The sequence below is a fragment of the Budorcas taxicolor genome, chromosome 24 (genome assembly GCF_023091745.1).
Source record: "Budorcas taxicolor isolate Tak-1 chromosome 24, Takin1.1, whole genome shotgun sequence".
Classification (NCBI taxonomy): Eukaryota; Metazoa; Chordata; class Mammalia; order Artiodactyla; family Bovidae; genus Budorcas; species Budorcas taxicolor.
Window position 1 is genome coordinate 18,847,910 of NC_068933.1, and position 551,565 is coordinate 19,399,474.

General features: G+C 42.1%; 6 protein-coding genes, 3 non-coding genes and 2 pseudogenes across 13 annotated transcripts; 5 read left to right on the forward strand and 6 right to left on the reverse strand.

The window, feature by feature from the left end:
* Positions 1–14,389: 14,389 nt before the first annotated feature.
* MTUS1 (microtubule associated scaffold protein 1) lies at positions 14,390–172,228 on the forward strand. Of its 2 annotated transcripts, XM_052661294.1 has the most exons (15): positions 14,390–14,461; positions 44,807–47,045; positions 54,080–54,275; positions 80,257–80,418; positions 89,271–89,405; positions 91,919–91,957; positions 124,486–124,700; positions 137,547–137,613; positions 158,484–158,698; positions 160,515–160,620; positions 162,336–162,409; positions 162,552–162,647; positions 164,647–164,763; positions 168,412–168,509; positions 169,099–172,228. In XM_052661294.1, the coding sequence occupies exons 2-15, from the start codon at positions 44,955–44,957 to the stop codon at positions 169,391–169,393; spliced, it is 3,906 nt and encodes a 1,301-aa protein (XP_052517254.1). In that variant the 5' UTR covers positions 14,390–14,461; positions 44,807–44,954; the 3' UTR covers positions 169,394–172,228. The 2 variants fall into 2 exon arrangements, with proteins under 2 accessions (XP_052517254.1, XP_052517255.1); XM_052661295.1 differs by lacking the exon at positions 80,257–80,418.
* Positions 99,354–99,472, forward strand: LOC128068412 (uncharacterized; annotated as a pseudogene).
* LOC128068434 (U6atac minor spliceosomal RNA) lies at positions 113,742–113,868 on the reverse strand. Its single transcript, XR_008201495.1, has one exon. It is a non-coding gene; the product is annotated as a U6atac minor spliceosomal RNA (small nuclear RNA).
* A 1,210-nt stretch (positions 172,229–173,438) lies between the features above and the next one.
* PDGFRL (platelet derived growth factor receptor like) lies at positions 173,439–254,612 on the reverse strand. 2 transcript variants are annotated; one of them, XM_052661481.1, is made up of 6 exons: positions 254,447–254,612; positions 235,177–235,474; positions 191,995–192,056; positions 181,033–181,326; positions 175,635–175,774; positions 173,439–174,052 (listed from the first exon to the last, which is right to left on the reverse strand). In XM_052661481.1, the coding sequence occupies exons 1-6, from the start codon at positions 254,499–254,501 to the stop codon at positions 173,864–173,866; spliced, it is 1,038 nt and encodes a 345-aa protein (XP_052517441.1). In that variant the 5' UTR covers positions 254,502–254,612; the 3' UTR covers positions 173,439–173,863. The 2 variants fall into 2 exon arrangements, with proteins under 2 accessions (XP_052517441.1, XP_052517440.1); XM_052661480.1 differs by having other exon boundaries at positions 191,905–192,056.
* A 9,667-nt stretch (positions 254,613–264,279) lies between these two features.
* Positions 264,280–329,045, reverse strand: SLC7A2 (solute carrier family 7 member 2). 2 transcript variants are annotated; one of them, XM_052661298.1, is made up of 12 exons: positions 328,942–329,045; positions 287,877–288,267; positions 287,281–287,436; positions 282,670–282,835; positions 281,361–281,494; positions 279,320–279,542; positions 277,023–277,159; positions 273,952–274,054; positions 271,354–271,559; positions 270,016–270,182; positions 268,937–269,045; positions 264,280–264,964 (listed from the first exon to the last, which is right to left on the reverse strand). In XM_052661298.1, the coding sequence occupies exons 2-12, from the start codon at positions 288,250–288,252 to the stop codon at positions 264,765–264,767; spliced, it is 1,977 nt and encodes a 658-aa protein (XP_052517258.1). In that variant the 5' UTR covers positions 288,253–288,267; positions 328,942–329,045; the 3' UTR covers positions 264,280–264,764. The 2 variants fall into 2 exon arrangements, with proteins under 2 accessions (XP_052517258.1, XP_052517257.1); XM_052661297.1 differs by lacking the exon at positions 277,023–277,159 and adding an exon at positions 277,416–277,555.
* Positions 329,046–419,006: 89,961 nt separating this feature from the next.
* On the reverse strand, positions 419,007–419,078 carry TRNAE-UUC (transfer RNA glutamic acid (anticodon UUC)). The gene has a single exon. It is a non-coding gene; the product is annotated as a tRNA-Glu (tRNA).
* Positions 419,079–440,701: 21,623 nt separating this feature from the next.
* On the forward strand, positions 440,702–490,568 carry MTMR7 (myotubularin related protein 7). 2 transcript variants are annotated; one of them, XM_052661328.1, is made up of 11 exons: positions 440,702–440,803; positions 450,620–450,748; positions 459,174–459,308; positions 469,717–469,849; positions 479,398–479,507; positions 481,221–481,346; positions 482,898–482,947; positions 484,982–485,182; positions 486,638–486,778; positions 488,678–488,804; positions 489,752–490,568. In XM_052661328.1, the coding sequence occupies exons 1-11, from the start codon at positions 440,717–440,719 to the stop codon at positions 490,112–490,114; spliced, it is 1,602 nt and encodes a 533-aa protein (XP_052517288.1). In that variant the 5' UTR covers positions 440,702–440,716; the 3' UTR covers positions 490,115–490,568. The 2 variants fall into 2 exon arrangements, with proteins under 2 accessions (XP_052517288.1, XP_052517287.1); XM_052661327.1 differs by lacking the exons at positions 440,702–440,803; positions 450,620–450,748; positions 459,174–459,308 and adding an exon at positions 464,154–464,448.
* TRNAE-UUC (transfer RNA glutamic acid (anticodon UUC)) lies at positions 462,058–462,130 on the reverse strand. The gene has a single exon. It is a non-coding gene; the product is annotated as a tRNA-Glu (tRNA).
* A 5,373-nt stretch (positions 490,569–495,941) lies between the features above and the next one.
* VPS37A (VPS37A subunit of ESCRT-I) lies at positions 495,942–532,730 on the reverse strand. The gene is made up of 12 exons (XM_052661366.1): positions 532,310–532,730; positions 516,417–516,491; positions 514,429–514,543; positions 513,825–513,925; positions 505,820–506,045; positions 504,493–504,563; positions 502,530–502,657; positions 502,392–502,450; positions 502,244–502,312; positions 499,764–499,907; positions 497,801–497,881; positions 495,942–496,225 (listed from the first exon to the last, which is right to left on the reverse strand). Exons 1-11 carry the CDS (start codon positions 532,435–532,437, stop codon positions 497,801–497,803), a joined length of 1,197 nt encoding a protein of 398 aa, XP_052517326.1. The 5' UTR covers positions 532,438–532,730; the 3' UTR covers positions 495,942–496,225.
* Positions 523,232–523,928, forward strand: LOC128068245 (pleckstrin homology domain-containing family B member 2-like; annotated as a pseudogene).
* A 127-nt stretch (positions 532,731–532,857) lies between the features above and the next one.
* Positions 532,858–547,656, forward strand: CNOT7 (CCR4-NOT transcription complex subunit 7). The gene is made up of 7 exons (XM_052661354.1): positions 532,858–532,995; positions 534,406–534,615; positions 536,428–536,621; positions 540,125–540,286; positions 541,816–541,960; positions 544,296–544,406; positions 546,017–547,656. Exons 2-7 carry the CDS (start codon positions 534,499–534,501, stop codon positions 546,143–546,145), a joined length of 858 nt encoding a protein of 285 aa, XP_052517314.1. The 5' UTR covers positions 532,858–532,995; positions 534,406–534,498; the 3' UTR covers positions 546,146–547,656.
* Positions 547,657–551,565: the final 3,909 nt, after the last annotated feature.

Genomic DNA, 551,565 nt, shown 5'->3' on the forward strand with positions numbered 1-551,565 from the left:
TTAGTACTTAGGACTGTTCTAGTACCCTTGTATATGGGTTCTTTTATTTTTTTGTAGCTAGTTGGAGGCTTTTGAATATAATAAAAATCACATAAATATTTCATGCTTGAAAGTCTCTAATAGTAAGAAAATAGTTGTAAGGAAATTGGTTAAGGTTTAGATTGCTAACTAAAATATCTTACATTTATCTAATTGTAGGGGACAGAATTACAGAATTAGTCTCAACTGTAAATGTGGATTAAGTTCAACTATACTGCCCTTTTGTTTACAACAGTTAAACTAGGAAGTTAGTATCCCCAAAGAGTGGTGTTATTTTATGTAATTCTGATTAAAATATTTTATACAGAGGGTTACAGTCACTTGGAGAAAGGCATGAGTAGATAGTGGAATTCTTCACTTAAATTGGAATGTTGAATTTCACAAATACTGTTTTGTGGAGCAGTCCTCTCCTATTTTTATTTTTTCTTTCTTCCTTTAACCACGGACTTCATTGTTTGCACATTTGCACCTATTAGTCTATGCACGAATTTTAACTTCTTACAAAACTCTATATTCCATATTGCTAGGTCACTGCACTCTCCATTTTAGGCCACATTTCCATCAAGAGGTGTTTCCCCAAATCACAGTCTGCCTGATTGTGTGTTGTTGTTCAATTACCTGATTACCTGTTGTTCAATTGCATGATTAGTTGTGTCCCCAACTCTTTGTGATGCCATGGACTGTAGCCTGCCAGGTTCCTCTGTCCATGGGATTTTCCCAGGCAAGAATACTGAAGTGGGTTGCCATTTCTCTAGGAATCCGCTCCTGTTTTTAAGTGCAAATCTTCATTACCTCCATCTCTGCCTTTTCAACTCCAAGCCAGCCTGTCTTGCCATCACGGGTCTGTGAAAAGGGAAGCAGGGGTCTTGGCCCCAGTCAGTTTACAGCATGTTGGCCACAACTGAGTTATGGGTTGCCATTGAGGCTGGAGTTATATTATTGAATTATGTCTGCTGAGAATTGATTGCTGCGGATACTTATTGAGAGGTTTCTGTCTCGACTGACTCTCATGTACTGATGATTTTAAAGGCTGTACAATCGGTCAGGCTGTCATTCAGTTGAGAGCCAACATGGAGCTGAAGACTTGGTATTAAACAGTTCGCTTTAGAAATATAAAGCTAAAAAAAAAAAAAAAAGAAGCAGAAATATAAAGCTAAACAGAGCCAAATCTGTGAATTTCCAAGTACTTCTATAGGACAACAATTTGCTGTTGTTAAGTCGCTAAGTTGTGTCTGACTCTATTGCAAGCCCGTGAACTGTAACCTCCCAGGCTCCTCTGTCCATGGGATTCTCCAGGCAAGAATACTGGAGGGGTTGCCATTTCCTCTACCAGAGGACCTTCCTGACCTGGAGATCACACTCATATCTCTCACATCTCCTACATTGACAGGTGGATTCTTTACCTCTGAGACACCTGGGAAGCCTTTAGTGCAACGATTTGCATATTCAATGTTTGTTTTCTTTTTCAATTACACTGTTTATTTTTCCAAGTTTCTGGAGGACAGAGTTTAAGAATAGGCTCCCTCTATACTCCTATCTGAGAAATGCCAAAAGTAGCCAATTGTGGAGCAGTGAAGTTTTGTTCTGCTTATGAGAGTAAAGGAGGGACCTGGCTGGGTTTCTCATGTCCTGAGGTTCATGTTGTATTCCTTTGTTCTCCTGGTGAATTCCCGCATTCAGCCATCCTGGGACTGCAGGAGGGGAAGGTGCTCACCTGTAGGGCTGGAGACCCCCAGTAAGTGGATGCTAAGTGCCACGGCCAGGACCCCCGACTGACCCTTCTTTCTTCCCTGGATCTGCAGCTCAGTGTCAGGCTGCCCTGTTGTCTTCTCAAATACTAGAGCCTAACATGCTATTCTTAACATTTTCATGAGGTCTTCATTTAATGTTATCAGTAGAAATTTGAAGAGCAAATATTTAACACTGTGGATTCAGAAAAGAATCACATTTCTTTAGAAAATCCAAGTTGGGGATGAATGAAAGAGATGAATTTTGATGAGGCCTGGTGTCCTTGCAGGAGAGGTACAAGGTAAAATACAGAAACGTATTTTCCCCTGGGTTTTTTGTATATGTTCTCCCTTGAAATTTCAGTTGTTAAAACCTTCAAGCCTAGTTTGAGATTTTTAATGCTTCATTTTAGCAGTGAGATGGAAAAACCAACCAAACACTTAGCTTGAAACTCATGTTACCGTAGCTGTCTTTTACAGAGCTGTAGTAGTAAATGGTGCAGTCTTTTATCATCAGATATATTTAGTGTTTCTGGTAGCTCTGTTCCAATTACAGAAGTTATAGTATATGGTTATTTTTATAAATAGTGCAAAGGGATATTTAACTTACTGTGTCTTGGTATGCGATTCTTTTTTTGAAAAGTGACTAAAACTTTCTTAGAATATTTTTATCAGTACCTACCTGTTCCCAAGGGTGTTACACAAATCTAAAATCTCCAACTTGCTGCTTGCTGGATGTGATTATTTCAGGAAAAAAAAAAAAATCGTCACTGAGTTAAAAACTTCCCGGCACAGGGACTTTCCTGGTGGTCCAGTGGTTAAGACACCATGCTTCCACTGCAGAAGGTGACAATGCGATCCCTGCTCAGGAAACAAAGATCCTGCTCGCTTCATGGCGTGGCCAAAAGATGTAAAAAAAAAATTTTTTTTTCCTGGCACATGTGTTAAAATTCTCATAAGAGTAGGAGATCTTTCAGCCTTTCTTCTTTTTCTTTTTAACCTGATGAAATAGTGGGCATTATGGGTTGCATGTTTGGAAAAGGAGCCCCAGCTTTGGTCAGGCCAACTGAAGGCAGTGTTGGGGAGGGTTGGACTGTAAAGGTCATGACATCGCTATCCTTGGAGGGCATTCGCCTTTGCAGGGCCCTTAGATTCTTGCTGCGTTAGCAGAGGGGTGTCCGCTAATCCTCCTGAGACTTGCCTGGCTTCTGCAGGATTTCTCTCTAAGGACTTGGCCTCGTGATGATCCAGGGCCAAGTCCAGAATCAGAGAGGGGCTGCTGCCCTAAAAATAGTCCCAATATAAAAAAGGAGAGAGTCAATGGCACAGAGCCACTGCTGCTTTCCTGCTGCCAGGAGAAGATCTGGAAAGGAGCAGTCAAGTGGGAGGGTGTGTGTCTGAAGACAGGTGTGAAAAGTGTAGGGAGGGCGAATGTTCTCCTGCTGACTCGCGTAGGGGGAGGTTGCAGTGTTAGTGACTGACTGCTTCAAAACCCTAGAAAAAGGGAAATAAGGGAGGCTATCTTTTTATGAGGCTGGGCTTGGTGAGATGTATTTCTTGATGTTTCTCATTTGCAAGAAAATACTTTGTATTTAATGTTAGTCACAGTAGTTTTGAGGAATGGAAACAGTAACGGACCTTGTTTCCTATACGGCCCCAGGAACACAAAGCCGAGAATTGTCTGAAAACTTTCAGACAACAGATCATTGAGACAAAGACCTGTACATTTCAAATGGAAGTTTCTGGGAGGATTATTTAACACGCTTACTCACAACTCTTTGGATATATATGGTGCGCATTTTATGTTGAAGTCACGTGAGCTTGGAGAAGCTTCAGTCTCAAAGTGAGACACAGAAGACTCTTTTCAGAAAGGTAGCTGGTTTTTGTTTGGGTATGAACTATCCAAAACTTAATAGTTATTTTAGAGACTTCTATTTTTAATTTAAGGTGAAACCTATATCCCTTGACAAACAATCAGTCATTTAAAGGCCAAGAACACCTTTTTCCTCCCAGCCTACAGGTAGTTGTGGAGGACTGAATGGTGAAGGGGCTTCCCTGGTGGTTCAGCAGTGAACACCAGGAGTTGTAAGTTCTATTCTTGAGTCAGGAAGATCCCCTGGAGAAAGAAATGGCAAACCCCTCCAGTATTCTTTGCCTGGGAAATCCATGGGGTCACAAAGAGTTGGACATGACTTAGTGACTAAATAAGGCTTCCCTGGTAGCTTAGAGGGTAAAGCGTCCGCCTGCCAATGCAGGAGACCTGGGTTCAATCCCTGATTTGGGAAGATCCTCTGGAGAAGGAAACGGTAACCCACTCCAGTACTCTTGCCTGGAAAATCCCATAGATGGAGGAGCCTGGGAGGCTGCAGTCCATGGGGTCGCAAAGAGTCGGACACAACTGAGCGACTTCACTTTCACTTCACTGGTGCCTAAATAATAACAATGGGTGGTGAAGAGATGGAGAATATTTTGTTTGAAGACATACCTATTGATTTAGGTTTTATTTAATTTCTTTTTAAATCATGCCACACGGCTTGGGGATCCTGCTTCCCTGACCAGGGATTGAACCTGGGCCCTTGGCAGTGAAAAGTGACAAGTTGTAGCCATTGGCCCACCAGGGAGTACCCCATACTGATTTAGGAATGGATGGTCATTTATTTTCAAGGATTCTTCCACTCTGTCTCAGAGCTGACTTTTTGTCACTCAGTCGTGTCCGATACTTGTGACCCCATTATTTATAGCCCTCCAGGGTCCTCTGTCCATGGAATTCCCCAGGCAAGAATACTGGAGTGGGTTGCCATTTCCTTCTCCAGGGGATCTTCCCGACCCGGAATGGAACTCACGTCTCCTGCGTCTTCCTGAATTGGCAGGTGGGTTCTTCATCACTGAGCTACCAGAGAAGCCCAGGTTGACTATTTAGTTTAGACCATATCATCTCTTTGGGGGGCCACAGTGAGAGCTCCCTTGCCTTTTGAAGATACTTCTCAGGTTTAGCACAAAGGCTAACCTGTTGCTAATTGTTTTTCTAGATCGGTGGGTCTGTGTTTCCTCCTAAGTGTGATGAGAGGCCATAGGGAGCTTTGGGAGAAGATTTGCACGAGGGGACACATTCAGAAGGATCATTTTGGTCACTTTGTGGAGAATGTATTGAAAGGAGGCAAGAGGCTAATGATTTGCTCATTTGGTTCAGCAGAGAGACAGTAGTGACTTGGACTTGGGGTAATAGTGAAGGTGAGAAGCAGCTGGGTTTGGGATGTATTAAGTATTTTGAAGGTAGCCTCTTTCCTCTTTAGGAGTGGCTATTGGGTTGGGAGGGGGGATGAAGGATGACAACTGGGTTTTTGGCATAATCAGTGGGGTTGCACTGTAGTGTCTTAACAGAGACTGGGGCAAGAAGGAAGCTGTGGGGAGGTCTAAAAGCCCAGAGTTGTCTTGTAGATGTAGGAAGTTTGAGGTGCCTATTAGATAAGCAAATGTAGGTGTTGACTTGACAACTGGATATTAAAATCTGGAGCTTTAGAGAAAGAGCAGGACTAGAGATATATGCTTGTGGGAGTCGTTATCCAACAGAAAGTATAATAATACCATAAGTTGGGAAGAGAAGGGGTTAAGGGGCTGAGCCCTGCCTTACTCTCAACACGGGTGAGGGTGGGGGGTGTTGGTCAGAGAAGAATCAGAAGAGGCATTTGCCAAGAAGCAGCCTGTGAGTGTCAGAGAATGCAGACAGAGCGATGCCTCTGAGGTCACGTGAAGGAGGTGTCTTGAATTTGAACCCTAGGGTGGGTGAAGAGTTGTGTTTACCAGACAGAGAACACTTCTGTTCACTTTTTGGTAAGTTGTGTGTTTGTGTGTGTGTAGTTGTCATTTAGAATCTTTGATAAGCTTTAGCAAACCATGGTCAAATTCAGCCAAAAGTGAAAACAAATACAACAAATTACTGTAAAGCACCAGAATACATGGAATCTAGAAAAATGATACCACTGAACCTATTTCCAGGGTAGGAATGCCAGAGAGGCAGACGTAGAGAACAAACTTGTGGACACAGTAGGGGCAGGAGAGGGTGGGGCGAATTGGGAGAGGAGCACTGACAGGGATATCCTCCCGTGTAGAATGGATCCCTAGCGGGAAGCTGCTGGATAGCACAGTGGGCTCAGCGAGCTGATGTCTGACAACCTCGAGGGGTGGCATGGGGGGTGCGTGTGAGGGAGGCTCAAAGGAGAAGTGGTATAGGTATACATATAGCTGACTCGTGGTGTACAGCAGAAACTAAGGCAACATTGTAAAGAAATTATACTCCAAATAAAAATCAATTAAAAAAAAAAAACACACCAGAATCTGAGATTTAGTTAGGCAACCTCATTTCAGAGAAATGTATGCATTCTGTTACTCATCTTCGAAATGTTGACAATGGGTGGAGGTACCGTAATTCTCTTTGAGGACCCCTAAGTCCCCAAACACTTCTTTATATCCACCACTGCCCTTAGTGCTCTTTTAAGGCCTTCCTTTGCCTGGACTCTCACTTCAGAGGCCCCATTCCACATCACATTGAAATATAACCACACTGATATTTAAACAGTTGAGTTGCTGCTGACTGCTGAAAAGACACTACAGTTAAGACTTTCCTGGGGACTTGCCTGCTGCTCCAGTGGCTAAGACTCGACCGTCCCAGTGCAAGGGCCCTGGTTCGATCAGGGAACTAGATCCCACAACTAAAGATCCCGTGTGCCACAACTGAGCCCCTGTGCAACTGAATAAATCAATATTTAAATTATATATATACATATGTAAATATAAAGACCCTTTTTGTTCTTTGCCGCCTTAGCTGCTACTAACTTTTCAGGTCTCACCTACACATGTGACTTGCTCAGAGACCCCCTACTCCTATAATAGCAACCAGAATACCAACGTATTTCTTAACTGACCACAATTTGTGTAATTTTTTTTTTGTCTGTTTCGTTCACCCTTTTGTCATTTTGTTCACACACCTAGCAGCGTGTTTGGCATATGATGGGCACCTGACGAATTGGATGAATGAATGTCAAGAAAAGAGCTCTCTCAGAGGTGTGACCATAGCTCTGGTTTCCAAGCTCAGTATTGTATTTACTTTAAAGGTAGATTTACTGAGGTACGATTTATTTATAGCTTTCTCAGTCCTGTCCAACTCTTTGTGGCCCTGTGGACAGTAGCCCGCCAGGCTCCTCTGTCTAGGGGATTTCTCAGTCAAGAATACTGGAGTGGGTTGCCATTTCCTTCTCCAGGGGAATCTTTCCAATCCAGGGATCGAACCCAGGTCTGCATTGGTAGGTGAGTTCTTTGCCATCTGAGCCACCAGGAAGCCATACATTTTTTTTATTGCTGAGTGCTATTTCATTATATGGATGTACTGCAGATATTTTATTCATTTATCAACATATGTGTTTACTTCTAATTTGGGGAAATTATTAAATTTTTCTTCCTGGTCTTAATAACACAGACATGATATTAAAATAGCATCAATAGCCCATAGCCCTGTACCTCCCCCACGTCTAATATATTCATCTTCTCATGTTCTTTTACTATATATTTTATGACTGTAATCATAAAATGTGCATTTTTCCTAGTTGTTTGTACACTGCATAGGTAAAAATGGTTGTATTTCATTGAGTTACTCGACTATAATTTTCTTATCAGTCCCTTGTTCACATTTAGGTTGCTTCTAAGTCCGTTGTAGAAAATATGCTAAAAATCCTCTGGCCTCCCCTATGACAAATTCTTGGCAACAGTTTACTTAAGACTCTTAATTGGAAGTGGTAGAAATCAATCCAGGTAAACCCAGGCAAAAACCAGGTAGGCTTCATAAGGAAGGGTGTGGGAAGTTGCTCACAACTCAAGTGTCAAGGCAGCTGGTGGGAACCAAGTCAGGTCAGTTCCCTCGTTGCTTTCATTTCTGAGTCTCTTGGGACAAAGCTGCTTTTTTTCTGCAGATACTTGCTTCCTCTGCTTCTGGGTGCAGGGAGGAAGGGGACTAACTGCAAGGCTTGGCTTGATCAGCTTCTCTGTTTTAGGGAATTCCATGAATCCGTGGAATTCTGCCAGTCTCTTTCAAATCCGCATGCTGGTTTGGAAGACAGAACCTGGCCCTGTTTGAGGGTTGGTGTCTCCACTAGAGCCAGTCCATAGAGTGAGGCCACTTCAGGGAGTCAAGGGGGCTGTTGTCAAAGGGGATTGTTGTGACCTGATTCCACCCTCGAAGTTTTAGATTCCAAATAAGATTACATAAAAGCCATTTTTATAACTGTTGAAGTTGAATTCCAAAGGGAACTCTGCTCAGTGTGATGTGGCAGCCTGGATGAGAGGGAAGTTTTGGGGAGAATGGATACATGTATATGTATGGCTGAGTCCCTTGGCTGTTCACCTGAAACAGTCACAGCATTGTTAATCGGCTGTACTCCAATATAAAATAGAAAGTTTTAAAATAATCCAAAACAGTTAATTGAAAAAAATGAGGAGGCTGGTAGAGAGCTATTATATGTGTATTTTTTGTATTTGTGTTTGCACAATTAGTTGCTCAGTGGTGTCCAACTCTTAGCGACACTGTGGACTGTAACCCTCAGTCCATGGGATTCTCCAGGCAAGAACATTGGAGTGGGTTGCCATTTCCTCCTCCAGGGGATCTTCCCAACCCAAGGATTAAACTCACATCTCCTGCATTGGCAGGTGATTTCTTTACCATTGAGCCACCTGGGGTGCTGGTATTTGTGTTTAGATTATAAAAATAGTTGTTTACCGCTCCTTAGCTTTGATCCATCATCTCTGAGGGATATGTAATGGATAGCTGAGAAAGTCTGATTTACATTTACAGCCAACATTTATTGAATGCTTACTTTATATAAGCATTGTGCCCGAGACGTGTGTAAAATACAGGTAGTTTATTCAAAGGGATTATTCTCTCAACCATGCAATCAAGCTGAGATTTGTTTTACCCTGAAGAAGGAGTTTCTTTTGAAGTGGGCCTTGAGTGGGAGTGTTCCATGTAGAGGTAGTCGCATCAGCTTTGATCTGGAAATAATTCAGTAGTGGTGCTGGGAATTCCCTGGAGGTCCAGTGGTTAAAAATTGTGCTTTCACTGCCATGCTCCTAGGTTCAATCCCTGGTTGGGGAATTAAGATCCCACAAGCTTTGTGATGTGGCAGAAGCAAAACCAAAAGAACCAAGCAGCGATGCTGAAAGGTTTGGAGGCTCGCTAAGAAGCTGAGCACCACCATTAATGGATGCCTGCCTAGAAGCCTGTTCCTGAGCTGTGTGACCAGCTGGGCTGTGTGTCTTGTGCTGTCTTTGAGCTTTAGGCCCTGGCTGGAGTCTCCTAGGCTGATCAGGCCGCTGGTCCTGGAGTCCCTGCCTGATCCCTCCGGGGACTTGCCCAGTTGACTGGCTGTGGGTCTAGATGCTCCTCCGGCTTCCTCCTCCTCAATCTCAGACAACCGCATCTGAAAGTCTTTGTCAGCAACGTGCCCTGGTTACTGTCATGATTTTACTCTTTTCTGAAATCACATGTCTCTTATGACTGATGTTGATAGGGTGAGGATTTAAAAGATTATGACAACAAAACTTGCACACTTAAGGGTATCTGTTCACATGTACAAATGGGCTCTTTCTATGCGACTGTCTGGCCCAGAAGAACTCCTGCCTCACAGGTGTGGTGCCACAGTTGTCAGTGTGGCGCCGTTGTGTAGACCCTGCCCCTTGTGGATTGAACATTTGAGATCTCAAATAATCATCTGCTCAGTCACTAAGTTGTGTCCGACTCTTTGTGACCCCATGGATTGCCGCGCACCGGGCTTCTCTTTCCTCCACTGTCTCCTGGAGTTTGGTCAAATTCATGCTCATTGAGTTGAAGATGCCGTCCAACCATCTCATTCTCGGTCGTCGCCTTCTCCTCCTGCCCTCAATCTTTCCCAGCATCAGGGTCTTTTCCAGTCAATCTGCTCTTTGCATCAAGTGGCCAAGCTTCAGGATCAGTCCTTCTAATGCATATTCAGGGTTGATCTCCTTCAGAATGGACTGGTTGGATCTCCTTGCAGTCCAAGGGACTCTCAAGAGTCTTCTCCAGCACCACAGTTTGAAAGCATCAGTTCTTCAGTGCTCACCCTTTTTTATGGCCGAACTCCCACATCTATACATGATTACTGGGAAAATCATGGCTTTGGCTGTATGGACCTTGGCATCCCAAAGTTCTAAGATACCTGATGTAGACTTTTTCACCTGTTTTATAGATTAGGAAAGTTGAGATAGCAGTGAAATTAAGCCATCAGTTTGTGGTGTTATCTTTTTTTTTAATTGTGGTAAAGTATGCATAACAATTCACCATTTTAACCATTCTTTTTTTTTTCTTTTAACTTTTTATTTTATATTGGGGTATAGCTGATTAGCAGTGGTGAACAGCGAAGGGATTGAGCCACACATAAACATGTATCCATTCTCCCCCAAACTCCCCTTCCATCCAGGCTGCCACATGACATTGAGCAGAGTTCCATGTGCTGTATAGAAGGTCCTTGTTGGCTGTCCATTTTATTTATTTTGATTTTTTAAAAAATTCATTTGTTTTTAGTTGAAGGATAATTGTTTTACAGTATTGTGTTGGTTTCTGCCAAACATCGGCATGAATCAGCCATAAGTATACCTATTTTCCCTTGCTCTTGAACCTCCCTCCCACCTCCCTCCCCATCCCACCCCTCTAGGTTGCTACAGAGCCCCAGGCTGAGTTCCCTGAGCCATACAGCAAATTCCCATTGGCTCTCTATTTTCCATGTGGTAATGTATGTTTCCATGTTACACTCTCTGTTCATCCCACTTAACCATTCTTAAGTATACAGTTCAGTGGCAGTACGTACATTCACAGTATTGTGTAATCATCACCCTGTCTAGTTCCAGAATTCTTCATCATCCCAAACAGAAACTTTGAAATCATTGAGGAATAATTTCTCATTCAGTTTTCTCACTAGCTCCTGATAACCTCTCTCCTACCTTCTGCCTCTATGGATTTTCCTTTTTCAGGTTCCTCATGTAAGAAGAATCATACCATGTTTGTTGTTTTCTGTCCTTTTCATTTAGAATGTCTCCAAGGTCCATCTGTTTGCAGCATTATTAAAATTTCATTTCTTTCTATGGCCAAATAATATTCCATTGTATTTAGCTACCACATTTAGTTTATTCATTCACCTATGTATCCTTGGGTTGCTTCCACCTTTTGCTTATTATCCATAATGCTGATGTTGACATGAGTGTACAGAGATCTGTTCAAATCCCTGCCCTGGGTCCTTTTCAGTGTACGCTTTGGAGTGGAATGCGAGATTGTATGGTGATTCTGTGTTTACCTTTGGAAGAACCACCAAACTTTTTTCCACAACCACTGTGGCATTTTACTTACCCACCAGCAACGCAGGAGGGCTCCAGTTTCTTCACATCCTTGCCGACATTTTCATCATGGCCGTGCCAGTGGGTATGACGTGTTAACAGCAAAGTGAATCAGCTATACATACACACGCATGTGTGCGTGGTTGATGAGTTGCATCTGACTCTTTGCAGCCCTAGGAGGGTAGCCTGCCAGGCTCCTCTGTCTGTGGGGTTCTTCAGGCAAGAATACTGGAGTGGGTTGCCATTTCCTCCTCGACGAAATCTTCCCAACCCAAGGATGGAACCTGAGTCTGTTAAGTCTCCTGCATTGCAGGCGGGCTCTTTACTACTAAGAGCCATCAGGGAATTTCATACATACAACATATATTTCCTGGGGTTTTTTTTGGATTTCCTTCCCATTTAGGTCGCCACAGAGCCTTAAGTAGAACTCCCTGCACTATGCAGCAGGTTCTCATTAGTTAGTATATTTTATGCATAGTAGTATGTATATGTCAATCCCAATCTCCCAATTCATCCCTTCTTTCCTTTTCCCCCTTGGTGACCATACATTGCTCTTTATGTCTGTGTCTGTATTTCTGCTTTGCAAATTGGGTTATCTGTGCCATTTTTCTAGATTCCACATATATGTTGATATGCATTTTCTTTTCTTTCTTACTTCCCTGTGTGACAGCCTCTAGGTCTATCTACGTCTCTGCAAATGGTACAACTTCATTCCTTTTTTATGACTGAGTAATATTCCATTGTATATGCATGCCACATCTTTATCCATTCCTCTGCTGGTGGACATCTCATGGCTGTGATTTCAATTTCCCCAATGACTCATAATGTTAAGCATCTTTTCAGGGGTCATTTGCATATCATCCTTGGAGAAATGCCTCCTTCCTTTGAATGAAAGGCCTCGGTGTTTCACAGTTCTATATTTTAGCTCTCTTGAATGTCTATGTGTATATATGTATTCTTAAGAAGATTGGATTGAAAGTGGGAAGGTTTTCTCTGTTTTAGCAGAAGATGTTGAAATATTACAAGTTTATCCTTTGAAGTAAAAATTTGCTTTTGGGATCTTCAAGTGGGTTATGCGCTCCCACACACACAGAGAAGGTAGGCCACGCCACCTGTCTGATTGGAGCAAGAAAGGCTTAAGGCCTTTAATCCCATTTAGCATTGTAAAAGGAGGAAGAGGAGGCAGGATGGAAAATGAGGTTGCCTCCCCTTTTGTTTCTGTGTGTGTTAGAAGGGAGAAAACTTTCTCCCATTTTTATTTTCCCAGCCCCTACATCTTCAGACTCTTGAGATGAAGATGGTGATAGCCAGTGTCAAGTAGGACAAGTAACTTCTTTGATTCTCTTTTTTTGACCTGGAATGCATTTTTTCCCCATTGAAACAATACCCTAGCTTGTATTCAGCTTCTTGGTCTTCACACGTGTGTTAAGGGTTAGGTCTAGCTGACCTAATAGGACTTAAATTATAAATTAAATTTGTTTCCGTTTGGGGCCAGGCTAGAATCCTCTTCCTCATGAAGAGCATCGCTCTAGGAAAATTAGTTTTGAGCTAAAGTAAATTTTCAAATGAACTATAGATGGTGACCTGCTTATAATCTGGGGACTGCCTATACCAGCAGAGTAGCTGAAGGTCGTGTGATGAGCTGAGTGGAGTTGTGGAGGAAGCATGTGTACAGGGGCCACAGAGAGGGGGCAGCACCGACTTGGTGCGTCTGCATCCCCCCCTGCTTGGGTGGTGCTCTGGAGCCAAGTTTCTAGCTCAGAAATGCCAGCTGTTGATACACATGTGCCTAGGGATAATGTCTGTGTGCTGATTGACAAATACAGAAATATCGAGAGAGGCATAAGAGTCTTTTTGGGAGAGGGGGAGGATCAAGCCATTTTATTGAGGGGCTTTGGGCAAGGATCAAAGGGCTGGGAGGACAATGAGATCTGAAGTCCTCCTCCTGGCTGGAGTTTCCCCAGCTTCACAGAGGAAACCTGCTGGGTTTTGATGCTTCATCAAAGTGTAGCATCTTACCCCAAGTCTGCCTTTGTGTACCGGCCCTAGAGATATATATATATATATATATATATATATATATATATATATATTTTTTTTTTTTTTTTTGGTCTCTGTTGCCTTTCACACGGACATTTAAAACTGTGTCTATTCCTTGAATTCTTTTTTTCTTCTGCCTTTTTTTTTTTTTAATATTGACACCCTAGACTTTCCAAGTGACTTCCAGCAACCCAGCTTCCCTGGTGCCTCAGCAGCAAGGAACCCGACTGCCAGTGCAGGAGAAGAGTTCAGTCAGTGGGTGCGGAAGATCCCCGGGAGAAGGAAGTGGCTCCCCATCCCAGTATTCCTTCATGGGGGATCCCACGGACAGAGGAGCCTGGCAGGCTACAGGCCATGGAGTTGCAGAGTCTCAGACACGGCTGAGTATGAAGGCTCCAGCAACCTCAGAGCATCTGTCTCTACTGATCGGGGGCTAGCACGGCTCTTACGGACTCTTCCCCCATGGCCCCACTTGAGTTTGGTCTGAGGCATCAACAGTAAGCTGTTTTAAAAATTTGGCTCAGAGATACTGATTTCCCGTGATGTGTAATTGATTATTTTTTTTCCCTTGGGATCTGGTTTCTAATCTTTCTATATAATTTTACAAGGAGGAATAAATTTTCCTCTACCCTTCTAGGTTCTTCTGGCTGGTCTCAGAAGTGAACTGACATGAGACAGACAAGCAGGAGAAAATCACACAGAAGTTTAGTAACTTGTATACATGGGAGGGACCCAGGAAAATGGAGCAACTCATCAAAACAGCCAAAATCCTCACCTTAAACACCATTTCAGCTAAAGAAAAAAAAAGGATCTTGGGGACAATGGTTTGGGGCCTTAGAAGGGAGGAAGGCAGTTGACACAAAGACGGAAAAGCAAATGTCAGGTAAATAAATGTTTGCTGGGTCAGCAGAGACAATGGGACACAGGATTTTAACAGACTGCTAGATTCCCCGTGTGCATACCTGGCTCATACCAGATTGCCTATGATGATGGCTCCCTTCCTGGAACGAGTCCTCTGTCTACATTCTTTAAATAGTCCATGTGCGTGCGTGCTCACTCGTGTCTGACTCTTTATGACGCATGGACCGTAGCCTGCCAGGCTCCTTTGTCCCTGGAATTTCCCATGGCAAGAATACTGGAGTGGGTTGCTGTTTCCTTCTCCAGGGGATCTTCCTGACCAAGGGATCGAACCTGTGTCTCCTGCATTGGCAGGCGGATTCTTTACCACTGAGCCACCAGGGAAGCCCAGTCAGTGGGGGAAGGTCAGAGTTTCTTTCTGAGTCTTTTGGGCTTGATTGTTTCCAGCTTGAAATAATCTTCATGCCAAAGAGAGATTTTAGGGTGGCAAAATTTGTTCCCCTACACCTATATACCTTTATTCCTCTTGGAGCCTTACTGGTGTCTCAGAGAATGAAGAGAAATAGTTCTCAGCCTAAGCTAACTTTTCAAATCAAGTAGGGGAACGGAGGGACTATTCTGCGCATGTTTGTTGCATCTGCTTGGAACCTGACAGGATGCTTTAGTTTCTAGGAGGTAGCTTCTCTTTCTTAGGAACATGTCTTTGGAGGTTTAATCTCTTGTAGATTGATTCTTTTATATGGATTAAACAGTTTTTTTATATAATCTTCAACAAGTTCCTAAGCTGCTACTTTTAAAACATTTGTTTATTTTAAGTTGTAGGATAATTGCTTTGCAGTGTTGTGTTGGTTTCTGCCATACATCAACATGAATCAGCCATACATATACACACGTCTCCTCCCTCTTGAGCCCCCCACCCCTTCCCTTCCTCACCTCCACCCCATCCCACCCCTCTAGGTCATCACAGAGCACCAGGCTGCGCTCCCTGCTATACAACGACTTCCCTTTAGCGATCTGTTTTACACATGACAGTGTATAAGTTTCAATGTGACTCTCTCAATTTGTCCCCCTTCTCCTTCCCCCAGTGTGTCCACAAGTTTATTCTCTTTGTCTAAGTCTCCATTCCTACCCTGCAAATAGGTTGCTTAGTACCATTTTTCTAGATTCCATATATATATATATATATATATGTTTGTGTGTGTTAATATATACTATTTGTTTTTCTCTTTCTGACTTAAACTTCACTCTGTATAATAGGCTCTAGGTTCATCCACCTCATTAGAACTGACTAAAATGTGCTCCTTTTTATGCTGAGCTGCTACTTTTTTTCATAGGCTTGTGTCCATTTTCTTTCCCCGGCCCTCTTCTGCCTCTGTTTCTTTGTGAAGAATCACAGGTAGTTGTGCAGAAACTGGAAGAACTGCTTTGGTTATTCAGTAAACAATCTGAGCTGTTTCTACTAGAGCCGCTTTATCATTGATACTGGATTCACAGAAAGATTGAACATAGTGTTTAGTTTTTGGCCTAGTTTCCCTTTGTAGAAAAACATAATCTGTTTCGAGACCAGTACTGAATGTACTGGTTTTCTTATCTTAATTGGCGTTGGCGATTGTAGCCAAACTTCTTCCTTGGTAGGACATCAAAAGATGAAGCTGGCCTCTTGTTCTAGGAAGCAGGTCCAGATAATTTTGTTTTAGCAGATGTGCCTGACAGTTGTAGTAAGTAAAAGTCCCTTTATTTAGCTCCACTTTGGTGTAGTCACTGGGAGATTGAGAACAATAGGGACTCGGGTTTGGATAATGCAAGTGAAATATTTACCCTTGCTCATTTGTAGCTTTGAGACACAGACTGTTTATTTAATACGTTACATTGGTATAGACAGTCTTTAACTTTTTTTTTTCCCTAAATTATTGTATTCTTTAAGCTTGTATCTAGTTTCTGCAGGCTTGGTTTCTTTTCTTTGAAGTTATGTTTGATCTTCTTAATGCAGGGTTAGTTTGTGGTACTTGCGCCATTTCACCTAAGGTGGTTAAATAAATATTGTTAAAGAGGATAAAAATTTAGGATAGGGCTTTATTCTAAATGTACCATTAAATCATACTTTTATGAGGCAAGATGGTGGTGACTCGAAGGGGCTGGAGGCAAGAGTATTTAATCTTGGTTCTGTCTCTAAATAGTTGTATGAACTTGGAAGTCATCAGAGCTGCTAACTTGCCTGATTCCTGGGGCACCATTACCACCATCTTCAATGTAACCCTACTGCTAGTGTTGCTTTTCCACAGAATATATGTGAATGGTGACTCCTAAAGTTGTGTAATTGAAAGCAGCACTATAAACCATAACTTATTTTCTGTAGACCACAATTTTCTTACATACAGAATAAGCAGATTGTAAAGAATCTGCCTCCATTGAGGGAACTGTGGGTTCAATCAATGGGTCTAGAAGATTCCCTGGAGAAGGGAATGGCTACCCCCTCCAGTTTTCTTGTCTGGTGAATCCATGGGCAGAGGATCCTGGCGGGCTACAGTCCATGGGGTCCCATAGGGTTGGACATGACTGAGCAACCAACACTTTCGTTTTCAGATTGGACTCAGTGAACCCGGACACTTGAGCCAGTCATTAGTGTTCGTCAAGCCCTCTTCCGTGAGTGGGCCCTGTTTACAGGGGAATAGTAAAATTACCTTCGTTCTGAAGAGTAGTCTGTTTCAAGAGAAGTTCCTCTGTTGTAGTCTTTGGATTCATGAATAAACTGCTACAGGACTTCGTGGAACGTGCTTCAGGTGTCTGAACTGAATGGTTCTATTGTTGGACTTTGAGAGACATTTATATAGGGACTACATTGACTGTTTTGTCAAGTCCAAATGTTCCTTGACTTACAGTGGTTCGACTTGATGGTGCAAAATAGTGTTAGTGTTTTCAGTAGAAGCCATATTTTGAATTTGGAGCTTTTCCTGGGCTAGGATCCTCTCTCCTGATGCTGGGCAGTGTCAGGCACCATCAGCCACGTGATCACGAGGGTAAACAACCCATACACTCACCTCTCTGTGCCCAGACGGCCATTCTGTTTTTCATTTTCAGTGCAGTATTCAGTCATCTACATGAGATCGTCCATTATTATAAGTTTTGTGTTAGATGGTTTTGTCCAACTGTAGGCTAATGGAAGTGTTCTGAGCAGTTTAAGGTAAGCTAGGTAAACTGTGATGTTTGGTGGGTGAGGTGTACCAAATGCATTTTCAACTTACACTGTTTCCAACTTCCATTGGGTCTATCAGCATGAAACTCCATCATAAGTTGAGGAAGATCTATAACAGTTTTGACACTAATTATTCATGTTTTGAAGAGCAGATATGTTGACCTAAGATTCTAAATAAAGTGAAAGTGAAGTCTCTCAGTCGTGTCCGACTCTGAGACCCCCATGGACTATAGCCTACCAGGCTTCTCTGCCCATGGGATTTTCCAGGCAAAAGTACTGGAGTGGGTTGCCATTTCCTTCTCCAAAAAAAAACCTCCCAAAAAACCTATATAAAGATGTACAAAAAAATCAAAAAGACACTTCACCAAAGAGGATCTACAGACAGCAAACAGCACTTGGAAAGATATCCAGTATCACTAGCCATTAATATTAATATATCAATATCACTACCCCATGGACTGTAGCCCACTAGACTCCTCTGTCCATGGGATTTTCCAGACAAGAATACTGGAGTGGGTTGCTGTTTCCTTCTCCAAAGATTCTGAATAAATGACCTCCAAATCTTTTAATCTCAGTTTTTATGAAAAAAAAAAAATGGTGATCAAAGAAGTACAATTTGTAAAGAATGTATTTTATTCCACTGGAATATAGATGTATCTTTAATATCTTGGAATTTAAAAAGTAATTATAAATATTTAATGAAATGTGTAACACAAATGTATAATGTGGCAGTCTCTTCTACACCCCTGCTCAACCTAAGGGGATGGTGATAAACTCTTGAAATTATATCCTTCTAGAACTTTCTCTTACACAAATGTTAAGTTGAAAATTTTTGAGTATTCACCTGAAGTTTAAAGGATATGAAATGCCTAAAAATTTATTAGTATAGGAAATGAGAAGTGAAATTGTAGGTAAATTAATGAAGATTATACCTTAAATCTGAGTTTTATATTTTGACATAGATGCTTACTTACCATCTTTTCTTCAAATATTTTGTTTGTTTGTTTCCAAATCACTTGAATATTCTGGTTTCTTTAATCCAGATGCAGTCACCCAGCAACCGTGAGTGCTGATTTAATCTGACAAGTGAAAGTAACTCCTGTTTCAGACCTGGTCTGGATAGGCCAGGAAGTTGCTTACTTCACAGAACACTTTATTTTTGTTTTGAGTTTTACTGTAAGTGATGTACAGTATAGCCAAGAAACATACACGTTTTCTCTCTGTAAGGCTTAAAAAAATCTGTGATGTTTTGTTGGCAGAGAGTCCAAGGGAAATTCTTCACTTTGGAAAAAGAAAACTAGTCATTATACCCAGCCGTATTACTGCTGCAAGGCTGAGCTGGTCTTTGAATAACCATGGTCCCTTGAGAGGATTCATTGATGGTCTGGTGTGCATTTCCTTCAGTGTGGTTGTAGTCTCTGCATTGCGATATGAAGAAGACAGTCCCTACAGTGCAGCCAAGTATTTTTTTTTTTTTTAAACTTGAATGAGACATCACTTGCTTATGTTGATAGTTGTTGATTTTTATTTCTGAGAAATATGGGTAAGTTACCTTGACATGGTTGATTTGGGGCATTTAAATTAAGCAAAATGCTTGAGTTAATTATGTTTTAGAAGTGGTACTTTAAAAAAATGCTTTTTAAGTCAGATACCCTTTTTCATCCCCTTCTATTTGTGATATTTATCTTATTAAAACACCGCTATTTCAGGATAAATTCTAGAATGTGTGAAAGCCAAAGATTACTACGAACAAATGATCATATCAAAATGATCATTTTTTAGAGAAGAAAAGAGTTCAGCCCCTGTGATGCTGTGTTTTGTGTTTAACTTGCTAAATAAAAATTTCACACATTGCTTCATCAGAGTTCACGTTACCTAGTCAGTTTTTTAATATAATATATAATTTTATATATTGTAACTTTTCTATATTGTCACAACATGGTCATTTTATGTTTTTTTTTTTTTTTTAACACTTACAATAGCAAAAGTATGGTAGGAGATGATTCCAAATATACTTTAGTTCCTTGGTTGTTTGGTCAGCTTTGCATTGTGATTCTGGTTATAACTCTGAGTCCGTGTGTGTGTGTGTGTGTGTGTGAGAGAGAGAGAGAGAGAAGAGGGTAGGAGGAAGGGAGGGAGGTGTGGAAGAAAGCTAGAAGTACTGAAATATTAATGATTTAAAATAATCTGAGTATGTTTAACCTGGCCATTTGACTTCCGTGCTATCTTAGCAACAAAATAAGAGAATTATGGAAACACAGCTTGGTTGTTTATGCTGTTTGATATGTTTAAAGAATATAGAATGTCCTGAAACGTAGATATTTGTAAAAGGAAAACATTAAAACGGTCTATTTAGGAGAATTTCTGACTAAGCTTTCAGGAATGTGGTTTTAAGAGTCTGTGAGTGTGTGGGGTCTTCCACATGCTGGTTTGAGGTTTTAGGAAATTCTTCAGCCAGAAAGTCTTGGAATAAAAGTACATTTTTGGAATAAAGGCCAGAGATCTGAATTCTTGAAGCTCAGGAGGTTGTTAACAGGCTTTGTGTTGACTCTTCTAGCAGATTCTTCTTCAGTGGTGGTGTCCTTATCCTAATCAGCCAGGGCTTCACTCTCTCTGCCCCTCTTGCAAGTGTTGTTGTTTAGTTGCTAAACTGTGTCCAACTCTTCTGCTTCCCCATGGACTGTAGCCACCAGCTCCTCTGTCCACTGGATTTCCTGCAAGTGTGGATTTATCTATAAAAGACTAACTATGCCATAGTCCTTTCATATCTGTGGAAGATTGCTTTCAGGACCCGAAGACACCAAATCTGTGGATACTCCAGTCCCTTGTATAAAATGGGGTAGTATTTGTGTGTAACCTATCCACATGCTCTCATATATTTCATATCATCTCTAGATTACTTATAATATCTAAAATAATGTAAATGCTGTGTAAATAGCTGTAAGTAGAATATTAATGCTATGTAAATATTACATAAATAGAATATTAATGCTATGTAAAAAATTGCCAGTGGGTAGCACATTCAAAGTTTGCTTTTTTGAAACCTTCTGGAATTGTTTTCCAATATTTATCTGCTGTTGATTGAACCCATGGATTTAGATTCCACAGATATGGAGGGCCAACTGTATTGTGTAGTAATAAGTATAGAATAGTCTGTTTTCAGATGTCAGTTCTCATTAAGATGTGACCATAGATTTAAAATTATTTAACCACAAGGCTCAAACAGACTATCAGTTAATTGTTTAATCTTTGTTTATTAGTGTAAAAATGGTTTGTTTGTTTGTTTTCCCCTTGGGATACTTTAATTTTTATGGTGTGTTTCATGTCCATTTTGAGTGCCATCTGTTTACTCTGTTACCTGCTGAGAGTCTTATTACTGGGGTTATTTGAGGATCTTCTGTTAGGACAGTTGGGAATACTATTAATAGATCCTTCCTATAAACATGTTCTAATCAATGAAATAGAAGATCTTAAAGATATTTTAAATACAAACATCATATGGTTTTGGGCATGGATGGGGGATGAGGTGATATATTTTTGTTGAAGTAGTTTTATTTTATCAAGGCATAAACGAAGTTTCACTGGTAGCTTTTACTATTGAGTAGTATTTTCACTTAAAAATTCTAAAGTTGAGTTGCTTTAGAAAGAAATGAATTAATTTTCCTTGAGTGATTAAGCAATATGTCCCTGTGCCCAATACCATATTCATTGTAACTTAGATCTTTTATTCATTCTGTGAATCTCTCCTTTATTTGTTGCTTGGAATGGTTAAAAAGCCTTTTTGCAGTTAGTGCTCCCAGAATCAATATCCTAAACTCATGTCAGCTTATTTAAAGAAAAATAGAATATTATAAAATTCTTAGAAAATTTATACTGAAAGCTGAAATCTTTTTTTGCATCCTTCCAGTTTTATTTGTGCAGTTTTTCAATATATTTGCTGTGGCTTCCATCTTAAAAATATGAACACAAATGAAGTAGTCTTTTAAGCTCATGTGTGTGTCTGCAGTCACGTAATTGGGTGCTTACTGTGCGCCAGGCTCTCTGCTGCAGAAAGCACAGAGGTGAACGTTTTTAAACTCCATCTGGCTTTTTGTCCCCTTTCATCCCGACACTGCTGTGCTGGTTCAGATCCCTCCCAATATATCCTGCTGTCGCTCTTTGCTCACCAGGACATCTTCCCCTCTCCAGCCAAACCAAAGTATTAGTGTCTTCTTAACAGCTTTGGCAGACTCGCACCATTCCCAGAATAGAATTCAAATTGTGGAACATTCCCAGTGGCTGTTCTTCACCCTTTCCATCTGCAGCCACTTTGAGCTTTGTAGCCTTCCCAGTCTCTCCAGCCCTTTCCTACTTTAGAGCCAGTTGGATTCCTTCTGCTGTATTGCCTGTCTTTCCATTTATACTTGATAGTTTTCCCCAGGCAAACAGATCTCTCAGCTGTGGTCTGTTCATCCTTCTGTTGTATTGGTCTGTTGATCTTTTCTTTAGAAAGGCACTCATCTTGTTGTTACATCTCATGTCCCAGACAAACGCCCACAGTCAAGTCTACAGCAGCCCCAGAACCTGACTGCCCAGCACATGGGAGACAGGAAAGGCATATTTCAAATATTATCCCTAATTGTATTCATCTTGTGATTTTAGTGGTCTTCAACTTTGGATTGCATACAAATTTTAGTCCAGGATCCAAAATTTTAGTCATGAATCACGCTTCAAGTGGACCATTCAAGGAGTTTGATTCACCAAAAAGCAAAACCAGACTGAAAGTAAGCTTGATAGACCATCTTTAAGAAAACAAATTAAAATTTCCAGTTACATCAGGGTAGTTCAGAGTGGTCCACAAGCTTTCCTTAAAGTCTACAAGCCCACCTCCATAGTTGTCAGAGCAATCACATCTATGTCGTAACATAGGTGCTTCGCTGGTGGCTTAGACGGTAAAGTGTCTGCCTGCAGAGCAGGAGATCTGAGTTCGATCCCTGGGTGGGGAAGATCCCCTGGAGAAGGAAATGGCAATCCACTCCAGTACTCTTGCCTGGAAAATTCCATGGACTGAGGAGCCTGGTAGGCTACAGTCCATGGGGTTGCAAAGAGTCGGACACGATTGAGTGATTTCACTTTCATGTCTTAACAGTGAAGATCTCCCCTCGAGAACTTCTCCCCAGAGTCTAGCAAGGTACTCTCAGAAAGGATCTGAGATTGAGACCTCCTGGCTTCTAGAAAACCTGGTCGTCTAAATACAGATCTAGTCCCTTGGTAGTGACGAGTAGAGCATTGGGTCTGTGGTTAAATCTGACAGAGGTGGCTGTTTGTCCGGCACTCTCCACTTCTCCCCATCTTTTATGTTTATAGGATTTTTAGCCAGGTGTAGGTACCCTGTATTGGTGTCCATGCCTCAGCCTGCCTTATGGGCAGGTGTGGCTGGATGGTCAGGTTTTGGCCACTGACTTCAGTGTGCTGTGTTATCTGGACTTAACTTTCATGTTTATTGCCTCTGGACCCTTTTGTCCTATTCAAGGAAACACAGATAATGCCATTTGGGGCCTAGGTTGAGGTCACGCACAGGAGAGGAATGAGAAAGGTCCCTAACAGGTGGGTCTCTTGACCCTGGACAACCTATGCAGACTTTTGTCTGAGACAGAAATAAACTTGCCTTTTGCCACTTATTTGAGGTTTTCTGTCTGCTATGGCTGGACTTTGAATCCTAAATCCTATTGTATACTTTATGAGTCTGGGCAAGGAGTGTTTAGACAGGGGAAGTAGGAACTGCCAGGAACCATTGTACATTCTCTGGAGGGGCAGAGACTTGGTTGATTATAGCTGAAGAGGATTTAAATGTCAGATTAGTGTTAAGATTCCACAGGTCATTTTTAAGGTCTCTTCTAACCCTGAGAGTCAGTGACTTTGAAGTGTTGAGCTTTGCTTTAATAAATTATGGTATTTGTTCATTTCTAAGACATATATTTTTGCATTTTAATGGTTCTGATGCAAGGATGTGTTTTATAAGAGGGACTTTCTTTATTTGACTGCACTGGGTCTCCATTTCCGAGTGCAGGCTTTCTCTAGATGTGGTGAGTGGGGGCAACTCTAGTTGTGGTGGCTTCTCTTGTTGCAGAGCGTGGGCTGTAGACACTCGGGCCTCAGGAATCACAGCACATGGGCTCAGGAGTTTCGGTGCACAGGCTTTCGCTGCCCTCGGTATGTGACATCTCCCCAGATCAGGGATCCGACCCGTGACCCCTGCATTTGCAGATGGATTCTTCGCCACTGTAAGGGAGCCTACAGCATGTCTGGGACTGTAGAGAAGTCTGGGGTACTCTTGGCTTTGAGATGTAGTTAGAACCGAACCTGACATTTGACCTTGATGGTCTTTAGGTGTCCTTAAGAGTGGCTGAGTTAGCAGGACAATGTTGAAGCGTGACTGCTGGCTTAAGGTGAGCAGAGACACTGTCAGGATAATGCAGCCACAAAGTCACTAGTTTTAGGTTCAGGAAGAGGCCCCTTGCAGCTCAAGTTTGGGTTTCTTCTTGGAGTCCTGTCTGTAGTCTCACTGGCTTCTCCTGATGCTCAGCTGCAGAAAAGCCAAGCTGTTGGGGCTTTTAAAAGGAACTAAGACAGCAGCCTTGTTTGATAAGAGGCTTCTTAATGGAAGGAGAAAAGAAGATAAATAGAAAGGGTTCAAAATAATTATTTTACCTAACAGAGGATGAGATGGTTGGATGACATAACTGACTCAACGGACATGAGTCTGAGCAAGCTCTGGGAGATGGTGAAGGACTGGTATGCTGCAGTTCGTGGGGTCGCAAAGAGTTGGAAACAAGTGAAAAACAAACTCCTTAACTTTTTATCAAATGTTGAGAGTTTAGGAAGATAAGTAGTGCTCAGAGGCTTATGTAAAAGAACAGCCCACTCTGTTCTCAGAGACAGTCATGTTTCTTCTCTCCACTGTTTCTTGTGTTTCCTTTCATCTCTTAAATCAAAATGACTATGAATAGTATCTCTGTGATCCAACTGGCATTTTATGATGTTTCTTTTTGTTTGTTTTATAAAATAAAAGTACATTTTTATAAAGAAAAAACTCAATATTGAAGGCTCAGACATTTGGGGGATACTGGAAGGGTATTTGTCCCACTTCTTCCTCCCATCATTTGTGAAGGTAGGGTGAAGGAAGAGCGGGCAGGGAGACTTTCCTGCCTGAAGGTCTCTCTTCAGGGGCTGCCTGGCTGCTAGTTGGTTTGTCTTTGTGCGCCCCTTGCCTGCCTTCAGCACCCTTGCCCAAGTCCTCTGCTGTGCAGTGGGCAACAAGGCACCTCAGCTGGCAAAGAGGCACGTGATGATGGTGGAGGCAACAATGAATGGCCATGTGCTGGTGGGCCAGCCAGAGGGAAGTGGGCGATGTTTCTTTTTTTTTGTTTTTAGTTTTAATATCTGACAGAAACAGCTCACATCCTTCAAAACACTCACATTTCTCTCTGTTCAGTTTCTCAGTTGGTGCCAACTTCTCAAAGCTGATTAGCTCTGTTTTCCCACAGACATCCTTGTCAGACTGCTGACTTCCTGCTGCCCTAGAGGACACAGCCGTCACCTGGGCTTTTCCTGGGAGTGCTTCCTTTTTCTCCTCTTGGACTTTCTGTTTCCTCCATGATACCCCCCTTTGGTTTAATTCCTCACGTTGGCAGCATTCCGCCTCTTGTAGATTTCCTGAGAAAACATGTAGGAGAGAGAAGCGTGAGGCTTTGTGTGCCTAAAGACCCTTTTATTCACACTCAAGTTGGATTCGTGGCTTGGCAGGATTGGAATTCCTATTTGAACATTTCTCTCAGAACTTTGAAGATATCACTTCATTTGTCTTCTAGCTTTCAGTATTAATGTGGTAAAGTCTGCTATTCTGATACCTGGTCTGTAAGTCCTTTTTAAAAATATATTATTTATTTATTTTAATTGGAGAATAATTACCTTACAATATTGTGATGGTTTTTGCCATCCATCAATATACATCAGCCATAGAATGTATTCGTCCCCACCACCCTGTACCTTCCCACCTTCCTCCCCATCCCATGCCTCTCGGTTGTCACAGAGCGCCAGCTTTGGTTGCCCTGGGTCGTACATCAAACTCCCCCTGGCAGTTTTGCACGTGTATGTGTGAGTGCTTTTCTCGTGAACCACCCCACCTTTCTCTTCTCCCACAGAGTCCAAAAGTCTGTTCTGTACCTTTGTGTCTCCTTTGCTGCCCTGCACTTAGAGTCGTCGGTAACCATCTTTCTAGACTCCATATATATGTGTGAATATACGATATTTGTCTTTCTCTTTCTGACTTACTTCACACTGTATAATAGGCTCTAGGTTCATCCACCTCATTAGAACTGGCTCAAATGTGTTCCGTAAGTCCTTTTCATAGCATGGAGTGAAGCCACAGGCATGACCCCAGACTGTCTAGGGTTGCCTCCTTCTAACTACATGACTACTGCAAGTTATGTAACTCTCCGTGCCTCAGTTTCCTCACATGTGAAGTGAGGATAATAGTACTTGATGCCTCTGAAAGCTTGTTTGTGGATTATACAAGAAGTATGTATGGTGCTTGGAACTGCTGTTTGCATGTAAGAGTCATATAGTGGCTGCTATTTGTCACTAAAATCTAACTTTTCCGAAACATCAGTGACATGCAGTGATCAAATCTTGTTCGTTTATTGTGTAGAACAAACAATGTACCTCTTCAATCTGGAGGCTTTAGTTCATCAGCTCTAGGAAGAATTTGTATTATGTCTTTAATTATATTTTACTACAAAATTTTTCTTTTCCCTCTTATAATACTATGAGTTGAATGCTGGATCACTTGGATGAATCTTTAATTTAAAAAAAATCCTTTTGCATTTTTGTGAAAATTTCTGAGTTAGTTTACATTTCTGAGCTAGTTTGTTAGATTATGTCTTCTGAAATTTTTTATTATGACTTTCACATCAATTTCTGAGCATTCTTATATATCCTCATATTTTTAAAAATAATCACAGTGTTAGCATGGATATATATTTCAGGCTATTAATCACAGATTTTCTAATTTTCTCTTGCCAGCATGGCATCAATTTCCTCTGATAATTTTTTTTTATTATTTGTTTTTCTTTTATATCAGAATGTCCTCAAATATTGAGTTGATGTTCAGCTTCCTTTTTAAGGTTGATCGTCTCCAAAAACTCAGAAAACTGTCTTTGGGGCAGGCTTTACCCTGGGAGGCACGATAATGTGAAACCTTTGGTGTCAGTATCTCTAGGTCTTTTTCTCTGTTGTTTCCAAGCATTGTTCTCTTGCAAAGAACAATCTTATCCTTTGCCTGGGCTGTTTAAGCCTGGCGATGATAAGCTTTTTATGGAGCTGTGGACAGGAAGTGCATTGGTAGTCCTACCATTTTATAGGAAAAATTTCACTAAACTTCCCTGTTTGCACCCACCATGCCTTATCCTCACCCTCTTCTGGGTCTAGTGGCTCTAAATGGGGGTGTTTCACCCATTTCTTCTAAGATCATATGGCTATTACCAGAGTCAGGACAGTTGTCTAAATGTACAGGGTAGAGGTGGGGACCTGGGCGGAGGAGGTGTTTAGTGAATCCTTATAGAGAATTATAATTCCTTATAGCTCACTCATTGGAAAAGATCCTGATGCTGGGAAAGATTGAAGGCAAAAGGAGAAGGGGGCGGCAGAAGATGAGATGGTTAGAGAGCACCACCCACTCAATGGACATGAATGTGAGCAAACTCTGGAAGATAGTGAAGGACAGGGAAGCCTGGTGTACTGTGTCCATGGGGTCACAAAGAGTCAGACACGACTTAGTGACTGCACAACAGAGAACTACAGATAGTCTCCCAATCACAAGCACTGCCTGCCCGCCTTCTGTTGTCTGTGTGTCTAGTTCCTGGGTGCCTCTGGGTTTGTGCAGCCTGTCTGCCTTGCACCCTGCAGTATGTTCTTTGCAAACTTGTTTGACTTCTCTGTACTCTAGTAAGTCGTTTCTGCCCTCAGATATTGAGGTTTGTGATTAACGTGTCACATAATAGTGGATTTTTTGTTATTCTTGTTTTTCCCTCTGCAGGTAAACAAATACTTTTAAAATTGATTATAATGATTTCAGACTAGAAAAAGAGTAAGCGTCCTGTATCAAAGTCACGTGTCTTCATATGTGGAAGGATGACTTTGTATTTTAGGGAGAATGGGGGAAAGTACTACTTGTGTTCATTTTTACTTACACAATGAAACGTTCTTGTCAATGTTGCTTTGCTCATTGGCACTTTTACCATAACTTTCTATGTCACTTTTGTGTGATGGTGTGTGTGCATTGCTTTTGCTACCATCATCCTCAAGGTTAAGTTTGGCATTTGACTCTTTTATATCTGCTTGTGAGTTTCAGATGAAAAGACTTTGAAGCGTTGAGCTTAAATAGGAGTCTGTTCTTTTGATTTTTTATTGTTAAATTTATATGCATTGAAATTCTAAACTGAGGTATTAACCACAATATTTATAATAAAAAAGGTAAATCTCTTTCCACTGTTGCTGGAATTGTTAGTTGAATTGTTAGTTGCTACCTGGGTTAACTTTCCCAAAGGTAAAGATAGTTTTGGATTAAAACCAAGATCTTTACCTCAAATCATTTCTTTTCACTGCTACTCATCCTTGAAGTGAAGGACGGTTTAAACTTTTGCTGCCTTTACAAGCAGGGAGAGAAACATCTGGAGGAGCTATAATCTTTCTTGTCACTGGCTGTGCACCTGGAGTGCAGGTGTGTGTGGAAGGGGGCAGCGAGGATAGATTGTCACCATCTGGGCAACAGGGAGCACTTTGAGTGGATGGGTGAAGAGTCATTATTTGCCCATTAGAGAAAAAAGGTATACTTATCTGGAGGCTGTGGCTATGGAGGAGGACTTGTGTTGCTGGCATGGGCTTCCCTGGTGGCTCAGATGGCTTGATCCCTGTGTTGGGAAGATCCCCTGGAGAAGGGAATAGCAACCCTCTCTAGTATTCTTGCCTGGAGAATCCCATGAACAGGAGAGCCTGGTGGGCTATAGTCCATGGGGTTGCAAAGAGTTGGACACAACTTAGGGCAATGCTTATGCTCCAGGAAGGGTTAAAATGCCATCCCTAGGCTGCCTGGGAACCCAGTCATCATTTATGGGTGTGTGTGTTTAAAACAATGGAAACTGTGTTCTGAATTCCATACAACCAACCTGGAAAAGGACTTCAGTGATGCACTGTTTTTCTAGAACAGACTTGTAGTAGTTTGTAACAAAAGCAACACAAACTACTTGGCTTAAATTGATAGAAACCTATTCTCAGAGCTCTGAAGGCCAGAAATTCAAAGTCAAGGTGTCAGCAGGACCTGCCCACCTGGAGCTTTTGAGGGAGGGTGCATCTTTGCCTCTTCTAGCTCTGGGTAGCCTCGCTTGCTCGTCAATGTAAGTCTATAGTCTCTGCCTCCACTTCACGTGGCCCTCTTCCCCCTGTGTCTCTGTTCCTTTAAATGGCATTTCTCTCTCTTTACGTGCTCCTTCTCTTATATGGACTAATGTTGAATTAGGGCCCACACTAATGACTTTAATCTTAACTTGATTGCATTCATAAAGACCCTATTTCCAAATAATGCCCATTCGTAAGTCTCTTTTTGAGACACGCAATGCAACCTGTAACAGCACTTTAATAACAGGAGTTGCTGTTGGGCCTGCTCCAACAGACTAAGTCAATCAAGCTTCCCAGAGAAAAGGAAAATATTTTTCTAAAGCATGTGATCTTAAAGAGTGGGCTGAACAACCATAATATCAAAAAGACCAATTGAAAAATGGGCAAAGGACTTGAATAGACATTTCTCTAAAGAAAATAAACAAAGGGTCAGTATGCATGTGAAAAGATGCTCCACATCATGAGTCATCAGGCAAATACAATTCAGAGCCACAGTGATATATCACTTCATACCCAATAGGATGGCCGTTATATCTTTAAAAAGTGAAAAGAACAAAGGAATATGTTTTGGTGAAAATGTAAGTAAATTGGAACTCTTCATTGCTGGTGAGAATGAAAAATGGTACAGATGTTGTGGAAAACAGTTCTGATTCCTCAAAAAGTTAAACGTAGAATTAGCATGTGAGCCAGTAGTTCCACTTGGTATATACTCAACAGAACTGCAGACAGGGTCTCAAAGGAAGAGATCATCTGTATGCCATGTTCCTGGCAATATTGTCCACAGTGGTCAAAGGGTGTAGGCAACCCAAGTGTCCATCCGTGGATACCTGGATAAATAAAATGTGGCTTATAAGTACAATGGTATATTATTCAGCCTTAAAAAAGAGAAGGAAATTTTGACACATTTTGCAACAGTGTTGAACCTTGAAGACAGTGTGCTAAGTGACTCAGTTCAGTTCAGTTCAGTCGCTCAGTCATGTCCGGCTCTTTGCGACCCCATGAATCACAGCACGCCAGGCCTCCTTGTCCATCACCAACTCCCGGAGTTCACTCAGACTTGCGTCCATCGAGCCAGTGATGCCATCCAGCCATCTCATCCTCTGTTGTCCCCTTCTCCTCCTGCCCCCAATCCCTCCCAGCATCAAAGTCTTTTCCAATGAGTCACCTCTCCGCATGAGGTGGCCAAAGTACTGGAGTTTCAGCTTTAGCATCATTCCTTCCTAAGAAATCCCAGGGTTGATCTCCTTCAGAATGGACTGGTTGAATCTCCTTGCGGTCCAAGGGACTCTGAAGAGTCTTCTCCAACACCACAGTTCAAAAGCATCAGTTCTTCGGCGCTCAGCCTTCTTCACAGTCCAGTTGTCACATCCATACATGACTACTGGAAAAACCATAGCCTTGACTAGACTCAAGCTGGTCACAAAATGACAAGTGTAGTGTGATTCCTCTTCTATAAGATACCTAGAGTAGTCAGATTCATAGATAATAGAACGCTGGTCACCAGTGGTGGGTGGTGTGGGGAGAGGAGAATGGGGAGTGAGTGCTTAATGGGCACAGAGTCTCAGCTGGGAAAGATGAAAACATTCTGGAGTGGGGTTGCACAGTGTTGTGAGTATACTTAATGCTGTGTGTCCATGTAGCCCACCAGGCTCCTCGACCCATGGGACTCTCCAGGCAAGAATACAGGAGTGGGTTGCCACTTCCTTCTCCAGGGGATCTTCCCAACCCAGGGATCGAACTCACATCCCCCCCATCTCTTGCATTGGCTGGTGAGTTCTTTACCACTGAGCCACCAGTGAAGCCTACTTATCGCTATATAACTGTACAATTAAGGAAAAATGCTGTGCATATTGTACCACTGTTTTAAAAAGTGGACCTTGTAGAGTCACAGATTTAAGCTGGGAACTAAAAGAAAAATAAAACTGGGTAACAATTCACTGAACTGTCCAATAAGGAACACCTCTATTCTTGAGCTGGGTTCTGGACCAATGGAGGAGTATGGCAGAGTCAGGTCAACTGGCCTTTAAACTATCAAATCGCCCTTGTTAAAAGTCTTTCGGTAGGCCAAGTTCCCACATGAGATAAGTGAGTGAAAGTCGGTCAGTTGTGTCCGACTCTGTGACTCCATGGACTGTAGCCTGCCAGCCTCCTCTGTCCATGAAATTCTCCAGGCAAGAATACTGGAATGCATTGCCATTCCCTTCTCCAGGGCATCTTCCCAACCCATGGAGTGAACCTGGGTCTCCCCCGTGGCAGGCAGATTCTTTACCATTTGAGCCACCAGGGAAACCTGAAGAGGGGTCCTAACAGCCCCCAGAATTCGGTTCTCCTGGTCACTGTAGGGCTGTCCTGGAGTGGGGGGTCCTGTGCTCCCCACAGGCCAGCTCACTCCCAGGAGACAGTGGGCAGAGCTCAGCCAAGCCTGCGCCATCTGCTTGTCCCATTTCTCCAGGCAGATATAGTACTGTCCATCCTCAGGGCAGGATGAAGGTAAAGGTCAGATGGACGCCGAGGATAGACTTGATTGAGTTCCCATGTGAAGGGAACAGATCCCCTCCAGCCTCTCTGCTTCTGGGTCTCTTCACACATTGTACTTTGAATCTAACCCATGGTTAACCAGGGCCTTGCTCATACCCTCGAGGGGCTGCTCCCCAGTGAAACCTGTCTCCCTTTGGGTACTTTTCTAGCACATCTGGGGATCTGGGCAGAGAGTTTGGAGGCTCTGATGGGTGCATTAATTACATCAACTCTGGCCGCTCTGTACCTGGGGCTTAATTTTACTTTCCTCTTTCTAATCTCAGATGGTATAAAGCCATGTTGTCCCACAAAGTACAGTGAGTTCCCATGACAGAGTTAAATTGCCAGTAACATATGTGTGTGTGTGTGTGTGTGTGTGTGTGTGTGTGTGTGTGTGTGTGCACGTGCTTAGTCGTGTCTGACTCTTTGTGACCCCATGGACTATGGCCCACTAGGCTCCTCTGTCCATGGGATTTCTCAGGCAGGAATACTGGAGTGGGTTGCCATGCTCTCCTCCAGGGGATCTTACTGACCCAGAGATTGAACCCACGTCTCTTGTGTCTCCTGCATCACAGTCAGATTATTTACAACTGGGCCACCTGGGAAGGCTGCCAATAATATAGTGACGATGCCTAAATTTTATTATAAGCCTCTACCACTGTCATGATTCTAGAGGAAAGTTAACTGTAGAATTGCCTAACTTAACAAGTTAAAGTTCAAATATGTTACAGAAGTGAAAGTTCAAAGTCAAATTTTCATGGCCCTTTCATATATTCATTAACTCAACAGTTTGTTTATTGAAAACCCACTCTGTGTACTCTTCCAAGTATTGGGGATATTTTGGTGAATAAACCAGACCTAAGGGAGAAGAAATCCTGTCTTTCTAGAGCTTACTTTCCAGAGACTTTGAATTAAAAGACCAGAATTCAGTTTCAGTAAATATCCTTACCGGTATCCGGGGCTTCCTAGGTGGCTCTAGTGGTCAAGAACCCGCCTGCCAATGCAGGAGATACAGGTTCAATCCCTGGGTCAGGAAGATATCCCGGAGGAGGGCATGGCAACCCACTCCAGTGTTCTTTCCTGGAGAATCCCATGGACAGAGGAGCCTGGCGGGCTACAGTCCATGGGGTTGCAAAGAGTCAGACATGACTGAAGCAACGTAGCACACCAGTATCTTACTCAGGTTCTGTCAGGCTAAAGTGGTCTCAGAATCTAGATGGACTTCATGTTCTTCCAGAAAACACAGCCTGAGTTCTTCACAGGAAGGGCTGTCATCACTGCCAAGTTGTGAGTTCAGCAGCCAGAGTGTGAAGGGCACACAAGTGACCCGGTATCATCTTGTCCCTTTTTCCCCTTCCCAAACTACCACATTCTGAAAACAACCCAATCGCCTAACCCTGAAATAGTAATACAGGGAAAGTTTATCCGAGCTGTAGTTTCTAAAATGTTTCTGAAGGTCACTGCTCTGCACTAGGAAAGCCCCCACCTAGGACACGCCTTACCCTCTCTTTTAAGCAGACATTTTCATGTTTGTGCTGCTAACAGCTTATTGCTTCTGCCTTTTTTCTGGATTTACTTAAATATAAGAAATCTGAGTCTTACAGAGGATTTACTCCTAGTATTTAATTATCCAATCAAGGAGGAATTGGAAACACTTTGGGGTGTGTCTGTGTTTTGGGGGGCTGGTGTTGTGATTCTTGAAACTTCTGAAAACCCACATGGATTCCTGTTCACCAGAGCCCATCCACATTCCCACATTGTCTCTGAATGTGTTTGTTTTTCAATGGCTAAATCATGTCCGACTCTATGTGACCCCAAGGACTGAAGCACTCCAGGCTCCCCTGTCCTTCACCATCTCCTTGTGATTGTTCAAACTCATGTCCATCGAGTCGGTGATGCCATCCAACCATCTCGTCCTCTGTTGTCCCCTTCTCCTCCTGCCTTCCATGTTTCCCGGCATCAGGGTCTTTCCCAGTGAGCCGGCTGTTTGAATCATGTGGCCAAAGTATTGGAGCTTCAGCATCAGTCTTTCCAGTGAATATTCAGGGTTGATTTCCTTTAGAATTAATTGACTGGTTAGAATGGAATTGGGGGTGACTTGTCTAGCACCACCTGCCAGATCTGTTGCTAACAGTTGAAAGCCAGAAACATTCTCGTTTTCCATGGGGCACACAGGAATCTTCTGCTTTGCTGTCACGAGCGAGGCATGTATTCTGTAGACCACCAAAGTCTGAAAGGGCCATCACGACTCTCTTCCCTACAGTTGTAGTTGAGTCTCACCTGAGCTTCCCGCCAGCTGTCTCCTGGGTCTGCTGGAGCCTCTGCTTTCGCCCACGTCTGCCAGGCCCTGTTCGAGGTCCAGCTGGGTGCCCCGCACGGAGAGGCCGCCTACGAACAGCCTGCCCTCAGGCCTCCACCCAAGTGGCTTTGTTTCAGACAAGGGTCCCTGGCCCCGTACTCTTCAAGATGCAGACTTGTGCAGCCTCCTTCCCTGGAGACAGGCAGTCTCCCACGGACCCAGCTCCCGTGTGCTGGAGCTGCTCACTCAGGTCAGAAGAATGTAGTTTTAGGCTTAAAGCCTCTCGCCCAGTCTGTGTTATTTAAAACCAACCTTCCAGCTGAAAAAGTGAGCTGGATTACAAGATCACTGTTGTGTTAGTCCCTCAGTCTTGTCCAGCTCATGAACTGTAGCCCACCAGGCTCCTTTGTCCATGGAGTTTTCCAGATGATAATACTGGAGTGGGTTGCCATTGGATTACAGGATAGAGGCTGCAACTGCCAGTGTGATAAAACCTCTGGCAGTGCCTTGAGCCTAAGTACCTTCCACTGGGGCCAGGGCAGGAGCCCCAGTTTCCCCACATGGGTTTTATTCCCACACACATTCAGTTCAGTTCAGTCACTCGGTCGTGTCCGACTCTTTGCGACCCCATGAACCGCAGCACGCCAGGCCTCCCTGTCCATCACCAACTCCCGGAGTTCACTCAGACTCACGTCCATTGAGTCAGTGATGCCATGCAGCCATCTCATCCTGGGTCGTCCCCTTCTCCTCCTGCCCCCAATCCCTCCCAGCATCAGAGTCTTTTCCAAGGAGTCAACTCTTTGCATGAGGTAGCCAAAGTACTGGAGTTTCAGCTTCAGCATCATTCCTTCCTAAGAAATCCCAGGGTTGATCTCCTTCAGGATGGACTGGTTGGATCGCCTTGCAGTCCCAGGGACTCTCAAGAGTCTTCTCCAACACCACAGTTCAAAAGCATCAATTCTTTGGCGCTCAGCTTTCTTCACAGTCCAACTCTCACATCCATACATGACCACTGGAAAAACCATAGCCTTGACTAGATGGACCTTAGTTGGCAAAGTAATGTCTCTGCTTTTGAATGTACTATCTAGGTTGTTCATAACTTTTCTTCCAAGGAGTAAGTGTCTTTTAATTTCATGGCTGCAGTCACCATCTGCGGTGATTTTGTAGCCCCCAAAATAAAGTCTGACACTGTTTCCACTGTTTCCCCATCTATTTGCCATAAAGTGATGGGACCGGATGCCATGATCTTCGTTTTCTGAATGTTGAGCTTTAAGCCAACTTTTTCACTCTCCTCTTTCACTTTCATCAAGAGGCTTTTTAGTTCCTCTTCACTTTCTGCCATAAGGGTGGTGTCATCTGCATATCTGAGGTAATTGATATTTCTCCCGGCAATCTTGATTCCAGCTTGTGTTTCTTCCAGTCCAGCGTTTCTCATGATGTACTCTGCATGGAAGTTAAATAAGCAGGGTGACAATATATAGCCTTGACATACTCCTTTTCCTATTTGGAACCAGTCTGTTGTTCCATGTCCCCTTCTAACTATTGCTTCCTGACCTGCATACAGATTTCTCAAGAGGCAGGTCAGGTGGTCTGCTATTCCCATCTCTCTCAGAATTTTCCACAGTTTACCCCTTCTTAATTTCTGATGGTTTGCTGCCTATTGTGACATATTCACAGTTTTGAGAGGCCTCAATAATTAATACCTTGTTTTTGAGATGGCTATTCAGACTGGCCTGGAGAATCCCATGGTCAGAGGAGCCTGGTAGGCTGCAGTCCATGGGGTCGCAAAGAGTCGGACACGACAGTGATTTCACTATATGCAGATGGCTGAGCTGATGGTTACAGTATAGACGCTCTCCTGCAGTGGTTTGTGAAAAAGCACAGTCCAAAGTCCCACGAGCTTCCGTGGGTTGCCGGAGCCACTGCAGCCCTTCCTGGGGGATTTTGTCACTGCCCCCTCACCCTGACCTCACACCACCCCATCCAGCGCCTGGGGGCCTGCTCCAAAAGCATGGTCTCTGCTCCAAAGCGTGGCTAACACATGGTCAGGGTTAGCTGCTGATTCTCGGATACTCTCCTTCTTCCTCTCTCTGGTTATGAACCATCTGAGAAATAGGAAACAGAGTAAGGTGGCTAGATGATTACAGGTGAATTACATTTTCAGATGTCCCGCCACTGTAGGGACAGAGGAACAGAATAGAGCTTGTGTTCTCTATGGGCAATGGGGCTGAGACTAGGGTGAAGAGAGTGAGGCCGGAAAAACCTCAGTGATCAAGATAAATATTTAATGCACTATTTTAAAAAATCAGAATGTTAAGAAAAAAGCATAAACAAAATCTCAAATTTAAAATGAAGATAGGGTCAGCATTACTGACTTTTGCCTTGCTTCAGGATCCAGTGGGGGCTGTTACTGAGTCTCTTAAATTTAGTGCCCAAGGCAAATGCCACCCTCATCATTACTAGTCCTCACCCAGCTGGTTCTTCTGAATTGGTGGAATCCAGTCACATTCCTGCTTCTGGATGGAATGAGTAAAAGCACAGAAGAGGGGCAGGAATGTTGCATTAACTGAACTTCCTCCATGCGGAAGGAATAAACTCAAGTAGGATTTAGAAGCAACGTAAACTCTGTGACTATAAAAAAATTTTCCAGTTATTTTCTATAGAGGGCGTAGTAGCTGTCTGAGCTGCTAGTTCACTTCAGTAGTGTCTGGCTCTGCGGCCCCGTGGACTGTAGCCCCCAGACTCCTCTGTCCATGTGATTCTCCAGGCACGAATACTGGAGTGGGTTGCCATTCCCTCCTCCAGTGGATCTTCCCAACCCAGGGATGGAACATGGGTCTCCTGCATCGGCAGCCAGGTTCTTTACCACTGGTGCCATCTGGGAAGCTGAGAGGAAAGAGCAAAAGCATCAATTAAGGGTTCAAAAGTAGGAAATGTCTGTTTTGGAGAACAAACTATAAAGTTGGATGTGAGGCTAACTGCTTCTGACCGACGAGTTCCTGTATTGATCTGAGTGACTCGGTGGGCAGTCTTTGCTCAGCGCGCTCTGCTACATCCTGCTACTCCAAGGATGGTCCATGGCCCAGAGTTTCAGCATCACTAGGGAGATGGATACAAAATGCAGACTCTCAGGCCCCACCAGTGATCCACTGACTCAGTCTGCGTTTTTTCACAAGCAGCCCGGTTGATTTGTATCTCTTTTCTAAATTATTGAAAGTTTTTTTTTTTTTTTTTTTTACTTTATTTTACTTTACAATACTATATTGGTTTTGCCGTACATTGACATGAATCCACCACGGGTGTACATGAGTTCCCAATCCTGAACCTGTTCAATTTTGTTGTGGAGTATCTATTGTTTTCATTTTTAAAAAAACTTTTTATTTTGTACTGGGGTAGAGCTGGTCGACAAAGAACGCTGTGATAGCTGCAGGTGATCAGTCCTGTGAAGGCACTCAGTCACACATGGGCATGTATTCATTCTCCCCCAAGAGCTTCCCAGGCAGTGGTAAAGAATTTGCCTGTGATGCAGAAGAAACCAGAGAAGCTGATTTGATCCTTGGGTGGGGAAGATCCTCTGGAGGAGGAAATGGCAACCCACTCCAGTAGTCTTGCCTGGAGAATCCCATGGACAGAGGAGCCTGGCAGGCTATAGTCCAGGGGGTCACAGAGTCAAACACGACTGAGTGCACGCACGCAAACACTTTCTCCCACAAACTTCCCTCCCATCCAGGCAGCCACATAACATTGAGCAAAGTTCCCTGTGCTGTACAGTAGGTCCTTGTTGGTTATCCATTTTAAATATAGCAGTGTGTATGTGTCTGTCCCAAACTCCCTAACTAACCCTTCCCTCTATATGTCCTCCCTGGCAACCATAAGCTCATTAAGTCTGTAAGTCTCTGTTTTGTAAGTTCACTTGTATCTTTCACGTATAAGGGATGTCATCCGATATTTCTCCTTCTCTGTCTGACTTACTTCACTCAGTATGATACTCTCTAGGTTTATCTGGTTCCAAATAGGAAAAGGAGGACGTGAAGGCTGTATATTGTCACCCTGCTTATTTAACTTCTATGCAGAGTACATCATGAGAAACGCTGGGAAGAAGCACAAGCTGGAATCAAGGTTGCCAGGAGAAATATCAATCACCTCAGATATGCAGATGACACCACCCTTATGGCAGAAAGTGAAGAGGAACTCAAAAGCCTCTTGATGAAAGTGAAAGAGGAGAGTGAAGAAGTTGGCTTAAAGCTCAACATTCAGAAAACGAAGATCATGGCATCTGGTCCCATCACTTCATGGGAAATAGATGGGGAAACAGTGTCAGACTTTATTTTTGGGGGCTCCAAAATCACGGCAGATGGTGATTGCAGCCATGAAATTAAAAGACGCTTACTCCTTGGAAGTAGTATGTTATCTACCAACCTAGACAGCATATTAAAAAGCAGAGACATTACTTTGCCAACAAAGGTCTGTCTAGTCAAGGCTATGGTTTTTCCAGTGGTCATGTATGGATGTGAGAGTTGGACTGTGAAGAAAGCTGAGCACCAAAGAATTGCTGCTTTTGAACTATGGTATTGGAGAAGACTCTTTGAGAGTCCCTTGGACTGCAGGGAGATCCAACCAGTCCATTCTAAAGGAGATCAGTCCTGGGTGTTCACTGGAAGGAATGATGCTAAAGCTGAAACTCCAATACTTTGGCCTTTGATGTTGGGAGGGATTGGGGGCAGGAGGAGAAGGGAACGACAGAGGATGAGATGACTGGATGGCATCACTGACTTGATGGACATGCGTCTGAGTGAACTCCGGGAGTTGGTGATAGACAGGGAGGCCTGGCATGCTGCGATTCATGGGGCTGCAAAGAGTCAGACACGACTGAGCGACTGAACTGACTAAGATTCATCCATGTTGCTGCAAATGGCATTATTTCATTATTTTTAATTGTAGCTTTCATTTTTAAATTTACTAAACCATCTCTAGATTCCTTCTGGAGAAGGAAGAAAAGCCATTCCTTTAAATGGCTTCACTGAAAACTGTTATGCTGTTACAAAATCAGCAAGTAGGTATGTTGGTACTTGGTTCCTAGATGTAAAAAAAGATGTTCTTTACTAAACTCAGGGCTTGAATGCATGTGTCTTTTTTTTTTTTTTAACCGTAAGTTGAACATTAGATAATACTTTGGGTTTTAAAGCCCAGAGAACTGAACTACAGTTGTAATTAGTGAGTTCTTAAAAAGTTGATTGATCTAATTTTATGATTTAAAGCTGTAAATTATAGCTGTATTTGTATTAAACAACTGGTATGTTGTGTGTTAACATAAATAAGAAGTAAAGTTCTTTATGGCTACAAAGCAATGTGACTTGTGGAAACATAATATTTCATAATTATATGGGATTCAAGTTTAGCTGTATGAAGTTCAAACTATTGGATTCGACATTGCAGGGTCATTGGAAAATGTAGAAGATAGATACCCATGTGTTAGCCTCTTCTGGGTTTATAGTTCAGTTGACAAATAAAGCATAACTATTGTGTAATCTAACGGTCAACTGCCATTAGTAACTAATTTGGTCCAGCCGTGTAGTTTATTTCTTAGAAGTGGTTTCGTCATTTGTAAAATGAGGAAATTTGAATTGAATCTCTAAAATGTCCTCCAGTATTAATGATAATGAATTCAACTATATGATAATGAATTTTTATCTTTGGGGAATTAATACCCATTCTTAAGCTAAGGTTTGGGGAGCAACCTTGTTTTTTTCTAAAGGTCCTGAAATAGCTCACTTCTTGTTCCAGTAGTGCTTCTCACTGAACATTTCTTTTATGACCTATCTATCAATATTTGACCTTACGGATAATTATAGAAATTAGTGTTTTGCTGATCTTTCTTTCAAGAGGAGCTCCCCTGTCATATTCTCAAATCTTAATAAGCAAAGAATTTGTTCTCTCTCCTCCAAATTGTTCTCGGAAAAAGATCTCCTTATTTTCCCAGATGGCACTCGTAGAAAGAAGAGCAAAGTAAATCATTCTACTTTGTTCTGATAGATAATGCTACTGAAAGACAGCTTGAGAAATTAACCCTTTGGGTGAGAATGATTTAGTCCAACCTCCTCTCTCTGTTTTTTAAGCATCTTTAATTTTGCTTTAGTTAAAAAAAGAGTTCCCAAGGTAGTAACTTTAAAAGCTTTACAAATCACATTGTAATCATAGGAATATAAAGACATTTCTTCATGTGTCAGGAGAGATGAAGGCAAAGAACCTGAGATTAGGTCAGAGAATGAGTTCTATGTGATAGAAATTTAGGTACTATTTTTTTTTTTTAGATTTATTTTTGTTTATTTTATTTTTGGCTGTGCTGGGTCTTCATCACTATGCACGGCCTTTCTCTAGGTGCAGCGAGTGGGGCTACTCTCTTGCTGCGGAGCACAAGCTCTAGGGTGTGCAGGCTTCCTCAGTTGGGGCTCCTGAACTCCGAGCTCGGGCTCTAGGGTTGTGGTGCCAGGGCTTACCTGCTGCCTCGAGGCATATGGAGTCTTCCCAGACCAGGGATTGAATCTGTGTCCCCTGCATTGACAGGCGATTCTGTAACCACTGAACCATCAGTGAAGTCCTCTTAGTCTTTTTCAAGTTGGAGTATAATTGTTTTCCAATGTTGTGTTTCTGCTATTCAAAGTGAATCAGATACAGGTTATGAGTATATCCCCTCCCTTTTGAGCCTCTCTCCTGCACCCCGCCCTGTCCCACCCATCTAGGTCATCGCAGAGCTGGGCTCCCTGTGCTCCAGGGGAGCTTCCCACCAGCTGTTTGTTTCACACATGGTAGCGGGTATATGTCAGTGCCGCTCTTCCTAAGGCAGGAAGGGAATGAAACTGGCCATAATACAACAAGGCTAACTTTTTTTTTTTTTTTACAAAATTCCTGAGGAAAGGCTGGTCAACTCTCTCCAGCCCAGGGCTGTAGCTCCTTAGTGGTGATGTCTTGAAGCTATTTTTTTCTTTAGTGAATGTTGAGGTTAATCTTCCAACTAATCCTGAAGCTGATAAGCTCACTGCAGAATCTGTGTGGTATTCACATCTCTGTACCTCTAATTCTTTACTCTTATCTGCTGTTATCTGTTCTTATCTAAAAGTAGGAAAAATGTAGTAAAGTGAAGTTAGTTGGTCAGTGACTCTTTGCGACTCCATGGACTATAGCCTACCAGGCTCCTCTGTCCTTGGAATTTTCCAGGCAAGAATACTGGAGTGGGTTGCCATTTCCTTCTCTAGGGGATCTTCCCATCCCAGGGATCGAACCCAGGTCTCCTGCATTGTAGGCAGGTGCTTTTACCATATGAGCCACCAGGGAAGTCTAAAGTAGGAAAGATGTCAGTAAATTGATTTCATACCAAAATTTTCCTAAAGTATTTCTTCTGAATCCATTTCTTTGTGGCTTCTTTTTTAGGGAGGTGTGGTGGGTTGGTTTTTTTTTCCTCACTGCATGCCTTCCAGGATCTTAGTTCCTTGACCAAGAATTGAACCCAGAGCCATAGCAGTCCTAACCACTGTACGGCCAGGGAACTCCCTGTGGTATTTATTTATTTATTTATTTTGATAGCTTTGTTCACTGAGTTTGAGATTTTTTTTTTTGTATCTGTGAATTTAAAAAATCATAAACCCAAGTGTGCTGAACAGTCATGTGAGAATTGATGGGTTCTTTATTTTCCTATTAGTCTTTGTAATCTACTGACTTATAAATCTAAAAAATTTAATCTTACCTTTAGTGGAATTTCACAACTGTTAGAAATATTTTAGTATTCCAGTAACACGGGAAAATTTTGGGGAGACAATGCTGAGCAAAACGCACAAGCTTTAAAAGAAAACTCAGGTTATATATGCATATTAATATATATGTTATTAATAATCTGCCTTTTTTTAAGATTAATGATTTGACAGACTATATCAAGAGCCCTAAAAAGTCATATCCTTTGACTCAGTGATGCTGTTGTTCTCAGGAGGTTTTTCCAAAGGAAGCAACAACAGGTAGTCAAAGATTACAAAAATATTTCAGTTCGGTTCAGTCGCTCAGTTGTGTTGCTCTTTGTGATTCCATGGACCGCAGCACTCCTGGCCTCCCTGTCCATCACCAACTCCCAGAGTTTACTCAGATTCACGTCCATTGAGATGGTGATGCCTTCCAACCATATCATCCTCTGTTGTCCCCTTCTCCTCTGCCTTCAATCTTTCCCAGCATCAGGGTCTTGTCAAATGAGTCGGTTCTTCCCATCAGGTGGCCAAAGTATTGGAGTTTCAGCTTCAGCATCAGTCCTTCCAATGAATACTCAGGACTGATTTCCTTTAGGATTGACCGATTGGCTCTCCTTGCAGTTCAAGGGACCCTCGAGAGTCTTCTCCAACACCACAGTTCAAAAGCATCAGTTCTTTGGTGCTCAGCTTTCTTTATGGTTCAACTCTCACATCCATACATGATACTGGAAAAGCCATAGCTTTGACTAGATGGACATTACTTTGTTGGCAAAGTGACGTCTCTGCTTTTTAATAAGCTATCTAGGTTGGTCATAGCTTTCCTTCCAAGGAGCAAGGGTCTTTTAATTTCATGGCTGCTGTCACCATCTGCAGTGATTTTGGAGCCCCCCAAAACAAAGTCTGTCCCTGTTTCCATTGTTTCCCATCAATTCATGGCAAACAGATGGGGAAACAGTGACAAACAGTGGGAACAGCAAAAATAGTTAGTCCAGTGCTATTTATAAGTAAATAATATTTAATAATAAAACTAGAAACAACCTAAACAGAGAATGACATGTAACTCATGTTGTAAATTAGGGCTTCCCTGGTGGCTCAGTGGAAAAGAATCCGCCTGCCAGTGCAGCAGATGTAGGTTCAGTCCCTGGATCTGGAAGATCCCCTGGAGAAGGAAGTGGCTACCCAAGCCAGTATTCTCGCCTAGGAAATCCCATGGAAAGAGAAGCCTGGCGGGGCTACAGTCCACGGGGTCGGACACGACTTACTGACTAAACAGCAGCGAAGTGGTGTAAATTATCCTTTGTACATTTATTTTAGAAATAATTTGAGATGTTCTGACATACAAACCATTTTCTTTATTCTTTTGCGATTTTTAAATCATATTTTATATACTTTGGAAGAGGGAGCTCAGGAAGTGAAACTTCCATCAGTTGACTTTAATGAATCTGTTTATATAGACAAATAACTTCTATGATTTGTGTTCGATGCTGTTTGTGGCACTCCCATCTGCTTATACCAGGGTTTCTTAAATGAGTATTGGCCTTCATGGAAGCATAAAGTTTCAGCATATTTAGTGCTTTGTGAAATCCCCCCCCTACACACACACACACAAAGCTAAAATATGAATACATGGACTTCCCTTTTCATTTAGCTTGAACCTGTTTTATACTTGAGGATTAAAAATGTTCACTTGTGTTTCATAAAATCTTTTATTAAGGTGCTGCCCCAAAATCTATTATTTTAGTAATTTATTTTCTAACTAAGGAGCTACAGTGGGGGGAAAAAAAGACATTTACATTTTTATATTAGTATAGAAAATTGTATTTTCTATAGAATTCTACTTCTGTTTCTGTTAGTATATGAGTTATATAGCACTTATTCTGAGATCAGAGTCTCGGTTCCATGTGTTGGTGTGCATGGACATGTGTGCTGTTGAGATAAACATTGAGGCCTTTCTTCGTGCCCCCAGTAAAGGCTGGTTTCAGCATTCATGGCAAGAAACACAGAGCCCTGTTAGTGGAGATGCTGATCGTTTCAGTTCTTCCCTTGTTCCTATTGTCCTGGTTGTATTTAGGTCACTGAAGTATGTTTGAATACAGAGGAAAGATTGAAAGTTAGAAAAATGAGATCTGCTCTTAATTTACAATTTTCTAGGTTACAGAATGTCATTGTTTTCCCCTGATGGATATTTTATTTCTTCAGAACAGCACCATGATACCCAACTGACAGTACCTACCAAGATGAGCAAGTCAGTTCAAACAAATGTCTATCTGTGTGACTTATTTGCAGTCTTAGCTTAAATATTTGGGCCTTTCTTAAGCACTTCAGTTTAACCGAAAGCATAAGGTTTTAGTTATTTAGAAAATCCTTGAATTTGAAAGCTTTCATGGGTTGTTTTTAACGATTTTTTTTCAGCATTCAATTGAATTGCTTTAGTGTACTTAGAGCCCTTTGCGGCCATCACCACAGTCTTAATGTTTGTAGCATTTTCATTACTTTCCAAAAGAAACACGCTCCAGTTAGCAGCTGCTCCTCATTCTCTTCCCTCCTGCCCCTTCTTAGCCCTAGAGAACCACCCATCTGCTTTCTATAGATTTGCCTGTTCTGGACATGTCATGGAAATAGAGTCACACCATATGTAGTCTTTTGTGACTGGCTTCTTATACTGTGTAATTTTTGCTTATATTATCTTTTATTTATAATATTTGAAGTCTTAACATTGATTCCATGTTGTAGCACATACCAATCAATACTCCATTCCTTTCTCTTGCTGAAAAATATATTTCATTGCATGGATATATAACATTTTGTTATCTGTTTACCAGTTAGTAGACCTGTGGCTTGCTTTCACTTTTGGGCTATTGTGAATAATGTTTCTTTGACAAATCATGTACTATTGTGTATAAATTTTTGGACATAAATTTTTCTTTTTAGTAGATATGTCAGAGTAGATTTGCTGTGTCATGCAGTAACTCAGTTTAACATTTTTTGGTACTTCCAATAGAATACCACTTTAACTAGGAAGAATCAGTGGCTTTTGTTTTCAATTTTGAAGTGCAGTATGTTTGAGATTCACACTGAAAGCAGGGGAAAGAGAACTACTGGTGCCCTGAGTCTTCATCAATATTCAGCCTTTTTTTGCTGTGCCTGCCTAGTCTATCTGATAATCACCCTCCAAGGAGACAGTAGGGGGCCCTTCTGAAAGTGAAAAGGGCATTCTTTATAATTATGTTGGGACGATAAGCATAAATTGGGACCATCCTAGGCAAATTAGAACCAGTGGTCAACTCTGTCAACCAAAAAGAAAGAAAACCTATTGTCAGATTTGGCGTCCTTCTCTACTGCGATGAGTTAGGGAGGGGACAGTTTAAACAGCATCTTGCTTCTGTCTTCCATTTTGCCCATTTCCTCAAATGAAAAACTGTTTGAAAAGAGGTTGAGTCTGTAGCTAATATCTTAATTACCTATGTCCTTAATTGCAGGTTTGAAATGTAAAAATAAGGCAATTGAAATTAATCAGATAATGACTCATTGATTTTTCTAATGTTCACTTGAATGTGAAACATTTTGTTTCTTCCAGGAAACAACAAACCATTTCCACTGCAAAGCATCTTCGTCTGAGAAACTTTCAACTACGCTGAAAAACCGAAGACAAATTTTCCTTCCCTCTCATTTGAAAGGACTTAAAAGAGAAATAAATCGTCAGAGGTTTAAAGTTAATACTCAGGATGAATGATGGTAATTCAGATGGCAAGACAGAAGATGAACTGCAATCCTTGTTTATCTGTGATAGAAATGGAAACACATATGCACGCAACCGAAAACCACCACCTACCCAAAACGCTGCAACCAATAATGTGAGTTGGCATTGCGCCGACCCAGATGGCACGGTGGGTGACTATGAAACTGGCTCTGATGTGGACATTGGTGAAAACATTTCTTTAAACCCTCAGTGTGTTGAAGTACACGATCACCAAAAGTCTTCAAGCAATTTCATCAGTAAGGAGGCATTAGAGGTGCACACGGATGCCACGTGTCCATCTTTTGCACAGGTTGTAAATACAGCAGAACCCAAATATTTGCATAGCAGTTGTCATTCCCTAGGATCGTTGAACCAGAGTGTTGAGACATCTCTAACTTTTGTATGGAAAACTAACAATGATGATTTGAACTGTACAGACAATCCTACTGCCTTACTGCTCAACCAGACTTTTGACATAAAAGTGGATAATGTTAACTGTACCTTTGTAACACACGATACCACTGGAAAGAGTCAGTCTTTGCCTACCACTGCAAGCCTGCAGCCAACCAACACAAGAAGCATAAATACATCTTTATCCTGTTCCATTCTTCCATCTTCCCATTCTGATAAGATACATGTAAGAGAAACAAGTTGTGATCGAGAGAGCTTTGAAAATTCTCAACCTGCGGCATCACAGGCCCAGGACACAACTTACACAGTATTTTCTGACATGGTGATGCAAATTGATGTTGTTCCAGATACTGAAAATCAGTGTCATCATTCTTCGGGAAAGGTCGCCAGTGAGTACCCAGATGGAGCACAGCAAAGACGAGGCAGAGAAAAGGAGATACAAGCTCTAACACAAGTTTCTGATGGCATGGATGTTCCCAGTGGGTCTGTATCACAAGAGTTCTTTTGTCCATCTAAAGATGAACCAAATAGGGAGACACATTCACAGAGCTCGTATGGGCAAAAGGAAATGGGCCAAAATGTAAAAGAAACAGTGTCCAATTGTCTAATAGATGATGAATGCCCTTTACTGGTGCCAGCTGTTAATAAAAGCAAAACCCAAGTGCTGGGCCCAAAACACCAAGTCACTGTGACTAAAGACACACCAACTGCCTCCAATGAAAAGCATTTGGGAACCCAAAATCGTACCATAGAACTGATACCGAATAGCCGGCCAGGACAAAAGGAAGCGTCACTACTTGAGCTGACTTGGAATGCAGATGATATGGTCATCAGTACAGATAACAGAATTTGCATGTCCACGCCAGTCCTTGAACCCATGAACACAACCTTTTCTGTCTCACCTGTTGAAGGTGTGGAGAAATGTAGCAAAGTGCAGACGAGTAATCGAGAGCCCCGATGTTTACCAAATTTGAAGGCAGCACCAATGATTGTGTCAAAACTTAACCTAGGAAAATCTACCACCAAAGCAAATAGCCCCCTAGGCAGCAAAGTTCGAAAAGCCAAAATTATAAGTTACCCAAAACCAAACTTCAAGAACATTAAAGCAAAAGTTGTATCCAGACCCGTGTTGCAGCCCAAGGACCCTGCTCTATCAAAGGCTGCACCCAGACCTCAGTTAACTGGTGCCTCATCTCCCTCATCAGTGTCTTCTTCAAGACAGTCAACAGGTTTAAGCAAAACAGCAACATATGACTTGAATGCAGACCCCAAAGCAGAAATTCCAATAAACAAGACGCATAAGCAGCAGTTTAATAAACTCATTACGAGCCAGGCTGTGCATGTTACAACTCATTCTAAAAATGCTTCACACAAGAAGCATCCAAGAACAACATCTGCCATGAAATCAAATCAGGAAGATGTTGACAAAGCAAGTTCTTCCAATCCAGCGTGTGAGACTGGGTCCGTAGCTGCGGTTTTTCAGATCAAAGATGAGCTCCCTGTGAAAATGGAAAGCACAGAAGGCTTGGAAGTGCCCTCTGCTTCCCACATCGATAGGATTAGCCCTGAAAAGAAGGGTGAAGAAGAAAATGGGACACCAATGGCAAAACAGGAGCTAAAAAAGGAAATCCTGAGTGAGACCTCTGCCTTTGGTTCTCTGTTTTTGGTAAGTGAAATTTCTGCCTGCTTCAGGAAGTGGGGGTGGAAACAGTGGGGTGAATTAGCAATTGGTTCCCCTTTAATAGTGAATAATATTGCTGAACTCTGTGTGCAGATTTGCTTTCAGGTATTGCGGTATTATTCATTAATTCTTAGTACATTTTAGGGTGTTCATTGATAATATGCATATTGGAAAAAAACTCAATTTCAGTATTTTATTTTGAGCATCAATATTCCTTTTAATAGTAAGTTGAAAGGACAAGTTACTTTAATGTTTCTGTGTAATTAGTTGTTTGAAGTTAGATACCTGGTTGGATTTTATATTTATAAAAAAAAACCAAAACATTTTCTATGAACTTTGAACTGTAACAGACCACAGTTGAGAAATGTCTCAGCAGTGCTGGTAAATAGAGTTAATATGAAAATAGCTCCTGGGCTCCTCTGAGGAAGCCAGTCCGGGCAGTGGAGCCCCCTCTGGTGAACAGGAGGATTCTGGATGCTGCCTCTGATCAGCTAATGTGACTTCGGCCAAGTAGTATTTTGAGACACAGAGATGAAAGGATTGGGCCAGTAACTGTCTGAGATCTCTTGATGTCCTAATATATTGGCCCCTGATACTAAAAGAAAACCCACTGTATTTTGTATGGTGAAAAGGCTATATTTTTTTATGGCACTTGGCAGATATTTGGGTGTTCGATTTAAACAGGAATTCACATGCAGTTCAAGATTATTTTTCATTAAGCATGTATATATCTATTTATTTTAAGCTTTTAATTTTATATTTGAGTATAGCTGGTTAACAATGTTGTGATAGTTTCAGGCGGACAGCAAAGGGACTCAGCGTAGACATTAAACGTGTATGTAATGTTTGCCTAGAGCGTGAAGAAACTAGATTTCGGAGTTTTAGAAACATTTCAGAAGCTAGTCTTGCGCTCTGTGTGTTTGTCCTCAGTCCTGTTTTTGGTAGTGGGCACTGGCATGCATTTTCAGCCCACGTAAGGCTTTTCTTGGGCTTCTGTCCTGTGGGTCAAGAGTGGACGTGGGTGCCAGGTGCCAGGGAAGGAAGGCAGCTGTGAGTCATCTCTGTGAAGGACTCCCGTCTGAAGGAATGAAACATGTATGGTTTGAAGTGTTGGAAGGCCGTTGTGTTTTCAGGGCTTCTCTACTGGCTCAGCTGGAAAAGAACCCGTATGCCAACGCAGGAGACCACGGGTTTGATCCCTGGGTTGGGAAGATGCCCTGGAGGAGGGCATAGCAACCCACTCCAGCATTCTCACCTGGAGAATCCCGTGGACAGAGAAGCCTGGTGTGCTACAGTTCATGGGGTCACAAAGAACAGGACATGACTGAGCAACTAACAATTTCACATTTCACGGTACATCAGGAATTCTTAGGTCCTGTTAGAGATAGTCTTGAGCTAGGTCAGCTTAGAGATGCTTTAGCTTTTATAATAAATCTTTTTAAAAAGAATGGAAAACCATAGTGATGCCTGAACTACTGAGACTGTCCATTATTTCGAAACTCAGGTGTTTATTTTTTTAACTTCTTTTGAAGTCAAACTTAGGAAACTCATTGTATACAATTTTTAATTTGGTACTTTGCTAAATTAAATGATACGCTGTGGTAATGCTAAGAAACATTCTTAGTTTGCTATTTCTAGATACATATACATGAAAACAATAGAATTATTCCTCCTTGATTTCTGGGAGACTTTTTAATTGTGCATTGATCACCAACTGCCTCCCAAATCCTAGCATAAAGTTTCTTTAAATAACATTTGCTTTGACTATAAATTGGTTGTGTAATTTTGAAATGAAAAGCTTTTCTGATCCGTGCATCATGTAAGTCAGCATTTTATTTTCCACATGCAGAAGGAAATCCTGTTTTTCAGGCTGATGATGTGATAAAGAAATAAGGTGATAGAATCATCTGGTTCAAATGGATCCCAGTGTATCTTGGAGAAGAAGCACTTTTCATCTTAGAAATCTTGCAAAAAAAAAAAAAAAAAGAAATCTTGCAGTAGGATTTCCATATTTTTAGTACTGACACATTTCAGTTCAGTTCAGTTCAGTTCAGTTCAGTCGCTCAGTCATGTCTGACTCTTTGCGACCCCATGAATCGCAGCATGCCAGGCCTCCCTGTCCATCACCAACTCCTGGAGTTCATTCAGATTCATGCCCATCGAGTCAGTGATGCCATCCAGCCATCTCATCCTCTGTCATCCCCTTTTCCTCCTGCCCCCAATCCCTCCCAGCGTCAAAGTCTTTTCCAATGAGTCAATTATTCGCATGAGGTGGCCAAAGTACTGGAGTTTCAGCTTTAGCATCATTCCTTCCAAAGAAATCCCAGGGCTGATCTCCTTCAGGATGGACTGGTTGGATCTCCTTGCACTCCAAGGGACTCTAAAGAGTCTTCTCCAACACCACAGTTCAAAAGCATCAATTCTTCAGCGCTCAGCTTTCTTCACAGTCCAACTCTCACATCCATACATGACCACAGGAAAAACCATAGCCTTGACTAGACGGACCTTAGTCGGCAAAGTAATGTCTCTGCTTTTGAACATGCTCTCTAGGTTGTTCATAACTTTCTTCCAAGGAGTAAGCGTCTTTTAATTTCATGGCTGCAGTCACCATCTGCAGTGATTTTAGAGCCCAAAAGAAGAAAGTCTGCCACTGTGTCCACTGTTTCCCCATCTATTTCCCATGAAGTGATGGGACCAGATGCCATGATCTTCATTTTGTGAATGTTCAGCTTTAAGCCAACTTTTTCACTCTCCTCTTTCACTTTCATCAAGAGGCTTTTGAGTTCCTCTTCACTTTCTGCCATAAGGGTGGTGTCATCTGCATATCTGAGGTGGTTGATATTTCTCCCGGCAATCTTGATTCCAGCTTGTGTTTCTTCCAGTCCAGCGTTTCTCATGATGTACTCTGCATAGAAGTTAAATAAGCAGGGTGACAATATACAGCCTTGACGCACTCCTTTTCCTATTTGGAACCAGTCTGTTGTTCCATGTCCAGTTCTAACTGTTGCTTCCTGACCTGCATACAGATTTCTCAAGAGGCAGGTCAGGTGGTCTGGTATTCCCATCTCTTTCAGAATTTTCCACAGTTTATTGTGATCCACACAGTCAAAGACTTTGGCATAGTCAAGAAAGCAGAAATAGATGTTTTTCTGGAACTCTCTTGCTTTTTCCATGATCCAGCGGATGTTGGCAATTTGATCTCTGGTTCCTCTGCCTTTTCTAAAACCAGCTTGAACATCAGGAAGTTCACAGTTCATGTATTGCTGAAGCCTGGCTTGGAGAATTTTGAGCATTACTTTACTAGCGTGTGAGATGAGTGCAATTGTGCAGTAGTTTGAGCATTCTTTGTCATTGCCTTTCTTTGGGATTGGAATCAAAACTGACCTTTTCCTGTGGCCACTGCTGAGTTTTCCAAATTGGCTGGCATATTGAGTGCAGCACTTTCACAGCATCATCTTTCAGGATTTGAATTAGCACTGACACATTTACTTACTGACAAATACTACAAACTCATTTTTCCCCCCATGGTACTGTTTTTTGCGCAGTTCTCTCCAATATCCCTATTCACTGCTTACACATTTCTGTGCGTCACAGGACGGGGGCTGGCCAAACCGCCACTGGCCACAGGCTTTTTACCGACTATAGAGAGCTGAATGAATGAGCCTCTGCCTCGTGTTGTAGGCAGACCCCTGTGTTTCTTGGTTACTTCAGCAGTACCTGAAGATTCTGGATCTGCCCTGGGTCCATGCTGAGACAGTGCTGGAGGGATATGCGTTTTCTCTGTGCTCTGTTGGTCTTGAGCAGAATTAGTCCTTGAGTTTACCAAATCCTTAGGTTGCCTACACCTTCACAGCTGTTTGAGTGAGTGAGTGTCAGTCGCTCAGTCATGTCTGACTCTGTGACCCCAAGGACTGTAGCCCACCAGGCTCCTCTGTCCATGGGATTCTCCAGGCAAGAATACTGGAGTGGGTTGTCATTCTCTTCTCCAGAAGATCTTCCCAACCCAGGGATCAGACCCTGGACTCTTACATTGCAGGCATATTCTTTACTATCTCTGCCACAAGGGAAGCTGGTCAGGGCTTATCTGAAGCTTCAGAGAAGTTCTGTCAGAAGGAACTTGATTTTAATTTGATGCATTTGAGTGTAGCTACACATTACAGAGGTTTTGTATTGGTGATAGTGTGATGAAAGGAATGCGAAATTATCTAAAAGCAAGGAAACATATTTCTTCAGTGACTGCTCTGGGTGAAACCCTCTGCGCCAGGCTCTTACGTATATTATGCCATTTAATTTTCCAGAATGTTCAGGTGCTTTATATATTATCATTTACTCTTTCCAGTAACAACAGGCAAGTTCTTAGCTACAGTTTAACGATTCATAGAGGTTACTTAAAATACACACACAGCCGGTAAGTTGTGAAAGCTGAGATTCAAACTCAGGTCTCCTGACCTGAATCCTGGCCCTTTCTGCTCCACACACTGAGCTTTCAGAATTTCAAGGAATGTTGGCTCTAAAAGGCAGAGCAAATCTGATTTGTTAAAGATTTACTTTGTAAGTTGGTTAGTAGTTTGGGTTACTTTTTAAACATTTTTCTCTGGGGGGGATTACCTTAGCCAGTTTCACAATGGTTGGAGAAGATTTTTTGTCCTTTGCTTGCTTTCTTGGCCAATTTTACATTGCTTTCCAGTGTTCTCTTAGTGTATTGCCCTATTTAAGTTAGTTTTTAATTCACGTAGTGGATATCATCAGCATGGGCTTTATATCGCTCTGTGGGAAATTATCTACTTCTGACTTACTAAGCAAGGGTCCTGCTGGGGAAAAGGCAGCGCAGAGGTTCACATCACCGATTTTGGAGATCGACATGGTGTCACATGGTAGCTCCATCCATTCACTGGCAAAGTGGCATCAGGCTAGTTACTTGGTCTCTGTGAGGCTCAATTTTTCTTTATGTAATGGAAGAATATAAACCATGGCTTACAGTGTTGAAATTTGTTCTTGGAGTAAACCTCGGGCTCTCACTTTCTATGTGTACATTTATTGGGTGCCCACTGTGTGCCTTAGGGGGCTTCCCAAGTGGCTCAGTGGTAGAAGAATCTGCCTGCCGGTGCAGGAGACATGGGTTTGATCCCTGGGTTGGGAAGATCCCCGGGAGAAGGGAATGGCAACCCACTCCAGTATTCTTGCTGGGAAAATCCCATGGACAGGGGAGCCTGGTGGGCTACAGTCCATGGAGTCACAAAGGGTTGGACACAACTGAGCAGCCAACACACACTGTGTGCTGCATATGGTGGTGATTGTTGGGATATAGAGATGGAAAGACCCAGCCCCTGGCCAAGCCTAGAGTCTAGTGCAGCGGGCATTAGAATCTAAAGAAAGATGGGCTGTCAGGCTCTCAGCTGGGGGTGTGTATGGCTGCTGTGCTGGTGGCGGTGATGAGGAGAGAGATCCAGGAAGGAAGGCTTCTAGGAGGGAGAGCACATGGATCACCAGCTGAAGCTTGAAGATCAAGGATGAGTTGGAAGGGTATTCTGGGTGGAAGGAATAACACGTGCCAAGATGAAGGCGTGTTGTCTTGTGGGGGTTGCAGGGTAGTGAGGATGTCTGGAGCTGGGAATGCAGAACCACGGGCAGTAAGGAACCAGTGAAGAGGAGGGCAGGACCGCCACACCCCAGAGGCCTTTTTCAGAAGAGCTGACTTTATCTAGGAGACCTAGGGAAGCCTCCTGGCCCAGTTTGGACTTTTGAGAGATGCCCTGAGCAGTGGAGTGGGAGATGCTTTGGAGGCGGGGGAAACCAGAACATGGTTCCAGGCATCGCAGAAATGAGGCAGCCTGTGCTCAGGCAGACTGACAGGGGCTACATCTGTCAGCATTTGTGGCATTTAACATTAAAACTAAGACATTTCCAGAGTGTATATACATTTGAAATAAAGATAAATCCGTTGCGTGTTAATATAACATTTTAAAAACTAACCACATTTTCCAAAACAAAAATACTTAATGAAGAGACTGGCACTGTTCTACATTTTTGTAAAGTTAATGTCTGACTTAATTGAAGGTGGTTGGGTTATGCCTCTGTCTGCTGTGTTCTGTGTGTGTGGTTGGAATGGTGATACAGAAACATACAGAAGTTAAGAAAGGAGATTTCTAGAGACAGCTTTCACTGTGTAAGTCAGGTGTTTGGGCACATGGTAGTGAATATGAGAAAAGCTAAGTTTTGAGATGGGTGGGTAAAATTCACCTGATTTCTAGAAATTGCTTCATGTTCTTCGGCTGTGAAATGGAGTGTGGTTAAAACATCCTGAAGGGTTATTAGGATCATGAATTGATATGTACATTTTGAATGTACTTTTCATTTTAAAAGGGCTGTATGTTGATTAGTAAAAAAAACAACAATAATATGATTATTGCCAACATTATTGGGTCAAGGCACCTGAAGTATGCTAAGTGAGGCAGATGAAGAAAGAAATTAAATATGTGGGGAACTCAGGAGAGAGTGCTGACTCAGACATGAGGGCTTAGTGATGGTTGAAAGAGTGGACAAGGTCATCTGGGGAGAGTATATGGTGAGAAAGTTTCCAGGGCCAAGTTTAGGACACTTGCCATGACCAGCATTTAAAGGCAGAGAAGAACAGAACCCAGAGAAGGAATAACCAGATGGATAGACGGGAATCCAGGAAAGAGCTCTGTGGGAGAAACCAGTGAAAGATGGCATCATGGGGGCTGGAGACCATGGAGAGGAAATCTAGGGAAAGAATTGAAAGCTATAGCTTGAATTTAACTTGCGGCACCAGTCACCTTGGGCACAGTTTCCCTGATGGGAACCAAGGCAGGTCACGGTGAAGCAGAGAGTCAAGTATCAAGAGCAGAAATGTCTTCATAGTAAAAATGAAAAATATCCACTGGGCGTATCTGTTTAGACAGAAATTGTTTCTTTCCCATACCTACCACCATCAGGAAGTGGTGGTGTGGGAGTGGAAGGCGTGACCTGGACTGACGTCTTCCCTCTTTTCCCCACAGGATTCCGCTTCCAAACCTGCAAGCATCTCAGGTGGGAGACCGGCTACGCCCAACTCCTCCATTCTGAGGAAAACACCTGGTCCGAAAGCCAGAGTGGGGCCTTCTGTTTCCTGTTTGAGGCGGAATAGTGACAGCAGAAATCTCACCTCCGATCGGGCCATGTCTCCCCAGAGGATCAGGCGTGTGTCCAGTTCTGGTAAGAGTCAAATAACTCAGCTGTGCTGTAGAGCAGCTCGTGAATTATTCAGATTTACATCGGTCCCATCAGGAGCCTGTCTCAGAGAGGCAGGTTTTGGTTCTAGAACACTAGTGCATTGTGTCACGAAAGCGTTTAGTCTTTTGTGGTCCAGCATCTTGCACAGAGAAGGTGGAAAAAGAAGTCCAAGACACAGCTCTGATCCTTGAGCAACGCTGATGGCTAGTTGGGGAGAGAGATGTGTATAAACCGACATAAAAGCTCTCCAGAGGCAGGCATGTCTCCATATACAAGAAGGCCCTCGTCATACAGGAATCATTTCACTTTCAGATGTTTTACCAACAGTGAAGTGCTCAATAATACTTGTGTGATACATTCCCTTCATGATGTGCCCTTATCAAAAATGAGACTAGTGTTCTTCTTGAATTTTACTGAAAAGTGTTTTATAAAATCTTCAAGGAGGAATGTCCTTGGTGGTCCAGTGGCTAAGACTCCACGCTCCCAATGCAGGGGGCCGGGGTTTGATCCCTGGTCAGAGAACTGGGTCCCACATGCCACAGCTAAGACCTAACGCAGTCAAATAAACATGTTAAAAATCTTCGGGGATATGAAGGTGACTACAGAGGTACATTTTTCTAATACAAGTGTTGTTTATATTGGTTTGCATATTAGAAGTAGTGAAGGCAGATTTATAAAATTTGAGAGCTTCCAGAGTAGCTCTTAAATGTCTTCCTAAGTTTGGCTGAGGTTAGCATTTCTCTGTGTAACAAACTCAGAACAGGAAGTGGGGAAGGCAGCCCCTTTCAAAGAGTCTAAGACAAAAAGCCTGCTGGCCATTCCAGTTGACTGAGAGCACTCCACAGGGGACACCCCTCATTTTAGCAGGTATAGCACTGAGCAAATGAAAGGCATGTCAGATAGATTTAGAAGTGAGTTCCCTTATAAAAATAGTGGCTGCTGTTGAATGGTCTAGGGGAGAAAGTGCCTCAAAGTTTCTGTGTCCTCAGACATGAGAACATTCTGCAGAAACTTAACAAAACCAGTGAAATCCCCAGGGATCTCTTTACCTGTCTACACCTTAGGATTTTGAGGTTTTATTTTCCAATCCTATTATGAAGCCGTTACGTGAGAAGCTTATATAACATGCAGACAGGTTGATTTATTTAGGTCCAGGCCCAAATAAATAAGGGCTTGTGCACCCAGATATTGAGGGTTGTGAGGAGCAAACCCAGGAGGAGGAGGAGGAAGGGGGCTTTGCACGCATTTCCATTTCTACCCCCAGAGGAACTCTGGGAGAGCAACAGTAAGAGGCGCTCAAGACGTTGGGAGAAGCAATAAACCTTATTCGGGATGTTGCCAGTCTGGGGAGTTGGGCAGAAGTGAGATCAAAGCTTTGGTCCTTACTGCTGCTGCCATCCAAGACTCACAGATTTGCAGATGGGAAGCCCCTTTCCTGCTCAGGCATCAGGGGCCCCTGTGGCCTGGCGGCCGGGAGGGCCATAGCCATTGGCAGCCAGGTCTGTTGAGAGGAGCGCTACCTTATGGCAGGGCCGTGGCCCCAGGGAGCTGCCTGAGCTAGTCATGTACCTTCCCGCAGCTTCTGTGAAGTGACAGGGTTTGAGACTGTCAGGCTTTTGCAGTCCTCATCTTTCTAGGGACGGTGTGGAGCTCACCTAATTTTCTGAATAGTGGCTGCTCGTAGTATAATTCTATCACATGGTGCTCAAATCCCAGAAAACCTAAAGCACACACACTTCTACAAATTAGGCCAGTACCCAGAATATATTGCAAAAGATGAGATTCTTTTATATAGGTGATCCCACCAAGGAGTGACATATTTTTGAAGTCCCTTTACTGTATGCTACAGAATGCCATGCCTTAAAGAGAGAAAAGTAGGTCTGCCTAGTCTTCATGAAAAGACAGGACATTTTTTGAGCTTTTATTAACCTGTGCACATAAGCTTAATAACTAAGTTATGCATGGAGAGTTTTCAATCCAAGTTAAAAACTCAATTAGGCAAAAACTGAATCTCATACTTGGTAATTTTCCATATATAAATGCAAAAAAATGACTGTAGCCAGAAATTGTGTGGGTTTGCATTTGAGTTGAATAGTTGGAAGGTTAACTTGGTGATGCTATGTTTAAAATGTGTTTATTTTTAATAAAATTAATAGCAACTATAACTTGTTTGCACGCTGACAGTAAATTGAGAGGTGTTTGTCATAGAGAACAGGAAACTTAATCATCACAGAGTTAGAACAGAAAATCAAACAGCAAAAACAATGTGCCTTTGGATCATGGAGAGCATGATGCCATTTGCCGTACAATGAAGTGCTTGTGTCTTCGAAAATTGAAACCAAATGGACATCCCCTGTGCTCATACAAAGTTGCTCTCCTGAAAGGTAACCAGCAGGAATGTTCCAGCCCACTTGGGGTTTTCAATAAATCCTTTCAGAGAACTAAGGAGAAAACCAGACCTGGAGCTGTGAAGTAGCCATTTTCTTGAAGCTATAAAATGAGTATGAGGAAGACTTGCGATTAAATCCAATGGAACTTTTCCATTTCACTTGTCAAAACTCGGGAATTGTAATGTACAGCCTGAGAACTGTAGTGAACTCTGCTATCTATTAGTATATAGGAAAGTTGTTAAGAGAATAAATCCTGAGAGTAAGTCTCCTAACAAGGAAAAAAGTTTTTTAATTGTGTCTATATGAGATGATGGATGTTAACTAAACTTATTGTGGTAATTACAATACATGTAAGTCAGACTATTACGCTGCACACCTTAAACTTACACGGTGATGTATGTCAATCACATCTCATTAAAACTAGAAATAAAAAAGTAACTTAAATCTGGAAGTTTATATGAAACCAGATTAGTGATTAATATGCAAGTTATCTTTGCATTTTTGGAGTATGTGTGTGTTTTAACCACTCAGATAAGATGACATAAGCAAGGAAAAATATTTCTAATAATAATCATAATGCCAGTAGTAGCAGCTCACACTTGTTAACATGCTTTCCAGGTTCCAGGCTTTGTCTTTATCGTCTCACCTATAAGTTCCTTTACTCCTCACAATAGGTCTGTGAGGCTTACCTGCATTTTACAGAAGAGGAAACCATCACACTGAGGTTGACTCATTTGTCCAGGTTGTGCAGCTAGAAAGTCACAGAGGTCACAGATTCTGACCAGTAACAGGGCTCAGAGTCCGTGCTCTTCACCTTGATGTTATCAGCCCAAAGAAACACTTTCAAGTTAACCATGAGTTTTGGAAAAATTCTTAGGCTCAGCTGAATACATTCGAAACTGTGGCACGTCTCTTGTCTTCACAATCTGTATCAATTTACTGTGAGGAAAATGGTTTTATGTGGGCATTGCAGATTAATGCTGTTGAATAAAACAACTGCTTAGGAAATACCTCGAGATCGAGTGCCTTCAGAAACTGCCTGCTACCCTCTTTCAGAGGTAATACCAGTTCTTGCCTGGCTTTAGATCATGAATGTGTGTGTTCCTTCATAGCCACTTGTAATTGCCCTGCCAGGGGCCAGCCTGAGGTAGGCAGGATTACAGAAATAAAGCAGAGTATGCCTCTGCCGTGGGGCACCTTTAAACTAACTACCTGGCGAGGGTGAGAGCGTGTTCCTACAGCAACCGCAGAGCAGCTCAAAGGGATCTGTAAGCGGTGTGCAGAGGGCCCTTAAGTGCTTTAGAATTTGGAGGAAAAGAAGGATGTTCAGGGACCCGTCTGATTATACCAGAGTCTGAAGCAAGGCCTCATGAAGGAACTGGTTCTCTTTCTCCAGAAGAAAACTAAAGACCATTTCCAAAGGGTAAACCTTTGTATTCATTCATCTAATGTGGATTCATAAAATAAATTCCTCTCAGACCAGGAGTACATCCCAAACCTGTAATGACTTGCCTACCCTTCTAGGTTTCCCTTCTTTCCCACTCAGTTGTTTTTGTAAACCGGCTTCTTGTTGATTTAGTGCTCGAGTGTTTTTCTAAATTGTTTCAGCTTACTTCTGTACTGTTTCGGCCTTTTCAAGGCAAGAGTTTGAGAGAGATAGCAATCAAAATTATGAGAAATGTAGTCACGCTTGCGGAAGTACTGAAAGCCAGGGAAGATCACCTAATAACCATTCTAAAAGCAAACTTGAATATGTTGCTCATAGAGATGTTGTTTATTTGTATGTAATTAAACCACTCACTCACTCACATTTTAAAGAATGTATCTCAAGGTTTTTCTCCATAAAAAAATAATAATAGTGTTTTTTCTCCATAAAGAAATAATAATAGTAGTTGTTCTCCATAAAAATAAAAAAAAAAATAATAGTAGTAAGGTGTTTTGAGTGCTAACTGTTCTAAGCTTTTAAATGTATAATTTAGATTATAATTTCTAAATGTGTAATTTAATTTTCACAACTCAGGATGTATATATACTATGATTATTCCCATCCTGCAAATGAGGATTTTGAGATTTGGAAAGTTTAAGCAGTTTGCCCAAATTGACATGGCTAATAATTGGTGGAGACAGGAGACAGGCCTGGGAGTCCCCAGCTCCATGCCCCTGCCTGTTGGGTACTCGCAGTCATTGAATAAGCCTCTGAGGGCTTGCTTGTGCTGGGATCTCCTCTAAGCACTGGGCATGAAGAGGTGGCATGGAAGAGGCAAATTTTTGCCTTTGTGGAGCTTAAATTCTAGTCAGAAAACCAAGTAGTGGATAAAATGTTGTGTGTGTAAAATGATAACGGCTAAGGACTTCCCTGTTGGCTCAGATGGTAAAACATCTGTCTACAATGCAGGAGACCTGGGTTCAGTCCCTGGGTTGGGACAATCCCCTGGAGAAGGAAATGGCAATCCATTCCACTACTTTTGCCTGGAAAATCCCATGGACAGAGGAGCCTGGTAGGCTACGGTCCATGGGGTTGCAAAGAGTCGGACATGACTGAGCAACTTCACTTCAAGGAGGGAAACAGAGCAGGTTAGGGAGTTAGGTCTTTAAATAAGGTGACATATTTGAGCAGACACCTGGGGGAGGAGGAGGGAAATATCTGGTTATCAGGTGGAGAGAATGCAAGTGAGAAGACCAAGGCAGTGGGGGTAGGGTCTGAGAACCAGGCAGCTGTCCTAGGTGTGGGTGGGTGTGTATGTCTGAGAGAGAGAGAGAGAGTGTGAGTATGAGGGACTGGGGATGAGGCCAACCAAGGAGGGCCTTGCAGACACCGCAGAGACAGTGTCTTCTCTCTTCTTCTTTATTCACATCATTGCTGTGAATTCTTGATCATTCCACACTGTTCTCACTTGGCAAGTAATTCTGGGGATGATTGCTTCACGCAGTGACTCACACACCGTGCAGTCTGTCTTATTTGTCCATTCAAGAAATGTTTGGCATGCCTGCTCTGTGCCGGGCGGTCTGCTAGATTCGGAGAATATAAACATGACTTATGTGCCCTATTAATGAACTCCCTGGTTGGAGGGTGAGGTAGGAAAGGGTTACAGAAAATCATTTGAACACCACCTTTTCCTTCTTCATACCCCAGCTGAACTGTCCTGTTTTCTGTGATAACCTGCATTTATTGTGCTGGGCTATAGTTATTTTCTTCCATCTCCATGCCACCCATAAGGATAGAGTCCAGGTCTTAGTTATTTTTATCCTTTCCAGCCCTCAGCACAGTGTACCTATTGCACAACAGGTGTTCAAATGTTATCTGGCTTGACTTGCCTGGAAACTTGTATGAGGTACCGTGTGTCCACAGTAAAGGGAACACCACTAACTTAGCCAGAGGGAAGACTGGAAAAGGGTGGTGACATTGAGCTGGCCTTGGAATGTGCCTCTGGGGGCGTTTCCAGGCCTGGGAAGTTGCTGGCGTTCCCAAGGGTGCAAATGTAGCCTTATGAGGGACCTGGGGTGTTTGGGGAAGATAAAAGGTGGTGTCAGCCATGCTTCAAGCAGGCCGTGTGTTGGGTAAGTGATGAGTGAGCCCCAAGAAAGGTTGAGGCAGATCAGTCCTAATAGTTTAGGCACAGACTTTTAAGAGTCACCCTGGTGTTTGGGAGTAGAGAGCAGAGTGAAAATAATAAAAATGTTCTTGCAGGAAGAGGGTCTGGTAAGCCCCACTGGTGGTGAATGGTCAAAGTTTCTGCCCAACTTTCTTGTCTGAATGGTCTTGGGGTGAAATAGGGCCTAGAGCAGTGAGAAGAGGCTGTCAGAAAGAAAATGATGGGAGACTTCCCTGGTGGTCCAGGGGTTGAGATTCCATGCTTCCATTGCAGGGCTGCAGGTTCGATCCCTGCCTGGGATCTAAGATCCTGCGTGCTTTGTTATACGGCCAGAAAAAAAGAGAGAGAAAATAATGGGTTAGTTTGGAGGCATGTTGAACTTGAAGAGGCTAAAGACTGAGAAAGCACCTTGAAGGGCTATGTGTTGTGTGTGTGAGGGTTAAGACATTAAAACTGTAAGGAAGGTGAAGAAGCTGTAGGGAAAGAGCTGGTACAGAGATGAAGGATGGGATGAGTGACAGCCGAGCAGGGGAGCACCCATGTGTACAGGGCACAGGCAGGCTTGTCTCTGAAACAGAGACGGAGATGCAGGGTGTGCAGATCCAGATAAAAGGTTGAGGGGTTAAGAGTGAAGATTCAGAGCCCCAGCTGTGGAGAATGGGCAGCTTCATCTTTCAGATTTTCTGGCTCATTTTTGTGAGATTAGGTGATTTCTTTCAGGGGAGCTTGTGCAGATTTTATTGATTGGTTTGTTTTTGTTGGCTTAGAAAGGGTAGCAGATTAAAGAGAGTGTTCCGTTCTGAGTCTCTGTGACCTCAGTGTTGAAAGTATAGCTCTGCTTGTGGGCCTTGGTTTTCAATGAGCCAGGAGGCTCCCTACTGTGGCCTTGGCTCTTATTAGGAATTCTCTTGTGAGTAACGGTAAGATCTCTCATGACCAGGGCAGTACATTTGCTGATGAACACGTGAAGATCCTTGTTCATCTTTGTGGTACCTGGAAGGCCACGCAACATTTCTAAGCCTTTGACTTACTACATCCTTAGTTATGGGGCATGTGTTCCCAGGCCCATGACGCAGGGAGTTATTTTGGTTGAAGCTCCACCCGAAACAGCAGGCATCTTGTGAACTTACTTGCAGCAACAGGTACTGACAGTATCACCATAAACACTATGCTCCTGTGTAATTGGAGTCATCATGAGAACCTTGTTTGTGGGATGTTCTTTTTTCTCTGTCAGACTACTGCCCTCTTAAGACTTGCTGTTTTTGTTGTGACTCACTTTATCCTTTGAGTTTACTCTTAGCTGAGTCAGTCGTGTCCAATTCTTTGTGGCTCCATGGACTGCAGTACACCAGGCTTCCCTGTCCATCACCAACTCCTGGAGTTTGCTCAAACTCATGTCCATAGAATTGGTGATGTCATCCAACCATCTCATCCTATGTCATCCCCTTCTCCTCCTGCCTTCAGTCTTTCCCAGCATCCCAGGGTCTTTTCAAATGAGTCAGTTCTTCCCATCAGGTGGCCAAAGTATTGAAGCTTCAGCATCAGCCTCAGTCCTTCTGATGAATATCCAGGACTGATTTCATTTAGGATGGACTGATTGGATCTCCTTGCAGTCCAAGGGACTCTCAAGAGTCTTCTCCAACACCACAGTTCAAAGGCATCAATTCTTTGGCACTCAGCTTTCTTCACAGTCCAACTCTCACATCCATACATGACCACTGGAAAAACCATAGCTTTGACTAGACAGTCCTTTGTAAGCAGAGTAACGTCTCTACTTTTTAATATGCTAAGTTTGTCGTAGCTTTTCTTCCAAGGAGCAAGTGTCTTTTAATTTCATGGCTGCAGTCACCTTCTGCAGTGATTTTGGAGCCCCCCAAAATAAAGTCTGTCCCTGTTTCCATTGATTCCCCATCTATTTGCCATGAAGTGATGGAACCGGATGCCATGATCTTATTTTTTTGAATGTTGAGTTTTAAGCCAACTCTTTTACTCTCCTTTTTCACTTTCATCAAGAGATTTTTTAGTTTTTCTTCACTTCTTGCCATAAGGGTAGTGTCTTCTGCATATATTAGGTTATTGATATTTCTTCTGGCAATCTTGATTTCAGCTTGTGCTTCATCCAGTCTGGCATTTCACATGATATACTCTGCATCTAAGTTAATAATTGGGGTGACAATATACAGCCTTGACATACTCTTTTCCCCATTTGGAACCAGTCTGTTTTTCCATGTCCAGTTCTAACTGTTGCTTCCTGACCTGCACACAGATTTTTCAGGAGGCAGATCAGGTAGTCTGATATTCCCATCTGTTTAAGAATTTTCTACAGTTTGTTGTGATTCACATAGTCAAAGACTTTGGCGTAGTCAATAAAGCAAAAGTAGATGTTTTTCTGGAACTCTTTTTGATTTCTCGATGATCTAGTGGATGTTGGCAATTTGATCTCTGGTTCCGCTGCCTTTCTAAATCCAGCTTGAACTTCTGGAATTTCTCAGTTCAGATACTGTTGAAGTCTAGCTTGGAGAATTTTGAGCATTACTTTGCTAGCATGTGAGATGAATGCAATTGTGTGGTAGTTTGAACATTCTTTGGCATTTCCTTTCTTTGGGATTGGAATGAAAACTGACCTTTTCCAGTCCTGTGGCCACTGCTGAGTTCCCCAAATTTGCTGCCATAGTGAGTGCAGCACTTACACATTATCATCTTTCAGGATTTGAAATAGCTCAACTGGAATTCCATCACCTCCACTAGCTTTGTTCATAGTGATGCTTCCTAAGGCCCGCTTGACCTCGCTCTCCAGGATGTCTGGCTCTAGGTGAGTGATCACACATTGTGGTTATCTGGGTCATGAAGATCTTTTTTGTATAGTTCTTCTGTGTATTCTTGCCACCTCTTCTTAATATCTTCTGCTTCTGTTAGGTCCATACTGTTTCTGTCCTTTATTGTGCCCATCTTTGCATGAAATGTACCCTTGGTAGCTCTAATTTTCTTGAAGAGATCTCTAGTCTTTCCCATTCTGTTTTTTTCCTCTGTTTTTTTTTGCATTGATCACTGAGGCAGGCTTTCTTATCTCTCCTTGCTAGTCTTTGGAACTCTGCATTCAGATGGGTGTATCTTTCCTCATCTTTGCCTTTCACTTCTCTTTTCTCAGCTATTTGTAAGCCCTCCTCAGACAACCATTTTGTCTTTTTGCATTTCTTTTTATTGGGGATGGTTTTGATCACAGCCTCCTGTACAATGTCATGAGCCTCCATTCATAGTTCTTCAGGCACTCTGTCTATCAGATCTAATCCCTTGAATCTGTTTGTCACTTCCACTGTATAATTGTGAAGGATTTGATTTAGGTCATACCTGAATGGTATACCCTTGAACTTAAGGAAATAGTTGTGGTTGTACAGAGGACAGTTTCTTTTACTCTACTAGTATAATATTGCCTTAGCTAATTCAAGAATGTGGAATATAAAGTCATATTTTACAATATATAAATGTAGAATGCTTCTGAAATTCTGGATTTTTGTAGGCAGTTTGTGGTTTAGATGGTAAAGAATCTGCCTGCAATACAGGAGACCCAGGTTAAATCTCTGGGTTGGGAAGAGCCCCTGGAGAAGGAAATGGCTCCCCACTCCCATATGCTTGCCTGGAGAATTCCATGGACAGAGGAGCCTAGCAGGCTACAGTCCATAGGGTCACAAAGAGTCAGGCAGACTGAATGACTCACACTTGCACTTCATTTGTTCCCTTGGCAGAGAGTTTGAAAGTGTGCACTGTGCAATTCTTACTCCAGAGCTTGAGGAATCATGGAATGGGTGAGACATGATTCTTGGCCCATTCTTAGAAGGGGGCAATGGCAATTCATCCCTCGTCACATCTATCCTTACAGTACTATTAAAAAAAAAGAGCTCTAGGGATTTAGGAGGGTATAACTTTACAAATATCAAAGTTTGTTGAGTTTCTTTCTTGCAGTAATAATATAGATAATTCTCTAATATAATGGAGGTGTACTTTTACATACATAAGAGTCTTGGGTTAGTGTTGATGCTCTCTGCTTTTTAATTTCTGCCCCTGAAATCCCAGAATTAAAAATAAGAAGGATGCATATGAATTCAAGTGTTTTTTAGTACTTGGCTGGTATCCTAGGAAGTATCAATAAATGGGAAGCTAAGGTTCAGAGTATAGAATGTAAAGGTCTTGGGCATTCAGTACAGAATGTGTGGACCAATTGAGGAGGGCAGGTAAGTAATTAAAGTGCATTGGTGTTTAGTGAAAGTCACTCAGTCTGACTTTTTTCGATCCCATGGACTACAGAGTTCATGGAATTCTCCAAGCCAGAATACTGGAGTGGGTAGCCTTTCCCTTCTTCCCCTTCTCCAGGGAATCTTCCCAACCCAGGGATCGAACCCAGGTCTCCCACATTGCAGGCGGATTCTTTACCAGCTGAGCCACAGGGGAAGCCCAAGAATACTGGAGTGGGTAGCCTGTCCCTTCTCCAGGGGATCTTCTCGATCCAGGAATTGAACCCAGGGCTCCTGCATTGCAGGAGGATTCTTTACCAACTGAGCTATCAGGGAAGCAATGGTGTTTAAGCAGTCAGCAAAGATAAGGGGTTTGGACAGAGGCCAGGTCTGTCAAGGTCAAGAAAGGAACATGGCAGGCGTTGTCCCAAGCAAGGTAAACCTTACTCTGCCCCATTGTATCATGAATTTAGCCCATTATTAATGCTTTGAATATCACATCAGGTTTCTAATGCTCTCTTCCCAGCAGGCTGTTTAAAAGAGCAAGTGGCGGAGTGGGGAACATCTTAATCTAATCAATGCCAGCCTTTTCTTCATGATTTATAGCTGTTCACTACTTCTCCTTTTTGCATATTCTCATGCCTATATGCTCACATATTTCTGATGGGGAAAAACAATTTCTGAAAAAGGGTAAGTATTGGTTACTCGGTCATGTTCAACTCTTTGTGACCCTGTGAACTGTAGTCCGTGAGTCTCCTCTGTCCATGGAATTCTCCAGGCAAGAATACTGGAGTGGGTTGCCATTCCCTCCTCCAGGGGATCTTCCTGACATAGGAATTGAACCCGGTATCTTGCATGGTAGGCAGACTCTTTAATGTCTGAACCACCAAGAAAAGTGGGTAGTAAACCCCAAACCTAACAGTCAGTAGGCACTTACTTGATTGAAATTCTTTTTCATTTTAAAAGGTATGGTGCCTATTTTGATAGACTTTTGAAGTTTTTGTATATTCTTTTTAAGACACGACTTAAAATGACTCTGTTATAGCCTAAATGTGTTGTAATTTGTTTCTTCAGACTTCTTTGAACATCACATTGTTTCCAGTGTTTTTCAGTAGGTTAAACAACTCTGCACTGAAGGCCTTTGTATATTAGTACTTAAGCTGATCAGAGAAATTACTTAGATACATTCCTTTAAGTGGAATCAGAGGGTGTGGGCATTTGTAAGACTTTTGATACACGTTGCAAGTTGCCCTTTAGGAACAACATGCAAGTCTGTGCTCCTGCTCTGAGTGTGTAAGCGTTTATCCCAGCACCCTAGCCAATATATGTTTTAAATTTTTCTTTAATTAAAGTATAGTTGCTATACAATATTATATAAGTTATAGGTGTGTAATGATTCATAATTCTTTAAGGTCATACTCCATTTTAGTTATTATAAAAAATATTGGCTATATTCCCCTCATTGACAATCTTGCCAGATATTCGCTCTTTAGGAAAGTAAAATATCTTATTTTAATTGGCATATGCTTGGCGCTCAAATATTTGTCAGATGAATGTAGATACAAGGGGCAACATGCTCAGAAATTGAAGTGAATACAAGGTCACAATGTGCCCTCTGTGAAGTTACATTCTGGTAGGAGAGACAGGGCCTTCGTAAGTAAAATATAAAGGATGTTTGGCAACCTCCAGTACTAAAGAGAGAAGAAATACTAACATGGAATAGGGGGAATGTGAAATGTTGGGGTTTCTGGGGGTGGGAGAGAGAGGGACAGAGAGCGTGGGTGGGGGGATGGAGCCGTGGCTTTTGTGTGGTGGCCTGGGGACCCAGTATGTGAACATCTGGAAGAAAACTGTACCAGTGAGAAGAAGAAGCAAGTGGGAAGGCCCTGAGGCAGTGTCCAACTGACAGCTCCAGGGGTAGCAAGGAATGAGATAAGGAAACTAGGAGAGAGGAGATGAGCTAGGAGATGAGGTTTGACAGGTAGTAGAGAGCCAGGTCACAGTCTTGAAAATCATAAGGACTTTGGCTTTTAACCTAAGTGACTTGGATTTTTTTTTTAAATTGGAGTATAGCTGATTAACAATGTTGTGATAGTTTCGGGTGGACAGCAAGGAGACTCAGCCATACATACACATGTATCCATTCTCCCCCAAACTCTCCTCCTATCCAGGCTGCCACATTACACAGAGCAGAGTCCCTTGTGCTGTACAGTAGGTCCTTGTTGTTTATCCATTTTAAATACCAGTCTCAAAGTCCCTACCTAACGGTATTGCCCATCCTTCCGAAGTGACTTTAATTTTAACAATCACTGTGACAGATGTGGAGAGAATGCACGGAATGGGGTGAGGGCTGCATCAGAAAGCTCAGTGATGTTTCTCTGTAATCATGGCAGGAGACTGGATTACACAGAGCTACTTGGATAGGGTTTTAGAGGGATCCAGATTCTAGATATATGTGTTGAAAATAAAGCCAATGGGGTTTACTGGTGGAATGAGGGGCAAAAGCAAAAGAGAGGAGTCAGAGATGGCTCTAGTATTCCGGTATGAGCAGTGGCAGAATGCTGAGATGGGGAAGCAGGAAGGAGACACAGATGCTGGGAGGTGGGTATCGGGATCTCAGTTGTACAAACATCATGTTGAGATGAATATTAGATACGTAAGTGAAGGTGCAGCATGGAAAGGCGGGCTAATGTCTAGAGTGTGAAGGAGGAGTCAAGGGAGATTAGTTTGAGATTCATCAACAGGTAGATGGTGTTTAAAGCCACTGAACTGGATCAGAGCACAAGAACAGGTCAAGGGTCCTTTAGGGAGCTCCGTGGAGTATGTACGAAGTGCCTCTGGGGTCTTCCTGGCTTTAAAGGGCTGGAGAGAGGAGAAGGAGTCACAATAATGAGCAGGAAGGGACAGCAGAAAGGTAGGAGGAAGGAACATGTGGTACTTAAGACAAAAATTGTTTTAGACTAGCAGTATTGTGTGTTTATTTAACAGGAAGCCAGACGCAGGCAGTTCCTGGGTGGGTGACTGAGTATTGTCACCTCTTCTGTCCTTCCGCTCGTCCTGCCTCCGCGCGTTGCTTTCGTCAGGGACTTTTCAGTTAAAGTATGGTCGCTAAGGGTTCCAAGGTCCTGCTGCTGCTGGGCAGAGGCTGGGAGTGGTGGGCTGAGCGGAGGCCGGCCTTTCTCCTGACATGCCTGCCTACGTTCATCAGGAAGGAAAAGTCCTACTGAGCACCTTGCCCCCTGGCACTCTTACATTTAAGTCTTATTGGCATACACCGGATCACATGGTTACCCATAACTTGAAGAATGGTTAGAAACGCAAGTATTTGGCTTATTTGAAGCTTTCTATAAGATGAGCAATGGAAATGGAGATTAGGAGTGCCATTTGGGAAGACAGAGATGTTAGACGCGATAAGGTTAAATTGAAAAAAAAAAAACAAGAGTTCTATTTTAATTTATTCTTGTTTAGATCTTTTGCTGTCTTGTACTGTTTGGGGGCATATGATGCTTTGTTACTGAGTTGATATTATCTGTCGTCCCTTGGCTTGTGTTTCACTGTATGACTTTATTTTGCATACAATTTAGAAAATTTTCTGTTTTTTATGGTCACATACATCTTGTAATTTTTTGTGTTTTTATGATTCACAACTGAAAGCAGATCTATAATTATTATGGTTAATTTGTATGGTTTTAGTTTCCTTTTTAATCCAATTTTATAAATATTTGTGGTGTATGATGAGAACTAGTAGCTGATATTTATATGCCACTTACTATGTGCTAAAATATAAACTCATCTAAATGTCCCGAGCACCTGTGAAATGAGTCCACTATAATCACCCACATTCTTTTATGTATGAGGACACGGCATAGAGAAGTTAAGGAGGCTGCCCTCAGTGCATGTGTGGCGGAGCTGGGTTTAAACCTAGGCAGGGAAAGATTGAGGGCAGAAGGAGAAGGGAGCGGCAGAAGATGAGATGTTTACGTAGCATCACCGACTCGATGGACATGAATTGGAGCAGGCTGCGGGAGATAATGGGGGACAAAGGAGCCTGGCATGCCACAGTCCTTGGGCTCGCAAAGTTGAACACAACTTAACTATTGAATGACAAGTCTGACTCCAGATTGTCGACTTTTAACTACTACACCATGCTGCTTCTCACATTTTAATTGTTTTTTGATTCACATATGTAAATACCACAAATGGGTGTCTTCACTGATTTGAAGTATCTCCACTATCTTGTTCTAAATTTTTGTATTTCTGAGATTGACACACCCGTTTGTTAATCTGTCAGTATGTTTTTGCCATTGCTAGACTGTTTTACTATTTTACACTGTAATGAACTAGTAACAAATTCCTTCTAAGTTTTTAAACTTTAAAAAAATTGTGATGAAGCAAATACTATGGAAAATTTACCATTTTAACAACTTCAGGATACAGCTTGGGTATGACGTCCATTGCTATTGACGTACAGTCCCCACCACCGTCCCATCTCCAGAGCTTTTCCTCTTCTGCATCTGAAACTCTGTCCAATAAACATGAACTCCCCAGCCTCCCCTTCCCTCAGCCCCTGGCAACCCCCATTCTGTTCTCTGTCTGTGAATTTGACTGCTCCAGGCCCCTCACGTGAGACGAGTCATTTGTCCTTTTGGAACTAGTTTATTTCACTTAGCGTAAGGTCTTTGGGTCCATCTACGTTGTAGCCCATGTCATAATTTCCTCCCTGTTTAAAGGCTGAATAAATATGTCATGGTAATCATGTACGTGCCAGATGTTCTTCACCCGGGCATCCACTGATGGACACTTGCATTGCTTCCGCCTTTTGGCTATTGTGAATAGTGTTACCATGAACCTGGTGTACTGGTCTCTGTTGAAGGTCCTGCTTTCAGTTCTTTTGGATGACTACCCAGAAGCTGAATTGCTGAATCATAAAGCAGTTCTGGTTTTAATTTTTTTGAGAAACCCAACGGCCCATTTTCAAAGCAGCTATACCATTTTACTGTCCTGGCACCAGTGCAGAGTTCTAATTTCCTCACCTTCTTACTGACAATTATTTTCTGTCTTGTTTTTATAATAGCCATACAAATAGATGTGAAGTGGTATCTTATTGTAGTTTTGATTTGCATTTCCCTAATGACTAAGGACGGTGAGCAATTTCTCATGTGCTTCTTGGCCACAAATGTCTTCTTTTGAGCAAGTTCTATCCAAGTTCTTTGCCCATTGTTAAATCAGTTTTGTTGTTGTTGCTGTTGAATTACAGTCCTCATTTTTATGTTCTAAAAAATTCTGACTATTCTTCCTATTCTAGTTTAAATTGCTCTTTTAAAAATTCTTCCAATTTCCTCTTTGAAAATAATCACGTATGATTTATCTAGGAACAAGAGTCAATACATTAATTCAGAGAAGAATGAACGTGTATGTCCCACTTATTCAGATCTTTTATGCTGCTCACTTTTGTAATTTTTCATTATACTAACACTTGTTTGACATGTTTCTCCATAGAAATAGTGTGTGTGTACATGTCTGTGTGTGTAATTGCTTTTTGTTGCTAATGCAAAGGATCTTTTCCTTTTTGCGCCTGGTACATCAGAAAGCTGTTGATTGCTGTACAGTATTTCGTAAGCAGCTTATCAGATCTATTTAAATAATTTTTAGACAATACTCTACCTCAAAGCAAAATTTTAAATATATGCATTAGTGTCAATGAGAGAATTTGGTCATTCTGGGTTGAGAGTGAGTCTGTGGCCGCAGTTTGACACATGTATGATTTTCCCCCATAACTGATAGTTAATTCTTTATTCCTTTGGGTAGCCATACTTTAGTTTCATGATAATAATTCCTAGTAATAGAGAATTACTCCAAAGCTCACTTCCTCTTTATAGTAGTGTTTAAAGAGCCCAAGTTACAATTACAGCTGTAAATATATTCTTTTCTTTTTTTTTGTTTGTATTTTAACTATCTATGTTATACATTTGGCGTTTTCTCTTCCTGGCTCTAGTAGTTAATGGCCCTTGCATTCCTTAATAATAATTATACTTTCTATAGTAATTTATACTTTAAATTGCACTTATTAATATGTGGCGTATATATCCAGACTGACCTCAGTGATCTCCTTTTCACTGTCTAGTTAAAATCCCCATCGCCTCTAGCCCTGGCAAGCGCACTAGCTTCCTAAATGTTCCCCTGATTTTAAACTCTTCCCTTCCGTCCGCTCTTCACAGGGCTGCCCCAGGATCAAGTTCTGATGTAAGAGCTCAGAAAGCTGCAGAGCCCCGCTCCCCCACTTCACGCTCCACCCCCCATAATTAAGGTCTAAAGTTCTTAGCCTGGCATTAATGCCATCTTAAACTTAAAGCTACTTAATGCCAACTGTTAACTGCCCACCACTCCAACCTTGTTGTTTTTCTTCCCCATGACACGTGTATTCCTGCTTAGTGAAGCAAATCACAGAACCAAACATTTTCATACAATGAGATGGAATGTATTCTCCAGAAGCTAATCATTTTTCCTGAGAATGTTTGGTAGTGATTTGTGTAGAAAGATGTTTCCAGCACTCTCTCCATCTGCAGTTACCTTACCTTGTGTAAGCACTAAATACTTGTGTAACACAACCCCTCATGTGAATCTATTGTCTAAATTTTTGTTCGGATTATCTGTGTCTTCTAATATAGGGAATACAGTAGCCAAGTTTTTTTTGTCAGCTAATTTGATCAACATTTTCAAAACCCATAAATTTCACCAAATGTAAAGAACAGCAAGTCATTTTTTCAGTGTGGAACAGTCTTGTGAAAAATACATTAAAGCTGAGTTCATTCTTATCTCATTGAGAGTTCAGAGGTAAGAACTTGCTTCAACTGGTAGATGTTTCTGTGGCTTTGGAAACTGCTCTCATTTCTTTGAAGGTGTTTTGTAAGCTGTGTGGGACCCAGATTCTTTCCCAGGCTTTTCCTTAAAGAATGGAGGAGGCCAAGTTGGAGCTGAGAGAGGACACTCCATTCTGTGAAGTCTCTGGGAGCTCCTATTGGAGGATGCATCATTTAATATGAGTGTCAGAACAAAGGAGTGCCATTCAGGAGTTCATTCTTTGTCTTTAATTTCCAGTCCAAAGGAAACATACCATTATGGTTTTGTGAAGATTTTTCCAGTGGTAAAGTGGCTTTTCATCTTGACCACATAAAAGTGTCAGTTATGGCATTGACTTTTTTGTACTAAAATTTAAAGAATTAAAGAGTACCTAACGCTTATAGATGTACAGGAAAAAAAAAGATTATTAGAATCTACTTACTTCAATTATTGGTCCAGTTTATCCATTTTTAGTTGCTAATCTGTTTTGTCTTGAGTATCTCTTTCTGTTTAAATGTTTGAGCCCATCGACTTTAATAATATTCTTTAATTTATATTATAAAAATAGACTTATGGTAAGAAAAAATTCACATGGAGTGACATGTACGTATATAAAGTATGAATGGAAAATTCCCCGTTTCTGTTACTTTCCTTCTCTTTTTCCCTATGTCCCTACCCCATAAGAGGCCCATAAAATTTTTCTATAACCTTCTGGAATTTTTCAACATTTAGATAAGTACAAACTTAAGGAAACTGGGTAATATTAACACAGTGCCATTTTCCACTTAATAAATATCTTATAGATTTTCAGTTTTATAAGGTGTTTCTTAATGATTTTTTGTTGTTGAAAGGCAGTATAATTAATCAGATTTTCCAAGGTGGTTTTCCAAGTAAATTGCTTATTTGATGAAGGTATGTTTCAAAACCAGTAGAATCTGTGTTACTGTCTAAGGCAAAGTGAAGGTGTTATTCTTTCCAGGTTTTCTTGGACAAAAGATGATTATCGTTATAGAATCAGAACAAATCTGTTGTCTCTAAGTAGGCTGATACTAATAGCATGAGCTTAAAATAAACTACTAAGGTCCAGGTGATGTCTCTGCAGGAAGGTCTTAAACCTTTGTGGTTCACAGCTGAGATAGGTCACATGGCACGACATAAACTGGTAGCAGTCATCTTTTCAGAACTGGAGGAGCAGTCCTGTCTTGGTTTCACTGTTGAGGAATTTGGTGTTTGGGTTCCTCAGAGATGCTCAGCCCGACGTTGCCATGTCTTCCCTGTAATATTGCTTACGATGTGTATATTTTACTGCTTCTTTATCCAAGTCCAGTGACAGGTCCTGTCAGTCAGCTTTGTGTTAAGTTAACCGTTAGGACCGTGGGTGACGCAGTGAGGTGCCTTTGCTGGTCCTGCTGCTTTTAGCACTCTTGCAGGCTCGCCTTCGAGCAAGGGGAGGGGCTCTGGCCTTCGAGCAAGGGGAGGGGCTCTGGCTGGCCTCGGGTACAGGAGAGGCAGCAGCGGGCAGGTGCTGGACTGACCTGCGTTCGGCCCCTTGCTGGTTATAGGTGTGGGACCCCAGGAAGCCATTTAGCCATGTAAGTAGGTTGCTAATGTATAAACTGGAGGTGGCAATAGTAAGGCACTGTCAGGATGCATCTTAGTTTCCGTGGGATAATCCTTTGGTGAAGTGGGCATCGTCCTATGTCCTCAGGGCCCGCTGGTCTGGGGTGATGGTGGAACGGGGAAGACTTAGGCTGAAACCATAAATTGCCATTAGATGGAAAGGGTGGGGCTGGATGACAGAGAGACTTGTGAAAATGGGAGGGGCCAGTTCTCCGGAATGAGAATCAGGCTTTTGGGGGTAAGCTTGCTTCTGTGCCAGGCTGTGTGTTGGAATCAGAGGGTACAGGTGTGTAGTAATTCTGAGACACATGGAGAAGTGTCTATAAACCTTTGATGCTTTCAGAAACAATGCTGTGAGACAACCTGTTTAAAAAAAAAAAAAGGTTAATTTTCTAGACATGCTGACCCTTGACTGCATTGCGACGGTGGCCCAGAAATTTTTATCTGTCACTTACCCAGCCTTGTTCATTGTTTCCCATAATAACGGCTGATTAGAATGAATTTGCTGAAGGAGCAGCAATTTGGTAAATTTATATTGTAAAATCTGTTTATCCCTCCTGAGAGCAAGTAAAATCAGTGGCCAAATATACATTAAACAGTCAAATGGCTACTTGAATATCCGTTATCTGCTAATTATTATAAGGAATGTAAGAAAAGTTGATAGAGTGAAGAGTCTATTAACGAATGACAGCTAAGCTGATAAAAATTGATTACGTGCTAAATGCTTCAGTGTAGATGGTGAGAGAAGAGATTATTAAAATTTGTCCTTCACTCTTGGCCTTTAAAATTTTTTAATTTTTTTTTTAAATTTTTGGCCACATGCGGTTTGTGGGATCTTAGGTCCCTGTAACAGGGATTGAACCTAGGCCCTTGGGCAATGAGAGCATGGAGTCCTAACCACTGATCTGCCAGGGAATTCCCCCTAAAAAAAATTTTTTTAAGTAGCTCCATTACTGTTATCATTAAAATTCTATGTGAATTTTATGGCTTCATTGAGATATAATTTGTAAGATATTTGATTTATGTACATATACATTGTGAAAGGATTGCTACCATCTAGTTAAACCTCATTCCCTCATGTATTTACCGTGTGTGTATGAACATGTACGTTCTACTCTCATAGCAATTTCGCTACAGTGATAGCACTATATATCAACTCTAGTCACCGTGTCTGATGTTATCCTTGGGCCTTATGCATCTGAGAGCCAACAGTCTGTGTCCTTTCCCAACTATTTCCCCCCACCATACTCTTGACCTCAAAAGAAAAAATTAATTCATTTAGCAAGCATTAAGACTCACTCCATGCTAGATGCTTAGCTATGTCCTCTGCTGCTGCTGCTGCTAAGTCGCTTCCATCGTGTCCGACTCTGTGTGACCCCATAGACGGCAGCCCACCAGGCTCCCCCGTCCCTGGGATTCTCCAGGCAAGAACACTGGAGTGGGTTGCCATTTCCTTCTCCAGTGCATGAAGGTGAAAAGTGAAAGGGAAGTCGCTGAGTCGTGTCCAGCTCCTAGCGACCCCATGGACTACAGCCTTCCTGGCTCCTCCGTCCATGGGATTTGCCAGGCAAGAGTACTGGAGTGGGGTGCCATTGCCTTCTCCAAGCTATGTCCTCAGTGGAATTGAATTCAGTTCTCTTCCTGGTCTCAGGGGCCGTAGAGACTAGTCTGAGAGGCACATTGAAACAGATGTTGTAACAGAAGTGTGGATCTGAGTAGGAAGGTGTGGTCCTTTGCCCTCAGACGGGAGTGTCCAGGAAGGAAGTTCAATTCAGTCCCTCAGGTGTGTCCGACTCTTTGAGACCCCATGGACTGGCCCCTTCCATTTTCACAAGTCTTTCTGTTGTCCAGCCCCACCCTTTCCATCTAATGGCAATTTACGGTCCCAGCCTATCTTTCCTGTTCCACCATCACTGAGGACCAGCAGGCACTGAGGACATAGGACGATGCCTACTTCACCAAAGCACACCTACTTCCCTGTCCATCACCAACTCCAGGACCTTGTTCCAACTCATGTCCATTGAGTCGGTGATGCCATCTGACCATCTCATCCTCTCTTGTCCCCTTCTCCTCCCGCCTTCAGTCTTTCCCAGCATCAGGGTCTTTTCCTATGAGTCAGCTCTTTGCATCAGTTGGCCAAAGTATTGGAGCTTCAGCATCAGCATCGCTCCTTCCAATGAATATTCAGGACTGATTTCCTTTAGGATTGACTGGTTGGATCTCCTTGTAGTCCAAGGGACTCTCAAGAGTCTTCTCCAGCACCACAATTCAAAGGCATAAATTCTTTGGTGCTCACCTTTCTTTATGTTCCATACCTCATATCCATACATGACTACTGGAAAAACCATAGCTTTTACTAGACAGACCTTTGTTGGTAAAGTAATGTCTCTGCTTTTTAATATGTTGTCTAGGTTGGTCATAGCTTTTCTTCCAAGGAGCAAGTGTCTTTTAATTTCATGGCTGCAGTCACCATCTGCAGTGATTTTGCAGCCCAAGAAAATTAAGTCTGTCCCTGTTTCTATTATTTCCCTATCTATTTGCCATGAAGTGATGGGACCGGATGCCATGATCTTTGTTTTTTGAATGTTGAGTTTTAAGCCAACTTCTTCACTCTCCTCTTTCACTTTCATTAAGAGGCTCTTTAGTTCCTCTTCACTTTCTGCATATCTGAGGTTATTGATATTTCTCCCGGCAATCTTTATTCCAGCTTGTGCTTCATCCAGCCCAGCATTTCACATGATATACTTTGCATATAAGTTAAAGGAGCATGGTGGCAATATACAGCCTTGACGTACTCCTTTCCCAATTTGGAACCAGTCCATGTTCCATGTCCGGTTCTAACTCTTGCTTCTTGACTTGCATACAGGTTTCTCAGGAGGCAGGTAAGGTGGCCTGGTATTCCCATCTCTTTAAGAATTTTCCACAGTTTGTTGTGATTCATAGTCAAATGTTTTAGCATAGTCAATGAAGCAGATGATGTGATGTGAAGTCGCTCAGTCGTGTCTGACTCTTTGCGACCCCATGGACTGTAGCCTACCAGGCTCCTCCGTCCATGGGATTTTCCAGGCAAGAGTACTGGAGTGGGTTGCCATTTCCTTCTCCAGAGGATCTTCCCCACCCAGGGATCAAACCTGGGTCTCCTGTATTGTAGGCAGACGCTTTACCGTCTGAGCCACCAGGGAAGTCGATGTTTTTCTGGAATTCTCTTGCTTTTTTGATGATCCATCGGATGTTGGCAATTTGATCTCTGGTTCCTCTTCCTTTTCTAAATCCAGCTTGAACATCTGAAATTCCTTGGTTCGGGTACTATTGGAGCCTAGCTTGGAGAATTTTGAGCATTACTTTGCTAGCATATGACATGAGTGCAATTGTGCAGTAGACTGAACATTCTCTGGCATTGCCCTTCTTTGGGATTGGAATGAAAACTGACCTTTTCCCGTCCTGCGGCCACTGCTGAGTTTTCCAAATTTGCTGCCATAGTGAGTGCAGCACTTACAGCATCATCTTTCAGGATTTGAAATAGCTCAACTGGAATGCCATCACCTCCACTAGCTTTGTTCATAGTGATTCTTCCTAAGGCATATTTGACCTCGCACTCCGGATGTCTGGCTCTAGGTGAGTGATCACACCATCATGGTTGTCTGGGTTGTGAAGATCTTTTTTGTATAGTTCTTCTGTTTATTCTTGCCACCTCTTCTTAACATCTGCTTCTATTAGGTCCATACCATTTCTGTCTTTTATTGTGCCCATCTTTGCACTAAATGTTCCCTTGGTATCTCTAATTTTCTTGAAGAGATCTCTAGTCTTTCCCATTCTATTGTTTTCCTCTGTTTCTTTGCATTGATCACTTAGAAAGGCTTTCTTATCTCTCCTTGTTATTCTTTGGAACTCTGCATTCAAATGGATAGATTTTTCTTTTTCTCATTTGCCTTTTGCTTCTCTTCTTTTCTCAGCTATTTGTAAGGCCTCCTCAGGCAACCATTTTACCTTTTTGTGTTTCTTTTTGGGGGGACTTTGAATGCAGTCTCCTATACTGTGTCACGAACCTCTGTCCATAAATCTTCAGGCAATCTATCAGGAATAGTCCCTTGAATCTATTTGTCACTTCCACTGTATATCATAAGGGATTTGATTTAAGTCATACCTGAATGGTCTAGTGGTTTTCCCTACTTTCTTCAATTTAAGTCTGAATTTTGCAATAAGGAGTTCATGATCTGAGCCAGAGTCAGTTCCTGGTGGTGTTTTTGCTGACCATATAGAGCTTCTCCATCTTTGGCAGCAAAGAATATAATCAATCTGATTTTGGCATTGACCATCTGGTGATGTCCATGTGTAGAGTTGTCTCTTGTGTTGTTGGAAGATGGTGTTTCCTATGACCAAGAAGGAAAGGCTTCACTAAGAGGTGGTGATTCCCAAACTTAATAAAGGGAGAGGTGATTCTGTAGACCCCTGGGTGGGGCAGCAGGGATTTAAAAGAATCATCAACTCACTTTGTAAGTGACTTAGATGGTAAAGCGTCTGCCTACAGTGCGGGAGACCCAGGTTTGATCCCTGGGTGGGGAAGATCCTCTGGAGAAGGAAATGGCACCCCACTCCAGTACTCTTGCTGGAAAATCCCATGGACAGAGGAGCGTAGTAGGCTACAGTCCATGGGGTTGCAAAGAGTCAGACACAACTGAGCCACTTCACTTCACTTCAGGCAGAGTTTGGGGACTGGAGGGAAAGAAGCTCATTGTATTCACAGGGATGGACAGAAGACAAGAACAGAGTAAAAAGTCCTGGAAAAATAAAAAGATGTGTGTCTGTGGGTATGTGTGTAGAGAGGTAAGCACATGTGAAGCACTTGGTTAGGAATCCACCCTAGAACTGCCTCTTATGTCTTTAAATTTAAATATTAATTAAGGGGATTAAAAATAATGTCATCCTGCAGATAATGGTGCTAACACTGGGTGGTGCTAAGTTGCTTCTATTGTGTCCAACTCTTTGTGACCTCATGGACTATAGGTCGCCAGGTTCCTCTGTCCATGGGATTCTCCAGGCAAGAATACTAGGGTGAGTTGCCATTGCCTTCTCCAGGAGATCTTCCTGACCCAGGGATCAAACCCACGTCTCTTATGTCTCCTGTATTGGCAGGCAGGTTCTTTACCACTAGCGCCACTGCTGTAGGTCATAGATAATGGGGAATCACAGATTATAGGTTGGGTCCTGACCTTAGTTTTCACATTCAAAAAGATCAACATGGTGGAGCTGGAAAGGGTGGAAGGACAGAACTTTAAAGTCTAATACAGTTACTTAGGCAACATTTAAAGGAGTGGGTAAGGATTTGTAGCAGTTGGATAGAGAAGAGGAGACCTTTTTGAGAAGAAATGATGTGCCTGATGGATTGGAATAGCACATCCTGGTGTCAGAGGAAAAACCAGGATGCCTGGAGCAGGGCTCACGTTGATGTACGAGGTCAGCCCAGGGTTGAGGCTGCGGACAGGAGAACTTTAGATGCCAGGCCTCAAGTACTTCAGTGCTTTCTTTTCTGTTAAGGTGAGATTTTTGTAAGTGAAATAATTGGGACAAAGCAGTGAGCATTACTCTGGAAAACCTACTTTCCTCTGTTATGGTGACATTGGTAATATTGACTCAATAATTTACAGCTAAGGTCTTTTTCAGCTCTTGACATTCTTCAGTTGTATGATTCTACTGACGTTGAGAGACTTAATGTTAGACGATATGAGAATCTGATGGGGAAAAAAGGTGATTCCAATGTTTTGGGGGTGGGAGAAAGGAAAATTTAGTTACGATTAATGTTAGTGGGTAGGAGGTTGTCTAACTGCCCAAGTTGCAACTTTCAGCAAGAAAATTAAAATGTGAGTGGCAATGAGATTCAGGAGGACAAAGCTGCAGGTGAGAATTTGGGGTTCATCGAGATAGGGCAGTGGTTAAAGTAGATAAAATGGACTCCCCTAGAGAGGCGGGTATGTAAAAAGTTGGAGCCAAGGCGTGGACTTAGGAAATGCCCATGTTCAGGTGGAAGCAGCAGGATGGTGTGGTTTCAAGGATGCCACAGAATGGGAAGTGTCCATACATATCTTATAGAAAAGTGGATGTACTTGCTACAAAAAAGAGCTAGGAGTTTGAGTGAGAACCATTTAAGTTTGCCAAATAAAGAGTAAAGATGAAAGTGAAAGTCGCTCAATCGGGTCTGACTCTTTGCGACCGCACGGACTGTATTGTCCATGGAATTCTCCAGGCCAGAATACCGGAGTGGGTAGCTTTTCCCTTCTCCAGGGGATCTTCCCAACCCAGGGATCAAACCCAGGTCTCCTGCATTGGGGGCAGAGACAGGGAAGCCCAGGAATACTGGAGTGGGTAACCTACCCCTTCTCCAGAGGATCTTCTCAACCCAGGAATCGAACCTGGGTCTCCCGCATTGCAGGTGGATTCTTCACCAATTGACCTATCAGGGAAGCCCAAGGATGAAAAGGGCAGATGAAAAAAAGAGTGCTAATAACATAGCACCACCTGCTGTTAGGCATTAGGTATTTTTGAATTGTTTTTCTCAAATGGACTTCTTCCTTCCTATCTTGGTTGTTTTTTAGTTTTCACCTAGTTTTTATCTTGTAGCTTAGTGTGTGAACACATTAATTTGTTTACTTTTAAATCAACAGTATTGGGAGAAGTCATATCAATTTGTTTATCCCTTGATTTCAACGTTGCCAAAAGTTTCTGTCTCAAATGACTCTGTGTCACAGAAACATGTATGTTAGTCACTCAGTCGTGTCTGACTCCTTGTGGCCCATGGACTACTATGGCTCATCAGGCTCCTCTGTCTATGGAGTTCTCCAGGCAAGAACACTGGAGTGGGTAGCCATTCCCTTCTTCAGGAGATCTTCCCAACCTAGGGATGGGACCCAGGTCTCCTGAGTCTCCTGCGTTCCAGGTGGATTCTTTTACTATCTGAGCCACCAGGGAAGCTCATGTCCCAGAAGACCCAAGTTAATTCCTTCACGGTGGCAGGATTGCAGGAATCCTTCCTGCGTAATTCTGAATATTCATTTTACATCTTGACTCACTTGTTCATCCCTGGAGAAGAAAATGGCAACCCACTCCAGTATTCTTGCCTGGAAAATTGCATGGATGGAGGAGCCTGGCAGGCTACTATCTACGGGGTCGCAGAGAGTCAGGGACACGACTGAATGACTTCACTTTCATTTGTTCATGTAGGAGCTCGGGTTTACAAGCTTAGAGCTTTTGGAATGAATAGCCCTGGAAACTGTTTGTCTTTTTTTCAACCCCCAAGGAAAACCTGCATCCTTGAAAACAGCGCAGCCGTCTCGTGTGAATCTGCCCAGATTGCTTCCTAGACCCAAAGCATCTGTGAAAAACCCTGCGCTGCGGAGGACAGAAAGCGCCTCCTCTGTCGCCAGCGTCCACAGTGAGCTGAGCGTTTACAGCAATAACTGTAAGTCAGTCTTACGTCAGACTTCGGGGCCTGTTGAAACTGTAGTTGTGAGAGAAATCTAATGAGCTACCAATTATCAGGATTTTTGATTCTGATTTAGGGGAAAATACACATCCCGCTTCTCCCTTGGAATTGCTCAAAAAAAGTTTGGCAGGAGAAGAAAGTTGTCTCAACGACATTCTCTTTTGATGAATGTGCTAGGAAACACTGACATACTTATCTGTTGAAGGCATGTGGGTGTTTTTTTTCTTTTTTTCATGAATTCTAAAGTGTACCATTTGAAGAAGCTGGGTTATTGGTGGTGGTGGTGGGTGTTTTTTTTTTTTTTTTTTTTTTGGTTGGTTTAAGGAAAGAAAGTGCTCTAGGAATTATTGGAACCCAACTGGAAATCAGAAAAATAGATAACTTCAGTTTCATTGGCTTTGTAAACAGCTGCATTTTATAGAAGCATTTGTTTGTTTTTCCTAATCTTAAACTTTGGATACTAGATTCAGTGTATTAGGAGTGAATATTTTAACTTCAAGCTTAGTTTTAAATAATTTAAACTGAGAATATTTAGGGGATTTTCAATTAGTATGAATTTTGTTTTCTGTGTATAAAATAACACAGAGTTATATTCTTAAATAGTAAGTTGAGTTATCCCTTTCATCCAAAAGATGTATTTGGTCTTAGTGTTTATTTGCTCATTTCCTTTTTAATTTCTTTCAACAGTAGCTCATGGATTAACAAATGTGAAGAATTTTGGAGTGCCTGCTGTATATAGGCAGCACTGTAGATGCTGGGAAGGATATGAAATATCAGAGAAATTGTCCCTGTGTGAAAGATAGTTGAGGATAAAGAAGATGTTTACAAGGATAACTAGAATATCAGATAAAACAAGGAATAAGGGAGTGGTGGGAAGGAGGGGAGTTCTCTCTGCCTTAGAGGGGATCAGTTTCTTCTTTCTGTGAGAGGACAAGGTCAGATTGGAGTCATGTTATTGAACCTTCTGGGTGTGGAGCACTATATAGGGTTACTGTACATACTTTCTCTGTTTTTTTTTCTCAAATAACTTCCATTACCCTGATTTTACATGCGAGGTAATTGCAGCTCAGAGAGGTTGTCACTGGTCCAAGGGCACTCAGCCAGCATGTGACAGAACTGAGAAAGTTTATGGCTAAGACTTGGAATTAATGACTGAAAGAATGAGCACATTTCCAGGAGGTTACTTAGCAGCAGGATCTGTCTCCTATGAGAGTAAATAGCTGTATATGGGAACTTTAGGGACCCTGGAATACGTTACCTGCAGTGAAACGGGACTGTTATCCACTTGCTACTTGAAGTTTGAAGTCGTGGCAGATCAGAGCGTTTGCGTTTATCTGTTGATTCTTGATTTGAAAAGGTCATTGACAGGTGTATCCCCTTAAGGTCACTGCATTTGCAGCATTCGCTGTTTGTAACAGGAGATATTAAAAACAAAACTGCCTGAACAGAAGCACCCAGGTGCTATCGGCGGGGCTGGAGGGTTGTGAAGAGTTGGCGCTTGTGCCCCTGGCAGGAGGCGCGTCCGTGGAGCCACTGCCCAGCGTCCCCACTGACAGCCATGTTGCCACGGCCCCGCTCAGGACCGTGCCTGACACTCCCAAGGAGGGTGTCACAATGCTTTTGTCTGTTCCTTTTTGTCTTTTAACAAAAGGGCTTCCTGTGGACCCACAGAGCCTGTCTACTGGCTGTGTGTCCCTGTCTCAGATGAAGCGTTCAAATCAATGAGCCTCTTTCTTAGATGGATCCACTAGCCGGTTTAATCTGTTCTGTGTAGTGCCTGGGAGCTTAGTTTTTTTTCCACCCCCTGCTCCATTCTAATTCACTAAGAGCAAGCATGAGGAATAGGAGCGTGAACATGGCTGCAGTTTTCCTTGCTTGAGCTTGCTGTGATCCTTTTAAATGACTATACCAGGAGGATTTCGCAGCTGTACAGAAACGGATGCGTCTTCGAAAATATTTATCAATTCTACACTCTCCCCACCGGCCGGCTCAGAGAGGCACTACGATGCTACCTTATTGACATTGCTGGTTCTGGGATCCTACAGCCTTTGTGTAGTTCCTTTGTTAGCCACGTTTACTGGCAAAAGAAGTAGGTCGACGATTTCTGGTTTGATTCTTTCTTTGTAAGCATGCTTAAATTTCCTTCAATAAATTGACTTAGGATCTCTCGATTGCTATCTTTATAACTTGTAATTTGTTAATTGTGGTATTTCTCGGGCATGTTTATATTGAAGTTGTGAGTGGTTCTGCATAAAACCAATTTTATTGTGTATTTTGTGTGTTTGGGAACTCGGATTAAATATAATTCAGTAATGTTGTTGATGTTCTTGGCACATGAAATTACTTTATAAAAGCCTAGTTAATGGTCTCATTTGTGATGAAACAACTGGTAGTTTTTGTGTGTGTTTACCCAACCGTTGTGTGAGTATAGGAAAAATACTTTCCTAGAATTAGAATGAAATCATCACATTTTAATGCTTTATGCATATTCTATCTAAAAATATTTAAAATGTGTACTTTTTCAGAATTACCTTCAAACGTGAAAAAAATCATTTTGAGCTGCAGTGTTTCTGATTTCTGATAACGATCATGGAACGATCATGATTTCTGGTCATGTTAGGAAATAACCTTTCGGTCTGTGTTTTAAATTCTTCTGGGGTGAAGCCTTTGGATGCTTTTAAAGAATGTTTCCTTGCTTTGTTTGCTCCTCTCTTTGTGATGTGATGCTGTCAAGGCAGTTGCTTCTGAGATGGCAAGATGCTCTTAGAAAATTCTGGTTTGCCGTGCTTAAGGATGTATGGAAATAACATGACCAAGTTCTAAAGCAACTGAATCAAAATGTATAAGACAATAAACCTTTCTTTTGTGGGGGTTCCAGGAAGTGCTTTGTGTGTGTGCTTTTCAGCATAGAAAATTTTTAAAGTTACAGTGTTGATTTTATATATATATATATATATATATGTGTACAAAATTTAATCTGGTAGTTTCTGTATCAAATATGCTCATTTTTAGAGGTTAAATGTTGTAAGCTCTTCCAGACTCAGAGAGCTAAGGTCCAGTTTTTAAGATCATTGGATAAAAATACGTTACATAGTGTAGGTCTTGTAAAGAGGGGGAGGTTTGAGGGACCTTTGTCCCTCAGGGGAGTCCAGAATTTTGCCATATTAGCAGATATGAAGCCCAAGAGCTTTTTACACCTCCCAGTTTGGCCGGAAAAGCATGATGAGCACATTTATTTTTGAAAGACAGATGGCAAGGGGAAATGAAAGGTTGCACACCCGAGCTGTCTGCACTGTCTGGGAAATGGAGCGGGCAGAGGTAAACTAAAGAAATGGAGCTTTCTCTTCCCTTACCTTCACGGCCAGCTCCGGTGCACATGGCATGATACAGTAGAAAAGAGCATCCGAGTTGGACTCCTGCAAGCTGTCTTACCAACTCATGGAAGCTGGACAGTCTCACACTCTCTTAGCCTCAGTGTTCTCACCTGATGAATGGGCGGGGGGACCCAGATCATCCTAAATCCTTGCGGCGGCAAAGGCTTCTGCCTACCTTTAGTTTTCTTAATGATGATAAAATGGTACCTAACAGCTTGGAAGAAGGGTGTTTGGAGTAGGGGCCAAGGTGATGGGGAGAAGGATCTGTCTCACTCGCCTTCAGTCCCGTCCTCATTGCTGAATGGCAAGTGGGTGTTGTGTCACCTGCCAATACCGGTCAGTTGGTGGGAATCACCCGGACAGCAGTGAAAGTTTTCCCAGCTGCTTCCAGGTTCAGAGCAAACCCAGCGTGGGTTTGACCACTGATGCCTGCCTGAGGTGAGGAAGGGGGTGAAAGGCAGATGGTATATACATTGGCCCCGTGTTCCAGCACATACCCAGTTCTTAAGCACATCCGAGTGGATGATTGAATAAGAAAATACTATCATCCAGACTGGTGTTTTGTTTTCATTCTTTTCTGGACTATGTCTGAGACCTTCCTGTTAGCACAGGGTTGGGTGATTTTGCGTTTGGAATTTGAGAGCTTGGACGTTAAGTCGTGATTTGATTTGAAGCCAGGTGGGCAGAGGATCTGGCGCAGTGGGAAGTGTTAAGCTGATTCATCGAAAGTTCAGAAAACAAGCAGAAGGTTGGCTCCCTGTGTATATACATGTTTTTTAAACAAAAACAAAAACTAACGTGGAGCAGGCGCTAGAGTGTGGTGTGAAGTGTTAGTTTGCAAATAACAGTTTGGAACAGTGGAAGCCTTTCTCTAGCAGGGAAATCGTTTTCCTTGTGCTTGGACCTCTCTGGAAATCTCTTCATTTTCTCTGCAGACTTGGTCATCTCTGTCCTTTCACTTGAACCACATTCTGTGTGTGGGGAAATGAAGGATTCACGAGCATCTGTTGCTCTGGCATAATCAGGGCAGCTAAGACCAAGGCTGACAACAACATGGTTGGGGGCAATTCTAAAACGGTGTGCATTAGACCTGGCTGAGGCGCGGGCGACCACTCGTGGGACCTCACACTTTGAGTCTACAAACCAGCTGTCACGGGGCAGCCGTGCCTCCGGGAACACTGTGTTCGGGAGAAGTCCCAGTGGGTGTTCAGCCTCAGGGGGACCCCATGCCCATTAGTGGAGGTCTGCACTGTCTGCACACTAGGGGTTCAGACCCTCTCCTGCGTCGACAGGTGACACGATTCAGCACAGCTGGGCAGTGGCCCAGTCAGGCCCAGAACTCAGACAGTACTGGCTCCATTCCCTTCCTCAACACTAAGGTGCTTCCGTCATTCTGTTGGAACTTGTGCCGCTGAAGGGTTTATCACTGGGACATAATAACTCTAGACGAGAGGAAATGCAGACATTCTCAGCATACCCAGCTGGCTGCCCAGCTGAAATAGAAGGCAGGAGAAATATTCTCAAGGCATCGTGCCTTGTAATAAAGGTCGTCCTTCCAGTTGGGGTTTACCGGAAAGTGACAGGCCAGCTTAGAGGAGAGCCTTAGAGAACTGAGGGACGTGTAAGTGTTGGTCACAAGGTCAGCACATTAGTAACATGGGAGAGAATGAAGGGGGCGTGCATAGTAGATGATCAGAGAGAGAGAGGTGTGTGTGTCTGTGGGTGTGTGCATGTGTATGTGTGTGTTTATATATGTCATATAAAAATGGAAGTGTGTGTGTTTATGTGAGTGTGTGCATATGTGTATATGTGTGTGTGTTTATTTATGTCACATAAAAATGGAAGAGTGTGTGTTTATGTGAGTGTGTGCATATGTGTATATGTGTGTGTGTTACATATAAATGGAAATGTATGTGAGTGTGTGCATATGTGTATATGTGTGTGTGTTTATTTATGTCACATAAAAATGGAAGAGTGTGTGTTTATGTGAGTGTGTGCATATGTGTATATGTGTGTGTGTTACATATAAATGGAAGTGTGTGTGTGTGTACCCCAAGTCAAGCTCATTTTTATCCTTGTCATATGGAATGTTGACCCTCGCGTGTTAGCACTGATGAGATCGCATGCCGGCAGGACTGAGCCTCCAGGGCGGCCGTGAGACAGCTGGCCCCCAGCGCCTCCTGTTCTGCGCATGACCGAGTCAGGAATATTGCCCCTCATAAGAAAAGTCTTTTGCTTTCATTACAAATCCTTTTACCAAGTCCTTTGGAAACCGAAGGTCTTTATGTTCAAAGGTTAGAAATAAAACATGTGGATTTACTAGCATATGAATTTATAATAGGTCTGTAAGTTAAATTCAGTTTTTCAAAATCTGAATAGGCAACTTACTTGCTGCTGAATATGGTTTTCAAAATGTGTCAAGAAAAGCCAGACTCGAATCCAGATTGTTGTAATACACGGTTGATAACAATAACATCATTCACTTCCCTTCATAGATTTTGATTTAGTATAGGTGGAAATGTTGATTGAAACTCAATATCCATTTTATATGAAATTCTAAAAGACATGCTCTATGACACTTTGGTTATGTTTCTTTAAGACTATGAAGTCACTCCCCATCGGTTCTTTAAAAAGTTATGTTGAATTTTGTAGTGGTCGTATCTTCAGTGTTTAACATTTACGTTAGCTCCCTGTCAGCTTTGGAAAACTCAAGTCTCCACGTTCTAGGGAAGAAGGGAATTGGAAAGGATAGGAAATTGACAGAAACTTGTCAGTGGGAGGGAAGACTGTAGATTTGGCCTGGTATTAAGCGTTACCTGGGCACAGGAAGAACAAACAGATGGCTCCCTGCAGGGGGCACTTGACATTGATCAGGGCAGAGTGATGGCAAGTCTTCACCAGGTTCAAGTGTGACATCCTTCAGGACTGTTGTAGAGCTGGACAGTTTAGCCTAGGGGAAAATTTCTGTCTTCAAATTTATAAATATTAGTAAATAGGGTTGACATCTCATCCCTTTGCAGAAGTGTGAAGTGAAGAAAGGGATCAAGATTGGTGATAAAGACCTTTGTGATTGTAAGCGTTAATAATTAGACTGGAATTGGATGGTTAGAATTGGGTGTTGAAAATTATTTTGAAACAAATGATTAAAAAGTCCCGTCTGGGTTGGCAGAGGGGGAAATTAAGCCTGGAAACCAGGTTGTGAATGATCAAAGCTCCAGCCCAGTAAGTACATGGTGACATAAATATGCCAGTGGTTTGTATGGTTACCAAGGGGAGATATAAAAGGTTAACTTTCATGGGAATTGAAAAAACTATAAAACTTTCTAAGTAGTTTTCTTTTGATTTTTTTCCCCCTCCTGAGATGTGGAGAGAAAAGGGCAAAGTGCTGTGTTTACACTCTTGAGCATTATGTATAACATGGTAACCTCTCAGCAAGAGCCAAGCAGTGCTGTTAAAATTCCTTGTAGGAGCCGAGCTCCTAGACAGTGAACTTTTTCAAAGATTATTCAGTTCTGGAGAACTAAAAGGAGAATTTCAGAATGATAAGGACATACTGATGCCCTCCCCCTCTTAATCAGGTCACTGCTGGTGCTCTTCTCTCTGTTTTTATTACTACTTACTAAAATTGGAAACAGCCTTTTTGATATATGTAATTTTATGTGTTATTTTTGGCTGCATTGGGTCTTCGTCACCACAGGGGCTTTCCCTAGTTGGAGTGAGTGGGGTCTACTATTTGGTTTTGGCCTCAGAGGCTCCTCAAAGAAGTGGTCTCTTGTTAGGAGCACAGGCTTCGGGCGCGTGGGCTTCAGGCTCTGGAGCACAGGCTCAGGAGGGGTGACGCACAGACTTAGTTGCTCTGCAACATGTGGGATCTTCCTGGATCAGGTGTCGAACCAGTGACTCCTGCCTTGGCAGGTGGATTTTTACCCCTGAGCCACCCAGGCAAGTCTCTGAAACAGCTTTCTGTGTTATCTTTACATGCCAATTCTATTGTTTCCAAACCTTTCCTTTAAGGTTTTGGACACTCAGCATGATTCTAAAATGTAGATAACACTCAGCCAGAAACAGTGCAGTAATGATGAGGGTGCTGGTTACGTTCCTAAAGTTTTCATCATCCTCTCAACCATACCAGAGCCAGGAACACTGTTTCATGGGACCTCATGACGGGCCCAGTGCACCTTTACCAAAAATGCGGTGTGAAAATGCATTCTTATTTTGAATTCAGAGCACAGGAAATAGACCCTGCTCCTTCGTTTTGCTTGCCTCTTCCCCTGCTCCTTATAAACCTTAAGGATACAATAGAAGATTTGGGTTATTTTTTTCAATCCAGTGGGAAGCTATAAATGTGAAGAGAAATTTCTCGTTGATGGAGAACCTACATAAACATACCATCTACACAGTTGTCTCATGTAACTGAAAGATACTTAGCTTTTCATTTCCTGGGGCTCCAGTCATTACTGTGCAAAAGAAGAAATACAAGTAAGCAAGGCTTTGTCTACAGGTTACTCCGTGGTTTCAGATTTTCACTCTGGTAGACAATAAACGAGTTATAAATCATTAATTTTTTTAAAGGTGTGTTTTTATTTCCAAATGTCATTGTCTTTTGATAATGCAAAGATTGCCTTTAGGGTCCCAGTGAAGACAGAGAAGCAAAATCAGAGACTAGCAAGATAGCAGACATCCTTTCCAGGACCCATGACATGTCAGACCTAGTACAGTATTTGGTCACCTTCACTCCGACCTCTTCCTGGGAAATGGTGTAGGCCTGCTTCTGTGGGAGCCCCCTTTTGCTAGTTAACTGTCATGGACTCAGAATTACAGTACAGTCTAAGCACAGGTGGCTAGTCTCAAATTTGCTCCAAAAGTCCTTTATTCAGTTCCTTTAGCGCCTGGAAATGTCCCTCTGCCCCCAACCCTGAGTTAATTCCTGTGTGAGTGAGAGAAGAAAGGTTTGTGCAGAATACAAGAGATGCTTTTATTATTTAGGTGGAATTCCATTTTCTGTTTCAACTCTGAGGCTTAGGCACCTTTGTTCTAGGGCAGCTGTTGGAGTCTTAGCTTCTTGCTGCAGTGGAGAAGGGTCAGAACCTGATCTCATCTTCACAGCTACAGATGAGTTTGTGGATAATACTCATCCCTCGGTACCACAGGGGATTGGTTCCAGAACCCCCGAGGATACCAAAACACCTCCCAGGTTTCATGTGGGATGACAGCTGCCCTGGACCTGAGGCATGAACTTGGGCTGTACCAGGATGTGTGATCACCCTGGTTACGATCATCCCTGCGAACAGAACTACCTGCTGTCTGTCGTTGTATCCCCACCATCCAGTAACGACTGGCAGGTGGTGTAGGTGCTTAGTGAGCACCTGCAAATTCAAGGGGGACGGATAGGTCACGGAAGATTCATACTGTGGTTATCAGTGAACTGAAATGCACTTTTCTGTTCTATTCTAGCTGGTAATGCCGCTGTCATCAAATATGAGGAAAAACCTCCAAAACCAGCATTTCAGAATGGCTCCTCAGCATCCTTATATTTGAAGCCCTTTGTACCCAGAGGTCACGCGCACTTTCTGAAAACTCCTCCGAAAGGTATGGGACCTCCCGGTGAAGAGAAGAGGAAGATGAGGCTTTTCAAATCCTTGGCTTGTAGGAGGTTAAAATGTTGACAGCTTCATGGTACCTCAGACTTTTATTTACAAAAAGTCTAAGAAATAAAGCCATAGCAGATTTTACACTGAGGGAGCTCTTTTTGTTCTGAGAGTCTGCTGGTTCTGTAGCTAAAACTTGATACACAGAAATCAGCAGATAGAGCAAAGCTATAAGGTGATAAGAAATAAAACTTCCAGAGTTAAATTATGTGAAAGTGGCGATCTATAGTAATGGCATAGAAATTCATGGTTTACTTTATACTTTGGATCCAACCATGTTATCCTCACCGCCCCCCCCCCCCCAAACCTCTTTCTTTATCTCTTCTCTGAATCACTCACTTTGTAATTGCTGCAGCTATGAAGGTTAATCTTCAGGTTTACAACATAAGTGGTATATACTTCTGGGGTCCCCAGCCCCTGGAATCTAATGCCTGATGATCTGAGGTGGAGCTGATGCAATAATAATAGAGATAAAGTGACAATAAAAGTAATGCCCTTGAGTCATCCCAAAACCATCTCTCCACCCCACAACAACTCGCCACCCTGCCCCCAGGTCTATGGAAAAATTGTCTTCCATGAAACCAGTCGCTGGTGCCAGAAAGGCTGGGCGACCACTGCTTATATGGAATGTTCTCTTGCAGGTTTATCACAGTGAAGTTTAAGCACATCAACAGTTGTTATTCAGTGAACTGAAAGATTGTTTAGCTGAAAGAATAATTGGGAATGAGAAGCTTGAGCTGTCATGTGTGAGGCATATTTATATTAGAGAGACTAAAAAAGACAGAAAGTTACACAGTTCTCCTTCATCCCATCAACCACGAATAACTGCTCCATTTCCTCCTGTTCATTTCTTTTGCAAATCATTTTCCTTTTGTTTCAAGAAAACTCAGAGCATAGTATGTACCCTCTCTTGTGCTGGGCTGCTTTATATTATTTAGTAGTATGTCATGAGAGCGTCTTCATTTTAAACGACTATGAAATTGTCTCCTATTTTCTAATTCTGTGGTTCCTGAACACAATTTCTGACTTTCACTGTGGCACCTTATACTGGGATGAACATCTTTGAAGGTGAACATTGTTCATTGCTTCAGATTCTAGTTACATCCATGAGGTTTCCCTACAAGAGGGATCACTGAGTTAAACTGTATGAATCTTTGGGAACTTGTTATTATGTCATTAAATAACATTCCAGAAAGGTGTTAGTCTCTCAAAGCAGTGTGTCTGTTGCTCTGCGTCCTTCTCAACGTGTGTGTGTGTGTGTGTGTGTGTGTGTGTGTGTGAGAGAGAGAGAGAGAGAGATGTATGTATGTGAAGGTTCCTGTGGTAACTTGAGGCTGATTACCTATTAGTATTTACCAACACTTTTTTTTTTTTCTATTGAATTCAAGAGAGAATAGGTACAGATACTGGCAGAGAGATTCTTCCAAATGGCAACAGGTTCTCATTTGTCCAAGGTCTTAAATAAACTTCTGAGACATCAAATGACCCCTTGTTGGGATAACATCAGTTTACGAAATTTGTGTTTTTTATTGATGGATGATAAAGCCCCATGATCTCCACATACACTGGTACCTGGGAAAAAAATGTCTAACTTTGAGACTGAGGTCACTTGCAGAATTAGAATAGCTTGATTCCTCGGATACCTTTACAAAACAGAGAACCTCATTATTCTAAAATGCCCTTTTATTGAATTTATGAGCTTTTGTATCACAGAGGTTTTACTTGAGTGGAAATCAATGCTTTCTATTTACAATGGCCACATATTTTAAGAGATTATCGTCTCTGTAAAATTCCACGGATAGAATGTGGCAACTGTTCTGACTGATCTGCTGGTCCTTTGCCCTAGAAACGACTCTATCATGTCAGGAAAACGTGCTCATAATCTCCTCGTGACTGACTTTGGTAGCTCTGTGCCTGTCACCACTCCTGGTTGTATTTGTTCTTCAGCTTTATGGGTGTATAATTGACAATGAAAATTAGAATAAATTTGATTTAATGCATACATACATTGTGAAAGAATTCCCCTGCTTACAATTTTATATCATATCCATTTGAAGGAAGAGCGTATATATATTTTTTCCTTCATAGCTGAATAGCAATACAACTGGATTTAATACTTAGCAGTTTTAGAAATCACACCCTTTCTTTCATAAATTCTGGCCCTTTTCCTGTTCTGTAAGTGGTGGAATAGCATAAAGTGTGTAAGACATGTGTAAATTCAGTACTGTTGAATTTGAATTTTAGTAGTTCTTAAATTGAAAAAAACTGTGGTTTGTCCTAACATATTTAATCAGTGACAATGAATAATATCACCATTAAACCATTAAACTACCATTTGATCTTATTTGGAATATCTTTTTATACTTGAGAGGGGAAACTTTATCTGTAAACTGGTTTATTGTGTGATATTTCCTGTAAAATGTATATCTTACAAATATTTCTCTTATATTTTAGATCCTTCAAGAAAAAGTCTATTTACAGCCTTGAATACAGGTAAGTGACCACTTTAAATACAGATAGAGGAAAAGAGTCATTTTGTAAAGTTACATTATCAAGTATTTAAGTGTATTCACAGTGATTTTTCACTAGTTGCTTATAAATATACTTTGTTTTGTGGCATAAACATAACTGCTTGTGACATTGGCTGGCATAGGGTTAAAACTTGGTGAACATGGTTGCTAAGCCTTCTGATGCAGAAGGATGTTTTATTAATCACAGATAATTTGCTTTTTTAAGTGATGATTTTTTTTTCAAATGTGGAGCATATTTATTATTCAACATGTGGAGATATGGAGAATATACTTTTTCTAAGAAATACGCTATTGTAAAATGGATAGTCCTTAATGGTTAAATAATCTTGTGATCAGGTTTAGTAGTAGCAAGCACTTAACATTTTTCTTTTCCTTTTCACACTTCTATGGAAAAAAATGAACACCTATCTCTAAGACTGTCTCTGAACCTTTGAACATCAACTAGGACTTTAAAAACTTGGTCTCTTGAAGCCAGAGAAGATTTTATAAACTGTACTCACTACAGTTTCTATGTTTTATCTATAGCTGGTTAGGTCCCTACCCACTACTTAAATTCTCCTCCTTACTATGCTGTTATAAGGCAGTTTTATGGCTTCTGAGTCCATTGAGGATTACAACAGCAAATCAAACGGCAGAGGCAGAAGGGTATTACTATGACACACTGATTACAGATTCTCATGCTTCATGGTAGCACTGGGAGCTAAGGATATAAAGGTGAGCCCCAAATGAGTAAGGGCTTTGTCTTCAGGAAGGTTCCAGGAAAGTTGAAGGATTGCGCAAATAAATATACAATCACAATTGCAATAAATTTTAGGAAGGAGCATTGCTGGTTCCTAGTTAAAGGCTCCGATGTAGTGAGGAAAGCCTGAATAGGAGGTATAAATTTGTGGACACCCCTCACCCCAACCCCCTGTATACAGGTAGTATATTAAAGAAAATGGGATGGATAACCTTCCATATGGAATAACTTGATGCTCCTGAGGCGTCCTTGGTTTCCTCAGCTTAATCAGGCAGGCAAGTTACAGGCTTACCTATTACAGGCTCTCACTTACTATAGAGCTAGAGAGGACCTAGCCATGCAGAGCAGGTTAAATTCTAAAGGCTCCGAGAGCCCGAGTTTGAACATACATGTTTACCAAACTAATTTTTAAAGGCCAAAGGAAACATTTCTGCACACAATGAGATTTTTATTTTCTTTCATTGTAAATTTCCAGCACATCCTAGTATTTAGAAGATAAAATATTGCAGGTGGATTCTTTACCACCTGAGCCACCAGGGAAGCCCAACATGCTACAGAATGACTATATGTTAAATCAGATAACTTTTATCTGAAAGCTAGGTGAATAATTCTGGGTTTAACTGGGAAACTTCCCAAGTGTCTTCCAAAGTGGCTGCACTGTTCTACATTTCCATGAGCTTTTCCACATCTTTGTCCACACGTGCTTTTGTTTGTTTTTAACTCATTTTTATCAGACTACAGTTGATTCACGATGCTGTGTTAGTTTCTGCTGTACAGCAAAGTGATTCAGTTATACTGATATCCGCTCTGTCTTAGGTTCTGTTGCCATACAGGTGATTAACGAGTATTGAGTAGGGTTCCCTGCGCTACACAGTAGAAATAAGTTATCTCTTTTATACACAGTAGTGTGAACACTTGTTTTTGTCCGCTTTTTTAAAAAAAATTTTTATTATAGCGAGTGGGTCTAGTCTAGATCTAGTGTTAGTTGCTCAGTTGTATCCGACCATTTGTGACCCCATGGACTGTAGCCCACCAGGATCCTGTCCTGGGATTCTTCAGATAAGAATACTGAAGTGCGTTGCCATTTCCTCCTCCAGGGGATCTTCCCGATCCAGGGATGGAACCCGGGTCTCCTGCATTGCAGGCAGATTCTTTACCAGCTGAGATACCAGGGAAGCCCTGTTCTAATGGGTATGAACTGGTATTTCATTGTGGTTTCAATTTGCATTTCCCTGATGGCTTCTCAAGATGTTGAGCATCTTTCAGAAGCTTATGAGCCATTCATGTATCTTCTTTGGGGAAACATTTATTCAAATCTTTTGCCCATTTTAAAATGATTTGTACTATTATTATTGAGGTGTAGGAGTTCTTTGTATATTCTGAATATTAGGCTCTTATCATATGGATGATTTGCAAAAAATTTTCTCCCATTCTGTAGGTTGCGTTTTCATTTTCTTTCTTTCTTTCTTAATATTTATTTGACTGTGCCAGGACTTAATTATGATGTGTGGGAACTAGTTCTCTGTCTAGGAATTAAACCTGGACCCCCTGTGTTGGGGGTATGGAGTCTTAACCACTGTACCACCAGTATGTCCCTGTCTTTTCATTTTCTTGATAACACCCTTTGAGGCACATTTTTAATTTTCATGAGATCCAGTTTATCTATTTTTCCTCTTATGTTGCTTATCCATTTGGTATTATGTCTAAGAAGCCATTGCTTGTAGAAGGTCATGAAGACCTATACCTATGTGTTCTTCTGAGCGTTTTACACTTTCAGCTCTTATACTTTGATGCATTTTTGAGTTAATTTCTGTATATGATATGAAGTAGGGGGATCCAACTTAATTCTTTTGTATGTAGATTTCCAGCTGTCCCAGCACCATTTGTGGAAAACACTGCTCTTTCCTCCACTGAACTATGGTGGCACCTTTGTTGAAAACAGTTGGCTGTGAACATGAGGATTCGTTTCTAGGCTCTCTAAGCTATCCCGTATGCTTCCCTGGTGACCAAGATGGTAAAGAATCTGCCTGCAATGCTGGAGACCCAGTTTCAGTCATAGCAATTAAAAAAAAAAAACCTCCGATATATATCTCCTTTCTACATGCGGAAAAACTATTAGCATTAGGCATTTTCCCTTGTCACATTGTGGGACTACTGTGATGTCTTGTTTCCAAAGCCTATCATTGTCACTTAATGTAACAGTGACCCTTGATAGGAAAGGTTATCACAATGGCAAATTAACAACTGACTGAGAAAAGAAATGGACAGTATAAATCATACTGTGGTTTTGTCTGGCAAAGCCTCTAAACCATGGATTAGAAATAGGGCATGCTGCTGCTGCTGCTAAGTCACTTCAGTTGTGTCCGACTCTGTGCGACCCCATAGACGGCAGCCCACCAGGCTCCCCCATCCCTGGGATTCTCCAGGCAAGAACACTGGAGTGGGTTGCCATTTCCTTCTCCAAAGAAATAGGGCATAGGACAGAGTTTGAGAATGCCTGCCTTCAGTTAACCCTGCTCTAATAATTGCAGTGGGAGAAGCTGTATTTTAAGGGGTCAGCACTGTGATTTAATCTAGATTTTGAGTATGAACACGAATTTTCCAAAAGTCATAAACTTGACTTTTCCAGGCTTCTCTGTTGATGGTTAGTGACTATCATTATTTAACACTGACTGAGTATTATGGTGAGCCTGCTCAGGAAAAGGCACAGTGTGTTGGCTTTTGGAAGAGCAGCTTAGAAACTGAGAAAGTGAGGTGTTAGTTGCTCAGTCATGCCCGACTCTTTGCAACCCTATGGACTGTAGCCTGGTGACCCAGGACTCGAACCCAGGTCTCCTGCATTGCAGGCAGATTCTTAACCATCTAAGCCACCAGGGAAGCCCAGATGCTCAGAAGTAGTATCCAAACAGCAGTGACTTTTTGGGTGGATCATGTAACCTCTTAATACTAGTTTTCTTTTCTGTATAATTGAAATGATTGATCACTAAGGCTTCTCCCTGCTCTCTAAGCCTGTGATGGCAAAGCACGTCGTCTTTCTATTTTGCTTGCAATGTCATCATTTAGACTGTACAGAAGACATTGCCTCCGCATACAGACATGCTCCTCTGAGCATTAAATCTTATGGCTCTCAGATAGTTTTCTTTTTTTAAAGCAACAAACTGTGGTGGAGATTAAAATGGAGCAACTTCATATCTTTTCATTTGTGTACAGTAATCACTTGACTTGAATTATAGCAGTTTGCTAAGGTCTAAAATGTTTAGCCTGTTTAGAAATCACCCTTTAGTATTTTTTAATTTGTGATTTGAAATAAAATGTAGATAACGTTATATCCTGCTGTCACCTAATACAAGCAATCATTTATAATGACTATTATATTTAACATATGCAGCAGCATTTAACTGCTCCTCTTGAATATTTGCGGTACTTCTATAGCACATTCACAGATGATCCTGTGATGAACATCTCTACAACGAATACCTTCAAAGTTTAGGGGAGTTTTTGTGATAGATTCTTTTCTTTAATTAATTAGTATATTGGCTGTGCTGGGTGTTCATTGCTGCACTTGGCCTTTCTTTAGTTGCAGCGAGCGGGGCTGCTCTCTGGTTGTGGTGTATGGGTTTCTTGCTGTGGTGGCTTCTCGTCGCAGATCACGAGCTCTAGAGAGCACAGCTTCAATGGTTGTAACATGTGAGACTGCCCTGTGGAATGTGGGATCTTGGTTCCTGGGCCAGGGATCGAACCCATGTCCCACTCTTTGGTAGGCAGATTCTCAACCACTGGGCCACCAGGGAAGTCCCCTGTGATAGATTCTTGTAAGTAGCATAAACAAATCAAAACACAGGCATGTTTGTCACCACTTCACTCAGCAAATTGCTTTCCAAAAGCTTCATATCCTTTTATAGCATGACTGACAACATAAAAGAGTACCGGCTTCACCATTTTTTAAAAAATTTGACTAGTTTAGTAGAAAATTTTGTGTCACTGTTTTAGTTTCAACCTTTCATCAGTTACATCAAAGACAGTTCCATCACCTCATGGGCAAAGGAAGAGGAGCAGAAAGAAAATGAACTTGGCTGGCATTGACTGTTGGGATTGCCGCATTCCCCTGGTGTCCTGATCCTGGGTTCATTACTAAGCCTCTCCAAAGGTTCAGATTTCTCTCTTGGGGACACAAGCATATTTCAGGAGGACTTCCCAGTATAGAAGTATTTTATGTAGAGTTGTTATATAAAAATTTCTCAAAGGGTAGCTGCTAGGAGACAGTGACGAGGATAATCCTTTTCATTGTTCTTATGATTCTAGTGGCTTACTATTAGAGCTCTTTTCCAGGAGAATGAATTATTTTAAATCCCTTAAGCAAGCAGGGAAAACCACTGAACGTCAAGAACCACCCTCGTGGGGTCTAGCTGTTGTCATTTATTTAAAGATGATGATGCTGCAAGACTCTCAACAACTCTGACTCTAAATAAACCTTGGTTTGCTGTTTATAAGGATGATGCCACGCATACCAGGTACTATTATTATGTGGTTCTACCCCACATTAAAGCTGTTAGGGATGCCAGAGCACCAGAGTTGTATTTATCCTGCTCTCTGATTATTTTACACAAGATCATCACTTTCAGGTGCCGTGGAGTCTGCCCTGGGAAGTAGAAAATGCATGCTCCTTCCACCTCCCCTCTCACTAAATCCAGCTCAGGAGGATCGGGTTGCTCTCTGTACCCCCTCTTGCAAGTGTACAGAGATGGTTGAGAACTGCACACCTCCTCCAGTAAGGTGACACCAGGGTGGCCAGTGTTTCTTTCACTGAGAGTAGGGGTGAGGCTGTCCTCTGTGGTTTTATGATTATAACTGTCCTCTCCCACTTAAAAGGCAGATGGTGTTTGAGCAACGTGTGAAGTTTGGTATTCAAAGCAGGGAAAGCATGGATTGTTGGAATAAGGACCATCTGTTTATCAGGAGCTAGATTCTTAATTCACACACCACATACAAATATATTCCAGACTCAAGTTTTAAACAAACATCAGAATGCAAGCATGAAAAGTACAGACTTTACAGAAAAGACTTTTCCATAAATGTTACTATGAAAGAAAGGATTACTAATTATGACAACAAAAGGTTTAGACCGTCCTTTTGTCAAAAAATTTTTTCTAGGCATAGAGATGGATGTTAGCTGTAACTGGACTTGTGATTGTTTCACAATATTGACAAGTAACAGACATACGTCAGCAGTACCGCAGGTTCAGTTTCAGACCACCCCAGTAAAGTAATTCTCGTTAATTTTTGGTTTTCCAGTGCATAAATGTTTACATTAAAGCTCAGCTGGTAAAGAATCTGCCTGCAATGCAGGAGACCCCAGTTCAAGTCCTGGGTCAGGAAGACCCCCTGGAGAAGGGATAGCTATCCATTCCAGTATTCGTGGGGTTTCCTGGTGGCTCAGTTGGTAAAGAATCCACCTGCAATGTGGGAGACCTGGGTTCGATCCCTGGATTGGGAAGATCCCCTGGAGAAGGGCATGGCAACCCACTGTAGTATTCATGCCTGGAGAATCCCATGGATAGAGGAGCCTGGTGGGCTACAGTCCATGGGGTTGCAAAGAGTCAAACACAACTGAGCAACTAAGCACACAGAGTCTATTAACTGTGTGATGATATAGCATTATGTCTAAAAAAGGTCCATATCTTAATTTAAAAATACAAAGCAAAAAACCAGTTACGATGGTAACACCAAAGACCACTGATCACAGCTCACCATAATAAATATAATCATAATGAAAAAGTGTGAAATTTTGCAAAAAGTATCACACGGTGACACAAACACAAAATGTGCAAATGCTGTGGGGGGAAATGATGTCGATAGCATTGCTCAACACAACATGGGGTTGCCACAAATCTTCAGTTTTTTTTTTTTTTTAATACCCCCACAGTATTTATGAAGAGCAAAAAACAGGATTATGCTTATACTGAATCATTACATTGTGCATGTAAAACTAATTTAATAAATCTCAACCGAAAGCCATTGTAAACAGTAGTAGCAGTCACACCACAGATTGGGACAACAGCAACCTGTTTACTCCAGTTCAGGCCATTTCAAATCAGGGTAAAGACAACTGCACAGTCGGAAAGTAAACAGATCATCAGGGAAATGCAAATCAAAACCTCAGTGAGACACCACCTCGCACCTGTCAGAATGGCCATCCTCAGAGAGATGACAAATAGTAAACACTGGTGAGGATGTAAAGAAAAGGGAACCCTGGTGTGCTGTCAGTGGGAATGTAAATTGGTGCAGCGCTATGAATATGGAGTATGTTTTAAAAATAGAACTATATGATTCAGCAGTCCCATTCCTAGGTATTTAGTCAAAGATAATGACGACACCAATTCAAAAAGATACATGTGCCCCAATGTTCATAGCAACACCATATGCAATTGCCAAGATATAGAAGCAGCCAAAGTGTCCATCAACAGTTAAATGGATAGAGAAGATGTGTGTGTGGGGGGGTGTGTGTGTGTGTTGGGGGCCGAATATTACTTAGCCATAAAAAATGAAAAACTTTCCAACCACATGGGTGGACCAGGAGAATGCTGTGAAGTAAGTCAGACCAAAAAAGACATACTATGGTATCTATGGCCATACTATCCTGAACACATCCTATCTCGTCTGATCTTGGAAGCTAAGTAGGGCCAGGCCTGGTTAGTACTTGGATGGGAGACCACCTGGGAATCCCGGGTGCTGTATTTTGGTCTTCCCTGGTGGCTCAGATAGTAAAGAGTCTGCCTGCAATGTGGGAGACCCAGGTTCAATCCCTGGGTCGGGAAGATCCCCTGGAGAAGGAAATGGCAACCCACTCCAGTATGCTTGCCTGGAGAAGACCATGGATGGAGGAGCCTGGCAGGCTACAATCCATGGGGTTGCAAAGAGTCAGACACAACTGAACAACTTCACTATTACTATGGTATCTAAAAAATAATGAACATCACAAAACTAACAGACTCACAGAGACAGAGAACAAACTAGTGGTTACTAGTGGGGAGAGGGTACGGAAGAGGGGTAATATTGGGGAAGGGGATTATGAGGTGCAAACTATTAAGTATAAAGTAAGGTACCAGGATATAATGTACAGCACAGGGAATATAGCCAATAGTTTATAGTTTTAACCGTTTATAAAAATGTGAAATCACTATGTTGTATACTTGAAACTAACATAACACTGCAAATCAACTATACTTCACTAAAAAATGGTAAAAGAATTAAGACACAAAAGAGGAAATACAAAAGGCTAAGAAATATTGAAAAAGTTTACAAACTTTTTTAAACTTTTTATTTTATATTGGAGTATAGCCAATTAACAGTGTTGTGATAGTTTCAGGTAGACAGCAGAGGGACTCAGCCACACATGCAATGTGTCCATTCTCCCCCAAACTGCCTGAACCCTACAACCACTTAACACTGAGCAGAGTTCCCTGTGCTATACAATAGGTCCTTGTTGGTTATCCATTTTAAATATAGCAGTGACAAATATTATATTTCTAAGAGTGCTGGTGAAATGCGTGAGGACTAATTGTCTCATATATATCACTGTGGGGGTGGTGGGGAGGCGGTGTAAGTTACTGCAGCCCTTCCTGGATGGAGGCATTTTGGTGACATGTGACAAAAGCCTTCTACCTCAGCATTCTGTTTATCAGAACTGATTCTAGGAAAATGATTGACTTATTTATTGCTTTTCAGAACTGTTTAAAAGGGGGGGAAATCGGAAACAGTCTGAGTGATTTAAACAGCAGGTATCGTTTATGTTCACTGGCATTCCAATAACATTTTTAAAGCCATTAAAATAGTAACATAGAGGGTTATTTAATGCCATGGAATGATAGTGGCATTATCATTGCCATTATCATTTTCACAGGATAATTTTGACATTTTAAGGTTTAAAGAATTTTAAGTTTTAAGTGAAAATTTTAAGTTTAAAAATAACTGGCTACAGAGCACTATGATGTACAGATAACTTGAGTTTTTTTTTTTAATTCTACATTGAGCCCACTTTTTCCCTTCGTTTTTAAAAACACATATTGTATGTGGATAAAACATTGTTGCTTTTATTTGGGGCGACCAGAACTAAAAGGTAATGCCACTAACCTTGGAGAATTTATAATCTTATGGGCTGGGTGGAGGTTGAATTTTATTTATCTCTTTACTTTTGGCTGTACTGGCTCTTGGTTACTGAGCGAGCTTTTCTGTAGCTGCAGCGATTGGGGAGCTACTCTCTGGCTGTGGTGCATGGACTTCTCATTGTGGTGGCTCCTCTTGTTGCGGAGCAGCGGCTCTGGGGCGCGCTGGCCTCAGGAGCTCTGACACGTGGGCTCGGGAGTTGCGATGCCTGGGCTGTAGAGCGCATGCTCAGTAGTTGTGGCGCGCGGGCTTAGTTGTGGGATCTTCCTGATCAGAGGTCGAACCCGTGCCTCCAGCACTGAGAGGCAGATTCCTTACCACTAGGAAGGAGCCACCACCATTCCAGGCTCCTTCCCTGAGCCACCAGGGAAGCCCTTCCCAGTCGTTTCATGTGAATTTTCTGATAGTTACTCACAGTGTGTCTTATAGACCTTCTTCCTACTAAGCAAGAAGACATTATGGAAAAATTGGACTCTGCGTTGAAACTTTCTGCAATTGGAACGGAGGCTTGAACTTAAAAAGTGCCATATATAAAAATAAAGAAAATCTGGCAATTAGGGCTGTGTTAGGGAAAGGGAGGAAATATAATAAATGTTAATTAAGATTGATACTCGTGCTGGAGTTCTTGGGAAGATTGGTTGAATAGAGAGGCTTGAATCCCTGGTTAAACATTAATCTCCAGATTCTTAATGATCATTAACAATAAATAAATCTGTCCTAGTTGGATGTATTTCATAGCATCTGAGCAACCCTGCATAGCCTATGCTGGAATCATAACATCATTGTTTTCTAATGTTGAGTCACTAATGAAACACACACACTTCTATACAGACTGCAGTGAGATCTGTGATTCTTGATGTTTGAATCTACTATGACAGTATAACACATTGACTGCCAAACACTTTTATCATCCATAACATACCTTCTTTAGTTTTTAAAGCCTTACTCTCTACAGTTATTTATTATTTTTCTTTATTTGTGTCATTAATGGAAACTGTTCATATCATGGGCTTTTTATAAAGCTATTCTACCACTTAAACTTTAAAAAAAACCACTTCCTTTTAACGACTGTGATCTTACTCTTAATTTTTGTAACTATATTTTTCTCATTTAAGTACTAAAAGTTCCTTAAATTTTTCCTTACATCCTCTTAAATTAAGACTTTGTATAATAAAGATGAACACTTTATTATCATTTTTATACTTCTATATTTGGTATAAATTCAGAAATGACAGTGTGTGCACACGTAACTGATCAAATAAGTAATCAAATTATTTGAACTTTCTGAATCAGTTTTAAACTCTGTGCTTCCCCAACCCCCCAGAAGCGTGTGTGTATCTATCTATCTATCTATCTATATAAAATAAAAATTATTGTAACCCTGCAATTATTGCTGATTGATTATTTAAAAGAATGCATGCATAAAAAGCGTTTAGGAGTGTGTCTGGCACATAACATTTTATTGGCTGTTTATCAGTTGTCAAGGCTGCCTTTTTGCTTTGGTGCACTTGTGCTCAACCGCCACCAGGAGGCAGACTTGTGTTTGGGAAAGAAGGGAAACCCTGCTTGAGCTGTTTTTAGTCTTTCCCTTTTTCCGTGTGTGTGTGTGTGTGTGTGTGTGTGTGTATGTGTGTACACATTGCTGTAGAAACAGGAACTACTCCTTCTGACTTTTGACTTTTCCTTCTGACTGGCACTGCTTCTCTTTATACTTATAGCTCCTAGCTGTGCTGTTTTTTGGCTTTGGGCTTTTTGCTTTTGAAGGAAGAGCTCCCCAGAGGATGGAAAACACCACAATCCTCCCAGGCCACAGGGCATACTCACAAGGAGGAGCAGAGAGCCATGCTCTGCTGTTTAGAAAGATCATTAGCAACATAACTTTTCATATATGTGGTGTAGCTTAGTAGTTCAAGTAGACATTGTAATAAGTAGAATGAATTCATGGCATGTTGCTATTTTCTTCTTTTAGAGTAATCCAGGCTAAAGGATTTCCCTTTCAACCAGGATAGAGTTTACTATTACTTAACTAACAAAAAACTAAACAAAACAAAAAACATGTAAAGAGGGTGGTGTCATGTCTATTTTTAATAATATCAGTAGTATTCTATTTATAATTTTAATGCTGGTTTTTAATCTTAGTTTTTACAAGTTTTTTTTTTTCTTGGTGGGGAGCAGGAAGGACACTTGGTTGTGGCAAATTGTGGAATTAATTAATTTGCTTTTTAATAAAAATTGTGATAAAGTGAAGAAGCAATACCTAAATGTAGCTTTCCCAGACTTTAATTCCTTGGTTATTTGTGCTTCCGTGGGCAAAATGTTTACAAGACCCCTCATCTGTGTATGAATAAGTTGTAGCTTGCCCACAGAGGCTCGGGTTGGGGGGAGGTGGGGTGAGTGAAAAGGGAGAAGGAATTACTCAGAATTTCCTTTCCTGTCTGTCTCCTCCACTCATCACACCCTGAACACTCTAGAGAATTTCTGAAAGTAACTGTGTCCTGCACATTCTCATAGCATCTATTAGTTATTTATGGTCAACAGCCACATTCATTTCTGTTACCAAGTTTTGGAAATCTAGGAAACATGCATAGATTTTTTTTTTTTACATATTGTTTTCTTATACTTTTAAAAATTAAAATCTATCAAGAGTTTGGGCTCTTCCTGTTTTAATATTAGCTTCGCCTAAGTGAGCATTTTGCGGGTGCAATTCTCTTATGTCCATATGCCTTTCTCCGGCAACTTCTTTTAGTTTTTGCCATCATATTTTAATGTACTTTTTACAAAGGACTCTACTCAAGTAAACATTTGCTAGATCTCAATTCTTACTGATACACAATAATCTCACCTTCCTGGTGTTCCTAATCTCAAAACACTACTATTCTTGAGAGGTCGCCTGATATACTGTAAGTACAATGAGTCAATGAGTCAGTAAGTGGAGTCTTTAGAATACTGCTTGTCAGACTAATTTTTTATTCCTCTGGAACTATTATATTACATCTGATAGAGGTATTGCATTAACCTTTTATTGTGGTTATTAGTGAGGTCTCCAGAATATGAGTGGTAAAGTTGAACTTTAACCTTTTCTCAATCCCTCATTAATACAGTTAAAAGATTTTTTTTAAGAAATATAACTGACCTACAGTGCTTAGTTCCAGATGTTATAGTAGGCGTCTTGCTTAAAACTGTAACTGGGAACACTTTTGTCTGAGGTATTAGGTTTCTATATAGGTTTATGTAAAATATCTGAAAAAATGCCCAGTGTTACTACTAGTGTGTATGTGTATATATATAATTACAGTTTAAATTATAGGTATAATTATAATTTAAAACATCAGAACACAGACTACTTTAATGAAGTCTTAATTCTTTATAATTACTAAATAAGTATTAGGCACATCTCAAAGCAGTTGTATCCCCTTAAGGATCTTCCAAGTCATCACCGAACCGGTGACATTATTGGTTGTTATGTAAAGCACCTAAGACCACCCACTTTCTCCTCCCCTTCACCATCTCTGATGCAAACCATAACAACCCCATAGCATGTTCAGTGTGATGTCATTCAGAGGCTGCTGACTGCTGGGGCTGCTAGGAGGAGTTGCTTCAGAGGAAGAGCATTGTTTCGACAACATCTGGCAGTGGAAGCGGAAGCCAGAAGCACTTGGATAGCTCTGGGGCTTTTCTTTTGTGCGGGCGCGGTAAGCAGCGTCTGGCATGTAGGCATGTTTTCTCTCGCTCTGTTTCTTGGCCTGGAAGACGAGTGCAGGGTTGGAAAAGACAGTATGTGAGAGCCCGTGTGGGAGCTGGTTCTTCTGTGAAATTTTCTTTCCACCTGTTCTGAAGACATGTTGTTGTCTCCCAAGTTCTCCTTGTCCACCATTCACGTCCGGCTGACTGCCAAAGGGTTGCTGCGGAACCTGCGACTCCCTTCAGGGCTTCGGAAAAGCACTGTCATTTTCCACACAGGTTTGTCTGGCACACCTCTCTCTGCACTGTCACACTGGGTGGGGGGGCCCTCGTGGTTACCTTGCAGGTGCTAATCAGAAATTTCCTAAGGGGACAGATTATTGAGGAAAGAAAGCTCTAATGGGAGAACCAGGCATAATTTGTCAAAATAAGCAGCTTTCTCTTGTGCTTCAACACGTGTGCCTAGCACTTTTCCTCGTCTGCAAGCTACTGTCCGCTTGGTTTGTTCGTTGAAAGCCGGACTGTTGCCTGGATGCTCCCAGCTCTTTGCTCTGACACCAGCCAGATCTGGAAAAAAAAATCAGCACCTGTTCGGTTACATTTTCCTTCAGATGATTTTGGAAATGGGCGGCAGGTAAATCAAGACAACTAGTTCTCTTTCCTTAAAAGAAGGAGATGAAAAGAGAGGGTTCCGTAGTTTTTCGTTCTGTAGTTCCTCACTGAGGTTGTGACAGGCTGGTTTGGTATACTAAACGATTGCTGTGTTCTCGACATTGCTGAAATAAAGCATCATAATGGCTGTGGACAGGTAGGAAATGAACCACAAATTAAGTTTCCCAAGCTTCATGGTGAAAATGTTTTTGCAAATCACAAGAGACTGCCTCTGATCTTCATGCTTGTATCTGCTTTTTATTTTCTGTGCCTAGAGATGGAAATGAATGCAGAGTATATTTTAGGCACATGTCACTGGCCTGCCCACTTTTAGAGGATTCATTTGCCTCCTGTCACTGCCTGTTGTTTGGATATAATTGCAACTGTGGTCAATTAAGTTGATTTCATGCTATAAACACAGGAGTACTGATCGTTTGAATTTGGGCTGGTTAGTGGTAACCGTGCTAGCATCCTCCGAGTATGTAAATATTGAGTAGATGTTGTTTTGTTCCCCATGAATGCCGGCTCTTCTGGGTCTTGTTTTCCATCTCTGTCCCCAGTGATTTTTCTCAGCTGACTGCTTTTAGTTTTCCCAGGGGCATCTCCCTGCTCTGTGGGATAATTCCAATTTTTCTCCAGCACCTCTTCCTTGTGTTTCATAACTCCCCTTGACCTGTCACCGGAATCTGCCAGCCTTTCCCTCTCGGTCTGAGCTGACAGCTGAAGGTAAATGGAACAAGTTCCGAGGGAACCAGTGGCTGTGTCTTTCCTAGCCTATACGCCACTGTCATTTTTCTCAACTTTAAAGAATAAAAAGGTGGAAAATAAAGATGTAAGGGTACTCTGTATTTGTAACAATCTATAATCTAAAATAGCTCCCAAGTGGCTTTTAATTTCAACTTAAAAAAAATCAATCCACATTCCAAGTTAAAAAGAAAATCAGACAGTGCAGAAGGTTGTACAATTCCAGGTGAGCCTCTTTCTTACCCAGGCCCTCTCCACAGAGGTAGTCATGCTCGTGGGGGCTTGTTTATCCTTCCAGTAATTTTTCTAGTCATGTGTAAGCCCATGTAAGCTTTTTTACCACTTTTTGTTTTACAGAAATGGAAGCATAATATATGCTTTTTTATAGCTTACTTTTAAGCATGGATGTATCTTAGATTTGCATGTTAACGCATTTATCTACCACGTGCGTTTTAGCAGTCATATAACATCCCGTTGCTGACTGAGCCAGGATTTAAACCAACTTTCCATTAGAAAACATTTCAGGTTGTTTCTACTGTTTTTATGAAGCAGATAGCTTTACAAGGCAGCTTAAAGCTTTTATTACCAGAGTTTCACTAATAGTGACACTTGGGGCACATTTTATTTTTTGAATTTACATAAAAATATTTTGAACCATTCATTTGATGGCCATCATAGTTTCAGTGTACTTAAAGGTGATCTAGTTTATCTGATTTTACACCAGGAGATCAGAGGCCCAGAGAATTAACTTGCCCAAGGACACACAGCCAGTGGCAGAGATGGGACTAAAACCTGGGACCTCTTGGTTTTGTTTTTTGTTTTTTTAGATTTTTTTCCAGCTGTGAATCTTGCTGTAATTCTGTTAGATCTAGTGAATAGCCATGATGGAAAAAAGAGTTTTGCATGTAGGAAGCATTTTATAATTAAGTAAAGAATATAATTCTACTTACCCCAGTAAGAATCTTTTATGAGCTTATCCATTTTACATAACTAGAGGGTCTGAGAAATCTTCCAATAAAAAATAGATTGGAGTAGTCACATTTCTTCTTATCCACCTGGGTTGTAAACAGTAGAAAAAGAGGTGGTGTTGCTATTGGTTGCTGCACTGACAGTGGTATTGGCCTGGATTCCAAGAGCCCAGGGTTGTAGCCTTGGTTCTGCTGGTAACCAAGGCAGTGACCTTGATCACTTAACCAAACAGGGATACAGAATAAAGGAATCAGATGAGATGATTTCCAAGGTCCCTTCAACCTCAAATTCTGTGAATTTCCTGGCTCCAGATTTAAAAGTCCTTGATGTGTTACTGACACCTGAAAATTATTCTTATCTAAACCAGTTCTCTGCTTATTTCCCAAACTCAGTGAATACTGATTTATTTCTCTTCACACCACCATTGTTGGGTCCTTAGTATGTCCTCAAATCCCCCATTGTTCTTTCTCATTTAACCACAATTCTTGGGTTGCAAGACTCTATGACTCTGTCTTGTAAAATCTCCGTTGTTTTTACGCTCTCTCTACTCTGCGGGCATGCTCAGTCACTCCAGTGGTGTCTGACTCTTTGCGACCCCAAGGACTCTAGCCCACCAGGCCCCTCTATCCATGGGATTCTCCAGGCAAGCATACTGGAGTGGGTAGCCACGCCCTCCTCCAGGGGAGCTTCCTGACCCATGAATCACACCGGGGTCTCCTGCATTGCAGGCAGCTTCTTTACCAAGCTACCAAACTACCAAGGAAGCCCAGTAATACTGGAGTGTATTGCCTTGCCCTCCTCCAGGGATCGTCCCGGAATTTCCAATGGCTCCTCCATCGGCAGGTGGGTTCTTTACCACTGTACCACCTGGGAAGCCTTCTGCCTACTCTAGTTCAGGCTTTATTAGTAGGCTGAAACATTTGAAATTGCTCTTCTTAGAGGTAAAAAACAGTCAAATATCAACAGTTTTGTTATCACCCACTCTAATACTTTGGAGCTTTTTGAAGGATTTTATAGTTTTGGTCTTTGCCACCAACCAGCCTTTCCCTTGCTTCCAGACTATCTTTTCACATTGCAGGGTCAAGTCATTCATTTCATAAACAAGTATTTGTTAGATATGTCCTGTGTGGCAGGTACAATGCCAGATGCTGATACTGTAGCCAGGACTAAGTCACACGTTAGCCCCCTGCCTTCCCACAGCCCACGGTTTACCACGGAGTCAGGCAAAGACCATCAGACAGTCATGGTATGACATGGACTAGGTGTCCAGGCAGCTCCCAGCAGGCGAGGCTGACCCCCAGGTCTTCCACGAGAAGAGCCATGTCAGCTGGGACCCCAGGATAGGAGGAATTAGCCAAGAAACAGAGTGTTCCGGGGAGAGAAAATAGCATGTGAAAGCCTGGAGGTGAGGGAAGCCTTGAAGGTGAGCTCCTTCAAGAAAATGAAAGAATTTTAACACATTGGAGCATGGACTGTGGAGGGGGAGCTGCCAGCAATAAGGTGGTGGTTATAGGGGTCCAGATGGAATGGGCCCTTTTACCAACCTTTGTGTGGGGCGCTATACACTGTAATATTAATAAATTGATTGGCAAAGCGTGCTGTCTAGTCCAGGATACAGTTCCCTCTGTTAAACAGACGCAAGGAATGAGTGTGAATATGTCAGTTTGGGGTGATGTTGCAGGATATCCAGAGTAGATGAAGATGGTAGCATCCCAGGAGGGCCCACACCTGCTCAGAGGGCCAAAGTGGTCCCAGTGACTTCACCAAAGCACCCGGTTCAGTGTAGCTCAGAATTTTGCCTCAACGTATTCATTTACATCTTATGAGTCAGCAGGGGGAAAGGAATCGTCTCTGTAGAAATATTCCTTGCCTCCAGTTCTGTTGGAATCTGGGTCTTCTGTGCAGCTGGAGATGAGATACTTGCACTCATTATTATGAAAAGTGCCAGTTTGAACCTCAGAGTTGATATTCTCATTGACCCATGAAGGCAATTCACTGCACTAAGAGAATTCTTTCTGCTGAGCTAGTAAGAGTAAAAGCAATTACTCTAAGCAAAGAGGGGAGGTGTGTATTTACACATACTCTGAGGAAAGGCAGGAGGAGTATTATTAATAACACAAGATATTTTCATTTACTTGAAGCCACACTAAAGAGAACCATTTTGCCTAGGTATTTGGTAAGAGTGAGGCAGAACAGGATTAAGTGTTTAATTAGAATGAAAGTCATTGTAATGTTCTTATGTTTGGTGTTCACTTTTCAGACTGTCCAACAGAAATGCTTTTAAAATCGTTTTATTTATTTATTTTTGGCTGTGTGTGGTCTCTGTTGCTGCAAGGGCCTCTCATTGCTGAGGCTTCTTTTGTTGCAGAGCACAAGATCTTGGGCACTCTGGCTTCAGTACTCGCAGCATGCGGACTCTGAAGATGAGCTCAAGAGTTGTGGCGCACAGGGCTTAGTTGCTCAACAGGATGTGGGATCTTCGTGGATCAGGAATTGAACCTGTGTTTCCTGCACTAGAAACATATTTACCACTGAAGCACCAGGGAAGCCCCAGAAATGCTTTTAGATGCAGTTTGTTAAGGCAACTTGACTTAAAGGAGTTTATTTGTCTCACATAGCAAGAAGCAGCTCTTACCTTGCTCAGAGGCTCAGCAATGTCAGGATTAACACCTATGCTATTTTCTTAGCCTTTTTCTCATGAATGTTGCCTCGTGATCTCACAATGGCTGCCGCAGGCAGCAAAAACAACACCCAGGGAAGGGGCAGTGCCATATCACTCATGCTTGCATCTCATTGGCTAAATCTCAGTCACATGGCTGTTTCTAACTGCAAAGGAAGCTGGGAAATTGAGTGTTTCACTTCTCCAATCTCTATAGTGCATGCAGGTAAAGAGAGATTAGAGAGAAGGCAAAACTAATTTCTCAAAAGCTAATACTGATAGCTTATAAATAAGGGCAGTATATCATTTAACAAGTTGAATCTTGCAACACACCTCATCGTTTCTTCTCTTTTATGATATGAATTTTTTTTGGTAATGATCACCTAGTTTGTAACTATGTTAATTGGACACTTTCAAGTTATTTTTTTGTTTGGACATAGAGGTTAATATTTGATTTTGCTCTCTTAAATGAATTAATTTTCAGTTATAGTACACTGAGAAAGAATGTTCTCAACATTAAATGTGTTTTTATGTACTTAAAATGTGTTAATAAAAGATATTTTATTAGGAACATATATGGTGGAACACCTAGTCATGCATTAAGGTGATGCTAAATTTTAATTTCTCTGTGTTTCTCTCACACATTACAAAATATAGAAGCCAGTGAAAGCATTTTAGAAAGCTCCCATAAAATAACTATATATTTAGAATTTTTGTAAGAAATTAAAATATTCAGTCATTTGTATAATGCAAAAAGACATCAAAAGGATCAAATTCAAGAACAATAGAGGAGCGATATGGCCTTCCACCACCCCCTTTGTTATCACTTCTGTGAATCCACAATTTTCTTTTCAGTTTCCTGAAAGGCAGCTTTGAAAATTACACTGGCCTCATGCCACATTGATAAGCATTTACTAAGAACTGGTTCTGTGAATGGCATTATGTTAAAAATGTCTTGGCATAGACTGACACTGAACTCTCTGATACGGCAGTCTTATAGCTTCAGCTTTGCTATGACATTAAAAGGTGCCCTTTCATAGCTATTGCAGTCTATTTAAGAGAGTGGTGATATGTTAAATGAATTTTTACTCATAATAGGTAATATTTTTGAAAAGTCTTTAAAAGTTAGATGTTGAAAGAAAAAGATAAAGTTTTACCATGCCAAATTGTGCTTTAATGTGGTATCTGTTTTCACATAAACATAGAAAATAAACCATACAGTATAGTTTGAAGTTGGATTCAGAATGGGAAGTAAGACAGGGTTTTTCATCTGGAAAAAATGGAAGAATGTGGCATGGGAAACATATATAGTAAATGCTTATTTAATTAGAAACATTGAAATATTTAGGTTGAGTTTTGGATAGTAGGGAATCACCCTATACATGAAATAATACAGATTATGGTACTTTTTTATTAGCTCTAGAGCATGTTTCACAGCTAGTAATAGTGTTTTATTAATAGTATGCACATTACTGTTTTCTTAGGTAAAAAGACAACAGGTGTGTTTTTAAATGTATCCAAAATTGGACATTATTTTTCTTATTTGGCTTAGGTGATACTTTGGGTTATTTCAGTACCTGAAAAAGAAAGAAAGTGTAAATTGTTCAGTCACGTCCGACTCTTTTGAGATCCCATGGACTGTAGCCCTCCAGGCTCCTCTGTCCTTGGGATTCTCCAGGCAAGAATACTGGAGTGAGTAGCCCTTCCCTTCTCCAGGGGAATCTTCTCGACCCAGGAATCAAACCTAGGGCTCCTGCACTGTGGGCGACATTTTACCATCCGAGTCACCAGGGAGGCCCTAGCACATGAGAGTCCTTTATAAAAGGCATCAATTATGTAGCTCTGGGTAACATTAATACCAGTAAAGCTTCTTATTGTGTGAGAGACTGGGCTTTTTCCTATTGTCCCTTGTTACTTGAATTTTAGACATCTCATGCCCAAATTATTTTTCCATAACTTGTTTCTATTTTGAGAACAACATTCTCTTTTTACTTATTATTTATAGTATCTGTGCTGTGCTTAGTCGCTCAGTCATGTCGGACTCTTTGCAACCCCATGGACTGTATGTAGCCCGTCAGGCTCCTCTATCCTTAGGGATTCTCCAGGCAAGAACACTGGAGTGGGTTGCCATGCCCTCCTCCAGAGGATCTTCCCCACCCAGGGATCAAACCCAGATCTCCCCCATGGCAGGCGGGTTGTTTACTATCTGAGCTACCAGGGAAGCCCATTTGTGTTAGAGAAATTCCTAACGTTGAATGTTTTAATTGGCTATTCTAACTTTTGTTTCTACTGTCTATTAAAGGTAGTCTATCATCTTTAATTCACAATAAGGAGATTTTTGACCCACTTTGGGGATTTATTTTCCCCACTCAGATCTTTTGTCTGCATGTCCCTTGTTTCATCCCTGCTGCTCTGCTGGGGGCCCTGCTTGATGAAGAACACGTGATTGCACATGGCCGAGATGTTAGGGACACCGCCTGTGGCTGTGGAGCACTGACCCACGGGGCCTGGCCTCGCTGGCACAAGGGTGACATCACCTAAGCTGGCTAGCTCAAGGTGGAAAAGTCCAGAAAAGACAGTTTTAAAAAATCTAACAAGGTACATGTGCTTGCAGTGGATACAGCAAGAAGGGCCACGTAGAGTTTTGTTTGTTCTTGTTTTGGAAATGGTTCTTTGTGGTGACAGAGTGTTATTCTTGGTGCCGTGTTCGTCCATGTGGTAAAGTTAAAGGGACGTCTTGGCATTTGCCGTCGTCACTGAAATCAACAGCACAGCTCGGCTCTGTGATGCCTGTGACGGCTCGCATTTAATATTTTGGGTCATTTGCCTCAGTAACAAAGAGAAAGAGCCAGTCCCAGAGCTGCTATCCTGTGAAGTGACACCTCAGTCACATCTTTATCTTCCTCCTTGTGCTCTGAGGAGAGTGAAAGTGAAGGTTGCTCAGTAGTGTCCGACTGCTCTACAAGCCCATGGAATTCTCCAGGCCAGGATACTGGAGTGGGTAGCCTTTCCCTTCTCCAGGGGATCTTCCCAACCCAGGGATCGAACCCAGGTCTCCCACATTGCAGGTAGATTTTTTACCAGCTGAGGCACCAGGGAAGCCCAAGAATACTGGAGTGGGTGGCCTTTCCCTTCTCCAGCGGATCTGCCTGACCCAGGAATCAAACCGGGGTCTCCTGCATTGTAGGTGGTTTCTTTACCAACTGAGCTACCAAGGAAAGACCTATCCAGTTTGTGCATATACATTGTAAACAAGTATAACAAGAGACGCTTATTTCTTAAGTTGAGATAAAAATTCAGACTTTCTTCCCTTACTATAAAGTTCATGTTTCAGAAGAAAATTTTGCTTGTTAGATGATTAAAAATATTTTCATTTGGCATCTTTGGAATTTTTAATGTAATAGGCCTGAAATTTTACTACTTGCTGGTATTTGCAGTATGCTCTTCTAGTCATGAAACAAATCCAGAAACTTAACATATTAAGGTGCACTTCTATTATTTAGAAACAAATTGATGGAAAATTAGTCAACAAATTGATGGAACTGATACTTTCTTAAAAGTATTTCTGAAAAAAAAATTTTTTTTCAAATGCAATGGATTTCTGCTAACTTTTATTTACAGTTAGTAGTGCATTTTAAGAACATGAGAAATGTGTTTTTCTTTCCCTGCCAGCCACATGGAAAATGTTTAATATCAAGTTTGGTTGGTTTTTCAGGCAAAGTTGTCTAAGCAATAATTATCCTGAAATAAGAGTATTTAATAGGAATATGCCTTCTATCCTGTAATCTACTTTTGAAATTAAAAAGTAAAACCATTTTACATATGATACATAGCACTGCAGCAGGTCCAACAGTCTAGTACTATAAAATTTTAATAGGTGTCTTAAGGCGCTCCTCCCCATCTGCCTCCAAAAGAATTAGCTTGGGTAATTTTAAAAGTCTAAACACTGTGCTTTGTTGAGCTTGAAATGTTCCACTGTAAGCAAATGCCATACCTACCTAGAAGTAGAAAAATGCTATATGTGGCTTCTAAATTATGATTACTAAGAACTCTTCTAGAGCAAACGCATAGTGAAAGGAATATTGAAAAGGTTTATATAAATTTAAGCTAATGACACTAATTTGTTTCTTACTTTGTTTAATTAAATAATGGTTAGATGCCAGGAAGCAAGTGTCAGCACCTTAACTATAATATGCATGTTGTTAGGCTTGAGGGCTTCTTCCCCCCTTGTCAAGGCAGATGCTAACTTCCTCCTTTCATACAACACTGAGTAGTGATTTCTTATGAAAGCTTGGACTGAGTAATGATTTCTTATGAAAGCTTGGTAAGAGCGTCTAGCTTTCTGTGGGTCTGCAGTTCATCAAGCTGGGAGAGTGTGTGTTAACAGGCTTGCACTGAGTGTGCCGTGTTTAGTCGTGTCCGACTCCTTGTGACCCCATGGACCGTGGCCCACCAGGCTCCTCTGCCCATGGGGATTCTCCAGGCCAGAATATTGGAGTGGGGTTGCTGTGGCCTCTTCCAGAGGATCTTCCCAACCCAGGGATCGAACCCAGGTCTCCCGCATTGCAGGCAGATTCTTTACCATCTGAGCTACCAGGGAAGCCCTGGCTTGTATTAGGGGCAGCATTTGGGACAAGGGGAAGTAAAGAACTGATTTGCTCCTGGGGAAAAGACCCCAGCTGACAAGTCCATTTGGAAAGCCTTATGGGACTGGTGAGGCTAGAACAGCATCTTTCTGGAGAATGAGGAGCAGGGTATTAGAGTGTAGGATGCCTGCCCACCGGCTCCCTCGGCCCTCTCTCTGATTCTCTGATCTGCTCCTCTGTGTGTTACTTCCGAGCTGGAAACTATGACTTACCCGGCACTCCTCTTGATCCAGCTGGTCGCTAAGTTGTCCTGCTCTGCCTCATAAACACATTCGTCATTTCCTGCCGGTTCTCACTGCCCTGGCCACGAGTCCCTCCCTGACCCCGGGCCTCCCTTCGCTCATCCCCTCAGATCCTCCCCTTCCCCTGCGTCTCCAGACTTGCTCAGCACTGCTCTGGGTCTCCTACCAGAATAAGCCTTGTATGGCACTCCTGTCTGGCCCCTGTTTCTGCTTCCAGCCACATCCTCTTACTTTAACTTCAGGAGTGCTTTGTTGTCAGCACCGAATGTCAGGACCTCCAGGGCTCCCATACTTCTCTGCCTTGGTGTTTTCTGCTCTCACATCTGTCTGCCTGATGTGCAAATGTCCATCCACACTGTCTCCAGCACCCTTTCTTGCTGGTCGCAGATCCAGGTGTTCCCCCGCCCCGTCCTCTCACTGCACTGTGTACATAATTCTCTTTCCTAATTATCATATGGCCGTCAGCAGTGGCCTGTTTCTGTCTCTGCAGCGTAAAAGTCCCTTAAGGACAAGGACCAGCTTGCTACAGGCACATCCAGCAGATGTTTGCTGAATGCACAGGGGTCATGCGGGTCATCATTTCAGAACTGGATGCTCCCTCTTATCAGAGCACACATTTCCAGGTAGTCCACATTTAAGACCTCGTTGTCATTGGAACTTCCCCCTCAGCATAAACTGCCATCCTCAACTGCTGAGAAACACTGACAGAAAGAGCCTGTGGAGGGACAGGTGTCCCAGGAAGTGCTTTAGATGAGGAGATTAAGATTAAGGTAGAAAGATGGGAACCAGTTGTCTGTTCAAGCTGCTCGCCAAGCCTGTTAGCTCACTGCTTATGTTTTATTAACCCACAAGCCTTAGTTGTCAAGGCAGTAATGTAGTGGAAGGCACATCCCCGCCAGCGACTATCACCTTCGCAGATAGCTGTGTGTGTGAGTTAAACTGCAAGAGCTGACTATCAGACACAGGGTGTCTCCGTGTATCTTTGTAGGGCACCGCCCTCTTATACCTGCTTCCACCACCCCCAAGACACCAGGCAGGTCCACCTGTCCACAGCAAAGCCATACAGTAGATTTTGATAAATATTTGGTGAGTAAATGAGTAAGAAATCAATAGGTATATGAAACAAATGTTAGTTACTGAAGGCTACGTATAGTCTCTCCTTGTAGGCCTTGTCTCTTGCTTGATTTTAATATTCAGAAAGCCAGCAGATTCGGTCCGTGGCTTGTTCTTGCCTTAGGATGGTTGTATCCTCAGCAGCTAGGTTAGTCCCTGTCTGAATGGTTAAGTCTTTCTCTCAGAAGTAAGTGTTTTGCTTTGAGGGTGGGGGTCCATATGCCTGAGAGATGGAGCCTGAAACATGGGCCTGTTCTTCTTCCTTCAACTGTTTTCTTTAAGAGGATGATAAATAAGTTCTTCAGGCTGGTTTGAAATGTTATTACATTGAGATTTCTGAGCAGAAAGATCAAAGGGAGTAAACAGTGTTATCCAGCTATTTTTCAAGTGAGCATATGTCCTGGACTCAGGACTTTGGTTTTCCTGAGGGAGGTTTCAGTTTCATTGGAATGAAGTCCAGGAAGGTCTGATCAGACACACAGTGGTGATTATCTTGTCAACATGCATCTGAATCTATGTGAAAGTTAACATTTACTTTTAAGATTTCTGAGTAAGTTGATTCTTTGCAATTAGATAGCCTGTTAATGGAGCTAATAAACGAGATTTTTTAAGTTTTAAATAGTTGTATTATCAAAATGGTAACATGCTAATAAAGGGAACACAAGGGCAAAGTTTGGTTCATATTAAGCTAACTTGCTATAATAATAAATCCGGTAGGATTTAAGGGAAACTGTTGATTTTTGGCATTACAAAGTACTCTGTTTATGAGCACTGGGGCTTTGAGCATCATTGGAGATTTTTGCATCGTTTCTGATCTTCCGTTGGTCCAGGGGTGAGGAGGGAGGGAAGGATGCTCAAACTGGGTCATCAGCTGTCATGTGGTACAGCTGTGTCCTCAGGGAGCACAGTATATGGGGCGGAAGATTGAGGTCACAGCATGCTTTTCCAGCTCCAGGTAGAGGGCAGTCTGTATGCTTATTTGCTCTTAGGCTAAAACTCGAAGATATGTAAATCTATTCCAAGAATTCACATTCAATAGAAGCTGCATTGCTTAGATTTCTGCCCAGATTCCCCATGGAAAAAACATGGACTGACTATGTTTGCTTGATGGTTAAGTGTTAAAGATTGAAACTCAGAATTCATTTTAACCACCTTTAAAAAATCCTACATTTAAATTTTGAGTAGGTAATATATTTGTTGTAGTTGTTTTAGTCACTAAGTCATCTCTGACTCTTTTTGTGACCCCATGGACTGTAGCCCGACCTCCTCTGTCCATGGGATTTTCCAGATAAGAATATTGGAGTGGGTTGCTATTTTCTCCTCCACGGGATCTTCCCAACCTAGGGATGGAACCTGAGTCTCCCACATTGTGGGCAGATTGGTCCAGTTCAGTCGTGTCAGACTCTTTGCGACCCCATGGACTGCAGCACGCCAGACTTCCCTGTCCATCACCAACTCCCAGAGCTTGCTCAAACTCATGTCCATCAAGTCGGTGATGACATCCAACCATCCCATCCTCTGTCGTCCCTTTCTCCTCCTGCCGTCAATCTTTCCCAGCATCAGGGTCTTTTCCAATGAGTCAGTTCTTCGCGTCAGGTGGCCAAACTAGTGGAGCTTCAGCATCAGTCCTTCCAATGAATATTCAGGACTGTTTTCCCTTAGGATTGACTGGTTTGATCTCCTTGCAGTCCAAGGGATTCTAAAGAGTCTTCTGCAGCACCACAGTTCAAAAGCATCAATTCTTTGGTGCTCAGCTTTCTTTATAGTCCAACTCTCATATCCATACATCTACTACTGGAAAAACCATAGCTTTGACTAGACAGACCTTTGTTGGTAAAGTAATGTCTCTGCTTAATATACAGTCTAGGTTGGTCATAGCTTTCCTTTCAAGGAGAAAGGGTCTTTTGATTTCATGGCTGCAGTCACCATCTGCAGTGATTTTGGAGCCCAGAAAAATAAAGTCTTTCACTGCTTCCATTGTTTCCGCATCTATTTGCTATGAAGTGATGGGACCGGATGCCATGATCTTAGTTTTTGGAATGTTGAGTTTCAACCCAATTTTTTCGCTCTCTTTTTTCACTTTCATCAAGAGGCTCTTTAGTTCCTCTTCACTTTCTGCCATAAGAGTGGTGTCATCTGTGTATCTGAGGTTACTGATATTTCTCCCAGCAATCTTGATTCCAGCTTGTGCTTCATCCAACCCAGAATTTCACATGATATACTCTGCATATAAGTTAAATAAGCAGGGTGACAATATACAGCCTTGATGTACCCCTTTCCCAATTTGGAAGCAGTCTGTTGTTCCATGTCCGCTTCTAACTGTTGCTTCTTGACCTGCATACAGATTTCTCAGGAGGCAGGTAAGGTGGTCTGGTATTCCCATCTCTTTCAGAATTTTCCACAGTTTGTTGTGATTGACACAGTCAAAGGCTTTGGCATAATCAATAAAGCAGAAGTAGATGTTTTTCTGGAACTCTCTTGCTTTTTCGATGATCCAGCAGATGTTGGCAGTTTGATCTCTGGTTCCTCTTCCTTTTTTAAGTCCAGTTTGAACATCTGGAAGTTCACAGTTCATATACTATTGAAGTCTGGCTTAGAGAATTTTGAGCATTACTTTGCTGGTGTGTGAGATGAGTGCAATCATGTGGTAGTTTGAACATTCTTTGGCAGATTCTTTACCACTGCACCATTAGGGAAGCTCGCAATGTATTTACCTTGTGATTTAAAAGCATTTAAAAATGCACTGCTGTTGCTGTTAAGTCGCTTCAGTCGTGTCCGACTCTGTGCGACCCCAGAGATGGCAGCCCACCAGGCTCCTGTCCTTGGGATTCTCCAGGCAAGAATACTAGAGTGGGTTGCCACTTCCTTCTCCAATGCAGGAAAGTGAAAGTGAAGTCACTCAGTCTTGTCCGACTCCTAGCGACCCCATGGACTGCAGCCTACCAGGCTCTTCCATCCATGGGATTTGCCAGGCAAGAGTACTGGAGTGGGTTGCCACCTTTATATCGATCTGGTTCCTGTTGTCTTCTCTGAAAAGGTAAACATCGTTAGTACTTTTATATATATTATATGAAAGCTTTGTTGTGAATTTATAAGCAAAAAAGTACATACCTCTTGATACAATGAGACACATCATCTACATTGCTCTTGAGCATGTTTTTTTCATTTAACACAGAGAGCTTTCTATTTGTGTGTTACAGCTGTGGTGTTCCATTGTATAACTGTACCAAACATTTATTTAAGCACACCTCTACTTATGGACGGGCTTCCCTAGTGGCTGAGATGGTAAAGAGTCCCCCTGCAATGTAGGAGACCTGGGTTCGATCCCTGCATTGGGAAGATCCCCCGGAGGAGGACATGGCTACCAACTCCAGAATTCTTGCCTGGAGAGTCCCAAGGACAGAGGCTCCTGATGGTCTACAGTCCATGGGGTTGCAAAGAGTGGGACATGGCTGAGCAACTAAGCACAGCAGGTTCTGCTTTATTTGAGCTTCCTTGGTGGCTCAGCTGGTAAAGAATCTGTCTGCAATGTGGGAGGCCAAAGTTCAATCCCTGGGTAGGGAAGATCCCCTGGAGAAGGGAGCGGCCACCCACTCCAGTATTCTGGCCTGGTGAAATCCATGGACTATATAGTGCATGGGGTCACAAAGAGTCAGACACAGCTGAGTGACTTTCACTTCACTTCACTCCTTACGGACATTGGGGCTGTTTTTTGTTTTTTTTTTTTTAATCTTTTCTCTGCAAGCAAGTTTGCATTAAGACCGCTTATTAGGTGTCATTTTAACCCCATGTAGGATTCATAAGAGAACATATTCTTCCCTACTAGCTGTGACTCCATCAGTTTGTGCTAGGATGTGTTAGAGAAGCCTTATCAGCAGGTTTTATATTCTTAAACCTCCATCTGGGGTATGACACTATGCAGGCAGACATCATCAGAGTCATTTTAAATGTCTGACTGAGATTCTCCCTGGTAGCACTGAAAACTGCATCATGATGTCCATGATAATTTTCAGTGATTTCTGTCACTTCCTGAGGCAGAGTGGGGTTTGAATTCTAGGTGTGGTGTTTGGGATTTTCATGGCTGGACCTTTAAGAACCGTTGTTGGTATGCGAGGTTTCCTACTTTGAAATTCCAGTTCTATGGCCACTAAGAAAGCCTGAGAGAAAAAGAAGCTGGTACCTGGAGAACCTGAGTTTTCCAGAGGCAGTGGCTTACCTGCCCCCTGCCCCCGCCCCGCCCCAATTCTCTAGTTAGATGGAGTTAGCACCCTGACCCTGAACTGCAGCTGGAGGTAAACAGGAACCAGGCAAAGCACAGATGAGAAAGCAGCTGAGAACCAGAGACTTGCATGATTGGAATGCAATCACACTTGGACAGTTGATGTTTTCCAGGGGTGTTGTTCAGTCGCTAAGGCTTCCAGGCTTCCCTGCCTGTCTCTTGGAGTTTGCGCAAACTCATGTCCATTGAGTCAGTGATGCCATCCAACCACCTCATCCTATGTCACCCCTGTCTCCTCCTTCCCTCAATCTTTCCCAGCATCAGGATTTTTCCAGGGTGTACCTCAGTAAAAACTACATAAGTTCATTTACAGTGATTTTAGCAGTGTTCCAAATACAGTATCAAGTCCTAGAGAATTTTCTAAAATTTCAAAAAACAGATATGCCTTGACACAACAGTTCCAAAATGCGACAAATAGGATTTTCATAAGCACAAATGCCATTATTGTGTGTGTTCATTTCTGCTGTACAGCAAAGTAACTGAGTTATATATACATATATATGTATATTCTTTTTCATAACAAATGCCATTTTGTTACCAAAAGTTAAAGCAACTGAAATATAATAAAGGAAATGTATAGATACCAACTCACTTGTAGATCTAAGCCATCTGAATTCAGCAGCAAACTCAGGAGTGGCTTACACTGTTGCATGGCCAGATCTGGGGGTGGGAAAAAATATTAATAAGTGTTGGTCAGGCCTGGGGAAAGGGGGTCAAAACGTAGAAACTTGGAGTTATAAAATAAGTATGTCATGGAGATATACAGAATGGAGAGTAAAATTGAATACACTGTATTGCTTTTTTACAAGTTGCCAAGAGAGTATATCTTACAAGTTCTCATCACAGGAAAAGAAATTTTATGTATGGTGACAGATGTTAACTAGATTTATTGTGGTGATCGTTTTGCAATATATAAAAATATATTGAGATATATATGGTGAACCATGTTGTACACCTGAAACTAATGTAATATTATATGTCAGTTATATGGGAAAAAAATGTCAAATTAGATTTCAGATGGTAAAAAAAAAAATTGTCTTGGGAATTTGAAGCCTTTAACAAAATTTAGTAAGGTAAAATACAAAAAATATTGTAATGGCTTCAGAAGCTTAATTCAACTATTTTTTAAACACTTTTTCAAAATATTGACAGATGCTTAACACAATGTAAATATATTATTTCAAAATCTATGTCCATTGAGAAACACTAAAGTTAATCTCTTTGAAACAAGAAAAGATAAGTCAATCTCCCTGTGTTTGAAATAGTGTTAGAAATGGAATTAACCATTCAATGAGAAAAACAGATAAATATAAAAGAAAGTATATCCATATAACAAGGAATTTAGCCAAACAATGATACTAAGAAAATAATTTCTGTAAATTCTGTAGAGTTGTAAATTGAAAGTCTTGATAATCCAGTTAAAAATGTTTAGTTTCTCAAGGAGCCAAACATAACATTAATATTTAGCTGCTGCCCAACTTTGGCATAAGAGATAGTTTGAAGAACAAAAATTTTGGTGCTACAAAGAGTACCTATATTTTCATCCTGAGTATAAAAAAAACAGTGCTTAATAAATTAATTTATATTTCATATTTTTCCATAGAAATAACTTATTAGCACAGGACTTGTTAATACTAAAATTCCCCCTAGAAACTAAGTAGGCAAGCAACTTAATGTTTTCTGCAAAAATGTTAATATAAAAGCTTCATTTGTTGATTTTATAAATAATTATAACTTAATGGTTTAAGAACTGATATTGTATTACATAATAAAATTGATTAGCATAGAAATCCTAGAAACAGAATGAAATGTTAAAGATTTAAGAAATGGTAACATCAGAGCAGTAAATGATAAATGAATACATATTTCAGTAAGTGCTGGGAAGACGTGTGCTGTGATATCAGTCAGGAAAGTGAACCTGTGTCTACATAGGTTGCAGTGGAAGTTCTGGATGGTCAAGGATTAAAAGAAGTTTTTTGCTCTTCTGTTTGTTTGTATAAAAGTGTATAAAACAGGATATAAAAGGTAGGTATTTACCAGTATATAGGTTTATTGAAATGAAGTTAGCAGATAATGGGCTTGGATGAATTAAGTAACATTTTGTTAAGATTCCTGCATAAATGTTTATATTTAGTTATGCAACAATATTACATCCACAGTCCATCTCCACTTTCCAGAATGGGTGGGAACAGAAGCCTAGGTTCTTATCTTGGAGTCTGCCCTATAGATGCTGCCTACGCCCAGGTTAGGCCCTTCACATCCTTGAACTTTGCTTTGCTATAGAGGGCCACTGAGAAGATTTATTAACTGTTTTTTTAATTATTTATTTATTTATTTTAATTGGAGGCTAATTACTTTACAATATTGTAGTGGTTTTTGCCATACGTTGACATGAATCCGCCACAGGTGTACATGTGTTCCCCATCCTGAACCCCCCTCCCACCTCCCTCCCCATCCCATCCCTCAGGGTCCTCCCAGTGCATCAGCCCTGAGCACCCTGTCTCATGCATCAAACCTGGACTGGCGATCTGTTTCACATATGATAATATACATGTTTCAATGCTATTCTCTCGAATCATCCTATCCTTACCTTCTCCCACAGAGGAAAAAACAAAAGAGTGGGGAAAAAAAATCTGAAACAACTACAGCAAAATTTGAACATATATTTCATCTCAATTATAGATTAAATTGCTTATTTTATATGTACTTTTCTTATATTTGAAATGTTTTATCTTTCAAAATAAGTAAATAAATACAGAAATAATGATTGTCAACAACAACTGTCTGGCTGCACTGGGTCTTAGTTGCAGCCTGTGGGATCTTAGATTTGTAAATTGAAGGTTCTGCCCAGGGATGGAACCTGGGTCCCCCGTATTGGGAACCTGGAGTCTTAGCTACTAGACCACCTGGGAAGTCTAAGTATTTTTAAAACACAATATTTTAGTCATTTTAGAAGTGAGAGTTATCAAGTATTAATACAAATATGAGTTGTTTAACCATGGAAAGCTACCATAGAAAATGAGAGCCCTTTTCCTGTTTGTTTGTTCATCCTAAAGAATATTGAATGTGTTTTCCCACTGGTTTTTGGGACTTGAATACTGAGGTTTCTTTATTTTCCTTCTAGAAATCACTGTTTCCTTCCTTCTAAAAAATTAGAGAAAGTAGTTACCATCTATAAAATGGTCTTAGGTTTGTCACCACAGAATGCAGACACTGTAGGGAATGCCTGTGAGAATAAAGAAATATTTATTTTTTTTACTTTCTTATGAGGTTATTTTTTAAGATTTACATCTGATTATTTAGACTACTCATTTTAAGAAGTTAAGCAGCTTGCTTTCCTCTTTTTTCCAATTCTGTGTAATGTTTAAAGTGGCCGAGACATTTGGAATGGTTCCAAGATGGAACAGTTTTTCTGTATAAAATAGAGATTCCCAGGGCCCTGTGACAGAAAGTGAGCAGTCACTTAGCATCTTAGATGGATCTGGAGTATTAGCATGTGCGTCTCAAAAAAAAATTTTTTTTAAACCACATTACTGCTTGAAGGGGAAAAAGAAACAACAGAGCTTGTATTTGATAGAAAACAGAATAGTATAGTCAAGAGTATTGTACTCAGGGCTTCCCTGGTGGCTGAGTGGTAAAGAATCCGCCTGGCCAGTGAAGAAGACACAGGTTCAATCCCTGGTCCAGGAAGATCCCACATGCCACGCAGCAACTAAGCCACTGTGCCACAGCTACTGAGTCTGTGCTCTGGTGCCAGTGCTCGGCCACAGAAGAAGCCAGCGCAGTGAGAAGCCTGCCAGCGCAACAAAGACCCAACATAGCCCAAAATAAAAGTAAATAAAGGTATTTTATGAAGCGTATAAAGCTCTCAATGAATCATTTTGCTGTACACCTGGAACTAACACACATCGTAAATCAACTACAGTTCAAAATAAAGTAAAAAAAAAAATTCTTTTTTTAAAGTATAGTACTCTTGGCAGTGAATTTAAAGATCAGGGGTTATATGTGAGTAGGTTTTCACTGTATATGTGGTGATTTATCAGGGATTAGGAAATGACTCATGTACAGTATAACATGTACAGTATAAATCTTGGGAACGCACCAGGCCACCAGCAGGGAAAGGAGAGGAAGTTGATAGGAAACGTATAGGAAGAGGGAAAGGCATTAACAGTTCAGTCGTGTGTGTGTGTGTGTGTGTGTGTGTGTGTGTGTGTTTTCAGCCAGCCTGAATCAGAGCTTCCAGTCAGGGTACTTGTCACAGCAGATTTCTGTACCACTTTACCTGGAAAATTATAAACCATGATGTCAATATTATTTTTGACACAGTTTTCATGTTTCTGGATTGGTCAATCCATCTGCCTTATATATCCCTCGTTCTCTGCCACGTATACATCCTTTTAAGTCAGAACTAAAGCCGCCGTCTGTGGTTCTAGTTCCAGACATGCAGATATCCGATTAATCCCGGTTCTCATCCATATGCTTCTCTTTATAAACGTAACTGAAGCGCTCTTGTGTGGCTGCTCTAGTGTTTAGGGAACCCAGATGGTGTTGCTTAGGAAAATGAAGGTCACATGTTTTCCTACCTATATCCGTTCCTTTTGCAGTTGAGAAGGGCAGACAGAAGAGTCCCCGAAGTCTGTGCATCCAGACCCAGACATCCCCAGATGTGCTGTCCTCTGAAAAAGCACTTGAGTTGGCTCAGTATAAAAGCAAATGTACGAAGCAAAGTGGAGTTATCCTGCAGCTCAAGCAGCTTCTTTCCCTGGGCAACACCAAGTTTGAGGCATTAACAGTTGTGGCTCAGCACCTGCTGTCTCAGGTAAGGACACAGACCCTCTAAACAGCCTTCTCACTAAGGTGGGGGCGGGGGCGGGGAGGGTGGACAGGATGTGCAATGCGCATGCTCCTATCTTGTGAATGCTCAGTAAGATTGGGGCTTCCCAGGTGGCGCTGGTGAAGAACCTGCCTATTTGCAGGAGACATAAAGAGACTAGGGTTCAATTCCAGGGTCAGGAAGATGCTCTGGAGAAGGGCATGGCAACCCACTCCAGTATTCTTGCCTGGAGAATCCCATGGACAGAGGAGCTATAGTCCACGGGGTCGCAAAGAGTTGGACACAACTGAAGCAACTTAGTATGCAGCCAATTATGCTTTTGCCAACTCACCTGATACCTAGAGTCACTGTAGAGTCTAGATTTCTGGAAATCTGGGCTTGAAACATTTCTGAGCTCTTCTCTTTCTCCTCTGGAGTTTCTTAGCCCCACAACAGTGAAAATATAATTGCCTATTCAACTACTATACACCTCTAGACTATATTAGCACTGCCGATAAAAATATTCATCAGCCGATCTAAGAAAGAAACAGAAAATTGTTCTTGAGCCAAACTGAGGATTTTAACCTGGGAAGAGCTTCTCGGAAAGGTCAGAGAACTGTTCCACACCTTGGACAGTTGAGACAGTTTACACAATCCAGGTCTGCAAGAACAAAGTGGTAGGTCATGTGATCCCTCACAGGCTCTCAGGGAATGTTATCTTTGAGGAGTTGTCTTGCTGACGCTAGAACGGTGCTCTTTATAACGGCTGAGCAGGTATTTCTGCTGATGGGGGAGGTCTGGCCGAAGCATAACGCAGATACGCAATACACAGTGGAGGAAGAGAGAAGGCCAAAGGACCGAGAACATTTTATGCTTAAACTTTTCTTGTCTTGCCATACAATAGGACTTTTATTTCACAGCATTAACTTTTTTTTTCACTTCACGTTTTAGCAGACTATGTGTAGCTTGCCATATCACACAGTGAGGTTAACAGTTTGAAAAATGAGAATGATTATGGGTCAAATTTTTGAGATAACTCTCAGTGTTGGTCCAAGGATTCTTCAGAATTTTCATCCATTCCTAAGATAGTGTGTCGTACAACAAACATGAAACAGATTTTCTTTGCTTACTGACTCTTCCCGTGATACAAGGATGTCAGTTCAGGAACTAGTTAAAATTCATTGAGAAAACCAAGCTTCTATGAACATATGCCACTGGCATAGCAACAGAAAGTTAATTATTTAAGGGGAAATACTGGGATGAGAATGTAACTTGAGCTCTCTAGGTATTTTTAAATCACTGTTTCAAAGACAAAGATACATGACATCTCAGGAGGAAACCTGTTCAGTTTGCCTGTTCTGTAGTTCAGTTCAACCCAACAAACCGACACTCATTTCTTAGGCTACTCTGATGTGATTGCCTGTCTGGGGTAGGGGAGACAGAGGTGAATGAGACCTGTTCTGTGCCTTTGACAAGCTTCCAGGCTAGTAGACAGTTTAGATCAGTATTTAGTGAACATTTTACAGCTTTGTTCAAAAAAAAAAAATATATATATATATATGTATTTTTTTGAGGGATTTCCATGGTGGTCCAGTGGTTAAGACACTGCTTCCAATGTAGGGGGCATGGGTTCGATCCCTTGTCAGGGAACTAAGATCCCACAGTGTAGTCTATGTAGATATATACACACACACACACATATACATGTATATATATATATACACATACACATAGATATATATATGTACAAAATATATTTATAGATATATATCTCTCTACTTGTACTCTGTGTGTGTGTGTGTGTGCATATATATATACACATACACATAGATATATATATGTACAAAATATATTTATAGATATATATCTCTCTACTTGTACTCTGTGTGTGTGTGTGTGCATATATATATACACATACACATAGATATATATATGTACAAAATATATTTATAGATATATATCTCTCTACTTGTACTCTGTGTGTGTGTGTGCATATATATATACACATACACATAGATATATATATGTACAAAATATATTTATAGATATATATCTCTCTACTTGTACTCTGTGTGTGTGTGTGTGCATATATATATACACATACACATAGATATATATATGTACAAAATATATTTATAGATATATATCTCTCTACTTGTACTCTGTGTGTGTGTGTGTGTGCATATATATATACACATACACATAGATATATATATGTACAAAATATATTTATAGATATATATCTCTCTACTTGTACTCTGTGTGTGTGTGTGCATATATATATACACATACACATCTTTCTTTGAGATGGAGATGTAGACAGTTATCTAGTTTTTAATTACAGTCGCATACAGTATTTTTCTGGGTTTTAGTGTGTGTGTCTAAATATTTGTTTGCACAAATGTATCCCATTAGAGTTGTCCTTCAGGAACATTGTGCCACTGATTTAAACAATAAAATGTTACTCAAGTAGAATAATGTATCTGGACCCACTAAAATGTAATGTGGTAAATACAGAATGATTAGACACTGAGAACATATCAGTGTGTTTCATTTCTAAGTATCCTTTAAAAAATTTAAAACAATGCTTTCAGGTATTTCATAAATACTCTTTTAAAAAAACAGCTTAGGCTTATATTCTGTATGTCTCTCTATCAGTTGCCTTCCTGTGAGCTCAAAAGAGGAGATATTTTAGTCATTATTATAAGATTTGGGAACAGAGCTAAATTCTTTCTCAAGGCAACTTAGCAAGTCAGTAATAGGCACACACAAGAAGAAAAATCCTATTGTTTCCCTTCTGTGATACCCATGGCATTTAGCTACTATAGTACTTCACAAATTTGTTATCATGCTGACAAAACCTCTGTGGTATAATCAAGACATATGATAGTTTTCTCTTAGTGGAAGAAGAAACAGTTCTAAGAACTGAATAAACTGTTCAAAATTTGTATACATTGTAACCAGTGACGGGAGAGCATGAATTCTGATTTCTGGTTCTATTCACTTTTTACTTTACTGCTCAGTATTTTATGCTATTAGACAAGAAGTTTAAAATGTATAGGTTAAATTCTATTTCATCTAATGGAAATCTGTTGTTAGAATCTTGACTTAACAGTACCACATGATTTTGAGTTAAAACTCATTTATCTTCAGTACTTTTGTTTTTTTTTATTAAGTAAGAAAGGAATTTGAGAGTTGGTTTATATAACCAAGTAAACTAAATTGGAAAGCACATAATTATTAAATGTAGGGAACAATTTGTCTATGTAGAGATAAGCCAATTATTGACTTTACTATATCCAATCAAGTCTGATGAGTTAGTTCTCATCCCGCTGTGTTCCTCCCCTTCCTTCATCCTCTCTTTTCCATTTCTACTGATGCCAACCTTGTTCAAACCCTGGGTAAACTATCTTCTAGATTATGACAGTAACTTGTTAACCAGTCTGCAGGCTTGCACTCTTTCCCCTGTAATCCACCTCAAGCAATGCTAGTAGATTGATTTTTCCAAAGCACTCCTTCAGTGTCTCTCCATTGACTGTATGGTGACCTGCCCGATATGGTAGCCACTAGCTTGAAGACACCACTGAGCTTTTGAATCATGTTATTGTTGTTCAGTTGCTAAATCATGTCTGACTCTTTGCAACCCCATGGACTGCACCACGCCAGGCCCCTCTGTCCTCCACTATAACCTGGAGTTTGCTCAAATTCATGTCCATTGAGTCAGTGATGCTATCTAACCATCTCATCCTCTGCTGCCCCTTCTCCTTTTGCCCTCAATCTTTTCCCAGCATCAGGGTCTTTTCCAAAGAGTCAGCTCTTTGCATCAGGTGGCCAAAATATGGGAGCTTCAGCTTCAGCATCAGTCCTTCCAATGAATACTCAGGGGTGATTTCTTTTAGGATTGACTGACTTGGTCTTGTTTGATTTGAAGTGTAGCCTGGCTGAATTGAGATATGCAGTCAGTGTAAAATATACCTGAATTTTGAAGACCATATTAAATATCTCATTAATAATTTTTCTATTGACTGTATGTTGAATTGATAATTTGGATATACTGCATTAAATAAAATATATTGTCAAATTAGTTTAACTTTTAAACTTAAAAAATGTGGCTACTAGGAAATTAAAACTACCTCCATGGCTCACATACTTCTTTCGAATGACTCCAGTATGTAACAGGGAATATAAAATTCTCTCTATAATTTGGCAGAAGCTGCCCATTTCAATCCTCCCCTCACTGCCTGTGTGCTCCAGCTATATAATCAAGAAGGTAAAGGAGAAACAGGAAGGGTTTAACATTTGTTGAGTATTTACTAAGAACCAGACATTCTCACTTATTATTAAGATCCTCTCCAAAAACACAAGTTGGAGTTTATAAGTAAGAAAATTGAGCCATAGAACTGTTAAATAATTTGACTAGCATCAGTTAGCTGATAAGAGAAGGACCAGGACTTGAACCAAAGACTAGGTCACTATGAACTCAAAATTCCCTACGGGGACTTCCCTGGTGGTCCTGTGGCTAAGACTCTGAGCTACCGATGCAGGGGGACTGGTATACTGAAGCTGAAGTTCCAATACTTTGGCCACTTGATGCAAATGGTCAGAGAACTAGATTCTGTGTGCCTCAATTAAGACCCAGCACAGCCAAACAAATAAGTAGGTTTTTTTTTTTTTTTTGAGAGAGAGAGAAAGCCATGTCCATCACCTTGTTCAAATCCTCTACTAACTTCCTGCCCCTTTTCATCCTTTGTTTAATATCTTTAATGGGTTACCACCCTTCTCCCTAATACCTATGTGTTCAGATCTTTCTTGCAGTAGCATCCCATTGCTACCTGGATTTTACTTTACATGGATTTGTTATACAAATTGCCAAAGTTAAAAATGCAAATTCAATAATGAGGCCTTCCTGCTTTCTGCGCCCCTCCGTGAGCAAAGGCACAGGAGCACCTGTGAGGACGACAGGAGTCTCCCTCACCTGTGCTCCCAGTCCCTCTGTGCCCCACATGGCATGCCCCTGCCGCACTCCATGTGGTCCTAGCATTTGAAGATACTTTCCTCCCACGTGACTTGGCCCCTAAACACAAGCCAAACATTCTGTCAGTTGCTCAGCTGCAAAAAGATTAGGTCCAGTACCAGAGAAAACATTTCACTGGTCGGGCACCCTGAGAGATGCTTTCATCCGCAGCAGGGCAGACTCAGTGAGCTTCATGGCTCCCTGTACTGTCTGTGAATTTCATCTTACCTCCAATTTTTTAAGTTCCTAATGCCCATAGCCAGGCTTCAGCAATATGTGAACCGTGAACTTCCAGATGTTCAAGCTGATTTTAGAAAAGGCAGAGGAACCAGAGATCAAATTGTCAACATCTGCTGGATCATCGAAAAAGCAAGAAAGTTCCAGAAAAACATCTATTTTTGCTTTATTAACTATGCCAAAGCCTTTGACTGTGTGGATCACAGTAAACTGTGGAAAATTCTGAAAGAGATGGGAATACCAGACCACCTGACCTGCCTCTTGAGAAACCTATATGCAGGTCAGGAAGCAACAGTTAGAACTGGACATGGAACAACAGACTGGTTCCAAATAGGAAAAGGAGTACATCAAGGCTGTATATTGTCACCTGCTTATTTAACTTCTATGCAGAGTACATCATGAGAAACGCTGGACTGGAAGAAGCACCAGCTGGAATCAAGATTGCCGGGAGAAATATCAATAACCTCAGATATGCAGATGACACCACCCTTATGGCAGAAAGTGAAGAGGAACTAAAAAGCCTCTTGATGAAAGTGAAAGAGGAGAGTGAAAAAGTTGGCTTAAAGCTCAACATTCAGAAAACGAAGATCATGGCATCTGGTCCCATCACTTCATGGCAAATAGATGGAGAAACAGTGGAAACAGTGTCAGACTTTCTTCTTTTGGGCTCCAAAATCACTGCAGATGGTGACTGCAGCCATGCAATTAAAATCTGCTTACTCCTTGGAAGAAAAGTTATGACCAACCTAGACAGCATATTGAATAACAGAGACATTACTTTGCCAACAAAGGTCCATCTAGTCAAGGCTATGGTTTTTCCAGTGGTCATGTATGGATGTGAGTGTTGGACTCTGAAGAAAGCTGAGCACTGAGTAATTGATGCTTCTGAACTGTGGTGTTGGAGAAGACTCTTGAGAGTCCCTTGGACTGCAAGGAGATCCAACCAGTCCATTCTAAAGGAGATCAGCCCTGGGATTTCTTTGGAAGGAATGATGCTAAAGCTGAAACTCCAATATTTTGGCTACCTCATGCGAAGAGTTGACTCCTTGGAAAAGACTCTGATGCTGGGAGGGATTGGGGGCAGGAGGAGAAGGGGATGACAGAGGATGAGATGGCTGGATGGCATCATCGACCCGATGGACGTGAATCTGAGTGAACTCCGGGAGATGGTGATGGACAGGGAGGCCTGGCGTGCTGCGATTCATGGGGTTGCAAAGAGTCGGACATGACTGAGCAACTGAACTGAACTGAACTGAATGCCCATATATTGTGACTCTATTGAATTTCTTAAAATTCAGCCCAAAGACACTCTTTTATGAAGACTTTCCTGATCCTTCTAGCTCTGTTTTTTTTTTTTGTTATTTGTTTTCTAATTTTAAAAAATTTAATTGAACTATAATTGCTTTACAATGTTGTGTTAGTTCTGCTCCACACTGTGAATCAGCCATATGTATACATATCTGCCCTTCCTCCTGAGCCTGCCCCCCACCCCACCCCCCATCCTACCCCTCTAGGTCATCACAGAGCACCATAGCTCTGTTTTATCTACTCTCTGGATTCTAGGAGCACATACATTTTCCCTGGCACACTCTACTTATTGTTGTTGTTGTTCAGTCGCAAAGTCATGTCTTGACTCTTTGTGACCCCGTGGACTGCAGCACACCAGGCCTCCCTCTCCCGCACTATCTATCTCCTGGAGTTCACCCAAGTTCATGTCCGTTGATGCAGTGATACAATTCAACCATCTCAGCCTCTGCCGCCCTCTTCCTTTACCGTCAATCATTCCCAGCATCAGAGTCTTTTCCAATGAGTCGGCTGTTTGTATCACCATTTTGCAGCTGTTTTTAAGATAGGCAGCTCGCTGAGAGCAGAATCTGTGTCTCCTGCTTTCTTAGGAAACCACCCAGCTGCCATGGCAGTGCCTCATGCATAATAGACACAGTGGTAAACTATAATAGACATAGTGCTAGTGGTAAAGAACCCACCTGCCAGTGCAGGAGACACAAGTTTGATCCCTGGGTCAGGAAGATCCCCTGGAGGAGGAAATAGCAACCCACTTCACTGTTTCTGCCTGGAGAATCCCATGGACAGAGGAGCCTGGCAGGCTACAGTCCATAGGGTCCCACAGAGTGGAACACAACTGAAGGGGCTTAGCAGGCAGGCATGTGTATCTGAATGAACAAATGGGGCAATAAAGAGGGTGGCATCCCAGATGTAAGGTGAACTTATAAAGTCTTTACACAAATGTTCTTTGCTCTTTTCTAGCTCTTTATAATCAATCAGCAAATATTTACTGATTGCCTAATGTGTAGAGGGCACTGTTAAAAATATAGTTGGGAAGGAAAGATACAACAAAGGGGGAAGTTAAGCATTTTTTTTCCAGAATTTTTACTTAACCCTTTGGTTCTCTTATATCCATTATAGAAGTGATTGATATATAGATAGATAGAGATCTGCATATACATATCTGTCTTGTCATTGCTAAGTTTTTCTAAATAGTTTCAGAGCATTAAATTATATGTAAAAGTGGTTGGAATCCTAGAACTATCACTTATCCATTTGTTGCAAGTCTATTTAATGACTGACTTTACCACTTTGGTAGTAGACATCATTCATTAGATATCATCATCATTTCCCCCGGAGGACGGCATGGCAACCCACTCCAGTATTCTTGCCTGGAAAACCCCATGGACACGGAGCCTGGTAGGCCCCAGTCCACGCGGTCGCAGAGTCAGACACAACGTAGCAACTAAACAACTACAACAATCATTCATCACAGAGTAGAAGTTCTAATGCTCATCTCATGAATCTGGTAACCAATACCACCCTTTCTGTTTCTCAAAGGATACTGTTGTTAGTTTTTGTTCTTATTCTTGGTTTATCCTTGTATAGCTGTTAAATGTTCGTGCATACAGGCCAAGTGAAGGACAGTGTTGATGGCAGTAATCCCAATTTCTCCATAAAAGTTCCAGGTACACCCCCCCACCGCCCACCCCCAAACATCTGAACAGTATTCAGTGTGCCTCCGATATTTTTGAAAGTGAAATCTAACCCAAAGTGGCACCTAAACAAAGATGAATTTTGAATGACACTAGCACTCTAAAAGTAAAAATGTCTGAGACCCAGAAAAGTGGACGCAATTCATTGTGTAGTAGTGGGGACGGAGGAGGTCAGAGAGAGCCTACATCTGAGCCATCAGACTGGGCTCTTTGCTGCAGAGTCCCTTGTGCTGTTGACTGCTCCCAAGCTAGCAAATCGAGGCTCACTGATGGGACGACAGCCAGGGACTAAGTGCCTGTGTCCCGGGGACTCCTAATTAAATTGTGGTGAGTTCATTCCCCCCGCCTTGGAGCACTTCATATCTGTAATGCATGAGCATAAAAGCATTTTTTTCCAACCAGATTCCCACCTCCCTCTCCACCCTCCCACCATATTGTGTGAAATTCTGCATATTACAATACAAAGAGAATGAAATAATCTTGTTATCTGGACCATAAAGGTCTAAGACAGAAACACTGATATATGAGCAGCTAAACAAAAAGAAACAGGCAATCAATATCTAAGTGACAAAATGCATTTTGTCGTCTACAAAGGGTAAATATCTTAAAGGGCAAACTCCCAGGAGAGTCAGACAGAAACGAACACTGAGCATATGCTTACCATGATATGGGCACTGTGGTCGGCGTTTCTCGTAGGATCAAAACCCCTTTGTTTTTCCATTATCCAGTACCGCGGTCCCTCGTATGAGGTCATCTGCCTTGAATTATGGGGCCTGGATGTTTTAACTCTACATAGCCCCCAAGCTTCTTTCAGACATTGTTCCCATGTCTTAAATTTTTTTCCTTATTTTCCCCAGCATCTGGAATGGTACTTCGTTAATTGGTACTGAGTAATAACTTGCCAACCAATTCAGAAGGATGAATGTCCTGTCTAGGCATGTGGACGAAGGCAGTGGTATCTATGATTGACTGTTAGTATTCCCTGAAGGCTTATAAAATGGGTCAATTACAGAAGACCAGGCATTCCAGCTTCTGGAGATGGGACGTGCATGGCAAGCCCAACTTAGAAGCGGAGTGGGTCGTCTAAACAGGAGCTGGGTGATTTGAGGTTCATGGACTTTTTTTTTTTTTTTTTTTTTTTTTAGTGAAACGATTAAAGTGTTTGCTAGGAAAAGAGTACATTTGGATAGACACATGGGTGGGCTCAGAGAGTGAGCTGCCTCTGGAAGTTTATTCTTTATGCACTCAATGGAGGGCTCTCATTGAGCAAGGACACTTATATGCACCAAGAATATCGGATGAAAATCTACTAATCCTCTGCAAAACAGTGTGGAGGAAGGCTTTCCATAGTTCAGGATGGGGTTGGCAAAGATCAGGATTAGAATGGAGGCAGTAATAATAGAAAAAGTGCAAGGGATTTAAGACACATTTGGAAGACAGAACAGACTGACTGGTGCAGCCCATTAAAGAAGAGTCCAAAATGACTTCATGAATTGTCCTGTTATTATCACTGGGATTGCCAGAGGTTGGAAGATACCGATGACTTCTGGGCATTGTTTTCTTAATGTGGACTATTTTTTAAAGTTTTTATTGAATGTATTACAATATTGTTTCTGTTTTATGTTTTGGTGTTTTGGCTGAGAAGCATGTGGGATCTTAGCTTCCCAACAGGGATTGAACATGTACCCCCTACGTTGGAAGGCAAAGTCTTAAACCACTGGACCACCAGGGAGATCCCAGCTTCTGGGCATTGAGGCAGGTTGAGTGCAGTAGAGTTGGGGGAATGTCCATATGGGTACAGTCAACCCTTGGTATCTGCGAGGTTGGTTCCTGGACAGTCCTCCCCCCGTGCACCCCCCGACAACAGATGCCAGAATCCATGGACACCCAGGTCCCTCATATAAAATGATGTAGTACAGCTGGTCCTCGGTACTCACAGGTTCCACATCAGGGATCCAACCAACCTCGGATTTCAACTGTACTGAAACTACTTGCTCCCACGTCCCCTTTAATAAGCAAAAAGATTGCCTGGTAGATACTTGTGATAGGATGTGAAAATTTTCACAAAATTATCCCTGGAAATTTTATACCAACTTAATTTTGTAGTATAGATATTTTTATTCATCTCCCCATTTCATCCATCTTGATTTCCCTCAAACTATGATTTCTACATCATGAAACTCATTCAGTTCAGTCGCTCAGTTGTGTCCGACTCCTTGCGACCCCATGAATCGCAGCACGCCAGGCCTCCCTGTCTAACACCAACTCCCGGAGTTCACTCAAACTCATGTCCATCGAGTTGGTGATGCCATCCAGCCCTCTCATCCTCTGTCGTCCCCTTCTCCTCCTGCCCCCAATCCCTCCCAGCATCAGAGTCTTTTCCAAGGAGTCAACTCTTCACATGAGGTGGCCAAAGTACTGGAGCTTAAGCTTTAGCATCATTCCTTCCAAAGAAATCCCAGGGCTGATCTCCTTCAGGATGGACTGGTTGGATCTCCTTGCAGTCCAAGGGACTCTCAAGAGTCTTCTCCAACACCACAGTTCAAAAGCATCAGTTCTTCGGTGCTCAGCTTTCTTCACAGTCCAACTCTCACATCCATACATGACCACTGGAAAAACCATAGCCTTGACTAAATCGACCTTTGTTGTTCACTAAAAAACCTTGGATTCATTGAATTGTGTTTTCAGAACAACCTAATACTGCATTTTAAAAATCAAGCACTTAGAATACCATTAAGGCCAAAATGTACTTAAATTCCAGTCACCGTTAAATGTCCACAACAGTGCTAGTGTGTGGTTAACTTCCCTACCTTTTTAGTGAGAAACAACTACACAGTAAAAAACAAAACAAAACAAAACAAAAATCATAAAATAGATCTGATCGCCAACTCTCAAATCAGCAGGTCACACTTCTTAAAATGCCAGTGCACCATGCTGTAAGCATTCAAGCTAATTTTTCTGGGAAAAAGCATTCATTTTACAATGTCATGTTAAATTCTAAGTCACAACACACGCCATTCCTCTCCTCTTTCATAACTCAGCACAAAGGTTTTGAAGAACAAATTTCCTTTTTCTATTAGCAAGAATAACCATCTAATGACCTCAATTAGAGAGGGAAATAAAAAAGGAGCACACATCTAAAAATAACTCCATTATCCACTGCAGAGGAGCTTGGTTTTTCTTTCCACTGGACCAGCTGATATTTAAGTAAGTGGCAATCGATCAGCCTAAGGTCTGGCTCTGCTTTCTCATAAATGAAGGGCTGTGGCTTTAAGTAACCGCGGGCTGCCGGTGCCAAAGGCAGAAGCTGCAGCATCAGCTCCTGGGAGGAGAGGCGGCCGAAGCACACACGCCAACCTGCAGGACGTGAGTAAGGCCGGGCAAGGACCAATGGCGCTCCTCCTGGCGGAGCTTTGAATGTAGACGGACCGGCCCGGTGGGTGGCGTGGCCACCTGTGCGCTCCTCGGCCGGCGCTGGGGGGTGGGGGGAGTTGGAGACAGAAGCTGGAAAATGGGCTGCTCCGGCAGCAAAATGTGCCTGTATCCTCCATGTGCGGCAACAAGGGTAATTCGGATTTGTTTCTAGCGGTTTTCTGGAAGAATGTCAGGGAGGCAGGCAGAGGTTGTCTGATCTTAGCAGGGGGAAATGCTCTGAATGACAAGCAACTCTTCCCCTGCAAAGGCCGGTCCCGTGATCTCGGTCTGCAGCGCGGACATCTAGCCTTGGCAAGGCAGCGGAGCTGGGTCCTGGGCGGTCCCAGCGGGGGCATTTCCAGAGAGCTGTGAATTTTGCCTTCTCCTTCCTTAACGCGCTGGTGGGAGGGAGTCTGCCTGTGAAGAAACTGTATCTCATTGCCGTATTCGTACAAGGATGTGTGTCTGTGTGCTTGCTATGAGTTGCTGGTAACTTGAAAACTGTTCTTTTTTGCAAGACTGATCATTGCTTTTTTTTTTTTGGATTCTGAAAGAGCAACCTGGTTTTCTTTGACATCTTTCTCTAACATCTTAGAGAGCCGATTGGATATAGCATCATTCTTAGAAAATAATGTTGAGCAGAGTAAAATTAATTTCATTGTGTCTTTAAAGGGTTATTGTTATTATTATTTTGACCAGAGGTTTATAACAGACTTGTGTGTCTTCCTTTTAGAAGTAAAGTACTGCCGTCCTCCTAAGGAAAGTTTTGTATTTGCAAATATAGGACGAAGTGCATGAAGTACATATGTTTAGAACATTAAATATTTATCTTTCACTGATGAAGCCTTCATTGCCCTTGGAGGAGGAGAGTGCATTACGTCTGAAGTACAGTATGCATCAGCAGAAAGGTTCTGGGATTGGCAATGAAGCGTGGCTCAAAGTCAATATTTTTAAAATGGGCCATTCAGTGTGGAACCTGAAAAAATACAGACTTTTTTGCGATGTGAATTTCCTTAACAACTAAGGGACATCTGTGTTTTTTTAACAACACGAACTGTTTAGCCTAAATGATTCATATCTTCGCTTCTCAATTGTGAGTCTCGTTTTCCTGGTGATAACGGGTGTGTGTGCTTTACTGAAAAGGGACCCTCTTGAAAACATTAGTAACTTGATGTGTGTTTTCCACAGCGAGAGGAAGCACTGAAACAAAACAAAACCCTATCTCAAGAACTTGTCAACCTCCGGGGAGAGCTAGGTAAGAGCTTTTGTTTTTTCTTTAAAGTTCCAGGGTTGAGGGAGAAGTCAGCCAAGTTGGTTTTCTTCTCTGCATGGTTCCTGGAGTCACACCCTGGCTGTGTTAGCCCCTCACTCTGGTGTCTTTGCAAACACTTCCTCCTATCGATGTTTCTGTTGAATCTTGGCAGCTCGACCTCACGTTCACAGAATTCCGGGCACTGATCTGACTAAGCCAAGCAGAGTTTCTGATGACCAAACCATTTCTCGTCCAGAAAAGAGGGGCAGACTGGTTTTTGTAATTGTGTGAATTCCTGTTAAATAATTCCATCAGGTTTTGTTTATTTTATCTTTTTTTCCTGAACTATTTTTCATGATAAAGAGTGGTGAGACAGTTCCCTCTCCCATAGCAGTAATTGTATCTTACTTCTTGGGGGTGGTCTGTGAGGAGAGAGCATGATGTTGTTAGAAGGTACATCCTGGGCTAATCTTCCCATTGGACCCAGTTCCACCGGGCGCCAGGTGCCTCTCAGGTCTGCGGCACTCGCCATCGCCCGGGGTGTCCCCGTGCCCAGGCCGAAATGTCTTCTAGTTCTTTTCTGGAAGAGTCCTGGGTTCGCGAGACAGAGGCAGTACTGCCTCTCCTTCCTGAGCCCGCGGGCTGGAGTGGGCTGGCTGCCACGCGAACCCCGTCCTCTGCAGCTCTACACAGTCTGCTGGCGGCAGTCACTTCAGACTTTGCTGGAATCTTTCACTGAAAGACTGTATTCCTGGCCCTGTGCGGTTTTCCGTGTGTGTGTGTGTGTGTGTGTGTGTAGGTACATGTATAAATAATGCAAAGGCAACGGCCAGCAATGAAAACGGCATTCAGTCTAGTTCCGGGAGAGATGGCTCCTTTTTCTGTGGACAGCATCAGAGTTTAAACAGTGTCAATATAATTTGCTGGCACTTGAACACACTTAAGTTCGCCCCCACCCCGCCTTCCCACCACACCCGGTCAAAGAGCAAGGAGCCGTGAACTTGGGGTGAAGCCTTGCCTCTGTATCCCTCTTCTTCTTTCACCTCCCGATGCAGAGCAGCGCCAGACCCCTGGCTCACCCTGATGCCTAGCCCGGGGCATCATTTTCTCCTGACCTTAGGAAGAAGGACTGTTTATGGAAGAGTAATTGTAAGACATATGGGACTTCGGGACCCCAAAGAGTTGAGAGTTCTAGGAAAACAGTTCAAGGAAACCTCAGATAAGAAACAAGCCAGCTCTCAGAGACGCTTGAGGCTCTCTGCCAGGTCACTGAATGTGACTGCTGCCCTTTTGATTATCCAAACGACCAACTTAACTTGCTTTTTTCTGTGCCTTAAATCATGTAATGGATATAGGGTCAGCAGATAAAGAAAGAGGCCTTTTGTGTGCATTTCAGGGTTCGCTCTCACCCGGTAGAGGTGGAGAGGAGCCTCCCTGGGGGTTCACGTTTCAGCCTCCTCCTGCAAGATGAGGCAGACACGCCGAAGGAACACTGTTCTCATTCAGTCAGTTTGAATGGGGGAATCCTCTTTTCACCTTTCAGTGGATGGCACGATCCCGTGATCCCAGTGGACCCAGGTACTCAGCACCTCCAGTTAGTCACTTAGCCCGACAGGAAGTAGCTGTGGCCGTTGGCACCCACTCTCCATCTGTGATAAGGACACCGTGCCCGCATGTGGCTTTCCTGCTGCTCTTGGAGGGTCGGGAGGCGTGGTTGGCCGGTCCATATCATCCAGTCACCCAAGGCTGGCCTCTCAGGAAGTGTGGCAATACTAATGGTGAATCAGATCGAATGGCTCAAGTACCAGTGCAGAGCGTCTGGGGGAGGGTTTTGGTTCCATGAGAGGAGGAGAGAGAAGCCTGTAATCTTCCTTCTGATGAAAGAGTCCAGGAAGACTGCTCTTGAGGCTGCCAGTTTAACTGATGGCAGCATGAGCTGCAAGAGAAAGAAGTTAACATAGCAAAGTTTACCGCTCAGTTTTAACATGTCGGTTCAGTTCAGTTCAGTCGCTCAGTCGTGGCTGACTCTTTGCGACCCCATGAACTGCAGCACATCAGGCCTCCCTGTCCATCACCAACTGCTGGAGTCTACCCAAACGCATGTCCATTGAGTCGGTGATGCCATCCAACCATCTCATCCTCTGTCATCCCCTTCTCCTCCTGCCCTCAATCTTTCCCAACATTGGGGTCTTTTCAAATGAGTCAGGTCTTCGCATCAGGTGGCCAGAGTACTGGAGTTTCAGCTTCAACATCAGTCCTTCCAATGAACACCCAGGACTGATCTCCTGGTTGGATCTCCTTGCAGTCCCAGGGACTCTCAAGAGTCTTCTCCAACACCATAGTTCAAAAGCATCAATTCTTCAGTGTTCAGCTTTCTTTACAGTCCAACTCTCACATCCATACATAACTACTGGAAAAACCATAACCTTGACTAGACAGACCTTTGTTGACAAAGTAATGTCTCTGCTTTTTAATATGCTGTCTAGGTTGGTCATAACTTTCCTTCCACAGAGTAAGAGTCTTTTAATTTCATGACTGCAGTCACCATCTGCAGTGATTTTGGAGCCCCCCAAAATAAAGTCTGACACTGTTTCCACTGTTTCCCCATCTGTTTGACATGAAGTGATGGGACCAGATGCCATGATCTTTGTTTTCTAAATGTTGAGCTTTAAGTCAACTTTTTCACTCTTCTCTTTCACTTGCATCAAGAGGCTTTTTAGTTCCTCTTCACTTTCTGCCATAAGGGTGGTGTCTTCTGCATATCTGAGGTGATTGATATTTCTCCTGGCAATCTTGATTCCAGCTTGTGCTTCTTCCAGCCCAGTGTTTCTCATGATGTACTCTGCATAGAAGTTAAATAAGCAGGGTGACAATATACAGTCTTGACATACTCCTTTTCCTATTTGGAACCAGTCTATTGTTCCATGTCCAGTTCTAACTGTTGCTTCCTGACCTGCATATAGGTTTGTCAAGAGGCAGGTCAGGTGGTCTGGTATTCCCATCTCCTTCAGAACTTTCCACAGTTTATTGTGATCCACACAATCAAAGGCTTTGCCATAGTCAATAAAGCAGAAATAGATGTTTTTCTGGAACTCTCTTGCTTTTTCGATGATCCAGCAGATGTCAGCAATTTTATCTCTGGTTCCTCTGCCTTTTCTAAAACCAGCTTGAACATCTGGAAGTTCACCGTTCACGTACTGCTGAAGCCTGGCTTGCAGAATTTTGAGCATTAACACGTCAGTGGTGTAAAGTGGCTAGACTTGTGGGCATACTCTCCACGTTCAGATCTTTGGTAGCTGGATGACCTCGGGTAGGGGAGACATAGCCCACGTCCTCTGTCCCGATTTCTTTTTCTGTAGAATGGTAGTAACCTTGTCTGCCTTTTTTATGGTGGCTGCGAGGACTGTATGAGGTGACTTGTTGCAGAGTCACTACCACCAAGTGTTATGGAAAAATCTGAATGAACTTCTTGGCCAACCCAATAAATAGTGAGATGTGTGCAGTTGACGGCTGTGTAGTAACCGATTTGCTGTTTTATGAGGGCAGAGACTATACTGCAGACTAACCTATATAACCCCATGGACTGCAGCCCAGCAGGCTCCTCTGTCCATGGGGATTCTCCAGGCAAGAATACTGGAGTGAGTTTCCATGCCCTCCTCCAGGGATTGAACCTGCATCTCCTGCTTTGCAGGCAGATTCTTTACCCACTCAGCCACCTGGGAAGCCCATACTGCAGAAAAGAGTAGTAATTCAGCTAAATATTATTAGAAATCCCTTAGGTCAGGCTATTTTTTTCTCTTGACTTTCAAATGGAAAAATGAGATGTGATGGATCTCTTCCCAATACAAGTGCTTGGGATACACTTTGCCATTTTGCGTCCTGGTCTTCATATGCTCATGACAATGGATCTTCTAAGTGGACAGAGCCTAATTTCATTCACCCCTTAAATAATGTCATTGTAAGGCTGTTAAGGTCAGCTGTTTTCCTGTCCATTCGCGTGGTTTCATCTACAACCTGTAGGGTGATGACTCAGATTTATTTTTCTAGTCTTCTCCTTCCCAAGCTGCGGATAACATTTTTCCCAGTGAAGAGCTGCCTCTAAAAAAGTCAGTCTATTATAATCAGACTTCCTGACTCCCAGCCCCTCGCTTTGTGAATACTCTGAAATGTCTCCTTGTTCAAACCTCGGTCTGTTCATCACCTTCTTCAGTGGATTGTTATTCACTTACCACCCAAGCTGCCAACTAAGGTCATGATCCTCTTCCTCCATCCTCCACACGATACCCATCTGTGTTCTAAATGTTGTTCAGACTGGCCGTTCCTGACCGTCCTGATTTAAGCCCCATCATTTCTCACCTGCAGAGTATCCCAGTGGTCACCCAGCAGATCACCTTGCCTCCAGGCCTGCTTCTCTCTTCTCCAGATGCTACCAGGACTTGTAATAAGTCTCATGTGTGTCATCTAGCGGACACTTCACAAACATAAGTAGACCCCCATTTGGGTTTGGGGATGAAGTCCAAACATACTAAAGCCAACATGTGTGATGTGGCTGTATGTTTCTGGTGCAGCTTCATGGTGTCTGACCCTCATTCCCCTCTGCACACCTCCTTTTCTCTCCCTGGGTCCCAGCCACAAGCTCATTCACACCTCTTTTGTGCTTTTTTGCGTGGATGCCGAGTCATTTCAGTCATGTCCGACTCTGCGACCCTATGGACTGTAGCCCACCAGGCTCCTCTGTACAAGGGATTCTCCAGGCAAGAATACTGGAGTGGGTTGTCTTGCCTTTCTCAAAGGGTTCTTCCTGACCCAGGGATTGAACCCAAGTCTCTTCACATCTCCAGCATTGGCAGGCAGATTCTTTACCACAAGCGCCACCTGGGAAGCCCTTTTGCTTCTTGGGCACACATCATCCTCTCTGAAAGGCTCTTTTCTGTCTTCCCACTATCTCTCTATTTTTTGTCCCCAGACTCTTCCTTCTCATTACTTATTTTTAAAGTCCCAGCTAAAATATTTTGTCTTCAATTGTGTTTCACCCAAATCTTTCAAACACGTGAATTGCATCTCCTACTATACTCTTCATACTGTTCATGGGGTTCTCAAGGCAGAAATACTGAAGTGGTTTGGCATTCCCTTCTCCAGTGGACCATGCTTTGTCAGAACTCTCCACCATGACCCGTCCTTCTTGGGTGGCCCTACACAGCATGGCTCATAGTTTCATTGAGTTACACAAGGCTGTGGTCCATGTGATCAGACTGGTTAGTCTTCTGTGATGGTGGCTTTCACTCTGTCTGCCCTCTGATGGAGAAGGATAAGAGGCCTTGGAAGCTTCCTGATGGGAGAGACTGACTGAGGGGAATACTGAGTCTTGTTCTGTTGGGTGGGGCCATGCTCAGTAAATCTTTAATCCAATTTTTTGTTGATGGATGGAGCTGTGTTCCTCCCTACTATTTCAGTTCAGTTCAGTTCAGTTGCTCAGTCATGTCCGACTCTTTGCAACCCCATGAATCACAGCACGCCAGGCCTCCCTGGCCATCACCCACTCCCAGAGTTCACTCAGACTCACGTCCATTGAGTCAGTGATGCCATCCAGCCATCTCATCCTCTGTCGTCCCCTTCTCCCCCTGCCCCCAATCCCTCCCAGCATCAGAGTCTTTTCCAAGGAGTCAACTCTTCGCATGAGGTGGCCAAAGTATTGGAGTTTCAGCTTTAGCATCATTCCTTCCAAAGAAATCCCAGGGCTGATCTCCTTCAGAATGGACTGGTTGGATCTCCTTGCAGTCCCAGGGACTCTCAAGAGTCTTCTCCAACACCACAGTTCAAAAGCATCAATTCTTCGGTGCTCAGCTTTCCCTACTATTTACCTGGGGCCAAACTATGGTGGAGGTAATGTAGATAATGGTGACCTCCCTCAAAAGATCCCATGTATGTACTGCTACAGTCCGTGCCCCCAACCCTGCAGCAGGGCACCGCCGAGCCACGCCTTCACGGGAGACTCCTAGACACCCACAGGCAAGTCTCCGGTGGGGTCACTGTTCCTTTCTCCTGGGTCCTGGTGCACAAGGTTCTGTTGAGCCCTCCAAGAGTCTATTTCCCAGTCCTGTGTAAGTTCTGGCAGCTCTGTGGTGGGGTTAATGGCAACCTCCTCCAAGAGGACTTATGCCACACCCACACCCAGAGCCTCTGTCCCTGCGGCCGACCACTGCCGACCTGGACCTCCACAGGAGACCAAACACATTTCTGTCTCAGTCTCTGTGGGCTCCCTGGGTCCTGGTGCGCGCAAGGTTTGTTTTAGCCCTCTGAGCATCTCTGGCAGGAATGGGGTTTGATTCTAAACGTAAATTCACTCCGCCTACCATCTTGCTGGGGCTTCTCCTTTGTCTTTGGATGTAGAGTATCTCCTCACAGCCGCTCCAGTGTCTACCATCTTACTGGGGTTTTTCTGACCTTGGACATAGGGTATCTCCATATGGCTGGTCCAGCGAAGCGCAGCTGCCACTTCTGACCTTGGACATGGGGTATCTCCTCTCGGCCGCAGCACAGGAGACCCTGGTTCAATTCCTGGGTTGGGAAGATCCGCTAGAGAAGGGATAGGCTACCCACTTCAGTATTCCTGGGCTTCCTGTGGCTCAGATGGTAAAGAAGGAGGTGGAAGTGATGGAATTCCAGCTGAGCTATTTCAAATCATGAAAGATGATGCTGTGAAAGTGTTGCACTCAATATGCCAGCAAATTTGGAAAAGTCAGCACTGGCCACAGGACTGGAAAAGGTCAGTTTTCATTCCAATCCCAAAGAAAGGCAAAGCCAGAGAATGCTCAAACTATCGCACAATTGCACTCATCTCACACACTAGCAAAGTAATGCTCAAAATTCTCCAAGCCAGACTTCAACAATATGTTAACCATGAACTTCCAGATGTTCAAGCTGGTTTTAGAAAAGGCAGAGGAACCAGAGATCAAATTGCCAACATCCACTGGATCATTGAAAATGCAAGAGAGTTGCAGAAAAACATCTATTTCTGCTTTATTGACTATGCCAAAGCCTTTGACTGTGTAGATCACAACAAACTGGAAAATTCTTCAAAAGATGGGAATACCAGACCACCTGACCTGCCTCTTGAAAAACCTGTATGCAGGTCAGAAAGCAACAGTTAGAACTGGACATGGAACAACAGAGTGGTTCCAGATAGGAAAAGGAGTACATCAAGGCTGTATATTGTCACCGTGCTTATTTAACTTATATGCAGAGTATATCATGAGAAACACTGGGCTGGAAGAAGCACAAGCTGGAATCAAGATTGCCAGAAGAAATATGAATAACTTCAAATATGCATATGACACTACCCTTACGGCAGAAAGTGAAAAAGAACTAAAGAACCTCTTAGTGTAAATGAAAGAGCAGAATGAAAAAGTTGGCTTAAAGCTCAACATTCACAAAACAAAGTTCATGGCATCCGGTCCCATCACTTCATGGCAAATAGATGGAGAAACAGTGGAAACAGTGTCAGACTTTATTTTTGGGGGCTCCAAAATCACTGCAGATGGTGACTGCAGCCATGAAATTAAAATATGCTTACTCCTTGGAAGAAAAGTTATGACCAACCTAGACAACATATTAAAAAGCAGAGACATTACTTTGTCAACAAAGTAATGACTAGTAATGTCTAGTCACGGCTATGGTTTTTCCAGTAGTTATGTATGGATGTGAGAGTTGGACTATGAAGAAAACTGAGCACCTAAAATTGATGCTTTTGAACTGTGGTGTTGGAAAAAACTCTTGAGAGTCCCTTGGACTGCAAGGAGATCCAACCAGTCCATCCTAAAGGAGATCAGTCCTGGGTATTCATTGGAAGGACTAATGTTGAAGCTGAAACTCCAATACTTTGGCCACCTGATGTGAAGAGCTGACTCGTTTGAAAAGACCTTGATGCTGGGAAAGATTGAAGGCAGGAGGAGAAGGGGACGATAGAGGATGAGATGGCTGGATGGCATCACCAACTTGATGGACATGAATTTGAGTGAACTCTGGGAGTTGGTGATGGACAGGGAGGCCTGGCATGCTACAGTCGAGTGGGTCGCAAAGAGTTGGACACAACTGAGGAACTGAATTGATGACTGACTATACTCTTCAAGGTACCTCTTAAAAGTATTTATTTGTAGACCACATAGTCTGGAGCTGTGAGCACCTCAAGGGCAAGGCCAGTACGTCCTTCATCTGTGTAGCTCTACCAGCTAGTACCTTGTGCCTGGCACTTAGTACTTCTGATGTTTAGTACATTGACTCAGAGAATGAATGAATGACTTCATTGCTGAGGATGGGAGCTAAGGAAAGTGGGTTTTATCCTTATAATATGCTAATACTTAATGGTTTCTGTATACAGATATCTTCCTATAAACTGTTAAAAATAAGTAATAATGTAAGATGAGCTGTAATTCTCTTGGAAACATTTTACATTATACCTGACAATCTCAGTTAATCAGGTCATTTTGAAAATGTCAGCCCTTGAAATAAATTACAGTTCAATTTAATGGTCTACATAATCCACAGCAAACATTTGGCCTCTGAGCTAGGGAATAAATGTGTCATTCTGATTCTTTCCAGGGTCATGTTGGTGTAATGGGGAGCCATAATTATGATCCTCTGCGGTTCCTATTGTTTTATTAACCTAATGAATCACATTTTTAATCTAAATTAATAAAGGCTAGTTTGTATTTCACAATTATTCTTTAGCCATCAGAAATAATAGCTAACTCACATCTTGTCCTGATTATTTTTATGTCATGATACAAATGAGATTTTAACCCTTAATCCACAGAGATTCCTGGGTTCTCATAACAATGGCATAAAAGACTAGTTGACTTTGCCTTCTGTGTGTAAAAATGATAGGTTTGGCAACATTAATTGAGTGCCTGCTCTTTCCTAACGTCCGTGTTCATCTCTAAATCTACTGGTTTGCATTTTATAGAAAGAAAAAAAGGGAGAAAGAAGAAATTGAGGTTTAACAGTTATGTAACTTTCTTAAGGTCAGTATAAAAAGCAAAGCCCCTGGATAAAACTCAGGAGGATTAGACCACCAAACACCTGTTGATCACAAAAAATATTTGAAATACATTTTCAAATATTTGCAATATTTTTGCAAAAAATATATTGCAACCAAATATTTGAAAGATTGGGAAATCATTGGCTATAAACCACCAGTTTGCATTGGTAATTACTTTTGGAATCTTTTTATGGAAGTCAAGAGTTCAAGAAGTATTATTAGATGAAAAAATCTTGTTATATACTAGGGAGAAGTGACTTGGCTCTGCCTAAAGCACTGTACACATTGTCTAATCAACGCTTGACTATGTCTGTGAACTTGAGTATCCCTCACACCTTTATGGAGTGTGTTAATTCTTTCACTAGTTTTGTGTACAGTTCAGTTCAGTCACTCAGTCGTGTCCGACTCTTTGCGACCCCATGGACTGTAGCATGCCATGGTTCCCTGTCCATCACCAACTCCCGGAGCTTGCTCAAACTCATGTTCATTGAGTCAGTGATGCCATCCAGCCATCTCATCCTCTGTCGTCCCCTTCTCCTCCCGCCTTCAATCTTTCCCAGCATCAGGGTCTTTTCTAGTGAGTCAGCTCTTCACTGACACAGTTTTGTGTACAGTTGTGGTTTAGCAAGGTTGTATATTTAGAATAATTTTAAAACTCTTTGACAGTTAAGTCAGTTTCAGTTCAGTTCAGTTCAGTCACTCAGTCGTGTCCAGCTCTTTGGGACCCCATGAACTGCAGCACGCCAGGCCTCCCTGTCCATCACCAACTCCTGGAGTCTACCCAAACTCATGTCCATTGAGTCGGTGATGCCATCCAACCATCTCATCCTCTGTCGTCCCCTTCTCCTCCTGCCCTCAATCTTTCCCAGCATCAGGGTCTTTTCAAATGAGTCAGCTCTTTGCATCAGGTGGCGAAAATATTGGAGTTTCAGCTTCAGCATCAGTCCTTCCAATGAACACCCAGGACTGATCTCCTTTAGAATGGACTGGTTGGATCTCCTTGCAGTCCAAGGGAATCGCAAGAGTCTTCTCCACTTTAAGTCACTTTAGAGTTGCAGAATTCCAGAAGTAATTTTTGAAGTGGGCTTTAATGAACAGTCTATTAATATATATAGTGAAAACCAACTGTATGCCAAAACAGAATTCCTTTTTTAAAATTTATTTAATTGAATGATAATTACCATATTGTGTTGGTTTCTGCCGTACATCAATATGGATCAGCCATGAGTATACATACGGCTAGTCCCTCGTGAGCCTCCCTCCCACCTCCCACCCCATCGTTTAGATTGTTACAGGGCCCCTGTTTGAGTTCCCTGATCATACTGCAAATTCCCACTGGCTCTCTATTTTACATATGTTAGTATATGGTTCCCTGCTACTCTCCATTCGTCCCACCCTCTCCTTCCTACCCGCCTCCCTGTGTCTGTAAGTCTGTTCCCTATGTCTGCGTCTCCATTGCTGCCCTGCAAAGAGGTTCATCACTACCATCTTTCTAGATTCTGTATATATGCATTAATATACAATTTTGTTTTTCTCTTTCTGACTTACTTCACTCCGTATAATAGGCTCTAGGTTCATCTATCTCATTAGCATTGACTCAGATTCATTCCTTTTTATGGCCGAGTCTTAACTCCACTGTGTATATGTACCACAGCTCCTTTATCCAGTCATCTGTCAGTAGGCATCTAGGTTGCTTCCATGTCCTAGCTATTGTATATAGTGCTGCAGTGAACATTGGGGTGCATGTGTCTTTTTCAAATTTGGTTTCCTGAGGGTTTATGCCCAGTAATGGGATTGTTGCATCAGATGGTGGTTTTATTCCTTGTTTTTTAAGGAATCTCCATACTGTCTTCCATAATGGCTATATCAATATTCATTCCTATCAACAGTACATGAGGGTTCCCTTTTCTCCACACCCTCTCCAGAATTTATTGTTTGTGAATTTGTTTGATGGTGGCCATTCTGACAGATGGGAGGTGATACCTCACTATAGTTTTGATTTGCATTTCTCTAATAATGAGTGATCCAAAACTGAAATCTTTATCTCCCTGAGTTGGTTGAAGATGTAGTGGATTCTGTGTCATACGTGGCTTGCTCTTTTTTTATCCACGTCTGTCTGTCCTGAACTTAGACTTGGCTGGCTGTCTCAGTAAATGAAAGGTTATGTTCTTTCACCTGTAACAATGCACAATATTTACCAAGCATGTCTGTTCTGAAAGCCTCTTGAGTCTTCCTCCTTGTCCTGGCCTTTTTCCTCACTTGTCCTTGTTTAGTTCTGATATGTCCGTTTTTTCCTGATTTAAATCATTTGTCTGGAACAGTGGTTCTCAGACTTCACTGTGTAATAAAATAGGCCAGGTTGAAAAGCAGATTTCCAGTTCTGACTCGGGTGGCTTGGGATGGAGGTGTCCATTTGTGATGGTCATCCCAGTGACTTGATGCAAGTGCTTCCTGGACTACACTCTGACAGCGCACTAGCTTCCAGGATGTTGTTTATTTAATGTAATATATGTGTAAGACTTAAGAGAGCACAGTAAGAGAATAATACCAGAGAGCTCCAACTGAACCGAGTTCATTCTCATATTTAGGCTTTCAAATAATTTGCAGATCAGTAACTTTGACCTGCCCCCTTGAACTTTGACCCCTGAAAATGAATCATCAGGGAGGACAGGCAGAATAGTATCAGACTCACCTAGAGAATCCCAGGAATGAGGGAGCCTGATGGGCTGCCATCTATGGGGTCGCACAGAGTTGGACACGACTGAAGCGACATAGCAGCGGCGGCGGCAGCAGCACCTTTTTATTAACACTTGTATTAATTTATTATTTTATTAGAATAAAAGAACCTTTATTCTTTTGATTGAAGTGTGATTTCCTTAAAGGCTTAACTCACTTGCCTCGGGCCTGAAGCTTGGAACATTTATGCTGGTTATAGTCAGCCAGACTTTTGACTCAGATCCACTTTTCAAGCCTAAAATGTTTTGATTGGTCCATGGAATGTTTGCTAGTGTGATGATGAGAGCATCTGTTTTGCAGCATGTTGTTGGCCAGTGAGACAGTTGAAAAACAGCAGAGCCTTTTCAAACGTTTTATTGGCAGGGAGAGCCCCAGGCTCCATGGAGGCCCAGCTGGCACCCCTCTCTACTAAGATCTATTGACTGGGCCAGACCTTCATCCTGCATGCAAATCAGATTTCATCAGGACTAATCAGTGTGTGGGGGGGAATATTGTTTGTTTGTTTGTTTTACCTACCCTACCTTGCAGACCCTCTTGCTTCCACTAGAGAATTAAGCCCTTTTCCTCTGAGGTGTCCATTGTATGAATGAATGAACTTCTCTTTTAATGCATTTCAAGTTGAGAAAACAGCCACTGCGATCAGGTTCCGTGTTCTGTGCTGCAGGACCTGCATTGAAAAGGGCGGAGTGGGTTGAGTTCTAGACCCAGTCTTGCCACGTCCCTTCCCTCTCTGGTCTAGTAGAGTGAGATTTCAGATAATGCCTGTGTTATTAACTCAAGACATGATTCTATTACCTGAAATAAGTGTGAAAGCGCTTGGTAAAGGATAAACTGAGTTTTAAAGGGAAGGTGGTATTATGTATGGGAGAATGGATTTGATGGTGCAGGCGGTTTGTGAAAAGAAATTCCTAGTAAGGTGTGATTCGTGGACGCCTTTTGAAATCAGTTCTTGTCAATTCATATCATTCCAAGAGCAATCTGAAAGCTCTTTGTTAGCTAATTTTGAAATTTAGAGATAGACCTTTGTCTCTCCCACATAGCTGCCAGATTTCTTGGTCTTGTGAAAAAGCAGTGCCTCTGGGGAGCAAAACCTGGGGCTTTCATGTGTAGATGAACTTTCTGCAGATAGTCTGTGAAGACTCACTCTACACAGTAGGACACTTTCACTCTGTCCTCACCAGACTCTAAGGTTAGCACAGCAGGGGGTATTTAGTACTACCTGGCATGTCAGGGAACCAATCTGCAGAAAACTGGACATGCCAGTTGTTGATGGGGTAGGTCCCTGCCCTTCTGTAGTTCTGTGGACACCAGCCTCTCCACTAAGTAGCATTTTACTTTTTAAAAAGGGCTACTTGGTAATCTCCAATTTTAAGCAGATCAAACCCTAGTTTAAGAGAGTTACCATCATTGTCACATGTCCTAGAAGGGTATCATGAGCAGATTTCCCTTCAAAGAATGATGCAATGAAATAATCGTGCTACTATAACAGAAGGCCATGTCCCCATTGATGGTGCTGGGACTGGGGTACAGGGAAGTAGGTTAAGATCAACATTTCTCTTCTTTTTATACACAAGTGGTAGCGTATTATACATTCTGTTCTACACCTTGTTTTCTGCTTTGCATTTCTTAAAGATCAGTACACAACAAACTTCCTCAGTCCTTTTTTAAACAGCTGTGAAATAATTTTATTTTTGAACATTAGTCCATTATATTATAATGGAATAATTAATTCAACCAATTTCTTCATGGTGGTCATTCGGTTATTTGTAAAGAGCCTCGTATGTCCCTCATTTCATAGGTGTGGGAGTATATCAGTAAAATAAATTCTTATTACTGCAATTTCTGGGTCAGAGGAATATGTAGAAAACAATGTCAGACAAGCCCAAACTGAGGGACATTCTGTAAAATGCCTGACTCTTCAAACTTGTCAAGATGATGAAAGGCAGGGAAAGACACATTCACAGACTGGAGAATATGGAGATGGGACGGGTAAATGCAGTGTGCTGTCTGGGGTTGGAGCCTGGAACAGAAAGAAAAGGACGCAGCTTGGAGTTTAGTTAATAATCGTGTGCCGGGGTTGGTTTCTTGTGTTAGTCACTCAGTTGTGTGTGACTCTTTGGACTGTAGCCTGCGAGGCTCCTCTGTCCCTGGAATTCTCCAGGCAAGAATACTGGAGTGGGTTGCCCTTTCCTTCTCCCGGGGATCTTCCCGATCCAGGGGTGGAAACTGGGTCTCCTGCATTGCAGGCAGATTCTTTACCATCTGAGCCACCAGGTTAGTTTTGACCAATGTCCTGTCATAATATATGACATCAGCATTAGGGGAAACAGGGAGAGAGGTCTCTGGGAACTATTCTATCCATGCAGGTTCTCTGAACATCTAAAATTATTCTACAAATGTTCATTCTTAGAAACAGGGGCATTAGTGGAAAAACTGGTGAAATCAGAATAAAGTCTGTAGCAGAGTTAACAGTAATTGCTCCGATGTTAAAACCTTACATTTGATGAATGTCCCGTATTTAATAAGATGAAAACATCTGGGGAAGTGAGGTGAGGGGTATACAGGAACTCTTGGTACTGTTTGTACCTTTTGTATCAATCTAAAATTATTCCACAGTTATCAGGTTTTTTTTTTTTTTTTTTTTTAAAAACACATCTGTCCTGAGAAATGTGTGCTGTTCAAGAAACGAGTAGAAGGTGCCAGAAATAAAAGCAGGCGAGGTAGCCAGAGAGAGACCTGGAGGAGGCAGGAAAGGCTGGATCAAGCATCTCCTGTCCCTGCTGGGTGGGGCAGAGAGGGGAACTTGGCTCAGGGAAGGGGCGGCAGCCATAGCAGTCCTGCTGGAAAGCATCTAGAGAAGGTGTGGCACACGGCCAGAGGGTGATGTCATCTCGCTTTCCTGTTCTTTCTGTCACGGTATCTACGGGGCATCATGAAACTGTGCGATCTTCCGAGTGACCCTACCTCCGCCTCAGTTTTCTTTTCTGTTTTTCTCTTTCATATTTTATACCCAATTTAGATAAAATTACCCAAAAGTTGGGGAAATTCTATGGCATATAATGTCAAGAACAGTCATATCAGAAAGTGAACTTCTAAAGTGGGTATACACCCTATCTGTGGAGGTGTGGGGGTGTGTGTTTCTATCTATCTTCTTTCAATACTAGACAAGCAGGGCTACTTTATCACATTCTGTCAAAGCCCCCCCAACCCCCCTCCCCGCCCCTGCCAGAGTGTCTGTCTTTGAGGACTCTTCAAACCCACTTGAACTGGTGGACTTTTGCAATGCTAGTAACATTTGTTGTATGCCTACTCTAGTTAGGCATCCGGCCAGGTGCTCCCACATATATTTTATTTAATTGTGCAAGGAACACACGAATATTATCTCCATCTTAAAAATAAGGAAATTCAGGCTTAGAAGGTTTGTTTTGCGCAAATCACACAGGAGCTAAGCAGTATGGCTGAGATAAGTATTTTACTCTCATCTATTAAGACATCTTATTTGTGTTCCTGAGAATTAAAATATTTCCAGTTGTTGCAAGATGAAGCCTTCTGCTCAGATACAAAAACTAAGAAAACCTCTGTATCATTTCAAAAGAATACTAACAATTTAGGGCCATGGTTGTGTAATGTTTTTCTCTGTAAACAGTACATTCATCAGTCACCAAAGGGCAATTGGCCTCCATGAGATGGAAATAATACAAGCCTGACCTCTTCCTCTTAGATAAGGCCTCCAGGACCAATTAGGTAACAGCTGGACTTCACCCCTTGGGGTAAACAGCTGAAGGACCATGAGGAAACCAGCTCTGTTGTCAAAGGTATTTCTGGCATTGTGCCTTTTCTAGATGGCATCCAGATAATTGAAAAGGAGAGATTTCAAGCTTTTCACCATTTCTGAAAAATTTTTCCCTTGCCCAGTTTTCCACGTGTTAAACTGTCAGGGGAGTGTCTCTCTGTTTTTCCTGTCCTGTCATTGGCCTTGGGTTCTTCTCTGGCCTGCTTCATCTCAGGTTGAAAATGTCAACTTCCAGCTTGTAATGTGGCTACATGCTCTAGGGCCCATCTTGTCAATGAGTTAGTTTCTTTCTTTGTTTCTTGATGCTGAGGAATTTGTTTCTCATTTTAAGGAGTAGATTGCTGCAGGGGCTTTCTCATTTTACCAGCATGTGCAGGATTTCTCTACAGGCAGTGGTCTCATTGGTGCCCTTCATCATACACATGCTTTTAAAACTCACCTAATAGAATGATTATAACCGAGAGGACAATGTGTTAGTCACTCAGCTGTGTCCGACTCTTTGTGACCCCATGGACTATAGCCTGCCAGGGTCCTATGTCCATGGAATTCTCTAGACAAGAATACTGCAGTGGGTTGCTGTTCCCTTCTCCATGGGATCTTCCAGACCCAGGGATCAAACGCGGGTTTCCTGCATTGCAGGCAGATTCTTTACCATCTGAGCCACCAGGGAAGGACAGAAGGACCACTTTGTACTGCGTGGATTTTCTGTCCGTGCAGTAACTTCATGAAAACAGTGTCACCTAAACCTGTGCAAAAACTCCTTGCTTAGTCCAGATTCTGAGAGATTTATGTTTGGTTTGGCTGTGTTGGGTAATTGATTGACTTACCGTGAAAGGAATCCTGGAGAATGAGCAGGGAAGGGACAGACGGAGAATAGGAATAAGAGCCCAGGTGGCCTAGGAATCGCTCCTAACCTGTAGGAAGTCCAAGGAGACGTACAGGACGGAAGCTGGAGACCCCCACTCCCCCAATGAGTGTGGGGTGCTAGAGGGGTCCCGAGAACCCTTGATGCAGTGTTGACATGCGTGTCCTTCAGAAAAGAAGTATTCCATGAGTCTTTATGCCAAGTAAATGCTTCCCCAGGAGCCCCGGCCAGTTCACTCAATGCGGAGCCCTTCGTGTGAGACATGGCTTTATGGACCAGCTGCTCCCCACAGCTGCAGGCTGACGTCACCACCTGGGGCCAGGCCTGCCCTGCAACCCCGCTCCCCTGGGGGCTTTCTTCCACTTTCCCCTTCCTTCCTCCTGTCCTCTTTCACCTCACCCACAGAGGCCAACAAAGTTAAACACTATTTAAGCTTTTTTTTTTTTTGAAGAGGAAACACCCTGTTCAGCCACCAATGTGAGAAGATTCCCACCTATTTTATTTTCAAGTTTAATATTCAGACTGACAGTCACTTGATGACAAGCAGATGTGTTGAAATCCAGCAGGTGTTACTGTTAACTTCCCCACAGAAGCTCTTCTAGTTTTTGGTCCACATAGACATTTTATCTCAGATACAAGCATTCAGATGAGCTACAGTTTTTGTTTTGTTTTCTTTTGTATTTTGCTGATATGTGAAATCGCAAGGGAATTAAGTCAAAAGGTTGTGTGAAATCAAGAGTTCTCTGACTAGAAAAGCTATTCTTGATGCCTTTGTTGACAGCTTGCAGTATAATTTTCCATCTCCTACTTCCATGTGAAGAACCTGGAATTCACACAAGGAGGCTTGTGGCCCTATAATTCGATTTGTATGATTTTGGAAAGGCAGCAGAAATGAATATTGGATTGGCCAAAAAGTTTGTGTTGGTTTTTCCATAAAATCTTACCAAAAACCCAAATGAGTTTTTTGGCCAACTCAGCTTTTAGTTCTTTGGCTGACATTTGTCTCCCTGAATCACTTCTTTGTCCTTTTTTAATTAGTGATGTGAGGAGGGTGTTCTGTAGTAATCAGCATGACCATTATCTTTTAGTAAATTCTTTTAAAGAAAAAAACCACTTCCCAAATTTAGTCCCAAGGCGTGATTGTCAGTGAGTGATGTCTACAGTCTATACAGTCTGATCTCCATCTACCTTTTTGACTCTTCTCTCCAACTTTTCTGCCTCGTGAATGTTCTAGCTCCCAAGGGGCACTGTGCAGCCTCTCATCATTGCTCATGTGGAATACCGTTTTCACCCTTAATATCAGTTAGTAGTTCTCACTTTGTTTTTGCTAGTCCTGCTTCCTTTCCCCTTCAGTAAATATTTGTGGGCTTACTTGAATTTTAAGGGTTCTCTTTAGCAGACAGTATGGCTGTCATTGAAAGGCTCCCTAGTGGCCCAGTGGTAAAGAACCCACCTGCCAATGCAGGAGATGCAAGAGACATGGGTTCGATCTCTGAGTCGGGAAGATTCCCAGGAGGAGGAAGTGACAACCCACTCCCCTCTTCTTGCCTGGAAAATTCCATGGACAGAGGAACCTGGTGAGCTTCAGACCATGGGGTCGCAAAGGGTCAGACGGGACTGAGAACACACACATGCTTGTCATTATTTCAGTATGGCTTATTTTACCTCTGGAGGAATACTGATGTGGGACAAGGGCTGGAATTTCTACTGCCATGTGGCATAGTCCCAAGAAAACAAGTCTATATCATTGTTCAAAATTCATCCCAGGAGCCAGCCAATTTCCCTTTACTTAGGTAGAATAATCATTGATGTAAACCTCCTTTTCTCTGTGAAATAATCTTTTCCCTTCCACCACTCCAGAAATGCATATTCCTTACCAAAATAGAGGTAAGGGTTACTTTATAACAGACCTATCAGTACCCGTTTTGTATGAGTCTGTGGGCACTCTGGGATGTGGAGTACTTCTTATGGGTACAGTAGTGGTACGGTAGCACACCTTTCCCCGTATCTAGTAGGTAAAGGAAGGATGGAAAAGTCCAAACTTCCCGCGAAATGATTTTTTTAACTTTTTATCGGAGTGGAGTTGACTTATAATGTTGTGTTAGTTTCTGCTGTAAAGCAAAGTGTATCAGTTATACAAATATCCATGCTTTTTTTAGATTCATTGCCCATACAAGTCACTGTATTGAGTAGAGTTCCCATGCTAAACAGCAGGTTCTCACCAGTTACCTATTTTATATATAGTAGTGTATATATGTTAATCCCAATCTCCAAATGTATCTCCTTTCCTCCAAGTAACCAAAAATTTGTTTTCTATATCTATGACTCTGCTTCTAGTTTGTAAATATTTGTACCCCTCCTGTTGTTTTTTTTTTAGATTCCACATATAAGTGATATTACATGATATTTATCTTTCTGTGTCTGACTTCACTCAGTATGACAAGGTCTGGGTCCATCCATGTTGCTGCAAATGGTTTTGTTCTTTTTAACTGCTGAGTAATATTCCATTGTATATATGTACCACAGCTTCCTTATCCACTCCTCTGTCAGAGGATACTTGGGCTGCTTCTATGTGTTGGATACTATAAATAGTGCTTCAGTGAACACTGGGGTGCATGCATCTTTTTGAATTATGGTTTTCCCTGGGTATATTCTGGGTCATATGGTAGTGATATTTTTAGGGTTTCTTTGTTTTCTTTTTTAAGAAATTTCCATATTGTTCTGTGTGGTGGTTGTACCATTTTACATTCTCACCAACAGTGTAGGAGGTTCCCTTTTCTCCACACCCTCTCTAGCATTTACTGTCTGCAGATTTTTTTGATGATGGCCATTCTGACTGGTGTGAGGTGATACCTCATGGAAAACTAAGAGCATGGCATCTGGTCCCGTTACCATCACTTCATGGCAAATAGATGGGGAAACAATGGAAACAGGAAGAGACTTTATTTTGGGGGACTCCAAAATCACTGCAGATGGTGACTGCAGCCATGAAATTAAAAGACGCTTGCTCCTTGGAAAAAAAGCTATGACCAACCTAGACAGCATATTAAAAAGCAGAGCCATTACTTTTCCAACAAAGGTCCATCTAGTCAAAGCTATGGTTTTTCCAGTAGTCATATATGGATGTGAGAGTTGGACTATGAAGAAAGCTTGAGTGCCAAAAAATGGATGCTTTTGAACTGTGGTGTTAGACAAGACTTTTGAGAGTCCTTGGACTGCAAAGAGATCCAACCAGTCCATCCTAAATGAAATCAGTCCTGGGTGTTCATTGGAAGGACTGATGTTGAAGCTGAATCTCCAGTAGTTTGGCCACCTGATGCAAAGAGCTGACTCATTTGAAAAGACCCTGATGCTGGGAAAGACTGAAGGCAGGAGAAGGGGATGACAGAGGATGAGATGGTTGGATGGCATCACCCACTCAATGGACATGGGTTTGAGTAAACCCCGGGAGTTGGTGATGGACAGGGAAGCCTGGCGTGCTGCAGTCCATGGGGTCGCAGAGAGTCAGACATGACTGAGCGACTGAACGGAACTGAATAATTAGTGATCTTGAGCATCTTTTCATGTATTTGCTGGCCATCTGTATGTTTTCTTTGGAGAAATGTCTATTTGACTCTTCTGCCTGTTTTGATTGGGTTCATTTGATATTGAACTGCATGAGCTCTTTGTGTATTTTGGAGATTAAGGCCCTATTAGTTGCTTTGTTTGCAAGTGTTTTCTCCCATTTCTTTCAGGATTTATTATAGCATGTGTGGGTATTTATTCATGTGCAAGTTCTGCAAGGTATTGTTAATAATTCTGTTCTGGGCAGTGGTAGTGAAAGGTTAGGATGGTCTGATTTTAAATTACGTCTATCAGATTTCTTTGCCTTTTTAAAATGTTAACCTTTCAATTTATTCACATTGTAGTGTGGCTTTTCAATGTGTTTTTCCTAAAGTTTTTATGCTCTGGTGATTTGTGTTCCATATAATCTTTTATTTTTCTTACTGTATTTTTGAAGTAATGAGCCTAAATTGGCTCCAATCAGGTACAAGCTTAAAGTCTGTTTCTTCTTTGTGGTCTTACCTTCTCTGTTTCTTCTCTGTCTCAGCTGCCTCCCCTATGGGTGACCTGCCTTAGACACCTCAGCCAATCAGAGCCTCTTCTCCGTGAGGCCCATGCACTGATTGGTCACCACAAGTAAGGGTGCTCTTCACTTGGGAACCTGGCTCTGCCCAAGGACTTCTCTTACTGCTGATAGACAGTTGGCCTTTTGCTGCCAGAGCCCATTTCCTCTCCTTCCCTTTTACCCTTCACTTCTGTACTGTTATGGTTGAGAGTCTGGTCCCGAGAGAACTGAGTACTCCTTTCCGAGTCATCACAGCTGTGTGTGAATGTTACGAATGTAGGCCATTTAGCAGGCTGAGTGTCATCTTCCCTTGCCTTTTTCCATCTCTTTTCAGTCACTGTTTCAACCACCTGTGAGAAGTTAGAAAAAGCCAGGAATGAGTTGCAAATAGCTTATGAAGGATTTGTCCAGAAGTTAAACCAGCAGCACCAGACTGATCTAACAGAGCTGGAGAATCGGCTTAAAGAATTTTACACTGGGGAATGTGAAAAGCTTCAGAGCATCTACATAGAAGAAGCAGAGAAATACAAAACTCAATTGCAGGAGCAGGTTTGTACTTTTAGAATTAGAACCTGAGCATGTGCTTGGACATTGCTGTTAATTTGAATTCTAACTGTTGTCTGATGAGGGTCTTCCTATGATGCCCTTCTCTTTGTTGGAAGTCCCTTGATGAATTTCATTATAATTTAAATAAATGAAACAATTTTTAAAGTAAATTTTTACAATCAAAGCAATGTATGTATGTTGAGTGAAAGATTGAAAGAAAAAAGATAAAATTTAAACCCTTTAAATTTTTTTTTAATTGAAATATGGCTGTATAAGATTATATAAGTTACAGGATTACAGTATAGTTATTCACAATTTTTAAAGGTTGAAAGTGAAAGTTAGTCACTTAGTCATGTGTGACCCCATGGACTGTAGCCCACCAGGCTCATCCATGGGATTCTTCAGACAATAATACTGGAGTGGGTTGCCATTTCCTTCTCCAGGGGATCTTCCCAACAACCCAGGGATCAAAAGTAGATCTCCCATATTGTGGACAGACTCTTTACTAACTGAGCCACCAGGGAAGGCACTATATAAGTTACAGAATTACAATACAGTGATTCACAAGTTTTAAAGCTTATACTCCAGTTATAGTAGTGTTAGTCGCTAAATTGTGTCTGACTTTTTGGGACCCCACAGACTGTAGCCCGCCAGGCTCCTCTATCCATGGGATTCTCCAGTCAAGAATACTGCAGTGGATGGCCATTCCCTTCTCCAGACGATCCTCCTGACCCAGGGCTCAAACCCAGATCTCCTGTATTGCAGTCAGATTCTTTACCACATGAGCTATAAGGAAGTCCATGCTCCTGTTACAGTTATTATAAAATACTGGCTATACAGAAAGAGTCACAGAAATAGACAACAAACTTACAGTTACCAAGAGGGGTGGGGGAAGGAGGGTTGGATGAATTGGAAGATTGGGATTCACAATTTTTAAAGATTATAACTGTATTTATAGTTATTATAAAGTAGTGACTGCGTTCCACATGTTGTATAATATATCCTTGTAGCTTATCTTATACCTAATAGTTTTTCCCTCTTACTCCCCTGCTCCTATATTACCTCTCTCCCTTCCCTCTCCCCACTGGTTACCACTAGTTTGTTTTCCATATCTGTGGTCTGTTTCTTTTTTGTTAAAGTCCCTAGTTTACTGTAATTTTTAGGTTCCACATATAAGTGATATTATATAGTATTTGTCTTTGATTTATTTCACTTAGCATAACACCTTCCAAGGCCATCCATGTTGCTGCAAATGAAAAATGTCCTTCTTTTTTCAATGCCTCCATGGTATTGCATGGTTTGTGCATATATATACACACAGAGATGTACATATACATACACACGTATATATACACACACCCCACATCTTCTTGGTCTATTCTGATGGACATTTTGGTTGCTCTCATGTCTTGGCATTTATAAATAATGCTGCTATGAACATTGGGGTGCATGTATCTTTTCAAATTAATGTTTTTGGAGGTGTTTTTCAGATGTATTTTAAAAAATAAAACATCCCTTTATCCTACTACATAGAAATAATCCCTTTGTAAGCATTCTGTTACTGCTACAACATTGGTTTGCATTTCTTCTTTTCGTGTTTAATAACCTGTGTTTTTCACTTCATCGTACATCCTAAACCTCTCTTTAATTTCCTTGCTCCCTTTTCATATCAAGCTTTCATTTCAGCTGTACATGTGCCTGGTAGCCCTTTAGACTTGAATGCAAGCTAATGTGTCACACCTCCTAATGCTGCCGCCTATTATTCATTCACCTTAGGACTTGATTTTATTGGTAAACTTGTTTTGGTTTTTTGTTACAGTTTGACAACTTAAATGCTACCCACGAAACCTCTAAGTTGAAAATCGAAGCAAGCCACTCCGAGAAAATAGAATTGCTAAAGAAGTCCTATGAAAATTCCCTTTCAGGCAAGAATGCTTTTTCTCTATTAAAATAGAATAAGAGCTCATGGAACAGCGTGGTGTGTTTCCACACAGAAATGATTCATAACTTCCCCTCCAGAGAATGCCCTGTGGTGTTCAGTTTTGGAGAGTTTCTTGGTTTCTTTTTGCATTGTTTATTGGGAGTGGTACATGTCCTTTCCCCTAAGGAGGCAGATAAGAGTTTTTTTTGTTGTTGTTGTTTTTATAAATGCCAGTCTTTTAGGAAAGAGTGAACTTTTAAGGAACCTTACGGCCTTTTTGGTAGTAGCTGTGCTTGACCACTTCAGATCCTAGGAAGGATCTGTGAGTTTACATCCTGCCCACAGTGAAGGGCCCATACCAGGCACTTCTGTACACCAGGACTGTTGGGAAAGGTACACAGCACTTGCTGGATAAAAAAATCATTTATTTCATCATTATTAGAAGAGGCAAAGTAAAAGGAAAAGAATACATACTGAGGAAACCAGAATTGAAAGAGACACGTGTACCCCAATGTTCATCGCAGCACTGTTTATGATAGCCAGGACGTGGAGGCAACCTAGATGTCCATCAGCAGATGAATGGATAAGAAAGCTGTGGTACATATACACAATGGAATGTTACTTAGCCATTAAAAGAATACATTTGAATCAGTTCTAGGGAGGTGGATGAAACTGGAGCCTATTATACAAAGAGTGAAGTAAGCCAGAAAGAAAAACACCAATACAGTATACTAACGCATATATATGGAATTTAGAAAGATGGTAATGATGACCCTACATTCAAGACAGCGAAAGAGACACAAATGTATACAACAGTCTTTTGGACTCTGTGGAAGAAGGCGAGGGTGGGATATCTGAGAGAATAGCATTGAAACATGTATTTATCATATGTTAAACAGATCGCCAGTCCAGGTTCGATGCATGAGACAGGGTGCTCAGGGCTGGTGCACTGGGATGACCCAGAGGGATGGGATGGGGAGGGAGGTGGGAGGGGGGTTCAGGTTGCGGAACACATGTACACCCGTGGCTGATTCATGTCAATGTATGGCAAAACCAATACAATATTATAAAGTAATTAGTCTCCAATTAAAATAAAAAAAAGAAATTATCAAAACTGAAAATAAAAAGGAAAAGAATAAGAAGCCATTTTTTTTTTTACAGAACATAAGTGCCCATGTAGCTAAAGCTCTTGCACTGAACCTGTTGTATCTACAGAGAAACATCTGGACGTGTGGTGGGAACTGGCCCTGCGAGCTTTGTCAGGGCCTTCTCACCAGAAAAACAGATGTGTTGTGTGAGGTCAGCGATGAGAACATGTGGAATGACTGGCCCAGGGTAGATGTTAGTGAACACTGGGTTTCTTCCTTTCTGTTGGAGATGGGTTTACTCTGAGGCTTCTGTTTGCTTCAGGAAGAGCAACTAGAACAGAGCACAGAGACTCAGCCCAGGAACCTGAAGGCATGCTCTACGTTCCCTGAGGTCTTTTGGCCTCTCTGAGCCTCTATGTTCTCATCCATGAAAGGGGAATTAGCTGCCCTACTCACCTCACGGGCTAATTTGAGACCAAGTAGCTTAATTTATACAAAAGTACCATACAGATGTAAAGTAACATAGGTAGAATGCCTCATAGTCAACTCTTCTATCCACGTGCTTTAATGAATGTAGACGAATGCAGTGATCTCATAGGGTGGTATTGACTCAAAAATCACTTCTTTCCAGAAATCAAGAAAAGCCATGAAATGGAAAAGAAATCCCTCGAGGATCTGCTTTACGAGAAGCAGGAATCACTAGAGGTAGGTAATCTCAGTCTCTAACGCCCACACTCCCGGTCATCAGTCTCGAGGCTTGTGTGGTTTTGGTATGTTTCTCTGCACATCTGCCACGTTTCTGGTGCCAGCTTGTTTACTCATGTTCATTTCATTGTCTGTGTTTCAGAAACAAATCAGTGATCTGAAGAGTGAAAATGATGCTTTAAATGAAAAGTTGAAATCAGAAGAGCAGAAAAGAATATCAAGAGAGAAAGCAAATTTAGTAAGTCGTGTATGCTCTCCCATCACTATTGAATTTTCCTTCTGTTCAACTGTCTCTTAGAGTCAATTAAGTATTCAGCAGCTAGAGAAATAGTATGGGTTTGGAGTCCTTTTCATAGCCTGCAGTATGCTTTTTCAACTGTATACTGTAGCTTCTTTGGTTACTAGTGGGTTTTGTTTTTTTTTTTATTCTAAAAACTGACATAACAGATGAAATCCAATATATTGCTAGTCATCTACGCTAATGGGCTTCCCTGGTGGCTCAGACGGTAAAGTGTCTGCCCACAATGCGGGAGACCTGGGTTCAATCCCTGGGTCAGGAAGATCCCCTGAAGAAGAAAATGGCAACCCACTCCAGTACTCTTGCCTGGAAAATTCCATGGACAGAGGAGTCTTATAAACTACAGTCCACGGGGTCGCAAAGAGTCGGGCACGACTGAGCGACGTCACTTCACTTCTTCTATGCTAATACCTTCAGGAAGATAGGAGAAGCCTCAATTAGGGTCAGAGTGTTTTATGTGAAGACTTCACTTTAAAAAAAAAATTAACTCGCTATATTGGGATATACTTTATATACCACAACAGTCATTCTTTAAAAAAAAAAAAAAAAGGCAGATCAGCAGTTCACAAGTTGTGCCTTGGTCACCAGGATCTAATTCCACTTTCATCACCCCCCTCCCCTCCCCCCCCCCCCCCCCCCCCGGCCAAAGAAACCCTGCAGCTATTAACTCATCCTTCCCCACACCCCCCCCCCAATAAAAAAATAAAACCAAACGCAAACTCCCCAGCCCTCCCGGCTCACCAGTCTCCTTTCCATCTCTATGGAAGTGCCTGCTCTGGACATTTCACGGAAATGGAACCATGCTGCACGTGGCTTTCTGTGTCTGGCCTCTTTCCCTCCGCTTTTGTTTTCAGTGTTCGTGCACAGTGTAACAGGTACAGACATTTCATTCCTTTTTCTGGCGGAACAGTATTTCACTGTGTGGCTAATCCTCACTTTTGAAAAACATGAATTTCTCTGGTAAACTTAACTTTCTCTTCCAACTTGTATCCTTACTTCTCTGCATCCTCCCAACTTTTTTGGGGTCCCTCAGTGAGCTCTGTGAAGCGGTCCCCACGGGCACTTTCCCTGATTCCCCCTAAGGGTTGCCCCAGAGCATTAACTACTGTCCAGAGGAAAGTGCTGATGATTGACACACCATCACCACTGACTGCTTGTCTGAGGAATTCCCTCATTTCACATCTGATCAAAGGACTGTGCGCTGTTAACTTGTATCATAGGTTAACTTGTATTCAAGGTTCACTTGAATTTCCATAATTAAGGCCAAGGAGTCAGGGAATGCACCATGGTGGTGTTCTCTCACAGTCTGTTCTTCCCTTACATAGGATTTATCTTGGATAGAATTTTCACAATGTATGCATCCTATGCCATGTAGGTGCTGGGATGTCACTCACTGACAGGGCATTATTTTGCCCTAGGACAGCCAGGTCAACACATGCCTACCATGGCAAACATCCGAAAGACTCAGGACGTGATTGCCATTTCTGTTGTTTGCCAGAGAGCCCTATAAACACACTGCCCGCGTATTTCCCACTGACTTAGGTTACAGCGAACGATCATTCACTGTTCTCCCTCCAAACATACTCTGCAGCCAGAATTCTGTTTTGTATTGTAAGCTACGGCTTTCCTCTTACTTCCATAAAATATTTGATGCTACCAATATTTTTTTAACATATTAAGTTACTCATGAGTGAGTGAGAATGTTTTCAAATGTGGAATGCGTCATATCGTTTTTAAGACCAAAGACTTTGAGATGGAAGCCATCTTATCTTAACCCTTCTTTTTAGCTCTTTCTTTGAACCTGTGAAAGAAGGTCAGTGTCTCTTGCCACTTGTTTAATTTCTAAATCTAATCAAAGATGTCTTTGTATGAAGAACGTGAGCCATGCAGTCATGTTCAATTGATCAGTCAGAGCCATATCCTGCTGTGTCTTTTCCAGAAAAACCCTCAGATCATGTATCTGGAGCAAGAGTTAGAAAGCCTGAAAGCTGTGTTGGAGATCAAGAATGAGAAGCTGCGCCAGCAGGACGTCAAGTTAATGAAGATGGAGAAACTGGTAAGTTTAATGCAGAGCCTTACGGAGCGTGGTAACACCTGAGGCCTCTGAGCTAGATCCATGGGGTGGTCTTCGTGTCTAGAGATGTTTGAAAACATAGGAAAGGTAAAAGAGATTACATTTTCTTTTCTATGTTAGCTTAAGGCTTATTCATTGCTGCCTTCTGCAACAGTTTTTTGTTCCCCGCCCCCCGCTCCCCCCATCCCAAGGAACATGCAAAAAAGGAGCAGTCAGTGTTTAGAAAAATAACAACAAAGGTCATTCATATCCATGGCCTGGGGATAGCCACCTGCATAAAAACAATGTTTAAATAATGTAAAAGTGGTTATTTAATATACCACCAGCTCAAGGGCCGGAGAAGGCAATGGCACCCCACTCCAGTGCTCTTGCCTTGAAAATCCCATGGGCAGAGGAGCCTGGTAAGCTGCAGTCCATGGGGTTGCTAAGAGTCGGACACAACTGAGCAACTTCACTTTCAGTTTTCACTTTCATGCATTGGAGAAGGAAATGGCAACCCGCTCCAGTGTTCTTGCCTGGAGAATCCCAGGGAAGGGGGAGCCTGGTGGGCTGCCGTCTATGGGGTCGCACAGAGTCAGACACGACTGAAGTGACTTAGCAGCAGCAGCAGCAGCTCAAGGGCTTTCTTATGCTCAAATCAGTTGTGTCCTTAATCCCCTCAGAGCAATTCAATCTTGCTAAATATCTCAATTCTTCATCTTGCTTCATGGGAATTACACTGTGATAAAAGAACTGCACGTTTATACAGTTAACCTGGTTGGACAAGTAGGCAGTGCTATGAAAAACAGGAATAAAGTTTAGTTTGTGCCCACCAGGACAGACAACTGACGTCAGCGTGTGGGGAGTCCATCCAGGGCTTCATGGGAGGTTGTCCCTTCTCCCCCTAACTGTAGGTGACTCAGTGTTGAGTAGGTGCCTCAGTCAAACCCAAACCAGCCCTGGACAAGAGGGAGCATGGAAGGCGCTCGTTACTCATTGTTTTGTTTGTTTGTTTTTGCTGTTTGGTTTTCTTCTAGAGACTATTACCTTTCAAGGGAGGTAAGAGCTAACCCCCATGTGGATACATGGATGCTCTGAATTACCAGGAAAGTTTGCTTTTGTAAAGGAAGGAAAGAGCTCATGGTCTCTAATGGCCCCAACCTGGTATATACCAGCTTCTGCCAGACGGACAGACCTCCCTGATCTATCAGGTCCCGTGCCTGCCCACGTGGCCGCCAGCACTGACTCAGATAATCCTGTTAATAGCTCGTTGTCCCATATGCTGCCACTCACACATCAAAACTTTTCAAGCCCTCATGTGCAGTAAGATCAGACTCCGCTGTAAATTACTCGTCCGTCTTCATTTTCGTTGATCCACAAGTATTTCTGTCCCTTGCCGTGGTCAGCTTGGCATGGTGTATATGCAGAAGGAGGGGTTGATATGATGACAGATAAGCCCCGTTACCTTGTTTATTTGTAACCTCCATGCCTTTGTCAAAAATAAGACACGTAGAAAGCAAAGAGGCTTTCTCCATTAAAAAAAAAAAAACAAAAAACTATCCCTGCTGATCATTAGCTCTGAGAACTGGTTCCCAGGGCTAGTTTCCTCTCCAGTAAAATGAGGAATTGAAGAGATACTATTTTAAGGCCAATCACTACCCAGTATTTAATCTCAGATTTTCCCACCTTGTGTTTTTATCTTGTATTCCTTTATACTTCCTGGAAATTCCAAGGCTCCCTCTATTTTACATGTTAGTCACATTTGGGGGATATTTCACCTGGTTGGCTTGTCCTAAGTTTTTTCTGGATAATAAGATGGTGGTGGTGGGAATGTAAATTGGTACAGTCACTATGGAGAACAGTATGGAGGTTCCTTAAAAAACTGAAACTGCAGTTTCAGTTTTTTATGACCTAGCAATCCCACTCCTGGGCATATGCCCTGAGAAAAACCACAATGCAAAAAGACTATTTACAACAGCAACCTAAATATCCATCAACAGATGAATGGATAAAGAAGATGTGGTACGTACATACAATGGAATAGTACCTCTGCCATACAAAGGAATGAAATTGGGTCATTTGTAGAGATGGGAATGGACCTAGAGTCTGTCACACAGAGTGAAGTAGGTCAAAAAGAGAAAAAGAAAGATGGTGTATTAATGCATATATGTAGAATCTAAAAAAATGGTAACAAACTTACGTGCAGGGCAGGAATAGAGACACAGACGTAGAGAATCGACCTGTGGGCCCAGGAGGGGAGGGGAGGATGCACTGAGAGGGTACACTGACATACACTGACATACACACGCTACTGTGTGTGAAACAGATTGCTCACGGGAAAGCTGCATAGCATAGGGAGCTCAGCTCGGTGCCCAGCGATGACCCAGAGAGCTGGAAATCTGAGGAAGGCTCAAGAGGAAGGGGATATACGTACAGATAGCTGCTTCACATTGTTGTACAGCAGAAGTGAACAACACTGTAAAGCAATTATACTCCAATTAAAAAAAAAAAAACAAAAAACACCAGCACTGCAGAGTTGAAATGAGAGTAGCTTCGTCACAGGCAGCAGTGACAAGGACTTAGCACGAAGCTGGACGGAGCTGTGATGTCTCCTCCAAGAGGGTAATGAAGTCTTACCTTCGGAAAGTGAGCAGGAGAGTGTATTCAGCTCTTCATCATTAGCTGATTCAGTGTCTTCTGGGCTTTTCTCCTTTAATCTCGCAGATCAGTTTGCTTGCCTGTTGTCCTTCCCAGGCTAAACTTTCAAGGAAAATAAACATGTCTTTAGTTCAGCTAAGGAGGGGTGCCTTTTGTCATGCACTTCTTTGTTTTGAGGCTCCACAGAGCTCTGTGGATTGCACCCTGTGGCCACTCAGAGGGACATGCTGACAAGTCACCAGGAAACCATGATTAAGGGCGTGTTAAACACTGCCACGAACTGAGTTTTCATCGAATGTGGGATTTTTTTCTTTTTTTTCCCCCCAAATTGACCATAAGAATCTGTAGGGTCTTTGATAAATGTTGGCTGCCTGGCCAACAGTTTCACCGTGAAACTGAAAGAGGCACAGCCTCCAAGGGCAGGGCACCAGTTCTTGGGAATTCTAAAACAGCGTGACCTTGAACAAATCAGTAACCCCTGGGGGGGGGTGTGTTTTCACATGCCCTGGCATACGTTTGAAAAGTAATATCCGTGTGCTCTGTTTTGCTGCAGTAGATTCGCTTTTGCAGTGCATCAGTGTAGAGACGTTCAACACATGATTCAGCTTTGCTGAATTAAGAGTAGCCATTGACCTATATATGTTACCGTGTGTAAAACAGCTAATGGGAAGCAGGGAGCTCAGCTCAGTGCTCTGCGATGACCTAGAGGAGTGGGATAGGAGATCCAGGGGGAGGGGATATCTGTATACATACAGCTGATTGGCTTCGTTGTATAGCAAGACACTAATACAACATCGTAAAGCAATTATACTCCAATAATAAATTTTTTAAATAAAATAAAAATACTGTTAACCTTGAAAAGAATAAAAAAAAAAAAAACTTTCCTAAATTAAATCTCTGTAGTCTACACTGGTGTCAGGAAGGTACCTCACGGAATCAGGGGCCTTATGTAATTTTTAATGTATGAATGTTGACACTCTCGTTTATGCCAAGGTGGACAATAACACAGCGCTGGTAGATAAACTGAAGCGATTCCAGCAGGAGAATGAAGAACTAAAAGCTCGGATGGACAAGCACATGGCAATTTCAAGGTAACAACGCCACTGTCCTGTTTGCCCTGAGCTCCTTCCTGCCTCAGACATGAACACTGAGTGTTACTTTCTTAGCACGGTCCACTTCTGTCCCTCCTGGACTGAAGCGAGTGGTTAAAGAGGTTCTGATTTCTGCCTGGGAAATGACTGCAGCCCATGGCGCCTTCACTTACCCAAGGGGCCTGGACCAAAGGCTGAGTCCTCAGCGGGCATGCCTTCCCTTCCCAGGGAAACCTGGATGATGGAAGTGGAGAATGCCCTCAGAGAAGGATCATCACAATAGCAAACAAACCCCAAGCAGGAAACAGCCCCCGCCCGGGCCCCCACCACCTATGAGGGTCCTGAGACACACAGCCTGCCTGTGGGTGCGTTATTAGGTCTACTATGAAACTGCCTCAACGTATAGCTTTTCCTTTGGCTCCAGCTCACACTTCCCTGTTCCTCTGCCAGCCCAGCCTGTGTACAGCAATTGCTTTCATTCCAGAGATCATCTGGGGGCTCTCAAATTTAAACCAGTAAGAATTTTGTTTCAGCTTCTTAAAAAAAAAAAAAAGACTCACATGATTTCTGGCTCCTTTCTGTCTGCCAGGCAACTTTCCACGGAGCAAGCGGTCCTGCAGGAATCACTGGAGAAGGAGTCCAAGGTCAACAAGCGCCTCTCCATGGAGAACGAGGAGCTGCTCTGGAAGCTCCACAATGGGAACCTGTGCAGCCCCAAGAGGTCCCCCACGTCCCCCGCTGCCCCCTTTCAGTCGCCTCGGAACTCCGGCTCCTTCCCCAGCCCCAGTGTCTCTTACCCAGAAGACCTTCCTGGGAGCCAGAGAGAGACAGACAGCATCTCTGCAGGACTGACCCCGCCCGCAACTGCGCACCACCCGCCCTAGAAGTGGGAAGCCATGGCCCGAACCGGCTCCTCCCACGTGAGGCCGGACTCCAGAGGAAGGTGTCCGACCCGGTCCAAAGATGCTATGGGAACGGATCTACACGGACACTGTCGCACAAAGCACTTACAGAGCGGGAAAAACCTTGGTCATTGCCTTTTTCACCTATGGGTAAAGGGGAAAACTCTCAGGGGCCTGTTAAGATAAAGATTTATATAACCTTTGTAACCTTATATAACCTTTGTAATTTATATAACCTTCACCAGACACCTTCTCGTGATTTTTCTTTTGGTCTGACTGGGGCTGTGTGGATGGAGCAGATGGACCCGAGTGTCGTGTGTTGGACACTGCTTCCCTTGGTGTGTGTTGAGCTGAGCACCTCTGGAGACGTGTTCGTCAAGCAGTCGTCAGTGTAGACATCTCTGCAGAAGCCATAGAAGGAAGAGCAATAGTTGCTGGAGTTAGGATTCTTTACTACCGGCCAGCTCGGCCCTCTGCCCTGGTGGGGAAGAGGGGGCCACAGCAACAGCTCTGACTTGCCCGGGTCTGTACCTTCTCTGCATCCCTTTGAGTAACTTGTTGGCAGCTTTTCAGTGTTCAGCTGTGTCAGTCGAAACTAGCTAATTTTTTTTTTAACTTACCCATGTGAACGTGAAATACTACAATCCATTTTCTCAGGCTATGAGCAAATGCAGAACCCTAAGGAGTCGGACACGACTGAGCAACTGAACTGAACTGAATTTTGCTTGAAAAGAAAAAATCTGGATAGAGAAAGAGCAGTACCCATGGATTGCTCTCTGCCTTATATTTAGCTTGATCTGAGCTATTCTCAGTGATTTCAACTGGCTTCTTCTCTTCCATCCCCATCTCCTCCCTCCCCCATCCAGAGCCACAAAAGCAAACCTTCCACCTCCTTCCTACTTTTCTCTGGGACAAAGTATGCTTTGCCAAAGCCAGCTCATCTTCAAGGTGCTGACCACTTTTCCAAATAAACCAGGGCCTGGTTCCAAAGTACAAATTTGGGGACATCCTAGAGAGATTGAAAAACAAAACAGGGTCAATAGCTGACAGAACTGGGAAAGACAGGATTCGGTACTTATGGATGACTAGAAGCACCTTGCTAATAGTGCAGGCTGGGGAGATAATGCTAAATTTTCACTTACCTTTGAGGAATCTCCTGTCCTGGGGAAGACAGCAGAATGGCCAGCCAGTGAGAGGAAAATGTGGCTTGTCCAGCTCTTCTCCAAGTTGCTTTTCAGTCTCTCTTCAAAACATCACTTATTACCTCCCCCAGTTCTAATACGTTGGGGGAAGTAGAAGGAAAAACTGTGGCTTTTTTCTCTCTCCCTGCATGTGTCAAGCTTGTGCTGTCAGTATTTACCAATCAGCACAGCTGACATTCAATGCCTTTACAAATAACCCCTATAGTAAGAACAGGTTCAGGCCACTAGAGGTGGATCTTTGAATTGTCACTTACACATACACTACAAAGCAGTGCTCAGATTTCTCCAAGCCAGGCTTCAACAGTACGTGAACCATGAACTTCCAGATGTCCAAGCTGGATTTAGAAAAAGCAGAGGAATCAGAGATCAAATTGCCAACAACTGTTAGATCATCGAAAAAGCAAGAGGGTTCCAGAAAAACATCTAATGCTTCATTGACTACACTAAAGCCTTCAACTGTGTGGATCACAACAAACTATGGAAAATTCTTAAAGAGATGGGAGTACCTGACTACCTTACCTGCCTCCTAAGAAATCTATATGCAGGTCAAGAAGCAACAGTTAGAAGTGGACATAGAACAACAGACTGGTTCCAAATTGAGAAAGAAGTATGTCAAGGCTGTATATTGTCACCCTGCTTATTTAACTTCTATGCAGAGTATATCATGTGAAATGCCAGGCTGGATGAAGCACAAGCTGGAATCAAGATTGCCAGGAGAAATATCAATAACCTCAGATATGCAGATGACACCACCCTTACGGCAGAAAGCAAAGAACTAAGCCTCTTGATGAACATGAAAGAGAGTGAAAAAGTTGGCTTAAACCTCAACATTCAAAAAAATCATGGCATCTGGCCCCTTACTTCATGGCAAATAGATGGGGAAACAATGGAAACAGTGACTTTATTTTGGGGAGCTCCAAAATCACTTCACATGGTGACTGCAACCATGAAATTAAAAGATGCTTGCTCCTTGGAAGGAAAGCTATGACCAACCTAGACAGCATATTAAAAAGCAGAGCCATTACTTTGCCTACAAAGGTCAGTCTAGTCAAAGCTATGGTTTTTCCAGTAGTAGATATATGGATGTGAGAGTTGTACCATAAAGAAAGCTGAGTGCCAAAGAATTGATGCTTTTGAACTGTGGTGTTGGAGAAGACTCTTGAAAGCCCCCTGGAGTGCAAGGAGATCCAACCAGTCAATCCTAAAGGAAATCAGTCCTGAATATTCATTGGAATATTCAGGTGCTGAAGCTCCAATACTTTGGCCACCTGAGCCAAAGAACTGACTCATGTGAAAAGACCCTGATGCTGGGAAAGATTGAAGGCAGGAGGAGAAGGGGATGACAGAGGATGAGATGGTGAGATGGCATTACCGACTCTATGGACATGAGTCTGAGCAAGAGATAGGCAGGGAAGCCTAGCGTGCTGCAGTCCATGGGGTCGCAAAGAGTCAGACACAACTGAGCAACTGAACTGACCAAGTGGACTGATATTCATGCTGCACTGTTTGTTTTGTTTTACTAGTGATTGTGTCTAAAGTCTTTTATCTCTGATGCTTGACTATGTATGTAACCTTTCATGTTCATTTCTGATAAATGGGAACGTAGGTTCACTGCCACCTCCTGGAATCTCTCTCTGCTCACTTTCCAGCTGTCCTCAGCATCATTAGCCAAAGTGGGGTTTGCCATCCATTCCCCGCACGTGGTAAATGTTGCGCTGTTCCCTGCGTCCTCCATGCCATTTAGGTTCTGGAGTAATCATTCTGACACAGTTAACACAAAACATCTTCAGAGAATGGGAGATGATGAGAGAGGAAGCAAAACAGAACTTTAACATTATCTTGAAAACAATGTTACCACTTAGGATGCAAAATGTTGGCACATCATAAAAATAGGAGTGTGGAAACAACCATAGTTGTGCTCAGTTTGGAGTGATGGAAAATATTTTACTTAAATAAATAATGCTGGAATATTCAATATAAGGGTTGCATCCTCTGACATAGTTCACTCTCCAAAGTGTTATCTAGTTTGAACCATAGGAATTGTCTCCTCTTAACCTATTTCCTAGGAATTTCCATGGCAACCACAAAATTGGACATGAGCTGAAATTTAGCTCCCAGAGCTAGACCTCAAGATTTTCTAAATTCAAAGCTATGGGTATTTGAGACATAATCAACTTTTACTGGTTTTAATAATAATTTCTGCTGTATAAGAAAATTGGAACAGCTACAGTCTACATATTTTGAAGATGGTAAAAATAAGCCTAAACAAAGTGGAATCTTCCTTAACCTGTGCATCTATTTTATATTGAACGTTAAGGATTTAAAAACACATGCTGGGCTTCCTTGATGGTCCAGTAGTTAAGAATCCACCTTGCAATGCAAGGGACACTGTTTGGATACCTGTTTGGGGAAGATCCCACGTGCCGCAGAGCAGCTAAGCCTGTGCACCACAACTGCTGAGCCAGGGCTCTAGAGCCTGTGAGCTGCAACTACTGAAGCCCACGTGCCCAGAGCCTGTGCTCTGCAGTGAGAGAGGGAAACCAGCGCAACGAGAAGTCAGTGCAGTGCAATGAACAACAGCCCCTGCTCCCCACAACTAGAGAAGGCCCACGTGCAGCAATGAAGACCCAGTACAACCTATATAAACAATCTTTAAAACAAACAAAAAAAATGCTGTTCTTACTAAATGTCTAATCTAGAACTAGTCATTCTGAGTGCAGCAGTTTAAAAAAAAAGTTTAATATTTTTTGATACTTTATATCATACAATAGTTCATGTATAGTTGAACTATATATATAAAATCACTACATTTTTAGACTCTCATAGTGTGGTTATGATACCAAAGGGAATATTAGGTATTAACTCAAACATTGCTGCCAATGAGTGCTTCTGGATGTACTTCAAACCGACTAAAAACAACGAGCACTTAGCCCTTTTTTTTTTTTTTTCACTTTTTACAAAAACTTGCTCCTTTAATATAAAATGATTATATAAAGTTGTTTACATATATGCCTTCTGAGTAGAAACACTAGAAATGCATATACGTAGGTCAGCAGTCAGAATACATGCTTTCTGCTAGGAGAGTTAACACTTCTAAAATTAGACCAATGACTTCCTTTTAGTTTGGAGGTCTGGGTCTGACTCACAAGGCAGGGCCTGGGGTTTGGCCCTGGCAAAGACAAAGAACCCCGGAGCTGGCTGTGCACCCCAGTGGGCTTTCCATCAGTTCATTTATACTTCATCTTCCAAGTCAGGAAGACTCCACAGTGGTGGCTACTGTGGTCTGTCCTTGGAGATTCTGAGCAGTGCAAATGTAATAACCTGCGTCAATGGTCTCAAAGTCTTCAATGCTCAGGACACTCTGGGAGATCCTTGTGGTATGCCCAAGTCCTCTGTGGATCAGCCGCCAGGAGTCCTGAATCGTCACGGGCCTTTCATCCTGTTGAACAACACCCACTGGGACTGGAGCACAAACCACACGCTGCTCTCAACAGCTCCCATTCCTCTGACACGGCTGAGTATCCCTTTCAAAGCGCAAAACACATGCTCCTACAGGACTATTTGGTATGCACAGCTCACGGGAGCTCTGACACTGTCTAGTCAGTTTAGGCTGCATTTTTTTTTCAAGCAGGGTCTTGAATTTCATTATGCCGTTTGGCTCTCTCTTCCTGCCCTTTCTCTTCAAGTTTCTACTTAATATAAATTTTACTTTTGGAACTTCAAGAATGTGGGGCTGGTATTAGGCATAAAGATACAGATAAATTTTTCCACTGCTCTGCTGTTGACACTGCTCACGTTCACCCATTGGTGCAGAGGTTCTTATTCACAGAACTTAGAAGCCCGAAGCACTCACCTTGTAAATGAATATAAGCTCTCAACTGTTCAGATTTGGGGGAGGGAGACATGATTAGTCAAATGTGCCCTAGGACTGCAGTGGGCGGAAAGCTGTGCCCGGGATGGATAATATTATAGCCGAGGTGACTTCACTCCCTATTTCTAGAAAGTGAGATGGTCACTTCTGAGATGCTTCCTCCAACTTCAGTGATAAGTAGTATCTTCTGAATTAGTTTAACATAATCGTAATATTTAGAGTGCTACTGAATTAATACCCTTTCTGCTAATAATTAGCAACGTACCCTTTCTGCTAATAATTAGCAATGTAAAGAAACCAAAAAACCTCTCATGCAAGCTATTCATGTTTTCGAAATGGGACAACACTTTAGAAACAAGTACCTGGCACTGAAAAAGCACCATCCTCCAGGGAGAGTTATTTTCCACCAATTGCAGCCCTTCGACCAGAAGCATACTGGCTGCCAAGTACATCTTAGGATGCCAGATCCAGATCTCTTCTGGCATCAAGGGGATTGTTCCATATTGGTAGCAAGGCTGTCTATTTTAGTGACCAGAACAGGCCCACGGCTGCATGTGCTGGAGCTGGGTTTATGGCAAGTCTATTTTAAGATAATCTCGGCCTCACGGCACCTTTTCCAAGGCCTGGGTTTACATGCCAACTTGGTGGGTGTCTGCTCAGAGTTCTTTGCCCCGGGGACCAACTTTTACATGGAAAAGGCTAAAGGACTCCAGAAGGAAGGTAGATTGGCCTCCAACTAACCCAAAGTTAAGACTGCAAATTGAGGTTGGGATTGAAGAAAGGAGGGCCCTTCCTTTCCTGTTCATGCCCCTGTCCCCTTCCTTCGGGTTCATGAAGAAAAGAGGGTATATTGACTAAATTACCTAATGGAACTCAGTCACTTTTTCCTGTTCTTTCAAATAAAAAAGCCATTTATTGGCTTGGCCAAAAAGTTCCTTTGGGTTTTTCTGTAACAGGGAAAAACCTGAATGAACTTTTTGGGCAACCCAATATAAACATAATTGAAACATTTTAGCAGCAAACCAGCAAGTTCTGGCCCTACCAGGGCTCCACGCATTTCTCACATCTTAATTGACGGTCCTCATCACTAACTGAGGGTGAACAAGGAACTAAAAACTACAGCAGCTGGCTGAGGCCGGGCCATGCTTACCTTCTGCCCTGGGTAGGTCCACCTGAATTCCACCTCCACATCTGGCTCCCCCAGGACTGTGCAAAGGACACTCAGATCATCCCCGCCCTTCACCTTGTTCGAGGATGCCGAGATGGTCGTTGATGGAGGGCCCCTGGGAACTGGAAGTGAGCAGAGGACAGCAATGTGAGATGACATCCATGGGCAAGGGTGGCAGACACAAACTGACAGACGTGTTCTCTTCTCTGGGCAGATATGGGACATCCCTGCCTTTCTTCAGCTACCCAACTATAGAATCCGACCTGCTCTGTCCACTACTTGGGGTTTTATGATGCCTCTTCTCTGTCTACTTTGGTGGTCCAAAATGGGGTGGACATCCAGAGTCCCCCAGACATTCCACTTGTAAGGAGACAAGCCCAGAAGATCTGCGAGGAGCTTGTGTGAATGAAAAGGTGGAGAGAGAAGAAGGGGGTTGGGAGCAGAACAAGGGGAAGGAAGAGAAGGCGGTCTGGAGGGAGGACCACCGACGAGGAAGACAGACAGACAGGCGTATGGCTCGGCAGCCTCAGGAGGAAGAGGAGCAAGTCAGAATCCACCAACGGGAGAGATGCTTGCAGGAAGAGCGTGCAGGATCTCGCCTTCATGGCATTGCAGAGACAACGTTCTTCATCAGGCTCAGTCCACTCAAGTAATTTCAAGGGCAGCATGGATCCAGGAACATGCTGGGAGAGGAGGCTAAGGCAGGGAACCAGCCAGACATGGTCTCCGAGCCCCGGGGCCTCCATTCCAGCAGAGGAGGTGCACCCTCAACAGGCCACTGTGTGGTGGGTTTAGAACCTGAGCTGTGGGAAGAACAGAAGGAGAGGCCCAGAGTGCCACGGAAGTGCAAGATGGTCTGCGAAGCATGAAAGGTTTATTTAGGGATGAAGGCCTGCAGGGAAAAAGGGAGGGACCAGCAGACAGGCCCCGAGGAGAGTAGAGGGGAACTCTGGGGAGGGCAGAGGCCAGCCCTGCAAGACCTTTCAAGCCATATGGAAGATTTTGACTTTGGTTCTAGGAAAAGGTCATTAGTTCAGAGGTTCATTAGTTCAGTGGTTCATTTAGCCCACAGAATGGTTTTAATTCAACCAATAATCAGTTACTGGGTGGAAGATGGAGAAAGCATGGGCATGGAAGAGATCAATTGGAAAGGTACTTATGTTAGACCAAGGAAGAAATGATGACAGTTGAACTCTTTTTGCAATAGGATGGACAGCAGAATGCAAGGGCTTTGATGGAATGAGTCAAAACGACTGGGAGGAGCTGGGAGTGTTTCGGGTTCCCGTACCCCGGAACTGCAGCGCCATCACTGGAATGAGGTCAACTGAAGAACCAGGCCTGGGAGGAAGGCCCGGAGCTCAGGAAAGGGTCTGTGAGGCAGCTCAGTGCAGATGTTAGAGAGACAGTTGGGTACACAAAGCTGGCGATCCAGGCCACATCCATTCCCCTGGGAGTGACTGGTACACAAATATGCAGCAGCGTGTGTCTATGGCCGAGACCACCCAGAAGGAGCAGGAAGACAGACCAGGAAAGTGCCTGGGGGGAACTACAACATTTAAAAGCTAGCAGAGGCAGCTCATTCTATGAGGCCACCATCACCCTGGTACCAAAACTAGACAAAGATATTACAAAAGAGGAAAAATAGAGGCTGGTATTACTGGTGAACATAGACATACAAATCCTCAACAAAATACATGCAAGCCAAATCCAACAACACATTAAAAGGATCATACACTATGATCAAGTGGGATTTATCCCAGGGATTCAAGGATTCCTCAATGAATGCAAATTAATGTGATACATCATATTAACAAACTAACTAAAAACCATATGATCATCTCAATAGATGCAGAAAAAGCTTTTGACAAAATTCAATGCCCATTTATGATAAAAAAAAAAAAAAACTGTCCAGAAAGTGGGCACAGGTAATTATTATATTACCTCAACATAATAAAGGCCATATATGACAAACCCACAACTAACATCATTCTCAGTGGTGAGAAACTGAAAGCATTTCCAATAAGGTCAGGAACAAGGCAAGGGTGTTTACTCTCACCACTATTCAGCATAGATTTGGAAGTCCTAGCCACAGCAGAGAAGAAAAAGAAATGAAACAAATCTAAACTGAAAGGAAGAGGAAGTAAAACTATCACTGTTTGCTGATGACAAGATACTAAACAACAAGACCCTAAAGATACTACCAGAAAACTACTAGAGCCCATCAATGAGTTTGGTAAATTTGTAGAATTATAAAAATACACAGAAATCTGTTGCTTTCCCATATACTAACAATGAGAGATCAGAAAGAGAAATTAAGGAAACAATCCCATTTACCATCACATCAAAAAGAATAAAATACCTAGGAATAAACTTACCTAAGGAGGCAAAAGACCTGTATTCAGAAAACTATAAGATGCTGAAAAGTGTGAAAGTGAAAGTGTTAGTAGCTCAGTCATGTCCAATTCTTTGTGAGCCTATGGACTGTAGCCCGCCAGGCTCTTCTGAACTTGGGATTCTCCAGGCAAGAATACTGGAGTGAGCTGCCATGGCCTTCTCCAGGGGATCTTCCTGACCCAGGGATTGAACCCAAGTCTCCTGCATTGCAGGCAGATTCTTTACCATCTGAGCCATCAGGGAAGCCCCATAAGATGCTGATGAAAGAAATAAAAAATGACACATACAGAAGGAGAGATATACCATGTCATTGTCAAAATGACTGTACTATCCAAAGCAATCTATGGATATAAATGCAATTTCTATCAAATTAACAAAGGCATTTTTCATAAAATTAGAACAAAAACTTTAAAATTTGTATGGAAACACAAAAGACCCTGAATAGCCAAAGCAATTTTGAGGAGGGAAAATGGAACTGGAAGAATCAGCCTCCCTGACACTTCAGACTTTACTTACAAAGTCACAGTAATCAAAATAATATGATTCTGACACAAAAACAGAAATATAGATCAATGGAATAGGACAGAAAGTCCAGAGATAAACCCAAGCACCTATGGTCACCTGATCCATGACAAAGGAGGCAAGACTATACAATGGAGAAGAGACTGTCTCTTCAATAAGTAGTGAGGGAAAACTGGGTTGCTACATGTAAAATAATGAAATTAGAACACCTCCTAACATCATACACAAAAATAAACTCAAAATGCATTAAAGACATAAATGTAAGTCTGGATACTATAAAACTCTTAGAGGAAAACACAGGCAGAACACTCTCTGACATAAATTACAGCAAGATCTTTTTTGATCCACCTCCTAGAGTAACAAAAATAAAAACAAATATAAATAAATAGGGCCTAATTAAACCTTAAAACTTTAGCAAAGGAAGCCACAAACACAATGAAAAAAAAAAAAAACCACAAAATGGGACAAAGTATTTGCAAAGTGATTGACAAAGGATTAATCTCCAAAACATACAATCTGCTCATGCAACACCTTATTAAAATAACACAGAACCCAATAAAAAATGGGAAGAAGATCTGAATAAGCATGTCTCCAAGAAGACATATAGACGGCCAAAAAGCACATGAAAAGATGTCCAACATCACTGTTTACTAGAGAAACCCAAATCAAAAGTACAATGAGGTATCACTTCACACCGAAAGTACAATGAGGTATCACTTCACACCAGTCAGAATGGCCATCATCAAAAAATCTACAAACAAGAAATGCTGGAGAGGCTGTGGAGAAGGAACCCTCCTATCCTGCTGATGGGAATGTAAACTGTTACAACCATTATGGAGAACAGTAGGGATATTTCTTTAAAAAACTAAGTATAGAACTACCAAATGATACAGCAATCCTACTTCTGGGCACATATCCAGAGAAAACCATAATTCAAAAAGATAAACGTACCCAGTTATTCATTGCAGCACTATTTACAATAGTCAAGATATGAAAGCAACCTAAGTGTCATTGACAGAGGAATGGATAAAGAAGATGTGGAACATATATATATACAATGGAATATTACTCAGCAGTAAAAAAGAATAATGCCATTTGCAGCGAAATGGATGGGCTTACACATTGTCATACCGAGTAAAGTCAGACAGAGAAAGACAAATATCATATGATATCACTTATATGTGGACTCTAGAAAAATGTTACAAGTGAAGTTATTTACAAAACAGAAATAAGAGTCACAGATGTTAAAAAAAATAATCTATGGTTACTAGGGGGAAAAAGGCAGGGGAGGGATAAACTGGGAGATTGGAATTGACATATACACACTACTATATATAAAATAGATAACTAATAAGGACCTACTGTATAGCTTCCCTACAGGGAACTCTACTCAATACTCTGTAATGCCCTATATGGGAAAAGAATCTATCTAGAAAAGACTAGAGATACGTATACCTGTAACTGATCCACTTTGCTGTACACCTGAAACTAGACAGCACTGTAAATCAACTAGACTCCAACAAAAATTGAAAAAAAAGAAAAAACTTGCAAGAGGCAAAGAGCTGGCAAAGATAATGAGAACGCTGTGGCTTAAGAAGCAGGGGGAAATGGGACCAGAGAAGAGGGGGCGTTTATGCAGGCGAAGTAAAATCTAGAAGGATGAAGACAGAAAGTTGTCTGCTGAACTTAATGGCTTGGGAGGCCCTTCAGCCAAGGCTGCTTTGGCGGAGCTAGGGGAGGACTCAGGAGCCGGGTGGGAGCACCCCGATGGGGCCCTGGGAGGGTTCTTTCAGGGAGTCTGGTTGTGATGGAGGAGAGAGATGGCTGCAGCGGAGGGTGGCGAAAGGAGGCTTGAGAGAGTTATTTGACAACAGTGTTGGAAGCTGTGGCCTCATGAATAAGCTCAGGGCTGAGACCCAGAGTCATGAAGGAGCCCAAATTCCCATCTCAGAGAGCAGTCAGCTCTGGGGCCACCCACCCCATCACAGAGATGCCTGGGCAGGAACACGGCTGCAGAGCACTCTGCCTCACACGAGGACCATCAACCGGGCGCATTTCAGAGTGCTCCGAGCAAAAACAGGAGAGAGTCCCTCCTCTCCTCCCTGGCAGGGCTGGCCAGGGAGCCTTCTCTCCTGGAGGTCGGGGGAGGCGCCCCCCACCCTGCGCCTCTGGCGCCGGCAGCCAGGATGGAGAGCGCGGGAGGATGCCGTGGGGATGTGAGCCTGATGCTGATCACGCACATGGAGCCTGAACCAGAGAGCACGCCGGAAGGAGCTGAAGAAAAGGGAGTTGGGGGTGGGGGAATCATAGGCAAGAAAGTAGAACATTCTAGAAATGAGAGTGCCGGAGAGGAGCATTTAAGAACAGCCATCTGTGCCTCCTACTCTCCCGCCATCACTGGGGACAGCCGTACCCCACACTGACCAGCCGGAAGGGGCTCGCGTCTCGCCCCGGAAGGGCTTACCCTCTGCGTAGAGCAGCTGGTACTTGACGGAGATCTGAGACTTGCCCCCCGCCTCCGCCTTGCAGTAGACCACCCCCTGGTGGCCGGAGTGCGGCTGCAGATACACAAAGCCTCTCTTCAGGTCGTAAACGATGTCGGTTCCGTTGGCCGGGATCTCCTTGGCCGGGAACTCCCTGTGGAGGGTGACCTTAGCCGACAGGACGGTCACTCGGCAAGGAACCACAGCCTGCCTGTCTGGGTTCAGGTAGACGACATCAAAGTGACTGGGAGAAGGTACGAAGAGTTCACCTTTCTCTGCAAAGGGAAAGACACGGGCTCATTTAGTCTGGAGAAGGAGGGTGAGAACACTTAAAGGGATACTTACATATTCAGGGCACAAAGATGCGAGGGGATTGGCAGTGTACTTCAAACATGGAGTCCTTAGGAATTGGAAAGTCTATTCCATTCTAAAGGAGATCAGTCCTGGGTGTTCTTTGGAAGGAATGGTGCTAAAGCTGAAACTCCAGTACTTTGGCCACCTCATGCGAAGAGTTGACTCCTTGGAAAAGACTCTGATGCTGGGAGGGATTGGGGGCAGGAGGAGAAGGGGACAACAAAGGATGAGATGGCTGGATGGCATCACCGACTCGATGGATGTGAGTTTAAGTGAACTCCAGGAGTTGGTGATGGACAGGGAGGCCTGGCGTGCTGCGATTCATGGGGTCGCAAAGAGTCAGACACGACTGAGAGACTGAGCTGAACTGAACTGAACTGAAGGGCTTCCCTGGTAGCTCAGACAGTAAAGAACCTGCCTGCAATACAGGAGAACTGGGTTCCATCCCTGGGTGGGGAATGTCCCCTGGAGAAGGGAATGGCAACCCACTCCCATATTCTTTCCTGGAGAATCCCATGGACAGAGGGACCTGGCAGGCTACCATCCATGGGGTCACAAAGAGTCAGACAGGACTGAGCAGCTAACACTTTCTTTCACTCTCATTTTAATACATTATTGACCAGGGGATTTTTGCAGAAACTAATGCCTGTGGCCATCGATGTGGGTAACAAAAGATGCATTAATATGTCTCTGGTCAGTAAATTGTTAAAAAAAAATGAGTTTCATTTTTTGGATGAAGGATATTACTGCCTATCTTCTTGAAGGAAACAAAATCAGTATTAATTCAAGGCCAAATCAGGCCCACTGGTTTACTCCACTGAGGAAGCAGTGAAGGAGACTGATTTCCTTGTGCTAAGAGCAGTTTTAACACCTAGGAACCATCTGCCATGTCTCCAGAGAGGTCAGCCCCACAGCCCTTGCTCAGTAACTGGGAGGGACTTCCCCGCTCAGCAGAGCCTCTGAGATGGGCCCAATGTGGTGCCAGTGTCTTCACAGCCCAGAGGACCTCATTTCTGCCCAAGGTCAGTGGAAAGAGAATTAAGCAGGGACACTCAAGGAGCCAGCTAGTCTCAGGTTCTGAGCTCTGTCTTGGCGGCCACTGGGCTGGGGACCTTCAACCTGTTTCTTACATTCTACCTGTTTCCTGAGAAATTACCCTGCATGTTCTTTAAGCTCTCAATGGTGGCATTATTTTTTTCCTTTTCAGTTAAGGCATGTGGGATCTAGTGCCCTGAGCAGGGATTGAACCCAGGCCTGCTGCACTGGGAGCGAAGAGTCTTAGCCACTGGACCACAGAGAAGTTCTGATGATGGCATTTTTATCTTAGAGAAATGAGAACTGGTTTCCCTGTACTTTGCTCAGCACAGTCAAGGGACTCTGGATTGTGGGGGGTGTCTTTTTGTTTGGGGCACGAAACATTAAATACGTTGTTTTCTGGATCATTCCATGAGAGATTATAGTGATTGCTAAGAGAAATCGTTGAACTGAATCACACCCCAACCTTTGTTAAATAGTCTCCTATGTTTTCCAACCATATTTCTGAAACAGTTATTCTTGGCTTGCTTCACTAGCCTTTGTGTCCTAGTTGTATGACTTTGTTTTTTACATTCAGAATAGAATTCTCGGACACAATAGCAAATGCCGTCATGGGCCAAGAGTTCTTTGCCTATAAGTATTATAATATTTTTAATAATACCAGCTTCTCTAATGTGGAATCACGGCTCAGGAAATCTCCACCTTTTGTAAGACTTTCCATCAGGCCAGGCAATTGGCGCCACTTCACAATATGTTGCGTTTCAGGCTTGGGCAAGGCTACCTTGGTCAAAATGTTACCTAACACCCCTGTGTTCAAATGGAGTAAGTCCATGTGGCCTTGTATGTGTCACTTCATCTCTCTGTGCTTCAGTATCCCTGTTTCTAAAGAGAAGAATCTGGAGCATTTGTATTAAAGATCTCTTTGTCAGTCTGTTCAGTTCAGTCACTCAGTCATGTCCGACTCTTTGAAACCCCATGGACTGTAGCACACCTGGCTTCCCTGTCCATCACCAACTCCTGGAGCTTGCTCAAACTCATGTCCATTGAGTCCACTAATGCCATCCAACCATCTCATCCTCTGTCATCCCCTTCTCCTCCTGCCTTTAATCTTTCCCAGCATCAGGGTCTTTTCCAGTGAATCAGTTCTTTGCATCAGGTGGCCAAAGTATTGGAGTTTCAGCTTCAGCATCAGTTCTTCCAATGAATATTAAGAGTTTATTTCCTTTAGGAGTGACTGGTTTGATCTCCTTGCAATCCAAGGGGCTCTCAAGAGTCTTCTCCAATACCACAGTTCAAAAACATCAATTCTTCAGCACTCAGCTTTCTTTATAGTCCAACTCTCACATCCATTCATGACTACTGGAAAAACCATAACTTTGATTATACAGACCTTTAAAGGCAAAGTAACATTTCTGCTTTTTAATATGCTATCTAGGTTGGTCATAACTTTTCTTCCAAGGAGTAAGCATCTTTTAATTTCATGGCTGCAGTCACCATCTGCAGTGATTTTGGAGCCCAAGGAAGTAAAGATATCTTTCTAGCAAATATTTAAGGAAGGTGTGATTGTAAGATTCAGAAAGAACTTTTGTTTTAAGGTTTTGTACAGGAATCTGACCCCTTCATGAATCACAGCCTTGTCGTGCAAAGGGGTTTGTATAACTCAATGAAGCTATAAACCATGCCTTGTAGGGCCACCCAAAATGGACAGGTCATGGTGGAGAGTTCTGACAAAATATGGTCCACTGGAGCAGGGAATGGTAAACCACTCCAGTATACTTGCCATGAGAACCCCATGAACTGTATAAAAAGGCAAAAAGATATGACACTGAAAGGTGAGCCCTCCCAGGTCAGAAAGTGTCCAGTAGGCTACTGGGAAGAGTGAAGGACAATTACTAATAGCTCCAGAAAGAATGAAGCATCTGGGCCAAAGTGGAAACAACACTCAGTTGTGGATGTGTCTGGTGATGAAAGTAAAATCTGATGCTGTAAGAACAGTATTGCATAGGAACCTGGAATGTTAGGACCATAAATCCAGGTAAACTGGACATGGTCAAGCAGGAAATGGTGAGTGAACATTGACATCTTAGAAATCAGTGAACTAAAATGGACGGGAATGGGTGAATTTAATTCAGATGACCATTATCTCTACTACTGTGGACAAGAATCCCATAGAAGAAATGGAGTAGCCCTCAAAATCAATACAAGAGTCCAAAATGCAGTACTTAGGTTCATCCTCAAAAAACAACACAATGATTTCAGTTCATTTCCAAGGTAAACCATTCAACATCACAATAATCCAAGTCTATACCCCAATCACTGATGCTGAAGAAGCTGAAGTTGATCAGTTCTGTGACGACCTAGAAGACCTTCTAGAACTAACACCAAAAAAAGAGATGTCCTGTTCATCATAGGGGACTGGAATGCAAAAGTAGGAAGTCGAGAGATACCTGGAGTAACAAGCAAGTTTGGCCTTGGAATACATAATGAAGCAGGGCAAAGGCTAACAGAATTCTGCCAAGAGAAAGCATTCGTCGTAGCAAACACCCTTTTTTAACAACACAAAAAACAACTTTACACATGGATATCACCAAATAGTCAATCCTGAAATCAGATTGATTACATTCTTTACTGCCGAAGATGGAAAAGCTCTATACAGTCAGCAAAAACAAGACCGGGAGCTGACTGTGGCTCAGATCATCAGCTCCTCATAGCAAAATTCAGGCTTAAACTAAAGAAAATGGGGAAAACCACTAGGCCAGTCAGGTATGACTTAAATCCCCTATGAATATACAGTGGTGGTGATGAATAGATTCAAGGGACTAGATCTAGTAAACAGAGTGCCTGAAGAACTACGAATAGGGGTTTGGAATATTGTACAGGAGGCAGCGAACAAAACCATCCCAAAGAAAAAGAAATGCAAGAAGGCAAAGTGGTTTTCTGAGGAAGCTTTATAAATAGTTGAGGAAAGAAGAGAAGTGAAAAGCAAGGGAGGAAGGGAAAGGTATACCCAACTAAGTGCAGAGTTCCAGAGAGTAGCAAGAAGGGACAAGGTGGCCTTCTTCAATGAACAGTGCAAAGAAATAGAGGAAAACAGCAGAAGGGGAAAAACTAGAGATCTCTTCAAGAAAACTGGTAAAATCAAAGGAATATTTCATCTAAAGATGGGCACAATAAAGGACAGAAATGGTAAAGACCTAAAAGAAGCAGAAGAGATCAAGAAGAGATGGCAAGAATACCCAGAAGAACTACACAAAAAAGATCTTAATGACCCAGTTAACCATGACGGTGTGGCCACTTACCCAGAGCCAGACATTGTAGCGTGTGAAGTCAAGTGGGCCTTAGGAAGCACTGCTGCCAGTAAAGTTAGTGGAGGTGATAGAATTCCAGCAGAGCTACGTAAAATCCTACAAGATGGTGCTATTAAAATGCTGCAGTCAATCTGTCAGCAAATTTAGAAAACCATCAGTGGCCACCAGACCGGAAAAGGTAAATCCTTATCCCAGTTTCCAAGAAGGGCTACTGCTGCTGTTAAGTCACTTCAGTCGTGTCCGACTCTTAGCGACCCCATGGACTGTAGCCCACCAGGCTCCTCCATCCATGGGATTTTCCAGGCAAGAGTACTGGAGTGGGGTACCATTGCCTTCTCCTGTTCAAACCACCAGACAATTGCACTCATCTCCCATGATAGTAAGGTTATGCTCAAAATCCTTCAAGCTAGACTTCAGCATTATGTGAACTGAGAACTTCCAGATGTTCAAGCTGGTTTTGGAAAAGGCAAAAGAACCAGAGATCAAACTGTCAACATCCGTTGGATCATAGAGAACGCAAGGGAATTGCAGAAAAACATCTACCTTTGTTTCATTGACTATGTTAATGTCTTTGTGTGGATCACAACAAACTGGAAAATTCTTAAAGACATGGGAATACCAGACCACCTTACCTGCCTCCTGAGAAGCCTGTATACAGGTCAAGAGCAAACAGTTAGAACTGGACATGGAGCAACAAACTGGTTCCAAATTGGGAAAGGGGTACGTCAAGGCTGTATATTGTCAGCCTGCTTATTTAACTTATATGCAGAGTACATCATGTGAAATGCCAGACTGGATGAAGCACAAGCTGGAATCAAGATTGTGGAGAGAAATATCAATAATCTCATATACACAGAAAGCACCACCCATATGACAGAAAGTGAAGAGGAACTGAAGAGCCTCTTGATGAGGATGAAGGAAGAGAATGAAAAAGCTGGCTTAAAACTCAATATTAAAATAAGTAAGATCATGGCAAACGAAGGAGGAAAGGTGGAAGCAGTGACAGATTTCCTCTTCTTGGGCTCTAAAATCACTGAGGATGGTGACTCTAGCCATGAAATTAGAAGACAGTTGCTTTTTGGCAAGAAAGCTATGACAAACCTAGACAGTATGTTAAAAAGAAAAGATATCACATTCGTGATAAAGGTCCATATAGTCAAAGCTATGGTTTTTCCAGTAGTCATGTATGGATGTGAGAGTTGGACCATAAAGAAAGCTGAGCACTGAAGAATTGATGCTTTTGAACCATGGTGCTGGAGAAGACTCTTGAGAGTATCCTGGACTGCAAGGAGATCCAAAGAGTCCATCCTAAAGGAAATCAGTCCTGAATATTCATTGGAAGGACTGATGCTGAAGCTGAAACTCCAATATTTTGGCCACCTGATACAAAGAACTGACTCATTGGAAAAGACCCTGAATGCTGGGAACGATTGAAGGCAAGAGGAGAAGGGGATGGCAGAGGATGAGATGGTTAGATAGCATCACCAAATCAATGGACATCAGTTCAGTTCAGTTCAGTTCAGTCGCTCAGTTGTGTCCGACTCTTTGCGACCCCATGAATCGCAGCACACTAGGCCTCCCTGTCCATCACCAACTCCCGGAGTTCACTCAGACTCATGTCCATCGAGTCAGTGATGCCATCCAGCCATCTCATCCTCTGTCTTCCCCTTCTCTCAATCCCTCCCAGCATCAGAGTCTTTTCCAAGGAGTCAACTCTTCGCATGAGGTGGCCAAAGTACTGGAGTTTCAGCTTTAGCATCATTCCTTCCAAAGAAATCCCAGGGCTGATCTCCTTCAGAATGGATTGGTTGGATCTCCTTGCAGTCCAAGGGACTCTCAAGAGTCTTCTCCAACACCGCGGTTCAAAAGCATCAATTCTTCGGCGCTCAGCCTTCTTCACAGTCCAGCTCTCACATCCATCCATGAACTTAGTCAAACTCCAGGAGATGATGAGGGATAGGGAACCCTGGAGTACTACAGTCAGTGGGGTCTCAAGGAGTCAGGCAAGACTTGTCAACTGAACAACAACAGGAATCTGAACCAATGTGCAAAGCCAGTAGAATAAGCAAATAATTTGAATTTCAGAACGCAAAAATGAGGCCTTACTTCCTGTACTGTAATCCATGTTTTGAAAGAAGGAACCACACCAGTTGCTTTAATCAATAGAAAAATAAATGTATTTGCCAAGTGAATGGAGTAAGCAAGGCTGCAGGAAAAATATGTGAATGAGTAAGCAAATTATTATCTATAAATTAAATCTGTCCAATTTTCATTTATTCATTCCTGGACATTTATTGAGCATATATATTTTTTATTAATTCAGCTGAATTGCTATAACTTGATAAATTACAAAAATTTAATTTCTTTTAAAGTAAAAAAATCTGCCATTAGTAGAATACATGTACCCAAAAAAAAGTGTGTTCAAGTTTATATTTAAAATTATAGATCACAAATGCCTCTACAAATATGCTTGGTATCTACTCAAGTGGATGACATACATTGCTTTAAAAAAACAAAACACATGGAAACGTAAGATTTTTTAAAAATTAGTTAATAGGTGATAAACTAAAATCCAAATGATAACAAACTCCACACTTGGTAAAATGCTGGTTCATATGATTTTACCACATGTGTAAACTGGAGCCCATGCCTCTTACTATGAGGAAGCCCCGCTGCTTGTAATGTTTCCCCCCACCCCCCAGCCTTGATCTGGGAGCTGGTTACATGATCTGGGAGGTGGTTAACTTGAGGATCATTCACTGAGCTGCAGAGTTGTGATTTGTTTATTTCCCTTAATATAAGTCATACTTCAATACAAAGTTAGAGCAGGGGAGGAAAAACTCTCTGAGAGCCTCCTGGATGAAGACTGAATACAAATATAACTTTGTAGCAGTTGGTTAATCAAAAATTGCACAAATTAACAGTCAAAAGAAGCTTCACAGTGTTTACAAGCAAACTCTAGGAAAAACACACACTTAATGGATGCCAGGTTTCTCTGTGTGGGTGGTGGGGAAGCACATGTTCTGAGAGACTCCAGAGCCAATAGCTTCCATAACAGCCCATCTTGGTTCTCTAACGCCTGAAAAGACAAATTGCTAAACCCTATTCTGAAAATTCAACTGGATTGTCAGTGTTGAGGAATAAGAAAATAATACAATCCATTCAGTCACAGCTCTGATGCAGGTTTTTTTGAAAGTTGAAATGTTGATTTTTCAGCCTTCCTGTGATACCCAAAAGGGCTTCCATAAATTAAGAAAGAGGATCTGCCTCCAGAACTCAGAGAACCTATTACTCAATGAAACTTTCTGCTCAAAGTTAGGTCTTCAGTTCAAAAATCTCAGTTTTAATAACCATTATTTGGGGAAGACACAACAGTGCTAATCACAACAAAGAATTTTCATTCTGCGATTTGAAACATGGTATCAGTCCTTGTCCAGAATAACAGGTCCCATGAGGCTTAATTAATCTTTCCACTGCTGTTTCCTAGTGTGGTACCATTCTATGGGCACGTGGGCACTTCTGGGTGGTGCAATCCAGAATGAGGCTCAGAAGCAATGGCCATGAACACCTGTCAGCAATTCTGACGTTGCCAGTTATGCTAGCTTATGTGTGTCTGTCAATCTTTCCATCACCTTGTCTTAAAAATAGGTTAAGGGACTTCCCTGGTGGTCCAGCAGCTAGGACGCCACAGTCCTGACGCAGGGGGCCCAGGTTCGATCCCTGGTCAGGGGACTAGATCCCACATGCTGCAACTAACAATTTACTTGCTGCAACTAAGACCCAGCACAGTAGTCAGTCAATCAACAAGTCACCTGATCAATCACTCACTCAATGGGTTAAGGCAGTAAGAACACTGGATCCTGGACCAGAAGAAAGGGATCTGACTCCACTCTGCCACTTGAAGTCAATGAATGTGGAACAAGTGACCTTGCCCTGTTGTATCGTAGCATCAGCATTATTATTTCTAGTGTGCAGAGTCGCTCAGTTATGTCCAGCTCTTTGCAAGCCCATGAACTGTAGCCCGCCAGACGCCTCTGTCCATGGGATTTTCCAGTCAAGAATACTAGGGTGGGTTGCCATTCCCTCCTCCAGAGGATCTTCGCAACCCAGGGAGCGAACCTACATCTCCTGTGTCTTCTGTATCATAGGCAGATTTTTAACCCACTGAGCCATCCGGGAAGCTTCCCTGATTATTTCTAAAAAAGAGATAAGTTGGTAGCTTCTTCTAATTTCCTCCGAGCATTGTGGAAATTAAATGAGATGCACATGTCTCCAGAATCACAGAGCACTCTGCTGATGTATCTGCTCGCCAGAGAGGAACTCTTTGGGCAGGATGGGAGAACGTGTGAGGCTTTGCTGAAGTGTTCATTAAAGGTCAGAGCCTATGGTTACCTGAGCTGTAGATCTGAGTCACTGGAAATCTACAGGTACAACAGATGGATTCAGGATGTAGACACAACTCACGACAGAGCCTGCCCAGACACTAAGGAGGCCTCCTGGCTTCACCTGAAATGCCTTGGACACCAGCAGCACCAGGGCATGGCATTTGAAAGATTCCAGAAAGCTGTCCCTGACCTCTGAACCTTGCTGGAGAACATCTTCCCCAAACTTTAGAATATAGAGAGCTCGGCAGCAGAAAAGGCTGGCAAGCCACTCTGCAGTGCCTGCTTCTCCAAGTGCAGTTCCACCTGGCAGACCTGGCCCTGGCCCTGCAGGGGAGGAGAGGCCCCTGACCTGCAGAGTTTCAAGGGCCTTGGTGTGTCCACCGAGGACTGACACTCGGGCGCAGGTGTCAGGGTTGGAGCCACTCCAGCCTGTGGAACGCTGCCCCAAACCTCAGCTCGTGGTGCTCTCAAGGACAAACTCAGGGAGACCGTTAGCCAGGCCTTCTCTGACAGTGGCAGTTCCAGAAAGGAGGTCATCAGAGATTGTGAGAGTGCAGTGACTGGACGTCTACAGCCATGCTATGCAACAGAGCTCTCTGTGCTGATGGCTGTTCTGCCTCCACTGTCCAGGAGGGTAGCCACTGGCCGCAGGTGCCAATGAAGCACTTGAAACATGGCAACTGTCACTGAGAAATTGAATTTTTAACTTTGTTTAATTTAAAAGAATTTTTAAAATATATTTGTATAGCCTTGGCATGGGAGAGATTTTTTTGAGGGGGGCTGTGCCTCATGGCATGTGGGATCTTAGTTCCCTGACCAGGGGTTGAACCTGCATTCAAAGCACAGAGTCTTAACCACTGGGCTGCCAGAGAAGTCTCGACCTTGTTTAATTTTAACTAATCCCCAATGACATTTGAATAGTCACACACACCTCAACTTCAAATCCATAGTCTCAAATCCACGCCCATACCGTTTTCTTTCCCTTGACATCAGTCAGTCAGTTCAATCACTCAGTCATGCCCGACTCTTTGCAATCCCATGGGCTGCAGCACACCAGGCTCCCGTGTCCATCACCATCTCCTGGAGCTTGCTCAAACTCATGTCCATTGAGGCGGTGATGCCACCAACCATCTCCTCCTCTGTCGTCCCCTTCTCCTCCTGCCTTCGATCTTTCCCCTGACATAGCAGATAAGTTATTAAGTTTTATGCGTGTGTGTGCTTAGTTGCTCAGTCATGTCCGACTCTCTGTGACCCCATGGACGGTTTCCTGCCAAACTTCTCTGTCCGTGGGGATTCTCCAGGCAAGAATACTGGAGTGAGTTGCCATTTCCTTCTCCAGGGGATCTTCCCAATCCAGGGACAGAACCTGCATTTCTTAAACCTCATGAATTGGCAGGCAGATTTTTTATCACTTAGTACACTACAAGTCTGCTGGCTGCCGTACTGGACAATGCAGGTACAGACTCTGGGACCAGACAGTTCTGGGTGCAAATCGTGGTCCAGCCACTTCTTGCCATCTGACCTGAAAGACTTAACTTAATCTCCCTCAACCGCAGCTTTCTCATTGAAAAAAAGTACATATTAGTACTTACCCTAAAGAGTTATTGCAAGACTTACATGAAATAATTGATGTAAAGCCTGAGCTTTTCAGAGTCTGGGAAACAGGGAGTGTTTTCATTGTCCTTATCTGATAATCAGCAGACAGAGGGAACCTTTAATATGGGTAAGTCCAGAAGTCTGGAGAGTTCTGCCAATGCAGCCAGCCTCTTACCTGTGAAGAAGATGTAGGTGGAGCCCGTCTTGGCCTCGTCCCTCCTGCAGACATAGCCGGTGCAGAGCTGTCCCCAGCAGCTGAACTCACCTGTGTCGGCCGCGGTGGAGTTGACCAGGGTCAGTTGGCCGTAGCGTTCATGCTGCTTCACACTGTCAACGAGAGCACAGCCGGTCACCGGGGCTGGGACCTGGCACCCATCTCTCTCCACTCCATCGCCTTCACACATGAAGCCCCGAGGCTCTGGGCAGAGGGCCCTTCTTGGACGGCACTGATGAATAAAAGGGTGTACTGGGGGGAAAGTGTGCTGGGGTAGGTGAGGAGGCAGAGGGGAAAGCCTTTCTTAGAACTAGGCTAAGACAATAACATCTGACATCAATGACAATGACATTTTCTCAAGAGAAGACATTCTCTTCGACCCCAGAACTTAAGGGGTTTCCTTAAGTAAAATCACTGGTGTGCTGCAATGCAGCCACACACATTCAGCCACAAAGACTTGGGTGGGCGTTTTGCCTTCAGCTTTGGTTTCTAATGAGTTTATTTAACAGTAGTCAAAGTGAATGAAAGCACACAGCATTATCCAGGATGCAAAACCTCTGTAATCAGTAAGAATAAGTCTCTGAACACAAGCTTGGAATCTTTGAGATGCTAAATTACTATATTTCAGATAAGAACTGCCCCTTAAGGAGATCAAACCAGTCCATCCTAAAGGAAATCAGACCTGAATATTCATTGGAAGGACTGATGCTGAAGCTGCAATACTTTGGCCACCTGATGCGAAGAGCCAATTCACCGGAAAAGCCCCTAATGCCAGGGAAGATTGAGGGCAGGAGGAGATGGGGATGACAGAGGATGAGATGGTTAGATGGCATAACCAATTCAATGGACATGAGTTTGAGCAAACTCTGGGAGATAGTGAAGACAAGGAAGCCTGGCATGTTGCAGTCTACAGGGTCTCAAAGAGTTGGACACAACTTAGCAACTGAACAACAAGGAAAAAATGCATTGGTTGCTAAGATGTGGAGCCCCAAGCATGCACCCACCTTTGGTCAAGTATTTAGAGCTTTGGGGCACTTTTCCTCTGGCCTCACAGTTATTTCTACTTTTATTTCCTCATTTTTTATCTCATATTTTTATCTTGTTGCATGTGAATATACTTGCCAACTCCTTCAGGTCCTTGTTGAAATGAGAACAGAAAGAAATATGTATTATTATTATCTCTGGGATTAGCTGATTGTTATGATAACTCCCTGTATTATATCATGTTAGGAACCCATATGTATCATCCTTGGGTTTGACCCCCTCCTCTGCCTACCCTCTATAGCCTCAGCCTGTGAGGATTCCAAAATAAATGGTCCTAACTGAGGATGAATCTCCAATACCCACATGTCTCACCCCTCTGGGATCCACATACTTTTCTGACACAGTCGAGATTCTTCCATTGTAGGTGGCAGTAACATCAGTGGTTCGGTCACCACTTTAAATTTAGCACACAGCACCCTGTCTGGCTGGTTGGTCTTCAACACAGCCTGTTCTGGCCTCTGCGGAATAGCTGCTCAGCCTACCAGTTCGGCCAGGAGGCGCCTCTATACTCCCACTCTGCCAGTCAACTGCCTCCTTTCAACTGAACGGAAATCTCTCCTCCTTCAGGAAGCTTCTAATTAGAACCAACTCAGGAATCGCTCTGCTTTCTCCCAGTGACGTAACCGGCTCCCTCCCCCTCACCCATCCAATACCTCTGGCTTCCTTATACTACAATGGATGGGGACAACTTTGAGGGCAGGGATACCGCCCTATTTGCTTTGTATTCTCCGAGCAACAAATCTGTGCACAACACAAAGCAAAAATTCTCTAGAAACAAGGAGACTGAAATGAAGTTGCACAACAGTGTTGGAACTGGAAAAAACCTTAAAAAGTAGGAGTCCAGTTCCCAATTTTGTGAATGAGGAGACCGAGTCTCAGAGAGCAAACAGGACTTTCCTGAGACCCACAGCTGGAGAACAGCTGAACAAGACTGTCTTCCTTAAATCAATTAAGTGTGTGCCCAGTACCCACTCATTAGATGATAAATGCACCTAAGGCACTTGCTGCCACACCTGGTTCATTACGCTATCCTAATTGTATCTTAATTACATACACAGGCAGATTAGTAGTAATCACTGTGAATACTACAGATACACACACCCAAATTGGGGATGGCCCTCGGCACAAATAAAAGTGGCCCTCGAGGATATTACAACCCAGCTGAGGAGCTAAAACTAACAGTCATGAAGAGATCAGAGAGTAGCTAAAGTGATGCCCACAGCAAGAGCAGTAGGAATTCTGAGAAGGGATTCCTCACTGTGGGTGGGAAGGTTGAAGGCAGTGTTGAGGAGGAGGTGGGACAGGCTGGACTTGGAAAGGTGGGGGTGGGGGGCCGGCAGGGGGCTAAAGGCTGAACTTGCCGGGCTGGGAGGGACCTGCTCTGTTCATATCACTGCATGTCCCTGGTGCGTGGTGGGTAGCAGGCACTTGATGACTTGGGGATTTAATCCACTAATCACAGAAGGAGATGGAGGGAGGGGGTGGCAGTCACAGGGGAAGTGGTTGAGAACACTGAGGGGGTATACATGGTGCTCAGCAGGGAGCAGGGACCACCTTCAGATTTGGAGGTAGGGAGTAAGGGCCCCTCTTAGCCACTCCTAGCAAGTAGGGAGAATAGGCCATGGAGAGGAGAGAGGAGGAGGGGGAGTAGGGAGGGGAGGGAGGAGGAAGGGGAGGAGGGAGGGGGAAGGAGGGGAGTGGGAGGAGGGAGGAACAGGGAGGGGAGGGAGGGGAGAGAGAGGCTCTTGCTGGGATGAACAGCCAGTGCTGGGGCCAGGCTGGGTGTCAGCAGTGGAACAGATGTGAAAACAAGACTTGTTTTCTTGAGGAAGATTCATGATAGACTGGGTATACAAGATGGGAGAAAGACACATGGATAAAAACCTCTCGGTTTGTATTTCCACATGATGGAAAGAACGGGGTTTTAACTAAAATGGCATAGCTGAGAAGAGAAAGGAGATGGGGGTGAGCAAGTTATACACTGACTGTTGGAGATTCTGAATTTATGGTAGTATGTGGGTCAGGTAAGTGTGGGTGTTGTGTGAATCACTGGAAATCCAGGCCAGGCACAGAGGAGTGAAACAGCTCTAGATTTATTTTGGGGGGCACCATCTACAGGGGCTGTGAGCAGGGACTAAAGGAATGAGTGAACTCAGTGAGGAAAAGTGTGGACAGGAAAGGGAAGGCTAAGGACAAACTAGAGACAAACCAGGGGACCAGCAGGAAGAGAGGGGGGAGAAGGAGGGGAGAAGTAGAATCAGGAATGAAAGAAGAGTCAGGAGGGGATCACCGAGGAGAAACAGTCAAGAAATTGATGGTTAAACTCATCAGATGCTTTTCATTCTGATTCACGTCCTCCCCCCTCCACACACACAGACACACACATGCACACACACAAGATGGCAGAATGAAAATCTTTGGCAACCAGAAGGGTAATTTCAATTGTGGGGATGGAGTTTGACTTCAGCAGATAAAAGAGGAAAAGCTGGAGACAAAACGGAAGTGAGAGTTCCCAGGTGAACCATGATATCAGGCCACAGTGCCAATACTTTGGCGACCTGATGTGAAGAGCCGACTCACTGGAAAAGCCTCCTGATGCTGGGGAAGATTGAGGGCAGGAGGAGAAGGGGATGACAGAGAATGAGATCGTTGGATGGCATCACCGACTCGATGGACAGGAGTCTGAGCAAACTCCAGGAGGTGGTGAATGACAAGGAAGCCTGGGGTGCTGCAGTTCATGGGGTCACAAAGAGTCAGGCACAACAGCAACTGAACAAGATTCCCCATAGAGCTGTCACCTCAGGTACAAAGTCAGTAAGAGATCAATCAGTGTACTGAGCACCTTCTGTGCACCCAGCAGGTACTGGCACAGTAGTGATAGAAGACGCCGTTTCTGCCAGGAAGGAACCTGGGCACAGAAAAATGCAGCACCTGGGACTAACCCCAGCACCATGCTGTATCTTTAGCAGGACTGGGGGTGGAAGGAAGGAAATGCACTGGAAAACATTTCTGGATTTTTCCACCCCCTCTTCTGTGTCAACAATATAAAACAGGAAACAAATTATTTAGCAGGATTACAGTTTAAATGCCTGGGTTTAGAATGTCCATTTTTACTAATGGGATCACACAGTCCATGTGGCAGGACATCCAAGAGGTTAGGATGTGACCTCAGGCCTTTGGGGGCAGAGTCTGCCCTGAGTCCCAAAAAGCCCACTCCAAAGAGGCTTCAGTCGCAGACCCTCCCCTCCTCTTGTAACCACTTCACAGACCGTCCCCCCAGAATGGAAGAAGTACAAGATGTGAAGTTTGAATGGAGCATTTCTTTTTTTTTTTAAAGGTGCTGTGACAAAACAGACTCACAGACATACAGAACAGATGTGGTTGCCAAGGGCATGGGGGCTGGGGTAAGGGAGGGAAGAACTGGGAGTTGGAGGCTGGTATATACAAACTATCACACACAGGATGGATAAACAACAAGGTCCTGCTATAGAACACAGAGAACTATATTCACTATCCTGTAATAAACCATAATGGAAAAGAACATGAAAAAGAATATACATGTATAACTGACACTTTGCTGTACCAAAGAAATTAACACAAGATCATAAATCAATTATACTTCAATAAATTTTTTTAAAAAATTGAAAAAAAAAATCACTCTGAAAAAAAAAGAGGTACTGCCCTATGGTCACCTAATCTATGACAAAGAAGGCAAAGACACCCAATAGAGAAAAGACAGCCTTTTCAGTAAATGGTGCTGGGAAAATTGGACAGCCACATGTAAAAGAATGAAATTAGAACACCCTCCTATGGAGAAGGAAATGGCAACCCACTTCAGTATTCTTGCCTGGAAAAGTCCATGAACAGAAGAGCCTGTCGGGCTGCAGTTCATGGGGTTACATGACTGAGTATGCACGCAGGACGAGGGTGGAGGGAAATGGGTTGGTAGCAATAAACTGGTAGAACTAAAAAAAAAAAGGCCTAATACCATACACAAAAATAACTAAAATGGATTAAAGACCTAAATGTAAAGCCAGACACTATAAAACTCTTCGAGAAAAACATAGGCAAAACATTCTTTGGCATGAATCACAGCAAGATCTTTTTTTGACCCACCTTCTACAGTATTGAAAATAAAAATAAACAAATAGGACCTAATTAAATGTAAAAGATTTTGCACAGCAAAGGAAACCATAAAAAGACAAAAAGACAACCTTCAGAATGGGAGGAAATATTTCCAAATGAAGCACCAAGGGATTAATCTCCAAAATATACAAACAGCTCATGCCGCTCAATATAAAAAAAATAAATAACTCACTCAAAAAAAATGGGTAGAAGAACTAAACAGACATTTCTTCAGAGAGCTCATAGAGATGGCCAAGAAACACACAAAAAGATACTCAACGTCACTAATTATTAGAGAAGTGCAAATCAAAACTGCAATGAGGATCACCCCACACAGGTCAGAATTGTCATCATCAAAAAATCCACAAAGAGATGAAAGGGAAGACTCTACAACCAAGAATACCAAGCAAGACTCTCATTCAGCTCTGATGGAGAAATCAAAAGCTTTCCAGACAAGCAGAAGTTAAGAGAATTCAGCACTACCAAATCAGCTTTACAACAAATGCTAAAGGAACTTCTCTAGGCAGGAAACACAAGAAGAAAAAGACCTACACAAAATTAACCCAAAACCTTTAAGAAAATGGTAATAGGATCATGAAAGTGAAAGTTAGTCGTTCAGTCGTGTCCAAATCTTTGTGACCCCATGGACTGTAGCCCACCAGGCTCCTCCATCCACGGGGATTCTCCAGGCAAGAATACTGGAGTGGGTCTGCATTTCCTTCTCCAGGGGATCCTCCCCATCCAGGAATCAAACCCAGGTCTCCCACATTGCAGGCAGACCTTTACCAACTGAGCCACCAGGGAAGCCACTAATAGGATCATACATATCGATAATTACTTTAACTGTAAATGAATTAAATGCACCAGCTGAACAAAAGACTGGCTGAGCAGATGAGACTATGTGCATGTATGCACTTCCACTTACAATATCACTCTACTTAGCCCCAGAACTGTATGCAATTATTTTATATTGTTAGTTTAATCCACTTTCCATTATTGCTTGCAAATGTAATTATCTTTTATTTTTTGTCTGGCTATTGATTGTGGAAACTGATTAACATCTTTTACTACTGTGATTATGTAACTATTATTCACTTAATCCCATCATATCATGATTGGTCAACAGAAAATACTAGAATTCTGTCTCACTAAAACTACCATTTAATAGAAAAAAGAGCATACTAACAGTAAAATAATTAGAAAAAATCAGGATATAAAGGCCCAGCTGTTTAATTAATGGGCCTGGAAGGAAGATGGACAGATGTACTGAGTAGAATGAACACCCACTGAGGTCAAGGCCGAGGGGGGAGAAGACGACGATTGATGTAGTTTCAGGGCAACTCCAACCTCTCAGGCGTGATCTGATGGTGATGGATATCTCCCCTTGCATCTTTAGAGAAAGCAAGAGTCTCCCAGTAGGATTTCTTTGACAGATGACAAGCTGACAGAGATAAGAAGGGGGCCAGACACCGGAGTGGGAACAGGGCAGCAAAGTAATGCAGGAGTCAGCCTGTTGTTTCCTTTCTGCAGGACTTGAGAGCTTTCCTGGGCCATTTGCTGGATCACATAACTCTCCCCCTATCCCATGCCCAGAGCATAACAAAATAATCAAATACAAAGAAGGATGTACACCATAAAGAAAAAATCCACAAACAATAAATGCTGGAAAGGATGTGGAGATAAAGGAAGCCTCCTATACTGTTGGTGGGAATGTAAACTGATGCAGCCACTGCAGGGAACAGTAGAGAGTTTCCTTAGGAAACTAAAAATAGAGCTACCATATGACCCAACAACTACACTCCTGGGCATATGCCTGGAAAAAAACAATTTGAAAAGGTACGTGCACCTCATTGTTTATTGCAGCACTATTTCCAATAACCAGGACGTGGAAGCAACAGAAATGTCCACTGACATATGAATGGATAAATAAAATGTGATACATATACACAATGGAGGATTACTCAGGCAGCAAAAGGAACAAAAATGTGCCATTTGCAGAGATGTGGATGGAGTTACAGACTACCACACAATGTGATGTAAGTCAGAAAAAGAGAAGCTAATATCATGTATTAACACATATATGTGGAACCTAGAAGAATGGTACAGATGATCTTATTTGCAAAGCAGAAATAGAGACACAGACATAGAGACAAACTATAGAGACAGAGGGGTGGGATAACACTGTGATGACCTGAATGGGAAGGAAATCCAAAAAGGAGGGGCTATGTGTATGTGGAGAGCTGATTCACTTTGATGTAACAGAAGAAAATAACAACATTGTAAAGCAACTACTTTGTAAAGCCACAGGAGAGGAAAAGGTCAGTTTTCATTCCAATCCCAAAGAAAGGCAATGCCAAAGAATGTTCAAACTACCTACAATTGTGCTCATTTCACATACTAGCAAGGTACGGCTCAAAATCCTTCAAGCTAGACTTCAACAATATGTGAACCGAGAATTTCAAGACATACAAGCTGGATTTAGAAAAGGCAGAGGAACTAGAGATCAGATTGCCAACATCCATTAGATCATAGAAAAAGCAAGGAAATTTCAGAGAAACATCTCCTGCTTCACTGACTATGCTAAAGCCTTTGACTGTGTGGATCACAAAAACCTGTGGAAAATTCTTAAAGATGTGGAACACCAGACCACTTTACCTGCCTCCTGAGAAACTTGTATGCAGTCAGCAAACAACAGATAGAACCAGACATGGAAAAATGGACTGGTTACAAATCTGGAAAGGAGTACATCAATGCTGTATATTTTCACCTTGTTTATTTAACTTCTATGCAAAGTACATATGCAAAATGCTGGGCTGGATGAATCACAGGGGGGAATCAAGACCGCGGGGAGAAATATCAACAGCCTCAGATATGCAGGTGATATCATTCTAATGGCAGAAAGCAAAAAGGAACTGAAGAGCCTCTTGATGTTGATGAAAGAGGAGAGTGAAAAGGCTGGCTTAAAACTCAATATTTAAAAACCTAAGATTATGGCATCTGGTCTCATCACTTCATGGCAAATAAATAGGGAAAAAGTGGAAGCAGTGGCAGATTTTTTTCTTGGGCTCCAAAATCACTGCAGTCAGTGACTGCAGCCACAAAATTAAAAGCCGTTTGCTCCTTGGAAGAAAACCTAGACATTGTATTAAAAAGCAGAGATATCACTTTGCCAACAAAGGTCCTATAATCAAAGCTATGGTTTTTTCAGTAGTCATGTGAGAGCTGGATCATAAGGCTGAATGCCAAAAAACTGATGCTTTCAAACTGCGGTGCTGCAGAAGACTGTTGAGAGTCCCTTGGACAGCAAGGAAATCAAATCAGTCATCCTAAAGGAATCATCTCTTAATATTCACTGGAAAAATGGATACTGAAGCTGAAGCTCTAATACTTTGGCCACCTGATATGAAGAGCTGACTCATTTGAAAAGACCCTGATGCTGGGAAGATTGAGGGCAGGAGAAGGGGACGACAGAGAATGAGATGGTTGGATGGCATCACTGATTCAGTGGACGTAAGTTTGAGTAAGCTCCGGGAGTTGGTGATGGACAGGGAGGCCTGGTGTGATGCAGTCCATGGGGTCGCAGAGAGTCAGACACGACTGAGCAACTGAATGGAACTGAGTAATTAGTGATGTTGAGCATATTTTCATGTATTTGCTGCCATCTGTATGTTTTCTTTGGAGAAATGTCTATTTGACTCTTCTGCCTGTTTTGATTGGGTTCATTTGATATTGAACTGCATGAGCTCTTCGTGTATTTTGGAGATTAAGCCCTTATTAGTTGCATTGTTTGCAAGTGTTTTCTCCCATTTCTTTTAGGATTTATTATAGCATGTGTGGGTATTTATTCATGTGCAAGTTCTGCAAGGTATTGTTAATAATTCTGTTCTGGATAGTGGTAGTGAAAGGTTAGGATGATCTGATTTTAAATTACATCTATCAGATTTCTTTGCCTTTTTAAAATGTTAACCTTTCAATTTATTCACATTGTAGTGTGGCTTTTCAATGTGTTTTTCCTAAAGTTTTTAAGTTCTGGTGATTTGTGTTCCATATAATCTAATCTTTTATTTTTCTTACTGTATTTTTGAAGTAATGAGCCTAAATTGGCTCCAGTCAGGTACAAGCTTAAAGTATGTTTCTTCTTTGTGGTCTTACCTTCTCTGTTTCTTCTCTGTCTCAGCTGCCTCCCCTAGGGGCTGGCTTGCCTTAGACACCTCAGCCAATCAGAGCCTCTTCTCCTTGAGGCCCGTGCACTGATTGGTCACCACAAGTAAGGGTGCTCTTCACTTGGGAACCTGGCTCTGCCCAAGGACTTCTCTTACTGCTTGATAGACAGTTGGCCTTTTGCTGGCAGAGACCATTTCCTCTCCTTCCCTTTTACCCTTCACTTCTGCACTGTTATGGTTGAGAATCTGGTCCCGAGAGAATTTAGCACTGAGAGCCCTGTGTTATGCTTTCCGAGTCATCACAGCTGTGTGTGAATGTTACGAATGTAGGCCATTTAGCAGGCTGAGTGTCATCTTCCCTTGCCTTTTTCCATCTCTTTTCAGTCACTGTACAACCACCTGTTAGAAGTTAGAAAAAGCCAGGAATGAGTTGCAAATAGCTTATGGAGGATTTGTCCAGAAGTTAAACCAGCAGCACCAGACTGATCTAACAGAGCTGGAAAATCAGCTTAAAGAATTTTTCACCAGGGACCATGAAAGCTTCGGAACATCTATCTCAAAGAAGCAGAGAAGTACAGAACTCAACTGCAGGAGCAGGTCTGTACTTTTAGAACCTGAGCATGTGCTTGGCCATTGCTGTTAATTTGACTTCTGTTGTCTGATCAGGGTCTTCCTTTGATGACCTTCTTTGGATGTCCCTTGATGAATTTCTTTATAAGTTAAATAAATGAAACAATTTAAGTAATTTTTTTATGATCAAAGTAATGTATATATATCGAGTGAAAGACCAAAATAAAAAAGATAAAATTTAAACAATCCTTTAAAAATTTTAATTGAAGTATAGCTGTATAAGATTATATAAGTTACAGGATTACAGTATAGTGATTCATAACTTTTAAAGGTTATACTCTAGTTATTATAAAATATTGGCTATACAGAAATAGTCACATAAGTAGAGGACAAACCTACAGTTACCAAGAAGGGGAAGGAGGGTTGGATGAATTGGAAGATTGGGATTCACAATTTTTAAATATCATAACTGTATAAAATACATAAATATTGACTGTATTATAAAATATTGACTGCATTCCCCATGTTGTATAATATATCCTTATGGCTTATTTTATACCTACTAGTTTGTATCTCTTATTCCCCTCCTCTTATATTACTTCTCCCCCTTCCCTCTGCCCACTGGTAACCACTAGTTCTCTATATCTGTGAGTCTGATTTTTTGTTAAAGTCACTAGTTTACTATAATTTTTGGATTTCACATATAAGTGATATTATAGTCTTTTTCTTTGATTTATTTCACTTAGCATAATACCTTCCAAGGCCATCCATGTTGCTGCAAATGAAAATTTTCATTCTTTTTTTGATGCTTCAGTGGTATCCACTGTGTCTGTGCATATATATACGTCAGCAGAGGCCTAATGACAGTGTCTGTCAGTTTAAAGGGTGACATGGATGCACACAGGGGAGAGCACACAGTGAACTCCTTCATTGTAGGTTTGCTTTGTAACTCAGTCCAGACCATCTTAAGTTGGCTTAAAACTCAGCATTCAAAAATCGAAGATCATGGCATCTGGTGCCATCGCTTCATGGCAAACAGAAGGGGAAAATGTGGACGCCATGACAGATTTTATCTTCCTGGGCTCCAAAATCACTGGAGACAGTGACTGCAGCCAAGAAATTAAAAGATACTTGCTCCTAGGAGGAAAAGCTATGATGAACCTAAACAGCATCTTTAAAAGCAGAGATATCACTTTGCTGACAAAGATCTGCATAGTCACAGCTATGGTTTTTCCAGTAGTCATGTACTCTACAGATAGATGTAAGAGTTGGACCATAAAGAAGGCTGAGCACCAAAGAATCGATGTTTTTTGAATCATAGTGCTGGAGAAGACTCTTGAGAGTTCCTTGGACAGCAAAGAGATCAAACCAGTTGATCCTAAAGGAATCAATCCTGAATATTCTTTGGAAGGACTGATGCTGAAGCTCCAGTACTTCGGCCACCTGATACAAACAGCTGACTCATAGGAAAAGACTCTGATCCTGGGAAAGATTGAGGGCAAAAGGAGAAGGAAGGTGCAGAGCATGAGATGGTTGGATGGCATCATCCACTCAATGGACATGAGTTTGAGAAAACTTTGGGAGATGGTGAAGGACAGGGAAGCCTGGCGTGCTGCAGTCCATGGGGTCACAAAGAGTCGGACACGACTCAGTGACCAAACAACAACAGAAGCAACTATACTCTAATAAAGCTTAATTCAAAAAATAGGTTAAAAAGGTGCTGCAACAAATCACATGCCCCCCAAAAGTATGTAGTTAAGCAAAATTTATATTAATTGGAGCAGCTCTGAATATCCCAGCACATAGGCATGCCCCAGATCTTTTTATTCTAAACCAGGACTTTCAGGGACTTCCTGGGTAGCTCTGATGGTAAAGAATCTGCCTGCAATACAGGAGACCTAGGTTCGATCCCTGGGTTGGGAAGATCCCCTGGAGGAGGGCATGACAACCACTCCAGTATTTTTACCTGGAAAATTCCATGGATAGAGGAACCTGGCAGGGTGCAGTCCATGCGGTTACAAAGAGTCTGACATACACTGAGCGACTAAGCACAGGACTTTCAGACCTGACACACGGTGAACTCTGATGGACCATTCCAGGTTTCAAAGAGTGTCCAAAATTTAGGACTCTGTGTGTGCGTGTGTGTGTGTGTGTGTGTGTGTGTGTGTGTGTGTATGTCTTCCAATGGGCTCCCCTGGCTTTACATATACAGACCCTGCTTGTTTGGATGGAGGCCAGAAGCTTCGTGTATGTAGCTGCCCCTACTCTCTTCTGGAGGGGACCATGTCACAGGATGACACAGAGGAGGAGGCTGACAGGGCCAAAGTCAGGCCCAATGTGCATCTCACCTGGGGCAGTGACCAGGTGACAAAGATGGGGTCCTCCACGTTCCTGTCCTTCCCCCAGATTCTAGAAGACAGGCGTGAGAGGTGAGCCCTGGGTTCCAAGATTATCAGTTCATTGGTCATAAATACTCAAGTAGTGTATATCAAGTGGGAGACTTGGGAGTGGAGAGGCAGGGACACAGTGATGTCTGGAGAGTTCCCTGCTGTCAAGCTCTCCTGTGCCAAGTGCCCTGGGGATTCCCAGGAAGGTGAGCAGGACAGGCTTCAAAACTGACAGAGTCTTGCGTGTGTGTGCTAAATTACTTCAGTCGTGTCCAGCTCTTTGCGACCCCATGGACTGTAGCCCATCAGGCTTCTCTGTCCATGGGATTCTCCAGGCAAGAATACTGGGTTGCCATGCCTCCTCCAGGGGATCTTCCCAACCCAGGATAGAACCCACGTCTCTTATGTCTTCTGCACTGGCGGGCAGGTTCTTTACCACTAGCACCACCTGGGAAGCCCACATGTACCAAATAGAGGGTGTGTATTCCCCAGGGAGGTGATCCCCGAGAGGAGACAAAGGGCAAGTTGGGTGCATAACACAGAGAGTTGGGCTGGAACACAGGTGGACAGAGGACTGCAGTGACAGGCGGCAGTCACACAAGGCGTGCAATCATGGACTCTGGAGCCACACTCATAGTATTCGAGTCCCACCTCAACCATGACCTTCGGATGCCTTAGCTCAAGCTTATGCCTTCCAATCTGGCTACATCCACCTCTTCAGACTCTGAGTAACAAGAACAACCATACCTCATGCTTACAGAGGGCTGAGCATCATACTAAGCTCTTCAAGTAAGTTCAAGACTTGGAGCAGAATATTTAAAATGGATAACCAACAAGGACATACTGTATAGCATATGGAACCCAACTCAATATTATGTGGCAGCTGGGATGGGAGGGGAGTTTGGGGGAGAATGGATACATGTATATGTATGACTAAGTCCCTTCACAGTTCATCTGAAACTATCACAACATTGTTAATTGGCTATACCCCAATATAAAATGTTTTTGGTGTTTAAAATAGCAATAATAAAAATCTTCTTTAAAAGTAAAATGCAGAAAACCATATATAATTTGATCTCATTTTTATAAAACAGTTATACATATTAAAAAAAAAAGACTCAGAACAGAACCTGGCACAGAGTCAGCGCTCAGCACACCTTGGACACTGTTACTATGATGAGTTTCACAAGCACATTGGGAAGGAGGCCCGATTTTTCCCTGTTACCAGAGGAAGACACTGAAACTTACAAGTGTACTTGATTCAAAGTCTCCCAACTCTAGGCGATAGAGTTTCTAATCTAGTGTCATTATAGACTTAGGTCCCTGATTTGTGTGTGTGTGTGTATACCATTTTTAAAGTCTTTATTGAATTTCTTACAGTATTGCTTCTGTTTTATGTCCTTTTTTTTTTTGGCCCCAGACATGTGGGAGCTTAGGTCTCTGACCAGGGATGGAAACTTCACCTCCTGTATTAGAAGGCAAAGTCTTAATCACGGGGCCACCAGGGAAGCTCCAGGTCATGAACGTTTATAAATGAAAAGGGCACAGATTTCCATCCTACCAAACTGAATGAATGGAAGGAATTTTGACTGAGAAATGGTGCCCCTAGTGAGCCTGTAAATCTTGTTAAATATGATCAGACACCCACACTCCGCTCCCCTCCCCAAAAAAACCCAAAGATCTGATTAAATTATCTCATTATTATTCATAATACTTCATTTTCTATTCAAATGTACAACTAGCCATTCACCAAGTGACTGAAAAAATCAAAGGCAACAAAGCAACCAATCATTACAATTATAACTGAGAGCACCCGAGGTACACATTACTCTTTCTCAACCCCATAAGATGGTGATGATGAAACTGCTGCTACTGCTGCTAAGTCACTTCAGTCGTGTCCGACTCTGTGCAACCCCATAGACGGCAGCCCACAAGGGTCCCCCGTCCCTGGGATTCTCCAGGCAAGAACACTGGAGTGGGTTGCCATTTCCTTCTCCAATGCATGAAAGTGAAAAGTGAAAGTGAAGTCACTCAGTCGTGTCTGACTTCGAGACCCCATGGACTGCAGCCTACCAGGCTCCTCCATCCATGGGGTTCTCCAGGCAAGAGTACTGGAGTGGGTTGCCGTTGCCTTCTCCGGATGATGAAACTACTACTCATAATTAAAGTCTAAGTGGTACTTAACATGCAGCAAGTACTGTGTTAAGCCCTTTGCACATTTGGACTGATTTCATCCTCATAACAATCCTGAGAGGTAGGCACTACTATTGTTATTATTTGGGTTAAGATTTATGTGGCTGCATCAGGGCAGCACACAGGATCTTTAGTTGCAGCATGCGAACTCTTAGTTGCAGCATGTGGGGTCTAGTTCCCTGACCAAGGATCGAACACAGGCCCCCTGGATTGGGACCATGGAGTCCCAGCCACTGGACCCCCAGGGAAGTCTCAAGGTGCTATTATTATACCCACGTTGTAGCTGAGCAAACTGAGGTTAGGCAACTTTTCCAAGTCAGTGTTGGAGCTGCAGGAGAAGTAGTTGAAGGTCAGTTTAAGTAATTTTCCCAGGGCCAGCTAGCTGTACGATCCCAGACATTCTGCCTTGCAGACCTTGTAATGATTTCATTGCACAAAACAGAAAGGTAAGGGAAGAAGGTGAAAACATATCATCTAATATCCTTGCTATGCAACATGCATTTCACATTCATGAATTATTTAGCTTTACCACATACAAAAAACAGTGCAAGGCATCAAAGGAGATAAAGATTAGTGAGTATTTGCTTCAAGTACTTCAAGTGTGCGCACAGGCCTGTGTTTACTCTAAGACTCCTTTTAAGAAGGTGTCAGAAAAGAACTGCTCCACCATATGCTGGGAATGGAGCCGTATCGACAGAGTACAAATTCTGTGTAGGACATATCAAAGCTCAACAGTTTGTGATTTTAAAAAGATGAAAATAAATATGGATGAGGAACAAGTACAGAGCCAAATATGCAAACTGAGGAACTTCAAAGTGAATCTTGTTCCAATATCAGAAATTAAGCAATCTTCTGCCTCTCTCTCTCTCCATGTTTGAATACTATTCAAGGAGCTAGCCAAGCCATGAAATTAAAAGATGCTTGCTCCTTGGAAGAAGAGTTATGACCAACTATTTAACATGACAGCATATTAAACAGCAGAGACACTACTTTTCCAACAAAGGTCCGTCTAGTCAAAGCTATGGTTTTCCCAGTAGTCATGTATGGATGTGAGAGTTGGACTATAAAGAAAGCTTAGAACTGAAGAATTGATGCTTTTGAACTGTGGTGCTGGAAAAGACTCTTGAGAGTCCCTTGGACTGCAAGGAGATCCAACCTGTCCCTCCTAAAGGAAATCAGTCCTGAATATTCATTGGGAGTACTGATGCTGAAGCTGAAGCTCCAATACTTTGGCCACCTGATGCGAAGAACTGACTCATTGGAAAAGACCCTGATGCTGGGAAAGATTGAAGGCAGGAGGAGAAGGGGACGACAGAGGGTGAGATGGTTGGATGGCATCACCGACTCTATGGACATGAGTTTGAGTAGACTCCGGGAGCTGGTGATGGACAGGGAGGCCTGGCGTGCTGCAGTCCATGGGGTCGCAGAGTCGGACACCACTGAGTCACAGAACTGAACTGAACAAGGGTCTATGCAAAACCCTTGCAATATAACTGCAATATTTCGACCCCAAGAGTGGTTTATGTGAAGGTATACACAATGTGACCTGGGTCTTTTCTACTACATTGACTCATGTCGGATTTTTCCATGCTGTTTATATGGAAGTCAGGGACTTCCCTAAACCTCTGCAGCGGGATGGGGGTGGGGGGGGCACAGGTTCAATCCCTGATTAGGGAACTGTGATCCAGAATGCTGCATGGTGTGGCCAAAGAATAAATAAAATTTTAAATAATTAAGAAGTCATAGTCGGCATTTTTCAACTCTTTCACAGGAGCACACACGTGACGTCCCTCCAGCCCTGCCAGCCTCTCTCTCTTTCCAGTGTCCTGTCCTGGACACTGACTCCACTCTGACCACTGTACCGGAATGTTCCGTCTCTCTTCTCATCCCCTTCTCTCCCAGTCTGCTAGTGGCGTCTCTTCTTTTTGTCTCGCTTGCCAAGCCATCTAGCTTCTTTACAAAGGAAAAGCTCCCCTCCCACCCTCAGAAAACAAGGCACATATATCCCTTTAACCAGAAGCGAGGTGTGACTTGCCTGAGATGGACCACACAGAAAACCCCGTCAGGCCGCCTAGAATAATGTGCATATCCACATGCTTAAAAGATAACACAGGGCTTCCCTGGTGGCTCAGTGGTAAAGAATCCACCTGCCAATGCAGGAGACGCAGGTTCAATCCCTGGCCGGGGAAGATCTCACATGCCATGGGGCAGGTAAGCCCGTGTGCCACGACTGTTGAGCCTGTGCTTTAAAGCCCAGGAGCCAAAATTACTGAGCCCATGTGCCCTAGAGCCCATACCCAACAACAAGAGAAGCCACTGCAATGCGAAACCAGTGCACCACATAGCCAAAAATAAATAAATCAAATTATATATATGGCAACACAATATAAAACTCATCTCCAGACTTTTAAAGTACAAACCCTAACCCATGCCTGAGTACACTTTTAGAGAGGATCCATTCTGCAGTTTTTTAAAGTAGTTTAACTCATTTTCTTTTTCTTAGTTTTTCTCATGACAAAATAATACATGCTCATTTAATTTAGAAAGTTAGAAGCCCTGTGGATTAATGGGAAAAAAAAAAGGAAGAGGTCATTGAAAATCCCAAGATACACTGTCAACTCTGTATTGGGGAGTCTTCCAGTTCTATAAATCAATCCTTCTACAAGAGTGTTTCAGATGCTCTATTAAAAACCATCAAAAGTACTTTCCTGGGACTTCCCTGGTAGTCCAGTGGCTAAGACTCTAAACACCCAAGGCAGGGGACCTGGGGTTCAATCCCTGGTCAGGAAACTAGATCCCACATGCCACAACTAAGATTCTGCGTAGAAAATAAACAAATTTAAAAAGTACTTTGCCAAGGACCGCCCAGCTTTATAGCATGAACAGCTCCCAGCGTGCACAGAAGCGAATGCCGCCATCTTGGAACCCACGGCGCCTACGCTCTCCCAACGCCTCCATCAGGGACCATCCTCTCCACCCGCCCCATGGCTTCACCACCCGAGACACGTCAGCTTGTTTCCACCCCAGCCCTCCAGCCACCTCTTTGCCTGTGAAAGTTTCTCTCCTTTTTCCTACTGACCTCAACCGGGTTATTCTTTCCTGTTCTATTCTTAGGAAGACCTTTCATGGTTGGTGGTATTTGTAAAGTGGCCGGTTAAGAGCATACAGGCAAGTCAGATTTCCTTGGTTCAGTTTGGCCTCTGCCACTTACTGACTCTGTAACCATGAATAAGTGACTTAATTTTACTGTACTCAGTTTCCTCATCTGAGACAGGGAGATAATAAGTTCTTACTTCCTAGGTAAGAACTTAATTATGAGAATTAAGTTAGTTAATAAATGTACACGATCCTGGAAGGATGCTGGCACAGAATAAGTGCTCAACACGTTAGGGGTTATTGGGGTCCCCTAGTACACCCTGATCTAAACTTCTCATGCTCAGCACCTGATGCCTTTATCACTATAGGCATGTATATGTAGACACACGGTGGGCTTCCCCTGTGGCTCAGTGGTAAGGAATCCACCTGCAGTGCAGGGGCCGCAGATTCAATCCCTGGGCCAGGAAGATCCCCTGGAGAAGGAAATGGCAGCTGACTGCAGTATTCTTCCCTGAAAAATCCCCTGGACAGAGGAACCTGGCAGGCTATAGTCTGTGGGGTTTTCACAGAAGAGTCGGACACAACCGAGCAACTGAGCATGCATGCATGTAGACACACACACACACACACACATATGTGCTACTTTGCAGTGTGTGACCTTTCAACTTCCTATTATATTTCTCTAGTGAAATGATCCCTTCCTGGGCAGGAGGCAGGAACATGTCTCACGCTTGTCTGCGTCACCCACAACCTTCTACGTGGCGTAATGTGGGGCAGACTGCAGTTACAGATGACTGCGTGCAGAACAGAATTCATGGAGTGAAACAGCTGAGTAACTTGCCCAAGGGTTCTAACTCCCTGGCCTCCGTGTCATATAACATGAATTATGTACAAGTTCCAAGGGTCATTTTGGAACCAGCAGGGACCTTAGAGATCACCTGGGTGGATGGAATGGAATCCCTGGGGAGCCCTGGAAAAGCATCCACCATACTTTCTGCTGTGCATGGAAAGGAAGCATGTATCTGTTGCTTTGAATACATAACCAAATCCTGAGCAAGGGAGTGACTCAAAGCACGGGTGTGGGGGATGGCAAGAGAGAACTCAACAAATGTGCACTCGCCATGGAGAGAAACTCATAGAAATAACAAGTGAATCGCTGCTGTCGTGTAATTTTGATAAGGTCATCTTTTAAACGTGGCCGCCGTATGATTCTGATGTGTAGGATTTATTTATGCTAACAACTCCCATGATTCCATCTCTGGCCATTCTAACTTCACAATGTAGAATAAGATCATTGGCATTTCTTTGGGGTAGGAGTGGGGGGCCCAGGGTAAAACCATCTCCCAGCCCTGTTGAGCTGAGGGCTCACGGCCACGTCTTCAGGGAAGAATAGGAAAGGGGAGGAGGAGTGACGGGAGACAATGGAGCAAGCCTCCACCAGCCCCTTCAGGAAAACAAGCTGTGGCTTACTAATGGGCTGGCACTCAGCCACAATGAGTGTGTTGTGGCCAAGTCATAATAGTGAATGCAGAGGCCCCATTCGTACCTGGCACCGTGGACTCACGGCCCAGATAGATACACCCAATCTCCCACGCTGTCAACATATTCAAGGCACCCGCTCATGCTAGGGCCACTTGGGTGGCTTATCTTCTGAGCAAACATCAGAAACTTAAGAAAGAGCCTTAGGGGGGTGCAGAGACTAGAGGAGTGTTGCGAACTAATCTATCTTCACTAAAAGCTTTGCAAGTTTGCAAAAGCCCCTTAGCCTCTTGGTGGGGGGTCATCTAACCTAATCCCTCATAAAATGTAGGGTCCACGTCAAATCAGTGGTCCCCAAGCTGGCCGTATGGCACAGTCCCTCCAGGAGGTCTCTACTCTGCTCCTGGCTCTCCTTTCAGCCTCTCCCCACCTTATGGCCAAGGCCTGGCCTGTAGTCAGGTAACCGATCATGCAGTGACTCAACCTGCCTCTCCAGCCTGTGCTGCCAGCTGCCTTCTCCCCACCGTGGGCAGCCCCTCCTCTCCAGCACTCACAGTTGACCACAAGCTGTAACTGTATGTGGTGTGCATGGCATTCATTCCGCTAGTTCATAAGCCTCTGGTGGGCAGGGCCACATCTGGTTCCCTTCACACCCATCTTTCTGACACAGTGGACAGTCTTCCTGTATAAATTAGGCCGACAATAATTTCACCTGTCAATCCCAGGCTTCCTGCAGTTGTCCCTTCTGCTTGCGAATGCGCAGTTCCTGTCCTCTGCCTCTCCCTCCACGATGCACCCCTGCTGATGCCGCGTCACAAGCCAGCCTGTAAGCCACCTCCCTAACTGGAATGCACGAGAGCATGTTCTCTGGTGTCAACTTTGGTTGGCACCCAGGATTCAACATCCCTGCCTTGTCCTGGTGACTAAGGCAAGTTCCTAAGGGGGAGCAGGGTTGTTACAGGGAAGGGGGAGCTTGCCCAGAGTGATCTCCCTTCAGGGCAGGTGGGGCCCCAGGTGGAACCTGAGTGCTAAGCGGTGGGTGGGGTTGCGAGCAGGGCTTCAGGCTGTAAACAGCACGTGCTCTGAAAGGCAGAATCTGGGGCAAAGTCTGAACAGAGAATCTGATCTGTAACCAAACAAAGGGACCTGTCAGGATCCTGAGGCCCCAGGGCAGAGTGAACAGGTTAGAAATGTGGGGTAGGAGTCCACACCCCATGTTCAGGGCGGATTCCCAAGGGCAGTGACCTCGCACCTGCCCAGGTAGGTGGTTATCACTGTCAAGAGAGCCAAGCCCAGAAACTGGAGGCAAACCTCTGACATAGTTTTGCTTCCCTCCCCACCCCACCAGAACGAGCCATTCTCTACAGCTACATACTAGGGGATACCAAGTTTCCCATTTTGTGTCTTATACTTTAATCCTCTTTCCCTGCTCCCTCCTCTGACACACCTTCCAAAATGGTTTTATTTACATTTTGCCTATTTAAATACTTGGTGGAAATTAGCATGCTTCAGCAACACCCATTTTCATTTTTGCACATTAAATCTCAGACCTCAGTCCCATCCGTACGCATTTTTTTTAAGGCAGAGTTTCACTCGTAAAATACATGCAGTTCCTTCATGTTTTACTGTAAACAATGTTCCTTTTTGCAAGTTTCCAGAATTACCATGTATGGATGTGAGAGTTGGACTATAAAGAAAGCTGAGCAACAAAGAATTGATGCTTTTAAACTGTGATGTTGGAGAAGATTGCTGAGAGTCCCTTGGACTGCAAGGAGATCCAACCAGTCCATCCTAAAGGAAATCAGTCCTGAATATTCATTGGAAGGACTGATGTTAAAGCTGAAACTCCAATACTTTGGCCACTTGAGGCGAAGAACTGATTCATTGGAAAAGAACCTGATGCTGGGAAAGATTGAAAGCAGGAGGAGAAGGGGACAACAGAGGATAAGGTGGTTGGATGGCATCACCGACTCAATGGACATGAATTTGAGTAAACCCCAGGAGCTGGTGATGGACAGGGAAGCCTGGAGTGCTGCAGTCCATAGGGTCACAAAGAGTTGGACACGACTGAGTGACTGACGTGAACTGAAGAATTACTATCAAATATAATTTATGGCATTCCTGCAGTGCTTTTGGTTTGATGCACTGATGTTGTTACCATCATTTTACTCTCTTTTAATGTTGTGCAGCATATCTGGGAAAATCAAACCTGGACTTAACCAGAATGCTCAAGAAATGAAATGTTTCAGTTCAGTTCAGTTCAGTTGCTCAGTCATGTCCGACTCTTTGCGACCCCATGAATCACAGCACGCCAGGCCTCCCTGGCCATCACCATCTCCCGGAGTTCACTCAGACTCACGTCCATCGAGTCCATGATGCCATCCAGCCATCTCATCCTCGGTCGTCCCCTTCTCCTCCTGCCCTCAATCCCTCCCAGCATCAGAGTCTTTTCCAATGAGTCAACTCTTCTCATGAGGTAGCCAAAGTACTGGAGCTTCACCTTTAGCATCATTCCTTCCAAAGAAATCCCAGGGCTGATCTCCTTCAGAATGGACTGGTTGGATCTCCTTGCACTCCAAGGGACCCTCAAGAGTCTTCTCCAACACCACAGTTCAAACGCATCAATTCTTCGGCACTCAGCCTTCTTCACAGTCCAACTCTCACATCCATACATGACCACTGGAAAAACCATAGCCTTGACTAGATGGACCTTAGTCGGCAAAGTAATGTCTCTGCTTTTGAATGTACTATCTAGGTTGGTCATAACTTTTCTTCCAAGGAGTAAGCGTCTTTTAATTTCATGGCTGCAGTCACCATCTGCAGTGATTTTGGAGCCCACGAAATAAAGTCTGACACTGTTTCCACTGTTTCCCCATCTATTTCCCATGAAGTGATGGGACCAGATGCCATGATCTTCGTTTTCTGAATGTTAAGCTTTAAGCCAACTTTTTCACTCTGCTCTTTCACTTTCATCAAGAGGCTTTTTAGTTCCTCTTCACTTTCTGCCATAAGGGTGGTGTCATCTGCATATCTGAAGTTATTGATATTTCTCCCGGCAATCTGGATTCCAGCTTGTTCTTCTTTCAGCCCAGCGTTTCTCATGATGTACTCTGCATAGAAGTTAAATAAGCAGGTGACAATATACAGCCTTGACGTACTCCTTTTCCTATTTGGAACCAGTCTGTTGTTCCATGTCCAGTTCTAACTGTTGCTTCCTGACCTGCATACAGATTTCTCAAGAGGCAGGTTAGGTGGTCTGGTATTCCCATCTCTTTCAGAATTTTCCACAGTTTATTGTGATCCACACAGTCAAAGGCTTTGACATAGTCAAGAAAGCAGAAATAGATGTTTTTCTGGAACTCTCTTGCTTTTTCCGTGATCCAGCGGATGTTGGCAATTTGATCTCTGGTTCTTCTGCCTTTTCTAAAACCAGCTTGAACATCAGGGAGTTCACAGTTCACGTATTGCTGAAGCCTGGCTTGGAAAATTTTGAGCATTACTTTCCTAGCATGTGAGATGAGTGCAGTTGTGTGGTAGTTTGAGTATTCTTTGGCATTGCCTTTCTTTGGAATTGGAATGAAAACTGACCTATTCCAGTCCTGTGGCCACTGCTGAGTTTTCCAAACTTGCTGGCATATTGAGTGCAGCACTTTCACAGCATCATCTTTCAGGATTTGAAACAGCTCAACTGGAATTCCATCACCTCCACTAGCTTTGTTCGTAGTGATGCTTTCTAAGGCCCACTTGACTTCACATTCCAAGATGTCTGGCTCTAGATTGGTGATCACATCATCATGATTATCTGGGTCGTGAAGATCTTTTTTGTACAGTTCTCCCATGTATTCTTGCCACCTCTTCTTAATATCTTCTGTTTCTGTCAGATCCAGACCATTTCTGTCCTTTATCGAGCCCATCTTTGCATGAAAAGTTCCCTTGGTATCTCTAATTTTCTTGAAGAGATCTCTAGTCTTTCCCATTCTGTTGTTTTCCTCTATTTCTTTGCATTGATCGCTGAAGAAGGCTTTCTTATCTCTTCTTGCTATGAAATGTTTCAGTTCTCTTAAAATAAGATCAGAGACTTCTCTGGCAGTCAAGTGGCTAAGACTCCACACTCCCAATGCAGGGGACACAGGTTCAATCCCTGGTCAGGGAAATTAGATCTTGCATGCCACAAGGCCCAGTCCAAAAAAAAAAAAAGATTAGGGTAAGATCAGAAAACATTTCCCACCTCCTCAAACTGAATAATGTACTTCAATCCGTTTCTCCACCGTGATGACCAGGAGCCTAAGGACAGCTGCAGTACCATAAGACAGTGAGTGCAGTGTTCCGCGTCGTCTTGGGTGTCGAGAGTGTGTATGAGATGGAAACACACGCCTGAAACAGTTTTTAAAGGCAAGTGTCCTGAAAACCTGGCTGTTTTCTTGTGATCTACCTCCTTCGGGTACAGTCTTGGGAATAAAAATAGCTCCTCCTTACTGAGATGGCTTAGCACATGCGCCCCTGCTTCACTTGTGTGACCTCATTCTATCCTGACAACATCGAGGCTGGTTCTGTCAGTGTTCTCTTCTTCCCCTGCCCCCACTCATACCCTGAACGGAACAGGCCATGTTTTCCTGCAGCCTGAACGCTGTTGGAACAAGGAGTGCACCCGGGGAAGTCTTGCATCCCGTCCCGCCCCACCGATCCGTCTCTGGGGAGATGCTGGCAGGCCTGGTGCTGGAGCCATCAAGTCTGAGAAGAGAGGGCTCTACCTCTAGGGCAGGATAAGTCATTTGTTTTGAACCCAGTGGCTTTCTGGGGGTAGAAATTCATCTGAAGGTAAATATCAGAGCTTGGCTGAAACACAGACTTTCGATCCCTCCACAGCAGACTGGACAAGCACAAAAGCAAAGGGTCGGGACACCAAGATTTTCATGGAACCTCATAATACCTCGTCTGTTCTCAGAAAATTAAGTGAAACGAGCACTGAAGGAACGTGAGTTTGAATTGAAAAAGACTTGTGTAAGCGTATAAAATAGATAACAGATGGGAATCCGCTGTACGGCACAGGAAACTACTCAGGGCTCTGTGGTGACCTAGATGGGAAGGAAATCCAAAAAAGAGGGGATGTATATATACATATAGCTGACGCACTTTGCTCTACAGTAGGAGCTAACACAGCATTGTAAAGCAAGTATATTCCAATCAAAAATTTTTAAGAACGACACGTGCACGACAATTTGAATGTATTCACTCCCACGGAACTGCGTATGCAAAAATGGTTCAAGTGGTAGATTTTGTGTTTGCCAAATAGAAGTGTCAAACTGTTTGGCAAACATAGAGGAATAAAATAAAATAAATCAAAGGGAAAAAAAATCAAACCAAAATAAACTGAAGGGGAAAAACAAAAGACCTCCTCCTCAGCGCAGGCCCAGAGTAAAAAGACATTTACTCAAGCTTGTGCAGATTCTTTCTCAACAGTGGGCTGTTTCTGAACACTTCTTAAGATCTTTCTCGTTTGAAATGCCCCCAGACCACTCCTCCAGGCTGCTGGGAGCAGGATTAGACTGGCCGGGAGCCCACAGTCCGCTTCCTCGGTCCACCCTCCCTTTGTGTCGTCTGTGGGTGGATAAACCGCTGCTGGCTCAGGCCAAGCCAACACCCAGATGCCTGCCCTTCTCTCCAGAAGCTATTTATTGTTTTTAGAGGAACCAGCCATCAAAGAGATCTCCTGTTCTCCACCCACTCCTCCGAACTTACAGTCCTTGACTGAAAAATGCTAACATCCGACCAGACACCAGAGACATCCTGAAAGACGATGCCGGGACCTGATTTTCCAGACAGCAGCCTCAGCTTGCTTTATGGGCACCCCAGTCAGCCTTGTTTTCACTGCTGTGACCTTGCTCACTGTCTAGCCCAAATCTCCAGCGTCTTTCCACTCCTACCCAGCATGGATTGGTATCCCAGCCATCCTCCGGGTCACTTATCCTAAGCTGCTTCTTATTTTCTTCCTTGGCTCAGTATTGTGCCAAGAATTCCCCAGCTCTAAACTCAGCGAGTGTGTTTTGACAAGATTGAAGAAATGTTTCCTGAGAAGATGGAAATGGATGGGGTTGATCGCTCAACCAGAGGTTTCATCACATAGTCCAGGACATTCTTCTGTTAATGTTCTTTATATTATCAACAAAATGGAAGCAAAAATCAAATATTTAATATATATATGTGCTGTGCTGTGCTTAGTTGCTCAGTCAGGTCTGACTCTCTATGACCCCGTGGACTGACCAGGCTCCTCTGTCCATGGGATTCTCCAGGCAAGAATACTGGAGTTGGTTGCCGTGCCCTCCTCCAGGGGATCTTCCTGACCCAGGGATCAAACCCAGGTCTCCGGCATCGCAGGCAGATTCTTTACTGTCTGAGCCACCAGGGAAGACCATATATATAACAAATACATGTGAGTTCCAAGGGTATGTCTCTAGACCCCAGTTGCTGGAAAACAGGTCAGGGTGCTGCAGGGTGGATGGGTCCGCCTGAGCCTGAGCTGTGATGCTGTCTTTTCCTAGGAGGCCATGAGACGGAAGAGCCCGCACCCCACGCTGTATACCCTTCTGTGCTTTCTAAGTGTGTCTGTTTTAGTTAATGGCTCACAACGGCCCTGAGACGTCACACGAAATCCTCAGCATGGCTGACAAAGCCCTCCCTGGTCTGACTTTGGCTCACCAGGCAGCATCCTCTCACCTTGCTCACCTCCTTTCTCCTCCCCTGGCCAGAGTCCCCCCATCTGTGCACCCCCATTCAGCGCTCCTGGGGCAGCATGCTTTCTCAGCTAGAGGAAGTGCCTCGTGCTGCTCCCCCATTCTGGAACTTTCTGACATTCCTCTTCTAGCCCCTTCATTACCCGGTAGAACTCTCAGCCTTCACATATGAGCCCCAGTTTTCTCCTCCTGGATCCTGTACTTCTGCAGGCAAGGCATTCACACAGCTGTATGTTAAACTTGCTTTTTAAGTTTGAGATTAGCAGATGCAAACTATTATGTATAGAACGGATAAACAGCAAGGTCCTACTGAATAGTACAAAGGACTATATTCAATATCCTGTGATAAACCATCATGGAAAATATAAGAAAAGGATGTGTGTGTGTGTGTGTGTACATATATATCTGAATCACTTTGCTTTACAGCAGAAACAAATACAACATTGTAAATCAGCTATACTTCAATTAAAAAAAGACAGAATGCAAAAAAAGTAAAATAGCTTTTTTAACAGTCTATCGTCTTTTAAGACTAAAAACTATGTGAGTATACAGGTTGTCTATCTTGCTCACCATCATACCTCCAGTGTCTGCCTAGCACAGGACCTTAAACACCACAGATGCAAAAAAATAATCCTTCTTGGAAGGGAGGGACAGAATTAATTAAGAAAGGGAGAGGTGGGAAGGTATGTGGAAAGCAGGAGAGCTGGAAAGGGGTAGGGACGAGGAATAAGGAAACAGAGCAACTATTGTCAAAAAATATCTTTGCTGCTTCTGATCTCAAAAGAACAGTGGAGATCTGAGCGGCTGGGATCGACTGAGTCAGAAACTCAAGTCTGAATCGGCTTCAGCGCCTGGACACACAGACTCTTCAGCACATTCCTCAAACTCAGAAGGACTCAGAGTTGTCAATGAATTTATATGGTGTGAGTTTATACTTAAAACGCCCACCCCTTTTTGTTTGTCGGAAAATTGAATTCTTTACTGATTAACATAGAACTTGAAACTGGGACCGCTGAATTGCCTGAAAGGATGAGAGAACTTGTGTGAAGGCACAAAGAGTACAATTATTTCACCTAATCCCTCATTAGACCATGGCATCCTGTCCCATCATTTCATGGCATATAGATGGGGAAACAAGGGAAACAGTGAAAGACTTTATTTTCTTAGGCTCCAAAATCACTGCAGACAGTGACTGCAGCCATAAAATTAAAAGACGCTTGCTCCTTGCAATAAAAGCTATGACAAACCTAGCAGCGTATTAAAAAGCAGAAACACCACTTTGCCGACAAAGGTCCGTTGAGTCAAAGCTATGGTTTTTCCAGTAGTCATGTATGGATATGAGTGCTGAAGAACTGATGCTTTTGAACTGTGGTGCTGGAGAAGACTCTTGAGAGTCCCTTGGACTGCAAGGAGATCCAATCAGTACATCTTAAAGGAAATGAGTCCTAAATATTCACTGGAAGGACTGATGCTGAAGCTCCAATCCTTTGGCCACCTGATGCAAACAGCTTACTCATTGGGAAAGAGCCCAATGCTGGGAAAGATTGAAGGCAGGAGGAGAAGGGGACGACAGAGGGTGAGATGGTTCGACTCAATGGACATGAGTTTGAGCAAGCTCTGGGAATCATTGATGGACAGGGAGGCCTGGCGTGCTGCAGTCCATTGGGTCGCAAAGAGTCAGGATTGAGCGACTGAACAACAAATCCCTCGTTAGAAATGTCTCTTTTACTGGGAAAGGAAGACAGTTGCAGCACAGCTCAATGCTTCCATCTAGTGGCCATTCTAATGACTTGCGTTTGCCGATCTGAAGGAAGCCTCTCAGGAGAGATGCTTGGCTCCATCCTCTGGGATGGTCAAAGTCCACCTTTTAGGAGACATCATTTATGGTCCTCTGACAGAGTTCTCTTCCTAAACGTCCCAGGATAATGCTTTAACTTTCTGATATCCAAAGAGTTATCCTAAATCAGTGTGAAATTTCAACTACACTCAATTCGAAGCCATCCCAGCAACACTCTGGAAAAGTATATCCTTTCCACTTCTGTTTTGAATCTTAACTTTATTAACTTTATTTATCCAAATAGATTTTTTTTTTTAAAAGAGGAAGATGGGGGAGAGAGGGAGGAAAAGAAAAGTAGACAACAAATCTATGTTCTGTGAAGCTACAACCTCATTCAGAGTACCCTCTGGTCCAGATGCCTCCCACCTGGCGCACTTGACTGCAGCAGCAGCTGTATGCTGAGAACCAAGAGGCCAGGGTTTAGACTCAGGCTGCCACTCACCACCTTGTCCCTGGACCAGCCGTTATCATCTCAGATGGACAGTTGCCTTATCTGTAACAAAGAGAGGCTCAAGCATGATCACCACTGAAGTCCCTTCTGGTTCTAAAGTTCAGTGGACTTGTTCCCAAGAGTCACGGGTCTCACGGCCACGGGGGCCTGACTTTACACCCACCCTGAGCTCAGCGCCCCCGAAACCATTCTTCCGCTGAAGTGCTCTTGGATGTACTACAGGGTACCAGGCCCTGAAGTGGGTGCAGGGGAAGCACCAGCGCATGATCAGTGATCAGACATCATCTCTGCCGAGCCAACAGCCTAGCGAGGGACACACACAGCATATGATCAGGGAAGCAGTAATAGCATCGTGGGTGGAAACAGCTCCGGGGAGGACATGTAACTGAGGCCTCGGTGACGGTGGGGGCTGAGAGCAAGGAGGGCTCCCTGGGGAAGCGGCCCGCCTGGATCTGCAGGACAGTGAGCAGCTACTCCTGTGTGTGAAGTACACGCAGGAGGACCCAAATGAGCCAAGACCTCGGGCACCTCTGGGGATCAGAGACAGTCCATGGAGCCTGGTGTGTGGGCAACAAGAGAGTGATGTGAAAGGGGAGGGATGCAGAACAGATCGCAGGGGCCAGAGTAGGCACAGGCTTGTGGGCGTGTCAGCAGCTTCAACTCGATTCCGAGAGCAACGTAACTGCCCTCCTGAAGGGCTTGAAGCAGGAAGGCAACATGGCCGATGTGCTTCTGTAGAAGACCTTCTCAGGGTCAAGACTGGGGCCACAGAGGTCAGTTGTATGATGACTCCTCTAAGTGAGAGACTTTGGGGCCCTGCCACTGGGTTGAGAAGAAGTGGGGGAAATTCCAAAGATAAGGAAACAGGAGCATCATTAGGGCACGGGAGCTGACTGGATGTGGAAGTACGAGGGAGGAGCCCAAGGTCATTCCCAGGCTTCTGGTCAAGGGCAGCCGGATGGAATTAGTGCCACTCACTGAACCGAAGGGACACAGGAGGATGACCCGGGGTGGAGCAAGATCATGAGCTCAGTGTTAGATGGTTATGTTTCAGAAAGGCTCAGGGAAGATCTAGGCAGGTGAGCAGGCAGCTGGGGACCCAGAGCTGAGAAGAAACATTTAATCTAATATGTGATAAATGGTAGCGGGGGGGGGGGGGGGGGGGCTTCTGGCCACAGGTGGTGAAAAGAGGCGCAGGACCAACATCAGGTGTCTGGGTGTATAGAGGATGTAGAGATGGAGAAGGAAACTGCAGAAAGGGGTCCTCAAGGTGAAACCAGATGGGCAGAATATGATGCTGAGAGAGCCAAGAGGAGCATGCTCTCCTCTGCTGACTGGGGCTGGGGGCCAGACACATGGAGACTGAACAAGAGAGAGGATGCAGTTCAGTAAGAAAAAAGGCAAACAACCTAATCAAAAAATGGGGGAAGACCTAAATAGACACTTCTCCAAAGAAGACATACCGATGATCAAAAAGCACATGGAAAGGTGCTCAAAACCATCACTTATTAGAGACGCAAATCCAAACTACAATGAGGTGTCACCTCAAAGCAGTCAGAAGGGCCATCCTCAAAAAAATCTACAAACAAATGCTGGAGAAGGGGTGGAGAAAAGGGAACCCTCCTACACTGCTGGTGGGAATGTAAATTGGTATAGCTGCTATGGAAAACAGTATGGAGGCTCCTTAAAAAACTAAAAATAGAGCTACCATATGATCCAACAGTCCCATTCCTGGGCATATGGCTCAGAGAAAACCATAATTCAAAAAGATACATATACTCCAATGTTCACAGCAGCACTATTTAAAATACCCAAGACCTGAAAGCAACTTAAGTGCCCATCAACAGAGAAATGGATAAAGATGTAGAATTATTAAATACACACACACACACACACACACACACACACACACACACACACACACTGGAATATTAGCAATAAAAAGGACAAAAAAGTTGCCATTTGTAGCAACATGAATGGACCTCAGTTCAGTTCAGTTCAGTTCAGTCGCTCAGTCGTGTCCGACTCTTTGCGACCTCATGAATCGCAGCACGTCAGCCCTCCCTGTCCATCACCATCTCCCAGAGTTTACTCAAACTCATGTCCGTCGAGTCGGTGATGCCATCCAGCCATCTCATCCTCGGTCGTCCCCTTCTCCTCCTGCCCCCGATCCCTCCCAGCATCAGACTCTTTTCCAATGAGTCAACTCTTCACATGAGGTGGCCAAAGTATTGGAGTTTCAGCTTTAGCATCAGTCCTTCCAATGAACAACCAGGACTGATCTCCCTTAGAATGGACTGGTTGGATCTCCTTGCAGTTCAAGAGACTCTCGAGAGTCTTCTCCAACATCACAGTTCAAAAGCATCAATTCTTCAGCGCTCAGCCTTCTTCACAGTCCAACTCTCACATCTATACATGACCATAGGAAAAACCATAGCCTTGACTAGATGACCTTTGTTGGCAAACTAATGTCTCTGCTTTTAAATATGTCATCTAGGTTGGTCATAACTTTCTTTCCAAGGAATAAGTGTCTTTTAATTTCATGGCTGCAATCACCATCTGCAGTGATTTTGGAACCTCCCAAAATAAAGTCTGACACTGTTTCCACTGTTTCCCCACCTATTTCCCATGAAGTGATGGGACCAGATGCCATCATCTTAGTTTTCTGAGTGTTGAGCTTTAGGCCAACTTTTTCACTGTCCTCTTTCACTTTCCTCAAGAGGCTCTGTAGTTCTTCACTTTCTGCCATAAGGGTGGTGTTATCTGCATATCTAAGGTTACTGATATTTCTCCCAGCAATCTAGATTCCAGCTTGTGCTTCTTCCAGCCCAACGTTTCTCATGATGTACTCTGCATATAAGTTAAATAAGCAGGTGACAATATACAGCCTTGACGTACTTTTTCCTATTTGGAACCAGTCTGTTGTTCCATGTCCAGTTCTAACTGTTGCTTCCTGACCTGCATATAGGTTTCTCAAGAGGCAGGTCAGGTGGTCTGGTATTCCCATCTCCTTCAGAACTTTCCACAGTTTATTGTGATCCATGCAGTCAAAGGCTTTGGCATAGTCAATAAAGCAGAAGTAGATGTTTTTCTGGAACTCTCTTGCTTTTTTGATGATCCAGCGGATGTTGGCAATTTGATTTCTGGTTCCTCTGCCTTTTCTAAAACCAGCATGAACATCTTGAAGTTCACGGTTCATGTATTCCTGAAGCCTGGCTTAGAGACTAGCGTGTGAGATAAGTGCAATTGTGTGGTAGTTTGAGCATTCTTTGGCATTGCCTTTCTTTGGGATTGGAATGAAAACTGACCTTTTCCAGTCCTGTGGCCACTGCTGAGTTTTCCAAATGAATGGACCTAGAGAATGTCATACTGAGTGAAGTAAGTCAGACACAGACAACTATCATATTTTATCACTTATACATGGAATCTAAAAAACGGGGTACAAATGAACTTATTTACAAAATAGAAAAAGAGTCACAAATGTAGAAAATGATCCTGTGGTTACCTAGGCAGTGGGGGGAAGGGAAGAAATGATAAATTGGGAGACTGGGATTGAAATATACACACTACTACATTTAAAACAGATAACTAATAAAGACCTGCTGTATAGCACAGGGACCTCAGTTCAATACTCTGTAATGACCTGTATGGGAAAAGAATCTAAAAAGAGTAGAAATATGAAAAAGTACAGCAGAAACTAACACAACACTGCAAATCAATTATACTTCAATAAAATATTTTTTTATAAAAGAAAGAAAAAGAAAAAGATAGAAAATCCAGAGATAAACTCACACACCTATGGGTATTTTATTTTTGACAAAGGAGGCAAGAATATACTATGGGGCAAAGACAGCCTCTTCAATAAGTAGTGCTGGGGAAACTGGACAGCTACATATAAAAGAATGAAATTAGAATATTTCCCAACACCATATACAAAGATGAACTCAACATGGGTTAAAAACCTAAATGTAAGACCAGAAACTGTAAAACTCTTAGAGGAAAACATAGGAAGAACACTCTATGACATAAATCACAGCAAGATCCTCTATGACCCACCTCCTAGAGTAAGGGAAATAAAAGCAAAAATAAACAAGTGGGGCCTAACTAAACATAAAAGCTTTTGTAAGTAAGGTGAAAAGACAACCCTCAGAATGAGAGAAAATAATAGCAAATGAAAAAACTGACAAAGGATTAATTTCCAAAATATACAAGCAGCTCATACAAGTCAATCCCAGAAAAACAAACAACCCAATCACAAAATGGGAAAAAGACCTGAACAGACATTTCTCCAAAGAAGACATACAGATGGCTAATGAACACATGAAAAGATGCTCAACATCACTCATTATTAGAGAAATGCAAATCAAGACTACAATGAGATATCACCTCACACAGATCAGAGTGCCCACCATCAAAAAGTTTACAAACAATAAATGCTGGAGAGGGTGTGGAGAAAAGGGAACCTTTTTGCACTGTTGGTGGAAATGTAAATTGATACAGCTACTATGGAAGATGGTATAGAGATTTCTTAAAAAACTAGGAATAAAACCACCATCTGACCCAGCAATCCCAGTCCTAGACATATACCCTGAGGAAATCAAAATCGAAAAAGACACATACATCCCAGTGTTCACTGCAGCGCTATTTACAATAGCTAGAACACGGAAGCAACCTAGATGTCCCTCAAAGGATGGATAGATAAAGAGGCTGTGGTACATAGATAATGGACTATTACTCAGCCATAAACAGGAATGCATTTGAGTTCTAATGAGGTGGATGAATCCAGAGCCTATTATACAGAGTAAAGTCAGAAAAACAGCTATCATATACTAATGCATATATATGGAATTTAGAAAGATGATACTGAAGAAATTATTTGCAGGGCAGAAATGGAGAAACAAATATAGAGAACAGACTTACGGACATGATGTGGGGGAAGGGGGGGATGTATGCAGAGAGTAACATGGAAACATACCGTATGTAAAAAAGACAGCCAATGGGAATTTGCTGTATGACTCAGGGAACTCAACCCCGGGCTCGGTACCAACCTAGAGGGGTGGGGTGGGGAGGGAGGTGGGAGGGAGGGGACATATGTGTACCTATGACTGATTCACGTTGACGTTTGACAGAAACCAACACAATACTACAAAGCAATTATCCTTCAATTAAAAATTAAAAAAGAAAGAAAAGGATAGAGGGGGTTGGCCAGAAGGTACATGAGGGCCAAAGTAGGGCTTCTTCATATGGAGATTTACAGAAAGGACCTCTTCTAGGAGTGCGGGGCTGGGGCGGGGTGGGGGGGGCGGTGATTGAAGACTCAGAATAGGAGGCAGTAACTGTCTTAAGGCTCCTGAGCAGGTTTGTAAGGGTGAGATCCAGGTCTCAGGGGGAGCTTCAGCCTTTGTCAAGAGGAGAGATCCCTGCTCCACTATAATCGTAGGAGCAGGGAAGGGGAAAGAGTGATGAGCACAGGGAGGCAAGTCTAGGGCTCCACTGTCTCCGGGCCTTGGGTGAGAGTTGCACTAGCGGAGAGTGAGAGAGATGGGGAAGATCACAGGTTTAAGAAGAGAGAAATCGCGAGCTCTCTAGAGAAGCAGACGCAGCTCTGTCGGGCGTGGGGACGTGACCGCAGACTAACAGCACCCGTGGGGCCAGCTGTGCCGTTTCCTCCAGCTGTGCTCAGGGAGGGAGGTGAACAGGTTCATCTGGGGTTGGAAATTTCCGAGTGGGGATGAAAGAAAAACAGAGGGCGAAATAACTTACTAGGGACGTGCTCAAGCGTTTAGTAGAAAAGACAGGCTCTGGAACCTAAGATGAAGAGAGAAGCGGAGACGGAGGGGGCAGGTGGATAAAGAGCAGGGAGATAAGAGAAGGTCACCTGACTCCTGGCTTCTGGGGTCACGGGGCTGGATCCCAGTGGCTCGGCCTCTTTGACATAAAATAACATTCACACTTTGTCGTTCCCTCCCCAGCAACATAGAGGGCACACATTGGCACTAAGTGTAACGATCTTAAAACGTGCAGTGAATGCGTGATTGCAAACTGACTTCTGACATGACCACTAAACCCCCGGGGAACCCAAACACTGTCTCCTGACTTCTGGTGTATGTCAGGCACTCTTCAAGGTGTCTGGAATCTGAGGATGAACCCATCAGATGTAGGATTTACCCTCAGCGGGCTTAGGATTTCACAGGGGAAGAGGGACACAGGCTCAGATTTCAAAGAATTGCTCAATTAAATCAAAGTGGGAAAGGCATGTGGAAACTTACCTGGATCCTCCTATCAGAAGCCACATCAGCGGCGCACAGTTTCCTGACTTGTGCTACTCCTGGTCAGAATGAACTGTTCCAAAAGATCACGTGGATTATTGTACATGAGAAATATGCGTTGCCTAGTAACAATTAGGTACAACTTACTGAACATTTACCATTGGGCCAGGCAGCATTTGGATTTCACAGGTGGCGCTAGTGGTAAAGAACCCACCTGCCAATGCAGGAGATACAAGAGCCACAGATTTGATTCCTGGGTCGGGAAGATCTCCTGGAGGAGGGCATGGCAATCCATTTCAATATTCTGGCCTGGAGAATCCCCATGGACAAAGGAGCCCAGTGGGCTACAGTCCATTGGATCACAAACAGTTGGACACCACTGAAGCGACTTAGCACACAGGCAGCATCTACAAAGGATAGTATTATTTCCCCAGGGCTTCTCAGGTAGTGCTAGTGGTAAAGAATCCTGCCAATGCAGGAGCCACAAGAGATGTGGGTTCAGTCCCCAGGTCGGGAAGATCCCCTGGAGGAGGGCATGGCAACCCACTCCAGTAATCTTGCCTAGAGAATCCCATGGACAGAGAAGCCTGGTGGGCTACGGTCATAGGGTCACAAAGAGTTGGACACTACTGAGTGCTAGCGCACGCGCGCACATGCACATGCACACACACACACACATACACACACACACACACACACACACACACACACACACACACAATATTATTTCTACATTCCAGATAAGGAAACTGAGTTCTAGGGAAATTATTGATCAAAGATCACTTTGCAGGTTAGTGGGAAAGGTGGGATTCTAATTCAGCTGTGCCTCAGCCCGATCTGTTTTCATAACAAGCTCCCTGTTCTGGTCAGAAGATTCAATGAGGGCAAATGCGGTAGCCTGCAAACTTGGTCCCAGAAAGCCACCCAATTGGTTAAAATGACCAGGCTTTCACAGAGCCAGAAAGAGCTCACTCCACAGGGAAAGAAAACACAGGTTGAATACCTCTCTATCCAGGCACGATGTCCCAGGAAAGATGTCAAGAGCTGATTAGATGAATCTCTGGTGTCAAATAAATCATGATTTTGTTGTTTGATACAGAGTTCTGACTCAATGTTTTTCACATTTTTCGATAAAGTCCTTGGGGGCCCACATCTGTCTTTACTTTCTCATAAAGCCCTAACTGTGCTTTGAATAAATCCTATTTAATGTGAAGTCAAACTTGATTTTTTCAGCTCCAGGATAGTTCTCTTTGATTTAGATTCATATTTACTTCACTTTGAGTCCTTAAAATGTTTTCAAACACATTTTGGCTAATATAACTTTGAAAATACTCTTAGAAAACATGAAATATTCAAGAGCTAAATTATTGAGGTTTAGGATAGTTTGTGTAAGTCAAAGCCTAGCTGTTCAGAAAAATTTAAATTAGCTCAATTCTGGTTTTTTAAAAAAGTGTGTAAGTTTGACTTTGGTAAATTGAGTCATTTAAAAGGTATATGGTAGTAAATCTTGGCTTCCCAGGTGGTGCAGTGGTAAAGAATCCACCTGCCAATGCAGGAGATGCAAGAGACGTGGGTTCACTTCCTGGGTTGGGAAAATCCCTTGAAGAAGGAAATGGCAACCCACTCCAGGATTCTTACCTGGGAAATCCCATGGACAGAGGAGCCTGGCGGGCTACAGTCCATAGGGTCACAAAGACTCAGACACAACTGAGTGATTGAACTCATACATACATACAGTAAATCTTGTCAAATCTGTTCCAAGCAACACACACACACATGTCAATTGTGGAAATGAAAATGAGAAAAACGATCTCATTCTCTCACCCTCCACTCCTTGTCTAACCCAATAATCTTTCAGGAAAAACTCTACATGGTCATACCACATGAAGCCAGAAGGGTATCTTCAGAATAAAATGTGAAAGATGACTTAGTCCAAGAGGTTAGCCAGATGGAGAGATATTTCTTATACACATACATTATTTATTCTCCAAGATATGTGTGTGAAAAAAAGGGAAAGATTGTCATTCAATTATTCAATAGATAAAGCTAAATGCAAAGCATGCAGCTAAGTCCCAGTGAAAAACACAGATTAAAAAAAAAAAGATAAAAGTGAGACGAGTATTCCAAACAAAAGGATGCGTCGGGGCCATGAGTATGCAAACCCAGGGAGGCCTGACATGAACTTCCCGGAGGAAATCAGCCAGGTGAAGAGGGGCCATGAGTGGTCCAGACATGAAAGCAGCAAGTTTTAAGCCTCCCAGAGATTGCTGCATTTGACCACGTCATAGGAACTTGGACCAATGAAAGCAAAGACACTAATCTAGAGATGGGGGTGGGGTGGGGTGGATCAGGGAGGGTCTCAAAGAGTCCTGTGAGGATGCTGAACTTCCTCCCCAGTGGAGGCCCACTGAGTGTTAAGCAGGGGATTGTCACAATTAGATGTGCCTTTTTTAAGCATCACTCTAGGCGCAGTGAGGAGGATGGTGGAGGACCAGCGAGGACCCACCTGGGTGTGGTTCCTGTAGGACTGGTGGTGATGAAGGGTAACGTGCCTGGGACTAGGGTAGTGACACCAGAGATGGCAAGAGGACACACTTATGGCTGCTAAGAAAGTGAACTATTCCAAGCATCTCCTCTGACCACAACAGCATGGAACTAGAAATCAACCACAGGAAAGGAAATTAGAAAAAATGATCACATGGAGACTAACCAACATGCTACTACAAAACCAGTGGGTCAATGAGGAAATTAAAAAGGAAATTAAAAAAATACCCTGAGACAAACAATGAAGACATACCACCCCAAATCTACAGATGCAATAAAAGGAATTGTTAGAGGGAAGTTCATAGTGATGCAGGTCTTCAAGGGAGAAATCCCCAGCAACCTAACCTACCACTGGAAAGGGCTAGAAAAAGAAAGATAACCAAAACCTAAAGTCAACAGAAGGAAAGAAATAATAAAAATCAGGGAGGAAATAAAGAAAACAGAGATTTTAAAACAGTAGAAAAAAATCAATTAAACCAAGAGCTGGTTCTTTGAGAGGGTAAGCACAACAGACAGATCTGTGATCAGACTCACCAAGAAGAAAAGAGAGAGACCCAAATAAGCAAAAGGAAAATGGAGAAATCTCAACTGATAGTGCAGAAACAGAAAAACAATAAGAATATACTGTGAACAAATTTGACAACCCAGAGGAAATGAAAAAAGTTTTTAGAAACATACAGCCCACCAAAATTAAACCAAGAAGAAATAGATAATTTGAACAGGTCAATCACTAGAAGTAAAATAGCATCAGTAATTTTTTAAAAATATTTCCCTATAAACAAAAGTCCAGGAACAGATGGCTTTACAGGTGAATTCTACCAGGGATACAAAGAAGAACTTACATTGATTCTTCTCAAACTCTTCTAAAAGACGGAATAGGAGGGAACACTCCCAAAAACATGCTATGAAGCCACTATCACCCTGATAAAGATACCACCAAAAAAGAAAATGTGGTCAATACCTTGATGAATATAGTTGCAAAAATTCTCAACAAAATATCAGCAAACCAAATTCCACAACATATAAAAATATCATACACCATGACTGTAAGGTGAGTGCAGAGACAAAGAGAATGAGCTGGGGGGGTCAGGCAAGAAAAGGAATTTCTTGGAGGGAAAATGAGAGGGTGACTGGCCCTTGAGAAGAACCAGTGTCCTCCCTTTCTGACAGGGTCTTTCTTATACCCCACCAGTGAAAAATTCTCTGAAGGGATGGTTAATTTTTAGCCTGTAGCTGAGTCCTGTGGTCACGTAGCTGGAGGTATAGAATCTGGTGGTCACATAGCCTTGAGAAGGTAGGTGCCAGCAGGAAAACAGAATGCCATTTGGGCAGTTTGGTCAGTTGCAAGGGTCACTGTTACTTTATTCAACATAACGAGCCATTTCAACTATGAGCCCCCACGTAGGCCCTATCAATGACCAAGTGGGATTCATCCCAAGTTCACAAGGATGGTTCAATCAGTTCAGTTCAGTTGCTCAGTCATGTCCAACTCTTTGCAACCCCATGAATCGCAGCACGCCAGGCCTCCCTGTCCATCATCATCTCCCAGAGTTCACTCTGATTCACGTCCATCGAGTCCGTGATGCCATCCAGCCATCTCATTCTCTGTTGTCCCCTTCTCCTCCTGCCCCCAATCACTCCCAGCATCAGAGTCTTTTCCAATGAGTCAACTCTTCGCATGAGGTGGCCAAAGTACTGGAGCTTCACCTTTAGCATCATTCCTTCCAAAGAAATCCCAGGGCTGATCTCCTTCAGAATGGACTGGTTGGATCTCCTTGCAGTCCAGGGGACTCTCAAGAGTCTTCTCCAACACCACAGTTCAAACGTATCAATTCTTTGGCGCTCAGCCTTCTTCACAGTCCAACTCTCACATCCATGCATGACTACTGGAAAAACCATAGCCTTGACTAGACGGACCTTAGTCGGCAAAGTAATGTCTCTGCTTTTGAATATGCTGCCTAGGTTGGTCATAACTTTTCTTCCAAGGAGTAAGCGTCTTTTAATTTCATGGCTGCAGTCACCATCTGCAGTGATTTTGGAGCTCCCAAAAATAAAGTCTGACACTGTTTTTACTGTTTCCCCATCTATTTCCCATGAAGTGATGGAACCAGATGCCATGATCTTTGTTTTCTGGATGTTAAGCTTTAAGCCAACTTTTTCACTCTCCTCTTTCACTTTCATCAAGAGGCTTTTGAGTTCCTCTTCACTTTCTGCCATAAGGGTGGTGTCATCTGCATATCTGAGGTTATTGATATTTCTCCCGGCAATCTGGATTCCAGCTTGTGCTTCTCCCAGTCCAGCGTTTCTCATGATGTACTCTGCCTAGAAGTTAAATAAGCAGGGTGACAATATACAGCCTTGACATACTCCTTTTCCTATTTGGAACCAGTCTGTTGTTCCATGTCTAGTTCTAACTGTTGCTTCCTGACCTGCATACAGATTTCTCAAGAGGCAGATCAGGTGGTCTGGTATTCCCATCTCTTTCAGAATTTTCCACAGTTTACTGCGATCCACACAGTCAAAGGCTTTGGCATAGTCAAGAAAGCAAAAATAGATGTTTTTCTGGAACTCTCTTGCTTTTTCCATGATCCAGCGGATGTTGGCAATTTGATCTCTGGTTCCTCTGCCTTTTCTAAAACCAGCTTGAACATCAGGAAGTTCATGGTTCACATCTTGCTGAAGCCTGGCTTGGAGAATTTTGAGCATTACTTTACTAGCATGTGAGATGAGTGCAATTGTGCGGTAGTTTGAGCATTCTTTGGCATTGCCTTCAATACATGCAAATTAATCAATGTAATATACCAGATTAACAAAAGTAAAGTAAAAAACCCACATGATCATCTCAATAGATAACAGAAAAAGCCTGACAAAATTCAACATCCATTCATGATAGAAGTTCTTACCAAAGTGGGTATAGAAGGGACATACCTCAACATAGTAACACACTTTTATGACACACTCACAACCAATATAATACTCAGTGGTGAAACACTGAAAGCCTTCTGGCTAAAATCTGGAACAAGACAAGGATACCCATTCTCACCAGTTCTATTCAACACAGTATTGGAAGTCATAGCCACAGCAATCAGACCAAAAAAAGAAAAGAAATAAAAGGTGTCCAAATTGGAAAGGAAAGAGGTAACATTGTCAGTATATTCAGATGGCATGATACTAAGTATAGAAAACCCTAAGGACTCCACACAAAAACTGCTAGATCTAATAAATGAATTCAGCAAAGCAGCAGGATACAAGATTACTATTCAGAATCCATTGCATTTCTTTACACTAACAATGAAATATCAGAAAGGGAATGTAAAAAAAAAAAAAAAAACCTTTAAAAATCATACCAGGACTTCCCTAATGTCCAGTGGTTAAAAAGCTGCCTGCCCATGCAGTAGGCTTGGGCTTGCCTCCGCGTGTGGGAAGACTTCCCATGCTGCAGGGCGATGAGGACTGTGAACCACCACTGCTGCAACTCCCGAAACCCGCGTGCCTGGAGCCCCTGCTCCACAACAAAAGAAGCCACGCAACGAGAAGCCCGCACATCGCAACCAGAGTATCCCCCACCCGCCAAAGCCAGAGAAAGCCCGTATGCAGCAACGAAGACCCAGACAGCCCCAAAGAAATAATTTTCAAATAATCATACCAAAAAATAAAATAAAATATCTAAGAATAAATCTGACCGAAGAGGTGAATGACTTGTACACGGAGAACTCTAAAACACTAGTAAAGGAAATTAAAGAGGATTCAAAGAGATGGAAAGATATCCCATGCTCTTGGATTGGAAGAATATTGTTAAAATGGCACTACTACCCAAATCAATCTATAGATTTAACGTAATCCCTACCAAATTACCCATGAAATTTTTCACAGAACTAGAACAAATAATCCCCAAATTTATATGGAGCTATAAAAGACCCAGAATTGCCAAAGCAATCCTGAAAAAAAGAAAAAGAAGAGCAGGAGGCACAGCTCTCCCAGACTTCAGACAGTGCTACAAAGGGAGGGTGATCAAAACAGTGCGCTAACTCAAGAAGACACACGCACCCCGAAGTTCATTCCAGCACGGTTTACAGTAGCCAGGACTTGGAAACGACCTGGATGTCCCTCAACAGACGAATGAATAAAGAAGGTGTGGTACACACGGCAATAGAATATTATTCCGCTATAAAAAGGAAAGAAATTGAGTCCGTTGGAGTGATATGGATAAATCTAGAGCTTGTCACACAGAGTGAAGTCAGCAGGAAAAACACAAATGTCATATACTAATGCCTGTTTATGGAATCTGGAAAATGGTACTGGGGAAGCCCTTTTCAGGGAGGTAACAGAGCTGCAGACGAAGAGGTCAGACTTGTGGACACGAGTGGAGGGGGAGGGAGGGCGGGAAGACTTCAGAGAGTAGCACTAACGTAAGCACTGCCGTGTGTAAAAGAGGCAGCCTGCCAGAAGCTTCTGTATAGAGCAGGGAGCTCAGCCCGGGGCTGTGTGGTGACCTAGCGTGGGATGGGGGTGGGGGTGTGGATGGGAGGCAGGCTCAGAGGGAGGGGATGTACGTATAGATAGGGCTGATTCACATGTTACAGCAGAAACTAACACATTAATGTAGTTACATTCCAATTTTAAATTTTTTTAAAATAAAAACCACCATATGATATTGATACAGAAACAGACAGACGCATAAAAGAAACAAAACAGAGAGCCCAGAAATAAATCCACACACCAAGTTGAATTAATCTTGACAAAGGAGGCAAGAATATAAAATTGGAGGGGAAAAAAACACCCAGTCTCTTCAGGTGGTACTGGGAATGTTGAACAGCTGCATGTACATCAGTGAAGTTAGAACACACCCTCACACCAGGCACAGAAATAAACTCAAAATGCCTTAAAGACTTGAACATAAGACATGACACCATAACACTTCTGGATGAGAGCATAGGCAATACATTCTCTGACATAAGTCATACCAATGTTTACCAATGTCAGTCTCCCAAAGCAACAGAAATAAAAACAAAAATAAACAAATAAGATTTAATCAAACTTGCAAACTCTTCCATAGCAAAGAAAACCATTAAAAAATGAAAACACAACCTAAGGAATGGGAGAAAATATTTGCAAGTTATACAGCCAACAAAGGCTTAACCTCCAAAATATACAAACAAGTCATACAACTCAACAACAAAAAGCAAACAACCCAACTGAAAACTGGACAGAAGATCTTAATAGACATTTCTCCAAGAAGACTTACAGATGGCCAGTAGGCACATGAAAAGACGCCCAACATCACTAATTATTATTAATTAGTGATAATGAATACCAATCAAAGCCACAGTGAGGTACCACCTCACACTGGTCAGAATGGCCATCATTAAAATGTCTACAGATAACATGCTGATGTATGACAGAAAACCACCAAATTCTGTAAGGCAGTTATCCTTCTGTTAAAAAAATAAAGTGGCAAAAAAAAAGAGTCTACAAATAACAAACACTGGGGTGGGTGTGGAGAAAGGGACCCCTCCTACATTGTTGGTGAAAACGTATGTTCAAAAGCAGTTCATCTCTGGTCAAATTGCTCATAGCAATCTCCTATTAATCAGGGTTTCTTTTATCACAATCACTTTAACAATAACATGAAGCACTGAGTCCATTATTTTTTCCAATATGAATTCTTAAATGTCGACCTCTATACATCACAGTTTCAACCAGCTGTCATATGGCTTCCTATGACAGTTCACTGTTTAACCGGTGTTGGTAGAATTTGCAATAATTTTAATGGGGTGAAGAGATAAAATCAGTGGCTTTTGCTCACTGAGCTTCTGTTTTTATAATCAGTGTTCTTGCCTGGAGAATCCCTGGGATGGGGGAGCCTGGTGGGCTGTCTATGGGGTCTCACAGAGTCGGACACGACTGAAGCAGCTTAGCAGCAGCAGCAACAGCAGCAGCAGCAGCATGAAATGGTAGATGTCAGATACAATGTGATATTAAACAAGAGTATGAAACCAAATCTCTAACCCCCAAAATGTGGAAAAAATAAAAAGGCCTGGTGGTCCAGTAGTTAAGATCCACCTGCCAATGCAGGAGACACAGGTTCGATCCCTGGTCCGGGAGGATCCCACAGGCTGTGGGGCAACTAACTCCAAGCAACACGGCTAGTGAAGACCAAGCGCCCCAGAACACATGCTCTGCAACAAGAGAAGCGCTGCCACGGGAATCCCGAACACAACTAGAGAGTAAGCCCTACACGAGGCAACTAGAGAAAACGTGCACACAGCAGCGAAGACCCAACGCAGCCGAAAATAAATGAATCTATGTCTGTTTTAACTACTGCTAAAAAAATTAAAGCTTACCTGAGGCGGGTGTCCTTGAAGGTGTCGAGGTATGCAGGATAGCTCCATCCAATTTTATTCCCTTTACATCGAAGCTCCAGAGTTTGCCCTGCCATCAGGCTCAGGGTAGCAGCGGGTTTCTGGAAGCGACCTTTATCCATCATTTGCGTCATTATAGACTGTGTCTTTGGCGTTGGATCAGCAGAGTCCCTATCCTTTATCTTAGGAATTTTGGGCTTCACCTTTTTGTTGGTAGGCTTGATCCTGTTCTCTCCTGGCTCCTTTGGACGCTTGTTCTTGGGAGGATGTTGGCCAGTAACTGAGGAGAGAACAAGTGGGTGTTGGTGGCCAACATACTGAGAGTCTTCAAACCCCCGAACAGATCACTTTTAATACCTTTCTCCTCTTATGTTAAAGTTATTTGGGGGGAATAATCATTATTTTCTTGGTTCATCCTTTAGATTTAAATCAAATAGTAAAAATAGATTTCAGCTTCAAAGGTTTTGTTCAAATTCAGCAAAATATCTCACATATGAATGAACACTCACACTTCACGACAAAACAGCTTTCCCCTGCAGCTCACGCTCAGTCTCACCACCTCCAAGGTGCTCCCCCAAAGGGCAGACCCAAAGCCTCTCAAGATCTGTTTCTGGTCCCTGCCATCTCAGCACTGTCACTGTTCATTTTGAACCCACTGTTAAAACTCAGGAATATATCATCTCCAGGGAGCGGAGACACAGACCACACTCCAAGCGCACTCAGAAAATTTCGAACCATCACGAACTTTCTTCCAAATGAATTCATACCGTGGCGTCTGTGTGTGTTAGGATGGTATCCATGTAGGATACAAGGCTTAGTAAGAAATACATACTAACCCTGTGCTCTTTTAAAGTATACATTATATATATTATTAAAACTCAAAGGGAACTGCAGCCATGCTTTAGAACTTAGCCAACAAAATATATTAGGGGGAGGAGTATTTTATCACCAACATTGTTGAGAATTGCTGGCAAATGGTGGTAAATAAGAACTGACCACCTTTGAGTCATTTTCTTTGTTAAGTTCTTATTTTGTTTGGTGTATAGGTGATTAACAATGTTGTAATAGTTTCAGGTGGACAGCAAAGGGACTCAGCCACAGATATCCATATCCACACATCTCCCCCAAACTCCCCTCCCATCCAGGCTGTCCCATAACATTAAGCAGAGTTCCTGGTGCTCTACAGTAGGTATATCCACTTTAAATATAACAGTGTGTTTGGAGCCCATCTTCTTACTGCTGTTTTCCCCTACTCTACAGACAATGCTGCCTGCCCTTGGAATGATGCTGGGTTCCAGAAATCTCACCTGTCCACCCAGCCCACCTGGCCATGGGCTGTGTCTACCCAGCAAGGAGGATGAGACTAGGCGATTCGTTTGCCCCACTGTCTGCATCAGCTCCAAGGTGACCTCGCTGTAAGTCCAGAGGATTATAAAATGTCCAAATTTATAGGATCCTCAGAGATCATTTAAGGTTCTTATGTTACAGAATTTTCAAAAATAATAAAGGAAGCCTTAAAAGTTACACACATCATACAAAGCTGATTAGTGGCAGAACGTGAGAGTAAAACTCAGGTCTCCTGACTCCTGTTTCACTACCTGTAGATAAAGAGTCTGTAGATATTTTGAACAGACAACTACAGAAATCTTGGCTAATTGAGGGAATTATGGGGCATTTTTATAAAATGGGGAAATGTGATAAATCAGGACAAAAAATGTTTGCCTTCTTTGATATTCATTTTTCTTTATCTAATACTACCTTGGTGTACAAAGGGCTTGGGTGGTCAAGAGTACAGAGAATCAAATTGGGATCAAGAGGTGGAAAAGGCGAGGGTTGCAAGCTCTTACACCAGAGGGCCCGGCAGTTGGCCAAACAGGAGAGGGGTGGGACCTGCTGAGACAACGTCCTCCTGAAGGGGTAGCTGCCAGGGAGCGAGTCAGGGTCACAGGCCGTGGTTTCTCAAAGGGTGGCAGAAATGCAGGTGGCCTGACTTATAAATATCAGAAACTTGGTTCTTTAGACACTTCATATCTCTATCTCTGAGGTGGGGAGTCAGCTGGTGGTCTTCCTTGGAGGGATGGGGGTGACCAGGAAGGGCCAGGAGAGGGACCCTGTCTGGATCCGGGCTGCTTACGTGGGTGCGTGCAGTCGGTGAGTGCTGCGTGGGGCCATGCACTTATGAAAGGGTTCAAAGTGCTAGTCGCTCAGTCGTGTCCAACTCTTTGCAACCCCATGGACTGTAGCCCTCCAGGCTCCTCTGCCCATGGAATTCTCCAGGCAAAATTATTGGAGTGGGTTGCCATGCCCTTCTCCAGGGGATCTTCCTGACCCAGGGATCAAACCCGGATCTCCTGCATTGTAGGCGGATTCTTTACCATCTGAAACTCCGGGGATGATTTGTACCAAAAACTCGGCTAACATGGACTCAACTGTGCAATGATGAAGGTGGCTTCTTTGGTGTGCTGCCCTTTGTGACAGGAGCCCTTTGACCTCCACTCCTGGTTCAGCTCAGCCCAGACTCTGGAACTGACCCCACTGCGAGCTTGGGCTCAACATCCACTCCTCAGCTCTCTGCCTTCCTTGGGCTCAGCTGCCTTGCTCTGAACCCCACTGTCCCGTCCATTACTCCAGGTTCACTTGCGACTTCTCCTTACCCCGGATCCGAGTCTCTTCTTATTCCCCATCCTTCCTCTACTCTCGTTCCTCTGGATCATGGACCCTGCTACTCTTTCTCTGTCTTTCCAGGGAGCAGAGCTGTGCCCTTGAGCCTTCTTCTCCAAGGCACACCCCAATACCAGCTGTTGAACCTGCTGTTTGTCAAGACTTCTCCAGACCCTACGCATATGTTTACCCCAGGATTCTCATGACAGATGGGGGTGGGCAGGGCCGCCCATGTACACATTTACATAACCTCTCAGAAGGAAAAGTGTAATCTTTGGAAACATATTAGACCCGCAGAAATACACTAATGCAGCAACATCAATTGTGAAGCATAAGCCTCAGTGTTGCAATAGGTGAAAGTCACTGTCTTTTTCTTAAGGCAGAAAATAAAAGCTTACCATTATGCTGCCCAAGCCATCTGTGCCCTGCAGGCATTGCCACACTATGCCTCTGAGAGTCAGGGAACTCTGTATTGATCTCTGATTTGGGGTGTTCTCTTTTTCATGTAACAGGAAGTCAAGGTATTAGAAATAACAACTGTGTGTAAATTTCAGAGAATTTTGGCAGCCCATGTAATCTGCCTGATTCTAAGCCTCTCAGATCCTGTGTGGTATTGCTATTCAGGAACATTTGATCAGTGTATTATTAGTACACCTTTAAATATGTGCTATCATCCCTGAAAAATCATTTGACCTCTTGACCGAAGAGCCCCATCCATCTGTCCAGCTGTCTGACTGTGGAATCGGTCTATGATTGGACAGTGATGACCCTAAGGTCAAGGAGACTAGTGGCCCCACGGAGAAGCCCCAGGACTGAGTGACTCCCAAATTCCATGTCTAGCTTTCTTAAAGAATATGACTCTTCAGGATGTCTATGTAAATATTTTCTAAAGGCCTACAAAGTATAAGAATTTACATTGTAGACATGAGACCGGCTGGGACCTGGGGCCCTCAGCAGCGGCGCTGCAATGCTTGCATCCGACCTACCTCCCCTCCAGCAACCAAACACAAAGAAACTGTACGGAACTAAAAATAACTGTGTGCCTGGGCAGCTGGGACAAGTTCTGGACAAAAGATACAAAGAGAGCAAAAAAGCCACTTTTGAAGAACCTGGAGCCACAGCAGGGTAGTGCGCAAGCCCCCTGCACACACTACCACCTAAGGGGTGGGCAAAACACCTAAGCTACCCCTCCAGCCCAAGCCCTGGACGCACTCCTACGCTCACTCCGTACAAGGAACACGCTCACGCATCCACCTCCACAGGGAGCGAGTGAGCAAGGGAACCTGCTGCTGGTCTCGCTGCCCTCTGCTGCAGCAGGGGCCTGGATAAAGCCTTGCCGGAATTTCTTGTCTGGTCTCTAGTCCACTTCTATCAACTGGGGAAGACCAAGAACCCTGGTTGGTAACAGACTTCGAGATACTCAACACGGGGCACTTGTCCCCTTCTGGGAGGGACTCTGGGCACCTCCAGGACCACTGAACACAGCTTCTCTGTCTTTCTCCCTAAGTCCTCACCCCTGCACTCCCATCCCCTCCATCCTACAAGCTTCTAGTTTGTGTCTTTAAGTTTTGTGATTGGCATCTTTGTTTGTGATGCTAATTCCAACTTCTCCTGGAATTCTCTGCTGAAATTGTATTTCCAGGCTGAAGTTCTCCACTGTGCCCACAAACAGCCCACACTGCTGGAGACTCCAGCCTTAGGTGACTTGGTGGGATTTTTAAAGAACAAAAAGAAAAGACAGGAGCTTGCAATGTCCCTTCCTCTGCATTTACAACTATTCCTGCCTGAGCTCTCAGGAACTATCTGATTCATCTGTGGTCTCCCAGACTGAGGGGAAAAAAGGTAGGGTTGGAGGGGGCGCATTTTCAATTCAAGCAAGAAAACAATGAGATCTCTGGTTCTGTCTTTATGTAAAAATTAACTTGCAAATGAGCTGCATTTAATTACTATCAAGGAAACTGAGCACTTAAATACCTTTTCAGAAACATAGAAGAGGCTCACCAGAATAATTTTGGGTTCACGTGATCTGGAAAATATTCAATATTTAATTAATATCTGGTATTAAAGCTAGCTTAAGCTTGTGGATTTCATTAATACGCTCTAATGACTTTAGAGTGATCGACATTAAGTATAATACTTTTATTGTACCTAGGGCTACTGAAAGTCAATAAGTGCATATTGCTTTTGTTATGAAATCTGTCAACAGGGAAGTCAACCTGATAAGATTAAATTTTTAAGTAAGTGTAACTGGGATAAGAACTCTTTAGTAAACTCTATAGCAATAATTATATTTTGGAAACATCCATCTAAAACAGTCTCTCCAAATTTTGGTAAGTTGAAACCAACTTAAGTTAACTGATAGGAATTCATTGACTATCCAGGCCATTTGAACTAAGATAAAATATTAAGGACATTATTGCTGAACAGGTCTAATTTCCTCCCTCCTGTCTTCTTGTGAGAGAGAAACTAAAGCTGTTTGGTGCCACCGTGAGGTGTCCTTCACCAACCTACAGAATGCTAATGTAGCAGACAGTTCATGGTTGCTTAAGCAAAATAGGATGTCTGTTCTCAGAAAAGAAAGTATGAGGAATGGAAATGTATTTTTGTTGAAAGAAAAAAGGATGATTTGTTGGCTATTTCTGAATGGGGAGGGCTTCCCCGATAGCTCAGTTGTTAAAGAATCCACCTGCAGTGCAGGAGACCCCAGTTTGATTTCTGGGTCAGGAAGATCCGCTGGAGAAGGGATAGGCTATCCACTCCAATATTCTCGGGCTTCCCTGGTGCTTCAGCTGGTAAAGAATCTGCCTGCAATGTGGGAGACCTGGAGACCTGGGTTCGATCCCTGGATTGGGAAGATCCCCTGGAGAAGGGGATAAGGCTACCCACCTCAGTATTCTGGCCTGGAGAATTCCATGGACTGTATAGTCCATGGGGTCACAAAGAGTTGGACACGAGTGTGACTTTCACTTTTCACTTTTCTGAATGGGGAAAGAATAAGGAAAAAAGTATGACTACAGAAATGGCAGGAGGTTTGCAGAAGAGGAACACTGAGAAAAGAATTTTGTATGTGGTCAGAGTCTCCTAAGGTTGGATTAAATTTAATCAGGTAAACGGATTTTTCTAAGAGTAGGCTTATGCAGGACTGAATTTGGCTTCTCTTCCTCATAAGAGAACAACGTTTTCCTGGCGTCCTTTTGATATCAGACTGTGTGAGTTTCTATGCCATTAAGTGATCCGTATTCACTTTTTAAAATATTTTTCTCCCCCATCTTAGCTCACAGAATAAGTATTGTTTCACAGATACCTATGATCCTATCTGATTGGGTGCTTTAAAACTTTTTAAAATGTCTGACAGACTAACCCAAGGTCAAATACAAAGTTCTTTTGACCTCCAGCTAACTTTGGGGTGCTTCGAAGGGCTCCTGGAACTTTCCAAATAGAGATCCTAAACTAATCGGGTTGTTCTGTAAGGAGAGGTTTGCCAGGTTCTCAGAGAACCCAGACAAGCTGAGGATGAAGCTGCCAGGCTGGGGTTGGCATCCACTCTCACCTGGCAGGCTGCTGCTGCTGCTTAGTCAGTCGTGTCCGACCCTATGTGACCCCACAGCCCTGCCAGGCCCCTCTGTCCATGGGATTCTCCAGGCAAGAATACTGGAGTGGGTTGTCATGCCCTCCTCCAGGGGATCTTCCCGACCCAGGGATCGAACGCACGTCTCCTGCTTGGCAGGCGGATTCTTTACCCCTGAGCCCCACGTGGGAAGCCCCCACCTAGCAGGACTTCACGGTTATCCTGGCCCACTGTTGTACCTCGGATAAAAAGGAGCATATACTGAGAAAGGCCAGGGAACACGCAGTTGGCCTCCTGGCCCCCCAATCCACACTGGTCACCAAATCCACCAGGCGGGTGGCGATGCCATCCCAGAGCACGACCCACAGTGGGTCTACGCAGATCATGCAGGCCGCGGCCAGGATGAGACATGATATTAGTTGTCTATCGGAAGGAATGAAAAGGTGTATGGTAAAACCTGTAGATTATGATAAGATCCAAGAGGCTGCACAGGAAAAAGAAAAAACCCAGCAGTGTTCCTGAGCCAGGAGACAAAGGCATTCAGGAAGGACACCCACACAGACCCTGAGTCCGCAGAGGGGAGGACACCACTGGCCATGCGTTCTATCACCCAACCTATGCCTGATACCTGGAGGGAATTACAGAAGCTTGAGGCTGGGCCCAAAGCCCTGCTGTCAACTTTAGCAGAGAAGGTCTGCACCAACTGAGACTTAAGGGGGGAAGGAGGCCAGGAAGGGCAAGAGGCTAAGAAAGCAAACTTGGCTTCTGGCCTCTCTGATTCACCCACCACCTCCAGGAGACCCTGGAAGACTGAGAAGGCTGGAGAAACCACCAAGAAGCCACCTGGGCCTGAACCAGGGTGCCTTTTGTCAGCAGGAGGGGCCCTGGAGCGGGGAAGGTCCTGAGCGCCCCCAGTGGGCGCCGGAGGAGCCACCCCTACCGGCCCAGCTCCAATCTCTTGGACAAGAACTCCCCGCACACCAACGGGGCTGGAATGCCTGCCAGGCTCCAGATCCCGCTCCATCCATCCTCATCACTCGAGCCTCGGGTGTTGGCAGGCAGGAGAACTGAATTTCCTGCAGACACTGCTCTGTTCCGACTTGGCAGGCCGGCTTCCTCTCCAACCATGACAGGAGCCGATGGACAGCCTAAGGCAAGGCGCTTTACATCTCTGCTTGCCTGCGGGATCAGGTCTATCATTACTAGTTGCAGTTCAGTACACACAAAGGCGTGTCCGACTCTTTGCAATGCCATGGACTATAGCCCACCAGGCTCCTCTGTCCGTGGAATTCTCCAGGCAAGGATACTGGAGTGAGTTGCCATTCCCTTCTCCAGGGGTTCTTCCCGATCCAGGGATTGAACCCAGGTCTCCTATTTTGGAGGCAGGTTCTTTACCATCCGAGCCACCAGGGAAGCGCTTTCACACACAGGCAAAAGAGCCACAGTGGACTGCTAAAATCTTTAAAATCATTTTCCAGCTCCTTTAATGCAAGATATAAAGAAATTTCCTATCTTGCATCTCTTTTCTGTTCAAAGAAATCTGATAGATTTTTCCATCAAAAACTATTATTCTGCCTTAAGATGACTGTTCAAGCTGATGGCCCCCCCATTTAGTATAAAAGTAATTTGTTTAGACAAAAAATGAAGTTAAGGTGGCTATGAGCTCAGATATCAGATATACAGTTGTTTACCTAGCTGTGTTAAAGCATATTTTAAACTGTTCTGCATAGTATGACAGGTTATAGATTGCTCTGGTTATCATTTCTTGAATAAATTTCTAAGTCCTTTTTATGAGGCACTATTACAGTAACTGCTGGATTATACAAGGGGAATAACAATCATATAGAACAAAGGAGCAGAACTGAAGAGTTTTAAAACCCCACATAAGATTTGTATCCCTTACTTTACCAGTCAGTAGCTGAGAAAGGTTTAGGTCCTATGTAACCATCTGTGAGCTTATCTGTAATCTAGACACATGGGCAACACAAGAAAGGAGGGCTAATCCTGTTAACATACAGTGTTCAACCTAAACTCCAGGACAACGCGATTATAGTACTCCTTCTTATATATGCCAAAATGCCCTGTCCCCCTCCTTGGGAGAGATCTGCTGAATAAGTTAGGAGCTAGTATGTTTTTTAGGACAGGGTGAAGTACGAGGATGTCAAGAATCCGAGCAGAGAATGCATCTATCAGTAGTCCTAGAAGACCCACCTGTTGGGCATCAAAATATTGACGGCAAGACATGAGAGAACAGATGGATCCTGCAGTTTGGGATACCTCAGTACCAGGAAGGGCAAAATGTGACCCCCCTAATAATATAAGGTTAAGGCCTTGGGAAAATACCTCTGGAAGCAACAATATGCCTTAAAGCCCGAGGGGCCCTGGGGGGAATCCAACTGCTGCTCAGCAGATTCCTAAAACATGGGCTCATCAGCCCCTGCCAATCCCCTGCAACGCCTTGATCCTCCCTGTTCACAAGCCTAACGGGGAGTGTCAGTTTGTTCAAGACGTACGAGCAGTGAGTGAAGCCGTCATCCCTATTCACCCACTGGTGCCAAAATTGCACACCTTCCTCCCCAAGGTTCAGGAAGTGCCCAGTATTTCTAGTCTAGACTTCAAAGCTGCATTTTTTAAAATAATTCTCTTTATCCAGACTCTCACTATCATTGTGCCTTTGAATGGAGAGACCTTGACACCCTGGAGGTCAAAGGACACACTGGTTAACTGGAGGAGGGTTAACAAGATACCAGACCCCTCCAAAGGACGCCAATATTACCTTAAAGATGTGAAAGTGAAAGTCGTTTTGTCGTGTCTGACTCTTTGTGACCCCATGGACTACACAGTCCATGGAATTCTCCAGGCCAGAATACTGGAGTGGGTAGCCTTTCCCTTCTCCAGGGGATCTTCCCAACCCAGGGATTGAACCCAGGTCTCCCACGTTGCAGGTGGATTCTTTACCAGCTGAGCCACAAGGGAAATCCAAGAATACTGGAGTGGGTAGCCTATCCCTTCTCTAGGGGATCTTCCCAACCCAGGAATCAAACCGGGGTCTCTGGCATTGCAGGCGGATTCTTTAGCAACTGAGCTATCAGGGAAGCCCACCTTAAAGATATGTGAGACCCTAAACCCAGAAACCCCCAGTGGAGAGTAGAGACTTAGCACATCAGTGTATAGAGACCATAGGACAAACTGACTCCAGGAGGTCTGATCTAGATGAAACTCCTCACAGCCCTGAGGTCAGACGCTTCACCGATGGTAGCAGTTTTGTAGGAATAGGAACCCAAAAGGCCACGTATGCCGCAGTTAGTCTAGATGAACAGAACAGGAGCCAAGGCCCTGCCACCCCACACATCAGCTCAGAAGGCTGAACTAATTGCATTAATGAGAGCTTTGCGATTAGGGAAGGATAAAAAATTAAATATGTTTACTGACTCCAAATATGGGTTCCACGTGCTACATGCTTATGCTGCCATTTGGAAAGAAAGAGAAATGTTAATTGCTAAAAATTTCCCCATGAAAGGCTTCCCTGGTGGCTCAGGTGGTAAAGCATCTACCTGCAATGTGAGAGACTTCGGTTTGATCCCCAAGTTTGGAAGGTTTCTTGGAGAAGGGAATGGCTACCACTCCAGAATCCTTGCCTGGAGAATCCCAAGGACAGAGGAGCCTGGCGGGCTGCAGTGCATGGGGTCGCAAAGAGTCGGACATGACTTTGACTAACACATACATACACACGTGCGTGAGCACACACACAGACACACACACACACACACACAGCTTCCGACCCAGGGAACAGTAACCCACTGAGGGGGCCATCAGAAGGAGGGATCTTTGGGGGGCAACGGAAAAGCAGAGCTATTCAGTTGCAAAATAGGCCACTCACCTACAGGAACTTGAACAAGTTCTGGCTCTAATGATTAGCCCCCTGAACTCCCTAGACTCCCCCAGTATCCCCAACAGGAACAGGAACATGTTGAGACATGGGGCTTTGAGAAGGGAAGTGCAGGCTGTATAAAAAGGAGGATAAGGTTCTAATCCCTGAGGCCCAACAACGAAAACACACCAAGAGCTTACCTGACGCCACCCCCATGGGATGGATGCTCTACAGGCCTTGATGGAAAAGACTTTCAGGGAAAAAGCTTAAAAGAACACTATAACAAGCAACACTTGCCTATGATTTATGTGCCGCCAAGAACCCACATACCCATCCAATCCCTGCTTCGTCACTCAGGCCAATCCAACACCAAGGGACATTTCCAGGGAGAAGACTGGCAGTTAGAGTTCACCCAAATGCCCCAGGATCAGGATATAAGTATCTTCAGGGTGTTTGCTGATAATGTCACAGGATGGGCTGAAGCCTTCCCCATCAGATCTGAATAGGCTATGGAAGTCTGTAGGCTTCTTCTAAAAGAAATAATTCCTCAGTTTGGACTTCCAGAGTCCCTCCAGAGTGATAACGGACCCTCTTTTATAGCCCAAATCACAGCGGGGCTCACAACAGCCCTGGGGACAGACTCAAGCTACATAGCTCTTGACACCTCCAGTCTTCAGGTAAGGTAGGCAGGAGGAATCCTACTTTAAAGAAATCCTTAGCAAAGCTCTGCCAAGAAATTCATGAACCCTGGACCAACTTGCTTCCTCTTGCATTCCTCATGGTCCGCATAGCACCCAGGAATGGTCTGAGATTTTAGTCCATTTGAAATTATCTCCGGGAAGCCTTTTCTTACTGCAGACATTCTACTGGGTGAGGGCCTGAAGCAGGCCCTGAGATAGACTATTAATCAAGGACAAGTTCAGAAGGCGATCAAGGACTACCTCCACAAGACACTGCCAGCTCCCACTGAAACTAGAGAGGAAAGAGCAGTCCTCAGAAATTAACCTCGGGGCTAAGTTGTTCTCAAAACCTGGAAAGACGGGTCCCCTGAAGATCAACTATTGTCAGAATGGAAGGGTCCCAGATGACTGCCAAGAACCACATCAGCTAAGGAAACAAAAGGTCCCAAGTTTCATTAAGGCTTCTCATAGGAGCCCACCCACGGCCTCATTTACTCATCTATTGATGGTGCCTGTCTTCTGAGTAGGTGTCTCAGATCTCCCACTGGTTCACAGAAGTATTTTACTATGCAGGGTTTCTGGAGGTAAAACCTTTAGTCTGGGCAGGTGTACCCAACTCCATATCCCTTGCAGTTTGACAGCAGTGGAGTGGCTATAACTACTTTATAGGGACCCTGAGACAGACTGGAACCTGGGACCCTTTGTGCAGTGATACAATGCTTATACCTGGACACACCTCTTCACTCCTTGAGCAACAAAATATAAAGAAACTGTATGGGGCTTAAAATAACTGCATGCATGCCCAGTTGGGACAAATTCTGGACAAAAGATACAAAGAGACCATAAAGACCTAAATGCCACTTTTGAAGAGCAAAAGCAGAGTACTGCACATGCCCCCTGCACAAACACCACCTAAGGGATAGGCAAAACCCATAAGTCACCTCTCCAGGCCACCCTGGACACACCCCTACCCTCAGCCCATATAAGAAGCAAGCCTAACGCCTTCCCTCACCAACCCCCACTCCTTCTCAGGGAGCAAGTAAGCAAGGGAACGTTGTTTGTTCTCGCTTTCCCTGCTGCAGCAGGAGCTCCAATAAAGCCTTGCCTAAATTTTCTGTCTGACCTCTACTCAATTTCTATTGCTTGGAGAAGACCAAGAACCCTGTTCGGTAGCAGATACATAAAAGTGAAAGTTCATTACCATTTTGTTTTTGAGATCATGGTATATTCTATAGAGTAATGAATGATAAAATTTTTAAAAAACCATTAAATATCATTATAGACTTCAGGTCCTAAAGTCATTATTCACTTTTCAACTGTGTCACATTAGGAAGTAACCCTCCTGGTTTCCTCACCTGTAAATTGAAAATTATATGGTAATAACGACGATCTCGGGAATTGTTTGGGACATTACATGTTTAAATTTAATTTTAAATGTTTAAAATGCTGAGAGACTAGTGTTGGAGACTGTGTTGACCAGCGTCTGCTCACTCGGGGATTGAAATGTATGCCTTGGAAAAGCATCTCCAGCCCTCACAGTAAGTGCCAGTGACTGCTGCCTGTTGTTCTGCGGTTGTCTTGTAATGTCTCAGGGTGAACTCCATGATAAGCTTGTGATGGAGGCAGAGAAGCTCACTATTTTCCATAACTTACAGGTGAAAAAATTGAGATCACCAATGCCAAGTGGCTAACCGCAGGTTACTAAGAAGTCAGTGAAAAGCCAGGTCTTGAGCCTTCTCTGGTTCGTGTTGTTGCTTTCCGTTCTCTTGAGATTAGCTTTTCACTTTATTTGCATGAATCACATGCACAGCACGGCTAAGTGGTTTCTTTGTTTGTTAGGTCCTGGGCTTTGACAAGGAGTTCCAAGTCAAACAGGGCCCGATGCCTGGGATGAGGGCACAACCCTTCTGGAAGGGCTGGAGATGCTTTTCCAAGGCATACATTTCAATCCCCAAGTGAGGAGACGCTGGTCAACACAGTCTCCAAAATGAATACGTGTCGCACAGCCAGAGGGACACAGGACAAAGGACCGTAGCTCTTCAGCATTTGCTGAGGACTGATTGCCATCAAAGCTTATTCAGTAAAGGTGACCTGACTATTAACCTCTAATTCGATCAGATTGTCTGAGAGGAGAAAATAAAATTCATTAGAAGAATCCCTGACATGGACTTGTGTAGACTCAGCCATTCACATCAAAGACCTGTCACTGTTCACTTCTCTCTCCCCACAGGCAGGAAGATCTGACCCAAGAGCAGTACCCAAACCTCCACACGATAAATCTGCTGGGTAGCTGAGGGGCTCCCCCAACCAGCTGTATCTACTGAGTACCCTACTCTCATTCTCCCACTCCCCATGAAACACCCCAGAGGCGCACATATACTTTTCCAAGAACAAATCTGAGCAGTTGAGAAGGCAATGACAGTAGGGAGATGAAAATGTAGAGCCGTGAGAGCCTCTTTTCCTTACCCTGTCTGGAATCCCACTCCAAAATACCCTCCGGATCATTGCTTAAAGTACTGCTTTCTTAAAAGAGCAACTTCTAAGAATTAGATACTTCTATTTCAGGATAAAAAACCTTAGATCAAAACATGTTTTCTTCAGAGCGTCCATTAGAACACAGTTTATCACACTTTTAAAAAGTGAGATGTAATTGACAGCTCAATTGAGATATTAGTTTGAGGTGGTGGTTTAGTCACTAAGTCGCGTCTGACTCTTGTGACCCCATGGACTGTAGCCCACCAGGCTCCTCTGTCCATGGGATTTCCCAGGCAAGAGTACTGGAGTGGGTTGCCATTCCGTTCTCCAGGGATCTTCCCGACCCAGGGATCAAACCCAGGTCTACTGCATTGTAGGTGGGTTCTTTACCAACTGAGACACCAGGGAAGCCCCATTGGTTTGCAGTATTCAATATAATGATCCTATGTTTTTATGCAATGCAAAATGAGCACTCTCTCTTGTACACTTTATTTGCTGGGCTCCCAGGACATGGCGCTGCCTTGCTTCTCTGTCTGGCAGACTCACTCATCTTCCTTTTCAGCCTGATCTGAGTCTAAAGGGCTGAACCCTCACAACTCCTCCCCATCTCTAATGACACTCCATCTCTAAGCAGCCTCACCCATTCCCCTTGGCACTAAAAGCATTCCTATGCTGAGAGCTCCCTTGTTCCTATCCTCACTTCGCCTCTAAACCCAGATCTGAATATTCCATTGTTAAATCCGCACTGCCACTCGGAAGGTAGCAGGTGTCTCAAGCTGGACATGTCCGCACTGAACTCCAGATGCCGTTTCAAATCAGCTCCTCCCCCAGTGTGTGTTTATCGGTAAATGGCAACTCTACTCACCCAGTGGCTCAGGACGTAAAACTCTTGAGTCACACACGATTCTCTTCTTTCCGTCCAAAGCCACCTCCAGTCCAGCAGTGAATACTCTGGACTTTGCCCTCAGGATAGACCCCGAACGCAGGCTCTCCTCCCTGCATCCATGGCAACCACCCTGTTTCAAGTCACTTTCACCTAGACTATTAAAACAGCCCCCTATGCAAGTTCCTGACTTCTACCTAAGCATGCTAACCTTTGAAAATATAAATCAGACCATAAATCCTCCACTGGAGACCCTCCAGTGACTTTCATCTAATTTAGAATAAAGCCCTACAAGGCGGTTTACACCGCAAGTCCTTCAGCCACACGAGCCCCCGGGACACCCACTGCTTTGGCTTCAGGGCTCTTTCAGACGTGCAGCCCCTGCTTCCACTCTCTCAGCGGCCTCTGACCCTCCTGCCCACGCTGCCCTCCTCATCCCTCCGCATCCTCTTCCCTCGTCTTACAGGGTGAACTGTGTCCCCAGAAAGATAAAACTGAAGTCCTAAGCCCCGGTACCAGTGAATGCGACCTTATTAGGCAGTAGGATCTTTGCAGACACCATCAATTGAGATGAGGTCATTAGGGCCAAAAATCTAATCCAAAATGTCAGTGTCCTTAGAAGAAGAGACCCACACACAGAGGAAAATGCCAGACGAAGGCACGCAGAGGGACAGGATGGTCATGTGACAACAGAAGCAGAGGTTAGGGTGACGTGGCTGCAAGCCGAGGAACACTAAGGATCACCGGCCACAGCCATAGCTCAGCAGAAGCAAGGGAGGCTTTGGCCCAGGGTCTCGGGGGCGGCATGGGCCTGCTGGCACCCTGATTTCAGACTTCCAGCCCCTAGAATTGGGTGAGGATGAACTTGGAGTATCTTAGCTTGTGCTCTGGTACAGCAAGTCTAAAACACCCTGATTGCTGATTCTTCACGTCCACTGTCGGTTCCTGAAATGTTACCTTTTCTTGATTACCCGTCCGCTCCGTTAGACAATGAGCCCCACTAGGTAAAGGCTCCACAGCCTTGCCCGGGGACAGCCACCCATCCCCGAGCTCCTCCTGCTGCTCTGGCCGGCGCACTGCACGGTCTCTCTGTTGCCCCCAGACTTCTCTCTTTTTTTCCCCTGACCTCGGCGAGTTGATTACATCAGAGAAACAGATCCATAAATAAACACCCAAAAGAATGATTTTAATAGAAAGGTGTACGACACACTGCTGTCTTTAAAATGGATAACCAACAAGGTCCTACTGTGTAGCACAGGGAACGCTGCTCAATGTTATATGGCAGCCTGGCTGGGGGGGCAGTTTGGGGGAGAATGGATACATGGATATGTATGTCTGAGTCCCTTTGCTATCCACCTGAAACTATCACAACATTGTTAATTGAGTATACCTTAATACAAAATAAAAAGGTTTTGTTTTTGTTTTTTTTTTAAAAAGGATGTACAAAGTATGAGGAATGTCCATTCACTTAGAGTCATGATAAAGAAAATTAAACTTATCTCTTTTTTATCTCTAAGGATCAGAGATGATTTTGGATGTTAAACGTGCAGGCTAAGATCCTAAACACTTCAAAACATTCATTATTTGCACTCATAAATAATGAGAGTCTTTATGATTCTTTTTTCATTGTAAGGCTTTTTGAACTAGATTTTACTCTTTTGCCAAGGAATAAACTGAATCACAGAAGTGATAGAGTCCTGGTTAGATCATCACTGTCAGTGTTGGCCCCTAACTTTCTTAGAGATCTGGCTGCTCTGCCCTCACGTTATAAAGAATCTCTTTAGTTTTCCCAGAAAGAGAACCTTCAAAGGACCAAAGATAAACCCACGTTAAACTGAAGATCTAATTAGAATCAATCGAGGGTCTGGCATGAGATTGACAAAACTGCATATTTTTTATAATATTTATACTTAATTATTTGCTCCCAACATTGGATAAAATATGCAGATATCAAAAGTTGCTAAGTACTTGTGCTCTTGTACTCTTTAATGTAAAAATAGCAGCACCATATCAATAAACACCATAGCACGTATTCCACATAAATACTGAAGATCGGGTGCAGTGAGCCACATCTGGCTCTTAGTAAAATCTTGGGCCATTATCTAACTGTTTCATGCCTTACTTTCGATGTTACAAAAGCGACACGCCCTTCCAGCTCCTAGTCTTCATGAGAAGAAATAATATTACTTCTAAAAATTAAAAGCGTTTAAAAAGTTTCTCATTATTTTTTAAAGTCTATTGAATTAGTTACAATATTGCTGCTGTTTTATGCTTTGGCTATTCTTTTGGCCCCAAGGCATGTGGGATCTTGGCTCCCTGATCATGGATAGAACCCTCACCCTCTGCAATGGAAGGGGAGTTGCAAGCATTGGACCACCAGGGAAGTCCCTAAAGCATTTTAGAATTAGGCCAGGCCAACCTGGCTGGGTTAGAGCAGACGTACACCCACTAAACGCTTACAGGGAATCCTTTTACTATTGGAAGCCTCTCCTAGAAGTGATCAGCCAGACCGAAAGGCGGTGGGAGAAGTTGAGTCAAGGGCCTGTGCCTGCAGCTTGTACTTTGGGTTGACCCAGTAATGCACCATACCCCGACCCATCAATCAGAGGCTGGCACCAGAAGGACTGCCTGCCGAGGCTACTCTCAGTGACCTTACCCTGGTCCCAGCCAGCCTCACGATAACTCAAGCTTGAGACAACATAAAGGTTTAGAGAAACTTACATACTTTACAGAAGCAGACTTACTTTTCTAATTATGTGTTCAAAATTAAAGGACCAACGCAGGGGACCTGGGTTCGATCCCTGGGTCAGGAAGATCCCCTGGAGGAAGAAATGGCAACCCACTCCAGTATTCTTGCCTGGGAAATCCCATGGACAGAGGAGCCTGGTGCACTACAGTCCATGGGATCACAAAGGTCAGACACGACTTAGTGACTAAACAACAGCAATGTAAATATGCATTAAAATAGGGGAAAAAAGCAAAAAAAAAATGAAATGATTCATTTTTCTCTTCTATGTATCTCTATGCTTTCCAGATTTTTATGATTAGCAAAAATTACTTATTAACATGGAAATCACTATGTTGAAATATTTACTGACTTGTATTTTATTTTCAAGAAATGAAATGGCACATTAATATTTTTCACAGTCCACATATTTTCAGGAATTTGGTCAGTATTTTCCTCGAGCCAAAACTAATGACATTTCTATGGCATGACAAATACTAGTACTTTAAAACGGGGATAGGTAAACTCTCCAGTCTAGAAACAGGTGAAATTCATTCAGTTCTCATGACCAAAAAGATGGAAAACAAAGACACCAAACAGAATTGAAATCATAAGATTATAAACTATTTTACATTTCCTCTCTGTATACATATATGCCTTCATATTATAAATCTAAAAATAAATCTTCCCCTGGACTCCCTAAAAATAATGTGTTCAACATTTTATTCATAAGTAGTTTACACTGTATTTTTAAAAACAAAGCCACCGCGCTATCATCACACCTAAAATCTATCAATTATTTCTTAGAAAATATTCAGTCTGTGTTTCATTTTTTCTGACTGTCTCATAAATCTATATTGTTTGTATGACTTACATTTGACTTAAACAGATGCTAACAGATTCAAGCAGCTATTTGTAATCATGGTCTGAGCACACACTAGCCAGGACAGATTGAGGAACCCATGGCTGACCCAGCCTCCTGAGCCTCTGGAGCAGGCATTTTGGGTGACCTTGTAACCCATTGAATGGGCCATTTGAAATTATTTTGTCTGACCATCTCTTGCCCTGTTCAAAAAGTGATACCAAATACTGTATTCCCATCACTTCAGTGATCGTAGGCAAGGACCTGGCAGGAGCAATTTAATATTACATTTTACTCCAGCCAACTGATCTGTAGGCAAAGAGGACTTGTTCCACCCCCGCCCCACCCCCGCAGAGAAGCTCAGCCTACTCTTTATCCAGCCAGGCTCTAGGCTTAAGGAGCGTCACATTCAATTTCAAGTCCACAACCATTTTGCAACCACACATGCAAACCAAAGTGTGGTATTCTCTGGCAAATGTTTCTACTGTCACGGGGAAAGAAAGGAATTGGTCTGGACTGAGTAGTGGATAAAATGTGAGCTAGGGTGAGCTGGCTCCAGTCGAAGGTTGCATAACCGTAAAAGCTGCTTTTCAACCCAAACTAGCAAAAATAGTGACTGCAGAGCAGAATTCCAAGGGAAATTTCAGGACACCAGGATGTACCAGATGCAAAATATACTGTATAGGTAACTCCAATGAAAAAACAACACAGCTCTCGAAACAATTAAATGCCAACAGAACCATAGATAACAGATGGAGAAACAGAAAAATCAGTTCAGTTCCCAACAATGCACACACACAGTCTGGCCCTGTAGTTGTGGGTCTACACAACAGGGTGGGCTCAGAACAGGCACACATTCAAAAAAGTGCAGCAGCACAAGGACCCCCATATTGTCCAAAAACCCATTTGCTTCATCGCCTCCCCTCCAATCAGATCAAAAGCGTAACAGTTGTGGGTGTTTGAGAAGTTTGGGAAAAGGTTTGATACCCAGAAATATCTGTTGTAAAACTTAGGCATGTCTTGCAGGATTTAAGCTCCTGTTGGTATAGGAAACACATCTAGGGCTGCAGATGGGGGAGGAGGACCCTTCGATTTTTGCAAAAGGCTCAGCTTGGGTGGCACCCCGCCTCACCAGAAGAAAATCCCGGGGAGAACGCTGCGCGCGCGCACGCGTGCGCTGCAAGCGATCAGCCGCCCTGCGCCACCTCCCAGACCGACACGTTGACACTGGGGGCTGGACCAGGCGCTGCCCGGGGATGTTCAGTTTGCCCGCTGCCCGGGGCTTTTCAGCAGCGCTGGAGACGTTCTGATGGGGATTCTAAGGGGTCGGGGCAGCTACCACTGTTCCAGGGGCTCCGAGGGGAGTGGAGAGAGGGAGGTAAGGGGACCCTCCTAGGACGGGGGCAGGTGCACGGGGCAGGGAGTGACTCCTGAGCCGGGAGGAAGACCTGCAGGACCACGGGGGATGGGGGACCCGGGGTAAAGTCAGGGCACATGCCGGGATGCCACCCACCCAGAGCCACTCACCATCCTCCAGGGCTTCATGTATCAGCAGAAGACCCAGCAGCAACCAAATCTTCATCTTTAGGGCGAGGGGTCGGGTCCGAGGCGCTGGGGACCGCGGGCTGGAGGCGCGCGACAGCGCAGGGCGAGGGCAGGGACGCCAGGAGACGCGGCGGGCGAGGGGCGGGCGCCTGGGACGCCGCAGCTGGAGGATTCGGTTTCAGGAGGAAGAACACAGATTTTAGGGAAAAGTTTGGGGATTTTTTAAAAAAAATTTTCTATCTGTGTAATGTGACCTTTCCTGCCCCCTGGTGGAGCCGGGAAGCGCTGCGCTTTTTCCCGAGGCTGAGAGCGAAATGTTACAACAGTAACTCGGCCAGTTCGAGGTCCCCGCGCGTTTTACCAAGTTTACCAACTTCGAGAAGGCTCTGCGTAATCCTGCGGGGCCTCATCTAACCAGAAGTCCAGATGTCACCAGCGCTCTCCCACCAGCTCGGTATGGCCGTGACGCTCTGTAAAAAATGCCCCCTGCATATATCTCTTCATTCCCAGCAGGTCTCTCCCGTGCGCTCACCAACAAGACCATCGCCCCTGGAAGTCCCAACTCCACACCCAGCCCTGTACCTGCTGGACGCGAGCCTCCCTTGCAGCTGAAACCTGGCAGCTCCCAGGGGGGAGGCCGCTCTGCCTTCAGAGGGTCCATGGCAGGCGCCGCTTCCCCGGGGTTCTGCTGGAGGGTTTGGAGAAACTTCTCCTTCCTCTCTTACGCAGCAGAAGCCCCACTGCCCTACAGAAGACTCAACTAGGTGTTCAGGAGGAACTGTGCCAGAAAAGAGATCCAAGTAACAGCACCAGGGCCTCCCTCGGGACTCCGAGAAGTTGACCACTGGCTCATCACACTGGGCTGGAGCCTGGGGTTCTGGCTACACCTCCCTCCCTCACTCCACGCCCTGCCAGGCCTGCTTCATCACCCTACTGACTGCATCAAGGCCACCCCTCTTGGCCATCATCCCTCCTTCTCTGCCCTGGCTCACAGCATTACCACGTGTTACCAGCAAGTGGCCACAGCCTCCTAGCTGGTCTCTCTGCCTCTCTGTCTTGCCCCTCAGTCCATACTTCCTCCAGCTATTAGACTGATCTCCAAACACAATTCTAAAACACACACACACACACACACACACTAACCCAACTAACCCTCTCCGAAGGCTCTCCAGACCTCTCATGCCTGGTCAGGCCTCTCCAGGTCTCTCTCTCGGCACCCACTGCTCCCTGGCCTAATTGCCAAGCAAACAGCGTGCTCCCAGCACCCTCGGGCCAGCCAGTAGGGTTGGGGGGGGGGGCACCAAGGCTTCTGCTGCCCCCTTGGCCCCCCCAAATCCCCCTTCCTTGTTCCACTACCTGCCGGCCCTCTCGCCACTCATCCTACAAGGCTCAGCTCAGACCCTACCTCCTTCTGGCTGGGCCAAGCACTTCCCCAGTGTGAATCCTTTGTGATATCATAGCAGCCAAGACAAAATGCACAACTGAACTGTGAATCCAGCTTCACCTCTTTCACCTGCTTTCTCTTGAGTTCAAGGGCAGGAAATATGTCTTATTGAATTTTGTACTCTACCATCAGTTTCTGGAAAATCGTATTTATTAGGAGCACACCACACTCCACACAGCATAGAAACCTCACCACACATTTCTTGTTGCTCATATCAACAACCCAACCAGGGACGCTGTGTGGTTAGTATCAGCCCCATTTTATAGACAAGGCAGCCCAAAGTCAAACCTGAACCTGCACTTTACCAGTTACTTACAAAGCACTGTTGAAATCACTACCTGTGAAAACTTTCCAATAGGGCTGGCCTGCTCCCAAAGTCTCCCCTCTCAAGCTCAGAAAATTGGAGGCGAGAACTCTGTGACTTCCCTGATAGGCTTGATAGCAGACAGCTAAGGTGATGGGGAGGAAACAGATAGACAGAAGTGCAACCCATTCCATGAAAAAAGGGAAAACACGGTCTGTTGGTCTGTTGTGATCTACACAAAGGCTTTGGTGTAGTCGATGAAGCAGAAGTAGATGCTTTTTCTGGAATTCTCTTGCTTTTTCTATGATCCAATGGACGTTGACAATTTGATCTCTGGTTCCCCTGCCTTTTCTAAATCCAGCTTGAACATCTGGAAGTTCTCGGTTCAGTTCACATACTGTTGAAGACTTAGCTTGGAGAATTTTCAGCATTACTTTGCTAGCACGGGAAATGAGTGCAACTGTGCGGTAGTTTGAAGATTCTTTGGCATTGCCTTTCCTTGGGATTGGAATGAAAACTGACCATTTACAGTCCTGTGGCCACTGCTGAGTTTTCCAAACTTCCTGGCAACGTATCTTCACTTCTCTTAGGTCCATCCATACCGTTTCTGTCCTTTATTGTACCCGTCTTTGCATGAAATGTTCCCTTGGTATCTCTAATTTTCTTGAAGAGATCTCTAGTCTTTCCCATTCTATCATTTTCCTCTATTTCTTTGCATTAATCACTAAGGAAGGCTTTCTTATTTCTCCTTGCTAGTCTTTGGAACTCTGCATTCAGATGGGTATATCTTTCCTTCTTCTCTGCCTTTCACTTCTCTTCTTTCTCACTATTTGTAAGGCCTCCTCAGACAACCATTTTGCCTTTTTACATTTTTCTTGGGGTTGGTTTTGATCCCTGCCTCTTGTACAATGTCACAAGCCTCTGTCCATAGTTCTTCAGGCACTCTAACAGATCTAATCCCTTGAATCTATTTGTCACTTCCACTGTATAATCATAAGGGATTCGATTTAGGTCATACCTGAATGGTCTAGTGGTTTCCCTACTTTCTTCAATTTAAGTCTGAATTTGGCAATAAGGAGTTCATGATCTGAGCCACAGTCAGCTCCCGGTCCTGTTTTTGCTGACTGTATAGAGCTTCTCCATCTTTGGCTGCAAAGAATATGATCAATCTGATTTCTGAATTGACCATCTGGTGATGTCCACATGTAGAGTCGTCTCTTGTGTTGTTGGAAGAGGGTATTTGCTATGACCAGTGCATTCTCTTGGCAAAACTCTGTTAGCCTTTGCCCTGCTTCATTCTGTACTCCAAGGCCAGACTTGACTGTTATTCCAGATATCTCTTGACTTCCTACTCTTGTATTTCAATCCCCTATGATGAAAAGGACATCTTTTTTGGTGTTAGTTCTAGGTCTTATAGGTCCTCAGAGAACCATTCAACTTGAGCTTCTTTGGCATTAGCGGTTGGGGCACAGACCTGGATTACTGTGATAATGAATGGTTTGCCTTGGAAATGAACAGAGATCATTCTGTCATTTTTGAGATTGCACCCAAGTACTGCATTTTGAACTCTTTTGTTGACTATGAGGGCTACTCCATTTCTTCTAAGGGATTCTTGTCCACAATAGTAGATATAATGGTCATCTGAGTTAAATTCACCCATTCCAGTCCATTTTAAAATGTCAGTGTTCACTCTTGACATCTCCTTTTTGACCAGGTCCAATTTACCTTGATTCACAGACCTAACATTACGGGTTCTAGAGCAATATTGTTGTTTACAGCATTGGACTTTATTTCTATCAACAGTCACATCCACAACTAGGCACTGTTTTGGCTTTGGCTCCGTCTCTTTATTCTTTCTGGAGTTATTTCTCCACTCGTCTCCAGTAGCATATTGGGCACCTACCGACCTGGGGAGTTCATCTCTCAGTGGCCTATTTTTTTGGCTTTTCATACTGTTCATGGGGTTCTCAAGGCAAGAATACTGAAATGGTTTGCCATTCCTTTCTCCAATGGACCACATTTTGTCCCATCTTGGGTGGCCCTACACGGCATGGCTCATAGTTCATTGAGTTAGACAAGGCTGTGGTCCATGTGATCAGTTTGGTTAGTTTTCTATGATTGTGGTTTTCAGTCTGCCCTCTGATGGATGAGGATAAGAAGCTTGTGGAAGCTTCCTGATCGATTTATAGTATATTTTGTTGTTTGGGCAAGGGATGCCCCCATCATTGATTTCATGTTAACTATGATTATGTATTTTCTCTTCCAGATGAAGTTTGAAATCACCTTATCAACTTCCATAAAAACTTTGTGTTGTGATTATGACTGCATAGAGTTTTTCTTTGGGAGACGAATGCTCATATTTACAATATTAAATCATCCTATCCCAGAATGTGTCATAATGTTATATATCATTCCATTTGCTCATCTATTTTTATGTTCCCATTATATTTTATAATTGTTTAATGTATTAGGACAATAATTTTGGAATTCTGTAATCCCAAGCCTAAACCAGCATCACTGGTATTCTTATTTATAAGCGGAAACTTGGACATAGATATACACACACATACACACAGAGGGAAGATCACATGAAGACTCAGGGAGAAGACAGCCACCTACAAATTGAGGGTCTGGACCTCAGAAGATGCCAACCTTGCTGACCCTCCCTTCACACAATTCCACGGTGCCAGCACAGAGGGGGGCCTTAAAACCTACTTACCAATGCTAATCAAGCCAACAATAAATAACAGATAAATTAGATTTTAGACTTCCATTTGGAAAATACGTTGCTGTTTTAGCTTGGTTTTCAATGCAGGCTAAATTCATACTCAAGTTTAGTTCAACATGGGGGTGTTCCCTTCCATTTATGGAAAAAGAAAAAAAAAAACCCCAACAGGAATTAAGTCTATACACAATGGCATTTCAAAATTAAAGAAGATAATTTAGGAGATTTGCAATTTTAACTAACTTGGAACCATTTTAGAAAACTGACTCCTCCCTCCCCATCAAAGGGTAAAGAGGGCTGAAGTTGATAGATATTTATTCACTATACAGTACAAAATTTCTGTTAGTTACAGGTAACTGACCACCAGTTACTGAAAGCTATGATTTGGTCAGGAGCATAACAAGGAGCTTCTTGCAGACAAAAGCAATGTCAAAGAGACTGGTCCATTAAATAAATGGCAGTTGCATTGGTAGGCCCTCAGATGTGTGTTCCTGGGGTTGCATGCTTCAGGAGCAACTGGTATGGGAATATGTCACGAAGACTGAGTATAGTGAAGGACATCTCTTACAGGACTTGGAAGTCGTATGGTAGTAGGCTGCCAGGTGAGTATTCTTAACAACATAATTGTTTCCATTTAGATTGTACTATATTTCTGAGCTCTAAAGTGGCCTAAATGAAAAAGCAGTTTAAATTTGGTAAGTGTGAAATGTAAGCTTTTGGTAGGTATAATACATATGCATACAATACTATGATAAGTCATATTAAAATTTATTTTAAAAATACATGGTTAGAAAGCACATATTACAGTGGTAAAGCAGCAGCAGTTTTTATTTATTACAAATTCTAAAAAATAATCCAATGTTATAAGCAAAAAAGAACACTGATTATCATCAAAAACATGTAAATTTAAAATTATCTACAATCGTACACACACAAAAAAAACTCTGTATTTGAGTAAGACCAAAGTATCTGTTGGTTTTTACAGATATAGAATTTTGGTAGAGTTTTAGGCCCTATCAATGGTTTCTATTAAGTATAATGATAACAAAGGAAAGCAATGAAACAAACGGATACCAAAGATGAAGAGCCTGTTTACCAGGCACGGGCCAGAGAAACCTGCCACGCTGGCAATACAAGGTTCTTTACCAACGGAGCCGTGGCCCGTGTGCTCTGCCCCGCATGGATGTTGGTGTTGGTGCTGGTGCAGAAACTGCAGGGGCCAGGACCTACGGTGCAGCTCCAGGGAGCAGCCATCCTTCCCACGAGTCGGAGAGGGTCCTTGGTCCTTATCATTTACCTTGTACTCATGGGATATTTGAACAGAAATGAAGGACCCCAAACTACTTTAGTTTTTCACTTCATGTCCTACCCTGTCATCCCAAGACTCCCCAAAAAGGTAGCTATAGACACTCACACTTTGCAGCCTGCCAGACCCACGGTCCTGGTTATGATCCCCATGGAGCTGCTGCCAGTGGTCACTGAAGGCTCTTGAAAGCCAGAGATAGTGACAGTGGCTTCAGCTAAGGTGCATAAAAGCTAAAATAGTGCTGCTCCCAGGGTTGCCAGCTGGGTTGAGCCATAACAAAATGCATTTGAAATGAACAAGACTAAACTGTGTACATAAAAACAATAACGAATGTTACAAAAACCAACCACTAAACCAACAACCCCAACAACAGTAGATCAGGCCTTTCAAAATTCAGAAACCAGAAAGCCATTAAAAAATGTTTAAATAAAATTATACAAGGAGATAAAAAAAGAAACTCGGCTAAACAATGAACTCAAACAACGTTATTTTCACACATCTATGCGTCTGAAAATCAATGACCTGTGCTGGCATTAGTTCCTACGTGAACTTTGGTACTTCTTCCCTTGATATTTTAGAACAAGCTAGAAAATGTCAGGTAGAAAACGTACAAAGAAGGCACTATTTTGGCACTAGTCAAAAACCAAAAACAAGCCCCCAAACCAAGCTAATAATACCCCCACAAAACATTCACACGAAGCAAGTGTATATTAATATTCCCTGATGCACACTCTAAACCCAATCCTTTAAAATCAGGTGGGACACTGTATTCATATTTTTGGTTTGAATTCTACTGTCGCTTGAAGCATATCAACAGATACCCAGGCACAGAACATCACGGGCAACATCACAGGGAAGGAAGAGTTGGAATCCTGGCACAATTGCGTCTGAGGTTTATAATCTCAGAATATACTGATCTAAGAGGAAAAAGAGCTCAGACTAATCTGGTCCCTCCAGCATTATCAGCACTGGTGGGCGATTACTCTTCCTTATTCTCCCTGCTAAACAGTTAAATGCATTTAGAAAATAATTTGGTAAATATAATTTCTAATTCAAAAGATTATAACATACTCAGGACTTAGAAAATATTTTAAATTTATTATTTGAAATTTTAAAGTTTAAAAAATCCTTTATTCAGAAAAATTAAAAGAAGACAGGGTCTTGTCTTTTAAAGGAAACAGATAATTCTGAAACATATTATTATGTTTGCGTGGCTGACAATAGAAGGTTTTATAAATATCAACATTAGTTTTTCATTAATGTATATATCCCAAATAATGTTTTGGTCTTACTTTTCTAGATATTCGTCTCTGGGAAAAATGGCATTAATTAAGCAATAATCTGTATTTCAGTATATATCAAAAGTTCTAATATAAGTAGTTTAAATAGTTTCAAAATTTGGACTTGCATAACTACCTTGTTAAATGTAGGGTTGGTATGGCCTTTGTACCGTTATTCACAAATCGTAAGAGTATAAAATAAAAGTGCTATTATAAGAAGTTTCTCACCGAAAACGTTCAGAGAGCAGATTTCCTAGTGCAAAAAAAGAAAAGTAATTTAAGCTGGTTTTACCCAATCACAATTAAGAGAATGCATATGCATTTTTTTAATTTCTGGAAAGAAGTTTATGTAAGTGTGTCTGATTACTAGTAAAATCCACACAGAACATTTTGGCAATCCTAAGAAAGCAAAAACAACATTTTGTTCAAAAGGTTGTGAATTCAAACGTAGTAACAGACAGACAGTAAAAGACCTGCTAGTACTGACTTTTCCTAAAAAAGCACAAACCAAGGCAGAAATCAGAAAAGGCACAGCAGAAGAAAGCAAACAGAAATTCCCTAATGCCCCCACCCCAATGCATTTCAGATCATAAAGCACCTAATGTACTAGACTTCAGTGATTTCATATTAGAAACATTATAAATATATCTTTCTGAAAGAATCTATCTATAGAAAATATACATAAAAAATTGCCATATATTTCAAAATAGTTTAAAACCTAGACATTTTGCATAAGCATACCTATCAATACAAAACATTTTTTCTCTGTCAGTTGGGTTTTTAAAATCTAGACAACAGGATCACTTCCAAAGCCCGTCATAAACCCAGCTGACTTAAACACCAACATTTGAAACACACACATATACACATGTGTATATATTAACATATACACTTACACATACATACGAACAGATATTTGAGTTTTCACAGAAAAAAAAAAAGGACAGTCACGAACAAAGCATCTTTCATAGACATTTGTGTTTGTAAAGTGTTTCAAGGTAGAAAAATTATTTTTAACTCAATTTTGCTCCTAATTGAACACAGTGGGCATAATAGTTTTAGCTGCCTGTCATGTTCTAAATAAATTTCTCGATTGTGCTATGTAAAAGGTTTAATATCCACACATGAAATTCTTCATATTCTCATGTGCAGGGCCTGACTACCGAATCAAAGTGCTTCTCAGAATGCTGCAGTAACAGCAAAGATCTAGGATTAGGCCCACAGTAATGATTACAGAAATACTTTGCCTCTTGCACAGCCTTCTCTTCCTCTCCAGTAAAACATGCAATACTGGGCCTCAGATTGTACTCTGTGCACTCTGGAAATTGTGGAATGTTAGTTCTGAGTTCTAGATCTGAGATGCTACAACACTAGCACCCAGACTTTCCTACCTGTTTACTGGATTTTTCATCACAAGAAACTCCTAAACAATCAAAACTTGCTTTTTAATGACGAAAATAAAATGGCTGATCTCTTGGAAGAGCGGTCAGAAAATCAGTGTTTTCCTCGCCTTTGTATTAAGCTGGTCACCTGGGCTTGATAATGTGCTAGTCTCATCGCGTGAACCATGTAATTATTTGTAAGAAAAATAATTCATGAGAACCGAAACATATGGAAGATAAGTACTCCACGTATTAGATAAACCTATAAAATGAAATACAGTAATTAAAGAATCACACATTTAAAAACATATTACTCATATAAAGATTATTGTGTTTCTATGGCTTTAATTCAATTAGGTTAATGTTTTTGGTTTGACATTTTAAATAATCATGTATTTAACTAAAATATTCTATTCCTCAACCACTGATGGGTTTTTCTAGAATACTGGAACTTCTATCAGTAGTTTTGGTGTGGTCATTTAAAAATAAAAGAAATTAAAAGTGCTGAACAATTTATGGGATGGGGGAAGAGAAATATCCCTAAATGTTTCTAAATTTGTAAAGTAATTAACCTCCAATTAAAATAAATAAGTTTATTTATTAAAAAAATAGAAAAAAGAAACATCAGAAGCAAATTAAATCCAAACCCCTCAAATTGGGCCAAATGCCCTATAATAACTGAACAGGCACTTTAAAATCAGAACAGGGGAATTTTCTTGTATTCCTTCATTTCCCACACCACTTTTTTGCATGTAGTAAAGATAGAATTTACTATTGGCTTAGAAAAAAAATACCCTAAATAAATTGTGAACTGTGATTATTTATTAACTAATGGAAAAAGGTATAAATCATTTCACCAATTATGTGATCAAGGAAGTTCTACTGGCTTATTTTAAGTGACTTTTAAAACAGGGGTGCTTGGGGTCTTATCCAAGCACGTAACTACTCTGATCTTCAAAGGCATCCTCCTCTCTGCCACTTACACGAGCTTCCTGCCCATGGGGAGCACCTTCACTTTCCAGCACAAAGGGTCCCTAGGAGCTCACACTACCTCTCTCCAGCCCAACTGGACTGGGGCGGGGTGGGGGAGTGGGGAAGATATCATTCACACAAGGTGAAGGACTCACATTTTAGGACCACTGTCTCAAAGACAGCCATTCAAAGGGGTGTCTGCCACCCGCTGACACAGAAGGCTGCTCCTGCCCTGCAGGGTACTGCAGACATAAGCACTCTGACTGGCTAAACTGTCAGCAAACTGTCATACCTCACAGAATGAAAACTCTGTACTCAACCCACTGCCAACATTTATAAGTTACAGAAAAGGCTCATTTCCTATCCCCTCCCCTTACTCCAGAGCAATGACAGACACAATGATGGGTAAATGCAATTTTAGGATGTTCTAACTTGACATAAAGTCCAATAAGGAAAAGTGACAGTTATTTCCCCAACCACACCTGGCACATTCAAGATACTTTTCTATTCAGTGATCACCTCCATTTTAGTGGGTGCAGGATAGGCTACTGATGAATGACAACACTGGAAAAATGCAATGCGATAAGAGTAAGACACCAACAACTTTTAACAATGATATTCCCCAACATATACAAACATACGTACACACATGCCCATGTGCCCACTCTCTGGGGGATATTTATCACGGAGGAGCGAGCTCAGAGTGGTTTCCCTAGATGTGTGAGTCACCATCAGAGGAGGTGCTGTTCACGTGAGTAAGTATAAATTAGGGTGAACTGTGTCTGCAGCAAATCCATGACAACCTGGTGTGGTGATGACATCATCATGGTTCCCTCCATGCAGACCATGTACATGAAGACTGTGGACCAGTTCTGCCCCAGCAGGCACTAGCATTCACTTGTTTTTTCGTGGAAAATGAAAGGTAAACTCAGGTTTCTTTGGTGATGGTCGCCACCTTGCATGGCAGATTTTTCTTCTGTTGCTGCGTTAATGTTGTCTGAATACATATCTTCATCATCATCTTCTTCATCCCTCGGATTACCCTCCAGGCTGTGTCTAATGCCATAAGCGAAGTAAATCAGGAAACCTTTCAGAGGAAAAAGAAATCAGCTTTTGGTGTGATAAAATGACTGTTTGTACATGGAAATGTTTTTTTTTTACTGGTGGACAATTGCTCTACAATGTTGTGTTGGCCTCTGCCACACACTGACATCAATCAGCCACTGGTATATATATACACACATATATATACATACACACACACACACACACACACACACACACACACACACACACATACATATATATATGCCCCCTCCTGTAGGTGGAAAATTTAATATAGAACATAATAGGATCTTTTGTGCCTTCTCTTTCTGTGCTATTTTAAAAGGGCAGAATGCAAGTACAGCATATCCCATGCAAGGCCGCTGACAAACGTCTTCCCAGTAGAAAGTGCTTCTTCATTTATAACGTGTATATGCAATATTTTAATCTGTATATGCAATATTGCAATCCTGGAAGGTGAAGTCAAGTGGGCCTTAGGAAGCATCACCATGAACAAAGCTAGTGGAGGTGATGGAATTCCAGTTGAGCTATTTCAAATCCCGAAAGATGATGTTATGAAAGTGCTACACTCAATATGCCAGCAAATTTGGAAAACTCAGCAGTGGCCACAGGACTGGAAAAGGTCAGTTTTCATTCCAATCCCAAAGAAAGGCAATGCCAAAGAATGCTCAAACTCCCGCACAATTGCACTCATCTCACACGCTAGTAAAGTAATGCTCAAAATTTTCCAAGCCAGGCTTCAGCAATACGTGAACCGTGAACTCTCTGATGTTCAAGCTGGTTTTAGAAAAGGCAGAGGAACCAGAGATCAAATTGCCAACATCCGCTGGATCATCGAGAAAGCAAGAAAGTTCCAGAAAAACATCTAATTCTGCTTTCTTGACTATGCCAAAGCCTTTGATTGTGTGGATCACAATAAACTGTGGAAAATTCTGAAAGAGATGGGAATACCAGACCACCTGACCTGCCTCTTGAGAAACCTATATGCAGGTCAGGAAGCAACAGTTAGAGCTGGACATGGAACTACAGACTGGTTCCAAATAGGAAAAGGAGTATGTCAAGGCTGTATATTGTCACCCTGCTCATTTAAATTACATGTAGAGTACATCAGGAGAAACGCTGGGCTGGAGGAAGCACAAACTGGAATCCACATTGCTGGGAGAAATATCAATAACCTCAGATATGCAGATGGCACCACCCTTATAGCAGAAGGTGAAGAGGAGCTAAAAAGCCTCTTGATGAAAGTGAAAGAGGAAAGTGAAAAAGCTGGCTTAAAGCTCAACATTCAGAAAACGAAGATCATGGCATCTGGTCCCATCACTTCAGGGGAAATAGATGGGGAAACAGTGGAAACTGTGTCAGAGTTTATTTTGGGGGGCTCCAAAATCACTGCAGATGGTGACTGCAGCCATGAAATTAAAAGCCGCTTACTCCTTGGAAGGAAAGTTATGACCAACCTAGATAGCATATTCAAAAGCAGAGACATTACTTTGCTGACTAAGGTCCGTCTAGTCAAGGCTATGGTTTTTCCAGTGGTCATGTATGGATGTGAGAGTTGGACTGTGAAGAAGGCTGAGCACCAAAGAATTGATGCTTCTGAACTGTGGTGTTGGAGAAGACTCTTGAGAGTCCCTTGGACTGCAAGGAGATCCAACCTAAAGGAGATCAGTCCTGGGTGTTCATTGGAAGGACTGATGTTGAAGCTGAAGCTCTAATACTTTGGTCACTTGACGCGAAGAGCTGACTCATTTGAAAAGACCCTGATACTGGGAAAGATTGAGGGTGGGAGGAGAAGGGGACGACAGAGGATGAGATGGTTGGATGGCATCACTGACTCGATAGACATGAGTTTGAGCAAGCTTCGGGAGTTGGTGAAGGACAGGGAGGCCTGGCGTGCTGCAGTGCGTGGGGTTGCAAAGAGTCGGACACAACTGAGTGACTGAACTGAACTGAACGTGCATGTTCTTCTCAATAAATATTTTTGAAATGTTTATGTAAAAAAATATTTACCTCCTCAAAAGTTAACACTATACTTTAAACAAAAGGATATATAGGGAAAAGTCTCAAATACTCCCCAAATACAAGTGTTGGGTTATTGGAGACACAGTCAGACATTTTGGAAAACATGTCCTGTGTGAATGGGCTTCCCAGGTGGCTTAGTGGGTAAAGAATCTGTCTGCGATGCTGGAGACCTGGGGTTTGATCCCTGGGTTGAGAAGATCCCCTGGAGGAGGGCATGGCAACCCACTCCAGTATTCTCATCTGGAGAAGCCCAAGGGCAGAGGGGCCTGGCAGGCTATAGGCCACGGGGTTGCAAAGAGTTGGACACGACCAAAGTGACAACATACACACACACCCTGTGTGAGCAGGGAACATGGGTGTGCCTTACACACGTTCCTGTCATCAGGAGAGGATGAATTACTATGTGCAAAGCAACTGTTCATTAACAACCACACTGACTGAGGATCAGAGGGGAAAGGTTTTAAGTATTCTCACAGGATATGCAGGCATTTTTGCTGTGTTTTAGCTATCATTTTAAAAGTTGACTGCGAGTTTTGGGTTGATGTGAAATGTATTATATAGTTTTCCCATGTAAAGTAATGGGAAGCAGGCCACCAATGCGTATTTTGGCATGTGCAGTTGTTACAACTGATTCTGTCTCCTCTCATGTCCTTAGAGGTTTGGTGAGCTAGCATTTCTGTCCTCAAATAAAGGTAGCGAAGCCACCATTTTACAAAGAAACCGAGGCACTTAGAAGCAGGGGTGGAACGTGACCCAGGCGACACGGCTAACAAACAGCAGGGAGGACTGAAACACGGGGAGTCTGGTCCCGTAGTTCCCACTCTTCACCACGGATAAGCACACGACTGAGCTTCAGGGCGCAACAGCTGAGGAAAGAGGCAGTGGGTTGCGGAAAGGGAGGAGCGCGGGGAAGCTCTCCACCAGAGTACAGTCTTCTGGGCTCCGAGGAAGGGAGGGAGTCCCGCTTCCTGTGCCCCGGGGTTTGGGCTCGGCTTCCTGGCAGCCCCAGGGGAGGTGGCGAGACCCCGAAGGAATGACTCTGTGGTTCATCCTAGAGGGCACAGCCAGTCGCAGGGGGCTCCCATCAGGATCCCGGCCCTGATAAGACACAGCCGCCTACCAGGAGAGGCCGCAGGGACAGAATGCCCCAGTGCCACCTGTGTGGATGGATAACCTTTGATCCACCCCAATTCCTTGGCACCGTGTCAGATCTCCCCCCCAAAATGGGAAAACTAGTGCGGCTGTGGGGGAGGGGAAGACCGACTAGGTTAAACCTCCCATTGGCTCAAGGGGGTTGGTGGCTTGATACTGAAATGAAGTTAATTTATAGCCAAAGCAAACACACACACACATGCACACACACACACACAAGTGAGTGAGACTCATTATGCCAATGGGACGACCGTCAAAAAGCACAAACTCTCAAACTCCTCAGGCCACCAGTTACAACAAAGCTAAACTCTGAATTTGCAAGTCAGCTTTCACACAGGACCCTGAAGAAGTCACGACGGATGCAGTGTAGATGTAAATAAGCTCACTCACAGTATGTAAGGTCAAATTCCACCCCAAGGGTCTAATAAAAGACATTTAGGTATCAGAAAAGAAATTTCTTGCAATTAGCTCATTCAAAACGTTGCCAGAAATTCAATGGTGCTCTGGAAGGAACTGGCTCTGTAATCAGATTTTAGGGGTGCCACCTGCAAATCAGATCCCTTGACTTTTGGTGGGGGAGCTTCATTTTTCTCACTCAAGAAGTTAGAAAAAATAGGATCTACAGAGTTTCACAGGGTTACTGCAGCAACTGAATTTTAAAAAGGTATTTGGAAAACACCTGGAAAAGTAGACACTCAGGTATTCTAAAACTTGGGAAAGGAGGAAACCAGTGTTTCTCTGAATGCACTTCTCTGAAACGGCATACGACATGGGAAAGAGAGAGCCCACATTCAGAAAGTTAAAACAGGAGAAGACCCACCAAGTGCCATCCAGACGCTAAATCGGATCCAGGTATCTGCACTCAACTGGACCATCAGGTAAATGTTCACCAGGATGCTGAAGGCTGGCAGGAACGGTAGGAATGGAACCTGAGGAGGGAAAGTATCTTCTTAAATATACTCAAATTTTAAAACACATTCCTCAAATTGTTTTGACATGGTGGCAACTAATTTAACATACATAGATACTGTCACAGTGTGTCAGTAAGATTATATTCTCACAAAAAGAACAACTTGAACAAAAACTACTTATCTAGAGAATGGGCTTCCCAGGTGGCTCAGTGGTAAAGAATCCACCTGTAATGTGGGAGACCTGGGTTCGATGCCTGGGTCGGGAAGATTCCCCTGGAAAAGGGAATGGCAACCAGTATTCTTGCCTAGAGAATTCCATGGACAGAGAAGCCCAGTGGGCTACAGTCCATGGGGTTGCAAGAGAGTTAGACACGATTTAGTGACTAAACAACAATGTCTAGAGAATACTAAAAGGAGCCCCGTATTTCCCATTGTTTACTGCAGCCCAAAGCTACAGAGGGTTATCCAGCCACTAACACCTGCATTACCACCAAGATGCAGTAGGTTTCAGGGATTAGTTTAGGGTTTCCTGGTTTCATTCTGGTATCAGAAGGGCATGCCACTGGAACTCTGACTACTCTTGGGATCTCAGGGGGATTCTTCCAGGAAGCCCTCTTCAAGCTAAATTCTGCTCTTAGTTCAAATGGAACAGAATAACTTCACTTCACAGTGGAAGGGCTTTGGGTGTGGGGACCTTCCTGAATTTCTAAAATATTCTAGTTATTTTTCTGATGCTTTAGAGTATTGAACAAGAAATTTGTTTACTATTATATAGAATAACGTACTAGGAGCACACTCAAGTTTTTTAAAAGAACACTTAAGACAAAAAGGAACATCCCAAAGGACTGTGACACTCTTGTTCACTGGTTAACATCATAAAAGTGCTTTTTTAAAAAAAAAGAAAAGAAAAAAGAAACAAGTCACTAAAACTAATGTACAAGAGAAAACATGCATAATATTTAGGATCATGAATCCTCTTGACACATACCATAAAGGCTACTTTCTGCTGATTCTGGGGCTGCCTCCAGATGATGAGCACGATGGCAACACAGAGAATGAGAAACAGCACCAGGAGAGCCAGGCTCCACGCTTCCAGTCTGGCGATGGTGTGGACGCTGTGCGTGGTCAGAACACTCAGGCCCAGGATAAGGAATGCTGCAGAGACGACATGTTCGTGAAAAACCAGCACGTGACCTTCACTCAGACCCCGTCATTCAAAGTCTATTTTGATATCAAGTTCTTTATATATCTACTCTGCCAAATACTGAGATTCTTCATTTCTATTTTGGAAAGAAATCCCTGATTTCCATGACTTAAGATTCCCGCTTCGCTTACTCGTGACTGTCTCCTCCTTAGGAGTCAGCCTCCCCTCTGGGCTCTACCATCCTGCCTTCCTGCCAGTCTCAGCTGAGATCACTTGGACTGATGGAACGTTGTCCAGGGTGGCTAGTGCCCTTTTTTTCCAACGGGGAAAGCAAGTCTGTTCATGTTCAGCTGTTGTAAACACTGTTCATGCAAACAAATAATACATGATCTGCACCTTTTCTTCCTATTTCAGAGAGTGGCATCACTGCCTACCCAGAAGATCTCTGATCATCGAGTCTGAATTAGGGGTCCCTCCCATGTGCTCTCAGAGAAACTTGAACTGCCCTTAGCTTGCCACCAATGAGGCTGTCCAGTGAGAGCAAGGACTATCTTTCCTGACATCCCAAGTTCCCAGTGGGGTTCCTGGCACATCAATAAATGTTGCGGAAAATACACTTCATCATGTAACTGTGGGGAGCAAGCAGGTCTGCAGTACGGCCTCCCACGCTCCCTGGGTCCCAGCTCGGTCACGGGCAGGTGCACTTTGCTTCCCACAGGAAGAGCCCCTGCGGCTCACGAAATGGACCAATTTTGTACTTCTGCCACTCTCACCTCAGGGCGGCAGCTCCCAACCTTTCTGGCATCAGAGACCAGTTTCACGGAAGACAATTTTTCCATGGACGGTAAGGAATGGTTTGCGGATGATTCAAGTGTATCACGTTTACTGTGCACTTTATCTCTATTATTGTTACATCAGCTCCCCCTCGGATCATCAGGCATTAGATCCCAGAGGCTGGGGACCCCTGCCCTAGGGAATTTCTTCCTTTCTTCTTCAATTACCAATATACCATCGATTTATCCTGCTAACATAAGGAAGATCTCAATGGCCAGTGACCCCTTAGGTAAACATTTCAGGACTGAGCGCAGTGCTAACATATTCTTTCATCCTCTTTCACATCATACCTGCTCCACCCACACACACCCACTGGGTCTTCATAAGGAATACAGTGAGGGAACTTACCCAGGAATCCTACCAGAAAGCTGACAAGAGACGCAGACTGTTTTGTGGGCAGAAGCGAGGGGCTGAAGAGGGTTCGCAGGCTGAAGCCCTGCCCTGGCAGCATGGTGTCCTGAGACTCACTTTTGGAGGTTCTGTTGGTGCATGATCCCAGAGCTTCTTTCTCAGAACAGTACTTGGGTTGCTCGTAAGATAAGCCAGGCTGGTACCTATTCCCAAGTAAAAGTGTGTGTCTTTATTCTCAAACAAACACTTGGTCCAAATGAAACAAGCCCCTCAAACTCTAATGGAGACATTTCCATTCATGGCTGGTGCAGTAAACGCACACGTCTTGTGGCTGCAGCCTCAGGGTTGCTGAGCCAAGTCACACACGTGCTCAGCAAAATACCTGCAGCAACTCTGAATTTCCGATAGCCACTTGATTAGAAAGTTATATATATTCGATGCCGAAGAGAGTTACATTTTAAAGTGTGGCACCTGTGACGATAAATGATTACTCTGGAATTATCTATGTTCAAAGAAGATGCCGTTCATGAAAACAGCAACCCTGTTAACAGAAACCCTGGTTAAATATCAGCTACAGGGTAACATGGGCTTCCCGCGTGTCTCAGCAGTAAAGAGTCCACCTGCAATGTAGGAGCTGCAGGAGACGCAGGTTCGATCCCTGAGTCAGGAAGATCCCCTGGAGGAGGGCATGGCAGTCCACTCCAGTATGCTTGACTGCAGAATCCCATGGACAGAGGAGCCTGGCGGGCTACAGTCCATGGGGTCGCAAACAGTCAGACATGACTGAAGCGATTTAGCACACACACACGCACAGGGTAATATAATATGCAGCCTTCAGTTTGGTATTGGAAAGTCTCACTGCAGCCTCCCTCCCTGGTCTCATCTCCCTCATCAGCCACCTCCCACCCATTCTCCTTTATTACTGATCCTCTTCCTCTTTGGCTGGTGTCAAGGTAACAGCCTGCTTTAGCTTCCAACATCTGCCCTGGTCTCCCCAGTGGGATCTTCTGAGAAGCTTTTGCTGAAATTTAAAAGTAATATTTGTCCCCCATCTAAAGAAGAAATATGCTCACTGTGAAAAAATACACAAAAGCATGCAGAAGAAAATCAAAATCATCCATAACATTCAGTGTGAATCACTGTTAGCATTTTATTACAATTTCAGCCAGTTAAAAATGCAAATATGTGTATATATTTGCAAAAATCATTTTTTGTATGCAAATGTATGGTAGTTAAATAAATTCAGATGCTACATATAGCTTTGCATCCAGAAACTGATATCTCTCTCCATATAATTAAATGTCATTTTATTTGCTGTAGAACAGTCTCCTGAATAAATGTACTTATGTAACTATTCTATTTTTTTTAACTGAAGTATAGTTGATTTATAATGCTGTGTTAGTTTCTGGTGTACAGCAAAGTGTTTCAGTTTATATATATATATATCCTTTTTCATATGCTTTTCTATTACGGTTTATTATGGGATACTGAATATAGTTTCCTGTGCTATACAGTAGGACCTTATTGTTTATTTATTAATTACTATACTATTGATAGGGAAGCCTGGCATGCTGCAGTCCGTGGGGTTGCAAAGAGTCGGACACGACTGAGCAACTTCACTAATATTGCTTCCACTTTATGTTTTGGGCTCACTGGCCTTGTCACTGAGAGACAACTGAACTGATTGATATATTATTGATATTCACTTAGTTCAACTTTTTCACTATCATAAATTACCTTTTCCATGAACATCCTCTGCATTGATTAAATCTTTATTTTATATTGGGGGGCTTCCCTAGGAGCTCAGTGAAGAATCTGCATGTAATGCAGGAGACCTAGGTTGGGAAGATCCCCTGGAGAAGAAAATGGCAACCCACTCCAGTACTCTTGCCTGGAAAATCCCATGGATGGAGGAGCCTGGTAGGCTACAGTCCATGGGGTCGCAAAGAGTTACACATGACTGAGCGACTTCACTATCACTATATTATACTGGGGCAGAGCCAGTTAGGGCTTCCCAGGTGGGTCAGTGGTAAAAGAATCCGCCTGTCGATGCAGGAGATGTGGGTCAGGAAGAGTCCCTGGAGGAGGATATGGCAACCCACTCCAGTATTCTTGCCTGGAATATCCCATGGATAGCAGAATCTGAAGGGTTATAGTCCACGGGATCCCAAAGAGTTGGAGACGATTTAGTGACTGAGTACCAGCACAGCCAGTTAACAACGTTCTGACAGTTTCAGGCAAACAGCAAAGGGACTCGGCCACACAAAAAGATTAAATCTTTAGCCTAAGAGCTTAGCAGCTGAGTCACTAGGACTAAAAATACAGTATTCTAAAGTGTTTCTATACATTATGAGAATTTGCTGTTCACATAGATTAATTAGGCCAACCTATTGATAATTACCAATTGTATTTGTTCACTTAAGGACCAAGTATGCTAAATATGCTTTGTATTCACGTTTGTATGCCCATGGCCTCTCACTTCTGTGAGACAGCTAACTCCATGAAAACAAGGCCAGTGAGCCCTAACTGTCTTTCTTTCCTGGGCCTCAACTGACACGTACCCTTCAGACCCATCTGGCAAGGAGGACAACTCACCTGAGGATAAGAACACAGGCTGCAACCAGAGAGTAGGCCAGAAGCGTCCCAATGGACATCATGTCCACGAGGGCCTTCAGGTCAAAAAGGAACGCCATCACAGCTATTGGGGAAAAGAAAAAGGGGTGAAGAAGAGAGCTGTGAGAAAATTCCAGACAGCTGATGCAAAGTCAGAGATAAGTGATCGGAAATTTTTTGTTTTAGTGCCAATGATAAGTCAAGTAAAGCGTAGAAAGTGTATTTCTCATAGTTAATAAGATGTTCCTTAGGTCATACACACTGCTAATAAAACTTCAAAACCCCTCAGCGATCTATCAAGTACAAAATACATCCACTTTGATTACTTAAAAAATATTGGCCTGACAAAGAGTGAAAATACTATATGACGGAATATGCGCCTTTGATATTTCAGAAGGAAAAACATTGCCAGGAAATACTGGCAGGCTCCTTAAAAAATAATAATAATAAAAGAATTCAAATGGAAGAGCTTTCATTATAGATGTTACATAATCATTTTAATTTCCATCTGCATTCTGAGTTATATCTTAGACAGGATGAGGTCCAATTAAATTATGCTTCAGATAGAATATAAATCCTATCCTGATTAAAACCACATACTCTGACTAAATTTAAACTATTTGTGGCTACCTCTAAGCCCTAATAATGTTAAGAGGCAAAGTATACTTCACATAGTTGAATAGTTAACTTGCAGCTTGCAATTTTTTTCTCCAGTGAAGCATTAAAATAGTGACGATATTAACTGGAATTTACCAAATAGTTGTCCTTATCATAATAAGTAGGGATTACCACACCCCACTCATGTGGCACTCCAGTCATCTCAGCAAGCTTTCTATCTTTATGAGCTCAATTTATCTTCAATTCAATAGTCCTATGAGATGGGGGCAATCATTTAGGTTCAGCTTTATAGATCAACATTTGACTGTTTTTTAATAAAACCCCAGCAGTTTCACATGGTTTAACCTAATAGGATCATGACTCTTTTTTAACAGACAGGCTAACTTAGCAAGATTACAACCACTGGGTAGAAGTGGTGTGTGTGTGTTAGTCGCTCAGTCGTGTTGACTCTTTGGACCCCATGGACTGTAGCCCAACAGGCTCCTCTGTCCATGGGATTCTCCAGGCAAGAATACTGGAGTGGGTTGCCATGCCCTTCTCCAGGGATCTCCGGCCCAGAGATCCAACCCAGGTCTCCTGCACTGCAGGAAGAAGGCTCCAGCTACACCAATATGCCTGTGGCCCTTCTAAAATAGTATTTTTTCCTTTTTTTTTGTTTTTAGATTTTATGTGGCCCATTTAAAAAGTCTTTATTGAATGTGTTACAATATTGTTTCCACTTTATGTTTTGGTGTTTCAGCCCTGAGGTATGTGGGATCTCAGCTCCTTGACTGGGGATCAAGCCCACACTCCCTGATTGGAAGACGAAGTCTGAACCACTGGACTGCCAGGGAAGTCCCACATTGTTTCTTTAAATACATCCCATGCCTTATTTTGAACAATTTCCATTGCTAGTATAGCTACACATTAGATTACAATTTTAATGTCCTGTAAGAATCAAAGATAACCTGTTTTAGGAAGTCAAAACAGAAAAAAATGATAAATTATCCATACAAGCTCTCTAAGTTAAAAACAAGCAAGAAGTGAGACTACAAAATAGCAAAACTGTAATGTTTTAGTACATTAAAAATGCTATAATTATCTTCTTTTAATTATTAATTTCAATATCTTATTATGCTGTTAAATTAAATTCTTCCTAAAGGAAGAAGGGTAAATTTTTAAAAATTCTGAATACATAATAGAGAATTAACGGGCAAGATTTTACAGGAAAAAATAAAAGCTTTTATGGAGTAAATATGTTATCTTTTGTCAAGATTTATGAACTTTCATTAATATCATAATGCACTGTTTAATCATAAAGTGGGCCTTACATCATCTAGTGAAAACTTCATTTTAAGGGGGCAGAAATCCTAAGCACTGAGAAAATAAGTGTTTTGAGCCCCCACCATACATCTTAATAAAGGGCCAAGTTTATTAGAAAACATTTTATGAAGTGAAGTTGTTTAGGAAAATACTTAGATTCTGAAAGAATCCTATTTCATACATAATTAAGCATTAGTATTCTGTAATCTAATTTCCCAACAATTCAGAGCCTCGACAAAATTATCATCTTTGGTCTGAATTTATACTACTAGGAGTGTTTACCATTTTATCTCTAAAGCTTGCTAAAGTCCTTCTCTTGCTCCATATAACAGCACCTTTAAGGCCATTCTCTCAATCTGCAAATTCTCTGAAACTTTTCATGTGGAACAGAATCTGGACAAAAGCATTTTGATGGATATTATGACATGCCAAATGGTAGGCATCTGGAGTTGTTTTTTTGAAAACAGGATGTAATATCAAAGCTCTTGAAAGGAAAAATAGATTCCTATTGGGGTTTATGATAATATAGGTATTAGTAATTCTTAGAGAACTATGATGGGCCCAGGAAGTGGGGTTAGCCACCATACTGAGGGCAGTAATAACAATGGCCAAGTATAAATTATCTTTGATATTTCTTATATTTAATTAAGAATGGGTAAACTTTAGCTATTTTCAAAAATCCTATGACCATTTAGCAATATTCAACTTATATCCTGGATAACAAACAAAATATTGAATCATTATTTTTAATTAACAATTCAAGGATTAAGTAATCATTCTTTAATTAACATTTTTTGTGTGGATAATACAATTTTATGGGCTTGTTTCATAGATCTGAAAAGCACCGAATACTTGATACATGATAAGGAACCACTGTAACCCTTTGCACATTTGTTAGAAGTGCCAAAGGTTAAGGTAACAAAACGGTAACAAATCGCAAAGGGTCAGTTACGAATTTCAGTAGACCACCGCCACCACCATTTGCAGATGTGATCCCGATGTTCATTCCCTCATTTATCAGCGATTTTGTTTTCAACTTACATGCACAGCAAGCAGATCCGCTTTATAAGTCCATGCATGCGCATAAAATGCTCAAGTCTAATGTTGAAGAATCCTATGTTTGTAAAGCTTACCAGAAATGACCCCTGCAGTCAGTGTGGCAGCTACTGGTGACTGCCTCTTACTCACTCTGGCAAGAAATCTAAACAGTAAACCATCCCGGGCCATGGCAAACAGAATTCGGGGTAAAGGAAACATGGAACCCAGAAGACTAGAACAGAAAAATCCATAATCCACAAGTGAGTTATTACAAGTATTAGTCTAGACGAGTCTATACGGGTAAAGACTGGACACGCTAAAGTACAGAACCTATACCAAAAAAAGGTTCAAAATAGGAAACATTCACAGAAAAGTTATTGATATTTATACATGTCAAAACAGAAAACCACCTAATTTTCCATTTTTTTCCCAGAATCCTTGATGAAAAAAGATCCCCCTTTACTTAATAAAAGTCAACTCTCTCTCACCTGCCACTGCACCCGATGATAAAGTAGCAATTATTGGAGTCTTCGTTTTGGAATTGATTTGAGCTAGACATTTGAAAAGCAACCCATCCTCCGCCATAGCATAGATTACACGAGGCATTGGGAAAATGGATCCAAGAAGACTGAATAAAAAGCAAACACATGCAGTATGGCAAACACATTCATGCAAGATTACATCACAGAGCTGCAATTAAGTCATTGTATAAAACTCAGCATCACAGCTATTTGTTATTTTTAAATGTAATATGATTGGGTATTTAAAAATATTAACCATGGTGCAATTCATTATACTCTCGGAGATAATCTGCTCAGCACAATTATCAGACTAAAAACAATGCCGCAAAGAATCTGTGCCGGCGCATGATTACTACTGAATTAAAACTAAGTAATTAAGACTTAAAAAAAATAATAATGTCATTAAGACATTTTTAACTTAGAATATTTATAAATTGATATATAATTACAGAAAATATAGTAATTTGATTTTATACTATCTAGTCACTTCATTTATTCAATAATTACACATTTTTACATACATTTTACCATTATTTTTTGATCAAATTTGAAATAATTCTCAGCATAAGATAATCAAGATAGAAAAAGGAAAAAAGATGAACTCACTGTAAATTTAGTACATAGAAGTAGCCTGAATTAAACATTAGTAAGAGTGAAGTTTAAGAAAATGATTTTGCTTTAGCTGTTTTGAATTACTTGTGTGTTTACTAACTGCATCATTCTATACATGATTACGTCGTAAAAAAATTTACAATTTAAGAGAAAATAAGTAAAATATATTTTTTAAACTCCATCTCCTTTATCTTTTAATAAAGCGTGGTTGAGCTTGGCCACAAATAAATCTTTGCCTGTCTCTCTTCTAAAACTATGGTACAAAGTATCTTTACAGTTCAGATTTTTAAAACTATTCAGAATAAACCTTAATATTATCAGATGGCTGAGGATCTGAGAGGTAATTTGTAATTGCTGCTTAATACTATCTTGAATACAAAAAAACAACAAGGGCTTTGAAGGGGGATAAAAGAGCTAGGCTGATGAATTATACAAAAAGATTTATTTTTAAAATTTCAGACTTTTAGAAAAATTTCACTTCAAAAAATTAGTAATAAAGCAAAGATTAATTTTCTCTTTGTAACAGTGCTCTCCAGTACAGCACTCAAGTGAAATATGATCACGTTAAGTTAAAATGTGAGCAGCTCAGGAAACTTGAGAAATGAATTATAAAATATTAAAATAAGCGGCTAGGGAAAATCCGAATACTTGAGATTCAACTATTCTTATCACACAGATGTATACAAATCTCCACCATTAACTTGAAAACAGTAATTTTTATTTCTAGATCAAGTTCACTCTGATCAGTGCTAAGACAAAAAGTTTCATAATAAAAAGCACCTTAGACTTAACAATGCCACAGCATATAGTTTACACTCACACAGACTTACACTATTTAAAAAAAACAGCAAAAAATGTCAAGTCTGCATGTAAGGTCTCAGTTGCCTGTAGCACTGCAAGTAACGCCAACGCCAGCAGGGAAACATACCAGTATAAGTACTGTCAAGTTTCACAATAAGCTTTACAATACACACATATGCAAATATGTATGAGATACATAAATGCGCCTAAATGCCATACAGATCCTCAGAAGCTTGGACCATCATTATCTTGAAACAGTGATTTTTAACAGCTCAGGGGGAAAAGATTTTATCACTTAAGATTTCGATACAGCAATTCTGGGTGACCAATTCAGAGAATATAGTTGTATGATATGTTTCTATTAGGATTGTTTTTAAAACATACAAAAGCAATTCTGTGAACACCAACTACCTCTGCAGTAACCCACGCAGCCCTGCCCCAAAGACAATGCAATGTACCTTGTTGACAAAGCGCAGAGGGAGCCTGCTGCAACGACGTATTTGGCTGGCCCCCATCCAACGTACTCGAAGGCCACAGGAAGCGGGCTTTTCTCATCCAGGAGGTAGTACGGCATCATCAGTGTTAAAGCTGCCGAGACCCCAAAATAGGCCATAAAGCAAACCAGCAGAGAAGTCACAATTCCAATAGGAATAGCTTTCTGAGGGTTCCGGACTTCCTCACCTAAGGAGACATAAATAAAAGCTTGCATATTTAATAAAACACAACTAGTTTATTGCAGCGCTGTTTACAATAGCCAAGACAAAGAAGCAACCTAAATGTCCATCAGCAGAGGAACGGATAAAAAGTTGTGATATACATATACAATGGAATATTACTTAGTATTAAAAACAATGACATAATGCCACTTGTAGTACCATGGATGGACCTAGAGATTTTCATACTGAGTGAAGTAAATCAGAGAAGGAGAAACAGCATATGACATCCCTTATATACAGAATCTAAACAGAAATGTTACAAATGAACTCATTTATTCACAAAACCCCAAACAGACTTACAGGCTTAGAGAAAAAACTTATGGTTGCCAGGGGAGAAGAGTCAGGGGAAGGGACAGTTAGGGCGCTTGGGATGGACATGTGCACACTGCTATATTTAAAATGGATAACCAACAGGGACACACTGCATACCACAGAGAACGCTGCTCAGTGTTATGTGGCAGCCTGGGTGGGAGGAGAGTGTGGGGAGAATGCGTATGTGGATATGTATGGCTAAGTCCCTTTGCTGTGCACCTGAAATTATCACAATGTTGTTGTTTTTTTAATCACAACTTTATTAATCAGCTATACTTCAATATAAAATAAAGATTAGAAAATAAACATGAATAGGTAAAACATGAATTCTTCTTCTGCTTCATAGTAATTCTACTCAGCTTCTATCCTTTGTTTTCTCAGCTTGTTCCATCTATGCTACATGAAGTTCTCTCTCTTCTTCAGGGTCCTATGCTGTCACAAAAAGATCAAAGCCCAGAGGCAAGAAGGGAAAGCAAGATATCCTGCAAGTCAGTTTCCGGCTTCCAGAAAGAATGCTATTCCATCACCACAAAATGTTTAGAATAGAAAAGCAGTCTTAATCCATTTGGAAAATGATTCATCCATGGCGATTAAACATGGCATTCTACAGGCCCTTAATTATGAAGGCTCCCATATATATGGAGACAAATTTCTTCTACTCAGTGCATTGATTTATATTAAATTTCAGTTTCAAAAAAAAATAGTACTTTGGAGATCTTTCTAATAAGAGTTGGCATTTGAAATACCCAAAATATGGTCAATTATAAGGCCCTGCAATACTGTGAACCCGGAGGAAGCACTAGGGAGTGACTGTAACATGATTATTTTTTGTACTGGATAAAGAGAAAAAGAACGATCACAATATATTTTGCCCTATTAGAGAAGAAACAATTTAAGAGCATGATCATCATTTGTTACTCATTGTGATAGCACTTCCAGACCAAAGATTAAAGGCACTGATTACAAACAACATTTATAAAGTGGCTGACAGCTTGCACACTTTTTTTCATAATATATTATATTTTGTTGTTGGTGTTTAGTCACTCAGGTGTGTCTGAATCTTAGGGACCACATGGACTGTAGCCCACCAGGCTCCTCTGTCCATGAGATTTCCCAGGCAAGAATACTGGAGTGGGTTGCCAGTTCCTTCTCCAAGGGATCTTACTGATCCAGGTATCAAACCCATGTCTCCTGCTTGGCAGGTGGATTCTTTACCACTGAGCCACTTGTAACCTTCATTACATCTGACGGGTAGATTCTGCTCTCTTGATTTTTACTAATATGGAGACAAGCTCAGAGAGTTTCACTTTCTTTTCTTTTCATACATCAGGGGCCACTTCTGGGTCTGGAACAAGCCCTTATTACCCCAAGTTCCACTCTCTTCCTTTGACCTTCTGTTGTCATCCATGGGTACCCATGTCGTTCAAGGAACACTCTTGCCTTCTACACAGAGCCAAGACTCTGCTCTTACCAGTTGTTGCAATGCAGTCAAATCCCACAAAGGCATAAAAGCAGGTTGCAGCCCCAGCCAAAGTTCCTGCAAAGCCATAAGGCATAAAGCCACCAGCCCCATAGACGCTTGTTCCATTTTCAGAAGTTGGGTCCCTGAGGAGAAGAAGCACATTGGAATGTCATTTTCCTAGAAAACTGCTTATTCAAGAGATCTGTCTCAAACTCCATTCTTGGAAGGTTACTGAGCGCATCATCTCTTGGAAGCTAATGTGTACAAAACTAAAAGTAAACCCTGATATTTTTTCACCCAGTCCTAGAGGATGTGATGGTGTTCCCAACAATGGCTCCTTCACCAGTTGCCAGCTCTCAACTGGAGGCTGATCAATAGTATGAGCAGGAGGCTCAGATCCACTCTGGCTTGAACTTACAGCCAGGCAGGATTCTGAGAACAGAGATCCCACCTATGTATGGGCCATGGTCTGAAATAAAGGCAAGAGACTTTCTCTTCTCGTGGACAGTGGAGCAGATTGAACATTTGAAAAGTTTACTATAAGACATGTGACAAAGTGAAATAAAATTCTCTAATCTTGATAAATAATACTGAAGTTTTATTACATGTTAAAAATTGTATAAAACCATAAGAAACTAAATTTTTGCCTCAGTAGATGGCTACAAACAACATAGGTAAATAAAAACATGTACAAGTGCATCACTTCATGTAATAGATACTTCTGTAATCTTATTTACACATAGGAATATTATACTTAAATCTTAGGATGAAAACTTTCATTTGAAAATTAATTTTTGAGATCAACTTTAAAGTGAAATGTATAGACAATTCTGCTTATGCAATCAATAACATCCTCAAAAAGAAAAAAAATCAGGCATGAAAATTACTACAAGGTTGAAAGAATGCAGTGGAATCAAATGGTGTCCCCAAAGGAAAAAACAAAAGGATGCATGATCCAAAATGCTCATTGTTATTCAGAAGTGACAAACCTTTGCGGGGGGGGGGGGGGGGGGGGAAGAAAACATTCTTCCAGTGGTTAAGATCTCTCATTTCTTCCCTTAAACCCAAAGCCAAACCTGAAGTTAAGAATCAGCAGCTTCACAGCTTCAAACAGCTGCTCAGTGGTGAACATACCTATACACTCGGGCTTTGGGGAAAACAGTCTTGAAATAGAATAGACCTTCACAAAGTTCTCGGAAACAAAGAGTTTGAGAACTGTTGTTCTAGAGGAAAATGTAACAAAAGACAAAACCAGGCAAAATTTAAAAAAAAAAAAAAAAAAACTCGAAATAGGAGGGAAAAAACCCAAGTATTTTACCTGGCACTTGCAGATATATTTTTGAGAAAGTCTTCACTAATCTTCCAGTTTGCCACATTTCCTTTCACAAATCCAGCAACCATAACAAAGAGAAGCACCAGGATATTGACAGCTGTGAAGACTTTATTCACCCAAGCAGACTCTTTCACTCCGAAAGATAAAAGACCTATGGAAAAATCAAGGGTGCTTTAATTTTTACCTCACCTTTAGGAAAAGGCTACAGCAGTTTGAGACAGTTACAGGCTTTAGGATATTATTTAAGCAGGATTCATATATTTAACTGACATTGTCCCTTTCTATGGAGAGTTTTTACTCAGTCACCTAAGTGTATGCAGAACTAAAGATTTCAGAATGCAGACTGTGCTCATAGCCAGGAGATTTCACACTCTCCAATAACTGAATAAGTTTAGGAAGTGGCTATTATTACCAATGGGTGGGTAGAGGAGCATGCTAAGTCACCTCGTTTGTATTCGACTCTTTGTGACCCCACGGACTGTAGCCCGCCAGCCTTCTTTGTCCATGGGATTCTCCAGGCAAGATTACTGGAGTGGGTTGCCATGCGATTCTCCAGGGGATCTTCCCAACCCAGGGACTGAACCCACCTCTCTTATGTCTCCTGTATTGACAGGTGGGTTCTTTACCACTAGCGCCACCAGGGAAGCCCTAGCGTTTCAGACAGGGGATGCACTAGTGACTTCAGGAATCATTCACAGGTGGGCAGGGCCAGGCGGAGGTAAAGTAACTTACTTTTAATGAAATGCTATTCTTAAAAAGCAATTTCAAGGTTAATGGCTGCAAAATTTTGAAAGAAAATTTTCTTTCTCTTTTCTTTCTTTCAATCATATTTCCTGCCTCATACTTACTGAATACATTAAACAAAGTAATTCTTCAATTGTCATTTCAAAGATTTTATTAAGTCAATTCTCACTTTAATAGCTTTATTTTTATATTTTGATTGTAAAGGCAATCAATTTCTGACTCAAGTAACTCGAAAACACAGGAAAAAAGAAAGAAAATAAAGATCAAGTGTAATCTCTTCAGAATTTTGCACACACACACATGCACACATTTCCATGTCAACAAATATATAATTTTCACAGCCCCATACTCTTCTACTCTATGGATACACTATACTTTACTCCTATATTTACAAACAGGTCATTGTTAGTTTCTTACAACTATAAATAGTACTGACCTAATCATCCTTTTATAAATATCTTTTAACACCTTCTAATTATTTCTTTACAATAATTTTCTACAAGATAGCACCATATCAATGGTATACACTTTATGTAAGACTTTTGGTTCATACTGTCAGAACAGTTTCCAGAAAGTTTGGCCAGTTGAAATTGTCCATTTTTTACCATTAGGTTATTCTTATTCATATTGATTTATAAAGCTTATTTATACAATAATGCTATAAGCTCTCTGACTGTACATGTATACAGAATGTTTTCCCAATTTATCATGTACTTTTTTTTTGGGAAAAAAAGACCATTATAATATTGCCATTTATTATCTAGATTCAAGCACACTAGGGGCAAACACATGGGCAGTTTCTGCCTTGAAGAGGAAATCAACAGGCAGGGCTGGCTCCATAATTACAAAGCCGAGCCGTGTGGAGTAGATTATAACCTGCTGGACTCCACTTACCACAGTAATCAACTGAATTGTGCACTTAAATAACTTTTAAGTTCCCTTCTAGTTCTAAATTTCTACAATTTTGTATCTCCCAAATTACAAATATTAAAATAATGTGGTTAATTTGAAATATGGGCTAGCCTATTTCTCCAATAAAAGAATGACAAAGATTTTGCTGAGTTTTATTTTACTCTGTTAAGGAGAAGATGCAGTTTTTATGGCAGACACTGCTTGTGGTCTACCCAATTATCATGTACTAATTTTAATTTTAACCTTAGTGTTGATAACACATGTAAGAAAGTTTTATAATATAAATTTTTCCTCTTCAGTTTCTACCTCTAGGAAGATTAATGTTAACCCCAAAACATCCACCTTTGCTTCCTTCCAGTCCTTTCATGATTATATCTATCTTATTAATATTTTTAATCCATCCTGTATAAGGTATGAATTATGGATCAAAGAAAGTTTACTTTTTACTGTTGGGGCAATAAGTGTGATGAAAGGCTTATAATCACATATTTACTTGTATGTATACCAGCCATGTCAAATTTAGCAAAATTATACAAATAGAGATGAGAATGCTGAATTTCATCCCCAGAATTATACAAGAATACAACTGTATTAGCAACATAAAGGAAAACTGTATGGTCAGTATAATTATTGACTCTCTCAGTATACTGACTGACTCTGCAATTGTCTGTCAGATTAGGAAACACTATACAACTATACACCTTGGAAATACACACAATGCTGCTATAGACTTTGGAAAATAACAAAGCCACCTCCAGGTTTTGTTTCCCAATACCCCAAGCGTGCTCTCATTCTCAAAGCCCCAGCTCCCGCCAGTAGACTAGTCACCTCTTGAAATCCTGCCTATGCTTCCCTGGTATCATTAATAAAAACAACAGCCTTAGTTGGTAAGACAACCGACATTGCAATATGAATAAAGATTACAGCAGAAGGTTTTGGTCTTCAAAGTTTCTAAGAACAAAGTCAGCCTGTAATCTTGGCCTGTCCTGAAAGAAAGGCATGATGCTCGATGAACTCAGGACGCAAGATGCAAGCCAAGGCCTGAGTCCTGCACGGAGTTTAATGACGGGAACTGTGTCACAGCTACATGCTTCTCATCATTTAGAGATTAAAGCTGAATATTTAAGGTCACTGAAACCATCCCTAAATAAAGTGTGATGTAAGTAATTTAATGTTACTAGGCTGTTGAGAAACCAAAACAAACAAAGCCTATCACCTGTGGAAAAACCACTGATGCAATTTTTTCTGACATTAGGAAGAAAATATCAGATAATTAGGACCTATAAATTTTGTTCATGTCACTAACCCTGTCCCTACATAAAACATCAAATTAATAGCTAACATTTTAAGGGGCAAAGCTATTTTCAATTATATAATTTTTAAAATGTTTTGATATGAACCATTTTTTTAAAAAAATCTTCATTGCATTTGTTACAATGTTGCTTCTGTTTTATACTTTGTATTTTTGGCCATGAGGCATGTCGGATCTTAGCTTCCCCAACCAGGGGTCAGACCCTCAACCCCTGCACTGGAAGGCTAAGTCTTAACCACTGGACTGCCAGAGAAGTTCCTTAATTATATAAAAGTATATATGGAAAAATTATAGGAAGAGAGGGAGAAAGTAGCTCGAGATAAGGTTGGACAGGAATGCAAGAGTATATCAAGCAGAAAGTAGAAACAAACATGAACTTTATTCTTAGTGCAATGCTTGATGGGTTTAGCAGGAGTACAAGGTAGAATGACAATCAAAATAGAAAATGTTCAAATAATTAAAACAAGCATCAGGCAGGGGTGAGCTGTGTCTACAAAATGAAACTGCCTGCCATCTATGCTTACTATGCGTATGTGCTTACTATGCATCAAGCAAGAAGCCTGCACAAGATAAACACTGACATCCTCATTTTATGGATGAACAAACTAAGTCACGGAAGGATTAAGTCATCCAGTGTTCCACAGATAGGAAGCGGCAGAGTAGAACTGAAAACCTGGTCACTCTTGATTCTAAATCCTCTGCCTTTCTAAACCACTATGCTATACAACTGATGAAAAGGGGAAAATTCTAGCATCAAGTATGTTTGTTTACATAATGTCTGCATCAAAAAAATGACAGGTGGTTTGAATACGCTCCCTTTTCAACCAGATGTCTACATTCTATAGGCATAAACACAAAGACTGAATTTCTTCTAGAAACAGTATGCTTGCAAACATCTTTAGTTGTAACTGACAAGATGAAATAATGCCCCAATTTTACATTCTCCCTTATTTTGAAACTTTGTGGCCATTTCCACAAATCTCCAATTCATATTATAAAATTGATGTACCCTATCTGATTATTTAGTGCCTTCCAGGTATCATTTATTTCAGAAGTACCAATCCTATTTCTACAGTTCCGTATAATTTAGATTTCTTTGTGTGTGTGTGTGTATATATATAGTTTTATTTATTTACTGGCTGTGCTGGGTCTTTGTCACTGCACGGGCTTCTCACTAGTTGTGGCGAGTGTGGGGTACTTTCTAGTTGCAGTGTGTCAGCTTCTCATTGCGGTGGCTTCCCTTGTTGCTCAAGAGCACAAGGGCTCGGGAGCTCTGGCTCCCAGGCTCTAGAGCACAAGCTTAGAAGTTGTGGCAAATGGGCTTAGTTCTTCTATGGCATATGGGATCTTCCCAGACCAGGGATCAAACCCATGTCTCCTTCATTGGTAGGTGGATTCTTTACCACTGATCCACCAGGGAGGCCCTAGATTTATTTTTGAAACATGCCTATCACATAAGACAAAATGTGATTCTAGGTAGTGACGAGGCCCACAGATCTCCAACGGTGACTTCTGTGTGTAAATATCTTGCCTAGCCGTGGCACTTCGGTCCAAAATTCAGCGGTAACCTATTTTCCTGGGACAACAAATCTGGCTCACCTTAGGGAGAAGTGTAACTGGTTTCTTACCTGCAAGAAGTAATATAAGGCACACAGCAAAAAAGTCTGGATACTCTGCAAGGCCAGTATAATTCATTTTGAAGTATGTCCGGAAAAAATGACCGATCTGCTTGCTAAGAAGTTCATCAAAAGTGCCACTCCACGCCCTTGCAACACTTGATGTTCCTTCCAAACCACAGAATATACAAGGTCAGTGGGAGAAAATTAATACCATCTTGTACTCCTCTATTCTAGGATAAACATGAGTTAGTTCAGACAGAAGTGAACATTCTCAACACATATAACATTATCTCACAATAGCAAGCAAATGCTCAAGTCCGTAATTGTGGAATCAGGTAACTTTACTTGCATTAAGGAACTGTTGTCTTTTAAGAAACAGATTTTTAAGCTCACAAGAGACATATTCAGGGAAAAAAGCAGAATCACCGAATTTTGCAATTAGGAGTCACTGAGAGATCAGAAAAATGAGACACAGGGAGTAAGTGATATACTCAGATCACCTGGGCGCTAGTTAAAGCAGACGCTACATAGAAACCTAAGGCCACTGACTCAGGAATGCTATTTCTACCATCCTAACCAATTAGGTTCAGTTTCTGGAAACATACCTATCACATAAGATAAAATGAGATTCCAGCCAGTGATGAAGGCCCACAGTTCTCCAACAGTAACGTAAGTGTACAAGTAGGCAGACCCAGTCTTGGGAACTCGGGCCCCAAATTCCGCGTAGCAAAGACCTGCCATCACGGAAGCCAGCGCAGCAATGAGAAAGGAGACCACGATGCTGGGGCCAGAATCCGCTTTGGCCACCTCCCCGGCCAGCACGTAGACCCCAGCACCCAGTGTGCTCCCCACCCCCAGGGCGATGAGGTCCATGGTGGATAGGCAGCGACACAGTTTGGTATCTTCTAAACTGTCCAGAGTGACGATTTTCCTCCGGACCAGACATCGGGCAAAAGACAGCGCTGCTCTGCAGGGAATCATTCTGAAGATGGCAACCTGAGGAAGAGAAGGGACGGTGTTAAAAGCTGGTCTGGAGTCCTCTCTCCAGTTCCCTGCCCAGCTTCCCGGCAGCTGTGGCACCTGCTTGCTCTTAACTTGATGCTGGAGGTGTGGCCTGGGGCAGTCAGGAGGGTTAAATACGCTGTGTTAAGTCACTTCATCCGTGTCCGACTCTTGAGACCCCACGAGCTGTAGCCCGCCAGGCTCCTCTGTCCATGGGATTCTCCAGGCAAGAATACTGGAGTGGGCTGCCATTTCCTTCTCCAGGGCATCCTCCCAACCCAGGGATCGAACCCACATCTCTGAAGGGATAGAACCCGAGTCTCCTGCCCTGGCAGGCTGGTGGTTCTTTACCACTCGTGCCACCTGGGAAGCAATAAGCCCAAGCTGTGATTTTCTGAGTGCTCTTTCATGTGGCCTTTTAGGGACTGCCACAAGTCGCTTATTTGGGGAGCAAAGGAATTGGAACCTTGGGTGATTAAAAGGATTTGCCATTTTTGTTTGCTATTGCAATTTTTAATAGATAATTATATTTGAAAATTTAGTTAGAGCATGTTGGGACAGAAACTTTTACACAGGTTTTTGTTTGTTTTTGTGTCTTTTGTTTTGCTTTTTAGCTGCTTGGCGTGTGGGATGCTAGTTCCTCAACTAGGATTTGAACCCACATTCCCTGCATTAGAAGCATGGATTCCTAACCACTGGAGGGCCAGGGAAGTCCCTGTTGCTGCAATTTTTAAAGCTATGTCAATAGAAATAAATTCCAAGAGATACCTCATTTATCCTTGCAGCAAGCAAAGGGGTAAATCACCTCATCTTTTTGTTTCTCTGTCTTTTCTTCAATCATTTCTTGAACTCACATATTTTAGGCCTTATTACACTCCAGGGATTGCGCTAAGATTATGTCTAGAATTATGTGGAACACAGGAACAGCCTCTAGCTTTATAGGACTTATAGTCTAGTTAAGGCCTAAAAGCAGGGGAAAATATCATTATGTGGTCTACAGCTTTATCAATTACTTGTGAGCTCTGCTTTCATTTCATTCTATTTCATTTACATGTAGAGCCACTTGAACCTTTTAGAATTAAAAAATTTCCCCCAAAACATCTTGTATGCTATGCTGTGCTTAGTTGCTCAGTCATGTCTGACTCTTCGCAACCCACAGACTGTAGCCCACCAGGCTCCTCTGGCCATGGGATTCTCCAGGCAAGAATTCTGTAGCGGGTTGCCATGCCCTCCTCCAGGGGATCTTCCCAACCCAGGATTGAACCCAGGTCTCCCGCATCGTGGGCAGATTCGTTATCAACTGAGCCACCAGGGAAGCCCCAAACATGCTAAGAGCTTTTAAAATAAAACTGCTATTCAATTATGCCTAAAGTATGGATTTGTAATCGACACGTTTATTTATATTTACTTGCAATCTCTAAGTAAATAAATAAAGCCAAAGTCCATGCCAAGTATGATATGTTCTTTTTTAAATGGAATGAATGAGGTAGATAGAAAGTCTTACTCCCCACACCTTACAGCTCCCAATAATCTAACACTGAAAAACAAAACATGGATTGAGTAAGACAAAAAATACATATATTACAGTAAAAAGTCTGAAGTACAATATACCAAAATGTTAACTGTAATGATCTTTGGGTGGAAGGCTAATTTTTACTTCTATGTATTTCATACAATATGTATTATATTGCTAATATGTGTTTCTAAATTTATCTCCAATGAATATGTACAGCTTATGTGCAAATAAACATAAAAATTAAAAGGCCATATATGGCCTTGTCTATGAAGACATATAACTCAGCCGACTAGGAAATAACTTAAGAATAGGGAATATAATAGTATATGCAGCTTCTCGGTCAATAAAATTAAATATATTTAACTTTTAGAAGTTCAGAGTCATGTTTACCAATTCTACTGCACAGTGGTCTACAGAGATTGAATGTTATCCCTTCAATCTCATTATAATCACTGTCAATAACCTAAACTCATGAGATCACAGCATAACAACTTCTCTGAGGAACTTGGAGTTTTCCGTCCTAAGAAATAAACCTTGGAACACTCCTCAACTTAATCTCCATAAAAGAAAACTATTATTAACATGTATTTCATTTAAAAAAAACTAAAAACCTAATAAACTACCTCTGTTCATGCTTACTAAATCACTTCAGTCGTGTCCAACTCATTGTGACCCTATGGACCATAGCCCGCCAGGCTCCTCTGGCCATGGGATTTTGCAGGCAAGATACTGGAGTGGGGTGCCATGCCCTCCTCCAGGGGGTCTTCTGATCCAAGGATCACAACCACGTCTCTTATGTCTCCTGCACTGGCAGGTGGGTTCTTTACCATTTAGGCCACCTGGGAAGCCCCATGTTTTCTATACTGAATCTCAATGACTTGTGCTTCTAAGAGAACAAATTTCTGGGATGTGAGTAATCCAGTTTCACGCTAACTCTAGTATAAAAAGCTAACTCATTCAACATTATTCATTCATGAATATAAATGCAATCTTTGAAAGTTTGATGTTGAAAGTGGCTGATTCAAAGGATATAGAAAAAAAGAGAGAAAAACAAAAATGAGTGGAAAGTTCCTTGATGTAAAAATAAAGTTTTATACATCAGCATCTTCCAAAACACCTGAAGGAGTGCCAAGCATGACATCTCACAAATAGCTGCTGAAAAATTCACAAATACAGATGATATCTTCAATTTGCCAATATTTCCGCTCCAAAGTCAAAATCTATCAAACTTCCATAAGTCAAATGTGTATCAATTTCTACCCGTAGGTAGTCCTTAAATAGCTATTTCTATTATAACACATCTAGAAGACAAGGGAGAGAAGTGTCTTGCTTAAAGAAAAATCAAGTAAAGAGCTGAAGTTATACAAAGGCCAACTGAGGCAGGAGGAGGAGAACTGAAGATATTTACTAAATGCTGACCTTCGGTACCATTTAAGTGTTTTTACACAAGAGTCGTGCAAAGATCAAGAATTAGGAACAACTGCCAACTAAAAAGTACTCAGAAATGGAGACCCACTGGTGAATTTTAGTAATGATTTAAGAATCATGTGAAAATTGGACAATTCATACACAACTCTAGGAAACAGCTGATATACAGAATGAGGCATACCTATTAGTCATTAACTAAACAAGACACAGGTCTTCCCAAGTAGCTCAAACAATATCCTTACTGCAATGTGGGAGACCTGGGTTCAATCCCTGGGTTGGGAAGATCCCCTGGAGAAGGCAATGGCAACCCACTCAAGTATTCTTGCCTGGAGAATCCCATGGACAGAGGAGCCTGGTGGGCTACAGTCCATGGGGTCACAAAGAGCTGGACATCACTGAGTGACTAACACACACACAAATAAAACACTCTCTTGATAAAGTGATTAGTATCCAATATTATGAATAAAAGACAAATTTTAAAATTATTGCAAAGGAATTTGGAAGGAAGCAAAAAAAAAAAACTAAAAAGAGAAGGATAGGATTGTAGGTGAGCTGTTATTTATTTTTAATCCCTTCTTTGGTAGTATGGTCACCATGTTGGTTTGCAACTTCTAACTCTAGTAAACACAGAATAACATAAACATAAAAAAGAATAAGCAAGTCAACCAATAAACAAACTTTCTTTGAAATGCTAAAAACAGGGAAAACTTTTTTTCAGTAAATTGCCCAAATTGAATAAGTGAATGATCCTCGTCTTATCAATATAAAACTGAACTTAATTCACTCCAGATTACATGGGAAGCAGAACTGTTTACAGAGACATAAAGCTTTAATCAGTGAAGACCTGACTGGTACTGCCTCTCTCCAATTTCATGTTCAGTTTTCCTATGCTGCCCTGAGGGAATAAAACAAAGCTGCCACATGTCAAGCATTCATTTGCTTTTCAGTAACAGAAATGCAGACGTCAGAAACTCTTCTCTGAGTTGACAGATTATGCAATGTTCTTTGCAAACAGTCTTAACTACGCACAACTGATAAAATACTGATTGCAAAAGCTAACTCAAAACCAACTTTGCGGAAATATAACAAGATGGAAAAAAACCAATGTAAGACTGTACTGGATCAATTTAATGAATCATTATTAGATAAACATTTATTAAATTCTAGCAGGTGTATAATATACTGCTTAGTCAATAAAGAAAAAAAGAATCCCATTATTTTGTAAAATCTGTTTTTGTGGAAACATGCTGATATAGAAAGTACAGTGGCAACAGAGGAACGAGAAAAAATAAGATACTTGTGTCTAACGTAATAGAATTTGATACTTACTTTTGAAAATTTAATACCTTTTCCTTAAAATATTTTAAAAGATATGTTCCTGTTGTAAAATGGTTATGATAACCTTACTCTCATTTCTAGAAGGTTTTTTCACTGACGAAAAAAATCCACTCACACTTGTTCTCTGACACCTGTCTGCATTTACTGTCCCTGCTGGGGCTCCGGTATGTTGTCTCATCAGCAAACAGATATGCAGGGAAAACATGCAGGAATTTTGAAGGTGATCCTATTTGGTCTGGAGGGCACACACTTTTTCCAAGAGCAGAAAATGATCCAAACCAACATATCCACTGTCAGCTATTGCTATTAATACCAGGATTGGTACTGAGTAGGAAACCTACATAAAATACAGTAGAGGACAATGATCCTAGACTTTGGGAAGAGGCCCATATGACACTCATAACCATGACCTGAACCTTGGAATACAGAAGTCCTAATCAACATCTCTATAAGGTCACAAACGATTCTGGTGACACTACAAACAGACATGTATTTTCTTCAATAATTGCTTATTTTACTAATTTCTAAGACAGTGGCCTCTCTGTTGTTGCTCAGTTGCCAAATCACATCCAACTCTTTGTGGCCCCGTGGACTGCAGCACGCCAAGCTTCCCTGTCTTGTATTATCTCCTGGAGTTTGCTCAAACTCATGTCCACTAAGTCAGTAATACCATCCATCTAGCTCATCCTCTGCTGCCCCCTTCTCCTCCTGCCCTCAATCTTTTCCAGCATCAGGGTCTTTTCTGAAGAGTCAGTTCTTCGCATCAGGTGGCCAAAGTATTAGAGCTTCAGCAACAGTCCTTCCAAATTCAGAGTTGATTTCCTTTTGGATTGACTGGTTTGATCCCATTGCAGTCCAAGGGACTCTCAAGAGTCTTCTCCAACACCACAGTTCAAAAGCATCAATTCTTTGGCACTCAGCTTTCTTTATGGTCCAACCCTCACATCCGTACATGATGTGAGGCCTCAGTAGTGAGTGGCCTCTACTGAGGAGTAAGATATGCACATACTAGCTGAGATCTGAAAACTTAACTAGCCAGAGGAAAGGCTTAGAGGGCTCTGCGACAGCTTAGGCAGCAGTAATGTCTCTGGATTTAATGAGCCTGAGGATACAAGTGAGACCTTCCTGAGTCCCTACCTCCATCCCCTACCCTAAGCATAACAGTTTCTAGACATCTAACCCCCTGGTGGAGCCCCTATGAATTCTTGTCATAAAGCTAAATCCCTTCCTCAGCAACTTGGAATTATTTCTGTACTTCTCAAACTTCTTCCATCCAGGTTGGAAACTTGACCATGTAGAATTTTAGGTCAAGTAAATTCCCTACCCTGATAATATCACAATGCCATAGAGCAGACCTCATTTCAATTAACCACAGAAATCCTTCAAAAATGTGCTAATTACAGTCAAGAGTTGATCCTGGATTTCCACCTTGGTCCAAAAGTTTGATGCAGCACTGAGCTGCACAGAAGCGAATCTTTGCTCTCCTCCTCTAAATAAAGGCTAAAAATTCAAACTTAATCCTTGGTATCAGTATTACAGGCCCTGACAATAAATCTTACAGGAGAAAATAGTTGTGGCAACCTGGCAGAGCAGGCATTCCAGCAAATCCTCAACAAATTAGCTCATCCAAATTAGAACCAAATTTCCCTTCCTCACTTGAGCTGCTAGTTTCCTGGTGAGATATCAGTACTTTCTATTTTTGGCCTGATAGTAAAAAAGGAATTAAACCATGTAAGCCTGGGAACTTAGCCCCATTGTATATGCGTGTGTTGTCTCTAAACTAGAGCTTTTAGGTTTGCAATCCCCAAACTCAACATCAAGTACATTTCTATAACTTTAAAGTGCAAAAAATATTTTCAAATTTTACTGTAGGTTAAATAATTTAGTTAAAGAGAGGAAAAAAAGATACGAACATAATACCATGGAATTACTGATTTTTCTCTCATTTCTCTTACTTTTAAGGGATTAATTTCTCATAAAGATATGCCAAAAGTACAATGCAGGATAAAAGATAATCAGACTTCCCTGGGCATCCAGTGCTTAAGAATCCACCTTCCAATGCAGGAGAATTGAGTTTGATTTCTGGTTGGAGAATTAAGATCCCACATCCCACAGAGTAATTAAGCCTGAGTGCCACAACTAGACAGAAGCTGCAACAAAAGATGCCCCATGCCACAACTAAGATCTAATTCAAACAAATATATATTGAAGAATAAATAACCAGAAATGATAACTGTTCACTCTGATAGGTTAAAAAAAAACAACTTTTGCATTCAAATCTAAAACCTTTATTTTTCTGGAAAATGAAAACAAGCTTTCGCTTAGGTGCAGAACTTAGCTTTTCTCCAAATAAAATTTTCTAAACAGTATCTTCCTCCAAAGTTTTCTCCAAATAGGTTGTTGCTGTCCTGTTGCTCAGTCGTGTCAGATTCTTTGTGACCCCAAAGACTACAGCACACCAGGCTCCCTGTCCTTCACCATCTCCCAGAGCTTGCTCAAAGTCATGTCCGTTGAACTGGTGATGCCATCCAACCATCTTGTCCTCTGTCATTCCCTTCTCCTCCTGCCTTCAATCTTTCCCAGCATCAGGGTCTTTTCTAAAGAGTTGGCTCTTCACATTGGTGGCCTAAATATTGGAGTTTCGGCTTCAGCATCAGTCCTTCCAATGAATATTCAGAACTGATTTCCTTTAGCATGGACTGGTTTGATCTCCTTGCAGTCCAAGGGACTCTCAAGAGTCTTCTTCATCACTACAGTTCAAAAGCATCAATTTTTCATTGCTCAGCCTTCTTTATGGTCCAACTCTCACATCCATACGTGACTACTGGAAAAACCATAGCTTTGACTACATGTACCTTTCTCAGCAAATTAACATCTCTGCTTTTTAATATACTGTCAGGTTGCTCATAGCTTTTCTTCCAAGGAGCAGGCGTCTTTTAATTTCATGGCTGCAGTCACTGTCCACAGTGATTTTGGAATCCAAGAGAATAAAATCTGTCACTGTTTCCATTGTTTCCCCATCTATTTGCCATGAAGTGATGGGAATGGATGCCAGGATCTTAGGTTTCTGAATGCTGACCTTTAAGCCAGGTTTTTCTCTCTCTTCTTTCACTCGCATCAAGAGCCTCTTTAGTTCCTCTTCACTTTCTGCCATAAAGGTGGTGTCATCTGTTATCTGAGGTTATTGATATTTTTCCAGAAATCTTGATTTCAGCTTGTGATTCATCCAGCCTGGCTTTTCGCATGATGTATTTTGCATAGAAGTTAAATAAGCAGGGTGACAATACACAGCCTTGACGTACTCCTTTCCCAATTTTGAACCAGTCGATTATTCCACGTCTGGTTCTAACTGTTGCTTCTTGACCTGCATACGGATTTCTAAGAAGGCAGGGTAAGGTGGTCTGGTATTCCCAACTCTTCAAGAAGTTTTCAGTTTGTTGTGATCCACACAGTTAAATGCTTCAGCGTCATCAATGAAGCAGAAGTAGATGTTTCTCTGGAATTAAAATTACCTTGCTTTTTCTATGATCCAATGGAGTCTGGTTTGGCAATTTGACCTCTGGTTCCTCTGCCTTCTTTAAATCCAGCTTGTACATCTGGAAGTTCTCAGTTCACATACTGTTGAAGTCTAGCTTGAAGGATTTTGAGCATTACCTTGCTAGCATGTGAAATGAGTACAACTGTGTGGTAGTTTGAGCATTCTTTGGCATTGCCTTTCTTTGGGATTGGAATGAAAACTGACCTTTTTCAGTCCTGTGGCCACTGCTGAGTTTTTTGCAGCAGTTTAACAGCATCATCTTTTGGATGTGAAATAGCTCAGCTGGAATTCCATCATCTCCACTGGCTTTGTTAGAGATAGGTGCACACAAATAAAAGACACAAGTGAGACCACTACAAAGGCACAACCACTACAGCAGTAACATTTATGTTTTCTCCCCTTTTACATCAAATCCGTAATACTCAGAAGTTAAACTGCTTCAAAATTTCTGACACAGAATCCAGATACAGACAAGCATCTTGCGAAGGACATCCAAGATGCAAACAGCTGATGGGGAATTCTAGTTTGTAAAGGCAACTGGTGTTTTAAAAGATGTCAATCCATTTAGCTTTATTAAACACCAAACTACATGAATGTGGCTTACCTTGCTGTCGCATTGAAATAGGCACAGCACAATTTAAAGAACTGTGACCAAATTTGTCTTTAGGGTTGGAGAAGAGGGGAAATTTTTTGAAAAAGGAAAAGAGGAAACAGAACCTTCAGCAGCTCAATAAACAGAGTATTTCCCAGTCAGCACCCTGCTCCCAGTCAAGGATCTTGGTGGCTCACTGCAGCCCCAGGCACGTTAGGTCCCATTAAGGCTGAGCAATCTTGGGCTAATAAATCACTCCAAATGCCAGAGGGTACCACCTGTTCCCACTCCCCAAGCAGCCACTGAAGGAGTGTCCTTGGCTAAGACCATTCGCCCTATACCTACCATTGCAAATATGGAGAGATACCCTTTCCAAAGTTACTTCACACCCATCACTACTCTAGGAAGTACTATGCTAATAAAAATAGCTAATGTTTGTTGAAGAAAGTAGAGAAAACCACTACTAGGCCATTCAGGTATGATCTGAATCAAATCCTATATGAATATAAAGTCGAGGTGATAAATAGATTGAAGGGATTAAACAGAGTGCCTGAAGAATTATCAGACAGACATGCCTATCAGTGTAGAGGAGGCGGTGACCAAAACCATCCCAAAGAAAAAGAAATGCAAGAAGGCAAAGTGGTTGTCTGAGGAGGCGTTAAAAATATCTGAGGGAAGAAGAGAAGTGAAAAGCAAGGGTAGAGGAAAAAGCTATTCCCAACTGAATGCAGAGATTTCCAGAGAATAACATGGAGAGAGAAAAGGCCCTTTGAAAATGAACAATGTAAAGAAATAGAGGAAAACAACAGAACTGGAAAGACTTGAGATCTCTTCAGTAAAACTGGAGGTATCGAGGGAACATATCATGCAAGGACTGGCATGATAAATGATAGAAACAGCAAGGATCTGTCAGAAGCAGAAGAAATTAGGAAGAGGTGACAATATACAGAAGAACTATACAAAAAACATCTTAATGACCCAGAGAATCTCGATGGTGTGGTCACTCACTTAAGAGCCACACACTGTGGAGTGTGAAGTCAAGTGGGCCTTAGGAGGCATTACTATGAGCAAAACTAGTGGAGTTGTCAGAATTCCAGCTAAACTATTCAAAATCCTAAAATGATGCTGTTAAAGTGTTGCACTCAATATGTCAGCAAATTTGGAAAACTCAGCAGTGGCCACAGGACTAGAAAAGGTCAGTTTTCATTCCAATCCTAAGGAAGGGCAATGCCAAAGAATGTTCAAACTACCGCAATTGTGTTCATTTCACATGCTAGTAAGGTTATGCTCCAAAACCTTAAAGCTAAGCTTCAGCAGTTCGTGAACTGAAAACTTCCAGATGTACCAGCTGGGTTTCAAAGAAACAAAAGAATCAGAGATCAAATTACCAACATCTGCTGGATTGTGGAGAAAGCAAGGAAGTTCCAGAAAAACATCTGCTTCACTGACTACATGAAACCTTTGACTGTGCGGATCACAACAAACTGTGGAAAATTCTTCAAGAGATGGGAATACCAGAGCACCTGACCTGTCTCCTGAGAAATCTGTATGCAGGTCAAGAAGCAACAGAACCAGACATTGAACAACACACTGGTTCAAAATTGGGAAAGAGTACAACAAGGTTGTACATTGCCACCCTGTATGCAGAATACATCATGTGAAATGCCAGGTCGGATGAACCACAAGCTAGAATCAAGATTGCTGCAAGAAATATCAAAACCACAGATATGCTGATGATACCACTCTAATGGCAGAAAGCAAAGGGGAACTGAAAAGCCTCTTGATAAGGGTGAAGGAGAGAGTGAAAAAGCTGGCTTGAAATGCGACATTCAAAAAGCCAAGATCATGGCATCCAGTCCCATCACTTCACGGCAAATAGAAGGGGAAAAAGTGGAAACAGTGACAGATTTTATTTTCTTGGGCTCCAAAATCACTGTGGATCGTGACCGCAGCCATGAAATTAAAAGACACTTGCTTCCTGGAAAGAAGGCTATCAGCAACCTAGACAGCATATTAAAAAGCAGTGACATCACTTTACTGACAAAGGTCTTCATCTGTTGAAGGTCAAGGTGGTATCAGCTGCGCTGACTCTACCAACGCTACTTCCAATTTCATCTCTTCAAAATTACTACCTCCTGCCATTCCCCGTGGGTTTCCTATAATCCCTCTTCTTTCCCAGAGCTGGTGTCCTGATGGAATAACTTATATTTGTTTAGATATTTCTCCAATAAGGTGCTCATAGAGTTTAATGTGTGTTAGGCCCATTCTTTATGCATACCCACAGACATATACACCCTCTACCTGAAAGAGGTGACTTTATATAAAGCAGAGACAACCTATTCTTAAACGTACATCCAACTTGGGTTCCTGTTACCACTATTTCTCCAATGCCCACTTCTAAGGGAGAAACATCCTCCACCTTGTCAAAGTCCCAGAAACAGCAAACAAGGGCTGGCTCTACAGCACTTACCAAAGGTGTTTAAAACATTTTGATCACCAATAAATCACAGTAGTAAGCCAGAAGTGGGGCAATTATTCGCCTTACGAAGGCAGGATGAATGACGGGAGCACTGGAAATATTTTATCATGCACAAGAGGGTTTCAGAGTTTCCTGTATCACAGAAGAGAAGTCTCCCAAGCTCTCTTGGTCTTAAGACCTTAATGTTCTTGCTGTTGTTCAGTCACTTAGTCATGTCCAACTCTTTGTGACCCCATGGACTGCAGCACGCCAGGCTCCTCTGTCCTTCACCAACTCCCGGAGCTTGCTCAAACTCATGTCCATCAAGTCAGTGATGCCATCCAACCATCTCGTCCTCTGTCATCCCCTTCTCCTCCTGCCTTCAATCTTTCCCAGCATCAGGGTCTTTTCCAATGAGTCAGCTCTTCTCATTAGGTGGCCAAAATAATGGAGCTTCAGCTTCATCATCAGTTCTTCCGATAAATATTCAGGACTGATTTCCTTCAGGACTGACTGGTTTGATCCCCCTGCAGTCCAAGGGACTCTCAAGAGTTTTCTTCAATACCACAGGTCAAAAGCATCAATTCCTCAGAGCTCAGCCTTCTTTATGATCCAACACTCACATCCATACATGACTTACTGGAAAAACCACAGCTTTGACTAGACAGACTGATGGCAAAGTAATGTCTCTGCTTTTTAATACACTGTCTAGGTTTGTCATAGCTTTTCTTTCAAGGATCAAGTGTCTTTTAATGTCATGGCTGCAGTCACAGTCTGCAATGATTTTGAAAATCAAGAAAATATAGTCTGTCACTGCTTCTATTGTTTCCCCATCTATTTACCATGAAGTGATGGGAATGGGACCAGATGCTATGATCTTAGTTTTCTGAATGCTGAATTTTAAGCCAGCTTTTTCACTTTCCTTAATGTTGATGTTAGGGGGTTATTTTTTGTTAAAAAAAAAAAAAAGAAAATTTCCTAAAAGCACTTCTGCTATCTTATTAGTTCCACAAATACTTCAGTGCACGTTGCTAGGTGTGAAACCACCTGAACAGGCTGCCACAATTCCTCCCCTCACGGCACTTACAGTGGGGTGGGAGGCGCAGACAGTGGCCAGTTCAATATCACGAAGCAAAGGCTTCTGCTCAAGGGGAGGGGGGCCACGGAGGGGGTGGATTCAGGTGGTCACAGGTGCTTTCCTGGAGAGAGCTGTGTCTACCCTGAGACCTCTGAAGGGATGAGATGGATGGAGCCATCTGAAGATGTGGTGGGAAGGAGGTCGGGGGGAGTAGGGGCGATGATGAGTGCTCTGAGCACAGGGAGCAGAAAATTCAGAGGCACAGAGAGTGGCTGTACACACACAGCGCTCAGGGGCTGGGGGAAGCCAGAGGGGAGGGGTCCCCAGGCCATGCAGGGAGCTTGGACTTGACCACCAGAGCACTGAAGAACTTTAAGTCAGATACACAACTTGACAACTAGTGCTCTGATTGTGTTATAGGGAAGGGATGAGCAAGACCAAAACTGGAGTTGAGGGGAAGGGCAAACAGGCCACTGGGATGATGTAGGCAAGAGGGTCTGTGACGGGCTCCAGGGTAAAGGCGGCATCATGAAGAGAAACGGGCGGACTACAGAGCCACTGAGGAGGTGGAGGATGCGGGCGCTGGGGACTGTGTGGATCTGCGGCACAGAGCTGCTGGACGGTTTGTGTGACCTTCATTTAAAAGAGGAATAAGCAAAGAAGGAGGTGCTTTTTGACCACTGTGATTTTAAGAAATGTGTGGAATTGCCATATGGTCTCAGCAAACTTCAGCAGACCCCAGAAGACAGGAGATTTGAGAAGGATCAGCATAGAGATGGTAATTACATTGACAGTATCACCCAGGGAGAGACAGTACAGGAGAGGGAAGGGAGCGAAACACCAAAGATGCACACGTTTAAGTAATGGGCGGGGGGAAGGAGAAGACAAAAAACAACAACCATCACTGCTCCTGGAGGAAATGAGGCAGGAGAGGCTGAAGAAACCAGAGAAGATTTGACCTGAAAGAAAAGTGAGCTTTCAAGAAGGAAGTGTCCTCAGTGTCAGTGTCTGAAATGAATGAAAGACTATGATCTCCATAAAGAAGTCTTTGGCAACCTTGACAGGTGAGGGTTCTGTGGGCCATGGGGTGTAGCCAGGTTGCAGGGGCTGGAAAACGATGAGCAGTGAGGAAATGTGATGTGGTCAGTAAGGATTCCGATTTTTCAAGCAAATGGCCTGAAGGGTCCATGGGATCAAGGGAGATCCTCATTAAGAAGAAATTTAATCTGTTTAGATGCCAATGGGAAAGAGCCAGAAGAGAAAGAGAGCTTGAAATCCAGAGCGGGGAGAATGGATAAAGCAAATTTCTTGAGATGTGCAAGACTGAGAGTAGTGTAGGGTTGAAGGGCTGCAATTAGGAGAAAGGGCATCTCCACCTTAAGCATCAAGAAGGAGAATGGGAAGGGACAGGGCAGACAAGTTTCTAGGTTAGGCAACTGACCTTTGAGCTCTTATTTGTAAGCTCCAAAATCCAAACCTTACATGGCGCGTAGTTTAAAGATAACACAAAAAGGGATGAACAAGTAATGTCAGAATGACTTCAGTATAACTTTATACATGGACAGTTTTATTTTGTTTTTGTTTTCACCATTTAAAACTTGCGCTGCCATTTTAAATCCAAAAAAATAAAGAGTACCTTTAAATATATGCGCCTACAATGTATTTCCACATCAATCTCTTTGAACTGTCAGAAAACTAAATACAGGAATTCTAGGTGTGACGTTTGCACACAACAAGGTATTCAAGATGAATGTGCTCTCTAGATTGCTGACGTTTAAGCCTGTAAATCTTTGACTATTGTTGACCAAATTTTGCCACAATTCAGTGATCCTCCTAAATGCCACTGAATTTTATGGTGGTTGTCAGCTTTAGTACCAGGCATTCCAGCTGCTCATCTTTACAGGAAGGTGATTCATTATTACTTCTCAAAAACAACCATTTAATAAACACTAACAAAATGTTTTGAAAAGAAATAAATACTCACAATTACCTTAATAATCCACTGTCCACAGAAATTAGAATCAACTCAAGGATGCCAAGCAAATCCAGATGACCTGGATGAACCCACACTTCTGTCGACTAAGAGCCATTGTTCAACAAGTTTATTTTGACTTATTTCTGGATTAAGTAGCTGAATTTCAGATTACAAATGCTAGAAGCATATTCATGGCCTAGGAGGTGTGCTAAAGTACAAGAAAGCTCTTTTTGTCTGAAGGCAAAGGACTGAGAAGCCCTTTAGAACACTCTGGTTTCTTCTAATTGGTCTCTTTCCAAACAGCCATAGTATTCCTCTCAATTCACTTACCCCTCCTCCTCCTCAAAAAACCTAATTTAGTTGTTAGAACTCAGCTACTTTTGTTTCCATGCTACCCCAAATTCCTTCCCTCAAACTGTGGCAGAAAAGGAATTCAACCGGAATTCACATTCATTTTTAATTCAAGTTCAAGAAATTTTGATGGATACCATGTTGAGTGTACTCATCACTTATGGTTTTGTTCTTAAGTAATTCTTAAAAAATAGTCGTTTTTGAAACTATATTTTTAACTTTGAAAAGCATGTTCTGATTTTGTACTTTTTAAAATACAGAAACAATGTATCACCAGAGATTTTTATCCTTAGCATCTTGGCAGATGGTGGAAACACTGTTATTGGCTGAGAGGTTTGGGAGTTCATGTTGGCTTCAAATAAATCTGAATAAAACATTTCTATTATGTGCTCAGAGAAAGTAATTACAACAGTGCCAGCCCTTCATCATCAGGATTCAAAGCCTCTAAGACTTAAGTTTAGAATATGCAAACGAAGAAGAATTTTAAAAAGGAAAATAACTTGAAAATGGCTCTGTACCACAGTCTGGCAATGGTGCCCTTGAAGTATTAAAACAAGAAGAATGAAACAAGGAGAAAGTGAAACAAACACCCTTCAACCTCACACTCCTGCTGCTTCTTTGCAAACAGCTCTGTCATCTTACCTTCAGAATATTCTGCACCAAGATGCAAAGAGAGAAATAGACAATATGGGGCTGATTCCTGCTGTGTCTGAGAATATTTCAAAAATATCTCAGAAACAACATAACACTGTTATTTCCCAATCCTGACTTTAAATGAAACCATGCCTTGCAGAGACTTGTAGATGAATTATTTTGGTCAAAGAGAATTTAGCGTCTGTAATTTTAAAATGTGCTTGGAAATGTTTATAAGTATCAGCAGACTCCTAAGTAACAAGAGAATTATGAAATATGATGAACGGAATTTTTAAAAATTTATTTAATTGGAGGATAATTACAATATTATGGTGGCTTTTGCCGTACATCAACATGAATCGGCCACATGACACAGCTATACACGTGTCCCCCCATCCTGACCCTCCCCTCCCACCTCCCTCCCTACCCCATCCCTCTGGGTCGACACGAGCTGAATTTTAATGCTTCAAATCGACTGTATCTAATCTATCATCTCGGCCTCCTGCCAACTTCTCCAACTCATATGCTCTAGCCTGGGTTTCAAGATCACCCCTCTGTCCTCTGCTCTCAGCCCACCTTCCTTCGTCTTACTCTCGTCCACCCTCCACGTGAATACTGTGAGCCAATTTGTCCACCGACTGTCCCTAGAACACTGCCCTCTTGTCCACACACAGGTGATAAGATTTATTTCTGGTCACTCCCTTGTCCCCTCGGGAGGGTTCGGTTCCTGGGCCTTCTGAGCTACTTCAGAGGCAGCAGGAAGGGTTTTTTTTTTGCCTCTTCCATCCACTCCTGAGCTTTCCTTTTGACTCAAAGAAGGAAAAAATCCACCATACAGTTGGAAAATGTAAAGCTAAGAAGCAGGCTGGTCTATGTAATAAAGGGCTGGGGGTAACAGAAGAGCCTACAGCCTAGAGAAAATCCACCTGGCAGAGGGAAAAGTGGGGAGAAAAGGAGAGATTTTGAGAAGTGCTAATGTCGAATGTGAGTTGGATGTCCTTCAAGAGATACAAGTATATGTGGAAATTCCTATTAAATATACGTTTGCAGCTAAGACATGAAAGCAACCTAGATGTCTATCACCAGACAAATGGATAAGGAAGTTGTGGTACATATATGCAATGGAATATTACTCAGCTATAAAAAGGAACACATCTGATTCAGTTCTAATGAGGTGGATGAAACTGGAGCCATTATAGAGTGAAGTAAGTCAGAAAGAGAAACACCAGTACTGTATACTAATGCATATATATGGAATTTAGAAAGACAGTAATGATGATCCTATATGCAAGGCAGCAAGAGACACAGACGTAAAGAACAGACTCTTGGACTCTGTGGGAGAAGGCAAGGGTGGGGCGATTTGAGAGAATAATACTGAAACGTGTATTACTGTATGTAAAATAGATGACCAGTGCAAGTTCAATGCATGAAGCAGGGCGTTCAAAGCCGGTGCTCTAACCCAGAGGGATGGGATGGGAGGGGGAGGTTCAGGATGGGGGGACGCATGTGCACCCGTGGCTGATTCATGTCGATGTATGACAAAAACCGTCGTGATATATAAAGTAATTATCCTCCAAGTGAAATAGATTAAATAACCTACTGTTAGCCTTCAAAAATAAATAAATAAATATACTTTGGGCAGCTGGTCAGAGATTCTTTGATTATGACCCACTCCCCAACCCCGCCACCAAAAGAGACTGGGTCCCAGGGCACTTGGGTGGAATGGACACTTGTTCATGCTGTGTCCTCCTACGTGCCTTCCTGCTCCTTCTCCACCAGGGAAGGCAATATTGCTTGTATGGTATAAAACAGAATGTACACATTTGCATACCATCACTTCTAAATAGGATCCATTGCCAGCCTAAGGACCGGCAACGGATCCCTAGAAATGAGTTTGATAGAACAAGTCAAGTAAGTGCAGCTGAGAGAACATCAGGAAGAGGAACAAAAGAGTTGTACCAAAGATGTGAGGTGAAGGATAACTTGCAATAATAGCAGAGGGTCGGGAAAAGTAAATGCATCTAAATAATTCTGCCAATTTTTCTTTGATATATAACTGATACACACACACACACACACACACACACACATATATATAAAATTGGAAAAGACCTTGATGCTGGAGAAGATTGAAGGCAAAAGGAGAAGAGGGAGGCAGAAATTAGATGGTTAGATATCATCACTAACTCAATGGACATCAACTTGAACAAACTCCAGGAGACAGTGCAGGACAGAGGGGCCTGGTGTACTGCAGTCCATGGAGTCACCAAGAGTCGGACACGACTTTACGACTGAACAACAAATAATTGATACATAACACTGTGTTACAAAGATATTTTAAATGAACTCAGTTATTTAATAATCTCCCAGTGACAAAGCCCTTTTAATGCTCTTAAAATTTTAATTATAAAGTGTGAGGAAATGGACTTTAGGAATCTGAACATCACATCTGAGCCCCTAGCGGATACTTCACTGGGTTTCCTCTTATCCTCGGATAAGGCTGGCTTCCTGCACAGGGGACCTTAGAGGAAAACAGTCCGCTTCTCACCTTCACTGCATCATCCCTTGTATCTCGGCCGTCCTCCTCCAGCAAATAATTCTCAAGCCTCCTGCTCTCAACCTGTGTGCCTCCCACTGCTGGAAGACCTCCCTTTCACGGAGCCCTCCTGTACCTCCTACCCACTGGTCTAACTCTGCCCGAAGAATAAAGGCAGAAAGTCTTCTGGTTCAACTAATTCCAAATGGCTATCACCCCAGGGATTTTGTCTAGGCGGATAAATACAGTAATTCAAAGTACAACACTCACACTGATAAACACTCACTTAAAATATGGCCCTCCCGACAAGACAAAGCAGTCCGCATTCAGTCAAGCAAGCCCAGAGTCTCATTTACTATCTTCCTCCATTCTATATACTTACTCTTCTTGTTTTAATAGTTGCCTCCACCATGGCAACACAATGCCCAGAGCTCTTCTGGGCCTGGCCCCTCGGTGTCTCTCAGCATGTCTCCTGCGCCCTCCTCACGGCCCTGCTCTGCACTGAGCTTTCATTTCCCTGAACTCTGTGCCTCTTGCTGCTCCAGGCTCCCTGCATGGCTGTCTCTTCTCTCCATGAACTCACTCTTTCTCCTCTTTGCCCAGAGAGCTCCCAGTCCTCCCTGACATCCTCCCCAAGCTAAGGTCACCCTATCGCCTGTGCTCACGGCACTCCATCTTTGCGGCACTTTTTCTCCATCATCATTCTATGCAACTGCTTGGATGAATATGTTTTACTCCTTGTGATGAGTTGAACTGTGCTCAATCTATTAAGAAGAAAAAAAAACAGAAGAAGAAGATACGTGGAAGTCCTAAACCCTGGTACCGCATTTGGTGACTTCATTCGGAAACAAGGTCTTCGCTAATGTTATCAGGTTCAGGTGAAGTCATCACGGTGAGTATTAAGCCAGTATCAGAGGTGTCCTTATAAGGAGAAAATGCTGTGTGGAGACACAAATGCACATGAAGAATGCCATGTGATCACAGAGGCAGAAACTGGAGTGACGGAGCTGCAAGCCAAGACACACCAAGGACTGACGGCCATCACCAAAAGCCCCAGGAGGCAAAGGGGGATTCTTCCCTCCAGGTTTCAGAGAAGCACAGCCCTGCTGGCACCCTGAGTTGGGTGTTTCCAGAAATGTGAGCCAATACATTTTTTGTTATTTTTTGTGTTTTAATTTGGCTGTGCTGGGTCTTAGTTGCAGCATGCAGGATCTAGTTCCCTGCCCAGGGATTGAACCCAGGTCTCCTGCACTGGAATCACTGAGCCTTAACCACTGGACCACCAGGGAAATCCCCATTCTTTTGGTTATTTTAAGCCACCCAGTTTGTGGTACTTTTTAATGGCAACCCTCAGAAACCAGTACATTCCTTTACACTAAGTTTCTGGAAAGCAAGGTCTGTATTTTATCGATTTGCTGCATTCCCGGTGTACTCACAGCAATAGAAATATAGAGAGGAGAGCTGTCAGTACACGTATGTTCACGGAATGAATGACTCATACTTGGTTTGTAGTCAGCTAAAACCTTCAGGTCTTTTTTTCTCAAAGACATCTACATAGACTGTCTTCATGATTCCACTCTGTTTCACTGATTATTTTCAAACCTCAGTTCAGAATTTTAAGTTTCATATTATTTGGGGTTCTGTGTAACACAAATCCATCCATCAGAGTATCAAGCATCTTACCTATCTTCATGTCACTGCAAATTTAACCAGCATGACTTCTATCCTAACCCAAGTAAATGATAACAATGTGACAGGGCGAAGGACCCAGGACCATGGCATGCCACCACCAATGTCCCTCCAAGCCATTATCGACTCGTTCAGCAACAATCTCAGGATATTGTGCAAACAACTAGAGATCCACATTTCTCTCCAGCTTAGCCCAAGGTTATCACAACACATGATATTAAAGGCTTTGCCAAAATGCTAACTGTCATGCTTAAACTTTTAAAAATCCACCATTCTCGTAATAGGTTAAAAAGTGGGTATGGAGCCTGTTAGGCATAGCTGTTCTCGGTGAACTCACAATGCCTTTTGGGAAGTGGTCTCTTTTTCCCCAAGAATGCACCACACAGTCCTAGAATTTCACTGATGAACTGTATCCAGCTCCCTGATCTGTGGTTTCCAGGATCTGCACTGGTCTCTGTTTTGAAGACAAGGGTTACTGGTTCTTTCCTTTCTGTGCTCCCTTTCTTGGAGTACAGGGTGCCTCCAAGATGACAGATCTCACTCCAGACTCATATCTACAAATTAGTTTAATATTGCAAGATGTGATTCATCCAGGTCTGAAACTGTGAGCCACTTGTTGTTGTTGTTTTGTGAGCTAGTTTAAAGCAGCTGCATTCTTTCTTACCCACTTGGGCCTCAGCTTCCCTTTTGGGTATCTGTTCTATCTTCTTTTCTTCTCAGAGAGCCAACTTTCTCCTGAACACAAAAGCACCTCTGCCTTCCCTCAGTCATCTACTGCTCCCACTCCAAGGTCTGCTTCCTGATTAAATATTTCATAAAGATTCAGCTCAAATGTTCCTGTGCTCTTTTCCACAGATTCATACGTTTTTCTCCCATCTTTGAAGTCTGAGCCCCTCGAACTCCTGTGACAATCACCATGAACCTTCCTGCTGTGTGCGCTTCTCGGTCCTCAACCTGAGTATTCATTGTCTTGAGTAGGGTCTTGATTGTACAGTTGTCTGTAGGTATCCTCAGGGGACTGGTTCCAGGGCCAGCCACAGCTACCCAAATCCACAGATGCAAGAGTCCCATAACCCACCCTGCATATTCACAGGGTCTCCGTTCTTGGGTTCAGCATTCTTAAGTATAGAGGCACGACTCTATTTGCATTTTCTTCTTTCTAAACAGTATTACCTGTTAGGGTTACATACAGGCCATGGGACATCCCAGGTGGCTCAGTGGTTAAGAAGCCACCTGCCAATGCAGGAGACATAGGTTCGATCCCTGGGTCAGGAAGATCACCTGGAGAAACAGCAACCCACTCCAGTGTTCTTACTTGGAAAATCCCATGGACAGAGGAGCCTGGCGGGCTACCGTCCAGGGGGTCACAAGAGTCAGATATGTCTGAGCAATTGAGCAGCACAGTCCATGAAATTATTTTCATATTTTCTCTTGAGTATTTATAAATCTGATTTTTAAATACATAGACTGAGTCTGCTAGATGGTCATTAGGAAATGTTCTAAAGTTTAAGCAGATGATTTCCATGTCACCAAAAGACAAACATTTTCTGAATATTCCCCAAAAGTAGAGCTTGTGCAAATTCTTGAATTCCCTAAACTCTTACTACTCAGCTTCTCTATTTTATTTATCTAACGTCAACAAAGACGAAGTTTGTTTAAGAAAGGTTCCAACGAATCCTGTTTGTGGGAAGGTTGCTGTTTGCAACCCGCAAAATGTTTCATCATCTTCAGCCCTCACACCATCCATTGCTTAATGTCCTCTGAGCACAAGCTCACATGCATTCAGTCCCTACCAGAGCGCACAGAAGGCAGGATTCTACCGTGATCATTTGAAGGTAAGCAGTTCATTGACAAGTTAAATCTGGCAAACAAATCCTTCTGGATTATCACTTGCGCCTCCCTCTAGACTTGCCACACTCCCACAGTTCTCCAAACTCCTATCTGTGTAGTGTCCTTTTTCTAGGGCAGCTTTCTGTGGGTGTAAAGATAATTTACTGAGGCAATAGAAAAAAAATGCTACAAAACCACAATTTTTGGCCACTTTCTTGTTTCATATTCTGTTTATTTGGCTTTTAAAAAGACTTCTAAACATTTCCCTTTTCTTCAAATAGAGAAATGCTTCTAACCCAAATATTATTTCTAATGGGGCAGACCAAGGGCCTATTGAAAGCACTCAGTGAAGGATATTATTCAGCTTGAAAAATTAAAGCAAACTTCTCTGGTGGGCTGAAAGGATAACATAAATGGAGCAAAAATACAGGGGCAGGGAATACACAGAAACATGGTTCCATGCTGGGTTACAACTTTATCTAGGTGCAGGCAGAGTCTACTTCTGAGTCATCTTTGATCCTTGCCCCAATCAATAACTTTTGGTAATTTTTCCACTTCCAACAAAATGCTATTTCTGTAGACAGCCAAGTAAGCACAGGACAACTTAACACATATGCTAAGAGCTTGTTCCTAGTGGCATCCTGTGGCTCTGCGAAGCTGAGAACCTAGTCTTTATTTCAGGGGTCCGTGTGTGTGCCCATCATATGTGTGCCCAGGTAATAACAGGAGGTGTTGAAGACAAATATCTGAGAAAATACGGTAGGACAGAGTAAGGATCCTGCCCCCTCCTGACCAGCTACCAGGGTGTCAAAGGAGCACAGAGAGCACTCAGTCCCAGCACACAGGCTCAGCCCTGCTTCTCTGAGGCCAACAATGCTTCTCATGCAGACCCTGGATCATTTTCATCCCCTTGCCCAAGAGGTTGTGTTGCTACCACCACAACAGTCTTTAGGGCACAGACTCAATGATATTCTGTAGCTTCAGTTAAAAGGAATTCCAAACACAATTTCCCTGAGCATGGCCACTGGGTCGTATCTCCTGAAAGAAGGCCCCAGCAGAAAGGGGGGAAACAAAAGCATTAAGAAACGCGCCCTCACATGTGGGTTTCATTTTGTCCTTTCCTAATTGTCTACCCGCTAGCCCGTGCATCATTCTGGGCAGGGACACAAAGTAAAAGACCTGGGCTTGCTTCAAGGCTTCTCCTCAAGCCTTCCTCCTCAGCCAAGCATCTCCCAGCACCCTCTGGTAGCGAGAGCTGTGCTGCCAGAGAGCCGGAGAGAGGCCCTTCGTTCCCCCCGGCGTCACCTCTGGGCTGTCTTCTCAGTGAGCAGGTCTGGCCCAGGGTCCGGGACCCCTGGATGGGTGGTGATTCTGCGGGTGTCCGACAGCAGAATTCCCTTGGTGTGAGTCCTTAGCCAAGAAGGTGACACAAGCTAACAGGAGGGAAACAGCATGCCTAGAGCAAAACGTTGAGAAACGATCCACATCCTGCCAAATTAATCTGGTGTGAATTATTTCCAGTCCTACTTTCCTGTCAATCACAGAGAACAAACACGGGCCATTCACATTCTCTTTTGTGTGTGGGGAGAAGCAGAAAGCAAGTCAAATCTTGCCTAAATTCTATAAGGATTTCTCTGCACTTTTTTTGAAGTTGTAAATATGTTTTCAACCTCCCTCTCTCAAAATGATACAATTTCATATTTGGAGTATGTTTTTCCTAGAAGGAAAGGACTGTAAAAAGCTTAAGAAGTACAAAAAAAGATAAAGAGGGGGAAAATGTAGTTACCTGGCATATATTAGCCTAATCAATAATGTCAACAAACTAGTAAGAGTAAATACCATCATGGTACTATGTGTTTTCTTTTGAAATTAAATTGTATCTAAAAAATGCTAAGCCTGAAATAGGTTTACAGTGGGTCATTTCGGAAACATGCACTTTGACTCCGGGTTAAAAATTTAAGTAACCTTAAAGCGGGTAACAGAATTGATTTGCTTTTAAGATACTTTAAATTTTTATATAGCACTTCTGTGGTCACAAATCAACAATGGAGTATAAAATAAACTAACATAATACTCTAAAATATATCCTCTTTTTTCAAAGAGTTGGAATTTACAAATAAGAAAACACTAACACTACTGCCTATGGCGACTTCATTTCTTTTTGTAGTGGGGGACGTCTAATACGCTTGGTTACCTCAATTAAAAATTTCTGTGAATATCCTTCTTATTGCTATAACCTCAGTTCATTCATGGTTCTCACTTCCCAGGAGCTCAATTATTCCTTCCTCCAATTCAGACACCTCACTTCCAACCAAATTACAAACTCTTTATCTCACCATCCACAGTCCAAACTATGACCCAATCTGTGTTTCCATCCTTCTCTTCTTTAGGATTAAATCAGTTAAGGCAACTAAAGTGCTTAAAACAGTGCCTGGCACACAGTAGGTGCTCAATAAACGTGAGCTATTACTATCATTCCTCTTCTCTTTCTCTTTCTGCAGTCCTCCCATTCCCTTACATTCTATCTTACTTTGGTCAAAGAGAAGTGTGTGCTCTTTTGCCAAGAGATCTCACATTTGTCAGAGTTCTTTGCTCACTGTTTCTCCATCAAGAATGCCTTTCAAGCCTCAATCTCTGTTTGTATTGGGTTGGTTAAAAAGTTTGTTTGGATTTTTCTGTAACATCTTATGGAAATCTCGAATGAACATTTTTGGCCAACCCAATACATATCCCTTTACTCCTTTCTCAAGATCCTTTGCAAATCCTGTCTTCCTCATAAAACTTCCTCATGGTCCCCTCAAGCAGAAGAGACCCCTCTTCCGAAAGCCCATTATGGTCTGTGGACATATCCATGTCTCTGGACGGCATTCATCATCTATGCCCTGGACTGGTGCATTACATGTATTTGGCTTATCACCCCATCCCCAACACATATGCATTTGATAAGCCTGCAAGGCAGAAACTTTGTTCTGTGTGTCATCACATAACCCCTTTGGGAATTACCACACATGCTTGAACTGAAAAAGATGCTAAAATATGTTTAATTTTCTGAGGTGAAAGTAATTTCTGTTGAGAAAACCAAAGTTTAGAGAGGTGAAGTATCCGCTAGCATGGAGCAAAGTCAGGCCACAAAATCAAGTCTAACTCTCCACAGTAAGATATACTATAGGCATGAGCCTTCAGAAGCAAAGGAATAAAGTCTCACAATGTTTCTCTTTTGTTACTGCTGCTGAAGTTTTGGCGGCTTTGTGCCACCTAAGGAGATAAGCATGAAGCGTGTCTTCCTTTCGGAGCTTGGAGTTCCCATGCTCTCTGTCCCCTGGACGGAGGAGACAATGCTTGGACGAGCAGAGCTCACCAACATGTCCTGCAAGTGAAGCACAGGCAGTCCCCTGCCAATAAATAGTCCAGTTATGAAGTGCACATTCTAAACTGAGATGAAATACTATCTAGAGCTTGCCTTACGGAAAGAAACTTGTCGCCACGGCTTGGTTAAAAGCCAAGGTTAGCTAACAATTACATCATGCAGCTCAAGATAGCTTGCTGAAGAGAACCTCAGAATCGACAGAGCTACAGGATACTACTCCTTTAGTTTAGTTTTCCCCTTGCAGGGGAAAAAGAAAAAAAAAGGAGTAAACACTCGAGACTATTCTCTGGAGAGAGAAAAAAAAAAAAAACCTTGAATAAGGACTTCATTTATAAGCAAGGCCATTTACCACAGGCTCTGGGAAATGAAAATAAAAAGTAATCATTGGGGTCATTCATTGCTCTATAATGTTCTGGGCACTTGACATACATTATTTAATCCTCACGACCACCTCAGAGGAAATGCTGTCCCATTCGCAGGTGATGAGGCTGAGGCTTAGAGGTGTTAAGGAACTTGCTCAAAATCACAGAGCTAGATATGAAGCCAAGTTCTGCATAGCTCCAAAGTTCATGCCCGTTTTTTTTCCTCTGCCATATAACCACTTCTATATGAAGAAATGCAAGATTCCAGCTGCTCCCAGGCTCCTGGCAGACCATCTAAGACCCAGCCCATGATGAAGGGCATCACCCAGATGTCAAAAATGTATCTGGCAGGCTTTGGAATTTTAAACCTTATCTCATCTCTAGTAGTGTTTAACCTTCCAAAATCATGAACCACTACTACCTTAAGATTGAAAGTGTAATAGCTATTAAAATTTAAGCATTGGGGACATTTTGCAAGGACCGATGAACCAGAGACGTATCGTAACTATGTCTGTATTTAAATGCTAACATATATTAAAACTCATTACTTCTAGCTACAAAAAGTTCAAACAATCCCATAAAAGAAAGCTTCCTGCAAAGTTTACAATTTTTATAAAAACATGCAACATTTTCTGAAACATTGTATTCATTTTGCAATTTATCTAGTTCATTCCTTATCCATCTCTTGGGTTCTCAAATATCTCAGATCCTTAGTTCTTCTCATATGTCTGAATTCAAAACATATCTGAGAACAAATAAAGTCTTAGGCCCCGCAAATCACATCTTTCATGTTTTCATTTTGCTTAGATTTTATTTCAAATGGCTTCTGATATCAGAGACCTTTCTCTCCTACTACCAAAAGTTGTTCTGTGGTCTCATCTTGTGCCTGAAAGCAAATTGGTATAATTCAGTAGAAGCCAACATTATTTTCTCAGTCCACAGAAGGAATCTGTTTGAAGGCATGGGAAGGGAGACACAAGCAGAGATACTATAATTCTTATTTAATACATCATTTTAAGTTTTCATATAGGTTTTTCCAGCAGTCATGTACAGACATTTGAGAGTTGGACCATAAACAAGATGCCTAAGAGTTGATGCTTTCAGACCGTGCTGGAGAAGACTCTTGAGAGTCCTTTGGACAGCAAGGAGATCAAACCAGTCAATTCTAAAGGAAATCAACCCTGAATATTTGTTGGAAGGACTGATGCTGAAGCTGAAGCTCCAATACGTTGGCCACCTGATACGAAGAGCCAACTCATTGGAAAGGACTCTGATGCTGGAAAGACTGAAGGCATGAGAAGACGGCAACAGAGGATGAGACGGCGGAAGAGCATCATCGACTCAACAGACATGAGTTCGGGTGAACTCCAGGAGATGGTGACAGATAGGGAAGCCTGGCATGCTACAGTCCATGGGGTCGCAGCGTCAGAAATGACTGAGTGACTGACCAACAATAGAATTCCTGTCTTAACTTCTTAAGAGCTCAGAACCGGCTACTCCAATTCTCCAGTCCCCTATTTCAAACTCCTCTTGGCTGTTGGCTGTAGGCAGGGGCCTAACTCCGGTTGGAAACCCTCAGAAGATAAGCTTCATGGGGGCAGGAATTTCATTTGACTGCTTTGTTTACTGGTGTACCCCCAAATGCCTAGGGAATGCCTGGTGCAAAGCAGTCACTCAAGTATTTCCTGAATGACCGGATACTTGGCTGCAGCCACCATCTTTTTCTTGAATGCTGACCGAGTACATCCAGTGAAGAGTGACCAGGACAGGGTGAGGGCTCTGGAAACCATGTCATGACTTGAAGGCACTTAATGGCACTGCGGGTGCTGAGCCATGGTAAGTGGGGATGGAGAGGGGTCCCAGAGAGGGAACTCTGCTCTGAGAGTAGCCAGTTAATTCTGAGAGTTACCAGCCATTATCTGGGCAAGTCCCTGGATTCTCAGTCATCCCACCTTGGAAACAGACGTTACAGAAGTGATATAAAGGTTAAGTGAACAAAAAAAGTGCTGGGCAAAGAGCTTTAGAAATATAAGTTGGTCATATTTCCACATTTTCCTTTTTTTCATTCTTGGGGTCGGGGGGAGTCTTAGAGAAGAGATGGTAACTTTCTTCAAATATGTGAGTGGCTATGTATAAGGACTCTATCCATATTATAATAGAAGACAAAACTACAAATAAGGGATATACTGTAAAAAGTGTGCTGGCTTCCGTGGTGGCTCAGTGGAATCTGCTATCAATGCAGGAAATGCGGCGTGATCCCTGAGTCAGGAAGATGCCCTGGAGAAGGAAATGGCAACCCACTCCAGTATTCTTGCCTGGAGAATTCCTTGGACAGAAGAGCCTGGCGGGTTACAGTCCATGGGTCACAAAGAGTCAGTCATGACTGAGCAACTCAACAGCAATAATAAAAAGAGTAAGACACTACCCAATACCAGGCAGCACACCCTACCTAACAGTGTTCCTACACATTAGCAGCTGCCTTCCAAGAAAGGTGTCAGGTAACTGTCATTTTAAACAGAGGACACATGATTCAGAATGATTCAGAAATGTGGGGAATCAGGTTTAGCTAAAAGGGTGTTAGCTAAATTACTTGGTCTGCCAACTCAGGTTCTATTATTAAATGATATAATTTTTTGTGATCATAATTTTCTGCATAGGTATAAATCAATAGTCAGATATTAGGTAAGTTATGTTACACCAAAGTCCATCTTGCCACAAACCTCCCATGCCTCACCTTCTAAAAAAGTGATAATCATGTAAGTTCACAATGACTAGAAAAAAAAAAAGCCACAAGGTATGTCCTCATGATATAGATGGGGTATTACAGCATCGTTGTTCTGTCCAACTCATTGCGACCCCATGGACTGCAGCACACCAGGCTTCCCTGTCCATCACCAACTCCCAGAGTTTGCTCAAACTCATGTCCATTGAGTGATGTCATCCAACCATCTTATCCTCTGTCGTCCCCTTCTCCTCCTGCCTTCAATCTTTCCCAGCAACAGGGTCTTTTCCGATGAGTTCAATTACAGCATTACATATCCATTATTCACATCAAATAACTATTGATTTGGTAAACTCTTAAGTTTAAAGGTTCACTGTGTACAACAAATCTATTTTTGCATTAACAACTGCAGTTCCTCTTACTCTCCTGTTCCCCTTGTACTCCTATATGGAACACTTCATTCCAAGTAGCAGGTAATACGTCAACCATGTAACTGCCCATCATATATAAGACAATCTTCCACAAGACCAGAAGAGCTCTATCCTACACACACTTCGCCCAGAAAATCACAATAGTAAACGCTGGGAATATTCAGATCACACACAAACAGAAGATGTTTTTTCTTTCTCATGCCAGCAAAATTTATCAGTCTCCACTATCTTTATCCTCATTACTGTTATGCTCCCAAGATTAAAGGAAGCTGCGATTCATAATTTGAAAAAATATCAATAGAATCTGTTTGGAGATGAGGCTTTAGTTGACAGTTTTCAGCTGAATATTTTTGGCTGAATGAAAGGATAGTGAAGCAAGCCTAAGAGATCAATTATGAGATCCGAGAAACAGGGAAAGGACATTCAACCTCTGAGTTTTGCTTCCACTCCAAGTATCTTTAAGAGAATAGGAAAATCTGGAAAACCTAAAAATGTAGGTCATTCCAGAACCAGACAGTTGCAGGGAATCACGTCCCATCAATAGCTGCTATATGACTATTTCCCAATATTCTTCTTCCTATGTGTCTTTTTTAAAAAGGAAAATAGGTTTGGAATTGCCATACATGCCAATGTTCTGACGTATTTAGAGATCTAGAATACAAATATGGGTTTACTGGGCTGCAGCCTCATTCCACAATGCAACATTCTCACAATGTCAGCAACTCTGCTCAGTTCTTTTTGCCTTTGGACTCTTTAAAAATACTTTTTATTGGAGTGTAGTTGATGTACCATGTTCTGTTAGTTTCTGCTGTAGAGCAATCAGTTATACATATACATATATCCACTCTTTTTCAGATTCTTTTCCCATACAGGTCATTACAGAGTACTGAACAGAGTTGCTTGTGCTATACAGGAGGTCCTTATTTTATATATAGTGTAGTGTATATGTGTATATATGTCAATCCCAATCTCCCAATTTATCCCTCCCCACCCTCCCCGCCTTGGGAGGGAGCCATGTTTGTTTTCTACATCAGTGACACTATTTCTGTTTTGTAAGCCAGTTCATTTGTACCATTTTGATTCCACATGTAAGTGATATTATATGATATTTGTCCTCTGTCTGACTTACTTCACTCAGTACTAGGCAATCTCTAGGTCCATCCATGTTGCTGCAAATCTCATTATTTTGCTGAGTAATACTCCACTGTATACATGACCACATCTTCCCTACCCATTCCTCTGTTGCTTGGTTCTTTCTGTTTTATCAGTCACTCTTCCCAGCTCCCAGTGCATGTTTTGGGGTATGTAGTGTTTTTAAAATTGATTGCTCTCTAGTTCACCACAGTTTTCAATCATTCCTTACCATGTTGCACTAACCTGTTTTACTCATTTGTATTACATGCTTGGACCTGGGGAATTGGGACCCAATCAACGGGAGACCCTGTGAGGTGAAGTGTGCCTCACGGATGTGCACAGCTGCTCTGCTCCCAAATAGTCCTACAAGGACAGCTCACATACTCTTGCAGGGAAGAACCAAGACTATTATGTGTCTTTGGTATTTACATGCTTTCTGTGGGTTGAGATAAGCTTGGGATTTTCCTTTCTGAACTATGCTGTTACATAGATGTACTGGGGATTCAGTCATTAATGACAAAATGCTGAATGTTTTCTCCACTTACAGATAGTCTCAATGTTTTGCTTTTAAATATGAACATCTGTCATTTATGATGCCACTTAGAAAATTTTTATTTTCCTGCAGCAATGTCTGCACATGTATAATCTCCAGCTCACTCTTACACACACACCTGTGTGGAATGGTTAGGCATGGTTCTGCTTGAAATGAAATGTGTAGGCTTCTTCTGAGCTAGAATCTCAAGACTTATTAAAGCCAGCAATGCTGTATATTATGCCTTTAAAGACACCATGGAAAATCCAATTCAGGAAATAACTGCAGTACATGTTTTGTTGGATAGAATACTAGCGAAAAATGATTCTTCTCTGCCTTAAAACATTATTCTACCCACATCATTTTGGGGAGTGCAAAAAAGTAAGATTTTTGCACTCATTTCACTCAACAGAAATTATACTTAGTTCAATAAAATGAGCACTTTTCTTCCAATTCTTGCAAATAGTCTGAATTCTGATTCACGCATACAAAGTTAGAAGTGAAATTAGATAGCTCAAACTTCACTGATTTCTCTGGTCTGATATGTAATGAATTAAAATCATATGTGACAAAATAAAGGCCCATTCCTAAAACAGAAGGGTCTTGAACTTTACTGTTGGTACCAACTACTACAGATGTTCCCCGCACCCCTCGCTAGTCAAGTTACCTCCACTTCACTAATACCCACCTTGAGTCTCCACCACACAGAGGCATCAGCCCCCAACGATGAAACAGGGCTGGTGACGACAAATCAACAGAAAGTCAAATATAAGACTGCAACTGTTTATAATTCATAAAAATTAACCTGGTACTATGTCTACTAGTTCAATGTGATAAATAGTGCCTTATGCTTTCAAAGTCACTGGAACAATTCTTTTTGCAAGCAGAGCATTCAACACACACAGAGTTAGCAATGCAGTAAGTACAGAAAAAGAATTTACAGTCACTTTTAAAATGATAACGGTAGGCCGTTTGTCTTTCGCACTTCTTTTGCACTCAGTAGCAAAAAAAGATCAGAATAATGTAAATATGCTATTCATTATTCAGAAAGTTCATATGATCTGTTTCAGTGAGATAAAATGCATTGTCAACAAAAATTTTATGCATAGTCTGTTCTTTTTTTGTTTGGTTCACTGAACTAAGTGCAACCCATCTGTTAGCTATGATCAGAAAAAGCAAAAATCCAAACTCTTTTTTTTTTTTTAAGATAGCAGAAGAGCACTCTAAACAGAACTTGTTTAAAAAGCACCACTTATGAGGCAAAAATCCTAATGATGAGATGGCTGAAAACCCTTGTGTAAAGTCTTTTTATTTTTAGGTTGAGATTACATTTGGGGGCTAAAATACGCTACTTAACAAAGCTGTTCACATCATAAACTGATCACTATTACTAAAACATCTTATCAAATATGTTTATTTCTAAGAAATTTTAACATATAAAAACTTGTAAGTTAAAATTGCATTTTGATCCCCATTTATAAAATTCCTATGACCTTAGTGTATTATAGTGATTATGACTTGCTTTTATGAAAGCAGGATGCCCTGACAGAAATCAGTGCTTTTGTTAAGTCAAGACACTCGAAATCAAGTCTTGACTCTGCCCCTATTTGACCTCGGATAAGTTACAACTCTTAAGATCTCAGTTTCTTAAACTATTAAAAGAAGAGTTCTAAAATGTCATTCTCAGGAGCTTACTACCCTTCTGAATCTGCCTAGCACTGTGCTTGGCACACACAAAGAGCAAGGAACTCAGTAACTGTCCGTGACCGGGGGAATGGGAGATGAAACCAAAGGAAACTAAGCTTCAGAAACTGCCCACAAGACAGCTCTCAGTGTATCGTTAAGTTGAGGGTATGGAATACAAAACTCACTATCACAAGAATGTCTCACCATCTTCACAGTGGTAGAACCACACTTCCAGGATGCTGTGCCTTAATCATGTATGATTGTCTAATGAAAAGCTAATTGTCTTTAAAGGGGAAATTCTCAGAGAGTTTGCAACAGGCGCGAGCCCAGGACATGCTCTCAAAGCTCTAGTACTACAAATGTTATCAACACCCACCACACTGTTTCTCCTCGGCATGGAAAGACACTCTGTGCTCTTTCCTTGATGAATACTGCACACAAATCCTACTCCACCTACACAACCGCTGTGTAACAAGTGGAATGCATTTAAAAGAGGGATTTTAGCAATAAAACGTTAACGACCTGAACCACTTACAAAGCAAGTTTTGCAAAAGATAAGCATTTCTATACAGAAACCAACTTAAAATTCTTCACTCTGCTTTGCTACTATTTAGTGTGTATGCACGTGCACTCAATTGCTCAGTTGTACCTGACTCTTGTGACCGCATGGACTGTAGCCCACCAGACTCCTCTGTCCATGGGATTCCCAAGGCAAGAATACTGAAGTGGGTTGCCATTTCCTTCTCCAGGAGATCTTCCCCATGCAGGGATCGAACCTGCATCTCCTGTGTCTCCTGCACTAGCAGGCGGAGTCTTTACCACTGAGTCACCTGGGAAGCCCATAGGCACCTTATTAGACAAATATAACAAGTGAAAGTTTTCAGTTATTTTATACTTTGAAAACTAACAAGGCTCTACAGTGATATGTCTTTATTATGACCTCTTTAGTTCTATTAAACTATAACTTTATTAAATTCCAGATGTTTCCACAAGAAGATCCATGTCAGAATGATATTGAGCCATAAGGTTGGATTTTAAATGTCATGCTAAAGGTGTTACAATTTTAGATAAGAAAAGAGAGCACTGATTATTCATGTTGCTGTTGTTCAGTTGTCATGTCCAATTCCACAACCCCATGGACTGTAGCATGCTAGGCTCCATGGGGTTCTCCAGCTAAGAATACTGGAGTGGGTTGCCATTTCCTTCTCCAGGGAATCTTCCCAGACCAGGGATCAAACCTGTGTTTCCTGCATTAGCAGGCAGATTCTTTACCATTGAGTCACCAGGGAAATCCAATTATCCATTCTTTTTCCTTCCCATTTGTGATTATAACTAATCAATGATCTGAGCTAAACTTAGAATCAGATTTATTTCCTGGTTCATAGGTCCTGGTCCACAGATATCTGTGTATCTGAGAACTGGAGAGAAGAATTCTGAGGATTCTAGAGGAATTTGGTGCTGGTGACAATTAAAGTCCAAAGCATGCCTTCAAATTCAAGGAACTGCTTCCACCATGGCACACATGGGAAATGGCCATCACCGGGTTGTTGTCAAGCTCTAATTCAGAGCTCCCCACGGCCACCCTGACCTCTCAGTTCTTTCTCAGCGGCCACAAGCAATGCTATATCAATAAGGGAAGAATGTATGACCGAGAATGCCCCATCATGCCCCAAAGGCTCTCTCCTAAGATAGTTTTCCCAGGGGCTGAAATGGGTTCTGAATTTCAGGGATCTTAGTCTGGATTGCAGGAACCCTAGGTGTCCACTTGGTGAAACTCAGGGATTCTTGAACTCTCATGGGGTAGGGGCATTAGGGGCATTTCACATGCATGTGTGTGCTTTCTTCTTTCTTCTACAGAAGTATAAACATTATCAGAATTGAAAGAATATTAAAGGAAGAGTTCCTTCCCCATATATCAAAGAACTCTAAGTAGTTCAAATACAGTTCATGAAAATTGTATGAAACTTGTCATGAAGCCTTTCATTAGAAAAGATGGTAAGTTAACGTAATCTTTGCTTTTTCAACCTGAATCACTTTAGTTCTCCCACCTGATTCACTTGTCTGGTCTTTCAGGAGTTGCACAGTTATATTTCAGAGTCTGCTTATAAACAGCATGGACCTCACATCATAAACATTAATATGATTCTACAAAACAGAATATGACCTTGGATTTCTCTTCCAAATATGTCTATGTAATCGGAGAAGGCAATGGCAACCCACTCCAGTACTCTTGCCGGGAAAATCCCATGGATGGAGGAGCCTGGTGGGCTGCTGTTCATTGGGTCGCGAAGAGTTGGACTGAGCAACTTCACTTTCACTTTTCACTTTCATGCATTGGAGAAGGAAACGGCAACCCACTCGTGTTCTTGCCTGGAGAATCCCAGGGACGGGGTTAGCCTGGTGGGCTGCCGTCTATGGGGTCGCACAAAGTCGGACACGACTGAAGCGACTTAGCAGCAGCAACCTTGTAATACAGATTAAAAAGCCAAAGAGAGGAAAGCAGTAACTCTGAACACCATGAAGCTCCACAGAGACTAAAGTAGGAGCCCTGCCCGCCTCATTCACCTCTTCAGACACATCCGCACACAGCACGCAGCTCCTGCTCAGTGCTTACTCCAAGGGCTGAGACTCACTAAAAACTCAGCTGCTGCTGCTAAGTCGCTTCAGTCGTGTCCAACTCTGTGCAACCCCCTAGAGGGCAGCCCACCAGGCCCCACTCAGCAGGGTCACTTGATTTCAAAGGGATGAAAAAACTCTCAGGAGGTTTTAAACTTGGATGAAGGCTGTTACTCCTATCAACTCCTTCCTGAAAGTCTAGATCAATGTAAAATGTCAAAAATTAAAAATTGAAACAGCAATCCCACTTTGCCAGATGAATTACAGTCAACTTACCTTTGTTTTCTAGCATAGGCTGCCTTGGGACAAAGGTAAATTCCTAATGTGTCCCAAACACTCTAGAATGCTGATGAGCCTTTACGATGGAATATCAAAGCTCACCCCAGCCTCTATGAGCCCCCTGCAAAAATAATAAGTACCCTTTGCTTCAAAAGATGAGGAACATTATGAGAATGAATATAAAGGAATTTTAGGAGACAAAAAAAATCACTGTCTAAAGAAAGCTGTCCTTCTGAATGAAAAGAAAATTTCATTCAGTACATATGTGCTCCACTTGAAGGAAAAACGCAACGAACACATTTGTGAAAACTTTATTTACTAATTTATTTAGGGGAAATTTAAAATTGTATTTATTCATATATTATTTTAAAATTATAATACAATGAGATTCCACCCATCACCCAATCTAAAATGGGTAATATTTATTGGACATACATGAGCCTATAAAGGCAGGACCAAGTGTACTGTAAACAAAGAATTATGATTAAAGGAATTCAGAGCATTTGAGGTCCATTAAACAAAAACTCTGTGAAGTGATTTTTTCTGAGGAGAAACAAATTCACTCCAAAATTTCTTTAAGTAAAGACTTGCCTATTAGACTGAGGATGTAAGTCAACTCTCTGGCCACCCCCGCCCCCGCCCCCCGCCACACACCCACTGCCACTCAAGAACAATTATCAGATGTTTTTTTGGAAAAGGTACATTCACAAGTCTGAAACTCAGAAGGTAAAACAGTGGTACCCAGCTCCATGTCTTCATAGAAATTCTCCTTGTACAGTACAAGAGCTATGCTAAAGATGACTATAAATATATTTTCAGTTATATAATTTCTTTTAGAACATTCTTTCTTCTTCCGGGTCAATGATAGGAACTGAACTGAATGTGTTTCCTTTTAACAAAAGAACTCTTCCCTCTCTAACATGGAACTGAAAAGTATCTCTTCAGCTACCAGCATTTTTCATCAATCCTCCATCCAGTCTAAGCTGGCACCAACACCAAACTGCAGACAAGGACTGTTTTCCTGGACTTCAGAGGGACTCCTTCAGGAGAAGCAAAGTGGGAGCAATGGCTGAAGGCCTCCTGTGATCTTTATATTCCTGACAAGGTCTCTTATGGGTTTTCAATTCATTAAGTTTGTAATAAATGCACCCTGCTTAACCAACGGAACAACTCAATTGCTTGATGGCTCTTTTGGAATGATTTTATTCTTCAAATTTTCCACCTAAAACATAATCTTCTTATGTGTTTTAATTTTCCTCTAAGACCTCTCAGCACAGTTTGAATTTTTAGTTAAACATCACAACTTTCTTGAGTGTCAGGGTAATAAATGACAGGCAATTCTGCCAAATGATTTGGTGAATAAATGCTCAACCAGAACTCAAGGCTAAGTGACCCACGTTTCACCAAGGAGTAACTGGAGGAAGAGTGATAGTGGTTTTAACAGCAATAATAGTAACTGTATGGTGAAGACAATAGTACCTGAAATTCACGGAGCGTTCAGTCTATGTCCAGATCACAACACATACTGTTAAAAAGAGAAGTTTAGAACAGACCTCTCCACCTGATACCTTCAGCTCTGTGTATGGCTCACTCTCTTCCCACTGTGTGTATACTTATGAACCCTTCAGTGGTGGTCAAAGCCCAGGGACCAGGGACCAAATCACTGATTTATTGTGGCTTCTCTACAGACTCTCGGGCTGGGCCATACGTATTTGTAACACATCCAAAATGGATTAGCTAACTTCTGATCGTGGAAGACTTCAAATGGATTATCTTCTAGGATATTCTCAGAATCAAAGTCATATTTCCTATTCCAAGGGAATCCCTTATGTATCAAACCAGTATTCAGTCATTTGGTTGCACATACAATTGCTAAAAAGTATAAATTTGGCATGATAGTTTCACAAAAATAAAACCCCATCAAGTGGATACTTTTTTTTTTTTTTTTTTAAGAAACCAGACAGGATGAATGAGGATTGTGGGAAGAACAATTCAAAGGATATACATACTGTGGGGAAAAAAACAACTTTGCATGTGATACAGAGATAATTTGCCACCCCCAACACTGAAATATATTTCAAATTCTAGAGATTTTAGTGTTATTTTTTAAAGTAGAAATTGAAGAACATTCTGAAAATCTGCTCCAAGTTCACACTGAGGGAGTAAATAAATAAAGTTGAACATGCAAAAAGAGAACCCATTCTTTCCTTATGATTCAATATATAGTAACTATTCATCATTATCATCATTTACCAGATGACAGCTAGGTATCAGAGTCAAGTCAAGAAAAGACCCTAACCCGTCAGCTTTTATATTTTAATTAAGATCAAGTTACAAATCCCACATAATATCTTTTTGCCCACAAAGGAGTAGAATGAACAAAAAGTGAGCTTAAAGGTTTATGTCATATTTGATTTCTTAGAGAGATAAGCATATGTTATTAAATGGAAAGACCTAGTAAAATCTGGGGAAAAAAAATAAAGATGGGCAACAGTTTAAGTATGGGAGCATCTTAATTACAGTATTATTCAGCATCCCTGGAGACATCAAGGTCTACCCGCTGTGATCACTAGGTCTCTACTGCAAGGAAGTGGGCTTGGACAGCGTAAACAGCCCTGTACAAGGTATGACTGTATGAAGACTTAGGGAGCCTTGATGAAGCCAGAGTGGGCTAAGGAAAGAAAAGAATTTTCCCCACAACTGAGGGAAAAACTAGCAAGAATCAACAAGGAACATAAAAATTCTTTGTTGTGTATTGTTCACAAACTATTCCAAAAATGAATATAACACAGGGCTTCTTTTTTTTCCCCTCAAGCTCCTGGAAGAAAGGTTATAAAATGTTCTTATCTCATCCACCTCATGGCTGAATCCCAGATAATACTCAAGTTCTGAACAGAGGTGCCAGTATGTAGCACAAGAATAGGTGTGGGCATGTAGGCTTTATTTATTTATTCTTCTAGTGGGATAAGGAGATGGCATAAAATTAAACACATGACATTTGCAGCACTAAGTCATCACACTGACCTTAGATGTAAGAAACTTCGAGACTTTTCAACAAAGTATTCATATTCATACACACCCAGAAAAACAAGAGAACAAGACTTTTCTGAGGCAAGATATCCAAAGCAAAATTCTAAATAGGAACAGAAGAGATGTGACCCACATGTTCAAATCCAGACTTGTAAACAAAAAACACATTAACTCAAAGCTTAAGTCAATACTGACTATACTTACCAATGAGAAGGTTAACTTAATGGCAGCAGAGGCTATTCTCAGAAACACTGAAAGTTTGAAAGAGTCCATTAGCACGTGACAAATAATAGCATACTGCTTGCTTCCACAGATAAATATAAAATAGCTTTTACTAAATTGGACAAAAAAATTAAAAGATAAATCAGGTTCTGATTAAGTCAGTTAGTTAGAGCCTGATCAACTAGGTAGAGCCTGGTGGGGCTGAACCCCCAACTGTTGCTTTGGTTTTGTCTGCAGCATCGACATTTCCACAGATATCAGATTTTATAAAATAGCCAGAAAGGCAATGAAAAGAAAATGTAAGATGAGTCGGGACAAATTTGTTACTACCAATAAAACAAAAACACCAAGCACATGTACTTTTGATGACAGAATAGTAAGAAGCATCATCTTCATATTTTAGAGAATGTGTTCCTTGCTTGCTTTCTGGTACAGAGTACTGAATTCATCTGTTTATAGGTGTTGTTACTTTATATAAAATGACAACAAAATTAAAAATTACTCTTAAAATCCATCAATGGCGAGTTTCCAGAATGTAAAATGATTGTAGTATCCCTCCAAAATTGGAGTTACATGTTACTTTTGGATGTCTAAAGCTTGGTACAGAGTAGGGACTCAGTACTTTCCTGTGAAGACTGACATAACACCCTTTCTTAAAGTACTGAAATTAATGGGGTTCACTCTGCAATAAGAAGCACATGTTATGTGCCAGGCTGAAAAATGAAAAGCTACTACCACAGAAAACGATGAACAGAACAATTTTATTGTGTTCGTTTTCTTATCCAGGCTTATCTACATGGTTTTGAATATTCAGATAAAGGTGTAGGAATGAGCTGATCACTTAAGTTTTCAAATCATTTAGACAAGTGGCATCATGTCACTGAAATCTTAGTTAACTGAGCTTTTTGAAATTCAGTTGGGTGACAACATAGCCCAGTGGACACACGGTACTAAGTATGTGAATATGCAGAAATATACTCAACTGAAAATGTTGCTTTTGATCTAAATGTATGATTTGCAGTAAGTAGCCTACAAGTAGCCAGTCCATGAAATCAATGTATTCATATCCTGTTTGGGGAAATAATAAAACAAACAGCAACCTACAGGGTGTTTTCAAGGTTCTGTTCTGAAAGCTGGTCACTGAAGGGCATCAGAATAAAACCAGCAGATGGCTCTGAACACTTTAAAAATACATACGTGTACAGAGAGACAGATATGGATGTACAGAGCAGTAAGCAAATAAAACAGAAGTGAAGACAGAAACTAGGCTCAACAGAGAAGTCACCAAAGGAAAATTAAGAGGCAGGGTCCATCTGAAAAATTAAGGCTAAAAGTGAGAGTGAAGTGAAGTCGCTCAGTCGTGTCCGACTCTTTGCGACCCCGTGGACTGTAGCCTACCAGGCTCCTTCCTCCATGGGATTCTCCAGGCAAGAATACTGGAGTGGGTTGCCGTTTCCTTCTCCAGAGGATCTTCCCAACCCAGGGATCGAACCGGGGTCTCCCGCATTGCAGGCAGACGCTTTAACCTCTGAGTCAAAGTGAGAAGAAATGGCCATAGAAGGGCTCCATGTCTGGCCAGAAGAGCCAGGAGAAACAATGATAAATGACCCAAGGCAGACAGAGAAGAGAATGAAGTGGACACTCTAGAAAGGAGACCAGGCACCCCCGACTCAGAGAAGGTGAGCAGGTTTGCAGTGGGAAGCAAGAAACATGTACTTCAAAATCCTTCAGACACATACGTCCCAATGATAAAAACATATGAGCATACAAGAGGAAAAACTCCAGAGTATTTTCAGACTTTCAGAATTCCAATAGCTACCATCTCTTCCCTTTCAACCTCTGAATTTAGGGACAATGATTAGAAACCTTGGAATCAAAAGGGCTTTACTGACAGGCTAAGTTAACTGAGGCCAAGGATTCTGCAAACTGAATCTTTGGAGACACCATGGTCTCCAAGGTCAAGTCACACACCCCAAAAGATTAAAGTGCCTTAAGGTAATGAAGTTTCCCTACTCAAAGCACAGAACAGAAAACAAATGAGGAGCAAGGGAGGAAATGAAAAACCCTAATAAATAATGTGGCTTGCACAGTCATCCAGGCCAGCCAAAAAGCAACTTTTCAGGGGAGAAATTAAAAAATGCTTATGTTCTTCTGCACTGAGAAATCATTTCATGTTAAGCTTTAGTGCGATTAAAAGAAAAAAGGATTTAATATTACAAAAAGGGAAAACTATTAACACAAAATTAACATATTCTTACCCTGTACATCCTCTAGAAGAAGATCACAGGCACCAATGTTGGTAATTTCCTGACGAAATAATTATTATTCATGCTGGGGGGCGGGGGGAGAATTGACAGAAGTTTTAAAGACTGCCTGGAGCAAGAATTAAAAATATTAAGGTATAAGTCACAGACACACTACGTTCGTATCTCAAGTCCCCGCCAGGATTCCGACAGCTCTGCTTGAATAAAATCTGACGATAGCCCCCAGTTAAAAGGATGAATGTTTCTGAGAAACGACTAGATAAACCTATCACCAGGCGTAAACGAGTCACCTAAACGGTTTTGAAGGCAGTTCTGCATAAATATTTGAGAGTTCGGATACCTGACAACTTTTACTCCTGAAATCTGGGTAGTTTACACCTCAAACGACTCACATAACTCTGAGAGCGGATTTCTTGTAAATATTGTTAAGATGCGGTCTCTGAAAAGTTGCAAAGTTCTCGGGTACTCGGAGGCTGAGTGAGTCCCTAAAACGTCAAGAATGGTATTTGGAGTTCAAGGCTAAGGACGGCATGAAATAGGTTTGAAAGAGTCTAGCCCATCTCAAAAGGGTTTAAAACTGCACCCATATACTTAAAACTCCCTCAAACGGACACCACGACGGACCATTTTTACCTGTCCCACCAGTTCCCGGCAGCTCAGGGTGTGAATGGATTTGCAGAGCTGGGAGCGGGGTCCTGTCGGTAACCCGAGAGCCTCCAGGGGACCCGTCAGCATGTAGAGCCGGCGAGGCCTGGCTGTCCCGCCCGGGCGGGGGGTGCCCAGGGACGCCCGAGATCCAGCGGCCACGGGGACCCGCGGCTTCGCCGCGCTAGGCCACCCCCCGGCTTCCCCAGCACCTGGAACCGCGCGAGTCGAGGCGCAGCCGGGAGCGCGGCGCCGGAACTCCCCGTCTCCGAGGAGCCTGAGCGCGGCCTCCCAGCAGCTGCGCGCAGCTGGACGCGGCCCGGGACGCCCCCGTCTCGGCTCTTCCCCTCAGGCCCCGGTGCGCAAGCCGCCCCTGCCGGCGGCCCCTCCGCGCCGCCGGACACTTGGCCACTTACTGGGCGGTGCGAGGTCCGCGCCGAGGAGGCGGTGGCGGGCGAGCGGCTGGAGCGAACTCGGGGAGACTGAAGAAGCGCCTGCCGCCTCGCTCGGTCCGCGCGGAGAAAAGCGCCGGGGCTGCAGCGCCGCGGAAAGCGGGCTGGGCACGTGGGCGCCGCGGGTGTAGCCGCGCGGGGGCGGTGCCTGGCGCGCGGGGGCGGTGCCTGGCGCGCGGGGGCGGTGCCTGGCGCGCGGGGGCGGTGCCTGGCCCGCTGGCACCGCCCCCTCTCTTCCCCTCCCCCGCGCCCGCCGACCCCCGCCCGAGCCCTCCTCCCGCGTGCGCCCCGTCCAGCCCGAGTGGCCAATCCGCGAGGTGGGCGGGTCCGGCCGCAGCTCCGCCGGGTCTGTCCGCGGTCGCGAGCGCTGGGCACGTGGGCCAGCGCTCTGCCCCCGGCTCAGGCGGTGGGCGCGGGCGAGCCGGGCACGCCGAGCTCTGCCAGGTGGTGAATCCCTGCTTTCCCCGGAGGGCCCAGTCTCGGGGGCATCTCCGAGGCTACGTGTAAGCAGAGTTCCTCTAAAGTGTGATTTTTGTCCCGGATTTACTTTTTATGCTGAGAAGAAAACAGTGATAACGTAAAACAATGACCGTACTACATAGAACCCAGATGAGCACGCTTTATCAGTTAGTACTGCTGCTGCTAAGTAGCTTCAGTTCGCCAATAAAGACCGTAAACTGTTTACTGCAGTGTTTAGTTGCTCTTTTGAGAATGCCAGTAAAGGGACTAGGTAGTCCGGATAATTCAGGGGCGGGCTGAAAAGAAAGCGATGCTCGTTTCCAAGAGCCTAAGAGTTCCACAGCCAGGGTTTCGCGCACTGCGCTATTGTTTACTTTCAGAGACTCGGACAAGATTAAAGACAGTGTGAAACTAATAATTTTAATCCAAAAAGAGGAAACACTGGGATTGAATTGAACAGTGAGTGTATATTATTATCAGTCTGATGGAAAGATCCACCGTATTTTGCTTAATATCATGGTAAACATCTTTATTCATCTATCAGTAATGTTCACTTTGACAAAGTGCCAGAATCACATTGATGCGTTGTTGTTGTTGAGTCTCTGCCGAGTCGTGTCCGACTCTTTGCGACATGTAATTGGTGCATTACATGTACATTTTTCATGTGATACTCTAAACCATGCTTAATTTCTTTAAGACGTGTTCCCAACATTACCTGATTAAAGGTTTAGGGCTTCACTGCAGAAACTGATCCATGTACAAAATCTCAGTGAAAGCGCATGCACCTCATAAAGCCATTAAGAACTGCATTAAAGAACTGGAGATCTAAACAGCAACATGGCTACATATTATCTGTTCTAGTAAATGTCCTAAGCAATAGAAACTCTGTTAATATAAACTTCTTTTTATGGTATAACACAGATTCCAATTGCAAATAATGATTAATGACTTTGAGCAAAATGATACCTATAGCCTCTGGCACCAAATTCATTCAATCTCACAAAAGCTAGGAGGCATTGTACACAGGGAGGCAGACTCAAGAGAAGTTGTCTAATTTCTAAAGGGGAGGAGCCCAATCTAAACTTTTGTATCTTTTTTTTTAAATGGAGGTTGCTATTTTTTAATTCATGAGATTATTCTCACATATATTTTTATTTAAACACCGTAAAGGGACAGTCCCTGCTGCTCCTTACCTTGGATGACGGGTATTTTGCTGGAGCAGCCGTGAAGAGATACCCCACGTCCAAGGTAAGAGAAACCCAAGTAAGACGGTAGGTGTTGCAAGAGGGCATCAGAGGGCAGACACACTGAAACCATAATCACAGAAAACTAATCAATCTAATCACACTAGGACCACAGCCTTATCTAACTCAATGAAACTAAGCCATGCCATGCAGGGCCACCCAAGACGGGCAGGTCATGGTGGAGAGGTCTGACAGAATGTGGTCCACTGGAGAATGGCAAACCACTTCAGTACTCTTGAATTGAGAACACCATGAACAGTATGAAAAGGCAAAATGATAGGACACTGAAAGAGGAACTCCCCAGGTCAGTAGGTGCCCAACATGCTACTGGAGATCAGTGGAAAAATAACTCCAGAAAGAATGCAGGGATGTAGCCAAAGCAAAAACAATACCCAGTAGTGGATGTGACTGGTGATAGAAGCGAAGTCCGATGCTGTGAAGAGCAATATAGCATAGGAACCTGGAATGTCAGGTCCATGAATCAAGGCAAATTGGAAGTGGTCAAACAGGAGATGGCAAGAGTGAACATCAACATTCTAGGAATTAGCAAACTAAAATGGTCTGGAATGGGTGAATTTAACTCAGGTGATCATTATAATCTACTACTGCAGGCAGGAATCCCTTAGAAGAAATGGAGTAGCCATCATGGTCAACAAAAGAATCCGAAATGCAGTACTTGGATGCAATCTCAAAAACGACAGAATGATCTCTGTTCATTTCCAAGGCAAACCATTCAATATCACAGTAATCGAAGTATATGCCCCAACCAGTAACACTGAAGAAGCTGAAATTGAAGAGTTCTATGAAGACCCACAAGACCTTTTAGAACTAACACCCAAAAAAGATGTCCTTTTCATTATAGGGGAATGGAATGCAAAAGTAGGAAGTCAAGAAACACCTGGGCTAACAGGCAAATTTGGCCTTGGAATACAGAATGAAGCAGGGCAAAGACTAATAGAGTCTTGCCAAGAAAATGCACTGGTCATAGCAAACACCCTCTTCCAACAATACTAGAGAAGACTCTACACACGGACATCACCAGATGGTCAACAATGAAATCACATTGAGTATATTCTTTGCAGCTAAAGATGGAGACGCTCTATACAGTCAACAAAAAAAAAGACCAGGAGCTGACTGTGGCTCAGATCATGAACTCCTTATTGCCAAATTCAGACTCAAATTGAAGAAAGTAGGGAAACCCGCTAGACCATTCAGGCATGACCTAAATCAAATCCCTTATGATTATACAGTGAGAAATAGATTTAAGGGACTAGATCTGATAGATAGAGTGCCTGATGAACTATGGAATGAGGTTCGTGACATTGTACAGGAGACAGGGAACAAGACCATCCCCATGGAAAAGAAATGCAAAAAAGCAAAATGGCTGTCTGAGGAGGCCTTACAAATAGCTGTGAAAAGAAGAGAGGTGAAAAGCAAAGGAGAAAAGGGAAGATATAAGCATCTGAATGCAGAGTTCCAAAGAATAACAAGAAGAGATAAGAAAGCCTTTCTCAGTGATCAATGCAAAGAAATAGAGGAAAAGAATAGAACGGGAAAGACTAGAAATCTCTTCAAGAAAATTAGAGATACCAAGAGAACATTCCAAGCAAAGATGGGCTCGATTAAGGACAGAAATGGTATGGACCTAACAAAAGCAGAAGATATTAAGAAGAGGTGGCAAGAATACACAGAACTATACAAAAAAGATCTTCAAGACCAAGATAATCACGACTGTGTGGTCACTCACCTAGAGCCAGACATCCTGGAATGTGAAGTCAAGTGGGCCTTATAAAGCATCACTATGAACAAAGCTAGTGGAGGTGATGGAATTCCAGTTGAGCTATTTCAAATCCCGAAAAATGGTGCTGTGAAAGTGCTGCACTCAATATGCCAGCAAATTTGGAAAACTCAGCAGCGGCCACAGGACTGGAAAAGGTCAGTTTTCGTTTCAATCCCAAAGAAAGGCAATGCCAAAGAATGCTCAAACTACTGCACAATTGCACTCATCTCACACGCTAGTAAAGTAATGCTCAAAATTCTCTAAGCCAGGCTTCAGCAATACGTGAACCGTGAACTCCCTGATGTTCAAGCTGGTTTTAGAAAAGGCAGAGGAACCAGAGATCAAGTTGCCAACATCCGCTGGATCATGGAAAAAGCAAGAGTTCCAGAAAAACATCTATTTCTGCTTTCTTGACTATGCCAAAGCCTTTGACTGTGTGGATCACAATAAACTGTGGAAAATTCTGAAAGAGATGGGAATACCAGAGCACCTGACCTGCCTCTTGAGAAACCTATCTGCAGGTCAGGAAGCAACAGTTAGAGCTCGACATGGAACAACAGACTGGTTCCAAATAGGAAAAGGAGTACGTCAAGACTGTAATATTGTCACCCTGCTTATTTAACTTACATGCAGAGTACATCATGAGAAACGCTGGACTGGAAGAAACACAAGCTGGAATCAAGATTGCCCGGAGAAATATCAATAACCTCAGATATGCAGATGACACCACCCTTATGGCAGAAAGTGAAGAGGAGCTAAAAAGCCTCTGGATGAAAGTTAAAGAGGAGAGTGAAAAAGCTGGCTTAAAGCTCAACATTCAGAAAACGAAGATCATGGCATCCGGTCCCATCACTTCATGGGAAATAGATGGGGAAACAGTAGAAACAATGTCAGACTTTATTTTGGGGGGCTCCAAAATCACTGCAGATGGTGATTGCAGCCATGAAATTAAAAGATGCTTACTCCTTTGAAGCAAAGTTATGACCAACCTAGATAGTATATTCAAAAGCAAAGACATTACTTTGCCGACTAAGGTCCGTCTAATCAAGGCTATGGTTTTTCCTGCGGTCATGTATGGATGTGAGAGTTGGACTGTGAAGAAGGCTGAGCCCGAAGAATTGATGCATTTGAACTGTGGTGTTGGAGAAGACTCTTGAGAGTCCCTTGGGCTGCAAGGAGAGCCAACCAGTCCATTCTGAAGATCAACCCTGGGATTTCTTTGGAAGGAATGATGCTAAAGCTGAAGCTCCAGTACTTTGGCCACCTCATGCAAAGAACTGACTCATTGGAAAAGACTCTGATGCTGGGAGCGATTGGGGGCAGGAGGAGAAGGGGACGACCAAGGATGAGATGGCTGGATGGCATCACTGACTCGATGGACGTGAGTCTGAGTGAACTCCAGGAGTTGGTGATGGACAGGGAGGCCTGGCGTGCTGCGATTCATGGGGTCGCAAAGAGTCGGACACGACTGAGCGACTGAACTGAACTGAACTGAACTGAGGAATCTTTGAGTTTACATAGTAATCCTGCCCATCAGATTTTGATATTGTAAGACTGACTGCCCACCAGTCTTACAAACTCATACTAGATCTGTGGATCTTCTAGTCTTTTTATATCTAAATACATGATAACAGTTGAGAAATAACCAAAGATGAGATGCAGGGTTTACAGTTAAATAATTTCAAAAGGAGAAAGGAACACGTTAAGTCAAAACTTCTAGTGTGTTAAGATATTCATTAAACATTATGCTTGTTAGAAAAGACTTGTTCATTTTTGCTTAAAGAGGAAATAGCTTTTATTATTCACACACATTTTATTATTACCCACCTTGTACCTCACCCCATGAGAAGTACTATAAACACTTTACACTTTCATCCGTTAAGCTTCCTCTTTAGGAATGAAAATCCAGCTTAGTCATTTTCAGCAGGAAGAGTAATCGAGGTTGTTGTCTTCCAAAGGTTTGTGCATTTCTGAACTCCTAAGGTTTTATGAAATTGCTGGGAATTTCAAGGGACTTTTCTAGCTGAATAAATTCCACACCCTGTACTCTTATAGTTGCCAAATACAACTCAAGAGTAAATTGCATGTCCACAAATGAGTGATTTACTTTAACTGTCAAGACTAAATGAATTGATTCTTATTAGTTCTAATTTTGACTCCATTATCCCCGAGCTATTTCAGCAAAGAAAAAGCTAAAATACCCCAATTTTTTCTCAAATGGTTGGATCTTAGCTAGTGAAGCTTGTGCTGTTATAATTGAATAAGTAGACTTGAAGGAGAAGGAAGTATTGGGTCAGTGTTCAGGCCACTGTTATTCTCCATTTCCCTTTCAAAAGCATGTGAAAAATTAAAGGCAACGTTCCACTGGACACATTCCATATTTACCCATCCCTTAAGGTAAGCAGTAAAATATTGAAGAAAAATACAATAAGCCCTTATAAGACAAATGATTTGTGTTTCTCTGCTTCTCTTTTAACAAAGACCGAATAATGCTTTCACAATGGTTTTTAGCCCTGCACTGCTCTCCCTATGAATTTCCCTACATCCTGCCACTTGACTTGTTTCTGGGTTTTCCCTACATTGGCCATTAATCAAGAATCGCCCAGAGCTCCACCCGTTCTGTGCTTGTCTCTGTTCCCTTCAGCCAGGATTCCTGGTGGGACTGTGGCTGCTGGAAAAATCAAACTTTTTAACCCAGACATCTTCAGTCATTTTGTCGTGCAGAGGATTGAAAACCAGGCAGTCAGGAGAGAGTTCACTTGATGTAAATTCTTCTCCAGCCTGGCCAAAGGTTCTCATTTGCTCCAGGGATGGCTTCCTAACCTTGTCCAGGGAACTGTTCTCAGTTTTCAACTCCCTCAAGTTCTTTCCTGCTTTCTATCCTTTTCTGTGTTGAAATTGTTTTTCCCCTTGGCTTTCATGATCTCATTTTCTTCCTATACCTACATTTTATCTTCATCCACCGTCACAATCTTAGCTGTTATACATTTTTAAGGCTCAGCCCACTTGATGACATAGCTCCCAAAAGCTACTTTGCAAGACCTTGCTTTTCATCTTTGCTCCAAACTCTCCGGAAAGATGAACTTGCAAGCACTTGAAATTATATGATTGAAGAAAAATCCATCTCTTCCTTAGACTGATATCTCTCTCCAAGTTCCTTCTTACTATTCTCCTGGTCCTCTTTAAGTTATGTATTGTCCTGGTAATAACCTTAAATTTTTATTGACTCCTCTCTCCTTTACTTTTTTAATGTTTTATCAGTCACAAAGTTTTACTACTCTTCCTCCGTCAGTTCCGTATTACAGAAACAATCCTTTCTCTTAATCTCTTATCTCTATCCTTATCTTGTTAAGACAAGTCTTCTCAGCAGCTCATGGTATCTTATCATCCTTTAAAGAATCAAGTTAAACTCCTGTGTAGTAAAGACTCCATCAGAATATCTCAACTTACCATGTAGACCCGTGTTGTCCACTTGCCACATGTACACTTGGGCACTTGAATAATGGTTAGTCTAAACTGAGATGTAAATTGAGAAGAGTAAAATAGACACTGAATTTCAAAGACAGTACAATGAAAATCACGTAAAAATGACTCCTTCACAGTTTTCTTCACATTGTTTGCACGTTGAAATTGACTACCTGCACTGGTCATAATGAATACCCTCTTCCAACAACACAATAGAAGACTCTACACATGGACATCACCAGATGGTTGACACCGAAATCAGATTGATTATATTCTTTGCAGCCAAAGATGGAGAAGCTCTATACTTACCTCTCCTCTATACCTGGCAGACCACCTGACCTGCCTCCTGATAAACGAGTATGCAGGTCAAGAAGCAACAGTTAGAAGTGGACATGGAACAACAGACTGGTTCCAAATCGGGAAAGGAGTACATCAAGGCTGTATATTGTCACCCTGCTTATTTAACTTGTAGGCAGAGTTCAACTGAACTGAACATGTTGAAATCTTATTTGGTGTATATTGATTGGGTTGGGTAATATACATCATTATAATTACTTTCACCTATTTCCTTTGATGTTCTTTCCCATGGTACTGCTCAGTTCAGTTCAGTCGCTCAGTCATCTCTGACTCTGCAACCCCATGAATCGCAGCACGCCAGGCCTCCCTGTCCATCACCAACTCCCGGAGTTTACTCAAACTCATGTCCGTCAAGTCGGTAATGCCATCCAGCCATCTCATCCTGTGTCATCCCCTTCTCCTCCTGCCCTCAATCCCTCCCAGCATCAGCGTTTTTTCCAATGAGTCAACTCTTCGCATGAGGTGGCCAAAGTATTGGAGTTTCAGCTTCAGCATCAGTCCTTCCAATGAACACCCCAGGACTGACCTCCTTTAGGATGGACTGGTTGGATCTCCATGCAGGCCAAGTGACTCTCAAGAAGTCCAAGGGACTTCTCCAACACCACAGTTCAAAAGCATCAATTCTTCAGTGCTCAGCTTTCTTCAGAGTCTAACTCTCACCACCATACATGATCACTGGAAAAAACATAGCCTTGACTAGATGGACCTTTGTTGGCAAAGTAATGTCTCTGCTTTTTTTTTTTTCTATGTATTCAAGCTGGATGTTTCTTTTTCTTTAATATAAATTTATTTATTTTAATTGGAGGTTAATTACTTTAAAATATTGTGTCTCTGCTTTTTAATATGCTATCTAGGTTGGTCATAACTTTCCTTCCAAGGAGTAAGCGTCTTTTAATTTCATGACTGCAATCCCCATCTGCAGTGATTTTGAAGCCCCCAAAATAAAGTCAGCCACTCTTTCCACTGTTTCCCCATCTATTTCCCATGAAGTGATGGGACCAGATACCATGATCTTAGCTTTCTGAATGTTGAGCTTTAACCCAACTTTTTCACTCTCCTCTTTCATTTTCATCAAGAGGCTCTTTAGTTCTTCTTAACTTCCTGCTATAAGAGTGGTGTCATCTGGATATCTGAGGTTACTGATATTTCTCCCAGCAATCTGGATTCCAGCTTGTGTTTCTTCCAGCCCAGTGTTTCTCATGATGTACTCTGCATATAAGTTAAATAAGCAGGGTGACAATATACAGCCTTGACGTACTCCTTTTCCTATCTGGAACGAGTCTGTTGTTCCATGTCCAGTTCTAACTGTTGCTTCCTGACCTGCATTTAGGTTTCTCAAGAGGCAGGTCAGGTGGTCTGGTATTCCCATCTCTTTCAGAATTTTCCACAGTTTACTGCAATCCACACAGTCAAAGGCTTTGGCATAGTCAATAAAGCAGAAATAGATGTTTTTCTGGAACTCCCTTGCTTTTTCCATGATCCAGCGGATGTTGGCAATTTGATCTCTGGTTCCTCTGCCTTTTCTAAAGCCAGCTTGAACATCTGGAAGTTCACGGTTCACGTATTGCTGAAGCCTGGCTTGGAGAATTTTGAGCATTACTTTACTAGCGTGTGAGATGAGTGCAATTGTACGGTAGTTTGAGCATCTTTGGCATTGCCTTTCTTTGGGATTGAAACGAAAACTGACCTTTTCCAGTCCCGTAGCCGCTGCTGAGTTTTCCAAATTTGCTGGCATATTGAGTGCAGCACTTTCACAGCATCATCTTTCAGGATTTGAGACAGCTCAACTGGAATTCCATCACCTCCACTAGCTTTGTTCGTGTGAAGCTTTCTAAGGCCCACTTGACTTCCTATTCCAGGATGTCTGCTAGAAAATGCTAAATTACAAATGCAGCTCACATTACATTTTACTGAACAGCACAGCTTCAGACAGTTGAGAAGCCTATTCTGGACTAAGCAAGATGCAACAAATTTTAAAAAAAAGAAAAGAATAATCTACGCTTTCACAAGCCACGTAGGGGGATAAGACATTGAAAATCAATTATCAACAGAACCAGTGGGCAAACAACAAATGACTGAAGAGGAAAATTAGCCCTGTGGAAGCTTAAAGGAGAGTAGCAATCAGGAGTACCTTTTCTGAAGAAGCAGCATTTCAAAAGATGCTTTGACAGAGGGATTACTTTTTGCAGCTGCGGAAGAAGGAGGAAGGCATTCTGGGACAGAGGAGGTGGGAAAAGGCCTGGTGTAACTATGCAGACCACTGGGACTTCCCTTGGTGGTCCAGTGGTTAAGACTTCGCTTTTCAATGCAGAGGAAACGTGTTCGATCCCTGGTTGGGGAGCTAGGATCTCATGTTCTTCACCGCCAAAAAACCAAAACAGAAAGTAGAAGCAATATTGTAACAAATTCAAAAAAGAGTCTTTAAATGGTTCCCGTTAAAAAAAAAATAAGCAGCCATTATCTGGGGTGAGTGCCATGCCCTGGAAGGGACTCTGGTGGTCATATCTCCTGTGCCTGTATACATGCGCTCAGTCACCTCTAGAATGACTTCTTGCCTGCTTTTCTTCAATCTCTGTCCCACTGCTTTCTTCCAGGTTTTAACATATTCAGGACCTGAAGCTAAAAAAAAAAAGGTACATGCATTTTGCCAGCCAGATTTGCTCTGCCTTTCAGAAAGCGTGCTGCAAGTGTTTGCCTGGGGCAGTGGTATAGTACGGTGTTTTTGTTGAGGAAACATTCTCCTGAACCAGAGAAAACTTTGAAAGAAGGGTCTTACCCAAGTAAAGAACAGAACTCTGTGTTTATTTAAACTGTCACCTGACTAGGTTGGCCAGCCGTTCTGATTTGCCCAGCAGTATTTCAGTTTCAGGGCTATCCCTGGTGGCCCAGCAGTAAAGAATCTACCTGCAATGCAGGAGACCCGAATTCAGTTCCTGGGTTGAAAAGATCTTACAGAGAAGGAAATGGCAGCCCACTCCAATATTCTTGCCTGGGAAATCCCATGGACAGAGGATCTACTGTAGAATCACCCACCCCCAAAAGTTCCTGCACAAGTCTGAAAAAATATCTCAATCCTAATTTCCACTCAGCAACAACTGGCGGGTTACCATCTTTGGGGTCGCAAAGAGTTACACAGGATTGAGCCACTAAACCACTATTTCAGTTTTAGCACAAAAGTACCATGTCCCAGGAAACCCTTCAGTCCCAGGAAAGCTGGGATGGTTGGTGCATTTTACTTACTCTGCCATCTTCCAGGCTCTGACTTTGTGTTTCTTTTTGGTCACTAGTCATTTTCTCTGACAAAATGACAGAGATGGTACAGTGGTGTTGAAAAGGAATGTGGTTGCTTTCTGTGGTCACAGCAGTGTTTCTTAGCCTTGGTTTTGTGACATCCTAGGGGGTCACAGTTCTTTATGTTAAATTCATTCAACTTTCATTTTGAAAATACGTCAATGGATACGCCCAATCAAACAGAGGAGGGATATTTCAGTTCCAAAATTTGGCAATAGAAGTCTTACTTGCAAGTAGCCTTTCTTCCTCATTGGAGCCTACTCTGAGTCAGTTCTCTGGCTTTTCCTCCTGAGTCCCTCCCAGGGCTGTTGGAAATCCCATGCTTGTTCTCAAGGCCTGATAGCTAAAGGGCATCATCAATATGAAGGGGAAACACCTAGATGAGAAATTCAAGCAGCAGATTCAGTTCCAAGTTCTGGCTGTAAAAGGGTTGGTTACATGATTAAGAAGCTTTCTGGTTCCAAAAGAATGAAGCCACAGTGGTGAATGGGTAGGTGATAGGTTTGAACTTTGAAAATATTGACCTGAAACCTTTCATGTCAAACCCTCTACACCATATATTCATCAAGCTTAGCTACTATGGAATCACCTATCCCCAAAAGTTCTTGCACAAATCTGAAAAATGTATCTCACTTCCTATTTCCACTCAGCAACAACTTCTTGCAGAGAGCTGTGAATTCCAAGTTGCAAAATTTGGGTCTTAAAATACTCATGTGGAAAGTTACTCTCTAGCACCTTGCAGGGCTTCTGTGTAGCCTCATCAAAAAATTAAATACTGGAACTTCCTTGGAGGTCCAGAGCTTAAGACTTCACCTTCAGGGGAGGCAGGTTTGATCCCCTATGCCTTGTGGGCAATAAAACAAAACAAAAAACAGAAGCAGTGAAAAAGTGAAAGTGTTAGTCACTCAGTTGTATCCAACTCTTTATGACCCTATGAACTGTAGCCCACCAGGCTCCTCTGTCCATGGGAATCTCCAGGCAAGAATACTGGAGTGGGTTGCCATTTCCTACTCCAGGGGATCTTCCCACAGAAATCAAACCTGGGGCTCCTGCATTGCAGGCAGATTCTTTACCGTCTGAAGCAATGTTGTAACAAATTCAATAAAGACTTTAAAAATAGTCCACATCAAAAAAAATTTTTAATACTTTGAGATCAAACAATGAAAAGCATATTAACCATTGGTGGTGGGAGGGAAGGGAGAAGAACAGTTGGTTCCTTGCTTAGCGTGACTTTGATGTCTTACTATCTGGCTTGGGCTCTATCCCTTAAAAGACCCATCCCTTCAAAAGCTCTATGAACTGGTCCTAAAGACCTTAGGGGAGGAGAACTTCAGAGAGGATAGTTTTAAATCTCCCAACTGTTTTACTTTTATATTTGGATTGGCATGAATTGACATCTCTCAGCAAATTAAGCAGTCTCTTTTTTTTAACCTCTTGTGTCCTAGACAGAGAGGTGGAGTCTGGTTTAATGATGAGCAGTCTGGCATGGCCAAGTTTCCTCCTAACAAGTCAACGCTGGTTTCCTCCATCCCAGGACGAACACCTGGCTTCTTTCTCAGGTCAGAGTGGCTTGTTCCCTAGTCTTACCGTCAGATCTGACCACCCCAGGCCGGGAAACTGTGCACTTTGTTCAGAAACTTCCAAAGCAATTGCCCTTTTGTGCTTTGGGATCTGGAGAGAGCATTTTTATAGCCAGGCTAAACCTGAGTAGGATCCTGGCTTAATCTGGAAGATACTTCAGTTCTGCCTGGGTTTTCATCCTTCCCAAAATTTAATGCTGGGGAAGCAATCATGAACGGAGGAGAAACAATTGCATATAGATGTGCAGTTAAAAAACACAGGCTAATCTTACTGGTTGCTAAGATAGCTAAATGTATGATTTCGAGCAAAAAGTTCTCAATTGCATTTTTTAACTTTCTTTTTCCTGTAAAATAATATAATATATTCTCCAAAAGGTTGTGAGGAGATACGCAGGTAAGCAAAAACACTAGGAACAAGTTTAGTCACTCATGAAAGTTCTGCATGGTTCATACCCCTATCAGTCTAAAATTCAGCTCCAAAAACAATTTAAAATTTAAACTCTAACTCTTATTTCTTGGGTTACACACATAAACAATGTAATGTAGCATTATCTTTAATATTACACTGAAACAAAGTTTTAACTAACCGATGCTTTTAAGCCAAATATCTGCCCACACAGTCTTTCAACAATAGTTCTATCTTTGGTGCTATCTTCCCTGTGTCAGCAGCGCTGATGGCCAGACTGTGACCCATTCGTTGGCTGAAAGGACCTCAGCTTGGTGCTTATACAGCTTTCCCCTCTGTTGGCCTCTGTGTCGACCTTCTTTCTAGTCTTCCTGCAGTTCAGAGGAACTCAGTGCAAAAAATTGGAGAGATGGAGAAAATCTTGAAATTACCACACTTTCATTTTAAAATTCTCAATGTCACAGTCTATGAAAGTAAGTGATAATGCTTAAAAGGATATGAAAATATATTCCCATTTGCTATTAAACTCATCCCAGGATGGATCTTAGGAAAATCTCCTGGTCTCCACGTCTAAAGCTGCAATCTCAGCACCTCCCCCTACCCCACCCCACCCCCGCCCCACCCCTGCAGCAAGGCCAGGCAGGTGAAATCAAACTTGGAATCTAGCTGGGCATCAGACAATAGTGAGGTGGGGGGAGGGAGGCTATAGAACTGAGAAAGCATTCAAGTACAAAAATTTAGACACTGGGGACTTTGCTGCTGGTTCAGTGGTGAAGACTCCCTGCTTCCAATGAGGAGAGTGCAGGCTCTATCCCTGACTGGGAAACTAAGATTTCACATCTGAACGGTGTGGCCATAACTATTAACATACATACGTAAATAACAATAATCAATTAAAAGTCATAAGAGAAAAAATTTCTTTTAATTTACACTCTGAGCCAGATAGGCAACGCACAAATACAGGCTCAGTTAGTCCCCAGGTAGGACTGCCAGTTTTCAACATCTGTTCGAAAGGTTCCTTATATAACAGGGCAGTCAACTGAAATTATTTATTAAAATTAGTTTTTAAACCACATTCAGTGTAGGCATAGTGAATATTCAATTTTCTGTACTATTCCTGGATGGTATTCCCTTTAAGGTACTGTTGCACATGCATTGCCTTTTAAACAAATACAAAGTTCAGTGTAAATTTCTTTCAAAAAGTTACATAAGCATATTTCCCATGAGAAACTCAGCTTGTTCTTGTGGGAAACTATACAAAGGAGTTTATTAGCAATAAGATTGTGCACGGTCATCAGAATAGCAAAGGAGTCTTTTTTAACTGAGTGCATATTCTAATCCTCCCGTATGAATTAAAGTGAATAAAATCTTTGAAGTATTGTTGAGGAGGTAATCTTGGCTAAATGGAACGTGACAGTGCCCCTTTATCTAGTTCCAATGTGATTAGACTGTGAGGCACATATAGAATCATTGAGGGTACTCACTTAGAATATGATTCAAGAAGTACATTCCAGCATTAGCTAAAGCAACTCAGGACAATGAACACTGCACTGAATAAAAATAACTTGAACATCCACAACGTAACATTTCTTTTTAGGGGGTTGGGGTTCAATTTGATAGACTGTTTCACATCGCTTTATTTTTAAGAAAGTTTGGCAGTCATTTCCAAGGGGGTAAACATTCATTTCACAATTTTATGTTTTGTATCCATGAAGTCTGGCCAGTTGTGGTCTGCATGACCCCAAGAGGTACCATTCTGGTGAACAATGTGACAAGCATCCTTGTGATTCAGGCAGAGCACAATTTACACAGCCTTAAAACAGCCTCACTGAGGCTTGAAGGGATGAACAAGCTGTTCTGCATAGGTATGATTCTCAAAGACCAGAACTTGGTCCGCTTAAGTACCCAAATTTAAAGTGTCCATGTATACATATATAATTAAGCAAGCATTAAAAAAAATTTTTTTTTAATTGGTGTACAACTTCCTAGATCCTTAAAGGGACAATGCAGATGAAATTTTCTTACACCTTTGGGTCACAATTACGAACATGCAAATAATAATGTTATTTGTAACGTGTGTTACCTCCATGTGCGTGGTCATAGACTACTTTGATGGTATTTTTTAAATGTTATGAATATGTTTGTAAAGAAAAACCAGTTTTCAAAGACTACCTGAGTTTGAATTTTCCCAGAAACCAACATGAGACAAGGATTTGACTCCAAGGAATTTATATGGGAGGAATAAGGTAATAGGGAATTAAGACAGGGTAGGGAAAGAAGCTAATGAAAGGTGTTCTCAAAAGCACCATGTTGGCAAGTGGCGCTTAGACCTTTGGGAGACAGTATAGATAATGTGTTCCACAATTCTCTCGCTGAGGGAGAGGGGAGTGGGATATTGACACATCAATCCCATCATCATGGATGAAGGGCTTCTCCTGGTGGCTATTAAGTCTCCTAGAACACGGGCAGGCAGGCTACATGCCCGCACGTAAGCATACGCAGGACCTCATCATCTCAGTCCTCATGATGTCGTAGCGACCCTGGCTGCTCATATTGATCAGCGCTTCTTTCTTTGCTTATTGGTCATCTGGAATAAGAAACTGAAAGTGACAAGGGAGAAGATGTCCCTTAAGGTCCAGGGGAACCTTGCTCTGGCCCCTTGTAGAAGGAGCCCTCTCCTTCCAGGGGCTGGGACCCACCACAGGCACAGCAAACAGGAAGCCCAAATTCCCGAGTCATTATCAGGATTTGGATATTTTAAACATGGACACTGTTGCAGGCTAACTTCTTTAAATTAAAATGGGAGGCGAGGGACTTCTGTGGTGGTCCAGTGGCTAAAACTCCTCTCTTCCACTGCAGGGGCCGTGCGTTCCCAACCCTGGTCAGGGAACTAAGATTCCACATGCTGTGCAGTGAGGCCAAAAATTAATAAATAAAAGGGTTTTTTAAATTATTATTATTTAAATGGGGTTATAACGGGGCTCACAGTACCTGCATCCTACCAAGACATGACATGCTCTTGATTTCTTATCATGGCCAGTGGAGGCATTTTCAGGAGACCTCCACTTGGCTTTTCTTAACAGGTGGTTTGCTCTGCAGGCCGAAGAAGAACTCGTGTGAGCTGAGGTTCTCCAGCTCTAAGCATAGTTATTCTGATGATGTCCTGGGGCTACACAGACGTTTCTACTTGGGTGTCCCAAAGAGGCACTGGATTTCCTGTGAGGTGGACTTGGCCCAGAACTCCAGACTTCATTCGTCATCTAGTCTCTGAGTAGCCCCTACTCTAAAAGGGGGCCATGATGTTGACTGATGTCCACGGGCAGGAGTGTCCTGCATCTTAATGCATGAGTGTCCTGGAACTTAATTCTGCTGAGTAAATGTAGTACATAGTCCATTTCCCTCTGTTCTTCTACTCAGTATGCTTATGCCCCCAGTTAAGCATGAGACAGGAGCTATGATTCTGTTTGTCATTCCTTGGCCACTCTCAGATCCCACATATCTGTCATTTCACTGCACCAAGTAGGACTTTGTGGCTTGAAGGTACATATACTTTGTACAGCATGGTGTCTAAATGTAATCCAGTAACTCATCCAATGCCAACCAAAGCAGAGATCTGTTCCAGTGTTGGAGGAAAACGGATCTTGAAATAGGTAAGAGATAGTTTCTCTCCTATGTGGTGACTCTTGGTGTCCCACCATCCAGAGAGATTTCCACGGAGAATGTTTTTCCTATGCCTTCATTTTACCCTATTGAACTTAACCCTTGGCTATGATACAGTGTGGAGAAGGAAATGGCAACCCACTCCAGTACCCTTGCCTAGAGAATTCCATGGACAGAGGACCCTGGGGGGCTAAAGAGGACCTCCATAGGGTCGCAAAGAGTCGGACACGACTGAGCGACTAACACACGCACACATGATACAGTGCCTTGGTAATAGTTGCCTTCCACCAGTGTCATTTAGTAAAGAGATTTGGGGAGGAGCTAATTCTGTTTTCTCTCTGAGCATAAGATTTGCCTTCAATTTTGTAACTGGTTTTCTAGGCTTGTTGACACATCTGTGAGGCTTGCCTATGTTTTTCTCTCCAAAAGTACAACTTCTAGTATCGTTTAGTATGTGCTCTGTCTTTAGCAATAAAACAAATAAATTTTATACTAGAGGGTAGTATTTTGTGCTTGTTCTGGAAATAGCTTCACCAGAGGTGTCGTTGCACTTTTTTTTTTTTTTTTTATGGTATGAAAGCTTCCATGGCTTTCTGTTACTTTTGGACAATGTTTTATGATAAACAGTGTCCTGGGGACTAGTGGTGATGAGATCACTAGTCTAATAAAAACATTTTGAGATATTCTTCAGTTGTCTATCTTATTCACTTCTCTTTTGTAGCTGCTTATACAAAATTACCTTTCAGATTCCTTTGTCCCAACACATACTGGTTGATATTCTGTATTCATGCTGGTATATTGTGTTCTTTTTCTATACTTTATGACTTGGAATTATATGTTTAAATTATTTTTAAATACACCATTCTTGGGCAGCCCATCCACTTTTAGGGTTGATTGTAAGAAGAAATATAATCATCAAAGAAGAAAAACCTGTAAAAACATTTTTTCTCTGACCCATCCTCTCCCATTGAACTTCACTGGTGACTAAAGAAATGAAATCTGCAACATTTTCAACACATTTGCAAGTATGTGCCTATGTGAGAAGGGCTTCCCCAGAGGCTCAATGGTAAATAATCTGCCTGCAATGCAGGAAACACAGGAGACTCAGGTTTGATCCCTGGGTCAAGGAGATCCCCCAGAGAAGGAAATGGAAACCCACTCCAGTATTCTTGCCTGGAGAGTCCCATGGACAGTGAGCCTGGTGGGCTACAATCCATGGGGTCCCAAAAAGTCGGACCCAACAGAAGCAATTTAGCACACACGCATGCAAGCCTATGTGAGAAGGTAAGTGGATATTTCCAAACATGAGTTAGATAGCTTCCTAAGATTATTTTTATGCTTTTGCTCTACTACTGCCTCCAAGAAAAGAAAGCAAATGGCAACTCAGTGCATCACAAAACAGTGGGGAACCTGGGATTTTTATTTTTGCTACTCACAAATATTTCAGCTATTCAGTATTCTTTCTGTTCACTGGAAAACTCTGCTGTTTTCATAGAACCATTGAAAGCTAGAGTTGAGGTGGGTTTCTGGCATGACCCAGCACAGCTATTTCATTCTTCACAAAAGGAAATAGGGACCTAGGTAATTTAAATGTCTTTCCCTAAAGCCATAACCGTATTAGTGGTAGAGTTGGGGATGGGGGCATACCCCATCTGAATGTTATAATTTTTTCACTGTAATTTTGCTTCTCAAAACAAATCCCATGACTGTGCCTATATGTAATATAAGAGAGTTCTCTGGAACTTCCCCAGTCCAGCGGATGTCTCTACTCCAGGGAAGAATATGAATGTCAGGAGAGTTCTACCACTAATGCATCACTCGTCTCGTAATGTAGGCGGCAGATGTCCGTAGGTCAAGGCTGAAGTAGTTGGCCAGAGAGCAGTACTTGACTCAAACATGCTTCAGCACTAGACAAATACAGGATTTCAATGCTTAGGACAACTTGTCCTATAACCTTGTGATTTCACACAGAGATGTGAGTGGAGGTGGAGAGACAGCAAGACAATGACTTGGCATTTGTCAAAACTGTTTGTCAACTAGGTGAAATGTGTCACAAGCCTGTACAAACGCAAAGATAAAGTATCGGGCTGGCCAAAAAGTTCATTTGGGTTTTTCCATAAGGGCCCTGTCGTTCCTGACTCTCTGCACTGCTATGGACTGTAGCCCACTGACGACCTTCTGTCCATGGAATTTTCCAGGCAACAGTACTGAAGTGGGTTGCCATTGCCTACCACAGAGGATCTTCCTGACCCAGTGATCAAATCCGCGTCACTTTCGTCTCCTGCATTGGCAGGTGGATTCTTTACCACTGGCACCACCATCATGGAAAAACTTGAATGAACTTTTTGGCCAACCCAGTACAAGGGGTACATTATTTAGAAAAAGACTAGTTTTTGGACATTGCTTTATCCTTCTCCAATAGACTACATAATTTCTCTTGAAGGGACTCAAAATCTTCTCAATGGTTAGGAGAAGTTAGGTTATATATCTATGGTTAGGTGCAGAGAAGGCAATGGCAACCCACTCCAGTACTCTTGCCTGGCAAATCCCATGGATGGAGGAGCCTGGTAGGTTGCAGTCCATGGGGTCACTAGGAGTTGGACACAACTGAGTGGCTTCACTTTCACTTTTCACTTTCATGCATTGGAGAAGGAAATGGCAACCCACTCCAGTGTTCTTGCCTAGAGAATCCCAGGGATGGGGGAGCCTGGTAGGCTGCCATCTCTGGGGTCGCACAGAGTTGGACATGACTGAAGCAACTTAGCAGCAGCAGCTATGTTTAGGTGAGATTAATAGAAAATATCACACAAAAAGCAAATGCTTGAGATAAAACTTTGGGGGAAACAAAGCAAGGCTAAACTGTTGGACCACCTGTCTCATCTGGCAGCCCTATTTGCAGGGCAGAAACAGAGATGCAGGCCTAGAGAGTGGACACAGAGGGGGAAGGAGAGGGTGGGACGAACTGAGAGTACCATTGACATATGTGCACTTAGCATGTGTAAAATAGACAGCTAGTGGGAAGTGCTGGAGAGCACCGGGAGCTCAGCTCGGTGCTGCGATGACCTAGAGGGATGGGGACGGGGAGGGTGGGAGGGAGGCTCAAGAGGAAGGGATACGTGTACACATCTAGCTGATTCTTGTTGCTGTGCAGCAGGAACTAACACCACATTGTAAAACAATTATCCTCCCGCAAAGAAAAAAAACTTAGATGAAAATAAAGCAAGCCTAAATCGTTGGATCGTCTTTTCCACCTGGCAGCCCTGTGATTTGTGTTATCAGGGGGTGTGTGGAGGGGTGTGAGTGGAGAGCTGCAATCACAGCTTTCTCCCTGATGTTGACGTAGGTGTCAAAAACTGGTTCACGAGCTTGACATATTGGGCAACTCTTGTGATAACTTAGTTTAAACTTCTGCTCTTAGGCAAACACCTAAGTGAAAAACAGACCGTCAGTGTCCACTGGCTGGAATGCACAGAGGCTAACCTGGCTTTGCTCCCTGTACTGTATATACCTCATCCCAGGAGATGGTCAAGATGGGATGACGCATGCTTTCTTGTGCAGAAACCCACTGGTGATGAATTTGCTGTCATTTAATGAGGTTTTGAAAATAAACGGTAGGCTAACATTAAATAAATAAATTTAAGGGACTAGATCTGATAGATAGAGTGCCTGATGAACTACGGAATGAGGTTCGTGACATGGTACAGGAGAGAGGGATCAACACCATCCCCATGGAAAAGAAATGCAAAAAAGCAAAACGGCTCTCTGAGGAGGGCTTACAAGTAGCTGTGAAAAGAAGAGAAGAAAAAAGCAAAGGAGAAAAGGGAAGATATAAGCATCTGAATGCAGAGTTCCAAAGAATAGCAAGAAGAGATAAGAAAGCCTTCCTCAGCAATCAATGCAAAGAAATAGAGGAAAACTACAAAATGGGAAAGACTAGAAATCTCTTCAAGAAAATTAGAGATACCAAGGAAACATTTCATGCAAAGATGGGCTCGATAGAGGACAGAAACTGTCTGGACCTAACAGAAGCAGAAGATATTAAGAAGAGGTGGCAAGAATACACAGGAGAACTGTACAAAAATGATCTTCATGACCCAGATAATCATGATGGTGTGATTACTCACCTAGAGCCAGACATCCTGGAATGTAAGTCAAGTGGGCCTTATAAAGCATCACTACGAACAAAGCTAGTGGAGGTGATGGAATTCCAGTTGAGCTGTTTCAAATCCTGAAAGATGATGCTGTGAAAGTGCTGCACTCAATATGCCAGCCAATTTGGAAAACTCAGCAGTGGCCACAGGACTGGAAAAGGTCAGTTTTCATTCTAATCCCAAAGAAAGGCAATGCCAAAGAATGCTCAAACTACCGCACAATTGCACTCGTCTCACATGCTAGGAAAATAATGCTCAAAATTCTCCAAGCCAGCCTTCAGCACTATGTGAACCATGAACTTCCTGATGTTCAAGCTGGTTTTAGAAAAGGCAGAGGAACCAGAGATCAAACTGTCAACATCCACTGGATCATCGAAAAAGCAAGAGAGCTCCAGAAAAACATCTATTTCTGCTTTCTTGACTATGCCAAAGCCTTTGACTGTGTGGATCACAATAAACTGGAAAATTCTGAAAGAGATGGGAATACCAGACCACCTAACCTGCCTCTTGAGAAACCTATATGCAGGTCAGGAAGCAACAGTTAGAGCTGGACATGGAACTACAGACTGGTTCCAAATAGGAAAAGGAGTATGTCAAGGCTGTATATTGTCACCCTGTTTATTTAACTTATATGCAGAGTACATCATGAGAAACACTGGGCTGGAAGAAGCACAAGCTGGAATCCAGATTGCTGGGAGAAATATCAATAACCTCAGATATGCAGATGACACCACCCTTATGGCAGAAAGTGAAGAGGAACTAAAGAGCCTCTTGATGAAAGTGAAAGAGGAGAGTGAAAAAGTTGGGTTAAAGCTCAACATTCATAAAACTAAGATCATGGCATCTGGTCCCATCACTTCATGGGAAATAGATGGGGAAACAGTGGAAACAGTGTCAGACTTTATTTTGGGGGGCTCCAAAATCACTGCAGATGGTGATTGCAGCCATGAAATTAAAAGACACTTATTCCTTGGTGAATATCTTTCCACGAGTTTGTTAGCCATCTGTATGTCTTCTTTGGAGAAATGTCTGTTTTGGTCTTGTTCCCACTTTTTGATTGGGTTGTTTGTTTTTCTGGTATTGCCACTCCAGTACTCTCGCCAGGAGAATCCTGTGGACAGAGGAGCCTGGCACAAGAAATACAAAGAGTTGGACGTGACTGAGCGACTGAGTGTGCATATATTCAGTAGAAAATCATAAGCAATATAACAGTCATCCACAAAGTCCGAAGTTTAAAATAAGGGATATCCTCCAATGAGACATTAAAATGAGCCAAAATAAAATTCAACACTGTGCCAAGTTTTTACTGCTGCTGCTGTTGCTGCTAAGTTGCTTCAGTCATGTCCAACTCGGTGCGACCCCAAGCTCCCCCATCCCTGGGATTCTCCAGGCAAGAACACTGGAGTGGGCTGCCATTTCCTTCTCCAGTGCATGAAAGTGAAAAGTGAAAGGGAAGTCGCTCAGTCGTGTCCGACTCCTAACAACCCCATGGACTGCAGCCAACCAGGCTCCTCCGTCCATGGGATTTTCCAGGCAAGAGTACTGGAGTGGGGTGCCATTGCTTCCCCCAGAATTTACTAAAGATACAAATGAAAAAAGAATTTCGCTGGGTTTGGTTGAGAGAAACATTGACCCAAGTTTTTCGAAGAACACGTTTTGACATGGCTGTGCTTGGTTTTTCAGTTCATATGAATTACAAAACAAATGAAATCCATATATTTCTGATTCACTCACACTCAACTCATCAAAATGTAGTTGTAGGAGCTTCATGAAGTCTGAGCAGCTTTGTCTATTCTTCGTCCTTATGAAATAGAACTCAAAGACAGAATTGGTTTGTATTCAACATGTAATTATTTTAAAACCATCTGAGGAATTTCACTGAAGTCAAGTGGCTTAATACATATTGTGCTGTCTTGTAGAAGTAAGCAAGCAGTACAGAATGTTTAGCCAAGTAAATCCTTACTATCCCTTCTTCCCATTGTCATTTTTGCTTCCATTGTTTTTCCAGGAAAACAGAAGGAATTTAGCCTGCCAAGAGAAATCTGGTCTCTTCTCTCAAGGAACATAGTATATTTGATTATTTTTCTCTCTAATTCTTCATGTAAACAATAATGATTGTCAACTGTGAAGTTGAGTAGTTCTCCTTCCTAGGTCTTAGTTGGACTTTTATTTGGGGAATTTAGATCAGTTTGATTATTGTTTACAATGACTTGAAGTGTTAGCTTGATGAAGACAGTGACTGTATTCATTAGCCTCGAGTTTTCACATCTGGCATGACACCTGGCACCAAAGACTTTGCTGAAGCAGTGGGCCTGGCTGGTCTTATCAAGGTGACTGGCACCCTGACCTTTGTCCCTTGCTCCCCAGTAGAGGTTAAGTGGCGCTACAATCAATTTAAGTAGGTGTGCTTGGAGATTTACAGAGATATAATATAAATCTGATATTGGCTCTTGCAGATGATTTGAAATATTTAAAGGGCCCAGATCACCAAGAATTCTTTAGGCAGCCTTTCAAAGCTACTATTGTTATAATCCAAATGGGATTGGGAAGAGTTACCAAAGAAAAAATCCAGTGGACAACTTTACTGTGGCATCAGTAGCATCCCGTGCTACCTACCCCATGAGAGACGTTCCTCTCCAAAGACAGTGCTTCCAGTGCCATGGGTTTCTCTGTCACTTCTTCTCCTGCCTGGTGGTATTGGAGTTCAAACACAGCCGTTGGTCCTTTGGAATGCGGACCTTGTGGGCAGGACTTCATGAAATATATACTTTACTAGTTTGGTCTCTTTTCTCTATTAAGCTTATTCCATAGATGACTCTACAATTATTTTCCAGTCCCTTCTAAAGGAGATTTTCTCATTACATCCTCTCCTCTCAGCAGGGCTTGAGGTGGCAGTGAGATACACACAAAAAAATCAAGTCAACAAAACTTGTAACGTGTAACCCTCGGTAAATGGTTCAACTTCCTTGAACTTCAGTTTGGTTATTTCAAATGTAGTTATAACAGCTAGCATGAGGATTGTAATAAGAAGTACAAATAGTATCTAGTGTATAATTGGTTCTTATAAATATTCTTTTTTTTCCCTGTCTACTCTGGTAGCCTAAAGAATATCCTACCTACTTGTGGCCTCACATTTATTGTTTCAACTCATACTCATCAGGTACTATGAGCTAGGCAGTCTGTTAGGTAACTTGGACACTGGAGCGAAGGAAAAGGATGTGATCATGTCCTCTTGGGGTTTCAAATCCAGTGAGAGAGGGACATTAAACAATTACACAAATGAAGATGTGTTTACAAATTGCAACATTCTATGAAGCGAAAGTAGAGTATACTGCCAGGCATGCATTTCTAGTCAACTGACCTGTTTCCAGGCAAATATCAGGATTTGCAACATCCAATGAATGTTCATGATCTTAGCAGCCATCTCATGTGATGCCTGCAAATCATATTTGATTTTTATGTCATTGGGAGGGGTCAATATCTGTGTTTATCAGACATACAAAAACATATAAAAAGTGTGGGATTCATGCTAAAACATTAATATAAAGAGAAGCTAACATTATCATTAATGTTTATTTATTGTAAACCATGAATAGATTTGCATTCAGAAGAATGATAACCTGCTTGTATTAAGGATATCCTATAAGCAAGATTCTTTTTGCCAAAATAGAACAGATAGCAGCCATCATATTTTGTTGCCCAGGAAAGGGAGTGCTCTATCCTTTTTTTCCCCAAGTTATTGAGGCAACTTTATTTATTAAAAATTGCTCTTATTTAATGTATACATTTTGATGAGTTTAGACATATGCACACACTTGTGATACCATCACTACAACCGAGATGAAATAAACATAGCCATCACCTCCAAAAGATTTCTTGTGTTCCCTTGCTCGTTTTTTTTGTTGGTTTAGTTTGTTTTGTTTGGCAGTAGGAAGAACATTTAGGAAGAGATCTGCCTTCTTGGGGGCTTTCCTGGTGGCTCAGTAGTAAAGACTCCCCCTGCCAATGCAGGAGACATGGGCTCAACGCCACCGTAATGAGAAGCCAGCGCAGCAGCTAGACAGTAGCCCCCGCTCGCGGCAACTAAAGAAAAGCCCGTGCAGCGACGAAGATCCAGCACGGAAAAGAATAAAGAATAAAGAATTCTTTTAAAGAGATATACCTTCTTAATAAGTTTTTAAGTGCACGACACCATATGTTAACCATCGGAAGTAGGTTGTACAGCAGATTTCTATAATGTATTCATCTTATGTACCTAAAGCTTGGTACCTACTGAGCAACTTCCGGTTTCCCCTCCCTCACCCCATCCCCTGGCAACCACCTTTTTATTCTCTGCTTCTGTGAATTTGACTATTTAGATACCTCATATAAGAGCAGTATTTGTCTTCCTGTGACTGACTGACTTCAGTTAGTTTAATGTCCTCTATGCCGTTGTGAATGGTAGGATTTCCTTCTTTTTTTCAGGGTGAATCAGATTCCCTTGAAGACACATAACGCCTTTTCCTTATATATTCATCTATTGATGGATATTTAGGTTGTCTCCCTATCATGGTTATGGTAGAAAATGCTGCAATGAACAAACACAGGGATGTAGATATCCCTTTGAGACAGTGAATCAGAAGTGGGATTGCTGGATCATGGGGTAGTTCTCTTTTCATCTTTTGGAAGAAAAGATGCGTTTATAGCGGTTGTATCATTGTACATTTCCACCAACAGTGTCACAAAGATTCTTTTCAATAATTCAGCCCCCCTCCATAGTTTCCTTGCAAAAACACCCTTGAATTTTTCTCTTCCTTCAGTATCCTCAAGCATCTTGACTCGGCTCCTACCTTTCCCCTGTAACCGCTTGCATTAAGATCATGAGTGACGTCAACGACCACATAGAAGACACTCATTCACCCTCATATTGCTTTATGTATCTGCAGCATGTGGAGAAAGGAACTCAAGCAATTTTTTAACTTCCTTATTGAAACTGTCTCCTACCCTGCGTTCTGTGGAAAATCCTCCCTGGTTCTTTTATCAGCACCTGATTTTTGTTGTTGTTGTTACTATGAGTAGCACTGTGAAAATGTTCTTCTTGCATATAGTTTTCTTCTCATTTAGGATGATCTCCTTAGGGGTCCCAAAAAGGAGACTTCTAAGTAAAAGGTTTGGGGGAAAATGTGCCAAGTTGCTTTTCCAAAAGATTGTATCTCTTTGAATGCCTCAAAAAGTGTGACAGCACCAGTGACATTTATTTTCTTGGCCATTTTTCCCATTAGTTTGTTTTTTAACTTTTTATTTTGAAAAATATATACATCCAAAAAAATTTCTAAGGAAATGAACAGAGAGTCCTATGTAGCCTTCACCCAACTTCCAATATTAACATCTTGAACAACTACAGTGAGTTTTTATATGAGCATAATATCTAAACCAGATCTTCCCTGGGTCAGTGGCTCAGTGGTAAAGGATCTGCCTGCCAAACAGGAGACGCAGATTTGATTCCTGGGTTGGGGAAGATCCCCTGGAGAAGGAAATGGCAACCCACTCCTGTTTTCTTGCTGGGAAATCCCACAGACAGTGGGGCCTGGCAGGCTACAGTCCTTGGGTCACAAAAGAGTCAGACACAACTTAGTGACTAAACAACATCAACAAAATCAAAGTCAGGAAACTTACAGTCATACAATCTACAAAGTTTATTTGAGTTAAACATATGTACGTGTTTTGCTATATAATTTTGTTATGGGTCTAGCCACCTGTAACCAACACCAGAACCAAGATACTTTACTATCTGTATGTCAACTATATTTCAAAAGAAGGAGGAGGATGAGGAGAAGAAGATGAAGGAATTTTACTATCCCTCCTTTTACCCCTTTATAGCCACACCCATTGCGCTTCCCCACTCCTAACTCCTGGTGTCCACAGTTTTGCTCATCTCTGTAATTATACTATTTCCCCGATGTTACATAAGCAGAATCTTATAATATGCATCCTTTTGAGATTTTTTTTTCCTAATTTTTTCTACTCTGCAGTAACTTCTTTAAAGTTCATCCAACTTGCTGCCTGCATCAATAGTTTATACCTTTCCTGGTGGTATACATATACTGGTTTGTTTACCCATTCAGTCAATGAAGGATGTTTGGTTAATTTTCAGCTTTTGATAAAGGTGCTGTAATCATGTATGTACAAAGTTCTTCATGAAAATAAGTTCCCATTCTTGGGAATAAATTTTGAAGAGTAAAATTGCTGGTTTGTAGGGTATTTGCATGTTTGGTTTTATAAAACACTGATAAACTGTTTACCCAAGTGACTGTGGCATTTATTCCATCAGCAATGTATGAGTAAGCCAGTTTCTCTGTGTTCTCGCCAGAATTCTGTTATTACCACTTAAAATTTTTAGCCTTTCTGATAATTTTGTAATGATATCTCATTATGGTTTTAATTTGCATTTCTCTAATGGGTAATAACTGGACATGGAACAAAAGACTGGTTCCAAATAGGAAAAGGGGTACGTCAAGGCTATATATTGTCACCCTGTTTATTTAACTTATATGCAGAGTACATCATGAGAAACGCTGGACAGGAAGAAACACAAGCCGGAATCAAGATTGCTGGGAGAAATATCAATAACCTCAGATATGCAGGTGACACCACCCTTATGGCAGAAAGTGAAGAGGAACTAAAGAGCCTCTTGATGAAAGTGAAAGAGGACAGCGAAAAAGTTGGCTTAAAGCTCAACATTCAGAAAACGAAGATAGTGGCATCCAGTCCCATCACTTCATGGCAAATAGATGGGGAAACAGTGGAAACAGTGTCAGACTTTATTTTGGGGGGCTCCAAAATCACTGCAGATGGTGACTGCAGCCATGAAATTAAAAGACCCTTACTCCTTGGAAGAAAAGTCATGACCAACCTAGATAGCATATTGCAAAGCAGAGACATTACTTTGCCGACTAAGGTCCATCTAGTCAAGGCTATGGTTTTTCTAGTAGTCATGTATGGATGTGAGAGCTGGACTGTGAAGAAGGCTGAGCGCCGAAGAATTGATGCTTTTGAACTGTGGTGTTGGAGAAGACTCTTGAGAGTCCCTTGGACTGCAAGGAGATCCAACCAGTCTATTCTGAAGGAGATCAGTCCTGGGATTTCTTTGGAAGGAATGATGCTAAAGCTGAAGCTCCAGTACTTTGGCCACCTCATGCAAAGAGTTGACTCATTGGAAAAGAGTCTGATGCTGGGAGGGATTGGGGGCAGGAGGAGAAGGGGACGACCGAGGATGAGATGGCTGGATGGCATCACCAACTCAATGGACGTGAGTCTGAGTGAACTCTGGGAGTTGGTGATGGACAGGGAGGCCTGGCATGCTGCAATTCATGGGGTCGCAAAGAGTTGGACACGACTGAGCGACTGAACTGAGCTGAACTGAATGGGTAATAATATTGAACATCTTTTCATGTGCTTATTTGCCATCTGTATATCCTCTTTGGTGAAATGTCAATCATATCTTTTGCCAATTTTTGAATTGGATATTTTTTAATCTTCAGTTTTGGGAGTTATTTATTCTAGATACAAGTCTTTTGTTGGATGTATGATTAGAAATACTTTTTCCCTGTTGGATTTTTCATCTTTTTAAGAGAGTCTTTCAGAGAAGAAAAAAATTTAATTTTGATGAAGTCCAACTTATCAATTTTCCTTTTATGAATCAAGCATTTGTTCTCATTCCCAAAGATCTCTCTCTTTTTTTCTTTTTTAATTCTGGAAGTGTTTTAGTTTTATATTTACAATTAACTCCATGATTCACATTGAGTTAAATTTTGTATAGGGGGTGAGGTTTAAGATACAGGTGTTTTGTTTTTGGTTTTTTGCCTAAGAATGTCAACTGCTACAGCACAATTTATTGGAAAGGTTATATCTCCTCTATTGAGTTGCTATTGCCCCTTTGTCAAAAATAAATTGAATCCATATTTGTGAAGATCTATTTCTGGGTCTCTACCCTGTCCCACTGATTTATATGTGTCTATGTATCTGCCAGCACCGCAGTCTTGGTTACTGTAGCTATGTAGTAAGCCTTAATCTTGGGAACAGTGATTCTTCCCAGTATGTACTTCCTCAAAATTATCTTAGCCATTCTAGGGCTTTTTCCTTTCCATATAAATTTTAGAATAAACTTGTCTATGCCTATGAGAAACCTTATTGAGATTTCAATAGAAATTGTGTTAAACCTATAGATCAGTTTGTAAGAATTGACATCTTTATTATTTCAAGTTTTCCAGTCTTTGAATATGGTATGTATCTCTCGAAATATTGAAGTCTCCATTGATTTCTCTATTCAATACATTAAAAAAAAACTGAATATTCAGTATTTTTTTTAAGTAAAAATTATCTAGTAATTTTTCATTACCTAGATCCAGAACATGTTTTCTTAGACTTTTACCTAAGTATTTCATTTTTTGGAAAGGGAGTAATCACCGACTTGATGGACATGAGTTTGAGCATGCTCTGGGATTTGGTGATGGATGGGCAAGCCTGGCCTGCTGCAGTACATGGTGTCACAAAGAGTTGGACATGACTGAGAGACTGAACTGATTCCATTTTTTAGTTTGGTTTTCTTTTGTTTGTCATCAGTACATAGAAATAATTAATTTCTCTGTATTGGTTTGTATCATGTGACTCAACTCATTTTTAAGTTCTAGGAGTCTTTTTGTAGATTCCCTGGCATGTTTTATGCAAACAATCTTGTTGTCTACAAATATAGTTTCATTTCTTCCCTTGTAATCTGCTTGCCTTTTATGTCTCTTCCTTGCATTATTATCATAACTAGAACCTCCAATACAATGTTGAGTAACAGTGATAACAGTATATACATCCTTGCCTTGTTCCTGTCTATGGGGTCACACAGAGTCAAACATGACTGAAGTGACTTAGCAGCAGCAGCCAGGTTACTGATCTACAGAGAAAGCAATCAGTCTTTCATCAATAAATACAATATAAGCTGAGGATTTCTTGCAGACATTCCTTATGAGGCTAAGGAAGTTTCTTTCTGTTCTCACTGTCTGGAGACAGTGATTTTTACCATAAATCAGTGTGAATTTTTTCAAATGCTCTTTTTTTTTGCATCAATTAAACTGACTATATGATTTTTATTCTTTAGCTTCTTGATATAGTAGGTTACAATGACTGATTTTCAAATACTGAACTAGCTTTATGTTCCTGGAATTTATTCTACTTAGTATCAGTGGCTTATTCTTTTTATGCATTGTTGAATTGCTAAAATTTTGTGAGAATTTTTGCATCGAACTGCATGAGAACTATCTATCTGCAATTTTGTGTGTATGTTGTCTCTGTCTGTTTTGTGTATCAGAGTAGTAATGACCTTGTAAAAGGAATTGAGAAGGATTTCTTTCTCTTTCTGAAAGAGGTTGGATGAAATCAGTGTTCATTATTTGAATGTTTGGTCAAATTTTCCATTGAAAACATCTGGGTCTGAATAGTTTTTTCTCAGGAGCAGTAAAATAACAAATTCAATTTCTTGAATACTTACAGCCTTAGTCAGCTTATGTGTTTCATCTTGTCTGAATTGTGGTAGTTTGTGGAGTGCATAAAAGGGGCAAAAGAGAAAGCATTTAGGTAAAGGCAGTATTACCACAGTGTAAAGCAAACTATACCTGGCAATCAGCCCCCACCTAAGCACTCCCTAGTACAAGGGACATGAACACCCTGGCAACAGGCCATGTGTGTACAGCAGGAGGTCAGCAGCAAGAGAATATCCTGAGACTGACACAAAGGGACTGGGAGTCTGCTTCCGTTTCCAGCATCCTATCTTTGTGAAGTAGGGTCTTCTGCAGTGACAACAACCAAAATGAGATTATAGAGTAGACTGGACGTAAGCAACACGCTTCAGGTGCCGCCGTCTTGAAGGGAGTGTCCAATTGCAGGAAAGCAAGCTCACGGCTCCCACTGCTTCAGCATTACGGTAGTTGTCTAATATTTCATTCTATATCACAATGTGACAATAATAGAAATAAAGTACACAATAAATCGAGCGTGTGCTTGAATCAGCCCAAAACCATCTCCTGGCTCTGGTCTGTGGAAAAACTTTCTTTCACAAAACTGGTCTCTGGTGCCAAAAAGGTTGGGGATGGCTGCCCTTACAGATAGTGAAACTTGTACCTTTTCTCACTAATAGAGCTCCCAAGCTCACAGACTCTAAAAGATCCAGTTTGGATTTATTTCCATAGCACGTGCAACCAGTTTAGAGTGGGTAACTGCGGCAGTAGTTACCAGTCTATGTGTGCGGTTCAGAAGTCAGTATCTATTTTCACAAGTATAGCACGTGCTGATACAAGCTCACTACTGGTTTTATGACAGTACACACTCCAAGGCACATGCCAACTGAATCACATGCAGACACCGGACAGCGACAGAACACCCAGGCTTCCGTCACACAATGAGCGAAGGTAGAGGGGCCCAAAATGCCTTTGAAAAAATAAGTGCCTTAAAAACCAACTCTAGCACGCATGCTCAGTCACTTCAGTTGTGTCTGACTCTGCAGCCCCACGGGCTGTGGTTCCCTGGGCTGGTCGGTCCATGAGACTCTCCAGGCAAGAATGCTGGAGTAGATTGCCATTTCCTTCTCCAATTCTAGCATGCTGCTGCTACTGCTGCTAAGCCGCTTCAGTCATATCCGACTCTGTGAGACCCTAGAGACTGCAGCCCATCAGGCTTCCCATCCCTGGGATTCTCCAGGCCAAGAATGCTGGAGTGGATTGCCATTTCCTTCTCCAACTCTAGCATAGATGCTCTTTATTTTCAGTTTGAGGATATTGATTATGACCAAAAAGAAAAAAAATTTAAATCTATATCGCAGAGAAACTGATCTAAACGTTAAGGAAGCTGCTGTTGATTATCAGGGAGGGGCAATTCCCCATTCTGTTCCCACCTTTTAGCAATGTCAGAGCACCGTGGCCAAGAGTTTCTTAGCACCACGCCCTAGGAACCATGATTGAGGCTTTTCCAACATCCCCAGTCTCTATGGCATCTGTATTCTATAAACAGGGTTTAGTCACTCAGTTCTTTGGCTCTTTAATAATATAGTTGGCAAGGTTGCTATTGGCTGCTCACAAACAAATCTGTCTTTTTGAAAAACACATCTGTTGACTTAGGATGGTCTTCTCATGTTGGATTTTCATGTTTATCACTTTTTAACAAATAATCACAGCCTGGGCACCCCTTTCAAAAACACATCTGAGCATCAACATTCACAAGGAATCAATTTTATTAAGTCAGTTGGGAGAACACAAGACCTAATGATGTCAACCAGAACCCCCAGGCCTGGTTAGGAGAGGTCATTGGACCATCAAATAATCAGGGACACTGGCCGATCACAAATACCAGCCAGAACTACCCAGATGTTATCCTGGCTCATATGACAGCCAGCTACCCATTACTGTCCAGTTCTTGGCCAGAATATCTATAAGAATAGACTCTAACTTCCATAAGTCACCATAATGGAGATTTATTTTTTTCAGTTTCAGAAGAATTAAACACTGAATGAGTACTCTAACTCCAGACAATATACACCCTGTAGGATTTTTATTCTATAAAACTGTACATTATAGGAATTTGGTCACCATATAAAAATTACCAGACTATTAAAATGTGTATTTTATTTACATTTCTACTGTTGTATTTAAGATTTTTAAGAAATAAAAATACTTAAAATTGGAGATTTATTGCCAACATCCATTGGATCATCAAAAAAGCAAGAGATTTCCAGAAAAACATCTATTTCTGCTTTATTGACTATGCCAAAGCCTTTGACTGTGTGGATCACAACAAACTGTGGAAAATTCTTCAAGAGATGGAAATACCAGATCATCTGACCTGCCTCTTGAGAAATCTGTATGCAGGTCAGGAAGCAACAGTTAGAACTGGACATGGAACAACAGACTGGTTCTAAATAGGGAAAGGAGTACAATAAGGCTGTATATTGTCACCCTGCTTATTTAACTTATATGTAGAGTACATCATGAGAAATGCCAGGCTGGATGAAGCACAGGCTGGAATCAAGATTGCCAGGAGAAATATGAATAACCTCAGATATACAGATGATACCACACTTATGGCAGAAAGCAAAGAAGAACTAAAGAGACTCTTGATGAAAGTGAAAGAGGAGAGTGAAAAAGCTGGCTTAAAACTCAGCATTCAGAAAATGAAGATTGTAGCATCTGGTCTCATCACTTCATGGGAAATAGATGGGGAAACAGTGGAAACAGTGACAGACTTTATTTTTTTGGAGCTCCAAAATTACTGTAGATGGTGACTACAGCCATGAAATTAAAAGACTTCTTGGAAGACAATTTATGACCAAACTAGACAGCATATTATAAAGCAGAGACATTACTTGGCCAACAAAGGTCCATCTAGTCAAAGCTATGGTTTTTCCAGTAGTCATGTATGGATGTGAGAGCTGGACTATAAAGAAATCTGAGCACCGAAGAATTGATACTTTTGAACTGTGGTGTTGGAGAAGACTCTTTAGAGTCCCTTGGACAACAAGGAGATCCAACCAGTCCATCCCAAAGGAGATCAGTCCTGGGTGTTCATTGGAAGGACTGATGCTGAAGCTGAAACTCCAATATGGCCACCTGATGTGAAGAGCTGACTCATTTGCAAAGACCCTGATGCTGGGAAAGATTGAGGGCAGAAGGAGAAGTGGACAACAAAGGATGAGATGGTTGGATGGCATCACTGACTCAATGGACATGAGCTTGAGTAAATGCTAGGGGTTGGTGATGGACAGGGAGGCCTGGTGTGCTGCAGTCCATGAGGTCGCAAAGAGTAGGACATTACTGAGACACTGAACTGAACTGAAATTGGAGATTCACTTCTAATATGTTTATTTAGATAATCTTTTGTTCTTTTCTGCACAGATTGTCACACATCACATCATGTAGTTGCTCAGTCAGTCTGACTCTGCCACCCATGGTCTGCCAGGCTCCACTGCCCATGGCATTCTCCAGGCAAGAATTCTGGAGTGGGTTGCCAGTTCCTTCTCCAGGGGATCTTCCCAACCCTAGGTCTCCCACGTTGCAGGCAGATTCTTTACCACCCGAGCCACCAGAGAAGCCTGCACAGATTACAGGCATATCTATATTTTGCTGTATTTTGCTTTACTGCATTTCACAGATATTGCCCTTTTCTTTTTTTAAGTTAGAATTTGAAGCCTGTGGCAACATTGAGTGGAGTAAGTCTATTGACGCTATTTTTCCGATAGCCTTTACTCACTTCATGTGTCTGTCAGATTTTGGTAATTCTTGCAATATACTAAGCTTTCTTATTATTATTATATTCTTTATAATGCTCTGTGATTAATGATCTTTGATGTTATTGTTGCAAATTTTATGACTCACTGAAGTGTCAGATAGAACTTTTTAGCAATGATGTGTTTTTAAAATTAAGATATGCACATTGTTTTTTTAGATAATGGTATTGCACACTTAATAGACTACAGTGTAAATCTAACTTTTGTATGAACTGGGAAACCAAAAATTTGTGCAACTTGCTTTACTGCAGTAGTCTGGAACGGAGCCCCCACTATCTCCGAGGTATGCCTGCCTGTATTTCAGTATTGTATTGTTTCATAAAATGAAAGTGAAAACAGGGAAGCAAATGTCATTTAACTTTATGAATAAATTTTATCAAATAAGCTTACAACACCTTAAATTATTAAGAATATGTAGGAGTGATGACATGAAAATGTTGAATTCATCATTTTGCAGAATATGACAACTGAATGAGGCATTGTGGGTGCACACCCCATGATTACAGCTGCCTAAGACTAACCCTGCAAGGAAATGGCATGGTTTCTTCTTCCATGAAAAAGTGTTGCTTATTATCCTCCTCACCTGCATTTTGAACTTCCTGAGTCTTTTTCAGGACTGGTCCTCTGTCCATATTGTGATGCCCTTTTAAAAAATATTTATTTATCATTTATTTGGCTGCATTGGCTCTGAGTCTCAGCACAGGGGATCTTCTGTTGGGCAAGCGTTAGGCTTCTCTCAGTTGTAGCAGATAGGCCTCGTGGCCTCTCAGCATGTGGGATCTTACTTCCCTGCCCAGGGGTCAAACCGGCGTCCCCTGCATTGGAAGGCACATTCTTAACTACTGGACCACCAGGGAAGTCCCTGTGATGCCCTTCTATTTCATTCTGAGAAGCATTAAGATCTGGAGTGGAAGGATGCCTGACTTCCCCAGGTGAGCGAACACACCCACAACAAAGGTGGTTCCAGGGTTTTATCATCCCCTAAACCAGTGCTTCCCAGCTTCTACCCTCAACTATATGAGGATAACAATGACCAAGGTACTTGTTAAAAATACTAATTCCCAACTTTTGCCTCTCAAGTGTCTAGTTCAGTAAGCTTCTGGTGGGAACCAGGGAGCTCTCATTTTGATAAGCGGCCAGTATACTGTTATTATCAGGGCAGTTTAGGAAATGTGGAGTTAAAGTAGGTTTTTTTGCACATTGCAGTTCAGGGACCCTCTTTTAAGAATCAGGACCACTGAAGGAGGCTGTGTAGATTGCATTCCTCCAGCCGTGCTGGCTAGGAGGAGGTCTCCGGCAGGAGTGCGTGGACAGGAAGAAATTTCACTCACTAAGAATGGTCTTTAATGTGGTTTCACTGACTTCATATAGCAAGAGTCATATATAACACAGTAGCAGATCGAAACTTATCTTTAACATTTTAAAATTGCTTCCCAAGTGGTAAAATCACCTTGATTTTGGGGAAACTGTTGACTGGAGATGGCATAGCTGCAATCAATTCTTTATAAAGCCTATTATCTTGTCACAAAGATTAAATCCAGCTATGATTTGTTGTTCATCTATGGTCATTAGAAAATGACCATTTCTGAAGGTGAAAGGATATTCATTTTATTTATTAAATGTTGTTTAATAAATTCACTTTATTCAATTATACACAATGAAGTTTTAGTCTTCTGAAGCAATTCTTTTCCCCCTAGGATTTGCCCCCAGAAAACTGGGTTATGGATAGATGACTGCGGATTTTTCATGTGTCTTGAATGGACTTAGGTCATCACTGCAAACTCTCCTTACTAATGTCAAACGTCTTATGACATAAGTGTCCCAAGAATCGTGTTAATGATGCGCTTTCAGTTTCTTTGGGCCTGGCTGTTGTTGTTGATATTTAGTAGCTAAGTGTCTCTTTGTGACCCCATGGACTGTAGCCCACCAGGCTCCTCTGTCCCTGAGATTTCCTAGGCAAGAATACTGGAGTGGGTTGCCATTTCCTTCTCCAGGGGATCTTCCTGACCCAGGGATCAAACCTAGGTCTCCTACATTGGCAGGTAGATTCTTCACCACTGAGTCACCAGGGAAGCTGGACCTTGGGCATGGAAGTCAATAAAGTGGGTCTCCTCTTGAAACAAAAACACCTGATGATAGGCAAGTTTCCACATGTGGTGAAAAGGCTGACTCAAGCAACAGGAATGACACACCAGGTGGGGGATGACTTCTCAAAGGGAGAAGCTTAAGCTACACCCAGACAAGGTGCGTCACTGTCACCAAAGGAAGGGAATAGACACAGGCCAACTGCCAGATGACGTTCTGTCTCCAGGCACCGTTTACCTGTCTACCTGCTTCCTTGTATTTAAAGTGACCCAGAGAACACTTCTGGTTAAAAAAGACTCTCTCTTTTATTTGCAAAACCAAACATCTACATACCTCTATCTCTGTATCCTTCTCTTCTCAGATAACTTGGCCAATATTTAATTGCCATTGCACACTGTGGTAGCCTGTGTGGAGGGAGGGCGGGCAGTAGACCAGGGAGCTGATGCAGATAATACAGAGCCTGGCCCCTGGTTTTCACTCACTCAGCCCTTGTGTTCTATACTGGAGAGAAAGCAAATCAGCGCTCTAATAATAAAAGCAAATCCCCAAAGTGCGGAATTCATAACAACATAATATTGCAAAAAACTAGGATTTACGTTTCGAAAGTGTTCAAAAGTGATCTGGCGCCTTTTTTTGTTGGTTTAAAGAGTTGGCCAGGAGAACTGATGGAAGGGTTTTTGTTAACAGGTTTGCTGAGCTAACGACCTCCCTTAAAGACATATCATCTCAGACCTTAGTGGGTGGGGGTGGGGAGGAGTGAAATCACGCGAGCCCATGCTTAGTGTCAGGGTTCAGATAAGAATTCAAAGTTTATAATAAGTCCATAAACATCTGGAATCTCCCAAATCGGCCTGGCTGGGTGGCAAGAAAGGCTCTCACGAGACTTTTTGGAGTTATTTCCTGCTCTCGGCAGGACATCCATGTATAAATATCTTTCCCCGGTATGTCTCCACTTTTATTTCCAGGTGGAATGGGATGTGGAGGTATGATCAGAGTGCAAAATGAGAAAACACACTTCATGTGTTTTAGTATTAGACGACTATTTCCATAACTTCACTCATAGGCCTTCAGTAGTCAATGAGATCTATCTGGTGATTTGCTTAAAATGTAATTTTCATAGAGCTCTCTACTTATGTACAGATTTGTATGTATATATTTATGTATGAACACACAGCAAATATATAGACAAATATAAACACCCACATGTATATATATATATATATATATACACACACATAAATACACATTTACTTATTTACTTTTTTATGTAAAATAAGAAACAGTGTGAAGCACTGTGTTCAGAGATAAAGACGCAAAAGTGCTACAGTCTTTTTGTGTATCAGGAGAAAAACATGTGGTAGTACAATATATGAGGAGGTATGATTTTACCTTTAGTAAAACTCTCTCTAGGAAATTCTAAGGCAGATTTTAAAGACTTCTTTCCCAGTGTGTCCAAAACACCAATATATCAACTGGCTTAATGGAGTAAAACATAGATTAAAAATAGCATTTTAAATCTCAATATTTCTCCGCAGTAAGGAGCACATGGTTAGAACCATAACAAACTGCAAATACTAACATTTTTGGTTTACAGGGAAAGTTGGAAACTTACACCAGAAGTTTCAAAGCCTGACTTCTGAATGCTGAGCCTTTGCCAATATACAACATTTATTTTTGGCTCCATGTGTGCTTACAGAGTTTGCTTATACCAAGTTTTATGTAGTCTTTGATTTTCATCCAAAAGATTTATTCAACACCCCTAATGAGCTCCCTTTGCAGACAGGTTAGTGGCCTCTTGATAGGGGCTGAAATGTTTGCACCAGTCTAGCTCATTTTAAATAAACATATAAAACCAGGGATGGCAATGGAGAGAATACACAGGAACCCAGGGTTGGGGCCTCATGTCACAGCAGGAATGATTCATCAGTAAGGCAGTCAGAGTTCCCAGGGTAAATAATTTCCATTTCACCACTGGACTGGAAGATAAGGTTAGAGATAACTTTTAAAAAATTAAGTTTTAGACTTACAGACTTAGAGAACAAACTTACCGTTGCCAGGGAGGAAGCATGGGAGGAAAGGATAGCTAGGAGTTTGGGATGGATGTGTACACACTGCTTCACTTAAAATGGATAACCAACAAGGACCTACTGTGCAGTACAGAGAACTCTGCTCAACATTATGTGACAGGCTGGATGGGAGAGGAGTTTGGGGGAGAATGGATACATGGATATGTATGGCTGAGTCCCTTTGCTGTCCATCCAAAATTATCACAATGTTGTTAATTGGCTACAATCCAATGTAAAATAAAATTTATAATTAAAATTTCCTACATCTTTCATTTGGTAACATCTTAGAAATATATATGTATTAAACTCTATTTTTCCTAGTCCCTAAAATACTTGGGGTAGGAAAGAACTTACAAGTGAAGGAAAACTCCCCATGAGGATAAGAGATTAAAAAATTTGATTATGAAGCCTAATCATATCTAGTTAATGGAGGACAAAGAACTTTCTTACTAAAAGGCAAAAATAACCAAACTCTAATTTTATTTTAAATCTACTGAGTCCAGTGATTGAGTTTTTCTAGGGATAAGTCTAAAGACCCTATACTTCTTGAATTTAATAAACAGTTAGTGAATAGTAGGTTGTGGTTAATAATTTATTCAACAAATATGTCAAAGAAGTTCAAAAACAAGCAATCATGCTAATTTAGTTTATTATCCAAAAGGTGTGGGGCTTATTATTCAAAGTAATGATTTCAGCTTAGATATGAATCAGACCTCAGAATGTGTAACCCATCTATTAGACATGAGGGAAGTTGTACACAAGTTCTGGCCCATCATTCAGTCATCAGCTATTAGTAATCTTATTTCTGTGGCAAGTACCATGCTAGGGAATGGGTATGTAGAAATGGAAAGCTGAAACTAAGTCACTCATGGTCCAGTGAGTGTCAGAATATGTAAAAGGTTATTGTGATATACCATGACAAGGGCCGTGTCTCCATAAGTGCCAGGCACTCTAAGGAAACGTGGGAGTCACAAGACAGCAATCACCTCAGAGAACTGGGAAAGGCCCCGAGGATGAGGTGACCTTTGAGTTGGGTCTTGGAGGATGAGCAGGTGTGTTTCTGATTAAGAAAGAGCTGGTTGTTCTAGGCAAGGGAACTGCCTGTGCCAAGACGTGGAGTCTTAAAACCAGCAGATCTTTTAAGAAAGCTGAATGTTACTGAAGTATGTTGAATTTGTACATGAATACAAGGGCAGAAGATAGGATACACGGGAAAATTCTCTCATGGTTTTCCTGTATCATCCTCATCTGTTCATTCAGTTTATAAAATAAGACTAAATGATCTCTGAGGTTCAACATTTTATGAGCCTGTGAAAGGGAAAAGAATCCGATCTGAGTTGGAAAAAAGAGCTTGAGGGTGAATAAGGGTGTGGGATTGTTTCCATGAAAGTGAGGATTTGCAGCTGTCTCACACTAACTACATGGATTAAAAAAGAAAAAGAAAAAAAAAGAGACATTTTTCTGTTCTTAGTACATATTGACATATGCCTCCAGCACTGTTTGGAAAGGAAAGAAGATGACAATTTTCCTTCCCAATTACAGATACTTTTTTTTTTTTAAGTTTTCGTTTTTCTTTTATTAGACTCCCTCTGCAAATGGAAAGGTTTTGTCCTGGTCTCATTCTTAGGCAGAAAAGTATGTGTTTTACAACTAGGCAATCGACTTCTAAGAACCAGTTTTCTGTCATGTCCAGACAGGCACATAAACAGGGAACCAGGGCCCAAGTTCTGGGCAGCACTGCTCTGGATCAAGGTTCCTTGTGGACTTCAGAAACTAAAACTGGACCTCAGGTTACTGGGATGAAAGAAAAAACCTGGAAACCTGATAGGCTGTTGAGAAATGAAAGATACAGAGAAAACTATTTCCCATGCGGTACATAATCTCAATGAAAAACATAGAAGTTGAAAAAATAAATTAGCTTGTCAAAGCCAACGATATGGAATTTTTCTCACACATCTCGTTGAAAATTACCATGAGCACTTATATTCACGAGGAGAGAAATGAGTCTGTTGTTTATTTAAATAATTGAAATTTAATGCAAAACCACAGGGACTTGGTTTAAACTGAAGCAGTAGGAAAAGATGATTACTTTTCCAAATGATAGTCCCTGAGAATATAGTTTTACAAGTAATGGAAATCAGAAAAAAACAATTTTATTCTGATCTTTTAAAACTTGAAGTGTATCTATTTTTTAAAATTTTAGTATCCTAAGTCCTGAAGAATACCTGAGATGTTTCGCTTCTCTGAGATTCATCATTAAAGACTACTGATGACGTAAGCAATTTCATCCTAATTTTCCCTGTACTCTCAGATAGGAAACGGCTGCATTTCCCTGTTCTCATGCCTTTCAGAGTATGCTTCATTCACACTTTCATCCACCAAAGCTTCAGTTCAGTTCAGGTGTTCAGTCGTGTCTAACTCTTTGTGACCCCATGGACAACAGCACGCCAGGCCTCCCTATCCATCACCAACTCCTGGAGCTTGCACAAACTCATGTCCATTTCATCCTCTGTCATCCCCTTCTCAACCCAAAGCTTAGCCACCTTTAAAAACTTTTACAATTTTAATTATTTTTGGCTGTGCTGGGTCTTCATTGCTGTGCATAGGCTTTAGTAGGTGCCCCTTGGCATGTGAGCTCTTCCTGGATCAGGAAACGAACCCATGTCCCCTGCATTGGCAGGAGGATTCTTAACCCCTGGACCACTGGAGAAGCCTGCTTAGGCGTCTTTTAAGATCAAATTCAAACCATCTCCCCTGTAAAATGTCCGTTTGATCATCTCTGCTTGAATAGTTGTTTTCTGCTCAGAAATTCTTCATTGCCTATTACCCATCACTTAACTGGCAATTAACCCTGTGCTTGCTTCTTTATGATCCTGAATCTTGTGTTGTCAACTCTCAGCACGAGCAGGTGTTTGTGTCTAACTTCCTCAACAGGGTTCAGTGCTCCTTGAGGACAGGGACCTTTTCTTTTGGCACCTTTATAGAATTGAGTTCAGCAAATATTTGGTAATTTGAATAATTGGTTAATTCACCAAATATTTACCAGGCAGCCACCAAGTGAAATGAACTGACATGGACCCATGTCTTTTTCCAGCTTTGTCATGAAGGCTGACAGTAAATCCACAGTCAGTAAAATGTAAAGATCTTAACCCTTATATGAGAGTTGCTTATTTCTACAAATGAAGAACTCTGGTTCTGACTTCATTTTTGTTGGTGATTCCCTCAGGCCTCACATGGACCCTCCAGGTCCACATTATGCTTATTTCCCAGCAGTCCTGCCAACATGAGCTGTCTTTTCTCTACAGTCCCTACAAAAATCTCATTTCACTTGGTTGGCTCTGATCGGATGATGAGAAAGTTTCTACTCCTCCCTGTGTTTAAGTGATGGGACAGAATGAAAGAGGTGGATAGGTTTGGGAGGTATTGATAAAAACAAAAACAAAAACAAAAACTATTGTTCTGTTGACAGAAAAACAAACCATTGCTCTGTTACCAGGACAAATGTAAATTAATATGAGTAACAAAATAACATATATCTGCCATAACTTTCTTGCTCACTATGCAAAAATTTAAACTATTCTCTAATGTAATGAAATTAATGGATTTTCCTTTAAAAAGAAAAGAAACAACTATGTGTCTTTTCTAAAATTTTCTCTTAGTATTCACAAAACCCCAAAACACAACAGGAATAAGAACAAATGTACCAGTTTTGAGATGCTCTCAAATATGGAACACAAAAATATTGTTGTTTTTTCTTTGTAGCAATTTAACTTGTTTCTTAAAATTCACTCAGGGCAACACTACCATCGATTAAAAGGCAGACTGTTTCAGGATAAGTGAAAAAAATTCAATACCGTAGCCGTTAGCTACAAGTCACTATTCATATACAAACTACAATTAAATACAGTTAAAAATTCAATAGCATTCACACTCATCACATTGCAAGTATTCAGTGGCCTCATGTGGCTAACAGGTTGGACAGTGCAGATGAAGACTATTTCCATGTTGGCAGGACAGTCTGTGTGCAACAATGATTTAAACTATGATACTTACATCCAGAGTTTTATCACAGGTTTAGGACAACTAAATCACAGATTTAGGACAACTTAAACAGGTAAAAGTGAATTCTGAACCAGTTACAAAGAAAGACTTGAGAATTTTTACTTTTATCTGCTTAGGATCTAGATGACTCCCAGTTTTCTGAGGTTGGCTGGATGCCCTTCAGTGGCTATTGTTAATTGTCCCATCCTGGTGCAACAGCTAAGTCCTTTGTGGCTGGACCCTAGAATCTCCAGTGAGCAGTCAGTATTCATTCATCTCTATCTCCTACTGGAATAGAAAGTGAAAGTGAAGTCGCTCAGTAGTGTCCAACTCTTTGTGATCCCATGGACTGTACTCTACCAGGCTTCTCTGTCCAAAGGTTTTCCAGGCAAGATTACTGAAGTAGGTTGCCATTTCCTTCCATTCCCTCAACTCATCTTTATCACTGATTTGCTTTGCTGAAGCCGCCATTTTGCACATATGTAGTTGGAGCCAAAGTTATTTGCTCCTGGGGCTTCCCAGGTGGTGCTAGTAGTGAAAAACCCACCTGCCAATGCAAGAGACAAAAGGGATGTGGGTTTGATCCCTGGGTTGGGAAGATCCCCTGGAGGAGGGCATGGCAACCTGCGCCAGTATTCTTGCTTGGAGAATCCCATGGACAGGGGACCCTGGCGGGCTACAGTCCATGGGGTTGCAAAGAGTAGGACACGACTGTAGTGACTTAGCAGGCATGCACTGCTGCTGGGACCACAGGTACACGGTGGCTCTTCCCACTGCCACCATGGGCAGCACAGCTTTCCCACTGATTCTTTTTCTTTCTTGTGGAGATATAATTGAGGTACAACATTGTGTAAGTTTGAGGGGTACAACAGTGCTGATTTGATACATTTCTGTGTTGCCTCCCTAGCCTCAGCTCACACTTCAATCACATGACACAATTATCAGTTTTGTGTGTGTGTGGTGAAAGCAATTAAGACCTTGTCTCTTAGTAACTTTGAAGTTTATAAATACAGTGTTGTTGCCAATAACACATTGAATCTTTTTGAAAGTGGCAGAAACAGAAAAATCAGATCAAGAGCATACACTTGGATAACTCTGGTCCCCTTTGTGCTTCTGGGCTTTTTAGGGGACGAGGAATGCCAGGGATCTCTGTGCAGATTTTCATACCCCAGACCAGGGCTTTGTGGTTGTTTCCAGAGAGTGAGAAAGAAGAGCAAAGGAGAATACACTTTGTCCAAGAGAATCCCTTATTATTTGCCTGGGCGGGTAAGGGCTGGCTGAGGAGTGCAATCAAGCCCTGGAAGACTAGGAGCATGCTTTTGCGGTCAGTCAGTGCCTATATTTTTCCAATCCAACAGTCCAACCTACCAGTCCTGGATTGTCCTAGGTCGGCTTTTCCTTAGGAGCCCAATATTTCTTTCTTGTTCAAATCACCTGAGTCCCTAAGGACAAAGCCTTTGCATGCTTCACCGATAGCATGCTTCCTGGCACCTGGTGACATTGAAACACTTGGGACCTTCTGCTGTCACAGATTTGCCTTTGAGAGCTCTCACTGTACCGGTTTACATTTTCAGTCATCCCATTCAAATGTGTCAATGTCCTTATAAAGTGACTGCTTGAAGCATTTCCAAAAGTAACTTAACTCTTTTTATTTGAAAATATAGGATACAGAAAAACGCAGATTTTCCATAATTGAATAAATTAAAATCATTTAAAAGGGATTTTGTATAACAGCTTCACTGAGCTGTAATTGACTAGCACTACAGTCATTGTAATTGACTAGTTCTACAGCTTGATAAGTTTTGACATATATGGAAACTTCACCACAATCGAGTTTCCTTGTGCCCTTTGTCATCTCTGACTCTTTTTCTCTCTACTCTCCTCCAGCTTACCCCCTTCCCAGTCCCCAGACAACCACTGTTCTGCTTTCTGTCATTATAAATTAATCTGTATTTTCTTGAGTTTTATATAAATAGAATTATACAGTGTCTAGTCTTTGTGTGTATGTGTGTGGGTGGGTGAGAGTCTGGCTTCTTTCATTCAGCATAAGTATTTTGACATTCACACATGTTGTATGAGAAAATAGCTCATTTTTTAAAAATTGCTGAAAAGTATTCAATTGTATGGTTATGTTACAATTTCTATACCCACTCACCTGGCAATGGATATCTGGGTTATTTCTAGTTTTTGCCTGTTATAAATAAGCATGCCATGAGCATTCATGTACCAATCTTTGTATAGACACATTCTTTTGTTTAAATACCTGGAAGTGTGTTTTCCTGAAAGTTTTACTTATGTTTTAGGTTCAGAGGATTGTTTAACAAAAGAAACCACTCTCATCACATCCAACAAACAAATGTGATATTTAATAGAGGATTACTTGACTTAATTGCAATATACAGTCATTAAGAGAAGAGAAATAAAAGCAATAGAGAAAAGTAACAGCATATACATCACCAAATTGGGCTGAACAACATTCAGAGTTAAACAGCCCTGGGAAGTCCCTGGTTAACAGCAATGTGGAGTTCCAATTGGGAAATGTCCTGGGCAATGTGTTGACATCATGACAGACTTCAAATTGCAGTTTGGGGCACTCATGCTTATAATCCCAGGCTGAAAGCTGGTATCGTCATCAGTTTGTACGCAAAAATGCAGTGGTTTTTTTTTTTAACTTTTACAGTGCTGTTTGTTCCACCTTGTGAGTTGCAGGATTTTATTAGCCCCTGGGAGACTGGACAGACCCCTAGGAGCTCAAGAATTCCAAGACCCACTCCCTTTCTCTTCTAAAGTGCTGCCTGACTTGCTACGCTTGCATGCAGGCATGGAATCTGGGTCAGGAGCCTGCTTTCCTGCTTCTGAAGCCTGAACAAGACTTCCTCCATTTAAAATTCTCTAACAGAGTGGAATGGCTTAGTCAAATGGAAGGTATATGTTTAACTATTTAAAAGGTTACCACACTGTTTTCCAAAGCGTTTGCACCATTTTACATTCCCATTAGCAGTGTGTTAGAATTCTAGTTGCGCAACATATTTGCCAACGTGTAGTATGGTTAATCTTTTGAATTTTAGCCATTTTTATAGGTGTGAGGAGTTGACTCATTGGAAAAGACTTTGATGCTGGGAGGGATTGGGGGCAGGAGGAGAAGGGGACGACAGAGGATGAGATGGCTGGATGGCATCACTGACTTGATGGACGTGAGTCTGAGTGAACTCCAGGAGTTGGTGATGGACAGGGAGGCCTGGCGTGCTGCGATTCATGGGGTCACAGAGAGTCGGACATGACTGAGCAACTGAACTGAACTGAACTGATAGGTTTGAGGTGGTATCTTATTATGTCTTAATTTGCATTTCTGCATTGACTAATTATTTTGAGCAAACTTTTATGTGCTTATTTGCTGTTCATGTATCTTCTTTGAAGTGCCTATTCAAATTTTTTTGCCCATTTTTAAATTTTTTTCCAGTTTTATTGAAATATAATTAATATATAACATTGTGTAAGTTTAAGGGGTTCAGTGTGATGATTTGCTCCCTGTCTACACTGTGAAATGCTTACTGTAAAAAGGATAGTTATATCCTTGACTTGCTTCTGACCTTTGGGAAAAAACTTTCAATCTTTCATCACTGAGTATGACATTAGCTATAGTTTTTGTAGATGCCCTTTATCAAGTGAATAAGTTCCAGTCCATTTCCAGTTTGCTGAGAGGTTTTTTTTTTTTAATCAGAAATGGATATTGGATTTTGTCAAATGATTTTCTGTATCTATTGAGATGACAGTAAAAGGTTTTTTTCAGGGCTTCTCAGGTGGCATAGTGGTAAAGAATCTGCCTGCCCATGCAGGAGACACAAGTTTGATCCGTGACCCAGGAAGATCCCACGTGTCAAGGAGCCACTAAACCTGTGGGTCACAACTGTTTAGCTTGTGCTCTACAGCCAGGAAGCCGCAACTGCTGAAGCCCACATGGCCTGGAGCGGGTGCTCAGCAACAAGAGAAGCTACCACAATGAGAAGCCTGCACTTGAACTGGAGAGTGGGCCCCAGTCACCACAACTAGAGAAAGGCCTGCACAGCAATGAAGACCCAACACAGCCAATAAATAAATGAATAAAATTAATTTTTTTAAAAGAGAGGGTTTGTTTTTTTCTTTTCATTCCAATACTATGGTGTATTACACCACTGATTATTAATTATTAAAAAAGCTTGCCTACCTGGGGTAAATAGGGATTTTTTTATCATTTAATTTTTATTTTATGTTAGAATTGATTGAGTTTTTAAAACAGAGAAATTAATCAAGTTGGGTTTGAGTTTAATCTACTTGACTGTTATCACAGCACAGTGTATTAACTCATGAAAGATTTTTTTCTAGCTAAGATTGTCTTCAAACACTCAAAACTTAATTCTTCAGAGTGAAATGACGTTGAAATAGATAAATTCGTAATGATCATTGGGTTGCCAAGGTTAAATGCAATGTGTTCTATTCTTCAGTCTTCTTAGAAATGAGAAAATATTTGAAGTGTCTACTTTTCATGAGTTGTTAGGCATTTCTGAACATACAATTTTTTCAGCCTAGGGCAAACTAATTTGCAAGATTCCGTACATTTACACAACTCTCTTCCCCCTTCTATTTTGTGAGAACATTGGCTGGGAACCAGCATAAACCCATTCCCTTTGGAATCATTTTTCCTCCAAGGAGGCTGCAAGAAGCCTGCTCTGGGTGATGCTGGCAGTCCACAGGTGGCGACATAAAAAGATTAAACAGTACTACCACCCATTAGCTACTGCTTCCAGAGAGATGCACGGGAAATATTCATTATCAAATTTCAGTTGAAACTCAGAGCAGGAGATGACTGTTCTCATCAGAAGGGAATTAAAAGACTCCCCCAGGCCTCAGAGGCAGTGAGGCTGACTGTACCACTGAACAAGTTGCCAAAGTGAGAGGGCAAACAATGAGCTTCCTGGTTGGGGACACTGAGCCCACAGCCATCAGCTGTTTCGTTAACCAGTAAATCAGGCTAAGCAGGCTGGATGGAATCCAAGGCTTTGGAAGAAATGGCACGACCAAGACTTCATCCTCAAGGATGTTAACCAAGTACCTAAGCAAAGACTAGGAACATTTGCAGTACAATGGCTAACAGTGCAGGATTTCAGAATAGGGAGACAGTGTCCGAATATTGCCCACTCAATTTCTGACCTATGTCTCTTTCTATTTTCCTTCTGAGCCTCCTTCAGCTTTCTTGTTTGAGTTATTGAGAGGCAAGGTACAAAAGGCAACTAGCACATTACTGATGCATCAGTTCAGTTCAGTTGCTCAGTCATGTCCGATTCTTTGCAACCCCATGGACTGCAGCACGCCAGGCCTCACTGTCCATTACTCAAGCTCATGTCTATTGAGTTGGTGATGCCATCCAACCATCTCACCCTCAGTCATCCCCTTCTCCTCCTGCCTTCAACCTTTCCCAGTGTCAGGGTCTTTTCCAGTGAGTCAGTTCTCCACATCAGGTGGTCAAAGTATTGGAGTTTCAGCATCAGTCCTTTCAATGAATATTCAGGACTGATTTCCTTTAGGATGGACTGGTTGGATTGCCTTGCTGTCCACCCTCTCAAGAGTCTTCTCCAACACCACAGTTCAAAAGCATCAATTCTTTGGCACTCAGCTTTCTTTATAGTCCAACTCTCACATCCATACATGACTACTGGAGAAACCATAGCTTTGACTAAATGGACCTTTGTTGGCAAAGTAATGTCTCTGCTTTTTAATATGTTGTCTAGGTTGGTCACAACTTTTCTTCCAAGGAGTCTTTTAATTTCATGGCTGCAGTCACCATCTGTAGTGAGTTTGAGCCCCCAAAAATGAAGTCTGTCACTGTTTCCAATGGTTCCCCATCTATTTGCCATGAAGTGATAGGACCAGATGCCATGAACTTAGTTTTCTGAATGTTGAGCTTTAAGCCAACTTTTTCACTCTCCTCTTTCACTTTCACAAGAGGCTCTTTAGTTCTTCTTTGCTTTCTGCCATAACGGTAGTGTCACCTGCGTATCTGAGGTTATTGATATTTCTCCTGGCAATCTTGAGTCTTCATCCAGCCCAGTATTTCTCCCTGCATGCATGCTAAGCTGCTTCAGTCATGTCCAACATAGTTGTAAAGGAGGAAGATGCCATTCATCACCAAAGTGACTTCTAGGGACGGATTTTGTTCCATAGGAATATTCTTTGTGTTGCCCAAGATTTCACTGGTTTGTGTGTGGTGAGAGTAGGGGTTGGTGTTGACTTGTTCTGCACCCTGCAGAAGCAGAACTTGGAATTCCCAAGGCGAACTAGGTGGAAAGGAGTAGAGAGGTGAATGTAAGCAAGAAAACCAGAGGTAAGAAGTAAGGCTGGTTGAAGGGCCAGTGAGAATCCCTGGGGTGAATGCACTGGCACTTCAACAGCAGGAATGACTGAAGTTTTAAGTAAAAATTTTATAAACCTTCCCCATATATTGCACAGGTATGCAAAACTGAAACTTCATTTCTCTATAAGAACTAAATTTTGTGTGTCCTTTTTTTTTAATAAACAGTGACAAAAATAATCTGACTCAGGGTTAGCTCAGTTAGGGTAAAACTCCATAGATGGTGGTGATCGTTCAATCATTTCCTGCATACTAAGTTGCTTCAGTCATGTCCAGCTCTTTGCAACGCTGTGGACTGTGGTCCACCACATCCCTCTGTCCATGGGATTTCCCAGGCAAGAATACCAGAGTGGGGGTTGTCGTGCCCTCTTCCAGGGTATCTTCCTGACCCAGGGATTGAACCCACGTCTCTTATGTCTCCTGCATTGGCAGGTGGGCTCTTTACCACTAGCGCCACCTGAGATTTTGCCCTCACTCATTGCCTATGCTTCCTCAACTCTTTTCCTCCTTTCTGCCCAGGCAGTGACCAGAATTTCAGAATGAAGAGACTTTAACAATCATCCAGGTCAGGAGAAGAGGATGCTGGGTCCTCAGTCAGCCTGTGTCCATCTCTGAAATGATGCTGAGCTTCACCCTCTCCCATCTGCCTCTGGATGTACCTGCTTGTGCTCAAGGGACCACTGTTCTCCCAATAACCCTCCTGATGATCTGTTCCATGCAGGTCACTCTGGGTCCTGCTCACTGGGGTGGAGATCCCAGATTCCTTCATGTCCCCTGGCCTGGGTGTCATCCTCACCCTGCTCTCAGGGGCTGTCTTAGTTCTCTGTCTCTGTCCCCATGAAACCCTGGTGGCCCCTGAGGCTGCTCCTGGGCCAGCTGTATGGGCATCTCTCAGATTTTGCTGGTGCTACTTTCTCTAAGAGATGCACAGGCTTCCCAGGCTTTGCGTTGAGAGGGAAGAGCTAGTCCTTTCCCACCTCGGGTTCTCTAAACCCTTCTTGGGTTTCCAGTTGTCTTCACCACATGGACTCAGCCTCGGCGGGAAGTGAAGCACCAAACACTCACAGACTCACCCTCCGCCTCTTCGCTCCCCTTTGAAGTTCTTTCCCACGGCAGGAAAAGTCTTTCATCCTCTTCTTGTGTGGCTGATTATGGACTCTTCATCCTTCTCTTCACCATATATTGTTTGAGGGTAAACTTTATTTTTTTCTCCCTCGGGCTTTGGATGTTGATAATTAAAGCTCCGTTTTGTAATCGAGAAATCGTTTTTTTCCAGGTATTGTGGCTCTCAGCTCAATCTCTGCTATTCAAGGGCTTGTGAGGTCTAGTTTTTATCCGGCCTCCTTTTAAGTGAAAGGTACTACAGCTGCTTGAGTAGTGGGAGGAAAGATAATGGTAAAAGGAAATGTAAGGAAAAAATTCATATCTCAAGTATGAATATGAATAATTCATGTCTCAAATATTATTCACTACATTGATATGTGTTTTTAGATTGGTAGTACTGTGCTGGGAGAAGGCAATGGCACCCCACTCCAGTACTCTTGCCTGGAAAATCCCATGGATGGAGGAGCCTGGTAGGCTGCAGTCCATGGGATCGTTAAGAGTCGGACACAACTGAGCAACTTCACTTTCACTTTTCACTTTCATGCATTGGAGAAGGAAATGGCAACCTACTCCAGTGTTCTTGCCTGGAGAATCCCAGGGACAGGGGAACCTGGTGGGCTGCAGTTTCTGGGGTCTCACAGAGTTGGACACTACTGAAGTGACTTAGCAGCAGCAGTACTGTGCTGGGTAATGTGCCATAAGCAACTAGAAAAATTAAAACAATATATCCTCAGTATCATTACATATCATCTCAAATATTTGATCTGAGATGTTTTATGAAGAAATAGAGGAAGAATTGAGTTACAAGTCTAAGATGACAAGCCATGATAGAGAAGCAATAGGACCCTAAAGCCCCTGTTGACTTTCCTCCTCATATAAAAATCTGCATAAAAATGGAAAAAGACACATGTATCCCACTGTTCATTGCAGCACTATTTAAAATAGCTAGAACATGGAAGCAACTTAGATGTCCATCGACAGATGAATGGATAAAGAAGTTGTGGTATACATACACAATGAAATATTACTCAGCCATAAAAAAGAATGCATTTGAGTCCGCTCTAATTGGGTGGATGAACCTAGAACCTTTTATACAGAGTAAAGTGAGTCAGAATGAGAAAGATAAATATCGTATACGGAATCTAGAAGAATGGTACTGAAGAATTTATTTTCAGGGCAGCAGTGGAGAAATAAACATAGAGAATAGACTTATGGACATGGGGAGAGGGGAGGAGAGGGTGAGATGTATGGAAAGAGTAACATGGAAACTTGCATTGCCATATGTAAAATAGATAGCCAATGGGAATTTGCTGTAAGGCTCAGGAAACTCAAACAGGGGCTCTGTATGAACCTAGAGGGGTGATATGGGGAGGGAGATGGGAGGGAGGTTCAAAAGGGAGAGGTATATATGTATACCTATGGCTGATTCATGTTGAGGTTTGACAGAAAACAACAAAATTCTGTAAAGCAATTATCCTTCAATAAAAACATAAATAAATTTAATTTAAAAAATCTGCAGAAATGTGGGCTTGCATGGGGCCTGGACTGTGGGTTCCAGCTAATTTGATCTCAGAGAGTGAGCATATCCCAGCTGACATCTGGGTGAAAGAGGAAACGGTCAATAAAGGTTAGCTAATTATAGTAGTGGTGGAAGTACAAATCGCAGTGCTAGGAAGGTTCTTGAAGAAGCCATTACACCGTGCCAACTGGGTGGGGAAGAACAGCAAGGCCAGTGCGGGGGGATCTCCTTAGCAATGCTTGCCCCAGGTGAGAGAAACCGAGACTGAGCCCCCAACCCACCTTCGATCTCCTACAAATCATTACCTACGACATAAAACAGAGCTTCAGAGGACCTCAGTGTGGTCATTGATCAACGTCTGGTTTGCTGACCTTGCAAGCAGGTGCAGTCTCTGAGCATCTTTTGAGTTGCTCTGGTTGAGTACTTTTGGATCCTCTGTAAGAGAATAAGTATATTAGTCATGGTTCTTCAGAGAAATAGAATCAACAGGAGATATATATAGTAAATGTATAGAAGATATCATACATATATAATTAATATATAGAAGATATCACAGGATATATTATATACACATAGTTATATGTTAATTTTGTAATCTTAATATCCTGTATATATTCTATTATCCTCTTCCCTATTATCCTATTAAGATATCCTATTATCCTATATGTACTCCCTATATCAATTTCATATCTATATCTATGGTATCTCTGTATTTAGGTCTAGATTTATTTTGAAGAATTGGCTCATGTGATTGTGGGGCTAGGAGTCCAGAATCTGCAGGGCTGGCTAGCAGGCTGTAAATTCCAGCAGGAGTCGTTGCAGTCTTGAGTTCAAAGGCAGTCTGGAGACAGAATTTTTTGCTCTTTAGGGACCTCAGTCTTTCCTCTTAAGGCTTTCAATTAACTGGATGGAGCCCACCCACATTATTGAAGGTAATCTGCTTTTCTCAAAGTCTACTGAATTAAATGTTAATCACAGCTAAAAAAAAAAAGTTGCCTTCATGGCAACAAGTAGACTGCTGTTTGACCCCACAACTGGATAACTTAGCCTGCTCAAGCAGACACGTAAAGTTAGCCACTAAAATAAGGGGTTTTGCTTTCATTTTCTTTAGAGGCAAAGACAGCAGAATTCATGACTGACATATTATTTCATCAGCCAGGTTTGAATATCAATGGAAAGATGCATGCATGCATGCTCAGTTGCTCAGTCATGTCTGACTCTTTGTGACCCTGTGGACTGTAGCCCACAAGACTCCTCTGTCCATGGGATTCTCCCGGCAAGAATACTGGAGCAGGTTGCTATCTCCTCCTCCAGGCGATCTTCCTGACTCAGGGATAGAACGTGGATCTCCCGCACTGGCAGACAGATTCTTTACTACTGCACCACCAGGGAAGCCCAAAGGAAAGATGGATGAGCCTCAAACTAAAGGATTTCGTGAGAAATTCTATGGACTCTGGACTCAAGCAGAGCTGCTTTGCAATTCAGAAAAATGTGACCCGGAACTGGGGAGAGAGGCATCCTGACTACCTCTGTGGGAAACCCAGCAAAGCCCCTGCCCTTCCAAATGGTCAGCCTGGAAGTGCAAGGAAATGAATCTCATGGCATGTGTATTAACCTTCTCACTGACAGCTCCAGTAGCAATGGCAATAAAGAGGTTATCTCCCAGGTGGGGTTTTCATAAGACAGCAGCCGGAGTGGAGCTTGAGGAGAACAGGTGTTCCTGGCTGTATCCAGCAAGCCTTTAGGAATGTCTAGACATGACTGGGGGGAATGTTAGTGGAGACAGGAATTTCTGTCTGGGCAAATGGAGACATGAGCCAGTGGAAGTCATATCCACAGGCTAGAAAGACCCAGAGACTTCTGACTTACACTCCTCTTACTTTACAGACTGAGAATTCAATTAGTCTCCAGGCAATTTTTGTGAATTTCATAGGAAGTCTTACAGGTATTGCTATCTATATTTTTCTACAAACTGTTTGAACTCTACCTGATCTTTAAAGTCAAGAGTCCAGAGCTCAGGATGAGCAAAAACATGCTTAATGCCTACCATATAGATGTATAGACGAGTGTGTTAATGTTGCACAAAATCTGGTCTTTGGTCAAACTGATGGCATTGTTCTGGCATTGACTTAAAGCAGTAAGCTACCTAGTTGATAAGCAAGATATGGTGTAAAAGAACCATGAATTCAAATTCTGATATCACCTTGACACCTCTGTGATCCGGGTTAGTTTTTTAACATTTAAAATCTTCATTTCTTCTTCTCCTTATGGGCCTGTTATGAGATTTATCACATAGTAAGGACTCGACAAACAGTAGTTGTTAATGTCACTATTGTCTATTTCATCTACCACCCTTTCCATTTTTCCCCCTTAAACTTCAACTGACACCTATTAAAGTAAGTGATAAGTATCGACTGTGATCCTTAACTCAGGTGGGCATTTGGAATGAGCAGGTATTTGTGAATATTGTTGGGGAGGGGCACCATTTTTATTTCTTTTTGGCTGTGCTGGGTCTTTAGTTGTGGTGCCTGGGATTTTCACTGCAGTGGTTTCTCTTGTTGCTGAGCCCAGGCTCCAGGGTGCAATGGGCTTTTTCAGCAGTTGTAGCATGTGGGCTCAGCAGTTGCAGCTTCCAGGCTCTAGAGCACAGAGTAGTTGTGGTCCCCGGGCTTAGTTGCTCTGTGGGATCTTCCCGGATCAGGGACAGAACCCATGACTTTTGCATTGGCAGGTGATTCTTCACCACTGAGCCACTAGGGAAGCCTCAGGGACACCATTTTTGAATGTCACAATGAGTGGGGTGTTCCATGGGTATTTAGTGCCCAGAGATCAAGGATAACAGATGGTCTGTGGGTCAGACTTGCACTATGAATTAATTGTCCCACCCTCAAACACCATGAGTGCCGATTAGTGAGAACTGTTATGTTTTGCTTTCTGCCTATTTTGAGTTAGAAATGAGAAGTGAGGTGGAAGAGGAGATGGGCCCAAGAAGAGGGGTTTTCAAGAGCTTACAGGTGACAGGCAGTATTTCAATTGCTTTGAAATCACTATGCCTGGATTCCTCATAACAATCCAGTCATTAATTCCCATTTTACAGGTGAGGAAACTGAGGCACAGAGAAGGTAAGCACTTCCCAGGCTTATTCCCTACATAAGTGGGAGAGTCTGAATTCAAGCCCAGGCAGTCTGGCCCTAGAGGTCAACGCTCTTAGGCAGATCAGCTTCTCGCATTTGAGAGCCCTGCTTATTGGAGAGCTCGATCAGCTATTATGAATAGCCTGTTTTGCCTAAATCCTATGTTTTTTAAAAATAGCCCCTCAATTAGTCTGTATTGTAACTGATAATACAAACACAGCTTCTATGGATCAATTAGGAACTCCTTTTTCTGGATACCTAACTCATGTTGAGGGTTCCCCCGGTGGCTCAGATGGTAAAGAATCTGCCTGCAATGCGGGAGACCTGGGTTCGATCCCTGGGTTGGAAAGATCCCCTGGAGGAGGGCATGGCAACCCACTCCAGTAATCTTGCCTGGAGAATCCCCATGGCAGAGGAGCCTGGCGGGCTACAGTCCACAGGGTCACAAAGAGTCGGACACGACTGAGTGACTAAGTGCTGCACAGCACAACTCATATTGATCATTTATATTGGAAGAGGATCGTCTATTACTCCCCCCACCACCATGGAGAACTCAGGTATTATGGACTCAAATGTTATTCCATACTTAAATGTAATGCACTTGAATCATCCCAAAGCCTTTTCCCCACCCATGCTGGTCCATAGAAAAACTGTTTTCCCTAAAATGTGTCCCTGGTGCTAAAAAGGTTGGAGACTACTGCAATACAGTGTAAGTAGTAGGATGATTAGTACCATTGTTTACAGAACCTTCTGAGGAACGACCCAGAAAAGTTGTCATCATTTGTGAAATCTGAGCACTAAACAACTTCTTACAGTGCGATTTTTGGACCATCATTCATTCATAAGTTGGTGATTATTCACGCAGACTCTGAAAAGTGACCAAGTGGTCAGGAACGAAATATCGAAAATAAACATGATCGGTTTTGTGGACAGCTGATCGGGTTCCTCTGTCTGCTCTGTTCAAGCTCTTGAAGCAAGTCTTTACAATGGCAAGACAGCCAATCATATATGCCGAATCTGAAAGCAAACATGGGTGCTGCTCAGCAAGTTAGATCCAGGTCAGATCCTTGTTAGTTCACCGTCTCGCATGAATCTTGTTCACCATTTTTCTTTACAAAAATATTCTTTCTGCCAAAGAAGAGATAGAAAAATTTCCTTGCAGGGCCAGCATGCAAAATTACTCATTATCTCAAGAAACCTTCATGTAACCCAAGAACAACTCTTATCTGTCTATTAAAAATCTCAAATTACCCTGGCTACAAGATCTGTGTTTATATGCATTTTGTCAGTATTTAGTATCTGCATCTAAATTTTAAAAAGAGGGGGATTAAGATAAGGTTTTATTAATTATGTATGACCCAAACACCAAGACGCATCTCAAATTTTTACTAAAAGTTAAAGATCAGTTAAATAATTTTTATAGAACATTGGCTTTGAAGCACCACAGAACCTTCCTCAAAGCTGAATTATACTTCATAGAAAAATCTTTGGGTGTTTGTTTTTTTTTTAATTTGGTTGCAAAAATATTGTTGCCAAAATCCTGACAGCTCAAGAGGGAGTGCCCTCCTCTTTTCTTTTTCCAGCTATTGATGCACATTCGGGATATTGTTTTTATTGTTTCCTCATGGAAAATAAGCCCAATTTTATGCTTGAAAAATGATTACTTTTCAGGGAGATTACATTTGACTTGCAATTTTAGGAAGTACACACTTAAAAGAGTAGTACACTACTCTTCAGTAGTTAAAAAAAAAAACCCTAAACTTTTCTCCACAAAAAAATTTGCTTTGACTCTTGACACTGACATGCTTATTGATTATTACTTGTTTTTATTTGAAATGACCTTTTAAAGGACACATTCTTTCCAATTGTTAAAATATGTAAAATAAATATTTGTAAACTATAAAAAACCAAAATTATAATCTCCCACAAATCCACCACCCAGATGTAATTGTTATGCCTGTACTTTTTCTTATTACTTTCACACATACTCATGGACTCATTTTTTTTGAACTTTTTTTTTTTGCTATTAAAAACAACAAAGATTTTTAAATCTGGTACATAAAATTCCTGATTCAAGTGCTTCAGGATGTCAGGAAGGTCTCCTCCACATGGTCATTTAGGATCTCAGATTTTTTGTTTTAAACTTTTTATTTTATATTTGAGGATAGCCAATTAACAAGGTTGTAATGGTTTCAGGTGGACTGCAATGGGACTCGGCCATACATATACATGTATCCATTCTCCCCAAACCCCCCTCCCATCCAGGCTGCCACATACCACTGAGCAGAGTCCCCTGTGCTGTACAGTAGGTCCTTGTGGGTTATCCATTCATACACACTCGTTTTGAAAAACAACTCAGATCACACTGTATATACAGTTTAGTATCTGGCTTTTCGGCTTAAAATTTTGTTATGAGCATCTTTCTATGTCATTAAATATCCTTTGGGAAAAAGCTTTCAAGCTCATATAGTATTTCATATAGAGCCACACCACATTTTATTTAAAAATTCTATTTATTTTTGATCTCTAATGTTTCTAATGTTCTGTTTCACTAATCAAAATGTGTCATGGAAGTCTTGAGTGAACTGGAGCTGGGGCTCAGAAGCTTCCAGATTGTTGGCAGGCAGAAAGAATCCTGGCCCCATAGGGCTCTGTTGGAATTACTACAAATACTTTCATAGAAGCTGATGAACCTACTGAATTTACAAAAATTTGAACCGTGCATAGATACTTGCAAAAGTCTGATGATTAGGGAGCCTGCGATGATTATCAACCTGCCCCACACATGTATCTAACTCCATCTAAAGAGAGAGAGGGAAACTTATTATAGATGAAAATGGGATCAAAATGAAAAGTATATCTTAGCATCAGGGCTTGATGTCAGGGGAGCACGGTGGTTCTGGGCCCAACATTCTATTTTAAAACCTTGCCTGTTCACAGAGTTAGCACTCCTTCTATGCTGGCCCAGAGGTTCCCCTTTGGTTCCTAGAAAAAGGGCAGAGCTGCCTGCAATCCACAGACCGCTTGTTTTCTATATCTGGCATAGAGCAAGGGCAAAGAAGACATCGGTATTTGGCATCAACGACTTTATGAAAGTCCTGGAAGTGAGGATGCTGTTTCTTTGCAGAACCCCAAATGTAGCTCTCACTTGATCCTACTGGGTATCTAGCCTGCTTCAAGCTAAGACTTGGCTTCTACAGAGATGGGTGCCCTCCTCTACTCAGATCCTCATGGACAGCTGGGGCTTATTAGTGTGGAATAGGATTTTCCTGAGTTTGTAATCATTAGCAATACTACCCTCCTGAGGAAAGAGCTCTTGGCTTCACTCCAAATCAGAAGTTTTAGCTGCCTCAGGAGAAATATAAGAATTCCGGAAAACGTCTTCCAAGTGTTTGATATGTCTCCAAATCTCCTCGGGTCGCTGAAGATCACAGCATTTTCGGAAAGTTCCCAGTGAATATCAAGTTTGGATTTAAAAATTCCAATAGCAGTATTATCTGCAACTAGAATATCTGTGTGATAAAAACTTCTAAAGAAGAAGTTCTCCAGGAGAAGTTTGGTAATACACAATACCATTGAGGTCTTCTATTCTGTCAAGACACAGAGAGGCAACGTTAATCCAAATGGCCTGTGGTTCATCACAAACACACCAGTATCATACTTGAGGAATTAAGAATATGACCCTGGGTTCACTTGTTATTTTCTGTATAATTAATATGACAAATGTAGGAAGTGGATCAGTCTCCCTTGAGGCTACTTTTGGCATTTCCACAGGCTCTGCTGCCATCTTATCGGTCTACTTTTCACCTCCTTGATGTTACCCTTATCACTGCTGTGGAACTTCCTATCTTCCTCCTCTGGGTCTCCCTTCAATTTCCCAGCTTCTGCCTTGGTACCTTGTGCATGACCATCAGTCAGTTCATATCAGTGTTTCTTAACCAAATGAATGGCTGGTTACACTTTCTGCCCTAGCTCAGATCAACATAGTCAGCCACTTCAATGATGTAGTCTCTTCTCTCACTCCCCACTGCCCTCCAACTCTTGCTGCTTTGTTCAATTTCTTCTGCCCCACGGGCTGGTGGTTCAGAGAATCAGTGAAACATGGGGTAGGAGGCAGTTTAAGCATCAGAAAGTGCAGTGTGGCTGACTGGGGTTAACACAGCTTGTGATCCAATAAGCCAGATAACGATTGGGGCTGGGGGTGAAGTCAAAGAGGATTCTTCAGGGAACTATTAGATCAAACCCAAATGTTTACTTACTTATTGAGATTTCTTTCCTTATTTTTATTTCTAGCCTATTCTATGTTAACTTATCCTAATAAATGGAATGCTATTCTTGACTCATTTTTCACCTAATGCTGATTTTATAGCTATGATGAATGGCAGCTGTTTTTGTGAGCCAACCTGGAAATTTTTCTTAGCACTAGGCTATTTATATTTTTCAGATTTATATCTTTCTACTCACCAATTTCTGTTTTGGGTGCTTTAAAACAACTATGCTAATATGTAAGGTCCAAAAGACTTATATGCAAAAATTCGTCACTATAAGACACAGAAAAATCCTGAAATCACATAATTCCAAGGTTATTATCTTTCAGAATGTATCCCCTCAGAATGGATATAGAATTCCTAGCACTGATAGAATTCTGAGATGGAAGCTACCTTTGAGATTATGTAAGCTTGTGACTTTCTCATTTCATAAATGAGGAGCCCAAAGTCAGAGGCTGAATGGAAACCAGAGAGCTCCTGACACTATTCTTGTTGTTCTTGTAATAAGAAATTATACCCTCGGTCAGTTTTGCCATATGCAAACATCAGTTTACTGAACTTGTTCTTATTGCCTCCCAGAGTGGGAGGAGGATGAAATGATAAAAGGTATGTGAAGAGGACCTGGAAGTTTAAAAACAGGTGCAACATCGTATTGATTAAGTAAACATTTATTTGGAAGGTTGCAATGCAATGTGCCTAGGATGTACTGGACAAAAAAAGAGATAAACAATCAATGTCTCTAGCTAAAAAATTTACAAGCCAGGTAGAAAGGGAGATGAGTAGGAGCTAGAAAAAAAATTGGATAGATATTATTCTAAGAACTATGAACAGTTTTGTGAAATATTAGTTATGGTGAAACTTTACACACAAGTTTGCAAGGGAAAAAAGGCAGGAATGGGGCACATTTCTTCTCTTTGACTTTTCCAAATTCATAAATGAAAAAATAATACCTTGTAATGAATGTGGGGGGTGTGTGTGCACGTGCTCAGCCCTGTCAGATTCTTTGAGACCCTAGGGGACTACATATAGCCTGCCAGGCGCCCGAGTCCATGGCATTTTCCAGGCAAGAATACTAAAGTGGGTTGCCATTTCCTTCTCCAGAGGCTCTTCTTGATGCAGGAATCCAGCCCGCGTCTCCTGCATCAGCAGCGGGATTCTTCACCACTGAGCCACCTGGGAAGCCCTTATATAATGGATGCTTTGTGTCTGTATCTTTCAGTTCCTTTAGAGCTAAGTGAGGATGGCAAATGAGAACCCAATTTAGTGCCAGGGGAAAGCATCACTTCCAACAGTGAAGTCACAGGTTGATGTGAGATGCCTGAGTGAACAGCGCGTTCTAGGGCGCTAACACTGTTGCTACATTTCCAGCTTCGTCCCTAGTGCCTTGCCGGCTGGGCTGTGCTGAAACAGAGCCCACCAGGCCACACTGCATCTGGAGTGCTCGTGGCAGCGTTTTTTCCTGGCCCACCCTGAAGTCCCACCTATGCCGGGACGCTATGGAAGGAAGCCGACGGGAGGTGTGGAGCAGCGCCTGGCCCCTTCTGTCCTCCAAGAGGCCACACCCGACACAAGGCCCTCATTGTGTCTCGGGGAACAGTGACCCCCACAGTCCTACGCCGGCTGGCCTTCTTTGGGGGAGGCGAGCGGCGCTGGCTCCCGCGACCCCAGCCCGGCCAGGGGCGCCGAAGCGGCGGCGGGCGGCGCGGGTGGCTGAAGCCAGAGCCGCGCGCTCTAGGGCCGCGCGGGCGCCCGGGGCCCCGCACGCCAGCCTCGCGCGGGCGCCGCCGCACCTGGGGGCGGAGCCAGCCCGCGGCCCGCCCCCTCCCGGGCGCGAAGCCCCCTCCCCGCACCCCTACCGCCGCTCTGCGGACGCGCGCAGGTGCCGGAGGCCGCGCCCGCCCAGGACCTGCGGACTCGGTCCCACCATGGAGCACATCCGCACGCCCAAGGTGGGTGCCATGGGTGCGGGCGGACGAGGGATGCTGAGCGGGCGGGAGGCCCGGCTTCCCCGCCCCGGCGCAGGCCGAATCCGCACCGCTAGCGAGTGTGGCAGGAGGCAGCGCCCGAGCATCTCCCGCTTCGCCGGGAGGCTGGGCTCCCTGGAGCTGCCGCCCAGGCCTGGCCTTGGCTGCCGCCGGATCTAACCTCTTGTCCTTGCGGGGTGCGCGGTGGACTGAGGGCTGGATGGAGGGAACCCTAATTGTCTGTTGAGTAATGGGGCGGCTGATAGGCTGATAAACGCTCCCTTCTGGTCTAGCACTAGGTCTAGCACTGCTTTAAAAAAAAACCTTTTCTTTTTTCCCTGTTGGTTGCTCTGAGCAGTGGAAAGGGAAACGAGCCTTCCTAATGACAGGTGCAGGGACGTGAGTTAGGTGCAGGTGCGTTGAAGGTACTCGGGAAGCTTGTTGAATCTAAGGCTTGAGACCCGTGCAACCCGCCCTTCTGCTTCTGCGTCTTCAGGCTATCTATCAACTGCAGTGGACCTTGGCCCGAGTAGATGATCAGTGTTCGCTCTAGTCTAAATGAATTACCTGTCCTTCCGTCTTCTTGCGTTTTCCAGTGGGTTGCAACTTACAGATCGTCTGCTGCTGTGCTTTGAACACCACCAGCTCTTACCAACTCAACAAAAGCAACTGGTACCAGGTCATTCCAGTTAAATTGACCCCTGCACCAAACCTTCCTACTCATAGTTGTACTAGTGATATAATTTAGAGCGAAAAAGGCGATCGAATTCCCGATAAAAACGCTTAACTAGTGACAAAACCTGTTTCAGCAACCAGCTGCCTGTCTCTTGTTACTGCCTCTACAGCGCCTTGCCTTGCCATATTGATCGCTTCAAAACCGAGGCCCTTGACCGCGAAGTCAAAGCTAGCACTGAGCGGGCGGGACGTAGGAGGCCCCAGGGCTCCTAATGATGACACGGGGCCATTGCTCTGCAGTAAGTCCAGGAGGAAAAATTCATTCCTGAATTTTGGAGTGGTTCCTAAGTGCCTCTTTATAAAAGCAGTTTTTACAATTGTCTCATGTCAGTGGAAGAATAAAATCTTTTAGTTCGCTACATGATGTCACTTCCAGCAGTAAAATTCAGTTGTATTGATTTTGTACTGCGCAATTAAATTGTTGCATCACAGTCGGGAAATTGTAAACTTAAAGGAGAGTGCCATAAACCACAAAATAGGTGGCTCAAAGCTTTCAGGGTTTAAGTGGTGCTAAATAATTTATTCTGGAGTGAGGAATGTAGCTCATGGACTCTCTGCCCTTTCCAAGGGCATCCTTTTTATTTTTTCATGATGAAGGGAGCTCTTGATAAAAAGGATGTCTAATGTGAATGTTAATAGTAATAGGGTGACATGATATCAGGTGCTTTTTTTTTCCCTATGGAATGTGAATTTTGGGAGTCAAGGCCTTTTCTAATCTATTCAAACCCATTGTTTATAAAACCATGTGTGCAAACCTGAACAGCAAGCAATATCGTCACTTTGTTCCTCAAACTAGTTTTCATAAACACGCCGTAAGCAGTGTAGTACTTCAAACCAGAAATCACCTGTCAGGAAACAGAAGGAAATGGTGGTTGGGGAGGAGGTGGTTGGAATGGGCAGTTGTCTGAAATGTCATTGAGAGTCATTAACATTTAGGTGGAAAAAATTAAAAGTTAGAGGTTGGGTAGATCTGTCTGTTTATTCAAGTCATTCCACAGGTGTTTGAGAACCTTTCCTGTGATAGGTTCTGTGTTATGTCCTGGGAGGCCCTGGTCTGAAGGGTTGTTGCTCATTCGCTCAGTCGTATCCAACTCTTGGCGACCCCATGGACTGCAGCACGCCAGGCTCCCCTGTCCTTCACCATCTCCCGGAGATGGCTCAAATTCGTGTCCATTGAGTTGGTGATTCCATCCAACCATCTTGTCCTCTGTCATCCCCTTCTCCTCCTGCTTTCAATCCTTCCCAGCATTGGGTTGTTTCTAATGAGTTGGTTCTTCACATCAGGTGGCTACAGTATTGGAGTTTCAGCTTCAGCATCAGGCCTTCCAATGAATATTCAGGGCTGATTTCCTTTAGGATTGACTGGTTGGATCTCCTTGCAGTCCAAGGGAGTCTCAAGAGTTCTCTAACACCGCAGCTTGAAAGCATCAATTCTTCTGCGCTCAGCTTTCTTATGGCCCAGCTCTCACATCCATACATGACTACTGGAAAAATCATAGCCTTGACTAGACGGACCTTTGTTGGCAAAGTAATGTCTCTGCTTTTTAATATGCTATCTAAATTGGTCATAGCTTTTCTTCCAAGGAGCAAGCATCTTTTAATTTCATGGCTGCAGTCACCATCTGCAGTGATTTTGGAGCCCAAGAAAATAAAGTCTGTTGAGGCAGCTGTGAATCTAGAGAGAGATGTGTACACAGGACAGTGGGCAGAGAGGTCAGTGGATAGAGGGTCCACTCTACCATAAACGGTGAGGGAAGGCTTCTTCAAAGAGCTGAGTCTTAACATTCAAGATGCCAAAGAAGACCAGAAGCATTGGAGATGCTGGCAGGCAGTTGTGTACGTATGATGTGTTGTAATATATCATTAGAACTTCAAAGATGCCAAAGGCCTTAACAGCGATACAGATAGAAATGATGACACCATTCCCTGAGGTTAAACAGTATCATTTTATTTTACATTTTAAAAACAATTTAAAAATTTGTCTTTAGTTTCTTTTTCTTCTAGTTTTATTGAGATAGAATGTACATACGGTGCTGTATAAGGTGTACGGTGTAATGATTCAACTTATATACATCATAAAATGCTTACTACAATAAGTTAATGACCACCCATCATCATATAGAGAGAAAACTAAAGAAATAGAAAAAAACCTTGTGATGAGAACTCATAGAATTTATCATCTTAACTTTCATGTCTAACATATAGCAGTATAAATTATATTTATCATGTTATACTTTCCATCCCTAGTAGTTACTTATAACTGGAAGTTTGTACTTTTTGACCATCTTCCCCCCGCTTCCCATAGTCACAGATTGGATCTCTTTTTCTATGAGATTGTTTGTTTTGAGGTGCAGGTAAAAAGACTCTGATGCTGGGAGGGATTGGGGGCCGGAGGAGAAGGGGACGACAGAGGATGAGATGGCTGGATGGCATCGCTGACTCGATGGACGTGAGTTTGGGTGAACTCCGGGAGTTGGTGATGGACAGGGAGGCCTGGCGTGCTGCGATTCATGGGGCCGCAAACAGTCGGACACGACTGAGCGACTGAACTGAACTGAACTGAATGGGTAATAATATTGAACATCTTTTCATGTGCTTATTTGCCATCTGTATATCCTCTTTGGTGAAATGTCAATCATATCTTTTGCCAATTTTTGAATTGGATATTTTTTAATCTTCAGTTTGGGGAGTTATTTATTCTAGATACAAGTCTTTTGTTGGATGTATGATTAGAAATACTTTTTCCCTGTTGGATTTTTCATCTTTTTAAGAGAGTCTTTCAGAGAAGAAAAAAATTTAATTTTGATGAGGTCCAACTTATCAATTTTCCTTTTATGAATCAAGCATAATAAACTTCATTTTACATTTAGAAAATATTTATCTTGGCTGTGCTGGGTCTTCGCTGCTGCATGGTCTTTTCTCCAGCTGCAGTGAGCAGGGCCCACTCTCTGGTTGCAGTGTGCGGGCTTCTCATTACGGTGGCTTCTCTTGTTGCAAAGCACGGGCTCTAGGGCACATGGGCATTAGTAGTTGCAACTCCCAGACTCTAGAGCACAGGCTCAGTAGTTATGGGGCATGCGCTTGGTTGCTCCGTGGCATGTGGGTTCTTCCAGGATCAGGGCTCGAACCCATGACTCCCGCATTGGCAGGCAGACTCTTCACCACTGAGCCATCAGGGAAGCCCCGATTTTACATTTTTAAGTACAAAACTAATTTTCACAATGTAAATGAAAAAGAAGAGAATACTACTTAAGAGTTTGTATTGTAGAATGCATAATTATTGACAGTCATATTCATCTTTGTTTTTGGCTTCCATTATATTCTGGGGGTGTTGAATAGGTATCTTGCCTTATATTGTATGATTTCATGTGTTAGATGATTTGTGAGGCGTATACATGAAGTTTGTCTGTAGGTTTGACGTGTGTTTACCATGTGGGTAGCAGGGGTTTATTTTAAGAGGAGAGGAAATGTGTGTATAATGTGCAGTTGTTTTCCTATTATAATGAAAGTCATTCATTGACTCTGCAAGCTGCATGATATCCATCAAAGCCTGTGTGCTCCACTTCAGTCTCTGGAGTGCAGTGTAAGGAGACAGATGCCCATGAATAATCTGGAATGCTTTGCACATTTTTCTCTCTTGGTGTGTGTGTGTGTTTAACTGAAGCCTTTAATAGAGCATATGCTAGACAGGGTGTTCTTCTCCCAGAATGGTTCCTGTATCAGAAAGAAAAAATGTTCCAAGGTTGAGCTAGTTTGCAGTTGGGTTGAAGTGAGGACATCAAGCATTACCTGTATTCATCACAGTGAACTTTTTGTTTCTACTTCACTGTCAGGCTTTCTTTGACACTCTGAATACTCGCTGGTAAGAAAAAAACCTTGCAAGAAGCTTAGGGATAATTTGGGTTCAAGTGTTAGTTCTATAGAAAACCTTCTGGGCTTTCAGAAGTAGTTTGAAGTGTTCTGTAGGGTGTGGGTTTTTAGTATTGGATAGGTGCTAATGAGTCTAGCTGGGATTCTGGCAAAGTAATCTCTACTTTTTGTGCTTTGTCCTTTCCGGAAGACATTTTCCCCCCACATGTGTACATTTGAGTTGTGAAATAGAATACACTATGACCTCCATAGCTCCAAACTGACCTTGAAAATGCCTTCTCTTCCTTTCCACCCCCATTACCCTCAGAGCCTCCTAGCTGGTCTCCCAAGTTCCTCTTTGCTTTTCTCCAGTCCCGCCTCCATGGAGGGAGTTGGGTGATGCTTTTATGACACAAATTGGTTATGTTACTTCCCTGCTGGAATACTCAGATTCCTTCCCTTTGTACCCAGGTTAGGGAGCGAGAATCCCCAGAAAGGCCTGCCTAGATGGACCTCTGCTTCCTTGTCATCCTGGTTCTGTGACAGTCATCTTCTTGCTTACCTTCCTCTGACTGCAGCTGGCCTTCATGGGTTCCTCGCCTGTGACAGGTTCTTTTTCTGCCTGAGGACTTTCGCACTGCTGTTCCTCCTGGGGGATACTCTTATCCCCACTGTTCACTTGCCTAAGTTTCCAATCTTCCTGCTTTCAGATTCAGTGTAATTTCCTCAAGGAGGCTGTTGCCCCATTCTCCATCTAAATCAGGGCTGCCTGTTATATTCCATCATGGAACCCAGGTTTTCACCTTATGCCCCATGTTACATGCAAGTTTTATATTTACGCAAGCGATTATTCATCTCAAGCTCTTCTGTTAGACCAAGAGCCCTGTGAAGGCGAGGGTCACATCAGATTCACCCTTGTATCCACAGCACCTAATATAATTTCTGGGACCAAGTAAGCACACAGTAAATAAATTAATAATTGGATAATAGAAAGAATGAGTAATTCCTTTTTTAAAAATGTTTTTTATTGTGTTAAAAGTCACATAATGTAAAACATACTATTTTAACCATATTTAACTGTACGTTTCAGTGACTCTAAGCACAGGAATGAGTAATTCTTAATTTCAGCCCTCTGGTTTTTAGTTTTTTCTTTAGTAATCCAGGCCTCTTGTGCATTGTACCCATGACTAGCTACGATATTGTCAGTCTTCTAATAGTATAAAGTACTTGTGGGTGTCAATATAGTTTATAAAATTGATAGCATATATATATATAATGATATGTATTTTGTCATTATATATAGTTTTAATGAGACAGAATTAAAATAACGTAAGATTCCCCATTCAGCCTTTTTAAAGTGTAAATTTCAGTGTTTTTAGTGTATTTACATTGCAGAGTTCCTCTCACCAGTATCTTATAAGGAACATTTTCATCAGCCCCTAAAGAAACCCATTACCTGTTAGTAGTCAGTGCTCATTCCCTGGTAGCTGCGATGATACAGAATCTGCCTGCAGTGCAGGAGACTGAGTTCAATCCTTGGGTCAGTAAGATCCCCTGGAGAGGGAAATGGCAACCCACTCCAGCATTCTTGCCTGGAGAATTCCATGGAGAGAGAAGATCGGCGGGCTTTTAAAGTCCATGGGATGGCAAAGAGTCAGACATGACTGAGTGACCAACACTGTCTAGGTTCATCCAACTCATAGCAGATATTGGTGCTTCATTCTTTTTTATTACAGAATGATATTCCATTCTGTGGATTTACATTCTGTTTATGCTTTCATCAGTTCAGTTCAGTTCAGTTGCTCAGTTGTGTCTGACTCTTTGCGACCCCATGAATCGCAGCACGCCAGGCCTCCCTGTCCATCAACATATCCCGGAGTTCACTCAGACTCACGTCCATCGAGTCCATGATGCCATCCAGCCATCTCATCCTCAGTCGTCCCCTTTCTCCTCCTGCCCCCAATCTCTCCCAGCATCAGTCTTTTCCAATGAGTCAACTCTTCGCATGAGGTGTCCAAAGTACTGGAGCTTCAGCTTTAGCGTCATTCCTTCCAAAGAAATCCCAGGGTTGATCTCCTTCAGAATGGACTGGTTGGATCCCCTTGCAGTCCAAGGGACCTTCAAGAGTCTTCTCCAACACCACAGTTCAAAAGCATCAATTCTTCGGCCCTCAGCCTTCTTCACAGTCCAACTCTCACATCCATACATGACCACAGGAAAAACCATAGCCTTGACTAGGCAGACCTTAGTCGGCAAAGTAATGTCTCTGCTTTTGAATATGCTATCTAGGTTGGTCATAACTTTTCTTCCAAGGAGTAAGCGTCTTTTAATTTCATGGCTGCAGTCACCATCTGCAATGATTTTGGAGCCCCCAAAAATAAAGTCTGACACTGCTTCTACTGTTTCCTCATCTATTTCCCATGAAGTGATGGGACCAGATACCATGATCCTCATTTTCTGAATGTTGAGCTTTAAGCCAACTTTTTCGCTCTCCTCTTTCACTTTCATCAAGAGGCTTTTTAGCTCATCTTCACTTTCTGCCATAAGGGTGGTGTCATCTGCATATCTGAGGTTTTTGATATTTCTCCCGGCAATCTTGATTCCAGCTTGTGTTTCTTCCAGTCCAGCGTTTCTCATGATGTACTCTGCATATAAGTTAAATAAGCAGGGTGACAATATACAGCCTTGACGTACTCCTTTTCCTATTTGCAACCAGTCTGTTGTTCCATGTCCAGTTCTAACTGTTGCTTCCTGACCTGCATACAGACTTCTCAAGAGGCAGGTCAGGTGGTCTGGTATTCCCATCTCTTTAAGAATTTTCCACAGTTTATTGTGATCCACGCAGTCAAAGGCTTTGGCATAGTCAAGAAAGTAGAAATAGATGTTTTTCTGGAACTCTCTTGCTTTTTCCATGATCCAGCGGATGTTGGCAATTTGCTCTCTGGTTCCTCTGCCTTTTCTAAAACCAGCTTGAACATCAGGGAGTTCACAGTTCACGTATTGCTGAAGCCTGGCTTGGAGAATTTTGAGCATTACTTTACTAGCGTGTGAGATGAGTGCAATTGTGCGGTAGTTTGAGCATTCTTTTGCATTGCCTTTCTTTGGAATTGGAATGAAAACTGACCTTTTCCAGTCCTGTGGCTACTGCTGACTTTTCCAAACTTGCTGGCATATTGAGTGCAGCACTTTCACAGCATCAGCTTCCAGGATTTGAAACAGCACCTCCACTAGCTTTGTTCATAGTGATGCTTTCTAAGGCCCCGATTATTATGAATAGCACTGCTGTGAATGCTTGGGAGAATATAACTTTTTATTGTTTTTATTATTATTGATTTTTGTTACACATTTAAACAGTTTCTTAGAGAAACAACCTAATGAGATGAAGTTATACTCTCATCATTCCAAATTCACTTCTAATTTGTGATAATATGCCCTTTTTATATATTCATAAGTATGCTTTTTCTCTTAATGACCTTTTTACCCACCATTATTTTGCATGCTTATTTTATATTTGAATGTCATCTGCCTATGTATTGTTTTAATAATTGCGTAGTATTCATTTGAGTGTGGTTTGCTGAAACTATATCCACTCATAGGGATTTGGGTTTTGTGCCCCTAGGAAATCCCCTGGTACAGGTTTCTCAGTGTATTATTTGCCCAGAGTGGAATGAGGACAGTAGGAACAGTCTTCATAAGGATTCTAATAATGAGGTATCTTTCATTATTGGAGGGCTTCTCATATGGCCCAGGGTTTAGAGAAACTCTTTGTAGTCCCAGAGAGCAGCAATGGAGGGACTGCAGAGGAGAAGATCTTGGCTCCATGTAGAGAAGTTCTTTCCCACAATTATCCCTGTTGTGGGGCTTCCTGGATGGCGCCAGTGGTAAAGAACCTGCCTGCCAATGCAGGAGACATAAGAGACGTGGGTTCAATCCCTGGGTCGGGAAGATCCCCTGAAGGAGGGCATGGGCACCCACTCCACTATTCTTGCCTGGAGAATCCCATGGATGGAGGAGCCTGGCGGGCTATAGTCCATGGGGTTGCAAAGAATCAGACACGACTGAAGTGACTTAGGGCACACACATCCCTGTTACAGAAATTAGTGGATGACAGGTGTTTTATGCAGAGTCAGGGTGACTCTTGTCAGTGGAGACACGAAGGTGTTTCAGGCATCTGAGGGGAGAATAGACTAGAATGGTGCTTGGATTTCTTCTGAGCCCAGTACCCGGCTACCCCAAGCTTCCTACTTCTGATGCTGAGAGCTCCCTCTGTCCCTTGGCAATCCATGACCACCACGGACAGCTGTAGACATTAGGAAGTTCGCTTTATCTGGCTCACTGTTGTTTCTAGTAATTGCGTCTAGCTCTGTCTTGTGGGATGTTCCCCACTGCATCAACCCTCCTTCCAGAAAATGGCCCTTTGGCCACCTCTGTAACCCTTTCCTGCTACCTGAGGCTTTTCACTGCCTATTCTGGCAACCAATCAGTGACTTGGTTTTAAGTTCTTTTATATCCTGGTTACCTTTCTCAATGAGTTAAAACAAACTAACAAACATGTGATTACTCTAGGTTTTGTTGAACTCAGGGGGAGTAAAGTTTGCTAACTATTTTTCAAATTTAAATACCATCCAGCCACAGCTCAGTGGCCTTCTGGGGAGCTGACTGTGGAAGGGAACATGAAGTTATCTCCACACATTGAGCTGCAGAGTCGGGTCTCCCTGCCTTTTCCTTGAGTGATAGTATTGTACACTTTGCTTTGTTAAGTGTTATCTCATTGTACTTAGGGCTTCCCAGGTGGCTCAGTGGTGAAGAATCTGCCTGCCAGTGTAGGAATTTCAAGAGATGCGGGTTCCCTGGGTCAGGAAGATCCCTTGGAGAGGGGCATGGCAACCCATTCCAATTTTCTTGCCTGGAGAATCCTATGGACAGAGGAGCCTGGACGGCCACAGTCCATGGATTTAGCTTCTTGCCCACGGTCCCACCTCCCCCTGGATTTAACTTCTTACACACGCTCACCCACCCCTTAGTGGATTTACCTTGTTGCTTAATCCCTAGCTCTGTTCTTTGGGGTTCTGATGCACATGTGCCATTCCTCTCAGCCAGGTACCATCCACAGCCTTGCCCTCTGCTATTACCTCATCCGTGAGCTCATCCAAGAAAGAAACTGAATTAGGCGGATGTGACTTCTTAGTAGCTTAAGTCACTTTGCCTTCATCTCTCAAGCTCTCCATCCTGATAACAGATACACTAGTTCCCTCAGCTTGGCTCCAGCTACCGTTTGATATACTTGCCTTCCGTCACCTCTCCAGATAGCTCATCAAAGACAAAAATGAAGTAGTCTGTGAGTGATTGAATGAATCCTCGCGCTGATTGATGATTTCCTTTTCTGGGTTCATACAAAATTCAGTTTTAGAATCTTGCCTGGAATGAATGTCAGACTCACCAGCTTATAATTCAGAATTCCACACCCCGATTTGAAAATAGCGACCTCATTTGCAAGATCTGTCATAGAGATTCATAGAATCATAGGAAACTGGCTTTGTGCCAGTCACTATCCTCATATTGTCAGCACTAAGTGTTATATCTTCTTTCATCGTTATTAAAAAAAATACATTTTCAGGTGATAATAGTGTATTGCCTTTTGATTCCATAATAGGAAAAATATAGAAATTAGCCACTGTTAATATTTGAGTTTATTTCCTTCTGACTTTTTTCTTTGTATGAATGTTCAAATTTTTTATTTGCTTGTTTAGAAATTAAGGATTTCTCAATTCAATTTTGTACTATGCCTGTTTTCATTTACCCTATTGTGGTCTTTGAAAACGTGCTTTTAGAAGACTATGTGATTTTCTTTTATCATATGGATATGTCATTATCACATTAAGCATTTCCCCATAAGGCTGTTCCAATAATATAATGATGAATATCTTATTTATTATTTGCATATGTGATTACTCCCTCAGGATAGAGCCCTAGATGAAATTACTGTGTCTCAGAAGATGAACAATTTTATGGCTGATATGTGTTGCCTAATGACTTTCCAAAAACGTTATATTAAGTTTCAGAAATGGAGTACAGTGTCTTTCTCACTGTACCATTGCTTTATTATGTAAAAATATTTGTTAAAGGGGGATAGTGCTGCTTTAGTTCATTGTATGTAGTTTTTTTTATTTCTAGTAAGTTGAAATATTTTTCAAAATTAAGTTTATTGACCATTTTGTTACTTTTCTGAATTGTCTATTTGTATCTTCTACCATTTGAATAATTCTTGCTTTTATGTGTATGTATAGTCTGTGTGTGTATAATGTTTATATTTATTTAAAAATAGCTTTCAGTTCAGTTTAGTTGCTAAGTCGTGTCCAACTCTCTGCGACCCCATGAACCACAGCACACCAGGCCTCCCTGTCCATCACCAACTCCCAGAGTCCACCCAAATCCATGTCCATTGAATCAGTGATGCCATCCAGCCATCTCATCCTCTGTTGTCCCCTTCTCCTCCTGCCCCCATTCCCTCTCAGCATCAGAGTCTTTTCCAATGAGTCAACTCTTCACATGACGTGGCCAAAGTATTGGAGTTTCAGCTTTAGCATCACTCCTTCCAAAGAACACCCAGGACTGATCTGCTTTAGAATGGACTGGTTGGATCTCCTTGCAGTCCAAGGGACTCTCAAGAGTCTTCTCCAACACCACAGTTCAAAAGCATCAATTCTTCGGCATTCAGCCTTCTTCACAGTCCAACTCTCACATCCATACATGACCACTGGAAAAACCATAGCCTTGACTAGACGGACCTTTGTTGACAAAGTAATGTCTCTGCTTTTTAATATGCTGTCTAGGTTGGTCATATCTTTCCTTCCAAGGAGTAAGCGTCTTTTAATTTCATGGCTGCAGTCACCATCTGCAGTGATTTTGAAGCTCCCCAAAATAAAGTCTGACACTGTTTCCACTGTTTCCCCATCTATTTCCCATGAAGTGATGGGACCAGATGCCATGATCCTAGTTTTATGAATGTTGAGCTTTAAGCCAACTTTTTCACTCTCCTCTTTCACTTTCATCAAGAGGCTCTTTAGTTCTTCCTCACTTTCTGCCATAAGGGTGGTGTCATCTGCATATCTGAGGTTATTGATATTTCTCCCAGCAATCTTGATTCCAGCTTGTGCTTCCTCCAGCTCAGCGTTTCTCATGATGTACTCTGCATAGACGTTGAATAAGCAGGGTGACAATATACAACCTTGATGTACTCCTTTTCCTATTTGGAACCAGTCTGTTGTTCCATGTCCAGTTCTCACTGTTGCTTCCTGACCTGCATACAGGTTTCTCAGGAGGCAGGTCAGGTGGTCTGGTATTCCCATCTCTTGAAGAATTTTCCACAGTTTGTTGTGATCATCACAGTCAAAAGCTTTCGTCTTTGTCAAATGAAGCAGAAATAGATGTTTTTTTGGAACTCCCTTGCTTTTTCCATGATCCAGTGGATGCTGGCAATTTGATCTCTGGTTCCTCTGCCTTTTCTAAAACCAGTTTGAACATCTGGAAGTTCACGGTTCACATATTGCTGAAGCCTGGCTTGGAGGATTTTAAGCATCACTTTACTAGCATGTGCTGCTGCTGCTAAATCACTTCAGTCGTGTCCGACTCTGTGTGACCCCACAGATGGCAGCCACCAGGCTCCCCCATCCCTGAGATTTTCCAGGGAAGAACACTGGAGTGGGTTGCCATTTCCTTCTCCAACTAGCATGCAAGATGAGTGCAATTGTGCGGTAGTTTAAGCATTCTTTGACATTGCCTTTCTTTGGGATTGGAATGAAAACTGACCTTTTCCAGTCCTGTGACCACTGCTGAGTTTTCCAAATTTGCTGGCATATTGAGTGCAGCACTTTCACAGCATCATCTTTCAGGATTTGAAATAGCTCAACTGGAATTCCATCACCTCCACTAGCTTTGTTCATAGTGATGCTTCCTAAGGGCCACTTGACTTCACATTCGAGGATGTCTGGCTCTAGGTGAGTGATCACACCATCGCTGAGATGGAATTTACATACTATAAATTTACTCTTTTGAAGTATGCAATTCTGTGCTTTTTTGGTGTATATTCAGAGTTACATAACCATTACAGTTATCTTAATTCCACAGCATGTCATCACTCTAAGAAGAAGCTCCTTACCCTAAAGTCATTCTCCCTTTCTCCCTTGCCCCTGCTATCCCCAGCAATCATTAATGTACTTTCTGTCTTTGTGTATTTCCCTTTTGTGAACATTTCATATAAGTTGAATCATGCAGTGTGTGGTCCTTTGCGACTTGCTCTTTTTACTTAGCATAGTGTATTAAGGAAGGTTTATTCAAGCTTGTCGTATGAACTAGTGCGTCATTTCTTTTTCTCCATTCTGTGGGTATATCACGTTTTGTTTTTCAGGTGTTGGACATTTGTGCTGTTCCTGTTTTTTGCTATTACAAGTGACGCTGCTATGAACTCCTATGTGGAAATTTTTGTGTGGGCATATGTTTTTATTTCTTTTAGGTGGAATTTCAACTCCTTTGAGTGAAACTGCTCTCATATGGCAATCCTTTTTTTAACGTTTTGAGGAACTGCCAAACTGTTTTCTGGAAGTGACTGCACCATTTTCAGATCCCAGCAACAACGTGTGAAGGTTCCAACTTTTGCCCGTCTCTGCCAGCACTTGTTATTGTCAGTCTCTTTTATTCATTCCAGGAGGTGTGAAGTGGTAATCCTCATGGCTTTGGTTGTGTTTCCCTGATGACTAATTGTGTTGAGCATCTTTTCATGTGTTTAATGACCATTTGTGTATCTTTGAAGAGCTGTCTATTCAAATCCTTTGTTCATTTTTATTGGGTAATTTGTCTTTTTAATTATTGAGTGGCAAAACTTCTTTATATATTATGGATATAAATCTGTAATCCGTATAATAAGTAATCCGATGTTAAGTCCGTAAGAGGTATGACTTGCACATGTCTTCTCCCAGTCTGTCAGTTTTTTTTCACTGTCTTGATGGTGTCCTTTGAACACAAGGGCTTTCCTGGTGGTTCAGATGGTAAAGAATCTGCCTGCTAATAGAGGAGACCCAGGTTCAATCCCTGGGTCAGGAAGATCCCCTAGAGAAGGGAATGGCTACCCACTGCAGTATTCTTTCCTGAAGAATTCCATGGACAGAGGCACCTGATGGGCTGCAGTCCATGGGGTCACGGAGTCGGACAAGACTGAGCGACTTACACTTTTTTTTTAAATGCAAAAGTTTTGAATTTTGATGTCAACCTTACCCAGTTTTTCTTTTGTCACTTGTCCTTTTGGTGTCATATCCATGGTTTTTTTTAAAAAACTCCTTTTTTTCCTGATTAAAAACGTAATACAGAAAATTTAGTTCGAAAAAGCAGAAAGAAAATGAAAGCCCTGCATAATCTCAACACCCAAGAACCACTGTTAACTTTGTATCTATTGCAAGCCCTTTTCTTTGATAGCTCAGTTGGTAAAAAATCCTCCTGCAATGCAGGAGACCCCAATTCGATTCCTGGGTCAGGAATATCCCCTGGAGAAGGCTACCCACTCCAGTATTCTTGGAATTCCCTTGTAGCTCAGCTGGTAGAGAATCTGCCTGCAAAGTGGGAGACCTGGGTTTGATCTCTGGGTTGGGAAGATCCCCTGGAGAAGGGAAAGGCTACGCACACCAGTGTTCTGGCCTAGAGAATTCCATGAATGGTATAGTCCATGGGGTTGCAAAGAGTCAGACATGACTGAGCAACTTATCTTTATATAAACTTTATAAACTATATATATATAACTTTTCTTTGTATAAAAATAGGAAAACAACATAAAACAAAATTAGGTCTCTTTTATTTCTGTGTGTGTGTAATTTTGGAAAGTGAGAACCTGTGTTTTGCATCTAATAGCATACCATAAATACATTTCTTACTTAAACTTTCTTCTGAAAACTGATCTGTCGTCACTACACGATCTCACGTTGTGTGGAGGCATTATAAGTTGTTTAGGGTTAGAAGGCAATCACTTCTCCATGGGTCTTAAACATTTCTGCACTTTTGCTCTGAAGTTATCTTTTTCAAGGGTGATTTTGTAGTGAACCACCTTGGAAGAAAGACACAGTTCCTCCCCTGGGCAAAGGGCAGATTTGTTTGCTGTCTGGGATAAGAAAGACAATATTTTCCCCGGGGGGCAGAGGTTGCTCAGGCTTGTTAGCAGCTCTCTTACCAGATTGGCATGTGGGCGGCTCTGGGCTCTGAGTTCCTCATCTGGGAGCCGCTGTGTGCAAGGCCTGTGCTGGGCACTCTTTTCCTATAGACTGGAGAGGGGGCGAGGGGAGAGGGTAGGCGCCTGGCACAGGCCTGGGGCCCTGCGTTCTGGGTTGGAGAGAGTCACGGAGTCCAAGTTCCTGACCCTGGAGTCTTGTGTCTTCTGTCAGCATCCTTGATACCATGGATGAAACTTGTGAGGTTGCAAGCAGATTAACATTTCAGACATTTTACAGCTTTTAACTAAGTTTATTCTAGGCTTCAAAATCACTGCAGATGGTGATTGCAGCCATGAAATTAAAAGACGCTTACTCCTTGGAAGGAAAGTTATGACCAACCTAGACAGCATATTAAAAAGCAGAGACATTACTTTGCCAACAAAGGTCCATCTAGTCAAGGCTATGGTTTTTCCAGTGGTCATGTATGGATGTGAGAATTGGACTATAAAGAAAGCTGAGTGCCAAAGAATTGATGCTTTTGAACTGTGGTGTTGGAGAAGACTCTTGAGAATCCCCTGGACTGCAAGGAGATCCAACCAGTCCATCCTAAAGGAAATCAACCCTGAATATTCATCGGAAGGACTGATGTTGAAGCTGAAATTCCAATACTTTGGCCACCTGATAGGAAGAGCTGACTCATTGGAAAAAACCCTGATGCTGGGAGGGACTGGGGGCAGGAGGAGAAGGGGACGACAGAGGATGAGATTGTTGGATGGCATCATTGACTCAATGGACATGGGTTTGGGTGAACTCTGGGAGTTGGTGATGGACAGGGAAGCCTGGCATGCTGTGGTTCATGGGGTTGCAAAGAGCCGGACACAGCTGAGCAACTGAACTGATTCCTTAAAATATCTGATATTTATTTGCTTCCATTTTGTCACTAGAACAAATAACTGTGATAAACATCAGTGAATTTAAATTGTTGGGCAGATCTCTCTGTCGCCTCAGCTTAAACTTCTGCAGTGTGTTTGTGGGTTCTGTTTCTATATATACCGTAATGATTTTTTACGTCATCTGCTCCATTTGCCGTTGGAGTTGTGTCGGCTTTACCACTGTAAGCAGAACTTTTTTCTTTCTTCTTAGGAAAATGATAAATGAAGTGTTGCTGTTGTTCAGTCTCTGAGTCATGTCCAGCTCTTTGCGACCCCGTGGACTGCAGCACGCCAGACTTCCCTGCCCTTCACCATCTCCAAGCTCATGGTCATTGAGTCAGTGATGCCATCCAACCATCTCATCCTCTGGGACTCCCTTCTCCTGCCCTCAATCTTTCCCAGCTTCAGGGTCTTTTCCAATGAGTTGGCTCTTCACATCAGGTGGTCAGAGTATTAGAGCTTCAGCAAGTGTGGTTTCTCATTAATTTATATAGCTTTGCTTATGAGATTGAATATACTTTTGGTGGCTGCTGTAAAACTAGCAATATAGTGATAGTACTGGTGAGAGAAAATCCTTCAATAGTACTTTCTGTGTGCTAGGCACTCGGTTCATTAGTCCTTAAAATAACTCTATTAGGTAAGTAGTATTATTATCCCCGTTTCACAGATGAGGAAACTGAGGTGAAATGGTCAGCTGCAAGGAGCAGAGGGAGGATTCAGAAGCAGACAGTATAGCAATGATTGCGTTCTCAACTCCGCTGTCTTGCATTTGGATGTTAAGAGCAGGAGAGAAGGTGGTCTGGGTTCCCAGTGCTTTGCACTCTCAACCCTCCTCACATTCTTGCCCCGAGGGAAGGTATCAGACATTCCTCTCATTTTTTCTTATTATTGCAAGTTGGTTTTGTCAAAAGAACCAAGGTCAGCCTTTTGTTAAAGACTGTCAATCCTAAAGAAAATCAGCTGTGAATATTCACTGGAAGGAGTGATGCTGAAGCTCCAATACTTTGGCCACCTGATGTCAAGAGCTGACTCACTGGAAAAGACCCTGATGCTGGGACAGATTGAGGGCAAGAGGAGAAGAGGGTGATAGAGGATGAGATGTTTGGATGGCATCACTGACTCAATGGACGTACGTTTGAGCAAACTCCGGGAGATAGTGAAGGACGAGGAGGCCTGGCGTGCTGCAGTTTGTGGGGCTGCAAAGAGTCAGACAGGACTTAGTGGCCAAACAACAACAAGGACAGATTATTGCCCAGTTGTTAAGGGCTGTTCCATTGCCCAGTATTTGACGATATTGGGGAGGTAGCCTGCGTAATCAAGTACATGATCTCAGTTCAGAAGCAAGGCCGATAAGTTTATTACAGTGAAACACACCACTTAAGGGATGTGTGTATAGTTGTGGCTTATTTGTATTGTTGTATGGCAGAAACCAACAAAACATTGTAAAAAAAAACTAAAAAAAAAAAAGAAAAGTATAGCTGTAGCAGTTACATTTTCTTTAGTTTTCTGAGTTGTGGCTAAGTGGGAGTTATAGTCAAGCATTCCTCGAAACCACCTATGTGTGTTGAAATCCTCACTTCTAGTAGGTTTAGCAAAAGTGTAGTTAAGTCTGGGTTGTCTATGGGTACAGAGCACATAATGTGTCATAGACCATAAGAATCCCTATTCGTTTTATACTGTGTAAGAAAGCAGGTGAAAGTGAAAGTTGCTCAGTTGTGTCGACTCTTTGTGACTCCATGGACTATACAGTCCATGGAATTCTCCAGGCCAGAATACTGGAGTGGGTAGCTTTTCCCTTCTCCAGGGGATCTTCCCAACCCAGGGATCAAATCCAGGTCTCCCGCATTGCGGGGGGATTCTTTACCAGCTGAGCCACAAGGGAATTCCAAGAATACTGGAGTGGGTAACTGATCCCTTCTCCAGCGGAATGCAAGCAGATTCTTTACCAACTGAGCTATCAGGGAAGCCCTTTCTAATTAGGGGGACCCACTGCAGTACTCTTGCCTGGAAAATCCCATGGACGGAGAACCCTGGTAGGCTGCAGTCCACGGGGTTGCACAGAGTCAGACACGACTGAAGTGACTTAGCAGCAGCACACTGTATGTGTGTGTGATGGTGAAAATTCTTTGAAGAGAAATAGCACAATATAAAGAGAAGAGGGATGTTGGTGGGAGTGAGTTAGGATGGGTCTGTTTGATAATAGGCCGATAATACAGCCTTCCTGATAAAATGACATTTGAGCAGAGGCCTGCAAGTGAGGGAGCCGATTACCTGCTCACCTGAGGACAGCAGAGGGTCTGGAAGTAGGCGCCTGTTTGGAGTCGCAGGAGCAGGAAGCCAGGTGGGTGAGGGGCAGGGATGGGGTAGCTGTGGGGAGCGAGCTTTAAGCGGGGGCAGGGACTCTCACTCTGCCTGTGGGGAGATCCACAGAAGGGATCCGAGCTCTGGCTTACCTTTAACAGGATCTTGGGCAAAAATAAACTGGATGCAGGTGGGAGGGTAGGCAAAGGTAGAAGGGATGAGGGTAGCAATGGAGATGGAAATAAACCAAATATATTTAAAAGTAGAGTGGTAAGGATTTACTAATGGAGTAGATAAGAGAGGAGAGAAGAAGAGGCATCAAGGAGAGCACCTAGGTTATTTGCTCCAGCCTGGAATGGTGGATTGCTAAGATGGGAAGAGCCACAGGAGGAGATTGGAAGTGAGGGGAGAGGGACCCTGGGGCTCAGTTTTGGACACACCGAATTTGAGATGCCTGGTAGGCACACAGGTGATTTCCTTAGTAGGATGGAGGCATCCTCTTGAGGAACTGCAGAAGGACAATATGAGACTGCATACTTTTTGAAAATAGGGCTATTTCTTTTTTATCACTTTATAAAGATCTCAAGTCCTTTAGAAAGTAGTCTGATGTGAATAAAGTCAGTCATTAAATACAAATTTTGGAAACTTTCTCATAAACCATATATGCTTGTATGTTAGGTCAGAGTTCCCTATGGATTTCATTGCATCTAAGGACTAATATCAAATTATTTTCAGTTGAATATTGAATTATGTGTCTTGTATGTAAATAATATATTTATTTTTGTTTAGTCGCTAAGTCATGTCCGACTCTTTTGTAACCCTGTGTACTATAGCCTGTCAGGCTTATTCCCAGTAGCTTAATTTTTGTTTTTTTTTCCCCACCTTCACCTATCATTTATCAAGATGAACTGTAAATAGATACATTTTCCAGCATGAGAGGAGTATAATATTTAAAGGTGTGCTAGATGATTCCTTTGTAATATGAAAGATTCTGCTGTGCTTTCTCTGGTTCAGATATTTGCACCTGTTTTCAAAAAGCAAACAAGTACCTTTATAATTCAACAATAATAACAAAATCCAAGCAGCTCAATTAAAAACTAGGCAAAGACTTGAATAGACATTTCTCCAAAAAAGACATCCAGATGGCCAGTAAACACCTGAAAAGATGTCCAGCATCACTGTTAGGGAAATGCACATCAAAACCACAGTCAAATACCACTTCATACCCATTAGATGGTTACTGATAACAAACAAACAAAAATAAGTTTTGGCAAGGATGTAAAGAAGTTGGAACTCTTGAGCATGGCTGGTGGAAATGTGAAATGGAGCAGCTGCTGTGGATAACAGTTTGGCGGTCCCTCAAAAACTTAAATATAGAATTACTGTGAGGGTCCAGCAATTCTGTTCCTACATATATGCCCCAAAGAATTAAAAACAGGGACACAAATAGACACTTGTATGCCTATGTTCATAGCTGCACTAGTCACAATCAATTACTATGGTATCATACAGAGTAGCTTCACTACCCTGAAAATCCTGTGTCCCACTTACTCATCCCTCCCATCCCAGCCCTTGGCAATCTCTGATATCTTTGTGTCTTCACAGTTTTATCTTTCTCAGAATGTCATACAGTTGGAATCATCCATTAGGTAGCCTTTTCAGTTTGGTTTCTTTCACCTAATAATATGCATCTAAGGTTCCTCCATATCTTTTCATGACTTGATAATTCATTTCCTTTTAGTGCTGAATACTATTTCATTGTGTGGATGTATCACAGTTTACTCACTCACTTACTGAAGAACATCTTAGTGGCTTCCAAGTTCTGGCAATTATGAATAAGCTGTTATAGACTTCTGTGTACAGGTTTTTGTGTGAATGTAAGTTTTCAGCTCCTTCGAGTAAATCTAAAGGTAATTGCTTGATTACCTAGTTAGAGCATGTTTGGTTTTTATAAGTAAACCATCAAACTTTCTTCCAATGTGACCGTACCATTTTGCATTTCTATCAGGAATGAATGAGAGTTCCAGTTGCTTCACATCCTTGTCAACATTTGATGTTGTCAGTATTTGTATTCTAATCAGCATTCAGTGGTAGCTCATTGTTGTTTTAATTTGCATTTCCCTGATGATGTATGATGTAGGGTGTATGCTTATTTGCCATCTTTATGTTTTTGGTGAGGTGTCTGTTAAGGTCTTTGGCTCATTTTTTAATCAGGTGTTTTTTATCAGAATTGCCTTTTGGAAATATTTTCTCCCAATCTGTGGCTTGACTTTTCAGTTTTGTTTTTTGTTTTTTGGCAGTGTCTTTTTTTTTTTAATTTTAATTGGAGGCTAATTACTTTACAATATTGTGGGTTTTCCCATACATTCACTTGAATCAGCCATGGGTGTTCCCCATCCTGACCCTCCCTCCTACTACCTCCTTCTCCATCCCATCCCTCAGGGTCTTTTACAAAGCAGAAGTTTTCAATTTTAATTAGCTCTCACTTATCAATTCTTTCTTTTGTAGATCATGCCTTTGCTGTTGTATTTAAAAAGCACTGTATTTAAAAACCATCAAGATTTTCTTCTGTGTTATATTCTAGCCAGTTGTTCATTTTTAATTGTGTCATCTATATTTGTATTGTTGAGTTGTAAGTCTTTGTATATTCTGGATATCAGATCTTTATCAGATATATGACTTGGAGATATTTTCTTCCATTTTGTGGGTCATTTTTTTTCACTTTCCTATTATTGTCCTTCAGTTCAGTTCAGTCGCTCAGTCGTGTCCGACTCTTTACGACCCCATGAATCACAGCACGCCAGGCCTCCCTGTCCATCACCAACTCCCGGAGCTCACTCAGACTCATGTCCATCGAGTCCGTGATGCCATCCAGCCATCTCATCCTTGGTCGTCCCCTTCTTCTCCTGCCTCCTATCCCTCCCAGCATTAAAGTCTTTTCCAATGAGTCAACTCTTCGCATGAGGTGGCCAAAGTACTGGAGTTTCAGCTTTAGCATCATTCCTTCCAAAGAAATCCCAGGGTTGATCTCCTTCAGAATGGACTGGTTGGATCTCCTTGCAGTCCAAGGGTTAGGGGCACAAAAGTTTTTGATTTTGATAAAGTCCAATTTCCCTACTTTGTCTTTGGTTGCTCGTGTTATATGCCATATCTAAGAAACCATTGCCTACTCCAGGGTCATAAAGATTTACACTGTGTAGTTCTTTGATCCATTTTGAGTTAATTTTTGTATATGATATGAGACAGAGGTCTACATTCACTTTTTTGCATATGGGATTCCAGTTGTTCCAGCATCCTTTACTGACTTTCCTTATTCCCTTTGTCTCCACAACCATGTGAAAAATTACTTCCCTATAGTGATCAGACCACAGATGCTTGGGTTTCTTACTGGACTCTTGGTTCTGTTCCTTTGATCTCTGTCCTTCACTAGTACCACACAGTCTTCATTACTATAGCAATGTATATGATCTTGACTGAGTCACTTGAGGTCTCCCAAAGCCTTGATTTTTCCATCTGTACCTCATTAGGACATTAAACAAGAGGATACATTGAAACACTTAACATGCCATGTAGTAAATATTTGCTGTTTTTATTGTATTTATTACCATCATCATTGGGAAAGGAGGTGGTCACAGGTTTGTATGGTGGAAGAACTTTGACAAAATTTGAGAATAAAAATTTTTTTCTTAATCCAAACATTTCATTTGACTTACACATTCACTTCATTTCCTCACCGTACGATGTGGTTGAGTACTTTTTCCTCTGAAGGCACTCAGCAAAGAGTCCCTTCCCGCCACCCAACTGTAGTTCATGTCCATATTGGAGAGCATATTTTTCTTTTATAAAAACATTAATTTCATCAAACACATGGATTTGGGGAAAAGTGTCGAGTTTTGCTCAGGAAGCCCCCGCCGTGGCTTCTGTTCCCTGGGGAAGAAGCCTCCATGACATCATCGAGAACTTCTGAGAGAGAGTTCCCTTTGGAGTGGATGTGTGGGGAGGAAACTGAGAAATACACTGACTTTTCTTTTTTTTAGTGGGTGAAAATAACATGGTTACATTGACGCCTGCATTAAAGCTTTCAGAAGCTTCATGTCTTACTTACAGTGAACACATTATACACCTTGAAATATTTGAACGCTTATGAGAAATGATCAAGACGTGAACACATAGCCTCCTATGTTTGTCCATTGGACATTCATTCATTTATTCATGAATTTCAGCATTTGTCACTTGACCTCACAGTACTGACTGATTTACTTTTAGTTATCACCTCTGTCACATCTCCACAGGCAAACAGTGTCTGAAGTGCTTGTTTTCACAGAACCTGTGTACATATATTTTCTCATCCTTATTTAAAGGTTATTTTTATTGGTTTTTCCATGGTGAATGGGACACACTGTGAAGTATGCATGGAAGTAAACTTCTTGACTGAACATCCAGGATTTCGTGACTCTGTCCCGTGTGATGGTTCTGTTTCATATTCTTCTATTGCACTCAGAGGGAGGCCAAGAAACTCATTTTGTACCATACTTCTTAGGCCAGGAACAGTCAAAACTATTTTTTTCTAGTGGCCTTTCCCCTAGTGGACAGCGAGTTGAAGCCTTTGGGAGTTAAAGTTACTTCCCAGGACACAAGTCCAACCCTTCCTCCCACAGCCATTTAAAATAGGTTAAAAATAACCCCCACTTAACGTTTTGTGGCAGGCTATGACAGCTTTATAAAAATTGTATGTTTACTTTTCTCCTCTTTTTCATGTATTAAAACACTGCTTATCACAGATTCCCGGAGAAAGAAATTTATTGCCAAGCTCTGAAAGAAAATCTTGTTCGTCAGGGTATGTAGCAAAGCACAGATGATTTTGAACGTTTGGGACATCGTTGACTTCCACATGGGAGTGAGCCGTTCAGCCTGTGGGAGTAGTGGTGACTTGTCAGTTCAAGGACCCTATTCATGACTTTATTCTTCACTTGGACCTTCAACAGCTATTCATTGAGTGCTCTCTGTAGGTCAGGTGCTGTTTTAGGCCTTGGGGATCCATCTGGTGGTGAATAAGACAAGCTCCCTAGTTTTGTGGTACTTAACACTGTAGGAAAGGCATAGGCAAACAAACAAAAAAATATATCGCTCTATATATATATATATATATATATATATATATAAACTCACTTTAAGCCAAGACCTTGGAAAATCTTCCACTTTTAGATTTATTTGCCAAATCTTGTTGCCTTTCTTCTCTTGTAAACCTTCCAGTTGCTTCTCACCCACCTCAGCATGCAAACCAATGTCCTAGGATCTCCCTGGAACACCTGACAGACGACTGGGTATTTGTGTACATTGTAAATTGATCACAATAAGTCTAGCTAACATCTGTCTTTAAACACGAGCTAGTGCTCCCTGGTTGTCTAGTGGTTAGGGTTCAGTGCTCTTATATTTATGCTAGTATTTTATTAAAATAAAATATTTCGCAAGAAAATAGAAATATGGCTTCCAATAAAAATATTATACCTGGGCTTAGTACCAAGTTCACAGATTTTAGTTTTGCAAGGAAAATCAGGCTTTAAAAAGTGAAGCAACATTGTAACCAAAACTTTAATCCCAAGGATTCTCAGAAAACACTACAAATGATTGTATGAAAACTAGTTTGCCAGAAACTGGGAGGACATGGTGTATTGAATAGTCTCAACTTTTCAAATAAAGAATTTCACTAAGAGCTAGGTAATTACATACGTGCTTATGCTCACTTGTGTCTGTCAGTTTGCGACCCCATGGATAACCTGCTGTCTGTCCATGGAGTTTTCCAGCAAGAATACCTGTGAGAAAACGAGTGAGTTGCCAGTTTCCATTCCAGGAGATCTTCCTGACCCAGGGATTGAACCTGTATCTTATGCATTGCAGGCTGATTCTTTACCACTGAGCCATGTGGGAAGCCTGTAACTACGTATAGCAATTGTATAAAGAGCTTATGACCTAAAGCAAAGTGACCTAAAGTTTCTTGAAACCTGTCAGATTCTATATCACCTGGGTAACGTCTTTCCAGTGTGAAGACTAGTTGGATTAAAAAAAAAAACTTAAGTAGTAGGGCGCAGCTTTTATTTTTACCTGGTGACTTGTGTTCACAGCAGCTTTTAAAAACTGATTGTTTAACCACAGCTGCATCCTATACCCCAGCTATGGGGAAGAAAGTCAAAAGTCTTAGTTCCATGGCATTTAGTTTTAGTCTTCACTTTTGCAGAAAGAGCTCTTTTTTTATTTTTTCATTTGTCCTTATTCCTTATTTCTTGTACTTGCAACATCTTCCAGCATTGAGAATTCCTTACCTCCTTGACTGAAGATTCAGATTCAGTAATAGAGCATTCTTGGTTAATCATATCTGATTCTACCTCTAAGGCCTCACATACTGTTCATACTGTTCATGGGGTTCTCAAGGCAAGAATACTGAAGTGGTTTGCCATTCCCTTCTCCAGTGGACCACATTCTTTCAGACCTCTCCACCATGACCCACCCTTCTTGGGTGGCCCCACACAGCATGGCTTAGTTTCATTGAGTTAGACAAGGCTGTGGTCCTAGTGTGATTAGATTGACTAGTTTTCTGTGATTATGGTTTCAGTGTGTCTGCCCTCGGATGCCCTCTTGCAACACCTACCGTCTTACTTGGTTTTCTCTTACCTTGGACGTGTGGTATCTCTTCACGGCTGCCCCAGCAAAGCACAGCCACTGCTCCTTACCTTGGACAAGGGGTATCTCCTCACGGCTGCCCCTCCTGACCTTGAATGTGGAGTAGCTCCTCTTGACCCTCCTGTGCCCACACGGCCGCTGCTCCTTGGATGAGGGGTTGCTCCTCTCGGCCACCGCCCCGACCTTGGGCGCGGGATAGCTCCTCTTGGCCACCTCCCCTGACGTCAGACATGGGGTAGCTCTTCTCGGCCATTGAAAGAGGAACTCCCCAGGTCATTAGGTGCCTAATATGCTACTGGAGATCAGTGGAGAAATAACTCCAGAAAGAATAAAGGGATGGAGCCAAAGCAAAAACAATACCCACTTGTGGATGTGACTGGTGATAGAAGCAAGGTCCAATGCTGTAAAGAGCAATATTGCATAGGAACCTCGAATGTTAGGTCCATGAATTAAGGCAAATGGGAAGTGGTCAAACAGGAGATGGCAAGAGTGAACGTCAACATTCTAGAAATCAGGGAACTAAAATGGACTGGAATGGGTGACTTTACTCAGATGACCATTATATCTACTACTGTGGGCAGGAATCCTTAGAAGAAATGGAGTGGCCGTCATGGTCAACAAAAGACTCTGAAATGCAGTACTTGGATGCAATATCAAATATGACAGAATGACCTCTGTTCATTTCCAAGGCAAACCATTCAATATCACAGTAATCCAAGTCTATGCCCCAACCAGTAATGCTGAAGAAGCTAAAGTTGAACAGTTCTATGAAGACTTACAAGACCTTTTAGAACTAACACCCAAAAAAGATGTCCTTTTCATTATAGGGGACTGGAATGCAAAAGTAGGAAGTCAAGAAATACCTGGGCTAACAGGCAAATTTGGCCTTGGAATACAGAATGAAGCAGGGCAAAGGCTAATAGAGTTTTGTCAAGGGAACACACTGGTCATAGCAAACACCCTCTTCCAACAACGCAAGAGAAGACTCTGCACATGGACATCACCAGATGGTCAACACCAAAATCAGATTGATTATATTCTTTGCAGCCAAAGATGGAGAAGCTCTATACAGTCAACAAAAACAAGACCATGAGCTGACTGTGGCTCAGATCATGAACTCCTTATTGCCAAATTCAGACTTAAATTGAAGAAAGTAGGGAAAACCACTAGACCATTCAGGTATGACTTAAATCAAATCCCTTATGATTATACAGTGGAAGTGAGAAATAGATTTAAGGGACTAGATCTGATAGATAGAGTGCCTGATGAACTATGGACTGAGGTTCGTGACATTGTACAGGAGACAGGGATCAAGACCATCCCCATGGAAAAGAAATGCAAAAAAGCAAAATGGCTGTCTGAGGAGGCCTTACAAATAGCTGTGAAAGGAAGAGAAGCGAAAAGCAAAGGAGAAAAGGAAAGATATAAGCATCTGAATGCAGAGTTCCAAAGAATAGCAAGGAGAGACAAGAAAGCCTTCCTCAGCAATCAATGCAAAGAAAGAGAGAAAAACAACAGAATGGGAAAGACTAGAGATCTCTTCAAGAAAATTAGAGACACCAAGGGAACATTTCATGCAAAGATGGGCTCAAGAAAGGACAGAAATGGTATGGACCTAACAGAAGCAGAAGATATTAAGAAGAGGTGGCAAGAATACACAGAAGAACTGTACAAAAATGATCTTCACGACCAAGATAATCATGATGGTGTGATTACTCACCTAGAGCCAGACATCCTTGAATGTGAAGTCAAATGGGCCTTAGAAAGCATCACTACAAACAAAGCTAGTGGAGGTGATGGAATTCCAGTTGAGCTATTTCAAATCCTGGAAGATGATGCTGTGAAAGTGCTGCACTCAATATGCCAGCCAATTTGGAAAACTCAGCCGTGGCCACAGGACTGGAAAAGGTCAGTTTTCATTCCAATCCCAAAGAAAGGCAATGCCAAAGAATGCTCAGACTACTGCACAATTGCACTCATCTCACATGCTAGGAAAATAATGCTCAAAATTCTCCAAGCCAGGCTTCAGCAATATGTGAACTGTGAACTCCCTGATGTTCAAGCTGGTTTTAGAAAAGGCAGAGGAACCAGAGATCAAATTGCCAACATCTGCTGGATCATGGAAAAAGCAAGAGATTTCCAGAAAAACATCTATTTCTGCTTTCTTGACTATGCCAAAGCCTTTGATTGTGTGGATCATAATAAACTGTGGAAAATTCTGAAAGAGATGGGAATACCAGACCACCTGACCTGACTCCTGAGAAACCTATATGCAGGTCAGGAAGCAACAGTGAGAACTGGACATGGAACAACAGACTGGTTGCAAATAGGAAAAGGAGTACGTCAAGGCTGTATATTGTCACCCTGCTTATTTAACTTATATGCAGAGTATATCATAAGAAACCCTGGGCTGGAAGAAGCACAAACTGGAATCAGAATTGCTAGGAGAAATATCAATAACCTCAGATATGCAGATGATACCACCCTTATGGCAGAAAGTGAAGAGGAACTAAAAATCCTCTTGATGAAAGTGAAAGAGGAGAGTGAAAAAGTTGGCTTAAAGCTCAGCATTCAGAAACAAAGATCATGGCATCTGGTCTCATCACTTCATGGGAAATAGATGAGAAAACAGTGGAAACAGTGTCAGACTTTATTTTTTGGGGCTCCAAAATCACTGCAGATGGTGATTGCAGCCATGAAATTAAAAGACGCTTACTCCTTGGAAGGAAAGTTATGACCAACCTAGATAGCATATTCAAAAGCAGAGACATTACTTTGCCAACAAAGGTCTGTCTAGTCAAGGCTATGGTTTTTCCTGTGGTCATGTATGGATGTGAGAGTTGGACTGTGAAGAAAGCCGAGCACTGAAAAATTGATGTGGTGTTGGAGAAGACTCTTGAGAGTCCTTTGGACTGCAAGGAGATCCAACCAGTCCTTTCTGAAGGAGATCAGTCCTGAGTGCTCACTGGAAGGACTGATGCTGAAGCTGAAACTCCAGTACTTAGGCCACCTCATGCGAAGAGTTGACTCATTGGGAAAGACCTTGATGCTGGGAGGGATTGGGGGCAGAAGGAGAAGGGGACGACAGAGGATGAGATGGCTGGATGGCATCATCGACTCGATGGGCATGAGTTTGAGTAGACTCCGGGAGTTGGTGATGGACAGGGAGGCCTGGTGTGCTGCAATTCATGGGGTCACAAAACGTCAGACATGACTGAGCAACTGAACTGAACTGAACTGAAGCCCTCACATAACTTTGTCTTTACCATAGTGCTGTTATTTTTCATTCAGTAGACAAAAACTTTATCGTGTGCGTGTGCTAAGCATTAGGGCACAAAGATGAAAAAAAATACTGCCCATTATTAAGGGACCTCATGTTGAAGGCTGCCGTGTTGCTCTGATATCACCGAGATGGTGCATCGTTTCAGGAAGTCAGGGAGCCAGGGACTGTACCTTTGTCCTTTCCACATTTCTAGTGCGGGTGTGGGTCTGCATGGTTCATGGTGTTGCAGGGAAGGTTGGAAATAAAAGAACCTCTTTGAGGACACACATTCTTGGAAACAGAGTTGGTCAGTGATAATAGCATGTAATAAAGCAGTGTAGAATGTGAAATAAATATTTAATAGTAAAACTAGCAGTGTCCCAGCGGTTTGAAGGAAAGTGGGTGATCTCTGTGGTCTGGAATGGCCAAGGACAGGCAGGATTCAGGAGGCGGGGCACGGGTGCAGGCTGGAGGGGACAGACCGTGCTGGGTGCGTGGTGTCCTCAAGCTCTCGGGGATCTCAGAGCTCCCTGTCACAGGGAAGTTGTGTAGCCTTGGAAGAGGTCTTCACATCTTTGTGTCTGCACGACATCCTGCTGTATGCTCCTTTCCCAGAACGCGAATGAGGGGCTCCCAAGGGCTGACCCGTAAGACGAGAAGGGGGAAAATATGGTGCCGATTATGGAGTCTGTCCCTGGGGGCGCGGAGCCAAGGGGTGAGGCATGGGAACGTGTAAATGAGCTGGAACCTGGCCTTGCCCGGCCGACCAAGGGCTCTCCGGCTTGGTCCTCTGGCGCCGGATCCTGCCAGGAGATGGTGGGAGGGGCCGGGGTGTATACGACTTGGTTCCCTCTGTGCCCGGCTGTCTCCACTCTTTGGACCAGCAGTAAGTTCCATTTGGCTCAACTTGCCCTTGGAAAAATGTTTTCCCATAGTTCCCAAAGAACTGTATAAGTAGACGGTTTAGACCTTTGCTAGCGCCGCCTTTGTCAAAAACACGTCATCTTCAGGAGCATTTTGGAAATGTTTTTTAGAGGAAAATCATGAAAAGAAGCCTTTGCTTTCTATTGCTTCCTGACTAGGTCTTATTCTCCCAAATACTATCTTAGTTTTCAAAATCGCTAATGTGTTAAAGCCAACTATCTTCAATAGGTTACTCTATGGGCTTATTCTTTGAGTCACAGAGGGCCCAGCATCTGTTCTTCATTTATTTTCCTCTTAACTCTTCTTTCTTCCTCTTTTATTTCTTATTTAGGTTTGTTGAAAATGGTATTTTTGGTTGAGGTTATTTTAAGGTGGTGTTGAAATAAATCCCGAGTCTGTCCTCTTGTTCAACAGTGCGTGTTCTTTTAAGCCTACACATCCAGGGTCATCCTACCAAAATAAATTATATGGGCCCTGTGCAGATCTCTCAAGTGCCTGGCTTTATTTACGAGTTTGGCTGCTGGCATAGCATTTATAGTTTCTCTTGAGCAAAAAATGGGCTCGCTTTTCTTTTCTCTGTCTTTTCCAAGAATTGCTAGCAGTCTCATTTCTTAAGTAGCTATGGGTCTGTGTCACTAACTATTTTAGTTTTATTATCTCCCCTCAGGGAATTTTTAAAATTTAGTTGCATGTCCATCAGATCAACTGTTGCAACAATTGTATAGGTAGATGGAACTCAACATCCTGCCCATTTATAGGCATTTAGGGCTATCTGAAATCACCGAGATACTTCCTTTACCTTGACCTACCTAAGCTGGATGAAAACACTTTTCTTTTTTAATTAAAAATGAAAAATAAAAAAAGTAAGCTGTGCCCCATGGTGTGCAGGATCTTAGTCCCCTGACTAGGGATTGAACCTAGGCCATGGCAGTGAAAGCACCACGTCCTAACCCCTAGACCATCAGAGGAGTTCCCAAAACATCCTTTTTTATATAGGAAAGTTGACTGGCTTTTCTTCTTCATTTAATAGTAAATTTTGCACAACTGATGTCTTTTCAGAGTATAGCCTTATTTATTGGAATTATCTGATGATTTGTAGGTGGCTTGAAAAATCTGTACAAGTATGTGTGTCAAGTACCCTATTTCTTATGTGAATAAAGGTCTTACATTTTACCAGCAAATTGAGGAAATCTGTGAATTCTTCATTTTGAAAGTTGACATACCAAACATCCTTGTAACATGCATATGATTTGGGATCTTTATTTTCAGTGTCCTTTTTTGCAGCTAGCATAACAGAATATCCTGGATAAACCTATTCATTCTTTTACCTCTTACTTTTGAAAATGAGATCAAGATTACTGGGATGAACTTCTCTACCCATATCTACCCGTGGGTCTATCTAAAGTCCTTGAATTATGAGTCTGTTTGAAATTGGGTTTTAGTCTTTCCAAATCCGAACCCTCCTGCTTCAGTACACCTGCCTGAAACTGGCTCTGTCCAGGGAGACATTGGTGCTTGAGGAGGTAAGATTGAAGAGGCGGGCTCCACAGGTCAGGAGATGCTGGTGGAGGTAGAAGCATGGGGGTTTTGTTCCCATGCGTGGATTCTGGTAGCTCAGGATCTCTTTGGAGAATAATTGGCGGTACCTGTTATACGATACTGAAAGTGGTTTGGGGCATTAAAAAAGGAGCCTGCTGAAAAGATAGGGTGGGGCCAGTCTGTGGAAGGCCCTGATCAGTAGCACTGGGAACCGGGGAAGCTTTAAATAGGGAGTGATGCACAGAGGTGTGAGGAAAGATGACAGGCTGGGAGAGAGTGTGTGGCAGCCACGCTACAGGCTCTGGCTGTTCCCCGTGCATTCTCCCAGGCTCACCGAGGGCCCGGCCAGCTCTGCGGACCATCCCTGTGTTCTTCTGTAGCTCAAGCCCAGCCACTCACCTGTCATTCCTGTGACCACTCTGACTGGCTTAAGGAGAAGCCTGGAGACTTGGGCTGTGGGGAAAGTGTGCAGTAAGGTTGGGCTTCTGAGCCCAGAGCCAGCAGAGAGGGAGGGGGCCCTGCTGAGAGATGTGGGGTGGGGGATGCTGGGGGCTCTGAAGCCCTGGCCAGCCTGATGGGTATGGATAAGTGCTTCCTTAAAAACATCCCTTTTGGCTGAAGCCATATGAAGTTGAGATTTCTGTCTCTTGCTCTGTAGAAAGTCCTAGCGGACAGAGGTGGAGTCAGATAATCTGTGGGCAGTGTTGCTAATTAGGAGCCTCTGGATAACTCGGTCTGGGTCCTTGGCACAGACTAGATACTCAACAAATTAATAACATGAATTATTAAATTAATGAAATTAACAGGGCTTCAACTGATGGGTGGCAGCCCAGTTTCAGGGATTTTTAACAAAGGCCTTACTTTGTATTTTATCTTGACTGTATTGACGTTTTAGCAAATAATTTGGCTTCATAGCAGGATACATTTTTGAGAGACTTAATTTTTCAGACAGCCTGAAAATAAGATTATTTTCATGCATTCTGAATATGTGTCTCCCTCCAGCATCTCTCTCAGTGTTAAGTCAAGGATATTTTATAAGTTTTATGAAGGGCAGAATGTCTAAGTATTTCTTCTGGTTACATGCCATGTATTTTCTTGGATTGGGCTTTGTGATTTTTGCCTTTCCCTCAGTTCTTCTCCAATATCTGACCTCTGAATAAAATGGTCCTGGGAAAAGACTTTCATTGGTTTTATAGTTTTAAACAGATTAAATCTGCCTTTTGGGAGAAGGTTTGGTGTTTCTGATTGTTCTACCAAACGACTGGATTAGAAAACTCCTGAAGCTTAGTGACTACCCCCTTTTATGTGTTCGAGCAACTTTATATAACTTAGGAGAAATGTGTATCTCTTAATTTTTTCAATTAAAAATTTTTTTGCAAACAAGTTTATTATGCCACACTTTACCATGTAACTTTTCCAGTTTTATTGAGATATAATTGACACAGAACATTGTATTAGTTTAAGGTCTGTAGTATAATGATTTGATAGAGGTATAGGCTTCCCAGGTGGCTCAGTGGTAAAGAACCTGCCTGCCAATGCAGGAGATGCAAGAGATGTGAATTTGATCCCTGGGTTGCAAAGATCCTTTGCAGAAGGAAATAACAACCCACTCCAATGTTCTTGCCTGGAAAATTCCATGGACAGAGGAGCCTGACTGGCTACAGTCCATGGGGTTGCAGAGTCTGACACGACCAAGCACACACACACACACACACACACACATATATTACAGAACGATTACCATAGTGTTTGTTAACATTCATCATCTCAAAAGAGTTAACAATTTATTTCTTGTGATGAGAACTTTTAAAATCTGCTCTCTTAGCAACTCTCAAATATACAATACAGTATCGAAAGTACTTCTTTTTAAATGAGAGAAATCAAATGCTTCTCCCCCATTGTAAGAGATTATAACAATTCCAAATAGTCTGCAGACTTGTGTATTTCTTTTTCTTTGTCTATGTCAAAATTTTTTGCAGCTACCACTGAGTAGCCCATCTTTCTTGCAAACTCTGTTATCATTGCTGTTAAAAGGGAGAATGGAGTCACAGACATGAGGTGAGCATTCAGTGGGAACGAGAATGAAATCTCTGAAGTCTCTGTTATGGATTTGTCAGTAGTTACTGTTCATTCCTAACTATAGAGACGGATGCTTCGTCTCTTTCTCTCCCATGCATGCAGTTCCTCACTGGTGGAATCATTCATTGTCCAGGAGCTCTGGGATAAGGCTTTAAACCATCCTACTTAGCACCACAAGGACACCTACCATAAATGAAACCTTTCTAGAGTTAACACGTGGTTGGTGAGCAGAAGTGCAACTTGATTTCTGATGCGGTTCTCCTGCTTTTGCAGGAGGTCATGGCACCTTCTGACATGAAACACGCCAGTGCACCTGTCACAACTCCGGCTGGCTGGTCCTGGGACCCCCTGGGAACCAGGCTCTCCAGGCTGCCTCGGAACCAGGTGGGATGCATCCCTCCAGGCCAGTGAAATGGACAGACGAGGGGTTACCATGGCCATTGTAATGTGAAGCTCTACACTGAATGATCAGTGCTTTAGCTTTGGCCAGAACTTTTCACTTGTTCACTGTGTCAGCTCTCTCATTGCAATTTTAGGGCAAATGGAGGCTGGGCCATTGAGCCATTAATTTATAATGTTAGGCCTGGACTGAAGCGGTAAAGTGTGGGAGAGACCTAGGGGAACGGATGTGGGAGTCAGACACTTCTGGTCTGAAATCTCTCTCGCTTTCTAGCTGCGAGGCTTTGGGCAGTGGATTTACAGGCTACACTAGTATCATTTGTTCAGTGGGATCGCCACTTCTCCCTTTCAGCCAGGGCTAGAAACACTGTGTGAACAACACTTAGTACATACCTGACACTCAGCAGCTGTTCACGAAACGGTTGTCAGTGCTTCTGTTCTTATTCTCCTTTCTTCTTCTGCCCCTGCTGCTCAAGGGAGAGGTCGAGAGGGAGCTTCCTCAATTCTGCTTCCTTCTTGACCTTCAGCATTTCTGGAAACTTAGTCCTGGATCGTCCAGTTGTGAGTCTCGGCAGTTTGTGAGTGAGGGGTAGTATCTGCTTGAAGCCAGAATAGCCTCCGCACCCAAGACTGTGAATGTCCAGGGCGGGCTCCATCCTTGGGGTCTTCTGTCCCAGTCATGGGACCCTTGCCACCCTCTCCTAATTCCGGTGTAAAAGACCATACAGTGGGATGGGGCACTGCAGTGGCTATGGGGCACTTTATTTTAAATTTTTAAAAAGTTTTAATTGGAGGATAATTGCTTTACAATGTTGTGTTGGTTTCTGCTGTACAACAGCATGAATCAGCTATATGGATACATGTATCCCCTCCCTCCTGCATCCCCCACCCCCAACCACTCCTCTAGGTCATCAGAGCACCGAGCTGAGCTCCCTGTGTGATACAGCAGCTTCCTTCTAGCTGTCTGCTTGACACATGGCAGGGTATCTGCGTTAGTGCTGCCCTCTCAATTTGCCCCACCCTCTCCTTCCACCACGGGGCACTTTAAACAGCACATTTTTATGTCACGTTTGCCCACATTTTGTGGCTCATATGACATGTTGTGTTCCCAAAGAAGAGCATTTTAGAAAAAATGGATTCTGTGTGCCCATCTAGGTTCTCATCATTGCAAAGGTCTTGAGTTTGGTTTCTGCATAAGCACTGAGTCATGTCCTGGCCAGTAGAGTGGGAAGTTGATGGATGGGTTTTAAGAAGACAGGTTGGTCTCTGTGCCGTGTAAGTTTGAGTATCACCATGAAAGACTGTTTTTAAAAAAAATTGGATGGCTAGATAGATCGCAAAATATCATGTTTCAAAAATCAGGTTGGCATTCTAATGTAAACATACATTTTACATAATTGTTTCATTTTTATCTGAAAGAATTTTATGAGCACTAAGATGATGTATCATACTTAAAAAAAAATTTATTTGTTCAAGAAAGGCAACCAGGAGACTTTCTTTTAAACACTGTAGTAAGAGACTTTATGAATTCAAACAACACTTAATTATCAAAGGTAGAAGTCACCCTTACCAAGTACTCAGGGGTCTCAGGCAACTGTGTCCAGACTCCAAAGACTTTAGGAGGAAAGAGGAAAAGATATAAGGTTGGATGGGAACCTGGAGACGGAGAAGAGCCGGGTGTGGCCAGTGGCCCCACCCCTGGACTAGTGGGGAGGATGCTCATCTCTCTCCTCTGGGCCCCAAACACTTGGCTTCAGTGCAGCCTCTGGTCCAGTTTTAGAGGCTGTCGTAGCACCTCTCATGGCTGAGGCTGGTGTTTCCCTTCCTGGGGAAACCTCAAGAGTTTTGTTGGCCAACCACAGTCCTGAGGGGCTGAATTTCTTGAGATGTAATATTGAGTCATTATCGTGTGAATCCAACCATCTCATCCTCTATTGTCCCCTTCTCCTCCTGCCCTCAATCTTTCCCAGCATCAGGGTCTTTTCCAATGAGTCGGTTCTTGGTTGGATGGCATCACCGACTCCATGGACATGAGTTTGAGCAACCTCCAGGAGATGATGAAGGACAGGGAAGCCTGGCGTGCTGCACATGGGGTCACAAAGAGTCGGACATGACTGAGCGACTGAACAGCCACAACCTCATGTGTGTTTTCACAGCTGCTGTTTTGTGTGCTTTCTAGCATCTCTCTGCAGCACCTCAGACAGAGAGAGCAGTCCGAGTGGGGAAAGGCATTAAACAGCCGTAGGTCCTTTGCAGGAGTCAGAACCCAGAGGGAGTCGCTCAGCCGCCTGAGCCCAGCGGATCCCTTTCAGAACCAAAACCAGAGCCCAGGCCTCCACGACTTCCAAATACTTCACTTTCCACGTTGCCGGAGTTAGAAAATGTCATGATACCAAATTTAGCACGACAAAGTATTTCTCTAGTTGCTTTTCTTAGATTAGAACATAAACTTGTCTTCGGTTTTGGCTGCTGCAGACACATTGGTTTCTCCCTGGTCGGCAGCGTCTGGATCTCTTCCCTCCAGTGACTGGCAGAGGCCCTCAGCCTGCTTTATACGGTATTGAGCACTGGGCTTTTGGCCCAAGCCAGACCTGTGGCTGGTGCCTTTCATTTTCCTTGGTTTCAACAAAAGGTAACCCTGCTCTGCCCTTCAGACTCCCTGGCCTCCAGGGCAGCTTTTCTTTCCCAGATAGAGATGATTCTAGAACCTCAAAACGACCTGCAGGTTAGAAAGTAAGGACTTCTGTTTAGATTGAAATTAGAAGGTGGTGTGATGGAGCATGGTTGAGGAGAGGCTCTTTCTGCCCGTGATTGATGGGAAGGACCAGTGGTGCCACAGTGGGACCTGGTGTTCTCACTGAGGCTTTTCAGCCTTCAACTAGAAAAGCTGATGAAACCTTTTTCCACCCCCCACCCCCGTCTAAATCCAGCAGGGCAGGGATGGGAATGAAAAGGCTGTTAAACTGGGGCACAGCCTTTTCCACTGAGGCTGTAAGATTCTTCAGCACAAAGACTCCATCCTATTCAGTCTCTGTTGTTCTTTCCAGAACCTAACACCATCCCACACAAAGGCGTTCTTGTTGAGTGGAATCGGATGTTTGCTGTTCTTTCCTTTGGTCGTGAGAATCCTAAACATCTGCCTATGCCAACATTTGGGTTCCCATATCCCATTTTCAGGCTGTCTTTGGGTTTGTCTCGAAGAGGATGAGGTGGTTGCATGACATCACTGACTCAGTGGACATGCGTTTGAGCAAACTCCAGGAGCCAGGGAAGAACAGAGAAGCCTAGCGTACTGCAGTCCATGGAGTCACAAAGAGTCGGACACGACTTGGCGACTGAAGAACCACCACCACAAAGGAGAATGTTCTGATGGTGGTTTGTGAATATAGCTTTGCAGTGTAATTTTGTCTTAAGGTGTTCTATTTTCAAATACCAATTGCAAGCAGGAAGTTACTTAAGATAATTGTTAGCCGATTATCCTAAACATATTAATATTGAGTGGTCAGGCTCCTCTCTCTGGCTACTGCCCACACTTCCACAAAGAGTTGAGTCTCCACTTTCTCAGCTTTGGTGCCTTCACTCCTGCAGCCGTTGAGTGATGGCTTCTGATCCCAGGGCTCCCACCACCCCTCCTGCATCTTCTGCGTCGCTGAATCCACTGGGCAGTTTCCAGTTCTGGCTTTGCTTGATCTGGTGGCAGCATTCCGCATACACACTCTCTCTCACACAAACCACCCCCTCCGCACACTCTCCCCCAGTAGCGTGCCCTCTGATTTTCCTCCTCACTGGCCATTCCTCCCCGCTTTGCTTCTCCAATTCCTCCTCTTCCATCAGACCTTTCACTCTTGCATGTCCTCACATCTTTCCTCTTCTCACTCTACATGCTCTCCTGAGGTAACCTTTCAGTCCTGTGGTTTCAAATATCATTTGTACTCCGGTGACCGAAAACTAAACTGCATTTCAGCAAATCTAAGCCACACGTGATGTGAGATGCACCGAGATTTTATGTAAAGGAAAAAAAAATGCTGCCAATGAAATGCCACAGTCTCTTACCATGTTAATCTTAAGATGCATTCCGCTTTCAGCAATGTCAGAATGTGAAAAATGTACACCCAATAGTTAATGATATAATGGGATATATCACATGGATATACTGATATAACATGATATTACATAATGATATAATATCTTTTGTGTAGATGAACTGCCATTTGTAGAGCACAGATCCCTAATGTGTCTTGAGCATGGTGTACCCAGGATCATGCAAATGAATTGCAATAACTTTGTCTTAAGGAAAATTGGTAGTTTCTTAAAGGTCATCATTTTTCCAAGTATGAAAGAGGCCTTTTTACCATACAGTTTATTTATATGCATAGATGAGGTAGACTTGAGTTAGCCGAGCAGTGAGGCAGAGTTATGGAGCCACTGGGTCTTCATGACGGCTTCAGCACAATTGAGGTGTATTTCACTTGGTCTAAAATTGACCGACTCTAGCATCACGGTCAAGAATGTCCTGGCTGTCTTAGTGTAAACCATGCAGTGATCCCTGAGCGTGCTGTCCGTCTTCACAGAATTTCTCAGGCAACGGAATTTTAATTTTTATTACTCATTTCTTCTTATTACATCATTGGGAAATCATGCTGATGGTGTTTCCCTCATCTCTTTTTTTTTTTCCTCCCCCTACTTCAGAATTACTTTTGACAGCTGTGAGACCTGTGAGAACGATGGCTATATCTTGAAATGTAATTTTCCTGCAGCAGCATCCAAAATTAACAAAAAGACATGGAAAAATCTCATTAAGTGTTCTAATCTACCACCATCTGTGAACCTTGTTCTGTTCCACTGAGAGTTTTCTAAAAATAATTTAAGTGGTATATCTTTACTTCTATAGGGAGAATAATTCATACTAGATGCTTTGACTTTAAAATATTATCTTATGGCCAGTATGGTTACCCTAATAAAGTTTTGCTTCATGGGTTTTAAGTGCAGAGAAAATTATTTATGTTCCATTTTTTAACATTGTTAATTGGTGTAACACCCTCTGATTTGTTGTTTGTTTTAGTCGCTCAGTCCAGTCTGACTCTTTTGAGACCCCATGGAGTGCAGCCCACTAGGCTCCTCTGTCCATGAGATTTCCCAGGCAAGAATACTCGTGTGGGTTGCCATTTCCTTCTCCATGGATCTTCCTAATCCAGGAATCAAACCCATGTCTCCTGCATTGGCAGGTGGATCCTCTGATCCACCCGGAAAACTCATATCACCCTGGACCTCTGGTTAGTTTAGCTAGGCACATTTCAGTGTGCAGCTGAGGTTTTTTCCCCCATAGAAATGTCTTGCTTTATCTCCTTGCTCGTCTTCTCCCACTGCCTCTCCCATGATATCTTTCTCATAGGCAGTTCAAAGTAGAATATTTAAGAAGAAAAGTTTAAATACCATAATCAAATCACATAGGAATTGAAAAATATTCTCTTTAAAAACTCTTGGGTCAGAGAAGAAATAAAGACTGTAGTTGTAAACTACCTAGAAAATAAGAATGATAATATTACAAATAAAACTCATAAGATGCTTGCCAAAGATTTGCTTGAAGGAAAATGACTGGACTTGAGTCTTGTTATTAACCAAAAAGAATGAAAATTAATGAGCTTATCAAACCTGAGGATTTAAAAATGAACAAAGAAAAACCACATAATATACTCAAAAAAGCATGCTAAACCATTTATTAACCAACACAAGCATAAATGAATGATTGGAAAAGAGAAAAATTAATTTCATAAATCCAAGACCTGTTACTTGGAAGAGAAACCTCTGCGTATCTAATTATAAAAATGTAAGAACCTAGTTTACAATATTAGGAATGAGAGAAAGGTTGAGGAGAGAGGGATTTGCCCACAGACAAGAATGAAAAGATTATAAGAAATTGAAAATTAGCAGTAAGAAGATAATTTGAAAAAAATGAATGTCAAAATGAGATTTAGTAAAAAAAAATATATATATGTATATATAGAGAGAAAATATTGAATGGATCTATAACTGAACAAAAAATTGGAAGAATTATTAAAGAATTGTTTATGTATAAAGAAGTGCCTGTATTTGTCTCAAATACTAAATAATTTGTATGTTGAGAGCTTCCTAATTAATGTAATCATAACTGATTTCACCTGATAAAAGTGGCACAAATAGGCTAATGTAGGCCAATATTTCTTAAAAGCATAGATGCAGAAAAACCAAAAAGGAAAACAAAAGTAAAACAATTATAAAAGATAAAATACAAGGAATATTAAAACGTTAATACATGGATTCCAAGTTGGCCATATACCAAGAATCCAAGACTTAAGGGTTAAGAAAATCCATTACTATTATTGATAGCATCAGACTAAACAAAGCAAATATTCCTCCAAGGCATTGATGTTCATTTCTAATTTTCAAAAATCAGCACTCATTAAACTAGGAACAGGTCATTTCCATGATGTGCTATTTTTAAAAAAATCAACATCAAATTCAATGGTGAAATATAGGAAGCGTTTTCATTAAAAACAGGTGTGCACATGAGCAGACGTTAGCATCTTTAACCACTAGGGATATGCAAGTAAAAAATCACAAAATACCATCTCATACCTACTCGGATGGCTATGATCAAAAAAAGATTATAACAAGTGTTGGCAAAGACACAGAGAAGTCAGAACCCTCATGGAGTGGTGTTGGGAGTGTAAAATGGTACAGCCACTTTGGATTTGGAAAACAGTCTGGGAATTCTGCAAAAGGTTAAATAAAGAGTTACCATATGACCTGGCACAATTCCATTCCTAGGTATATATACACCCAAGAGAAATGAAAACTTGTCCTCATAAAAACTCGTATGAGAAAAAAAAAAAACTTGTATAAGAATGTTCATAGCAGCATTATTAATAATAACCAAAAAGTAGAAACAACCCTAATGTCCATGAGCTGACAGATAAATAAAATGTGGTATATACATGTAATGGGACGTGTTTGGGGCAGTAAAGATAAATGAAGTACTGACATATTCTACAAATGGATAAACTTTGATTCAGACGTGGATTGAAAACATGATGCTAAGTGAAATGAATCAGTCACAGAGTACAACGTACTGATTTGAGAGATGAGGACTGAGCCAGTGTCTGTTGTAGATGGTTAATTCTTGGCAGTAGTAAGTAGCATTGCTAAGCCCCGCCGTCATTGCTGGAACGTTCTACGGGTGTTTGAGGTGGCTGCCTTATTGGGGTTGTCGTTGTGTGGGTTTTCATTTGCCCTGTAAACACTGTCATTTCCTTTACGTTTCGTATTGGAATGATCCTGCTGCATGTATTCTTGAAATTGCTCTATATTTCAGAGGTGTATACTTGGTAAAAATTGTTTGCAGAAGTCTTATCTGACAGTTTGAATTGTAGTTCAGGGGTGAGAATTCTATTTAGTAGAAAAATTTTATTATAAATATCAGCATCTTCACTTGGCAGATTTTCTTGGGGAGCATACAGAACATTCTTGTGATACTTTTGGCTTCTGTATGTATGATTGTATTCCTGCTAGTTTATATGGGAGCAGACAACCTTGGGGCCACTTCCGCAACTGAGAAATGCATAGGAAAATACATTGTTTTCTTTTTAATAGAATGCAGTTCATATATAGTTAACATGTAAACAAAGAACTTTCATGTGTTTACTTCCTGCCTTAAATTAGAATTATATAATTAAAGTAAAAACATTGACCTCTTTAAAACTCAGAATATTCTTAAAAAATAGGGTGTGTGAATCTTTTGTGGTATGTTTAAGGTTGCATTTAAGGAATTGGTGAATTTGTATCTTTTGATATACAGACCTTTGTGAGATCTAATTAGCTTAAGGGGGCAAGTTTTTGTCTTTTGTTTTTGGAAAGATCTTGTTCAAAATCATATTTGGATTAAGCACGAGAGTACCTGCTGACTCTTGTTTGTGACTAGCTCTTTTGCTTTATGATAACCCTGTCAAACTGATTTCCCTAGGTTGAAAACGTCCGCTTGGTGGATCGAATATCTTCTAAAAAAGCAGCCCTCGGGACTTTGTATTTGACCGCCACTCACGTCATATTTGTGGAAACGGCACCTGATACAAGGAAAGAAACATGGGTATGCGGTCCTTAATTTTGGCTTTTTGTGTTTTCCACTGTTTGAAGTAACACGTTTTGACTGTTTTGTCTGTTCTCAAGGTGAGGAGGGTGGGACTTGGGGGGGTTGGGTGTTCAGAGCACTCTTTTCGGAATGTGAGCACTGCCTTTTTTTGTAAAGGGTCATGTCCACTTGATCTGTTTACTCACTTTAAATACTGATGATTTGGACATCATCAAAGAGAGACAGAGGAATAGCCAGAGGTGTAAGTGCTTCGTGTCACAGCTGGCAAGTAGAGATTCAATAATGTTACTGTACCAGATACAGTGTTTACACAGTGATTTGCAGTCCGCTTTGTTCGTAGCATCCTGTGGTGCATGCCATTTAGTCATTATGTTGTCTACAGTTTTCTCATAATTTAGAAAAGAAAAAGTCTAGGGAAGAGTCCTATTATCAGGTATTTCTGCTACATAACAATGAGACCATTAGAAGGTCCTTATTTTAAGAGAGCTGCCCAACCATGTAGGACCAGAACCAGAATCTGTGGATTGTAGATTCTGCCTTTTCTGTAGACTTGATCTTAGCAGCAGAAGGTAGCCCGCCCTACTTAGTGGAGAGGAATTTAAAGAATGAAGTGTTGCCACTGAGGACTGAGCAGAGACCCTCCTGAAAGCCAGAGCACTTCAGCATGGTTTCCTTTCAAATAAATCTCTTCTGCAGCCTGCCTGACCACCAACGGCTTAGAAAATAACCATCTCAAGTTGCTGTTGAACTCGAGCATTCCATGTGGAATTAAGGAGCATGGTGGCACCTCCCAGCGGAACCGTCTCTAACTTTTGTTGATTGCAAGGTTTATTTTACTAACTTCTCATGACCTTATTTAATTTTAGCTACCCAGTGCATTTCAAGCTTTGATGACCCAAATGTTCCCTTACCTGGAGCTGTGCAGAATTCTAGGCTGAAGGGTTTGCTTCGTATAATGAGCTTGACTATCAGAAAGCTTGGCACTGAAAAATAAAATGATGAATTCAGACAGCTGGTTCTTACCCCCAAACATACCAGTTCTTGTCAACTGAGTGCAAGCCAGCTGAAGGTCAAGGGTGTTTCTTGTCTCTATGTGTGGCTCAGAGATTGTTACCAAATCACAAGGCTTTGTGCCCAATGCACAGTGAGCCCCATCAATACTAAAACACTAGCTTTTGGAACAGAGAAAGGTTTATTACAGGTTTATACAAGCAGACGGGTGGCTCATGCCCTAAGAACCCCAAAGTTACTGAAAGCTTTCAGCAAGCCCCTTTAAAAGCAAAAGGTGAGGTTGGCGTGGTTATTTGTTGCAGACTTCTTGGGGTCAGATCCTTTGCTCTTGAGGTCAGGTCATGGTCAGGTAACCATGTTCCTATAAATCTCTACCAAATGAATGTTATTCTCCGTCCTGACAAGAAAGAGCAAGGTCCCAGGGCACAACTCTCACCCTCCAAGGCCTCATTCCTGGCTAAGAGAAGGCCAGAGCTCAGCTGGCAGCTCCATCAGGGCCAGGTTCCCACACCCTGCCCAGCTGTCATCCCTAAGGGAGCCAGGCACCTAATCCAGCTGCCCCTCGGTCTCCTCCAGGTGCCCAAATGGAGGGGCGGGTGGGAGACCAGGTCTCACAGACTGTGACCCAGACAGACGGCCACTGCTAGTGGGTCACAGAGATAGGGATGGGGGAGAGGTTCGCCACTCCTCAAGGTCTGGGCCGTGGCTAGTGGAGTGCTTTAGTCAGAGCTCTGGAGCCCCGCAGGACGTCAGCCCCAGTCTGTTCCCCGGGCCCCCTGGCTCACCCACTGGCTCAAGGCTGGGTGAGCTGGAGGGCCTCCAGGGGAAGGCCTGACCCTGCCTCTTACCTCACTCTCCACCTGACGACCACCTCACTACCAACCCTTGAGCGGAATCACTTCCCCAATGGTCCCTCATTGTCAGTTACCAGTGGGCAGTGCCCTCTGCAGCACTGACCAATAGCTGAGCAGGACAACTTACTGACAACCGACCAATGGCTGAGCCAGACCTGTTGCCTAGTAACAGGGTGAAGGAATAATGAGGCCCAGCAATGGCTGCCTGCTAAGAGCTGTGCTCTCACCCTGCTCTGTGACAAGACCTGTTGCTTTCTGTCCTATGTACCTGTTATGTGTGCTTAGTTTACCCACATTAACTTTTTTTTTTTTTCCACATTAACTTTTCGTGGTAGATTCTCCACAGTCAGATCGCCACCATCGAGAAACAGGCAACGACGGCTACCGGGTGCCCTTTACTGATTCGCTGCAAGAACTTTCAGCTCTTACAGCTCATCATCCCGCAGGAAAGGGACTGCCATGATGTGTACATCTCTCTCATCCGCCTCGCGAGGCCAGGTAGGGCAGAGCGGCCTGGCATTCAGCGTGGACTCACGCTTAAGAAAGTCACAGATCGTGTTGAAGAAATGTGGATAATGCTTCTTAATTATAGTGCTTTAGAGATTATACATTAGCCCAGCCTTCAGATGGGGGCTTCCCTGGTGGCTCAGATTGTAAAGAATTGCCTGCCAATGCAGGAGGTGTGAGTTCGATCCCTGGGTCAGGAGGATGTCCTGGAGAAGGAAATGGCAACCCACTCTAGTATTCTTGCTTGGGAAATCCCATAGACAGAGGACCCTGGCGGGCGACAGACCATGGGGTCGCAAAAGAGTTGGACACGACTGAGCAACTAATCAACAACAAGCCTTCAGATGAGGCTGAGAAATCTGACTGATTTAGTTTCTGTCTTTTGGGGCCTCTGTCTGAGTTAATTACTGTATGAGCCTCTTTCATTATTCATAGTATTTATCTTGGAGGGAGGTTATAGTTGTGCTTTACTTTTGGGATGAAATCATCCGAAAATGTGGTAATCGAGCCACCTTGATTGAAGCCTCTGACAAACCCACAAATTGTTTTGTGTTGAAAACATATCAAATGGTCTAGTGCAGTTTTACCTATGTGGGGGCTTTTAAGTTTTGCTTTCTGTTGCTTTTTGATCCTAATATGTATGTTCGAAGGTTGGCATCAGTGACTGTTCAAGGTATGTATATGTTGATTCTCCGACAGAAAACCTTCTTATGTTTTGTAGGAAGAATGGCTGATTTGAAAAATGTATGCTTTTAGTTACTGTCTGGTTGTGTATCCCTCACTTAGAGTCTTCAGACTTACAGCTTATTATGCTATAAATCTATGACATTTACAGCTTACTAAGCTATAAATTTAAGAAGCTCTACACAAGTGTTTCTTGTGTGTGTGGCTTGTGTGGACTGTGGGGTTCCTTTGCTAAGTGTCTTGGAAGTGTACAGTGAGAAGAGATCATTTGTATAAACAGTGACATCCACAGTAGTGTTCACCCAGAAGTCACTAATAAGGGAAATAGGACAGGTTCTTACAGTTACGTTGTTGTTGTTCAGTCACAAAGAGTTATGTCTGACTCTTTGCAACCCCAGAAGCTGCAGCTTGCCATGCTACCCTGTCCTTCACTATCTCCTGGAGTTTGCTCACATTCATGTCCATCGAGTCAGTGATGCCATCCAGCCATCTCACCCTCTGTCGCCCTCTTCTCCTCCTGCCCTCAGTCTTTCCCAGCATCAGGGCCTTTTCCAATGAATTAGTTCTTTGCATCAAGTGGTCCAAGTATTGGAGCTTTAGCATCAGTCCTTCCAGTGAATATTCAGTTGCTTTACTGAATAGATACTTTACTAAACGGTTTTTGGTTCAGGGCAAAATGTTTGATTGTAAACTCTTCAAAGCATTTGGTTGGGTCCTCAAATTCTTATGATACGAACAGACCACATCATCTGTTGAGAGCCAGGAGCTGAAGTTTTGAGATGGGAGGGATGCCAGGGAGCTGTCAGAATCTGATCACTTTGACTTGACTTAGCTTCCCTTTCAAGTTAGCCCACTGAGGCTTTTTTATCTCTGTGTGTTGAAAAGAACTGCAGAGTTAGCCAGAAATGCAGTTGAACTTTTTGGAGGGCGCACTATAATTGGAACAGAAGTTCTGGGAAGATGTACATTAGGCCGCGTGTGGCAGGGAATGAGAGGGGAATTGTGCGCCAGCAGTTTCTGTGTCACTGATTAATGGATGTCCTGGATAATACATGTGCTCTGGCCGGATTAACGGGATTTAGGAATCGCCCAGAGAACTGGGAAAGGCCTGAGTGGAAGAGTCCATCACGGTGGCGATGAGAGCCCTGGCCCCAGATAACAGCGAGCTCCCAGATTTACATTGTGAGGGTCCCCAGGGAGGAAACCTGCTGTGTTTCCCCTGCTTTTAAAAATATACACTTTTTCTTAAAGATGTAGTTTTGGGAGTTCGGTGTTAGCCAGAGACCAAAGAAGGAGACTATAGTAATTAATTGAATTAAAGCCATTAGCTTGGAAGATTTTTTTTTAAAGCCACCAGCATTGTGAACCATTGGAATTAGAATTGCCAGTTTATGTAAAACATGGTACTTTAATGAGTGTGGAAAGAGGAACTAGAACCCAGGCAGCTTCACAGTTTAATGCTAAAGGCAAGGCTAAAATTAGGACATATTACAGCCCAGTCTTGGAAGTAGGATTTTGAATCTGGGTGGAGGTGGGGAAAAGTGGAAGGGTTTCCTCTGAAGGTGGGGTGGCTTCTCAGGACATCCCAGGACCTTTCACAAATTACACCTTCTCTTTCCTTGAGGTATGTCAGAAGAGGGCTCTGGGTGTGTGTGGTGGGGGGTTGGGGGGGGGGGGCGGGGATGGATGTGTGTGGGTGTGTGGATGTGTGTGAGTGTGTGTGAGTGTGTGGATGTGTGTGTTTGGTGGGGAAATGACTTTGAGTTCCAGCAGCACAGTATTGATCTCTGGGGTTATTGTGGTTAATCATCAATACAAAGCCCGTATTTTCAGCTCTCCTTATGGATACAGCTAACTCCAAGGTCCTATAGAGGAGACTTTTTCTTTTTTAAACAAAAGATGAAACGTTTGGGAGTCTGTTTAAGTCAAGGCCTATGAAGAGATAGTTTTAAAGCCCTTGAGAGTCTCTTCACTGAATTGCAATTTCTGGGATAAGAATAAATCAAATGACTAAAAAATTTGTCGAGATTTTATTGGTTTGTCTTTTATGTGAATTCAGGTTGGTAAGGACTTGGACATGGACTATAAAAGATCCCAGCAAAATATACTGTAGCCAGATCCAGAGAACTCTTTAATTCTTCTTAAAGGAATAAGTTAAAACTGGGCTGTACCCCAAGTAAGGAAATGCATTGACTCTGTAGATCTGATGTACAAATAAGGTTATACATTTTTCTGATTAGAGACCCCTGTTTCTCAGAGGGCTTCGTTTCTCCCACATCCTTTCTTTTCTCCTCTCTCTCATTAGCTTCCTGCTGTTTATTTTTATATCTATCATCTTTCTCTCTTGTAGTTTTTGTGGGCCCTTTTTAATATTTAAACCATTTTTGGGGTCTGTTTTCCCATTTTATAATAGCATTTTTTTTCTTGCTCATCTGAGTCCCTAATTCTTCTGCATATTTTCTGTGGTTTTTAACATCTCAGGATTGACATAGTCTCATTAGCTTACTTTGACTTTTTGCAGTTCTTATCAGAGTCAGTGCCACTTAAGCAGTTTTTACAGTAACAATTTTTATTACTTTTTATTGATGATATTAAACTCTGGGCCTAATAGCCCTTTTCTACTAAGTGTCAGCTTCCTGATGTTTAATTCAAGTACTTGTCTGGTGAAAACAGACAAGAAAGTTCTCGTTATTTTTATTTTAAAATGTGCAGAACCCAATAATAACTGTTATCTTCTCACTCCTCTTTAAATGGTTTTTCAATTAACATTTATTTTAAGTTGCCTGAATTAAGTAGAACATGGAGAGCAATTTAACTTTCATTACTTTGGGTTCTAAAACCCTATATATCAGAGGATGTGTGCATGCTAAGTTGCTTCAGTTGTGTCCAGCTCTTTGCGACCCCATGGACTGTAGCCCACCAGGATCCTCTGTTCATGGGGATTCTCCAGGCAAGAATGCTGGGGTGGTTTGCCATGCCCTCCTCCAAGGGATCTTCCTGACCCAGAGATTGAACCCATGTCTCCTGCATTGCAGATGGGTTCTTTACCTGAGCCACGGGGGAAGCCCGTATCAGAGAATCAGTTTAGTTCAGTTCAGTCGCTCAGTCGTGTCCAACTCTTTGCAACCCCATGGACTGCAGCACGCCAGGCCTCCCTCTCCATCACCAACTCTCGGAGTTTACCCAAACTCATGTCCACTGAGTCGGTGATGCCATCCAATGATCTCATCCTCTGTCGTCCTCTTCTCCTCCCGTCTTCAATCTTTCCCAGCATCAGGGTCTTTTCCAATGAGTCAGCTCTTTGCATCAGGTGGCCAAAATATTGGAGTTTCACCTTCAACATCAGTCCTTCCAATGAACACTCAGGACTGATCTCCTTTAGGATGGACTGGTTGGATCTGCTTGCAGTCCAAGGGACTCTCTCAAGAGTCTTCTCCACCACCACAGTTCGAAAGCATCAGTTTTTCGGTGCTCAGCTTTCTTTATAGTCCAGCTCTCACATCCATACATGACTACTGGAAAAACCATAGCCTTGAATGGGTACATGTATATGTATGGCTGAGTCCCTTTGCTCTCCACTTGAAACTATTACAACGTTGTTACTTGGCTATACTCCATACAAAATAAAAAATTATAATAAAGTAAAACCCCACATACCTGTCCTTCTGATGGATGACTCCTGGTGAATTTCCCCTTTCCTTCCTTATCCTGCCTTACTTAACTGACCTTGTGCTTAGTTGCTCAGTCATGTCCGACTCTCTGCGGCTACATGGACCTTAGCCCGCCAGGCTCCTCTGTCCATGGAATTCTCCAGGCAAGAATACTGGAGCCAGTTGCCATTTCCTACTCCAGGGGATCTTCCCGATCCAGGGATTGAACCCACGACTCTTGGATCTTAATTATTAAACATTCTGCTATGTATTTTGCAGGAGATGGAAGTACTTTGGAAATGTTCAGTACACCTTGAATCGATGTTAATGGTACTTTTTACATTCTCAGAGTAGGCAGTTTGTAGCTGAGGGCTTCTCCTGGTGGCCTCTGGGTGAGAAGCTTGCCTACATTAACAAAACTGAGCTTTGACTGACAAAAATGGGGGTTTCTCTGCCATTATGAAGAGTTTTACATAAATTGGGCCAAAGGTATAGTCGATCACCCTTTTCCTTAAAAATAATTGAAAGAGAAGATTTTGTTATTTTAATGGAAACCCATTCTGATGGCTCCCAATTCAAGAGTGATCTTAATATTGGTTACAAATTATTCTTGCATCAATTTCTGTGCGGTTTCCTTGTCTCTTCCTAATGACAGCAAGAATGATCCCAAACACAGAAAATCATCAGTAGTCATAGAGTGGTTTTCTTCCTCTACCTTTAAACCTATGTGTAGGCATTTTACCAAGGGAACTTAACTTCTGTCATTTCCCCATCTTCCTTAGCACTCCTTTCACTGAGGGAACGGAGGCTTTCTCAAGAGATTCTTTTGGCTTCTTAAACAAATTGCATTTGTGGTTAACATTATGATATCAGAAGCCTGAGTCATGAAAATGGTACTTAGAGATGGAAAACATATGTTGGTGTCAGGCTAACCATTCCCAGAACTGGATGTCAATTTTATATGCTGTCTGCTCAATTTGCTAAAATGGCAAGAAACTGTTTTTACTGGAAGTGTCTACGTTGTGTGTGTGTGTGTGTGCATCTTCTTCTTTGTTGAAACTGTATGCTCAATTCTCAAACTGGAAATACGACATCAAGAGACACTGAAATAGAATATAGCTCATCTCACTGATAAACCCTAGTCTTCTTGCTTCTTTTTCTGCAAGAAAGAACACCTGCCTAATGCTAAAGTCTAGTACTTAAAATACAACCCTTATCTTATCATACTTGTGTTGTCGTTCAGTCGCTCTGGCATGTCTGATTCTTTGCAACCCCATGGACAGCAGCAGCATACCAAGTTTCCCTGTCCTTCACTATCTCCCAGAGTCTGCTCAAACTCATGTCCATCGAGTCGGTGATGCCATCCAACCATCTCGTCCTCTGTTGCCCCCTTTCCCTCCTGCCTCCAATCTTTCCCAGCATCAGGGTCTTTTCCAATGAGTCAGTCAGGTGGTCATACCTGTAGGTGAGTCATTTCAATAGTAATCAAAAGAAGCTGGAAACAGTCTTGACCTTAGGCCGCCTGTGTGTTACTGCAGCCGTTTGCTGGTGTTAGTTTGCCCTGTTGGACCTTCAGATGCATGTTTAGGAGCATCCAGTTGTTCATGCTGAATACCACTGACAGATGAAGGAATAAAAATGATCTAAGAAAACTTTAAGGAGAAACAGTTCTGTTGGAGAAATGAAAAGGAAGTTTAGGGGGATGGTTGGAAAGAAAGTATGCAAAAGTGGCCTGCATGGGGGGGAAGGGAGCAGGGGCTGCCTCTGAGAGGCAGCAGGTGTGGTGGGGAAGCACATGTGCTGTATAGCAGACTCCAACCTGCGCACTGTGTGACCCTGGGGACTCTGCCGAGCCTCCCTGTGCCTTGGATTTCTCATCTCTGCAAGGAGACCTGTGATGATGCCTACTAGATGCCCGTCAGTATGTTTAATCAGAAGAGAACCTGGAATGAAACCAGGGTTCACTGACTATCGGCCACGGTTTATTATCACCAAAAGTGCTTCGATTTGCACTGTCTAGAAGGTAACCGCTAGCCACATGGGGCTATCGAGGGCTTGAAATGTGGTTGGTCTGAACTAGGATGTGCTGTTCAGTGTGAAACACAGAATTTCAAAGACAGTACAACACAATGTGAAAAATATTAATAGGTACTGTACTCCATATATGTTGAATGATGCCTTGGATATGCTGGGCTAAATAAAATATACTGTAAAGATTAATTTCACTTTCTTTTTACAATTTTCGTGTGACTCCAAGGACATCTTACATGACACACGTGGCTTACACTGTTATTGTGGGCAGCACTGGTTAAGTTGCCTCCCTCAATGTGGCAAGGCCAGAGCAAGAGAACCGCAATCCTCGATCTTACTGGGAACGGCTGTCAGGCCTGCCCGTGCAAGCATAAACGGTGATGCCCAAAGTCAGAGATGGTCTGGCAGACCTGAAAGAAGTCTGTCATTGCACATCCTTCAACTCACCACTCATGGACTGTGTGCCACGCACTATGAATGAACCTCGTTCAATGAATCCTGGAAATACTGTGAGAACAGTACAATTCTGACGTTTACGTAGTTGTTGAAAAGTTCAAGTGTTTTCAGTGCAAATATTTAAATATACTCCACAGTTTTTTCCAACTGTTTTATCATTTCTTTCTCAATGCTATTTGAGCCTTAGAACATGGCAGTGGCCAGGCCTCTCTGTAACTCTGAGAAGCCATCCCAAACTTGAGCTCGACTTACATAAACAGATTGAGTTCTGGTTGTCAAAGGAATATGTATGTCCTTAAAAAAAAAAATCGCACTATATTTGATTTACTATATTGTATTAGTTTCAGATGTATGGCAGAGTGATTCAGTTATGCGTGTATGTTCTTTTTCAGATTCTTGTCCTTTGTAGGTTATTACAAGTTATTGACTATAGTTCCCTGTGCTAGACAGTAACTCCTTGTTTAGTCTATATGTCGTGGTGTATATCTGTTTAATCCCATACTCCTAATTCTCCCACTCCTTTCCCTTTGGTAGCCATAGGTTTGTTTTCTATGTCTGTGAGTGTGTTTCTGTTTTGTAAATATGTTAATTTGTACTGTCTTTTAGAATCCATGTAAAAGTCATGTCATATAATGTTTGTCTCTCTCAGCTTGACTTAGTGTGATAATCTCTGGTCTGTCTATGTTGCTGCAAATGGCAATCTTTCATTTTTTATGGCTGAATAATATTCATTTTTAATATATGTGTGTTTGGGTGTATGTATGTGTGTGGGTGTAGTATGTATGTATGTATATATATATAAAACATCTTCTGTTTCCATTCATCTGTTGGTGGACACTTAGCTTACTTCCATGTCTTAAATACTGTAAGAAACATATGTTCTTAATTCATTTTTAAGCTCCATATTTTATGTGGTCTGAAATATATTAGTTTTCAAAAGAAATTAAAAAAAAAAAAACCCACAAGATGGGGAAGGTCACACTCCTGAAACAAAGCTTTTAAAGCTTTGTTCGGTTGTCCTGAGGTCTTGTCGTTGTTGGGAGGTGGTTGGTCCCACCGTAGAGATGGGGTGCCTCTAGGAGGGTCCTGAAGGCGAGCAGCTGGGCTGGCCTCTCCAGCCTGGACAGAATGTACTTGGGGGGATTTGGTTGTGGCTTTGACTTGGGTTGATTTGGTTTTATTCTCCCTTATTTTTTGCAGTGAAATACGAGGAACTATACTGCTTTTCATTCAACCCCAAGCTGGATAGAGAAGAAAGGGAACAAGGCTGGATGCTGGTCAATCTCAGCGAAGAATACAAGCGCATGGGCCTCCCTAACGATTACTGGCAGCTCAGCGATGTGAATAGAGAGTACAGGGTGAGTGGAGGCATTTAGTGAAATGAGTGCTTAGTCGCTCAGTCACGTCCGACTCTTTGTGACCGTTTGGACTGTAGCCCGTGGACTGTAGCCCTCCAGGCTCCTCTGCCCATGGGGTTTTTCAGGCAAGAATACTGGAGTGGGTTGCCATTTCCTTCTCCAGGAGATCTTCCCAAGCCAGGGATCAAACCCGCATCTCCTGTGTCTCCTGCATCGCAGGCGGATTTTTTTCCCACTGAGCCATGGGGGGAGCCCGTTTGGTGAAATGCAGATACTTAATCCAGATGAAGCCCTGATGTCACAGAGCTGAGCGTGACTCCTCTTAGCTCTCCTTTCTTTCCGATGGCTCTTGTGGGTACAGATGTGTGGAATTTCCAGGTCTCCCTTGGGTATTGCCAGCTGTATTCTCCACCTGCATCTGGGATCAGAAAGTTTGAAGAAGCCACCTTAGAGACCATCCCCTCCGATGGCTGATTGAGTGGAACCCCAGAGAGGCCCAGCGGCGCCCTCGGGGCAGGGCCTCCCTTCTCCCGCCCGGTCTTTTTATAGCTCAGTGAGTGATGAGTAGGGAGTCGCAGAGGCTCTGATGGCAGTTTGGCACCAGCTCCCTCTGGGCTCCCTGAACTCTTGATTGGTACACAAGGTCACCAAGAGGCTTCCCTGGAGAATTGTGGAGAAACATGTCTGCACTTCCAGAGGGAATTGGGGGTGGAGGGATGTGGAGGGTGGAGGGGGCAGAGCTGATTCATATTCTCCCTGAGGGTGGGCTTGCAAAGCAGGGCTGGTTTCCCTATTAATTTTTAAAGTGTTTCCAGTAATGAAAGTACAGTCAGAACACCGTAGAGAATTTGCAAGAGAGAGAGAAAAATTAACAAAACAGCCCGTATCTCATTGCCCTAATGTTCTTTCTGTGTGTGTGTTCAGTCATATCCAGCTCTTTGCCTGGAGAAAATCCCATGGACTGTAGCCCACCATGCCCCTCTGTCCATGGGATTTTTCAGGCAAGAAGACAAGTGGGTTGCCATTTCCTCCTCCAGGAGATCTTCCCAACCCAGGGATCGTACCCAAGTCTCTTGCATAGGCAGGCAGATTCTCTCCCACTGTGTCACCCAAGAAGCCCATATTCTTCTAGTAGGTTTTAAACTTGTCACTTTTTTCTCATCTGCGTAGTTTAATAACTTTTTTCTTACACGAGTAATGTATTTCATTGTTTACAATTGGAGAATGTGGAGGCAAAGGAATGGTTCAAATACATACAACAAAAATGGAATTATACTACCTGTGCCCGTGTCTTGCTTTTCTTCATATAACATATTGAGTATGTTGCTGTCAATAAATATGTGGACTGTCAGGTCCTCCCACATCTTTCTTCTGAATAACTTTATTATTATTTTTGGCTGTGCTGGATCTTTGCAGCTACATGGCCTTTTCTCTACTTGCTGTATGAGGGCCTCTCATTCATGGCTTCTCTTGGGGGGCACAGGCTTAATAGATGTGGCGCACAGGCTTAGTTGCTGTGCAGCACGTGGGATTGTCCCAGATCAAGGATCAAACCCGTGTTCCCTGCACTGGCAGGTGGAGTCTTGACCACTGAGCCACCAGGAAAGCCCTCTTGTGAATATCTTGAATTTATAGATTATCTGGAATAGAATGGCCACTTTCAGGATACTGACTTTTCTTCCTAATGGCACTTAAATCTAGCAGTCATAATCTTACACCGTGAGTAGACATTTGTGCCCTTTCTGTCTTAACCATTATAAAGTATCCGGCTAATGTAATGATTTGTTCCGCCACTAAAGCCAACCTTTGCAGTGGATTTTTAGCCTTGAAATGAAGGAAAGGACTTCCCTGGTGGTCCAGTGGTTAAGAATCTGCCTGCTAAAGCAGGGCACACAGGTTCAGTCCCTGGAAGGCGTGGGAGGATTCCACATGCCTCGGAGCATCGAAGGCCCGTGCGCCACGACTAACTGAGCCCACGAGCCGCACCTGCCGGAGCTCGCCCAAGAGTCTGTGCTCCGCAGCTGAGAGGAGCTCCCACTCACCGCCGCTACAGAAAGCCTGTGAGCAGCAAGGAAGACGCGGCTCAGCCAAAAATAAATAAATAATTGGTTTAAAAAAAAAAGAGAGAGAGAGGCAGAACAAAATGAAGGAAAATCCAAGTGTAGTATAGAAAATTGAATAATTAAAAAAATTTTTAAAAAACATGACACACCCTTGAGTGAGGGTGAAAATGAGTCTAAGCTGCATCTGTGGAATAGTATTTCCTTGGAAAACACAGGTTCTTCCTATGTCTGATGAGGTTTCCTTCTAGACTTAACACCACAAACATGACTCACGTTTAGTCACTCAAGTCCCACCGTGTAGAGACGGCAAAACATGAGTTACTCAGCATCTTTTTCCCAAAAGTAATAGATAGCAAACATAAACTAACAATCAGCAAATTATGCTGAAACAGAAAAGGTGAAACCCTAGGGGATTTTCTGCTTTTTACAAATGTTGTTAAAATGAGACAAAGATGATGAACCCTTATTTGTTACCACCTTAGAAAATATAAGAAAAGTTAATTCTGTCAAACTATTTCTGACTAATAGTCCATTGGGAAGGTTATGTCAGCATCCATTACTTTTGCTTTTAACCTCGTGGGTGAGAAAAACATCTGCTTTTTCCTTCCTTCTTTTATAAGAGTTACTTCTTTCTTTTCACAAATTCCTTGATGTAAGTGGGGCTAGTGGTATCATCTGTTGGAGAAGAAGCTATTGCCTGTGGTGGAAACAACTCCATACGTGGAGTACTGAAACTGAGGTTCCAGAACCAACGCTGCCCTATTCTCTCCAAGCTAATTGTCACCAGCATCATTTTTATCAGCATTGCTCTTATCCCTTTTTATAAGACATAAAAGTCTCTCTAAGGTAAGATTTCCTTTTATACCTAACTCTTGTTTTTTTTAAAGATTTTTTTTTTTAATGTGGACCATCTAGTTAAAATCTTTTCAATAAAGACAATTTGTTATAGTATCAGTTCTGTTTTATCTTTTGTGTATTTGGCCACGAGGCAGGTGGGATCTTAGCTCTCTCACCAGGGATCAAACCCCTACCCCCTCCCTGCATTGGAAGGCGAAGTCTTAACCATTGGCCTACCAGGAAAGCCCCTGTCCCTAACTCTTAAAATGGTCTTTCTTTAAATAAAATAATGGGCATTCATTACCAGGTTAAAATTTTAATTTGTTTCTCTTTGAATAAAATTGAAAGTATAATCCAAACCAGTAATTTTAAAAGATCTTGTTTATGTCAGTTCTCTGCAGCTGTAGTTTATGTATTATGTATTATTTTATTTATATATAAGTCATTTCATGCTGTTCCTACCTTACATCATAAATTTCTCCCTATTACATCATTAATTCCTTGAAGTAAATTTTAGGTCCTAAATGCTTAAGAAGGCAGCTGTCTACGTAGATATAGCACAGTTCCTGACAAAGTGCTCAGCTGTGTGACGGACCCTCAGGAAGTACCGAGGGCTGATTATAATGCCATGGCTGGCCCCTCAGATGGATACTACCCTGCAGTGGTAAATGCATTTACTGGGAGGTGGTAACCAGGGCAACAAGGATCAGTTTTTCGGGGAATGTGCAGTCTTTGGGGCCAGTAACTCTTTTGTTATTTGTTACTGCCCTAACGCCTGGCACATAGTACGTCATGTTCAGTGAAAATTTGTTGATAGACATCAATATTCTGTTATAATCATTACACTTTTAAGAGACTAGAACTTCATGATTCCTGCCACTGAAAAGAAAGGATGATCATGTCACATGATAGAGGTGCTAATTGTCACTATGATGGCAGTCGTATTACAGCAGACAGATAGATTAATATGTTCTACACCGGAGATGGCAAGAGTGAACACCAGCATTTTAGGACTCAGTAAACTAAAGTGGAATGGAATGGGCAAGTTTAATTCATTATATCTACCACTGTGGGCAAGAATCCCTTAGAAAAAACGGAGTAACCCTTATAGTCAACAAAAAAGTCTGAAATGCAGTACTTGGGTGCAGTCTCAAAAACGACAGAATCTCTGTTCATTTCCACGGCAAACCATTGAATATCACAGTAACCCAAGCCTATGCCCCAACCAGTAATGCTGAAGAAGCTGAAGTTGAACGGTTCTATGAAGACTTACAAGACCTTTTAGAACTAACACCCCAAAAAAATGTCCTTTTCATTATAGGGGACTGGAATGCAGAAGTAGGAAGTCAAGAAACACCTGGGGTAACAGGCAAATTTGGCCTTGGAGTAAGGAATGAAGCAGGGCAAAGGCTAATAGAGTTTTGCCAAGAGAACGCACCGATCATAGCAAACACCTTCTTCCAACAACACAAGAGAAGACTCTACACATGGACATCACCAGATGGTCAACACCAAAATCAGATTGATTATATTCTCTGCAGCCAAAGATGGAGAAGCTCTATACAGTCAGCAAAAATAAGACTGGGAGCTGACCGTGGCTCAGATCATGAACTCCTTATTGCCAAATTCAGACTTAAATTCAAGAAAGTAGGAAAAACCACTAGACCATTCAAGTATGACCTAAATCAAATCCCTTATGATTACACAGTGGAAGTGACGAATAGGTTCAATGGATTAGATCTGGTAAACAGAGTGTCTGAAGAACTATGAACAAAGGTTCACTGTATAAGAGGTGGTGATCAAAACCATCTCCAAGGAAAATAAGTGCAAAAGGCGAAATGCTTGTCTGAGGAGGCCTTACAAATAGCTAAGAAAAGAAGAGAAGCGAAAGGTAAGGGAGAAAAGGAAAGATATACCCATCTGAATGCAGAGTTCCAAAGACTAGCAAGAAGAGATAAGAAAGCCTTCCTAAGTAATCAATATAAGATCAAGAATGGGAAAAGACTAGAGAGCTCTTGAAGAAAATCAGAGATACCAAGGGAATATTTCATGAAGAGAAGGGCACAATAAAGGAAACAAATGGTAGGGACCTAACAGAAGCAGAAGATATTAAGATGAGGTGGCAAGAATACACAGAAGAACTATACAAAAAAGATCTTCATGACCCAGATAACCACAGTGATGTCATCACTCACCTAAAGCCAGACATCCTGGAATGTGAAGTCAGGTGGCCCTTAGGAAGCATCACTATGAGCAAAGCTAATGGAGGTGATGGAATTCCAGCTGAGCTGAAATTTCAAATCCTAAAGATGATGCTGTTAAAGTGCTGCATTCAGTATGTCAGCAAATCTGGAAAACTCAGGAGTGGCCACAGGACTGGATAATGGTCAGTTTTTATTCCAATCCCAAAGAAAGGCAATGCCAAAGAATGCTCAAATTACTGCACAATTGCACTCATCCCACACGCTAGCAGAGTAATGCTCAAAATTCTCCAAGCCAGGCTTCATCAGAATGTGAACTGTGAACTTCCAGATGTTCAACCTGGATTTAGAAAAAGCAGAGGGACAGAGATGAAATTGCCAACATTTAGAAAAAGTAGAATCATAGAAAAAGTAAGAGAATTCCAGAAAAACATCTACTTCTGTTTCATTGACTATGCTAAAGCTTTTGACTGTTTGGATCACAACAAACTGTGGAAAATTCTTAAAGAGATGGTAATACCAGACAATCTTACCTGCCTCCTGAGAAATCTGTGTGCAAGTCAAGAAACAACAGATAGAACCGGACATGGAACAATGAACTGGTTCCAAATTGGGAAGGGAGTACGTCAGGGCTGTATATTGTCACCCTGCTTATTTAACTTATATGCAGAGTACATCTTGTGAAATGCCAGGCTGGACGAAGCACAGGCTGGAATCCAGATTGCCGGGAGAAACATCAATAGCCTCAGATATGCAGATGACATCACCCTTATGGCAGAAAGTGAAGAAGAACTAAAGAGCCTCTTAATGAGAGTGAATAAGCTGGCTGAAAACTCAACATTCATAAAAGGAAGATTGTGGCATCTATTCCCATCACTTCATGGCAAATAGATGGGGAAGCAATTGAAACAGTGATAGACTTTATTATCTTGGACTTCAGAACCACTGCAGATGGTGAGGTGACTGCAACCATGAAATTAAAAGACCCTTGCTCCTTGGAAGAAAAGCTATGACCAACCTAGACAGCATATTAAAAGCAGAGATGTTACTTTGCTGACAAAGGTCCGTCTAGTCAAAGCTAACATTTTTCCAGTAGTCATGTATGAGTGTGAGAGTTGGACCATAGAGAAGGCTGAGCCCCAAAGAATTGATGCTTTTGAACTGTGCTGTTGGAGAAGACTCTTGAGAGTCCCTTGGACTGCAAGGAGATCAAGCCAGTTCATCCTAAAGGAAATCAGTCCTGAATGTTCATTGGAAGGACTAATGCTGAAGCTGAAACTCCAACACTTTGGCCGCCTAATGGGAAGAACTGACTCATTGGAAAAGACCCTGATGCTGGAAAGACTGAAGGCAGAGGAGAAAGAGATGACAGACGATGAGATGGTTGGATGGCATCACTGACTGGATGGACATGAGTTTGAGTAGTTTGAGTATGGTCCGGGAGTTGGTGATAGACAGGGAGGCCTGGCGTGCTGCAGTCCATGGATCACAAAGAGAAGGGCACAACTGAGCGACTTAACTGAACTGAACACCTGAAATTGTGTTTCCCTGGTGGCTCAGAGGGTAAAGCGTCTGCCTGCAATCTTGGGAGACCCTGGTTCGATCCCTGGGTCAGGAAGATTCCCTGGAGGAGGGCATGGCAACCCACTCCAGTATTCTTGCCTGGAGAATCCCATGGACACAGGAGCCTGGCAGGCTATAGTCCATGGGGTCGCAAAGAGTCAGACACAACTGAGTGACTAAGCATGCACCCACACCTTGAATTATCCAGTGTTATATATCAAATATATTTCAATTTAAAAAAACTTGTTGAATGAGTGAATGAATTACCCCCAAAGATTCTTCTTGACCAGTCCAAGTAAGACATGTAGGCACTGCAGGAGGGTTTATTTAGTGGAAGACAAAGCAGATCACTCCCTTATTAAAATAAAAATATTATGCAGGAATGTTTTTAACTTAATCCACTTCAGTTGTCTAAGGCAGAATAAATATAAAGAAAGTTCAAAAGAGAAGCATTTCCCACTTTTCTGAACTTCTCATTTTCTCCCTGAATTTTCTTACGTGATTTTCCAGGCCAGACACACTTTCGGGGGGCACATTGAGTAGTCTCAGAATCTGGCAGCATAAATTGCCCCGTGCTTTGTATTATCCATTGTCATAATTTTAACATCAGCTGTGTGAGCTTGTTGCAAAAGCATTACCCGTCAGTGCTTTCTGGAAAGTGCTGTCGGCTTTCATGCGAGCAGGGATGAATTTACTTTTGTCCACCTTGGTGGTAGTGGTTGTTGTTCAGTTGCGAAGTCATGTCCGACTCTTTGTGACCCCATGGACTGCAGCATTCCAGGCTTCCCTGTCCTTCACCATCTTGCGCAGCTTGCTCATACTCATGTCCATTGAGTCGGTGATGCTATCTAAGCTCTCATTCTCTGGGGTCCCCTTCTACTCCTGCCTTCAGTGTTTCCCAGTATTGAGTCTTTTCCATTAAGTCGGTTCTTTGCATCATGTGGCCAAAGTATTGGAGCTTCAGCATCAGTCCTTCCAATGAATATTCAGGGTTGATTTGCCTGGAGGAGGAAATGGCAACCCACTCCAGTATTCTTGCCGGGCAAATCCAATGGACAAAGGAGACTGGTGGGCCACAGTCCATGGGATTGCAAGAGTTGAACAAGACTTAGCAACTGAAACCCCCACCAGCACTGTTAAAGAAAGTGGGTAATTCCCAACTTCTGGAAACCTACTAATTTCCTTTTTAAAAGTGTTATTTTAAGGAAACATAGTAAGTCTGATGCAGTGACCACACGTCTCTTGAATCAGTGTAGTCATGTCCTGGCTGCTGACTCGAAAGAGGTCCAGACACTGGATTTGCAGGGGAAGCCAGGGCAGTGTCTGGGGGAGTAATTCCAGTAAAAGCTCGGGTTCCAAGTAGGTTGGACCATCTGTTCTTGGGATTTTCCTCCTGAGTCTCAGTGCCAGAGCCCACGTTGATGTCTTCAGTAATCTTTCCTAAAATGCCTTTGGGGAAATGCTTTGGGCCTGAGAGTTGTCACTTCAGTGGCCTTTCCGTCTCCTGCTCAGTGTGGTGCCCAGTCTGGTAACAAAGAGAAGCGGGGAGGCAGGCAAGGGAGGACCTGAGCACAGAACAGTTGACGCGAGCTTTGTGGTACATTTTCGTGCCCTTCTGCCTTGAGGTTCAGAGTGGTCAGGGCAGGCGAAATGGACAGAGGAAATGCACACAGCATTTCGCCTGCTGCTGCACCTGCCTGAGGACTCGCCTTCAAATGCCCAAGAGGATGCTTGACTTCTAGGAAATAAAGTTTAGGAACTGCCGTTCAAATGATCCTCCTGATGCAAAAAGAGGGATTGTTGTTATTTTAGTCAGTAAATCACATCTAACTCTTTCATGATCCCACAGACTGTAGCCCGTCAGACTCCTCTCTCCGAGGGATTTCCCAGGCAAGAATACTGGAGTGGGTTGCCATTGCATCCCCCTCCAGGGGTTCTTCCCGGACCAGGGATCAAACCTGTGTCTGCTGTACTAGCAGGCCGATTCTTTACCACGGAGCTCTCAGGGAAGCCCCAAACGATGGGTTGACTGATATCAAAGCAGATGATGTGTCTAGCAACAAGTCAACTGTTACTCTAGCCACCACTTCCACTTTTGTCAGACCTAATGGGTGAAGAGTCTTGTGGGTGTTACCTGATTTGATCCTTGTATCGGCCCCGGGTGATGTCATTTCTGTTCCCTGTCAGTCTTAAGAGAGTAGCAAGTGCTCAGTAGTTGGATTTCTCAAAAGTCATAAAGTTGGCAAACTGGAACCGCGTTCTCAACCCCTGCTTTCCTTTTTTAAGATGGCTTTTTAACAGTTTTAATCTATTTATTAATCTGGCTGCACTTCGTTGCAACACGTGAACTCTTAGTTTTGTGGCGTGTGTGCATCCAGTTTCCTGAGCAGGGAGCCAAGCTGGGTCCACCCCCCCCACCCCGTATTGGAAGCTCAGAGTGGAGTCCTAGCTCCTGGACCACCAGGGAAAGTCCCCTAAACCCCTGACTTCTGATAAAATTCCCAAGATCATTCCAAGGCTCCAGAGATTCCACTGGGGGAATCATTGCCAGGGATGTGAAGAAAGGGTAACTCATTTCTTACCACTTGTAAAATCGACACATAAAGAGCAGAAAGCTGTTATATGCATGGTGAGGGGTGGAATGCTAGGAAGTCTGGGGGAGAGGCCCTGAGTTGGCCCTGAAGATGAGCTTGGGAGGTTGGAGGGAAGAGGGGTCCAGAGAGCACGCTGGCTCGGGTGTTGCCTCAGATGGGAGGACATAGAGGACGTGCTGGGGACAGAGGGGCCCCGAGGAGGACGTCGTTTCCCAGGATGAGGCTATCTTGAACAGATAGCTGACATTTTCTCAGTTGCCAGGATGCAAAATTGCTTTTCCCTTTTTGATGGGAGAAACACCCATTGGTCCCTGTCTTGCCTCCCATTCCCATGAAGAGCCCTGGGAGATAAGGGGCAGTGCCCAAGGGCAGGAGGCTAAAGCGTGTCTGACTCTGTTTCACTGTGGTTTCTTAGCATCAGAGCTTCATTTTCTCTGCAGGGGCTCTGTAACTGAAGAAAACTGAAGTATGCGACCTGCAAGCCCTGTGGAATGGAATTTCTGGTGGCCGTTTGCACAGCACGACGAGGCCTAAACACCCCTGTGTTTTCCACGCCAGGTCTGTGACTCCTACCCGACCGAACTGTACGTTCCCAAGTCGGCCACGGCACACATCATAGTGGGGAGTTCCAAGTTCCGGAGCAGACGGCGATTTCCTGCCCTTTCTTACTACTGTAAAGATAACCACGTAAGTCTGAAGGCATGCTTTTGTTTCGGGCTTTGCTTTTCTTCTTTTATCATAAACAGGCCTTTTTCCAGGGGCCTTCTGCCCTGTGTGTGGGTTTGAATTCCTTTTCAAGTGTGTGGATGTTGCTGTGTGTGTGGTATGGCACAACACAACTTGTGTTAGAGCCTTATCTCCTGTGAACGTTGGCCTCCCGTGTTTATTTGACAGTAAAGGAACGGGAGGCAGAACACTCCTAGACTTAATCATCTGAGTGAGCACGTCCTCTTCTAACCGGTCACCTTGAAAGGCTCTCTGTGGCCAAGCCGTTGCAATGCCTGGTTTAGAAAAGCCCTCAAAGTCATGGCAGACTCTCTCTCTTTTTTAAAATGGCATATATATATATTTATTTATTTCTAGCATCTAGTGCCTTTTATGTTGTAATATGTGTGAGCTGCTCACATCCTGTTGGTTAGAACTGCACAGGGCAGGTGAGAAAACCCAGTCTTACAGGTAACCATGTAAACAACCAAAATCTATGCTTCCATTTCTGTGAAGGACACAGAAGCTAATTTGGGAAGACAAGAATGGTCTCAGCTCCCTGCTTTAGAAGTCATTTGACTTTAGCCAGGAGGAAAAGTTTGGGTGGTACAGTGGTGAAGAACCTGCCTGCCAGTGCAGGAGATGTAAGAGACCAGGTTTGATTCCTGGGTGGGGAAGATCCCCTGGAGGAGGGCACGGCAACCCACTCCAGCATTCTTGCCTGGGGAATCCCATGGACAGAGGAGCCTGGGGGGCTACAGTCCATGGGGTCGTAAAGAGTCAGACACGACTGAGCATGCATGCACACAGGCACTTGACTTTAATTCAAAACTGTTTGATGGGGACTTCCCAAGTGGCGCCAAGGGTAAAGAATCCACTTGCCAATGCAAGAGGCATGAGAGACATGGGTTCGATCCCTGGGTCGGGAAGATCCCCTGGAGTAGGAAGTGGCAACCAGCTCCCGTATTCTTGCCTGGGAAATACTGTGTCAGTGTGTGTGCCATGCATGGACCTGTAGGCAGGATGGAGGACAGGGTCTATGTTTGTTCTTTTCTTTAAAAAAGTCATTTGATTTTTGGCTATGCTGGGTCTTTGTTGCTGCCTGCAGGCTTTCTGTGGTTGTGGTGAGTGGAGGCTACTCTCTAGCCGTGCTGTGTGGGCTTCTCACTGTGCTGCTTGTCTTGTTGCAGAGCCCAGACTCCAGGTGCCTGGACTTTAGTAGTTGTGGTCTGTGGGCTTAGTTGCCCCGAGGCATGCGGGAACCAACCGCTAGACCGCTAGGAAAGTCCTCTGTCTGCTCTTAAAAGGAGGCTTTGGAAAATACTCTGAGCAATGCCAGCTTGGCTAGAGTAAGCGTATGGCCTTCAGTGTTGCCCACTTTGAAGGGAAATATTCATTCAGCAGTGTACATTCTGTTAATTAAAGTGATACAAATGGTGTTATTCTCACTGCTCTGAAATGGTCTGAAGAAGGCAAGTAACTTCATTAATGTCCTATATTGTGCTTTGCTAAGTCGCTCAGAAATGTCTGACTCTTTGCAACCCCGTGGACTGTAGCCCGCCAGGTTCCTCTGTCCCTGGGAGTCTCCAGGGAAGAACACTGGAGTGAGTGCTGGGCCCTCTTCCAGAGGATCTTTCCAATCCAGAGATCGAACCCACATCTCTTAAGTTTCCTGCATTGGCAGGTGGGCTCTTTACCACTAGCACCACCTGGGAAGCCCAATGTTGTATGTTATTTGACTCCTAATATATTTCAGCCTACACACAGCTGGTGCTATGGTGAGAGGAAAAGGAAGATGTGAATCTTTTTTTTTTTTTTAATGATGGGATGCAAAGGGATGTGGAATTTCATGATACTGTATTGAATATTTGAATTCAGGCTGCCAGTAACGTGTACTCTTTTCTGAAGCATCCACTGGTAAACAAGTAAGAGAGGAGAGGAAGGGAGGATCTTTTACTGTTATTTCAGAGGAGGAGGGGATGTGCTGGATATTGAAAACGCGAGCATGGCACTTATCCTGCTTCTTTTCCTTCTGTTCGGATTTTCTTGAGAAACGGGGTTATTTTTTGGTCAGTGTGAGTATCATAAAGGGCAAATATGTCATGTCTGAGGATGGGAGAGAATTTTTAGCAGTTAGACCGCAGAGGCCGGCCTCTCTGCCTGATGACGTCAGACCCTCATCAGCCCGTTCCCGCTCTCGGGTGCTGCCCTCTGCTTGATCTCCAAGCCTGGAAATGAACTCACACAGCTCTCAGTTCTAGTTCAAAATAATTGATCTCCTGAACTTAAAAATGTAAAGCAGACAGTATCCTTTAAGTTTTAGCCCCTCTTACAAGGTGCCGAATAGAGATGTTTTCTAAGTGTGGCCAAAGGATCCAGTTGCCCCAGGGAGCTACTTCGCGTGCAGATACCTACACGCCCACTCTCCCAGCCCGGGGATCTAACATCTATGCTGCAGGTGGAATACAGCCAAATTTGTGGGTCTGTAACAATGTTCAGGGCTTCCCTGGTGGCTCAGACAGTAAAGAGTCTGCCTGCACTGCAGGAGATGCGGGTTTGATCCCTGTATCAGAAAGATCCCCTGGAGGAGGGAATGGCAGCCAACTCCAGTATTCTTGCCTGGAGAATCCCATGAACAGAGGAGCCTGGTGGACTAATGTCAGTGAGGTCACAGAGAGTTAGACATGACTGAGCAACTAAGCGCAAGGTCAGTTAAGTAAAGCAGGTAAATTAAAACCAACTGCAACCAAAGTCGGGCTAGAGAAACGTCCAGTCTTTATGGAATCTGAACTGAGAGGAAATATTTCTGTGCTTTGGGAAGGCCGAGTCCCTGATCTTCCACCCACTCTTAAGACAAACCCAATAAATACTCCACTAGCTTTTCATTGAGTGACTAACTCAAACTTTAATATCCAGGTTAATTATGTCATGCTTCCGAGGTAACCAGGGATTTTCATAGCTGGAAGCATCCTCATTAGTGAAGGTGGATTTCTGTGGTTCTGTGGGAGACACGGGAAGCAACAGTGCAGTTTTTGATGATGTTGTTCAGCAAAAACAAAACCCACCCTCCAACCAGGTGGTCTGCAGTGAAAAGTAAAGTTCCTAAGTTTGCTGACCTGTGTTTCTTCCTTTCTGTGATTTTATTTTTTAAATTATTTATTTATTTATTTACTGTGCTGTGTCTTCATGGCTGCATGCAGGCTCTCTCGTTGCAGGGAGCAGGGGCTACTGTCTAGTTGGGGTGCGCGGGGCTTCTCACTGCCGTGGCCTCTCTTGTTGCAGAGCATGGGCTTTAGGAGCACAAGCTTCAGTAGTTGTGGCTTGAGGGCTCTAGAGCTTAGGCTCTGTAGCTGTGGAGCATGGGCTTAGTTGCCCCCAAGGCATGTGGAATCTTCCAGGACCAGGGATCGAACCTGTACTCCTGCATTGGCAGATGAATTCTTAACCACTGGGCCACCAGGGAGGTCCTTTTTTGTGATTTTAGACATTTTAGACTTGAGTATTTATTCCTGCTCCAGTAGAACTTCATTTCAGTTGCTCAGTTGTGTCCAGCTCTTTGTGACCCCATGGACTGCAGCACGCCAAGTTTCCCTGTCCGTCACCAACTCCCAGAGCTTGCTCACACTCATGTCCATTGAGTCGGTGATGCCGATAGAACTGAGGCTTGTGAGTAAGTATCACATTTTCTAGTTAAATACCATTCCTCACATAGCACCTTGTTACCAAGGAGCACCAAAGATTTTGTTGGTGAGATGAGTTGGCTACTGTTGGGAAGTGGGAATTGGTGATTAGATTAAGAAAAGTTTGCCACGTACCTCATGTCAGAAACAGGAAGTCCTGGTGAGGGTCCTTGGATATAAACCCCCTTGCTGGTGGTATAAAATTCCTTCTGGATCAGCTTTTATCAGACATGGTGTTACAGTCACTTCCTGTTCACCCATTGGTGAGGTTAGGATTCCTATCTAGGATTACTGGGATGCCTACCACACGTGCCACCTGACACTGGACAGATGAGGTTGACAGCAGTTTATTAGCTGCATACACTCACTGCCCAGGGGAGGAGAGCACTGTCAGGAATAGAGTGAACCAGCAGGGATGGTGGAGGCAGGCTTTGTAATATCAAAGGGTGAGGGGACCCCTGGTTCCCAGTGGAGGATGTGATTGGCTTGTTTGAGCAATTCCACAGGTTGGCAGGACAAAACCCACTCCTTGAAAACGAGAAGGAGCTGCACCTGGTACCCTGGGAGAAGGGTTGCTTAGCTGGGGGACTTTACCCACGGGAGCAGGGTATGGATGGGAACTTGCTGCTGGCCATTCAAGGCCATCCCGATTTACCAGGTGCCGTGGGCAGCACGTGCTATTACTTTCAGGCCTTGAACCACACTCCAGGAGTTGCCTGGAGCCATCCAGAATCATTTAGGATATCAAACATTAAACAGCTTTGTAGATCACCGTTGGAGAGCTTATCTGTGTCGCTTGTGTTTGGAAGCTGCTTATCCTTTGTTCTTATTTATTAAGTACTCTTAATTATTTTTAAGAAAGCAGTTCTGCTTTTAAATTGTTAATAGCATGGATCCCCAAATTCACAGGACAGATCTCTCAGAACCCAATTCTGGAAGATTTCCAAAGAGGCAGTTTTTTCATAAGAATAATACAGACCATCTTGCCCTCCTTTTATAAATAATGTTGATTGAAACTGACTGCATTAGGCATAGTTCTAGGTGCGTTATCTACCTTATCCACTCTGCAGTTTTGTTATTATTAGTATATCCGTATTAAAGTTGGAAAAAACCAAGGTTCAGAGATGACATGTAAATCACCTAAGATTATAAAGGAAGTGAGAGCACCGTGCTTAGTCGCTCAGTCATGTCCAGCTCTTTGCAATCCCATGGACTGTATAGCCCGCCAGGCTCCTCTGTCCATGGGGATTCTCCAGGCAAGAATACTGGAGTGGGTAGCCACACCCGCCTCCAGGGGATCTTCCCAACCCAGGGTTCAAACCCAGGTCTCCCACATTGTCGACAGGTTCTTAACTATCTGAGCCACCAGGGAAGCCCAAGAATACTGGCGTGAGTAGCCTATCCCTTCTCGAGGGGATCTTCGTGATCCAGCAATCAAATCAGGGTCTCCTGTGTTGCAGGCAGAATCTTTACCAGCTGAGTTAAAAGCCAGATGTTTTTGAATCCTGTATCTTAATTCTGTATCATGCTTCCTGACTTATTTACATACATGGACACTGTATTGTGTTGGTTCAGAATCCAGGATCAGGAAATAATTTTGCCTGGATTTAATTCCTGGCTTCCCCTTTCACTAGCTGTGTGACCTCAGGAGAATTACTTCACCTGTCTGTGCCTTGGCTGTCTCATCTGTCAAATGGAGCAAATAATAGATCTTAATGTGTATGGTAGTCGGGAAGATTAAGAATACACAGAGTTCTTATAATAGTGGCCACCATATAGGAAGCATTCAAAAAACATTGGCCGTTTTAATCAGTACCTCTATTAATGGTGCGTGCACGTGACAGTTTACAATTGCATTCTGACTCTGCTCTCATGTGGCTGACATCAGTAAGACAGGCCACCAGGTATGGTGAGATTCAGTCAACAGTCTGACTCTCTGGGGTGTGTGTAGGGTGGACACGAGCACCTTGAGGTTACTGACCACCCTGTACCAAGTGTACAGCAGTGTACCAGTAGTCACTGAGTCGGTGACGAAGTCTGTTTGGAGCCCATCTGTACATTACTAGGAAAATGTAACTACAAAATATTAAAATGTAGTCTAATATATCTTGTTTAATTTATCCACTTATTCATCTCATAGTAGAACTCTGTTCTGACTTAACCCTTCACTGAAAGCAGTTTTCTCGGCCTGGAGGTAATTAGTAATGGTTGTTGTCACTGACTGGCTTCATTTCAGAGCGGGAGACCCACTAGTTGAGTGAGTTTCAGTGTGCTACCTGCTTGCTTGGACAAACTCTCATTTTAAAATGTCCTCTTCCCCATCGAGTTCTTCTGATAGATCTGAGAAGCTGCCTGATGGTAGTGGTCCTTAATTAGTATTTCTTTAGCCCAGATTAAGCAGCTCAGAACTGTTCTCTGCTCGGTCAAAGAGGGTGGCTGACCCGACCCCTCTAAACATCAGAAGACACAGGAGCCTGTGTGCAGCTCCATGAAAGCCATCTGTGGCGATTTGCTTTCTGCACAGGATGCAGCTTGCCTGTGGTCCCCGAGGCCGCCGCCCCCCCCCCACCGCCACTGACAGTCTCTGCCATCAAGCGCCTAGCCCCGGCTCTCCTCTTGCTGGCTGGGCGCCCATCTGTGGTCAGACGCCCCGGGCCCTTCCTCCTCCACCCTGTGGTTGGACATCTGTTGGCAGCAACTCAAAAATTCAACAGCCCTTTGCCTTGCTTCCCACTCTGCAGGCACCCCGCTCCTGAATTCTGGCTGCAGGCCTAGGGCTCCTGGAGCCCCTCAGTAATTGCCGCTCTGTTACAGAATGTGCTGGAATCCTCAGATGGGTGCTGTTAGCAATTGTTAGAAATGTCTGCAATTCTCCACCCTGCCAGCAGGTCCTCCATCAGCTGGAGGATCGTGTGTGTGTGTGTGTGTGTGTGTGTGTGTGTGTGTGTGTGTGTGTGTGTGTGCACATGCTGAGTTGCCTCAGTTGTATCGGACCCTTTGCAACCCCATGGACTGTAGCACATCCCTGTCCATGGGATTCTCCAGGCCAGAATACAGGAGTGGGTTGCCATGCCCTTTTCCAGGGGATCTTCCCAACCCAGGGATCGAACCCATGTCTCTTATGTCTCTTGAATTGGCGGGCGGGTTCTTTACCACTAGCGCCACCTGAGGATCATGCAGTTAGTAAGAAATATCCTGCCTTCTCCAGTGAGGAGCCTCAGAGCTCACCTTTCTCTGGAGAAACCCAAGCCTGGCTGAGTAGCCCTGGGATGAGCCTGACGGACAGTTAAGCTGCATTTGGACTCAGAGCCGGGGTGCCTTCCAGGATGGAGTCCAGTATGTGGGCGCCAGAACGCGCTGTGCCGTGGCTCCTTCCAGGGGAGGTTTCCCCCCTAAGCACTGCCCCCTTCCCTGAGCCAGGGGGCACCTCCACCTTCGTACACGTGGGTACCCAGGTTCAGTGCAGATTCTTTGAAAGAGTCATTCCTAGATTGTATTTGGCAATTTGACTTCAATCTAAGTGTTAAAATAAAATCTAAATTCATAGGAAGTACTTTGCCACAAAAGTATAAGTTTCATAGCTGTGAGGTTGTGGCCATACTCACCCATTAGTAACTCAGAGGGATGTTTATGCTATTGTGTACATTGTCCCACAGTTCAGGGCGAAAAGTGAAAGTCGCTCAGCCGTGTCCAACTCTTTGTGACCCCGTGGACTATACAGTCCATGGAATTCTCCAGACCAGAATACTGGAGTGGGTAGCCTCTCCCTTCTCCCCTGCCCAGGGATCGAACCCAGGTCTCCCACATTGGAGGCAGATTCTTTGCTAGCTGAGCTACCAGGGAAGCCCTGAGCCACAGTTCAGCGTACTTTGTTGGAATCACAGAACAGGGAGATCGCAGAACAGCACACAGGTTGGTTCCCAAGGAAGCCCTTGCTTCTAACCCACCTGCGTCAGCCGGGGTCTGAGCCTCCTGTCCTTAGACACTGGTAGCAGGGTGGGGTCTGTCACCATGAACACTCCCCCATTTAGGATGAGAATCAGTTTGAGGGTTTTGTGATGTTTCTAAGTGAGCTAGTAAATGATGGAAACACTAAACAAGTAACTTTTATAATTTTTAGGAGAAGAGTTACTTTATATTTCTACTTTCGCAGGAAGATGGAGTGGTGTCAAGCAGAGTAGACTATTTATTTAGATGGTTTTACAATTTCATCATTTGGATCCTACCTAAACAACCTTGCATTTGTGCATGCTCAATCGTGTCCAACTCTCTGTGACCTCATGGACTGTGGCCCGCCAGGGTCCTCTGTCTGTGGAATTTTCCAGGCAAGAATACTGGAGTGGGTTGCCATTTCTTTCTCCAGGGAATCTTCCTGACCCAGGGATGGAACCCAGGTCTCTTATGTCTCCTGCACTGACAGGCAGGTTGTTTGGTTTTTTTTTAACTACTAGCACCGCTTGGGAAGCCCATGCTTATGTATCCTAGTTGTTACTCAGAGAAGCTTTCTGCACTGCTTGCCCATGTAATGGTTTTTTGAGTTAGACGCCAACTTCGATTTCCTGAAAGCATTGATACTTTCACAAGCCAGGGGCGTAAGTAGACTGGGGAGTGGGGGTGAGTGTCCTTTGTTGTGATGACTGTCCTGAGGGTCTCGGGTGGGGCGGGGGGGGGGGGTGCAGTCGACCCGCTGCCTGATGCGGCGGTGCTGCCGCGGCCTCTCCCCACAGGCCTCCATCTGCCGGAGCAGCCAGCCCCTGTCTGGCTTCAGCGCCCGCTGCCTGGAGGATGAGCAGATGCTACAGGCCATCAGGAAGGCCAACCCGGGAAGTGACTTCCTTTACGTTGTGGACACTCGGCCCAAGGTGAGTGTCGCCACGCTGATGCATGTCTTTGCAGTCTTTGCAGGGAGATGAGGCCTCGCCCACTTAGGGAGCACCGTCTGCAGAGGGGCTGTTTCCCTTTGCACAGCGGCTGCCTGCCCGCCTGCTTCCTGGGGCCCTGAGCTCTGGGAGGGCCTGACGACGGCAGGGACTTTGGATCTTTCCTGGCTCTGAGCCTCACGCTTGGTACATGGTGCACACGACAAAAGCGTGGTGTAATACTGGAAGTCGCTCTCCTAAACATGCCAGATTATTCTTTGGTTTGTTCACAAAAGGACCTTTTCTTCTCTAACAGTATGAAATTCACTGTGGAATCCCCACAGTTCAGTGTTTGTGGGATGTTCACCTCTTCTCTTGCAAATTCAGCTTGTAGTTAATTCCACTATGTCTATGACATGGAAAGATTTCCAAAATGGAATGTTAAGTTTAAAAAAAAACAAAAAGAAGTTACAAATTAATATGTATATTACTGTGTCTATGAAAAACAGGGAACTATAGGTAGGTAAAAATGTCAGTTAAAACAGGAAAAGATCTGGAAGGATAACCACTCACCTAGTAGAATTCCAAGGAGAAGAGGGGCATGGAAGATACAGGATAAAATGAGATGACAGAGCAATATGGCCATTAATTCAACACATTTGGCATTGGAATTTCTTGCCAGTTATGAATAAAATATACCTGGATCTATAAGTGATGAGAGAGAAGGGTACATGTTCTTTCTCCATGTGGGTGCAGAACAGTGTCTAAGATGTACTGTGAAACAGCAAGAGTGAGCTACAGAAATCTATGACATGATCTCATGTATGTAATAATAATTATAAAAATTATACATTATTCTATGCACTGAAAAAAGTTTAAAGGTATATATATTAAACTGTTAACAGTGGTTTTTTGGTGTTTCCCCCCCCCCCTTGTGGGGTGAGAGGAGGATTTCAACAGACTTTTCTTTTATAAATTATAGTGTGAAAAAAATTTTAATCATAAAAAGGTTGAAAGAACATAATGTCTTCAAAATGTTGGAGTGGGTAATTGCAGACATGGGTCTGTACTCACGTCTGATAAGAGAAATCATGGAAACTGGATCCTGCCCATTGTGTGGCTGACCCAGACCCTGGCAATTTTGCTGCTGCTCTGAGCCCCATGTCACCAAATATTGTGATGCACGGTCTCGTTAGAAGGCAGACTTGTAGTTAGACTTCTTCCATCACTTCCATCACCAGAACAGTCCTGGATGGTCTAACAGGCGGGCGGCTATGGGGTGGCCGTGGGGGGCAGGGTGGGGTGGTGAGGAAGAGGTCCTCTTAGACACCAGTAGAGCAGACCAACCACGCAGATCAAGGACACACCGGATTCCAGTGGATCACATTCTAGTAGATGACAGGTAAAGGAGTCCCTTCATTTTGGAAAAGTCCTCAAAGTACAGCAGGGAGGAGGCTTTGGACTGGGGGAGAAATAGCTTCTCTGCTTGAGGATTTTTACTTGAAAGGGGCTGGAAAATCTCTTTTACAGCAGCTCTCTTTCAATGTGTGTGTTTCTCTCTGCTTCATCATCCTTCTCACCTTGACTTTCCCATCTTCATTCTGCCTCTTGCGTCAGGTTAGTGGAGCTGCTCTGAATTTCTGAAGTCAGAGACGACTGCACAAATGCCTGTCTTAGAGACACAGGCTAAAGACAAAACAAGAAAAGGATGGGGACTTCCCGGGCAGTCACTGGTTAGGACTCTGCGCTTCCATTGCAGGGGGCATGGGTGTGATCCCTGGTTGAGAAGATCCGCTGGAGAAGGGGACGGCTACCTTCTCTAGTATTCTTGCCGGGAGAATTCCATGGACTGAGGAGCCTGGTGTGCTGCATTCCGTGGGGTTGGCAAAGAGTCAGACATGACTGAGCAACTTTCACTCTGAGGAACTAAAATCTCGCATACCACTTGGCCAAATAATAGCAATAATAGTAAAGGGATGGAAAGACAGGGGCTTTAAAATGAATTAGGTTGCCCTTCTCTGATCCCCTTTTCAAAGATTTAAATAGGGGCAAACAGATCTGGCTGCTGATTTAAGGGCCAGTGATCCAAGTGTGTACTATGTTATGTAAACCTTCTGGGCAATGTGGCAGCTGTTGAGCCAGGCATAGTCCAGATTTAAAAGAAATTAATCCAAAGGATTTGATTTGAAGGGTATATTTAGCACTCAGTGTGTTTGCTCTCGGCGATAAGAAGTTGGAGGCTGATCCATTAAAGAAAATTGGTGTCTCATACAAGTCGTGCTGTCTTCCTATTTGCCCAGGCACACACACACCTTCACGGGAGTTTTAAACTGTTTGCTTAGAGTGTTCGTTCTTTTAAAGATCATGTCTGTTGATTTTTATTTCTCAGTAGCCAGGAGACCGGGTCCATGTTTGCTGTGGGCGGTGGGCATGGCAAATGGGCCCTCGCCAGGTTCGCTTGCAGGTTGAAATGAAATAGAGAAAGGTCAAAAGTCGTTCTTGGCCTTGGAGCAGGGCTCACCTCAGATGCTGCCTGCATTGCTCATTGGTATTAGAATCTAGGGAGGCAAAGGCCATGAGGACTTTAGCTCAACTTAATACCTAAAGAAAAAACCATCCCCTCAAGGTCATGTGTTACTGTGAGAATTTAGTGCATTAAGAGGACAGGAGGTCATGTTGATCCCATAGTTGTTGAATTTTATATTATTTATTGTTATTTTTTGTCTTTTGGCCACAGCATGTGGGATTTGAATTCCCTGACCAGGGATTGAACCAGAGTCCCCTGCATTGAAAGTGCAGAGTCTTAACCACTGGACCACCAGGGAAGTCCCAGTAGTTGCTGAATTATATAATGAGATCAAACTCCTTTTATCTCAGCCTTGCTCATGACTTGACTTTGTTCTAGGATTTTGCCGAGCTTGTGAAAATGCCAGGCACTTTTCCATTTGACTCTTACAATACTCCTTCAAATGAGGAGCGTTTTTTTTCTTTTTATGGATAAGGTCTCAGATCCAGAGAGGTTCAGGCATTTGCCCAAGGTCACACTAGGCTTATCTTGATCTCCAGGGGAACCTCAGGTCAGGCTCTGGGGGGTGGGGGGAGTCGTCCTCTCTGTACAGGGTTGCAGTGAGGCGGGGAACTCAGAGCTGCAGACCCAGCCGCTGGCTCATATGCGCTCAGCCAGGGCCCGACGTGGGCACCTGGGAGGGCAGTGGAGCAAAGAGGCAGGGCAGGCCAGGCACCTGCTCGGCTAACACCCGGCCCCCTGTCTTGGCTGCTTCTTCAAGGGCAGCGCTGTGGCTTGGTGGCCTGTGATGTCACCGTGTGAGCGCTTCCTTAGCTGTGTAACAGGAGGTCACGTGGGAAGTTGTGTCTCTCTGGAATCAGTAATGAGGTGGCTTCCACCCTGTGAGGGGTGTATCTGGGGCGATCTGTGGGGAAGAGCAGGGTGCATGACAGAGGGGCTGCGAGGAGGTCGTGGAGGTTGAGTCACTGAGCAGGGCAGCGGGGGCAGCTACGGTGTTTGGGGCAGTGGGGCGTCTCCTTGCCTCTCTTCGGCAGGACCAGGATGGAGGGCAGGCCGCGGGTCCACTGGATGCCGAGAAGGGAAGTTGTACACGAGCCAGCCAGCTGGGGTCCAGTCTCCCCGCCCTTGGAGGTTCCTGGCTGCGAGCACTGCGGGGTACATGTTGGGGAGCAAAGCTGGGGCCCTGGAATAGGCTCAAGCCAAGGTGGGTCTTCACGTGAGCGAGCTCTGTACATTCCAACCCTGCCAAGAGCCCGCAGACCCGCCCTGGGATTTGGACACTTATGTAGGAGTTCAGGTCAGGTGTTAACCAGAAAAGCAGTGATTACTAGCAGAGATAAAACAGCAGTGTTTTCCGGCTTTACGAAGAGATATTTACCTTTTTTTTTTTCCTAACCCTCTCTATCACCTCGCTCCCTGGTAGCTCAGATGGTAAAGGATCCACCCTCAATGCAGGAGATGCAGATTCGGTCTCTGGGTCGGGAAGATCCCCTGGAGGAGTGCATGGCAGCCCACTCCAGTATCTTGCCTGGAGAATCCCGTGGACAGAGGAGCCTGGCGGGCTACAGTCTGTGGGGCTGCAGGGTCTGACATGACTGAGCGACTAACACTTTGACTTTCTACCTCCCCCATCTCCGGTATAAAGACAGAGCCTAGAAGAAACAGGAAAAGGAGAAAGAACCCCTTACCAGTCCAAATCGCCTGTAAGGAAGGAAAGAGATAATTTTGCTCGTATATGGGGTTGGGATTGTAAATTGAGCTGAATGCTGATTGTAAAGCTATAAATTCTTCCCTGGGGGATAGGGAAGAAGGATTTTAATTAGGAGAGTTGTAGACCGTAGTTGCAGGAAATAAAATCATCTCTTCTTTTCTAGTTGTATCAACAAGTTCAGATTCTTCATGGCACCGGACACGGATGAAGATAGATGGACCATTAATTGATGCTGCAGGCTAGAGCCTGGTCCGGGCCTCCTGCCAGGGGCACCCTCAGTGCTCATTTTCCATCCATCAGATCAGGTCCTATCATTCAGGCACAGCATGTGCTCAGCTGTAACATTAGACTTCAAGCCCGAGATGGTGACCACCAGGCTGACCTTTAACTTGATAGGAAGATCGTCATCGTTGACTGAGTTTCCATGGTTTTGATGTGTTTGATTGGTGATTTAAGATTGGAGGGAAGGAATCTGATTCTGTTTTTTTTTTTTTTTTTTTTTTTAACATTCTTGGGCTGTTCACCTCTCAGCCTCACTCAGTCATTTCTTTGTTCGGTCAGCCTGTCAGTAAATCTTCATAGAGTGCCTGCTCTGTGCCAGCCCGGGGCGCAGGGTTCTAGGCCATAAATAGGCATAGGCCATAAATGAGACGAGCCAGCTCCCTTGTGGAGCTCACATCCTCTGCCCACTCCAGTGTATCTTCTCTGACATGGATACTAAATCTCCATAATTTTTCAATTAAGCCTGTTCAGAGGCTTTCAGTAACCCTCTGCTGACATGAATGAAGTCAGAATTTCTTCATCTATTAGCTGGTGTGTGTGTGTTAGCCGCTCAGTCATATCCAACTCTTTGCAAACCCAAGGATTGCAGCCCACCAGGCTCCTCTGTCCATGGAATTCTCCAGGTAAGAATACTGAATGAGTTGCCCTTCCCTCCTCCAGGGGATCTTCCCAACCCAGGGATTGAATCTGGGTCTCCTGCATTGCAGGCAGATTCTTTACCATCTGAGCCATGAGGGAAGCCCAGCTTGTGTGTCAAGAACCCTAAAACTTCCCAGCTTCCTCTCTCTCTGCCACCGCCAGACTGGAAGCTTCCTCTGTGCTCGCAGTGGCTGGCTCACTGCTACTCACCTGCTTCCCTCTCTCTCTTCCTCGGCGCTTCATGTTGGATGCCCTCCCCATGACTTTCCATCTTTCCTCATCATTGAAGACCATCTCCAGTCTTCCTTCTATCATGAAACATTACGCCTGATGCCCTAGGCCATGTGTGGCTGCTCCAGATTTTAATGCCTGCTACCCCCTCTGCCACGCTCTCAGCTCCATCTGGAGTCCTGCTGGGCACCAGCGGCCATCATTTGGTGCTGTGTGCTTGCACGTCTATGCTTGGTATAAGCTGCTGGTGGCTGGAAACACTTCTTACTGACATTTTTATTCCGTGCAGTGTCTGGCACACAGTAGGTGTTCAATAAGTGTTTGTTGAGACGTGAAGGTTTTTTTTTGTTTTGTTTCATGTATGAGCTTTTTTGCACCCAAAGATGCTGAGATGATCAAATAGCACAGTAACCCTGGGTTAGAAAACAGGACACTTTTTCCAGTCCCATTTGTCAGTTGTCTGTTGTGTTCCTTCAGCGGAGATTGAAACTAGAATGCAGTCACTCCATGGTTTTAGCTGAGAAGTTTTTTTTTTGAATAGACTTTGTATTTTGAGATAATTAAAGAATCACACGCAGTTGTAGGAAATAATAGAGATGCTTGTACATTTTGCTCAGTTTCCCCCAGTGGTAACATCTTGCAAAACTGTGGTACAGTATTGCAATCAGGATATTGACAATGATGCAATCCACCAATCTTGTTCAGATTTCCTCAGTTTTATGTGTAGGGGTGTGTGTGTGTGTTTAGCTCTATATTCAGTAGCACAGTCAAGTACAGAAGAGTTCACTTCAGCTGCTCAGTCTTGTCCGACTCTTTGTGACCCCATGAACTGCAGCCCGCCAGGCTTCCCTGTCCATCACCAATTCCCAGAGCTTGCTCAAACTCATGTCCAAAGAGTTGGTGATGCCATCCAACCGTTTCATCCTCTGTTGTCCCCTTCTCCTCCTGCCTTCAATCTTTCCCAGGATCAGGGTCTTTTCACATGAGTCAGTTATTCCCATCAGGTGGCCAAAGTAATGGAGCTTCAGCTTCAGCATCAGTCCTTCCAATGAATATTCAGGACTGATTTCTTTTAGGATTTACTGGCTTGATCTCCTTGCAGTCCAAGGGACTCTCAAGAGTCTTTTCCAACACCACAGTTCAGAATCATCAGTTCTTTGGCACTCAGCTTTCTTTATGTTCCAATTCCCACACTCATGCATGACTACTGGAAAAACCATAGCTTTGACTAGATGGACCTTTGTCAGCAAAGTATTGTCTCTGCTTTTTAATATGCTGTCTAGGTTGACCTTAGTTTTTCTTCCACAGAACAATTACATCATAAATAACCACGTATCGGTTCTCCACGTCTATAAATTTTTTTCAAGGACATTATATAATTAGAAACATAGAGGATGTGACATTTTGAGGGTTTTTCCCACGATTTGAAAAGTTTTAGGAGCTGAAATGAATAGCTTTTTCTTGGTGGTGAAATGGAATTCTCACCCTGAAGGACAGGGCACCAAATTAGACTGTTTTTGTTTTTTTTTTTGGTAATATAAGAGATACTCTCTCTGAATGAATATGTATATAGGTCCAAGATAGCGTCTGACTTTTTATTAATTATAAAGCTGTGTTTCCTGCTTTGAGGGCTCAGCTTGTGCCCCATTATCATGAGAGGTTCTGTAAAATGCGTGCAAACCTTGAGAAAAGTACTCTTTGGATGATAGAGTAAATATCGCCACCTTCTGTTCATTGTGAGAAGTACCACTGACTTTCAGGAGGCCATGTTGTGTCCTTCCTTTGCTTTTGAAAGACCATCGATAAATTCTCCCAGGTCATAGGCAATCAGCTATTAAAAATGTGAAGATAGGATCCTTATTATAGGTTAAAAATAATAGTATTTTGTTTTTTATTCACTGCACTGTTTAAAAAGTTATCTCTGTGGTATGCGGTGAGCAGACTTACGTTGAATTATTCAAGGTGCAGAAATACATATAAGTTCATATAGCATAATAGGACATGCTGTTATATTTGCTGTATGATACTGCCTAGTATCCTATTAACTGCTTTATCTATGAAGCTTGTGGTAAAGAATAAGCCAGCAACTTTGGAAAATAATTATACAAAGCAGTGATATTTTTATAATTGTTGTTCAGTCACCCAGTCACATCTGACTCTTTGGGATCCCATGGACTGTCAGACTTCCCTGTCCTTCACCGTCTCCTGGAGCTTGTTCAAACTCATGTCCACTGAGTTGGTGATGCCATCCAAACGTCTCGACCTCTGTCATCCCCTTCTCCTCCTGTCTTAAACTTTTCCCAGCATCAGGGTCTTTTCTAATGAGTCGGCTCTTCACATCAGGTGGCCAAAGTACTGGAGCTTCAGCATCAGTCCTTCCAATGACTATTCAGACCGATTTCTTTCAGGACTGACTGGTTTGATCTCCTTGCAGTCCATGTATAATAGCACAATTTCAAAATCAAAACGTCTTTAGGTAATTTTAGAAAAGTTTTCCCCTTAAGATATTTTAAAATATCCTAATATGTTGATGTACGACAGAAACCCACAAAATTCTATAAAGCAATTATCCTTCAATTAAAAAAATAACTTAAAAAACATTTAAGGCATGAATATAACTTGTCTTTAAAATAATATTACTTTAATATGTTTTTTCTTAATTAAGACTAAACCCTTTATTCTCATAGCATGCCTGGGGGAAAAGGGATGCTCTTTTTGTAAACTGGAGACAGTGTGGCCAGGGAAGTTGTGCCCCAGCCGATGTCACATGAGCCAACTCACAGAGCAGCAAAGTGAGGAGTCTGCCAGCCTGAGCCCCTGGTGGCAGGGACTTGCCTCTGCTGTTTTATTTTTCACTTCTCATACATTTTGCTTCTGTTATTTAATTTATAAACTTAGTATGTCTGGTTCGTAACAAAGACCAGAGGAGCATACAAAGTGGTATTGATGGGTGCCCCAGCCACGTGACACCTCTGTCTTTCTGCTGTGACAGCTGCTAAATCAGTGTAGCCTTCTGTTCATCTGTATCCTGCTTGATTCAACATGCATAAACATAACCACACGTCTGTAGCTTGGTTCCTTTTACAAAAAATAGGATACTTTGGAGAAGGCAATGGCACCCCACTCCAGTACTCTTGCCTGGAAAATCCTATGGACGGAGGAGCCTGGTAGGCTGCAGTCCATGGGGTTGCTAAGAGTCGGATACGACTGAGCGCCTTCCCTTTCACTTTTCACTTTCATGCACTGGAGAAGGAAATGGCAACCCACTCCAGTGTTCTTGCCTGGAGAATCCCAGGGGCGGGGGAGCCTGGTGGGCTGCCGTCTATGGGGTCACACAGAGTCAGACACGACTGAAGTGACTTAGCAGTAGCAGCAGTAGCAGTATGAATGTTATTCTGGAGCTTGCTTTTCTCACTTCGCATGTCATGCGATACTCCCAGTCTTCCCTCCTTTACCTCCTCTCTTTTCTCTTTCTCCTCTCCCTCTTTTCTCTCTCTCTCCTCTCCCTCTTTTCTCTCTCTCCTCCCCCTCTTTTCTCTCTCTCCTCTCCCTCCCCCCAATATCTGTACATCTCTATGTGTGTCTGCTCACTCAGTCTGTCTGACTCCTTGCAACCCCATGGACTGTAGCCCGCCAGGTTCCTCTGTCCATGGGATTCTGCAGCCAAGAATCCTGGAGCAGGTTGTTATTTCCTCCTCCAGGGGATCTTCAAACCCAGGGATTGAACCTGACTGAGTCTGTTGTGTCTCCTGCATCGGTAGTCGGATTCTTTGCTGCTAGTGCCACCTGGGATGCCCATATGTCTCCATTTCTGTCTCTGTCATTATCTCTGTATCCCTTGATCCTATTAGTAGTCCAAGGTATGAATATACCATAATTTGTCTAGTCATCGCCCTATGGAGATATTCATAGGCTTTCAGTTTTTTAAATATTATTTTTTTAAAAGGTTGCAAACACTTTTGGACATCTATCTTTGTGTGCTGGTATTTTAAATAGTGTCAGATTCTCACAAATAAGAGATCTGGGTCAAAGATTATCTGTGTTTGTAACTTAACTTGGCTTTATAAACTTTTATTTTTGTAAAGTATTAATATCCTCCCAATACTGCATTGTAGCCTAAAAACTGGTACTTTTCTGGTGGCAAGTTCTCTGCCTGGGCTTTAGCCCTCTTCCCCTTTGTGGGCAGAGGGAGAGAATGGTCACCGAATATAGATGTCTAGGATATGATGGCGCTCTTAGTTGACCGTTAAGGATGGAGTGTTAGCAATAATACATTCATTCTAGAAATCTGTGTGTTTCTCAGCTAAGGCAGGACTTGTCCCCTTCTTGACCTTAGTTACACAGGAGTACAGCAGAAGTTTACATCATGAATTTCTTCAAAGTCCATTACCGTTGAACCCTGTTTGCACTAAGAGCTGCCACTTCTTATGTATGAAGTTGTGATAATGTGATTTTAAAAAGCCCTCTCTGGAGACTGAAATAGGGTGGCTGGAGGAAGTGTCTCTGGAGACGTAGCACCCACTGGTCCTCTCTCCCCCCCAAGGTTGAATTGGGTATCTGCGAGATTCCCCTAGGCAGATTAGAATGACGTCGCCCTTCCTCTAAACTGATGTGTTTTTTGGCATTCTAATACTAGAAGATCTAATCATTTCACTTAAGAGCTCTGTGTTGCCAACTGAATCTGCCAGTACTCTTCTGCCAGCCAAGGCTGTCACATTTGGTGTTAAATCGGGACAGCTTGGCTCTACAGAATCCCACCCTGGGACCCGCAGAAGGCGTCTCCAGATGGGCTTATCTCTAGGATGCTTCCCAGCTCTGAAAATGTTCCCATGTCGACAAACGGACATTGTTGAATGTAGGCTCAGCCCAGGTGTCCGTAGACACCCAGGCCAGCACAGTGGTCCTGGGATCGAACGCTTGGTTCTGCATGCCGTGTTGAATGTTCTTATGGATAGCCATGACGTGTTGTGATTGTTCCATGAATATCCGTGGTGACTATTCTGTTTTGCTGCCCACTGCAGCTTAATGCGATGGCAAATCGTGCTGCAGGGAAAGGCTATGAGAACGAAGACAATTATTCCAATATCAAGTTTCAGTTTATCGGGATAGAGAACATCCATGTCATGAGGAACAGTCTGCAGAAAATGCTGGAAGGTAAACCATTTCCTTATGCACAGCACTGAAAAAAAATGCAGTTAAATGTTCTGATGGCAAAGAGAAAGAGAGTCTCTTGATGTGAAAATTGTGCTTTACTATGACATTGTTTGCCAGGGTGGGATCAGTTGGGAAGAATTTAAAAATTCAGGGACTCTTTACACATTTAACAGCCATTCTCTTATTTTTGGTGTCATGGTGGAGTGGTTCTGTCACATGGTCATTAGCTGTCAGCCTCTCTCCCGTGGTACACCGAAGAGAAGAGTGCACAGGGATATATTTTCTGTCTCCCTCGTACTAGTGTGGCCCACATGCAAGACCATGTGAAGATAAAGCAATCCTGCCTTGAGAGCAATTGTCAACTGTTTGTGTATGGACATGAGTTTCATAAACTGAATCCCAGTGCTTGAGCAGCCATTGGAAGGACGTTGAGGGTAGTGGTCCTCCTTTCCATCAGCAGCAGCTGCTGTCGCGGAACCCCTCCACCTGTCCCCGCCCCCAGCAACGAGCACCAGGAGACATGTGCACACAGGCTTCCAGGCTCAGGGGGAGAGGAAGTCACAGAGCTGGGCTGTGTGACACAGAGCAGTTATTCGTGTGGCCACACCAGCCATAAACAAATTGCCAGAAATCATGTATTTCAAGCAAAACCGTCTTCATTGACTGGTTATGCCCTTGTGAGCGTCAAGGCCCAAAGAGGAGTCTGTTGCCATGTACACCACTTCTAGCTCTTGTGGGAACTGAAGAGATAGAGGAGGGTGCAGAACCCAGAGCCTTGTGCCTGGGGACCAGTGTGCGTGCGTGCTTAGTCCCTTTGTTCGTGTCTAGCTCTTTGCGATCCCATGGACTGTAGCCCGCCAGGCTGCTCTGTCCATGGGATTCTCCAGGCAAGAATACCAGAGTGGATAGCCATGCCCTCCTCCAGGGGGTCTTCCTGACCCGGGGATCAGGCCCACGTCTCCTGTGCCTCCACTGCAGGCAGGTTCCGCACCACTGAGCCACCTGAGAAGCCCGCCTGGGGACCAGGAGAAGCTGTAAATGCTGTGCTGCTCCCATGTCTAGGGGGTGACGCCCTGGGGAGGTGGCCTGCCTGTGAGGGAAAGGGGTGCGCGGTCCTCTCTGAAGGGAAATATGGGGCCTGAGTGAAAAGGGACAGAGGAAATGCTGAATTACCTTTTTCTCAGAATACCCATCTGCTCTCAGTTCTCTGCTTAATTTCCCTGCGTAATGAGAGCAGGATGTAGTGAGAACCTAGAGGTGGGGCTGGAGGAACTTGAGTGGCACGGACAAGCCTGATTTCCATTGTCCTTCCTGGGATCCTGGGGTCATCTCGGTCATTATGGAACTTTAAATGCATCATGTACGTTCTTTGAGGCTCTGTTACCTGCTGTAAAATGAAACTATTGGACTAATAATTTCTGTGGACCCATCTAGCCCTGATGGTTCTGTGAGTCCACAGTTTGATGCCTCTGGTTGCAAATAGTTTAAAATGGAACCTTTGAATGGTTAGGGAAAAACCCTCTTTTTGCATAAGTAAAAAAACAGGGCTTCCTTGCTGGCTCAGCTGGTAAAGAATCTGCCTGCAATTCAGGGGACCTGGGTTCGATCCCTGGGTTGGGAAGATCCCCTGGAGAAGGGAATAGCTACCTACTCCAGTATTCTAGCCTGGAGAATCCCATTGACTGTATAGTCCATGGAGTCACAAATAGTCGGACACGACTGAGCAACTTTCACTTTGCATCTGTAGAATAATCATGGCTGCAAAGCTATCTCCATCTCTCCTCCACATGAACTTTGTTGTGTCTCAGGTGACAGGAGGGCTTCCCTGGTGGTTTAGATGGTAAAGAACTGCCTGCAGTGCAGAAGATGTGGGTTTGATCCCTGGATCAGAGAGATCCCCTGGAGGAGGGCATGGCAACCCACTCCAGTCTTCTTGCCTGGAGAATCCCATGGACAGAGGAGCCTGGTGGGCTACAGTCCAGTCACAAAGAGTCAACATGACTTAGCGACTAAACAACAGCAGGAGGTGACTGGAGCATGCTCTGGGCTTCGAGATTCATCAACTTCTAGAGATTATTGTGGATGGTGTGCCTGTCCCTGCTATATGCTATGCTTTTTAGAAGTTGGCAAACTGGACCAGCTCAGCACTGTTCTTGATAGAGTAGTCTGATTTTAGTATGAAGAGTGTTCATGATCAGAATCTTTAAAAATGTATCCTTTTTAGTAATTTCATAAGCTGACTTTTGAGAATATATGTTTTCTGCTATATATTCTCAAAAGAAAAAATATATCTTCTTCAGGGCTTCCCAGGTGGTGCTAGTGGTAAAGAACCCGCCTGCCAATGCAGGAGACATGAAGAGTTGTGGGGCTGCAGAGTCAGACACAACTGAAATGACTTAGCACACACGCATTTTCTTATATGCATAAGGCGACTCCCAAGAGTGCTTGTCACATGGCAGTCTGGCTTTTGTTTTAAAAGGAGCATTTACTTGGTTTCTTGAGGAACCTTGTCTCCTGCCCTCAGACCTGTGGTCTGACTTGCTGTTTCTCGAGGCCCAGCAAACTGATGGAGTTCCAGAGGGAGGGCGGCCTGTGTTCCTCAGGGGACCATGGTTCTTCTGCACCACTTTCCCGGCTCTGTGTTGGCCCTGTAAGCGAGGATGGCTCTCTGGATGCCTTTCAGGGGACTTGACCGATGTCCAGCTATCTGTTTTCACCAAGTAAATTATAAATCACTCGTGGAGGCTTCAGCTGATGAAGTGATGCAATCAGACCCACCTTTTGAGGCTTTCTCTCCTTCCAGTAGTTGTCATGACATCAGAGAGACTGGGAGATTTGTACCGCTGCTCACTTGGTAGGAAGGGAAGAATGCATTTCCTTGATGATTATTATCTTCTTCTCCGGGTTATTGATATTACCAGAATAGATGCTGAATAACAGAAATGAAACGTTGTTTTGCATTCTGCCCCTATATGGCCCTGTCTCTGAGCAAGAGCGGCAGGAGATTTCATCAGAAACTGAACTCCAGGACCAAGTTCACGTCTGGTGTGGGTCCTTTTATAGAGCTCATTGATTGAATGTTAACTTCCTTTCAAAATAACTTTATCTGTGTGTTTGGCTGCGCTGGGTCTCTGCTGCTGTGAGGGCTTTCCCCTGGTTTCAGAGAGCGGAGGCTGCCCTCCAGTCTCACTGTGGTGGCCTCTCTTGCTGCGGAGCGTGGGCCCCAGGACACGCAGGCTTCGGTGGTCGCGGTTCCTGGGCTCTGGCGCACAGGCTCCTTAGTTGCGGTGCACGGGCTTCGTTGCTCCACAGCATGTGGGACCCTCCAGGATCAGGGATTGAACCTGTGTCCCCTGCACTGGCAGGCAGATTCTCTACCACTGAGTCACCAGGGAAGCCCTTGAATGTTAACCTTGGTTTCTAAGTTCTTACCCCAAACTGTCTTGTGGCATTCCCACCTCCCAGTGAAAAAACCCTTTCAGTTATGTAGCAATTGTAACTGAGTTAAATATGAAGTGCTTTTCACAGAGCCTTTCCTTACTTCCCTCAGTATGACACCCTACGGATCCATCCCTGTTGCTGCAAATGGCATGATTTCATTCTCTTTAATGGCTGAGTAATATTCCATTATAACACATCTGGCTCCAAGGTTCCCGTGAAATATTTCTTTCTGCCCAGAGTTAATGTTGCAGGTCTCAGCCCCACTATCCTTTTCATCTGAAACTTTTTTCCCCCCTCACCTCCTTACTTTATGACGTGATGGCTAATTCATCCTGGAAGTAAAGAAATATAAGTTAAAACCTCAAAATACCATTTTGAATTATAGTTTTAAAATTCAAAATTGAAAAGTTAAGTTTATTTACATATTTAAATTTAAATTGGAGAAGGAAATGGCAACCCACTCACAGTATTCTTGCCTGGAGAATCCCCACGGACAGAGGAGCCTGGGAGGCTACAGTCCATGAGGTTGCAAAGAGTGGGACACGACTGAAGCGACTTAGCATACATGCACTGCTTCCTTATGGGTGGCTTTCCTTAATTCCTTTATTCAAGAGATGTGAAGTAAGCAGCATTTCAGAGGCAGGGAAGCACATGCCCTTGTGGTATGGTCTGTGTCCACTCAGCACAAGTTCATCAAACATAATTTAATAAACCACATGCCAGGCCGGGTGGGTGTTTTCTCAGCAAGTTGTTTGACAGAGATACAAGCCTCAGCCTGACAGCGATCAGACGGGAGCGGGGTCAGAGCATGGGGACAAAGGCCCGGTGCCCAGTCAGCAGTTGGGACAGTACTGCAGTGAAGGGCTGTTTATAAAGAGTCACTGGAAACAATTGGGATCTTTATAGCAGGCCCCAAGTGGTAACCACTTTTGTCATTTGCGCTGGAATTGGGGGCAGTGACGATGGAGAAAGTTTTGTGGTGAAATCAGCTGGCCCCAGAGACATCTGATCTGTGCTTCTCTGTGAAGCCCGATTATTCAGAACCTTTGTTGGGAATGAAGGGACTGTTGAAAGCAGGGAACTTGGAGTGCGTCCCAGGAGGCACTGCTGTAGCGGGTACTGTGGGCTCATGGCCCCTGCTCTGGGGGCCCCACTAGGGGGTCTCAGGGGAACTGAAATCTAGAAGGGAGCAGTCCCCCAACACACCTGGCTCCAAGGTTCCCATGAAATATTTCTCGCTGCTCAGGATTAATGGTGCAGCTCTCAGCCCACTGTCCTTTTCATCTGATACTTTTTCCCCTCACCTCCTTACTTTATGAGATGATGGCTAATTCATCCTGGAAGACATGGTAGAGTTCAACCTTTTATATTCAAATTTTTCATTTTTAAGTATTTTCTGTAGTATTGCCCAGAAGTTTATGCTATGAAGTTCTACCATATATGAGCTAATAAAAAACTATAATGGTTGATCTTTTTTTCAGTTTTCTATCTTCTGACTTTCCCCCAGTATTAATTTCCTGAGATTACTAACTTATTAGATGAGAAGCAGCCAGTAAGACGTGGCTGATAAACCTGGTCATTGTCCCTCGGACTTGCCCAGTGAGGTTTGCAGTGAGTGTTCTGTTAGAGCAACCGGGCTCTGCATCAGGCTCCACTGGTTATCAACTCATGGTTATGTGGTAGAAAGAAATCCATCAAGAGTGTGACCCTTGTTCTCTGTGTTGTAAGAGGATGTATAATGTGGCATGAGAGCGCTGGATGGCGGTGCCTGGGGTAGACAGTAGGACCACAAGCACCGAGGCAGAGAGGAAAGAGCATGACCCTTTCGGGGGGTGTGCATTGTGACCAGGATTCCTGCTCAGGGATTCCCTGGCTGAGTGACCAGGGATGATTTAGTAAACCTCTTTAAGCCACACTTGCCAGTCTGAAAACTGGGAGCGAACATACCCTGTTTGGTAGACAGTGGATGTAGAAGAACCCAGCACAGTACCTGTTTATGGTAAATACTTCATCACTAGGAGCTACGTAGTTATCTCAGACACTCATCTGTACATCAGACAATTACCGAGAGTTTTCTTTATGCTGGACATTGCAGAGAAAAAAATGTTTCCTTTAGTAATACAAAGTGACTTTTGATGTAGGGCAAAAGTCACGGTGGGAAGAGAAGATAATGCTTGCTTACAAGTGATCTCCCTGCGGGCTATCCTCGGGTGAGTCATATGGTGGGATGTTTTACTTGGATGTCAAAGCCAAAGACTTTGCCTCTGGGTGACTTTAGCAAAGGAAAGGACAAGAGAAAACAGATTTAATGAGAGAATGACTACTTTTAATCCTAATTATGCTTTACCTTGATGATCCCCAGGACAATTCAGGTTAAACATTTTCACCCTTGGAATTATCATTTCTGTTTTGTTCATCTTGACAGCTAGTTTTTTTGATAACTAAAAACATTTACAAAAGGAACACTTGGAGAAGAAAGTGTCTCCCATAAAACTAAAGATAGACATGATTCATATTAGGGAGTACGCGAGCAGTTTTTCCATAAGGCTGTGATTGAGATTAGGCAATTCAGTCTCTGCTTGCCAGTGACAATGTGGTTTCAGACTCAGTGAGCATGTTGGTCCTGGCAGCTTTATGGAAAGATTCTCCATTCGTTATGTTCCCAGCTACACATGCTGCTTTTTTCACCACTTCTGTTATTTGCTGCCAACATCTTAATCTTATGTGATTCGTGGCCATCTCTCCAGCATCTAGTCACTAATATCTTATATCCACCTAGCTTCCCTGCTCTCAGGGCACTTCCTTTTTCCAAACTAGACTTCTCTATTTCCATCTGCCTTACATTTCCTATTTTAGTCTTTGTCATTCCTTAAGCCCCACCTGCAGCTGAGTCCCGAATTGAGGTGGCCCATTTACTTTTCAATTTTAGATCTTAGAGACGAGAAAGACCGTTCCGCAGGGCTGGTCTCCACCCAGCCGCTCTGGAGAAAGATGAGCTTCATGTAGGAAATGGCAAAGGAAGATCACCAGAGGTTAATTTTATCCCGAATAAATTTCCTATTTCCTCAGGTACCATAATAATCTATCTTTTCTTTTTAAATGTTGTTTTTATGCTTGTGGGGTATGCATAGTTACCCTGTTCTGTATAAGACCAATGTCACTAGACCTGGACATTAAACTCCCTGTTAGTAAGTCACAGTTCTCTGTGATCCGGGCCGATGCCTGCCTCTGAGGTCAATTGAAATGAACTTTGTTCAGCAAAATGTTTTGTCATTATTGGTTTGGGTTTGGCAACAAGGGTGAATGGATCAGTATTTCCGCCTTATCCTGAGTTTATCCAAACAAACCCACCAGTTTTACATGTGAAAATTCAGGCGCTAACTGTTGGAGTCTTGAGTGTACCCCCCATCTGACCACCTGAGGGCTGACTGCTTTCAAGAAGCACCCCTCAGCATCTGACGGCGAGCACGCTCTCAGTGAAAAAAAATGCATGAAAGCCAGGGTGTCTGTTCCACCGAACATCCCGTTTAGATGTAACTAAAAGCAGATGTGTTAAACAGGGAGCCGTCCTCAGTGTGGAGGGAAGCAGCAGCTGGCCCCCTGGCCGCAAGCTCGGTGAGGAGGCAGCCTGGGTATCCTCTCCCGGGGCGCCTTTTAGGGCCTTGTTCTCTGAGCCGGCTGGTCCCCTCTTGCCTGTTGGCCCAGGCCGCTCCCTTAGCTGGAAAGCCCGGTATGTTTATTTTTAAACGTGCTGTCATTTCCACACCTGGTGGGAAGAGAAGGCGCAAAGGATCATTTGTTCTTGGACTGAGCTTCAGAGTTTGGACACCAGGACATCCCTCCCACTCCCTGGGCTTTTTGAAATGGAGGCGGATGCCAGCCAGCCCTGAGCGCTTTCAAACACCCAGAAAGTTGAGCTGGTTCAGTGATACGAACGTTTGCCAGTCAGCGTTATCTGTGGAAGATTTAAAGGCCTCAGTGTGTCCTGAGAATGCTTGGTGGAATGTGTGTATTTAGGATGGAGTTGAACGCTCTGGGTCACGGCCAGGGCTCGACAGATGGACCAAATGGCAGGCGCCCGCGGGAGGGGCTGCATCGCAGAGGGTGTGGGGATGTCCGTGCGCCACGCGGAGGGCGCGTGCGGTACTGCTGCCGGCCCCATCCTCAGCTCTGAGGACAGATCCGCTCCCCGCCCACCTGACTCAATTTCTCACCAGGGCCGCACGCATTTTTCAATTGCAGCAGTTTCGGTGCCTGTCTTCAAGCTGCGTATGTACATAATCCCCCAAGGTCATGGGGAAGGTTTTCCCAGGGGCGCCGTGGCAGGATTGTTTTATGGCACCAACTTCTGCACGTGCTCCTTGGCCCAGGTGTGAGCCAGCCATCCTTTCCCATTTCCGCTAACCGACTGCCCCTTTGCCACCTTGCAAAAGGCAAACACCTTCATGCTTATCATGGTGCATTATTCCACGGTGCATGAGAGGGTGCGTGCTAAGTTGCTTCAGTCTTATCCAACTCTTTGCGACCCTATGGACTGTAGCCCGCCAGGCTCCTCTGTCCATGGGTTTCTCCATGCGAGAATACTCGGGTGGGTTGCCATGCCTTCCTGCAGGGGATCTTCCTGACCCAGGGATTGAACCCGTGTCTCTTACATCTACTGCGTCGGAAGGTGGATTCTTTATCACTAGTGCCACCTGGGAGGCTCCATGGTGCATGAGAGGGCACACAGTTTTAAAAATCATTGGAGAGGCATGTGTGCAGAAACTTTTGAAAACTGCAAATCAGGTTAATCTTACTTGAACAAACTGAATCCCTGCTGGTGGAGACAGGGCAGCACCATGGTGTCAGGCAAAGGGACAGTGCCTTGAATCAGAGTGAAGCCCATTTCTCCTGCTTGGTGTCTAGCTCAGTGCAGGCTTTTGGAAGGAAGAATTCGGAATCTTGGCTGAAGATATTCATAATACTGTTTTCTTATGAAGGGTTTTTTTTTCCCCTGGGAATCGGTGTTATTTCATCATCGCTGCCATCTGTGACTCAGTTTAACTGTTATACCTGTGCTTTTTGTGTGTGGTTCTTATGTTGCAGGAAATATGAGTGAACCTTCTGTTATCTGGCATATTTGAGGGAAGGGCATCTGATAAGGGGTTGTTAAAAAGCATGCAGAATGCTTTTAAAGACAACAAATTTAAATCTGGGAGTTTAGAGCTGGAAGGGCACTTAGATATAATTTAGTACACTTTCCCTATTTTAAACATGAAGAAACCAAAGCCCAAGGAAATAAACAAACTCGATGCTGATTATTTAATTTCCTTGATTAACTTATAGGATTCCTCAAAAAAGCTTTATAGGTATGAACCCGGTGAACTTTGGAATGTCATCTTTATGTTGTAGTCAGAACACTGAGCCGTAAAGCTTTTTCATGCTTCATGTTAACTAAAAGAGCAGCTCTTGAGAGGAAACCGCCTGTGATGATATTATAGAGGTGTTTACACACCTGCCTTAGTTTTGTAAAACACAGGTATCTTTGGAATCCTGGATTATCTGCATTTTCAATCAAAGGTAAAACCCCTAACTTGATGCTCTAGAGGTGTTCAGAAGTCTCATACTTAAATTCATATCCTTTACTCCCTTTGAGGGAGGGTTGCTAGCAGGAGGAGTTTGATAATTTCCATTTAAGACTTTTAGGACAGTTCTTGGTGATAGACTTCTAGTTGGGAAGGTGCTGGAGTTCATTATTTAAGTCTTTTCCTCCAGAGCACTCGTACTCAAGTGCTCCTTGGTGGTCCACTTTAAATATGTTAGCTGGAAGAATAAATCTTACTTTTACTATGGCAACATTCAATGATTTTTATAACATTAGAGTTTAAACTTTACAAATATAATACTTCTGAACAGATGCAATGTCCCCTGTGAACAAAGAAGACAGAGAAGGCTTACTTGGAACTGGTTCAGTGGAATGACATTTAGCAAGCTGGGGCATTTATCTTGACTCCTCCAGAAAATGGCTACAATGAAGGATTCATTAACAGACTACCTGCAAATATGATCACATGTACCGTGAAAGACGCCTGTATTTTGCTTCTGTAGTAATACAGTTTATCTTGCAGTGTGTGAACTTAAATCTCCCTCCATGAGTGATTTTCTGTGGGGACTGGAGAACTCTGGCTGGTTGAGGCACATTAAGGCCATCATGGACGCAGGAATCTTCATTGCAAAGGTATGCGATTGCAGAGAACAGACTATGGAGTAGAGCAGTGCACTGTGATACCGGACAGAGATCTGGTTCCCTTCCATGAGCTCCCCTGTCCTAAGCTAGACGATACCTGGCTCGGGGAGCTGGCTTTGCAGACCTCCATGAAATCTGCCCTTTGAAGACGGGATTTTATGAAAGATAGAATGATGTTCAGTTGATAGTGTATCATCAAGGCAGTCAACTGGTAAAATACTTTCAGAGCAATCTGAAAGTAGTCTTCAATTATGCTTGGTTCTGGGTGGAGGAAAGAATTTTTAAAAAATTATTAATGATGTTTAATTTTCTTATCTTCATTTGAGCAGGAACAATGGTCAGTTTGCTTTCAGAAATTAGGAAGTAGAGAAAAGAAAAAGGGAAATAACCATTCATGTTAGAATTACTTACTTCTTGTCATTTTATATTTTGTAAAAAGAAAAATCAGTATTGAAAAATGAATGAATGAAACATTATGAATAATTCAGGCACTAAACAAACCTACAAAGATGAAAGTTTGAGTTATCCCCCACAAAAAAAAAAAGTTATCCCAAAGCCTACCACCTAGGAAAAAACCTTCATTAATATGGATGAACATTATTGTAGACATCTTTCTGTATATAGATAAGATATAAATATTTTTATAAAATTGGGACTATATTAGTTTAAAACAAAAGCATAAAATTTACTTTGCATTTAATGGATAAAAAGAAACTGAAGTAAACTGGGAGGAATTATTGAGCTTTCACTATAAATGTTTTCCACCATAGAAATAGTATTTCCTAAAAGATACTTCTAAGGTTAAGAATAGAGATTATTAACAATAAATTAACAAATTAATGTTTAAAAAATTGGAATATAATTGCTTTACAATGTTGTTAGTTTCTGCTGTACAACAGAGGAAAGAATTTTCTATGAACGAGTACATCCAAATGTGAGTCACCAGAGTGACCCAGGCTTCAGGCTCCCATCTTAGCAAACAGCTCCCCATTTTTCAGCAATGGCATAAGCAAACGTCATGTTCCTGAACCTGGTAGGTAGATTCCATTCTGCCAGAGGAAGATTTTGCTGTAACTTTCATACAAGCTATTTTTGAATGCAGTCTTATTTTGTTTTATGGTGTTTTTTAAAATAAATCCCCCTCAGATTTATTACCTGAAGACAAACATCTTTTCTGATGACATGGTATGCTCCCCTTTATTAGATAATTCATTATTTAACAAATATTTATTCAGTGCCAGGCACTTTTGCTTGGCTTTTATTCTTTTATCTCTAACTTCACTGTTTCAGTTTATAATTTTTGTCTTTTCGTTTTTGAGAATGATTGTGGCCAGCCGCAGCTCCAGCATTTCAATTGGAAAGGCTTATGGTGGAAGCTGGGCGGGGCCCAGAGGGGTAGAAAGTAGGCTAGGAGACATTTGTACAGGAAGCTTGCTTGTATGAAGTTCAGAAGCTGGGCTCCTGGGCTTCCGGATAGAAGGGATGGGAAGTAATGCTTTGGTGACCAGCCCAAACTGCTCCTTGGCTCCGCCCTAACTAGATGGGTATGTGCATACTCAATAAATGCAGGAACAGGGTTGGGTACTGATTTTTCCTTTTTGCCTGAAAATCTTTTTTTGATTCTGTGAGTACAAAACTGAACCTAATCCTGATTATTTTTTCTGTTGATTGCCATCCTTTGTGACTGCTGATGCTGTTTTTCAGGCAGTTTCAGAGGAAGGGGCCAGTGTGCTTGTTCACTGTTCTGATGGCTGGGACAGGACCGCTCAGGTGTGCTCGGTGGCCAGCCTCCTTCTGGAACCTCACTACCGGACTCTGAAGGGCTTCATGGTGAGTGCGGCCGCCTGGCCACTGTCCTGTGCATGCTGTGGCTGGAAAGAATGGACTTCTGGCAACTATTAACAACTCTTCTTCCCTCCTCATCAATGTTATTTTTCTGTCAGTAGGTCAGCAAGATTAATTAACGGGGGAAAGGTGAAATAAGCTTGGAATAAGATGAATTTCTGGGATTTGGGAGCCAATTCAAATCGATGCTATTAAAGGTGAATTTGGGGGCAAATATATACATTTAGCAGTTTGCAAAATCATTTCTTACATCATTTGTATTATGTTTCAAGTTTGATATATATTTTCAAGTTTGAGGTAACACAGGACTATAAAACAGAAAACACTTTTCAGAAAAAATATTTGGAGCAAAAAAGCTATAGGAAAAAGTGTTTTCACTTACTGCTTTTGTATTTCAAATAATCCTTCACAATTGTGGATTGAGAATATTGAAAATGTCAGTGTCTTGGGGTTCTTTCCTGAAATTGTGAGTACATTCTCTCCTAGATCTAGCACTTTTTAGGTATGCATCAGAACTTGATGCATTGCTTCAATAGCAAGGTATCTGTGATATTTGTGTAGGTGTCTGGAAGGGTGAAGCTTTGGCTAAGCTGGGACCATTTTCTTAGAATGATTACAGGGACTTCCTAGTGGCTGGGAACTTATCTGGTTTCTGCCTTTTTAAAAAAAATTTTCGACTGACATTTAAAATTTTATTTACTTTTGGCTGCAATGGGTCTTCATTGCTGAGGGGTTGGTCTCCTTTACCCCATCCTTCACCACTGGGTCTTTTTGATTCCTTCCCATTAAGTTTATAGGTTTTCAAGGCAAAACAAACCAATTTTTTTTTTTTTTGAAGAAAAGAGCTCTGGCTGTTTTACAGCATTGGTGATATTGACAGTATTATCCTATATAATTATTTTTTAAATTCCTGGCAATTTGAGTATAAACTTGTGTTACATCTCTGACTCCACAGCAGGGCTGAAACTTTCTGTATGCTCCAAGCCCTCCTCATTCTAGAATTCTTCTAAAGTATATTAAAGATCACTGGAAAACTTTCCTTAGTCTCTTGTAAAGAGGTTGGTATTTCATATACTGTTAGGCAGCATGGGGTATTGACTGCAAGTTGGACTTGATGGGGTGTGATGGTTCCTGGAGCTAAGTTACCAGGTGGCATTGACCACTTTCTAACAGTGTGATCTTGGATGAGTAACCTCCTTGCTTCTCCCTCTGTAAAATGACAGTGACAGAACACCTCCTCCCCCTCACCCCACGAATGAGATGGTACATGAAGCGATATGAACAGTGCTTGTCAAGAGCATTCTGGGTGATGGCAGTACGTCTTCCCACGTCTACTCCCGTTTATTTCTGTGGAAGACCTTCAGCTTTGCCCTCTGATGTGCGCCTGTGTATGGGTAGATAGTGTTCGTTCATTTGCAGGTTACCAAGGGTAGTGAATTACGCTCCAAGAACTTTTGAATCCTTCAGAATTACTGGTCTGGTCTCTTACTTTCCCTCATTTGCTTCTCTCCATGATATTTATATTTTCTTATATAGGTATTAATTGAAAAGGACTGGATTTCCTTTGGTCATAAGTTTACTCACAGGTAAGAAGTGTTTTAAAATCTTATGATTTTAAATTGTGAATTTAAGGTTGAAAAAAAATTGTTTCTGAACTTCTCAATTGAGTGGGGAATAATAGCCTGTTTTCAAAACTGCCTTGGGTATCTTATTCAGAAAGTTAAATTTTTGTTATATATGTTCTATCACAGATAAAGAAGTTCTAACTTGAGAACTCTTGGTATTTACTGAGCAGAACTAACTGATGTTAAATTTTTCCAGATGAGGCAGAGAAGTTGGTTCATTGACCTAGAAAGGACAGGCTCACTCTCCCTTCCACATGTATTTCACTTACTAGATTATTCCATTTTTCGAAGTGCAAATATTCCCTGTAAGCTACACATTGTAAAATGCCTGTAGAATAGTTTCTCTTTGATCTTCTACCCTGGGAGTTAAATTAGGCTCATCCTATGACATTTGTGTCATGAGTGAGGTCTGAGCGAGGTGTCTCTGGGAAGCTAAGGTGGGACAGCAGCCTGGGCTTTTGAGTCCAACAGGTCAAGCCTCAAATCCAGGCTGTGGCATTTACTGTGTGGCTGAGGGCATCAGTGTTCTCTGAGTGTTGGTCTCCCACCTGTGAAAAGGGGAGCCTTTCTGTATTCCCTGGGGTTATGGCAAGGGTTTTAAAACCGTGTATGGGATTAGCCTTAGCCCATCTGAGGGCTTTCAATAAACAGAAGCTACTGGCCTCCTTTGGTTAGTGTGGAGAGTAATGCCTGATGGGTGCTGTGCTGTCTTTAATCCCTGAGTGTTATTAATACAGGTTGTAGCTGGTATGGTCTCGTCTTTGGGGCTAAAATTTATATTTTAGACCGCATGCTGATAATGTAGAGGCTTTGATACACATTTTTGATTGGTTGAATGTTTTCTTAAATTCTAAATTTATGGAGCTCCTCATATTTATTTTTGTAGTTTTTGCATTTAGCATTAGTTTATCATTTATTGTGGTGGTTTCCTGGATTTCTATTTCTATATTTTTCCAGGAAAGCAAAATGATTTGACTTTACAAATGAGAAAATTACCAGGGAGCCTTAAGATCACATTGTTGTTTTCAGTTGGGGGGGGGGGGCGGTTTCCTACTGTCTGCTAGGCACCTAGGACCTCTGAGAGAGAGGATCTGGGGCAGGAAGAATATGGAAGTGGCTGATAAGTGTGTTTTATGAGGAAAGAACCTATTGGGCAACCCCTTTATAAAGTTAACAAAGGTGAGTAGGACTAAACCCTTTGAAGGTTTCCAGTTTCTAATATTTCCACCCTTGGAAAAACTACTAAAGCAATCCTGCCTCATCTTTATTCCTCAAGTTGATTATCCATCGCTTGAAAGATGACATTCTGTATTGTTATTCTGATTTGATGGCACCCAAATCACCCTTCTGGATTCTTTCTAAAATTCATGTAACAGTGTAGAAGGACTGGGCAGCTGTTTAAAAATCAACACAAACATGAGGAAGCAGATTCTGATGTACTCTTGAAAACAACAAAAGGGGAGATATAAAGGTATGAGGGAATCTGAGGTCACATGGAAATAAATTATTGACAAGTTTTAACACTGCTTTAAAAATGGAAATACCCCTTGAAACTTGGGGAATCAGTTTTTTAAAGTTGTTTTTCTTCCTAATAAAACCATGCAGAAGTGAGAAACTCTAAAGTGGCTTAGGCATTTCTTTCCACTCTCCCATGGGTCACTAATTAAAATAAAGTGGAAGACTTATTTCAAGTTTTGGATGTTCTTTTAAAATCAGAATTAAAGACTGCTGCTTTTCCCTGTAAAGACTCCTGGAATTTTATCTCTAGCACTAACATTTTTCTTTTATAACATAAATATGTCCCCTCTCTGTCCAGACTTTTTAAATTGTAATGCCAAGAAAAACTTTATATTAAAAGTTATGTTTTCCCACTTCTTTTGCGTTCCAGTTTATAAGATAAGATCTGTTTAGGAACTAGGGTTGCTTTTATAGCTTTCTGATTAAGGAAGAAGAAAAACAATCTGCTGTAAAATCTCTAATAACTTTGTTTTACAGATACGGCAACCTAGATGGTGATCCCAGAGAAATTTCTCCAGTTATTGACCAGTTCCTTGAGTGCGTCTGGCAGTTAATGGAACAGTTTCCCTGTGCCTTTGAGTTCAATGAGAGGTTTTTGATTCACATTCAACATCACATCTATTCCTGCCAGTTTGGGAACTTCCTATGTAATAGCCAGAAGGAGAGACAAGAACTCAAGTAAGTGTTTTGGTGTTTAATTTTTATCTAAAGATTTTGTGACTGAGAGTTTCAGATGGTCTTTCACAATTTTGAAGACTGTTTTAGTTACACATCTCCACTGACAGAGTAACGATTTTCCTGACATCACTTTAGAAGTTTAAGGCCATCAGCTGACAAAGACAGGCACAAGTCCATTTTGCCTAGTTCCTGCCTAATGTCCACAGGTAGATAGGTAAACTTCACACAGATATGGAAAGGAAGCTTCTTGGAAGTCAGGGACAGTGATTTTTGCATTGAAAAGGAAAAAGTTACACAGCTTTGGTGGATATATTCTCATAATAGTTGCAAATATAGTAGTCCCTCCTTATCCATGGGTTTCACTTACCACAATTTCAGTTATCTGAGGCCAACTGTGGTCCAAGATTAGATGGAAGATTCCAGAAAAAAATGATTCATAAGTTTTAGATTGTGGGCCTTTCTGAGTAGCATGATGAAATCTCTCACTCTCACTCTCCCACTCCATCCTGCCTGGGATCACCTGTTCCTTAGTAGCTGTCTCAGTTATCACAATGCTTGTGTTCCAGTAACCCCTGTTTTACTTTATAATAAAGTTCAAGAGTAGCGATGCTAGCAATTCACATATTTTCTTATTATGCTTAATTTACAAATGAAACTTTATGATAGGCATGTATGTATAGGAAAACACGGTATATACAGGGTTCACTACTATCCATAATTTCAGGCAACTACTTGGAGTCTTGGAACAAATACCCCATGGATAAGGGTGGACTACTAGACTGCTTTAATTGAGGGGAAAAAAATAGATGAAATGTGGACTCTTGAAAAAGTCAAAAGCTTAACAGCAAAGTGACTTAAGAACTGTAAATGAAAGAACATTTTTGAAGTTTTTATAAAACAAATTAAGGTGGTATATAGTATATCAGATTTAATTTTGCAAATGATCAGTTCAAATAAAACTGACTCCAGTTTTATCCTGAGTGGAAAGAACATGACTTTTCTTGGTAGATACAATTCCTGATAAATGGTACATCCTGTAAGCTCATCTGTTTTCTTAGGTATTTTGTGATTTGTTGTGCTAGATTAGCAAAAGGGACAAATGTCATAGGAATACAGTGACGATTAAATGAGAGAAAATATGTGAAGCATTTAAGTAGTACCCAGCAAACAATAATAATCCAGTGACTATTTGGGGGAAATTTTCAACAAAATGCATGTGGTTTATACTCAGAGGGATGGGACATCTTAAGGCAAGATGTCCCCAGAGAGCAGGGGAGCTGTGACTCCTACAAGTGCTCTTTTGCTGCACCATGAAGACACAAAAGACTGTTAGTTTCCCTGCTAGAGAACAGGGGCCCCTGATATAACAAGTTTTTATTCCTTTCCAACTTTAATATGTCTACTATTTCTACGAACCAAGGGAAGTCATTTTAAGGCTTATTTTCTTTATAACAGAATTCAAGAAAGAACATACTCTTTATGGGCTCACCTCTGGAAAAATCGGGTTGACTACTTGAATCCTCTGTTTAGAGCGGATCACAGTCAGACCCGGGGAGTCCTTCATCTCCCCACAGCACCATGCAACTTCATGTACAAGTACGTAAACCTCTGGGACCTCACTGGGTGTGGTTGTGCCTTAGATTCTGGCACTGTTTACCACATGGAGGCTGAAGGGTATGTAACACTGAGCTCCAAGGCATTTTTGCCTGTTTCCTGTCCCTTTCTTTCCCCTCTATATATGGAATTCTCTTTAGAAGTTGATGTTTTGTAGTAATGATATCCTAAGAATGTAAGTTTCACTTGTATTTAAAAGTGAAAGGAGGAGAGGGAAGAAGGACTGAATAAACCAAGTGCCTGAGAAGTTAAATGTGGAGTCACAGGTTTAGTTAGTGGTCATGACACAGCTTACCTTCTTTTGCTGCTGAATCAAATGGAACTACTGCCCTGTGGAAATAAATTCAAGATTGTCTCTACTGGGATGGGAGAGCCTGCTGGTACCCAACAGATGCTACTAGGTCTGTAGGCTCTCTTTTATCCTTGGGTTTTTTCCTCTGGACTTGTATAATACAGAAGGGCGACTCAGAGGTCAGGAAAAAGACAAAATTACACAGAAATCACCAAGAGACCACATTCCTTCTCCCTCCCTACCTCAATACACCCTTTAGTGGCTTTTCATCTCTAGGGCTTTCATTTTCATTGGGTTGGCCAAGAGGTTCGTTCTGTATCAATAAACCCAAACGAACTTTTAGGCCAACCCAATAATGACTTCAATCCAATTATTTCCCCAGAATTGTATAGAATAATATTAATTCTGTCACACTGAAAAAAAAAATGCCTCATGGTTTGTGTGAACTGGCAGTTTTGAGACCTGTTGAGATACATACCCTGCAGTCAACTGTACTGCAACCAATTTATTAGCTCTAGCCACTCAACATGTACCTTACTGAGGCTCAAGCACTGTTCTAGGCACTGTGGATAAATCAATGAATGACACCAAGTCCCTGCCCTAGTTTTCTAAGTAAATCTACAGGTATCCTTATGATAATACTATTCACAGGCGCATACTTCTGAAATAAGGTGGGTTTGGTTCCTGGCCACTGTGATAGTGAACACTGCAATAAACTGAGTCACAATTTTTTAGTTTCCGAGTGCATATAAAAGTTCTATTCACACTACACTGTAGTCAGTTAAGTGTGTAATAGTATTATGTCTAAAAAACAATCTAACAATGTTAGATACCTTAATTTAAAAATACATTATTGTTTAAAAAAATGCTAACCTAATGCTAGCCTTCAGTAAGTAGTACTAGTAGTAACATCAAAGATCACTGATAACCATAAAAAAAAGAAAAATCTTGAAATATTCTGAGATTACCAAAATGTGACACAGAGACACAAAGTGAGCAAATGCTATTAGAAAAACTGTGCTGATAGACTTGCCACAGACCTTCACTCTGTAAAAATGCAATCTCTGCAAAGCACAGTAAACAAGCTACACCTATATTTTTATTTGCATTCCAGTATGCTTTACTGTATAGGATAAAAACGGGAGGACTTGTTGCAAATGTAAGTAATCCTAGTGGCTGTCATTTAAAAAACCTCAAATTTAAAAGATTTCTAAATGGTGATATAAACACTAATTTTCCAAGTTGACTTTCTAACTAAGTCGTCATCTTAAGCCAAAAAAAGAAAAAAAAGAAAATGGTAACATGTACTATTACAATCTCTTTTAGAAAAATGTATTATGTGCCTTTTAATTCAGTACCATCTATTCAAGTAGATTCTTCATGAATTTACTCTCCCCAAAAGAAGTTGACTGATTCAAGAAAATGAAAACATTAACATGAAATTACTACCTCAGTGAGGGGCTCTTTTGACCCGGTACTTCGCATTTGGTTGTTACTAGGACTATGGTTTGAAAGATACCTTGGAAGACTTAAGAATGTGAATGTACAGACTGTGACACGGTTTCATGAAGCTCTGCTGTCCTCCGCAGGTTTTGGAATGGAATGTATAATCGCTTTGAGAAGGGACTGCAGCCTCGACAGTCAGTCACAGATTACCTCGTGGCCGTGAAGGAGGAGACTCAGCAGCTGGAGGAAGAGCTCGAGGCCCTGGAAGAAGTAAGACAGTCGCTCTTGCTCACCTTTTTTGCTGACGATTGCGGCTCTGGGAAAAGCCTCTCGTGGCTCAGGATGTGTGAAATGCAGCAACACAGCCATTTCATATTTTTGTGCTCAGTTGCATCCAACTCTTTGCGACCCCATGGACTAGTCTGCCAGGCTCCTCTGTCCATGGGATTTCCCAGGCAAGAATACTGGAGTGGGTTGCCATTTCCTCCAGGGGATCTTCCCGACCTAGGGGTCGTACCTGCATCTGTTTGTGTCTCCTACATTGGCAGGTGGATTCTTTACACTGTGCTACCTGGAAAGTCCTTTCATATTTTTAGCCAGAAGGTAACCTGAAACACAATCCTGCCAGGTGAACAGTCAGATCATCAAAGCCCAGATAGACACAGTTGACGCATTTCAGACATCTGGTTTGGCTCACTTCCATAGTTTGCTTTGGGGATGATGAAGATCTTAGGAAACAAGATAGTGGTGAATGGTTGCATAACCTTGTGAATATACTTAAAAAAAAAAACAAAAAAAAAAAACCTGAACTGTACACTTTAAGAGAGTGAGCTACTTCTATCTTAATTTTAAAAATTAGATAATAAAAACCTTATTCCTGATTTTTTAAAAAATGTACTTTCAGTTCACAGGATGAAAATCACTATGTAAAACCATACAGGTACAGAAAGAAGGATGACTGCTTTTTGTCAGGTGCTTTACCTAGGCTGTGTTTTCTGCTTTTTTATAGAGTGCCATCCTTACATTAGGAAGAGGGCGAGCCTCACAGAATCTAATTATTTGTCCAGAGTCATAAAGTCTAGCTTTGAAACCAAGTCCATCTGAATCCCATTTTCTTAACATTTCACCCAGCCGGGAGATAACACTAAAAGGCAGGCACATACCAAAAAAGATACCTTCTTTATCACTGTTCCCTGAAACTGTGGTTTCTTTTCTAGAGGCTGGAAAAAATTCAGAAAGTGCAGTTAAATCGCACTAAGGTGAGGAGTAAGCAGAGTGAGCCCAGCAAACACTCAGGATTTTCTACCTCGGACAACAGCGCAGCCAACACCCCTCAGGATTACAGCGGCAATGTGAAGTCCTTCCCGTCCAGGAGCCCTTCCCAGGGTGATGAGGACTCTGCTCTGATCCTCACTCAAGACAATCTGAAAAGTTCAGACCCAGACCTGTCCGCCAACAGTGACCAAGAGTCGGGGGTGGAGGATCTGAGCTGCCGCTCCCCCAGTGGTGGGGAGTGTGTGCCGAGCGAGGACAGTGGCAAGGACCGGGATTCCGACGAAGCCGTGTTTCTCACCGCCTGAGGATCCCCCGCCATGGAGTTCCCAAGTAAAGGACACACAAGGAACACTTTCCAAAAATAAGGGAACAGTGCAATCTCAAATAAAAACAGCCCAAGAAATGGTACAGGTCATCGAAAAATTATAAAATGTAGTGACGAAAAGGAAAAAAGTCCAACTTCGAGTTCCTTTAGGTGTTGATGTACAGGAAACAGCCATTTCTTTTATCAAGCAAATATAAGGAAAATTGTTCCCCATTCTAGAATATGGAGGTTTTATTCACTACAGAGCAATGACCTCTGCCATCACCCGAGGTTATCAATTCACATCTTCCTTGCCTGCAGCTGCTCAAAGTGCCCTGACCACATTCCTTCACACTCGTCTTCAATCTTTCCTTTTAATTCATTTCCAGATGAATATTTTGTTTCCTCAAATATTTGACACTTCCTTCCTTGACTCTGTTATCAAGATTTTTGTTAATAGATATATTTCTGTAACAGATGAGCTTTGTAATTCTGCTTAAGCTTAGTGTTCAGAGTTAATGATCACTTTTAACTTTTCCTTAGAGATAATGTATTTTGAATTGTTATAATAGTTTTGTTGCCTTTCCCTGGAATTTCATATTTCTCCTATTTAAAAAATGCTAAAACTTACCACACACTTTTCTCTAATACCAGTCTAATACCCAATAAAGCAGAAACAACATTTATGCTCTAGTTCTTAAATATGATTTTGGATCACATTAGCTTCTTAAAAAAACAACCTTTTATTACTGGTTCCAGAAACTTCATTACCAAGACAAGGGGGTCAGCCCCAAGCCTGATTCCAGAAGTGTAACTGTATAAAGGTACAGGGTACCACTTCAAAGAAGGAAGCAGCTCACTGAAGAACCAGAGAACACTGTTGTCGTGTCTACTTAACCAGTGGAATACGTTTCGTCATTTGTCACTTCGCAAGTTGTGTCAACATGGTTAAGTCATCAACACTCTACCTGTGGAGCCCATGAGTCTCAACCATTGGCTCTGTTCATCTGCAGGGTTGCGTTGGCGGTGCAGTCTGAGCAGGGAGTCTGACAGGGAGCAGGTCTGCCTCGCTGGGGCTGCCACGGGGGAGCTTTGCTGGCTCTGGAATCTGGTCTGTCCCCAACCAGGCACAAGAGCTAAGCCTCCGCCTTTCCTGCTGCAGATTGTGGCTTCTGACCCCTCCTGACCAGAAAGCCTGTTGAGGAGAACTTGGGAGGTGCCTGAAATGGGCCTTCGCAGTCTTTCCCAGGTGGGAGCCAGAGCCTCACTCACTGGGAAGCATGGCTCCCAGCCCCATCAGACAGGAAGGCCTGGCGAGAACACCCGGAAGCTGCACACCCCAGCAGATCTTGAGCAGAGAAGCGGGTGAGCAGAGCTGACTGTCCTGAGAGCAAAACCAACCGCTCTGACTGGCCAGGAACCGGGGGGCACAGGTCAGTGTGAGACCACAGACATAGCATTAGTGATTTTCAAGCTGCTTCTCCTCCTGTGCTTGGGCAGGAAATTTGATCTGCAGCTGCACTTACTGCTGCAAACAGCCATCAGCCTCTGCCCCAACCAGGGAGCTTTCCCAGAAGAAGTGGGAAGCCGCACAACCCATCCGACGGCCCCGCTGACCGCGGCAGCTGAACAGAGGACAGCCCATGGCCTAACCTGTCTGCAGAGTGAAACTGGTTGCCAACACCTTCCATGGACATTCCTGCCTGACTCAGGTCCCCAGACGATGAGCTGTGCAGGCCTTGCATCCCATCCTGCTGCCCATCTTAATGCTGAGTACAGCGTCCAGTCCCAACTGGACTGGACCCACCAGTCCACACAATCCACCACAGTCTCACCTGAGTGGGTGGGGAGCCAAGCCAGCTGTCCTACCCAGCTGTCTCAGCCAGTGACCCTCCACTCCGCTTCAGGGCTCAAACAGATGCCTCACCCAAAAAGAGACCACCTAAATACATAAAGCAAAATCCAGCAGAGCTAAAAGGAGAAATAACGGGGACTTTACCACTCCACTCTATAGACAATGGATAGATCATCCAAAGAGAATCATAAGGAAACAGGAAGTCTGAACCAAATGTATACTAATATCTCACTCTGGATGATACATTTTTAAACTGGATTAAAGATAATTTTTAAACTGGATTAAAGATAATACAATTAAAAGTGGGCAAAAGACTCAGACATTTTTTCAAAGAAGATATATGAAAGAGTCAACAGGTACATGAAAAGATGCTAAACATCACTATCTTTAGGGAAATGCAAATCAAAACCAAACCTCATGTCTGGCAGGATGGCCAACATTGAAAAGACAAATGATATGAAATGTTGGTGATAATGTGAATTAAAGAGAACGCTTGTGTACTGTTGATGGGATCATAAAGAGGTAAAGTCACTATGGAAAACAGTACAGTGGACCCTCAAAAAACTAAAAATACAACTACTATATGATCCAGCATACAGATCCACTTCTGGGAATACATACAAAGAAAATGAAAACATTAACTTGAAAAGATATCCGTACCCCTTCATGCTCACAGCAGCACTGTTTTAAAATGGCCAAGACATGGAAACAACCAGTTAACTGTCCACCAACAGATGAATGAAGAAAGAAGCACACACACCACAGAATAGTATTCAGACATAAAATGAGAAAATGCTGCCTTTTGCAACAATATGAATGGACCTTGAGGGAATTATGCTAAGTGAAATAAATGAGAGAAAAACAAATACTGTATGACTTCACTTATATGTGTACTCTTAAAAAAAAAAACCCAAACCACCAAAGTTACAGAAAAAGATCAGATTTGTGGTTAACCCAGCATGAGGGTTGGGGCAGTGGGTGGTTGGGGAATTGGAGAAAGGTAGTCAAGAGTAACAACTTTCTATATTAGTGAATACCTTATTAAAGATTCTTAGGATATAGTCATAATGGCTTTTATATTTTTACAACTCCATACCACTCTTGAAGTTGATTATCAACTCTTAGAAACTTCTTTGCCTAGTATCAAGGATGAGAATTTAATTTCTTCCATCTGGCAGTATACATCTACAAAAATAAATAACAAATTAAAAAAAAATGACATAGTAACTATACCAAACAGAACTATGCATTTATTTGAAAAGCAAATAATATAAATATTTGATACATTAAAATTTAGTTCTTTAATGTGGTATCTTTCATATCAGACACCACCTTTTTTCCAGTCCCCACCATTTTACAAAACGTTATAATTTCAGCATATGTTCATTTAGACTACTTACTAGAAGTTAACCTAACACTGAAATTGATGTGTTTTTTTTTAAAGGTTCTATTTATTGCGTATTAAGACGTTATTGTGTGGCATGGAGCCTTAAAAGAACATGGCCAATCCAATTAGATTAAAATCTCTAACAGTAAATTCTCATTTTAAATCAAACATCAATCAGAAAGTTTTCTTTAGAGCAATTGGTTTAAACCAATGTAAAACTGACTCAAGACAGATTACCTCCCCGCTGGTAATATTTAGAGCTCAAGTGATTTATTATTTAGTGATTTTCAGGAAAATTTAATGATATGAAGTAGGTAAGCATTTTGATCATGACTCTGCAATCAGCAAAGGAACTTTTTTAGAGTAAAGGAACATAAAAACAAGGAAAACCCTCGTGTGAGGTTTCTATTCTTTAGGGGCACAAGATTAGTTTACTTGCTTTCCCTAAAAATAATCTGAGCTGTCCTTCGATTTAAACATATATGAATTATGATCAGACTTACCTGTCAGATAATCTCTATTCCAATATAAATTTCCTAGTATAGATTATTCCTAGAAAATCTTTCAACTTTGAAGCATTATGTCTGGCATGTTATCACATCTGTTTAGAAAACTATTTGAGATATCAGTCTTTCTAGTCCTACCTATGACAAACCCCTAACTCTGCATAATCTAATAACGCCTAAGCTTTTCTTGCAATTCTGATCTAGTCCTCTAGTATGTGTTAGAGGAAAATCACAATCTCTGCTTTGACAGATACTTTTTCTCCTTCTGGCACTGCTTCTCCAATATGGCCAATTTTAAGAAAAAAATAATACCAGTACTATAGAAAAGTCACTTAGTTTTTTATTGTAAAACCAAAATTCATACATATTCAAATGTAGACTAACTTCCATCCGGGATGATGTCTATGACCCAATATCTGATCTATTAAAAGCAGATAATGATGATTAGAGTCCTCTTTTTAATGACTAGGTTGTAAGGAGGTTACCTAATTTTAGAAGAGGAAACCAAGGTATGTTAACTGGTATAGAATGAAACTGGAATAGTTCAAGTTTAAAAAAATAAGACATTGAGATGAATTACTTATGTGATTATGTAGAAGAGATTTACTATGTATGAAAATAACTTTTTGGGGTAGAGAGGAAGGTGGATAAGTACATAAACACCTAGGCCATGTTTGAGTCATCATTGGATAGTATTTCCACAGTGCCTCACTCTTAGAGGGCTTAATAAAATTAATGAATCAAATGAATTAATGGTCGTGGTCTGCTGGGCTCTTGTTCTGAGCTCTGTCTGGTTTCTAAGAAAGCTTCCTGATTGCTTCCAAAAGACTAGGATAATCATGTCCTCCACTGTGGTGACTGCTGGGAAGACTGAAGCTTATGTGGCCAGTGCAGTAAGGAAAGGTTTCTCAATACCCAAAAGACTGCAACAAACCTGAAACACTTACCTCAGTTATGTACTATATGTCTGGAATAATAATCATAACTTCCTTGTCGGGTCATTTTGAAGATTAAATGGCATGCTCTTAGCATAGTACCAGGAAGACAAGTTAAAAAAATTAATTTCTTTACTCAAATTATATCTTTATAGTCCATGTGAATACCTGTCCTCCCTTAAACACAGACTAAGTATTAAGCATTTTTCAAGTCTCAGAAAATATTTTTCCTAAACTGTTGCCAGAAATAGGTATAGAAAGAAGAATGAAGAAAAAAACCTGTACTGTATGCTAGGATTTGGAATGGCAATCATACTGAAGTTTAAATGAAAACAGGCATTAGGATGCTACTTTATCAAGCCTTGGAAATCTAGTTCAAGATTTTCTATTAATTGGCTTTCACAGCTATCCATAAAATATGTTCATTCTGTAATGAACTATAAAAGCAAACTGCTTAACATATACAATGTTAAAGTGAAAATCAAATTAAAAACTAGACTGCCTAAAAATTAAATATTAGTTTTATTTATTATTAAAGATTTCATAAGAGAAAAGCTAACACAGTAAAGGTCAGAAAATTTCACTGACTTTTTTGTGTTCTTTACTATTTATTAACAAAACATTGTTTTAAACTTCAGAATTCAGACAGAATATCCTCATCTAACCACAAACTCATCAGATACTTATATTTAAAAAGCTAGCATGAAAGTTTATGTTAGACTAGTTTAAATGAAAGGCAATTTTTCTATTAGGTAAAATATTTATTTACCTGTATTGCCTTTTAAATGCATCTTTAATTTAAAAAATAAGACCGTATATAAAAACAGCTGGTTTATCCTTTTGATTTATTCTGTGTATTAAAAATTACTTGAGACGGCACATTGGCAGGTTTGGTGTTTCCTGACACTGTGAATATTTAAAAGCAAATTATTTTTCAAAGTTTTATCATCCAGAAAGAAAGAGAAAAAATAAGAATCTTTCTATAGTTGAAATAGTAATTTTTCAAAAAGGGTTGAGAGGAAAAAAAATCTAAGCAAACTATCCTTTATAAAGAAATGAGGCAGTTTCAAATTAAAAATACAAATTTAAATGAAGTAATTTTATAAAAAATATTGAGAGTAGCTAAAATTACATGCACAGGTATTTAATCAATAATAAGAGAGGAACAGCAGTAGAACTTAAATATGATAGAATTTATCAACAATAAATAAACATTTTTAGTGCAAATAGTGCAGAAAAAATTTTCAAAGCAAAGATCATAGCAATCATTCTAATCTGTACAAAATCAGTCCCAGTTCTGTATACAACCTATATAATACATCTAGGAATTCAGCCATTGTGATGAAATGCCAATTTGAAAATCATAAATATAAATGTGCTTAGTTTTGTGTCCCATTCCTCTCTTTGAAGTTCATGTTTTCAGGAAAATCTGAAAAGAAAAGAAAATCAAAAACCTAAGATTTACTTTAAGATGATAAGATTTCATAAGAAGATAACCTGACAATGAGGGAAAAGAGGTGGGAAAGGATTCTAGCATGCATGTGTCAACAGATAATAACTCACTGCCCACTTCTCAACCTTGAGATATGTATACTTTACATTAAAAACCAACACTTACCCTCAGAGATTAACAATCTGAGTTGTAAAACAAAACAATGCAATGTTGCTACTAATGTTAAGGACAGCTAAATTGAGAAAAGGGGCAGGTAAGTTTGAGCTGGAGATGAGAAATGCCTGTCACCTCCCTCCCTGTAGCCAGCTCCCTTTTAAAGGAAACTCCCACGCTCTCTTCTCAACATCTGCTCCATCAGCCCAGCAAAGCAGACAGAAGACCACACGACACCAGTCTCCAAGTAAAACCGTGTGAGGTCAGGATGGACACCATCTACGCGGGGCCAGTCTCTTTCCTTGATTTGTTGTGAGACCCTGCTCAGGTCTCCCCCGGCTGCTTGGACTGTCAGATCAGGCCTGTGGGCAGCAGTGGCTGAACCACGTGCAAGTGCAGCAAAGAAAGGCTCTTTGAAGAGCCAGTGAGAAGGCACACGAGAGCGAGAGACAGAAAAGGGGAGGAAAGCAGAAATGAGAAACAAGCAGCCTGTGGCAGCATCTAAGGAAGAAGAGCTGCTTTGGTTATGGGTGGCCTCATGCTTTCACTCCCGGGAGAGGAAAGACGTGTGCTTTCCTACATTTGGGCTGTTTTCCTGCATTATCCAGGAACACAAGCTTTTACTTAAACTTTTTGAGGTTGGGCTAGTCTTTGCAACCAAATCCAGTCCTAAAACAAAATAGATAGGAAAGTGGAAGAATGTCTTGAGATCAGATGAGAGCATGAACAAAGACATGATGGTAGAAAAAAGAACGTGACAGAAGAGAACACAGGAGAGGCAAACGGAAAATTAGAATGGATGATCTAAAATGTCAGCCAGCTTATAGAAGGCTTAAAACCAGAGAGAGAAACGTGGCATTTATCATCCCCAGGGTTCTTTAAAGGTCCTAGAGCAGAGATGTTATCACAGAGTGGTATTTTAGGAGGATCATTTTGTCAGTGCTCTGCACAAAGGAAAAACCCTGAAGTCAGAGGACTGGTCAGAAACTTACCGAATAGATGGAAAAGAGACAGATTGGAAGTTCATTTTTAAAAGGAAAAAATGACAAAATAGACTACTGAGAAATAAGTCAACTTAAGTGTTATGGTATATGCCCCACACCAGCTGAGAGAAAGGAACTTAAATTCTACATATGTAGCTATCAAATACTGAAAACAAAACTCATTTAAGCAAATACCATACTGAGAAAACATGCAAACAATTTATACTGGCCATATGCTTAGGTGTATAACATCATGCTTAATAGATAATACAAAGTATTCTACATGTTATATAGCTTGGTAGCTGTAACGGTAGTATTATGCTTAAAGCTGGCTGAACAAGCACTGGTAAGAACACTTCATTAAAGAGAGCCATGCAATAGCCTCAAGACACAATCCTTCCAGAATACAATTTACCTATAGTGGAGCATGAAACTGGCTGTGCATTGCTATCACTTGTTGAAGTTTCTCTTCCTTGGCTCTTCTACAGTGGCAAATCTAGAAGATAAATTATTTAAATACCAGTCACTTCTTCAATAATCTTCCTACAACTAGCTACATTTTAACAGAATTCTAAGTAAGAATCTTTTAATTCGTTGACATTAAATTGTGGATGTCTAAGGTGGCACTGCAGATGGTGACTGCAGCCATGAAATTAAAAGACGCTTACTCCTTGGAAGAAAAGTTATGATCAACCTAGACAGCATATTGAAAAGCAGAGACATTACTTTGCCAACAAAGGTCCGTCTAGTCAAAGCTATGGTTTTTCCAGTGGTCATGTATGGATGTGAGAGTTGGACTGTGAAGATAGCTGAGCACCGAAGAATTGATGCTTTTGAACTGTGGTGTTGGAAAAGACTCTTGAGAGTCCCTCGGACTGCAAGGAGAGCCAACCAATCCATTCTGAAGGAGATCAGCCCTGGGATTTCTTTGGAGGGAATGATGCTGAAGCTGAAACTCCAGTACTTTGGCCACCTCGTGCGAAGAGTTGACTCCTTGGAAAAGACTCTGATGCTGGGAGGGATTGGGGGCAGGAGAAGGGGACGACAGAGGATGAGATGGCTGGATGGCATCACTGACTCAATGCACGTGAGTCTGAGTGAACTCCGGGAGTTGGTGATGGACAGGGAGGCCTGGAGTGCTGCGATTCATGGGGTCCCAAAGAGTCGGACATGACTGAGCGACTGAACTGAACTCAAGGTGGCACAGAATTTAAGAATCCAAAAAAAAGAAAAAAAAATTGTTTGGAAGGTAATTTTTGTCTGTAATCCTGTAGAATGTAAAACACACTCTGATCCTTTATCCCAGTTCTGATTATATAATTTCAAATATCTGTGTTTTAAAAATATGAAAATAAATCCTACTGTTGTTACCCTGGAAGCTTAATAAAAACCTCAAAATACAGTTAATAATACAGTACCAAAAAAAAAAAAAGGACTAGAAATGAATGCCTTATAAAAGCTATAGTCAATAATGTCCCTGAACTTCAATTTTCTCTTGTGGAAAACGGGAATAATAAAATCTGGCCCACTTTCCTTTACAGTAACACTTAATTGTATAAAGGTTATAAATAACTGTGATGTTTCAGAGAAATTAGGTAAATACATAGGACTTATCAAAGGATAAGATACTGCTAAGCAGACTTCAAAATCTTTTCTTTAAATATAATGGAAATACTGGAACAGAAACTATGCCCAGAATGTTCTCAAGTAATATTAAAACAAAACAAAAACAAAAACAAATCTCCATAGGGAATTCCCTGGTGGTCTAGTGGGAAGGACTTGGCATTTTCATGGCAGTGGCCTGGGTTCAATCCCTGACTGCGGAATGAAGATCCCACAAGCCATCCAGTGTGGATAGTAAACAAATGAAAAAAATCTTTTTAAGTTATTCTCCTAAATTTTAAACAGCTTATGAAACAGGTTATTCAGGAGTATATCACAACTATTAAGACTTAGACTCGAGATCTACACAAAAGCATTATATAATTAGAAAATAAAATTAAGGAAAAAAATTCTCTAAAGTTCAAAGCAAATGGAAATAAATGAACCTGTTTTTTTCCCCTAAGTTATACTCTCATCCAAAAAAGCTTCATTAAAGACTTTAAAAAATAGTATTTGACTATTAAGACTAGAGTAGACTTCAGCTATCATTTCTGAAACAGAACTGTTATGTGATTTACATGCTTGTGTGCTCACAACAAGCAGGTTTAAAGTGATAGTAGCAAGCTGCTCTCATTCTCAGAGGCTCTTCAGTTTCCTCTCATGGCACTCAAAACTTCAGCTCAGTAATGTGCTAAGATTTTTTTTTTACTCATGAATATACATAAGTAATTTGATATTACGCTGTCACTTGTCCTCAACCGAAGAATATTACATACTGTTCTCTTTTCCATGAAGCTACTGAGAAAATCATCTATATCCGTTTTTCCCTCCAAGAAATCTTCTGCAATATTATCAGATTCTTCCTCAGCTTCATGTGCAGCTACTTTTAATCTTGCCTGTAGAGCACTTGCACTACAGCTCTGAAAAAGAAAATCGAGAAAGAAAATCATTAATTTCTAATGCTCTGAAAAATTCCTTAGTGGGAAGGAAAATGGGGTAGAAGTTAAATAGCAGTGATATTGGGGCATCACTGTCTCACGCCTAACATTAAAATGATCCTGGAAATGTTGAGTCATTAACTGCGATGTTTGCTTTTGGTTTCTAGTATTCTTTATTAAATTAAGGAATTAATTTATTAAGTTTGTCTAAGGAATGATACTGATTATTGGGAAAAGCCTCTTCATCTAGTAAGCTCTAAAGTGCCTCCAAAAGATCTTCTGGCTAAGAGAGGGTAGGACTCCTTACGTGCGATTCCTGACTCTGACACTTTCCATTTGTATGACCTCAGGGATGTTATTTAATATCCACGTGCCTCAGTTTCCTCATCTGTAAAATGGAAAAATAGTAACAATACCTACCCTCATAGGTTTTTGTGTGGAATGATGGGCAACATATGCAATGAGCTTAGTGCAATGCAAAAGATATAACAATTGCACAGTGTCAGCAACTGGTTGGATCAAGTAATCTTAAAAATCTCTCATATTACCCTCTGATTCCAGTGCTCCTTAAGGCAATGAAATTATACTCCAGGACAAAGGTCTAGAGTACTATATGCCTTTTAATAGCCAACCAGGAACATAATAGCCAAAGATACATCAATAAACAAAGATAAATCTTCCCTTGCAAAAACTGAGATAGGCCAGAATGTCCCAAAGACTTTAGTACAAATGGAGGAAGACCACATGGGAAAGAAAGCAAGGAGACAGTACAGAAGACATAGAGAATGAACTTTAGTTACTAGGCAGGAAGGATGAGGGAAAGCAATAGGTAGGAAGTTTGAGATCAACATGTATACACTGCTGTATTTAAAATGGCTAACCAACAAGGACCTGCTGTATAGCACATGGAAAACTCTGCTCAATGTTTTTGAGTAAAAAAAAACATGGCAGCATGGACAGGAGAGGAGTTTTTGGGGAGAATGGATATATGTGTATGTACAGCTGAGTCCCTTTGCTGTTCACCTGAAACTATCACAACATTGTTAATCGGCTATACCCCAATACAAAATAAAAAGTTAAAAAGAACGATCATATTACATGAAATCTTTTATAAATTTATATTCTCTTTACCATTTTTTTTTTTTTTTGCTGTTGTTTTATTTCTAGTTTATGTTTTACTACATTGGCTTCACTTCCTAGAATTCCTGATTTTAAAGGAAACAGAATATCATTAGTTATGATGTGGGTTGTTGATATATGAAGATTATGTGCTATTTAATTTTTAAAATGATTTCCAAGGGTTAATTTTATAAAAAGCTTTCATTTTTCACATAAACTGGATTTCTAGTATAAAGTTATTATTTGTGGTGAATTATACTTTATACTTTCCATGTGTTATATTTTCTAATTTGCCAACTTCTTAAGATAGCTGTATACAGGCTTGCCAGTGAGTCTAAAATTAAATTTTTTCTTTTTAACTTTTATTAGAAGAGTTAAATTGGCTTTATAATAACTCTCCCAGAACAGTTGTTTATGGGGCTTTTTATATTTTTCTGTTTTGGAACCAAATGCTCTTGCATGAGCACAAATGACTGATAATGGCTCATAAAACTGAGAGCTGTTCATCTGGATAACTCAAGGCTGTTTATCATGCCTTATAAACTCGAATGCCTAATAAATGCTTTCTGATAATAATACATTTAAGAATGTGGCTGGTGCATATTAAGAGTAAAACTTCTAGTCCACTTCCGGCTTAACCATGGCAGCTGACTCTACCACTAACCCATTGTAGCTGCTTCCTCTAGAGCTTGTGGACAAGTGGATAGGATCAAGAATTCATATTGAGATGAAGAGTGATGAGGAGACTGTTGGCATATTTCTGGGATCTGGTGACTTTGTCAGTATGGTACTAGAAGATGTCACTGAATTTGAAATCATACTAGAAGGAAGAAGAATTACTAAATTAGATCAAGTTTTGCTAAATGGAAATAATATACCAATGCTGGTTCCTGGAGGACAAGGACCTGAAATATGAATGATTTCCTTGACTTATGCTAGATTCTGTTTTATCTTATAATGACAACAAAAAAAATTTTTTTAGCCTTTTAATGTTTGTATTCTGTGAAGTTTCCCATTAAAGGGAAATGCTTTGACAATGCATTGTAAATGCCCATTTTTGTAAGTTAATCAAGATTATATTGGGAAAAGAACAGTTTGTTCGTTGAAGACAAAAATAAACATGTTTTTGTTAATTGTCAAAAAAAAAAAGAAAAGAATAAAAATTCTTATGGTAAAAGAAAACAGCTCAACAATCTTACCTCACTAAGTTCATGCTGCCTTTGCATCTTCTTTTCAAAAGTTGATTTCATTTGTGTAAGTAATTCATACTAAAAGAGAAAATTAAAATGCTGTTTCATTCTACTTTAAAATTATATGCACTTCTTAAAAATGATAACTAACTCGTACCTTATCTAAAACAGTTTGCCTTTTGGCTTCCAAGCTGGGCTCCAAAAGGAGATTCTTTCCTGTAAGATAAATTCTAGTTTATTTCTAGATAAAGATCACATTTTTCTTGGGAAATTTAAAAAGTAAAGAAAGACATACTTGCTAGTTCCTCAATACTTTTTACTAAGTCATCCTTGTCAGTAATAATTTGCTTTAGTTGAGGCAAAGTCACAAACTGCTCTAGCAATACATCCTCTTGCTCATTCATATCTGTAAGCTGTGACACACTAGAAACACAATAGAGGAAAAGACGTTAATGAATATGAGTTATCTAGTTTTTCTCCATGACAATAAATATCCAGTTTTCCAGCTTTATTCAGCTGACAGAGTTCTACATAATCTTTGACGTGTATTTTTATATATACACAGAAGGCGGCAAACTGTAACCTTAAAAGCAAATAAAACACCAAACACAATGGAACAAAAAGTAGTCTAAACATAGTATCAAGATAATTTAGCTAACAGGCATGTGGCTATCACAATAAATGATATAGGTATGTGTTTATGTACATGTATTCATAAAAATGTTTTTACAAAACAATGGTGGAAGGGTAATCCCAAAACAAAAATCAATATCCAGAGTGTAAGAGGGAATTGGAAGGATGGGGTATGGAGCAAGCTAAAGCTTTTGAGTGTCTTTCAGTTTTGACTAGAGATGCACACAAAAGCATTATATAATTAAAAAATAAAATTAAACAAGGAAAAAAAGTATCTGAAATTCAAAGCAAGAGGAAATAAATGAACCTGTTTATTTTCCTAAGTTATGTTGTCATCCAAAAAAAGTTTCATTAAAAAGCCTTTAAAAAATAGTATTTGGCTGTACATCTCTGATGAAATACATTCTAAAGACAAATGAATTGTAAAAAAATAAAAGAAATAAAAACTTACTCTGCTTTCAATAACTGTTATTGATATTGTTATCTTATTGGAATTGTTATTTTGAAAAAGAATAAGTTCCCTTCAGAAAAATGGTTGACTTTAGGTCAGGGAAAAATACTGTTCATGATGAACCCATGGCATCTTTGTTTTGCCAAAGTTCCCTACTGACTAAAGATGGAACTGTTTAAAAAAATAAAAAAACAAACCAAGAAAAAAAGATAGTAATGGACTGAAACACTTCAAATATTTTTAAAAGTTTTATGACTTTAATTCTGACCTATACCCATACTTCCTGAAAAAAGCTGAAGGAAGGTTAGCAAAGAGGTTCACCTTCTCGTATTGACATTATCATAATAATTTTTTTGAAAAATGAAGAACGGAAAGAGAGAATCCTTTATAACATGGCAACAATAATAATACCTATTTTCTGGGGTGGCTGCAAGCATAACACTGCATGCAACTGCTTTATAACATGTATGTAGTATTTGTAAACTTCATTGATTAACATTATTAGCACAAAATAATAAGTCACTATTTTGTAAAATGACTGCAAAACACTGGGTCAAACAAAGTTAAACTTTTTTTAACTATAGGATTTCTCATGAGTATTTGGCTGTATATCCATGGTGGAATATATACTAAAGACAAGAACAACTGCAAACATTTTAAATAGCAGTCAGTAGCCTCACTGATAACAGCCTCACAACTACTGTAAACCTTCAACAGTGGTATAAAGAATGCAACTTCACAAGCTTGAGTGGCCACAAAACATTTTTTTCATGGAGCCTCTTAGGGAAACAGTGTCTCATGAAAAATGATACCTTAACCTTGAATATTCAACTTTTCTGCCATAAATCTGAATAAAATATGTCTTTGTAAAAACACTTTTCTATTACTTTATGAGAACTTTAATGTATTCAGAAATAGTTTTCACAGGAAGGTAAGCCACACAAGAGAAAGGACATCGTTATCCTGGTAACTATTATAGCATTCCCAGCATCTAGAGAAATTCCTGGATACAGACTAGAAAGTCAGTAAATATGAACTGCAAGACATACCACAGATTCATAAAACTTCCCACTTCCCACTAAGATATAGGAACAGTGAAGACATGAAAATGATATGTGCATTTACGAATTAAATAGACAACAAACACCAGTGTTACTGTCCAAGTTCTTTTTACCTTAGTTCTGAGAGTTCTGGAAATGTATCAGGAATATCGGGCATCTTGTAACCAAAACCATTTTGGCTTATCTAAAGAGAGATTGAAATAGTGCTAAGTTTTAGCCATCTTTTTGACTATTCCTATCTGGTTATAAAAGTAACTTTTAATGTACTGCATCTAATAACTATTTTCATTATTACACATCCTCTTGGCACTCCACACTGTCCTTACCCTCCCATTCTTTTTTTCACTCCGTCTTTCTCAGTGTATCTTTATATATATAGGGTTGCTGGCTCTTTTTTTTTTGTTTGATGAGGAAGGATCATGTGACTACCTGTGGTTATAAAAATAAATCTCCAATTGTGAGATATCTGTGACAAATGTGGAGAATTATATGCATGTTTCATTGATGTATATAAGTATGTCTGTCTCAAGCAAAAGGCACTACGTTTAGAAAAATTACTAACTTGGCAAAAAGTCTCCAGTTACCTACATAACTTCTATAAGACAGTAGGGAAGAAAAGGAATAGAGTATATATTATCTGAATATATGGGTCACATTTTAAAACCAAGGACCCATGAAAAGTTCTCTTTTACTAAGGGCTAAAAATAAAGGCCTTTAAATCCCCTTAATATGTTTAATGCATGGTTTCTCCCTCAGTTATGTCTCTTGTGGCAGCAGTTACCAGCTTAATTAAAGAACACAGTTTTTTAAACCAACGAGACACTGGTTTAAATATTCTTAGTACCCTAGGGCAGACCTTCCATAAGCTGATACGTCCTTCTTGTGTCTTTGCCTGCATTCTGTATGAAACCTGAGGGTTCTGTAACAGGTGGCTTCACAAATGTGCCATCTGGTTTATGCTTCTACATCTTTGTCAGAGCTGTTGCCTCTTAGAATTACCTTACATGACAACACCTTATCATCCTGGCAAATTCATTACCATCTATCAAAATGTGGCCTCAAGCGTGAGTTCATTCATTCATCTGCCTCTTGTTTTAAATGAGCACCTACTGTATGTATCAGGCATGCTTTGAGGCACCAAGGGTAAAGTGGTATTAAAAAAAAGAATCTCATCTTATATAAAGGTTATCTTTCTAGCTCTACATCAGTCCCTGGGAGCACTGACTATTCCCTCAACTGTGTCTTCACAGTAACTCTAGACTAACATTTCTACTTACAGTTATTTATTTGATGGTTCCCTCTTTGACATTATTCCTTAAGTTGAAAATGTGATTAATTTTTTAAATCTTTTGTGCCATAGTGGTTGGCACAAGGAGGAATATGATGTTTGCTGACTGAGTATTTCAAGGGTATAAAATACAGATATCTGAAGATACCAACCGGTGTTGAAGTGTCTGTTGTGGGAACAGGCAATGGCAGATTTGAAAGGACACCAAATGAAGGAGCAGCGGGTTTGGTGGTTGTATAACTTGTTGTTGAAGAAGAAACAGTGTCAGCAACAGGTAAAGAGCTCATAGTCCTGTTAGCTTCTTGTGGGGGATACGGAGGAAGAAATGGGAAACCCTGAGAAGCATAAGGAGGCATCCCACCTGGGTTACTGTACAGGCTAAAGAGAAAGAGAGGAAAAACATGCAATTAGATTTTAGGAGTAAATCTGTAAAATTATTCCTTAATTGTTCTAAATAACAATTGTTATGCAGTATAGATGGAATTTGTTTATGGCAGGTGCCACTAGTTTTTATAATTACATAAGTAAATTGATATCATGTAAATTGAAAAAATAAGAACACCCCTTAAAAAGAATATTTTGATTTCTTTCCATGAAATAGAAATATGTTTTAGAAAACATAAGTTCAGCTGGTCACAGTTGAAGTGAATAGAAAGGCCACATTTGAGTTTTGAGCACTCTACTGGCATCAATGAATATTTTCAGAGAAGAAATGGAGAACACGTAATCCAGGAAACTTGTTCAAATAGCAATTGTTTAGTAGCTTTCACTATATTTGGCAAAATGCTGACTGAAGTCCAGACCGCTTTTCTAGAAAATTTCAAAGAAAAATTAATTGTATAGATGAATTGCTAAAAATGCTTAACTCTAAAAAAGATGCATAAACACCTCAGATAGGTTGGGATCTTGAACCTGAGACCTTTTATTGGATGAGTGCCTGCACCTGGACAAAGGTCTCCTTGAGCAATAGAATACAAAGAAACTTTAAAGGACTAACAACAACCAAATGCACGGCAGTCAGGGTAATTATGAATAATATTACAAAATAAGTCATGTCACAAAAAGGCCACAAACCAACAGCCACTTCTAAGGTACCTGGGGCAAAAGCAGGGTACTATGCATGATCCCTGTACACAGCAACACCATGAGGTAGGCAGGCCAGCTGGGCCACCCCTTCTGCCCAACCACAAGCCGCCCCCATCCTCACTTCATGTGAGAAACCAGCCTGCTCTCCTTGGAGAGCAAGCAAGGGTACCCAGTTTCTTGAGTTCACTCCCTCGTGCTGCAGCACAAGTTCCAGGAAAGCCTTGCCTGAAATTTCTTTTTAAAAGATGTATGTAAAAATCATGCATATATATTAGAAAAAGTGGCACAGCAGTATGTACTCAAGATAAAATCAGAAAATATATTTTTGCAAGATGATAAATACAGGGTTCTGATTCAAATAGTGACATAGGAAGATCCTGGATTCACCTCGCACAGAAACTTAATCGACAGCTATATATGGAACAATTTCCTCTGGGAAAAAACCCCCAAAGTATCTGAGCAAATCAGGTTAACAAGAAAAAGACATCTAGGCTGGTAGGAGAGGTTGAGACACAATCTCACCATAAACCCCACTCTCAGGAAGAGGAACAACAACCTGGAGAAAACTCAAAACCCAGAGCTTTTCCCTGGAGGGTTAAGGTTTGAGTTTGAACCTGAGAGACAAACACCCAAAACATCTAGCTCTGCAGACAAAAGAGCTCACATCCCAGAAAGTCACAAGGCACGGCAAACTAAGAACAGCTCTCAGAGGGCTCGGAGGCACAGACTTCCTGGCTCAGGGCCCAGGGCATTAGAGGACCCCACTTACTGTGACAGAGGCTCATCTGCCCATCTTCAAGCATCATCCCGGGGGTGGGGGGTGGGGGCAGGCATCTAACTTAACAACATCTAGGCTAATCCCTATACAGTCTGAGGACAGGATTGGTCACCAAGAAGACCAAGTGACAGAAAGTTGCAACTTTCAGCTCCACCCATTGATCTCAGGGAAGAGGGAGGCTGCTGATTAAGCTCTATAAAATCTCTTGAACAGGAAGACTTGACAAGCGCCCTGCTCGTGAATGCATCCATAGTCTATGGGGACAAAAGCTGCTGTGCTCAGGGCTCTCCTTGACTGTGCCCTGCCCTAGGCACCTCTTCATCTGGCTATTCATCTGTATCCTTTATAACCAACCACTAAACATATGTAAAATTATTTTTGAAGTTTCATGAGCCATTTAAATTAATCAAAATGGAGAATCCATGGGAACCTCTGATTTATAGCCAGTTAGTGAGAAGCACAGGAACCATCTACGGATTTTCCATTGATATGTGAAATGGAGCAGTCTGTGAGAATGAGTCCCTCATCTGTGGATCTGACCCCATCTCCAGGTGGACAGCATCAGAACTGAGTTCAGTTTGTAGGGAACACGGTGTTTGCTGAGAACTGGAGAATTACTTGGTGGTGTTGGGGAAAAATACATATCAGAGTATTGAAATGTTCCAAAATATATCTAGCTTAAACAATTTTTTAAATGGGAGTGCTACTGTTTTTAACATAATTTAATGTCATATTTAATGACATTAAGTTAGCAAAAATTGGAATTGTTTGGAAAAAAATTTGTTACAAATGTTAAAATTATAATACTGAAGTTTATACAGAAAATAAATAAGAATATAAAGAAAAGAACCTGATAAAAGAGGGTAAAGAGAGTTTAACCCTGGCATAAAGCAAAACGCAATAGAAAACCTTTATTTTAAAAAACTTTTTTTTTAAGGAAAACACTGTCAATGCATAGGAAGATCAATGGAACTGAATACAAAATCCAGAAAATTCCCAAGCATATATATCAATTCAGTTCAGTTCAGTCGCTCAGTCACGTCTGACTCTTCGCGACCCCATGAATCGCAGCACACCAGGCCTCCCTGTCCATCACCAACTCCTAGAGTTCACTCAAACTAACATCCATCGAGTCAGTGATGCCATCCAGCCATCTCATCCTCGGTCGTCCCCTTCTCCTCCTGCCCCCAATCCCTCCCAGCATCAGAGTCTTTTCCAATGAGTCAACTCTTCGCATGAGGTAGCCAAAGTACTGGAGTTTCAGCTTTAGCATCATTCCTTCCAAAGAAATCCCAGGGCTGATCTCCCTTAGAATGGACTGGTTGGATCTCCTTGCAGTCCAAGGGACTCTGAAGAGTCTTCTCCAACACCAAACTTCAAAAGCATCAATTCTTCGGTGCTCAGCTTTCTTCACAGTCCAACTCTCACATCCATACATACCATACACGACCACTGGAAAAACCATAGCCTTGACTAGACGGACCTTTGTTGGCAAAGTAATGTCTCTGCTTTTGAATATACTATCTAGGTTGGTCATAACTTTCCTTCCAAGGAGTAAGCGTCTTTTAATTTCATGGCTGCAATCACCATCTGCAGTGATTTTGGAGCCCCCCAAAATAAAGTCTGACACTGTTTCCACTGTTTTCTCATCTATTTCCCATTAAGTGATGAGACCAGATGCCATGATCTTCGTTTCTGAATGTTGAGCTTTAAGCCAACTTTTTCACTCTCCTCTTTCACTTTCATCAAGAGGCTCTTTAGTTCCTCTTCACTTTCTGCCATAAGGGTGGTGTCATCTGCATATCTGAGGTTACTGATATTTCTCCCGGCAATCTTGATTCCAGCTTGCGCTTCTTCCAGCCCAGCGTTTCTCATGATGTACTCTGCATAGAAGTTAAATAAGCAGGGTGACAGTATACAGCCTCGACGTACTCCTTTTCCTATATGGAAGCAGTCTGTTGTTCCATGTCCAGTTCTAACTGTTGCTTCCTGACCTGCAGATAGGTTTCTCAAGAGGCAGGTCAGGTGCTCTGGTATTCCCATCTCTTTAAGTATTTTCCACAGTTTATTGTGATCCACACAGTCAAAGGCTTTGGCATAGTCAATAAAGCAGAAATAGATGTTTTTCTGGAACTCTCTTGCTTTTTCCATGATCCAGCAGATGTTGGCAATTTGATCTCTGGTTCCTCTGCCTTTTCTAAAACCAGCTTGAACATCAGGAAGTTCACGGTTCACATATTGCTGAAGTCTGGCTTGGAGAATTTTGAGCATTACTTTACTAGCATGTGAGATGAGTGCAATTGTGCAGTAGTTTGAGCATTCTTTGGCATTGCCTTTCTTTGGGATTGGAATGAAAACTGACCTTTTCCAGTCCTGTGGCCACTGCTGAGTTTTCCAAATTGGCTGGCATATTGAATACAGCAATTTCACAGCATCATCTTTCAGGATTTGAAATAGCTCAACTGCAATTCCATCACCTCCACTAGCTTTGTTCATAGTGATGCCTTCTAAGGCCCACTTGACTTCACATTCCAGGATGTCTGGCTCTAGGTGAGTGATCACACCATCGTGATTATCTGGGTCATGAAGATCTTTTTTGTACAGTTCTTCTGTGTATTCTTGCCACCTCTTCTTAATATCTTCTGCTTCTGTTAGGTCCATACCATTTCTGTCCTTTCTTGAGCCCATCTTTGCATGAAATGTTCCCTTGGTATCTCTAATTTTCTTGAAGAGATCTCTAGTCTTTCCCATTCTGTTGTTTTCCTCTATTTCTTTGCACTGATTGCTAAGGAAGGCTTTCTTATCACTTCTTGCTATTCTTTGGAACTCTGCATTCAGATGCTTATATCTTTCCTTTTCTCCTTTGCTTTTCACTTCTCTTCTTGTCACAGCTATTTTGCTTTTTTTGCATTTCTGCATGGCTGCAATCCATGGAGTCGCACAAGTTAGACACGAGTGAAGTGACTTAGCATTCATGCATGCATTGGAGAAGGAAATGGCAACCCACTCCAGGATTCTTGCCTGGAGAATCCCAGGATGGGGGAGCCTGGTGGGCTGCTGTCTATGGGGTCGCACAGAGTCGGACACGACTGAAGCGACTTAGCAGCAGCAGCAGCACAGGAGTAGAGACTGGTACAACTTACTCCTTAGGGCAATTCTGCAGTATTGGTCAAACTTACAAATGTGTATACCACTTTGACAATGTATCCAACAAAATACTTACAGCTGGGTAAAATGTTTTTAATGTTATTCATTGCATCACTGAGGGCAAAAGGGTGGGCCTTTTATGCAAGATTGGAAACAACAAAAATTCCATTAATAGGAGTCTTAAGTTATGTTGTGTCCATAAAACAAGTACTTTGTGGCTATAAAGAAGAATGAGGAAGTGCTTTATGTACCAATATGGAAAGCTCTCTGAACCATACCACTGCTGCTGCTGCTAAGTCGCTTCAGTCGCGTCCGACTCTGTGCAACCCCATACCACTAGTGAGATGAAAATAAAAAAAAAGGCAAGGGAAGAGTATGCTATCATTTGTGTAAAAAAAAAGGAGGGAATAAAATACTGCATGTACATATTTCTTCATATATACATAAAATATCTCAGGAGTTCTATACATATGCACTCAAACAACCATCTTTGGATACCAATGAGAAGAAAAAGTGAATTGCAAGCGAAAAAGAATTGCAAGGGAACTTTTTACCACACACCCCTTTATATTTTTAAAATTTTAAGCCAAGTGAATCTATGATTGAAAAAAATAAGTTAAAATAGTTTTCTAATAAGCTTGTTTATTTCAAAGTATGGCTCATCTTAATCTTAGAGCTTTACTTTTATCTAAAGTATATTAATAACGTGTGTAAATATAAAATGTTATTTAGAAAGAATATGATCAACATGAGAATATTTCTACTTGAAATAGATCTTTGAAATAAAGTCTTAGTAATTCTGAACAAAACTATATTATAGATACAACCTATAATATAATCTAAGAAATGTAGCAAACTTGCTTTTTAAACAATGTGTACTGAATCACAGAACTTATTTGATATGGGAACAAATAGACATTTTGGCTTATGTTTTCAAATAAGGTGAATGAGATATATTTAGCCCTATCCTGGAAGAAAATAGTAAATTCAGTTTTTAGATAAAGAATATCAGAGAGGCTTCTGACTCTAGGACAAAGACACAGGAGTGCAAAGTGATGGCTGAGTTTGATATACCTAATGAATGGGATAATCTAGCCCAAGCTGATTTCCAGGCAGTGTTAAAATACGACCTGATTTTTGAACAAGGTAAAGTAAATTAAGTAAAAGAACTGGGCAATTAAGGCAAGAGATATTACAGGAAGAGGAAATAGAGACTGTCAGAAGTTGCAGCATTATGCAATTTAAGAATATTGAACACAAAAAGTTACAAGGGATCAGAAATCGAAATGGCACTGGACACCTTACGAATAGAGGAATCCTTTCAAAATTCTCAGTGGAGAAAAACCAAATAAAACAAACAAACAGAAAGAAATTAAAACAAACAAAAAACAAAAAGAAAAAAATTAAAAAGAAAAAAACCCCAAAACTCAGTGGAAACCACTTCAACACAGAATTTGAACTCTACCAACTATGAACTGTGAGGGTATATTAAAGATATTTACAGGTTAAAGAGAGGAAATCTCAAAATTATTCTTCCCAGCATCTGACAGCATACTGTACTTTCAAAAATGGTCACAGCACTACTTCTGGTCCCATGTGCTCTCCCAGGGGGGGTTCCCAGATGACTCAGTGGTAAAGAATCTGCCTGAAAGGGCAGGAGACATGGCTTCAATCCTTGGGTCCGGAATATCCCCTGGAGGAGGAAATGGCAACCCACTCCAATATTCTTGCTTGGAGAATCCCATGGACAGAGAAGCCTGGCACACTACAGTCCATGGGGGTCACAAAGAATTGGGCACGAATGAGTGACTGAGCATGCACACATGCTCTTCTAGAACCTCACCACTCCACCATTAAGAGGAAAAGTCTATTTGCTTCCCCTTGAATCGGATCAGGACTCCGTGACTGCCTCAACAAACTGAATGAAGCAGAAGTGACACTGAGTGACTTCAGCAGCTAGGCCAGAGAAGGTGAATATGACTTTCTCATAACTCTTTCAGGATGTTCACCCCAGAAGCCAGCCACGGTGGTGTGAGGAAGCCCAGGCTGCATCCAGGTATTCCAACTGACCTCCCTAGGTAAGAGCTTCTGACAAGAGCTTGCTGATGGTGAGTAGAACAGAGAAGAGCTCTCTGATGAACCCTTCCTGAATTGAAGAATAATGAGCAAGTAAATGTGTTTACTGTTTTAAGCCGTGCCAGTTGATGTCAAAGGTGGAGCACAAACAAGCTCTATTAGTACCTAGCCAAACTGCAGATTCACAAGGAAAATAAATGCTGTCATTATTTCAACAAGTTTTAGGATAAACTGTTACTCATCCTTAGGAACTTGAACACACCTTTACTTAGGAAGCCACAGGGAGTGAGTAAAGCAAGAAAACAGGAAATAGCCCGAGAGAGAAAAAAACACAGGATGCAGGAAAAGGAGAATCCTATACAGGAAGGTGGAAGGGGAAATCCCAGGATGGCAGGTGGACAGCAGCTGCACAGTAATTCAGAATGGAGGGGGAAATGGAGCAATGTATGCAAGGAAAAAATACTGGAACCTCAAGATTACCTGACAGGCTTGAGGATGTGAAAAAATTATTTGAATGATATTTTTCAGAGCTGCTGAAAAGAGGTGGGAAATTAAAAAGATCAAAGAATACAAAACGAATGGAAAACTGAAGTAATTATTAACTCCAGAGAAAAGCAAAAAGTTATACCATAACAGAAATGTAATCATTACAAAGAACTTGGCTCAGCAGGAGGGAATATTCTGAGAGTCAATGTAATGAAAGTACCAAACACAAACTTAAGTAAAAATCATAATTTCACAGAGGATGAGGGAAAAGAAAGGTATGTGAAAAATAACTAAAACCTTCATCAGTCATGATAGGAAGTCAGTAGACAGTATCCAAAATCAAAGAATCAACAGACAGCAGTATCTATATGTTATTCAGAAAGATGAAGATAAATATTAGAGAAGCAGCTAAAAAATAAAATCCAGTTACCTCTGAAAAGTATGAATGTATCTGTGTGTGAAAGCGAGGATGTGGAAAGCAGACTGCCTTTTAACCTTATTTGAATTTTTAAGCTATGCTTTGATTACTCAGCTCAAAAGTAAATAAATGTATATGCAAACTCTTTCGTTACAAACATACTTACTATGGGAATGCTGTTGAAGCAGGAGCTAAAACTGGAGGATTCTTCCAAAACTCATCCAACAGACTCTGAATAATTTTCCCAAGATCTGAATGCATTGTAAACTAAAAGTAACAGTAATACACAGTGATCAAAATCATTTTTGAAAAAAGATTATATAGTCTCATTAAGATACTTAAACTGTAAAACTTAACCTTAAATCCACTTTTGTAAGTCACAAATTAAATGAAAGGCAAAGGATATTATGTCAGCTGAACATCCACAACTTACTATAGAAGCAATACCATAAATGAGGTTAAAATTTTATTTAGTTAATAATGGAGCTGAAATATTTCCACACTTTACTACCGATAGTAATCTGAAGGTTCAAAGGTAATTTCTAAGTACACTGAAGTTATAGTCCTTCATGTTAGTGAATCACATACATATCCTAAAAAATGTAAGGCAAATTTGAATTTTATCCCTTCCTAACTACTATAAAAGATCTACTCTGAACCCAAGTTTTAACATCAACAGGTCCTCACCATTGAAAATCAAAAACCCTTCAAATCTGGATTATCTATTAAGTATAGTGAACATTTTGAAATAAATCATACCATATACATACATTGCTTACTAATGGAGAGGTAACATACACTCCTTGTTTATCCACTAAGTGATGCCGTATTGGTGGATAAACACTGATCACTGGTTTTTCCTGAGGAAATTGTGGAGGAAGCAATCTGGCAAAAGTAGAACAGATTCAAAAACAAAGACAACGTTATATAATCATAATTCTAAAACAAAGTTACTTAAAAGCAAATTAAATTTTCATACTTTCATTTAGATTAATTATTCAGTAATTAGTGCTCTATTATGGTTGTTAAGTTGACTGAACCTATATAGAAAGACACACTTTGGCAACAAGACTATAATTAATTCAATACAGTAAAACCTTTTTAATGTGGAGTAAGGATAATGTGAATTATAGACTGTTCTTCAAATTGGGCCAATTAATTGCTTTCAAACACATCACATTATACCAAACTATCCAAAATTTCAGCGAAAAATTATACATTTTTATCAGGTGAACCATGTTATGCCAGTCTGGCTTTTTACTGAACCACAGGTCTTGGCATATAACTTTCTAGTGGCATTCCTTCTTTTGAAATGCTGCCAAGAAGTGTTTCACTATACACTGAATTCTTAATGAGCAAATAGATAAAATAAGAAGTACTAGGGTTGGAATACTGGAGCTGACACCATGCCTTGGTGCTATGCGGCTCTCTTCAAAATGTCTCAATTAACACATCTCTCCCAACTTTGAGGTCAGTCCTATGGTTTCAGCTAATTAACAGTAAATTCCCAGTACCAAAAGGAAAAAGAGTAAAAATCTTAACCCTTTCAAAGTGACTGCAAATTTGAAATTAGGGAGTGAAGTCTTTAAGAATGCACTTTTACTGGACATGGAACCTTGCAAATCTCTAAAATCTAGATGAATACATCCTTTTAAACTGCCACTCCATTCCCCTCCTGGCTCGGGGAACTATTTGTTGTCAAGAGGGAAACTAGGTCTTTATTGGCTTCTTCTACTTAGCTGTACCAGGGCGTGTTATGAGAGATAAAACTACCTCAGGTATATAGTTTAGGCTGTTAAACTACTTTGGAAAAGAGGCAATGAATGGCCTTTGAAGCCCAAACAGTCTGGGTTTCTCTCCTGACTACTGTATTCACTACCTACTTGAATATAATTTGTTTTAGTTTTCAGGGCTGATGTGACGATTCATAAAGCTCCCATATATTGACATAACACAGCATAATGGTTGGCACTGCTATATATTCACTCTTTAATTTCCACTCATTCAACTAGGATTTAATATGGGATCCCACGTGAAGGTACCTCACTAGGCAATGAGGATCTGACGATGAACAAACATAGTTTCTATCTTCAAGTTAAGTGCATTTTTACTGTACCTCACTCAAACACTCGCTTGAGCAGCCAGCCAGCTAATGCAATCTGAGGTAATAATAATTCTTTCTTGTTGAAGTCTAATAAATGCACTTATGGCTAAATGAGTACTAGCAATCACTTTGCCCAAACTTTCTTCTTTATTACTTAATAACCTCATGATTATATTTTTTACTTTTAATTTTTTTTCTTTAAAAATATTCTGCAGATCAAATTCAACTCTGAACTTGCTGGCTGCTGTATTATATTGGTTGCTGAAAACCAGAATATTTTAACTTGTTTCTGATGTAAAGGTGATTGCTCCTCTAACAGTCTCTGCACACGATCCCTTCCACTGCTGGTTGTATGCTCACTCAGCCTGCCTTCAGCTAAGAGTTTAGTGCAAATCAATAAAAGATCTATTACATGTTTGTGTTCCATTTCCTCTTTCATAGTTTCTTATCACAATCTCTATTACAATGACATATTTAAACTTTTATATTTCACAGAATTGTGTAAGTTTAATGAACTTTAGATACTAGAAAAGGAAATAAATTCACTTTTAAACAGCTTACTTCTGACAGTAGCTAAGAAACAAAATGATAAAAAGATTTTTAAAAGTCCTAAAAGTCCTATTACATGAAAAAACAAGATACAATTCTACTCACATATTAATGTTAATTGTCAGGTTATTTACAGTGAAAGGCAACCTGTATTCCACATCTTTCTGTATTTCAGCTATGCTGTAGGAGAAAATTTGAGAAAAAAATTTATCTAAAGTTATAAAAACCATTAATGTTAAAAGCAAACATTAAAATTTGTAGGGTCTACTAAAACTGCTTCATTTTAATCACAGAATCTAGAGCGCCAATATAACTTGTATCTTGAGGGGGAAATGACCACAGAAAAGATTATCAAATAAGCAGGCAATACTATTCTGAGATATTGTCAGGGCGTTGCTAAGAGATGGAGTTAACCTGGCGAGGTAAAGAGGCAAAGAAAAACTGAATTAGTGCTACACTGATTACTATCACTTCATCTAAGTTATTGCTGTGCTGTGTGCTGTGCTCAGTCACTCAGTCGTGTCTGACTCTTTGTGACCCCATGGACTGCAGCCTACCAGGCTCCTCTGTCCATGGGGATTCTCCAGGCAAGAGTACTGGAGTGGGTTGCCATGCTCTCTTCCAGGGGATCTTCCCAACCCAAGGATCAAATCCAATCTTCCATATGCAGGTGGATTCTTTACTGTCTGAGCCACCAGGGAAGAAATTTATCATTAGTAGAAGCAACTGTGGGCATGAGTTTGAGCTAACTCCGGGAGAGAGTGAAGCCGGGCATGCTGCAGTCCATGGGGCTGGAAAGAGTCAGACATGACTTAGCAACTGAACAAGAAGAAGCAATTGCCAAGTCCTCTAGTTAAAACAGGTCAGCAAGAGACCTACGTTCTGATTACAGTCCTGCCACTGCCAGCTGTATTGACAGGGCTTTCAGAGTTTAAACTGAGAAGTCTGGATGAGATGTCTCCTACAGCCTTATGACAGATAGAGACAGCTGGCTGCTTTTCAAAACCAAATATTCCCCTTCTTCCTAAATAAGAGAATCCTGATTTTATTCTGAGCAGTAATGTTGTAGCTTTTCTTGTAGCAAGTTGTTGCTACAGGCTTAAGTTCCAGCCAATAAAACACAGTTAAGTTGGGGGAGGTAGAATTTAAAGGGCAACAAAAACTGGTATAGAGTCTATTTGCCCTTCCTCCCTGGCCCTGAAAGACAAACTTTGAACCATATTGGACCAGGAGTGACCCTGAGAATCAGAGCCAAACACTAGGGAGAGCTCAGCAGACAGCAATAGCTTGGGTCCTTAATGGTTATGGAATCAACAAACTGAATTTCTTGTATGCAAGAGAAAAAGAAACTTTTATCATCTCACTTTTATCAAGTTACTATTTGGGGACTCTTCATTACTAACAGTTGAATATAATTGCCATCTACTAAAAGTTCCCTATACTTTAACATTTTACATTCAGAATTTTTATTAAATTTTTTGGGGGGCCATGCCCCCATAGCATGTGGAATCTTAAAGCTTCCTGACCCAGGACTGAACCCACACCCCTTGTATTCGAAGCTTGGGATCTTAACCACTGGACTACCAGGCAAGTCCCCAGAATTTTATTTTATTTTTGATTGCTGGCATGCAATTATTACAAGTATAATCTACCAACCAGATCTTTTGGTGACTCACTTGGAATTCTAACTAACATTTATAATCTTTCCAAAGGGAAAAATGTTAAGTAGTATTAATGAGTTATGGTTGAAAGGAAGCCTGATATCCAAAAGGACATGAATCCTTTTCAAGCATGAATCCTTTTAAAAGATCTAGCAGTTACATAACTTATTTTTTGTTCTTTTTGGTTGCTTTAATTAGTAGTTTTGGAAGACCTGTCTTATTTTCCTCATTTTGGGGGGGATGAATCAAGATTGCCGGGAGAAATATCAATAACCTCAGATATGCAGATGACACCACCCTTATGGCAGAAAGTGAAGAGGACCTAAAGAGCCTCTTGATCAAAGTGAAAGAGGAGAGTCAAAAAGTTGGCTTAAAGCTGAACATTCACAAAATGAAGATCATGGCATCTGGTCTCATCACTTAATGGGAAATAGATGAGAAAACAGTGGAAACAGTGTCAGACTTTATTTTGGGGGGCTCCAAAATCACTGTAGATGGTGATTGCAGCCATGAAATTAAAAGACGCTTACTCCTTGGAAGGAAAGTTATGACCAACCTAGATAGCATATTCAAAAGCAGAGACATTACTTTGCCAACAAAGGTCCATCTAGTCAAGGCTATGGTTTTTCCAGTGGTCATGTATGGATGTGAAAGTTGGACTGTGAAGAAAGCTGAGCACCGAAGAATTGATGCTTTTGAACTGTGGTGTTGGAGAAGACTCCTGAGACTCCCTTGGACTGCAAGGAGATCCAACCAGTCCACTCTGAAGATCAGTCCTGGGTCTACTTTGGAAGGACTGATGCTAAAGCTGAAACTCCAATACTTCAGCCAATTCATGTAGAGTCGATTCATTGGAAAAGACTCTGATGCTGGGAGGGATTGGGGGCAGGAGGTGAAGGGGACAACAGAGGATGAGATGGCTGGATGGCATCACCAACACGATGGACTTGAGTTTGGGTGAACTCTGGGAGTTGGTAATAGACAGGGAGGCCTGGCGTGCTGCGATTTATGGGGTCACAAAGAGTCAGACACGACTGAGTGACTGAATTGAACTGATGACTTTTTTTGCCTTCTGATAAAAACCTAGCCTCCCAAATATGTAAATTTCAGCTTGTCTGAAAGGTTCAAAAGTGTTGGGATAGAATTACAAAGAACTCATAGATGTTCCCTCTGACATCCCGTGGACTGAAGTTATGACTGAAGAAAAGAAATAGTTGAGAAAAGACTCAAGAAAATATTCAATATTAAGACTAACTTAAAGTTTCTCTTTGGGGATCAGGTTCAGACTAGGATACTAAAGTTTTCCCAGTTGTATTGATATAAACACAATCAATAAAACGGCTTAAGCTTTTTGTTTCTGTTATCTTAGATGTCAATGGTGTCAATGCTTCAGAGGAATACTGATCACAACAGTATCAAAGCCAAGCAGAGCATTTCAGTGACTAAGAGCATAACATCTTCAATTAGGCTTCCTGGGGTCAAATCCTTCCTCCATTTACTTGTGTGATCACAATCTGCCTAAGCCTTATCTCTCATATGGTAAATGGGGATGTTAAAAATACCCATCTTGCTAAAAGTGTTGTTAGATTAAGTGAGATAATGCAGGTAAAGCCCTCCCCACATAATACCATAATTGTTCAATATATTTTAGCATTATTAAGCAAGCATTTAAAATACATATCCAAGTTGGAGCCTGTCTATATTTGTAGTACTAAAGTGTTAAGTCATTTTTTCAGACACTGTCTTTTTATACAAAACAAAGTGAATTTGATTAAAATAATTTTTGGCCTGAAGTGTTCAATTCAGTGTCCCCATAATTATGTTGCCCTTCTCCAGGGGTTTTCCCAAACCCTGAGATCGAACCCAGGTCTCCTACATTGCAGGTGGATTCTTTACCATCTGAACCACCAGGGAAGTCAAAGGTAGTATTCGTAGTATTAATGAGAACTGAACTATCATTAACAAATTCCAAAACAGGTTAGCCATGGCAACTGATGGGTTGAGGACATGTTGCCCCTAAATGTGGCCCCTTGGCATCTTCAATATTTTAAACTGAAGTAATATGAGAAAACAGCAGAAACAGGAAGGTTACTCTGACCTTCTCCCTCATCTTTCTTAAAACAGAAAATAGGTCATAAGACCTCATTAAGAGGTGCCTACCCTACACCAAGAGGAAGGAGCATCTGAATCTCAGAAGACACAGAGACAGTGAAAGAACCTAAGAAGCCAGGCTTGCTAAGTCATCATTGTTCCCTGCAACCACATGTCCCCTGCCCCTCCTTTTGCTATTTCAAGTAACTTACTACAATGACAAGCCTGCTTCAATTTATTGTGCTTCACTGATACTGCTTTTCTTTTCTTTTTTTAACAAATTGAAGGTCTGCAGCAACTCTGAAGAGGAGCTAAAAAGCCTCTTGATGAAAGTGAAAGAGAAGAGCGAAAAAGTTGGCTTAAAGCTCAACATTCAGAAAATGAAGACCATCGCATCCGGTCCCATCACTTCATGGGAAATAGATGGGGAAACAGTAGAAACAGTGTCAGACTTTATTTTTGGGGGCTCCAAAATCACTGCAGATGGTGACTGCAGCCATGAAATTAAAAGACGCTTACTCCTTGGAAGGAAAGTTATGATCAACCTAGATAGTATATTCAAAAGCAGAAACATTACTTTGCTGACTAAGGTCCGCCTAGTCAAGGCTATGATTTTTCCTGTGGTCATGTATGGATGTGAGAGTTGGACTGTGAAGAAGGCTGAGCGCCAAAGAATTGATGCTTCTGAACTGTGGTGTTGGAGAAGCCTCTTGAGAGTCCCTTGGACTGCAAGGAGATCCAACCAGTCCATTCTGAAGATCAACCCTGGGATTTCTTTGGAAGGAATGATGCTAAAGCTGAAGCTCCAGTACTCTGGCCACCTCATGCAAAGAGTTGACTCATTGGAAAAGACTCTGATGTTGGGAGAGATTGGGGGCAGGAGGAGAAGGGGACGACCGAGGATGAGATGGCTGGATGACATCACTGACTCGATGGACGTGAGTCTGAGTGAACTCCGGGAGATGGTGATGGACAGGGAGGCCTGGCATGCTGCGATTCATGGGGTCGCAAAGAGTCGGACATGACTGAGCGACTGAACTGAACTGAACTGAACTGAGCAACTCTGCATAGATAGAGCAAGACCACTGTTATCACTTTTCCAATAGCATTTCCTCACTTCATGTTTCTGTGTTACATACTGATAATTCTCACAATATTTCAAATCCTCTACCAGCAGAAAGACTGCGACTCACTGAAAGCTCAACTGATGGTTAGTGTTTTTTAGCAATAAAATATTTTTAAGAATACATACATTGGTTTTTAGACATAATGCTATTGCACACTTAATAAACTACAGTATAATGTAAACATAACTTTATATGTACTGGGAAAAACAATAATTCATGTGACACGCTTCACTGCAACACAGATCTTCCCTGGTGGCTCAAACAGTACAGAATCTGCCTGTAATGTGGGAAATCTGGGTTCAATCCCTGGGTTGGGAAGATCCCCTGGAGAAGGGCATGGCAACCCACTCCAGTATTCTTGCCTGGAGAATCCCATGGACAAAGGAGCCTGGTGGGCTATATCTGTGGGGTCACAAAGGACAGGACTGAAGCGAATGAGCACGCATGGATGCTGGCACTCAGCTGGCAATATCACTAAGACATGCCTTGCACTCCTTAACCCACCACATTCCTCCACAACTGTCATCCCAACTTTCATCAAGCCCAGTGTAAAATACTCAGGTCCATTTCTCTGGCTCTTCATTTCCTTTTGAAGATCTCCCTGATACGTAAACTCACATTAAATTTGTGCACTTTTCTCCTATTAATCTTTGGTTGGTTAATTTTCAGACCCAACCCTGAGAGCAAGAATATCAAGGAAGGCTGCTTCCTCCTCTATGTGAGTTGCGTTAGATAAAATGGCAGATACTCGTTCCACTTAATTAAAACAAGAATCATTCCCTGAATCTTTATCACAAATGTGATTCTGAATTTTTTGCTATTTCAAGTGACTTTTAAAAAACTTATTCCAAAAATAATTCTTTCTCAACAGGGAAAAAAAATTATTTTTCCAAATCAGTAAATGTTATTTTACAAGAGTTTTAAATGTCTACATAATGTTCTAATATATTGTTTAACCCATTCTGTACTATTAGATATTGAAACTAAGCAGGACCCTGGGGGTTCCTGGGCATGAAAGCCTTTCTAAGTCCCCATTTTTGGTTTGCAGGAATAGACTCCAGTCTCCATGACCTTGAAAGGGCAAATTCAAACAGTCGCTAATCAGGGATGGGAGGAGATTGGGAAACAAGGGAGGAGACTGCCCCACCTCACCCACCCCCAGGCCAGACTAAAGGCTTGGGAGTACCCTGCTCCTTATTAGCAACTCTGCCCTTGAACCTGCTGTAAAACTTTTCAACAAATCATCCCAGGTTGGGACACAGCTTTTCAGGGCACAGGCCAGCTGTGTCTCTTTGCCTGGCAAAGTAATAAAGCTATTCTTTTCTCTTTCAGCCAAAACTCTGTCTCAGATTTTATTCCGATTGATGCACAGAGGCTGAGTTTTCAGCATCAATATTTAGATTGTTTCCAAGTTTACTGCTATAAACCATGCTTTGACAAACATTCTTAGTCATATCTTTACACTGACAGGTAGTACTCTTTGGATGTAAACACACACATGTGTTCTACAGTAATACTGCAATCTCACCAGAGAAAATTTAAATAATCTTCTATTAATAATTTTATTCTCTAGGTTCTCTGAGAACAGTGAATTGCTATGGTTTTATTTCAGCAACTCTGAGTCTGTTCTGGACTAAAGAAAGCTGAGACAGGTAACTTTTGTCAGAATGTGTGGTTAATTGGCATCCACTATATTTGACAGCCCCTAAAACCATATGCAAACAGACCTTGAAATGCAAGAGACACACTAGCTATGGTTGGGATCCCTTTCACAGAAGAATCATTTATCTCCTTACTTTATATTTTATGTAAACCTGGATTCTGTAACTAAGATTAGGTTCAGCTGAACAGCTACCATACATACAGCATTTCCCAAGGAACGGAAACAGCATGGTCCCGTTTGTTTTCTCAGTCACCAACTGACTGAAAAAGATCAAGACTGATTCCATCATTTCCCCTTTTTAACTCAAGGAAGGGTTTTTAGGTGAGGCTGGTGGTGCCGAGTAACCCGGCAGCGTCTTTTCGCTTCGGACCTGTTTCTGTGCGCAGTAGTGGCTGGAGGCTTTGCAGGTGAGAAAATGGCATTTGTGAAGAGTGGATGGTTGCTGCGACAGAGTACTATTTTGAAGCGCTGGAAGAATTGGTTTGACCTGTGGTCAGATGGTCACTTGATCTATGATGATGACCAAACTCGTCAGAGTGCAGAGGATAAGGTCCACACGCCAGTGGACTGTATCAACATCTGCATGGGAAAGAGTGTCGGGATATTCAGCCACCAGATGGGAAGCCGAAAGACTGTATGCTGCAGATTGTTTGCCGAGATGGGAAAACCATGTCTTTGTGCAGAAAGCTCAGATGATTGTTTGGCCTGGAAATTTACACTCCAGGATTCCAGGACAAACACAGCTTACGTTGGCTCAGAAGTCACGTATGATGAGACAGCTGTGGCTTCCTCCCCACCTCCTTACACAGCATATGCTGCACCGACCCCTGAGCAGGCATATGGCTATGGTCCATACAGTGGAGCATACCCACCAGGAACTCAAGTTGTCTATGCTGCAAATGGTCAGGGTTGTGCTGTACCCCATCAGTACCCGTATGCAGGGCTTTATGGACAGCAGCCTGCCAACCAAGTCATCATTCGTGAGGGGTACCGAGACAACGACAGCGATCTGGTGCTGGGCATGCTGGCCGGAGCAGCCACAGGCATGGCCCTGGGGTCTCTGTTCTGGGTCTAGTTCTAGCGTCCATGGAACCTCAGTGTGCATAGCTTCTGATACCCCATGTGCAATAATATAATTTGCAAGGTGTTATGCTCCGAGCCCGTATCTCCGATCCAACCGCAAGAGTGAACAAGTCCACCACAGTAATGCAAAAGCAAGAAGGGAAGTTTATTTCTAGCGCGCTAGGGCTCAAGCCTCATCCGAGGCAGCAGAATCAGTCGAGAGCCCCGAACAAAGGAGTATGGAGGCTTATATACAGGCAGTTCTTTGTCTCAGTTACAGGAGTAGCTGGCGTTACATGATTGGCCAGGCAGGATGAGCGCATATCCTGTCTCTTTCCGGTAAACATGACTCAGGTCCTAGAGCCCGTCGTTTGGTCCCTAACACAAGGCATTTCTGTTATAAATGTTTTTAGTAATAGGTTTAATAGTTCTTTTTAAAGTAGTGACAAAATGCTTGTAAGTACATAGAAGTACTGCAGAGAAAGCTTTGGACTGCTGTTTAGCTAAAATGTGGACTCTGGCGGTGGCACTCGGAGAAGGCAATGGCAACCCACTCCAGTACTCTTACCTGGAAAATTCCATGGACGGAGGAGCCTAGTAGGCTGCAGTCCATGGGGTCGCTAAGAGTTGGGGACGACTGAGCGACTTCACTTTCGATAAAAGGTTTAGATGCTTAAATAAAGACATTAGACAATTTCCCTCTCCCATCTAAATCTCCAGGAAATACTGAAACTGACTTTTAAGAAGCAAATCTATAACAGTGCTGGAAAGTAAAGGGTTCCATAAACTGACAACAAACTCTGAGGAATCTTAGAAAGATAAAAGAAAGATTAAAAAAAGATGAGATTAAAGGAAAAGATAAGTGTTTTAAAAAATTAAATACAGGACAACAGTCCTGTCTGTCCCAGAAATCCATGGGGTGGGAGCCTCGAAAGTGGCAGCACCTCAGGAAGCTCCTGACTCCCAGGCAGTCTCCATCTCCAAAAGACAACTATCAGCTTGCCCCAGGACAAAGCAAGTCATTCTTATTCACCTACCAACTGAGGCAGGCCAGGATATACAGAACTAAAGACCTACAAACAAGACTACCAGGAATCTTAAATACAGAGAAGGTTTGAACAAAACAAAAGCATTAGAGGCATGCACCAAACTCAACAAGCTCCAAACACAAAAACTCAAAGATTCAGAATTAGACGAGCAAAGAGAAGACTATAAATTTGTGACAATATCCTCAGGGGAACAAAAGAAAACAGCACTTGAGTTACCAGTCCAAGCCTGTACCTTTCTGCGCAGGACAGGACAATAAATCCAGAGACCGTTGTTAGGGCAAGGAATAGACTGTATTTGGAAAGCCAGGGAATCAAGAAGACTGTAGACTCAAGTACTAGAAGTGCCATCTTGCCTGAGGAAGAGTTCAGGCTTCTTTCATTTTAAAAAGGGAGTAAGGTCAAGTATTTCCTGCTTCTGGTCAGCCACCCGTGGGGAGGTGCTAATTTTCTCCTTTCTGAAGGCATTCACAGGTGGGGCTCATCAGGTATTTTACCTTAATGCTGATTACTTGGGAGGCAGGGTTTCTAGGGATGGACCTTTAAGTGTAGTTGAAGTTTATAGGCAACTGCTGCTGCTAAGTCGCTTCAGTCGTGTCCGGCTCTGTGCGACCCCATAGATGGCAGCCCACCAGGCTCCTCTGTCCCTGGGTTTCTCCAGGCAAGAATCCTGGAGTGGGTTGCCATTTCCTTCTCCAATGCATGAAAGAGAAAAGTGAAATAGTGAAGTTGCTCAGTCATGTCTGACTCTAAGCGACTCCATGGACTGCAGCCTACCAGGCTCCTCTGTCCATGGAATTTTCCAGGCAAGAGAAGTGGAGTGGGGTGCCATTGCCTTCTCCGTTATAGGCAACAACCCTTTATTAATTAACTTGTAATAGAATACAAAAGCTCTTCCCTATTATACTTGCTTACAAACACACACACACACACACCCCAACTCTTCAGTAGGCAACAACCCTTTAGTAATTAACTTGTAACAGAATACAAAAGCTCTTCCCTATTATATTGCATTCACACACACACACACTGGCTGACATGAAAGTGAATAATTAAGAAACTTGAAATTTAAAATAAATAGTTGAATAGCTGGTTCACTGCTCTGTTTGGAAGATGCTTCATACTGTACCCTGCTCTTGGAGAATGCTGATGCATGTTAGCATAAAGGCTTTTTAGAAATTCTAGAGTACTCAATTTTGTTTTCTGTATGTTTGACATAGACCACTTATTTCATAGCTATTTTTGAAACATTGCTCTGTAGAAGACATTGGATAATGACAGAGATGTGCAAAGAGCTATAGGAACACAGGAGAAAGAACTTAACCTAAAGAAAGGTGGGGGAAATGCGGTCTTTGGGGGAAAAATAGTATCTGAGCTACATTTAAAAGTCAGGTAAGAGTTAACCCCAGGAAACAGAACCAGGGAAATAAAGTGTACATTCCAGACAGAGGAAGGACAATTAGAAAAGCTTCCGTAGGAAATAACACTGGGTCTCTAAAAGTCTCTCTATCTTTTGCCATTAAAGAAACTTCACATTGTGTCTGCTGACACCTTTCCACTAGTCATATCACTATCTTCTGTGACAACCAGGCATTAAGCTAAAGAAGCTGGCAAGAGTTAGGAAGCCACTGAAAAAAATAACATCATCAAATCCAAATTTTAAAGATTACTCTGGCACCCATGTGGAAGAGAAAAGGGAATAATGGAGGCAGAGAGAATAGTATGATACAGTGGTAACACAGATGACTAAGTGAAAACAGGATGACCAGGTTTCTGGCTTAGGTGAGCAGGCAGGAGAGACAGCTTGGAAGAAATTCAGAAGTAGGAGGGGAAGAGTAGATGTCAGATTCAACTAGCAATGAGAAATGATTACCTATGTGGTAACTTTTTTAAAAGCAGGTATGGATGGATACTACTATGTGGAAAATTAACTAGAGAGAGCACTTGACTGTTACTATCTTTTAGGAAAAGTATTCTTACGTACCAAATTAAAATTCCCTTAATTATGGGATTGTTTGATATACATAATTTTTAAGTTCACTGTTAGGAGTTCAAATTATAGAGTCAAAATATTGACATTTTGTAGGTTTCTGTAGCTTCAATAAGTTGTCATAGCAGATTCTTGCAGGATTTTTTATTGCAACAAGTTAAGGTGATTTTCTTTCACAAGGAAGTTTTATTCTTAGATATCTTTAAGAGTTAGATAATGTACATGACAGAAGGCGTTGCTTGTAGTACAACAGAGTAACTGCCAACTGGAAGAATGGAGAAGAGCAGTCCCAGTAAACACGACAGCCACTCTTCAGCTCAAAGCAAACATTGCTATGTGGGAAATGTTGCCAGATCTTTCTATTTTGAAAGAAAAGTTGGAGGGGACAAAGTCTGTATGAGAAAACTTTGTATTTGCTGCTAAACTTTGCTGTGAACCTACAACTACTCTAAATAATAAAATCTATTTTTTAAAATTTGGATATTTTAATGAAAAAAATCTCACACTATGTTGACAACAGATCCATTAAAAAAAAATACAGCACTGAACTGGTTAAAACATATACACATATCCTCTCATTACAAACTTTTTGTTTTGTAAAGTTTGTATGTGAGTCCTTTTGAGCTGACAGTAAAAACTACAAAAAGAAAGATTTGGAATCTAGGCTTACTCAGAAACACATGAGTTTACAGGAGACAGCCTTATACCTGAGAGCAGAGGTTAAACTAAACAGCTATAGGGTACAAAACTATACCGTAGCAGACTCTCCAAAGAAGTTACAGAGTTTTTAAAGATTTGGGTAATCAGAAAGAATATCGAAGGACTGGTAGCAAAAGAAAATTTCAAAATGATGTTTATAGACTATGGAGATAGTCTATTGTATTTAAGATACAATTATCTCTTAATTGTATCTTAAAAATCTTATATTTAAGATACAAATATAAAATAGCTGGCATTTATAGATACATTTTAGTGTGTGTCAGATAATATTCTAGTCTCTCTACATGTATTGTCTGAAACCTTTCAAAATTAAATTTTACATTTCATTTGTGAAGAAAAACTCTCTGGAATGGACTTGCTTTCTGAATGGAAAGTCAGAAGTAGCCCTGCCAGAGACAAATGAACTGGAGATTTGTGAGCGATTCATTAACAATAAGCTGGCTAGATCCATGTAAGCTGTGAGGCAAAGGTTGTAGGCACACCGATTCCATGCAGTGGAAAGAAGGAATACAATCTGTTACCTGCATACTGTGTGTCAGAAACTCTAATAAATGTTTATATATATTACTTAAATATCAACAATTCTGCAGGATAAAAATCCCAATTCCTGATTTTACAGATGGAAACTAAAGCTTAGAGTTCAGCTGTCATGCTGCTTTTCCTGATGTCATTAATTTTTGCTTGTTTGCATTTATTTTCCTCAGATTCATTTTGTCTAGCATCTCATATCAGAGTGAAACAGAAGAAAGCAATTCCGATAAATATAATAACTCCCAAATCAGATTTTCTTTTTGAATATAAAATAAAAATAGCACCAGAATTACCACAAAACAGATTATTAAAATGAGAAAGAGAGAGCTGATCTCCCTAAGTAAAAGGTAACAAAGACACTATTTGTAGAACTTTGAATCTTTGCAGTTAATTACAGACAATACCATTCACAGCACAGCTTCAGGCTACTGTTTCAGAGCTAAGGAAGTAAAGTAATAAAGAAGCTAAGTAACTAGATATGCGAGAGAGGAAAAACCAGGATAGGATGATAACTGTTGATTTACCATCAGATTCTGGTATTTTCTGGCTGTCAGGTGCAGTGCAGGGAGATACTTAACAGCTTCAATTCTAAAGAATCTTTAAATACTGGGATTAGTGTGTAACAACTGGGATAGTTTCAACTTCAAGTAATTGAAAAATCAGTTCGAACATGTGCTTTATTTGTATGTGTAATACAAATGTATATGTATAATCTTATACAGACAGAAGTCTAGAGGCAGGAAGGTTCCAAGTCTGGTTAATTCAGTATCACAATATTATCACAGACTTTCCATCTTTTTACTCAACCACATCCAGTAGTCAGCCTACCTTCCTTCATGATCTAAGCAGTTCCAGGCATCACATGTAACACAACAATATCCAAAAACAGAAAGTGGTATTTCCTTTTAGACATCTCTATTACTAAGAAAATGTTTTGTGTAGCTCCCCAAAAGACTTCTTCTCCAACTCCGCTGACCAAGATTAGATCAAGTTTCTGACAGTAACTAGCGGTGGGAATAAGACCATCATCACTGGAGTAAACAATCACTATTTACCCATAGAGATTGAAGGGGCTTGGCCTCCATTAAAGAAGTGGCCCTGCAGACCAGGAACCCAAAAAGGTAATGTTCTTCCAAGAAATCAGAAGAATGGAGTTAGATGGGAAATCAACAGTGTGGCTTAAAGTAAGCTTCTTCAGGAAGTACAAGAAACAGAATTAGTTCTACTCTTGCCCCATAAGATAGTGGTAAGTTGAAAATTATGATGACTGTACTTAGAAAGTGGCATATATTACTTCAGCCTAGTAATCTACATTAACTTCCAGTTTCCATCTTCAGAGCAGACAGAAACATGCTACTATATAACAACTTTATGGTCATTATGACAGTGTTCCGTGTGCCCTGCCTCGCCAGTAAGGCTTAAGAGCATTTCTTAAGGTAACTAAAAATGAAGTTTAAATTAGGGAAAGAAAATTAAAGAGACTCTTTCCTGATATGGGATTTTGAATTATAAGTAGTTAAAAGAAAATAGAAGTTGGAAGGTAGATGAGAGAATGGGGTGGGGAAAGGTTGAGTGAGTCAAAGTCGCTCAGTCATGTCCGACTCTCTGCGACCCTGTAGACTACACAGTCCATGGAATTCTCCAGGCCAGAATACTGGAGTGGGTAGCCTTTCCCTTCTCCAGGGGATCTTCCCAACCCAGGGATCGAACCCAGGTCTCCCGCATTGCAGGCGGATTCTTTACCAGCTGAGCTATCCTGAGAAGAAAAAAAGTGAGACATTGATGGCAGAAAAAGAGATGCTGACCCTATAAATAGAGAAGGGACAGAGTATAAAACATGAGGTAGGGGGGCGGAGTGCAACAATATATTAATATTCATAATTGAGGAAGTTCTGTAGTATTCATTAAAATACCATTTGAAACAGTCTTTCAACTTTTAGAGTGCATTTTCAGAATAACCAATTGCAGTGTCTTTTTGTACAAAAAAAGTTGTAGTATTGAATTTTCAGAATAACCAATTGCAGTGTCTTTTTGTACAAAAAAAGTTGTAGTATTGAATTTGGTTACTCAAGCAACATACTGTCAGATACTGCACAGATGTTTCATTTTTACCTGCCAGTTTTAAAACGTATGTCATAAGTTAAAAGGGCAAACTTAACAAGAATAGGTGAAATTTTTTTCTGGGACCATACCATTCTTTAAAAACTGCCATGTACATGACCTACTTGATTGTCACCAGAATTATCCAAGTATAGTTTATAAATGTGAAATATTTCGATAAAAACTTCAAGTATTTTTTATAAAAGAAATTTTAAGAATCAAAGCAATTAAAGGTAGCTGTTCATAAAATATCACAAAATACTGTAGATAATGTCACACGTCTAATTATATGTCCATAATTTCTGGCTCAAAAAAAAAATTACAAATAAAATAGATCCTTTCTGCTTTTGACGCAGGGTATTTACTGATCCTCTTAAGCCAATTACAGAATTCTTAGATTAGCAATTCCTGCCTTCAACTCTAACTTTGTTTGGGAGACACACACAGAAAAATACACAATACATTTCACATCAATCACTTCTGTTATTTACCAGCCGCAGCAGCAAGGGACTTTGGAATATTTGAAAATTCAACTCCAACCTCGAAGAATAAAATTTGCCAGCTGTGAGAATATCTAACAGAATATCCTAAAGGCTTAAAAACAATTAATTCCAAAGGTATGGTTCTAGAAAGTATTTTGGCAATTGTAAACAAACAGCCTTCCAAGGTGAGAACTTTTGTTATGTTTATTAAAAAAGGAGTATCCTTATTTTATAAACATATTTTGTAAGAGTAGCTCTTACAGGTTAGTAGAGAAAACCAGAGTCAGATTGACTTGTAAGAGCTCTATGAACTTAATTTTCCAAAAAGAAAGCTACCATTAAATCAAACACCATGCTATTCTTTCCTGTTTAATATCATAAATTCTCACCTTTCTAAAGTTCTGAACAGCAGAACAATTGAGAAAAAGAACCAAGAACACCTGAGGTTCAATCAGCAACAGGCCTCTATAGCCAAACCGATTTTGCAATGATTTTTTTCTTCTAACAATATACCTAACTTAAAACGATTCCATACTACAACTTGTTTAGAAAAAAATTAGTATAACACAAAAAATGGCTCCTAGAATTAACCAATTTTAATATCTCAATATATATTTCAAATATATGAATAGTCTATTAAGATGTTGATATCTTTCCATTAAAATACATGCTGACACTCACGTAAATATAGTTGCATAATTCATATAAAGAGGCTGTTCTAATTTTTTAAAACCACTAGAGGTCACAGATACCTGCAATAAAAAGAGCTGAAATAATCTGAATTGCAAAATATTTCTAAACTGACCACGCTGAAAATGAACAAAACGAAACAAAAAGAACGCCAGCAGAACAAGCAAAATGACTTGAAGCTAATTCCTGAGTGTAGGAACAAGAAATTTCTCACAAAGTGAGAAATGAACCGCCTGACAGTTACCAGCTGCGGGGAGCTGGGTTAGAATGAACAGGGTAAATCTATTAGAGACTTAAGAGGATTGAGTACGTTACTCCCAGAAGAGAACTCACTTATGAAAACTGTTTTCCCCTTCCTTTAGGGTTCAAAGTTTTTTTCCAAATATAGTCCACTATTTGTGAAACTTGAATTGCGAAGGGTAATCTCCTTTTTAGCCAAGTATAGAATTTTAACAATTCGGCCAATGCGGCAAACAGGTGGGTAAAAGGACAGGTTGGTAAGGAAGCCGGGCAAAGCAAGACATACTACAGACAAGACAGGAGACAGAGTGCAGTCGGCAGCGGTGTGTCAGGGGAGATGAGGGAAGTCGGAATTAGGGGAGCTGAGCAGTGGTGGGGGCGGGAGGGTGGGAAGAGGGTCCCGGAAGAAATCCTGAACGTCGGTCAGGGATGGGAGAGCAAGCGTGAGACCCAGGACCAAGGGAGATATGTCCAAAAAAAAAAAAAAGCGCGGCAGCTGGCGGGAGTCGGCCTGAGGAGCTGCGAGTGTGGTTAGCACCAGCCCGCCCTCCCGCCCTACTTTCTTCCTCCGGTCGCAGAGGCAGCGGCCAGTCACCTGGAGTGTGAGTTCCGGAGGGACTCGATCAGGCGCTGCTTCTGCTGCTGGAGGCTGGTGAGACCACCGGGAGACCCAGCTGAGGAGGAGGAGGAGGCGCTCTTGGTCAGGGGGAAGAGCCAGCTCATCCTCCACGGGTCCCCGGGCCGCGGCCCCGAAGGCTCTGGCCTGCTTCTCCCAGCGGCTCAGCCCGGCAGTTCTCCACCGACAGAGGAGGAGCGGGCAGGGACAGCCCGGCCCAAGTGCTGGGCAGCCGCGTCTTCTCTAAGCCGGCCCGGCGGGGGGTCCTCGGGGCCGGGGGGGCATGCTATTGTCAGTGCAGCAGCTGAAAAGAAGGGAACTCGCCGCTCAAGGCTGGCGGTCGGTCCTAACCTTCGCGGCCCTGACGCCCCAGCCAGCCAGCCAGCCCGACCGCTTTAACTCTCCACCGCCTCAGCCTCCGTCACCTGCGTGCCCCGCCCCCTCTGCGGATGGCGTCATCATCCGGCGCCCCTGCCCGGACGCGCGCGAAGCGACAGCGCAGCGCGGTGCGGCGAAGCTCCGGCTCCCCTTTCCCCCTTGCCGGGCGAGCGGTGTCTATGGGGCACCCGCTGCTGCCCCCGCCGCTACCGCCACCGCCGCTGCCGCCGCTGGGTGCTGTCTCTATGGCGAGAAGGAGGAGGAGGAGCGCGAGCTCAGCGACACAAGTAGATCTCGCGTCTACCTCAGACTTGGTGGGGGGGGGAGGGGCGGGTTGGGGAAGTAGGAAGGGGGCGGGAACGGCGAACCTGAGAGGGCGCGCGATGGCGCCAGCTGGAGCGCAGCGGGCGCTGGGACGGGCCGGGCGGCGGGTGGCGGGGGGGAAGGTAATTGGGGCTTGGGGGGTCTGTCGAGGGGGTGGCGCGGGGTGATGACGCGAAGGCTTTGTACCTGGGGCTTCAGTGGTGCGGGACGGAAATTGGGAGTGGAGGGCGGTGGCCTAGACCGTCAGCTCCTCGCAGTCCTTGCGGCGGGGCTTGGAGTCAATCGGGCTCCAGTCAGTGGTTATCAGCAGCCTTCGCGCTGGCTGTCTGCCAGGGAAGAGAGTTATCTATGACTTGAATGTGTCTGTACTGTCCTCGCGTTTCGTTGGGAACCCGCTGTTCGGAGTTGGCTACCTCCAGTAACGAGAAGGCCTCTGGTGCCTCTTCAGGTCTTCTGGAAGTGTAGTAGAGAGCGAGGTGGAGGAAAGCAATGTTCAACGACAGGGCCTTTCCAAATTGTGTGTGTGTGTGTGTGGCCGAGTGAAGAGGGTTTTAGAGCACGCGAGGTTACATTTGTGACTGTAGAGTTATAAGAAGAGGTCACAACTCCTTTTTACACTTGTCTGTTACACGGTTTTGTGTGAAAAGCGAAAGAGGATCTGGAATTTCCCCGCTTAAGAACCAAAATGTTGGTCTGTACTGTTACCATGAAACCTGTGTTTGTAAGAAACGTGACGTGTGTTTGGTAACCAGGGAAAATGCTCGGATTTTTAGGAAATTACAGTTTAAAATGCAGAGACTCTCGCTTCCCTTCTTTCTCCCATCAGCAGTTACAGACATTGAAACAGTTTCTGTGGCTATTCTTTATTGCTCAGAAAGAACTTTTTAAAAGAAAAAAATTTACTTTTGGCCCCTCCCATCTGACCTAAATAAATTCTGGTAAATTTTGTAGTTAAATCAGACTTTGAATGTTCAATTAGGAATAAAAGCGAGTACTAATACTCCCTTTGCCCTAGTAACATCTGATCTTGTTACGTCTTTCAGTATGTCACTTTTCACGTTTACCTGAAAAGGGGTGTCTTTATAAAGTTTTATTCAGAGAGTGAGTTGAATTCAGAGCAATTTTTTATTAATGGGAAGTTTTTAAAAATGGTTAGTGTGTATGCAGAAAACACTTTTTACCTAACATTAGAACCAGGAAACCTGTGTTGTCCTTTTCCTCCTACTGATTAGTGGTGTGACTTTAGACAAGTCACATCCTAAACTTTGATTTTCTCATAAATCAAGGACCTCAAATAAATATCTCTTAGGTTTCTATCAACTCAATCATTCTGTGATTCAGATTCCTGGTATAACTGATTCTTATTTTGACAGGTACACAAATAAAGGATAAAGTATTTACGAAACAAATCTTCAATCAAGTATAACATTTTGATGCTTGGCAGCTAGACTCCTTGTGCCCTCACTATGCCAGCAGCAACTGTAGATCATAGCCAAAGAATTTGTGAAGTTTGGGCTTGCAACCTGGATGAAGAGATGAAGAAAATTCGTCAAGTTATCCGAAAATATAATTATGTTGCTATGGTATGCCTATGAGCAAAATCTTTAAAATGCCTTTTATGAAAGAGGATTTTAAAACATCTTGAATTCAACCCTTCTGGTTGATTTTTTTTCTAGGTATTTAATGAAAATAATTTTGTCAATGACCTCCCAACTAAAGACCACCAAGAACACACCAGTAATGTGACAAGCTGGGTTTCTTACTCATTGCATTGAGGGAAAATTCATTCTTAGAACCATGGGGTTATTTGCTTAAGCGAGTGTTAGAAAGACCTTCTAGGAATTGGGGTGTGTGGCAGTGGTTTTAGGAAGGGAGTGAAGAAGTGGGGCTCTGCTCTGAACTGTTGGGAAGCTGGGGTAATTCCACGATAGGATATCTTAATGAGTCTCAACTAGAATGAGAGAAGACTAGAGTGAGGCTAAAGCTGTAAAGAAGCAAGTCACTTGTTATTTAAGATAGAAGGAGGTTTGATCATTTTTATGGTTTGGACAATGTGTTTTTGCATATGTTCAGTTATGATTACAGACTGGCCTTGTCTGATGTTATGGTGTGAAATTGTTTATATTCAGCAGAAGACCCATTAGGACCTAGCTGTGAATGCCAGGTCTGCTCCTAGCAACACTAAGGCCTGATACTAATACCAGATGGAGCTCCTAGATGTCTTTCTCAAACAAAGAAATTCAGATCTTCCATTGAAGCATTGTTGATCTGTAGTTTTTTGTTTGTTTTTTAATTACCAGTGGAATTCCGTGAACATACTGTGTTGTTAATCATTTCTAGTTTTGTATATACTGTTCACTCTGCCTAGCCTGTCTACTCAATTATTTTTTTTGCTTCTTGAGCACTGTCTGTTTTGACTTCTCCACGGTATTCTAGATTATTAGTTTTGAGAAGAAAGAGCGTAGTATCTTAATCATCCTTTCTCCCCCCAACACTTAGCATAATACATAGCATCCAATAAAGTGGTTGTTGAGTTTGACTGAATTTAGAAAAGTTTTCATTTCTCTCCTTTATAAGAATTGAAATTTAGGTTTTGTTCTTAGTTTCTTAATTTGAATTTTACTACTAAAATGATATGTTTATTTTCTTAGCATATTTAATATAAATAAATATGCTGCTTTTGGGAGGGGCAGGTTGGTTGGTTAAAATATGAATATTTGAATGTACACAGATAATGTCCTACTTAATAGATGTATTTTCTTATCCATAATTAGAATGAAATTATTGTTTACGGTAGAAATTAATAGTGATCATTTATTTCTCAAATGAAAGCAGTGACAACTTTAGATATGTGATAGCTTTCTACAAGAATGAGTGGTGGCATGCTGTCTTTAAGGGTATGTTTTCTCTGGAGTGTAGAGAGTACTGTTTTAGGCCAAAAAAGTAGGAGGGTTTTGGTATTTATCTAAATACTTACTTCAGAAAAGCAATTAAAAAGTATGGTACATTTTCTAGTCTTTTTAACCGTCTTCATTGGTTTTAATATTACAATACTGCGAGCATAGTTTCACATACTTGTTGAAAAACATGAATTTGTAATTTTCTTCTTCCTCCTTCCTCAGGAATAGAGTACTTAGTTACATTTATTATGTGTACATTATACATGGTAATTTTTTCCTGATATATTTAAAGTAAGACGAAGTCATTAAGTTTGTGGTTTTATGGTTTTAAAAAGTAATACTCTTCCTAGTTAAAAGGTACATTGTAATTGAACATGAATTGTGTAGAATATCACCCCTAACAGGATTCTTCAATGTGTACTCAATTATTCTAGGAATTTTTGGATTGTGGTTTCAACCATTTAGTAAGTAATGACCCTTAAAACTATTTTACAGGACACCGAGTTTCCAGGCGTGGTTGCAAGACCCATTGGAGAATTCAGGAGTAATGCTGACTATCAGTACCAACTGTTGCGGTGTAATGTAGACTTGTTGAAGATAATTCAGCTAGGACTGACATTTATGAATGAGCAAGGAGAATACCCACCAGGAACTTCAACTTGGCAGTTTAACTTTAAATTTAATTTGACGTAAGTAGGAAATAAATTTAACCCAAACTTGTTTTTTTTAGTTTAATTTTAGAAATTAATTTCCGTCAGGTACAACAAATGAAATTTGGTATCGCTACCCTGGAAATATTTAAAACCTAAAATTTTAAAACTTTGTTTCTTCTTTTTATTATGGGACAAAAAAAATCAGGATAAAGACTTAAATTCTGAAACTTTTGAGTTTTAGAGCTGTTATTTTAAAAGCATAACTGCCACTATTTTGAAATTTGGAAAACTGGGTTTTGAAAATATTTCTTGATAGAAAAAAGATAACTTTACAACATTAATTTTTCTTTCAAACTTTGTGTGCAATTTGAAATATATATGTCTTTGTTGTAAAAGTTATCCTCATGAAGAGATTGTTATCATGGTTATAGTCCATTGTGTGAATAGAAGGCTCATCAGAGGTGATAATAAGATCATTCCTAGAAACTTGGGTGCATTTTCCTTTCAAATCAGTTATTGCGTCAGCCCAGCCCACAGAACCTCTTACAGGTTACATATGGGAGAAGTATTTAGTATCCTCAAGCCTGGTGTTTCTTTTAGGAAACAATTTGGAATCTGAATTCTAACTCAAGTCCTGGGTCACAACCCAGTTTCTTTACTTACAGTACTTCAGTATAATTGGTAAGAGTAGTCTTGATAGCTTAGGGAAGTTTCCAGTGTTTTTGGGTGAGGGCAGATTGTTTATAAACTGACTGTAAGATGGGGAAATGCTGAATACATTTGAGTATGTTACTATTCTGCAGTATCCTTCTGTTTGACAGTCTCTGCTTGTTTCATATGATCTTACATCCAATTTGCAAAATAGTAAATGAAGCTGTAGGACAATTAATGGTGGTAGTGGTGGTGGTGGTCAGTCCCTTAAGTCTTGTTCAACTCATTGTGACCCCACGGACTATAGCCCACCAGGCTCCTCTATCTGTGAAAGTCTCTAGGCAAGAATACTGGAGTGGGTAGCCATTCGCTTCTCCAGGGATTTCTTCCTGATCCAGGGATCAAACCCAGGTTTCCTATATTGCAAGCGAATTCTTTATCATCTGAGCCACTAGAGAAGCCCCAATTGATGGTAGTGCCATTTAAGGACCTCTGTTCTCTGTAGTGTGATACTTAGCATATGTAAGATCTAAAAACAAGCAGGGCTGATGAGCTTAGAGGATAGTGTTATCAGTGGTGTAATAGTATGGCTTCTAATTGCATTATGTTTAGCCTGACTCTGTTTTCACTCTGTTGGATTTAATAATATACTCTCCAGAACTTTGTCAAGGGTGAAAGGTACTTACCTCTATTTAGACTGATTAAACGTTTTATAAGTTCTTTAATTCTGAAAATTCCCTTTTATCCTTTTCGTGAAAGGTAATCCTTTTTAAAATCGGTTCTCTACCATTTCATTTGCTCTATATTGCTTTTTTCCCAAGCTGATCATCAGATCCTTGTTCTGTACTAAGGTAGTGCTATAGACATTTTTCCTTTCTAGAAACATCTTTGGTCTTATAACAACTGCTTTGTTATTGTATTTTCTGAAAGACGTTTTTTTTCTCATACATTTTTTCTCATACAGCAAAACTCATGCTGTAGTTTTATTGCCATTCATCCTAATGTTAATATCTTGAGAGATCTTTAAGGATGTAGTGAAAAATATTATTTAGTAGAAAGGGTCAGTTGGAAAATAAAACCGGTTCTACCTAATGTGGAGAAAGAGCACCATGAATCTTGGATATTTTGAAGAAAGGTGAAAATTGACTTCTATCGAGTTCCTAGAATGGATGTGTCAGCAGCGGTGCTAGGTCCCAGGGACATAATGTTGAGGAAAGTTGGTCATGGTCATTATAACTCTTCTGTCTGCTTTCTGTTGCTGAACTCCAAGAATTAGAACTGTTGGGTACTGATCAGTGTTTGGGAATTTGCTCTGAAGTGAATTTGGACTTGATACATACATGAAAAGTAAAGTAGAATATGATATTTGATCATGAAACACCAGAGTACTCACCCAGGTCTCTCTCCTGGAGATGGCGATACAGTATGTCCAGGTGTGGCACTTGTGAATCCATATTATTGACAAGTTAATCTGAGTGATTATTATCATTGGGCAAGTTTGGGAAATACTGATTTAAATAGTGCAGTACTCCCTGATAATATAACATTGAACAAAACAGACAAAAATCATTGCCCTCTTCAAGCTTAAATTGTGATTAAGAGAGAGATCGTAAAAGTAAAGTGAGCATATGGCCCAGAATAATGTGAGCCTGGAGAAGGAGTCTCTTATGCCTTTGGTTGGTTATAGTTGCTAGAGCATGTCTCTTAGTGAGCATCTGGGCATGATGAGTGAGATTCTACTTGTTTAAAGTACATGTTTTAGTATAACAAGGACAGTAATATCTGTTGTGTAATTGAAAAAACTTGTATTGGGTTTATTCAGATATCCTTTTGAAAGAGTTTTCTGGCATAATTTTCCAGGGAATTTTGACTTAAGATTAATTGTTGCAATTCCTGTTTTTAAATATTTCATTTGCTAGTTTTGTTACTTTTCAAAGGCAATATTCCTTTTGGCTTAGTTTTATTAAAGCTTTTATAGAACTTTCTTTTGCTAAGTGGTGGAAATCAGTATTCTGACAATTTTCAAAGTAAATAGAAACATCCAGTGGGCACTGCATGAAATACTTTCCATTCTCAGAAACATACCTTTATTTTGATCACTTTTTTGATTTAATATAGTATTTTGGATACCTGTGTGCTTGTGCTTGGGTATTAAAGATGGTTTTCTTTTTGGCTTAAGTAAAATCTTAAAAGATTGGTTTATATTTAGATTTCCTGGCTTGATTTTTGAGAAGTAATCTTCTAGGAGTAAGGCTGTTAGAAGGAGAAATTAATGCTGCTCCAGCAGAGTCTTTGATTTTAAACAGCTTACTGCTGATTGGAACTATTTGAGAGGCTCATGGTAGTGAGAGGAAGCAACTCCTCCTTCTTTAAGACAGACTGTGGTTTAACACTGGCACAGCAGGAGTTTTCCCTTCAATCTCTCTCCCTTCTCTCTGCTGAGAACCTGGGAGATAGACACAGGCTTCACCACTGTGGCTGCAGCTCTGTTTGGCAGCATTAAAATGGCTGCTGAGACTGAAAGCCCGGATAAGAACATGTCTGTTACTCTGTGGTGGTAGCTACGGTGAGTAGAAGACCCTTTTTTTTGTTTGAACCCAGTTAAATTTACTTCATTTGTGAAAGGCTAATGAGATGGATAGTAAAGATTAAAATCTCACCATTGGACTGTTTCAAATGATAATTTGCTGTATGAACATTCTTCTAAAATTAAGTTGACCTTTGTATTTCAGTCGCATTTACCTTCCGTATATATGAAATGTTGGAACAAATGGACTCAGGCCCATTCTCTCTTGATATTTCTGGCACTGTAGTTGTAGATGTCACTGGGAGAAACATAGTTTGAAATATGGCACTTTTGAATGTTGTCTTTCTTTTTCTCCTGCCAGGGAGGACATGTATGCCCAAGACTCTATAGAGCTGCTCACAACATCTGGTATCCAGTTTAAAAAACATGAGGAGGAAGGAATTGAGACCCAGTACTTTGCAGAACTTCTTATGACATCAGGAGTAGTCCTCTGTGAAGGGGTCAAATGGTTATCATTTCATAGGTAAAATATTGCATTGCAAATGGTATTTGTGTTACCATTTTCTAGCTGCTTCACACTTGACTTGGGTCATGGTGTCAGCATTTCAGGCTTAGTTCAGCAGAGAATTGGCTGCCATATAGCTCAACAGGCTAATGTTGGTCTCCTTAAAGGTTCATTTAATGATGTGGGATCCATTTCAGACTAAGGGAGACAGTGTTGCATAGTGGAAAGAGTGGAGGCTGAAAAAACAGACCTTGGTTTAAGTCCAGCAACGCCATTTGGAATCTGTGTTATTACATAGGTTTATTTATTTAATAAATAGAGTTAACATTTCTAAGCCTTAGAATGAAAACATTTATCCATCAAAAAAACAGTTGTTATCTACCATATGTCAAGCAATTTGATAAGATTCTAGGAATTTAGTTACAAAATAGGCTATAATCTCTGATTTTATTGTTTATATCTTGATATTCCTTATGGTTTTCAATGTTAAAGCTTTTTTTCCCCTCTTTTTAAAGTAAGAAGTAAAACTCTAAACACTGAATAGAAATTTTATATGTACTCTCACTTTAAAAGGTATGTTAAATAGCCTTTCTCATCAAATATTTTAAGTCCCAACTATGTGTCTTAAGGGAAAAAAATTTCAAGATGTGACACCTGCCCTTTAAAGAAGTGGAGAAAATAGTACATGTGCTTTAAATGGTGGTACAGAAAACAGCTTGTCTGAAAAATCTGTGGGAGTGGGGCTCTTGGGGGAAGGCATCCTGTGCGAGATCTTAAGGAAAGATCGACAGGGAAGAGAAGGGGTGTGATTGTGGGATGGAGTGCAGGGAGGTATAAAGCTGTGAAAAAGCCAGACAGTAGGGACAGAATCTTGATTTGAGTATGTGGGAGTTGGCTTTTTGTTCTCTAGATACTAGTTCTCAGCCTTTACTTGCTTCACTTCTTTCATGTACAACATTCCCACTAGTATCTCTTGAGGGATTGAGATAGGAACAAAATTTTGAGGGAAGAGAGTATTTCTTTATAAAATTACTTAAGTGAAAATACTTTGGTAGGGAATTACTGTTCGGGTTTTTGAAATGTATGATTGTATTATATAAATGATGGGAAGATAGGCATTATTTTGTCTTCTGAGTGCCAGTTTTTCTGCTGTCTTTGACATTTTTGCCAAGTCTCCTTTCATCTCTATTTTTTGAGACATCTGCTGTGGACAGTTTGATTTTAGAGAGTTCTCTATTGAAGGATCTGCTAAATAGTAGTTCAGTGACTACAGCCCTAGGATAGTTATAGAGACTTGTAATACTAACATTCCTGATAGATGATATGACAGGTTCTTATCACTGTCTGTGAATGATGGCATTTCCTCATTATAACTGTAAATGTGTTTATTTTCTCTGTTCTTTTGTGCATTTTTTCTGGTTCCTTTCTTTTTTCCTCTCCCGTTTACGGTGTGACTGACTCACTTCAAAGTTGTATTGAAAAAAAATGTTTTTTTCACTTCTATGGTTTTTATGGTCCCTCTTCTGTATTCTTTAACCCTTTCATAGTGGTTATGACTTTGGCTACTTAATCAAAATCCTGACCAACTCTAACTTGCCTGAAGAAGAACTTGACTTCTTTGAGATCCTTCGATTGTTTTTTCCTGTCATTTATGATGTGAAGTACCTCATGAAGAGCTGCAAAAATCTCAAAGTAAGTCTTTAAATGGTTTTATTTGTAATCAACACGCTATTCAGAGCGGGTAACTGACTTAAAAGATGCTGGGTTGGATGTTGATTTAAATCTTATTTTTAAGTTTTTTATTAAATGCACATTATCTGATTATACATTGTCATCTGATTCCTTTTTTGCATTAAAAGTAGTTTATAAGAAATCCTTATTCAAGGCTTCATTATATATTTGCAGAATAAGCTTTAGCAAGATTCAAACCAAAGATCATATTCTTGTCATTCTTTTGCCACGTTGAACATGAACTAGCACAGAATCTGAGAGTCTGACACAGAAATGCAGCTTCTCCCTGTCTCCCAACACATCATCTTCCCGTGTAGGAGGAAGTCTCGGGACCAGCAGTGTGCAGCTAGAGTCAGTCATGTAGCAAAAAGAGTTTCCCCTTCAGCTTATCTTGGTGAGAGGTTATATTCTCAGGTTTAGTCATAGGGTCATGTTCCTATAAAGGGATTTTTTTCTTTTCTTTTTTTTTTCCTCCTCACTACTAACCCATGGACATCATCTTGTTAGTAGTAAATGCTGGTAATTGGGTATATGCTATCTAAACAGCAGCTTACATTCTGATGCTTATTACCATGTGTGTAATGATTTGTTACTTCTAAGCATTAATTCTTTCCAAAAGAAAGTGTCTTTATCAGGAAAAGTGCTCTTAGTTTTAGAGTGAATTCACTGATAGGGGTAGACTCCTAAAGAACATAGTGGTTTTATTTTTTCGGGTATGTTTGTGCTTAAGCTGTAACTCAAGAAAAACATTTACATATAAGTTGTTGCTTCATAGAACCTACATCAAGGCTGATCAAGTTTGCTCCTCCCCAGCTTTTTAGAAGTGCAAGGAGTCATACTTTTAGGAGATGGTGAAAACTTCAAGAGTTTTACTTTAATGTAGGAAGAAATAATTTAGGAATTGACTTAAGGAAGCTTTGCTTTTGACAGATGAACTGAAAATCCTAAGAGAAACAGTCTTTGGGCTGAAGTTTCCTTACCTCATTACAGGATATAGCATACAATTTGGGAAGTTTTTAAGAAATACTACTTCATGTTTGTAGTACCAAAGAAAAGCAGAATTCTGTGCAATCTGAATAGACTTCTTCTGTGACTCAGGTGAACTTACAGTAGGCTGTCCTCGTGTCTCTAGACAGCATATCCCTTGAAAGAATTGCATGCTGAGAAGCCAGGGCCTAAATATTTTTATCTGGCTGTGGAAATACGCTTTTTAAATTTGACATGTCTGAATAGTGACAGTTTGGGCGAACAGAGAACCAAATTATTATTGATTATGAGTATGCTGTTGAAAATTTTCTGAGCATATTAGACATTCTGAATATGCCCTGAGTAACTGGCAGTGTTAAAATTTAGGTTGATGACAAAGGTACTTTCTGATGTATAGTCAGCCGTACTGAATGCCTACTCTGTTGCTCTCCTGAGCAGCTGCTAATGATACCTGATCCTTGTGCTGTTTTTAGCCCTGAAGCAACTGCTGTGCAAAGCACTGTTGCAAGCTGTGACGTAGAAAAGGGCTGGTTTGCTGGTAGAGGCCTTAACAGTTTAGAGAGAAATTTCTTTGTGTGCATTTTGTCATTCGTCCTGATGTTTGTTTCTTTGCTTTCTCTTCTCCTATTTCCCCCTCTTTATTCTCCTTCCCTCTTTCCTTCTCTCTTTATTCTTTCCCTTCCTTTCTTTCAATCTCATTATCTTTCCTTTCTAATCCTAGCAGTATTTACACAGGTGGGTGTTTAGCAGACCCTTCTAAAGGGTTATATTCTCATAACAACATACTCTTTTTCTTTTTATGTAACAAAAACTGTAGTCAAGGATTGATTAGTCATAACAGCTTTGTTTTGTGCAAATTATTTAGATGAAGCTATTTAGAGATATTTAGATGAAACTTTTTATATGAAGCTTAAGAAAATTTATAAAGTACTTGCCTACAGTCCATTTTATCAGAATTGATGGATGGAGAGATGGCCTGTGAGTGTACTCTGTAAACGTTAGCGTGTGTTACCTTGTAAATGATCTGCTGCCCCCATATCTTGAGGGAAATTACTTGCCATCACATGCCTTAAAGGGTATGATGAAGATAAATTTCCCCAATTAAGATCTAATTTTCTATTGAATTATAAACATCTCCCACATTCAACAAATGCATCAGTGATTCACATTCTCTTATTTTCTGCTGATCTTCATAAGGTCCATCTTTACTGAAACTCATTGCTGTTTTGATCATTGTCTATGTTATATAATTTTTGAATCCAGATGTTGCAATGTTTTTCTTTTGACAAGCAATTTTTCTTTCTTGTAGGGTGGTTTACAGGAAGTTGCTGAACAGTTAGAGCTGGAACGGATAGGACCACAGCATCAGGCAGGATCTGACTCATTGCTCACAGGAATGGCCTTTTTCAAAATGAGAGAAGTATGAAGACATCAGTGCCTTTTTCTCAGTTGGTTGTTAGGTTGAGAACATTAAAATATAATGGCAAAAGTTTCAGGGGCAATAAGTACATGTTAAGTGAAGATATAATTACAGTTGCCATCTTAAGTTATATCTACCACACTTGAATGAAAGTAATCAAAACTTAGTCATCTTGAAATGCAGTTCAGAAGGAAAAAAAGAAAATAAGTTCTTAGTAGAACACGAAACTTAAACTACCTTAGAGATTATGTAGGTCCAACCATATTATTTCTTAGGTGAGGAAGCCGAGGCTAGAGGCAGTAGCGTTCATCCAGGGTTATACACATTAATAGGGGAACTCCAGAGTACTTCCTGTTAATCACATTAGTGTTGCTTCTGTCAAGTCAAGGAATCCATATAATTAAGTTTTCCCTGGCACTGTCTTTTCTTAGGTATTAAACTGTTGCTGTACTTCAGTACTTTGAGGATTTACAGAGTAGGACTCATGCTGTTTAGTTAATTCTTACAAAGAGGTTTTGAATTCTAAAAGGTTAAATAAATCTGAAATAGTAGGTAAGTCAAAAATCATGTTGGGCAGACATTCCTTAAGAGGCAAAAGGCAGAGATAAGTTCTTCAAGTATAAAGAAGTCAGCTACAGAAAAATGAAATTTAATGAATCCAAGTCTACTCTTAGGTTAAGTGATGGGCACAGGTGTACTTAATAGATAAATGGAAAGAAAAGAAAGCCAGTTATGCGAAAACAGTGGACATTTTTGCTTACAAAAACGCTTTCCTTTTTGCAAAATACTGTAGAATTCTTTAGAGTATATCCTGTTAGACATTAAAGAAATGACTGAGGATAATTCTGGGAATTTAGAGCTTTTTGTAGAAATGCATTAATAATACGTGTAATAGGAAGCATATAGCTATTTTGCCAAGTGGTATTGATTCAGAAGTGATTTGGACTGTATTGCTGACAAGTAAATATTTTGTTTTGTATGTTTTCATAGTGCTCCATTAGAGAATTAAAAGACAACCTTTTGCGTTCTCAGCTTTGCATTTAAAAATATGCCTTGATAGTTTGGTTAACGGTGGATTCTCTGCTATTAATTTGTTATCTTTATTTTTCTTGGCTTTATTAAGGATAATAACCTGATGTGAATTTTCAGATTTTGCTGTCCAGACATGTTTGGGGGTTTGTTTTTAGCCAAAAGTCTTGGCCTTTCACATAGACTTAAGGCTACTTATAAACCTTAGCCCCTTCTCCAACCCGTTATTGGTTATTTTTATTCATTCTCATGATTAAGTATTATTAAATTAATGGACTAAAAATGCCTGCCATTTTTCCATTATTACAGATTCTCATAAAATGGTCTGAGTGTTAATAGGAAAGGCACTGTGTTTACGTAGTTTTTGGTAGTCTTTTTCTTTGATTTCTTTTGAACTCTGTACTTCTTAAGAACATCAGTCTTATATGTTTAATATAAATGTGTGGCTTCAGAGGAGCACCATAGATAAGAGCTGTCATAGTTAAGGAATAATCAGTACTTACATTGCTGAAATATAAATTACCAGTCGTACCTTTTGGTTAAAATTATCTTTTTTTTTTTCTTCCAAAATTCCTTTTTAGATGTTCTTTGAAGATCATATTGATGATGCCAAATATTGTGGTCATTTGTATGGCCTTGGTTCTGGTTCATCCTATGTACAGAATGGCACAGGGAATGCATATGAAGAGGAAGCCAGCAAGCAGTCATGACATGAAATAGTTCTCTTATTTTTATTTTATTTGAGATACACACATGCTTGTATATAGGTTTTATCTCTGGTTGAATCCCTTGGACAGTAGACATTACTTTTTTTTTTTCTTCATAGCTTATTTTTCTGCCTCTCAGCACTAAGTATCTACCATTCCTATCTCAGATCTTAATAAATAGAAAAGTATTCAGGTTCAATCCGGCCTTAAATACACTTGTTAGTAGGAGTGTGTGAGTGGGGAAAGCTACACGGTATTGAATACTTTGATAAACTTCACCTACTTGAGCTTGGTTTGTTTTTTCCCGTTCCTAAATTAACTAGCACTGACTGTAATTTATTTCCCTGTTTCATGTCTCCCTTCCATTCTGCAGGAGTTTTAGCTATTTGAGATTGTGGACCATCAATTTTGCACTTTAGAGAGTGATTCTGACTCAAATCCTCTGTTTTATCAGCAGTTTTGGTTTTCCTTGCTCTTAGCTGGAAAAATGACCATCTGCCAACTTTTACCATATTTACTTGTTTTTGACCCATGGAATATAGCACATGCACTGTGCAAATGGTTGAATCAGCAGGACAACAAAAAAGAAAAGACAAAAAACTACTGAGGAGCTTAGTAACTGCTGTTTCTGTGCGTAGTAGTTAACCTTCCAAGCACATCTAGTGTCTGTCAGTTTCTAATTGGCATGTGTGTAGGCTGCTCTGTGACTGAAGTGTTTTTCAAACCAGCTTTACACCCTTCAGGAAAAATCCTTTGTGATTGGACATTTAATGTCTGCCGGGAAACTGGTACCCAAGATGTTGAAGCTGCAGTTATTTTATGATAGCACACTTCCCTTATCTGCTTCTTTTTATTCCATCTCTGTTTACCCTTTTTTTAAAAAATTTTATAGCCATATTTACAATGCTCTTGATTTGTTGACTCCACAAATCAATTTCATTCAAATCCAAAGATTGCCAAGTCTTTAGGTATATTTTGTACCAAATTAAATTACAAAAAAATTCGAGCTTTCATAGTTGCTACAAAGATAAATAATGGAGAAATTTGGTGCAAAACAACATAATACAAAATTATATATTTATTAGCTATATACAGTATAGCTAATAAAACTACCTGAGGAGTGTAATGCTTGTTTATTTTTTTGTGTATATCTTTGCAATCTATTTTATATATATTGACAAAAGAGACTGTGAAATATTTAGCCATGTGGAATATGTGACCAGACCAGAGCATGCGTAGGAAGGCATTTTGGTAATAATTAACTGCCCTGAAGTGACGGACTACAAGTTATGATGTGTGTCATCTGCACTTCAATCAGTAATATTAGCAAATCTCCAAACGTTAGCCACATTAGTTTGTTTCCCTTGTACATTCTTTATTCATGATACTTCAATGCTGTAACTGGGTGGTCCTTTTTAAACAAAACATTTGCAAAACAGAGGGATTATTTGTTTTTAAAGCTTTTGTAAATAAAGGCTTCAGAAATGTTTTCTTATATATGTTGGTGACTGGTAATTTTGTTTTAAAAATATTTGGGATATTGTGTTTTTTTGTTTTTAAATTTCGGCAACTGAACAGAACTCAGTAATTTCGTTTACTACATGATTTTTAATGTCTTAATTGAAAAAAATCAACCTGAGCCTTCTACAGGACAACAGTGTTCGCGTATTTTTTTTATGCACACCTCTACCAAATGTTAAGACTTGACTTCTGACTCCCCTTTCCAGGGATGCATTTATTCTGAAAGACAAAAGTAAATGCATTTGATCTAACTTACTGTGGCTTCCTTTTAAAGTCAATACAGCAGGTATCTAATTGGTTTCTTTTTCTTTTGATCTTCACTTCCTTAAAAAAATTATTACAAAGATTGCCTTTTGAATAGCCATGTAGTTTGTGGAATTTCATAGTTTGTATCAGTTTTGGTTTCAAGAATTAATACATTTTATAACTTCTAAAAGAATAATAATATAACCCTCACTAAATATAGCTTTTGGATCAAAGATATTTGCTTGATCATTTTTTAATGTTCCTAAGACATTAATTCTGGACTCCCCATATTCTGTTAAGTCTGCTAGAGCAAGAGTCAGCAAATTACGGCCCATCAGCCAAAACCAGCCTGCTGCCTGTTTTTCTCTGGCCAGTGACATGAGAATGGATTTTATAGTTTTTAACGGTTGGGGAGAAAAAGAATATTTCTTGATGTGTGAAAATTATATGAAATTCAACATTTAGCATCCTATATGAAATTCAACATTTAGCATCCATAAATAAAGGTTATTGGATTGTATCCACATTCATTTATGCGCTGTCCGTGGCCATCTTTCCACTTTAGAGGGAAAGTTGAGTGGCTGCTATAGAAACTGCCCAGGGCAGTCTTAACATTTCACATTTTTGCCTGGTTTGCTACAAATCAGTGATAGAGATGATGACCCGACAGCAATTGTTAAGCCATGTGAATCTCTGTACCATACATTTTATTATTTTTTTAGGTTACCAATTCATACCCACTGTGTCAAAACAAGAAAAGTGCACTCTGAATGGTGTGCTTTTAAGGCACATTGGAGTGTGGATTATATTATCAGATTACAGTCAACTGTGACACTGTAACTGCCTTAAAAATATATATATATATGTTGACATAACCAGACTAAACATTCATCACAATATTCCCAACTCATGGGACAGCAACAGAATTAGAATTAAAACTTTTAAAATGGCGTATCTTATAACAGCAGAAGTTTCTTCACGAAAATAAAGCTGCAACCAAAGTATGTTTACAAGTGACCCACTTCTTAGCTAAGCAAAGCCGTTTACTGATGGTGAGTTATATATCATGTCTGAATGCAGTAGCCCAAAGAAATACATCCAGAGAAAAGACTGACAGCTTTCTGATGAGAAGAGGTACTTGAAGAGTGCGACACACTGTCAGCAGTTAACTGTGGCAAACAAGACATGATTTTGAGTGTTTTTCTTAATGAGTCAGATGTTATCAGTACTGCCCAGCTGTTCTTCACTTTTGAGAAATCTGTGCTGAGTTTCAAGTAACCAAAGAATTAGTTTCTATTAAGAGTCTGGAATAACTACAGGTAAGAATATTTCACACAAGTAGAGAGATCACTAAGTTGGTACAAACTGAAGTGGAATGGTATAACTCATTGTGGTAAAAGAAGCATGGAGCAAGAAAAAGTTGAGTTGATCAAATCTAAACACTTGTGACAATGTAAGGTGTTTGGTGGGGACCCATTTCACTTGTGTCATACACCTCTTTTTTCTAACAAGAACAGTGTTTATTAATGGCTGGTGTCTTAAACCCCTGCAAAGACCATGTAGCAAAAGCATAAACAAACCAAAAGACCATACCTGAAGTGTACATATGTATACCGACTGTCCTGTAGATTCTAGCTGTTCCAGGGCTCGCTCATATCCTCTACTTCTTGCCTAAGTAATATTTTTTAAAGAACTTTAAAACACGTTTGCATGTTACACTAACATTGGTGTGTAGTCAAGGTTGCATTTTAAAAATACTCAGCTTTCACACAATAAATGTTTGGATAGGTCATTTAAGATACTTTTAATACTAGGCTTCAGGGGCTATACCTACTGACAGAAAAAGACATGAAATCTAAATTCTGAAAATAATCTTAGTTTCAGCTGAATAAACAGAACTGAAGCTTTCTGTGGTATCAGTTCTTTTAATTCAACATCAGCAGAACTCTATCGCATGTTTTCTTTTTTCTTAAATTGATTAAGCACCTTTGCCTGCCAAACGAACTATTAAGTTCAGGTCAGGCTTGAACTTACATTGTTAAACCTTCCCTGGAAGATGTAACACAAAGTAGTTTTCATGAACCATAAAATAATACTGTCCTTTACGAGCAATGAGGAGCTGTTTTAGCATAAACCAGAGCTTAACTAAGTCACTTATCAAAAGGCCCCCTTTGATTTAACTGGTACTTAGAAATAAAAAAAGAAAATATGTATATATAACACATTCCTCTTCTCCCCAACTGCAAACTACAGAAATACTGAATATTGGCTATGACAAGAATATCAAAGATCTATGTTTTGGCATTGGCACCAGTTTTGTTCTTGCTGTCAGCTCTCCTGTGGGACTTGCCTGGTGGCTCAGACGGTTAAGCGTCTGTCTACAATGTGGGAGACCCGGGTTCAATCCCTGAGTCGGGAAGATCCCCTGGAGAAGGAAACGGTAATCCAATCCAGTACTATTGCCTGGAAAATCCCGTGGACAGAGGAGCCTGGTAGGCTACAGTTTATGGACTCACAAAGAGTCGGAGACTACTGAGTGACTTCACTTCTGTGGTGAGAGGGTTGCAGGTGATTTAAATTGTTTTTATTGGCATTGGCCAGACTTTCATTTGAACTTTTCGTTGGTAAAGAACAATTAAAGGGTGTCACAGAATGAGCTCTTAGTAATCTAGACTGCATTATGGACAAGAATCCTCCTACATTCCTCTTTTTTTTTTTTTGGAAGATCCTATTTCAGAGCCTCCTGCTACACTGAAGATCAGGGTGGGAGATAACCTGTGTATCATCCACAGGAGTTCCTTTCAAATTTGAGTTCAAACTACTCGAACTCATCCCTTCGGTGCTGTCCACTTGCTACAAATCAGGACACTACTGTAAAAGAATAACGTCCATTATGGCAAAGACAAGGGGAAAGTGCAGGGTTTGGACCATTAACAAAGTGGAACACAGTTGCCTGAGTTCTGTAGCAAAGTAAGATTTTTTGGTAGTAAGTTCTAAATCTAATGGAGGAAAAGACTGCTGGATTTTAAGGTCAAGATTTTCGCTGTTGGAACATAATGCTTTTAATAAGTGACATGATCAAATTGCTAAAGTTTTAATAAAAATTAGAATCTGTGAATTGTTACCAAGACAAGGTAAAAAAAAAAAATTCCAGTGGTATCTCTGTAAAAGAACACTGAAGGTATGTAACACAGTCGGCTTCCACAAGAGAAGGTACTCTAAACTGGCCGTGCTATGCTCTGTCGCTTCAGTTGTGTCTGACTCTGCAACCCCATGGACTGTAGCCCTCCAGGCTCCTCTGTCCACAGGACTCTCCAGGGAAGAATACAGGAGTGGGTTGCCATTTCCTTCTCCAGGGGACCGTCCCCACCCAGGGATCTGCCTCCCGCATTGGCAGGCGGGTTCTTTACCACTAGCGACACCTGGGCTAAGTAGGCGGAAAAGGAGTGCATGCTGTTAAAATATTTGGAGTTACTTAGAGCAGTTTTCCACAGAAGGATAGATGCAGAATATCTCTATCTCCACTAGAGATACATGTTACTAGTGAAAATCCATTGTTGAAATGTTATCACTTCAACCAAAATGTAAGCAGATTAGAATTTGTGGTCTGTGGAGGGATGGCCATACTCGAGGATGCCTTCATTTCGGTTTATTGT

Excerpts from the sequence above, each read along its gene's own strand:
- MTUS1 (XM_052661294.1), top strand. The coding sequence starts at position 44,955 with ATGAATGATGGTAATTCAGATGGCAAGACAGAAGATGAACTGCAATCC. Across the intron at positions 124,701-137,546 it reads CTCAGCACCTGCTGTCTCAG|CGAGAGGAAGCACTGAAACA; the intron begins GTAAGGACACAG and ends TGTTTTCCACAG. Across the intron at positions 137,614-158,483 it reads CAACCTCCGGGGAGAGCTAG|TCACTGTTTCAACCACCTGT; the intron begins GTAAGAGCTTTT and ends ATCTCTTTTCAG.
- PDGFRL (XM_052661480.1), bottom strand. The coding sequence starts at position 254,501 with ATGAAGATTTGGTTGCTGCTGGGTCTTCTGCTGATACATGAAGCCCTG. Across the intron at positions 192,057-235,176 it reads TTCAAGGACACCCGCCTCAG|TGTGAAGCAGCATGAACGCT; the intron begins GTAAGCTTTAAT and ends TCTCGTTGACAG. Across the intron at positions 175,775-181,032 it reads CCAGCTGCTCTACGCAGAGG|TTCCCAGGGGCCCTCCATCA; the intron begins GTAAGCCCTTCC and ends GCTCACTTCCAG.
- SLC7A2 (XM_052661297.1), bottom strand. The coding sequence starts at position 288,252 with ATGATTCCCTGCAGAGCAGCGCTGTCTTTTGCCCGATGTCTGGTCCGG. Across the intron at positions 281,495-282,669 it reads AATATATCTGCAAGTGCCAG|GGACCCAACTTCTGAAAATG; the intron begins GTAAAATACTTG and ends TCTTCTCCTCAG. Across the intron at positions 269,046-270,015 it reads AGCAGAAAGTAGCCTTTATG|GTTCCATTCCTACCGTTCCT; the intron begins GTATGTGTCAAG and ends TTCCCTCCTCAG.
- MTMR7 (XM_052661328.1), top strand. The coding sequence starts at position 440,717 with ATGCTGGTCAATCTCAGCGAAGAATACAAGCGCATGGGCCTCCCTAAC. Across the intron at positions 450,749-459,173 it reads ACTACTGTAAAGATAACCAC|GCCTCCATCTGCCGGAGCAG; the intron begins GTAAGTCTGAAG and ends CTCTCCCCACAG. Across the intron at positions 469,850-479,397 it reads TCTGCAGAAAATGCTGGAAG|TGTGTGAACTTAAATCTCCC; the intron begins GTAAACCATTTC and ends TTTATCTTGCAG.
- VPS37A (XM_052661366.1), bottom strand. The coding sequence starts at position 532,437 with ATGAGCTGGCTCTTCCCCCTGACCAAGAGCGCCTCCTCCTCCTCCTCA. Across the intron at positions 513,926-514,428 it reads CCTCTCCATTAGTAAGCAAT|TTTACAATGCATTCAGATCT; the intron begins GTATGTATATGG and ends TGTTACTTTTAG. Across the intron at positions 502,451-502,529 it reads AAGTATTGAGGAACTAGCAA|GAAAGAATCTCCTTTTGGAG; the intron begins GTATGTCTTTCT and ends TTTATCTTACAG.
- CNOT7 (XM_052661354.1), top strand. The coding sequence starts at position 534,499 with ATGCCAGCAGCAACTGTAGATCATAGCCAAAGAATTTGTGAAGTTTGG. Across the intron at positions 534,616-536,427 it reads AATATAATTATGTTGCTATG|GACACCGAGTTTCCAGGCGT; the intron begins GTATGCCTATGA and ends ACTATTTTACAG. Across the intron at positions 541,961-544,295 it reads AGAGCTGCAAAAATCTCAAA|GGTGGTTTACAGGAAGTTGC; the intron begins GTAAGTCTTTAA and ends TCTTTCTTGTAG.